Below are 576,716 nucleotides of genomic sequence, written 5' to 3' on the forward strand. Positions count from 1 at the left end.
CACATGGAGCGAGCTGCTGCCATGGAGGTCAGAGATGTGAGCGACCGAGCACAGAGGGGAAGGCGTGGGCTTCCTCTAGCCTGCACGGTCATGACTGACTTTCACAGTCTCACGTGGTGCGTTCTGGCTGTTGACCCTGTGCTGCTGAAGATCTCTATCAGGTCTTCAAGGGACCGGCAAACCATCCCTGCTGATTGTAGGATGTTTTTAGGATACAGCACTTTCCCAAAAACAAAAACTGATATTTTTACTTTGACCTCCTGCTGTAGCTTAGTCTTATGTAGAGTCAACTGTTAGTGATGCTTTATTTGAATGTTGTATCATAATTCCTACCATAGGTTATTTTTATTTTACCTTTATTTAACTAGGCAAGTCAGTTAAGAACAAATTCTTATTTTCAATGACGGCCTAGGAACAGTGGGTTAACTGCCTGTTCAGGGGCAGAACGACAGATTTGTACCTTGTCAGCTCGGGGATTTGAACTTGCAACCTTTCGGTTACTAGTCCAACGCTCTAACCACTAGGCTACCCTGCCGCCCCAGGTAGTTATCATTCATATGACTTTGAGCTTGGTATTATCTACTGCATTATGACAGTTTGACATAATTGTAGGTCACATCAACGGTCATGACTTGCTGATGTCAAAGTCATGGCTGTCAAAGTCATCATGTTAATGACAACATTATCACATTCCCACATTTGTCAGTTATGCAGTATGTAGTATCAGTGTAACTTGGGAGTGTTATTTATTGAGGAGAAAAACATGAAAAGTTTCTATGCAATTTTAATTGACCCACTGACCTAGGGAAAAATAATAATGGCTATATGCAGTGTATTAAAAATATATATGTATTTTTTGCTTAGGTCACTGATTCAGACTCATATTGAGCAGGAATAGATGAATGCACCATCTCGAATGTTATCATCTAATTAACTATGCAGATTTTATAAACAGCCAGACACCAAGGGCAAGTGCTGAGGCACATTCTATTAGAAATGCTAATAGGCCAATTAATGTGGCCGGTGTGAAAGCCTTTCTTCTCTCCGGAGAATAAACCCTGCCCTCGACTCTGTGTTAAACATATGGCTCTTATTTATTATGGCAGTGCTATTGCAAGTAGCTACAATTCCCATGATGTGCTCATACAGTATATTAACAGCTCATTCCCACAGCATTGTGTTGGATCTGGGTTTATGTGCCACTGACTGTCACCGACCATTGCCCTCGCTGGCAGGCTTTTGTCTAGATCTATATTGAGGGTTAACAGAGGGAGGTGCCTAGGTTGCATATTAATGAGGAGTAAGGGTGTTTGGGCCTATAGAAGGCCCAGTTATATACTGTAAACACTCATCTCTATGCCAATCCACCCATCCCATTAACATTTTATTTAGCCATCAACTCCTGGTTTGGAGTCCAGGTTCACAGTATTTTACTGAATGTGAAGTCAAGTAAAACCTCAACAGGTCTCTCTGGATCTGTTTATTTTGAACCAGCATCGTCAAATAGTGACAACAACGGCTTGATTTGCTCTCCACCAACGTCATCCCCAGATCCCACCATTGGATTGGATCAACAACCGTGCTAACTGAAGCACACATCATTTTAGCAAACAGAAGTAATGGCCGTATCTTAAACAATATTTAGTTACATCTGATAAATGCACAAATGTATTGGGGTTGACTTTAGCAATGAGTAACGTTTTGATTGTAATCAACCAGATCACTAATCACTCAGAAAAAACTGTGTTGATGCAACAGGCACAAGGACACATAATGTGCAGTATAGCAGCTGTAAGCGCGTGTGTATCGTTTTGCTTGTTGGGGGAATCATTTTGCTGCATAAAAAAACAGCTCTGTCTTTCATATTCTGCCAAAATTGCCTGCACATGTCCTCAGACAAGCTAAGCATTAAGTATAGCAGAGTTGTGATTTACTGGAGACTGTGAGTCCAGTCACAGCCATAGAGCCTCCCCTAGGAAAACAAAAGAAAGAAACCTCACAGATTCTATGCTGTGGTTTACCCCCAAAATCCTCGGTTCTGGTGGCAAACTGATCCAAACCAGTCTTATTTTCCCCCCACATTCGAGGGACTTCTGTAAATTATACTTGAGTGTATTTTGATGCAAGACACTGAGTCAACCAAAAGGACAAGAAAAGACAATAAAAAGTAACGAAGAGGGCAAAATAGTGCTTAGCCTAGTACCAACCCTCTCATTATGAAGTCTCCTCTTCTCCCTCTGGCCTTTTCAGCTGAAACGCTCTGCTTCGCTCCCAGTCCCAACACAGCAACATTTAAATCACTTTTCTCCTAACAGGAAGGCTTGTGCAAAGTCTCGTTCCTCTCCACTATATTTAGATGTCAGTGTTTATAAATTGCATCCCTTCACAAATGTGTTGACTCAAGCTCGGCCTTACTGGAGGCAGGCAGGCAGGCTGCCCAGCCGCCCTTTCTCTCTGTGCTCAGGCACTAATCAGGGGTCGCTGTGGATCAGGGGTCACTGTGGCAGCAGTCTGCCAGCCGGGGGAGGACGGCAGGCTTGCAGCCGGCTGCATTCTCCCGGTCACAGAAGGCCAGTGTGGCTTAGATTCTTACACTTAAATGTCCCTTCTCTTTCTCTTTACAGCTACTGTATTCTGTCAAATTTTGCCACCAGAAAGATGGTGCAGTGAGGATGATAGTAGGCTATGTAGTCAATAGAACACTGGAGCCATTCTCTCCCCTTTAGGAAGATTTCACCAAGGATTTGGACTGTTGCCTCTTTCCCACCGTGATCCCCTAATTATTATTAATGACACAGGCAGAATGATACAAATCAAGGTACTTTCATCTATCAAAGATTTATGCTATTGGAAATGTGAATTGGTGGCCCTTTCCTTTGGCAATCATTATCTCTGATTATGTTTTCTGGATAATGTGAGAGAAACTGACATACTGCTGTTGGCTCGAAGATGACATCTGGAACATTCTAAGCAGCGTTGCGGGTCCAATGAGCCCTGTGATCATTTAGCAAGTCTTTAGCAGGGCCGGTGACAGAGGAGCTGCGAGACTGACTCCCAGTAGCATATGGCTTTGTAGTTAGGCAAGGAGTCACCCTCTCCTGGGCCTAACAGCAGTCATGCCACAAAGAGCCAATTACATGTACATTTAAAAGCCATTGAACTGAACAGGTCCAACAAGCACGGCTAGGTTTCCCACCTTCAACCTCAGATGCCCCTGCATATTCCTTCTCCTGGGTTTTTTCCATGGAAACTTCTGCCCCTGCCAGCCGGCCCCACATTCAGTAACACTGGGTAATAAATGGACTAGCTATTTCCACCCAAATGGCACCTGGAGAGGAGATGCCATGCACTTCCTCTGACCCGATGTCAATCACATGCTTGAAGCCCTGGGTTAAGAGGGAGGCGCAGGGGTCACCACGGGCCAGGGTCCTCTCTTCCATGACCTGAGCTGTGGAGGATCAGCATGAGGAGAGTCACTCAGGTGTTTTCTCCCTCCCATGGGTTCCTTATGATAAATAATGGGGAAGTGACGACCGCTCTTCAACAGAGCAGACCCTTTGATCCCGCCTCTGTGGCAATGAAAGGCTTTGATGCTGCTTTAGCACTGTCCATGTTTCACATTGTCAGACTCCAAGCTAAGACAGCTTTTCTGAATAGAGGTGTTGCCTTGATCTTATGTCTTAAAGGGACGTGGACTCCTTGGCTACTGTTACGTGAGAGTCAGTGGAAGTGCTAGGATTCGGCCATGGTGCCATCCTGTCCTCCTATAGTTGTGCTAATGAGAACCTCCAATTTTGATTCAGATGTATCTTTCCACAGGAAACCAAGCGACATAGGCATACTAATATATTACACTATACGGTAACCATGGTATGCTGCTAATACTTACCACTTCAAAAGTGGGCTTACTCATTTAGTTCGTTTCTCATCTAGACATTTAGTCACAAAGGAATCAATGTCACCTCGTGATATTTGTCCCTAAAGAGATTAAACTGTTTTGTACTAGTAGACCAATGCAGAACAAGGAGGAATTCCACACAAACGTTATGGTGTGAGGATTCTGTAATGGAAGGACCTTAGAATGCCACTGTTTAAATAGTGGGGTCTGAGTTGAGTTATCTAAATCACCACTGCTACTCTAGCAGTAAAGGGCACCTACTCATCCCATCCTAAACTACCACAGCATCCTGAGGACAGATGCCGTCCTTCAGATGAGCTGGGTAATTGAGCAGTAAACAGGAATCCCTCCTAATAGGCAGGTACATGCCACCAGCCTGTTTCTTTGATAAGAAGACGTGCTTCCCGTTGACAGGGTCTTGTCAAACAGCAACCTACCAGGAACTCCCTAATATACCTTTTAGAGGGAGGAGCCCAAGGTCTGCTTGTTGTACTCTAGGTGATTGTAATACATGTTCTAATGAAGCAGACTGACCATAATAGACCCAAAGGGAAGTGTGTGTGCGTGCGTGTGTAAATTGGGGGGTCAATGAGGAGGAACTCGGGAGCTGGCTGCCACATCGTTAACCACTGTGGAGGAGAAACCCCTGCTGCCAGGAAGGTGTGAATAACCCCCATTCTCACCTTGGACCATCCCCAAGTGCCAAAGGCCTGCTGGGCAGCCACTTCACAGAGGCCTGGGAAAGATCCAGGCAGAAACAACACAGACAGAGGACACCTGGAAGTAGGGAGGGACACAAGGTTACGCATACAGTGACTTCGACATCCATTGTTTTGGAATCCTTAGTTGTGGAACTACCACGTCCGTTTGGGATATTACAACAACAAAGAGGTTACTGCAAACAACAAACACCGTTTTTTTCCCCTCGGACACCATTTCAATTTTCTTTACCAGGCTGCTCACTTCCGTTTGGACTCTCCTCAACACCATTTCGTCAACAAAATAATAACAGAAGGACTGGGTAGAACAGTGGCGCTGGTTCCCTTAATGCAGATTCCATCTTTAAGGCCTTGGTGTTTATATTTTAACATGTGCTTTACCAAGTAGGGAACAACATGATTCAGGTTTTTGACCCAGATTACCGATGAAGTGGTTTAGTAGACGGTTCTCCAAGAAGAGGGCTGTCGGAAGAGCACACCTGTTGGTTTATAAGCAATACTTTCTTTATTTAGATTACTATTGCATTGTGTATATGAGAGCCATATAGAATACCAGTTAAAAGTTTGGACAAACCTACTCATTCAAGGGTTTTTCTTTATTTTTACTATTTTCTACAATGTAGAATAATAGTGAAGACATCAACACTATGAAATAACACATTTGGAATCATGAAGTAACCAAAAAAGTGTTAAACAAATCAAAATATATTTTTTATTTGAGATTCTTCAAAGTAGCCACCCTTTGCCTTGATGATAGCTTTGCACACTCTTGGCATTATCTCAACCAGCTTCATAAGGAAGTCACCTGGAATGCATTTCAATTAATCTTGTCAAAAGTTAAAAGTGGCATTTGTGGTTTACAGAAGATAGCCCTACTTGGTAAAAGACCATGTCCATATTATGGTAAGAACAGCTCAAATAAGCAAAGAGGAACAACAGTCCATCATTACTTTAAGACATGAAGGTCATTCAATCCGTAACATTTCAAGAACTTTTAAAGTTTCTTCAAGTACAGTCGCAAAAACCATCAAGCGCTATGATAAAACTGGCTCTTATGAGGACCGCCACAGGAGAGGAAGACCAAGAGTTTCCTCTGCTGCAGAGGATAAGTTCATTAGAGATTTTTTTAACCCTCTATTTAACTAGGCAAGTCAGTTAAGAACAAATTCTTATTTACAATGACAGCCTAGGAACAGTGGGTTACCTGCATTGTTCAGAAGCAGAATGACAGATTTTTACCTTGTCAGCTCAGGGATTCGTTCTAGCAACCTTTTGGTTACTAGTCCAACGCACTAACCACTAAGCTACCTGCCTCCAAGTTACCAGTCACAGAAATTGCAGCCCAAATAAATGCTTCACAGAGTTCAAGTAACAGACACATCTCAACATCAACTGTTGAGAGGAGATTGCGTGAATCAGGCCATCATGGTCGAATTGCTGCAAAGAAACTACTACTAAAGGACACCAATAAGAAGAAGAGACTTGCTGGGGCCAAGAAACACAAGCAATGGACATTAGACCGGTGAAAATCTGTACTTTCATCTGATGAGTCCAAATTTGACATTTTTGGTTCCAACCAATGATCTCTGGATATGTGGTTCCCACCATGAAGCATGGAGGAGGAGGTGTGATGGTGTGGGGATGCTTTTCTGGTGACACTGTCCGTAATTTATTTTGAATTTAAGGCACACTTAACCAGTATGGCTACCACAGCATTCTGCAGCGATACGCCATCCCTTCTGGTTTGCGCTTAGGGAATATCATTTGTTTTCCAACAGGACAATGACCCAACAAACCTTCAGGCTGTGTAAGGGCTATTTGACCAAGATGGAGAGTGATGGAGTACTACATCAGATGACCTGGCCTCCACAATCACCTGACCTCAACCCAATTGAGATTGTTTGGGATGAGTTGGACCGCAGATAGAAGAAAAAGCAGCCAACAAGTGCTCAGCATATGTGGGAACTCCTTCAAGATTGTTGGAAAAGCATTCCAGGTGAAGCTGGTTGAGAGAATGCCAAGAGTGTGCAAAGCTGTTATCAAGGCAAAGGGTGGCTACTTTGAAGAATCTCGAATATAAAATATATTTTGATTTGTTGAACTCTTTTTTGGTTACTACATGATTCAATATGTGTTATTTCATAATGTTGATGTCCATTATTATTATACAATGTAGAAAATAGTAAAAATATAGAAAAACCCTTGAATGAGTAGTTGTGCCCAAACTTTTGACTGGTACTCTATATAGATCTCTATAAATGGTTCTAGTTGCTACAGGATTGCAAGTTGAAGAGAGACAAAGACCAAGAGATTCAAACAAATTCATTACATCATTCCAGTACACACAATGGTCTATTTCCAAATGTGTGACAGTGTCATACACCAGTTTCCTTTACTAGATAAAATGTCAATGATAGGGTATCTCATCCTGTCAAAGTGAAAGGGAGTGTCTGTGTGTCTCAGTAGCCACCCTGAGGTTTGTCAATGGAAGCTGGAGCCACGCACCTATCTCTGATCACTTGATTGAGTTCTGTTTTTAGAAACTCTGCATCCTGCTCCATGTCCCCCCACCTTTTCCTATTACTGATACCTTTGTCATTCATTCTGTTCCAGGGAGGTTAAGTGCTGGAGCTGTTAGGCTTATGATGAGCTACGTATGATAACACAGTTGCAACTGATTCTGAGGAGAGAGAGGGACAGATCAGTTTCACACTCACTCCTAATGAAGCCCTGTGTGTTTCACAGGGCTCTGGTTCACAGTCTTTGGGCTCATTACACTCATAATGGCAAGGATGTAAAGTGGAAATCTTTCCAACAGGGAGGGATGGCTAGGCTGTTTAAATACAGGGTCTTGGTGTATTGCATTTCTCATAATACAGAAAATGAATTGTATCATCTGAAATATGTGATGACAATTCTCATTTGTCAAGTTTTACACATGCTGGAACATTAATGTGCTACAATTTTTGGGGGTAAATCAATTAAAACGTACCTGTCATTATCGTCTAAACATATCATTCCATTAAGTCATTACATTTTTGCTTATGCAAGCAGCAGATTTTCCCAGTTCTCTCTGAGCTTTGGTTTAATTTCTTGAGTGCATACTTTGGTTGTTAGTGACCCAGCATTCTGCAACAAAATACAACATTCTAACTTCATAAAGTGTACATCTGTTTCTTCAGATTTTCCGTAATGCATGAACTATTTAGAATTCTGTTGATTTGTTTCATGAAAAGAGAAGCTGCATTTGGGATCTGATTTAATTATATCTCTTTCCCACAAGCTGTTGTCTCCGTGTACATTTTGCCCCCCTCTCCTTCCCTTGGAGCTGTCTGTGGGAAAAGCCATCCAGCTAGCAGGGTAGAGAAAGCATTGAAATTGGTAATTCAATTTCACTGTATTGCAATGAGCAGAGAGAGAGGGAGACATGGAGGAAGAGGAGGACAGAGAGAGAGGGAGTGGTGAAGGGGGGAGAGAGAAAGAGAGAGAGAGATGCAATATTGGTATATTATATGACACCTTGTTGACTGCAGTAGTCTGAAGAATGATGATGATCTGATGTCCAAACAATCAATAAATTACACTTCACTATAAAACTCTCAAAGATCTTTTATTTTAGCGAATAGGAATGAGTAAGTCAGCAGCACAGAGAATGGCGACGAGCCATGTTGCAGCATGGCTCTACTTGTGCATTTGCTGAGAGAAGGTAACTGGGCCCTGTCAACAGTAACGCTCCCCTGTCCCTAAGTGTAGAAGAGCCCTGATAACAGCCAGCATGTGGGTGAGAGGTGCCGTTAGAGCAGACAGGGCTGAGCTCCAGCCTCACGCCACCGGGGTGTTACCTCTCCCCCCTAACCTCCCCCTCCCTCTGACCCCACTGCTATCTCCTGTGCCTCTTTAATGAGCCCAAGTGTCAAAACAGGGATGATGAATAGAAAGCGCCCATGTACAGATGCAGTGTGATAAGTAGGGAGGAGCAATTGTGCACGTGGAATGTGTGTATGTGTGTGTGTGTGTGGAGGACAGAGACGCGAGAGGAGGTGTGCAGATCAAAGGTGGTTCTGCTTTGGAGTTTGATTAAACTGTGGACCTGTAATATGGACCCACTAAGTCCTTTACCATCCCACAACAACAATGGGCTTTCTGAAGCTTTGGAGGAATGCCACAAATAACTGTCTCCAATCAGTCAGTCTGCCACAGCATGGCAGGTATGGGAGCCTACAGGTCTACCTGAACCATTGTAACCAGAGTCTATACTTTGAAACAATCCTGGTGAGCGAGTGGGATTACTAGAATGGTGCCTGTGAGGTACTGTAGTAAATATGTGTGGTTTGTTGCAAAGCTGAGTAAAATCTTCTAATAAACTAAGAACAGTAGTAGACTGTAGTATACTATGACCCCAGGCTCAGGCTATTCCAGAGTCTGGGGTCATAGTAACTAAAGGCTGCTTCTCCATGCCTCTTTGTTCTAGGCTTTGGGATAGTTAAAAGGCCAGTGCCAGAGGACCTGAGGGACCTACTGGGTACATAACTAAAAAGCATGTCTGACATGTGTTGGGGAGCACAATTGTGGATTGATTTCAAATCCAATAGAAGAATCTTACAATTTATACTAAAACTCACAGGCAGCCAGTGCAGAGACTTTAAAACCAATGTAATGTGTGCTCTCCGTCTGGTCTTGGTCAGTACCAGTGCTGCAGCATTCTGTATGTTTTGCAGTTGACCAATGGTTTTCTTGGGTAGACCAGACAGGAGAGCATTTCAGTAGTCAGGCCAGCTTGTAATAAAAGCATGTATGAGTCTCTCTGTACCAGCCTTAGAAAGAAACGGCCGCACCTTATCAAGGTTCCTCAGGTGGCAAAATATATTTTGGTCACATTCCTAATGTGTGATTCGATATTGAGTTCAGAATCTAAAATGACAGCTAGGTTTTTTACCTTGTGTTTTATCTTTATTGCCCATTAATTAAAATGTGCGGTTCTTTCTCTGTGCTTTGGCTCCAGCAATAATCTTGATTTAGCTGGAGGAAGTTGTGAGCCTTCCAAGAATTTAAATCACCAGCCTTGCAGTTTACAGCTAAGGGACAGAGCAACTATGATATGCTGCGGGAGGTTGAGAAGAAATATGTTAATATAAGCTTCAGAAAAACAATCCAAAAGATCACATCAAACTTCTGGAAAATCTGTGGTAAGATTAAACTATACATTTTAGTCTTGAATATGGTTTTTTTTATGTATGATTCACTGTTATCAAAAACAGCTCCTTCCCTTTTTCGGTCTATAGATCAAAGCTAAGGAAGTTAGAATCAACTTGTTCTTGAAAGCAACAGTCTGCCGTAAAGGCAGTAGTAACAGTGAACATAAACATCGCAATGACTGTGAATTTAAATCCAGAATGGTGGGTAGTTCAGATCCTCCATGTGTGTGACTACTATGCTCTTATCACTCGTTAACATGTGAGTTTTAAATATCCACATACTATTTGAAATAGTTTTCTTGTAAAGGAATTACACTCAATCTTGTTAAGAGTACATTGGACTGCTCCAGATTAGTGCATGCTCTGTTGTAGAGCAGTACTTCATGGCAGCAGTTTCAGGTTTTAATGTCACATGCACAAGTACAGTGTAATGCCTTTCTTGCAAGCTCTAAACCCAACAATGCAGTAACCAATAACAATGTAACACAAAATAATTACATCAGGTAGAACAAAAACACACAAGAAATAAAAAATAAGAAATAAGAAGAAAATGAGAAAGTAAGTAAGCATACGATATACATAGTCAGTCAGTTCCAGTACCATATTTACAATGTGCAGGGATACTGGATCGAAAGAGGTAGATACTGTATGTATAGGGGTAAGGTGTCTAGGCATCAGGATATATGATAAACAGAGTAGCAGCAACGTATATGATGATTGCATGTGAATGGGTTTATGTGTGTGTGTAGTCAGTATAAATGTATGTGCATATTATGTGTGTGTGTGAGCAAATGATCGAGTGAGTGTTTGTGTGTGTGTTGGAGTGTCAGTGTGCGTGAGTGTGTAGGGCCCTGTGATTGTGAATAGAGACAGTGCAAAAATTAAGGGCCAACTCAGATAGTCCATGTAGCCATTTTGTTAGCGATTTTGTTAGCTATTTAGCAGTCTTATGGCTTGGGGATAGAAGCTGTTCAGGGGCCTGTTGGTGTCAGACTTGATGCACCAGTACGTCGTGCCGTGCAGAAGCATAGAGAACAGTCTATGTCTTGGGTGGCTGTAGACATTAATGATTTTCCGAGCCTTCCTTTCACACCACCTGATATACAGGTCCTGGATGGCAGGGAGCTTGGCGTAACTGATGTTCTGGGCTGTCCGCACAACCTTCTGTATCACCATGCGATCGAGGGCGGTGCTATTGCCAAATCAAATCAAGTTTAAATCAAATGTTATTGGTCGCATACACATATCTAGCAGATGTTATTGCGGGTGTAGCGAAAGGTTTGTGTTGCTAACTCCAACAGTGCAGTCATATCGAACAATACACAACAATACACACACAAGTGTACACAAGTCGAAAAAGTATAAGAATGGAATTTAAAAATATGGAAATATTAGGGAGAGCAATGTCAGAGTCCAGAATATATATACAGTACCTGTCAAAAGTTTGGACACACCTACTCAATCAAGGGTTTTTCTTTATGTTTACTATTTTCTAAGTTGTAGAATAATAGTGAAGACATCACAACTATGAAATAACACATATGAAATAATGTAGTATCCAAAAAAGTGTTTAACAAATCAAAATATACTTTATATTTGATATTCTTCAAAGTAGCCACCAATTGCCTTGTTGACAGCTTTGCACACTTTTGGCATTATCTCAACCAGCTTCATGAGGTAGTCACCTGAAATTAATTTAAATTAACAGGTGTGCCTTATTAAAAGTTAATTTGTGGAATTTCTTTCCTTCTTAATGTGTTTGAGCCAATCAGTTGTGGGTAGGGGTGGTATGCAGAAGATAACCCTATTTGGTAAAAGACCAAGTCCATATTATGTCAAGAACAGCTCAAATAAGCAAAGAGAAACGACATTCCATCATTACTTTAAGACATGAAGGTCAGTCAATCTGGAAAATTTCAAGACCTTGCAGTCGCAAGAACCATCAAGCGCTATGATGAAACTGGCTCTCATGAGGACCGTCACAGGAAAGGAAAACCCAGAGTTGCCTCTGCTGCAGAGGATAAGTTCATTAGAGTTAACTGCACCTCAGATTGCAGCCCAAATAAATGCTTCACAGAGTTCAAGTAACAGAGACATCTCAACATCAACTGCTCAGAGGAGACTGCGTGAGTCATATGCTCTCTCTAATTCTCTCTTTCTTTCTTTCTCTCTCTCGGAAGACCTGAGCCTTAGGACCATGCCTCAGGACTACCTGGCCTGATGACTCCTTGCTGTCCCCAGTCCACCTGGCCGTGCTGCTGGTCCAGTTTCAACTGTTCTGCCTGCGGCAGAAACTCCTTTCTAGGGAGTTTTTCCTAGCCACCGTGCATCTACACCTGCATTGCTTGCTGTTTGGGGTTTTAGGCTGGGTTTCTGTACAGCACTTTGAGATATCAGCTGATGTAAGAATTTGATTTGATTTGATCAGGCCTTCATGGTCGAATTGCTGCAAAGAAACCACTACTAAAGGACATCAATAATAATAAGAGATTTGCTTGTGCCTAGAAACACAAGCAATAGACAATAGACCGGTGGAAATCTGTCCTTTGGTCTGATGAGTCCAAATTTGAGATTTTTGCTTCTAACCGCTGTGTCCCTGTGAGACGCAGAGTAGGTGAACGGATGATCTCCGCATGTGTGGTTCCCACCGTGAAGCATGGAAGAGGATGTGTGATGGTGTGGGGTTGCTTTGCTGGTGACACTGTCAGTGATTTATTTAGAATTCAAGGCTATCATTTGTTTTTCAACAGGACAATGACCCAAAACACACCTCCAGGCTGTATAAGGGCTATTTGACCAAGAAGGAGAGTGATGATGCTGCATCAGATGACCTGGCCTCCACAATCACCCGACCTCAACCCAATTGAGATGGTTTGGGATGAGTTGAACCGCAGAGTGAAGGAAAAGCAGCCAACAAGTGCTCAGCATATGTGGAAACTCCTTCAAGACTGTTAGAAAAGCATTCCTCATGAAGCTGGTTGAGAGAATGCCAAGAGTGTGCAAAGCTGTCATCAAGGCAAAGGGTGACTACTTTGAAGAATGATGGCCTTGAGAAGCTGTTTTTCAGTCTCAGTCCCAGCTATGATGCACCTGTACTGACCTCGCCTTCTGGATGGTAGCGGGGTGAACAGGCCGTGTCTTGGGTGGCAAAGGTCCTTGATGATTCTTTTGGCCTTCCTGTGATACCGGGTGCTGTAGATGTCCTGAAGGGCAGGCAGTGTGCCCTTGGTGATGCCTTGGACAGACCGCACCACCCTCTGGAGAGCTATGCGGTTGGGGACAGTGCAGTTGCCGTACCAGGCGGCGATACAACCCGACAGGATGCTCTCAATGGTACATCTGTAAAAGTTTGTGAGGGTCTTAGGGGCCAAGTCAAATTTCCAAGTCAAACAGGAGGTGCTGTTGCGCCTTCATCTCCACACTGTCTGTGTGGGTGGACCATTTCAGATTGTCAGTGATATGTACGCCAAGGAACTTGAAGATTTTCCCCTTCCCCACGTCGATGTGGATGTGGGCATGCTCACTCTGCTGTCTCCTGAAGTTTCCAATCAGCTCCTTCATTTTGTTGGCATTGAGGGAGGGGATATTTTCCTGGCACCACTCCACCAAGGCCCTCACCTCCTCCCTGTAGGCTGTCTTGCCGTTGTTGGTAATCATACTTGATGATTGAGTTGGAGACGTGCATGGCCACGCAGTCATGGGTGAACAGGGAGTACAGGAGGGGTATGAGCAAGCACCCTTGAGAGAACCCTGTATTGAGGACCAGCGTAGTGGAGGTGTTGTTGCCTACCTTCACCACCTGGGGCGGCCCGTCAGGAAATCCAGGACCCAGTTGCACAGAGCGGGGTTCAGACCCAGGGCCCCGAGCTTAATGATGAGCTTGGAGGGTACTATGGTGTTGAATGCTGAGTTGTAGTTTATGAACAGCATTATTACATAGGTTTTCCTCTTGTCCAGATGGGATAGGGCAGTGTGCAGTGTGATGGCGATTGCATCATCTGTGGATCTATTGGGGCGGTATGCAAATTACAGTGGGTCTAGGGTGTCGGGTAAGGTGGAGGTGATATGATCCTTAACTATCCTCTCAAAGTACTTCATGATGACAGTTAGTGAGTGCTACGGGGTGATAGTCATTTAGTTCAGTTACCTTTTCTTTCTTGGGTACAGGAACAATGGTCGACATCTTGAATCAAGTGGGGACAGCAGACTGGGATAGGGAGAGATTGAATATACTACATGACCAAAAGTATTTGGACACCTGCTCGTCGGACATCTCATTCCAAAATCATGGGCCTTCATATGGATTTGGTCCCCCCTTTGCTGCTATAACAGCCTCCACTCTTCTGGGAAGGCTTTCCACTAGATGTTGGACCATTGCTGTGGGACTTCCATTCAGCCACAAGAACATTAGTGAGGTCGGGCACTGATGTTGGGCGATTAGGCCTGATTCGCAGTCCGCATTCCAATTCATTCCAAAAGTGTTTGATGGGGTTGAGGTCAGGGCTCTGTGCAGGCCAGTCAAGTTCTTCCACACCGATCTCAACAAACTATTTCTATATGGACCTCGCTTTGTGCACGGGGGTATTGTCATGCTGAAACAGGAAAGGGCCTTCCCCAAACTGTTGCCACAAAGTTGGAAGCACAGAATTGTCTAGAATGTCATTGTATGCTGTAGCGTTAAGATTTCCCATCACAGGAACTAAGGGTCATAGTCCGAACCATGAAAAACAGCCCCAGACTATTCTTCCTCCTCCAGCGAACTTTACAGTTGGTACTATGCATTGGGGCAGGTAGCGTTTTCCTAGCATCAGCCAAACCTAGATTCGTCTGTCGGACTGCCAGATGATGAAGCATGATTGGCTACCCGGACTATTTGCATTGTGTGCCCCCCCCCCAACCCCTCTTTTACGCTGCTGCTACTCTCTGTTTATCATATATGCACAGTCACTTTAACTATACATTCATGTACATATGTACATACTACCTCAATTGGCCCGACCAACCAGTGCTCCTGCACATTGGCTAACCGGGCTATCTGCATTGTGTCCCACCACCCACCACCCGCCAACCCCTCTTTACGCTACTGCTACTCTCTGTTCATCATATATGCGTAGTCACTTAACCATATCTACATGTACATACTACCTCAATCAGCCTGACTAACCGGTGTCTGTATGTAGCCTCGCTACTTTTAAAGCCTCGCTACTGTATATAGCCTCGCAACTGTTTTTCACTGTCTTTTTAATGTTGTTTTTAGTTCTTTACTCACCTATTGTTCACCTAATACCTTTTTTGCACTATTGGTTAGAGCCTGTAAGTAAGCATTTCACTGTAAGGTCTACACCTGTTGTATTCTGCGCACGTGACAAATAAACTTGGAATTGATTTGATTAAGTTCTCCAGGTAACACATTTCCACTGCTCTAGAGTCTTTACATCACTCCAGCCGATGCTTGGCATTGCGCATGGTAATCTTAGGCTTGTGTGCGGCTGCTCGGCCATGGAAACCCATTTCATGAAGTTCCTGATGAACAGTTATTGTGCTGACGTTGCTTCCAGAGGCAATTTTGAACTCGGTAGTGAGTGTTGTAATCGAGGACAGACGATTTTTACGCGCTACACGCTTCAGCACTCAGCAGTCCCATTCTGTGAGCTTGCGTGGCCTACCACTTTGCGGCTGAGCCGTTGTTGCTCCTAGACTTTTCCACTTCACAATAACAACACTTACAGTTGACCGGCGCACCTCTAGCAGGGCAGAAATTTTATGAACTGACTTGTTGGAAAGGTGGCATCCTATATCGGTGCCACGTTGAAGTCACTGAGCTCTTCAGTAAGGACATTATAATGCCAATGTTTGTCTATTTGCCCAATTTTATACACCTGTCAGCAACGGGTATGGCTGAAATAACCAAATCCACTAATTTGAAGGGGTGTCCACGTACCTTTGTATAAATTGTGTATGTCCGTAAACACTCCAGCTAGCTGGTCTGCGCATGCTATGAGGACGAGGCTAGGGATACTATCTGGGCCGGCAGCCTTTCGAGGGTTAATACACTTAAACGTCTCGCTCATGTTGGCCATGGAAAACGAGAGCTCACAGTAATGCAGCCAGTCAAGATGCTCTCAATGGTACAGCTGTAGAACTTTTTGAGGATTTGAGGGCCCATGCCAAACCTTTTCAACTTCCTGAGGGTGAAGAGGCACTGTCACGCCTTCTTCACGGCTGTGTGCATGTGTGTGGACCATTTTAAGTCCTTAGTGATTTGGACACCGAGGAACTTACAGCTCTCGACCCGATCCACTGCAGCCCAGTCGATGTGGATGGGGTCATGCAGTTCGGCTCCTCCATGTGTGTAATTAGAGGCGTAGCCCTCTGTGATATTTTCTGATTGGTGTAGATAATGAAACTGAAGCACAAGACAAGGGTAGACCTCAGTTAAGTTATTTCATTTATCTGGACTCTGGACTTTGAATTCAAAGCGAACGGGGACAGTTCAAGTTCCCCCATGTCCAAATGCAGCACTTCAGTATTTGATATAGTCAATCAACCACTCTCTACGTCTATAACATCTTACTTTATCTCCTTTCTCCGTAGCCCTATATAATCTGTGTTGTTTGTAACAAAAACATCACAAGCAATAACACCCACATTGACTGTGTTCGCTACAAGGATGTGAAGAAGGTAAGCTTCTAAACATAAAAAAATGTATGTCATACTCAAATTTCTAGTGTATCCGACAACAATGAGTTAGAATCCTAATTTCATTAAAACACTTTTTTCTTGAGAAACTGTTTGTGTTATCATGAATATTATTTTCAGCTTGTCGTCCAACACGAGAAATGTTCACCTCCGAGTGGTTTTCATGGAGAGGCTACACTTTTAGCCTCAACCAACAAAGAAGACCTTCAGACTGGATGCCTTGGATGTTTCTGATAACTAATGAAAGCCATTGTCCAGCACTGATGGTCAGAGGCAGTCCTTACAGGCGTCAGTTAGCCTAGCGGTTAAGAGTGTTGGGCCAGAAACTGAAAGGTTGCTGGTTTGAATCCCTGAGCTGACAAGGTGAAAATTCTGTTGATGTGCCCTTACAGGTCTACCTGAACCATTGTAACCGGAGTCTATACTTCAAAACAATCATGGTGAGGGAGTGAGATTACTAGAATGGTGCCTGTGAAGTAACAGATATGTGTGGTATGTTGCAAAGCTGAGTAAAATCTCCTAATAAACTAAGATCACAAAGTCAACATGCCAGAAATACAATATACGATATTACACCATGGTCTAAATCCTGTAGTATTACTATATTTATGTACTACACTGTACTACTACTACACTGTAGTGTTTTTGTGGACATGACTGTAATAAACTGTAATCTTTACCGTAGTGTATTTGTGGACATGACTGTAGTATACTGTAGAATTTACTGTAGTGTTTTTGCGGACATGGCTGTAGTATACTGCAGTATTTACCGTAGTGGTTTTGCGGACATGACTGTGGTATACTGTAGTATTTACTGCATTGTTTTTGCAGACATTACTGTAGTTTACTGCAGTATTTACAGTAGTGCTTTTGCAGACATGGCTGATATTCAAGTCAAATCAAGCTTTATTTATATAGCACACTTCAAACATGGATGCAATGCAATGCGCTTCACGGGAAAAACACCATTTAAAAAAAATATTTACTACACAAACAGAGGATAAAAAAATATATAAGAATACACACTGAAAGAGTAAAAAACATCATAAGGAAAAGCAGATGTAAAAAGGTGTGTTTTAAGATCCCTTTTTAATATGTCCATAGTTTCGGCCGCCCTCAGGTTCTCTGGCAGGCTATTCCAGAGTCTGGGGTCATAGTAACTAAAGGCTGCTTCTCCATGCCTCTTTGTTCTAGGCTTTGGGATAGTTAAAAGGCCAGTGCCAGAGGACCTGAGGGACCTACTGGGTACATAATTAAAAAGCATGTCTGACATGTGTTGGGGAGCACAATTGTGGATTGATTTCAAATCCAATAGAAGAATCTTACAATTTATTCTAAAACTCACAGGCAGCCAGTGCAGAGACTTTAAAACCAATGTAATGTGCTCTCAATCTGGTCTTGGTCAGTACCAGTGCTGCAGCATTCCGTATGTTTTGCAGTTGACCAATGGTCTTCTTGGGTAGACCAGACAGGAGAACATTACAGTAGTCAAGCCTGCTTATAATAAAATCATGGATGAGTCTCTCTGTATCAGCCTGAGAGAGAAAAGGCCCACCTTGGCAATGTTCCTCAGGTGGTAAAAAGCTATTTTGGTCAAATTCCTAATGTGTGTTTTGAAACTGAGTTAAGAATCTAAAATGACAGCTAGGTTTTTTACCTTGTGTTTTATCTTTATTGCCCATGAATTAAAATGTGCGGTTCTCTCTCTGTGCTTTGGCTCCAGCAATAAGTACCTCAGTCTTATCTTCATTTAGCTGGAGGAAGTTGTGAGCCATCCAAGTATTTAAATCATCAATACAGTCTAATAATTTATCCGTGGAGCTAAAATCCTCTGGTGACAGAAATGTAAAGTTGTGTGTCGTCTGTGTAGCAGGGAAAATCAATCCTGTGCTTTCTGATAATGCTGCCAAGGGGTAACATTTTTTTACTGAACAGTAATGGACCCAAAATAAAACCTTGTGGAAAGCCACGTCATATCAATTATATTTGAGTTATGTTCACCAAGGGTGACAAAAAAATAGACCGGTTAAATAGGTCCTAAACCAATTTAGAACTGGCCCGGTGAAGCCAATCCACCTCTCCAGTCTGTCTAGAAGGACATCGTAGTCAACAGTGTCGAATGCAGCACATAAATCCAAGAATACAAGGACAGATAGCTTCTAGGCATCTGTGTTTTTTTTTAAATACAGTTACCACTTAAATCATTTAGCTGTTTAAAAAAACATTTCTACAGAATTTTACTTAAGAATGGAAGGTTGGAGATGCTGAAGAATCTAGATGACTTTTCTTCAGAAGGGGTTTCACCATAGCAGGTTAGTGCAGTGGTAAAAGTAACTGAACAGGGAGTGATTAACAATAATAGCAAAAGTTTTTATTGTCACGCAAACAAGTACAGTGAAATGCCTTTCTTGCTTGCTCTTAGTAAGAATGCATTAATCAATATCAGTAGTACTATAAAATATTTATAAAATAAAGTCTTAATTAGAACAAAAATAAAACAAAAACACAAAATAAATTGAAATATGAAGAACAAGAGAAAGTAAGTAAGCTATACTGAACAAAAATATAAATGCAACATACAACAATTTCAATGATTTTACTGGAGTTAAAGTTCATATCAGGAAATCAGTCAATTGAAATACATTCATTAGGCCCTAATCTATGGATTTCACATGACTGGGCAGGGGCGCAGCCATGGCTGGGCCTGGGAGGGTATAGGCCCACCCACTTGGGAGCCAGGCCAACCCACTGAGGAGCCAGGCCCAGCCAATCCTAATTTCCCCATAAAAGGGCTTTTGTACAGACAGAAATGCTCCTCAGTTTCATCAGCTGTCCGGTGGCTGGTCTCAGATGATCTCGCAGGTGAAGAAGCCGGATGTGGAGGCCCTGGGCGGGCGTGGTTACACATGGTCTGCGGTTGTGAGGCCAGTTGGACGTACTGCCAAATTTGCTAAGATTACATTGGAGGCAGCTTATGGAAGAGAAATGAACATTAAATTCTCTAGCAACAGTTCTGGTGGACAGTCCTGCAGGATGCCAATTGCGCGCTCCCTAAAGATGTTGACATCTGTGGCATTGTGTTGTGTGACAAAACTGCACATTTAATAGTGGCCTTTTATTCTACCCAGCAGAAGGTGCGCCTGTGTAATGATCATGCTGTTTAATCAGGGATGTAAACAAGTTTGTTGCCAAAATCAGAGAGAAATAAGCTTTGTGTGAGTGTGTGTGTGCGTGTACCGTACGTAGAGACAGTATGAATGTGTGTGTTGTGTGTGTGAGCAAATTAAGTGTGTGTGTGTGTGTGTGTGTGTGTGCGGTCCTTTCTTTCACACCGCCTGATATAGAGGTCCTGGATGGCAGGGAGTGCAGCCCCAGTGATGTACTAGGCTGTCCGCACCACCCTCTGTAGCACCATGCGATCGAGGGAGGTGCAGTTGCCATGCCAAGCAGTTATGCAGCCAGTCAAGATGCCCTTAATGGTGCAACTGTATAACTTTTTGAGGATTTGAGGGCACATACAAAATCTTAATATTTACATCAATTCTGATTATTTCCAGGAATACACAACATCCTGAAATATATCTAGATGGTATCTTTGTTAGAAAGAATATTATTTTTCCCTTGACGGATTGATGCTGAACGTAAAAAAAGTCTCAATTACACCGAAAGCAATGAAAGAAGAAAATTAATCAGATTATCCCCACTCTTTCATGAGAAGTTAACATTACCAAGGACTCAGTCCTTAAAGGAAAAGTGTCTTTTAGTATTTGTTTCATTAGTCCACCGTTGAAACAGTCCCAAAATGTTTTTCATGTCAGCAATCAAGTTTTCAAGTTATAGATCTTTCAAAATACAGATACTGTGACACTTTCTGCATTTTGAAAGTTTTATCTTGAAAACTGACGTGCAAAACATTTTTAACCGTTCTAAACTTGACGACAGTTCTAAACTTGATATGAAGGCATGGTGTGTGGGTGGAGACTAGAGAATTATTGAGGGAACACTGGAGAGCCTCTGTGTATAACAAGTCTGGTAGAGGATATCCTGGAGAGAGGGTTTGGCCCGTGTCCTGCGCCTGTCGCAAATAAAAAGAAAAAGTATTAATAACTCATCAGAAGGAGCCCCACTTAAGTGCTGGGGAAGTTCTTTAAATTAAAGACAAAACAAAATGAACAGTTCAGTTTGTGTGTGCGAGAGAGAGAGCTGCTGCTACTACATGCTGTTTATTATCTATGTATAGTCACTTTACCCCTATCTACATGTACAAATTACCTTGAGTAACGTGCACCCCCGCACATTGACTCGGTACCGGTACCCCCTGTATATAGCCTCAGTATTGTTACTTTACTGTGTTACTTTTTATTTTATTTAGTAAATGATTTCTTACCATTTCACGGTAAGGTTGTATTCGAATGTGACAAATACAATTTTATTTGAGTTGATTTGATTTTTGAGAGAGAGAGAGAGAGATGGAGAAACCGAGCAAACAATCCCTTGTCTATACAAAGACAAAGACTTGGGCAGGCGTTTCAAACACTAATTGAATAAATTAGCCTAGTGACAGTGTGAAAAGACACTGAATGGAGCAGGGAAAGGTGGACGGCAGTTATTATATTTCCCTCTGGAGACTGGTGTTCTCAGAGGCTGTAATTGATTTAGATGGATCAGCAGTGGGGTTCCCACAGCCCGCGTCTGTTTGTTCTCCAACAGCAAACCCCATTGAGAAAACTGGCCCTCTCCACAAACAACAGGGGTGAGAAAACAAAAATAACTACAAAACCCGGGTGGAAGAGAGCAAAAGGACATAATTTGATCGTTTTCCAGCCCCTCCCCACACTCCCTTATTTTAAGGACCAGTAGACTTTATTCTTAGGCCTCTGTTTTTTCTCAGGCCTCTATTTGAGTCTTGTTTTACTGAGTTTTTACCTACAATCCCAGTTATAGCCTGTTACAGTGTGACATTTTCGACGTAGCTTTAATAAAAAAGAAATAAAGGAATCTCAGAGCACAGTCATTTCAATGCAAAGGCAAACAGGGTCAACTCCCCAGTGAATGAACAACATTTTAAGTCACAATTTGCATTTATTTAATGTAATAATTTCTATGATATTGATTAAATGAAGCCTGTGGTGCATTGATTATGAAAGAACAGTGAGCAAGGTTGAACCTTCTTTGCCCACTTTGAGGATAATACAGTGCCACCGACGAGGCCCGCTACCAAGGACTGTGGGCTCTCCTTCTCCGTGGACAACATGAGTAAGTCATTTAAACGTGTAACCCTCACAGGGCTGCCGGCCCAGACGGCATCCCTAGCCTCATACTCAGAGCATGTGCAGACCAGCTGGCTGGTGTGTTTACGGACATATTCAATCTCTCCCTATCCCAGTCTGCTATCCCCACATGCTTCAAGATGGCCACCATTGTTCCTGTACACAAGAAGGAAAGGTAACTGAACTAAATGACTATCTCCCCGTAGCACTCACTTCTGTCATCATGAAGTTCTTTGAGAGACAAGGATCATATCACCTCCACCTTACCTGTCACCCTAGACCCACTTCCATTTGCTTACCACCCCAATAGGTCCACAGACGATGCAATCGCCATCACACTGGACACTGCCCTATCTCATCTGGACAAGAGGAATATCTATGAAAGAATGCTGTTCATTGACTATAGCTCAGCATTCAACACCATAGTACCCTCCAAGCTCATCATTAAGCTTGAGGCCCTGGGTCTCAACCCCGCCCTGGGCAATTGGGTCCTGGACTTCCTGACGGGCCGCCCCCAGGTGGTGAAGGTAGGAAGCAACATCTTCACTTCGCTGATCCTCAACACTGGGGCCCCACAAGGGTGCGTGCTCAGCCCCCTCCTGTGCTCCCTGTTCACCCATGACTACGTGGCCACAGCGGAGATTGGAGTATCTGTCCATAGGACCACTTTAAGCCGTATACTCCATAGAGCTGGGCTTTACAGAAGAGTGGCCAGAAAAAAGCCATTGCTTAAAGAAAAAATAAGCAAACACATTTGGTGTTTACCAAAAGGCATGACGGAGACTCCCCAAAAAATAGAAGAAGGTACTCTGGTCAGATGAGACTAAAATTGAGCTTTTTGGCCATTAAGGAAAACTCGCTGTCTGGCGCAAACACACCTCTCATCACCCCAAGAATACCATCCCCACAGTGAAGCATGGTGGTCGCAGCATCATGTTGTGGGGATGTTTTTCATCGGCAGGGACTGGGAAACTGGTCAGAATTGAAGGAATGATGGATGGCGCTAAATACAGGGAAATTCTTGAGGGAAACCTGTTTCAGTCTTCCAGAGATTTGAGACTGGGACAGAGGTTCACCATCCAGCAGGACAATGACCCTAAGCATACTGCTAAAGCAACACTTGAGTGGTTTAAGAGGAAACATTTAAAATGTCTTGGAATGGCCTAGTCAAAGCCAATTGAAAATCTGTGGTATGACTTAAAGATTGCTGTACACCAGCAGAAGCCATCCAACTTGAAGGAGCTGGAGCAGTTTTGCCTTGAAGAATGGGCAAAAATCCCAGTGGCTAGATGTGCCAAGCTTATAAAGACATACCCCAAGAGACTTGCAGCTGTAATTGCTGCAAAAGGTGGCTCTACAAAGTATTGACTTTGGGAGGGGGGGTAAATAGTTATGCACGCTCAAGTTTTCTGTTTTTTTGTCTTATTTTTTGTTTGTTTTACAATAACAAATATTTTGCATCTTCAAAGTGGTAGGCATGTTGTGTAAATCAAATGATACAACCCCCCAAAAAATATATTTTAATTCCAGGTTGTAAGGCAATGAAAACTTTCTCAAGCCACTGTAAGACAAGGAAAAGTAAAAATCCCTTTGCGACACCTCTCGTCCGACTCTCCTACAACTCTTGTCAGTCTGAATAGGCCCTTGACTATCAGCAGAGGAACAGAGGTGGGCAAATATCTGACCTGCTACTTTTCACAGCAATTCACAGCAATCTTAATTCAACAGACTCTGCCAGTTGAATAAGAAGTGCAAAAAATAAACTTATTAAAGAATGTTCCTCCATACTCTTCCAAAAAAGAGAGTCCACATTAGCTTAGTATTAACCCATTCACAACACATCGACCACAAATGGTGTTGACACCAATTGAGCATCTTATGCAATGTAGTTGTCATTTGGCACATGTAAGCTTAACAGTGACGCCAAGCAAGAGCAAATAGAGCAGTAGTGGAAAGATGGTATCTGAGCCCCTAAGCCACCAAATTCCTTGCATGAGCTCAGTCTGATAGTAGGACACTCAAGCCTGTCACTTTTTAATCCCCTCCAAGATCCTCCTCGCACGCCACGTCGCCTTAAAAAGAACAACAAACCACTGGCACTAAAAGTGGACAGGACAAATAATTCCTGCTTCCGGTCCCCCAAAAACCAGATGGGTTCTTGAACATGTGTGTGTGTGCTGGCTCTTGACAATGTATTGAATTGTGAGACAAATGTAGACTTTAAGCTCTTGGGAACAATAATGTTTAAAGCAAATTCATAAAGGTTTGAGTGTCCTAAACTGAATAAGGCTGTAATAAAATTATGTCTCCATCAACTTGCCCATTGACTACCGACGGGGTCACCCAACCATACTAATATGTACGGATTTGCTCCCACACTTCAACCCAGACAAGAATACCTTGTGGCATTCTCAAGGACTTGGACAGCTTTTTGTGTGTTATTTTCTCTCCCAAGTATGGCTTTATGGTGTCTAAGAGCTTTTGCATTCAAATGAGTCTATCTCTTCTTTCTCACACTCTGGCCAGAGGCAGCTGGTTAGTGGACAATGGCCTGACGCACAGGTGTCCACTGAGAGTGAATTAAGGGTTCTCTAGCTTTAAATTTTTGTTTTATAGCTATTTCAACCCAGGCAACGCTTGTTTAAGTTTCAATAAGGAGATGTGATGGAACACTGGGACTCTTGTATCAGTTTGAGGGTGCATTCACAAACACATGACCAACATCAATCACTGATGAATTGTAGGCCTGCTACAACAATGACCGATTGTCACTGGTGCTGTGACATCCTATATGTTTCATCATCTTATGCAATCTTGTTATTTCCCTCATCAACAAGATCCTTCAGTCCACAAAAAGGATGCCGTATTGCTGGAGGGACATCCATCATTTTGTGGAAAGGTGGCTTTTATTTTAGTGTGGCACTTAAAATTCTGCCTGATTCTTCTGGTTCAGCGCCTCATGTGCAGACAGTAGTTCTTTCTAGGCGACTGATGAGGTCATACTGTCCTGGGAAAGTTAAGTTATCCCTTTAAATCAACAAATGATGCCGACCTCTGCTGAGTATATGAATGTGCCTGGTGGCAGATGGCAGCGTTCCATAACCCATAGACTTAGAGCACTAATCCCCAAGGGGGATCATGCATCCCTGGGTCATCAGTTGCTCACACCAAGGAAGAGGGGAGAGTGAGAGAAAAGATAGAGAGGACTCTTGTTCGCCCTTAATCCCCCAAATTGAGCAAATACATTTTAGAGTTCTGCATATGCAAAAGCGGGAACTTAAGACTCTCCCCAACCCTGATTAGGCCTCTATCTTATCAGCTGCCGGTTGATAGGGATGCCCATGAATAATTACGGACACCCAAGTAGAGTTCTTTTACCAACTTGTCTTTTTGACAGCTGCAGGCAAATAAATAAAAAAATGTTTACCTTTATTTTACCAGGCAAGTCAGTTAAGAACAAATTCTTATTTACAATGACGGCTCTTTGGAAGACACTCTCGAGAAGTATCCCAAATAAACAGGAATCATAAGTCTATCCCAAAAACACAAGAGCGCTAAATCAAGGCCACCAATAGTGGTGCGTCAATATCATGATTTTAAAAAGATTGTCACACTCCAGTTATGAATTATTTTACCATGGAGCAATGTCTGACACTCGTATCATGTAGGAGTCATGAATGTGTGTGTTGAGACATATCAGCTGCTGTCTCAATCCAATCCAGAGCTCTCTGTTACTCAGCAGTTGAAGAAGTTATTCCTTCATCCCCCTTCTCTGAGAGAACGGTTCTCACAGATTCACACCTCTCCATCTGGACTTGCCCCTTTCCAAATGTCAATCACAGCAGGGACCCCCTGTTTTCAACTGAAATCAGGGACAAACCCATTTTAGAAGACTTTGGAGGGGGCCTCCCAAGTGGCGCGGTGGTCTAAGGCACTGCATAGCATGTGCTAGCTGTGCCACTAGAGATCCTGGTTCAGTCCAGGCTATGTCGCAGCCGGCCACAACCGGGAGACCCATGGGGCGGCACACAATTGGCCCAGCGTCGTCCAGGTTAGGGGAGGGTGAGGCCGACCGGGATATCCTTGTCCCATCGTGCTGTAGCGGGCCGGGTGCATGCACGCTGACACCGTCGCCAGAAGTACGGTGTTTCCTCCGACACATTGGCGCAGCTGGCTTCTGGGTTAAGCGGGCATTGTGTCAAGAAACAGTGCGGCCTGGCTGGGTCGTGTTTCGGGGGACACACCGCTCTCGACCTTCGCCTCTCCCAAGTCCGTACAGGAGTTGCAGCAGTGGGACAAGACTGTAACTACCAATTGGATACCACGAAATCGGGGAGAAAAAAGGGCAAAAAAAATGTACAATTAAAAATAAGGGCATTGGGGGTAAACAACTGCTGTTTAATTGATATAATTTGTTGTTGTTTTTTGTCCTTCTCTTTCTAGATTCACTTTTTAGGATGTCAATTGTCAATCAGTGGAGGCACCTGGGAGGAGGTAAGGGAGGACCATCCTCCTCAGTGAATTTCATAAAAATGTAAATAGTAAAACATTAAAAATGCATCCTTTTTAGATAAAACTATACTAAATATTTTCACATGGCACCAAATAATTTATTAAAACACACTGTTTTGCAATGAAGGTCTACAGTAGCCTCAGCAGCACTCTGTAGGGTAACACCATGGTGTAGCTGGAGGACAGCTAGCTTGAATACAAAACCTAGTTCTCACTATGCTCTCACCACTGTTCTCACCCACTTCCATTCCAATTACACAGTAATTATGACAACTGCTGGAGGACGTCCTCCAACTTATCAGAGCTCTTGCAGCATTAATTGACGTTGTCCATCCAATCACAGGATCAGAGAATGAATCTAGTACTGAAAGCATAAACTACAGCTAGCTAGCACTGCAGTGCGTAAAATGTGGTGAGTAGTTGACTCAAAGAGAGAGAAAGACAATAGCTGAATAGTTTTGAACAAATAAATTTCTTCCAAAATGAAGGAGAAGCGAGAGCGAGAGAACTATATTTATTGTATTTTTTTAAACTTTCACTTTCAATTGCGAATGTCAGGGTAAGCTTTTGGCTCTATTAAAAAAACATCCTGTGGCGTTCTGCATTTGCATCGAATAGCCCCCGTGATATGCAACTTTTCAGGGAAGATAGGAACCAATATACACAGGCAGTTAGGAAAGCTAAGGTTAGCTTTTTTAAACAGAAATTTGCATCCTGTAGCACAAACTCAAAAAAGTTCTGGGACACTGTAAAGTCCATGGAGAATAAGAGCACCTCCTCCCAGCTGCCCACTGCACTGAGGATAGGAAACTCTGTCACCACCGATAAATGCACTATAATTGAGAATTTCAATAAGCATTTTTCTACAGCTGGCCTTGCTTTCCACCTGGCTACCCCTACCCCGGTCAACAGCCCTGCACCCCCCACTACAACTCGCCCGAGCGTCCCCCAATTCTCCTTCAACCAAATCCAGATAGCTGATGTTCTGAAAGAGCTGCAAAATCTGGACCACTACAAATCAGCCGGTCTAGACCCTCTCTTCCTAAAATTATCTGCCGAAATTGTTGCAACCCCTATTACTAGCCTGTTCAACCTCTCTTTCGTATCGTCTGAGATTCCCAAAGATTGGAAAGCTGCCGCGGTCATCCCCCTCTTCAAAGGGGGAGACACTCTAGACCCAAACTGCTACAGACCTATATCTATCCTACCCTGCCTTTCTAAGGTCTTTGAAAGCCAAGTTAACAAACAGATTACCGACCATTTCGAATCTCACTGTACCTTCTCCGCTATGCAATCTGGTTTCAGAGCTGGTCATGGGTGCACTTCAGCCACGCTCAAGGTCCTAAACAATATCATAACCGCCATCGATAAGAGACAATACTGTGCAGCCGTATTCATCGACCTGGCCAAGGCTTTCGACTGTCAATCACCACATTCTTATCGGCAGACTCAACAGCCTTGGTTTCTCAAATGATTGCCTCGCCTGGTTCACCAACTACTTCGTAGATAGAGTTCAGTGTGTCAAATCGGAGGGCCTGTTGTCCGGACCTCTGGCAGTCTCTATGGGGGTGCCACAGGGTTCAATTCTCGGGCCGACTCTCTTCTCTGTATACATCAATGATGTCGCTCTTGCTGCTGGTGAGTCTCTGATCCACCTCTACGCAGACGACACCATTCTGTATACTTCTGGCCCTTCTTTGGACACTCTGTTAACTAACCTCCAGACGTGCTTCAATGCCGTACTACTCTCCTTCCGTGGCCTCCAATTGCTCTTAAATGCAAGTAAATCTAAATGCATGCTCTTCAACCGATCGCTGCCCGCACCTGCCCGACCGTCCAGCATCACTACTCTGGACGGTTCTGACTTAGAATATGTGGACAACTACAAATACCTAGGTGTCTGGTTAGACTGTAAACTATCCTTCCAGACTCACATTAAGCATCTCCAATCCAGAATTAAATCTGGAATCGGCTTCCTATTTCGCAGCAAAGCATCCTTCACTCATGCTGCCAAACATACCCTCGTAAAACTGACCATCCTGCCGATCCTCGACTTCGGCGATGTCATTTACAAAATAGCCTCCAACACTCTACTCAACAAATTGGATGCAGTCTATCACAGTGCCATCTGTTTTGTCACCAAAGCCCCATATCCTACCCACCACTGCGACCTGTATGCTCTCGTTGGCTGGCCCTCGCTTCATACTCGTCGCCAAACCCACTGGCTCCAGGTCATCTACAAGTCTCTGCTAGGTAAAGCCCCGCCTTATCTCAGCTCACTGGTCACCATAGCAGCACCCACCCATAGCACGCGCTCCAGCAGGTGTATCTCTCTGGTCACCCCCAAAGCCAATTCTTCCTTTGGCCGCCTTTCCTTACAGTTCTCTGCTGCCAATGACTGAAACGAACTGCAAATATCACTGAAGCTTGAGACACATATCTCCCTCACTAGCTTTAAGCACCAGCTGTCAGAGCAGTTTACAGATCACTACACCTGTACACAGCCCATCTGTAAATAGCCCATCCAACTACCTCATCCCCATACTGTATTTATTTATTTATCTTTCTCCTTTGTACCCCAGTATCTCTACTTGCACATTCATCTTCTGCACATCTACCATTCCAGTGTTTAATTGCTATATTGTAATTACTTCACCATCATGGCCTATTTATTACCTTACCTCCCTTATCCTACCTCATTTGCACACACTGTATTTAGACTTTTTTCTACTGTATTATTGACTGTATGTTTGTTTATTCCATGTGTAACTCAGTGTTGTTGTATGTGTTGAACTGCCTTGCTTTATCTTGGCCAGGTCGCAGTTGTAAATGAGAACTTGTTCTCAACTAGCCTACCTGGTTAAATAAAGGTGAAATAAAAATAAAATAAATGTATTTATTGCCACCGAGGCCTGCCGGTGTAACTGCTAAATTGCTTTCTGATTGTACACTGTACTGCATGATTGTAGCGGGCTTACTAACGTGTTAGTTCTAGTATGTTGACTATGACGCAGGAGCGCAACTTTAACTTTGTGATACAAAACGAGGCAATGGTGTGCTTTAAGACCATGCGGACGTTGGGTAGGCTGTTTGGAGTGTTTATCCGACTGGATAAAAATGTAATAATAATAATTATGTCCCCCCCACTTCTAAAACCAAAGTTGCGTCCCTGCTATGACGTTACAATGATGTAGCCTGTGTGTAGCTGTTAGCGGTCATGATATGAAGGATTGGAAAGTTTTTTTTCGCCTGGTCACATACAGCTGATGTGTTGTGCACTGAAGTCCACAAGCGAAGGGAAAAGGTGAGAAAAGGAGAGCGCACAGATATTAGCGATAAGGAATGATATATACAACTAGCAAAGTGATCATGCTGTTTTTATGGGGCTGCTATGAAAGTGAACAGTGCTTGAGTATGATCAGGGGTGTATTCATTCTGCAGATTCTGTTGAAAAATGTTTCTTAAACAGAAGCAAACGAAACGGGGATATACATACCTGAATTTGTCCAATAGAAACTCTCATTTACAACTGTTGGACTAATGATTACACCCTAGATCAGCTAGATGCAGGCAAGAGTGTGCAAGGCAGTATGTGTCACTGTCTGTCACCTTGATTACTCAAAATTCTCTCGACCTGTGCACTTATGTTGTAAACTTTCCTTCATAGGCTATGTTGTAGCAACCTCATGATGTGTACAGGGAAAATTTGAGTATCATGTAGTAGCCTAAACCTATCGATGTTACGTTGAGCTGGGTGAATAGAATATGAATGTCAGTCATTCAATATGATGTAATAGAAAAAAATAAGGCCATGCTCATATAAAAAAATCTTAAACGGCACCGACTGTCACTGTCATCAATGAAGTAGTGTTGAAATTAACAACAATTTTCACATTACAAGTTACGCTGTGTCAAAACTAAAGGACAATTAACCTACTTTACAGGACCTTTTTATAAGACTATATAAGTACTTTTATTAGACAACCACACATTCATTCCATATTTAAAACAGTGTGTTGTTCTTGCGTAGAGATAAAGCAATGGTCTTTAAAAACCTAAGCTAAACTTTAAACCCATGATAAAGCACACTGAGTTCTGATCAACTCAGCTTTTTCTGTGTAAATCTGTGAGTTGTATGTGCCACCTGCTATATCGATCAATGATAGGCCTACAGAGATCCATAAACTATATTTTACCATAACATGTTATCAATTTAGTCAGATTGGCTTGACTGTCATTTGAAGAGGCTCAGTCTAGCCTATAGAGATCCTATTACATTACTAGAGGGGCTCTGTCATAAATCCTCAAAGTTACATAATGGGGCGAAAATTGCAGCCATCTTGGTCAAGTAGAAATCCAAAACCAGTCTAATTGGAATGAATGGCAAATCCAAAACCAGTCTAATTGGAATGAATGGCAGTGGTGCCTAGGTGATACATTTGCTGCTTTTACTTATGCAGTAAATAAAAGTATGTCAGAATCAGAATCTGATTTTGAATGTGAGAATCAGAATGAGATCAATGTGACTCACACATTGCCACTAGTATTTGTTATTCAGACACATTTAACTCCTACATGATGTAGTGTTGTGGCATCTCACTTGTCATGATGTGTGTTTTGCTCTATATTTGTATTTTTAATCCCAGCCCCCATCCCCGCAGGAGGCCTCTTGCCTTTTGGTAGGCCAAAATTGTAAATAAGAATGTGTTCTTAATGACTTTTCTAGTTAAATAAAGGTTTTTAAAAAAAAAAAAAATTTAAATGATGAAAGGCTTTGAGGTGTTATTGGCCACCAGCAGGCTTTTGGCATTCTAGAAAAAACTACCTGAGCACTGGTGTGTGTCTCCCCCCTGTGTTTAATGAGGAACTAGATGACCCCTTGAGGCTCCACTGACTCAAGTTTCAAATATTAATGTCACATGCACAAGTACAGTGAAATGCCTTTCGTACAAACCCAACAACGCAATAATCAATAACAATGTATTACTAGAAAAAAACAATAAAGTAAGTATACTATATACAGGAAATATTTAAAAAGTCAGTTACAATACCATATTTACATGTGCAGGGATACTGGAGTGATGGAAATACAGTTGAAGTTGGAAGTTTACATACACCTGAGCCAAATACATTTAAACTCAGTTTTTCACAATTCCTGACATTTAATCCTAGTAAAAATTCCCTGTCTTAGGTCAGTTAGAATCACCACTTTATTTTAAGAATGTGAAATGTCAGAATAATAGTAGAGAGAATGATTTATTTCAGCTTTTATTTCTTTCATCACATTCCCAGTGGTTCAGAAGTTTACATACACTCAATTAGTATTTGGTAGCATTCCCTTGAAATTGATTAACTTGGGTCAAATGTTTTGGGTAGCCTTCCACAAGCTTCCCACAATAAGTTGGGTGAATTTTGGCCCATTCCTTCTGACAGAGCTGGTGTAACTGAGGCAGGTTTGTAGGCCTCCTTACTCGCACACGCTTTTTCAGTTCTGCCCACACATTTTCTATGGGATTGAGGTCAGGGCTTTGTGATGGCCACTCCAATACCTTGATTTTGTTGTCCTTAAGCCCTTTTGCCACAACTTTGGAAGTATGCTTGGGGTCATTGTCCATTTGGAAGACACATTTTCGACCAAGCTTTAACTTCCTGACTGATATCTTGAGATGTTGCTTCAATATATCCACATCATTTTTCTCCCCCATGATGCCATCTATTTTGTGAAGTGCACCAGTCCCTCCTGCAGCAAAGTTTAATCAAATCAAAGTTTATTTGTCACGTGCGCCGAATACAACAGAATACAACAGGTGACCTTACAGTGAAATGCTTACTTACAGACTCTAACCAATAGTTCAAAAAAGGTGTTAGGCGAGCAATAGGTAAGTAAAGAAATTAAACAACAGTAAAAAGACAGGCTATATACAGTAGCGAGGCTATAAAAGTAGCGAGGCTACATACAGACACCGGTTTGTCAGGCTGATTGAGGTAGTATGTACATGTAGATATGGTTAAAGTGACTATGTATATATGATGAACAGAGAGTAGCAGTAAGGTAAAAGAGGGGTTGGCGGGTGGCGGGACACAATGCAGATTGCCCGGTTAGCCAATGTGCGGGAGCACTGGTTGGTCGGCCCAATTGAGGTAGTATGTACATGAATGTATAGTTAAAGTGACTATGCATATATGATAAACAGAGTAGCAGCAGCGTAAAAATAGGGGTTGGGTGGGGGGGGGGGCACACAATGCAAATAGTCCTGGTAGCCATTTGATTACCTGTTCAGGAGTCTTATGGCTTGGGGGTAAAAACTGTTGAGAAGCCTTTTTGTCCTAGACTTGGCACTCCGGTACTGCTTGCCATGCGGTAGTAGACAGAACAGTCTATGTATGACTGGGGTGGCTAGGGTCTTTGACAATTTTTAGGGCCTTCCTCTGACACCGCCTGGTGTAGAGGTCCTGGATGGCAGGCAGCTTAGCCCCAGTGATGTACTGGGCCGTACGCACTACCCTCTGTAGTGCCTTGTGGTCAGAGGCAGAGCAATTGTCGTACCAGGCACTGATTCAACCAGTCAGGATGCTCTCGATGTTGCAGCTGTAGAATCTTTTGAGGATCTCAGGACCCATGCCAAATCTTTTTAGTTTCCTGAGGGGGAATAGGCTTTGTCGTGCCCTCTTCACGACTGTCTTGGTGTGTTTGGACCATTCTAGTTTGTTTTTGATGTGGACATCGAGGAATTTGAAGCTCTCAACCTGCTCCACTACAGCCCCGTTGATGAGAGTGGGGGCGTGCTCAGTCCTCCGTTTCCTGTAGTCCACAATCATCTCCTTAGTCTTGGTTACGTTGAGGGAGAGGTTGTTACTCTGGCACCACACAGCCAGGTCTCTGACCTCCTCCCTATAGGCTGTCTTGTCGTTGTCGGTGATCAGGCCTACCACTGTTGTGTCGTCTGCAAACTTAATGATGGTGTCGGAGTCGTGCCTGGCCATGCAGTCGTGGGTGAACAGGGAGTACAGGAGGGGATTGAGCACGCATCCCTGTGGAGCTCCAGTGTTGAGGATTAGCGTGGCAGATGTGTTGCTACCTACCCTCACCACCTCATCACCAAAGCACCCCCACCATGATGCTGCCACCCCCATGCTTCACGGTTGGGATGGTGTTCTTCGGCTTGCAAGCCTCCCCCTTTTTCCTCCAAACATAACGATGGTCATTATGGCCAAACAGTTCTATTTTTGTTTCATCAGACCAGAGGACATTTCTCCAAAAAGTATGATCTTTGTCCCCATGTGCAGTTGCAAACCGTAGTCTGGCTTTTTTATGGCGGATTTGGAGCAGTGGCTTCTTCCTTGCTGAGCAGCCTTTCAGGTTATGTCGATATAGGACTTGTTTTACTGTGGATATAGATACTTTTGTACCTGTTTCCTCCAGCATCTTCACAAGGTCCTTTGCTGTTGTTCTGGGATTGATTTGCACCTTTCACACCTATGTACGTTCATCTCTAGGAGACAGAACGCGTCTCCTTCCTGAGCGGTATGCCGGCTGCGTGGTCCCATGGTGTTTATACTTGCGTACTATTGTTTGTACAGGTGAATGTGGTACCTTCAGGCATTTGGGAATTGCTTCCAAGGATGAACCAGACTTGTGGAGGTCTACCATTTTATTTCTGAGGTCTTGGCTGATTTCTTTTGATTTTCCTATGATGTCAAGCAAAGAGGCACTGAGTGTGAAGGTAGGCCTTGAAATACATCCACAGGTACACCTCCAATTGACTCAAATAATGTCAATTAGCCTATCAGAGGCTTCTAAAGCCATGACATCATTTTCTGGAATTTTCCAAGCTGTTTAAAGGCACAGTCAACTTAGTGTATGTAAACTTCTGACCCACTGGAATTGTGATACAGTGAATTATAAGTGAAATAATCTGTTTGTAAACAATTGTTGGAAAAATTACTTGTGTCATGCACAAAGTAGATGTCCTAACCAACTTGCCAAAACTATAGTTTGTGAACAAGAAATTTGTGGAGTGGTTGAAAAACGAGTTTTAATGACTCCAACCTAAGTGTATGTAAACTTCCGACTTCAACTGTAGATATGTATTGGGGTAAGGGGACTAGGCAACAGGATATAAGATAAACAGAGTAGCAGCACCTTGCGTGTGAGTGGGTGTGCGGGTGTGTAGAGTCAGTATAAATGTATGTGCATATTATGTGTGAGTGAGAAAATGATGGAGTGAGTGTTTGTGTGTGTGTGTGTTGGAGTGACAGTGTGTGTGAGTGTGTAGGTCCCTGTGAGTGTGCATAGAGACAGTGCAAATAGTGAAATAAAAGGTCAATAAAGATACAAGCTGTCCAGGAGTCTGTTGGTGTCAGACTTGATGAACCGGTACCTTTTGCCATGAGGCAGCAGAAAAAATTGTCTATGGCTTGGGTGGTTGGTGCCTTTGACAATTTTCCGGGCCTTCTTTTCACACTGCCTGATATAGAGGTCCTGGATGGCAGGGAGCTCGGCCCCAGTAATGTACTGGGATGTCCGCACAACCCTCTGTATTGCCATGCAATCGAGGGTGGTGTTATTTCCATACCAAGCAGTGATGCAGCCAGATCTCAATGGTACAGCTGTAGAACCTTTTCAGGATTTGAGAGCCCATGTCAAACTTTTTCAACCTCCTGAGGGGGAAGAGGCACTGCCACAGTTCTTCACGACTGTGTGTGTGTTTGTTCCAGTTCACAGGACAGGACAATCTACCCCAAGAGGAAGGGAATCTCAAATGTTGTAAAAGTTTAAGGAAAAGCTCAGTATTGGAAGAAAACTTACTCAATTTCATTTTTTACTAAACTTTTGTTTATATTTGGCAATGATCCTTTTTGACTTTGCATAGGGGTTTAAAATAGTTACACTAAAACAATACCAGCAAAACCAACAGCACAGGACAAGATAGTGGCAATACACATCTCCTTTGTTTCCCCCCACCTACTGTTATGTATTCTTGGGTATTTAAAATCTCTTTCGTGTCTACTGATTAAAGAACTAAACATGTTTTTACCAAACTGCTGCCTGTCGCCTTTTTTCATGAGAAGAAACGGAGAAGAAACTGAGAAAAGATATAGGGATCCACTCCAACGTTTGTTGGCCACACTAGAATTGGTGACTTTGGCGACACCTCGTGGACGTACTCGTTCTCTGCAACTAAAGTTTTGGCGCCCTTTCTGAACGCCCCTGCTCACAAGTAGACATGCGCACTTCTCATTCGTCACATCGTTTCCGCTTCCTCTATGTATCCGATTATTTTTGAGAGGTCTGTTGTGTTTGTAGTTACACGTGCTGGTATTTTCCTGTAAAATGTTAAAGTTGGACTCACTTTTAAGCCTGAAATGTTTTGATAGCAAGTATTATCTTCCGGTTAATGGTGTCCCATTTGCCTTCGCTTAAAAATATATATCGTTTGCGAGTAAGAACGGTGTCTATATTCGTTTGTTAGCTTAGCCAACAGTCGCTAGATACCCCATCCAAGCTAGCAATAAACCGGCTAACTAGCCTTTGGCCCTTTATCAAAATATTGCAATATTTATATTCTACTGCATGATATCAATATTTATACTCTACTGCATGATATAATGAACTGTACGGTGAAGTTGGAGCATCTGTCTAATTTATTTTCGTCATCTTGTTTTTTTTCTCCTATTACATCGGATTTTCCAACACCAACGAAGTTGAAACCCATTGTTGGTCCATCATGGGAGCTTACTTGTCGCAACCCAATACAGTAAAGTCCTCTTCCAACGGGGGAAACCAAAATATGAGCTATGGCTTTGCGGCCATGCAGGGCTGGCGTGTCTCAATGGAGGTAAGATGATCTAAACAAATTGCTAGCTGGATTGGATTCCGCAGTCATTCGTTGCCAGTATGGTGTCCAACTAACTAGCTATCAGTTAGCTAGAATGCTAACTAAATTATTTGGTTCAGACAACAAAAAGTAGTGTAAGTTGTCTATAATGGGCTACACGTTATCAAACATATGGAGCTTGGTTTAGCTATCCAACCATTAAACACGTGGCTTAATAACTATCAACGTCAACATTGGCCAGCTAGCTGATTTTGTTGTTATCCAACAATGTAGCTAGGTAGCTTTCCTGCATGTATTTATATAGATATGTAAGATGTGCAAGACTGGGCCGTTAACATTAACAATGTAAATGCATCATGATTCATTTTCACATTCAAGTGGCACCGGTCTGATTTCTATGATGTAGCTGTTATACTGCTCATAGAAATGGCATTCCATGAGAGTAACGTTTTTGTTTCTTTCAACAGGATGCTCACAACTGCATTCCAGAACTGGATGATGAAACGGCTATGTTTGCTGTGTATGATGGACATGGAGGTACTGTTCTTTTTATCCTGAATAGTAACTTTTGTGCGTACCTTGATTGTATGTTATTTTTGTTAATATCAGACATTATTAAACAAGTTATTCTAAGTAATCAGTACTTGCTTTCTCAGGTGAGGAAGTAGCATTATACTGTTCCAAGTACCTTCCTGAAATGATTAAGGAACAGAAGACTTACAAAGATGGCAAACTGCAAAAGGTGAGTGCAAGAATGTTTTTGGGGTATGGAAAGGAATCCTCTTGACATGGGCAATTGAACATGTTACATATATGTAAGAGTCTATATAGAAAGTATACCCAATAAACATTGCGCAATCTCACTCACATTGTTAAAAGTGACTACCAACCAACTTTGGTTCAGTAGCTCTTGTTTTTGTTGTCAAACTCCACTCCATAGCAGCATACATTTGTCTTAGGTGGGTGGATGTGTTTCAGGCTTTGGAGGATGCATTTCTGGCCATTGATAGCAGGGTGACCACAGAGGAAGTGATCAAAGAGCTTGTTCAGATAGCTGGCCGCCCACAAGAGGAAGCACCAAATGAAAAAGTGGCTGAAGAAGATGATTGTAAGTACGCTGTAACAACTGACCAAGTTAAATATGTCGTTGTCATTCCTTGTGCTTTATTCAAAACAAATAGTTTGATTCAACCCCATGTGTTCCTTTCTGTCTGTTAGTGGACAATGAGGAGGCAGAACTTTTGCACGAAGAGGCCACCTTGACCATTGAAGAGTTACTTGTTCGCTATGGACAGAACCTCAATGCGATTAAACACAAGAAGCTCTGTCCGGAGGGCAAAAAAGAGTCTGGGGAAGGTGAACCACATTCCCATGGGGAGAAGGGCATCAACGGAGAAGTGGAGAGTGAGGTGGACAGCAATCGGAAGGCTGATGGTGCTGGAAGTGCAGCTGGTGGTGTGGGATTCTCCAAGCTGCGGGCCTGCAGGAGAGCAGGAGGGGACAGCTCTTCAGCGGCAGGAGCAGCAGGGTCCTCTGAAGGAGAAAAGGAAACTGGGCCCTCCTGCTCCTCCTCAGCAGCTCCGGCTCCAGGAGACACCAGCTCCAAGTTCTTTGAGGACAGTGACGAGTCAGGAGAAGAGGAAGACGAGGAGGGTAGCGAAGAGGAGGTGAGGGGGAAGAACTCTCCTGCAGGAGTTAAGTTCCTGTTACTCTAACTCTGGTGCCCCCACCCTCTGCCTGAAGAGCTACTGGGTATTCAGGCTTTTGCCCAAACACAGTTCTTACACACCTGATTAAGCTTAAAGGTCCTGGTGAGGAGCTATTGGTAGAATCAGTTGATAGATTCTGGTTGGAGCAAAAGCCTGCAGAATGACTGCTCTCCGGGAGGAGGGTTGGGCACCTCTGCTGTAACTCATATTTGCTCTTCATAGATTTTCCCCCACTGGATTTTTCAACAAATAAACTGTTTGAATTTTTTTTGTAATTGTGGAAAGAATGTTGTGTGTTAATTATGTAATTCCGCTTCTATAGGATGCCAGTGAGGAAGATGAAGGTGAAAACAGTGACGAGGAAGAAGACACTGAAGAGGGGGAGGACTCTGATGAAGAGAATGAGGAGATGTGCTACCCTGGAATGGATGGAAAAGAAGAGGTAGAATACACTCAGCTTAATTTTCAACTTAAACCTTGAATGGAGGGCACTTTATTAAAATGATTTCTGAGTAGCCTTGGTTGTTGTAATGGAGTGTTTTGTGTCTGAAGTAGTGATTACTTTCTATGCCTCCCTAAATGCAAAATATTATTCTGGGATTAATCTCCTTAGCTGTGTAGTGGGTTAATCACAGACCCTTTAAACGGAAGGTAGCTATTTTCAGAAACTGCCTTTTTCCCCCAGCCTGGCGCAGACAGTGGCACTACAGCAGTGGTGGCTCTGATCAGAGGGAAACAGCTGATTGTGGCAAACGCCGGTGACTCCCGCTGTGTGGTGTCTGAGAAGGGCAAGGCCATAGACATGTCCTACGACCACAAGCCAGAGGATGAGCTGGAGCTGGCCAGAATAAAGAATGCTGGTGGAAAGGTCACCATGGACGGTCGCGTCAACGGAGGACTCAACCTCTCCAGGGCCATCGGTAAATCGATCCTCCTGCATTTCCTAGCCCTGGCATTTGATTTGAATTATCAGGCATTGTTTCCAGAAATATGTATTTTTTTTGCTGTTGAAGAAAAGATATTAGATTGAATGGGCCTTTGTGTTTTCAGGCGACCACTTTTACAAACGAAACAAGGCCCTTGGCCCAGAGGAGCAGATGATCTCCTCAATGCCTGACGTCAAAGTGCTCACCCTCAACCCAGAGCACGACTTCATGATCATTGCATGCGACGGAATCTGGTAGTTTGTTAGTTTTTTTCTTAAATTAAGGCCATACTTCAATAATCAATGTGTGAAATGGATCCACAGCTATATTTCCCTTCATTAATGAGTGTCATCCACAGGAACGTCATGAGCAGTCAAGAGGTTGTAGACTTTGTCAGTCAGAGAATAAAGCCTAATGGTGATGATACTGCCAGGCCTTTGTCCTCCATAGTTGAAGAAGTAAGATTATATATTTTTTTACTGTGTTGGGAAACCAAAGTTGATGTACCTGAGATCCACCACTCCCCTGTAATCATGACATTACTCATTCTTTATTTAACAATGAACTAGCGCTATCAAACATTATTTTGTCTCCGTAGCTACTTGACCATTGCTTGGCACCTGATACATCTGGAGATGGCACGGGCTGTGACAACATGACCTGCATCATCATCACGTTCAGTACTCACCCTGGCAGCAGCATGGCCGACGGCACCAAGAAGAGAAAGCCTGAAGAGATTGTCCCAGAGAAGAATGGGAATGACAGCAAAAAGTCAAAAAGCAAATAGAACTGCCAACAAGTACAATAACTCCAGTCCTTTTCACAAGCCAGAACTTTCCCATCTCTGAAAAGTTTAAAGACCATGGTCTCTGGGATAGGATGAGTTTTAGTTTAATGTCCCGAGACTGAAGAGAAAATATAAAAGTAAAATGGCCTCTTTGTAATTATTGATTTTGCTTAACTGTCCTATTGGAAACGTGTCCTGTGAATCCTAGTGTACTGTTTTTGTCACCCATGCCCTTTATGTATATAATTTTCAATATTTGTTGATGGACGAAATGCATCTTTGTAATTGTGGATCAATGTGACATTTGGTACATACTCGTTTGACACCATTCTGTAATTACATACAAATACATTTTTATTTTTTGTGTGACAAGTGACATCTACTTACTTTAAAAGGACAATCACTGTTTGCATGAGTCAAATGTCCCCCTAGGCAAAGAATACAGAAACTCCTCTCAACAGTTCAATAGATTTGAAACTACTCAATTCACGTTACATTTTGTACTACGGTAGCTGTATTTAAAGAATACATTTTACATTCCTTGCACTCACATATTCCCAGAACAATTTGCCAACCACTTCTGAGTTAAGGCCACTATGCTATTTAAATGTCTGCCTTTGTCTCATGACTTGGTTTGCGCATAAAGATGGTGGCAACACTGCTTTACATTTAGTTAATTATGGTCCAAATTTAGCAAATGCTTTTGATGGATTTAGTATAACTATTCATGGGACAAAAGCTTCTCGTGTATCTTTGTATGCGTGACTTAAATGTCCAGTTAAAGGGTTAACCCAAATATTTTAGTAAATTTTATTTTGGTACTTTTTGAGAACATTGCGTTTCACTTGAAAAATCACATGAAGTATTTTTTTCCCCTAAATCAATAAAGTTGCCAAAACCCCTTTTTATTTAATCAGTAATGGAAATGGAGAGGTTGCACAATCATGTAGCAAAGCACTAAAGCATCATGCCAATCGTTTCATACCTCAAGTGGTTTGGAGCTAGCCTGGGTGGGTACAAGTCTGTTTGTGTGATCATTCTACTCCTTGCCACTCCCCTTGTCATGTTAGGTGGTGGAATGATCACACAAACAGACTTGTACCCAGGCTAGTTGGAACTACTGTTCCCAAAATACTAATAAGCTCAGTTTTATTGGGGGGGTGAACATTTTATACCAAGTATATCCAACAGCAAATTGAATTTCTATACCACTCAAACTATTACATTTTCAAGATATGCTACACTGCAGATGAAATCAGAAAATACAATGTCATATAGGTATATATTAACCAGATTTACCATTACTCTTAAATCTTCTCATATGGCTATGGTAAAGTTGACAGTATAAACAAATGGAAAGTACATAAAACATGTTGGGCCTAGGTGTTTTGTTCTACCACATAGGGGTTCTGATGAACATCCCCATCCAGCTGTGAGAATCAGCCATCTGAAACAATAATTGCATCTATATTAAACACAATCTGAATGTAACATAGCCAGTAGACTGTGGTACACACCTCTTTGTGCTCGATTCAAGTAAACCCTCATATATGCAGTAACAGAAAAATCTGCCTATATTTGTCATAAGCAATACTTATGCTTACCTGCATTCTTTTATGAAGAAATCTCAACTGTTGGTTCAGCAACTCTATTTCCTATTAAAATAAAAACATAATTCAGCTGACATACATTTATATGTATGATGATACTGTAGTTCCAATATTTTACATGAGTCATTTAGCAGACGCTCTTATGCAGAGCGACTTACATTAGTGAGTGCAAACATTTTGATACTTTTTTCATACAATATGATGGATTCTTATGATGTACCTGATAAATTTTCTCATGACGTCTTAATTTAATCTGAGGAAATAGTTCTTCAAGTCTCACTATCTGAAAAAATAAATAATGACAAATCAATGCTTATTCCTCTCTGGATTATGAATATAGAAAGCCCTTAGAAATATTGTCTTACCCTTCTGACAACACCCTGTAGTCTTGTTCGCATACTTTTATTGATTACTGTCATGGCAATGGTCCGTGGTTTTGGAATGACTTAGAATCAACAAATACACCACACAACATCAATCACGCATTCTAACAAGGGAAACAACATCGATTTTATATACTAGATCATATACAGTGAGCTACAAAAGTATTGGGACAGTGACACATTTTTTGTTGTTTTGGCTCTGTACTTCAGCACTTTGGATTTGAAATGATACATGTTAAAGTGCAGAAAATCATCTTAATTTAATTTTCATCCATATCGGGTGAACCGTTTAGAAATTACAGCACTTTTTGTATATAGTCCCCACATTTTAGGGGACCAAAAGTATTGGGACAAATTCACTTACATGTGTCTTAAAGTAGGCAAAAGTTTAGTTTGGTCCCATATTCCTAGCATGCAATGATTACATCAAGCTTGTGACTCTACACACTTGTTGGATGCATTTACTGTTTGTTTTGGTTGCCTTTCAGATTATTTTGTGCGGATAGAAATGAATGGTAAATAATGTATTGTGTCATTTTGCAGTCACTTTTACTGTAAATAAGAATAGAATGTTTCTAAACACTTCTACATGAATTGTGAATAGTGATGAGTGACAAAGTTACAGACGCACAAATATCATACCACGAAGACCTCTCACCATTACAATAAAAGAGGTTAGCGGGGGGGGGGGGTATGATATTTGTGCGTCTAACTTTCTCACACATTATTCACGATTCATTCAGGATTAACCGTAATAATGGTAGCATCCACATTAATGTATGTAGAAGTGATAACAAACATATTCTTATTTACAATAAAAGTGACTCCAAAATGACACAATACATTATTTACCATTCATTTCTATTGGGCACAAAATCATCTGAAACACAAATAAAACAAACAGCAAATGCATCAAACGAGTTTGTAGCGTCACAAGCTTGACATAATCATTGCATGCTAGGAATATGGGGACCAAATACTAAACTTTTGACTACTTTAATGCATATACACTGAGTGTGCTCTTTCCATGACATAGACTGACACATAGGTGAGTCCAGGTGAAAGCTACGATCCCCTTATTGATATCACGTGTTAAATCCACTTCAATCAGTGTAGTTGAATGGGAGCAGACGGATTAAAGAAGGATTTTAAAGCTTTGAGACGATTGAGACATGGATTGTGTATATGTGCCATTCAGAGGGTGAATGGGTAAGGGAAAAGATTTAAGTGCCTTTGAACGGGGTATGGTAGTAGGTGCCAGGTGCACCAGTCTGTGTCAAGAATGGCAATGTTGCTGGGTTTTTCACACTGAACAGTTTCCCGTGTGTATCAAGAATGGTCCACCACCAAAAGGACATTCAGCCAACTTGACAACTGTGGGAAGCATTGAAATCAACAATGGCCAGCATGCATGTAGAAAGCTTGACACCTTGTAGAGTCCTTACCCTGATGAACTGAGGCTGTTTCGAGGGCAAAAGATGGGGTGCAACTCAATATTAGGAAGTTGTTCTTAATGTTTTGTACACTCAGTGTATAAGTGAATATGTCCAAATCCCTTTGGTCCCCTAAAATGGGGGGACTATGTACAAAAATTGCTGTGGTTTCATAGTGTCAAGTGCTGGACTACAGAGCCCCAAAAAATGTCACTGTCCTAATACTTTTGTAGCTCACCGTATATCTGTTATTTAAATTATATTTTAATGTGAAATGTGATGATATAAGTTAAATGTGTACCATGCTGAAAGACTGTTGCCACTTCCAGCACATATGGCCTATGAATCAAAATATATTGACATTAATGTTATGCAATGATAGAATGAATTACACTTGAATATTTTTATTTTTTTACATGAAATATACATTTTAGTAAATTATTGGCTCACAGTAACATACTGAATGTTGCAGTACTTACACGTGCTTGCTGTTCACAGGTATAAAGCTGTTGAATGGAATCAGACAGCCCTTGTGGTTTCTTATCTAGAAATATGCCATCATTTGGTAAGGGATACATTATAATAGTGTCAGTCAGTATACAGTACATGGTACAATCTAGGAATAATAACTTCATAAAAAATAAATATGGCATACCTTAAATGTCTGTGTCACATTAGCAGAATTCAATCCAAACAAATGTGTTATGATCTTGAAGGACAGAGAGAGAGTTAAAAAAAGAGAGAAAGCGAGAGAGCTATTAGTATAGGGGAGAAACCTGACCTGACAATTTGGCCTACTGCTGAACACCTCTGCCTACCTGTTTAACTGTAGTGGCCTCCATACCCTTTGGAATGGTGACCTCTTGCAATGCAATGACTCTGTCATCTGGAATAGGAGGAACACATCTAATTTGTGATGCATTCAGCTTTTTTATGTGTGCAACTGCAAGAAATAATCACAGATGGTTTATAATGTGAAGCCTTGATAGGGGGCTTCCATTTAATTTCAAGTAGCCTTGCTGGCTATCAGTTCTCAGTGGACTGTGCATCAACAAAGATGTCAAATCCACCTGCTTCCAGCTGGCTGAAGTTGGGCTGGAAGCATGTATTACATTTTTCTTATACTGAACAAAAATATAAAAGCAACATGTAAAGTGTTGGTTCCATGTTTCATGAGCTAAAATAAAAGATCCCAGAAATTATATGCACAAAAAACATATTTCTCAAAAAGAAAATGGCACAAATTTGTTTCCATCCCTATTAGTGAGCATTTCTCATTTGCCAAGATAATCCATCCACCTGACAGGTGTGGCATATTAAGAAACTGATTAAACAGCTTGATCATTGCACAGGTGCACCTTGTGCTGGGGACAATAAAAGGCCACTCTAAAATGTGCAGTTTTGTTAAATAACACAAGGTCACAGATGTATCAAGTTGAGGGAGAGTGCATCTGGCATGCTGACTGCAGAAATGTCCAGCAGAGCTGTTGCCAGAGAATTTAATGTTCATTTCTCTACCATAAGCCACCTCCAACATATTTTTGAGAATTTGGCAGGAGTCCAAGAGGCCTTACAAGCGCAGTCCACGTGTAGTCCAAGCGGCCTTACAAGCGCAGTCCACGTGTAACCATTGTCTGAGACCAGCCACCTGGACAACTGATGAAACTGTGGGTTTGCACAACCGAATTTCTGCACAAACTGTCAGAAACCGTAACAGGGAAGCCGATGGCAGACAGTGTGTATGGCGTTGTGTGGGCGAGCAGTTTGCTCAACATTGTGAACAGAGTGCCCCATGGTGTCGGTGGGGTTATAGTATGGGCAGGCATAAGCTACGGACAAAGAACACAATTGCATTTTATCGATGTCAATTTGAATGCACAGAGCTACCTTGACGAGATCCTTATAGGCCCATTGTCGTGCCATTCACCTCCTGTTTCAGCATGATAATGCACAACCCCATGCCGCAAGGATCTGTTACAAAATTCTTGAAAACTGAAAATGTCCAAGTTCTTCCATGGCCTGGATACTCACCGGACATGTCACCCATTGCGCTTGTTTGGAATGCTCTAGATCGACATGTACTACAGCGTGTTCCAGTTCCCGCCAACATCCAGAAACTTTGCACAACCATTGAAGAGAAGTCGAACAACATTCCACAGGCCACAATCAACAGCCGGATCAACTCTATGTTAAGGAGATGTGTCACGCTGCATGAGGCAAATGGTGGACACACCAGATACGGACTGGTTTTCTGATCCACGCTCCTACCTTTTTTTTAAGGTATCTGTGACCAACAGAAATCCATAGATTTGGGCCTAATTTATTTATTTAAATGGACTGATGTCCTTATATAAACTGTAACTCAGTCAAATCTTTAAAATTGTTGCATGCTGCGTTTATATTTTTATTACGTGTAAATATTTAGGGTTGCCGTTTTGATCTTGATAAGGGGGTAAGCTAGATTTGTATGTTATTTCAGCTGCAACCCACGACTAGGACGAGCTAAAATGTAACGCAGAGACTGTGTTTATATGGAAACCAGTGTAAACACAGCGTCAGGGAGCAACAATAAATCAAATCAAATGTATTTATAAAGCCCTTCTTACATCAGCTGATATCTGAAAGTGCTGTACAGAAACCCAGCCTAAAACCCCAAACAGCAAGTAATGCAGGTGTAGAAGCAAAATACATCGATACATCAAAATAAACCTAACGTTTACGCAACTCCAACCAAAAGGATTAATCAAAAAATAAACCAACCGTTTTTATCAAGTCTCCTCAGTGCAATCCAAGCTTTTGATAAACTTTGAGAATTATCACGACGAATATTTGTCATTTTATCAACGCAGCGCCGGCCAAATCAAGCTTGAAGGAAGCCCCGTTCTTTCTTTCTTTTTCTTTTTACATCAATGTCTTGCAAGTCAGTGTTATGATAATGATGATTTGTCGCCACAGATAGTATGTTTTTGTTTCTAGCGTTATGGCTAGATGGAGTAGGCCTACAGCTTCATCTAGTGGTCGCGTCGGGGACAACAGTTGATGACTGTATTTTGAGGCGAAACCTCAACCTAACTCTTTTCCTAACTTTAACATAATTCTCCTAACCTACTACGTTAATTGACCTAACCTGTTATGTAAACAAACCCTCTCTGTCGTTTTCGCAGTGGGTGGGCTCTGAACCTTTGAACTACCAACCTCAGATGCCAGCAAGCTTGCACAAGAACAAAAAAGTCTCGCGATGAAGATATAATAATATAAAAAGAACACAATGGTCGAAATTCGTAACAATTTACTAGAAAATGTTAACATACATAGAATATTGTTTAACAACATTCAAATTAGGAAAATTGTTAATAGCCTTAATACCACAAATAATATTACATAATTGACAATTATTAACAACATCAAGATGAATGACTACTAGATATTAGGAATCAAATCAAATTGTATTTGTCACATGCGCTGAAATTATTACTTACAAGCCCTTAAACAACAATGCAGTTAAAAAAAAAAATACCAACAAAAAAATGAAATAAAGTAACAAATAATTAAAGAGCAGCAGTAAAATAACAATAGCGAGGCTATATACAGGGGGTACCAGAACAGAATCAATGTGCGGGGGCACCGGTTAGTAGTCGAGGTAATTGAGGTAATATTTACACTACTGTTCAAAAGTTTGAGGTCACTGAGAAATGTCCTTGTTTTTGAAAGAAAAGCACATTTGTTGTCCATTAAAACAACATCAAATTGATCAGAAGCACACTCTTCTAGGCAGAGTTGCAAAGAAAAAGCCATATCTCAGACTGGCCAATAAAAACAAAAGATTAAGATGGGCAAAAGAACACAGATACTGGACAGAGGAACTCTGCCTAGAAGGCCAACATCCAGGAGTCACCACTTCACTGTTGACGTTGAGACTTTATTTGGCGGGTACTATTTAATGAAGCTGCCAGTTGAGGACTTGTGAGGCGTCTGTTTCTCAAACTAGACACTCTAATGTACTTGTCCTCTTGCTCAGTTGTGCACCGGGGCCTCCCACTCCTCTTTCTATTCTGGTTAGAGCCAGTTTTCGCTGTTCTGTGAAGGGAGTAGTATACAGCGTTGTACGAGATCTAAAGTCTCTTTGCAATTTCTCGCATGGAATAGCCTTCATTTCTCAGAACAAGAAAAGACTGACAAATTTCAGAAGAAATGCCTGTAATCAAACTCACAAATGCTCATGCTCCAGATACTCAACTAGTCTAAAGAAGGCCAGCTTTATTGCTTCTTAAATCAGAACAACAGTTTTCAGCTGTGCTAACATAATCGCAAAAGGGTTTTCTAATGATCAATTAGACTTTTAAAATGATAAACTTGGATTAGCTAACACAACGTGCCATTGGATAAACGGGCCTCTGTACGCATATTTTCCACCATAATTTGCAAATAAATTCATTACAAATCTTACAATGTGATTTTCTGGATTTTTTTTCTCATTTTGTCTGTCATAGTTGAAGTTTACATATGATGAAAATTACAGGCCTCTCATCTTTTTAAGTGGGAGAACTTGCACAATTGGTGGCTGACTAAATACTTTTTTGCCCCACTGTATGTAGATATTCCATTAAAAAAACAATCTGCCTTTTCCAGCTACAATAGTCATTTACAACATTAACAATGTCTACACTGTATTCCTGATGAATTTTATGTTATTTTAATGGACAAAAAAAGTAATTTTCCTTCAAAACAAGAACATTTCTAAGTGACCCCAAACTTTTGAACGGTAGTGTACATATGCTTAGAGTTATTACAGTGACTTATGCATAGATAACAGATAGTTGCAGCAGCATAAAATGGGGGGGGGGGGGGGGGGGCAATGCAAGTAGTCTGAGTAACCATTTGATTAGATGTACAGTAGTCTTATGGCTTGGGGGTAGAAGCTGTTTAGAAGCCTCTTCGACCTAGACTTGGAGCTCCTGTACCGCTTGCCGTGCGGTAGCATAGAGAACAGTCTATGACTAGGGTGGCTGGAGTCTTTGAACATTTTTAGGGCCTTCCTCTGACACCACCTGGTATAGAGGTCCTGGATGGCAGGAAGTTTGGCCCCAGTGATGTACTGGTCCGTACGCACTACCCTCTGTAGTGCCTTGCTGTCGGAGGCCGAGCAGTTGCCATACCAGGCAGTGATGCAACCAGTCAAGATGCTCTTGATGGTGCAGCTGTAGAACCTTTTGAGGATCTGAGGACCCATGACAAATCTTCTGAGTCTCCTGAGGGGGAATAGGTTTTGTCGTGCTCTCTTCACGACTGTCTTGGTGTGCTTGGACCATGTTAGTTTGTTGGTGATGTGGACACCAAGGAACTTGAAGCTCTCTCCCTGCTCCACTACAGCCCCATCGATGAGAATGGGGGGCGTGCTCGGTCCTCCTTTTCCTGTAGTCCACAATCATCTCCTTAGTCTTGATCACTTTGAGGGAGTTGTTGTTGTCCTGGCACCACACGGCCAGGTCTCTGACCTCCTCCCTATATGCTATCTCGTTGTTGGTGATCAGGCCTACCACTGTTGTGTCATCAGCAAACTTAATGGTGTTGGAGTCATGCCTAGCCGTGCAGTCATGAGTGAACTGGTAGTACAGGAGGGGACTGAGCACGCACCCCTGAGGGGCCCCCGTGTTAAGGATCAGCGTGGCGGATGTGTTGTTACCTACCCTTACCACCTGGGGGCGGCCCGTCAGGAAGTCCAGGATCCAGTTGCAGAGGGAGGAGTTTCGTCCCAGGGTCCTTAACTTAGTCATGAGCTTTGAGGGCACTATGGTGTTGAACGATAGCATTCTCGCATAGGTGTTCCTTTTGTCCAGGTGTGAAAGGGCAGTGTGGAGTGCAATAGAGATTGCATCATCTGTGGATCTGTTGGGGCGGTATGCAAATTGGAGTGGGTCTAGGGTTTCTAGGATAATGGTGTTGATGTGAGCCATGACCAGTGTGGCGGATGAATCAGAACTTGTCTTTCACATGTCCCTGGTGCTATGCAGAATATCAGAAAGGGAAGAGGACAGAATGGAACATTGTCTTCATATGTGAATGTGTCTTTACCTATTCTTAAACCATGTGAAGGGATGGCGTGATTAATGGGAAACCAATTACTTGTCTCCACAATGTCTGTGCGCTTATCCTGGGATAGTGTACGACCTAAAGGCTCACTCCCCTCAGTGAGCTTGTCCAGAAGTGGGGTCAAGAGGGGGTTTACTTGAGATGGGAGTATCTAGAGTTGACAATTGAGTTATGCCTTGGATGAGGTAATGTTTTGGTACTATGAAGTACCAGGAACGAGATTAGAACCTCGTTTTAGAGACCAAACTGAGCGATAATTTATAGCGAATGCAATCTGGCTAAGGGATACTCCTTTCTCAAGTAAAAGTCCCTTTGTGAAGAGTTCTTAAGATCTGTGGTTCGTCATGTAAGTTGAGAGGGGTGTATCTTGGCTATAAAATATCTTTGTATTCTTCTGTAGTGACTCTCAAAATTCATTATAGATAGTGAATTGTTGAAAGTCAAAGGCTAAAGCTTAAAGCTCATTAAAGATTAAGTTTAAGTATAACTCTGACTGGTGTGTAGTTTGTAACTCTCCTCATTTGGTAATACAGGAAAATGCCATCACACCAGCCTTTCAAAGCACTTCATGGCTACAGACGTGAGTGCTACGGGTCGGTAGTCATTTAGGCAGGTTACCTTAGTGTTATAGGGCACAGGGACAATGGTGGTCTGCTTGAAACATGTTGGTTTTACAGACTCAGTCAGGGAGAGGTTGAAAATGTCAGTGAAGACACTTGCCAGTTGGTCAGCGCATGCTCGGAGTACACATCCTGGTAATCCTTCTGGCTCTGCGGCCTTGTGAATGTTGACCTGTTTAAAGGTCTTACTCACATCGGCTGCGGAGAGCGTGATCACAGTCGTCCGGAACAGCCGGTGCTCTCATGCATGTTTCAGTGTTTCTTGCCTCGAAGCGAGCATGTAAGTAATTTAGCTCGTCTGGTAGGCTTGTGTCACTTTGGCAGCTCTCGGCTGTCCTTCCCTTTGCAGTCTGTAATAGTTTGCAAGCCCTGCCACATCCGATGAGCGTCGATGCCAGCGTAGTATGATTCGATCTTAGTCCTGTATTGACGCTTTGCCTGTTTGATGTTTCGTCGGAGGGAATAGCGGGATATCTTAGAGTCCCGCTCCTTGAAAGCGGCAGCTCCACCCTTTAGCTCAGTACGGATGTTGCCTGTAATCCATGGCTTCTGGTTGGTGTATGTACGTACAGTCACTGTGGGAACTACGTCATCAATGCACTTATTGAGAAAGCCAGTGACTGATGTGGTGTACTCCTCAATGCCATCGGAAGAACCCCGAACATATTCCAGTCTGTGCTAGCAAAACAGTCCTGTAGCTTAGCATCTGCTTCTTCTGACCACTTTTTTATTCCTGCTTCCTGCTTTAATTTTTGCTTGTAAGCAGGAATCAGGAGGATAGAAGTATGGTCAGATTTGCCAAATGGTGGGTGAGGGAGAGCTTTGTATGCATCTATGTGTGTGGAGTAAAGGTGGTCAAATTTTTTTTCTCTCTGGTTGCACATTTAACATGCTGATAGAAATTAGGTAAAATGGATTTCAGTTTCCCTGCATTAAAGTCCCCGGCCACTAGGAGTGCCACTTCTGGATGAGCGTTTTTCTATTTGCTTATGGCGGTATACATCTAATTGAGTCTTAATTAGTCTTATTGCCAGCATCGGCAAAAAATACAGATAAACTCTCTTGGTAGATAGAGAATCTCACGATAAGCTATAGACCACACTACCTCAGGCGAGCAAAATCTTGAGACTTCCTTAGATATCGTGCAGCAGCTGTTTTTTACAAATATACATAGACTGCCACCCCTTGTCACTGTGGGAACTACGTCATCAATGCACTTATTGAGAAAGCCAGTGACTGATGTGGTGTACTCCTCAATGCCATCGGAAGAACCCCGAACATATTCCAGTCTGTGCTAGCAAAACAGTCCTGTAGCTTAGCATCTGCTTCTTCTGACCACTTTTTTATTCCTGCTTCCTGCTTTAATTTTTGCTTGTAAGCAGGAATCAGGAGGATAGAAGTATGGTCAGATTTGCCAAATGGTGGGTGAGGGAGAGCTTTGTATGCATCTATGTGTGTGGAGTAAAGGTGGTCAAATTTTTTTTCTCTCTGGTTGCACATTTAACATGCTGATAGAAATTAGGTAAAATGGATTTCAGTTTCCCTGCATTAAAGTCCCCGGCCACTAGGAGTGCCACTTCTGGATGAGCGTTTTTCTATTTGCTTATGGCGGTATACATCTAATTGAGTCTTAATTAGTCTTATTGCCAGCATCGGCAAAAAATACAGATAAACTCTCTTGGTAGATAGAGAATCTCACGATAAGCTATAGACCACACTACCTCAGGCGAGCAAAATCTTGAGACTTCCTTAGATATCGTGCAGCAGCTGTTTTTTACAAATATACATAGACTGCCACCCCTTGTCTTACCAGAGGCTGCTGTTCTATCCTGCCGATGCAGTGTATAACCCGCCAGCTCTATGTTATTCATGTTGTCGTTCAGCCACGACTCGTGAAACATCATGAAAAACTGATAACAGTAATAAAAATAAAATGGATTTATAATACTACTAAATTGTTTTTTGTAATTATAATCAACTTTAGCAAATACTTAATAATACCAGTGTTTCAACCATTCATATTGCATTGTAAAATGTACTGTAAAATTACACTCAGTAGCACCTTTAGTATTCAAACCACAGCGTTTCCACACCCAGGGTCATCATTGCTATTATTATGGCCATTTATATGTGTACAATCAGTTGAAATGCAATCAGTCCTTTGGGGGTAGGGCCAGGTCCCCTCCACGGGGGAGGGGCTGCTGCCACAGTCCAGGTCTGAATGAAGCACAGGAGCCGTGGGTTGGCGTCCCGAGAAGCAGCCCATCTCAGAACTGCGGTCCTGGGAAGAGGAGAGCAGTGAGTGGGGTTCCTCTGGTGGTTCTCTTCATGGTTTTCTTCTTTCTGCATTTGCTGCTGCTTCCTCTGTTGTTGTTGTCTGGAGTCAGCATTTGCCTGGAGCGTGAAAGACGGTGAGAAGAGATCAGTATCAGGAGGGAGACTGTGATATCTAGAGAAAGAAGGTAGAGAAAGAGGGGGGAAATTAAGTTATCCAGAGAAATAAAAAGAGATGGAGAGGAAGAGTGATGAAGTCAGACACAGAGGGGGGGAAAAGAGAGAGGAGATTCAGACAAAGAAAAGATGAGAAAGCAAGATATGAAGTCTCTCTGTGAGAGGATCCACTTACTTGGTGTGTGTGGCGTGTTTGTGTTCTACGTTGCATCTGTCCGCCCTGCTCTACTCCCAGTTGCAGTAGCACGTTGTGTGTCGAGTTTCCATAGCATGTGGAGTTTAAAGTGAACCACACACACCCAGGAAGGCCTGCCCACTCAAATACCTCTCCATCACAGTTGACAACTCTATGGTGTCCCCCTCCCAGAGTGCAAAGAACCTCAGCGTGAACCTGGACAACACCCTGCTGTTCTCTGCAAACATCCAAGCAGTGACTCTCTCCTGCAGGTTCTTGCCCTACAACATCCGTAGAAAATTACCTTTCCTCACACAGGAAGCGGCACAGGTCCTAATCCAGGTACTTGTCATCTCCCATCTGGACAACTGCAACTCTGCTGGCTGGGTTCACTGGTTGTGCCATCAAACCCTTGCAACTTATTCAGAACGCCGCAGCCAGCCCGCCTGATGTTGAACTTTCCCAAGTTATCCCATGTCACCCAGCTTCTCTGCACTTTCCACTGGCTCTCAGTGGAAGCTCGCATCCACTTCAAGACCCTGGTGCTTGCCTATGGAGCAGCAAGGGGAACTGCCCCCTCCCTACCTTCAGGCAGTGGTCGAAAAAGTACCCAATTGTCAAACTTGAGTAAAAGTAAAGATACCTCAGAAAATGACAAGTAAAAGTGAGTCACCCATTAAAATACTACTTGAGTGAAACTATTTGTTTTGAAATATACTTAAGTACCAAAAGTAAATGTCATTGCTAAAATATACTTAAGTATCAATAGTATAAAAGTATGAATAATTAAATTCCTTATATTAAGCAAACCAGACGGCAATTTTTTTTTTTACAGATAGCCAGAGGCACACTCCAACACTCAGACATAATTTACAAACTAAGCATTTGTGTTTAGTGAGTCCGCCAGATCAGAGGCAGCAGGGATGTTCTCTTGATAAGTGTGTGAATTGGACCATTTTCTGTCCTGCTAAACACTCAAAATGTATGGAGACAAAGTACATTATTTTCTTTAGGAACGTAGCAAAGTAAAAGTTGTCAAAAAATATAAATAGTAAAGTACAGATACCCCAAAACACAACTTAAGTAGTACTTTAAAGTATTTTTACTTAAGTACTTTACACCACTGCCTTCAGGCTATGTTCAAACCCTACACCACATGCCACTTCTAGTCTCTTGGCTGGGTCAGCTCCCGCTTGTCCCAGTCAAAGTTCTTCTCTGTCCTGGCACCCCAATATTGGAATGAGCTTCCCCCGGACGTTAGGACGGCCGAGTCCCTTACCATCTTCCAAAAACGTCTGAAAACCTACCTCTTCACCAAGAATCTTCATTACATCCCACAGCGACAATTTTTTTTAAACAACACTTGCCTTTTCCTACTAACACAGACTTTGCTGATTACTTTGAGAAAAATGTACTTACTACAACTGTGATATGTGGTTGTCTCACCTAGCTATCTTAAGATGAATGTGCTAATAACTAAGTCGTTCTGGATAAGAGCACCTTGCTAAATTACAAAAATTAAAAAATGTATAAATCTATATGTCTATGGTGAGAGCAGGCACCTGAGCTGAGCCATAGGACAGATTTCTTTATTGAAACATTCTTGTAACAGTTCTTCCCAAGACACTGTGGATTTTAATTAGGATAGATTTCTTGCATTTTAAAACATCATTATCATCATTACAGAAATGGTAAAGAGTACAGCATGCAGTATTTTATAGGTTATATACAGTACCAGTCAAAAGTTTGGACACACCTACTCATTCAAGGGTTTTTCATTATTTTTTATATTTTCTACATTGTAGAATAATAGTGAAGACATCAAAACTATGAAATAACACATTTGGAATCATGTTGTAACCAAAAAAAGAGTTAAACAAATCTAAATATATTTTATATTTGAAATTCTTCAAAGATGCCACCCTTTGCCTTGATGGCAGCTTTGCACACTCTTGGCATTCTCTCAACCAGCTTCACCTGGAATGCTTTTCCAACAGTCTTGAAGGAGTTCTCACATATGCTGAGCACTTGTTGGCTGTTTTTCCTTCACTCTGCGGTCCAACTCATCCCAAACCCAACTGGGTTGAGGTTGGGTGATTGTGGAGGCCAGGTCATCTGATGCAGCACTCCATCACTCACCTTCTTGGTCAAATAGCCCTTACAAAGCCTGGAGGTGTGTTTTGGGTCATTGTCCTGTTGGAAAACAAATGATTGTCCCACTAAGCGCAAACCAGATGGGATGGTGTATCGCTGCAGGATGCTGTGGTAGCCATGCTAGTTAAGTGTGCCTTGAATTCTAAATAAAATCAGTGTCACCAGCAAAGCACCCCCACAGCATCACACCTCCTCCTCCATGCTTCACGGTGGGAACCACACATGCGAAGATCATCCGTTCACCTTCTGTGCGTCTCACAAAGACACTGCGGTTGGAACCAGAAATCTCACATTTGGACAGATTTCCACCAGTCTAATGTCCATTGCTCGTGTTTCTTGGCCCAAGCAAGTCTCTTCTTCTTATTGGTGTCCTTTAGTAGTGGTTTCTTTGCAGCAATTTGACCATGAAGGCCTGATTCACACAGTCTCCTCTGAACAGTTGATGTTGAGATGTGTCTGTTACTTAAACTCTATGAAGCATTTATTTGGCCTGCAATCTGAGATGCTGTTAACTGTATTAATTTATTCTCTGGAGCAGAGGTAACTCTAGGTCTTCCTTTCCTGTGGCGGTCCTCATGAGGGCCAGTTTCATCATAGTGCTTGATGGTTTTTGTGACTGCATTTGAAGAAACTTTCAAAGTTCTTGACATTTTCCGGATTGACTGACCTTGATGTCTTAAAGTAATGATGGACTGTCATTTCTCTTTGCTTATTTGAGCTGTTCTTGCCATAATATGGACTTGGTCTTTTACCAAATAGGGCTATCTTCTGTATACCACCCCTACCTTGTCACAACACAACTGATTGCCTCAAACGCATTAAGAAGGAAAGAAATTCCACAAATGAAGCCACACCTGTTAATTAAAATGCATTCCAGGTGACTACCTCATGAAGCGGTTGAGAGAATGCCAAGAGTGCGGAAAGCTGTCATCAAGGCAAATGGTGGATACGTTGAAGAATCTCAAATATATTTTGATTTGTTTAACACTTTTTTGGTTACTACAGGATTCCATATGTGTTATTTCATAGTTTCGATGCCTTTACTATTATTCTACAATGTAGAAAATAGTAAAAATAAAGAAAAACCCTGGAATGAGTGGATGTGTCCAAACTTTTGACTGGTACTGTATCTATATTATATAGTTGTTTCATGACAGAAAAAGATTGCTGGATTGACATCAGCACTTGTTTCAGTCTAACACTCAAATAGATACAAAGCAAGAATTGCAAATAATGGCTTCATAGAGTTTCTTTGTCATGCTTGAAAGTGCATAGATAACCTTTGGGTACCCAAGAGTAACCAAGGGTAGGGTGGACCTGATACTGAAGGTACATACATGAAACCCTGAAAAAAAGGATTTACTCAGCGCAATGATGTCACCTAATGGACATTCTGGATAGTAATTTAAATAGTCTGCTCAACATTATAGCCTATATTATGTGTTTTAAGTGTTTGTGTTGTGGCATAAAGAGTGAAAATAGCTGGTGATTTCCTGATCAAACAGACAAAATAGGATGAAAATACATAATCCAACACTCCTTTTGGTGATAAATAAAACATGCATTATATACTGTAAACATACTGCAACAATCAATATCAATTGAGGTTTGGCATTTACAGCAAAATAGGTCGAGCTTACAACATTCTAAATTGTACATAACTGTAGAGACTGGACTTGATGAGAGTAGTACAGTACTGATATTCAAGTATAACCAGACAATGCCCTTTCCCCATATCACACATGTATGGAAGGAACATATCTGACTCAAACTGCACCATAATTACATCAGTCTAAACATAATGGAGGTAATGGAGTTTTGATAAAGAAATCATAGCAATAATATAGTGCAAAATCATTATTCAAAATCATTATTCATTATAGGGCTGACCCCATTTAGTCGACTGGCCGATTAATTGGCCGATAAGCTGTTGGTCGACCGAGATCTCTTTAGTCAAGCAGTAGCAATTTTTCATGATGCACAAGACCTGTCTGATTCACGGCTGTCTCAGTGGACTAATCCATTGCAAAGGCCAAGGGGAGGGCACAATCCATCACTCTAAGACGTGATACTGACATTTTATATGGTTATATTACGTAAAAATAATGGTGCAACATTAATAAATCAACTAATTTGTTCTAAATTAATATTTTTCTCCCGCATTGGATACGGTCACTGTCCGTGGTTCTGAAACAATCTTCAGTGCGCCATAGAATTGCTGCCTTTCCCTATGTTGCTATGTGCATAATAGCAAAGTTAACCAGCATATTGGGATTGAGAACAATGCGGCGGAGGCAGCAGCAGAGACGGGGAAACAGCCCTTGCCTTAGCCTAATTGTCTAAGAAAATTGAGGAGCGAGGAAACCACAATTGAATTAGGTCTATAATGAATAGCCTAACTGTTAAATGTGCCTGGCTTTACAAATCATCCATATACAGCTACAGAAATAAGACAGATATTGCTTCTGTTGCCTGTTTGAGTGTTTCTTTAATAGCCTACTAATTCCATGAGCACCAAGCCTCATGCAACGGCAAAATGGCGGCTAAAGCAATTTCACAGATTTGGCTGTTTTTAATCATTATAATAATGAGTAATGTCATCATCATTAGTAGGCTTTGTATTTTAACCTTGTATAACCACCATCGAGGTGTAGGCCTAAGAGCGCGTCCTGTTTAGTCTTAATACCATAACTTACTTAGGCCTATATTTCATTATATAGGCTACCGTATCAATCAATCATTCATTCCTTCGTTCGTTCATGCCATCACAAAACATACGAGACAATCATGCTTTCAAATGCAATCAAGCATTTTAGTTTTACAAATAAATAAAGGAAGCTTAGAATAATTTACCTAATCAATAAATAAAGGAAGCTTAGAATAATTTACCTAATCAATAAATAAAAGAAGCTTAGAATAATTTACCTAATCAATAAATAAAGGAAGCTTAGAATAATTTACCTAATCAATAAATAAAGGAAGCTTAGAATAATTTACCTAATCAATAAATAAAGAAAGCTTAGAATAATTTACCTAATCAATAAATAAACCGCAATTCACGAATGCATGCAACTGTTTTTAGTCTGATGTAATAAAGGCTTTATATATATATTTGTTTTTTTCATTAGTACAGACTCTCTGGTACACTTATATATTTAGTGTTATTTAGACTGTTCCAAATGGTTATAAAAAATTATAATATTGTAATCTAACAGCAACTGTTTGGCACACGATTCTCACAACGCTTGCGCCTGTACCCAAATATTTCTTAATCGCCAGTAGTTTCCACAACTAAGTCAAATGTCTTCGACAGATCTGACTTCCCCTTTCCCTCCTGAGCAACCAGTAAATATTCGCCCGTTTTGAGTTTCATTTTCCATGTCCTCCGCGTCCATTTTGCTAGTCAACATTATGGGTTTGGAGTTTGTTATAAGCAATTTATTGATGTGATTATGATAGGCTATAGGCCCTATTGGTCACATGCATGCGATGCTTACATGTTTCATGTAAAGAGAGCAAGGGTTGAGGGAATAGGGAATATTTTTTGTAAACAAATTAGGGATTTCGATAACATAACTTTTCAGTCAGAAACAAGTAAGAAACGAAATGGCTGAAATGATGTTGCAGTTTCAACACGGACAGCGCATCAAACACTTGCTGTGGTGTGGTGCCTTTTCGCTGCAGTAGGGAGGAGAACGAGACAACGTGCGCTAGTCACACAGGCACTCAATGTCATTTCTTTTAACACAGTGTGACCATCGGGCTCTTTCTTGAGTCATTTTTGTGTGATAATTATCTAATCAAACCGTGTGCTTAAAGCATCAGACAAGCTCAGTGCATATGTAGTTGATTTTATTCAAACACATAGGGTGTATGTCTATATATGGAAAAATAAGTTTAAACATTTTGATTGGTCGAAAGAACAGGAAGACTCTCGGTCGACCAAGATTTTATTTTTAGTCGGGGACAGCCTTAATTTGTCATTATAACAGCAGTCTTGATTACAGTGAGTTCATAAAGAGGTATAGGCTATTGGTTTAGGGACCAAGGCACCACATTCATACACCATAATTAAATATAATTCATATAATACCCCACCCTCAGACCCCCAGACTGTCCCCCCCAGGCTCTGGGTCTAGGTGGTGAGAGAGACAGACTCTGGGTATAGGGCAGTGAGAAAGAGAGGCTCTGGGTCTTTGGCGGTGAGAGAGAGGCTCTGGGTCTAGGGCGGTGAGAGAGAGAAGCTCTGGGTCTAGGGCGGTGAGAGAGAGAGGCTCTGGGTCTAGGGCGGTGAGAGAGAGAGGCTCTGGGTCTAGGGCGATGAGAGAGAGGCTCTGGGTCTAGGGCGGTGAGAGAGAGAGGCTCTGGGTCTAGGGCGGTGAGAGAGAGCGGGTCTGGTCTGGGGCGGTGAGAGATAGAGACACTGGGCCTAGGGCAGTGAAAGAGAGGGGCTGGGTCTAGTGCCGTGAGAGAGGCTCTGGTCTAGGGCCGTGAGAGAGAGAGGCTCTGGTCTAGGCGGTGAGAGAGAGGGGCCCTGGGTCTAGGGCTGTGAGAGAGAGGGGCTCTGGGTCTAGGAGATGAGAGAGGGGCTCTGGGTCTACAGTGGTGAGAGAGAGAGCTTTACCCAGCTGATATTGCTCCTTCATGGGCTCGGGCCCCTGCTTCTCTGGGCCCTTCTTCAAAGGATTCCTCCTATCAAACTCTGCTGTGATCTCAGCCAGTGTCCTGCCCTTGGTCTCAGGCAGAGTGAGGCCCACAAACAAAGAGGCAGCCACACAGACGCAACAGAACGGGATGAAGCAGAGCGCATCGAGGTAACTCACTATGAACGGAAAAGCCATGCCTACTATCAAGAGGTTGATCCACATGAGGGACCCAGCCACCATGTAGGCCGCAGGCCGAGCCGTCTGGTCAAAGATCTCAGCAGGCAAGATTCCCGTAACCCCGGCAGGGCCCATACCGAAGCTGAGGATATAGCAGAACACACAGACCATGCTGAGATAGGGCATCCCTGGGATAGAGTAGCCCTGGAGGGTCAGGGCCAGGGTGAAGACCAGCGCCCAGACCGCCATCAGGGCGTATCCGCCACTGAGGAGCATCCTGCGGCCCACACGCTCAACCAGCAGGTTACACACGACGGCAGCAGTGAACTCACAGGCCCCAGTGCCGATAGAAACATACTGTACCTTCTCCACAGGGATCCCTGCTGCTTGGAAGATGTAAGAGGCATAGAAGTAGATGGAGTCATTACCACACAGCATCATGGCGCTGCTAGCAGCCATCACAGTGCGTAGCTGGGGGTGGAGGGAGCGGTTGGAGAACAGGTCCCAGGGAGTCTGACTCTTGGCCGTGGCCCCACCGGCGTCAGCCTGCTCCTGCAGCATCTCCTCCATCTCCAGGCTGAAGTCAGCTCCACCGCGGAACCTACCCAGAGCCCGGGCGCACGCCTCCTTGTTCCCCCGGTCCATGAGCAGGTAGCGGGGGCTCTCAGGGAACCAGGGCAGGGTGAGCAGCTGGAGGAGGCCTGGGAGGGCGTTGCTGGCCAGGAGGTAGGGCCAGAGGGGCTCGGTACCCAACAGCTCCGTTAGACCCACCACCTGGCCCAGGAAGATCCCGAACGCAGTGAACACGGCCGAGGAGAAGGCCACAGCGCCACGCAGGTGTTTGGGGGCGCTCTCTCCGAAATACATGGGCTGGACGTTCATGCTCACCCCAGCGTTGACCCCCACTAGCAGGCGTGCGAGAATAATCATCTCAACTGACCTCGCCGCCCTGCTGGTAAGGGCGAGGACTGCACCGAGGAACAAGAAAGAGTTATTGAGAAGTAGTGAGTTCTTCCTGCCACAGCGGACAGCCATGGGTCCTGCCAGAAGAGCCCCGGTCAGGCCACCCAGGGAGAAGGCAGACACGATCACGGTCCACAGCAGGGTCACCTGGGAGGTGTCTAGGCCGGTTCCCCAGCGCTCCCAGTATGTGTCATTGATGAACCTCTGGATGTGGTTGGTGGGGGCGTTGATGATGGAGAGGTTGTAGCCGTACTGGAAGGTGCCACCGATGGCAGCGGAGCACACCGTCAGGGTGAGGGTTCTGGAATTTCCTGCAGGCCTATCTGCCTCTGTTTTTGTGTCATCATGCTCTCTAACATTCATTTGCAAGATTTGAGACTGTGTTGATTCTAATAATACTTTATTCCTTAAGAGGACAAATGCATCAGACTCAGAGCTTACTGAACACTGGTTTGACAGCAGCTGTGTTTTTTAGACACACAGTAAATAAAGTAATGTATGAGCCAGAATGGCCGATATGGTATGCCAATATTTCACCTGTTTCTGTAGCGTGAGGGATCTTGTCTTGATAGCTACTGGACAGGACGCTAAATTCTATGCCAAACGTAACTCAACCGTCGGAAAAATAAGAATTAGGGAGGGAGCCTTACCATATTGATGGAACAGATTCACAACTGTGGCACAGAACTACATGTATATTGAAAGAATGCGTATTTCTGAATCGGGATGACGCTAGCTACCGGTGTCCACTTGACGTTGAAGGATACAGCAAATACGGGTACCTCGATGAATCGGAAATTCAGAATACGTGTTTGCCAATCAAAAACGCAGAATACTTTGTGGTGGGCGTGTTCCTTTCTTGTGACGCTAGACTAAGCTGAGAGTCCGCGCTCATTGGCTATTCAGGAGAGAGACGAAGGCGCTTAAATAGACAGCCTGCGTTGAAGGACTGAAACTTTATGAAACTAACATTTAGAAAATAAGTTGTTTATCTTCAAGGTGAATCCCAACCCCGATATATTTGAATTATTGTTAAACGTTTTGTATATTGTGAAATACATGCATTAGCCAATCAGACACCCTGCTGCTAGAAATATCTTTAGCTAGCTAGCTAGCTAGTTAGGTCATTAACCAGCGTTGGCTAGTTAGCTTAGAACAAGCTCAGCTAATGCTTCCTAGTTTTTAATGTTAGACCAAAACGCCATGCACGTGCTAGTGCCCACTACTAGTCATATGTTTATTGTAGCTGCTTTAATTTGAGATAATCATAGTCTTACTAGAGACCACCCCTCCTAGCCACCGTGCTTCTATGTCTGCGTTGCTTGCTGTTTGGGGTTTTCTGCTCAGTTTCTGTATAAGCACCTTGACGTCTGCTGATGCAAAAAGGGCTTTATAAATACATTTGATTGATTAATCCAATCCAGACCAGTAGCCAACTAGCTAGCTCGAATGTCAGCTAGTTATGTTGGGAGTTCATTTTGCACTTGCAAATAAAACACTGAATTCAACTAGTTAGCTAGTTTAATCAGGAGTCAGTCTTATTGTTGGGATAGAACAAAACATGTGTGCACACCCTGGGGTATGGCCTTGGGGAAACACGGGGCTACTTGTCAACTGTGTGTGTGTTTCAGGCACCATGCAGTCCAGGCGATGGTTTGGAGGGGCTGGGTTTAGCTTTGCGGATGACCCTGTCACAGAGACGTTGTCCCAGGCCATCCGAGGCACAGGAGAAGAGCTGGACCGAGAGCCAGACACTGGGGTGCTGTTTGGCAGCCTACGTGGGAGCGTGGTAGGCCTCCGGTATTATACTGGCGTGGTAAGTAGCTATCTACCAAAAGGTAAAGAAAAACTTGCTAAATCCATGAATCTTAAGTTGGTCCAGGAGTTTGTCCTGACCACTCCTGGCTTTAGGCTAACTAACGTCTTACTACTTTCACTTTAACTTATGCGGCACGAATAGGCCTTTAGAATGAATGACCTTATTATGTGTGTATAGGTAAACAAAGGGGAGATGGTGTCTCTGGTGCGTCAGCCTCAGAACCCGTACGACCGTAATGCGGTGATGGTAGCTAACGTCTATGGCAGTCAGGTGGGGCACATCAAACGAGAGCTAGCCGGGGTGTTGGCTAACATCATGGACAACAACTTGGCCAGGGTGGAAGGGTGAGTGAGTGTGTGTGAGAGCAGGGCTGACAGTGCCCATGGGTCCTGTCAAAGTTCATGTAGAGGTCCATGGATCAGTGTTTATAACTGATATGCAGCTCTGTGTGTACAAGCCAAGGTAATTAACTGTTTTGTGTGTGTTTAGGGTGGTCCCGTTCGGGGTGAAAAACCAGTTCACCATGTCTGTAGTTCTGTCCTTCTGGGGGAGAGAGGAGAACAGAGATGCAGTGGTGAGGCAGATAACTTCACGCAGCTTCAAACTGCAGAGTGGGCCTACAGGTACACACACACACACATGCTGACACAGGTACACTCATAGCCTCCTCCTGGGCAATCTCTTGTCTCACTGTGTGTGTGTGTGTGTGTGTGTGTGTCTCATTTTGGGAAAGGATTCATGTGTGTAGATGGTTCTAGAGATCTGCCCAGGAAGACTGTCCTACTGACTGCAGAAGAGGTATTGTACTTCCAACCATCTGCTTCCCAAATAGCACCCTATTCCCTACAGTATAAAGATGTACACCAAGATATTAAAAATTATGATTACCTACGTCTGGGTTGTCATATCACGCCGTTTCCTCCCCTCTCCTGCAGTTGAAGAATGCATTTGACAATTTATTTGAAAACCTGATGGAGGATAAGATTGGAGAGAGAGAGGCAGTGGAGGTGAGTGCATGTATACTTGTGTGTTTTTGAGAGAAGCGGGAGAGAGTGTGGAGAGTCAGGAATGGAGGGCCTCCTGAGTGGCGCAGCGGTCTAAGGCACTGCATTGCAGTGTTGCGGCATCACTACAGCCTGGGCTTCAAGCCCAACTGGCCGTGACCGGGAGTCCCATAGGGCGGCGCACAATTGGCCCAGCGTCATCCGGGTTAGGGGAGGGTTTGGCTGGTGGGGGGCTTTACTTGGCTCATTCCGCTATACAGACTCTTTGTGGTGCGCCGGGCCCTGCAGGCTGTCTTCGGTCGTCAGTTGAACGGTGTTTCCTCCGACACATTGGTGCAGCTGGCTTCCGGGTTTAATCGGGCGGGTGTTAAGAAGCGCGCTTTGGGGGCCTCCCGAGTGACGCAGTGGTCTAAGGCACTGCATCGCAGTGCTAGCTGTGCCACTAGAGATCCTGGTCGAGTCCAGGCTCTGTTGCAGCCGACCGCGACCGGGAGACCCATGGGGCGGCGCACTATTGGTCCAGCGTCGTCCGGGTTAGTTGAGGGTTTGGCCGGCAAGGATGTCCTTGTCCCATCGCGCTCTAGCAACTCCTGTGGTGGGCCGGGCGCATGCACGCTGACATGGTCGCCAGGTGTACTGTGTTTCCTCCGTCACATTGGTGTGGCTGGCTTCTGGGTTAAGCTGGCATTGTGTCAAGAAGCAGTGCTGCTTGGTTGGGTTGTGTTTCTGAGGACGCACGGCCGTCGACCTTCGCCTCTCCCGAGTCCGTACAGGAGTTGCAGCGATGAGACAAGACTGTAACTACCAATTGGAGACTACCAAGGGGTAAATAAAAATGGTAAAAATCATAATAAAAAAGAAGCACGCTTTGGCGGGTCATTTTTCGGAGGACACGACTCGACCTTCACCTTTCCTGAGGCCGTTGGGCAGTTGGAGCGATGAGACAAGATCTTAATTGAATATCACGAAATTGGGGAGAAAAAGGGGTTAAATAAAATATATACAGTACCAGTCAAAATTTATTCCAGGGTTTTTCTTTATTTTTACTATTTTCTATATTGTAGAATAATAGTGAAGACATCAAACCTATGAAATAACACCTATGGAATCATGTAGTAACCAAAAAAGTGTAAACAAGTAAAAATATATTTTATATTTGAAATTCTTCAAAGTAGCCACCCTTTGCCTTGATGACAGCTTTGCACACTCTTGGCATTCTCTCAACCAGCTTCAGGAGGAATGCTTTTCCAACAGTCTTGAAGGAGCACTTGTTGGCTGCTTTTCCTTCACTCTGAGGTCCAACTCATCCCAAGCCATCTCAATTGGGTTGAGGTCGGGTGATTGTGGAGGCCAGGTCATCTGATGCAGCGCTGCAGAATGCTGTTTTAGCTATGCTGGTTAAGTGTGCCTTGTATTCTAAATGAGTCACAGACAGTGTCACCAGCAAAGCACCTCCACACCATAACACCACCTCCTTCATGCTTCACGGTGGGAACCACACATACGGAGATCATCCGTTCAACTACTCTGCATCTCACAAAGACATAGAGGTTGGAACCAAAAATCTAACATTTGGACAGATTTCCGTCTAATGTCCATTACTCATGTTTCTTGGCCCAAGCAAGTCTCTTCTAATTATTGGTGTCCTTTGGTAGTGGTTTCTTTGCAGCAATTCGACCATGATGGTCTGATTCACGTAGTCTCCTCTGAATAGTTGATGTTGAGAATGATGCGTCTGTTACTTGAATTCTGTGAAGGATTTATTTGGGCTGCAATCTGAGATGCAGTTAACTCTAATGAACTTGTCCTCTGCAGCAGAGGTACTCTGGGTCTTCCTTTCCTGTGGCGGTCCACATGAGAGCCAGTTTAATCTTAGCGCTTGATGGCTTGCAATTGCACTTGAAGTCTTGAAATTCTTGAAATTTTCTGGATTGACTGACCTTCATGTGGCTATTTTAAGAATCTCAGATATAAAATATATTTAGATTTGTTTAACACTTTTTTGATTACTACATGATTCCATGTGTTATTTCATAGTTTTGATGTCTTCACTATTATTCTACAATGTCGAAAATAGTCAAAATAAAGAAAAACCCTGCAATGAGTAGGTGTGTTCAAACTTTTGACTGGTACTGTGTGTACACACCCACACACACACTACCGTTCAAAAGTTTGGGGTTACCTAGAAATGTTCTTGATTTTGAAAGAAAAGCACATTTTCTTTGTCCATTAAAATAACATCAAATTGATCAGAAATACAGTATAGACATTGTTAATGTTTTAAAGTTGCTGATAATGGGCCTCTGTACGCATATGTAGATATTCCATAAAGAATCGGCCATTTCCAGCTGCAGTAGTCATTTACAACATTAACAATGTCTACACTGTCTTTCTGATCAATTTGATGTTATTAATGGACAAAACATTTGCTTTTCTTTCAAAAACAAGGATATTTCTAAGTGACCCCAAAATTTTGAACGCCAGTATATATATACACACACACACACACACAGAGGAAGGATGGAGGAGGTTGAAATCATAATAGACTCATGGCTGTTTGTGTGTGTATCTGTCGATCTACAGGCAGTGTGTACTCCGCTGCTGCCCCACCAGAAGCAGGCTCTGAGCTGGATGTGTGTGTGTGAAAACAACACTGCGCTGCCCCACTTCTGGGAGGTTAAGGAGGGACTGTTCTATAACACACTCACACACTCCTCTGTTAGAGAGAGACCACAGAGGGTCCGGGGCGGCATACTGGCTGACGACATGGGACTGGTAAGACGAACACACACACTGATTACTGACCATGTACAGTACACGAACACGAACACACACACACACCCTTCACCATCACCACTGTGGTTTGTGTTTTCAGGGGAAAACGTTGACCACCATCGCTCTGATCCTCTCCAACTTCCACCACGGGAAACCTCTGTGTGAACCGGTAAGTGTTATGATCTGAAGTGGGTTTCCTTCGTGGCTGCTGATTGGTGAAAGGATTAGGTGATAGTGACAAATCTATCATGTCTGTTCAGATCAGGGTTGGGGGGACGGGGTCAATTCCATTTTAATTTCTCCAGTCAATTCAAAAAGTAAACCCAATTTCAAGTTTTCTTTCATGAATTGACCCCAACACTGGTTCAGATCAGCTGTCGTAAAGTGAAAAGATGGCAGCCTTTGTGCGTGGATCTCTGAATGTCCTGTCAGTGAGCTGTGTCTCTATATGTCTCTGTAGGAGAAGTCTTCCCCTGAACCTAAGGCCTCTACCACCGCAAGGAAAAACCCTGAAGGTAAGTGTGTGTGCTCAGACATTTCAGGTGCCTGCTCCTTCTTTCTCACTAATGTTGATTCCCTTTTCTCTCTGTCTCTTGTCTATCTCTCTCGCTCAGGGAAGAGTGGCGAGGGCGTACAGGCAGAAGTGTCTGTGGCTCCCGCTGGTCACTCCCCTTGTATGAGGTAGGTTAGAGCCTTAGCATATAGCTCTCTGCTTGCATATGTTATCACCTCTGGTTTCTGTCAGGACAAATTTTGTGTGTGTTTCAGAGCCAATCAGGCTGAAACTCAGGTGGAGTCAGTGGACGTGGTGCAAGAGGATGTAGTGGAGGATGGAGACGAGGACTGGGTGTCTGAAAAGAAAGGTAGAAGTCCCTAATATACACACTACTACTGTTTGTGTGAGTACATGGAGACTCAGCTGAACTAATATATCCGTCCTTCACCACACAGCGAAGGGAAGGCCACAGGGAGGCAAAGCCAAGGCCACCACAACAAAGAAAGGTAAATCGGCTGTGCGTGTGATTTTGTCCCTCCTGATGCCATGTATATGTGGTGGTCTGTGCTGCAATAAAATCTGTCCTTTCAGCTGCTAAGACCAAAGGGAAAGCAGTCAGCACCTCAAGGAAAGGTAAGACAGCCGTCTTTACAAGTACTGGCATTTAGGATTTGAAAAATAGTTTGCATGCAACACTAGGCTTTGCATGCAAAACTGTGTGTCACGTGTGTGTATCTGTAGGGGGTGCTGTGTTGGAGGACCTGGACTTTGCAGCAGCACTGAGTGGGTTAACACAGGGAGCTCCTCAGAAAAAGAGTGTCGGTGAGTTCAGTGGTCAATATATGGTGGATATATTATATTGCTCTGCCATGCATCATTGATATACTGATGATCTGTGATAACAAAGCTACACGCATCCCCACCAATTCGATGACTGCATTATTTGGTGTGTGTGTGAGTTAAGGTAAAAGTGTAGTTTCGCCGGTGGAAGCTGCCTCTTCCCAGAGCACAGACGACCCAGCAGCCAGAGCCACTCTCATCATCTGCCCCTTATCGGTACTCAGCAACTGGCTGGTGAGAACACACAAACTCTTTTGCACATTCGTGCACACACACAAACAGTCAGACACATACAAACAAACAAACAAACGGTCAGTCACTCTGACACACACACACCCACTAACATGTTAACTTGTGTTGTAGGACCAGTTGGATCAGCATGTGCGAGCGGACGTCAAGCTGAATGTGTATCTGTACTACGGCTCGGAACGCAACAGGGACACACACTTCCTGTCCTCGCAGCACGTGGTCCTCACCACCTACAACGTGCTTTCTGCTGACTACTCGGTGAGTGGAGTGTGGGTGTGTGTTATAGCTCTTGATTTGGGACTAGTAAACTGCAACGCTCTCTCTTTCACTTACTCGTCTCTGTCTCAGGGCATTGCTAGTCCCCTCCATACAGTGAGCTGGCTGAGAGTAGTCTTGGACGAGGGCCATATTATCAGAAACCCAAACGCCCAGCAGAGCAAGGCTGTACTCAAATTAAACACACAGAGACGCTGGATACTCACAGGTACTAGCCACACACATACACACTGCTAGTGGATAATGTCAACTGCTGACGTAGAACATGTGTAGAGCTCAGTGTAATTTGTGTCCAGGCACTCCCATCCAGAACAACCTGAGGGATCTGTGGATGCTGGTGGCGTTTCTGCGTCTGAAGCCGTTCGACGTGAGAGAGTGGTGGAACAGAGTCATACAGAGACCTGTCACACAGGGGGACAAGACCGGCCTGCAGTCAGTACACGCGCGCGCACAAATAACAGCGAGAGAGTCATTTACCGTCATGCTAGCTTGACTGACTGGCTGGCTGACTCATGGTTTTTAGAGCCCTCCTGCTAAAGCGACAACTGATCTCGACTACAGCATCTCACATTTGTAACAATGTCTAGTGTTTATGTTTTCACTGGCTGCCAAAGCTGACAACTTAAATGTGTGTGTTTGACCCGGCGTGTGTGTGTGTAGGAATCTGCAGGCTCTGGTGAAGTGTGTCACGCTGCGTCGTACGAAGACCAGCCGTGTGTGTGGTCGGCCTCTGGTCTCTCTGCCGGAGAGGAGCGTCAGAATAGAGGAAGTGGAGCTGACACAGAAGGAGAGGGAGGAATACGAGCTGGCACGCACAGAGGGACGCACCACCATCAGCAGGTGTGGCTGTGTGTGTCTTTACCTGTGTGTGGCCGTGTGTGTCTTTACCTGTGTGTGTGTCTTTACCTGTGTGTGGCCGTGTGTGTCTTTGCCTGTGTGTGGCCGTGTGTGTTTTTACCTGTGTGTGTGTGTGTGTGTGTGTGTGTAGGTACGTTGCAGAGGGGACCGTCCTCAGGAACTACGCAGATGTTCTGGCTATCCTAGTCAGGCTGAGACAGTTCTGCTGCCACCCTGACCTACTGGGAAAGACCACTACACACACAGGTAACACACACATATATGGGTAAAGCGTGTGTATACACATACATTTTGTAACTTTTGTAGCTGATTGTTTTGTTGGTATTTTAAATAAGCCACATACCGACACCCTCTCCCCCACCCCTCCCCCCCTCGACAGGTGTGGTAGCTGTGACTCCTGCAGAGTTGAGAGAGCGTCTGATAATGAAGCTGAGGCTGGTGCTGGGCACTGGCTCTGATGAAGAGTGTGCTGTATGTCTGGACTCTGTTCGTCTGCCCGTCATCACACACTGTGCACACGTCTACTGCAGACCCTGCATCGCAGAGGTCATACGCAGTGAGCAGGTATTTAACTACATACACGCCATGTCTGTCTGTCTCTATCTATCTATCTATATATATATATTGATGCAGGCCTTGTCCGGGGGCACTTATTGTGTGTGTAGGAGCAGGCGCGGTGCCCTCTGTGCAGAGGCCAGATCAAGGCCAGTGAACTAGTGGAGTTCCCTCTGGAGGAAGAGGAGGAGGAGAGTAACCTCTTGGAGAACTGGAGGAGCAGCTCCAAGGTAAAATACACACACCTGGAGAACCACTTCTGGGGTATATTCATTTGTGCAAACTAGCAAAACATTTATTGGAAATGTTCAGGTAGTCCCTCCCTGTTTGGGCCCGTTTGATTCCTAGTGAACACCACCCTGTTGTAGAAAGTTGTTGTGTATGCATACATGCATACATACATACATACATACATACATACATACATACATACATACATACATACATACATACATACAGTGAGGGGGGAAAGTATTTGATCCCCTGTTGATTTTGTACGTTTGCCCACTGACAAAGAAATGATCAGTCTATAATTTTAATGGTTGGTTTATTTGAACAGTGAGAGACAGAATAACAACAAAAAGATCCAGAAAACGCATGTCAAAAATGTTATAAATTGATTTGCATTTTAATGCATTTTTTGCTTACTACATGATTCCATATGTGTTATTTCATAGTTTTGATGTCTTCACTATTATTCTACAATGTAGAAAATAGTAAAAATGAAGAAAATCCCTTGAATGAGTAGGTGTTCTAAAACTTTTGACCGGTTTTGTGTGTGTGTGTGTGTACGCACACATACACAGTGGCAAGAAAAAGTATGTGAACCCTTTGGAATTCCCTGACTTCTGCATAAATTGGTCATAAAATTGGATCTGATCTTCATCTAAGTCACAACAATAGACAAACAGTCTGCTTAAACTGATAACACACAAACAATTGTACATTTTCATGTCTTTATTGAACACACCGGTTAAACATTCACAGTGCAGGGTGGAAAAAGTATGTGATCCCTTGGTCTTAATAATGAACTCAACCAAACGTTTTCTGTAGTTGTGGATCAGAGCTGCACAACGGTCAGGAGACATCTTGGACCACTCCTCTTTACAAAACTGTTTCAGTTCAGCAATATTCTTGGGATGTCTGATGTGAACTGCTCTCTTGAGGTCATGCCACAGCATCTCAATCGGGTTGAGGTCAGGACTCTGACTGGGCCACTCCAGAAGACTTATTTTCTTCTGTTGAAGCCATTCTGTTGTTGATTTACTTCTGTGTTTTGGGTCGTTGTCCTGTTGCATCACCCAACTTCTGTTGAACTTCAATTTGCAGACAGATAGCCTAACATTCTCCTGCAAAATGTTTTGATAAACTTGGGAATTCATTTTTCCATCAATGATAGCAAGCTGTCCAGGCCCTGAGGCTTCAAAGCAGCTCCAAACCATGATGCTCCCTCCACTATACTTTACAGTTGGGATGAGGTTTTGATGTTGGTGTGCTGTCTTTTTTTCTCTTCACACATAGTGTTGCTAGTTCCTTCCAAACAACTCGACTTTAGTTTCATCTGTCCACAGAATATTTTTCCAATAGCGCTGTAGAACATCCAGATGCTCTTTTGAGAACTTCAGACGTGCAGCAATTTTATAATTTTTTTGGACACCAGTGGCTTCTCCTGTGGTGTCCCCCCATGAACACCATTCTTGTTTAGTGTTTTACGTATCGTAGACTCGGCAACAGAGATGCTAGCATTTTCCAGAGACTTCTGTAAGTCTTTAGCTGACAGTAGGATTCTTCTTAACCTCATTGAGCATTTTGCGCTGTGCTCGTGCAGTCATCTTTGCAGGGACGGCCACTCCTAGGGAGAGTAGCAACAGTGCTGAACTTTCTCAATTTTTAGACTATTTGTCTTACCGTGAACTGATGAACATCAAGGCTTTTAGAGATACTTTTGTAACTCTTTCCAGCTTTATGCAAGTCAACCATTCTTAATCTTAGGTCTTCTGAGATCTCTTTTGTTCGAGGGATGGTTCACATCAGGCAATGCTTCTTGTGAATATCAAATTCAAATTTTGTGATATTTTATAGGGCAGGGCAGCTCTAACCAACGTCTCCAATCTCGTCTCAATGATTGTACTCCAGGTTAGCTGACTCCTGACTCCAATTAGCTTTCGGAGAAGTCATTAGCCTAGGGGTTCACATACTTTTTCCAACCTACACTGTGAATGTTTAAATGATGTATTCAATATAGACAAGAAAAATACAATTTGTGTGTTATTAGTTTAAGCAGACTGTTTGTCTGTTGTGACTTAGATGAAGATCAGATCTAATTTTATGACCAATTTATGCAGAAATCCAGAATTTCAAAGGGTTCACAAACACACACACACATATATAGTCTGTATAATTGATTTATTACTGTATGTTCATAGAATCCGTACTCCTGGCGAATGATTTTCATGTGCTATAAGATGTGATGGCTTCTAGCTACTGTAAGACACCGCCTGATCAACTAACGGTGTGTGTAGGTGGAGGCTCTAATGTCTAGCCTGCTCAGACTGCGCAGTGAGGACGACAGCATCAGGAGTCTGGTTGTCTCTCAGTTCACACGCTTCCTCACTATTCTGGAGATTCCACTCAGGTAACATGTACACACATACATACAGTGGGGAGAACAAGTATTTGATACACTGCCGATTTTGCAGGTTTTCCTACTTACAAAGCATGTAGAGGTCTGTAATTTTTATCATAGGTACACTTCAACTGTGAGAGACGGAATCTAAAACAAAAATCCAGAAAATCACATTGTATGATTTTTAAGTAAATAATTTGCATTTTATTGCATGACATAAGTATTTGATACATCAGAAAAGCAGAACTTAATATTTGGTACAGAAACCTTTGTGTGCAATTACAGAGATCATACGTTTCCTGTAGTTCTTGACCAGGTTTGCACACACTGCAGCAGGGATTTTGGCCCACTCCTCCATACAGACCTTCTCCAGATCCTTCAGGTTTCGGGGCTGTCGCTGGGCAATACGGACTTTCAGCTCCCTCCAAAGATTTTCTATTGGGTTCAGGTCTGGAGACTGGCTAGGCCACTCCAGGACCTTGAGATGCTTCTTACGGAGCCACTCCTTAGTTGCCCTGGCTGTGTGTTTCGGGTCGTTGTCATGCTGGAAGAACCAGCCACGACCCATCTTCAATGCTCTTACTGAGGGAAGGAGGTTGTTGGCCAAGATCTCGCGATACATGGCCCCATCCATCCTCCCCTCAATACGGTGCAGTCGTCCTGTCCCCTTTGCAGAAAAGCATCCCCAAAGAATGATGTTTCCACCTCCATGCTTCACGGTTGGGATGGTGTTCTTGGGGTTGTACTCATCCTTCTTCTTCCTCCAAACACGGCGAGTGGAGTTTAGACCAAAAAGCTCTATTTTTGTCTCATCAGACCACATGACCTTCTCCCATTCCTCCTCTGGATCATCCAGATGGTCATTGGCAAACTTCAGATGGGCCTGGACATGCGCTGGCTTGAGCAGGGGGATCTTGCGTGCGCTGCAGGATTTTAATCCATGACGGCATGATGTGTTACTAATGGTTTTCTTTGAGACTGTGGTCCCAGCTCTCTTCAGGTCATTGACCAGGTCCTGCCGTGTAGTTCTGGGCTGATCCCTCACCTTCCTCATGATCATTGATGCCCCACGAGGTGAGATCTTGCATGGAGCCCCAGACCGAGGGTGATTGACCATCATCTTGAACTTCTTCCATTTTCTAATAATTGCGCCAACAGTTGTTGCCTTCTCACCAAGCTGCTTGCCTATTGTCCTGTAGCCCATCCCAGCCTTGTGCAGGTCTACAATTGTATCCCTGATGTCCTTACACAGCTCTCTGGTCTTGGCCATTGTGGAGAGGTTGGAGTCTGTTTGATTGAGTGTGTGGACAGGTGTCTTTTATACAGGTAACGAGTTCAAACAGGTGCAGTTAATACAGGTAATGAGTGAAGAACAGGAGGGCTTCTTAAAGAAAAACTAACAGGTCTGTGAGAGCCGGAATTCTTACTGGTTGGTAGGTGATCAAATACTTATGTCATGCAATAAAATGCAAATTAATTACTTAAAAATCATACAATGTGATTTTCTGGATTTTTGTTTTAGATTCCGTCTCTCACAGTTGAAGTGTACCTATGATAAAAATTACAGACCTCTACATGCTTTGTAAGTAGGAAAACTTGCAAAATCGGCAGTGTATCAAATACTTGTTCTCCCCACTGTACATACATACATACATACATACATACACACACACACAGAACACTTAAAAATATATTTTACCCCGGATCACTCTCTCACGCTCTGCCTCCAGGGAGGAGGGTTTCAAGTTTGTACGTCTGGACGGCACTATGAGCCAGAAAAGGCGGGCTCAGGTCATTCAGGAGTTCCAGAGCGATGCCCCTGGCAGCCCATTGATCATGCTGCTGTCACTCAAAGCCGGAGGGGTGGGGATAAACCTCAGCGCTGCATCCCGCGTCTTCCTCATGGACCCAGTAAGCGTGTCAACTGTTCAGCAATCTACACTTTCCTCACACACAGACATACATGTACACACTCTGACTTTTGTGTGTGTCCACAGGCATGGAACCCAGCAGCAGAGGACCAGTGTGTGGACCGGTGTCACCGCCTTGGCCAGAAGAGAGATGTTGTCATCACTAAGGTCAGAGGTTACATGGCTGCAGGTTGTGGGTAATGTAGTCACTACAGTGTGTAGTTTTATAATGGACACAGAGGCAGAAGCGGTGTATGTGTGTAGATACAAATATTTATTGTGTGTGTAGTTCATAGTGAAGGGCTCCGTGGAGGAGAACATGGTGAAGATTCAGAGGCAGAAGCAGGATCTGGTGGAGAAGGCTTTTGGCACCAAGAACCCCAGTGAGAGGAAGACGTCGCGTGTTGATGAAATCCTAGCCCTGATGGAGCTGTAGATGCCAGCACTAAAAACAGCAATTATTTTGAACAGAGCCCTATCTGGCAGGCCAACTTTGTTATCCTTTAAGTTTAGAGGTAATGTTCTCCCAGCTGTGCGACCAAACACACACACACTGCCCATTGTTTAGAGCAGTACTGCATATGTGGGAATAAAGTTTCTGTGACAAACCATACATTGGTCTTTTTAATTGGTTTTTGGTCCTAAATTCCCCACAAAGGGAAATTCATAGCTCGGGGTTCAAACCTCTGTAACATCCTCTAGGAGTCTAGGGAATAGGTGAGACATGAGTTTACTGTAGACTTGACTAACTTGCTTTGTAAAGTAGAGGGACGTATTATGAGGATAAAAGGATGTGAATCAGAGGTGTAATTCCTAATAAAACAGATTGGAAATAATCTTGATACCAGTCTCTTTGCGTCCCTTTTTTGTCCAACTGCCATGTAGTTATACCAAACCAGCAGAATGCACACTGGCGTGCAGGCTAGATGGTATTTAACACTAATAGCCTATGTTTGTGTCTCGAATGGGACCCTATTCCCAATATAGTGCACTACTTTTGACCAGGGCCCATAGTTGATGCATATTTTGGGGGGAATTTCTCTGGGCTGTTCGCCTATAACCAGAGAATGTTCAGCACTAGTTCTAAACAGAAGTAATGGTCACAGACTAAATGGAAACAATTTTTTATTTATGAGACGATAGGACTAAACTGAGTCACTACCATTTGCCATACTGTAGCACTCTGTGTGAGTGTTTGTTCCTGTCCCCCAGTCTCACCATTCTCTGTTCCAATACACAGTTGGTAGAACAGGAAATGATACAGAGGCAGTCAGGCAAGTTGAAACCTGTGTGCGCACACAGGGCAGTGGTAGACTTCTGGGATTTACAACTGACACCACAGGACCTCTGAACACAGGACTCTTGGACAAGTGCACTAATTTGATGGAAACTAGATGGTGAAAGAGAGATATTCCAGGTTTAATATGATGGGTATTAATGCAAATGGAAGTTATTAAACTCCCTCTGACATCTGGGAGCCTCTGAACATTCAGAGAGAAGAGGACAAAATTGGTACAAGCCTTCTTGCACCTCCAGGTAGGCACATTTATTGTATCGTCAAGCCTTGAATTACATTGGTTTTATTGTAAAAGTTTGGTGTAATGTTAGTGTGCATTGTTGTGACATGGGATTCCCTTTGAATGACACTTTGGCTATTCCGCTGTTAGTGGGGATTAAATCATAATGTGTTTAACTTGTTCTGCATAACATCTCTGACTCATAATGTAGGGTTGGTTTTTACCCGTGGATTTATCAAGATCAAAACTTTATTTCAACACCATATCAAGCAAGTTACTCTAACTCAAAGAAGATATTTAAAATTTTCACTAGAACATTAGATCCAAGTACAATATCCAATGTCAACAAAATACAATTGTTAAGATGACAGATCAGATGGCTCACTCACTTTGAATGGGTAAGAATGGAGAGGGAATCAACTTAGACCAATTTGACTTCTGACCAGTAATTGGTCCTGGTTGTCAATGCTTTCACAATACTAAAATTAGAGGGAGGAACTGATTCCTGTGATTTCTGCAGTTCTCCATTGGCCTCTGGAGGCCTTATATGGGAAACTGAGATTGCAGATTGACTATGGGGTGATCTGAGAATCGTCACCCCAGGGTGGTGCAGGGCTACAGGCTTCCTGTTCTGTGGGCTCTGCGTGTGTGTCTGTGTTGTGTGTCTTTAGTGCTCTAAATTTGGGGTTAGGGCGTGCTGCACTGTGCTGACTGCTGTCAGCAACTTCCTGTAGCAGTATTTTCATGCACAGCGATGGGAACCAACATTTAATGGTGTCTGCCTGCCCATTTTCAAGTTAAAGTCATGGAACAAAAACGGCCATACTGGTCAGTCTGCATTCTTTATGATAATAATCTGTAAGGCAGATGTGCATCATGTTGCTAGAGGACAAAGATGGACTTTAGTAACTGAGTACTTCCACAACAGAGATCCTATTAAATTAGTTCTAATATGTAATTCTGTGAATCCCACAATGTTGAGGTTCCCTAACGCCTATTACTGTATGGCCAGTGTAGCAGAGTCCTGTCTCAGTTTACTGGATCTGAATTTATGTTTTAAATGCAATAAAAGTGTATGTCCCAAATGCCACTCTACCTATGGACCCTGGTAAAAAGTAGGGTGCCATTTGAGATGCACAAAGTCAGATACAGCAGTTTTAAATGTACCCTATCGACTGTTTCCAGCTCCAAGATGACCTCTTCTGAAATGTGACTGTCTGCATCTCAATACAGAGGCCCCAGCCAGGGGAGCGGCTGACTGTATAGGCCTACCTACAGTAACATGGAGATGGTGCAGGTGGAGTTTGAGTATGAGTACACAGCCAGGGATGGGGCTCTGGTCTCCATCAAGCCCAACGACATGTAATTGAATTGAAAATATTTATTGTCCATAAAATATTTCCCAAAATGGAAATTAGTCATCAGCTCATGGTAAAATGAGTACAATTACAAACAAACAGATCAGACAACATGATAAATATTATAGACGTACTGTGTGTTTTGCACAGCCCAAACATATTGTTTACATTGCCTTTTTGGGCCTGTAATGTTCACAGGTACATCCTGGTCTCCAGGACCAACGAGCACTGGTGGCACGTCCGGAAGGACCAGGGCACCAAGCCCTTCTACATCCCTGCAAAGTATGTGAGGGAGCTCTCTGTGGAGACCCAGGGCCAACTGGACCTCACCGATCCTGGGACTCAGAGTCACACATCCCCGCAGGCAACGACTGACAGAGAGCCACCGAAGATGTCTAACAAAGGTCAAAGACCAGGCGCTGTAATGAGGGTCCACGTGTCCACGGATCACTCTGCGATATCACTTTCCACTCACAGGAAGTCCACGTTCAGGGTTTCACAAGACATCGATGATATCGAGCGGTATGAGCACGTGAAGACAATGGTGGGACTGCAGACCTCCAACAACGAGACTAGAGATAACCCGCCATGTGATCTGAAGAGGCATAGTTTAGTTCCAGGTGTCTCATTCAACTCAGCATCAGGCACTCCAGGTCTTGGCAATTTGCTGCAGCACCCTTCCCTAAAGCTCCTTGTCCCACCCGAGCCCACAAGTGGACTTCCTCAGTTGCAGTCAGGCCATTCTCCGTTTATCAAGGATCCAGTTGAACAGCAGAACTCAGACGGCTGGATGATGAAAACACTGGCAGGGGATCCTAGTGGGCAATCTAATTTATATCAGGACTCTGATATCTATGAGACTATATCAGATATACCACTCTCAGAGTTGACAGACATAGTGGGAACAGAACCGGCTGGATCTCTGGGTGCAACTAAAACACCAGCAGAACAGCAAAGCCTGGATCAAACTTGTGGTCCGATTGATGTTACAGCCCCTTCTCTTTCGGATCAGGTAAGATTGAGAGTCAGTGATTGATTTTCCTACATTCATTTTACATTTCCACAAACTTCAAAGTGTTTCCTTTCAAATGGTATCAAGAAATGCATATCCTTGCAAAATTTAAAAAAGGTGTCAGATCCTTAAGAGGTTGTTAAGTAATGATGGACTGTTTTTTCTCTTTGCTTATTTGAGCTGTTCTTGCCATAATATGGACTTGGTCTTTTACCAAATAGGGCTATCTTCTGTATACCAACCCTGCCTTGTCACAACACAACCGATTGGCTCAAATGCATTAAGAAGGGAAGAAATTCCACAAATTAACTTTTCACAAGGCACACCTGTTAATTGAAACGCATTCTAGGTGACTACCTCATGAAGCCGGTTGAGAGAATGCCAAGAGTGTGCAAGCTATCAAGGCAAAGGGTGGCTACTTTGAAGAATCTCACCTATAAGATATATTTAGATTTGTTTAAAACTTTTTTGCTTACATGATTCCATATGTGTTATTTCATAGTTTTGATGTCTAAACTATTATTCTACACTATAGAAAATAGTCAAAGATAAAGAAAAATCCTTGAATGAGTAGGTGTGTCCAAACTTTTGACTGGCACTGTACGTAGATAGGTGTAAAGTGACTATGCATAGATAATAAACAGCAAGTAGCAGCAGCGTAAAAAGGGGGTCAATGCAAATAGTCCACGTAGCCATTTGATGAACTGTTCAGCAGTCGTATGGCTTGAGGGTAGAAGCTGTTAAGGAGCCTTTTGAACATAGATTGGGCTCTCCGGTAGCGCTTGCCATGTGGTAGCAGAGAGAACAGTCTATGGAGTCTTTGACCCTTTTTAGGGCCTTCCTCTGACACCGTCTGGTATAGAGCTCCTGGATGGCAGGAAGCTTGTCCCAAGTGATGTACTGGGCCATACGCACTACCCTCTGTAGCGCCCTGCGGTTAGATGCCGAGCAGTTTCCAGGCGATGATGTAACCAGTCAGGATGCTCTTGATGGTTCAGCTGTAGAGGTTTTTGAGGATCTGAGGACCCATGCCAAAGCTTTTCAGTCTCCTGAGGGTAAATAGCCGTTGTCGTGCCCTCTTCACGACTGTCTTGGTGTGTTTGGATCATGATATTTGGTTGGTGATGTGGACACCAAGGTACTTGAAGCTCTCGACCCACTCCACTACAGCCCCCGTCAATGGGATCTGAATACAGATATGAATCGGTTGGTCACAGATTCCTTAAAAAAAGGTTGGGCCGTGGATCAGAAAACCAGTCAGTATCTGGTGTGACCACCATTTGCCTCATGCAGCGCGACACATCTCCTTCTCATAATGTTTATCAGGCTGTTGATTGTGGCCTATGGAATGTTGTCCCACTCGTCTTCAATGGCTGTGCGAAGTTTCTGGCTATTGGTGGGAACTGGAATACGCTGTCGTACACGTGGATCCAGAGCATCCCAAACATGCTCAATGAGTGACGTGTCTGAGTATGCAGGCCATGGAAGAATTTGAATATTTTCAGCTTCCAGAAATTGTGCACAGATCCTTGCGACATGGCCGTGCATTATCATGATCAAGGTGGACAAATGACACGATAATGGGCCTCAGGATCTCGTCACTGTATCTCTGCACAGTCAAATTGACATTGATAAAATGAAATTGTGTTCCTTGTCTCTAGCTTATGCCTGCCCATATCATAATCTCACTGCCACCATGGGGCACTCTGTTCACAACATTGACAGAAAACCGCTCGCACACACAGTCATACATTTGGTTTGCGTTTGTGTGGCCGGTTGGACGTACTACCAATTTCTGTAAAATGACGGCTTGTGGTAGAGACATAAACATTAAAGATGGCAACAGCTCTGGTGGACATTCCTGCAGTCAGCATGCCAATTGCACACTCCCTCACAACTTGAGACATATGTGGCATTGTGTTGTGTGACAAAACTGCACATTTTAGTGGCCTTTATTTGCCCCCAGCAATAGGTGCACCTGTGTAATGATCATGCTGTTTAATCAGCTTCTTGATATGCCACACCTGTCAGGTGGATGGATTATCTTGGCAGAAGAGAAATGCTCAATAACAGGGATGTAAACAAATTTGTGCACAAAATTTGAGAAATATGCTTTTTTGTGCGTATGGAACATTTTTGGAATATTTTATTTCAGCTCATGGAACATGGGCCCAACACTTTACATGTTGCGTTTAGATTTTTGTTCAGTGTACATGCAGTCCAGAAAACTGGAAAGTCAGGAAACATTTCCACATAATCAAAGTCTCTGGGGCCTACTGTCTAACTGTTTATTGGGCTTGCATCTGTCCTATGTCCCATTGTTCAGCAGCCCAATGGCTGATGGAGTGAAACATGCCTTGCTCCTATTCTTACTAAGCAATGGGACCCTTAATCTCCTTCCGGAGGGCAGCAGTTCAAAACATAGGGCAAGATTGTGTGTGGGGTCCTCTATGATGCGTTTGGCCTTGTTTATCATAGAGGCCCTGAAGCCCCCTGCACTGCAGCTCACAGAGCTTGGACCCCAGATTCGCAGTCCGCCTAAGGATACCCTTATTATAAACTGACAGGCCACCGTACCAGGCCAGGAAACAGAAAGTTTATATGGCAGGTGTAATAGTTGGAGAGTATCCGGGTGTTAACATTCGGTTGTCTCAGTCTGCGCAGGAGGTACAGTTGTTGTTGGTATTTTTTATTGATATTCTTAGTGTTGGCATTAAAAGAGTTATGTGCTGTCCATGATGGTTCCCATGTACTTAACTCCCCACACTCGCTTCACCACCCAGGTCTAGGTGGCTCACTGGGTCTGCCTCCGGAAATCAATGAGCAGTTCTTTTGTTTGTTGATGTTGAGTGTGAGGTAGTTTTGCACCAGTCATGAAGCCTTCATTTTAGTTACCCTGTTGTATTTATTTTAAGAAAAGGACTGGTCTGATTCGTTCCATGATTCATATAGGAATTATTACTGTACTCAATGTTTGTATCCCAAATGGCACCTGGTCAAAAGTAGTGCCCTATATAGGGGAATAGGGTGCAAATTGGGAATCAAACAATGATTCACAGTCACAGATGAGAACTAGGTGTATTGCTTGTGTCAGATTTCCCAAAAGTTAATGTGGTCAACAGGACTCAGCTAATGAATCACAAACTATCACATTCAGAGAAATACTGTATTACCTTCTGGGATCCATAAACATGAGTCAAAATATGTTTTCAGTAAGTAAGGCTTGTGATCTGCATTAAAGATGCATGGGGATATTGTTGTTAACAGAATGCAATGTGTTTGGTTGAAAGTTGTGCTGTTAACTTGGTTTATCCATAAGAAATATATCCATAAAACATGCATGAGATGATAAAATCCCTGCTAATGTATGGAAAGATTCCCAACATAGCATCCCAACATAGCATGGCATATGTTGGCTGTAGTAGACTCAATTTATTATTCTATGCCAGCTCATCTACATATGAATACACACACACCCTTTTGTGTGCCAGTCCAACGGGGGTAAGGGGGTGCCCCTAGAATGCAACTGTAGTGTCCAGACCAGCTGATTCAAGTGTTCTATCTGGTCAGGTTGGTGCAACTGTCTGGAATACGTTAAGCGGGACCAAATCACCGTTAGGTGCGTATGGACCTATGCAATTTGATTGGAACAATTATAAGTATCTGTCAGATTTCACAAAAGTGGAATCGTCTTTCTATCTCGTATTACCTTTTCTTTTTATTAACGTGAATGTGGGTCGGGTTTAGGGGAGAGTTGTTGGGGCAACCACAGAACAGGTTAGAAACTGGTTAATTCTGCTGGTTCGAATCGATAGGCTACATACGTAATGTAACCAGAAAGGAAAGAGTTAATCCGAAATGTAGGCTACCAACAAACCAACCACTTCCAAACTGCTGGTTGTAGTTGCTTCCAGTTGCTGCATGTTGCCAGAGCACCGGTTACGTTGACGACAATTATCCAACCTAAAAAAATATGGACATTTAGCGAATGGAAATTACATTGAATAAAGTTGGTTGGCTTGACAGGTGCAACATCGTTTTTCGGAGAAACCTTTCACTTTCCACGAGTCCGATGTCATCTTTGGTTCACCTGTTCCGAGGTAAAGTGACGTAGGCCGCTTCTAGTATCAGGATGTACAGTCAAGCATGGAACAATTTGTATCCATCTGGGTGTAGCCTATAAATTAGCTACATTTTTTCTTCTCCACTCACGATTTTAAAGTTATTACATTGTTGCACGTGGCAATGTGAAAACATTATGATTGCTGACTAAACTAGTATAGTAGGCCTAAATTGCTATAATAGAACTTGATCTAGTTTACAAACTGAAACGTGTAAATGTAGAAAGACTATTTAAAAAGCTTAGATAAAGCCACCGCAGATACTGGTTTATTTTCTAAAATCTGTTTTACCATAGTAAACTAGCCCTAAATTACAGAAAGGCAGAGAGCAGGTTTGTGGCTCTCAACAATTATCCTCAGTGGAATGAATGACACCCTCACTTCCCCTGTCTGTCGGAACAATGAAGAAAGCATCCCAAATGGCACTCTACACCCTGTGTAGTGCACTACTTTTGACCAGGACCCATAGTGCTCAGCAATGAAATGTATAGGGAATATGGTGCCATTTAGGACTCAGAAGGTTGCAACTCATGTGGACGTGCCAGGACCCCTCAAGTGGAGCCCCACTTCCCCACAATGGAGGTCCGTCTCCATGGTAATGTGTGGGGGTTTAGAGTTTAACTCAGAAGAAGCAGCTAGCTAGGGCTTAGGTTAGGTGGCATTGACAACCATGCCATGCAGTGTGTGTATAGGCTATGCACAATGTGCACACTGGTAATCAAACTCACATTTAGGTAATTGTCAAGTCTTTACTCATTCTATCAGTACATGACATGTACTGTAGGCTAGTTCCATTGCTTCCTGATTTGAAGCGCTCTAGGTAAAGGTAATGAACCAAAATATAAACGCAGCATGCAACAATTTCACATTTTACTGAGTTACAGTTCATATAAGGAAATCAGTGAATTGAAATAAATTCATTAGACCCTAATCAATGGATTTAACATACAGATATGCTTCTGTTGGTCAAATCACATTTATTTATAAAGCCCTTTTTACATAAGCAGATGTCACATAGTGCTTATACAGAAACCCAGCCTAAAACCCCAAACAGCAAGCAATGCAGATGTAGAAGCACGGTGGCTAAGAAAAACTCCCTAGAAAGGCAGGGACCTAGGAAAAAACCTAGAGAGGAACCAGGCTATGAAGGGTTGCCAGTCCTTTTCTGGCTGTGCCCGATGGAGATTATAAGAGTACATGGCCATTAAGGCCAGATTGTTCTTCAAGGTGTTCAAATGTTCATAGATGACCAGCAGTGTCACAGACACCTTTGAGAAAAAGAAAAAAAGTTAGGGGCGTGGATTATTAAACCAATCTGTATCTGGTGTGATCACCATTTGCCTCATGCAGTGTGAAACTTCTCCTTTGCATAGAGTTGATCAGGCTGTTGATTGTGGAGTGTTGTCCCACTCTTCTTCAATGGCTGTGCGAAGTTGCTGGATATTGGCAGGAACTGGAACATGCTGTCGATCCAGAGCATTCCAAACAGCTCAATGGGTGACATGTTTGGTGAGTATGCAGGCCATGGAAGAACTGGGGCATTTTCATCTTCCAGGAATTGTGTACAGATCCTTGCTACATGAGGCTGTGCATTATCATGCTGAAACTTGAGGCACGACAATCGATCTCGTCACGGTATCTCTGGCCTAAAGGATCTCATCATGGTATCTCTGTGCATTCAAATTGCCATCGATAAAATGCAATTGTGTTTGTTGTCCGTAGCTTATGCCTGCCTATACCAAAACCCCACCGCCACTATGGAACACTCTGTTCACAACGTTGACATCAGCAAACTGCTCACCCACATGACGCCATACACTTGGTATGTAGTTGTGAGGCCGGTTGGACGTACTGCCAAGTTCTCTAAAATGACGTTGGAGGCGGCTTATGGTAGAGAAATTAACATTCAATTATCTGGCAAAAGCTCTGATGGACATTCCTGCAGTCAGTGTGCCAATTGCACGCTCCCTCAACTTGAGAAATCTGTGGCGTTGTGTGACAAAACTGCACATTTTAGTGGGCTTTTATTGTTCCCAGCACCTGGTACCATGATCATGCTGTTTAATCAGCTTATTGATATGCCACACCTGTTAGTTGGATGGACTATCTTGGCAAATAAGAAATGCTCACGAACAGGAATGTAAACAAATTTGTGCAAAACATTTGAGAGAAATTTTATTTTTGTGTGTCTGGAACATTTCGGGGATCTTTTATTTGAAGCTCATGAAACCAACACTACATGTTGCGCATATTTTTTTTCAGTGTACATACAGTGGGGCAAAAAAGTATTTAGTCAGCCACCAATTGTGCAAGTTCTCCCACTTAAAAAGATGAGAGAGGCCTGTAATTTTCATCATAGGTACACTTCAACTATGACAGACAAAATGAGAAAAAAATATCCAGAAAATCACATTGTAAGATTTTTAATGAATTTATTTGCAAATTATGGTGGAAAATAAGTATTTGGTCACCTACAAACAAGCAAGATTTCTGGCTCTCACAGACCTGTCACTTCTTCTTTAAGACCAGTGGCCTGCTGGAGGTCCTTTTGCAGGGCTCTGGCAGTGCTCCTCCTTGCACAAAGGCGGAGGTAGCGGTCCTTCTGCTGGGTTGTTGCCCTCCTACGGCCTCCTCCACGTCTCCTGATGTACTGGCCTGTCTCCTGGTAGCGCCTCCATGCTCCGAACACTACGCTGACAGACACAGCAAACCTTCTTGCCACAGCTCGCATTGATGTGCCATCCTGGATGAGCTGCACTACCTGAGCCACTTGTGTGGGTTGTAGACTCCGTCTCATGCTACCACTAGAGTGAGAGCACCGCCAGCATTCAAAAGTGACCAAAACATCAGCCAGGAAGCATAGGAACTGAGAAGTGGTCTGTGGTCACCACCTGCAGAATCACTCCTTTATTGGGGGTGTCTTGCTAATTGCCTATAATTTCCACCTTTTGTCTATTCCATTTGCACAACAGCATGTGAAATTTATTGTCAATCAGTGTTGCTTCCTAAGTGGACAGTTTGATTTCACAGAAGTATGATTGACTTGAAGTTACATTGTGTTTAAGTGTTCCCTTTATTTTTTTGAGCAGTGTATATATATTTGTAGAATTTAAGTTGTAGCACAGTGGCTGGTACAGGATGATGCTAATGAATAGAGGCTTTAATCGAACAGACTGTACAGAGAGAACCTCCTACCTGTATTCTCTGTGTTCTAGAGCCGCAAAGGCTCCTGAGTGGCGCAGCGGTCTAAGGCACTGCATCTCAGTGCTAGATGCGTCACTACAGACCCTGGTTTGATCCCAGGCTGTATCACAACCGGCCGTGATCGGGAATCCCATAGGGCGGCGCACAATTGGCCCAGCATCGTCTGGGTAAGGGGAGGGTTTGGCCGGGCTAGGCCATCATTGTAAAATAAGAATTTGTTCTTAACTGACTTGTTTAGTTAAGTAAAAAAAAAAGAAATAAAATGTGCCATGTGCAACAGATTTCTGAAATAAGCAGCATTTTAGGTGCAACTGGATAGCAGTCCTGTAGGTTTTACAGTAGTAAATGACAAGGTGTATTAAGGCTCGCACACATCGCACCGAAAGTGGATCTAGCGTTCTTCTGCTGATCTTGATCTTTCAGGTGCTGTGCTTTAGGGACTACCCGCTGTAGACGCCCGTGCTGTGCTTTAGGGACTACCCGCTGTAGACGCCCGACTCGGTGCGCCCTTGGTTCGCAAATTACGCTCAGAGGTGCTAAGTACTCTTGGCCAGCAAACGCTGTTGGTGTGTCTGAGCCCTTAGTGTCTGACTTGCGTCATCTTACATGTCTTGTAACTGTAGCCTTCACTTACACTGTACCATAGGTCTCTGATCAAAGTAGTGCACTATGTAGGGAATAGGGTGCCATTTGGGATGCAGTCTTTAATATGTTTAGAGCTAAGCAGAAGGCACATGAACGTTAAAATAAGCGCTGTCAGTTTCTAATGAAATTTACTGTCAAAAAGAATGCATGCATTTGATCAGAGACTTTTGGTGGGAAAACCCTTCCCTGAAAGTTTTGATTGAATATTGACCACTGTTGGTCTATAGCCTTGATCATCCAAACTAGACATGTCGATGTCGGTCCAATGTTTTCATGTGTCAACAGGACCAATGTCCCAAAGATCTTTTAAAAGAGACGCCAAAATGTATTTTCGACTCAACATACACTATCTCAACCCCTCTGTGGTTTTGGCAGGGTGTACTGTCCTTTCAGCTGACTGTGTGTGTGAACCTTTGTGTGTGCGTGTCCATTCTCCCGTGCTGTGATTGGGACTAGGCTCTGGGGGACCCTGAACAGACAGCCTCTGAGTCTGAACAGATCACAACATAACCTAGAGACAGACAGTACAGCAGCTGTTGTAAGTTGCTCTGTTCTGCAGACCAAAGTCACATGCCAGGAAACTGTTCCTGCTCTCTGACAGAATAGAACACTGGGTAGCGTGTTGTTCAGGGGAAGGACATACAGGTGAGTCCATTGTCTGATTGTTCCCCTCCTCAGCAGCAACACTGGCCAAATGGCACCCCATTCCCTATATGGTGCACTTTACTTTGCTTACTACTGTTGACCAGAGCCCTATGGGCCCTGGTCAAAAGTAGTGCACTTTAAAGGAAATAGGGTGCCATTTGGGACTGTCTGTGAGTGAGATGTTTTCTGATTCAATTGAAGTGGTTGTCCTTGAATTATACCTGTGCTGCTCAGGGATATTATGTTTTATTGTGGTCATTTAGCTTTGGTAGTGGTGAGTGGTTAGTCTTGGTTTATTGGTACTAGTGTGTGAACCAGAGCAACAGTTCTAGCACTACCAGAGACCATAGGGTCAAAAACAGTGCACTACAAAGCGAATAGGGGGTCATCTTGGACATATCCTAGGCATGGCTTCTTAACTGAAATCATTGGGATGTTATTTGAGAGTAAGGATGGGTGAATACATTTAGATGAATCCAACATTTAGGCTAACACGCAATGTCATGATCCCGAGACTGTCATGATGGTTGGACTATCGAGTGGAGTGGACTATCCTAGTTAAATAAAAATGAACTCAATTGACATGAAAGTGAATGTAGGAATGCATTGCTTATATGATCCAATTAATCAGCAATTCCTTAACTATTGTTGTAAACAAACTATTCATGTGAAAAAGAATAGTAATAGTGTTATCTTCATGTTCATGCATCACTAGATGTATTGCTTTGGTAAACACACACACACCACTTGAGTGGGAGGTGGAAAGCCATCATTTTTCTCTGTACTTGTGTAGTATCTCCTCTAGCGGCTCCCATTGACTGCTCCTCAGCTGTAATGAGACTATTCAGTAACTGCATTTACACAGGCAACCCAATTCTGATGTTTTTTTCTCACTAATTGGTCTTTTGACCAATCAGATCAGTGCCGAAAAAGATCTGATGTGAAAAGACCTGATGTGACTCGTCAAAAGAACAATTAGTGGAATAAAATATCAGAATGGGGCTGCCCGTCTAAACGCAGCCAATGTCTCAAGTATCTTGTCTCCTTGGTCAAGTAATCATAATAGATCCGGAATGTCTTTCATGTCGTCTTGATGCATGTTTTTTTACATATATTTTTTTACATATTCTATATTCGTGATGATAGGGTTAACTGTTTGGGACTTGGCTATCAAAGCTCCTGAGATCTGCTTACCTTAAGTAAATATGTATTTTAGCTAAGTAGCTTTACTGTGTACAGTATTGCAGGCATTCTTGGTCAGCAGTTGTTACCACGTATCTTTAACTATTGGGCTCTTATAATGTTACCACAGTATATTCAGACATTACCATATCGTTTCTCTTTTGTATACATCTCTATGTACCATCTATGTTCTAGAATATCTATGTTCTAGAGATCTGTTTTCCTGCAGATCCTACTGAAGCTGTTTTTCTGCCTCGTGGCAGTCAGAAGAGCGTCACTCAGCCTGGCCTGAGGAGATGGGTAGGGAAGTGATAAGGTTGGTGTGCTGTATGTAGATTGTAGGAGGTAGAACTAGAATTCCACACAGCATTCTCTGGGGTAATCCAGGATTCTAGGCCATGAGGAGTGATGTAACGGGGGAGGAGTCAGACTCATTCAATAGGCCGACTGTTTTTGTGGTGTGATTAGGGCCCCAATTTGCTTCCCTATTGTTTGATTGGATGATTGCTAAAGCGGTTAAGTAATCAGGCAGATTGCTGATTCATAGCATTGCTCAAGGCTAGGGTATGAGAGAAATTTCATATTTTTCTCCTTTAGGGCAATTAGAGACTATGCAAAACATTGCAATCATCTCCTAGTTCAACAACATAACAATGTTTCCTCTTCCACAGTGCTTCTCTTTCACTCTTTTGGTTGGAATTTCAATTTGAAACACTCACAAAACAGAGGATGTATGATCTTTGACAAACTTTTAAAAAATCATGAATTAAATTACTTGAATTTGAATGGGCCATATCCCCTGTTAAGTTATCTGTCTGCATCAATGAAGTGTGTCGTCCACTCAGGTCCTTGTTTGTGAGTCTGAAATACAGGCCTCCTCTGTGCTTACGTAACAGCATAAGCATAGTGTGAGGCTGCTGGCCCGGGCACATTTGAATAGCAAAACACCTTGTGCCCAGGTACCAAATATAGAGGTGAAATATTTGGGATGTTCCAGGAACTGTATTACATGATACAGTGCCTTCGGAAAGTATTCAGACCCCTTGACTTTTTCACATTTTGTTAGGTTACAGCCTTATTCAAAAATTGATTACATTTATTTTTTTCCTCATCAATCTACACACAATACCCCATAGTGACAAAGCAAAAACAGGTTTTTAGAAATGTTTGAAATTTATTCAAAATAAAAACTGAAGTATTACATTTACATACAGTTGAAGTTTACATACACCTTAGCCAAATACATTTAAACTCAGTTTTTCACAATTCCTGACATTTAATCCTAGTTAAAATTCCATGTTTTAGGTCAGTTAGGATCACCACTTTAAGAATGTGAAATATCAGAATAATAGTAGAGAGAAGGATTTATTTCAGCTTTTATTTCCTTCATCACATTCCCAGTGGGTCAGAAGTTTACATACACTCAATTAGTATTTGGTAGCATTGCCTTTAAATTGTTTAACTTGGGTCAAACATTTTGGGTAGCCTTCCACAAGCTTCCCACAATAAGTTGGAGGAATTTTGGCCCATTCCTCCTGACAGAGCTGGTGTAACTGAGTCAGGTTTGTAGGCCTCCTTGCTCGCGCACACTTTTTCAGTTCTGCCCAATTTTCTATAGGATTGAGGTCAGGGCTTTGTGATGGCCACTCCAATACCTTGACTTTGTTGTCCTTAAGCCATTTTGCCACAACTTTGGAAGTATGCTTGGGGTCAATGTCCATTTGGAAGACACATTTTCGACCAAGCTTTAACTTCCTGACTGATGTCTTGAGATGTTGCTTCAATATGTACACATAACTCTCCTTCCTCATGGTGCCATCTATTTTGTGAAGTGCACCAGTCCCTCCTGCAGCAAAGCACCCCCACAACATGATGCTGCCTCACTCATACTTCACTGTTGGGATTAGAGGTCGACCGATTAATCGGAATGGCCGATTAATTGGGGCCGATTTCAAGTTTTCATAACAATCAGAAATCGGTAATTTTGGACTCCGATTTTGCCGATTAAAAAATAATAATAATAATAATTAATTTAATTTTTTTTACACCTTTATTTATCTAGGCAAGTCAGTTAAGAACACATTCTTATTTTCAATGACGGCCTAGGAACGGTGGGTTAACTGCCTTGTTCAGGGGCAGAACGACAGATTTTTACCTTATCAGCTCAGGGATTCAATCTTGCAACCTTCTAGACATGATATTCCTCATGTAATGTTAATGGGGAGCCAACATGGCTGCCATAGAATGTTGTAGTGTCTTGTAAACGTGTCATAATGCTCATTCTAGACATGATATTCCTCATGTAATGTACGGTTACGCGAATGCAGTAAGAAGCCAAGGTAAGTTGCTAGCTAGCATTAAACTTATCTTATAAAAAACAATCAATCAATCATAATCACTAGTTATAACTACACATGGTTGATGATATTACTAGTTTATCTAGCGTGTTCTGCGTTGCATATAATCGATGCAGTGCGCATTCGTGAAAAAGGACTGTCGTTGCTCCAACGTGTACCTAACCATAAACATCAATACCTTTCTTAAAATCAATACACAGAAGTATATATTTTTAAACCTGCATATTTAGCTAAAATAAATCCAGGTTAGCAGGCAATATTAACCAGGTGAAATTGTGTCACTTCTCTTGCGTTCATTGCACGCAGAGTCAGAGTATATGCAACAGTTTGGGCCGCCTGGCTCATTGCGAACTAATTTGCCAGAATTTTACGTAATTATGACATAACATTGAAGGTTGTGCAATGTAACATTGCAACAACATTTAGACTTATGGATGCCACCCGTTAGATAAAATACGTAACGGTTCCGTATTTCACTGAAAGAATAAACGTTTTTTTTTTCGAGATGATAGTTTTCGGATTCGACCATATTAATGACATAAGGCTCGTATTTCTGTGTGTTATAATGTTATAATTAAGTATATGATTTGATAGAGCAGTCTGACTGAGCGATGGTAGGCACCAGCAGGCTCGTAAGCATTCATTCAAACAGCACTTTCGTGCGTTTTGCCAGCCGCTCTTCGCAATGCTTCAAGCATTGCGCTGTTTATGACTTCAAGCCTATCAACTCCCGAGATTAGGCTGGTGTAACCGATGTGAAATGGCTAGCTAGTTAGCGAAGTGCGCGCTAATAGCGTTTCAAACGTCACTCGCTCTGAGACTTGGAGTAGTTGTTCCCCTTGCTCTGCATGGGTAACGCTGCTTCGAGGGTGGCTGTTATCGATGTGTTCCTTGTTCGAGCCCAGGTAGCGGCGAGGAGAGGGATGGAAGCTATACTTTTACACTGGCAATACTAAAGTGCCTATAAGAACATCCAATAGTCAAAGGTATATGAAATACAAATCGTATAGAGAGAAATAGTCCTATAATTCCTATAATAACTACAACCTAAAACTTCTTGCCTGGGAATATTGAAGACCCATGTTAAAAGGAACCACCAGCTTTCATATGTTCTCATGTTCTGAGCAAGGAACTTAAACGTTAGCTTTCTTACATAGCACATATTGCACTTTTACTTCTCCAACACTTTGTTTTTACATTATTTAAACCAAATTGAACATGTTTCATTATTTATTTGAGGCTAAATTGATTTTATTGATGTATTATATTAAGTTAAAATAAGTGTTCATTCAGTATTGTTGTAATTGTCATTATTACAAATAAAAAAAAAAAAATCGGCCGATTAATCGGCATTGGCTTTTTTGGGTCCTCCAATAATCGGTATCGGCGTTGAAAAATCATAATCGGTCAACCTCTAGTTGGGATGGTGGTCTTCGGCGTGCAAGCATCCCCCTTTTTCATCCAAACATAACCATGGTCATTATGGCCAAACAATTCCATTTTTGTTTAATCAGACCAGAGGACATTTCTCCAAAAAGTATGATCTTTGTCCCCATGTGCAGTTTGCAAACCGTAGTCTGGCTTTTTTATGGCGGATTTGGTGCAGTGGCTTCTTCCTTGCTTCGCGGCCTTTCAGGTTATGTCGATATAGGACTTGTTTTACTGTGGATATAGATACTTTTGTACCTGTTTCCTCCAGCATATTCACAAGGTCCTTTGCTGTTGTTCTGGGATTGATTTGAACTTTTCGCACCAAAATACGTTCATCTCTAGGAGACAGAACGCATCTCCTTCCTGAGCGGTATGACGGCTGCGAGGTCCCATGGTGTTTATACTTGCATACTATTGTTTGTACAGATGAACGTGGTACCTTCAGGCATTTGGAAATTGCTCCCAAGGATGAACCAGACTTGTGGAGGTCTACAATTTTTTTCTGGGGTCTTGGCTGATTTATTTTGATTTTCCCATGATGTCAAGCAGAGATGCACTGAGTTTGAAGGTAGGCCTTGAAATACATCCACAGGTACACCTCCAATTGACTCAAATGTTGTCAATTAGCCTATCACAATCTTCTAAAGCCATGACATCATTTTCTGGAATTGTCTAAGCTGTTTAAAGGCACAGTCAACTTAGTGTATGTAAACTTCTGACCAACTGGAATTTTTATACAGTGAATTATAAGTTAAATAATCTGTCTGTAAACAATTGTTGGAAAAATTACTTGTGTTATGCACAAAATAGATGTCCTAACCGATTTGTCAAAACTATAGTTTGTTAACAAGACATTTGTGGAGTGGTTGAATAACTAGTTTTAATGACTCCAACCTAGGTGTATGTAAACTTCTCACTTCAACTGTAAGTAGTTATAGCCTTTACTCAGTACTTTGTTGAAGCACCTACCTTTGGCAGCAATTACAGCCTTGAGTCTTCTTGGGTATGATGCTGCAAGCTTGGCACACCTGTATTTGGGGAGTTTCTCCCATTCTTCTCTGCAAAACCTCTCAAGCTCTCAGGTTAAATGGGGAGCGTCGCAGCACAGCTATTTTCAGGTCTCAACAGAGATGTTCGATCGGGTTCAAGTCCAGGCTCTGGCTGGGCCACTCGAGGACATTCAGAGACCACTCCTGCGTTGTCTTGGCTGTGTGCTTAGGGTCATTGTCCTGTTGGAAGGTGAACCTTCACCCCAGTCTGAGGTCCTGAGTGCTCTGGAGCAGGTTTTCATAAAGGACCTCTCTGTACTTTGCGCTATTCATCTTTGCCTCGATCCTGACTAGTCTCCCAGTCCCTGCCGCTGAAAAACATCCCCACAGCGTGATGCTACCACCACTATTCTTCACCATAAGGATGGTGCCAGGTTTCCTCCAGACGTGACGCTTGGCATTCAGGCGAAAGAGTTCAATCTTCGTTTCATCAGACCAGAGAATCTTGTTTCTCATGGTCTGAGAGTCTTTATGTGCCTTTTGGCAAACTCCAAGCGGCCTGTCATGTGCCTTTTACTGAGGAGTGGGTTCCGTCTGGCCACTCTACCATAAAGGCCTGATTTGTGGAGTGCTGCAGAGATGGTTGTCCTTCTGGAAGGTTCTACATCTCCACAGAGGAACTCTAGAGCTCTTTCAGAGTGACCATTGTGTTCTTGGTCACCTCCCTGACCAAGGCCCTTCTCCCCTGATTGCTCAGTTTGGCCGGGCGACCAGCTCTAGGAAGAGTCCTGGTGGTTCCCAACTTCTTCCATTTTTTAGAATGATGGAGGCCACTGTGTTCTTCGACCTTCAGTGCTGCAGACATTTTTTGGTACCGTTCCCCAGATCTGTGCCTTGACACAATCCTGTCTCTGAGCTCTACGGACAATTCCTTTGACCTCATGGCTTGGTTTTTGCTCTGACATGCACTGTCAACTGTGTGCCTTTCCAAATCATGTCCAATCAATTGAATTTACCACAGTTGGACTCCAATCAAGTTGTAGAAACATCTCAAGGATGATCAATGGAAACAGGAGCTTAATTTCGAGTCTCATAGCAAAGGGTCTGAATACTTATGTAAATAAGGTATTTCTGTTTTATAATTTTAATACATTTGCAAAAATGTCATTGGGTTATTGTGTGGAGATTTTTTTATTTAATCAATTTCAGAATAAGGCTGTAAAGTAACAAAATGTGGAAAAAGTCAAGGGGTCTGAATACTTTCTGAAGGCACTGTACTGTTGGTTTTGTGTGTTATGATACTATTAGTTGATGAATTATGATGATGCTATTTGTTGCAGTGGTATGATACGTATTATGATACTATTAGTTGTGTTAGTATGGATGTTATGGTACTACATTTCAGCCAAAGGCTTCAGACAGTCAGCAGTCTGATCTGTGAACAGTCTGATCCTCCCTGGAAGGAAGTGATGGTTGAGCAACTGTCCCTTCACTAAAGTTTCCTGTCTCAAGTCAAACACCCACCTACTCTGCAGTCTGAGCTTCAGCTACTCTGGGTTCCTCCTAGTTTTATAGCAACATTGTCCATTGAAATGTGTACATTTCTCCTCTACACAGAGCACAATTGTACTTTTCTATGTAAATTTGTCAAGCAATTCTTAAACATTTGTTGTCATTTGATTTGGAAACCAATAGTAGTAGTCAGATTCTTACTGTTAATGCTACTTTCAGGGAGATTAAGGAATTTCTAATGTTAATGTAAAGACTACTTCACAAAGAGAAGGAGATATAACCCAAACCAGAGTTATAACAGTCATACCATGACCTTTGTGAGTACAGTGGACTAGCTAAACCCAGAGTTTTTTTTTTTCAGTATCCTCTTAGTTCTGCCCTGGCTTCCTCGCTAATTAATCTAATTCACCACTTGAGTAAAGGAATGCACTCTCCTAAAGCTTTGTTTCCATGCCAACATTTCCTTTTCCATCATTGCTAAGACAGCAAGGAAGTGGGTTAAAATGACCTGTCCTCTCTCTATCTGCCTCCTCCCTCTCTCTCTCTCTCGCTCTCTCTGTTTCTCTATCTCTCTATCTGCCTCCGCCCTCTCTCTCTCTCGCTCTCTCTGTTTTTCTATCTCTCTATCTGCCTCCTCCCTCTCTCTCTCTCTCTCTCGCTCTCTCTGTTTCTCTATCTCTCTCTCTGCCTCCCTCCATCTGAAACACGGCTCCCTCCCCCTGTCATTGTAAGAGAGTAGGCAGTTCTCCTTTCCGAGGCATCTCTGTCATTGGTGTGTGTGCGCACGGTGTGTGTGCCTGCCTGCCTCGGCTCCTGTCAGTTCTGTCCTGTGGTAGCTAGTGTAGCTGTGTAGCTCTGCTCTGGTCAGCTGTATTATATGGCTCTACTAATTAGGATTACATAAACATGGTGGATCTTTATGCAAAGCCCCGGCATGGGTATCAGACCCGGGGGGGCTTGGCTCTACCAATTGCAAACCAGGTAGGTCCAGAACAAACTATATAGCGTATGTCTCTAAATGCAACAATGCAGCCTCACCAAAACTGTCAGTGCACTGGTTTTGATGGATCTATGGCTAAATTGGCTGGTTCTGAATGTAGATCAGAGTGTGTTGGGTTTGTTGTACAGTGTATATACAACATTGACAGTGTTTACGTCTACCTTGTTATCACTTTCTTGCTTCCTGTTTAGTCTACTTTGTCTCACCCTTCTGCGGATATATTGCTTCAGCTCAACTTTGTTTTCCTCTGTTGCCGTGTACGTCAACCCCAGAGAGCATGCTCAGTAACACAAGTAATGCCGCCTTCCGCATGGTTAGTGCATAGATCCATTAAGCACTCTTGACGTTAGAGTTTTGCCAGGTGTAAGTTGACAAATTTGCCAACACAAAACCATAGTTTCTCACATATGGGTATTACATTTACTGTAAGGTGCTTACTGTGTGTGTTGATGAAATGGGTAGATTGAGGGTTTTGCCTGTTTATGTTTATTGGTGACACTGACATTTTGCCCACACAAAGACCGACTTTCTCACTTCTGGCTAGTGTGTGTTTACTGTGTGTTGTTTGCTCTGGGTAGATGTATTTTCCAGTGGGCAGGGGAGGGGGCATTTCAGAATCAACACAGCGAGAGATCAATGATGCAACTCTAATTTCCTCTCGCTTGTCTGTATTTTGTTGATCTATTTTCGGTTCAATTGCCTGGTCATGTGTATTGATTACCTTGTGGTGATAATGAGATCAATAATGATGCTAATGACAGGCCAAAAACCTCTAGATGGGACACCGAGTCCATATCTGATACAAAATTTATTATTATTAACCAGAGGAAAATAGTCAAATGTATTCATTTCTATCCATATCTGCCTTCCGACCTTTGACCCATATAAATAGGCTTCCGACCTGTCACCGTTCATCAAACCAGTGGTAGGTTTTCATAGTCTAAAGGATCCTGGTGTGATAGTTCCAACCAGAAGGCACAGCTGATCAAGGTCCCTGGTAAATATAGACTATGGGAGAGGGAGGGAGAGATCAACAGTCCCTCTCACAGTGCCATGATGATGACAACATATCCATCAGGGTTCCCAGAGGGACGTCCCAGGAATCATAAAGTCAGTCAGACACCTCCTCATTGGAATACAGCAGGTGAAACTTAGGCCACTGGAACAGATAAGAAAAGACTCCAGGTTAGACTCGGGCCTCTGAAAATGTAGGATCAGATCGTCTATTTTAGATGGGGGTCATTTCAACGGAAGTAGGTAGCCTAGTGGTTAAGAGTTTTGGGCCAGTAACTGAAAAATTGCTGGTTCGAATATCCAAGCCAACTAGGTGAAAAATCTGTCTGTGCCCTTGAGCAAGGCACTTAACCCTAATTGCTCCTGTAAGTCGCTCTGGTTAAATGACCAAAATATAAATGAAAAACATTGATTTTAGCAGGAGTAAGTGAATGTGCCAATGTTTTCTGGAATGATGAACACAGACGTACATTAGGCATTTACATTTCTCTCCTTCACTCTCATTCATTCAATACAATTAAAACAACTTTATTTATCTGAGGGGCAATTTCTTGGGGCAGTCTGCAACAACAATGACAACAAGACTAACATGTAGGCTAACTAACCTAACCATGTGTATTGGTCTTGACTAGGCCTATATTTACATACTGGTAATATATTTTGCCTCCTACTGTAAAAGGGTTTCTATAACTGTGGGTCGCAGATAAGAGGAAGAATAAAATGTAATATTAACTTATATTCAGTCAACAGTTGAATTTGATTATATTCAGTGAAAGTGTGAGTTATTTTTTTTTTTCAGTTCTGTATTGTGGAGAATTGAAAGTGCGCCTGCTGTAGTTGATTAGTAACCATTGTCGAACTTTTGAATGAAACCTGAATATTGGCCTTCTATATTTGTTTGTGGACAGTTGTTATTGTTCTGTAACATTACCACCACCCTTAGACGAAAGACAATGTCGCACAGTAATGCCTGGGTGGACTGTGAAGTAGGCATAGAGTTTTAGTTTGTCGAGTGTTGCACCTCCACTTTTGGCAATGCAGAGTCTGTGTCTGTGGGTAACTGGGTAATAGTGGGTGTCTGTAAATTTAGACGAGCCGGTGGGTTGTGGTCTGGAGCTCAATGCTTTCTGTTTAACTTTAATTTTACTTTCTGAGCTGACTGCACTGGAAGAAAGACTTGTGTCACCCTCTTTCTGAGTGCTATAGGTGAAAGTGGCTTTTTGTCTCTCCAGAAATATCACAGCTTCTTTTATCTACTCAGAACCAACTGTCTATAGAGCTGTGAGACTAAAGTTGATGTTAGTTTTTTATTCACAGGTTTGTCTCTCTGCTGCATTAAGTATTCTGACAGCCTAGAATGAGTGTCACTTGACCTCAGCCTCGTCCCAGATCTGGTTGTGCTGTTTTTCCAACTCCTATGGTTATTGTCAACACATGAACAGATCTGGGACACGGCTTGGCGTCACTCTGTAGTTCTAAACTTTTCCAGATGACCCCTGACCCATATTCCCTGCTCTTCCCATAGGTTGACAATGAGAGTGCCCAGAACGCTGTGTACGTCAATGTAGCGGAGCTCCACAGAAACGTCTCTGAGTCCCCTCCCTCGGCCTCCTCCCCTCCCTGCTCTCCTCCTTACCTGGACTCTGAGGGATGGGAGGTGCACACTGACCAGGAGAGTGGACAGGAGTACTACTACCACCCTGAATCGGGGCAGACCACCTGGGACAACCCCCACATAGACCCTGAGGCTCCCGCTGAGGAGCCTGTGTGTTCGTCTCCCTCGCCCTCCTCTCAGTCCCCCACCTCCACCTCTGTCTCCCCCCCTGCATGGACCGCTGACTGGGAGCAGTGTTTGGATGTGACTAGCGGTCGCCAGTACTTCTACAACCCAGTATCGGGGGACACGTCTTGGGAGCCCCCAGAGCCACAGTGCCCCTACCCCCCTCTGATGGAGCCGCTGAGTGGGCACAGCTCTCTGGAGGAAGGGCCGGTAAGGCCTGCTCCACTTAGACACTCACTTACTTAGTCTATTATAGTTTCACCCATGGGAAATCTACAAATAATACAACACTCATCTTTTTAATGAAGTTAAGCTCCTGCTAAGTCCTACACCTACAGTACATAGCAGACAGTTATTTTTCATAGATGTAATTTTCCTCAAACTATTAGGCAATGCATTCTGTGCATTCTCACGTTGACCTCATTGTGAACTTTTTGCGAACTGCATTCTTGTGTTTTCACAATTCTAAAGAGATGTGAAAGAATAAGCTAAAAGCTGTTTAATAAACTGCTTAGTTGAAATGAGGAACTTTGAATAGCTGAAAGGAACCTAGGAGGAAGGTTATCCATTGTCCTGGTCTCGATCTGTTTTGAAGCAGCATAATGAGAACACTGAATGTAACATTCTCACAACGTGTGTGTGTATGTATGTATCTCTGTGTTGTCTGTCCTGTCTGTGGGTGTGTGTCTGTTCACACGCATGTGTGTGTGCATGATGTGTGTGTGCGTCTGTGTGTGTGTCCAGCCTCCCCTGCCTGAGGAGGACTACCCAGCCGAGGCTGACCTACCTGAATCCCTTGAAGAGAAGCCATTGGCTTTGTCCCCAGTGGACCCTCACTCCTTCCATAACGACTACAACCCCAGCCATGTGATCCAGGCGGTCATCCCCAGGGCCAGCATGGACAGGAGCGCCCCAACTGGCTGGAACCTCAATGTAGACCCTGATGGAACATGGGTGTTCTCCAGCAAACACTCACCTGAGCAGGTACACAGATCCTTTATTTATCCATTATTTATTCAGGTTAGTCTCATTGAGGTAAAAATATACTTTTCAAGAGAGAACTGTCCAGGAATGAAATCTAGGGGGAAACCATGCCACTCAGCTTGAAGGATTATTACCGGGCCACCTGATTCGGGTGGCGTTCAGTCAGATACCGCTGCAGTATATGCAGTCCATTTTCTCCATGATGATGCAGTGCTATATGGATATTTAACTGGATGTGTGTGTGTGTGGTAACAGTGGATCAAATCATTGGACGACAGAGGACAGACGTACTACTACCTGAGAGACGGCTCCAGATCCCAGTGGAACCTGCCTGAGGTAGAGATCAAGATTAAACACCCATGGCAATTAATTCTACCATACAGATTTAGATAGGTAATCAATGCCTAATTTCTAACTTATGAATTACTTATTTGGGAGTTTCTTGTATAGAGTTTCTCCTCTATCATTTGACCCCTCCAGGCCCCTGTAGCATCAGGCCAGTCTAAGGTGGGAAACGGTGTTGCGCTGGACGGGGGGTCTCTATCTATGAAGAACTGGAGACACACCATGGGTCCAGCTCACTTCAGCTCAACCATGGAGGAAAGGGTTAGTGTTGCTAGTGCACACACACACACACACACACACACACACACACACACACACACACACACACACACACACACACACACACACACACACACACACACACACACACACACACACACACACACACACACACACACACACACACACACACACACACACACACACACACACACACACACACACACACACACAGCTCACATCCCCCTAACCAGAGCCCACCACAATAGAGCTATAAGAACTACAGTAGGAGTGTCAGCTGGCTCTGACAGCAGTGTTTAGAGTGAAGTGACTGGGAACACCATATGAACACCTGACCCTCTCAGCTCTCATACAGCGCCCCTTTTGACACCGTTTCCTAAATGAGAGAGAGAGCCAAGCACCTGGAACACCTATTATGTTTCACTTCTATTCTTAGGATCACTGTGTTCAGCCAGTGACATTTGCTGTCGTAACAATACAGTGGTCTATACCACACATATAAAAGAGTAGATTGTGTACTCTGTGGTAAGATTAACTGATTGCAGACACTAGGAAGTCAGGAACTATGCTGATATAATGGAATATGAATTAAACAATTATGTTTAGATGGGATGTCGTTTTGGTCACATTGTGACGAAGTAAAGTGTCCTTTATTCCCCTATTGGTCAGAAGTTCTTCCCGAATCACAGAAGAAATGCCTCGGACTACGGCAGCGAGGGTTCCAGTGCAGACAACTCTCCAGAGATGGGGCAGCATCACGTGAGTCCCCCTCCTCCTCTCCTGTCCTCCTGTATTGTCCTCCCCAGTCTGCTGATCCTCATTAGGTTAGATCAGCCCTGAGTCGACTGAAAATGACAGTTCTGTTCTTACTCAAATGACACTTCTGTGATGTTGCCCCAGCTAGAGCGCTATGACCACTCTGACCTGACCTGTCTTTCCTCTGAATGGTGTTTTGTTTCTGTTCCTGAAAGCTGATTGGTTTAGACTCAGAAGAAGCCCATTCAATCAGAGCCTCAGTGGCACAATGTGTTTTTTCTTTTAAATATCTCACCACTGCCCTGATAAATATTGTATCCATCCGCATGCTATCTATCTAAGGGCTAAGGGTGTGTTGTACCCGTATATTGATGAATTTGTAAGCAGAATAGTAGTTGCATAGCTACACCTGAGAGAGTGGAAAACAGATGTCACTGGGAAATGGTATATTTCCTGGTATATAAATAGATGAGTTTTTCCCTGTTGAGGGCAGCTGACGTCACAACACCTTTGGGAAACTCTCAGCCAGAGCCACCAACTGCCGTACCACCTCATCACACCTCACTACACAGTGAAAGAGAGCATGCAATAGTCTAAAATGTGCCTGTGGTTTTATACCATCCATGCTGTTCATTATAAAACATAGAGGTAGAGGTGTCTGTTAACAAGCTATTACAGAGGAGCTTGTTGTCAGAGTTTAGCCACAGTTGTCAAATACTGTCCTCCTGTCGCTTTTTGGTGCATTTCTGTTTGTAGAGGTTAACAGGATTGTACTGTATCAATGCATCAATAATTATGTCTCACTTGAACACTTGGCTTCGCATAATTAAAAGCATGTTATGTTTGGATCCTTTTTCAGGTGCAGAGTTTAGAAAAAGCTGGAATTCTCAACAAAACTAAAGTGTCAGAGAACGGGAAAAGAGTAAGGTAATTCTGACCTCATCTGAAGTCTGGGCATAATTGCTGACATGAAAGACATGGAAGCAAGTGATGGAATTATCAGTCATGAACTTGAATGTATAGTCATCCATTACATTACCAAATTATTTTCCACACTGCAACATTCCCTGAAGTACAGTAAAGCTCATACTCAGTGGCCTTCCTGTAGGAAAAACTGGGCCCAGTCATGGACGGTTCTTCACGGAGGGGTTCTGACCTTCCACAAAGACCCCAAGTCTGCAGCCACAGGAGCCTCGGTGAGTGAGAGGTGCACAACTGTTACCTGCACAGATAAAGAACTCTTACATCACTGTCTGATTTCATGGAATGCAGTACTGTCAGTTTTCATCAACTGTCCTCCATGATGTCTTTCTCTCTCGACAGAACAAGACCAATCAGATCACACCAGAGGTCACAGTGGAGCTACGAGGTGCAACGATTGGCTGGGCTCCCAGGGATAAATCCAGCAAAAAGAACGTTGTAGAGGTGAGTTGACAGTTGGTTGCTATGAAGTCATAATACAGGTGTTTTAGGAGTTGTACTAAATACATCAAAGATAATTATTCATTTGGGCGTACCATTTATTAAATAAAAATGTAATTGACTATACATTCACCATTTCCTGCCCACTGTGATAAGTGATTCTGGGAAGCAACATCATGTGAGAATATATTTTCCATTAGTCTAAGACTGTTGCCCTCCCTATAAAACTGTAAAGCAAATGTAAAAGTCATAATAACCTCTGTTGTATGTTGTCTCTTCAGTTGAAAAACAAAAATGGTGTTGAGTTTCTGATACAGTACGACACTGAGAGTATCATCAACGACTGGCACAAAGTTCTAGTCGACACCATTCGACAGCTGGTAAGTTTCTTGAATGTTTAGGAGTAAATTAACTTGCACACCTTAACGTGCATGGAGAAAAATATGTACTGAATAAAAATAAGAAAAACTCCCTGATCAAGGTCAATTTAGGATGGTTAACTTAATGGCTGCTGGTTCAAACATCATGCATGTTAGCCAATGACATTGCAGGACCAGGATCACCACCAATCTGAGGAGGAGGACGGGGACATCAGTGAGAAGTCCTCCGGTACAGACAGAGATGACAGGTCACCAGGCACCCTGGACAAGAGGAGGATGTGTAAGTTCTCCCAACTGCACTATTCCTGCTTCAAATAGCAAACGTTTCAGCTGCAATAGCCTCCACCAGGTCAAATTGCTCATGTTTCGTGGCTGTTTAACCCCCTTCTCCTCTTCGATCTCCTTGACCCCCCTCCTCCTCCCCAGCTTCCAGACCGAGCACGGCCACCTCCTCTGGGGGAGAGACAGATCAGAAGAAGGTTCGTACCAAGCTGATCAATTTCCTCCTGAAACGACCCACGCTGCAGTCCGTCAAGGAGAAGGGTTACATCCGAGGTGGGCTCATAGGGTCTTCATTCCTACAATGCTACACAGGCCGAACTTGCTGCAAATCAGGCTACATTACATTTACTGTCAGGATTTGTCACAACTATGTTACTTATCCAGGGAGATTGAGATTTGAATGAGTTTGTACAAATCTTCTGTTGTGATACGGGTAAACTAACATCCATCATCCTTCCCTCAGACAATGTGTTTGGCTGTCATCTGGCTGCACTGTGTGCCCAGGAGAAAACTACTATCCCAAGCTTTGTGGAGAAATGTATCCGAGCAGTGGAAAAGAGAGGTAATGATTAGTAATCACAGTGATGATGATTATGTTACAGTTGAAGGACATCTACTTTGTGCATGACACAAGTACATTTTCCAACAATTGTTTACAGACAGAGTATTTCACTTATAATTCACTGCATCACAATTCCAGTGGGTCAGAAGTTTACATACACTAAGTTGACTGCCTTTAAACAGCTTGGAAAATTCCAGAAAATGATGTCATGGCTTTAGAAGCTTCTGATAGGCTAATTGACAACATTTGAGTCAATTGGAGGTGTACCTGTGGATGTATTTCAAGGCCTACCTTCACACTCAGTGCCTCTTTGCTTGACATCATAGGAAAATCAAAAGAAATCAGCCAAGACCTCAGAAATAAAATGGTAGACCTCCACAAGTCTGGTTCATCCAGCAATTCCAAATGCCTGAAGGTACCACGTTCATCTGTACAAACAATAGTACGCAAGTATAAACACCATGGGACCACGCAGCCGGCATACCGCTCAGGAAGGAGACGCGTTCTGTCTCCTAGAGATGAACCTACTTTGGTGTGAAAAGTGCAAATCAATCCCAGGACAACAGCAAAGGACCTTGTGAAGATGCTTGAACAAACAGGTACAAAAGTATCTATATCCACAGTAAAACGAGTCCTATATCGACAACCTGAAAATCCACTCAGCAGTGTAGAAGCCACTGCACCAAAACCGCCATACAAAAGCTAGACTGCGGTTTGCAGCTGCACATGGGGACAAAGATCGTACTTTTTGGAGAAATGTCCTCTGGTCTGATGAAACAAAAATAGAACTGTTTGGCCATAATGACCATCGTCATGTTTGGAGGAAAAAGGGGGATGCTTGCAAGCCGAAGAACACCATCCCAACCGGCCGCAAATTGGTCGCAAATGGTTCTTCCAAATGGACAATGACCCCAAGCATACTTCCAAAGTTGTGGCAAAATGGCTTAAGGACAACAAAGTCAAGGTATTGGAGTGGCCATCACAAAGCCCTGACCTCAATCCTGTAGAAAATGTTTGGGCAGAACTGAAAAAGCGTGTACGAGCAAGGAGGCTTTCAAACCTGCATTAGTTACACCAGCTCTGTCAGGAGGAATGGGCCAAAATTCACCCAACTTATTGTGGGAAGCTTGTGGAAGGCTACCCGAAACATTTGACCCAAGTTAAACAATTTAAAGGCAATGCTACCAAATACTAATTGAGTGTATGTAAACTTCTGACCCACTGGTAATGTGATGAAATAAATAAAAGCTGAAATAAATAATTCTCTACTATTATTCTGATATTTCACATTCTTAAAATAAAGTGGTGAGCCTAACTGACCTGAGACAGGGAATTTTTACTAGGATTAAATGTCAGAAATTGTGAAAAACTGAGTTTAAATGTATTTGGCTTCAACTGTAGCAACTGTAGCAGTAACATTGAAATAGCGGTGTATTACTCAGCACAATGTATACGGTAAAAGTAAAAAAGTTACCACAGTAGTTGATTGAACCCAATGCTGATGTGTGTTTGTCTTCACAGGTCTGGACATGGATGGGCTCTACAGAGTCAGTGGGAACCTAGCTGTCATTCAGAAACTACGCTTCAAGGCAGATCATGGTAATGCCCATCTCTTTACCTTCTGTATGCGAGTATGTGTGTGTATGCATTTGTGTCTGTGTCTGTATTTGTGTGTCCTGTTCTTTGACTCTGTTGTGTGATGCGATTCTGTTCCACAGAGGAACTGGACCTGGAGGATGGCCAGTGGGAGGACATCCACGTCATCACTGGGGCTCTGAAGCTTTTCTTCAGGGAGCTTCCTGAACCCCTCTTCCCCTTCAGCCACTTCAGCCACTTCATCCAGGCCATAAGTAAGCAGCAGGCCAGAGGCCGTGACCCACAATGTCACCTCACGTAGTGTAGAATAGCCTGAAACTGTTAAGTATTGGCCCCACAGTGGCACCTCAGTTTTCTTACCCAGTGTAGTTATGCTATTACTTCACTATCAAGGAAGGACTAATCATGTTTACCACCCCACTTCCCTTTGTTTTTTTGTTGTTTTTTTACACCTTTCCCCCCCCAATTTTGTGGTATTCAATTGGTAGTTAGTCTTGTCCCATCGCTGCAACTCCCGTACGGTTAAGATGCGTGCGTCCTCCGAAACACGACGCTGCTTCTTGACACAATGCCTGCTTAACCCGGGAGCCAGCCACACTAATGTGTCGGAGGAAACCGTGTCAGAGTGCATGCGCCCGGCCTGCAACAGGAGTCGCTAGAGCGTGATAGGACAAGCGACAGAGCCTGGACTCTAACCAGGATCTCTAGTGGCACAGCTTGCACTGCGATGCAGTGTCTTAGGCGACTCGGAGGCCCCCCACTTCCCTTTTTATGAACTATTGGAGATATACATTGAATCTATACATTAGTGTACCATTTATTGTTCTATCATGTCTTGTTTTCAGGAACTGTTGATTACACCCTCAAAGTGTCTTACATGCGAGAGCTGGTGGAGTCTCTCCCTCGGCCAAACCATTACACCATGGAACTCCTCTTCAGCCATTTACGCAAGTAGGTCTTTCACAATCACATTTTGCTTGTGTTTCAAATGGCACCCTATTTGCTATAAAGAGTACTGTTTTTGACCAGAGCCCAATTTTATTGATGATATTATGATAACGTATAGTATTCTGCTTCTCTCGGCTCTCCCTCTCTATCCACCCTCTCTCTCAGAGTGATAAACTATGGAGAAGAGAACCGTATGACTGTGCAGAACGTGGCTATCGTCTTTGGTCCCACGCTGCTCCGGCCAGAGATGGAGTCAGCCAACATCGCCATGCACATGGTTTTCCAGAACCAGATAGTGGAGCTAGTCCTGAACGAATACGAATACATCTTCCATTCCAGTTGAAACAATCATAAGCCTCTATCAGTCAGAGGTCAGTGGTCAATTTAAGTAATATTGCAGTAGGAGAAAAACCACACACTCACCACCAGACAGAGGGTGCGTCCAAATAGTCTATCTTTCTTTCTGAAGTGTGCACTCATTCACTATTCCCCACAAATTTAAAAGCATTGGATTGGTGTAGGCATGGGCTAGAGGGAGTTTACATATAGGCCTAACAGTCATGTCCTTTCAAATCATGAAGGGAAGTGAACAAGTGCACACTTCAGGAGAAAGGAGAGATTATTGGGAAGCAGCCATAGAGGAGCTGCTTGCATTAGGCCTAGTTGAAAGCAATGTCAAATATTTGCACTGCATTTATTCTAATATCTTAGTTGGATAATCATTTGCCAATTCAGATTGTTCTCTGAATTTCTGCCACTTCACTGCATTCCTTATTATGTAAAATAACACACACCCTTATGTCATCACTTATGTAAAGTATCAATACATTTTTTGTTGCTATAGGCCTACTTTGAAATCTTCCTTTCATGTAAACATTTTAATTCACAATAACATGATTTTATCTTAACACCCCAATTCTCAAGGCAACCTGAAGATGCTTTGATACTTTGTTTTTACACACGACCAAACAAACCCTTTTAGATGCATTTTGAAGATGAAATCAAAATGTTTAAAAGTTACTGAAATGTTTATCTGAGGTTACTGTATATCATGTTTCTGAATAGCCTAGAAGTCCTGTGTTATGCTAATAATGTCTTATTCAGTCAATGTACATTATGTAACTGTAATATAGAAATATATCAAATATGTACTACCCACAACCTGCTATGAATTAGACACCAACTTCCCTTGTACAGCTTCTCTAGATTTTGTACTGGATAATCAGATGCCACCCTTTTTAAATAGGCACATTTAGTGTTAATTAAACAAATCCTCATTGTAAATGAACACACAGAATGATAATGACATATGGCTATGCTATTTCATTAAGTTTGTTAGCATTAATAGAGTTGGAAAAGGCCAGACCTAAATGAATAGTTAGAAAGTTGTGAGAAGCATAACATTTTTTTTTCTTCTGTACATAGAAATCAATAGCATATTTATGCTGTAAATTACTGAAAATGCACGTGTTCCTTTAATAAAATAACTTTGTAAAAACATGTCAACTAACATGACTCACTGTTTTGTCAACATTTATTGTTTCAAATGGTTAATTACGTAAAGTAACTTAGCCGGGCCCTTATCCACTGATGTGTGTGAAAGATAGAGGCCTCTAGTGGCCAAAAGGCCGTATAAGCATGGACATCGCGATTGAGGGCTTCCACCATTTTAATGTAGTCAAATGGGTGGGACTTCCAACTTCATTGCCTGATCCTGGTGACCCTGTTGGAGTCACGTCCAACCGAGTCATCAGGAGGGATCAGCCAATCGTGAAGAAAATGTACTATTTCAAAATGGAGATAGCCTCAATGACGCTGTCACAGACGCTATGAAGATAGCCTAAAATTGCTTCTCAATTGGAAATCCCCCATCACACTTATAGGCGATGTCATGCGTGTTTGGTCGTCTCGCGCTGAACTGCGCATGTGCAGGCCGTCAAATCAAAGGCACTCCCATATAAAGTTATTTTTGACGGAAATGTAAACATGTCAGTTTGTCACTTTCACGAGGTTAGAGCCGAACTACTTAAGACATTGGCTCGAATCTAGGCTGTGCCTTTAGATTTCGAGAAAATGAACAACTAAGGAAGAATGTTTCACTTCTCTCATTGACTTCTCTATCCCCAAACCCCTCCCTGGTCTGCTTTGCAAGCGTTCCCGGGAAGTCTCGCGATGTTGTGCCTCTGCGGTTAGAAACTATAATGGCACAGATACAATGATGAGTCCTCTATCTATCTCTATGGTGTGATATGATTTTCTAGTAGGGAACGATTTAGAGGTTGCACTTCCGGGTTTCAGCTTGTGTTTACATCATTTTGCAATGAGTTTTGAGTGGCCCTGGCAATATAATTTTCCTCCGTTTTTTACGTAAGTTAACAATTTTCACAACTAAATGGTGATACCCACGTATAACAAATGTTGTATTGTGTGGATGCCATTGCATTAAGTTAGTTAATTGTTGACCTATTTAAAAAAAATTATGCTAGCTGGCTAGTGATGTGGATCAGCTAACGTTAGCCACATGGCGAACATATGAATGATAGCAATGGCAATGATTTTCTCAACATGTAGCTAGATAGATAGATAGATAGTCATTCGTATTGACGTTGTAGCTACTTAGTTTATCATTCAAGCTAGTTAGCTAACGTTATGATGTATTGCAATCCGTGGCTAGTTACTGTAAATTATCTTGAATGTACATTCAATTTGCTAACTTGCACAAATACTGTATGATGTGGTTGTGTTCGCAGCTAATGTTTATGAGTATTATTCACATCTCTTTCAAACAAAATAAACATGGATAACCGTTAGTGAGTGATTAGCTAGCTACCTACTTCTAGCGCTTGACTTACATGTCAATCAATATAAGTTGGTGCGATGTCAGTAATGGTTGCTTTTGGTGATTGACAGGTTACAGCCCAATGTTGACACCAGACAGAAACAGCTTGCAGCTTGGTGCTCCCTCGCACTGTCCTACTGCCGCCATCACAAGCTCTACACTCTGGACATCATGGAAGCCCAAGAGAGCCCTGTGTTCAACCACAAGAATATTGATAGTATCCTTTTATCTACCATGTTCTGAGTTTCACTTACTGACACGCATGTCATAGTTCAAACCAAATAAATCACAGGAGGCCATTTCTTGCTCTACTGTCCTGTCATTTGTTGTTGCACAGCTGCACACCACCCTGCATCACACTGCTGGCTTGCCTCTGAAGCTAGGTTGGTCCCAGGATGAGAGACCAGATGCTGCTGGATGTGGTGTTGGAGGGCTAGTAGGAGGCACTCTTTCCTCTGGTCTAAACAAAATATCCCAATTTCCCAGGGCAGTGATTGGGGACATTGCCCTTAATAAAATATCCCAGGTCAGTGATTGGGGACATTGCCCTGTGTAGGGTTCCGTCTTTCGGATGGGATGTTAAACGGGTGTCCTGACTCTTTGTGGTCACTAAAGATCCCATGGCACTTATCGTAAGAGTAGGGGTGTTAACCCTGGTGTCCTGGCTAAATTCTCAATCTGGCCCTCATGGCCACCTAATCAAACCCCAGCTTCCAATTGGCACATTCATCTCTCTCCCCTGTAACTATTCCCCAGGTCGTTGCTGTAAATGAGAATGTGTTCTCAGTCAACTTACCTGGTAAAATACGGGATAAATAAATAAGACTTTGAGGCTAGGGAAATATAAGGATGTTCTCTGAAATTACACCCACTGAATGTTTCTCCTCTGAAACCTTAACTGATCTTTCAGGAAAACTATCAATGGAGGCCATACTAATTGTTTTTGAGGAATTGAGGAAAAAAGGTAACAGGGTAGCTTTTATTGAAGGATGGATATTGATAATTATTCTGACAAAAATATTTGAACTGGATATTGTTTGCAGGGAACCTGGAATGGTTAGACAAGAACAAGACGCGGTGTCTAGTCATGTGGAGGAGGCCAGAGGAATGGGGGAAACTGATTTACCAGTGGGTGAGTAGGTCTGCTATGGGCCCTGGTCTAAAGTAATGCACTATATAGACAATGGTGAAAAAGTACTCAATTGTCATTCTTGAGTAAAAGTAAAGATACCTTAATAGAAAAAGTGAAAGTCACCCAGTAAAATACTACTTGATTAAAAGTATCTGGTTTTAAATATACTTAAGTATCAAAAGTAAATGGAATTGTTAAAATATACTTAAGTATCAAAAGTAAAAGTAGTAAGCAAAACAGATGGCACAAATATATATTTTTTAAATATATATATATATATTTTACAGATAGCCAGGGGCACACCAACACTCAGACATCATTTACAAACAAAGCATTTGTGTTAAGTGAGTCCGCCAGATCAGAGGCAGTAGGGATGTCCAGGCATGTTCTCTTGATAAGTGAATTGGACCATTTTCCTGTCAAAATGTAACGAGTACTTTTGGGTGTCCGGAAAAATGTATGGAGTAAAAAGTACATTATTTTCTTTAGGAATGTAGTGAAGTAAAAGTAGGCAAAAATCTAAATAGTAAAGTAAAGTACAGATACACCAAAAAATTACTTAAAAAACGTTTGACATGTTTCTACGAACTTTATGGATACTTTTTGGAATTTTAGAATAATAGTCTAGACATCAAAACTATAAAATAACACATATGGAATCATGTAGTAACCAAAACAGTGGTTAACAAATCAAAATATATTTTATATTTGAGATTCTTCAAAGTAGCCACCTTTTGCCTTGATGACAGCTTTGCACACTCTTGGCATTCTCTCAACCAGCTTCATGAGGCAGTCACCTGGAGTGCATTTCAATTAACGTGTGTGCCCTCTTAAAATAGTACTTTAAAGTATTTTTACTTAAGTACTTTACACCACTGGGGTGTAGCCTATAGCTCCTTTTACATTGTTCGAAGAATCATGCAATGTAGCATCATTATTGAAGATATGATGTAGTTTTCCAGCAAGTAATAGTCTAAATCCTTGTGTCATCTGTACTCTGTTGATACTTCTTGATGAAAGGAGCTCATGTTCCCAATCCTTTCAGGTCTCTAAAAACGGCATGGTCAATACAGTGTTTACACTCTACGAGCTCGCCAACGGTGACGACACAGAAAGCGAAGGTACAGGAACAGATATGTGCATTTCTGACATATTTCCTTCTATTCATCAGTACCTAAAGACATCTGCACTATTTTATGCCTTCTGTTGAGCTGTACAGCAAATGTAATTAGATGTAACCCATTTTCCCCAGAATTCCATGGGCTGGAAGACTGGATGCTGATTCGTTCGCTGCAGACCCTGCAGATGGACGGCAAGGCAGAGGTCATCTCCATGGACGACGGGAAGGGGGTCAAGTTCTTCTGAAGAGACATTGCATTGTGGGATTGATCAAGTGCTCAACTCAGACTGGGAACCTTTATCCTTATTGGCTGTGAGAGTACTGCTTGCCTGGACCCAGATCTGTTTGTGCTGTCCTGCCAACTCCCTGTGGTCATTGGCGTGACAAAGGAGGTGCAAGACAGTGCAAACAGATCTGGGACCAGGTTAATGAGGGTTGCGCTGTTTAAAAGGCTATTATTTGCACCTCAGCACCCAATCTACGTGGTTGATGATGATAATAATAGTCATTATTTGGTTTAGGAAGTTGCCTTATTTGGTTCACCTAAGTTTAAAGCATTTTCTTACTGGAAGGGAACCAATCTCGCTAGTAAATTCCATCTGCAGGAACAGTTTAGGAGGTGACTTTATTTCGACTTCTATGGTAGTCACCTGGGATGTTTGATGTGGGACTTTCCCCACAATCTGTATCTTTCCCTTACTATTTTCTTCTGTTTTGTATTTATAACTTGTTTTTATTCTTAACCTCCTGGTTATTAACAAATCTACTTGCAGCGATTAGGTGTGATGGTGGTATGGACTTCTGCTGTATTGCTGTTCTTCTTTACCTCCAAAGATCCTCAAGAAATCCCAGTCAAGACACCCTGGAGACATTTGGGGAGTTTTAAAACCCCCCGGAAGAGGACACACATGGGAATAATAGAATCCTGATTTAGTTCAGCTGTAAAAATGATGCTGGATGTCTCATGTACAGACTGGCTGCTGTAAACCCTTAGTACATAACCTATGACACTCCTGTACACTGTCTCTATTCTATTCATCCTCCTTTTTTTACCAATGGAATACTGTAAGAAAATAAATAGGAGAGAGATGTTGTCCTACTTGCAGTTATGATTGAGGACAATTCTGTACATGTCAAGGTCTAATTTGAGTTATTACAAGTGGCAATCAATTTTGTATATTAAATGAATGTCAATAGTGGTAACATGTAACAGTATCTCAGCTCAGGGGAGTTTGGATTCATTAGTTGTATTATAGTGCCCCCTAGTGTCAGAAGATAAATACAGTTACACGTTTACTACACCTTTATGAATGATCAAATCAACTTTATTTGTCACATGCGCCGAATAGAACAAGTGTAGACTTTACCATGAAATGCATACTTACAAGCCCTTAACCAACAGTGCAGTTCAAGAAGAGTTAAGAAAATATTTACAAAATAGACTAAAATAAAAAGTATACCAAGTAGACTAAAATAAAAAGTAATAATAAAAAGTAACACAAAAAGAATAACAATAATGAGCCTACATACAGGGGGCACCGGTACTGAGTCAGTGTGCGGGGGTACAGGTTAGTTGAGCTAATTTGTACATGTAGGCGGGGGTAAAGTGACCATGCATAGATAATAAACAGCGAGTAGCCGCAGTTTACAAAAGGGGTGGGGGGGGGAATTGTCCGGTGGTGAATTTATTAATTGTTCAGCAGTCTTGTGGATTGGGGGTAGAAGCTGTTGAGGAGCCTTTTGGTCCTAGACTTGGCGCACCGGTACTGCTTGCCGTGCACCAGTCTTATATAGGAAAGAACATTGCAGCTTCTAATATTTTGTTAAAACAATACTAAAGGTTGTGTTTGAGACTGACTGACTGATCTACAAATAATAATGAGTGGTTATTTATGATGCTCAGTGATTTGTAGATCAGAACAAGCCCAGAGACTCTAGGTAACCAAGCTATTGCAAGCAAGATATAGCCTACACAACCGTATTGCTACTAATTTCCCAGGAATCACTAGACAGACACGCTGACTGGGCTGTTACTCTGGTGAGCATCTTATTACAGTCACCAGCTGGGTTGGAGAACCTCACAAATTCAAATCAAATGTTATTTGTCACATGTGCCGAATACAATAGTTGTAGTGAAATGCTTACTTACAAGCCCTTAACCAACAATGCAGTTTTAAGAAAAATAGCAAAAAATAAATAAATGAAAGTAACCAAAAATTAAAGAGCAGCAGTAAAATAACAATAGAGAGGCCATATACAAAAAATTCCGGTACAGAGTCAGTGTGCAGGGGCACCGGTTAGTCGAGGTAATATGTACATGTAGGTAGAGTTATTAAAGTGACTGTGCATAGATAATAACAGAGAGTAGCAGCAGCGTAAAGGTGGGGTGGGGGGGCAATGCAAATAGTCTGGGTAGCCATTTGTTTAGATGTTCAGGAGTCTCATGTTTTGGGGTAGAAGCTATTTAGAAGCCTCTTGGACCAAGACTTGGCGCTTCGGTACCGCTTGCCGTGCAGTAGCAGTCTATGACTAGGTTGGCTGGAGTCTTTGACAATTTTCAGGGCCTTCCTTTGACACCGCCTTGTATAGAGGTCCTGGATGGCAGGAAGCTTAGCTGACAGTTCACACACACACTTAACCATTTTTAGGGTGGCACACAATTGCCCAGCGTCGTCCGGGTTAGGGTTTGGCCGGGGTAGGCCGGCATTGTAAATAAGAATTTGTTCTTAACGGATTTGCCTAGTTAAATAAAGGCTAAATAAAATAAAACGTGGTATGTCTCCATAGGCTTGGTCCTTGGTTCAGCTGAGCTGAGGGAGTCTTGTGTGTGTTTGCTGATAACTCCCTGTAGTGCATGTCCGTGTGACAGGTGTGGCTAACTGTGGCCTTAGTGATAACAAGTGTCTTGTTTCAGCCGACTAGAGTCAAGCTCTCCCTTATTCTCTTTCCCCCTTTTCTGTCTCTCCCACTCTCATCATGGCACACAATGTTTTGTCTGCATCCATAATGGCCCTGTATTCTCTATATAGTGGTGCTCTGATCAAAATTAGTGCACTATAGGGAATAGACTGCTGTTTGGGACACATCCCATAACTCTGACTTTCTTTCACTGAATAAGGACAACTGCACGAGGGAAGAATGAGTTGCCAGAAGCATGTTGTGCCCTCTCACATTCATGCATTCCTTCTTGAAAATAGAGTTCAAACAAAGTTTATGAATACATAATTGGTCATATGCACTATCAGTTTGATCCAGTTTGTAACAAAACCAACAACAACCTTAACAGAATAGCACATCTTGTAATTTGCCCAGGACACACTGTCTGTGCCTATGTGGTGGACTGTGGGAGCCTGTGAGGGCATAGCTCGAATCCAGATAATCCAAGTCATGTTTCCTGTAGGGCGCTAATTAAAAGTAGCAGCTAGAAGAGCTAAGGTTTGGGGTCTGTTAGGAATTTCTGTTAGGAATTCAATTCAAACTGTTTACTTGTCAAATGTCTTGTTCAGCTTAAAGCCCTTAAATTGAATTGAAATTGAATTGATACCAGTCTTGTAATTGACGTGCTTATTGTCCACTTCTCTTAATTCAGAACAAGAAAATAGTGTTACCAACTATTCCAAAGAAAATAAGCTATATACACACGAATGGATTTATATCTCATGAAGTCAGTTATTTAAGAAGAGGATCTTGTCCAGGTAGGCTACAGAAGACTGTCTATGGGGGCGTCGTTGAAAGCACACACGGGTCTGTGAGCGCACGATCCGAACAACCCTCTTGATACAGACAGCGGTTTTGCCTTTACTAGAGATACGGTTGACAACTCACACGTACAAGGACGATGGACGGTCCAGTTTTCCCGGGTTATCTGAGAAGTATTATGTGAATTTTCCGAATTTGAACACATTTTGAGGTAGGCTATTTCAATTGAGAATAGTTTTTTTGATAGTAACCTAAATATTAAAAAATTGTCTTGTAAACTATGTGCCACAAGTACTTTTTTACAGCTCGTGTACTCTAATAGGCTACGTGCCACAAGTAAATTTTACCATTATTTTCCACAAGTAGGCTAATGTCTAGAACGTTTAAACTAAGCTACAATGTAAAATAGCATCAATTGCTGAAAGACGTGTAAAATAGCATGCTGTCTTAGTAAAGTAGCGGCCCGGTTTAATTTTATTATTTCGGGTTTAAAAATATATATTTTCTATCCTCAGAAATTGGAATAAGAACCGCTACAATGTCACAAGCGGAGGTTGAAATAGCTGGACGCGGCTTCCCAAGCCTCTCTGTCGACCTAAACGATGACTGCTTATCTGGTCGAGTCCCGTCGATGCCACTGACCTACAATTTGGGGACCAGGAGAAACTCTTATGGGCTTCACAAAATTAACATGGACATTGACCCACAACTATATGGCGGGGCGCTATCAAAGGCTCTGTCCTGGTCAGCGGATAATATTTTAACGTTAACCGAGGCCAGAGTAGAAGAAGACGACAAAACGGATACTCCACCGGCGTCTCCATCCGTCTCCAGCCCGGGCGCGAGCATTACCGGCAGCACGCCCCCCTGTACCCAAGTCTCGGACCCCGTCACCCCGCTGGACAACAACTGGAGCTCGCTCCGGAGCCCCAACACACAAGATGCCAGCTCGGACTCAGAAAATGAGCTTGTTCAAAATAAAGCACACAAAGTGTTGTCACGCAGTCCGTATGAAAGCAAATGTGAACAGGAGGAGAGGGAGGACATTGAGACCAAAGCTGTGGCCACCTCACCTGATGGAAGATACCTGAAATTCAACATTGAGATTGGGAGGGGATCGTTCAAGACCGTCTATAAAGGACTGGACACAGAGACTACTGTGGAAGTGGCATGGTGCGAGTTGCAGGTGAGTGACAGACATTTTATTGTCACACAGCAAATTCCCCAGTGTTAAATCAACACTGAAAGCATGGCAAGCTCCAGGCATATTTTTCATTTTACTGGGCAAGTCAGTTAAGAACAAATTCTTATTTACAATGATGGCCTACCCCAGCCAAACTCGAACAACGCTTGGCCAATTGTGCCCTGCCCTATGGGACTCCCAATCACAGCTGGTTGTGATACAGCCTGGAATCAAACCAGGGTCTGTAGTGACACCTCTAGCACTGAGAAGCAGTGCCTTAGACCACTGCGCCACTCAGGAGGACATAAACAGTCACTTAGGGCCCCAGGCAGCTAGGGAGCCCCCCCACCCCAATCTTTTTTTTTTAAACTTACTGTTGAGAATTAGAAAAGTAGAATACACAAGGTGCAAGTTCGAAATGTGGTTTTCCTCAGCAATGTTTATCTTGTTATGTTAGTCACTGACAGTCACTCAATTGGCCATGTCAGTTAACAATTTTTTGTTTGATAAATTAGTCTAGCCAGCTATCTAAACTTGTAGTAAACATGGCCGATTACCGACCGGTAACGCAGGGCACGTGCCCAGGAGCCCTGACCTCCATGGAGTCCCCATTGATTTTGTTAGTCACTCTCACTCAGATATCATTAACATGGCATAAGTCATGGCAAAATGTGTAGAATTGCAGGAAATTAGCTGTACATTTTTTTTCTTCTATGCCCCATCGCAAAATGATTAGATTTGCAGGAAATTTGATATAAAATTGGAAAAGATTCACTCTGCCCCATGGCAAAATGTGTACAATTGCAGGAAATTTACTTTGGCACTGAACAGTATTGAATTAACACATTGCTTAGTGTAAAGATTTATTTGCCTTGCTTTTCATTCATTAATTTGTTAGTGACAGAGACATGCTTGTTGCATACATACGTAGCCAGTGCACACATTTTTCACAAAAGTAGTGCGCTGGGCCTTCTCGCGGCTATGGTTGCGTACATTCATTTTAAGTCCTATGGACTTCAAGTGAGATGCAGAGTGAATATGTTATCATTCAAATTTAACACAATATAATATGTATTTCATAAGGGCTTATTTTGAGGGCAGGGCTTACGCTCAAAAAAATACTGGGTTAGGGTTAGGATGACCCAACTGCTGGGTTGCAGGGATTGGATCACTTAGTTGGGTTGTTTTTTAAAAAGAGCATGTTGATGTTTGTTGATGCTGGGTTATTAAGATATGACCCAGGTGATCAGAAAACTGGAAGCTTGGGCCTCCTGAGTGGCGCAGTGGTTTAAGGCACAGCATCCCAGTGCCCCTGTGTCACTACAGCCTGGGGTTTGATCCCTGGCTGTGTCACAACCGTCTGTGACCGGGATTCCTATAGGGCGGCGCACGATTGGCCAAGCGTCGTTAGGGGAGGGTTTGACTAGGGGGTATTTACTTGGCTCATTGTGCTCTAGTGACTCCTTGTGGTGGGTCGGGCACCTGCAGGCTGACTTCGGTCATCAGTTGAACAGTGTTTCCTCTGAGACATTGGTTAAGCGAGCGGGTGTTAAGAAGTGCGGTTTGGTGGGTCATGTTTTGGAGGACGCATGACTCAACCTTCGCCTCTCCCGAGCCCGTTGGGGAGTTGCAGCGATAAGACAAGATCGTAGTATCACGAAATTGGGGAGAACAAGGAAGAATTGAAGCTTGGCTTAGTAGGGGCGTGGCTTTCAGTAAGTAATGTTTGGCCACACATGAGAGTAAATGTCATTCCGGAGCACCTGTTCTGTTGAATTGTTATCACATGTTACGGTTGAACGCTGACTCTTTTGTAGCTTTAATGGAGCTTTCAGAAGTGTATGAGTTCCTTAAAAGCCTATACAAATCCCAATGTGATATCCCCAATGGAATAGTAACCCCTTTGTTTCAGTATGTAAATCTTTTTAAAATATATTTTGTATTAGACTATATAATGTGCAATAATATTCAAGGAAAATGTAACATTGCGTGTACAAACTTAACACGATCAACTGGAATGCCATTTACTCTCACGGGTGTCCAAAAATAACTATCTAAAAGCCACACCTCTTATAAGCCACACCTCCTGAAAATAATCTATGGATTACTTTAAAAAAGAACGAGCTGCATGGTCAACCCAGAATGAAAGTGAATAAAAATAACAATTGATGGTTAAATTAACCCATGCTTGGGTAATCCGAACAACCCAACATGTTGGGTTATTCACGCAACCTGTCACATTATGCTGGCTTGCAAAGTGACGTATAATTTGGTTTGATTTAATTCCTATTGAAATCCAGCCTGAGTGGGGATATCCAACCTTCAGATTTTTTTATCACCTGCAACCTTCATTCAGAATGACTACCAGGGTTGGGAAGATTGAAATATGAGACGACCTAAAGCATCTAAACTGGAACAACCATTTCAGTAAATGCAAAAAATACAATAAATGCAAGTAACATTGGGTTAGTTTAGAAAATGTATGTCATTTGTATTTAAGAAACATTCATTAATCAATCAATGTACATAGATATCACAGGAGGTTGGTGGCACCTTAATTGGGGAGGTAATTGTGTTAATAAGGTGAATGGTATCAAATACATGATGCCATTCCATTTGCTCCGGCATTATTATGAGCCATCCTCCCCTCAGCAGCCCCCTGTGATAGATATTGAAACAAACAATTCTTAAAAATCAACCTGCAATAGAGCATGCTGGGAAATATGATAATGATGGGCGTGGTTTTGGTTTAACTTTCAGAGTTAATTGTTTAGAGCAGTGGCGGTCGGTGACATTTAAGATGAGTTTGGCCTTATTTCTATTACAGCATATTGGATGACAGTCATTCTTATTTCATTCACCCAGGTCAATGTAACATCGATAAGTTAAGGCTATTACATGATACTCAAATTTTCCCTATACCCATCATGAGGTTGCTACATCCTAGCCTATGAATGAAAGTCTACAACGCAGGTGCACAGGTCGAGAGAAAAATTTGAGTAATCAAGGTGACAGACAGTGACACATTAAATACCCCCATGCACACTCTTGCCTGCATCGAGAGTTTCTATTGGACAAATTCAGGTATGTTTATTCCTGTTTCATTCTGTTTGCTTCCATTTATTTAGGCGGAATGTATACACCCGTGATCACACACAAACACAGTTCACTTTCATAGCAGCCACATACAAACAGCATGAATATTTTTCTCGTTTTATATATAATTCCTTCGTGGATCTACGCACTCTCACATTTTCCCTTTGCTGTAGGCCCTCAAAATAAGGCCTTATGAAATATGTATTGTATTGGGTTAAATAATTACATTTTAATGATAACATATTCACTCAGGATCTCACTTGGTGAAGCCCGTAGGACTGAAAATAATAATAATAATAATTTATTACATTTCTACAGCACTTTTCATAGAATCTTCAAGCACTTAAAAACAAAACAATCAATATATCATGAAAGCTGCTTTCTCCGAAGATGGTGAGGGTCAGTTTATGGCTTGAGTGTAGGGAGCTGGTCAGAGGATAGTAGATGATGGTGATGGCGTCTGCTGATGATCTTGTAGAGGGAAAGTCAGGGCACCAGCCGGACTCTTATAGCCACTGGACTTCTCCTCTTCCTCTCTGTGTAGCACCAACTTGGGTGACGCCTCAGCAGCTTTGGGCGCCAGAAAGCTCACCACACAAAGTTCAGAATAGAAGCCAGTCGTCGTCACTATGAGCCCTTTGCCTCAGCACTGCTGTATTCCTTTATTTTCCATTCCTCTCACGCTTCAATCGACTCCTCAAATTATGTTCTCAAAAGATCAGGAATTGGTAGGTGAAACAAAAAAGTGTCCAAAAGCATTTTTCAAACAAAACATTAGCCAGCTAGCTAGCTAGCAAGCCAAAAACATTCTGCTCTTTCCATGACAGACTGACCAGGTGAAAGCTATTATCCCTTATTGATGTCACCTGTTAAATCCACTTCAGTCAGTGTAGATGAAGGGGAAGAGACCGGTTCAATCAGTATTTTTAAGCCTTGAGACAATTTAGACATGGATTGTGTATGTGTGCCATTCAGAGGGTGAATGGGCAAGACAAAATATTTAAGTGCCTTTGAACGGGGTATGGTAGTAGGTGCCAGGCACACCGGTTTGAGTGTGTCAAGAACTGCAACGCGGCTGTATTTTTCACACTCAACAGTTTCCGTGTCTATAAAGAAAGGTCCACCACCCAAAGGACATCCAGCCAACTTGACACAACTGTGGGAAGCATTGGAGTCAACATGGGCCAGCATCCCTGTGGAATGCTTTCGACACCTTGTAGAGTCCATGCCCCAAAGAATTGAGGTTGTTCTGAAAGCAAAAGTAGGTGCAACTCAATATTAGGAAGGTGTTCCTAATGCTTTGTACACTCAGTATATGTACAGATTTACTGGCGCTCTATGCTTAGGCTGCTACTAGGGCACCATGGCAGCTACTGTATATGCAACGATCATGTGTCTGTCACTAAGAAATACGGTCATGGGTGGTAACTCTACAATTCACTCAAAAGGCAAGGCACTCTAGGAAATAAAGCTTTACACCAAGCAGTGTGTTAATTTAACACTTTCCAGTGTCTATATGGGTCCACACTTTCATTGTTAATTTAAAACTCTCACTGTTGATTTAACACTGGAGAATTTGCTGTGCATGAAACAAAAGTGATCATGATGTCATCAGACCTTTTTTCTCATGGTGAATTGCTTAAATGGTTAGGGATAAATAGCTTGATCATTGCTGACACCAGCTGCTCCTGTCTTGGTGACAGTGGACCAGGTGGGACATAGACACCTCAGAGTCCTAGGCCTATACGTTCTCTCTTCACTTAAGAATAGGTCTAATTCATACTTCATAGGCATACAATCTCAGTACACAATCCCCCAACAACTCATGGGTCACACTGTGATGAAAGCTTCAGTCCAGAGCATTCTGAAAAATTGGTTGTAATCCATATTCTCTGTGACTTTGAGCTGGCTCCTGTGGGTCAGGGCCGTTCTTGCATATCAACCTGTCAACGGTCTGCTGCTCCAACTGAGCCAGTCTGTCTGCCAGTCTGCCTGCCTGCCTGCCTGCCTGCCTGCCTGCCTGCCTGCCTGCCTGTCTGTCTGTCTGTCTGTCTGTCTGTCTGTCTGTCTGTCTGTCTGTCTGTCTGTCTGTCTGTCTGTCTGTCTGTCTGTCTGTCTGTCTGTCTGTCTGTCTGTCTGTCTGTCTGTCTGTCTGTCTGTCTGTCTGTCTGTCTGCCTGTCTGCCTGCCTGCCTGCCTGCCTGCCTGCCTGTCTGTCTGCCATGATTCCCTCTAAACTGTGTTTTCATTAACAACCAGTGACACCAGCACACCAGCTCCCTGCCTCTCTCTCGCTCTGCCCCGCTCACGTGTGAACCAGGAACTGAGGCAGACTAACTACCGAAAGTCACAGATGACGAATTCTTCCCTCTCTCAACCACACATCCTCAATCCCACAAGAGACCCCTACTGACTGACTGCTATTAGATTATTCACTCACTGTTATGTAAGAATCATTTGTATTGAGGGTCCTTTTATGGTATCTGTCTGAACCCCTCCACACACACACTTCTTGAAAGGGTAGCTTTGTGAGCAGTTCCTCCAGCAGCGATTTCCCTTCCCAGTTCCCACCATCCCCTCCCTCCTAGTCTGTTTTAAAACCCTATTATGATGACTTGCAGAAGCGGCTGTCTGTCAGTTTAATACAACACGCATGCAGCTTCCCAACAGCTTGAGTAGCAGCAGTCAGAGCCAATGACAGAGATATGCTCCGCTTTGGAAGCAGCTAGCTAAAGCTTCCAGTGTGGTGCCAAGATGAGTCAAGGATTTAAAGGTGTATTCTTAAGTTCTTTATGAACTCTTAGCGTACTGCCTTATGTTGAGCGCAAGTGGGTCAGGGAAGACTTCTTATAGGGAAAAGTTGTGGCCCCCCTTTACCTCAGCTGAATGTTCCTTTGTTTTAAATCGAGAGGCAGAGAGGGGCTACTGAGTCATTTTGCTACCACTCCCAAGTATTGTGGTAAATCAAGTTTTTTTTAAACTTTGTTTGTATAGAAATGCATGCCTATCGGCCAGGTGTTGTTTATGTATGAAACACATCCCATAAAAATAGATCTCCCACTGAGGAGGAGAGTGGTGGCTACAGAGCTACAGAGCCCAAGGCATAGTTAACAATAGCCAGTCTGATCACCCCCAGGAGGCAAAGGTCCAGGAGCCAAGGAGTGCATCCAAAATGGCACCCTATTCCCTATGTAGTGCACTATAAAGGGATAAGGGTGCCATTTTGGATGTACTGTAGACAAGGTTTTTTTAACCTGATTCTTATTCCCCTCTCTTCACCTACTCAGAATAGAATTTTGTTTATTTTTGTTTAGAGGCCAGTATATTACCTGCCTTCCTCTGGCTAGCTGCCATGTTCAGTGGTCCAGTTTGGTTTCTCCTCTCTCTCTTTATACAGGAGGGAGGCTTTAGAGCGGTTAAGGCCCCTTTTTTAATAATTTTTTTAATTTCACCTTTATTTAACCAGGTGAGCTAGTTGAGAACAAGTTCTCATTTACAACTGCGACCTGGCCAAGATCAAGCAAAGCAGTGCGACAGAAACAACAACACAGAGTTACATGGAATAAACAAACGTACAGTCAATAACACAATAGAAAGAAAAGAAATACAGTGTGTGCAAATGGCATGAGGAGGTATGGCAATAAATAGGCCGTAGTAGCAAAGTAATTACAATTTAGCAGATTAACACTGGAGTGATAGATGAGCAGATGAAGATGAGCAGATGATGGTATGTAAGTAGTGATATTGGTGTGCAAAAGAGCAGCAAAGTAAATAAAAACAATATGGGAATGAGGTAGGTAGATTGGGTGGGCTATTTACAGATGGACTATGTACAGCTGCAGCGATCGGTTAGCTGCTCAGATATCTGATGTTTAAAGTTAGTGAGGGAAATGTAAGTCTCCAGCTTCAGTGATTTTTGCAATTCGTTCCAGTCACTGGCAGCAGAGAACTGGAAGGAAAGGCGGCCAAAGGAGGTGTTGGCTTTGGGGATGACCAGTGAGATATACCTGCTGGAGCGCGTGCTACGGGTGGGTGTTGTTATCGTGACCAGTGAGCTGAGATAAGGCGGAGCTTTACCTAGCATACTCTTGTAGATGACCTGGAGCCAGTGGGTCTGGCGACGAATATGTAGCGAGGGCCAGCCGACTAGAGCATACAGGTCGCAGTGGTGGGTGGTATAAGGTGATTTGGTAACAAAACGGACGGCACTGTGATAGACTGCATCCAATTTGCTGAGTAGAGTATTGGAAGCTATTTTGTAGATGACATCGCCGAAGTCGAGGATCGGTAGGATAGTCAGTTTTACTAGGGTAAGTTTGGCGGCGTGAGTGAAGGAGGCTTTGTTGCGAAATAGAAAGCCGATTCTAGATTTGATTTTGGATTGGAGATGTTTGATATGAGTCTGGAAGGAGAGTTTACAGTCTAGCCAGACACCTAGGTATTTGTAGTTGTCCACGTATTCTAGGTCAGAACCGTCCAGAGTAGTGATGCTAGTCGGGCGGGCGGGTGCGGGCAGCGAACGGTTGAAATGCATGCATTTGGTTTTGCTAGCGTTTAAGAGCAGTTGGAGGCCACGGAAGGAGTGTTGTATGGCATTGAAGCTCATTTGTATGGCATTGAAGCTCGTTTGAAGCTCGTTTGGAGGTTAGTTAACACAGTGTCCAAAGAAGGGCCAGAAGTATAAAGAATGGTGTCGTCTGCATAGAGGTGGATCAGAGAATCACCCGCAGCAAGAGCGACATCGTTGATATACACAGAGAAAACAGTCGGCCCGAGAATTGAACCCTATGGAGAGTGCCAGAGGTCCGGACAACAGGCCCTCCGATTTTACACACTGAACTCTATCTACGAAGTAGTTGGTGAACCAGGCAAGGCAGTCATTTGAGAAACCAAGGCTATTGAGTCTGCCAATAAGAATATGGTGATTGACAGTGTCGAAAGCCTTGACCAGGTCGCTGAAGACGGCTGCACAGTACTGTCTTTTATCGATGGCGGTTATGATATTGTTTAGTACCTTGAGCGTGGCTGAGGTGCACCCGTGACCAGCTCGGAAACCGGATTGCACAGCGGAGAAGGTACGGTGGGATTCGAAATGGTCAGTATTCTGTTTATTAACTTTGCTTTCAAAGACTTTAGAAAGTCAGGGCAGGATGGATATAGGTCTGTAACAGTTTGGGTCTAGAGTGTCACCCCCTTTGTAGAGGGGGATGACCGCGGCAGCTTTCCAATCTTTAGGGATCTCGAACGAAATGAAAGAGAGGTTGAACAGACTGGTAATAGGGGTTGCAACAATGGCGGCGGATAATTTTAGAAAGAGAGGGTCCAGATTGTCTAGCCCAGCTGATTTGTACGGGTCCAGGTTTTCCAGCTCTTTCAGAACATCTGCGATCTGGATTTGGGTGAAGGAGAAGCGGAGGAGGCTCGGGCAAGTAGCTGCGAGGGGTGCAGAGCTGTTGGTCGGGGTTGGAGTAGCCAGGAGGAAAGCATGGCCAGCCGTAGAGAAATGCTTATTGAAATTTTCGATTATCATGGATTTATCGGTGGTGACCGTGTCGCCTAGCCTCAGTGCAGTGGGCAGCTGGTAGGAGGTGCTCTTGTTCTCCATGGACTTTATAGTGTCCCAAAACTTTTTGGAGTTAGAGCTACATGATGCAAATTTCTGTTTGAAAAAGCTAGCCTTTGCTTTCCTGACTGACTGTGTGTATTGGTTCCTGACTTCCCTGAACAGTTGCATATCGCGGGGACTATTCGATGCTATTGCAGTCCACCACAGGATGTTTTTGTGCTGGTCAAGGGCAGTCAGGTCTGGAGTGAACCAAGGGCTATATCTGTTCTAATCACCTCCAATGAGCTTTAAAGGTGGCCGTTGTTGGTGTGGTTACCACTACGTTAGACTAACCTCGGGGGGAAGCTACCTTAATTGCTCCGCCCCTTTTTACTGCTTTAGTTTTTATCAGTATCTCCCACCATATTCCTTCTCCAATGGCTACTCAGCAGGGGCATTGACAAACCAAAAAAAAACAGTCAGATGACAGTTAGTGGCAACGGCTGACAGAAAGCAGGAAAGCTCTATTGAAGTAAGAAACGATCAGTTGAAGTAGTCTAAAGCCCTATTAATAACACAGTTCTAAATGCACACCTCCTCCTCTCCCATGCCATGGTTTCATACCTTTCTTGTAATGGTTCATATATTTGGCTTATGTCATCAATAAGATTAGAACTATTAGAACTACAGCACACATTCCATTTGTACAATGTGAAGATAATATTAAATGGTTGTTATATTGAAGGGTGAAAATTACACTGAGATAAATAATGATATAGTGCTGAAGTAGGTGAATGATCTAGTAGACCATACAGGCGGTATGGTAGTAGTTATCCAGTCTAAAACCTCTATCAAATTAGTTTTGTAGCATAAACAGTAAATTTGATATGTGGGAATGAAATTATGATGACCTGTTTGTGTTACTTCTATAAAGTAGGTATTAACTCTTTTATACAATAGAACTGTGTAGGATAATATGGCTTTGGGGAGAAGCACCACATGGGAGCTATCACCTAGCAACCCTCGCCCACAGGTAAACCAGAATAAACTGTACTACTGTGTCAACCAGGGATTCAAGAAACCATGTGCCAGCCAGCCGGGCCAATGAAAAAGACATGACACCTAACATGGTCCCTTTCACTGCTAGAGGAAGAGGTTGGCTCACATTTTGCATGGGCGAAAGAGTCTGTGTTAACTAAGCAGGCCACAATGTTTTCATTGCATTCACCTCCTATTCCATAGTTTTGTTGGTCGCCATGGTTCCAGCTGCTTCCTAATGTTGATGGGGTCCTGAACTCTACAAAGCGCTACAAAATTGTGTTTTGAGTTCCTTTGATTTCAATAAAGAGCTGCGGCGAAGCTATGCTTGCAATGATGGATTTTAATCAGAGCACCTTTATTCCTACAATGAGTAGGCCTATGATGTTTCTGGTTTTGGTTTATTATGGAGCCTTAGAGGCTATGAGTCTAGACTACAGCTCCATCCACGAAACTCAGTTAACATCACGGAACCATTCAAGTCTGGTGCACTAATAGGGACCCAGTAAAAGGATTGCACAACAGACTGTAAGACCTGCTATTGTTTAAGAATACGCTCCCACTGTCCAGTTCCTCTGCCCTTCATAACACATTAATAAGAGCGGCAGCACTGAAACTCTTCTGTTCCACCTTTAAAACCTTATTCAGGAATCCTTCATCACAGACTCATTAATGATGCTTGGGGACAAACAACAAATGCCTGAATCTAACTGTCTTGTCTTCCCTTGCCATGTGAAAAGAGACTTGTTCAGAATACAGGGCTTGACTTGGGTGTGTTCGACAAAATACAGCACACAGTACTCAAAACAAATTAGGTTTGAAATCTTGACTCGCGTTGAGCCTATTAATGCAGATGCAGGAGGACGGTGTTGAATAACAAACACATACCAAGGAAATAAGGCATTGTGCGCATTTAAAGGTGTGGAGAGCCCTTTGTCTGAAAAAGTACCGCTTCATAAAATGTAGTTAGCAACTTTTAAGGCAACTGTGTAGATTTGTTAGTATATGACTGCAATTCATGTTTCCTTTCATACACAGTGGTAATAGTGCACTATTTCTTGGAATTCTGTTTTGTACTCCTCCAGCTGTTTGTCACACACAGCCCCAGAGAGGGGTGGTACCATGCTGTTATCTTTCTACTGATAAACTTTCTACAGCTTGGACACCCATGCATAGACCACAAGACATGCCACCAAAGGTCTCTTCACAATCATCTAGTCCAGAACAGACTATGGGAGGTGCACAGTACTACATAGAGCCATGGCTACATGGAGCTCTATTCCACATCAGATAACTGATGCAAGCAGTAGAATCAGATTTGAAAAAACAGATAAAAATACACCTTATGGAACAGCAGGGACTGTGAAGAGACACACAGGCACAGACACACATACACATGATAAGATACGCACTCTACACACACTGTAATGTAAATATGTGATAGTGGAGTAGCGGTCTGAGGGAACACACTAAATGTATTGTAAGTGTTATGAACTGTAATGTCATGTAATATTTTAAACTGTATATACAGTAACTGTGCCTTGGCAGCAGCTAATGGGGATCCTTAATCAATAAAAATACAAAGAAACTATTTCAAGTCTATAGCTTGGGTGTATCGAGCTGACTGACACATGCTGAACTGGAGGCAGTACTCTACAGTTATGTCACGCCCTGACCTTAGTTATCTATGTTTTCTTTATTATTTTGGTTAGGTCAGGGTGTGACGAGTGTGGGTATGCTTGTTTTGTATCGTCTAGGGTTTTTTGTATGTCATGGGGTGTTGGTAAGTCTAGGCATATGTATGTCTATGGTGGCCTGAATTGGTTCCCAATCAGAGGCAGCTGTTTATCGTTGTCTCTGATTGGGGATCATATTTAGGTTGCCATTTTCCCGTTTGGTTTTGTGGGTTCTTATTCTATGTTTAGTTGCCTGTCTGCACTAGCAATATTAGCTTCACGTTTTGTTATTTTGTTAGTTTTGTTGAGTGTTCATTCTTTAAATAAAGAAGAATGTACGCTTATCACGCTGCGCCTTGGTCTCCTCCCTACGACGGCCGTGACAAGTTATCACGGCTCCTATAAGCAAGCCATGTGTGTAATGCAAAAAATGGTGAAGAAAAAGAAAGGGTGAAATCATTCATCTTTATTATTCTTCCCCTAATCGAATCAACATTGCCAAGCATATGGAAGGCATTTACTATCAGACGCAAGAGAGTTATCGTCATGTAGCCTATGTGCTCAGGCGTACTATATGTGTGTCTTTTGTAACAGTGAAGCAGAAGAAAAGCAGGAGAGTGAGAGGGAAGAATCACATCACCTAGGCTCCGGTAATGCTGGAACCAGTAACAGAGCAGTGAAAGTGGGCTCTGGAAGGTGTAAAATATAGAAGCTCTGGTGTTAACATTTAAGCTCTGCTTTTTGGTGCATGCTAGGGTTGAATATCTTCCCGTACTTTACAAATGTTCCATCCTGAGAATAAATCACTTTTCTCCCAGGTAACCAGGTATTTCCCGCCAAAACCAGAAATGTCATTCAAAAGCATTATAAAGCATATAAATATGTCTGGATTTGATTAGAGCTTTGATCACCATGAAAATTCAAACCAGATGCTACCTGAACCTGATGAGCCATATATTAAATACATTTTATGAGCCCAAGCCCCAAAAAGCCAAAATTATTGTGCAGTTATCCAATACAGGCTATATGATATAGGCTCCTGCACATTACGCACAACAGAAAAACATAAAAGTCCATAGATGTAACTAGCTATATGCTCTCTTGCGTAAATACATGAAACTTGTATTATACTGTATTTTATGGACTGGAATTACACACATCGTTCAAACAATGATAAAGCAGAAGAGAACATACAAAGTTACAAGTATAGGCTAGCGAATTTAATTTAAATTTTATAATATAATAGGGCATATTTGTATAATTAGTAGGCTGATGCATATATACCTTTCATAATATCTCCCCAAATGTTATTTGCCTACCTCCTCTTTCTCTCTCTAGTGTTGCCAACGATTCGGTTGGCCGTTTTATGTGTGGATTAATTGTCGGAGTAGAATAACAACTCAATGTTTATATCCCAGGACAAATTAGTTAGCAACAGCAAGCTAGCTAAATAGGACAAATTAGCTAGCAAGTGCAAGCTAACTAGCTAAATTGCCATACATGTTTAATGCTTTGCGACCTGTCCCCAAATTAATGTCATTGGTTCAGAATTTGTTTTGATATTTTAACCTGCGTGTCGTGATCGCGTTTGGTGTAGGGGAACAAAATAAATGTATGCACGATAGCGCACAATGGCGCACGCGCGCAGCCGGTTTGGGTTCCTAGTTAGCTTGCACTTGCTAGCTAATTTGTCATATTTAGCTAGCTTGCTTTTGCTAGCTAATTTGTCCTGGGATATAAACATTGAGTTGTTATTTTACCTGAAATGCACAAGGTCCTCTACTCCGACAATTAATCCACACATAAAACGGCCAACCGAATAATTTCTAGTCATCTCTCCTCCTTCCAGGCTTTTTCATATTTGAACTTATATGGTGATTGGCATCTACACTTTCATAGTATTACCACGACAACCGGCATAACATTTTGTCTTTCAATCACCCACGTGGGTATAACCAATGAGGAGATGACACGTGGGTACCTGCTTCTATAAACCAATGAGGAGATGGGAGAGGCAGGAATTGCAGCGCGATCTGCGTCAGAAATAGGAATGACGTCTATCTTAGCCCTTGGCAACGCAGACGCTCGTTGGCGTGCGCGAGCAGTGTGGTTGCAATAATTGAATAACATGGATTTCTAAATTTATTTTGAGATGCTCGTGCACGCGTCGTGTCCGGTCTGGTCAGGATGTAATGCCGTCACGTGTTCGCTCTTCTTTCAAACCACCCATGAGTTCAATTGGTCTGCTGTAATTAACATTCAGTAAGAAAGAGCTTGCTTCCCTCTTCGAATAGTCTATTGGTATAAGAAATGCTCAAAAAATCATGATGAGTTGCATCATGGTTAAAAGAACAAAACTCAAATCATTCGTTTTCATATTTCTACTACTGTTTTATATCATGCTATTGTAATCCAGCCACTGGCCTGCGAATGTGTGTGTGCATCTGTGTGTGCATTAGTGTGTATGTGCATGTTGTGTGTGTGTGCATGTTGTGTGTGTGTGTGTGTGTGTGTGTGTGTGTGTGTGTGTGTGTGTGTGTGTGTGTGTGTGTGTGTGTGTGTGTGTGTGTGTGTGTGTGTGTGTGTGCATGTGTGTGTGTGTGTGTGTGTCCATTATCTCTGACGGAGTGGTTAATGTTCAGTGTCAAATGTTCAGTTCAGTGTCAAAACAGAGGCATGGTATCGGAGTGTCTCCTATTAGTTTAGCTGCTGACAACATCAACACTGTCTATCCTCTCAGAGCCCACAATATAACTGGATCCATCTTATCTGCACCTACCTCATGGTTCATTGACTCACTGGGGAAAGTGGAGGGGGCCCACAATGGTGCAGAGTAGATGTATATTCTTTCTCCCCTTTTTCAGGGGTGTAACATCAACACGTCATGTTGACGTGAGTCAGGAGCTCTGTTTGTTTGTGTTAGCTTTACATGGTTCAGAGAAAACGGTGCACAAGACGTGTGTGCGTGCGTGTACATGTGTGTGTGTGTGCACTTCGTAGAAAATGAGGGGCTGATCAATTTATGTTTTCCAGATGGGCAAAAGAAAACTTGTGGTTATTCAGATGTGCTTAATTTGTTTTGAGAGGTATTTTAGGCCAGGGGTGTCAAACATAAGGCCCGTGGACTCGTGAGAGGGGGTCCAATCTGACCAGTGGGTGGTTTGAGTAAAAATAAATATATATATATATATATATACAGTATATATACAGCACCAGTCAAAAGTTTGGACACACATACTCATTCAAGGGTTTTTCTTAATTTTTTACTATTTTCTACATTGTAGAATAATAGTGAAGACATCAAAACTATGAAATAACACATATGGACTCATATAGTAACCAAAAAAGTTTTAAACAAATCAAAATATATTTTATATTTGAGATTCTTCAAAGTAGCCACCCTTTGCCTTGATGACAGTTTTGCACACTCTTGGCATTCTCTCAACCAGCTTCATGAGGTAGTCACCTGGAATGCATTTCAATTAACAGGTGTGCCTTGTTAAAAGTTAATTTGTGGAATTTCTTTCCTTAATGCGTTTGAGGCAATCAGTTGTGTTGTGACAACGTAGGGGTGGTATACATAAGATAGCCTTACTTGGTCCATATTATGGCAAGAACAGCTCAAATAAGCAATGAGAAACAACAGTCCATCATTACTTTAAGACATCAAGGTCAATCAATCCGAAAAATTTCTGAAAGAACTCTGAAAGTTTCCTCAAGCGCAGTCGCAAAAATGATCAAGCTCTATGATGAAACTGGCTCTAATGAGGACCGCCACAGGAAAGGAAGACCCAGAGTTACCTCTGCTGCAGAGGATAAGTTCATTAGAGTTAACTGCACCTCAGATTGCAGCCCAAATAAATGCTTCACAGAGTTCAAGTAACAGGCACATCTCAACATCAACTGTTCAAAGGAGACTGCGTGAATCAGGCCTTCATGGTTGAATTGCTGTAAAGAAACCACTACTAAAGTACATCAACAATAATAAGAAGAGACTTGCTTGGGCAATGTATATTAGTCTGGTGGAGTCCAAATTTGCCATTTTTGGTTCCAGCCGCTGTGTCTTTTTGAGACGCAGAGTAGGTGAATGGATGATCTCTGCATGTGTGGTTCCCACCGTGAAGTATGGAGGAGGAGGTGTGATGGTGTGGAGGTGCTTTGCTGGTGACACTGTCTGTGATTTATTTCAAGGCACACTTAGCCAGCATGGCTACCACAGCATTCTGCAGCGATACGCCATTCCATCTGGTTTCACGCTTAGTGGGACTATCATTTGTTTTTCAACAGGACAATGACCCAAAACACACCTCCAGGCTGTATAAGGGTTATTTGACCAATAAGGAGAGTTATGGAGTGCTACATCAGATGACCTGGCCTCCACAATCACCCGATCTCAACCCAATTGAGATGGTTTTGGATGAGTTGTAACGCAGAGTGAAGGAAAAGCCGCCAATAGGTGCTCAGCATATGTGGGAACTCCTTCAAGACTGTTGGAAAAGCATTCCTCATGAAGCTGGTTGAGAGAATGCCAAGAGTGTACAAAGCTGTCATCAATGCAAAGGGTGGCTATTTGAAGAATCTCAAATAAAACATTTTGGTTACTATGTAATTCCATATGTGTTATCTCATAAATTTGATGTCTTCACTATTATTTTACAATGTAGAAAATAGTAAAAATAAAGAAAACCCTTGAATGAGTAGGTGTTCTAAAACCTTTTAACGGTAGTGTATATATATATTTTTTAAATTATTTTTTGGGTGGTGGGACAAATTGAGGATTATTTAAAAGAACTAAAGCCAAATCGAAACTGTGTAGAAATTATAATGAACCTACATTCATACTGTTTATTTTCTGTGTCCAGCTTGCTAATAATCACCGAAATTAAAGCTAGACAGGGAGCATTGACAATTCCAGAAACAATGGATTGAGGACTATTTTTGCAAATTTTTACTGCAAGGAAATGTAACTAATTTTCAATGCAGCCCTCTGGACCTCGGTGAAGACGAATTGCGGCCCGTGGGCAAAATGAGTTTGACACCCTTCTTCTAGCAGCATTTGCAATTGGTACTGAAAATAGAACACAATATCAGATAGTTGCTAGTATTTCAGTAAGTGTTAGGATATGGACATACTGCATCTGCAAGCTCATCATTGAAGTTTCTCAGCTATCAAGTAATCAATATTCCTATTGTCGATGCCCCTATTCAGATCATTTACAGTAAACCCTATTCCCTATCCTAATCCCTTCTAGTATACCAGTAAACAGGACTATTCCATTGACAATAATATTTTTTCAAAAATAATTTCTAAACGTTTCCTTTATAATTTCTGTCATTGTTCCGCTTCAGTTGATGAGAATGAGCGAATGGAGAGAACATCTTGATGGCTGTGTTGAGTGTTAGCTAAGTGTTCTACTACCCACATGTTTTAAGATGACTACCATCATTTCTGTTCCCTGTAGCACTCACATCTGTAGTCATGAAGTGGTTTGAAAGGCTAGTTATGGAACACACCAACTCCATCATCCCAGACACCCTAGACCCACTCCAATTTGCATACCACCCCAACAGATCCATAGACGACGCACTGCACTCCACTCTGCCCTCACCCACGTAGATACGAGGAATACCTATGTGAGAACGCTGTTCATTGACTACAGCTCAACTTTCAACACCGTTGTCCCCTCCAAGCTCGTCACCAAGTTTAGGACCCTGGGACTGAACACCTCCCTCTGCAACTGGATCCTGGACTTCCTGACGGGCCAACCCCAGGTAGTGAGGGTAGGGAACATCACCTCTAACCGAAAAAACACATATAACATCCACACTTATACTGACTCTACGCACACTCACACACACTCACACACACTCACATACAATCTTAATTTACGCTGCTGCTACTCTGTTTATCATACATCCTGATGCCAAGTCATCTATCCCCTATACATATCTACCTCTATTACTCCAGTATCCCTGCACATTATAAATATGGTATTAGAACTGACCCTGTTATATAGATGCTTACTTTCTTGTGCTCTTCATATTTCTTATTTTTATTTCTAGTGTGTTTTTGTTCTACCTTATGTTATTTTTTAGTGCTACATTGATATTGATCACTGCACTGTTGGGTTTAGAGCTTGCAAGAAAGGTATTTCACTGTACATGTGCACGTGACATTAAAACTTGAAACTTGAACTTGAGTGTTAGCTAAGTGTTTAACCCCCTACATGTTGTTGCGTTTCCTCTCATCTGGAGGTAGAACCTGGCTCTGACCAATGGGAGACCAGAAAGACCGCTCATAGAAAACTAATTGGAACATAACAGACCAAGACTATATCTTAATCTGTCAGTAGTAATGATTTAGCTATTGTTCTTACTGCTTTTACGGACATGACTGTAGCCTTGGCATTGGCACACCCCTATTGAGTCATCACCATAACAAGAAACCCTCTCTGTGTATCAATACTTTAGTGGGACTCATATTTTTTTTAGGATTCAAATCAACGAGCCAGAACCCATATCATAACTTTTCCAGCCTATAAAAATATTTGAATAAGAATGGTTTGGTGACCCACATATCCATGGATGATTAGCTCTGCTTTTGCTCTCTTTTTCAAATTAAGCTGTACTGGATGTTTTTTTCCGTGCCTATTACCCGATCTCTGAAAGACAGGCCTAATCCTGGTTTTTGATTGGCTGCCCCCTCCTGCTCCTACCACTTAAGTCACTGATGTTCATTCTTTTGATCTGTCTTCAGTTTCTGGCCATCCATATCAAAACCATCCATCGTCTGCCATGGTGCTGTAGGCCCACATAAGTGGTAAAACTGGTTTAGGCTCTAGGAAAAACCATCACGCCACAGCTCCGTGGTTTTGACAGTGGGCGCTTGTGTACCATGGGCTTTTTTTGCAGCGAGAAGGTGCTGTTTTGGGGGGTAAACATGTGGTCTCATAGACTAGACGTAACATAGTAATTCTAAATCGGGACACTCATATTAGAATGATATGTTATGTTTGATATGGTTACATAAGACAGATGGTTACTTAAGGCAAAAAAGAAAGTAGGGTAACTACTTACTACTTTTTAGCTCCTTTGCAACTACTTAGTATGTTAGATAACCATTCCCCTAACCTTATCCCTTTTAGCTAACCCTTCTCCTAACCTTAATCCTTCAACCTAACTCCTAAACTTAACCCAACCTTAACCCAAACCCCTAGCCTAGGTAACGTTAGACAGCTAGCTAACGTTAGACAGCTAGCTAACATTAGCCACCTTGCCACCATTGCTGGAATTCGTAACATACTGTACCATACGTTTTGATATTCGTAACATATTGTACATTTGCAAATTCGTAACATATTGTACGTTTAGTAAATTTGTAACATATAATATGAATTGTAATTCGTAACATACCATACGAAATGGGGGATGGACATCCACAAATTAATACATACCATACGAAACATGACATATCATACCAAATGGAGTGTTTCGGTTTTACATACAGATTAATACAAAATGCTCTGAAACCAAATGTTTTGGTCATGTGTGTTTACTCAGGAAGAGTGTGGGGGCTAGATGGGCCTAGGTCACCATTCCCAAAACAAACCCAGTGCTTCAGTCACAGCCGAGTGGGAAAGGGTGCTGCAAAACCCCACATTGCGGGTAACCCTCGGTCAATTTGCAGTACATGTTGTGACTACAGTGATGAATGGGTTAATAGCATAATGAGTGTTGGACACACTAATGGCTATAACCTTTTTGGGACCAACACATCACACCGCATGGCCAAACAGAACAACAAACATTCAAACGTGTTTTCTCAGTCAACAGCTAATACTTTAACAGTGCAAGACACCCCTTAGGGTTACTAAAGTCCCCCCTGCTCATACTTTCCTCGAAGAAATGCTGGGTTAAAAACAACCCAATTTGGGTTATTTGGTAAACCAGCAGTGGGTAAATATTGGACAGACCACACACTGGGTTATTTTGACCCAGCCAGGTGAGTTGCATGAAGAACCCAACATGTTGGGTTGTTGGGAATACCCAAACATGGGCTAAATTAACCATCAGTTTGGTTTTTATTCACTTTCATGCTGGGTTAAGCCAGCATCTGAGCAACTGCTTTTGAAAAGCAACCCAGCATCTGCCTTTGAAATCGCCCTATGTGGCATCGATATGAGTCAGAAACAGTTATTCTAGTGTCAAAATTTACTACAAAGTGTAAATAGGATAATCTTGGTCATAGTCAGTCTCGTCTAAAACAAAGTTTGGAACCTTCATGCGTCACAATGTGTAAATTAAGGTTGGGTTTTGATTTGACAATGTCAATTTTTCCACAAAAGTGGTGAATAGCAGCATCTCCAACTTTGTTGACATAAGACAAAATGTTGCGCAACTTGAGATATACTGCACCAAACATAGTAAAAACAATAGTAAAAAAAGAAAGAAAGAAAACCCTGGAATGAGTCGGTGTGTTCAAACTTTTGACTTGTACTGTAATTAATAAATGTTGATGTTTTTGCAGAGGATGTTTTAGTTGCGCAATTTTACATCTAGCTAAGTAAAATTGCGCAACTAAAACAAAAACCTCAACTAAAACAAAAACCTCAAGCAAAAACCTCAACATTTATTAATTACAGTACAAGTCAAAAGTTTGAACACACCTACTCATTCCAGGGTTTTCTTTCTTTCTTTTTTTTAAACTATTTTCTACATTGTAGAATAATAATGAAGATATCACAACTATTAAAGAACACATATGGAATCAAGCAGTAACTAAAAAAGTGTTAAACAATTCAAAATATATTTTATATTTCAGATTCTTCAAAGTAGCCACCCTTTGCCTTGATGATCTCATCCAAGATGGCGTAGCAGTAGGTCGTGTGTGTTTGTCCTTGTCTTATCCCTTGTATTATCCTGTGTAAATAGCCGGTCTTCTTCGTATATATCTTAATCTCACTTTCTATCTACGAACTAAATAGACTTTCTTGCAACCCCCCTCACCCAATGTGGTACGGATCTGCTCTTTCTATTCCTTATAACTGGAACTTCCATCAGGAGCTAGCCAGCTAACTAGCTACTAGTCTTTGTTAGCCGCTGCTAGCGGTCTTCACCTTTTTCTCGGTCACCAGCCAGCCAGCCTTAGCTAGCTCGGACAACACCTGCCTGTCTGCTCAGTGCGATATCAACCCAGAGCATATCGGGCTGCTTCTCTCTACTAATCACTGGATTCCTGCCGTTCTGGATCGTTACACTGGATCATCGCAGCTAGCTAGCTGCAAACGAGTGGCTACTGTTAGCTAACGCCTCTGTCCCGAAGCAAGCACCAGTTATCCTTGAGATAGCCTCAAGCTAGGCCCATATACCAGCTAATTCTAGGGCTACAACTCCTCCTTTGCCATTTGGACAGGACCCTTTATTGTCGACTCGGAGCCCCGCCGATCCATCACGACTGGACTGCCGACGTGATCGCCTGATGTAGTTTCAACAGGCTATTCTGTTACGATGTCTCCGAAGAACCATCTACTAGCCCTGGCCCGCTAGCTTTTCTGAACGCTGTGTCCCCTGCTTTCCTAGCATAGTAGTGACTACCGAACAGCACCCTGACTCACCTATTGCTGCTCTTTTGACCCTATGATCACTCGGCTACACAGCTGATGCCCCCTGGACTGTTTCAATAACACTGTACCTCATTTTGTTTACCTGTCGGCCCCAGCCTCGAACTCAGGTCCTGTATGTACCTAACTGACCCGCTCTGCCCATTCATCACCATTTACCCGTTGTTGTCTTAGCTCTCCTAATCAACACCTGTGTTTGCTTCATGCCTCTCTCTAATGTCAATATGCCTTGTCTACTGCTGTCCTAGCTAGTTCTTATTGTTTTATTTCACTGTAGAGCCCTCAGTCCCACTCAAAATGCCTTAGATAGCTCTTTTGTCCCACCCCGCACACATGCGGAGACCTCACCTTGCTTAACTAGTGCCTCCAGAGACGAAACCTCTCTCATTGTCACCCAACGCCTAGGTTTACCTCCACTGTACTCACATCTTACCATACCATTGTCTGTACATTATGCCCTGAATCTATTCTACCACGCCCAGAAATCTGCTCCTTTTATTCTCTGTTCCCAACGCACTAGACGACCAGTTCTTATAGCCTTTAGCCATACCCTTATCCTACTCCTCTTCTCTTCCTCTGGTGTAGAGGTTAACCAAGGCTCTGTAGCCCCCAGTTCCACTCCTATTCCCCAGGCGCTATCATTTGTTGACTTCTGTATCTGTGAAAGCCTTGGCTTCATGCATGTTAACATAAGAAGCCTCCTCCCTAAGTTTGTTTTATTCACTGCTTTAGCACACTTCACCAACCCTGATGTCCTAGCGGTGTCTGAATCCTGGCTTAGGAAGGCCACCAAAAATGCAAAAATTTCCATCCCCAACTACAACATTTTCCGCCAAGATAGAACTGCCAAAGGGGGTGGAGTTGCAATCTACTGCAGAAATAGTCTGCAGAGTTCTGTCATGCTATCCAGGTCTGTGCCCAAACAGTTCGACCTTCTACTTTTAAAAATCCACCTTTCCAGAAATAAGTCTCTCACTGTTGCCGCTTGTTATAGACCCCCCTCAGCCCCCAGCTGTGTCCTGGACATCATATGTGAATTAATTTCGCCCCATTTATCTTCAGAGTTTGTACTGTTCGGTGACCTAAACTGGGATATGCTTAACACCCCGGCCGTCCTAAAATCTAAGCTAGATGCCCTCAATCTCACACAAATTATCAAGGAACCTACCAGATACAACCCTAAATCTGTAAACACGGGCACCCTCATAGATATCATCCTGACCAACCTGCCCTCTAAATACACCTCTGCTGTCTTCAACCAGGATCTCAGCGATCACTGCCTCATTGCCTGCGTCCATAATTGGTCCGCGGCCAAACGACCACCCCTCATCACTGTCAAACACTCCCTAAAACACTTCAGCGAGCAGACCTTTCTAATTGACCTGGCCCGGGTATCCTGGAAGGATATTGACCTCATTCCGTCAGTAGAGGATGCCTGGTTATTCTTTAAAAGTGCCTTCCTCACCATCTTAAATAAGCATGCCCCATTCAAAAAATGTAGAACTAAGAACAGATATAGCCCTTGGTTCACTCCAGACCTGACTGCCCTTGACCAGCACAAATCATCTGGTGGCGTATTGCATTAGCATCGAATAGCACCCGCGATATGCAACTTTTCGGGGAAGTTAGGAACATATATACACAGGCAGTTAGGAAAGCAAAGGCTAGCTTTTCAAACAGAAATTTGCATCCTGCAGCAAAAACTACAAAAAGTTCTGGGACACTGTAAAGTCCATGGAAAATAAGAGCACCTCCTCCCAGCTGTCCACTGCACTGAGGCTAGGAAACACTGTCACCACCGATAAATCTACGATAATCGAGAATTTCAATAAGCATTTTTCTACGGCTGGCCATGCTTTCCACCTGGCTACCCCTACCCCGGTCAACAGCTCTGCACCCCCCACAGCAACCTGCCCGAGCCTCCCCCATTTCTCCTTCTCCCAAATCCAGTCAGCTGATGTTCTGAAAGAGCTGCAAAATCTGGACCCCTATAAATCAGCTGGGCTAGACAATCTGGACCCTCTCTTTCTAAAATGATCTGCCACAATTGATTCAACCCCTATTACTGCCTGTTCAACCTCTCGGTCGTATCGTCTGAGATTCCTAAAGTTTTGAAAGCTGCCGCGGTCATGCCCCTCTACAAAGGGGGAGACACTCTAGACCCAAACTGTTACAGACCTATATCTATCCTAACCTGCCTTTCTAAAGTCTTCGAAATCCAAGTTAACAAACAGATCACTGACCATTTCGAATCCCACCGTACCTTCTCCGATATGCAATCTGGTTTCCGAGCGGGTCATGGGTGCACCTCAGCCACGCTCAAGGTTCCTAAACGATATCATAACCGCCATCGATAAGAGACAATACTGTGCAGCCGTCTTCATCAACCTGGCCAAGACTTTCGACTCTGTCAATCACTGCATTCTTATCAGCAGACTCAACAGCCTTGGTTTCTCAAATGACTGCCTCGCCTAGTTCACCAATTACTTCTCAGATAAAGTTTAGTGTGTCGAATCGGAGGGCCTGTTGGCCAGACCTCTGGCAGTCTCTATGGGGGTGCCACAGGGTTCAATTCTTGGGCCGACTCTGTTCTCTGTATACATCAATGATGTCGCTCTTGCTGCTGGTGATTCTCTGATCCACCTCTACGCAGACAACACCAGTATACTTCTGGCCCTTCTTTGGACACTGTGCTAAGTAACCTCCAGACGAGCTTCAATGCCATACAACACTCCTTCCGTGGCCTCCAACTGCTCTTAAATGCAAGTAAAACTAATTGCATGCTCTTCAACCGATCTCTACTCAGCAAATTGGATGTAGTATATCACAGTGCCATCTGTTTTGTCACCAAAGCCCCATATACCACCCACCACTGCGACCTGTATGCTCTCGTTGGCTGGCCCTCGCTTCATATTTGTCGCCAAACCCACTGGCTCCAGGTCATCTATAAGTAATGTCTAGGTAAAGCCCCGCCTTATCTCAGCTCACTGGTCACCGTAGCACGCGCTCCAGCAGGTATATTTCACTCCTCTTTGGCCGCCTTTCCTTCCAGTTCTCTGCTGCCAATGACTGGAACGAATTGCAAAAATCACTGAAGCTGGAGTCTTATATCTCCCTCACTAACTTTAAGCATCATCTGTCAGAGCAGCTTACTGATCATTGCACATGTACACAGCCCATCTGTAAATAGCCCACCCAACTACCTCATCCCCATATTGTATTTTTGGTTGCTCCTTTTCACCCCAGTATCTCTACTTGAACATTCATCTTCTGCTCATCTATCACTCCAGTGTTTAATTGCTAAATTGTAATTATTTCACCACTATCGCCTATTTATTGCCTTACCTCCCTAATCTTACTACATTTGCACACACTGTATATATATTTTTCTATTGTGTTATTGACTGTATGTTTGTTTATCTCATTTGTAACTCTGTGTTGTTTGTGTCGCACTGCTTTGCTTTATCTTGGCCAGGTCGCAGTTGTAAATGAGAACTTGTTCTCAACTGGCCTACCTGGTTAAATAAAGGTGAAATAAAAAAATATATTTCAAAAAATGATTTTTTTTTTGGCAATCTCTCAACCAGCTTCATGAGGCAGTCACCTGAAATGCATTTCAATGAACAGGTGTGCCTTGTTAAAAGTTAATTTGTGGAATTTCTTTCCTTGTTAATGCGTTTGAGGCAATCAGTTGTGTTGTGACAAGGTAGGGGTGGTATACAAGGGATAACCTTATTTGGTCTATATTATGGCAAGAACAGCTCAAATAAGCAAAGAGAAAGTACAGTCCATCATTACTTTAAGACATGAAGGTCAGTCATTCCAGAAAATTTCAAGAACTTTGAAAGTTTCTTCAAGTACAGTTCCAAAACCATCAAGCTCTATGATGAAACTGGCTGTCATGATGACCGCCACAGGAAAGGAAGACCCTGAGTTACCTCTGCTGCAGAGGACAAGTTCATTAGAGTTAACTGCACCTCAGATTGCAGCCCAAATAAATGCTTCACAGAGTTCAAGTAACATCAACTGTTCAGAGGAGACTGCGTGAATCAGGCCTTCATGGTTGTATTGCTGCAAAGAAACCACTACTAAAGTACATCAATAATAATAAGAGACTTGCTTGGGCCAAGAAACACGAGCAATGGACATTAAACCGGTGGAAATCTGTCCTTTGGACAGACACACTTAACCAGCATCGCTACCACAGCATTCTGCAGCGATACGCCATCCCATCTGGTTTGCACTTAGTGGGACTATCATTTGTTGTTCAACAGGACAATGACCCAAAACACACCTCCAGGCTGTGTAAGGGCTATTTGACCAAGAAGGAGATTGATGGAGTGCTGCATCAGATGACCTGGCCTCCACAATCACCCGACCTCAACCCAGTTGAGATGGTTTAGGATGAGTTGGACTGCAGAGTGAAGGAAAAGCAGCCAATAGGTGCTCAGCATATGTGGGAACTCCTTCAAGACTGTTGGAAAATCATTCCAGGTGAAGCTGGTTGAGAGAATGCCAAGAGTGTGTAAAGCTGTCCTCAAGGCAAAGGGTGGCTACTTTGAAGAATTTCAAATATAAAATATATTTTGACTTGTTAACACTTTTTTGGTTACTACATGATTCCATACGTGTTATTTCAAAGGTTTGATGTCTTCACTATTCTACAATGTAGAAAATAGTAAAAATAAGGAAAAACCCTTGAATGAGTAGGTGTGTCCAAACTTTTGACTGGTACTGTACATTATCATATATTCATTATGAGGATTTTGAGGAGGTGAAATAGGCTTCCGCTTCTACGGTGTCTCATGGGTGACAAATGTTGTTAACAAAATGCGGAATCAGACAGGAAACACACCTCCAAGACTGAAACCTTGTTTTTCTAATGAGCAACAGAAAAACACACGTACCAATCGGCGTTTTCAGTTGCTTTTTAATGCAATCTTTAGGTTATTTTTTGGAGATGTGGATTATTAGGGATGTGGATTTCAGATAGTTATTTTTGACCACATGTGAGAGGAAATATAATTCCTGTTCATCATGTTAAATTTTTACACTGCAAATGTACATTTTACTTCAATAGTTTTGTGCATGAGACATTTTTATATAAAATGTATAATGTTACCTATTGTAACAAAATGGTAACTATCTTAATAAGCCTCATTAAAGTTACAAACGTGTCAGTGTTCAACATTAACATGTGATAACAATACAACAGAACAGATTAACCGGAAATATGTTCACTCTCACGGGTGGCCAAAAACAACTATCTGAAAGCCACACCCCTGCTAATCCACTTCTTCAGTCTTCTGATCTGACGCTCTGGGTCATATCTCAATAATCCAGCATAAATAACCCAGCATCAACAACCCAACCTTGCTCTTTTTAAAGAAAGTAACTCAGATAGAGTGTGGAAAGGTGGACAACTGGACATCTAAACAAATGTTGCCCAAAGTAAAATATATCATGTCCATGTGGACACAATGCTAGTAGTTATTGCCACTATCTCATTGGATGGCGACGTCATTGGATAGAGTTGAATCCCCAGGCATCAAGGTATCCAGTGTTGGTTTATTAATCATTCAGGTGGTTGGCTTCCTTCCTGTGGCTCTGAAGGGCACTATGAAGGGCTCTCCTCTCCTCTTGCATACCATCATGTTGTTAACTATATCCCTGCTTGGCACCGGACAATACAGTGTTGTCCTCTCTCTGTAACATTACCCCTTAGTAAAAGTGATAAATAGAACTGAGGCAGTGTCCCAAATTGCACCCTATTCCCTAATTCCTCGGTCAAAAGTAGTGCACTATGTAGGGAATAGAGTGCCTTTTGGGAGGCAGAGATACAGATCTTAATTTGATCACCCTGTTGCATTGTTAAACAGTGTATTTGATGTTTAAAAAGGCTTCTGAAGTATAATTTCCAATAGAAATGTCAGACTTGATTTTCCCTTACGGAGAATGTATCAACCCCTGCAAAAATGGCAATTAATTATAATCAACATAATAATTCACATTTCCAGTTGCTGCATGATTATTTGCCGGCGGTAGCAAACTGGCTCAAATTAAGATTCTACATCTGTATGGTAGAGTACCACACATCTCCTTGACTGTGGAATATGGACATTTCCACATGTGGTAAGGCGAATTACCTGCACTAAAGAATGCCAGACACCATGGTTCTAAATCTTATTCTCAGACTATTTCTTGGTCCCTCACAAATATTGTACATACATACAGTGGGGCATAAAAGTATTTAGTCAGCCACCAATTGTGCAAGTTCTCCCACTTAAAAAGATGAGAGAGGCCTGTAATTTTCATCATAGGTACACTTCAACTATGACATGACAAAATTAGGGAAAAAAATCCAGAAAATCACATTGTAGGATTTCTAATGAATTTATTTGCAAATTATGGTGGAAAATAAGTATTTGGTCACCTACAAACAAGCAAGATTTCTGGCTCTCACAGACCTGTAACTTCTTCTTTAAGAGGCTCCTCTGTCCTCCACTCGTTACCTGTATTAATGGCACCTGTTTGAACTTGTTATCAGTATAAAAGACACCTGTCCACAACCTCAAACAGTCACACTCCAAACTCTACTATGGCCAAGACCAAAGAGCTGTCAAAGGACACCAGAAACAAAATTGTAGACCTGCACCAGGCTGGGAAGAGTGAATCTGCAATAGGTAAGCAGCTTGGTTTGAAGAAATCAACTGTGGGAGCAATTATTAGGAAATGGAAGACATACAAGACCACTGATAATCTCCCTCGATCTGGGGCTCCACGCAAGATCTCACCCCGTGGGGTCAAAATGATCACAAGAACGGTGAGCAAAAATCCCAGAACCACACGGGGGGACCTAGTGAATGACCTGCAGAGAGCTGGGACCAAAGTAACAAAGCCTACCATCAGTAACACACTACACCGCCAGGGACTCAAATCCTGCAGTGCCAGACGTGTCCCCCTGCTTAAGCCAGTACATGTCCAGGCCCGTCTGAAGTTTGCTAGAGAGCATTTGGATGATCCAGAAGAAGATTGGGAGAATGTCTTATGGTCAGATGAAACCAAAATAGAACTTTTTGGTAAAAACTCAACTCGTCGTGTTTGGAGGATAAAGAATGCTGAGTTGCATCCAAAGAACACCATACCTACTGTGACGCATGGGGGTGGAAACATCATGCTTTGGGGCTGTTTTTCTGCAAAGGGACCAGGACGACTGATCCGTGTAAAGGAAAGAATGAATGGGGCCATGTATCGTGAGATTTTGAGTGAAAACCTCCTTCCATCAGCAAGGGCATTGAAGATGAAACGTGGCTGGGTCTTTCAGCATGACAATGATCCCAAACACACCGCCCGGGCAACGAAGGAGTGGCTTCGTAAGAAGCATTTCAAGGTCCTGGAGTGGCCTAGCCAGTCTCCAGATCTCAACCCCATAGAAAATCTTTGGAGGGAGTTGAAAGTCCGTGTTGCCCAGCAACAGCCCCAAAACATCACTGCTCTAGAGGAGATCTGCATGGAGGAATGGGCCAAAATACCAGCAACAGTGTGTGTGAACCTTGTGAAGACTTACAGAAAACGTTTGACCTCTGTCATTGCCAACAAAGGGTATATAACAAAGTATTGAGATAAACTTTTGTTATTGACCAAATACTTATTTTCCACCATAATTTGCAAATAAATTCATTAAAAATCCTACAATGTGATTTTCTGGATTTTTCTTTCTCATTTTGTCTGTCATAGTTGAAGTGTACCTATGATGAAAATTACAGGCCTCTCTCATCTTTTTAAGTGGGAGAACTTGCACAATTGGTGGCTGACTAAATACTTTTTTGCCCCACTGTACATCATTGTTCTTAGAAAGTACCCAATAGATAATATATATATATTTTTATAATATTTGATTCAGAGGAGGCTGGTGGGAGGAGCTATAGGAGGACTAGCTTATTGTAATGGCATAAATACATTTACCAGATGCTCTTTTCCAGAGTGACGTACAGGAACAATTAGGATCAAGCTCCTTGCTCAAGGGCACATTGACAGATTTTTCACCTCTGGGATTCGTGCCAGCAACATTTCAGTTAATGGACCAACGCTCTAACCACTAGGCTACCTGACAGCTTAAAAGGAATTGGGTCAAACAGATTTAACATATGGAAACCACATGTTTGACTACGTTCCATTAATTCCATTCCAGCTATTACAGTGAGCCCATCCTCCTATATCTCCTCCTACCAAACTCCTCTGATTTGATTACAGGGTACTGCTTGCTGTAAACCTGGTAGCATTCATGATTAGTAGGGCATCTTTGTGTACACACAGTGGGCTTTCCTGGTTTGCTATACGATAAATGTACTTGCCTCTTGCTAATCTATTGGACACTACTAATGGGTAGTACAACATTAGACATCACACTTTTGTGGAAAAAGGCAACTGAGTGGCCTGATTTTTGGGCTATGCTGTGTCTGTTATTCAGCCCTCTGTAATCACTGGGATATACCTTGCTCACATTATATATGAACAGAGAATGGATTTATTATACCAGGCAAAACAACATGTACTCACTACTTTTGGAAGTAATGGCTCAGTGTCATGCAGGAGACTTAGTTTGCATCCCAAATGGCACCCTATTCCCTACATAGTGCATTACTTTTGATTAGAGCCTATGGGGCTCTGGTCAAAAGAAGTGCCCTGTATAGGGAATAGGGTGCCATTTGAAACGGGCCCACTGTTACCTGGCCAGTGCAAGGCAAGAGACTCCTTTAAGCCCAGTTTAAGAGCTCTGTGTTCCTCCCAGTTCCTTTACGACTGGTGTAAGACATAACCTTGAAGGAACTTGACAGCCTGTTAAGTTTTCTGCTCCAATACACTGAACAGCAAAACCTGTGTTGCTTACCTAGCTCCAGAGGTGTAAGAAACCTCACATAATACGTAACCTATTTATTGAATTCTGACACATTAGCCTCGTGAAATTCGGTCTCTCAAGCCAGTGGAAATAGGCTTCTAACAACCAGTGGTACACATTCACAGTTTTTTTTAGGATGGAAAATAATTGTATTTGCTAAAATGTTCTTCCTGTGTTTGCCAAGTATATATGGGCTCCTTCAGATTTCATAAGTTTGTGCGAAGTACTGTAGAGGGAAGGATGTGGCTGGAGACAAGGCTGTGAATTCCAGGTTGTTATTGTAAAATAAAATGTGTTCTCAGTAACTACAGAGGGTAATATGCAACTATGCATAAAGCCCGTCATTTGTTCTCTCAGCTGTTCGATAGGATTACATCATCATGTTGAAGTGTATCATTAGGTTTTTTCATGTCTAGGAGCAGATAGAAGAGTCATTGGGTGATTTATAATGCCTATAGGCTACTATGAAGCATAACCAGCCTTCTCCATTCCACCCCCAGTGTGTCCCAAATGGCACCCTATTCCCTATAAAGTGCACTACTTTAGGGCTCTGGTCAAGGGACAAAGACTCTGTTTTCATCAGGTTACATAGCTGCAGAGGACATAGCTGCAGCACTGCAGTCTGTTTAATAAGAGTAACCTCTGCAGGCTGTACTTGTTATCTATCTATCTATCTATCTGTCTGTCTGTCTATGTTTCATGGGAAGGCAGTTCCGGACAAAGTGTTTGTTCTCCCTGGTCATTTCCCCTTGGATGGCATTACATTTATACACAACACTTTTATCTACCCTGGTCTGACCCTGTAAAAACAAGGTAGTAGCAACAATGTTAACATTTTTGCTGTATGAGCTATTTCATTCAGGGTCAAGCAGGGTCAAAATGAATAGATAATGTGTCACATGGATGATGATGGAGAGACGAAGCAGGTACGGGGAGTCAAACATTTAATATAGAACGGACACAGGAACAACATACAAGAAAACAAAGACAAAAAACAATCAATACAGCAGTGGGGAACAGAGCAAGGGAACTGACAAATAAAGGGGAGGAAATAAACAGATGAGTGAGTCCAGGTGAGTCCAATATTGCTGATGTGCGTGACGAGGGATGGCAGGTGTGCGTAATAGATGGAAGGAGTGCATGATGCAGGGCAGCCTGGCGCCCTTTAGGGGCCAGGGGGGGAAGAGCGGGAGCAGACGTGACAGAATTAGAGAATGTTCACTCAGCAAGCAGTAATAGAAACCTGCAGTCTTTTTGGGCAATAAAACCCAGATTAATTACCTTTGGGACTTTACAAGCTTCCTCCCCTCTTGGCGTTATCAGACTAGATGGTATGCAGAACGTCCTCTCCCTTTACTTCTATCAGAGATAGTAACTCTAAGGTCAGACAAAGAGTGTGTCCCAAATGGCACCCTATTCCCTATTTAGTGCACTACTTTTGACCAGAGCCCTATGCGGCGGGCCCTGGTCAAAAGTAGTACATTATATAGGGAATAGGGTGTCATTTGGGACGCAGTCATACAGATCTTAATTTGATCATCCTGTTGAATAAGAACTTATTTATTTGTGGGGCAAGAGTTGCTAAGATGTTTGTGTTGTAAGTCTCATGGAAGTCATGCTTCAAATAAATAGTGAGCAGTAAGTACACGAGTTAGTCATGTCTATCCTGGAACAAGTCAGGATTTCTCAGAGATGTGGAAACCATTTACCATCTAGTGTGGGAAGGATTCCTCAAGTCTACTGTCTCTATATCCTCCTGGGTAAGTTCTGAGTGGGGCTGATGCTGCCCTGATGATCACTCTGACCTGTGAGGTAACTGGGTCAGCATCCAAAATGGAACCCTATTCCCTATATAGCGCACTACTTTTGGCCGAGGCCTTGGTCAAAAGTAGTGACCTACAGAGGGAATAGGAGTTGCTGGCTTTGTCTTGAAGAATGAATGGATGGCTCTAAAAGATAGTGCTTTATGACACAATTTATTCAGTTCCAAGGATAGTCAGTCAGGCACAAGTACAGTTTTTCCTTTCATACACTAGCCTAATATCTAGTAAAACCTCCAAACAAGGACAAATGTCCAGGTCAACGGTAGCCTAAATAGTTCCCCTCTGGCACCCTTTTCCCTATTTAGTGTACTACTTTATAGGGAATAGGGTGTCATTTGGGATGCACATAAGGACAGAAATCTTGAATCTGGGTCCATTGGTCTTTTGCTTGTGTAGTTAATTGCTTTAGGTGCCACTAAAGCAGCAGTTTTCAGAGTGCTAGCCCGGTGAGAGAGAGGACGGGCTGAATCCGGATTTCTTATTAGATTAATGGCTAACCTCCCTAACCACCTAACCTCCCCTCTCTCCCCCGCTCCATTCAGAGAGCAAGTCAGGTTTTTCTTGGAAAGTGTACACTGGTACCTCAGTTCCTCACACTGCGCGGTCTGTCTCTCGGGGTGTTTCCTGACCAGGGATATCAAAGGCATGTGAGCTCGTGTCAACCAACTTCTGCTCTCCCTTTAGCCTCAATCCCCAGCTTGACATGTCAGATGTCACCCAACGTTCAAGATGGGTGCTAGTCAGAACAGAGGCCATTTAACCCCTGATGGTTAGGGTACTTTGTTGTTTCTGATGCTATCAACATTGTGTATGAAATCTCTATCTGTATGGGGCAGCAGGTAGCCTAGTGGTTAGAGTGTTGGGCCAGTAACCAAAAGGTTGCTAGATTGAATCCCTGAGCTGACAAGGTAAAAATCTGTTGTTCTGCCCCTGAACAAGGTTGTTAACCCACTGTTCATAGGCCGTCATTGTAAATAAGAATTTGTTCTTAACTGACTTGCCTAGTTAAATAAGGGGGAGAAAAGGAGCCTCTGGGGATTATGTATGGCCTATACATATTGTAGTAATGGGTGAAAGACACGTAAAGAAGATAGTCACAGCACTGGTACTGCATTCATTCTAGACCAAACATGCTGTGATGTTTCGCTTTTGCTCTCTCTCTTCGTCTTCCTCTCGCTCTCTCTCTTCCTCTCTCTCCCTTGATAATAACCTCATCTTCCATATACTGCACACACACACACAGCATGGATATCACAGCAGTGCTGTTACATCTTTGTTTTGGATTTTGGATGTTATATGTTATATGAGGACAGTGTTACATGATCTTTCTTTCCTGTCCTTTGAAGTAAAGCCATAGAGTCTACGCCTCTTTTAGTGCTGGGTTGGCTGACACTTGTTGTCCATCCGTCTCCCAGTATGCATAATAGGGGTGCTGCTGACAGCCAGGAAGTTCTTAATACCAACGGTTCAACCATCAACACTGCTTATGTAACTGTGGAGGGAGTTGGCACAGGGCCGTAATAGTTCCTGCAGCCCTTCCATCCATCCATCCATCCATCCATCCAGACCCCAAATCAACATACACACACCTCCCTCTCCTCCCTCCTCTCAGTGGCTATGAATACAGATTCTCAGAGACACTGTATTTAATGATGAGATGGTCTTTTCTACGCAATAACAATGGGAGTCATTGTCGCAAAGCGGAAAGGCAGGCGGTCTGCTTATTAAGTCCAATAAGCCTATAGAAATGCATTGAATAACGCTCTATTCCCACATGGACAGATTGTGACGGGAGTGGACCCTCTAGCTTCGCCTCTTCTCTGATATTCTCTAGCCAAACAAAGAGAGAGGAGACATTTAGCGACCCCAATTCAATTTTTACACCCCTGCAGTGCAACAATACATTTGGGAGATGTGTAGACTTACTGTATTCAGGAAAGGAAATAAACCAGATCAAATCAAACTTTGTCACCTGCGCCGAATACAACATGTGTAGACCTTAGCATGAAATGCTTACTCACAAGCCCTTAAACCAACAGTGCAGTTCAAGAAAAATGTAAGAAAATATTTACCAAATAAACTAAAGTAAAAAACCACTTGATTAGATCAATGTTACAATTTAATGCATTGTCATAGGCCATATAAAGATGGCACAACATGATGTATTTGGTTATGTTGCATATCTTAATGTGCAACATCTATGAGGTGTTTGTCTGTGTTTTGTCATTGAGTTGATACAGCAGTGAACAGCAGTGGAAAAACAGGATAAGACCTTGTATGATATCCACCCAAGTGGCATTCTCTGTCAGTGCTGTAATCTCTCTCTAGGAAATAGCAGAGGCCCCACTATACTATATTGTTCCAGACCAGCCAAGGTTTCTCATTAAGACAACATAGCATGTGTGATCGCTTACTGTTGGTTTCTCTTTATGTTCAGACCAAGTTAAGTGGCTAGTCTGTCACTTGTATTGTATCGGTGTTAAATCCAACCATATTAAAGATGTGCTATTAACTGAATCTGGAAAGCATGTGATGACCCATCATGTTTAAGTGGATTTGACAACATAAATTGTCTTACTTTCACACAAGGCACATCAACTCATCGTACATAATTATCTATAGTTTGTATACATGTGTTTATGCTTAAAATGTATCATTATATCACTGTGGAATTAGTCCATCACACAACAAACCTATCCCGTGATAGCAGAAAATGATAGCAGAAAGTCAGCACAGTTGATGTTTTCACTTTTACTTACTCACATTCTGGTATTCCTTATTATTCCTGACATTTGTTCTATGTGAGTAATAATAACATGAATACATTTAATTTATAACACATTTTATGAAATAAAACTATGCCAAATTCAATAGGTGTTCATTGGATACAGCTTTTGAATGAGTCAACATAATCAGTCCGTAATCAGACACACGTTACAGGACGCCTTTGGAAGCAAGCAGAACATTTTTTCAGGCTCTTGCAGGCTTTAGTTTAGGAAGACCTGAATAAGACATTGGCTCTTACAGGAAAGCATCTGAAGTTGCCTAAATGTATTCTCTGTATTCTGTATTTGAATGTGTTGTGCTTGCCATGTGGTATAGTGAGTGAGCTCTCTGGTAAACTCAGTGGTTTAAGGAGCTGCCAAGGCTTCCAAGTGGACAGTGTTAGCCATGAGGCTAAATGCACATACACACTACAGTGGGCTGTTCTGTAGAGGGATCTTCGAGATAAACAGGCCAGTCAGGTTGAAACACACTTGTCCTAACATAGAGACACACATGTATGCACACACAAATGAAGGTGCATGTACACAGACTTCTGCAGCTGCAACTCAATGACAGTCTGTACCATGCAGTGGGTCTCATCGGTATAAAAACAGAGGCAGGGGAAACACCCAATCAGATCAGTGGGATCATTATTTAATGCCATCAGTTTACTCTGAATTTACCATCAAGGACACTGAAGCTGTCTCCCATCAATTACTGTAATCCTAACATACATGTCCTAGAATGTATCACCTGTAGTCACATCATACTCCTGTCACACCAATTCTCCACATAAATACATACAAAATCATTGGTCAAAAGTCCTAAGTGGTCTGTGTTGAAAACAGAGGCACCATGTTGGAATCAATCTTCTAATTGAATTAGTGTTTGGCAATTGATGGACGTCGGTTGGTGTGGGAATAGCTTTTTTGGTGCTCCCCTTGCATGCCTCCCTCTCTGAGATCGTGTGCTCCCAGTGTTGATAGGGTGTGCATCCCAAATGGCACCCTATTCCTTATATAGTGCACTACTTTTGACCAGGGCCTTGTGCCGTGGTCAAAAGTAGTGCACTATAAAAGGGAATACGGTGCCATTGGAGGCAGACAGGGCCTGGTAACATGAGTGGCAGCCCCCTTCTCTAAAGGGGAGGAAGGAGTCGTGGTCAGTCAATTGTAAACATAAACATACCCTCAGTTTTTCCCAGAACAGCCTCAATGCAGGATTCATGGTTGTAGAAGTCTAGAGGTCTCTCTGGTGTTTTCCAAACAGCTATCCACCCACTGCAGCCTCCCGGCAGCACTACACTAGAGACTCAATCAAACCATTCATACACTTTTAAAATGAAGTGCTTTGTAACACTAAAACTAGTGGCAACTGAGCTGCCACCACCTTAAAGGAGACAAAACCTTAACTTTGCTGGAGTATTGAAACACGTGGTTGTCAGGGTATTAGAACAGATTTAAGATGTACTGAAACATTCATCCTGAGGTGTTTCTGAAATATGATGTGCTGTAACACCACATAAGACCTGGAAAAGGTTGAAAACCCTATGGTGTTTAGAGTCCTGTATAGTGCAGAGTTAGGTCCCTCTTTTAGTATTGTTTCCTCTCCCTAAAGCTCCCAAACACTAGGATTGTGTTTTGAATCCTGTCTAGTGCAGAATTAGATCATTTTTTCTGCAGTTTCCAAATACTGTAAATGGGAGTCCCTCCCCTTAATGTATATTCCCTGCTCTTATATCATGTACTGGTAAACTCCTCATTGGTAATTCCAAAAGGTCAAAAGTTTTATGCTCTAACAAAGCACACAAAAGTTGGTCCAGGATAATAATTCATGAGTAAAAAAAGTATTTGAGACATGATTGAAGCATCAAAAGTTGTATCTTTTATCTGCTAATTATCAAATCACAAAACATGAACAGGTCTTTCAGATGTTTATATTGATAAAGTAAGACAGTTTATAGATCTGTAAGGTATTTCTCATGTTATTCCTTAAATTCAACTAATATGCCATAATATTTCACATCCATAAAAACAATATTTCAGGCAATGACTGCTAATGTTAGCAGTAGCACACATACAAAACTTGTGCAAAACTTCAGCTAAGGGCTTAATCAAATGAAATTGCATTTGTCACATGCGCCAAATACACTGAATACAATTCGCCTTACAGTGAAATGCTTAATGCGATCCACCGTTCGTCCATTATGCTAATGTTTCTGACCTGAGTCTTTATATTCAGTTGATGTTGAATGGTATGGTGAATTGAATCACAATACAGTTGAGCTAGATGATGATTGACAGTTCAGTTGGCATTAGTATGCATTGGCTTTAGTTAGGATCGGCCAGCCAGTGGATAGAATAAGTAATTAAGCAATGCAAATCTAGCAACAAGATGACAATATTAATGTCAAAAGTGGAATGTAATAACATGTGTTGTGGTAGGCCAAAGCTAGAGCAGGCTAAAATGACAGTGGCTATGTAGTGCAGCATGTAGGGTATACATCAGAGCAGATACAACTCGTAAATCTAGTAGGCAAACAAGCCAGCAGTATTAACTAAAAAGCAGGCCTTCATTTGCATAAAACACAAGTGCACGAAAGGTGCAAACAATGACGTGTCAATTAACTTCTTGAGGCATCAAGAAAGCTGATCAATGGATCAAAAGAACTGTTTTACTTGGACTATTAGCATTAGCAGCCAAAATGCTACACAAAACAAATGTTGCTTATTATGAACTTATTGAGTGGATTCCTTTTTGGTTTCCTTCTTCAATGTGATAACATTGTATACTCACGTATTCATTGACGCATACTTTCTTGGATTTTGTTTGTTTGTTGACTAGTTCATCTGAGCACTTGGTGTGCTCTCACCTCTCTGAGTTTGTGAAGGACTTGCCTGTTTTTATACTTGACCATAGAGTTTGCTAGAGGGCACACCTGCCACGAATTCCATCTCTCCACCTCCATGCCCCAGGCTGGAGGAATTCTGAACAGTACATCAGCACAATGTTTGAAGTTCACATTTTGCCTTTAATCATCTAAACATTTGTCTTCTGATATATTAAGTTCCTCACATGGTGTGTGGTTAAGTGGGTAAAATTCCAAATAATTTTGGCATTTTGCTGTCCCAACAGTCAGGGGTTCAATTCCTGCTTTTGCCTGTCCAACTTTAACTCCTTCTCTGTCTCTGTCTCCTCCTGTTTCTAATCTGTCTAAACAAAACACAGAAAAAATGTGGCAGGTAGCCTAGTGGTTAAGAGTGTTGGGGCATTAACAGACAGGTTGCTGGTTTGAATCCCAGAGCTGACTAGGTGAGAATGTAACCTTGAGCAATGCACTTAACCCTAATTCCTCTGAATAAGAGCATCTGCTAAATGGCTCAAATGTTCACATCCACTTTCTCACATGAATACCAGTGATGAGGGCACACTTTATAACTCATGCTACCTCTGCTATAACCTACATAGCCCTAAACATTTTGATTGTAACATTATTTATAATCTCACAAAGTTTCCTGGCAGCTGTAGCCTATATTTACTGCCAAAGTCTGCTCTAAGAAAATTATTCAATTCCCAGTGTTTTCTTAAAAATATTTACTGAAAATTAAATTTTTATTTATAATCAATCAATATTTATGCTATTAACAATTTGCAATTTAAAACCATTTGATTATATGAGAGACACAGTCTGCTAAAACATTACTTTTGTGTTTTGTTGCTGCCTTTTACATGCACTGAAACATCAACAAGTGTTTTTAGAACGCTCTCTTAAAAACACAATTATTCAGATTGAAGAGCCACTTTGGGTGTTTCAGAGTATTTCCATTCTGTTTTGATATCTATTCAGTGTATCATAACACTTACATTAAGTTTACATTCAAACACCCTCCAGAAACACCAGATCTCAGCTTAGGTGAACTACTTTTCCTGGTTTCAGAGTTTTGAGTCTTTCTATTTTAACAGTGTACCTCACTCTGCACAAAACAGGCTTTATTCACCCACCTACCCATCGTGATTACACTGTGTTTGGTTCAATTACTCACAGCTTTTGGAAACCTCCTCTTAAAATGTGTAGAAGTCACAGTTCAAGTTTCTATGGAAAAATATAATTATGTAACACTGGAATCTGGTTCAGCAAGATGAATGACCAACTACGGTAAAAATGTCAGTGGTTCTGTTTTTCTCTTCCTCTAGCTCTAGGACACACACATTTACATATTTTTCAACACAGCTTGATAAGCTTATAAATTCTGTATTGAGTCTTGATAATAAACTATAGTCACAAAGTCAGGCCTGATGGATGGAGTGTGTTGTGTGTGTTCCCTGCAATATGCTCTGCCAATAGACTGGAAATCTGACTGTGTATGTAATCATTCTAGAATATATCTATTTTGTGTTCCGTGCAGACGCGTAAGCTGACCAAGGTGGAGCGGCAGAGGTTCAGCGAGGAGGTGGAGATGCTGAAGGGTCTGCAGCACCCAAACATTGTCCGCTTCTACGACTCCTGGAAGGACAACTCCAAGGGCCTCAAGTGCATTCTTTTGGTCACTGAGCTCATGACCTCAGGCACCCTCAAAACGTGAGCTTGTCCTTCCTGTTCCCAATACTCGTTGTAGTAGAGGAGACTGTTGTGCCTGTTTTGCTCCATTTCCTCTACAATTTTTTTCTCACAAATTCTTAGCGTTTTAATATTTTCTATCTTTTATCATGATCATAGAATCTTCATAGAAAACAAGGATTGATCAAAGTAGTTTTCCATGTAGACTTGAGATGGGTTCCTGATAGTCTTCTCTGGTCTGGCCTGTACTGTAGGTAAGGAAGGAGAACAGTTAGTATATGAGCCTCTTTAGGTGATTCATCCTAATAGCCTGTGTTTACCTGCAGGTACCTGAAGAGGTTTAAGGAGATGAAGCTGAAGCTGCTGCAGCGTTGGAGCCACCAGATCCTGAAGGGCCTCCACTTCCTCCACACCCGCACCCCGCCCATCATCCACAGGGACCTCAAGTGTGACAACATCTTCATCACCGGCCCCACCGGCTCCGTCAAGATTGGAGATCTGGGCCTGGCCACACTCAAAAGAGCCTCCTTCGCTAAAAGTGTCATTGGTGAGCACAGAGAGCCTATACTTTTATTTAGTTCTATATGTAATTATATGTTGGGGAGTGTTTAAGGTCAGGTGTTGTCGCTATGGGGTTCACCCAACTGGGGTCATCAAGTTTTAGGGATTCATTTCAAGTTTGAGTTTTTTCTAGTTTAGGACCATTGACTTTGAGTGCCCTTTCTAGATGCTCATTATTAGATCACTCTGCCACAGATCCCAACCCTATGATGCATGTCCAGTGTAATCAAATGTCTGTCGCCTACAGAAGATTTGTTTGTGTAAATCTGTTTGTCGGTGTGTGTGTATGTTTTCTTGTGATTGGTATTGACTTGTCTCTCTCCTTTCCTCCAGGTACCCCAGAGTTCATGGCTCCAGAGATGTATGAGGAGAAGTATGATGAGGCTGTGGATGTCTATGCCTTTGGGATGTGTATCCTGGAGATGGCCACATCAGAGTATCCCTACTCCGAGTGCCAGAACGCAGCGCAGATCTACCGTAAAGTCACCAGCGTAAGTGGGAATATATGCAATTAGGCAGACCCATTTATCCAAAGCGACTTACAGTAAGTAGTGCATGTATACATTTTCATATGGGTGGCCCTGAGAGTTCAAAACTCAACACCCTGGTGGTGCAAATGCAAACACCATGCTCTACCAACTGAGCCACACAGGACCATAGTCCCACACAGAGTCTCCTCTCTCCTTGCAGTGTTCTTCAATAGCGTAATTGTGCACACGTTTGCTTTCCTTCCCTTGCACAATGGAAGTGACAAAACAACCTTCTGGATGTCCTGCAGATGTAGGATCTTAATTTGGCCTGTATTGTCGCATCAAAATAATCCTCCATCAACAGGATTTGAATGCTTAGTCTATAATGTTGCTTGATCGGTGGTTAGGCTATTACCTGGTCAAAATGAGGTTACATGAAAAGTGGAATACTTTTAATATAACCGTGTGTTAGTGTAGGTTTTCAGTTATTTTATGTAAATCACAAAACTCATCTGCAGCAACAAAATAGTGATCAAATTAAGATCCTACATCTGTAGATTTCTGGATGAAGTTTTGATGTTAGACTCCACTCCTCAGAAACAAAGTGACCCCACGTGAAATTATGAAAGCACAATTTTTTAAATGTTTTTGTTACAAATCCAATGCAGTCATTTTTATCTCAATATCAAATCATTTTGGGGTAACAATTAAGTACCTTGCTATGATTTTCTTCAATTAAAATGGTCAAATAGAAACAAAAATAGCTTCTTAGGAAAGAGCATTTTTTCAAGCAAGAATTTTGCTAGGACTGTCCGGGAGTGGTCTGAGCACACACAGACTGCCAAAGATTTCCAGCTGGCAGGCAAACACTGGAATACATTTCTGAGTGACATAGTGAGGGCTTTGCATAGGCGCTTTGTTGCGTTTTTTTGTGGGACTGTAAAAAAATACCCGGAACATAAAATAGCATTATTATATGGTTCCCATGCTTTTAAAATAACGGTTCTGTCCCGGAACAGTATAGATCACTTTCGTTCCCGGTTCTGATTCCGTTCCAAGATTTTTTTTGTCATTTTCCAGTTTTCGGTTCTGTTCCCTGAACTGGCGCAAACTATGTGGCTATGTCTAAAATGACACCCTATTCCCTATATGGGTCAGGTCAAAGGTAGTGCACTGTATAGGGAATAGGGTGCCATTTGGGCGCATACTACTCTCAAAACCTTATTAACGCAATCCAGAAGTAAGTAACTCGATGAAAGGCCAAGCTTCTCCCTGACAGAGGTGTTTACTACTCAGAGAGGGAGTCAGTAATGACAGGAACCTCTACATTGAGAGCTGTGTTCTTGGGCTTTGGGCTGGAGCATACAAGGTGGTGACGCCACAGTGGGTTTGGGCAGGCGATGGTAGAATGATGTGTTTTGAAAATGACGTCTGCATTCTACACAAACAGCGCCTTTCTCTCTCTCTCTCTCTCTCTCTCTCTCTCTCTTTCTTGAGACAGACAGCAGAGCAAACATAGCCTTGTAAAGGCTATAGAGTGGGTCTGAGAGAGTGTGTATGGGTCATAAGTGCAGGTTATATAATAATACACTTTTACTTTCACAAGCAGAGACATTATGACCACTGTGGAAGTATGCAGTGCATTCGAACAGAGTCAGATCAAAAGAGAATACTCAATTGGTTTGCTTGCTTGTATACTGTCTGTTCCTTTGTTAAATTGATAAGCCATAGGGATATTATAATTATAGTGGAGGCCAATTGAAGGGCAGTGTCCTTTGTTGTCCATTCTTGTAATCAAGTGTTTGTAAGAGTTGAAGCGATTTAGAGAAAAGGGTCCTTTACAGCTCGATCCTCTGTCTCAGAATAAATAGGCTAACAAGGAAAATGCAGGCCTGTGTCTGCCACTTGGCAAATCGCAAACATAACAAGTCCACATTGTTGCACAATTACAACAATGTATACCAGCTAACCAACCAACAACCTTTATTTACCCAACGGTTTTATTTTAATGTTAGAATAAACATGGGGTAACATTAGGACAGCTGTGATGTTAACCTTGGCTGTTTAAAACACGAGGGGATTTGCTCGATTCTCTTATCAGCGTTGACTCAGGGAGATTGAAACAGTTGCAGACCCATAATGGACTGCTCACTGCGCTGCACTGATGAGGGACAGAGGTCTGCATTCTTTTTGTAGCCACACTGCCGTTTAAAAGGACAACACTAACACGAACAGATAAACAGACTATTTGGTCTTTCCCATTTCCTTGCCCCCCGTCTCTCTCTCTCTCTCTCTCTCTCTTTCTCTCTCTCTCTCTCTCTCTCTCTCTCTCTCTCTCTCTCTCTCTCTCTCTCTCTCTCTCTCTCTCTCTCTCTCTCTCTCTCCCCAATCACTGTTGTGAGTTCACTTATCATGAGGGAGGAATGTCTTACATGTTTCTGTGAGGCAACATCTGAGAAAGCACATACTTTGACCCTATCTATACATTCTCCTATGTTACTCTTATGTCCCCTAGGTTACCATTGGTTACCATATGTTACCTTACATTTTAAACCAAGCAGATAAATAACCAATGTTAACCAGATTGCTTCTCCTCACAGGGGATGAAACCAGACAGTTTTTACAAAGTCAAGGTCCCAGAGCTCAAAGAGATCATCGAAGGATGTATCCGGATGGACAAAGATGAAAGGTATTGGGCTTCTCATAATATCCTTACATTACATAAAACATATGAGGCATTACACAAATGGTGAAATGAAATTCTGGTCCTTCTGCTAAGAACTATACATCAAATCCTTTGGTGTTCAATTAATGTGTCAAATGAAAAGGAACTGATTGAATTGAATAGTTGTGTTATTCCTTTACATCAGGTACACCATCCAGGACCTGCTAGAGCACACATTCTTCCAGGAGAACAACGGCGTCCATGTTGAGTTGGCTGAGGAGGACGACACGGTGAAGTCAGGCCTGAAGCTGTGGCTCCGGATGGACGACACCAAGAAACTCCACGGGAAGTACAAGGACAACAACGCCATTGAATTCCTGTTTGAACTCTACAAGGACGTGCCAGAGGAGGTGGCGCAGGAGATGGTGAGCAGCTCACATTTCAAGTTGCAAGTTTATTTGCCATACTGCATGTAATATCAAATCAAATCACATTTATATAGCCCTTCTTACATCAGCTGATATCTCAAAGTGCTGTACAGAAACCCAGCCTAAAACCCCAAACAGCAAGCAATGCAGGTGTAGAAGCACGGTGGCTAGGAAAAACTCCCTAGAAAGGCCAAAACCTAGGAAGAAACCTAGAGAGGAACCAGGCTATGAGGGGTGGCCAGTCCTCTTCTGGCTGTGCCGGGTGGAGATTATAACAGAACATGGCCAAGATGTTCAAATGTTCATAAATGACCAGCATGGTCAAATAATAATAATCACAGTAGTTGTCGAGGGTGCAGCAAGTCAGCACCTCAGGAGTAAATGTCAGTTGGCTTTTCATAGCCGATCATTCAGAGTATCTCTACCGCTCCTGCTCTCTAGCGAGTTGAAAACAGCAGGTCTGGGACAGATAGCACGTCCGGTGAACAGGTCAGGGTTCCATAGCCGCAGGCAGAACAGTTGAAACTGGAGCAGCAGCATGGCCAGGTGGACTGGGGACAGCAAGGAGTCATCATGTCAGGTAGTCCTGAGGCATGGTCCTAGGGCTCAGGTCCTCCGAGAGAGAGAAAGAAAGAGAGAAAGAGAGAATGAGAGAGAGCATACTTAAATTCACACAGGACACCGGATAAGACAGGAGAAGTACTCCAGATATAACAAACTGACCCTAGCCCCCTGACACATAAACTACTTCAGCATAAATACTGGAGGCTGAGACAGGAGGGGTCAGGAGACACTGTGGACCCATCTGATATAACCCCACCCACTTTGCCAAAGCACAGCCCCTACACCACTAGAGGGATATCTTCAACCACCAACTTACCATCCTGAGACAAGGCCGAGTATAGCCCACAAAGATCTCCGCCACGGCACAACCCAAGGGGGGGCGCCAACCCAGACAGGAAGATCACGTCGGTGACTCAACCCACTCAAGTAACGCACCCCTCCTAGGGACGGCATGAAAGAGCACCAGTAAGCCAGTGACTCAGCCCCTGTAATAGGGTTAGAGGCAGAGAATCCCAGTGGAGAGAGGGGAACCGACCAGGCAGAGACAGCAAGGGCGGTACGTTGCTCCAGAGCCTTTCCGTTCACCTTCACACTCCTGGGCCAGACTACACTCAATCATATGACCCACTGAAGAGATGAGTCTTCAGTAAAGACTTAAAGGTTGAGACCGAGTCTGCGTCTCTCACATGGGTAGGCAGACCATTCCATAAAAATGGAGCTCTATAGGAGAAAGCACTGCCTCCAGCTGGCTGTTTGCTTAGAAATTCTAGGGACAATTAGGAGGCCTGCGTCTTGTGACCGTAGCGTACGTGTAGGTATGTACGGCAGGACCAAATCGGAAAGATAGGTAGGAGCAAGCCCATGTAATGCTTTGTAGGTTAGCAGTAAAACCTTGAAATCAGCCCTTGCCTTAACAGGAAGCCAGTGTAGGGAGGCTAGCACTGGAGTAATATGATCAAATTTTCACATACGTTGTAAGTCTTACTCAGAGCAGAGCTCTCAGCAGAGCATTGAAAACAGTAAATGATAAAGCTGAGATTTATATACGGTAAGATGGGTATACTATATCCACTCCCTTTGGTACCACTCATGAGTTGATCTCTGTTTCAGTAATAGGCTGTGTGGGAAAGCTATATGACCTACCACTGTAGGCTGGGTATATTCCCACAACACTTGACCTTCGCAGTTACCTAACATCACGGCCTCTTTTACCTTTACTTCCTCTACATTAATGATTAAAAGAAGGGTTTCCAGTTGTGGCTCTCACAAGCTAAGGACCAGTGGAAACAACTTAGGTGTAATACTATAGCTATTATGCAAGTAGGTAGTAGAATCAGCTTACATATTGTTGGAATGTCGGTGTTGCACCAGGTGAAAACACAGCCATTCTTATTTTTAGAGACAAACAAAAAAGTTACACTCACATATCCAGACTGTATGTATAGATAGCAAACCATACAGTGGTGATAATGAGTACAGGATGAGTTGAAGATGGAATATCCTGTATGGATTCTGATGATATAGATATTCTATTTGCCAGTGGTGGAAAAAGTACCCAATTGTTATACTTGAGTAAAAGTAAAGACACCTTAATAGAAAAAGTGGAAGTCACCCAGTAAAATACTACTTGAGTAAAAGTCTAAAGGTATTTGATTTAAAATGTACTTAAGTATCAAAAGTAAAAGTATAAAGAATTTCAAATTTCAAATTTCAAATTCCTCATATTAATTAAAAACCAGTCGGCACCATTTTCAGATTTTTTTTATTGACGGATAGCCAGGTGCACGCTCCAACACAGACATATTTACAAACAAAGCATTTGTGTTCAGTGACTCCGCCAGATCAGAGGCAGTAGGGATGACCAGGGATGTTCTCTTGATAAGTGTGTGATTTTTTCCTATCCTGCTAAGCATTCAAAATGTAACGAGTACTTTTGGGTGTCAGGGAAAATGTATAGAGTAAAATGTTATTTATTTTATTTTCTTTAGGAGTACAGATACCCCAAAAAACTACTTAAATAGTACTTTAAAGTATTTTTTACTTAAGTACTTTACACCACTGCTATTTGCAACAGACCCCAACCAGCAAACACAAGGAATCTAATACAACATAGTTTATGATTCGATTACAATTGTGGACACACACTGACATATGCTTATCCCATGAAGTGAAGTGGATCCGGCTGCAGACAGTCTGTCAAGGGCACAGGTCAGCGTTTAATCATCAGCGCTAGAAATGTGAGAGGAGAGCGTGGCTCAGGAAGATAGCGGAGGTCAGGGCTTTAATAATATAATGGCTGTCTCTCGTACAGGACGCATTACGAAGCAGCTTCTCCTTGAGTGAGTCCCAAATGGCACCCTATTCCCTGTATAGTGCACAACTTTTTTACCAGGACCCACACACTAGGGTGCTATTTGGGACATAGCACGTGTGTCCTCAGCCCCTTTAGCAGAGGTCACTTTTAATGAGAAGGACCCGGCCTGGCCACCAGCCACAATTCCATACATGTAGCCTTTTCATCAAGATCCCATTTATTATCATCCAGAACTGGGTTTTCCTAACTTGGTCCTGGGGCCCCCCCTGGGTGCACACTTTTTACCCTAGCACTACACAGCTTATTCAAATAACCAACTCATCATCAAGCTTTGATTATTATAAGTAGTGTTAGGGCAAAAATCTAGGGAAACCCTGCTCCAGGACATATAATCTGGGTTATGGGAATCTAACAGCGTAATCTGACAAGGTGTTGAGCGAGGGTGAGAGAGGAGGGAGGCAAATGACCAACTTTCGGTACATCCCAAATGGTACCCTATTCCCTATATCAGGGGTCCAAACTCATTCCACGGAGGGCCGAGTGTCTGCGGGTTTTCGTTTTTTCCTTTCAATTAAGACCTGGACAATCATGTGAGGGGAGTTCCTTACTTATTAGTGACCTTAATTCATTACAAGGGTGGAGCGAAATCCCGGAGACACCGTGCCCTATATAGGAAAAAGGGTGCCATTTGGGACGCAGTCCTTGTCTTCCCCGCCGGTCTGAGACTGGAACACTGTGTTCTGAGTGGGACAGGTTTGGATGTAATGCCATCCTTTAAAGGTCCACTCTGTGATTTACAGCTGTATCTTTTACATTGATTCTTGAGGAATATCAAAGGGCCTCAGATCAGCCCCTCCATACATAGACAGCATCTGCTCAATACATATTGATTATCTACACAGCAAATGACAAGACTAGCGTCCTGTCCAGGGGGTGTACAGGTCTACTATTTTAATTTGATCATTGTTGTTGCAGATGATTTTCCTGCACAGCAGGAAATGCAGACTTGTAGTGTATTCAAGCTGTAAAAAGGCTTCTAAAGTTTGTAATTTCCCCTTTAAATTGTCAGACTTGAACAAAAAAAGGTATCAACCCTGCAAGAATGTCAATTTATTATAATCCACATAATAATTCACATGTCCTGTTGCTGCAGGATTATTTTACTGCTGTGAGAAACTGGTCAAATTAAGATAGCATACTGTCACGCTCTGACCATAGTTTGCATTGTTTGTTTCTATGTTTTGTTTGGTCAGGGTGTGATATGAGTGGGCATTCTATGTTGTATGTCTAGTTTGTCTATTTCTATGTGTTTGGCCTGATATGGTTCTCAATCAGAGGTAGGTGTCAGTCGTTGTCTCTGATTGGGAGCCATATTTAGGTAGCCTGTTTTGTAATTGTGGGTTGTGGGTGATTGTTCCTGTGTTTGTGTTGTCACCATACGGGACTGTTTCGTCGGTTTATTGTTTTTTGTTCTTTGTTCAAGTATCCTTATTAAAATGGGTACTTACCACGCTGCACCTTGGTCCTCCTCTCTTTCTCCTAATGATGGACGTTACACATACGTATATGTGTACTTACGTACATCAAGCTGTCTCATGCTACAGAAACAGGAGGTAGGCTCCTGCCCTATGAGCCTTTCTAAATTTACATTTGAGTAAATCAAGTAGAAGGGTGGAGCAAAAACCTACTGACACACACTCGTGCCTTGCTCAAGGGCACATCAACAGATTTTTCACCTAGTCGGTCAGGTTTTCAAACCAGCGTCCTTTCAGTTGCTGGCCCAATGCTCTTAACCACTAGGCTACTGGCCACCCACTGGCTCAGACACAGCCGTGATGAGCTTGTCGTCTTTTCATTTCATGTTGTGTGATGTACAGATGTAGGATCTTAATTGGATCACCCTGTTGCAGGAGAACTTTCCTGCACAAAATGTAAAACGTGTGGTTTATTCAAGGTTTTAAAAGGCTTCTGAAGATTCTGAGATTTTCCCTTCCAAAAAAGTTATCAACGTAATCCACATAATAATTCACATTTCCTGTTGCTGCAGGATTATTTTCATGCTGTAGCAAACTGACTCAAATTAAGATCCTACATATGTACAGTACAGAAAAGCACGGTTAGGAAGTGCATCAGACCTCTTTTCACAGACAGTGCTGGTTCATGGGCCGTGAAATGTTCCCTGTTTGTCACACTATTGTGCCCTGACTTTGATATGTCCCTTCCTTGTCTGTCTCCCAGGTGGTGCTGGGCTTCGTGTGCGAGGCCGACTTCAAGCTGGTGGCCAAGGCCATCCGGGACCGTGTCAATGCCATCAAGCGCCAACGGGAGAAACTGCGCCTCCTTGCAGAGAAGAAGAAGCAGGCCATTGAGGAGGAGCCTGAGCCTGCACTGCAGCCGCCCTCCCCGAGAATCAACAGGTCTCCATCAATGTTGGAGACTCCTCAGTGCCCCATCGTCGTCCCCAACCCGACCCCCACCCCTGCCCAGAGCCAGGGTCAGACCCCCCCGAACCCTCTGACACACACCCTGTCCCCTGTCAATAGCTATCTAAACTTGGGCATCAATGCCAGCTTCATCCCTGAACCAGAGGAACCAGAGGCAGACCAGCATCAGCACTTCCAGGTCCACCACACCAGCTGCTCCTCAGCCAACTGTGAGAACACTTAACTTAACCTGCAGCTGATTTCGGCTGTGTCTGCGTCCCTAATGGCACCGTAGTCCCTATATAGTGCACTACTTTTGAACCAGGGGCCATAGTAGTGGACTATATAGGGAATAGGGTGCCATTTGAGACACAGAATTAGACTGTATCACATGTCACAGTCTCACTGGTCAACAAGGTCTATTGTCAACCTTGACACCTGGTGTGGAATTTTAATAGCCCTCTGAGGTTATAAAAGCAATGTCCATTATAGCAGTATTTGGCAGTATTTGTTGATTTCGTAACTGTTGTTGTCCTGAATGGTCCTGACTAGGCCCTGAGAGAACGAAATGTGAGCCTGAGGATAACTTAATTATTCAGTCCTAGATGGTCTTACCTCTCCAGTCGAGTGTGTGTGTGTGTGCGTGTGTGCGTACGATTGTCCTCAAATGTTTTATGTTTTCTAGTGACCAGCAGGAAGACTATTAAAACTCTCTTTGACTGCAGGTCCCAAATAATCCAGGTTAATCTAGTTTAAATATTGGAGCAGCATTCTTCCACATTTGTCATTGTGTACCCAGCATGGTGTTAATCAATAGTGAATCCTCTGAGTCCTCTCCGTGTGTGCACACTAATCAAAAATGCTGGGTTAAAAACAACCCAATTTGGGTTATTTGGTAAACCAGAGGTGGGTAAATATTAGACAGAACACAGGCTGGGTTATTTTGACTCAGCCATTTGGGTTACATGAATAACCCAACATGTTGGGTTGTTGGGATTACCCAAACATGGGTTAATTTAACCATCAATTGGGTTTTTATTCACTTTCATTCTGGGATGAATGTAATCCATAGGTTATTTTCAGGAGGCCTGGCCCAGAAGTGGCGTGGATTTCATGTAGTTATTTTTGGCCAGCCATGAGAGTAAATGTAATTCCTGTTAATTATGTTTGTACACTGAACAAAAATATAAACACAACATGCAACAATTTCAAAGATTTTACTGAGTTACAGTTCATATAAATAAATCAGTCAATTGAAATAAATAAATTAGGCCCTAATCTATGGATTCCACATGACTTGGTCACAGATACCTTAAAAAATGGCAGGGGCGTGGACCAGAAAAACAGTCAGTATCTTGTGTGACCACCATTTGCCTCATGCAGCACGACACATCTCCTTCGCATAGAGTTGATCAGGCTGTTGGTTGGGTTGCAACCTGTGGAATGTTGTCCCACTCCTCTTCAATGGCTGTGCGCAGTTGCTTGATATTGGCCGGAACTGGAACACGCTGTCGTGCACGTTGATCCAGAGCATCCCAAACATGCTCAATGGGTGACATGTTTGGTGAGTATGCAGGCCATAGAAGAACTGGGGCATTTTCATCTTCCAGGAATTGTGTACAGATCCTTGCGACATGAGGCTGTGCATTATAATGCTGAAGCATAAGGTGATTGCGGCAGAGGAATGGCACGATAATGGATCTCGTCACAGTATCTCTGTGCATTCAAATTGCCATTGATAAAATGCAATTGTGTTCATTGTCCATAGTTTATGCCTGCCTGCCCATACCATAACCGCACCGCCAACATGAGGCACTCTGTTCATAACGTTGACTTCAGCAAACCACTCGCCCACACGACGCCATACATGCTGTCTGCCATCTGCCTGGTACAGTTGAAACCTGGATTAATCCGTGAAGAGCAGACTTCTCCAGCGTGCCAGTCGCCATCATAGGTGAGCATTTGCCCACTGAAGTCAGTTACGACGCCGAACTGCAGTCAGGTCAAGACCCTGGTGAGAATGACGAGCACGCAGATGAGCTTCCCTGAGACGGTTTCTGACAGTTTGTGCAGAAATTCTTCTGTTGTGGAAACCCATAGTTTCAACAGCTGTCCGGATGGCTGATCTCAGACTCAGGTGAAGAAGCCGGATGTGAAGGTCCTGGGCTGGTTACATGTGGTCTGAGGTTGTGAGGCCGGTTGGACGTACTGCCAAATTCTCTAAAACGACATTGCAGGTGGCTTATGGTGGAGAAATTAACATTACATTCTCTGGTAACAGCTCTGGGGACATTCCTGCAGTCAGCATGGCAATTGCACGCTCCCTCAAAACTTGAGACATCTGTGGCATTGTGTTGCGTGATAAAACTGCACATTTTAAAGTGGCCTTTTATTGTCCCCAGCACAAGGGGCAGCTGTGTAATGATCATGCTGTTTAATCAGCTTCTTGATATGCCACAACTGTCAGGTGGATGGATTATCTTGGCAAAGAAGAAATGCTCGCTAACAGGGATGACAACAAATTGGAGCACAAAATTTGAGAGAAATAAGCTTTTTGTGCATATGGAACATTTCTGGGATCTTTTATTTCAGCTCATGAAACATGGGACCAACATTTTACATATTGCATTTATATTTTTGTTCAATGTAAAATCATTAAACATTATTATGTATATATTGTTACAAAGTGGTAACTATCCCAACACTGGGATATGCATAGGCTTTTGTGGAACTCATGTACTTATGTAAGCCTCATTAACACTACAAAAGTGCCAGTTGTTCAACCTTAAAGGGGCAATCAGCAGTTGCTACATCCATTTTTGGACTTAAATAATGACATGTACCCATTGATTCTTGAAGAATATAACTTAGAAATGCCTCATGAGTTCAGTTCAACTGTCGTACTCCATCAGAACCCAAAATATAAGCTTGTTTTGCTACAATGTTTGTAAACAAAGTAAATGTTAACAAACACTGGTTAAAACTTTTGAAATCATGGATGGTCAAGCCTTACATAAGGACTGACCATCCATGATATCAAATGTTTTAACCAGAATTTGAGAGTTGTTACATTTCTCCAGCCCCATCCCTCAGCTTTTTACCAACTATCAACAACCCAACCTTTCTGTTTTAAAAGAGAACAATCCAACTAAGTGACCCTATGCCTGCAACCCAGCAGTTGGGTCATCCAAATAACCCAGCATTTTTTAGAGTGTGCGTGCGTGCATGCGTCTGTATGTGTGTGTATATGTGCGTGAATGCGTTATTTTGTGTGTGCGTGCGTATGTGTGTGTGTCAGTCAGTCAGTGAATGCGGCCCTGCCTGGTCAGTCACATGCTCATGTTTCATGTGTTTTGTTGTAACAGCTGACTGTGAGACAGACGGCTATCTCAGCTCCTCTGGCCTCCAGGACCCCCTGGAGACAGCGGTCAGCCTCAACGGGTCAACCCTCAACGGGACTGGGACTAACGCCCTCAATGGACAGCCTCACCACCACCCCATCCCAGCCCTTCGCTTTCCCTCTGTGAGTGAATGGGACAAATAGTGTGCTAGTTATCCAAGTGTAAGAGTAGTAGAGAGGGGACGAATAGCAACTCTACCTCAACTGTCCCTGCTTATTTTTGAATTACCGTTATTCACTATGTTTCTGTGACTGTTGCCTTATGCTTAATTGTGCCCTCTCCTTTTCCCGTTTGTAGAGTATTGCAGTATTGGGTAATACGGAGCATGGACACTCTGGAGGACACCCTCCCAGCGGCTTCAACTCAACTGTGGACAGGTACTCTCCTCAGCCTCTTCCCTAGAATAAATACTTTATTGTCTATTTTTATTAGAAAGAGACATTCATCTCCTGCCATTCCCATCACCCCCAGACACACACACACACACACACACACACACACTCGCTGAGAGGCACAGGGTCAGTCAGTGCCGCGTTCCTTGATCTGTTTTTGGATGTGCTTCCAACAGCAGTGGAATAGACAAACAGACCCCCAGTTGCCAAGTTCCCACCTGACCCTCTAACCTCTAGGCTTCCTATGCCTCTGTACACATCTGTGTGTGCCAATAGCAGACTGATCTGGGGGAAACAACAGCCTCTCCCCAGTCTAGTGATTGAAGCACAATGGACTTTGAGGTTTCTGTCTGTTTTACTTTAGTATCAGATGTTTCTGGCTAGGGGGTGTTTGTGTGTGCGTGCGTGTGTGAATGCGTGCGTGTGTGTGCCTGTGTGTGTTGTCATCTGGTGCCCATTCTGTCTAAGGTATTTTGTGTTCCAAAACATCTTCAGCATGCACTACTTATGATTCTATACATAGCAATTAGAAAGATGATACTTTTGTTCCCAAGTGGGAAATACATTTTTACAGTTAGTCAGCAAAAACACTACTTAAAAACTGAAACCCAACACCAACACATAAAACCAAACAAGTATGTCATAAACAAGAAGAACGTAAACAAAAACATTTCCATTTCCCCATTACCTCCATCCTGAGTGGGTGAACAACCAGTTTTGTCCACCGTGAACTGAAGTTCCCCAAAAGTACTTCAGATTTTAGAGAACGGTTAGAAAGCTCAGTGGAACCTGCCAACCAGTAGAGTGTCTGTAAATCTTTGCTGAAGTAGTGGATGGAGGAGGGATAAATCAGGGACCACTAAGAGACCCAGAGGACTGAATTTAAGCTTTTTAAAATGTACTGCATGTCCCAGGCTGTGCAACTTTCACTTTTTCATAATAAAAATACTACACTGCTGAACAGAATATGTGGATTTGTTGTTCCTTTACTATGACTGTGTACTTGTTTTCTATAGGAGATTTGCCCCAATTGCTGTAGGCCCATATTACAGCACACTGATGTTTAATATATCCTCACATTGGGCTTTATTTGGCATATATATTTGGCATGTATAACAGTCTAGATCTGTTTCTGACCTAAAACTTGACAGGTGGTTATTTCTATTTCCTCCTAATAGTATAGCATGTATTAACTCATAAATGTTACGGCAGTTATGACACAAATTCACTAACACACCAATCATCCTCACAGCTACGCCTCCGACATGATCTCGGGTTTGAGTGACAGCTACGAGGGCCTATCAGAGAAGAGCGGCAAGACTGCTGCCAGGCGCATGGCTGGCAAGCTGTTCCGGAGAAGGGCCCGTTCAAGACTGCGCATCACTGGGGTAAAACAAATCAATCAATTAATCAATCAAGACTATTCTATACAAGTGATTGTCAAGTCTAATTGTCAAGTCCACAGTTAGGGCCCATCCCAAATGGCACCCTATTCCCTATATAGTGGAGGAATAGGGTACCAATAGGGTGTCATTTGGATATGCATACTTTGCAGTGTTTCCCCTACAATAAATTGTCGCCACCACTCAAAATAATAGGATTACATTTAATTATTTTTGCGGGGTTATTCTGCCGAGACACGCTTTTAAGCATTTTAGGATTTTTTTTCAATGATTCAGCGTATTTATTCAAAGCCTCTATGCTGCATCAGTTGGGCTACAGGTTGTAATGCTTTTAAAGGGAAAATTATATTTCAGATGGTGTCAACATAATTCCATTTTCATTCATTTTGGGGTAGAATGTCCTTTAAAAAGTAACCAGAAGTTACATTATCACAGTCGTTATACAAAACAAACGTGGTTATTCAGTTTATGTAATCCTCTTAGAGGTTATGCTGGTGGTACAGTATGCTCTTCCTCCACCTGCTATGTCTCTTGTGACCAGAACACCTGGGGAAGCAGAAACAAACATTTACATTTTAGTCATTTAACAGACACTCTTATCCATACATTTTTGTACTGGTCCCCTGTGAGAATCAAACCCACAACCCTGGTGATGCAAGCACCATGCTCTACCAACTGAGCCACACAGACCATGCTCACCCTCATACACATACAGTAGGTACACACACACACACACACACACACACACACACACACACACACACACACACACACACACACACACACACACACACACACACACACACACACACACACACACACACACACACACACACACACACACACACACACACACACACACACACACACACACACACACACACTCAGTGCTTTATCTTTGTTCTACTGCTACCCCAGTGTCTTTATATTCTACATAACATAAACAAACTAACACTGGTGGATGGTGTCTCTATGTGCAGCTCTCTGACAAAGACGACCGGGTGGTGGAGTGTCAGCTGCAGACTCACAATGACAAGATGGTTACCTTCAAGTTTGACCTGGACGGAGACAACCCAGAGGACATTGCAGCTGTCATGGTTTGTTGTCACCTCTAGGGTGTTAATAGCCTTAGGTCATTTAGGGATTTATTTAACGACAGTCATATTATTATCTCCGTGTAAAAGACTCATTATGCTGAAGGAAGAGCCAATAAATGCAGGAGAAATTAAGCACTATCAGCTTATCTTAATGATACTCCTATCTACTTCTATCTCACACAGCAGCACAGACTCTACGTCCCACTTCCAGTTAAAACACTCTTGTCTCTGTGTTTCTGTGTCATATAGATTTATCTTGGTTAGGGGGTTGTGAGGCAAGGAGATAAGCAGTTTACACACGTGCCATTTTAGTTTACATGTGTGTGTCTTGGGGAGGTTCTGGCGTAGAGATACACAAAGCACGTAGGCATGATGAGGTAGTGGTATTTTCGGCTTCTGTTGGTGGTAGATTCCAGAACTTTGCGTTCACTGAGTGTTCTGTTTATTCCGATTCTGAATGAAACACAGTGAGCTTTTGTTTAGGCCAGTCTTGGCACAGAGCTGGTCAGGTCTCATAAATGCCCCTATTAGTGCAGCACACCAGCACTATACGAGCTGAATTAAGACATACTGACAGGAGAGCCAGCCCATTCACCACACCCCACCACCCCACCACCCAACCACCCAACCACCCCACACCCCACCACCCAACCACCCAACCACCCAACCCACAATTCACAGAATCTGCACAACATAGACTCAGACTGCTTCAACAAATTAGCATATTATGAAGGTTGGACAAGAAGCCACGTATGACGCAATACACAATAACTGAAGATGGAAGGACAGATGGATGGACAGAAGGATGGACAAAGAGACAGACAGGCATGCAGACAGGCAGGCAGACAAACAGACAGACATATTTTACATTTTACATTTAAGTCATTTAGCAGACGCTCTTATCCAGAGCGACTTACAAATTGGTGCATTCACCTTATGATATCCAGTGGAACAACCACTTTACAATAGTGCATCTAACTCTTTTAAGGGGGGGGGGGTTAGAAGGATTACTTTATCCTATCCTAGGTATTCCTTAAAGAGGTGGGGTTTCAGGTGTCTCCGGAAGGTGGTGATTGACTCCGCTGACCTGGCGTCGTGAGGGAGTTTGTTCCACCATTGGGGTGCCAGAGCAGCGAACAGTTTTGACTGGGCTGAGCGGGAACTGTACTTCCTCAGAGGTAGGGAGGCGAGCAGGCCAGAGGTGGATGAACGCAGTGCCCTTGTTTGGGTGTAGGGCCTGATCAGAGCCTGAAGGTACGGAGGTGCCGTTCCCCTCACAGCTCCGTAGGCAAGCACCATGGTCTTGTAGCGGATGCGAGCTTCAACTGGAAGCCAGTGAAGAGAGCGGAGGAGCGGGGTGACGTGAGAGAACTTGGGAAAGTTGAACACCAGACGGGCTGCGGCGTTCTGGATGAGTTGTAGGGGTTTAATGGCACAGGCAGGGAGCCCAGCCAACAGCGAGTTGCAGTAATCCAGACGGGAGATGACAAGTGCCTGGATTAGGACCTGCGCCGCTTCCTGCGTGAGGCAGGGTCGTACTCTGCGAATGTTGTAGAGCATGAACCTACAGGAACAGGTCACCGCCTTGATGTTAGTTGAGAACGACAGGGTGTTGTCCAGGATCACGCCAAGGTTCTTAGCACTCTGGGAGGAGGACACAATGGAGTTGTCAACCGTGATGGCGAGATCATGGAACGGGCAGTCCTTCCCCGGGAGGAAGAGCAGCTCCGTCTTGCCGAGGTTCAGCTTGAGGTGGTGATCCGTCATCCACACTGATATGTCTGCCAGACATGCAGAGATGCGATTCACCACCTGGTTATCAGAGGGGGGAAAGGAGAAGATTAATTGTGTGTCGTCTGCATAGCAATGATAGGAGAGACCATGTGAGGATATGACAGAGCCAAGTGACTTGGTGTATAGCGAGAATAGGAGAGGGCCTAGAACAGAGCCCTGGGGGACACCAGTGGTGAGAGCACGTGGTGCGGAGACAGATTCTCGCCACGCCACCTGGTAGGAGCGACCTGTCAGGTAGGACGCAATCCAAGCGTGGGCCGCGCCGGAGATGCCCAGCTCGGAGAGGGTGGAGAGGAGGATCTGATGGTTACATATGTTATCAATGTGTTATTATTAGGTTATTAATGTTATAAAAATGTTATTATTCATATGTTATTAATGTGTTAATTGCGTCTGTATTATCCAGGTTCACAATGAGTTCATCCTGCCAGCGGAGAAGGAGGGGTTTATCCAGCGCATAGGTGACATCATCAAGAGGGCAGAGGCTCTGATGAAGGAGCACAAGGTCCACATGGGTGGCGGCCACGGAGCACCACGCCCACAACACCACAACGGGGTCAACTCACTGTCCGCGTCCCAGGTAAGTACCACTACCAGTACCAGTACCAATACCAGTAATAGTACCAGTACCAATACCATCTCTGGGTTCCCACATCATCAAAACCATTTCACTGACTTTCAAATGTTCAAATGTTCACAGACTCGGTGTCATCGTGGTATGTACTACTAGCTATGTGATTATATATTGAGGAGGAATTTTATGTGAATTGGATGTGAATCCAATTGTGGAGGATCTTTTAATTTCCTTTTGTGGTCAATGCATAGGGAGCTATAGGGAGCTTTAGGGAGATGTATGGAGCATTAGCAAGCTATAGGGAGCTTTAAGGAGCTATGGGGAGCTATGGGGAGCTTTAAGGAGCTATAGTGAGCTATAGGGAGTTATAGGGAGCTTTATGGAGCTATAGTGAGCTATAGGGAGTTATAGGGAGCTTTATGGAGCTATAGAGAGCTTTATGGAGCTATAGGGAGCTATAGGGAGCTATAGGGAGTTATGGAGCTATATGGAGCTATAGGGAGTTATGGAGCTATAGGGAGCATTAGGGAGCTATAGGGAGCTATAGGGAGTTATGGAGCTATCGTGAGCTATAGGGAGCTAAGGCTATGTAATAAAGTCATACAGTGAGGGGGCATTTGTATGCTATACATTACATTAGTTTAAATGCAATGCCCCCAGCTGTGCTTATCCTGGGCAGGTCATAAATATAGTAGAAGAGTGTGTTTAGTAGGTGCCTAGTGGGGAAAATGCCTAAGAGACAGATGTGGGTTAAGGAGTAATGGAGAAGGTGTGCTCAGAACAAAAGCAACTGGAGTAATACTGTAATCAGGACATGGTGGTACTAAAAAGCTCTTAAACCCCCATATAAATCCTATGACGTCATTAGTGGAAGTGCACCACCATGCCTACGGTGTGTACACTAAATCAAATCACATTTTATTTGTCACATGCTTCGTAAACAACAGGTATAGACTAATAGTGAAATGCTTACTTACCAACAATGCAGAAAGAAAAATGTAAAAAGAATATAAAGATAAAAACACGAGGAATAAAATACACAATGAGTAACGATAACTTGGCTATATACGCAGGGTACCAGTACTGAGTCGATGTGCAGGGGTACGAGGTAATTGAGGTATATATGTACATATAGGTAGGGATAAAGTGAATAGGCAACAGGATAGATAATAAGCAGTAGCAGCAGTGTATGTGATGAGTCAAAATAGTTAGTGCAATACAGATAGTCCGGGTAGCTATTTGGTTAACTATTTAACTAACTATTGATCAGTCTTATGGCTTGAGGGTAGAAGCTGTTCAGTGTCCTGTTGGTTCCAGACTTGGTGCAATGGTACTGCTTGCCGTGCGGTAGCACAGAGAACAGTCTATGACTTAGTCTATGACTAGAGTCCAGCTCTAGATAATATAACTAGACCATTATTTAGGTTCAGAGTGGTTTACTGAGAAAGGGTGTATCGGCCCTGGTCAAAAGTAGTGCTCTATAATGGGAATAGGGTGCCATTTGGAACGCACATGTACCTAGATAGGGGCAGCCAGGAGAGAAGAGTCTGTACTGCCAGGACATGTTCCTATCCTCAGAACACAACCTGCCTGCTGTGCTAAGCCTTCCAGTAAATGGATCTAGGAGAACAGTGAAGAACAATGTGTTGTTTCATGTGGGTCGGGAGGACCGGTAACTCCTCCTCCTACACACACACACATACACATACACACATACACACACATACATACATACATACATACATACATACATACATACATACATACATACATACATACATACATACATACATACATACATACATACATGCATACATACATACATATACACACACATACATACATACATACATACATACATACATACATACATATACACATACATACATACATATACACATACATACATACATACATACATACATACATACATACATACATACACTACCCCCTAGGTACATAATTACCTCAGGCTGTCCTGGAAATCTCTCCTTCCTGGCTCCGGACCAGGACTTGATTGAAAACAGGCTGCTAACCCGACCACATCTCTAACTGAGAACCCCTATGGCCTTATACGTTTCTGGGCTAATTGTGTCCCATGTAAACCCCGGGCCTCTTCCCCTTAAAAAACATAGAAAATGAGTTCCGTCTGAGAGAATGTAACCACAACTCTGGAACTTGTCTGTCTCTGTCCTGATTGTGTACTAGGGTTATGGTTTAGGTTAGAGGCATATCTTCTTCTATTATTCTATTCTTAACAACATCACAGATGGGTTCTGAGAAGTTATTTGTTGATAGAAAACTCCTCATGGAAGACAAGAACCGAAGTGTACCTCTGGACATTTATGTCTTTGCCTAGTCGTTACTGCATGTTCGCGTGACCAGTCATTACACTGCAGTAATTCAAGAAAATAAAATAGAGCTGTGACTCTAGAGGGTTTGTTTCCTGTTTAGGAGGGTTTAGAGTTAGTTTTTCGTTCAGATTATGGTGGTTAAAAGATTTAGACCAAAGTGAAGTAGAACACTAAATAGATGTTAATGGTTGCCTTAATGAGTCCTTATTAAAATGGATCGTATCATTAAAATTACCCTGGCTAAATGCAACTGACTTCTCAACAACAAACCCCTTGGGAAGACCAATGATAAATGTAGTGTATGAATTAATACTGTATCATGAATATAATAACGGTGTATATCTGTGTCCTCTATTCCAGCCTAATCTTCACAGTCACATTCTGGAGCGGACACACTCTTCCTACTCTCTACCTGGTAAAATGCCCAAACCTTAATCTTCTAAATTTCCTTTTCTGCTGCTTGGTCTTTGTTATATTTCTGGGCCTCACTTGGCCTATGTATGTTATATTGGGTTTGCATGGCAAATAGACCTGCATGTGTCTGTCTCTATAAGTTTCCTTCATTTTGTTGCCGGTGAGCATGTCCATTTCAATGACTGAGTCTGACTGTGTCTGTCTGTTCTCCCAGACTTCAGCATGGCTGGCCCCAGTGTAGGGGTATGTGACTCTCCCTTAGGGCCCACTGGTGGAGGAGACTTCTTCAGCCCAGCAGACATGACTTCACCTGCAGGGAGACCTCTATTACGCTCCCAGTCTTTCCAAAACGCCCCAGGTACTGTATTGTAATGACCCACCTCTCCTCCTCTTCCTCCTCCCCACGGTCCCATGTGAAGAGGCATTGTTTACTCTTCACAAAGAGAAAACTGTTGTAGACTGAGGTTGCTTCACAAATGGCACCCTGTTACCTTTAAGGCACTACTACCAGAGCCTGGTCAAAAGTAGTGCACTATTATGGGAATAGAGTGCCATTTGGGATGCAGACAGGGATTTGTTTGGAATTAGAACATCAATGGAGTGAGGAAGGACTAGTTTTGACATTTGAAGAGTCTGAAATTGAAAACGTGTGTATTCATCACAAGTCTTTAGTTTAGTTGAGAACCCTACAGTGGAGACTAGCCAGAGATATTGATAACTCTTCAGGGACTTTTCAGGACGACATAACATTCTTCATTCATTGATTTGACATTTAATTCAACAATGGCTCTACAGTTATGAACCAACACGACTCCCGACACTGAAGTAAACAAGCCACTAACATGTCAATGCAGACAGAAATATACTGTAGGTTAGGCAACTAAAAATGAGGCGGAGGGGCCAAAAGGCATTGCGAAACCGGACTGTGCTGTGGCTGTGTACAGCAGAGAATAGAGACAACTGGGGAGGGAGGGAGATATCTTTCAGATGGCCACCAAGTCTTTAGCTAGTGGGGGTGGAGGGGCAGTTGTATGTTCTTTAATTGAATTCAAATGCTTCCCTCTCTTGCGGTGGGAGTTTTGGAGGAGACTTTCTTGAAAAGTGTGTGTGTGCGTGTGTGTGCTGGCAAACAGATGTTGCAGAGAATCATACTGTAGTACAAGTTAGGCCAGAAAAGCTTATGCTTCACAGTGAGAGCATTCACATCTCAAAAAGAGGCTAAAAGCGCTCTTCAAGTGAAGTAATTACCCAAGAGGCCCTAGGGCAAGGCCGGCGCCGCACCACTGAGGCACAGACCTGGGGTGTGAGGTGCAGGGATGGTTAGTCAGAGCCATGCAAATCTCCTGACAATACCAAGAAAGGGGTCTGAGGAGGGAGGGGTTTTACGATGGTGTTGGGCCCGGTTTGTGTTCTTCTCTGCCAAGATGAGTGGAGTCCCAAATGGCACCCTATTCCCTAAATAGTGTATTACTTTGACCAGGGCAAATAGGGTGCCATTTGGGATGCATACATAACAGCGCATGCCCACATAACAGCGCATGCCCCTACATACAACCAACTGCTCCGGCTATCAGGGCCTTTATGCAATGAAATCATCATCCTAGCTCTATTAAACAGTGATTTTGTTAGACAAAACCCTACCATGGAATCCATCTTTATACCGCACATGAGGAATTTATTTTCTAAATGTCTGATGTCACTTGGCAGTGGGGCGGAAGGAACGACAAGACAATCCAAAATCTGAGAGAGAGATGGAGCAATAATATAATTGACTCTTTTACAACCTAGGGGATTCTGCTAGTAAATGTCTCTCGAGACGTTGGCATAAGGGTTTGTGTGAGGACACTGTAACGAACCCATTGAGGTTTTGTAAGGCGTTCCTTTTACATAAGTCGTGTTTCTGAGTTAGGTAATGTTATGTTGTTTTGTGTCTACCAATCAGTCACCACACATGAAGTTCCCTCTCAGGAAATAAAAGTTTTGAATGTAATAATAATAACTAACATGTATTATTCTGTTTTGTTTCTATGTTCCAGGTTCTCCTCACTACCACTACCACCACCCAGCCTCCATGTACTCCTCAGAGCCCCCCCAGCAGCAGCAACACCAGCAGTACTACCACATGCCCCCCTTCATGGGCCACACACACTTCCCCTTCCCCTACCCAGTGAACCCCGGTGCCCCCAAACCAGTGGGGTCCCATCCTCCCCTCACACGGGTCGCCAGCAACCCCACGTTCCCCTCCGTCCTCTCCCCAGCCCCAGGCTCCCCCGGCGGCCCCCACTCTGATGCTCCGAGCCCCTCTGAGTACAGCGGGGAGGGGAACCCCCTGACCCTCCCTCCTCACCCCCAGAACCCCAACATGTGGCCCTCCCACACACAGCCCCTCTTCTCCCTGGCCAACGTAATCTCCATGGCAATGAGCATGGCTCACTCCTTCATCCCTGCCAACAGCCTGGCTAACCAGGGGATGCCCTCCATAGCAGGCTTCCACCCCCAGCTAACCCACCCTCAGTCGGTCTACTCGTCCGTCTACTCCCCCCACTACCAGACTGCTCCAGTGGAGCTCCCTTACACCCAGGGTGGGACGCCTGGCCAAGGGCAGCAACACAGTGTCTACCAGGGCGCAGACACTCCACCACAGATGCAGAGGGATGGCTCAGTGCCTGTGTACTCTCAAAATGGACACCCCGGTTGGCAGCATAATCACATATCTCCCCCCACGATGGGCTACAACAGCCCACAGATGGTATCACAGCAAGCAGCATCCAGCCCCCTAAGCCATTTACAGAATAGTTCCCAGGGGTCCTACATGGTTCCTCAGGACCAGTCTGATGTGTCCAGCTGTGCGTCAGGGTCTGATCTTTCCCCTTCGTCTCCAGACAGCCCGGAGAGCACAGTAAGTTACCAACCAGCCCATACATGACTGTCTGACAGTGAGAAGTAATGCCATTCTGACAAGTATTGTCCCCCCTCCCCCTTCTCTTTTCCCAAGTTATCATCGTTCAGCTCAACCACACCAATGTCGAGACCTACGGTGCCTGAGATGAACGCCAGTGCTCCCAAGCCCAGACTATCCCCCAGTTACACAGGTAAGATTCACAGTGACTTTCCCCTCTCTACTTCTACACTAGCTGTATTCTGTATTGTACTGGCCCTTACCTAAGCTTACTGTTGATCTGTTGATGGTAGGAGATGGGTTGGGGAGGACGCTGGCAGACCTATGTTGCTTCTGTTAGCACACTAAACAATTGCAGAGTACACACTCCAGACACACACACATACAAAAACACACACACTCCAGACATACACAGACACTCAACGAGGCCCTTTCTCTAGTGTTTTATGTTGTATTTGGTCTAAATAAGGCCTGATGACTGTGTTAGGGCCAATTGGCTCTTCCTGTTGTTTTCAGTTCTGTTTTGTGTTTTATCCTGTCCACATCAGTGTTTGGTGACATTATCACCTATAAGCACTAGCAGTGCCTCGGGATCTGTTGCGTAACCACATGTCTGGATGGAATGTTCCATTGAATAAGGGACCAATAGGTAGGTGTGATTATACCCCGCCTACCAGTATTGACCAGTTAGAACCCACTGGGTACAGACGTCAATTCAACGTCTATTCCACATTGGTTGAACGTAATTTCATTGAAATTACGTGGAAACAACGTTGATTCAACCAGTGTGTAACCAGTGGGAAGCTTTGCCCAGCAGAAATGACCAATCAGAAGGCTTCTACGCTCGTTACAGGCCTCTCCTCCCACATCCTCCCCACCTGTCTGTGTTCACACCCCCACCCCACCCAGCTCCAGTACCCGAGCAACCCAACCCAGCCCATTTCGCTCAACAGACATACAGAACAGGCTCTGTTTTTGAGAAATCCCAGGGCCACATTCAGCAGAAAATAACTGTTTTCCGACCGTGTAGAGTAGAGTTACACCTAGTGCCAGACCTCCGCTAGCTCTTGCTTCCCACCCATTTATGGCACCATGAACACAACCAGATGTTGGCAGTAGATATGGCAGTTGGATTGGTTTTTCTGACAGAAAGTTATGAAACTAAGGCCAGGATTCTATCCGATCCGTGGTAGATCCGCGTAACAGCACGCTTGACATTTAAAGTACATTTCAGATTGAGACGACATTATCCATTTGAATCAATTTGAAAGTACGAGTCAATGTCAATGGAAAATTATATCACTACTGGAACAGAATGTAAACACAAACTGCAGATTGTGAAAAATAATAATTATCACTGTGTTGATATTAATCATAAACCTCTTCCACCCCACAGATCCCCCGCCTTCTGCCGTCACAGTGGGTCGTTTCCAGGTCACCCCTAGCATAGAGATCCCTATGCCTGCTGCACCAGATGGACAAGGCTCTAACCCCACCAGGCCCAAGTCAGTGGGCAGCTCCTCCCCAGGCCGAACCAGGCCCAAGTCAGTGGGCAGCTCCACCCCAGGCCCCACCAGGCCCAAGTCAGTGGGCAGCTCTACCCCAGGCCCAACCAGGCCCAAGTCAGTGGGCAGTTCTACCCCAGGCCCCACCAGGCCCAAGTCAGTGGGCAGTTCTACCCCAGGCCCAACCAGGCCCAAGTCAGTGGGCAGCTCCACCACAGGCTCCACCAGGCCCAAGTCAGTGGGCAGCTCCACCACCTCCGAGAGCAGCACAGAGGAGCAGGGGGGGGCAGATACAAGCCTGAACACCTCCCTCACTCTCTCCCCCCCAGACCGACACCTCCCTGTGGAGGAGGACGGGGAGGTCCAGGTAGGGTGGGCCGGGACCAAAGAGCAGCAGCAGGAAGAGGAGGAGGAAGAAGAGGGGGAAGAAGATGACGAGGAGCATGAGGAGGAGAAGGAAGAGCAGCAGATAGTAAGAAGGAGGAGGAGGAGAGTGTGTAGCCTCAGTCTGATGGGTACGTCTGCAGACAGCGGCCTGTCCGTCACGGTGGTGGATTCAGAGGGGCGTGGCCTGTGGGAGGGAGGTGCAGGGAGCCCTACCTACAACTCGGCCCTGCACCACTTGTGGCTGAGCTACAGCCGCAACTTCACGTACATGAGCAGTGACGACTCGGAGGACGAGGACATGCGGGAGGAGCTGCAGGTGATGAGGGAGAAGTGAGTGTTTCACCTTCAGCATCTCTCCAGTTATTTACCCATTTTCATTCCAGATCGATTTAGGGTTTGAATCCAAGTTTGATTATTTTGAACTCAACTTGCATCTCAACTATTCCAAATCACTTAAACAAGTCCTCAGAGTTCTCACCTATCTGTTTCTCTCTCTCTCTTTCTCTCTCTCTCAGACACTTGGTGCAGGTGCAGAGTCTCCAGGCCACCCAGAAGAGGGAGATTGAGGAGCTGTATGAGAGGATGGGGAAGGTTCCCCCTGCGGGGATTGTCTCGCCTGCCGCCATGCTCTCCAGTCGCCAACGCCGTATCTCTAAGGAGAGGAGTTACCCCTCCACCTCCCGCAGAAACAGCCTGCAGCGCCTGGACATACTCCCCCTCCAAGGTATCATCAGGAGGAACTCTCTGGGTGGCAGCAACAGCAGCAGCAGCTCTCCGGAGAAGCCCTCTAAAGGGGTGACCTTTGCTTCCGATGTCAGTAGAATGGTTAGAGTTCTCTCATTATGTCTTTATTTACTGTACACAGAGCATGGCCACGATTGAATTAGAGGTGCGTTGTCGGTAGTGCAATGTGCTTGTCTACAACGCACATCTGATTGAATCACGACCCATATCTTACATTTATTTTGCTGTCTAAAATCTAAGTTTATCTGGAAATCCTAATGTGCAATGCACGATGCTCTACACATTTAATCATTGCATCTCCTTGTCTCCTCTCTCACCAGTAAGAATCTTCAACCATGCTTGCTGTAGAATAAGCCCAGACTACCTCATCTAAAATGTGACTGAAATAATCATGCCCATCCTGCTGGAGGAAATAACTGACATCACCTCTAAACCCTTTATCTGGGCCCCCATTGGAGGAGACTTACCTAGATCCCCCAGAAACCAGGAAGCTCCTCTGCTGATCAAATAGTCACAGGGTTAATCATAGGTCGCAGGTCCGTCAGAGGTCGCTGAGCCCTCTGCTATGAAGGGACAACAGAACCGTTGTCATCCGCTGTCAGTCACCCCCAAGAGAAGCTTGCCAGATTCAACGGTTCAGTGCAACATACCCGTTCTAGGACGCCACCAGAACAGTGTTTAAAATGAGATGGTCAAAAGTTTCAAAACTGCCTAATCCTCAGCTAATGCGTATAAAAGGCTCACAATAGTACTAGCCCAAGTAGTGCACCATCATTCTTCATACTATGCAATGCTAGTGAGAAACGTGTGATCATTGTACATAGAGCCTTAATGATCAGCTGTAGTCCTGCCTTGTAGCCACAGAGCAGTAAGGGTTGTTCCAGCTACAATATTGGGATCATGGGATCGAGGCCGGGGCAGTTGATCATTATTTTCCTGCTTATCTGACTGTCGCACACATTTTTATTGGGAGCAGTGGAGTGAGATGAAGCTCAGTAACTCTTGCTGTATTTCAGATTATTCACTCTCCTCTTTGCACATTTGACTGTCTGTTTGGAATCTGTTGATGCTGACTGTAGCTCGCTACTGCCCTCTAGAGTCTGACTACAGAAGTCCAGATATGTTGTTATAGTTCTGCCTGTTTTCCAATGTACAATAGTGATGCAACAATATTTCTGATGAATTCAACAGCATTATGAAGGACGACTGTTGTCAATGTGTAGAAAGATGTGAACATAGATGTTAAAAGATGGTAGGCAGTACCTTATATACATTATAGTGAGCATTTATCAATAAAATGCAACACTATGACAAGTAGCTTTCCGAACAACCATATACAGTACTATAGGTAGACCTACAACACTGAAATCATTTAGGTGTCAGTCTTTCCAGAATATTTCAGAATTTCACATTATATGTGTTCATATGAAATATAAAAAGGTTATACAGTAAGAAGCAAGGCACAATACAGCTCTATAAATGACAAATACCTAAGACTAAAACTACTCCTTTTAAAAACAAATCAAGTGAAAGTATTGCCAAATCAGCCACATCGATTAAAAATAAATAGGCAATTTATGGTTGATGATTTTCAACTCTCCTGACTTTTTAGCTGAGATTATATTTTCTCCCAAAATAATTAAACATAGGTCTAGACTACTGGTTCTCACCATGATTGTAAATGTGTAAATATTAAATAATGCATTTGTAAATTACTTTTACAAATGAATCAAAGACATTTTGGCAAGCTACTTTTCTTGTGCAAACACATTGACAATGATAAACCTTGCTGCAATGCGCAATAAACCAGGCACCCTATGCACTTTAGTAAATTCTACTTTAGTAGTAACTCATCACTTTTTGGTAAAGTAGCATATTTATATGCACAAGTGGGGAAGAGTACGACTACCCTAAAAAATGAATTAAACTGTGAGCCCATATTAGCTATTGCCTTAAATACACATATGGAATTCTATTGCAATGATACTCTTAAGATTTATATTTAAAGAAAGAAAAAGTGATTACAATCCACATTTTTGAATGCATGTATGATTGTTGGTTGATTGTATTGCTTTAACATACAAAGCTGCTGTCCTGCCATGCTCAATCTGTGCCTTTTCCTTGCAATGTCTTATTTTATATTTTTACTCTGTAGCTTTGGTGGCTACAACAAACTCTGTAAATCATATTTTGATATAGAGTTGAAATAATGATAGTGTTCCTCTCCGCTTCCGTACTACTGTGGCAATATCAGTGTATGAAACATTACACTGACCTTGCTATAAGATGTCATTTATTGTTGTGAAAAAACAAATGCATAATAACAAATGTACAACTCAATCCTTTATCAACATAAATATATTTCAATATAAATATGTTTCTTTGTCCCAGTTGAGCTGTTATATTTCTAATCCCACCTATTTCAAGGCCACTGTAGAATTAACATTACTGATAGACATGAGGTTGAATTAGTTTTATAGTTTTGGGAGAAATCCTTTGATGCTGATTTGAAGGGAATACAAATATTTCTACACAAGTGCCTAGTCATTGGGAAGAAAAGGAAGGAGAATAGGTGCCTACTCATTGGGGTACCATTAAGAAACCAGAAATCATTAAAAAACATGTTGCCTCCTGTTGCCATCCGCTTGGTGCCTAATGAACAAGACCCAGGATCCTGAAATTGTAAGGGGGTAATCGGGGGCAGTAGATAATTCTTTCTACAGACAAGCATGTTTAATCACCATGAAGACACTTAAGTCAGCAACACAACCACATAAAAGTATACATATCCAGGGCAAAACAGGGTCCGATGCTGCCTTGACAGTGGCTAGCAGTGGAATAAGATGTAGCACCAGCATTTGTCAGCATTAGTCCCTTCCAGTGCAAGTAGGCCTACAGGCGATAGGATCAGTGGCACACCACACAGTCGATCTGAGCTCAGTCCATCTGATCGCCAAGTCAGTTGGCGCCTGTCTTTGCCCCCCCCATTCTCGCGACCTTGGCCTCCGCATCCAGCTCATCCATAATCTTCTCCTGTTTCACTGAGTAAAACGTGTAGCCATCTAGGAGGAGCAAAGTCAAGGCAAATGTGTTGACAGAGGCAAGGTATGTGCTGGGTATGAAGCTATAGTCGAACTTAACTACATAAACACAAGGATGAACGTTTTCATCATCATCAACATACATTTATGGCAGACATGTTTTACACTCATCACCAGCTTTCACTGTAGCAACTTGTAATAAAGTGGCATGATGAGAGAGCTACTTAGCTAACTCTAGTTAGATCCTTGCTTGGCTACTAGCTAACGTTACATGGTTATCCAATTAGCTAACTCGCTTGCTACAGTACATGGCTGTTATGCAAACACATGTCATGCTGTTCTTCACCACTACAACGTGAATTTCATAACCTATCTACAATGACTTACAGCTTCAAGGACATACATGAATAATGTCTGGTTGACTTTAACTGCTAATAGTTATGGCAACATTACAATGGATCGCTATATCATGCCATTTAGTGGCAAATTAGCTCATGTTACGCAGTTCACCTTTTGTGACTGAGTTTGGCAAGGATACAAATACCCATTACAATGGCTCCGATAGCAAGTCCTGTTGCAATATTACGGCCCCTGAGTTGCTGCGATTTCTTCTTCCATTGCGCGAGCTCCACTTGTCTGATAAAGTAGAACTCGTCCCTGGTAAGATCCTCCTTGTTTGGATCTATCCTCTTTGCAAAAGGGACTTCGGGATCCACTGTCGGTTTCTGGTCAGCCATTTTTGCGACAGCCTGATCTGCTTGTGCAACACTATAATAGGTCACCCAGACATTTCCGGTTTCGCCGCGAAAGGTTCGTTTTTTTATAGTGTGTCAACCGCCATCTCATGGCAAAATAAAGTACTGCATTTTCAAAAATTAACTCCGCGGACAACGAAATCCAAAGTTTATTTTTATTTTTATCTTGCCATTTTATTTCTGGCTAGCTAGTAACGTTAGCTATGGCGAAGAGATTCCTATTCTCGCCAAGCCAAAGCAAAAACCTAAAGTTTGGTGAAGCTTCTTTTGATATTTTATCAGACTTTCTCATAAATCTCAATACCAGAAACAAAGATAAACTGAGCAATTTATCACGTTACAGTGGGGATTTTAAAGACAAAAGATTGATAGGTAAGTTTTTAGCTCGCTGCTGGCTAACGGTTGTTCGTAACTTTGGTCAACTATCTCATTGTTCTATCTGTGCTTTGGCAACGGCCATTACAAGAACACGCCAGCGGAAATGCGAATGGCGCCACGTTTGTTTAGGCTAAAGTTACGTAACATTACGTTATTTTGGCTTCACAGGTAACCTGTGACAGGTTGACCAAACCGATCTAATATCAAATATAAAAAAACGAGGCCACTAGGGTCAAAATGAATGTAAATATGAATTATCCATAAGTACATGGACACTAGCTATGTGCTATTATTTTGTTGATTTTCTGATCGACTGATAAACAACTGTATCACGTCGTAAACAGAAGAGATGATGAAAGTCGGATCTTTAAATAAAAAATAAGCGCTGATAATAACAACACAAGCAATATCCACACTGTACAATATATATTGCTATTTAGCTTAAAATGTGATCCTTTTAACATTTATTTAGGCAAGTCAGTTAAGAACAAATACTTATTTACAATGACAGCCTATCACGGCCAAACCCGGACAACGCTGGGCCAATTGTGCACTCCCAGTCAACACCGGATGCAATAGAGCCCAGGATCGAACCAGGGTCTGTAGTGACGCCTCTAGCACTAAGAAGTAGTGCCTTAGACATCTGCGCCACTCAGGAGCCCTGTCCCAAGAATTGAACCCACTCTATTTTATTTTTTTACTTATCTATTTTTTACTTAACACTTTTTTTTCTTAAAACTTCTGGGAGCATTGTTGGTTAAGGGCTTGTAAGTAAGCATTTCATTGTAAGGTCTACACCTGTTGTATTCGGCGCATGTGACAAATACAATTTGATTTGACCCTGGCGTTGCAAGTGCCATGCTCGAAAGTTACCACAATAAACTGTCTAGCTAAAACATTTACAGACTTGAACCGTAGGACTAGGCCATGAAATCCAATCTGAATAGGCCTAAAACCTCTGGCTCTGTTTCCCACAGAATGCGTTTTCCTTGTCACGGAAGAGTTAAGACTTGACCCCTTGGTTGGATATCATGCTGTTGAACTACTTGAAAGGTAGGATTCATGATTTGAAAATAGGAACTATCAGTTATCTGTCAATGTGATTAAAAATAAGACCAATTTTATGAGTATCTTCTGCTAACAGGTTTATGATAAAGCACCTGGAGGATCTGTTTTCAACACCACACACACCTGCAGGGGCAGCAGGTGTCCATAAAAGAAATTACGAGGACCTTGTTTATGAGAACCTGAGTGAGAAGTTCCATCTCATTCTCCTCTCTTGTGTGCAAATAGCAAGCAAACTGTCTTTGCACAGTGCTGTGAGTTTTGGGAAACCTTTTCATTATCATCTGTAGTAGAGGTTGACCGATTATAATTTTTCAATGCCGATACCAATTATTGGAGGACCAAAAAAAAGCCGATATCGATTAATCTGGCAATTTATATATATATATATATTTATATTTGTAATAATGACAATTACAATAATACTGATTGAACAATGAACACTTTTATTTTAACTTAATATAATACATAAATAAAATCTATTTAGTCTCAAATAAATAATGAAACATGCTCAATTTGGTTTAAATAATGCAAAAATACAGTGTTGGAGAAGAAAGTAAAAGTGCAATATGTGCCATGTAAAAAAGCTAACGTTTAAGTTCCTTGCTCAGAACATATGAAAGCTGGTGGCTCAACATTCCCAGTTCTTCAATATTCCCAATTAAGAACTTTTAGGTTGTAGTTATTTTAGGAATTATGACGCGTCGACTATTTCTATCTATACCATTTGCATTTCATATACCTTTGACTATTGGATGTTCTAATAGGCACTTTAGTATTGCCAGCCTAATCTCAGGAGTTGATATGCTTGAAGTCATAAACAGCGCTGTGATTCAAGCATTGCTAAGAGCTGCTGGCAAACGCAGTAAAGTTTAAATGAATGCCCACGAGCCTGCTGCTGCCTACCACCGCTCAGTCAGACTGCTCTATCAAATATCAAATCATAGACTTAATTATAATATTATAAACACAGAAATACGAGTCTTTGGTCATTAATATGGTCAAATCCGGAAACTATCATTTTGAAAACAAAACGTTTATTCTTTCAGTGAAATTCACGGAACCGTTCCGTATTTTATCGAATGGGTGGCAACCCTAAGTCTAAATATTGCTGTTATATTGCACAACCTTCAATGTTATGTCATAATTATGTAAAATTCTGGCAAATTAGTTCGCAACAAGCCAGGCGGCCCAAACTGCAATGAACGCAAGAGACGTGACACAATTACCCTAGTTAATATTGCCTGCTAACATGAATTTCTTTTAACTAAATATGCAGGTTTAAAAAAATATACTTCTGTGTATTGATTTTAAGAAAGGCATTGATGTTTATGGTTATGTACATTTGTGCAACGATTGTGCTTTTTTCGCGAATGCGTTTTTCTTAAATCCTCCCCCGTTTGGCGAAGTAGGCTGTGATTCGAGGATAAATGAACAGGCACCGCATTGATTATATGCAACACAGGACAAGCTAGTTAACCTAGTAATATCATCAACCATGTGTAGTTAACTAGTGATTATGTGAAGATTGATTGTTGTTTTATAAGAAAAATGTAATGCTAGCTAGCAACTTACCTTGGCTCCTTGCTGCATTCCCATAACAGGTGGTCAGCCTGCCACGCAATTTTCTCGTGGAATGCAATGTAATCGGCCATAATCGGCGTCCAAAAATGCCAATTCCCGATTGTTGTGAAAATTTGAATTCGGCCCTAATTAATCAGCTATGCCATGCCGATTAATCGGTCGACCTCTAATCTGTAGATCACCATTTGTATCACCATTCATAATGTCAATAATACTTTTCTCACCTTTTACTTTACCAGGTGGTTGACAACAACACAGCAGCGCAGTTTCTTCACTCGATGGGCCACAGCATTTCCAAACAAACTATCATGGACATGGAGCTGATGATCTTGAAAGCACTTGACTTCAGGATAAACACCCCCAACCCTCTGACTTATGTTGAGATACTCCTGGAGGTGCTTGGTAAGTATTTCACATTCTGTAGTCCTTATGATAACCATAAAAAGAGACATGACATTTTGCTGTAATGAGGTGCTACATTACATGCTACATTCCTATTTTGGCCTGTAGAACCCATTTCCTACAGGCAATGACCAAAAGCGCCCTCTTTGGCCTCATGGGCAGAACGTTATTAATATCATTTAAAAATATGATTAAAAAAAACCTTGATAAATCCAATGTTTCTATGTCAAACAGTTTTGTTATATTCCAGTCTTCTGTCTTCTGGGTAGGCCATCATTGTAAATAAGAATTTGTTCTTAACTGACTTGCCTAGTTAAATAAAGGTTACATTAAAAAAAATGTAAAAAATATAAATGTATATAAAGTGTAATATTGGGATGCAAACTCACAATTGAATACATTTCATCTCTATATCTGACATGGTACAGGGGTCTTCTTTAAAAAAAAATCCCATAACCATGTGTGTGAGGTGTATACTTCTGTTTCAAAATAGATTTGTTTAAGACTACCAAGAATCACTCTGTGACCCTGATTTAGCCCACTGCTGTAAAAGGTTTATAAAGTAAAATGCCTCTGGAAAAGTTGTGTGAGGAGGTAGCAGGGCTGAGGGGGAGTTTGGAGTTTAGCCATAGTGAAATTCTCACGCTCCAAGGAGAGAACAAGGCACTCACAGCCAAGGTAAAAATCCACGATTCCAACATGGATTGTCTATTCAGGGAAAACAGGAAAACAGTGATGAAGGAGTCGCTACTAGACATACAAAGTTGTAGCATGCGTGAAAATCATTTTTTGGGGTGGGTTCCTGAGGACGTATCCGATAATCCAGAGGGCGCGATCAGAGAATTCATGCAATCCGCCTTGAAACTTCCTATAGAGACTGTAAACAAGGTGGCTTTCCACCGAGTACACAGACTTGGAGCGACAAGACCAAGGGTCCCTGACCGATCATCGCAAAATTTGAACACTACCAACAAAAGGAGATGATCAAAGCAGGGGAAGGGAGCTTAAAGGGACGAAATTCGGTCTCAATGACCAATTTCCAAGGGAGATAAACGAACGTCGTAAGAGACTGTATCCGGTACAAAGGCAACAGAGGGAGAAGGGTAATCGTGCCTTTCTCATTGTGGACAAACTCTTTATAAATGGACAGCTATTCCGAGACAGCTCCATAACACCATGGCTGTACTAAATTCTACAGGGACTTCAGGGTACGAAAAAAAGAAAGTATGGGAACTGTAAAAATATCTGAACACTATGAAGTGGATATGAACACACATGTACTCAATTACATGCTCACATACATATACGGACTTACACATACACACACACACCTGATCTTTCTCTCTTCTCTCACTCTCTCTTTCTCTCTTTTCTCTTCTCTCACTCTATTGTCGAGAACTGTTTTATAATTTAATATGTTTCTTGTTTGTGTATATTTTTTATGTATTTGTCTACAAGTTTATATATGTTTACAACAAGCAAGGGGAAGATATCAGAATAGGGGCATTGGGGAATAATAACATATTGTACGGAATACATTTGTACTGTAGTGAAGCCGTCTTAAGAGTAATGCAAGGTCTCTTTCATGATCATGTGAACGTCAATTGCTATGGAAATGCTGGGATGTGTTTTTCAATGATGTTAAAGGTAATTATGATGCAGCTATGACGGTGATACGATATGGATTACAATTATCATCAATATTAAGGCTATACACACTACATGTTACACACATAGACACTCAACCAATGCAAAATAGCGGAGTTATTATTTATTTGGACAGCACACATTATAGTCTTACTCTTATACAGACATCGTACACACTCACTAAATCACATCCGATATCATACACATCAACCTACTCAGATTTACTACACACATAATATCTTGTCTCAATTTTCTAACATCTGTGGCATTGGCTCACAGGCAAACAGGCAAGGGAATAAAACAAATATTGCTAGAACCTATTTCTTGAATTCTAAATATCAGACATTTGAATGCTCTAATTTTAACCGTCATAATATCTCTGATGGCAGTGACTTTACAAGCACTAATTATGGTCAATTTAGACTGAGAATAGTATCTAGTTATGGTAGGGTGAAATAAGTATAGCCAGTTATAATTGTAACAGTTTAGCAGATTATAAAAAAAGAAGATCAGTCTTTATGTGGCTAAAAGAAAAGGAATATAACATATACTGTTTACAGGAAACTTACTCTACATCCTTAGATGAAGTTGCGTGGAAAAAGGAATGGGGTGGTGAAATAATTTTCTGTCATGGACAAAGGAACTCAAAAGGTGTGAAGATATTAATTAACAAAAATTTCGATCTGAATGTGCAAATAGTCAGGAATGATTTGCAAGGAAGGTTGATCTTTTTGAATATGAAAGTGGCCGAAAAAGAGATTTGGCTCATTAATCTATATGGTCCAAACCAGGATGATCCATACTTCTTCGAAAACAATTATACCAATTTATTGAACTTACAGGCAACAAATGATCAAATCATTATGGTAGGAGACTATAACACAGTGTTAAGTACCTCAATGGACCGTAAAGGTAATCACTCTATAAACTATCATCACCGTGCCCTTAAGGAAATCACAAATATTATGGACACATTAGAAATAGTGGATATTTGGAGACTAAAAAACCCCGATCTAGTGAGATATACATGGAGGAGACTTCATCAAGCTAGTCGTCTTGACTACTTTGTCTCTTTCTCTCTTGCATCAAACGTTAAAAAAGTTTTAATAGGAGACAGAATGCGATTGGATCATCATCTAATTGGCATTCACATAACTCTTATAGGTTTTCCACGTGGACGGGGATATTGGAAATTTAATCAAAGTTTACTGGAGGACAACTTATTTTTTACCTAAGACAAAATAATATATAACTGAATTTTTCCAGTATAATATAGGTTCAGCAAATCCCCTTATTGTTTGGGATACCTTTTAAATGTAACTTCAGAGGTCATTCAATTCAATATTTATCAATAATAAAAAAGCAGTTTCTGGCTAAAGAGACAAGACTAACAAGGGAAATCCATGAACTAATAGTACAGGTAGATAGCAATACAAATGATACTACAGAGATACAAAATAAGTTAGAGGAAAAACAAAAAGAACTTGAGGAACTTATTCAAGAACGATCTAATGTAATCTATTACAAAAATAAAGTAAACTGGATGGAACATGGAGAAAAATGCACAAAATTCTTCCTGAATTGCCAATACAGGAACACTAACAAAAATAATTTGCGGAAAGTCGTTACTGAAGACGGAGTCATCTATGATTCACCGAGATTATATTTTAAGAGGAAGCTAATTATTTTAGGCAGATGTTCTCTTTTCCATCCCATCCTCTCCAACTGAATGAAGATTACGGTAAGGAATTATTTCCAAATAATATAAAAAATGGAAAATTAACAAATGTACAGAAAGATCCGTGTGAAGGCCAAATTACAGAGGAAGAACTTTTTGAGGCTATTAAATACTTTCAGTCTGGAAAAACCCCAGGGCTTGATGGCATACCGGTAGAGGTATATCAAGCCTTTTTTGATATACTAAACGCTCCATTGTTAGATTGTTTTAACTACTCCTAAAGAAATTGTAGTCTCTCAGGTACTCAGCAGAAAGGTCTGATTTCTCAATTATTAAAACAAGACCCAGATGGCAAATATAAAGACCCAGTCTATCTAAAAAACTGGAGGCTCCTTACACTTCAATGTTGTGATGCAAAAATACTAGTGAAATGCATAGCACTCAGAATTAAAAAGGTTTTACCAGGTATTGTTCATCCTGATCAGACAGGTTTTTAACATGGATGATACATTGGAGATAATATACGACAACTACTAGAAATAATATAACATCATGAAACATCTAAGAAGCCAGGCTGTCACGGCCGATTAAAGAAGAGGACCAAGGTGCAGCGTGGTGAGCATACATTTTCCTTTTATTACTAAAAATGACGCCGAACAAAACAATAAACACTACAAAAACAAACCGTGAAGCTAAAGGCTATGTGCCCTAAACAAAGTCAACTTCCCACAAAGACAGGTGGAAAAAGGGCTACCTAAGTATGGTTCTCAATCAGAGACAACGATAGACAGCTGCCTCTGATTGAGAACCACACCCGGCCAAACACAAAGAAATAGAAAACATAGAAATAAAGAAACTAGAATGCCCACCCTAGTCACACCCTGGCCTAACCAAAATAGAGAATAAAAGCCTCTCTATGGCCAGGGCGTGACACAGGCCTGGTATTTATAGCAGATTTTGAAAAGGCATTTGATAAAGTAAGACTGAATTTTCTTTATAAATGCCTGGATTTTTTCAAATTAGGTGATTCTCTTATAAAATTGGTAAAAATAATGTATAGCAATCCCAGGTGTAAAATAGTAAATAATGGCTACTTCTCAGAGAGTTTTGAATTGTCAAGAGGAGTTAAACAAGGGTATCCGCAGTCACCATATCTATTCATTATGGCCATCGAAATGCTAGCTATTAAAATCAGATCCAATAACAACATTAGAGGATTATAAATACAAGGCTTAAAAACAAAGGTGTCCATGTATGCCGATGACTCAAGTTTTATATTAAGTCCGCAAGCTAGATCCCAGCAATGTCTCATTGAAGATCTAGATAGCTTTTATGTACTCTCTGGACTAAAACCAAATTATGATTAGTGCACAATATTATGTATTCGGATCTTTAAAAAATACAACTTTTACATTACCCTGCAGTTTACCTACAGTTGAAGTCAGAAGTTTACATACACTTAGGTTGGAGTCATTAAAACTTGTTTTTCAACCACTCCACAAATTTCTTGTTAACAAACTATAGTTTTGGCAAGTTGGTTAGGACATGTACTTTGTGCATGACACAAGTAATTTTTCCAACAATTGTTTACAGACAGATTATTTCACTTATAATTCACTGTATCACAATTCCAGTGGGTCAGAAGTTTACATACACTAAGTTGACTGTGCCTTTAAACAGCTTGAAAAATTCCAGAAAATGATGTCATGGCTTTAGAAGCTTCTTATAGGCTAATTCACATCATTTGAGTCAATTGGAGGTGTACCTGTGGATGTATTTCAAGGCCTACATTCAAACTCAGTGCCTCTTTTTTTGACATCATGAGAAAATCAAAAGAAATCAACCAAGTCTGGTTCATCCTTGGGAGCAATTTCCAAATGCCTGAAGGTACCACGTTCATCTGTATAAACAATAGTAAGCAAGTATAAACACCATGGGACCACGCAGCCGTCATACCGCTCAAGAAGGAGACGCGTTCTGTCTCCTAGAGATGAACGTACTTTGGTGCGAAAAGTGCAATTCAATCCCAGAATAACAGCAAAATACCTTGTGAAGATGCTGGAGGAAGCAGGTACAAAAGTATCTATATCCACAGTAAAACGAGTCCTATATCGACATAACCTGAAAGGCCGCTTAGCAAGGAAGAAGCCACTGCTCCAAAACCACCATAAAAAAAGCCAGACAACGGTTTGCACCTGCACATGGGGACAAAGATTGTACTTTTTGGAGAAATGTCCTCTGGTCTGATGAAACAAAAATATAACTGTTTGGCCATAATGACCATCGTTATGTTTGCAGGAAAAAGGGGGTAGCTTGCAAGCCGAAGAACACCATCCCAACCGTGAAGCACGGGGGTGGCAGCATCATGTTGTGGGGGTGCTTTTCTGCAGGAGGGACTGGTGCACTTCACAAAATATATGGCATCATGAGGGAGGAAAATTATGTGGATATATTGAAGCAACATCTCAAGACATCAGTCAGGAAGTTAAAGCTTGGTCGTAAATGGGTCTTCCAAATGGACAATGACCCCAAGCATACTTCCAAAGTTGTGGCAAAATGGCTTAAGGACAACAAAGTCAAGGTATTGGAGTGGCCATCACAAAGCCCTGACCTCAATCCTATAGAAAATTTGTGGGCAGAACTGAAAAAGTGTGTGCCTACAAACCTGACTCAGTTACACAAGCTCTGTCAGGAGGAATGGGACAAAATTCTCCCAACTTATTTTGGGAAGCTTGTGGAAGGCTACCCGAAACATTTGACCCAAGTTAAACAATTTAAAGGCAATGCTACCAAATACTAATTGAGTGTATGTGAACTTCTGACCCACTGGGAATGTGATGAAAGAAAAAAAAGCTGAAATAAATCATTCTCTACTATTATTCTGACATTTCACATTCTTAAAATAAAGTGGTGATCCTAACTGACCTAAGACAGGGAATTTTTACTAGGAATAAATGTCAGGAATTGCGAAAAACTGAGTTTAAATGTATTTGGCTAAGGTGTATGTAAACTTCCGACTTCAGCTGTATATAATGGGCTGATGGTGAAGAAATATATAAATAAGCTCTCCACAATGAATTTCAATAGAAAACTTGTAAAAATAGACAAGATCCTGCAACCATGGAGAGGTAAATACCTTTCTATTTATGAAGAAATTGCCCTGATTAACTCCTTAGTCATATCTCAGTTTACTTACTTATGCAGCTGCCTACTCCTGAAGATTCGTTTTTCAAATCATATGAGCAAAAAAATGTCTTCTTGGGGGGGGGGGGGGGGTTGACTGTGGGAGGGGTCTCGAATGCTTGAGGTAAAGCTATTGGGGAACTGTGGAGTGATCTTGGAGGGTTCGGGTTCACTTTTTTTGTCCTGGTGGGAGATCTGTCAACGTGCCCTTGAGCAGGGCATTGACCCTGGATGCTTCTGTGTTTCGCTCTGAATGGGAGTCCGTTGGATGACTGGTATGGTGTAATTGTTGAGCTGCTTCACTGCAAGTATATTGTATGTTTCGGATATTCAATAAAAAAATTTTTTTAAATGCCTCTTGGTGTTACCGGTATGTAACTATTTATTCACTACTCACCATATCCTACAGGGCACAATGACTCTTCTATCCCTGTGGAGCACCTGCATCACCTCAGCAGACACGTTCTCCAGTTCACCTACCTCCAGAGGACAGCCATCTATGACTCCCTGCTCAAGGCCACCACTCAGTGCCTGAGCCCATCTGACGAACAGAGGTAGGATGCGTCCCAAAAGGCACCCTATTCCCTATAGTGCTCTATTTTTGACCAGGGCCATTGGCAGCCGTAGTTTTCCTCTCTCAATGTTAGGCCGTGTGTTTAGTTAACAGCAGTGTAACAGCCATAAATAAGCATGTGTCCCCTGTGAAAACCAACAGAAAGACTTTTGTGTCGGTGACTGAAGACTGCATGCTTCTTGGTGTTGGTGTCATTGCTGTGGGTGCATACATCCTCAATGTCACTAACTGGGAACAGGTGATCAGCTACTATAATATATCCTTCTTGTAAACAGTCATATTATTAACTTTTATTTCTTCCATACTTATTAGTAAGGTTTAAGCTATTATGTTGAAGTTGGATTATTACCTTTAGCTAAAAGCTAGTGTTTGGTTACTACAGTGCATGCTGCTCAGTGAACTAGTAACGGCCCAACCATTGATCACCAGGTAGTGGAGGAGCTGAGTCACATCACAGGGATCTCAGTGAAGAGCATCAGTGATTTCACACATGTTACACTGATGCACATTACCAAGAACAACTCTCCCATGGTCACAGCAACTTGAGTCGAGTCCGAACAACACATTCATCGATTGAAATATTTTATTTACGCTAATTTGTTTTAAGTTGGTCTGAAACTTGACAATGAAGTAAGTTTCTTCAGCTACAGGAAGTTATGAAAGAAAGAAAGCCATTGAGACATAGACAGTATAGTACTGTACAGTAAAACAGTACAGTAAAACTACAGGGTCTGTGTATGTAAAAAGATTGAAAAGTTCACACCAAACATCTGATATAAAAACTAGCTCCCTGAGTTTGACTTTCTAGTTGATTTCCTTAATAATTTAACTTCTATTTTCTGGATGTTTATCTCTGTTTACTGTTCCAACAATTAGCAGCATTAAAGAGCCTTCTTCCATCTATCAAGTCATATCTGTTAAATGCCATAGTGCAATATAAAAGCAAAGCTGATGTTAAAATCCTAATAATAGAAATGTAATAAATAGTGTAATAAGTAATTCATTTAACTTAAATAGATAAGAATAAATGTATTTATTATACCCACCACCTTTCTGTCAAGTTTATTTCTCCTCTGTCCAGATGGTACCATTGAATAAGATGCACTGCATCGTGTGTTAAAATCATTTCATGAAATAAGTTATAATAAATTCATCATTAACGTCACTTCACCCAGGATTTAAGAACAGGAAGGAAGAAGGGTGAAGGTGTCAGGTGTCCCTGGTGTGTGATTGCCTCTCTGGCTCCCTCTGCTGGCTCTCACCCTCAGTGTGTGTGGAAGAAGAGGAAGCCTCCAAACCTGAGGGAGAATCAAGAGAACATCCAGTCAACTGCTGTTATTCAACTGTAGATAGCTATTCAGAGAGTGTGACACATTTCACTGCACCTATCCGGTGTATGTGACAATAAAACATCTTAATTTGTCGATATATTTTTTAATAAAAGGCCCGTAAACACAACAGGTTCCATTGATCAATCATTCTTCAATCAAAGTTGTCCTTTAAACCTAACAATCTTTCAAATCAAATTATTTAAAATCAGATTTACTCCTCAAATCCATTTTACAAAGAAGACAATTATTTAGTAAATTGCAGACATCTCAATATAAGAACTCTGGCTATCAAGTGTTGATCCATTTAGATTTGCACAGTATTTCTGTCACCAAATGATCAACACTGTCGTCACCTACTGTTTGCCCCTGCTGTTCTCTGAATCAGGTACAGTCTGGTAGCCATCTAAGATAAAGAAACATTTCTGACCTTCAATCTATCTCATACTGTAGCAGCTAATCATGAATGTACCAATTAGTTATACTCCATTATTTATGGGAAGCCTAGTGAGTCATCTTGTTTTAAATCCCTCTCTCTCTCACTTATACTGTATACCTCACCTTTAAATGTACAGGCTTAGATATAGGCTATCTACTTTCTGAAGGAGTAACAACTGCATTAACTTGTGATACTGTATGTATAAATGGATAGCTGTGGAGTAGTCTGTACCATTGGGGAACAGGACGTTAGTCCCTCACTGCATGAGCACCATCACCATGAAACAGTTCCTCCCTACCCTAGAGACGGTGTTGCTACGTGACTGGGCCACCTGCAGCAGCTCTGAGAACCTCTGCTGAAGGATCAGCAACATGTACAGCTCTGGACTGGTCTGCTCCACCTGGGACGGCAGGGAAGTCAGAGGAGGTTAAAAGAGAATATGGATGAGATAAACAACCTACTAATATTTACTCCTACTAGCATGCCATATCACACAGCAGGTTAGCGTTTTTCGTCATGAATTTTGTTCTGGAGGCAGCTCTGCAGAGTGGTCACTAGCTGGCACAGCCACAAAGTCATAAAATCAGATTTGAAACCTAACCCTAACATTAACCCTAACCACACTGCTAACCCAAATGCCTAACCCTAACGTCAAATTATGAACTAAAAGCAAATTTTCATTTTCATTTAATTTGAACAATATAGCCAATTTTGACTTTGCAGCTGACCCATCTAGCGGAAATTGCGCAGCTCTGCCTCCAGAGCAAGATTCATAACCGTAAACGTCAACCTGCTACCACACAGATAAGCATTTATATTATAAGTCACAACAACAGAATGATACAGTTATTGCATAGCTGGGTAGTATGCTATAGGGATATGCAAAAGAAGGGATGTGTACCTGTGTCTGACCATGCATTTGGTAAAACTCCTCCATGTCAAAGTCGTCCAGATGCAGTGTTAGGCTCCCCTTACACAACTCACAGGTTTTGACCGCAGACAGTGTGGTCCCTGGAAACACATGGTAACACACACACACACACACACACACACACACACACACACACACACACACACACACACACACACACACACACACAGTCACACACACAGTCACACACAGTCACACACACACACACACACACACACACACACACACACACACACACACAGTCACACACACACACACAGTCACACACACACACAGTCACACACACACACACACACACACACACACACACACACACACACACACACACACACACACACACACACACACACACACACACACACACACACACACACACACACACACACACACACACACTTCATTCCTTCTATCAGTTCAGAGCCACACCATCATGATTCATTTCAACAATTAAATCAGTCATTAAACTGACCTGACTGTATTTTAGTCTGGATCCACTTCTTCAGGCAGTCGTGGTGGATGTACTGCAGGCTGCCGGAGCAGAGACAGGGGGTGAGCAGGGGGTTCGTCGGGGAGCCAGCACCACACTGACAGATACGACACTGGTCCCCTTCCTCCTCATCAGACGACTCCTCCAACAGACTGTGGAGGTTAGAAGACTACAATTGAGATGAAGAATATAGGATGATTTCATGCTACTTTATAAAGTTGTTCTTAATGTTTTTTACACTCAGTGTAGGTCAAATTAAGATCCTACATCTGTATAAAAGACCTGTAAGCAAAATAAATGTGCATGCCAAACTTTATCAAGGGACCAGTAACTATATTTATGGAGGATACTCATCTGACATAATGACAATAACAGAAGGAAAGAATACTTGTTCCATTCTCCAGCTCCTCTCACCGTTCTTTGATTTTGCGTAACGTCTCTGGGTTGGTAGCCGGTGCTGATTGAGCCTCCTGAGCTGTCATAGCACCGCTACCCTGCTGTGCGTTGCTCATCTGAATGTGAGCCACCTCCCTGCGGATGTCACGGAGGGCCATCAGGGCCATGGTCAGGTGATCCATCAGCCCAGAGGTCCCATGGCGCGAGGCTTCGCTGGAGGACGGAGTGTCCTCTGTACTACTGTCACTACTACTAGCTTCTCCTCTGACCTCCTCTGGTTCCTCCTGCTGGATCCTGCTGACCAGCTGGGAGTGCCTCAGGGTGTAGCTGGTCCTGGGTGGTGAGGCCTCCAGCACCGGCCATCTCTCTGAGCCCAGCCAGATGGGGTTAGCTCTCCTGGGGCTAAGGGGGCTGAGATGATCCAGCTCAGGGAGGTGTTCATACAGCTGCTGCGGGGTAGTGAGAGTCCCCCTGCTGGCTCTCTGTGTGACAGAGGGTGTTATGGACAACGGTGATATCGACAGTCGACCTACTTGCATCAGTGAAGGCATGGGACTATATCCTCCTCCAGTGTATGAAGCTCTACTGTTTGGTGAATCTTCAGGGGTGCTTGTTGACTCCATACTCAGCTGGGACTGCAGGCCCCTGGGACTCCGGACGGTACGGACACTGGGAGATTGAGAGGCAGTCCACCTCACAGGGATGTAGTAGCTCTCTCTATCAGCATCCTGACATGAATGGCTGTCGTCTTCCCCGTCCGACTCAGACTCGGAGGACAGAACACCCAGCGTGCGGAAGTAGCTGCTGAGTGGGCCGGTGAAGGAGTCACTGAGGCTGAGAGAGCTGCTTTCCAGGGTGCCACTGCTGGAGGGGCATTGCGAGGGGAGGGACTCCGGTACAGACAAAGGACTGGTGTCAGCTAAACTCCTGGAGCAGAGCTCAGCCCTGTAGGTGTCCTCACTGCGTACGTACTCCTCTGTGATACTACTGCTCGCTGACAAGCCCTGGAAGGGATCCGAGATCAGCTGGAGATAGGGATGGGGCTCTGGGTCGTCTGGGCTGGGGGAGCGGTGGTACTGCAGTGAGGGGAGACGGGGCCAATCTGTGTAGGACCTTCTAGAAGAGGTCAGGGGCTGTGGGAGGGAGCAGCTGTCTAATGGCCTCTTGACCAGATCATGTCTTGTAGAGATGTTTGAACTATCTGCACAGTCACATGATGGTGCCCCCATCTTTCTCTTCCCCCTCAGTGTGTCTTGACTTTGTGTTAGTTTCAGAGTGTTTGACTTAGTTGCACATGTGGATAACTTACAGGCTCTGTTTTTTATAGCCACAGATCTGTGTTTGTGACATGGTGGAGATTGTTCCTTACCTTGAAAAAAGCATAAAGAAGAAAGTATATAAATTTGGTAAAACATGTAAATGTAGTCATTGGACCCCATAACCACTGGTGAGGGAAGTCCGTTGTCTAAGACAGGGTTTTCCAAACTCTATCCTGCCCCCCCGTGCACATAGTTTTTTCCCCTAGCACTACTAGGGGGGGGGGGGCATGGTCTAAGAGGATGCAGCAGAGAATGCATTGTGAGAATCTTACAGTGGGATGCCAGTGGGGCAATGGCTCTTCTCCATGTCTTTGATGTGGTTGCCAGTTCTGCTGTTCTACTTTGGGTTACACTGCTCTGGGTTCCGCTGGAGATGGCAGGAAAGCGGGACACTGAGCCTTTGTTCTGTGAGTTTCTCATCTCTGATCTGGTGGATTTCACAGAGCTGGAGGACTGCAGGCAGCAAGACAGAGAGAAACTATTAGAGGATGGATAAAGAGGAAAGTAGGCTACAGTCTCAACCAATGAACTGTAGAGATGTTGACATTTTACTTTAGTCATTTTGCAGACTCTCTTAGTAGTTAGTGCATACATTTCTCATACCGGCCCCCCATGAGAATCAAACCCATAACCCTGGTGTTGCAAGCACCATGCTCTACAAACGGAGCTATACAGGACCAATGTTGTTTCAATGACATGTACAGACAATGTTATGTGGCACTTGTAAAACTGTAGAAGTGTGAAGAGTTAATACCTTCTTGGTGTCTTGCGCTCCCTGTGCCCATGGTCTTTCATACCTGCGGGCTTTGAACCTATTTGTCTGAGGTGTTGGTGAAGGCGTCCGTACTCTGTGTACTTCCCTCCTCACCTCTGCGTCTGCCCTTTCCTGTTCCCGTCTGCGTAGGTGGTCCTGCAACATAATTACCTTCATTTCCATATAATCGCCTTAATTATCATCACTTTCATTCAGCTATAATCTCTACACCATAGGCTATCACTGTTATCTGTTGTGGTCATACTTGAACAACATCCATCATACAATTGTCTATGCCCTGTAAACCTTCATGTCATTAAAATTATTTTAGAACTGCTAATGTATAAGATTTAGGAATACCTCTTTGGAACATAGCTTACCTGATATTTAAGGTCTCTCTTCTTCACCTCACAAATGTGTTCAGCATTGGTGAGGTTCTCAGCTGCGCGTCTTTCCCAGCTATACATTATGTGGACAAAGACTCCTGACATACAACGTTACAGATGGTCAATATTTGAAGTAAAGTTTATTGATTTATAAGATTACACATGGAGCTATTTTACATATCAAAAAATGTGCTAGTTACCTAACTTAGCTAACTCGTTGGCGTGTTCGTCACCATAATAATGTAATATATTAGCTAGTTATATAATAGGTATGCTAAGACAGGTGGATCGGTCGAATTGTGGTGGCGGATGCTTAAGTAAATGCAAATGCTCTACCATTCTGTTAACCTATTAACTAATTACAGAATAGCTAAATTATTATCATCTCCTCTTACTATTTAATCGAATCCATTTTCAGTCAGTCAGTGAGCCGCTAGATAGCTAACGTAGCTAGCTAATTCCCCAACTTCTGTGTTTTTCCCTCTGATGCGTCTCTTTGTCTCCATAGAGATGAGGCACGTTCACAAAACTTCAGGTGGAGTTGTATTGGCGTGTCGGTCGCGCGCATGCAGGATTTTTTTCGTGGAAATTTGTCTCCCAAAAATTATACAACAGGTCAGATCTGAGCGCATTCATGTTGGTAAATATAGGATACCCATAGCCCATCCAAACAGCTCCATCACTTCCCATATGGTCACCATGGAAACATGGTAGGTAGTCATTGGGGGATTGATTTTTTATGGCTCACTTGCCAACTAAGCAAGTCAGTTCTTTAGGGGTCTGCCTTTTGCTTCTTCCTAGCAACTGGTTGCTATGCTGCTACTGTTTCCATGATTTTGTTGATGCAGTGTATGAGATTCATAGGCCTTATCAACTTGGTCACTCACATCTATAGGCTACAGTACAGTCTAGTTCACACAATAATCTAAGTAATACACACAAGTAGTTCCCTGCATGCTGGTTTTCCTGCCCCCTGTTTTCTTATGAGGCAGAAAGAAAAACATTTGACCTTTTTTGAATGTAAAAAAACCATCTTTACTCATATCTCTACTTACTTCAATAATATCACTTCAATAATATCAGTGCCAGTTCGAGGTGGCCTTCTCTTTACCCTTATACAATACAAACTTCTTCCCGCAATAGCTTCTTCCCGCCCCTGTTTCGGTAAAAAGCTGAGGGATGGGGCTAAAGAAATGTAACCACTCTCAAATTCATGTACAGAGATATGAATGCAAGGACTGACCATCCATTATCAAAATAATAGTTTGAACCATGTTTAGAGGCTGTATAGTGTTTGTTTACAATTACTTTGTTTATAAACATTGGAGTAAAACAAGCTTATATTTTGGGTTCTGATGGGGTATGACAGTTGAACTAAGCTCATGAGACATTTCTAAGTTATATTATTCAAGAATCAATGGGTACATATCATGTAGCTACTGCTGATTGCCCATTTAATGGACAATTAACTGCATGTCAAATTGTTGTTGTGCTAACCTTACAGCTTGAGAATATGCCTGCCTACCCCAACTTCAGTAGCAGATATGCTATGGAGAGATCATGGGAATAGAGAAATCTGCACCCCATGATCCTTCAGGAGTCTCACAGGCAGCACAACATCTGAGTGCAGAGCGGAGCGGTGTGAGGGGTTACAGCTGCCTGAAGCACCTGAGGGAAGGTGTGTGCAGTGGAGCTGCTGTGTGCGAGGTAGACTTTGCTTTGGCATAGAGAGTGAGGTTCATCTCCAATAGCATGCTATTCTCTGTTTAGTACACTACTTTTGACCAGGGCTCAAAAACAGTGCACTAAATAGGGAAGATGGTACCATTTGGGATGCAGTGAGAGAGAGGTGCTGGAGTTTCAGTGGATTAGTAGGGGATGCAGAGGCCAGACTTCACTCTCGCTGACATAACACTGCTTCAGCTCTGCATGACTCTGCTGATCGCTCCAAATCAAATTTAACCCTAATTAATCTCTCCTCCTGCCTCTCTCTGGATGCTTCCCAAATGGCATCCTATACCCTTTATAGTGCACTACTTTTGACCAGGGCCTATAGGGCTCTGGTCAAAATGTAGTACACTATTTAGCGAATAGAGTCCCATTTAGGACATAGATTCTGTCAAAACCCACACTGAACCTGCAGCCCTGGGCTGGGCACACACCTGGCTGGGGCATTTATCACTGCTATACTGCAGCCTCAGCCATCCTACTGTAATATAGTACGCTACAGCACAGACACATTATATAGTATGTGCACATTATAGTTAGTGCACCAGTTACACCTACAGATCACATTTGGAATTACAACAAAATAATAAATTCTATATAATTTATTTGACATACAGTACCAGTATGTAGGCATATGCATCATGTCATGCTGATGCAATGTTTTTACAACAACAGTGTTCAATAAGCAATGTTTCTATGTAGAGAAGCCTTTAAGTAGAAAATGATCAATGTGGTACAGGCCTAGAGAATAGGCCTACTAAAGCTGTTTTTTCTCAATAAAATGTAGAGAGAAATTTCCATCCTGACTTGAAAGAACCAGTAGGCTATGATTTATAGGACCTATTACGGCCCTATAGCAAATATATTAAGCTATAGTTTATTGACTTGCGGCTTGCCTATAGGTTTAGCAGTAAAACAGGTAGCTTGGAGTGAATCTCCTGCAGACTCTGCATTTTTATAACATAATTCCCTTACATCAAATGTCAAATGCTTTGATCCTGGGGGGAATGGGCCGAGGTTTTTGATTGACATCGACCTTGTCCCCTCTTGAATAATTATGAGCGGTTTAGACATTAGTGCCTCCCATTCTCATGATTTATGCATCGGCTTCTAGCTTGCTGTGCACTGCTCTGGTCAATCAGAGGTTGCACCGGTAGGCGTGCTAGCGATCCATACATAGGCTACTGCAGCTGTGGCACATATGACTTTTTGTTGTGAATCGGTCCGGCAACTATAGTTGCTCGGTTGAAGTTACCTGCGGCGGTGGGATTGGCTACTTCCGAGTGGCGCGTGCGGGTGAACATGTAGACAGTATTCTATTTGGCCTTTAGACCTATTTGTCCTTATATTATGACCGAATTAGACTATTGGAAATAGAAAGTCCATAGACATTTCAGTTCAGTATATTTGGCTAGGCGGTGTAGCTTTTTAATTCGCTCTGTTGTGGTAGTAGGCTAAGATAACGTCAGCTGTAGCGAGCAATTTCGCTTGAGGATCTCAAAGAAACCGTCTGGCTGCAGTTCTCTACAGCGGCTACCGGTTGTCGGCAGGCTATTTGCTGCGACTGATGCGAAGCGGCTAGTGAGGCTGGAGAGAGAGTCAAGCAAGGTAAGGCTACTGTAGGGGTTATCTGTCTTACTTAGGCAGTAGGCTTGACATTAAGCTAAATTAAATCTTTGTGAAATCCCATTTTTTTAAACGGACACATAAATTATATCTCCACCCTGATCGAAATTGCCTGTCAAAGCTGTAGCCAGTAGCCACCCTCCCCACCCCCTACAAAAACAAATGTTCAGTACAGTGTAAGCAAATTGTTGTCAATGCCAACAGGTTACATTGTGTCATGTTTGCATCCACAAATGGATACAGTATCCCAATTTGCATGTGCATTTCCATGTGAAAATCAATGCTTGGCATTATTCCACACCACTGGTCCGGTTCCAACAATGGGAGTTATCAGTTATTGTCAAACTGCTGGACTGGATTGTCTTAACTTCAACAGGCAGCTACTAATATGAGATGTAGTTACAGTTGGATACATAGGAAAGTAAATGTATTGTGTAATATTCTATTCAGTAGCTACTGCTTGTCTCTGCACTTGACTACAAGCCAAACAAAAATATATCACACCATGACAAAGAGCTGTGCATAATAATGTCAGTAGGCTAGTTTATAGTAAGGAGTAGTTATAGATTGTTACACCAGATAATGTGATTTAACCAAAGATCTTTGGTATCCATTACTGGGAGTTACAGGTTAGGCACCGTTTGGTGTAGCACAGAGAATTTAACCAACCTTACCGATACTATCTTCATTCTGGATTTGGCCAAACATGTATCTTTGCAGGTGGTGTATTTGAATTTAGAAAATGCTCCATTATTAAAATAAATATTTGTTTTGCTCCATGAAGTAATCCAACAATGTGTAGTATTAGTATTTAGTAGTATTTTTAGGGGTCCAAACAGGAAACAAAACACAACAAATAAAATACTTAATTTACATAATAACATAATATAGATAACACTATATCATACTACATAATCTCCTGCCTCTGACTCGCGCTTCAGAAACAGGAAATGGCTCCTTCCCTATGAGCCGTTATGGATTACACAAGCCAAGGATTCGTACAAGGCCACCCACCTACAAAATACAATAAATAATACAATGCAAATTACAATACAAAATATATAAAAATGTCTCTTCACATGTCTCCACAGTCCCCATGTGCTGTAAGGGGTTATTTTGTCATCTTTAAAAAAAAATCTGTTTTTATTGCTAGCTTGAGTTACCTGGGGTGGCAGAGAGAGAACCATGTAGTCATGGCTCTATTTCATATTGTACGTTTCCCAGCCTCTGTTCTGGACCTGGGAACTATGAAGAGACCTCTGGCTGCATGTCTTGTGTGATACCGATGAGTGTCCGAACTGTGTGCCAAGTGCTTGAACAGACAGTTCGATACCTTCAACACATCACCACCTCGCACAAAGACCAATAGTAATGCAGTCTATTGAGCCAGGAAAGATTGACATGAATGTTACTGACATTCTGCGAAGAGGACAGACCTCTTCCTATTTTAGCAAGCTTTGAGTCGATATGTTTTGACCATGACAGCTTGCTATCTAGGGTTACACCCAGCAGTTTAGTCTCTACTTGCTCAATCTATTCAATAATAGATCTAGATGAGGTTTAGGGTTGAGCGAGTGATTTGTTCAAAAAAATATTATTTTAGTTTTTGAGATATTTAGCACCAGCCTATTTGCTAGTTAACCATTCTAAAACTGACTGGATGTCATTTATTTATTTTACTGCCGTAGCCGACGTGTATATACTTTTGAGTCATCAGCGTACATAGACACAGCCTTTATTCAAGGTCATTCGTAAAAACAGTACAATAATGGCCCAAGCTGGCTGCCCTGCAGGCTTCCGGGTTAAGCGGGCATTGTGTCAAGGAGCAGTGTGGATTGGCTGGGTTGTGTTTCGGAGGATGCACGGCTCTCGACCTTGGCCTCTCCCAATTCCGTACGGGAGTTGCAGCGATGGGACAAGACTGTAACTACCAATTGGATACCACAAAATTGGGGAGAAAAAGGGGTAAAAAAAATATAAATTAAAATAAACTCTCAATCCATGATAAGGCAGAGGATGCAAATCCATAACACCTACGTATTTTCAGCAATAGGTTATGATCAATGATATCAAAAGCTGCACTAAAGTCTAGCAAAACAGCTCCCACAATCTTCTTACTATCAATTTCTTTCAGCCAATCATCAGTCATTTGTGTCAGCGCTGAGCATGTTGAGTGCCCTTCCCTATAAGTATGCTGAAAGTCTGTTGTAAATTTGTTTTCTGTAAAATAACATTGCACTTGGTCAAGCATTGCACTTCAAAAGGTTGCTAAGCACAGGTAACAGGCTGATTGGTTGGCTGTTTGAAGCACTAAAGGGTGCTCTGCAATTCTTGGGCAGCAGAATGACCTTTGCCTCCCTCCAGGCCTGAAGGCACACACCGTCTTCTAGGCTTACATTGAAGATGTGGCAAACAGGAGTCGCAATGTATTCCATTACCAACCTCAGCAATTTACCATCCAGGTTTGTCAGTACCAGGTGGGTTGTCCTTATTTATAGAGAGAAGATATGAAATAGACAAGATGGATTACTTCATGGAGCAAAACATTATCATTATTTTATTAACGGAGCATTTTCTAAATTCAAACACACCATCTGCAACTGGACATGGACATTTTAGAAGATACATGCTTGGCGGAATCGTGAACAAAGATGGTATCGCAGTTAAGATTGGTCGAAAATTCTCTGTGCTACACCAAACAGTAACTAATCTGTAACGCACAGTAATGGATACCAGAAATCTTTGGTTTAAATCACATTATCTGGTGTAATAATCTAAGTAAGTAAGCTAAGTAAGTAGCTGTTCCTACTTGCTGTGTGGCTTCAGGTCAACACCTACCTCATTCTGCCTCTTCTCTGACATTTGCTGATGCCACAACAGTGGTAGGCCTGATCACTGACAACGATGAGACAGCCTATAGGGAGGAGGTTAGAGACCTGGCAGTGTGGTTCCAGGACAACAACCTCTCCCTCAATGTGAGCAATACAAATGAGCTGATCGTGGACTACAGAAAAAGGAGGTCCGAACAGGCCCCCATTAACATCGACGGGGGCTGTAGTGGAGCGTGACGAAAATTTCAAGTTCCTTGGTGTCCACATCACCAACAAACTATCATGGTCCAAACACACCTAGACAGTCGTCAAGAGGGCACGGCAACACTTTTTTCCCCTCAGGAGACTGAAAGGATTTGGCATGGGTCCCCAGATCCTAAAAATGTTCTACAGCTGCACCATTGAGAGCATCCTGACCGGTTGCATCACCGCCTGGTATGGCAACTGCTCGGCATCTGACCGTAAGGCGCTACAAAGGGTAGTCCATATGGCCCAATACATCATTGGGGTCCTACTTCCTACTGCCACCCAGGACCTATATACTAGGCGGTGTCAGAGGAAGGCCCTCCTTTGTTTTTACACTGCTGCTACTCGCTGTTTATTATCTATGCATAGTCACTTTACACCAACCTACATGTACAAACTATCTCAACTAACCTGTACCTCACACATTGACTCGGTGCCGGTACCCCCTGTACAGTATATAGCCTCGTGTTTGTTATGTAATTTTATGTTACTTTTTATTTTTTTACTTTAGTTTATTTAGTAAATATTTTCTTAACTCTATTTCTTGAACTGCATTTTTGCTTAAGGGCTTGTAAGTAAGCATTTCACGGTAAGGTTGTATTCGGCGCATGTGACAAAAACTATGTGATTTGATTTGGTTGGTTCCCCCTGACAGGGTCTCAGGACAAATCTCAGGACAAATGTAATAAACTATTTTGTTTTTAATCTGCTCCAGCTCAGCAGGAAGCTTGCAAATTCCTCTATCAAAACATAACACCAATATTTTTTAAATCTCACACTACATTCCACAATTATTAGAGAACTATACAGTATTCATAACAATCACAGCCGATGTAAAACAACAGGCACTATAGCCTTTGTTGAACCAATGAAATGGTTCAACAAAGAGGCATCTATTAGGCTATAGTGCCTGTTGTTTTACATCGGCTGTGATTGTTATGAATACTGTATAGTTCTGTAATAATTGTGGAATGTAGTGTGAGATTTAATAAATATTGGTGTTATGTTTTGGGATTGATTTGAGCTTTTCGCAGCAAAGTACGTTCATCTCTAGGAGGCAGAACACGTCTCCTTCCTGAGCGGTATGACGGCTTCGTGGTCCCGTGGTGTTAATACTTGCGTACTATTGTTTGTACAGATGAACGTGGTACCTTCAGGCGTTTGGAAATTGCTCCCAAGGATGAGCCAGACTTGTGGAGGTCTACAATTTTTTTTCTGACGTCTTGGCTGATGTCTTTTGATTTTCCCATCATGTCAAGCAAAGAGGCACTGAGTTTAAAGGTAGGCCTTGAAATACATCCACAGGTACAGCTCCAATTGACTCAAATGATGTCAATTAGCTTTTCAGAAGCTTCTAAAGCCATGACATAATTTTCTGGAATTTTTCAAGCTGTTTAAAGGCACAGTCAACTTAGTGTATGTAAACTTCTGACCCATTGGAATTGTGATACAGTGTATTATAAGTGAAATAATCTGTCTAAACAATTGTTGGAAAATGTACTGTGTCATGCACAAAGTAGATGTCCTAACCGACTTGCCAAAACTATAGTTTGTTAACAAGAAATTTGTGGAATGGTTGAAAAATGAGTTTTTATGACTCGTACCTAAGTGTATGTGAACTTCCGACTTGAACTGTAATTCATTGAAAGTTGTGTGGTGTTATGGGCTTTGTTGCATGGCTTCTTATCCAAATAAAATAAAATAAAATTGTCACATGCCGAATACAACCTTACAGTGAAATGCTTACTTACGAGCCCCTAACCAACAATGCAGTTAAAAAAATACGGACAAGAATAAGAAATATAAGTAACAAAAGTAACAAGTAAGGGCCAGAGTGGTGTTATGGTCTTTGTTGTATGGCTTCTTATCCACAGAGGGCCAGTGTGGGTGCAGGTTTGTGTTGCATGGCTTCTTATCCACAGAGGGCCAGTGTGGGTGCAGGTTTGTGTTGCATGGCTTCTTATCCACAGAGGGCCAGTGTGCGTGCAGGTTTGTGTTGCATGGCTTCTTATCCACAGAGGGCCAGTGTGCGTGCAGGTTTGTGTTGCATGGCTTCTTATCCACAGAGGGCCAGTGTGGGTGCAGGTTTGTGTTGCATGGCTTCTTATCCACTGAGGGCCAATGTGCGTGCAGGTTTTTGTTCCAACCAAGCAATAAAACACCTGATTCAACTAATCATGTCTTGATTGAAGTCTATGATTAGTTGAATCAGGTGTGTACTGGTCGGCAAGAACAAAAGCCCAAGTCCACATTGATCTCTGTGAATACGATTGGACACCCCCCATGTTATAAGTGCTACTTTCTTGATGAATAGCAATGACCAGTTTATTTTAATAACTTTAGGGAAGATTCATATAATCCAATTTTACATAAGAAAATGTCAGTTTGTAAGTTTTAAAATTTGTACATTAATTAAAATTGATTACTTAATTAAGAGGCAGGCTTATTTGGAACACCCATGGGCTTAAAGGGTACACTCAGTACCCATTTAAGCACAATCCAGACTTTTTACATAGTTTATCAAATATTTTTATGTCTTAAAACATGTAACTTCACATGAGAGTTTCATCTTTTATTTTAATATGCACTTTTCTTGCAAAAATTTAGGGCAGTATACATTAGAAATGTTAACTTAGATTTTGGTGGGTAATTTAGTTCTCTTGCTTTGTCCATCTCTCTTTATCTTTGTCTCTTTTTCTCTGTCTCTCTCCATCCCAAACTCACTCACACACATCTGTGATTTAGTATGCTGGAGACAGTGAGCGTGTTATGTGGATAGATTTCCATTATGAGGTCATGTTTTCTGCTGTCCAGCGTTAAACTGTTGTCTTTTCACTAGGTTATCTTTGTCCACAGGGAGTTACAAGGCGTTAGTTTCCATCATCCCAGCCAGACACTATCCCACTATATACAGACAGGTCTAGGATGGACCCGGGGTGTAGGAATGGAGAGAAAATACATTTGTTTTAAAGTACAACAGTAAATCCCTTTTTATTGTTAAAAAAAATCCTATTCAGTCACATGATCGGCCTTCCTAGCTCTTACTAGACATGAACTGTGACTATTTGCTGCCATGCATTGCAATTTACAGTACCCTTGCTTCACAACAGGGTAATAGTGGATATTTCATGCTTTACCGGTAGTACGTCTTACTTGGAGTGGTTAGAATGGATTTCGGGATTACTGCCGACACGAAGTGTAATAACATTGCTCGCTTCAGGTTTTGAGACTGACTGTCTGTTGTCAAAGCGGCTCTTTCTGCTGGGTATTATCAGCCACCAACCGTAGAGGAGAGCTTTGGGTGGGAGTCTCTCTGGATGCATTCCAAATGGCTAAAGTAGTGCACTATGTAGAGAATAGGGTGTTATTCGGGACTCTGTTTCACGCTCTTCCTTTTTCGCTCTCCTTGTCTCTATCTTTCTCTCTGTCTCTCTCTGAATGTTATCAGCATTGAAAATGTGATGAGTTTTCCTGACCAGGTATTAAAGGTGTTGTCCTCTGGGATGTCGATTTTAATGGTAAATGGCAACTCTATGCCCCATTAATCAGGAAGAGCAGTCATGAAATCAGAGAGCAAGCACGGTCCACTGTCATGGAAATAATGTCAGATGGGTGCTTTATAGTATTCTTTTTGTTTAGAGTCTTTTTAACATAGAGCAAAATGAGTTTTACAAGGGAATTTTGTATGTCTTTTTTGTTGTTGCGCAACTCCACCCTCCCGGACCAATAACTAATTCGTATGCAAAAGCAATCTCTTATATGCAAGCCAGGCATGTGGAATAGTACTACTGTCATAGATTCATATGAGGTAGCAGAAATTACCCTTACAAACATTTATTGTAAATCTCTCTCCGGGAAAGGAAACAAACTATATCAGATGGAACATCCATGGTGGAAAATCTGAAGATAAAAATTAGATTTCTGATATGATAGCCCTGTGTGTGTGTGTGTGTAGTGGATTATACATTGAGCTCAACTCCTTTAATTAACTAAGGATTCTACACAGGTGTTACCACACACATTGCCGTTCTGCTTTGATTCTGTAAATATGGTGCTGCAGATGAAGTGTTCTCACATCACCTTTGTCGTCCTGTTATAGAGATCTAGATGCGTCCCAATTGGCACCTATTCCCTATGTATTGGTGCACTACTTTTGACCGGGGCCCATAGGGGTCTGGTCAAAAGTAGTGCACTAGATATGTAATAGGATGCGATTTAGGACACACAAGATAAACAGCAAGGCCTTTTTGCTCAGCCTCTGTGAGTTGTGTGTCTGTCAAAGGAGTTAGTGTCTGGTTGCTGTGGGCTGTCTTAACCTTTGTCAACTGCTCCCGGGAGTTGGAGACCTTTATTAAGTCTTGATGGATGGAACAGGTCTGACAGTGACAGTTCTGCGTTCTAGTTCTAGAGCCTTTGGCCAGGTGGACCAGGCACCTGAGGTCACACAGAGCATCTGAGAATATTATTTTCTATGTCTCAAAGAGCACCCTATTTCCTATATAGTGCACTACTCTTGACCAGAGCCCATAGTTCTCTGGTCAAAAGTAGCAACTATAGGGAATAGGATACCATCTGAGATGCAGACATCCTGTCTCTATGTTTAACCTTGAAGGACCTATTCTCATCACAAATAGTACATACTGTAGTATCTTATTTATTTGACTGCAATTGAGTGGTTTAAGTCCTAACCTGTCCATATCTCAACTTTGAACAAAATGTATGTCTCCCTTTTATGTGTAAACGTCTCATGTAGTTTCAATAGTTGGGAGACAGCTACTGGCATCAGAATGGTTTTGTATGAGAACATATGTTGCTTATCTTTCTTCAAAGGATCAGGCTCTGTACCCTTAAAGGGAGAATCCAGCAGTACAACCAAATATTACAACACATGATCAAAGCACTTCAGTGTTTCATCCCTGAAACACAGCTGAGGCTTTACACACATGTAATTACTGTTGTGTAACAAATATGATCATAGTACCTTTAATCGTAGAATAACTGAGGCTAGTATTTCTACAGTATGTTGGTAGAGAATGTATACTACAGTAGAGCTCAGTAAAATGCAGCATTGACTGACTGTGTGTGTGTGAGTGGCGTGCTGCACATCTCGACAATGCCTCATGCCTGGTCTGACGTGTCCAGTGTTCCGTTCACACTCTCAGCCTCCTGTCCCCCTCAGCCTCCTTTCCCCTCCACTCCTCCTCATCCTCTATTAGGGCTCTGTGTGTCCTCCTAGTTTCACCAGAGCAGCCTCCTGTCTCTTTGTCCGACTGTCCCCTCCACCCTCTGTGTGTCCACTAGCATCACCAGGGCGAGACCGACCCTGCAGACATCTATAGAGGCTGCCAGCCCAGTCCCCTAATCCCTTCAGACAGCCAGACGTCACTTCTGTGCTGCGGCACAGTATAGACTTCTGCTCTCAGTAGAGTCCGTTTTAGATGTGCAGCATAGTACAATGTAGCCAGTAGGCCATATCCCTAAAATAGACAACCAGTGATAGCAGTTATATTTCCGGTCAGTCAGTGGCTGATGTGATTCAAGCAGGGCCTGTGTTGCTGCATCCTGCTCTGAAATGTAATTAATCTTTCCTCTGGACAAGCCTAAATGTGTGTCAGTTTGTACTGTGTGTTTGTCACTGTGTGTGTCTGTCTATCTCTGTGCCTCAACATGATGGAGCTTTCTGATTCTGAAGTAGATGGCCATACAGCCAGGATGTTGTTGTGTAAACAAAGAGGAGCTTCCGTAGCCAATCAATCTGCTGCTCCAAAGCCTCTTCTGGGGGACCTGGGACCCTTGTTAGCCAATTAGGCTGCTGCGTCTGCCGGCTCCAGCTGCTGACAGCAGATAAATAGCAGACTGTGGATTCATCAGGGCTGAGAGCTATGACTTTCTGCAGCTTCCCAAATGGAAACCTATTCCCTATTTAGTGCAATACTTTTGACCAGAGCCCAGGGACACCTTTGGGACGCCTCCTCTCTATCTTTTCTGTTTCCCAATCCCCAAGGCTGATCTCCCTCTCTCATCCCCAGAGTCAGGAGCAATCGCTGACCCCTGACCTACCGGCGAAGCAGTTATTTCAGCCCTCTGCCTTCTGTTGGGGTGTTTGTCATTGTTCTTCTCTTCCTATCTCCGCACAACAGGGGACATAACTCATCCAACCATTGTCCTCTCCTCTTTTCCTTTCCTCATTCACATCTGTCGCCATCGTCGGCACATTACCAGGGACATTGCCATCAGTCTTAAAGCATCTGATAAAGAAAGAAAACATAGCTAGTAGTACTGCAATTGTCTGTCAGATAGTCCCCTCTATAACACTGTATGATTACTAAGAAGAGTGGTGTCAGTCGGTACTGTATACTAAATGATTGCGTTGAGTAGATGCATAGTGACATTTGATCGTACAGAGGAAGTGCTGCCTGAGCTGTTTTATGTGCTCTGCAGCAGCAGGCCAGCGTGCCTTGAAGTTGACACTGAGGCAGTTACAGTCCGTTATATAAATAAGCAGGCTAGTATCTGACCTTTATGCTTACACTGGGCTTAGTAGCAGGAGGAGTGCGTCCCAAATGGCACCCTTTTTGGTAGTGCACTACTCTGGTCAATATGTAGGGAATGTAATTTGGGATGCAACCTGGGGCTCTGGGATGTTCTTGTACAGTGTTTTATTGAAATACCCTGATGAAGCCATACACCGAAACTAATGGTTTTAACAATAAACAATTGTTTTTGAAGCAAACTTTCATTGTCTTCCCAAGAGTTTCTGAAACTGGTTTAATCTATTTAAGTATTTTATCAGGCAAACTTCATTGGTATGGTGTTTTGGCTGACACCTGTGTTTGCATGAAGGGAATGTATTGTCATTCACACAGCTTGTGTTATGATGAGCTGTGAGGATGGAAATATAAGGTGGGACAGTGGAGGAATCTAGGCTGGGCTACAAGCGTCCAAACCACTCCTGCCTGAACTAGTGTAGGAGGAATCTAGGCTAGGGGACACGCGTCCAAACCATTCCTGCTTGAACTAGTGTAGGAGGAATCTAGGCTGGGCTACAAGCGTCCAAACCACTCCTGCTTGAACTAGTGTAGGAGGAATCTAGGCTGGTCTACAAGCGTCCAAACCACTCCTGCTTGAACTAGTGTAGGAGGAATCTAGGCTGGGCTACAAGCATCCAAACCACTCCTGCTTGAAATAGTGTAGGAGGAATCTAGGCTGGGCTACAAGCATCCAAACCACTCCTGCCTGAACTAGTGTAGGAGGAATCTAGGCTGGGCTACAAGCGTCCAAACCACTCCTGCTTGAACTAGTGTAGGAGGGATCTAGGCTAGGGGACAAGTGTCCAAACCACTCCTGCTTGAACTAGTGTAGGAGGAATCTAGGCTAGGGGACAAGCGTCCAAACCACTCCTGCTTGATCTAATGTAGGAGGAATCTAGGCTAGGGGACAAGCGTCCAAACCACTCCTGCTTGAACTAGTGTAGGAGGGATCTAGGCTAGGGGACAAGTGTCCAAACCACTCCTGCTTGAACTAGTGTAGGAGGAATCTAGGCTAGGGGACAAGCGTCCAAACCACTCCTGCTTGATCTAATGTAGGAGGAATCTAGGCTAGGGGACAAGCGTCCAAACCACTCCTGCTTGATCTAATGTAGGAGGAATCTAGGCTAGGGGACAAGCGTCCAAACCACTCCTGCTTGATCTAATGTAGGAGGAATCTAGGCTGGGGGACAAGCGTCCAAACCACTCCTGCTTGAACTAGTGGAGGAGGAATCTAGGCTAGGGGACAAGCGTCCAAACCACTCCTGGTTGAACTAGTGGAGGAGGAATCTAGGCTAGGGGAAAGCATCCAAACCACTCCAGCCTGAACTATCCAGCAAATATTCACACATCAAATACTATTTTTCGAGCAAAATTATTGATTGAGATAATAAAAATAATATTGAGTTGTGGATTGTGATTGTTAAGGGAAATACTCTGTGGTTTTTGAGAAATGGGAATCCAATTTATAATAAGTTGTGGAGTGCAAATAGAATTGTGCTGCTGGTTGAGCACAAGGGACATGGGAAATGGAATGGCAACAAGCCTACTAAGTGAACTGCTCTTAGCCAGGATTATTATCCAAAAGGGAAGTGAGTAGAAGGTTACGTCCCAAATGGCACTCTATTCCATATATAGTGCACTACTTTTGACCAGGGTCCATAGGAAAATAGGGTGCCATTTGGGACACTAGCATAGTCCGCTGCCTCCAGTCCAGTTACCAAAACGACCAGACGTAGTCAGCTGCCTCCAGTCCAGTTACCAAAATTGTGTCCTTGTTCAGGCACGGCTGTTCATTGTGTTAACAGTTCGCACAGACCGATGGCCTTCTGAAGCCAGCTATAAATACCCTAGCATTTCTGGCCCAAAATACACATGAGCTAGTGCAAATGGATACGCTGGTTCCCACACAATAGTCCTAGTAGCAATGTATGAGAAGTTGAGGTTATTACGCTATAGGCTCAGGCTTTTCCAATGGACTACACATTTGTGAGTGAACTGGATGTTAGCTGTCCCTCTCAATGGCTATGTACTGAACAGTAAGCTGCTTTCAGGAAGTCTCTTCCTGCCTTCCCTCAGTGCTTTTAATTGATATATAGCCAAGTCTTAATGGTCTCTCAGACATCCCATTTGCAGGGTGGACATTCTGTACTTCACCCTTTGAAGTCAGGTGGTTATCTCCCACAGCCTCAACCTGGGACAATGTGTTTCCCTCAAATGAGATTTGAGACCAGCTACAGGAGAGCGAGAGAGAGACAACCTCGGGCTACAGGGTCAATGATTCTCTGGGGGCTACAGGAAGCCGCGGGGAAGGGGACTGTTGCTGTTCTAATGAGCTGCTAATTAATATCCAACAGTACACAGAGCACCCCATTTTGAATCTCACTGGGAATTCCATGGAAGAGAAAATATCCCTTTTTGAAGAGGAACACCCTAGGAGTCCCTTGGCGTGCATTTTACTTTAGTGAGTGGGTTTATGATGCTATACAATGCGATACTGTCAGTTCTGTATTTCCACTGTGAGGACAGAACTATTTAGGAGAGAGTACTCCATGTGGATCCATCTCTAATTGTTACTAACAGGTCTCTAATGCGATCCATTTCAATCACATTTATTTTATAAAGCCCTTTTTACATACGCATTTGTCACAAAGTCCTTTGTGTTGTTGATGTTGTTTGTGTTGGGAGTGGGACACACTGTGGATTAGTTAGTGCCCTGGCAAACACCTCTAGTAATAAAACTTGTTGCTTGGCAAGCAGAACTTGTACTTGTTGATGTAGGCACAGGTCACTCAAGCATCCCATCTTAGTAAAGACAAGCAATAGGTTAAGGTGGAGGAGCAGGAAAAACCTGGAGCATTGCCTCATGTTCTTCAGGAGAAGTCAGACATATAGGCGACGTTGGAAATCTGATTACAGTCCTGATTTAGAGAGTAATGGGAAAAGCGGCTCGCTTGCCTTGCACTCAGGCTTCTGCTCCATTCAAAGGAAGCCATTCTTATTTCCCTTGAGTGTGCTGTAGTTAAGCCACAAAGCAGATCTGAACCGACAAACTACCCTGTTTCGGCTGTTTAGGAGATATAACAAAGTGTTGGAAGGAGATGCTGATAGACAATAGCTAGAATAATTGCCCTGTTCTAAAGCATCTATTATACTTACTCCCCATGCAACATTTTCAGATTAAAGTTTTTGTCTGCACCTTGGGGCAACCCCTGTGGAGTTGTATGTCTTTGTGTTTCTGTTATTATAGAGAATGAGAGCAGGAGTCGGTTAGGGAGTCCCCAAGCTTCCAACAGTGCACAGAGTTATGTCAACCACTTTATCCGAGAACCTACAGTACCAGTCAAAAGTTTGGACACTCCTACTCATTCAAGAGGTTTTATTTTTACTATTTTCTACATTGTAGAATAATAGTGAAGATGTCAAACATATTAAATAATACATATGGAATCATGTAGTAACCAATAATTTTTTTTAACAAATCAAAATATATTTGGGATTCTTCAAAGTAGCCACCCTTTGCCTTGATGACAGCTTTGCACACTTGGAATTCTCTCAACCAGCTTCACCTACATGATTCCATATGTGTTATTTCATAGTTTGTCTTCTATTATTCTATAATGTAGAAAATAAAGAAAAACCCTTGAATTAGGTATTTTCAAACTTTTGACTGGTACTGTATTTCTCAAACTGCCATTATAGAAACTATTTCAAACGGCTGTTAGAGTCAATGGGCACCACAATGGTTTTCTCAAGTTGAGCAGCAATATATTTTAGCCCACATTTAAAGCCAGACAGAAAATCTAAATCAAATCAGGCAGTTTACCTTGTTGTTCTTGGGCACAGGGACTATGGTGGTCTGCTTGAAACATGTAGGTATTACAGACTCGGTCAGGGAGAGGTTGAAAATATCAGTGTACACACTTGCCAGTTGGTCAGCGCATGCTCGGAGTACACGTCCTGGTAATCCGTCTGGTCCTGCAGCCTTGTGAATGTTGACATGGTTAAAGGTATTACTCACATCGGCTACGGAGAGCGTGATCACACATTCGTCAAGAACAGCTGATGCTCTCATGCATGCTTCAGTGTTGTTTGCCTCGACACGAGCATAGAAGTAATTTAGTTTGTCTGATAGGCACGTGTCACTGGGCAGCTCGCGGCTGTGCTTCCCTTAAGTCCGTAATAGTTTGCAAGCCCTGCCACATCCGACGAGCGTCGGAGCCGGTGTAGTAGGATTCAATCTTAGTCCTGATTTGATGCTTTGCCTGTTTGATGGTTTGTCGGAGGGCATAGCGGGATTTCTTATAAGCATCCGGTTTAGAGTCCCGCTCCTTGAAAGAGGCAACTCTACCCTTTAGCTTAGTGCGGATGCCTGTAATGCATGGCTTCTGGTATGTATGTACGGGCACTGTGGGGACGACGTCATCGATGCACTTATTGAGGAAGCCAGTGACTGATGTGGTGTACTCCTCAATGCCATCAGAAGAATCCTGGAACATATTCCAGTCTTTGCTAGCAAAACAGTCCTGTAGCTTAGCATCTGCATCTGACCACTTCCATATTGAGCGAGTCACTGTCACTTCCTGCTTTAGTTTTTGCTTGTAATCAGGAATCAGGAGGATAGAGTTATGGTCAGATTTGTCAAATGGAGGGTAAGGGAGAGCTTTGTATGTGTCTCTCTGTGTGGTCTAAAGTTTTGGATTTTTTCTTCCTCTGGTTGCACATGAACATGCTGGTAGAAATGAGGTAAAATGTATGTTTCCCTGCATTAAAGTCCCTGGCCACTAGGTGTGCTGCCTCTGGATGATCATATTCTTGTTTGCTTATGGCCTTATACAGCTCGTTGAGTGTGGTCTTAGTGCCAGCATCGGTTTGTGATGGTAAATAGACAGCTACAAAAAATATAGATAAACTTCCTTAGTAAATAGTGTGGTCTACAGCTTATCATGAGATACTCTACCTCAGGTGAGCAAAACCTTGAGACATCCTTAATATTAGATTTTGTGCATGAGCTGTTATTGACAAATAGACACAGACCGCCACTCCTTGTCTTACCAGAGGCAGTTGTTCTATCTTGCTAATGCACAGAAAACCCAGCCAGCTGTATGTTATCCATGTCGTCGTTCAGCCACAAATCGGTGAAACACAAGATATTACAGTTAATGTCCCGTTGGTAGGATAGTTTTGATCGGAGCACATCCATTTTATTATCCAATGATTGCTTGTTGGCTAATAGGACTGATGGTAGAGGAGGATTATGCACTTGCCATCGGATTTTTACAAGGCACCCCGACCTACGTCCCCGATATCTCTGTCTCTTCTTCATGCGAATGACGGGCCTCGTCGGGTTTCTGAAGTAAATCCTACGTGTCCGACTCGTTAAAGAATAAATATTAGTCCAGTATGAGGCGCTACTAAGGCATAAGAAAGAGCTGTATAATGACATTTGGAAGAGTTGTATAAATAGTAGGCTTGGGCGGTATCCAGATCGTCATACCGACCTTGTACCGGGATATTCGGTAATACTGGCACTGGACACAAACCCCACTGTACTTGTAAAATCCCATAGAGAATAACTAAATGTGAACGATCGCATTGAAAATGTATACAGTCTCTGACCTGTTGTTGTGTTGTTTTCAATACCGTCAACACCTATTGTGTTGACGGTATTGAAAAAAACAGCCCATGGCCATCTCCAAATAATCCAGTATACGGTATACCACCCAAGCCTAATAAAGACATTAGGAAGAGCTGTATAAAGATATTAGAAAGAGCTTGTCGGGAAGTGTGCGGTGTGCCCGAATACACAAGTGGCAATGAGTAAACACTAAAAAATAGTTCAAGTTTCAGATGCTTTTACTTTGTCTTACGGCTCTTACTTGCTAAGATTTTAGTGTCTCTGGAGTTTTAGTCTACAAAGCCGTTGAGGCAAGAGGGTGGTTAAAGATGGCGGCCACCTGTAGTCTCAGGCGGTGGCTTCACTGGCAGAGTCCGCAACTCTCCTTCTGAGGAGTCTGTAGATGGCGAGAGAAACAAAGGAAGACACAGCATGCCTAGTCTAACTGCTCCCATTGAGTGAGGTCCAGCCTGCACTCTTGTGCCAGTCAGTTGATTAGGGAATGCCTTGCAGGTGTGCTGATTAGTAATCCTGCACAGGTGTGTTGGGTGGTGCTGTCTTCGGCTGGCCTGGTGCTGAACTGAGTGCTGCTGTCCACTGTGTTGCAGTCCGTGCCGCTGTCCATGGTGCTGAAGTGAGTGCACCTGTCTCCTGTGCGGAGGTAGGTGGCACTGTCCATGTTGCTGAACTGGGCATTCTTCAGCCACAGTTAGGCATGGGCATTTCACGGTGCCACAAAGCTGTATAAAGGCGTTAGGGGGAGCTGTATAAAGGCGTTAGGGGGAGCTGTATAAAGGCGTTAGGGGGAGCTGTATAAAGGCGTTAGGGGGAGCTGTATAAAGACGTTAGGGGGAGCTGTATAAAGACGTTAGGGGGAGCTGTATAAAGACGTTAGGGGGAGCTGTATAAAGACGTTAGGGGGAGCTGTATAAAGGCGTTAGGGGGAGCTGTATAAAGGCGTTAGGGGGAGCTGTATAAAGGCGTTAGGGGGAGCTGTATAAAGGCGTTAGGGGGAGCTGTATAAAGGCGTTAGGGGGAGCTGTATAAAGGCGTTAGGGGGAGCTGTATAAAGGCGTTAGGGGGAGCTGTATAAAGGCGTTAGGGGGAGCTGTATAAAGGCGTTAGGGGGAGCTGTATAAAGGCGTTAGGGGGAGCTGTATAAAGGCGTTAGGGAGAGCTGTGAGACAAAGGCAAGAGCATTGTAGCAGAATAGTGGAAGAGAGGAGAGGCAGGATGTGAATGCACATATTTACCTCAGCAATTTATCAATGAAATGGAGACACTAAGTGTCATTCCGGGATAAAGATGAATGCAGTAATTTATACGGAAATCATACCGTATGAACAGAATTGAATGATAGCCTGGTAGTATCAGCACTTAAAACAGTGATTTAAAATATTTGGATACATTCCATAGACTTGTTGTGAAACAGGACGGTGGTAGTCTAATATCAGCTGATCTGTATGGATGAAGACAGAGATGTTTTCATCTACTTCCTCGTCTCCTTTCTAATCAGCATGTGGCCAATGGAACCTGGGGGACAGGTGGGCTGCCTCACCTGACCCCTGTCTACTGCCTGACCCCTAGTCTTCCTGTGTGTCTAGACTGGTGTATCAACCTCAGGGGATATCCCCCTCTTTCCCCCACCCATAAATTGTTGCTTTGCCATTTATTTTAACTCTAATCACTGCCCTCTCAGCCAGTGTACTGTCATGAGAGGGCAACACAGACCACGTCTAGGCTGTATGTTTTGTCATGTAATAGTCATGACAGACCATAATAGTCATGACAGACCATAATGTTTCCAGTTTACATCTCTCACTTCTACACAGATATCTCAGAATGATGCTAGACACTTGTTCAGACACATCCAAAACATTTGTTCAAATACATTAGTTGTAGAGCCAATAACTCATGCATGAAAACTCATAGATAAAGCACTACAAAATGTTCCCTGCAGGGGTAAAAATGTACAAATAATTATGATATCTGAAATCTACTCAGAGTCCATGTGACACCCTTGAGGAAATCTAATTATTGTGACTCAGACAGTTAGTCTGAAGAAGCCTATTGTACGCCAGTGGCATTCTATCCTCATGAATGCAATTTTGCCCTAAATGGCACCCTATTCCCTATGGGCCCTGGTCAAAAGTAGTGTACTATATAATGAATAGGGTGCCATTTGGGATACATACCAAATCTAATTTTGGCCTGTGTTTGAAGAGGGCGCAAAGCAGACAGACAACTGCATTGGGTAGTGGACTAGACTGGAGGAGCTCAGTGGTGAGCTATGGTGAAGAAGGGGCTCTCTGAAGCCAGACTGAGTTGAAATTCAATTTGGGATGTTGGTAATGTTTCCTTAAGTCAATTTTGATGAAATCTTAGCTACTGACTGATCTCTGGGTAAACAAATACCTCTGTCAGTTCTTAAACTTCTGAAATCCCTCCTTCTGTTCTCCTATAATTATTTGTAAATAAATAATTTATATTTGTCACTGCATTATTCATGTTGTGCTTTTCTTTTGTTCTCTGTCTATTCAACATCAATTGAGGCTTGTACCTTTTTCAAGTGATCATGTTTAGGTCATCCTGTGCTCTCACAGAAACCAAACAAAGACAGTGCAACTTGACAAGCAGAATGTTGTCAAACAGTTGTCTGTCTGTCTCTGTCTGTCTTTCTAGCTCTCTGTTGTAATGTCATAATGAGTACAGTTACATGCACAAAACTGAATGTAGGCATCTTAGAAGTAGTTTTCACGTACAGACTATATGTCCGAACTCGGAATCAAATATGCTTATTAGGGATGCACGATATATTGGTGAACATATCGGAATCAGACGATATCTATGGGGGTACCACAGGGTTCAATTCTCGGGCCGACTCTTTTCTCTGTATATATCAACGATGTCGCTCTTGCTGCGGGTGATTCCCTGATCCACCTCTACACAGACGACACCATTCTGTATACATCTGGTCCTTTTTTGGACACTGTGTTAACTAACCTCCAAATGAGCTTCAATGCCATACAATACTCCTTCCGTGGCCTCCAACTGCTCTTAAACGCTAGTAAAACTAAATGCATGCTTTTCAACCGTTCGCTGCCCGCACCCACCCGCCCGACTAGCATCACTACTCTGGACGGTTCTGACTTAGAATATGTGGACAACTACAAATACCTAGGTGTCTGGCTAGACTGTTAACTCTCCTTCCAGACTCATATCAAACATCTCCAATCCAAAATTAAATCTAGAAATGGCTTCCTATTTCGCAACAAAGCCTCCTTCACTCACGTCGCCAAACATACCCTCGTAAAACTGACTATCCTACCGATCCTCGACTTTGGCGATGTCATTTACAAAATAGCAACCAATACTCCACTCAGCAAATTGGATGCAGTCTATCACAGTGCCATCCGTTTTGTCACCAAAGCCCCTTATACCACCCACCACTGCGACCTGTATGCTCTCGTCGGCTGGCCCTCGCTACATATTCATCGCCAGACCCACTGGCTCCAAGTCAACTATAAGTCTATGCTAGGTAAAGCTCCGCCTTATCTCAGCTCACTGGTCACGATAACAACACCCACCCGTATCACACGCTCCAGCAGGTATATCTCACTGGTCATCCCCAAAGCCAACTTCTATTTGGCCGCCTTTCCTTCCAGTTCTCTGCTGCCAATGACTGGAACGAATTGCAAAAATCGCTGAAGCTGGAGACTTATATTTCCCTCAATAACTTTAAACATCAGGTAACCGATCGCTGCAGCTGTACATAGCCCATCTGTAAATAGCCCACCCAATCTACCTACCTCATCCCCATGTTGTTTTTATGTACTTTTCGACTCTTTTGTACACCAGTATATCTACTTGCACATCATCATCTGCACATCTATCACTCCAGTGTTAATTTGCTTAATTGTAATTACTCCGCTACTATGGCCTATTTATTGCCTTACCTCCTCCCGCCATTTGCACACACTGTATATAGACTCTTTTTTTGTCTATTGTGTTTATTCCATGTGTAACTCTGTGTTGTTGTTTGTGTCTCACTGCTTTGCTTTATCTTGGCCAGGTTGCAGTTGTAAATGAGAACTTGTTCTCAACTAGCCTACCTGGTTAAATAAAGGTTAAATAAAAAAAATCAAATTAGTTAAAAATGCCATAATCGGTATCGGCCGATGTCTAGTTTAACGCCACTATGTGCAAAACTGATGTCAAAGCTGACGTGCATAACTATATAACGTAGGTACATGACGTAATGATGCCACGTAAAATTATGCGCTATACGTGCAACACAGCATTCCTAAACTAGCCCACAATGTCTGCTGTGTGGATCGAGCAGTCTACAAGTCGAGCAGTCATTTGAAAGAGTGAGTTGTCTCGCTGAAATTTTCTTTAAGGCGAAATCCATTAAAGCCAAGATAATGTAATTTATTGCCCTTGACAATCAACCGTTCTCTGTCGTATGTGATGTTGGCTTTCGCCGACTGGTCGAGCACCGGTACACACTACCAAGTGCACAATTTTTCAGATGTTGCCCTACCGGAGTTACACAGTAATAGCGTCACTGGTATTAGCTTCACAACATACTATGGAACGCCGTTTGGATCTTTGCGTGTCAAAAAAGATACAGTAACACTGTCTAAGCTGTACAAAAAAGTCGGCTAACAAGCAAACACCGGCCACGAACGTTGTGTTTACAATATCGCGTTGGTAATAAAGCATAATTTGTTCGACCGCAACTTCTGGGGTAGCTAGCTTTAGCTTGGTACCAAGCTAGCACCAATACATCCAGCCTGAAAACAATAAACAGTAGAACCTGCAGTCATTTTCATTATTCTTAGCAATGATTTAGGAATCCTTGTGAGTAACTATTAGCTAGGTAGTCACTTGTTCTTCGCCTATTGAAATTGAACTTCAGTTCATGAAAATAAATAGCTAGTCAGCTTTGGGCAACAGGGCTAAGTTGCTAACATTATAAGCAGTCAGCCAGCTTCATCTGGCTAGTGAGGCTCAACCGCACTGGGTTATGTGTGGTGAAGCTAGCCACAATAAGGATTAGGCACAATAGTGGAATTTGCAGGTTTGCCTTTAAAATGAAAGAATGTCATTGACAGTAATGCAAATGAATACAAATAGTAGAATTATGCCATACTTTTATTTTTAAGGCTAACCGCAAAGTACACTATTGTGGCTAATCCTTATTGTGGCTAGCTTCACATAGATTGGTCCAACCACTATTAATCAAATAAGAACTGTCTTATAAATTAGGTTTATTTTAGATGATGACACCTAGCTATATAGTTAGCTAGCTACTGAAACAGATGTTGTGTTATTTGACACGTCAAATAGTGTTATTTGAGGTGTATCCTTTTTGACACACAAAGACCCAAACGGCGTTCCATAGAAATCCTGGTTGAGAATGAAACGACTGAACAAATGAACAACGAAACAGCACATCAAGTAAGTGAAAGAAGTAGGTTTTGATTATGTTTTACTGGTAATGGGGACATACGTAAATGCCAACAAAATAACTTGTGTGTGTGTAACCTTTATTTAACTAGGCAAGTCCGTTAAGAACAAATTCTTATTTATAATGACTGCCCGGACGACGCTGGGACAATTGTGCGCCACACTATGGGACTCCCAATCACGGCCGGATGTGATACAGCCTGGATTCGAACCAGGGACTGTAGTGACGCCTCTTGCACTGAGATGCAGTGCCTTAGACCACTGCGTCCATGTGTGTGTGTTAACTATTTAACTGTACTAGAATGCTTAAAAGGCCACTAAAATTGTAAATATTGGTTATCGGTATCAGGTTTTTTTTGGCAAGGGATTTATCGGTATCGGTCAAAAATGTCATATCGGTGCATCACTAATGCTTATTATTTTGAGTGGCAATTTTCTTCATTTATCAGAGTGCCATGTAGCCTGATTTCAGATGTCTATGTAAACAGGATTATTAGTAAAATAATTATTATTGGAAAGCATGTAAACGTTTTAATCGAACTATACTGAACAAAAATATAAATGCAACATGTAAAATATTGGTCCCATGTTTCATGAGCTGAAATAATACAAAAAAATGTTGTGCACAAATTTGTTTACATCCCTGTTAGTGAGCATTTCTCCTTTGCCAAGATAATCCATCCACCTGACAGGTGTGGCATATCAAGAACAGCATGATCATTACACAGGCCACTCTAAAATGTGTCATTTTGTCACACAACACAATGCCACAGATGTCTCAAGTTTTGAGGGAGTGCGAAATTGTCATGCTGACTGCAGGAATGTCCACCAGAGCTGTTGCCAAAGAATTTAATGTTAATTTCTCCACCATAAGTTGCCTCCACGTCATTTTAGAAAATGTGGCAGTACATCCAACCGGCCTCACATCCGGCTTCTTCACCTGCGGGATCGTATGAGACCAGCCACCCGGACAGCTAATGAAAATGTGGGTTTGCACAACCAAAGAATTTCTGCAAAAACTGTCCGAAACCGTCAAGCTCATCGGCGTGCTCGTTGTCCTCACCAGGGTCTAGACCTGACTGCAGTTCTGCATCGTAACCCACTTCAGTGGGCAAATGCAAATGCTCACTACTGGCATGCTGGAGAAGTCTGCTCTTGACGGATGAATCACGGTTTAAACTGTATGATGGCAGACAGCGTGTATGGCCTTGTGAGGGCGAGCAGTTTGCTGATAACAACATTGTGAACAGAGTGCCCCATGGTGGCTGTGGGGTTATGGTATGGGCAGGCATAAGCTACGGACAATAAACACAATTGCATTTTATCAATGGCAATTTGAATGCACATAGATACCGTGACAAGGTCCATTGTCGTGCCATTCATCTGCCGCCATCACCTCATATTTCAGCATGATGATGCGTGACCCTATGTTACAAGGATCTGTAAACAATTCCTGGAAGCTGAAAATGTCCTAGTTCTTCCATGGCCTGCATACTCATCAGACATGTCACCCATTAAGCATGTTTTGGATGCTCTGGATCGACGTGTACGACAGCATGTTCCAGATCCCGCCAATATCCAGCAACTTCGCACAGCCATTGAAGAGGATTGGGACAACATTCCACAGGCCACAATCAACAGCCTGGTTAACTCTATGCGAAGGAGATGTGTCGCTCTGCATGAGGTAAATGGTGGTCACACCAGAGACTGACTGGTTTTCTGATCCATGCCCCTACCCTTTTTTTAGGGTATCTGTGACCAACCGATGCATATCTGTACTCCCAGTCATGTGAAATCCATAGATTTGGTACTAATTTATTTATTTAAATTGACTGATTTCATTATATGAACTGTAACTCAGTAAAATCTTGTTGTTTATATTTTTGTTCAGTGTACATCACAGTTCTTGGTGCAACACTATGTTTGCATCTAAAATGGTACCCTATTCCCCCATAGGGATCTAGTCAAAAGTAGTGCACTATATATTGAATAGGTTGCCATCTGGGATACACCCTATGTCAGTCCACCCACAGTTTTCCATTAACACGCGGGATTTTGCCTGCCTGTGAACACTTTGACAACAGAGTCTTTCCGACATCGCACACTACAATGCAGACTGAGTAACTGCACCATTACGTTAAATACTGTTGTGGTTTCTGCAGGCTAGATTATTTTCTGTCATGTATCACCACCTGTGGATTTGTATGCCGTTGAACATTATTTTCCACTATGTGCCAATAATTCTCCCCCTCTCTTTCTCTCTCTCTCTACATCTTTCCATAGTTTTTAATCATCCTTCTATGGGTTTCCCTCCATAGAGAGCTGTGCTGGGTGTCTGCCCCCTTTGTAGTGGGATCAGGATCAGGACTATGGTTCATGTTCATCATAGAGACATGTAGCACCTCACTGCCTCAGTATCTGGACACCTGGACACCTCCAGACACCTGAACACCTCCGAACACCTGAACACCTCTGAACACCTGCCTAGCCTGCTATCTATTTATGGTGAGTCATCATCTCTCAGGTTTCACACAACTAAGACTACACCTGTCTGACTGGCTCTTCAATTATTTAGGTCTAAACCGATGTTACTCATGCTCAGCAGCTCTCTATAGAAACAGGCTGTTGGTGTAAAAGAGAATGTGTTCTCAATGACATACCTGGTTAAAAAAAGGCAAGCACAAAGTGTTCAGTGGTGTTTAATAAGCTGTACCTGTTTTGGCATAAACTGAATGAATAGCGGTTCTGTCAGTCAGGGAATGCATTTCGAGGGTATAATGTAGCTAGCTTTAACTGAATACTGTGCTTTTCTAATCAGGGTGGAACACGTATTGCAAGCTTTGATCTTGGTTAGCCCTTTAGCAGTGATGTTTGCTAATGAGTTTTTTCCATAGGAGACTAGTAAGGATACAGCCCTTGTAGTAATGTCTAGCAACTACCCAGTTTTATTTGGTAGTGCCTCAGAATAGATTTGATGTTGTTTACCAAGGCAGAGATGGAGAGCCCATCAGCAAAGAATAATAATCTATTCTTCTATTGTCCTTTTTTCAAAGGCTTGTCATCAAAGACCAGCAGTGGCAGATAGGCAGCTTCTCACAAAAGAAATGAATATCACTATAAAAAAATGGGCTATTATTTCGGAAAGAAGTACTGAGTGCTGATCGATGTGTCTGCTTGGGGGCCTCATGTAATTATTCTGCAACTGCCCAGCCATGAAATTGTTGTTTGGCTTCGAAGTGCAAAACTGTGTATGCGACCGATAAACTTTGATATGATTTGAAATGGACCCAAAATAATTTAGTGAGCACAAGTTTGAGTGTGCAAGGCCTTCTGAGAGAGGGAGAGTGATAAAGTGAGACAAAGAAGGGGAGCGAGCGAGAGGGAGAGAGAAATCTAGAAAGACTGAGAAGGCGAGAGAGTTCAGTGTTTCCTTTAGGATTTCATTCAGCTGCAATTGCCGGGGGGGGGGTGGCTGATGGGATCTTCCTGAGGCAAACATCTATACAACTGGCGGCCCAGCTGAAACTGGTAGTAATCATGGTCGAATTACCGACTGGGGGCCGGGGCCCAGATTGATTTTGTTAGTCACTCTCACTCAGATATCATATTTATAAACTGCAAACATTTCTCTCCAGCCTATGGCAGCGTGTAGAATTGCAGGAAATTATTTATAAAATTGCATGATCTTCTCTCCGCCCCATGGCAAAATGTGTAGAATTGCAGCAAACTTGCTTTGAAACTGTAACATTTTCTCTACGCCCCAGGGCAAAATGTGGGGAATTGCTTTTTCTCTCTGCTGTCAAGAGGGGTGACGCTGAAATGTTTTGCTCTCAAGGTGGTGTGGCCCCCCCAACACAATTTCACTTAGGGCCCCCAACAGGCTAGCAAATAAGGTTGGAGTCAAGAAGAAAAGTCTCTGCCAGTAGTTTCTCTCTGTGAGAAGGAAAGTTACAGGGTACCAGGCTTTAAAGTAGCCTCTATAGTTTCTGCTCTGATGCGTCATGACTGGGCTGCTCTGCTATTTTGTTTTGAACAGTGTGTCTGACTCAGTAGTGCAACGTTATGACTGGGCCGTGTGTGTGTGTTGTTTTGAACAGTGTGTGCCTCTGTCTGAATAGCTTCTGACAGCTGTTTAAGGGGTGTAGAGCTGTTGTCGTGGTGCCACTGCAGAGCCGTATCCGTAGTGACAGAAGCCTGGCACACATGGTACGCTGCTACGCAGTGTTGCCCCTAAGACATACTGCAGCAGAGCAGCAAATGGAGTGGAAGCGTAGGCCCATTAAACCGTAGCTCTCCTCAGAGAGGCGACAGAGGCCAACAGCTCCCCCATCTCTCTCTCGCCTTCTCGCTCTCTGTCGCTCTCTCTCACCTTCTATCTCTCTCGCCTCCTTCTCTCCTCTCCTCTCTCTCCTGCTCTCGCTCTCGCTCTCTGGGCTTGCCTCGCACGGCTCTCATTCCTTCACAGGAAAGTGCTGACACAAACTTTTGTCTGACTAAATGTCTTCTGACCCTGTGACACTGGCTCTTTTGTTCCTTGTGAGACTATGGGGCCGCAGAGCAGACTACAACAATGGAAACACTGTTAGACAGTGTTCTGGAGGTAGTAGAAATTAAAGCTATGGATTGTTCAAAATGTAGTAAATGACATGGAGGTCACTCTGAGGAATGGCTTTTTTGTTTATCAACCACTTTCAAAATGTTCTCTGCAGTGATGTGCATTGTGCTTTTTGACATTAAAGCAAATGGGTAATGTCAAAAGCTGCAAGAGTTAACCATTCTGCCACTGTTCTGTAAAAGGCGGTAGGTGTCGATGTTGGCCTGTAAAGCGTGGGCTTGGTGAATGACTCTTAATTTTCAAAGTCAATGTGAATGATTACAATCAGCACTTGAGAATGTATGTACCTTTGTGAATACCAGTTATTTAGATACTGGACACTACTGCTTGCTGCTCAGCTATAGAGGATGAAGATGATGATGACTTGCCAGGTTGGTGCATGGGATCTTAGGAACAGCGTTCATCCCTGTTGGTGGGAGTGTGTGGAGCTCCAGTAGCTGCAGGTAGGTGTGTGTGTGTGTGTCAAATGCACTTCAAACTCACAAATGACAACCAGCGAAGGCTAACCCCAATTCGCAAGGAAGACAATCCAGTTGAGTTATGATGAACAGTGAACAGTCCTGCCCCTTACCTGGTCTTGTTTTATAGATGTAGTCCTTTTGATCTTTGCCTGTTTCATTCATCTGAGTTTGTAGTGACTTTGAGCTCAGTATGACTCGATGCCACAAATCCCTTCAGATTAAAGATGGCACTGGGCCTTATTCTCTCTCGCTCTTTTGTGACATGTGACATGTTTGAACACGGCTGTTCAAAGAATGTGATGCAAGTGAAGTATCAGTGAGATCTGGTTATAATTCATGAAAGGATTCAAGGAATGGAAACCTTGTATGGCAGACAGTGGTTATATGTCTACTTTGCTCATTGTCATCTGCTATAGGAGGTGACGACTCTGGGAGTGTGGTGCCTGGAAAACAACCTCACTCAACGTCAACAAAACAAAGGAGATGATCGTGGACTTCAGGAAACAGTAGAGAGTGCACCCCCCTATCTACATCGACTGGACCGCAGTGGAGAAGGTGGAAAGCTTCAAGTTCCTTGGCTTACACATCACTGACAAACTGAAATTGACCACCCACACAGACAGTGTGGTGAAGAAGGCGCACCAGAGCCTCTTCAACCTCAGAAGGCTGAAGAAATTTGGCTTGTCACCTAAAACCCTCACAAACTTTTACAGATGCACAATTGAAAGCATTCTGTCGGGCTGTATCACCGCCTGTTACGGAAACTGCACCGCCCGGAACCGCAAGGCTCTCCAGAGGGTGGTGCGGTTTGCCCAACACATTACCGGGGGCAAACTACCCGCCCTCCAGGATACCTACAGCACCCAATGTCACAGGAAGGCCAAAAAAAGCAACTGTCTGTTCACCCCGCTATCATCCAGAAGGCGAGGTCAGTACAGGTGCATCAAAGCTGGGACCGAAAGACTGAAAAACAGCTTCTATCTCAAGTCCATCAGACTGTTAAACAGCCATTACTCATCTCATATGTATATACACTGTTTTCTAGACTTCTACGGTATCTTAGTCACTTAATAATGTTTACATATCTTGCATTACTCATCTCATATGTATAGACTGTATTCTATACTATTCTACTGTATCTTAATCTGTTCCGCTTTGACATCGCTCGTCCGTATATGTATATAGTTTTCATTCATTCCTACTTAGATTTGTGTGTATTGGGTTTATGTTGTGAAACTGTTAGATATTACTGCACTGTCGGAACTAGAAGCACAAGCATTTCGCTACACCCGCAATAACGTGTATGTGGCCAAATAAAATTTAGATTTGATTTGATTTATTCAGTAGGGATAGGTGATATCCAGATTTGTGCAATGTTCCTGTATTATATGTATGCAGTTTTACCGGCAATGCACACAAAGGACGCCATTTCTTGCCAAACTTAAAAAAGCCCTGAGCTGGAGAGAATTGATTTGGCAGATCTTAGATGGTTAAACTTCTAGTTATAAGATGTTTAGCTGGGAAACATTAGTAGTGAACGTGAAGTGTAACTTGATCACCTCTTGGGCTGCACAACAGTGCTATGTGTACTCTTTGTAAATAAACATACCATGTGACTGGCTCAATTATCTGCTTTGGGGAACGGCTTCATAATGAAAATATTATTCACTAATCGTAAATGTCAAATGCTAAATCAGAGTTTGCTTCAGAAATGAATGTTGGAAAGAACTTCCGAACAGCATTTCAGAACATAACTCAATGTCGTGTTCAGCTCAGTGGTCTATTACCACATGGGACATGTGAGTCCTGCTGTCTGTCTAGTCTAGTGTAAGACAGCCTTTGGCTGGAGGTAAGACTGCTCATTTTACTAACCCCCTAATGAGCTGGACTGAGTGAGAAATGAAACCGACCAGGCTCTTTTGAGTCTCTCTCTTGCTCTCGCTAAGATCATCTAACTGACATGCAGCAGCTCATTAAAACATTAGAAACTGGTGGCTCTGAAGCTACTAGACCTCATTGGGTGGGGTAGCCTAGGCCTCAGTGGTAGCAGAGGGAAGGGGAGGGAAGACAGCTAGGCTACAGTGCCTTGCAAAAGTATTCATCCCGCTTGGCGTTTTTCCTATTTTGTTGCGTTACAACCTGTAATTTAAATTGTTTTTTATTTGGATTTCATGTAATGGACATACACAAATAGTCCAAATTGGTGAAATGAAATGAAAAAAATAGCTAGTTAAAAAAATGTATCCAAAATAAAAACTGAAAAGTGGTGTGTGCATATGTATTCACCCCGTTTGCTATGAAGCCCCTAAATAAGATCTGGTGCAACCAATTACCTTCAGAAGTCACATAATTAGTTAAATAAGTCCACCTGTGTGCAATCTAAGTGTCACATGATCTGTCACATGATCTCAGTATATATACACCTGTTCTGAAAGGCCCCAGAGTCTGCAACACCACTAAGCAAGGGGCACCACCAAGCAAGCTGCACCATTAAGACCAAGGAGCTCTCCAAACAGGTCAGGGACAAAGTTATTGAGAAGTACAGATCAGGGTTGGGTATAAAAAAATATCTGGAACTTTGAACATCCCACGGAGCACCATTAAATTCATTATTAAAAAAATTGAAAGAATATGGCACCACAACAAACCTTTCAAGAGCGGGCCGCCCACCAAAACTAGCGGACCAGGCATTAATCAGAGAGGCAACAAAGAGACCAAAGATAACCCTGAAGGAGCTGCAGAGTATCTGTCCATAGGACCACTTTAAGCCGTACACTCCACAGAGCTGGGCTTTACGGAAGAGTGGCGAGAAAAAAAGCCATTGCTTAAAGAAAAGAAAAAGAAAACACGTTTGTTGTTTGCCAAAAGGCATGTCGGAGACTCCCCAAACATATGGAAGAAGGTACTCTGGTCAGATGAGACTAAAATTTAGCTTTTTGGCCATCAAGGAAAACTCTATGTCTGGCGCAAACCCAACACCTCTCATCACGCCGAGAACACCATCCACGGTGGTGGCAGCATCATGCTGTGGGGATGTTTTTCATCGGCAGGGACTGGGAATCTGGTCAGAATTGAAGGAATGATGGATGGTGCTAAATACAGGGAAATTCTTGAGGGAAACCTGTTTCAGTCTTCCAGAGATTTGAGACTGGGACGAAGGTTCACCTTCCAGCAGGACAATGACCCTAAGTATACTGCTAAAGCAACACTTGAGTGGTTTAATGGGAAACATTTAAATGTCTTGGAATGGCCTAGTCAAAGCCCAGACCTCAATACAATTGAGAATCTGTGGTACGACTTAAAGATTGCTGTACACCAGCGGAACCCATTCAACTTGAAGGAGCTGGAGCAGTTTTGCCTTGAAGAATGTGCGAAAATGCCAGTGGCTAGATGTGCCAAGCTTATAGAGACATACACCAAGAGACTTGGTGGCTCTACAAAGTATTGACTTTGGGGGGGGGGTGAATAGTTATGCACGCTCAAGTTTTCAGTTTTTTTGTCTTATTTCTTGTTTGTTTCACAATAAAAATGATTTTGCGTCTTCAAAGTGGTAGGCATGTTGTGTAAATCAAATGATACAAACCTCCAAAAAAGAAATTTTAATTCCAGGTTGTAAGGCAACAAAATAGGAAAAATGCCAAGGGGGTGAATACTTTCGCAAGCCACTGTACATATCTATTTGTTAAGGGTTTATTGGTCAGCCTTCAGAAAGTATTCACACCCCTTGACTTTTTCCACATTTTGTGTTACAGCCAAAATTTTAAATGGATTAAATTGAAAAAGAAGTTGTCACTGGCCTACCCACAATAACCCACAGTGGTGTAATGAAAAATACTTTATAGTACTACTTAAGTCATTTTGGAGGGTGTCTGTACTTTATTCTTTATATTTTTGACTACTTTTAATTGTACTCCACTACATTCCTAAAGAAAATAAGTACATTTTACTCCCATACATTTTTCCTGACACCAAAAAGTACTCCTTACATTTAGAATGCTCAGGCAGGACAGCGATATGGTCCGATTCACGCACCTATTAATATAAGGTGTTGTCATCCCTACTGGCTTTGATCTGGCGGAATCACTATACACAAAAATGTCATTTGTAAATTATGTTTGTCACGTTCGTCGTAATGTGGAAGAGAGGAGGACCAAGGCGCAGCGTGATTTGAATACATTCTTCTATATTTCATGAAACGAAGAACACTAAACAAACTATACAAAAACAACAAAACGAACGTGAAGCTATATATCAAAAGTGCAGACACAGGCAACTAACATATAGGCAATCACCCACAAAACCCAACAGAAAACAGGCTACCTAAATATGGTTCCCAATCAGGGACAACGATTGACAGCTGCCTCTGATTGAGAACCATATCAGGCCAAACACTGGAAACCAACACAGAAATAGACAAACTAGACATACAACATAGAATGCCCACTCAGACAGACGGGCGGCTCAGGCGGCTCTGGACAGACGGGCGGCTCATGCGGCGCTGGACAGACGGGCGGCTCATGCGGCGCTGGACAGACGGGCGGCTCATGCGGCGCTGGACAGACGGGTGGCTCAGGCGGCGATGGACAGACGGGAGACTCTGGCCTGCTGAGGCGCACAGTAGGCCTGGTGCGTGGTGCCAGAACTGGTGGTACCGGGCTGGGGACACGCTCCACTGGGCGAGTGCGGGGAGCAGGAACAGGGCATACTGGACTCTGGAGACGCACAGGAAGCCTGGTGCGTGGTGTTGGCACTGGTGGTACTAGACTGGTGCGAGGGGCTGCCACAGGCGGACTGGTGCATGGAGAAGGCACCGGATAAACCGGACCGTGGAGGCGCACTACAGGTCTCGAGCACCGAGCCTGCCTAACCTTACCTGGCTGAATGCTCCCCGTAGCCAGGCCAGTGCGGCGAGGTGGAATAGCCCGCACTGTGCTGTGCTGGCGAACCGGGGACACCATGCGTAGGGCTGGTGCCATGTACACCGGCCCGAGGAGACGCACTGGAGACCAGATGCGTAGAGCCGGCTTCATGGCACCTGGCTCGATGCCCACTCTAGCCCGGCCGATACGAGGTGCTGCTATGTACCGCACCGGGCTATTCCTGCCTACCGGGGACACCGTGCGCATCTCTGCATAACACGGTGCCTGCCCGGTCGCTCTCTCTCCACGGTAAGCACGGGGAGTTGGCTCAGGTCTCCTACCTGGCTTAGCCACACTCCCCGTGTGCCTCCCCCCCAATACATTTTTGGGGCTGCCTCTCTGGCTTCCAGCCGCGCTTTCGTGCAGCCTCCTCATACCACCGCCTCTCCGCTTTCGCTGCCTCCAGCTGAGCTTTGGTGCGGCGATACTCACCAGCCTGTACCCAGGGTCCCTTGCCGTCCAGAATCTCCTCCCAAGTCCATTTCTCCAGATATCGCTGGTTCTCCTGCTGCTGCCCTTTAACACGCTGCTTGGTCCTTTTTTGGTGGGTGATTCTGTCACGTTTGTCGTAATGTGGAAGAGAGGAGGACCAAGGCGCAGCGTGATTTGAATACATTCTTCTATATTTAATGAAACGAAGAACACTAAACAAACTATACAAAAACAACAAAACAAACATGAAGCTATATATCAAAAGTGCAGACACAGGCAACTAACATATAGACAATCACCCAAAAAAAACAACAGAAAACAGGCTACCTAAATATGGTTCCCAATCAGGGACAACGATTGACAGCTGCCTCTGATTGAGAACCATATCAGGCCAAACACAGGAAACCAACACAGAAATAGACAAACTAGACATACAACATAGAATGCCCACTCAGATCACACCCTGACCAAACAAGACATATAAACATACAAAGCAAACTATGGTCAGGGCGTGACAATGTTTGAGTGTTGGAATGTGCCCTTGTCTGTCCATAGACAAGAAGAACAAGAACATCATGCTGTCTGGTTTGCTTAATATAAGACATTTGATGTATAGCATTTACTTTTACTGAAGTATAAAAATTGAGTACTTTTTCCACCACTATACTAAAGTACATTTAAAACTATATACTTTTAGACTTTTACTCAAGTAGTATGTCACTGGGTGACTTACTTTTACTTGAGACATTTTATATTAAGGTATCTTTACTTTTACTCAAGTATGGCAATTGAGTACCCATAATGCCAAAGTGGAATTATGTTTTTACAAATTAGTTAAAAATGAAAAGCTGAAATGTCATGAGTCAATAAGTATTTAACCCCTTTGTTATGGCAAGACTAAATAAGTTCAGGAGTAAGAATTTGCTTAAGTCAGATAATAAGTTGATGATTTGAATGATTTTTGAATGATTACCTCATCTCTGTATCTCACACACACACAAATAGCTGTAAGTACCCTCAGTCAAGCAGTGAATTTCAAACACAGATTCAACCACAAAGACCAGGGAGGTTTTTCAATGCCTCATAAAGAAGGGCACCTATTGGTAGATGGGTAAAAATAGGAAAAAGCAGACATTGAATATCCCTTTGAGCATGGTGAAATTATTAATTACACTTTGGATGTTGTATCAATACACCCAGTCACTACAAAGATACAGGCATCCTTCCTAACTAGTTGCTGGAGAGGAAGGAACCCAATGGTGACTTTAAAACAGTGTTTAATGGCTGTGATAGAAGACTGAGGATGGATCAACAACATTGTAGTTATTCCACAATACTAACCTAATAGACAGAGTGAAAAGAAGGAAGCCTTTACAGAATAAAAATATTCCGAAACATGCATCCTGTTTGCAACAAGGCACTAAAGTAATAGTGCTAAAAATGTGGCAAAGCAATTCACTATTTGTTTGGGGTAAATCCAATACAACACATTACTGAGTACCACTCTCAAGTTTTCAAGCGTGGTGGTTGCATCATATTATCGGTATGCTTGTAATCGTTAAGGACTGGGGAGTTTTTCAGGATAAAAAATAAATGGAATGGAGGTAAGCACAGGCAAAATCCTAGAGGAAAACCTGGTTGTCTGCTTTCCACTGGGAGATAATTCACCTTTCAGCAGGACAATAACCTAAAACATAAGGCCAAGTATACACTGGAGTTCAGTGGGAGCTGCTGAGGGGAGGACGGCTCATAGTAATGTCTGGAATGGAGTCAATGAAATGGTATCAACCACATGAAATCCATATTCCAGACATTATTATGAGCCATCCTCCCCTCAGCAGCCTCCACTGCTGGAGTTGCTTACCAAGAAGACAGGGAATGTTCCTGAGTGCCCAGCTTACAGTACAGTTTTGACTTAAATATACTTGAAGATCTTTGGCAAGACCTGAAAATGGTTGTCTAACAGTGATGAACAACCAATTTGACAGAGCTTGAATAATTTTCTAAAGAATAATGGGAACATTTTGAACAATCCAGGTGTGGAAAGCCAGAAAGACTCACAGCTGTAATCGCTGCCAAAGGTGCTTCTACAAAGTATTGACTTAGGGGTGTGAATACTTATGTAAATGAGAGATTTCTGTATTTCATTTTCAATAAATTGTCATTATAATTATAGAGTATTGTGTGTAGATGGGTGAGACATTTTTTTTAAATCAATTTGAATTCAAGCTTTAACACAACAAAATGTGGACTACGTCAAGGGGTATAAATACTTTCTGAAGGCACTGTATGTTGCCAAAATTTGGACTTGGAGGAACCTTCATTTGAACCTTTTATTTGGTAGAACTCATAGTACCTTCTTCTCAAGACCATCACAGCGCAGTTTCGTCTTTGCAACAATGAGCATCAGTAATGACTGTATTGGATGGTGAGCTAATTAGCTGTCACAGATGCGAAAGAAGGCTGTCTGGGGCTTCTGAGGGTCTTATTCGTCTTTGCAATGAGCATCAGTACAGACCAGGGATAACTATAGTTTTAAATATGCTTTTTTCTAAAAAAAACAATTTTTGGGGGAAGAACAGGTAACTTTGGAGTTGAGTACAACTATTTGAATACAGATCTCAGCAAGTGAATACTTTTTCAAAACTATTTGAATACAGATCTCAGCAAGTGACTACTTTTTCAAAACTATTTGAATACAGAGCTGTCAAAGGAACTACTTAAAAAATATATTTGAATGCAGATCTCAGGAAGTGACTGACTAATTTTCAGAAATTATTGGATTGGCTGCCTTCAACTAATTGCAGCATTACCACAAAAATGGAAGAGGCAAGTAGAAGGGGGAAAAAGTAAGGAACTTGTATATCGGCCCTGCATTAAAGAACATAAATGGTTAAAGAAAAGTGTGATAAATAAAAACATATACGAATTTCATTTAAGGAACAAAAAAATGACAGCTGTGCCATATACGTATATTGCAAAATAGTTGAAGAGATTTTCGGTGTACCTATTCCATGACACATGGTTTATGAATTGATACGCAAAACAACGCCGGATTCAAAACTTCAAAACTTTTCAATTTAAATGACTATACAAAATTCTTGCAACCAATAGACTGTATCCCCCATATATATAACAATCTTCCCAGCTCTGCAGATTTTGCTGTGAGGAGGCAGAGTCATTAGATCATTTATTTTGGTATTGTCCATATGTAGCTCGTTTTTGGTCACAGGTCCAGGAATGGCTGAAGAATTGCAACATTTGCCTAGAACTAACGATGCAGATAGCAATACTGGGTGATTTGAAAAGCCATAGTCAATCAATCAATAATATAATAATTATTTCAGCAAAAAAAAAAAATTTACAATCTGTAGAAGCTATGAGAATAGAAAGGTTCAGTACTTTTGGGAAGCATCACAGCACAGTTGAAAAATATATGGCAATTATAAATCCAAAATGGATGGTGTTAAGAGATAGATGGGAGCGGCTGAATGGAGCTGAAGGGTGTGACTAATAACAAGATAACCAATGTAAAACATACGGGATCTGTAAAATGTATATAGGTTCAGACATTTTGTGAAATAGCACAGTTACAAATAGAACTGGATGGACATCAGAAATAGAGGAAGGACTAAAAACAAACGAAATATAACTATTGTAAAATAGATTGTGTCTGTAAAATGTGTATAAGATGTATAAACTGAAGGTAGAAGCCTAAGTGTTATTGTTTATTAGTTTACTCCAATTGGGGGAAGGGTGGTAGGGTTTGCAGGGAATAATAAAGGTATATATTTTATTTTAAGTACGTATATACAGTTGAAGTCGGAAGTTTACATACACCTTAGCCAACTACATTTAAACTACAATTCCTGACATTTAATCCCAGTAAAAATTCCCTGTCTTTAGTCAGTTAGGATCCCCACGTTATTTTAAGAATGTCAAATGTCAGAATAATAGTAGAGAGAATTATTTATTTCAGCTTTTATATCTTTCATCACATTCCCAGTGGGTCAGAAGTTTACATACTCAATTAGTATTTGGTAACATTGCCTTTAAATTGTTTAACTTGGGTCAAACGCTTCGAGTAGCCTTCCACAAGCTTCCCACAATAAGTTGGGTGAATTTTGTCCCATTCCTCCTGACAGAGCTGGTGTAACTGAGTCAGGTTTGTAGGCCTCCTTGCTCGCACGTGCTTTTTCAGTTCTGCCCACACATTTTCTATAAGATTTAGGTCAGGGCTTTGTGATGGCCACTTCAATACCTTGACTTTGTTGTCCTTAAGCCATTTTGCCACAACTTTGGAAGTATGCTTGGGGTCATTGTCCATTTGGAAGACCCATTTGCGACCAAGCTTTAACTTCCTGACTGATGTCTTGAAATGTTGCTTCAATATATCCACATAATTTTCCTGCCTCATGATGCCATCTATTTTGTGAATTGCACCAGTCCCTCCTGCAGCAAAGCACCCCCACAACATGATGCTGACACCTCCGTGCTTCACGTTTGGGATGGTGTTCTTCGGCTTGCAAGCCTCCTCCTTTTCCCTCCAAACATAATGATGGTCATTATGGCCAAACAGCTATATTTTTGTTTCATCAGACCAGAGGACATTTCTCCAAAAAGTACGATCTTTGTCCCCATGTGCAGTTGCAAACCGTAGTCTGGCTTTTTAATGGTGGTTTTGGAGCAGTGGCTTCTTCCTTGCTGAGCGGCCTTTCAGGTTATGTCGATATAGGACTCATTTTACTGTGGATATAGATACTTTTGTACCTGTTTCCTCCAGCATCTTCACAAGGTCCTTTGCTGTTGTTCTGGGATTGATTTGCACTTTTCGCACCAAATTACGTTCATCTCTAGGAGACAGAACGCGTCTCCTTCCTGAGCGGTATGACGGCTGCGTGGTCCCATGGTGTTTATACTTGCGTACTATTGTTTGTACAGATGAACGTGGTACCTTCAGGTGTTTGGAAATTGCTCCCAAGGATGAACCGGACTTGTGGAGGTCTACAATTTTTTTTCTCAGGTCTTGGCTGATTTCTTTTGATTTTCCCATGATGTCAAGCAAAGAGGCACTGAGTTTGAAGGTAGGCCTTGAAATACATCCACAGGTACACTTCCAACTGACTCAAATTATGTCAATTAGCCTATCAGAAGCTTCTAAAGCCATGACATCATTTTGGAATTTTCCAAGCTGTTTAAAGGCACAGTCAACTTAGTGTATGTAAACTTCTGACCCACTGGAATTGTGATACAGTGAATTATCAGTGAAATTATCTGTCTGTAAACAATTGTTGGAAAAATTACTTGTGTCATGCACAAAGAAATTTGTGGTGTGGTTGACAACGAGTTTTAATGACTCCAACGTAAGTGTATTTAAACATCCGACTTCAACTGTATAAGGGATATGTGTATATGTATGCATATGTGCATCTACGTGTATGCATATGGATATATATATATTTACCCCAAAAATATATGGGGGGATTGGAAATGATGCAGACAATTACATTGATGGAAGCAACAATCTTTCTGCAATATTTTAAGCTGATCCACGCCCTAAAAATAAATTGCAGTGCTGTATCTGCATGTTGCAGAACTAGAATGAATAGAGCACACATCATTTCCTATAATATTTCAATCCATCTGACAATGGATCTACACAATGCATTGATATCTGAACATTCTGTACATTTCTATCCCCCTGAACAGGCCCCAGGCCAGGTGTAAGTGGTCAAATCAAAGTGTTATTGTTTCAACACACACTGTACAATCTTTAAAGGGATGGGTGGCTGCATTATTGATGTCATGTTAATCAGTTCTTTTGATTTGAACTGATTGTTTTAGTTTTGTGAGCTAGGCTACCTATTTAGTTTATGGATCAAGCCTTAGCAGTCATTTTGATCTTGTTCCCAATGATCAGTGCTTTAGTTTATTATATTACTGTCCAGCGGTTCTGAACTTGCGATTCACCTAACCGTCCACGTTTTTCTGTGAAATAACCTTTTGATTTGAACATTTATAAAGTTTTGGTGTGGGTACTAGGCTGTTTGATTTAATTTATATATTTTACAGCACTTTGTTTTCACTAATAAATATGTTGAAATGGAACCAAATTATCTGTTTCAAGTCCTTTTTAAATAGGATAGATGGGCTATATGGTCTACTATGGTATAGGTAGAATCTGGTAGTCTGCCTATGACCATCTTGAGTAGGCCTATAATTCCGTTCAGTTTAGAGGAATTAAGCGAATTGGAAATTAAGTATTATCAGGTTGGTTAATGCGATCAATTTCAGTTGAGTTTGGAAAAATCCACCCGCACTCGGCCCCGCCCCACCTCCTCAGCCAATCTACTGCGTTGCGGCCGTGGCATGCTGTTTACTAAACACTACGTGCTAAATAGTAAGCGACAATGAGTAAATAGTATGCAGTTTAAATATATAGTACGCTAGTATGGGTATTCGGACACTGCCCATGTCTCTCACAAACTGTATCCTAGATCTAGATAAATGCCTGAAAGTGACATGTATCATTTTGTCGATGTCCCAGGCCTTTTGTTGTGTAGATCCAGTTAAATGCCTCAATGCTAATGATCATATATTTAAACAAATGAAACTAATTGTTGTAGTTTTTAGTTCTTTTATCAAATATTTGGCAGGCATCCAATATTTTGGTTTCAAATAACTTGCATATATAATACCTTCAAAATTATTTGTTTTTCTGAGAGTTATTCAAAATACTTTCAAATATTATAATTTTTTCTGAGGCCTGTATTTAAATATTAAAGGAAATCATTGCCTTGAGTATTTGAAAAGTTGGTATATTTTCTGCCCAGGTCTGCATCAGTATTCATTAATGATCGTATTCTGTTTGATGGTTAAGTCTGCTTGTGCCCAAAAATTTAATGGCACCCTATTCCCTATGCAGTTCAGTAATTTTGACCAGAGGCCAACTATGGGCCCTGGTCAAAAGTAGTGCACTATATAGGTAATAGGGTATCATTTGGGACTCCATGCCACAGCTGCAGCAGGTCCTCTTCTCAGTTGCTCAGGGGGAATTCAATCAAAGAAGCACATGAAAGGACACCAGTAGCTTTTCATGTCCCTCCTTGACTCTCTGAGTAGTCCTGTGTGTACCAAAAAAGCCCTTTCGCTGCTACTGTTTAGTCTTTATTTTTTTGGTTGGGTTACAAACTACAAATGTAAAAGACTGGAAGCGGCCATTTGGAAGTAGGCCATCACCATCATTTGATGGCTGCCGATGTGTAGTTCTCATTCAATGACGGCTTTGTGCCTTTTGCCAAGTGGTATGTAGATAGAGAGGGGTAGAGGACACCTGTAATGTGTGCGTCCCAAATGGCTCCCTATTCCCGTTATAGTGCACTACTTGTCACTGTACCCCGGTCAACAGTAGTGCACTATAAGGGGAATAGGGTGCCATTTGGGACACATTATTGCCTTTTTATTTTTGATTGGTGTGTTTTTTGCGAACGCTACGGAAATGGTACTTACTTTGAAGCTCTCCCAGGGTCTTACTTTGAAAGGCCTTCATTCAAAATCGAATAAAATATCTCCTTTTAGATGAGTTAGAGCTTATGGATCATTGTACCTTTTTGAATTGATGTTGCTTTCATTAACCTTTTGGATTTAATACATGAATATTCATCCAACATTATTGGATGAGACAATACACACAAATGAGATTGAGCCAGTGCAATGTCAAATACCAAGACTGTGTTAGTCAAACTATTTTACATAATGACAGCCTATGAACTGGTCAAATAAAACAGCAGAAATCAAGAGCACAGCACTGAGACCTGTCTCTCTCTGATAGCCTTTTAAAAATAGCTGTCTGGGCGTGTGAGGCACTGCATTTGTCCCAAATGGCACCCCAATTCCTTTATAGTGAATAGGGTACCATTTGGGATGCAGTAAAGCGTTGAGCCTAGTTCATCTCTTCTACACTAGACTGAGTGCTTTTCTCTATTCTGCAAAATTTTTCATTTCCTGTGAGTCTCAGACATTGCGCGTAATTGTCAACAGGGGCGTGAGATATGAGCTGGCGAGAGACTGTTTTTAATTTTTTTTTTTGTTGGGAGAGCTGCTGCCTCCTGTCTCCCTACGTCTTGTCAGGTAAATGTTTGGGTTCAGTGATTTTTATGCCGCAATGTCCTCATGCAATGGGTCAATCACATAGGCTGTAATAGGAAATGGGACTGTTTAGCTCATGTAGCAGTGTACTACTGTATGGTGTCCTCAATACTAAGCAGTATATTTAATATACTGAATCCAAATACAGGAGCTATACATTAAAGCAGTTGAAGTTGGACAGACCTGAGTCCCCTTCACTTAATGTACATTATTGGAGTGTAAGCACCTATTTACAGAACCTACACTAATAATCACACATTATCGGTAAGGTCCCCACCTGTTATACTTGGCGCATGTGACAAATAACATTTGATTTATCTGTGTCTGGAGATCTACTATCAATGGACGTCATTATCTATTCTGTAAGTGTCTGTTGATTAGTTTGCTTGAAGGCTTTTTTGCCAAAGTTTGGACTAGAGTAGAAACCTTCGCTTGATTTGGAAGAACCAACAGAAGGCTCATCATAGTACCTTCTGTTCAACTCAAGTCATCACAGCCAGGTTTGATGGAGAGGTAGCTAGCTGTCACAGATGCGAAAGGTAAACACAGACATCAGATCGGCCATCCAGGGCTTTTGAGGGAAGTCTTGAAGCAGATGGAGATGATTCCATTGGGAACCAGAATGGATGCACAGGTTTGTTCAGATCCTCTCCTATCCTGTTCCCGTGCCAGCCGTCATTGCCAGCTGTACCCCATCAGCAGCTGGCCCTGTTCTTTCTTCTCCTCAGATTCAAATAAATTGATTAAAAACAGACAGACGTTGCCTGCGATCACAAGCTTGCTCCCTCCCCCCACTCGCTCGTTCAAGCACACTCTGTAATGATAAAAGATACATGTGTGGTTTTGAAATGTGACATGCCCCCCCCCCCCCCTAGTGTGTGTGTGTGTGTGTGTGTGTGTGTCACACTTGGTGGCCCCTTGATTGTTGCCTTGTGAACACAACGCCCGGCAGAGGGGCAGTGGGAGGACTTGCTCTCTCTTGGGAAGCCTGACTCAAAGCCCAGTAATGAGACCAGGCAGAAAGCAGATGACATTAAGACACTTTCCTTTTAAAGCATTATGTGACCTAATAATAGCGTACACACTGTTTTGTGTAGAAGGGCAAGGGATCGCCTTTTATCATACATGTCATGGAACCTTGTATAATTACATGATTCAAAGGCATTGTGTTTGACCTCTTGATGGTGTTTACAATAGGGTAAACTTGTAGAACACTATAAATCAGGGATTCCCAACTGGCGGGCCGTGGGCCGAATTTGGCCCGTGGGTGGTTTAATGTGGCCCCCCAAGTTTCCTGAGATAGACTGTAAAAATACCAGGAAATCAGCTTCAAGTGATTTTAATTTAAGAACTCTGTTCCCAAGTATTCCCACACATAATAGATAGACAAGTGATCGTATATAAATGTAAGCAAGGTTTAAAATTATTATGTGCGGGAATGCTATATCTGTTTGGGTTTCTTGCATTCTATTTGGAGTCTAAAAATGATTTGTAATTATGTTTACATTTTACACAGAGCGACTTACATGAGCAGTTAGTGTTAAGTGCCTAGCTCAAGGGAATATCTACAGATTTTTCACCTAGTCTGCTTGGGGATTCGAACCAGTGACTTTTCTATTTCTGGCGCAAGCTCTTAACCGCTAGGCTACCTGCCGACCCGGCTTGTTCCGGACCCCTGACCATCTGCTCAAGAAACAAATCGTTCCACGGCTGTATCTAGTTGATGATCCCTGCTATAAATAATGATGTACAGTCCATGATAGCCTGTTGTCCATCGGTTCATTTATATCGTTTTTTTTATTGTGGTTGAAGAGACCAGTCTATCTGTATCTACCAATGTCTTAAGATGAGAAACTGTAAAATATGTTGATAGCATGACGATCACGAGTAGAATGGTTGATGGTTGTTTATATTGCTTGACCGTCAAATTCACCAGCTCTGTCCTCTGCCTGATGGTTCTGCCCTGTCCTGTCTGCATGATGGTTCTGCCCTGTCCTGTCTGCATGATGGTTCTGCCCTGTCCTGTCTGCATGATGGTTCTGCCTTGTCCTGTCTGCATGATGGTTCTGCCCTGTCCTGTCTGTATGATGGTTCTGCCCTGTCCTGTCTGCATGATGGTTCTGCCCTGTCCTGTCTGCATGATGGTTCTGCCCTGTCCTGTCTGCATGATGGTTCTGCCCTGTCCTGTCTGCATGATGGTTCTGCCCTGTCCTGTCTGTATGATGGTTCTGCCCTGTCCTGTCTGCATGATGGTTCTGCCCTGTCCTGTCTGCATGATTGCACATGCACATCCTTATCCTCTCCATGTATTCTCTACCAGCATCGGACTCACACAACATTGTCCAGTCTGGACAGCGAGTAATTGATCCGTAGTCCAGTGAAATTGCTAGTTGGTACATTTAGCTATCTCTACACATTAGTGACAGTCAAATGATCCAAACAACACTGAGATGGATGGATGATTGTCTGTTGATAAGGGAGGAACATCGCCTTGTTTGTTGGTGTGGTATTTGCCTCATTGGATCAGTGTTTCCCCTACAATTGTACAGGTGGGCCTTTCCCCTAGCTTTCCCCTGCTTAAAAGAGGCCCTGGATGTTGATATTGGGGGCCATTATGCCACGCCTGGAACATATTCAAGGGGAAACGATAAGGTGGAAAGTACTGCTCTGGTCAAAAGTAGTGCACTACAAAAGGAGTAGAGTGCCATTTGGGACTCAGGCAGGCATAGTGCCAAAGATGTTTGATCAGCTGTATTTGTGGTGCTACAGCCTCCTTGGCTAATCCTTCTGAATTAATCTTCCTTTCTCTGTAAAGTGTATTTTATTCAGATTTGCATGCTCTCCTGCTCTCATCAGTATTGGAATCCGATGGGTTAGGCTTTTGGGTTTTTTCCTCTGCTGATTCACTCACCCTCTGCTTCTTTCCCCTCTGCTCCCCCCCCCCCCCCTATTGTCTCTGTCTCTCTGTCTCTCTGTCTCTCTGTCTCTCTCTCTCTCTCTCTCTCTCTCTCTCTCTCTCTCTCTCTCTCTCTCTCTCTCTCTCTCTCTCTCTCTCTCTCTCTCTCTCTCTCTCTCTCTCTCTCTCTCTCTCTCTCTCTCTCTCTCTCTCTCTCTCTCTCTATCTCTGTGTGTCTGTGTCTGTCTCTTACACCCTTCCCTTCTATTCCCTCTGCGCTCCCTCTGTCTGTCTGTCTCCCCCTCCTTCCGTCTTGCTGCAGACACGTGTTAGACTGAGGCGGAGGCTGATACAGTCTGTCTGAAGAGAGCAACAAAGCCTCTCCTCTCCTCTATGTGGAAGGAAGTGTGTCGTGGAGCCGTCATGGTCTGCAGCCTGCAAACACACCTCCATCTCCCTGTGACCTTCTATTAGGGAGAAGTACAATGGCAGCCTTCCCTGCTCTGGCAGCCCTGCACGTCTCTAGCTAGCTACATAATATCTGACCCTGCACCCTGCCTGCAGCTAATGACAACTTCCTTTACTGTGCTGCTGGGTAGGGCTGAGACGTAGCTGTTGCTGTCATCGGGTTGATTTACTCAGTGACAGTTTAACACGTCTTTCTCTTAACATTTTTACATTTTAGTCATGTAGCAGACACTCTTATACAGAGAGACTTACAATTAGTGCATTCATCTTAAGACCTCTAGTTGACACAACAACGCATCACAATCGTATCAAGTACATTTTCCCTCAACCAAGTATTTATGAGGAAAGTCTGTGCTAGTGGGAAAAGAGAAGTGTCTTTTTGGGGGGGGGGGGGGGGGGGGGTTACAGTTGAAGTCGGAAGTTTACATACACCTTAGATTGTTTAACTTGGGTCAAACGTTTCGGGTAGCCTTCCACAAGCTTCCCACAATAAGTTGGAAGTTGGAAGTTTACATACACCTTAGCCAAATACATTTAAACTCAGTTTTTCACAATTCCTGACATTTAATCCTAGTAAAAATTCCCTGTCTTAGGTCAGTTAGGATCACCACTTTTTTTAAGAATGTGAAATGTCAGGATTATAGTAGAGAGAATGATTTATTTCAGCTTTTATTTCTTTCATCACATTCCCAGTGGGTCAGAAGTTTACATACACTCAATTAGTATTTGGTAGCATTGCCTTTAAATTGTTTAACTTGGGTCAAACGTTTCAGGTAGCCTTCCACAAGCTTTCCACAATAAGTTGGGTGAATTTTGTCCCATTCCTCCTGACAGAGCTGGTGTAACTGAGTCAGGTTTGTAGGCCTCCTTGCTCGCACACGCTTTTTCAGTTCTGCCCACAAATTTTCTATAGGCTTGAGGTCAAGGCTTTGTGATGGCCACTCCAATACCTTGACTTTGTTGCCCTTTAGCCATTTTGCCACAACTTTGGAAGTATGCTTGGGGTCATTGTCCATTTGGAAGACCCATTTGCGACCAAGCTTTAACTTCCTGACTGATGTCTTGAGATGTTGCTTCAATATATCCACATCATTTCCTGCCTCATGATGCCATCTATTTTGTGAAGTGCACCAGTCCCTCCTGCAGCAAAGCACCCCCACAACATGATGCTGACACCCCCATGCTTCATGGATGGTTTTCTTCGGCTTGCAAGCCTCCTCCTTTTTCCTCCAAACATACTGATGGTCATTATGGCCAAAAAGTTATATTTTTATTTCATCAGACCAGATAACATTTCTCCAAAAAGTACGATCTTTGTCCCCATGTGCAGTTGCAAACCGTAGTCTGACTTTTTTTATGGCTGTTTTGGAGCAGTGGCTTCTTCCTTGCTGAGCGGCCTTTCAGGTTATGTCGATATAGGACTCATTTTACTGTGGATATAGATACTTTTGTACCTGTTTCCTCCAGCATCTTCACAAGGTCCTTTGCTGTTGTTCTGGGATTGAATTGCACTTTTTGTGCTAAAGTACATTAGTCTCCAGGAGACAGAACGCGTCTCCTTCCTGAGCGGTATGACGGCTGCGTGGTCCCATGGTGTTTATACTTGCGTACTATTGTTTGTACAGATGAACGTGGTACCTTCAGGCGTTTGGAAATTGCTCCCAAAGATGAACAGAAGCTTCTAAAGCCATGATATCATTTTCTGGAATTTTCCAAGCTGTTTAAAGGCACAGTCAACTTAGTGTATGTAAACTTCTGACCCACTGGATTTGTGATACAGTGAATATAAGTGAAATAATCTGTCTGTAAGCAATTGTTGGAAAATGTACTTGTGTCATGCACAAAGTAGATGTCCTAACCGACTTGCCAAAACTATAGTTTGTTAACAAGAAATTTGTGGAGTGGTTGAAAAACAAGTTTTAATGACTCCAACCTAAGTGTATGTATACTTCTGACTTCAACTGTATACACTCATCCACACACACACACACACACACACACACACACACACACACACACACACACACACACACACACACACACACACACACACACACACACACACACACTCATTCTTCACAGGTTTTTGGACTGCATCCCAAACTGGTCAAAAGTAGTTCACTATGTAGGGAATGGGGTGCCATTTGAGATGCAGATTTGGTCCCTGGGTTAGAAAAAGAGAGAAATAAAAACTTGTTCTCTCAGTGCTGCCTTTCTGTCACTCTCCAACTCCTGACAGGCTGGACTGACTGACTCATAGATTCTATTTCTATGGACAGACTGACTGACTGTGATGGAAAGCTGTGGCCAAGTTAAAACCTACTAGAGAGACACCCAATTATGCTGTTAATAACTGCCCACTGACCTCTCTCTTGCTCTCTCTCTCAGCACAATGGCACACTAAAGCAAAGCCTATTTGGCAATGAATATAGGCTACAAGATAGATAGGCTACATTTCTGTATAAGCACTTTGTGACATCTGCTGATGTAAAAGGGGTTTTATAAATACATTTGATGTGATCGATAGGGTAATTCAGCTATTACAAACTATGTGAATGCAGCCGTACACACAGCAGTCATACCAAGATAATGCTGAAAGTAGTAGCCTAGTTAATCATGCAAAACAAAAATACTGAATAGCAGTTTGACTTAGAATACTGACACAACTGTGAATGCCAACTAATGAATGCGAACAGAACAAAACAGCGGTAGGCCTACCTACTATAGGCCTATAAACAAAATATCACATCATGACACAGTCTATACTGAAAAAAAAGATATTAACTCAACATTCAACAATTTCAAAGATTTAAAGAGTTACAGTTCAAATAAGGAAATCAGTCAATTGAAATATACATTAATTAGACCATAATCTATTGATTTCACATGACTGGAAATACAGATATGCATCTGTTGATCACAGATACCAGTATCAGAAAACCAGTCAGTATCTTGTGTGACCACCTCATGCAACACATCTCCTTCGTGTAGAGTTGATCAGGCTGTTGATTGTGGTCTGTGGAATGTTGTCCCTCTCCTCTTCAATGGCTGTGCGAAGTTGCTTGATATTGGCGGGAACTAGAACACGCTGTCGTACACGTCGATCCAAAGCATCCCAAACATGCTCAATGGGTGACGTGTCTGGTGAGTATGCAGGCCATCGAAGAACAGGGACATTTTCAGCTTCCAGGACTTGTGTACATATCCTTGTGACATGGGGCCGTGCATTATAATGCTGAAGCATGAGGTGATGGTGGCGGATGAATGGCACAATAATGGGCCTCAGGATAATGGGCCTCGTCACGGTATCTCTGTGCATTCAAATTGCCATTGGAGACTAATGGTAGAGAAATAAACATTACATTCTCTGGCAACAGCTCTGGTGGACATTCCTGCAGTCAGCATCTTGGGATTGTGTTGGGTAATGATTATGCTGTTTAATCAGCTCCTTGATAAGCCACAGTTGTCAGGTGGATGGATTATCTTGGCAAAGGAGAAATGCTCACAAACAGTTCGTATGACATTTCTGGGATCAGCTCATGAAACATGGGACCAACACTTTACATGTTGCGTTTATATTTTTATTCAGTGTATATTTAGGCTAGTTATATTATCAGTAAACAAATGCAGTAAACAAAATGCAAATAACCAAAACACAGCCTACAGTAAGATGCAGCAATGCACAGCCGTCTTGCCAAATAAATAGGCCTATAGGCCAGCTTCAAACATGGAAAATCATGCCGCTCATGAGTTTAGCAACACCTTGAGATATGGCACAATACAGTTCTGTGGATCAAATTCGACCTACAAACGTAATTAATGAAGCAATGCCAGCCTGCCATAAACACGTTTCCAATACGTACAGTTCCATTTACAACATCAAAAGCAATAGGCTACCAAGAACAACATAGAAATAGAATATAGGCAGTCTATTTCGATGATGAAACATACCAATATGTAGCTATACCCAGGGGCGTCATTTGGGTTCTTGCATTGGAATTATATTGAATTCTGCTTATATCAGGTTATACCACAATAAACATAAAGTTCAAATGCCGAGACCATTGAGTGCTTTTGACTAATAAGAGACAGGTTGGCATGAAATCTCTGTTGCGCTCTATCAACACCATGGACAGAGCTCTACCTTTTTGGCTATGAAAATATAGGCTGGCTAAAGAAGTAATTTTGCCATTCCTGACTGTAGGTTTTTGCTGAAAATGATTCCACTGGCTATACCACCAATATAGATTTTGATAAAAACCAACCAGCTAGATTGTTTCTTACCTTTTCAGAAGAGTTGCAGCCTCCTTGATATCCTGTTGAACTTCCTGAGTAATCGATCACTCCTTGTAAGACCGACCTCAAATGCCCGTTGGATTAGTTGATTTTTCCTCGCCTCGGGTGTAGCAGGTTTCGTCTGTGCTGACTGAACATGTTTGTCAAAGTGAATAATCAATCAATCAAATGTATTTATAAAGCCCTTCTTACATCAGCTGATGCCACAAAGTGCTGTATAGAAACCCAGCCTAAAACCCCAAACAGCAAGCAATGCAGGTGTAGAAGTACGGTGGCTAGGAAAAACTCCCTAGAAAGGCCAGAACCTAGGAAGAAACCTAGAGAGGAACCAGGCTACGAGGGGTGGCCAGTCCTCTTCTGGCTGTGCCGGGTGGAGATTATAACAGAACATGGCCAAGATGTTCAAATGTTCATAGATGACCAGCAGGATCAAATAATAATAATCACAGTGGTTGTTGAGGGTGCAACAGGTCAGCACCTCAGGAGTAAATGTCAGTTGGCTTATCATAGCCGATCATTCAGAGTATCTCTACCGCTCCTGCTGTCTCTAGTTAGTTGGAAACAGCAGGTTTGGGACATGTAGCACGTCCGGTGAACAGGTCAAGGTTCCATAGCCGCAGGCAGAACAGTTGAAACTGGAGCAGCAGCACGGCCAGGTGGACTGGGGACAGCAAGGAGTCATCAGGCCAGGTAGTCCTGCGGTATGGTCCTAGGGCTCAGGTCCTCCGAGAGAGAGAAAGAAAGAAATAATGAGTTCTTGCCAGCGGCCTGTCATTAACAAGTGTTGACACCTCAGTTCCCATAGCACTTTGAACTTGTTTTTCTTTCCACAGTGCAGTGCATTTTAAATATTCCTTGCTTGATGCGTACCTAGCGAATCCTTTGGTTCTATCAATTACGCTTGGGCGGTATCCATATTTCATTTTGTCATATTGTCCTTCTCTTATCCTGGGATTTACGGTATTACCGGCATAGCACACGAGGCGGCTAAAAATACAAGAAAACCTGAAAACCTGAATGCTAACAAAATTAGCACAAACTAATAACGAAATCACATAGACGCTGTTAGCTAAATGCTAACGATCGAAAAAAACTAATTCCAAAGACGGGCAAATCCAGCTTATAGTTAGTAGCTACCAAATGTCATTTTTGGTGAGTGTGGACATTTACAAGCGAAAGTGAACCAGATAAATTTTGCAAATCAGCAAAGTTGTGATACTGCTCTTCCTTCAGAAAAGCATGCATGTGTACACGAAGAAGAACAGAGGGAAAAGACAACTCATCCAGAGCTCTTTGACTTCCGGTAGAATGCCATTGTAAGATATCTGATGGCAAACATTTAGTAGTGAATTGCATACGAGTGTAACTTCATCACCTCATGTGCACTGCACAACAGAGACTCGCCGATAGATATAAAACGCTATGAACTCACCAGCACCCGGCGTGTCCCAAACACGTGACAGCCTCAACTGTTCTGGGGAACTTTGGTAAGCTTCATAATGTTAAATAATTTGACAGGAGAAATTAAGAACACAATCTGCTTTATTTCCTAACATATTGCACAAGTTGACTGACGGTATTAACATAAAAAGTAGCTAAACATTTTTAAATGTATTGAAAAACTTTTTTTTTACGGTATTGAAAACCCATCCTGTGGCTTTTTCCAAATACCCCGGTATACGGTATACCACCCAAGCCTACTATCCCCAATACAGAACTTTCAACATGGGAACCAAAATACGGCATCTGCAGTAATTGAGTATTCCAGCTACTCTCTTCCTATGAACCAGAAAACCTGCGGCTAGGGTAAGATTTTAGGCTAACCTGGGCTGGCGTCTCTGTTTCAAGATCTTCAGGGACAGTCAGAGGTGGAGGGGGCTGTGGAGCCATAATCCTAGAGGTGGAATTCGGGGTAAGCTCTTCACGCGGAGCTAGCTGGAGCTCGGCAGCATCATCAAAGGAGTCATACCTAACCGCCCAGTGGCGTTCCATAGCCCCCTACACACACACTCACTCTGCAGCGCGCTCTGTCCATGGTGCTGATACAGCTCAGCGGAGATACAGATTTCGCGCTAACCTTTCACTCAATCATTTGACATAAAACTAAATCTGAGGTGGCATAAATTTCAACTGAGCCCCCTTTTGCCCCCTCGTGGAGCCGGGCCCGCTCTCTCTGATCGTGTTTCTATGCCAGAGCCCATTAGATCAATACATGTCTGTTAGATTACAGCAACCTTCTCCCTATGTCTCAATCACATGGAGTGATGGATGTTTGCGCTCACACTCCTTTACAATGCAGTGCTTATTGTGGCCGACAAACCATTAACAGCATCTCTGAACACAGCCCAGGAGCTGTACCTAGGGCTGTTACAGTGACCGTATTACCGCCATACCGGCAGTCACGAGTCATCACTGCAGTCAAATTCCACGTTACCATTTAGTCACGGTAACTAGGATTCTCCAATCTCTGATGCTGCTGATGGTCATTAGTAGCCTACCAAACTTGCGAACTGCCTGGTACTCAGCACTCTACTGTCCATCTAATCACTCTGACATCAATGCAAATGAAAAGCGTCCTCCATTCACTATTTAAGTGCATAGATGACATGTATTTTTCCCCCCACTTCTGAGAGAGGTGCATGATAATGGTCCATTCTAAATCAAAACTAATTTCACACATATATTATTTAGTATATGTAAAGACAATATTAAATCAAGACTAGTGTAATGGGTGACACTATTAGCCTATCACTTTTTAATGATATATTATCACCGAGGCAAGAAATGGCACATGCCTAGTCCCTCACCTCATGTAGCCTAGCCAGTAGGCCTATATGTTTTGATAAACTTTGTATCACAACTAAACTGGCCAAATAACTCCTTAAAATTAAGCACATTAATCCAGTTTACAACCGGAGTAGAGCCTAACTGGCATCCATAGGCGACGTGTGAGTTTTAAGTTTGGGAAGATAATTTTCACCATAAAAATGCACCTTTATAATAAAGCATTACATGCATAATCGCATTTATGGTCACTTTTTAGAATAGTGTTTTCCCGCAAATTGATTGCATTTTGGAACATTCACGCTTACTTATAGCCTACTGCCGTCTGCGCATTGCTGCACTTATAATGTGAAGAAATAGCCTAATAGTTTATCAACATTTTAAGCTAAACATTCTGATCTGTTGCATCAGCCTCATTGCTTTTAAAAGTTTTTTTTGATGCTAGTGGTTGTATTAATTTGGGATCTATCACATCCCACAACTGTCCCAGACTATGTTTGAATATTTCTTTCTCTCACAGAAGGACAAGTTGAGCAATAGAATAGGTCAACTTTTGTTAACCCACTGTTCCTAGGCCGTCATTGAAAATAAGAATTTGTTCTTAACTGACTTGCCTAGTTAAATAAAGGTTAAAAAAATGAATTAAAAAAATAATTGGCTTATAAGAGTTGAGATATCTGAGAGAGCCATGTGAGTGAGAGGTGCTTTGGAACACGCAGCTGGAAGAAGGGAATTATAATTGTTATATTCAGCCCAATGTCACAATGACCACTGGCCGCAAAATGCATGCATTCTTTTATGGGGCATTACGGCTACACTAGGGTGTAGGCGCCGGGAAATTCGAGGCATTATCAGTTGCTTGTCAAATTGTGAATGAGCGACTGATGAAGTGTGTGCAGCCTGTGAAAGAAACAAAGCAGAGCTCATGCCTTTCATGCAACTTTTTTCAAATCATTAAGGTTGCATCATAGAATGTGTTAAACATCTTAACATATAGCCCAACATTTGTATCCCAACTAAAGTTGCATAAATAACTTTAAATTTAGCATACAGGAGGACCTTTTTTTCTTAACCGCTCAACATAGCCAGATCAGGGACTAACATAAGGACCACTCTAAGTATGCTATTCTGTTCTTCTGAAATATACTACATTTTCTTTAGACCTGTCTAAAATAAATAATGGATTTATTGTGATGGTGTAGACTATATATTAAATGCAGGATATGCTATTTGTGTTTGTTATTTAACTGTCAATTACCATGAGACCGGGAGTTATTTGCTTGACAGTCTCCGGCTAACAATTTCATGACCACCACAGCCCTAGCTGTACCCTTCTCTGTTAATAAACAGAGAAAGGTATTACAAGGTGGATCCATGTATAATTGTCCCTTTTACGGTGTCGTGGCAATGGAGAGAGGAGTATTGCAATGTTAAAGTATGGAATTTGTCTCAATAAACACAAATAAAAAGACCCATAGTCATTTATCATGAAGCTGGGGGGAAGTTGGTTATAAATATTTTTCTGTGCGGCACAAACAAGACTAATTACACAGTAAAACCAGCTTTTATTCCCCAGTAACTCTATCTCTCCACCACCTCATTATTCACTGTTTAAGATTAATGTATTTACATGCTAAAGGGAACCTCATGACACAAAACTCTGTCCCCCAAATGGCACCCTATTCCCTACACAGTGTACTACTATTCCCTACATAGTCCGCCATTTGGGACGCTACCCCTACAAGAAGTTATCTTACTCTTTCACTCTACTACAAATTGTCAGATGAAAGAGAAGCTAGGTGATAGTTCCTGCTGATTCACAAAGCAGGGAAGCTATCGTACTTAGTGAATGTTAAAGTGATGGAGAGGTAGAATAGGCTGTGTCCCAAATGGCACCCTATTCCTTATATAGTGCACTACTTTTGACCAGGGCATATAGGGGGATGCAGCCTAGGCTACGTAGCGCTGCAAGACAAGTCTGAAGGATGTGTTATTCATCCCAAACAGAGAGACATGATTCATCTCTCCTTTCCTTCCTCTCCCTATGCACTGCTAGCTCTCCTTCATATTCAAGCCCAGAGCTGTTCTGAGGCTGCAATCCACATACTTATTTGGGATACATTATTATTTTCCCTGGTATGGTACGACTGTTGCCTGAAATAGAAATTCAAAGAACCCATTGTAAACAAATCACTTCAACAATTGCACCTGTTTTTTGTCCTTTGTTCAGTACCAAGAGGCACAGCAACTTGTTGTCACAAACTGATTTGTTTGCTTTTATTATCAGAGCCATTTTGACACATCAAACCAATCAAATCAAACCAAATTTTATTTGTCATATGCGCCGAATAAAACAGGTGTAGGTAGACCTTACCGTGAAAATATTTATTAAATAAACTAAATTAAAAAATGTAAATAAAAAGTAACATATACAAGGGGTACATATACAAGGGGTACTGGTACTGAGTCAATGTGAGGGAGTACAGGTTAGTTGAGGTAATTTGTACATGTAGGTAGGGGTTAAGTGACTATGCGTAGATAATAAACAGCGAGTAGCAGCAGTGTAAAAACAAAGAAGGGGGGGTCAATGTAAATAGTCTGGTAGAAGCTGTTAAGGAGCCCTTTGGACCTAGACTTGGCACTCCGGTACCACTTGCAGTCCGGTAGTAGAGAGAACAGTCTATGACTTGGATGACTGGAGTCTTTGACAATTTTTGGGGCCTTCCTCTGACACCGCCTAGTATATAGGTCCTGGATGGCAGGTAGCTTGGCCCCAGTGATGTACTGGGCCGGATGCACTACCCTCTGTAGCGGTGATGCAACCGGTCAGGATGCTCTTGATGCTATTTTGTGCAACTGGAATACCTATTGATCCGGGCCATTCTCGTCCTGCGGCTTTTAGATCCATACCCCCTCTATATTTGATAGGTCTGTGCCCTCAAGCCCTTTGGCCTGTGTGGTGATTATGCTTCTTGCGACCAGGGGTGTGTCTCAAATGGCACCCTATTCCCTATATAGTGCACTATGGGCCCTGGTCAAAAGAAGTTCACTTTAAAGGGAATAGTGTGCCATTTGGGATGCAACCTACTGCTTACTGACATCACTAGCGCGCTCTGGCGATGTCATAAATAGACTACAATGTCATTGTGACGCCTGATGAAGTCCCTGTGGAATAGAAACAGGAAATGATTAAGGATACTGCATCTCTGTCACCTTCACCAGACAATGACATCACAAAGCCACAGATGCTTGTCTCCACTCACTGTACTGTTGTTGCAGCCAGTAGGGTAACGTGGGGTAACCAGCGCCCCCCCACCCCCCCCTAAAAAACAATGTCCAATTGCTGACACAAAGAAACTGTGTTTGGTAAAAATGTGGATGATGATCATGCTTAAGCAAACAAGCTATAAGCTGGCTACAGTTTACTTTTTTTTAGTTATTTCATGAAATGTTGTTTTTAGAAAAGGGGCGTTTTTCCCAAGTACTGTGGCAGCTGATAATTTAGGTATCATTGACTTGATTTGGATTGCAGGGGGGACAGTTGCCCCATTGGAGGGGTGGGGGAGGGTTCCCCCCCAACACACTCACCTTAAATGTAACTGCTTTATAAAAACTGATTGAAATGTCAATCTCTAAACAAGTTATTATTATAAACGTTTTTATCTTTAGGCTCCCCTAATGGTATGTACTGTATGTGTACGTACTCTATGTACAGTACCAGTCAGAAGTTTGGACACACCTACACATTCCAGGGTGTTTGTTTATTTTTACTATTTTCTACATTGTAGAATAATAGTGAAGACATCAAAACTATGAAGTAACACATATGGAATCATGTAGTAACCAAAAAAGTGTTAAACATATCAAAATATATTTTAGATTTCAGTTTCTTCATATTAGCCACCCTTTGCCTTGATGACAGCTTTGCACACTCTTGGCATTCTCTCAACCAGCTTCATGAGGTCGTCACTTGGAATGCATTTCAATTAACAGGTGTGCCTTGTGAAAAGTTCATTTGTGGAATTTCTTTCCTTCTTAATGCGTTTGAGCCAATCAGTTGTGTTGGTACAAGGTAGGGATGGTATACAGAAGCTAGCCCTATTTGGTAAAATACCAAGTCCATATTATGGCAAGAACAGCTCAAATAAGCAAAGAGAAATGACAGTCCATCATTACTTTAAGACATGAAGGTCAGTCAATACCGAACATTTCAAGAACTTTTAAAGTTTATTCAAGTTCAGTCGCAAAAACCGTCAAGCGATATGATGAAACTGGCTCATGAGGACCGCCACAGGAAAGGAAGACCCAGAGTTACCTCTTCTGCAGAGGATAAGTTCATTAGAGTTAACTGCACCTCAGATTGTAGCCCAAATAAATGCTTCACGGAGTTCAAGTAACAGACACATCTCAACATCAACTGTTCAGAGGAGGCGTGAATCAGGCCTTCATGGTCGAATTGCTGTAAAGAAACCACTACTAAAGTACATCAACAATAATAAGAAGAGACTTGCTTGGGCCAATAAACACAAGCAAGGAAGCAAGGAAATCTGTCCTTTTGGTCTGGAGTCAAAATTTTTGATTTTTGGTTCCAACCGTCATGTCTTTGTGAGACTCAGTGTAGGTGAATGGATGATCTCTGCATGTGTGGTTCCCACCGTGAAGCATGGAGGAGGAGGTATGATAGTGTCACCAGCAAAACGGCCCCACAGCGTCTGTGATTTATTTGAATTCAATGCACACTTAACCAGCATGGCTACCACAGCATTCTGCAGCGATACTCCATCCCATCTGGTTTGGGCTTAGTGGGAATATCATTTGTTTTTCATCAGGACAATGACCAAACACACCTCCAGGCTGTGTAAGAGCTATTTGACCAAAAAGGAGAGTGATGGAGTGCTGCAAGGGATTGAACTGGCCTCCACAATCACCCAACCTCAACCCAATTGAGATGGTTTGGGGTGGTACTGTATGTATGTATAGATTTAACTTAATTAGATTGATATATAAATATAACTTTTTCTTAGTTCTATATTAAATGAACTTATTATTTTTGTTAGTGACTTAAAACATTTTGATGATAGAGAACATTTTTATTTGAGCAAGCGTAGTGGCAGCTAGGGAATGTGTTGTAATTTTTTATTTTTGACAAAGTGGTTTTTGTGAGAATTACAGAATTCACCCCGGGTGGCAAGTCACCCCACGTTACCCTGTGTCCTTGTCTAAAGATTGAGATAAAAGAGTATACACTCTTTGCCCAGTCTGTTGATAAAGATTACAGTAAAAGAGAAGCTTGTAGTATGTAGACAGCCCTGGGCAAAAGGGGGCATTACACTACATGTGTTTCAATCTGTAGCTCAGACATACAAAGTCACTTTGAGCTTTATGAGAGAAACATGGTCAAATACACTGAAACAAGATCAAATCAAAGTTTGACTTTACATATATTGAAACAAAATGAGCCAGACAGCACTGGTATAGCCAAGGTTTATAGAGCCAATATCAGTGCATTCCAACTGGCACACTAAAGCCAGCAGGGTATAATCTGAGGCAGAGCTGTGTCACACAGCCAGACCCACTTCTGACAGGCTGGTTGTGTGGTGCTGGTGAACAGCAGATGTGTGTGTGTGTGTGTGTGTGTGTGTGTGTGTGTGTGTGTGTGTGTGTGTGTGTGTGTGTGTGTGTGTGTGTGTGTGTGTGTGTGTGTGTGTGTGTGTGTGTGTGTGTGTGTGTGTGTGTGTGTGTGTGTGTGTGTGTGTGTGTGTGTGTGTGTGTGACCGTGTGTGTGCGCCCTCACTGCTTTAGTCTGGCACCATGTAGCCCCCATGTGGCATTTGAGCCCAAAGCAAGGAAGACAAGCCAGGATTTCTTTAAAATGTGACTCTTTTCTGCTGTAATAAAAGTACATTTTTAGTTACCGTCAGACTGCCTCCACTTTCTCTCTCTCATACAGAAGGATTTGTTTTCCCTCGCTATTGGCCTTCCTTCTTTTTATGTATTTTGATGAACCTGGATGGATGAAGCCTGTGAATGATGATCCCTTGACGTCAGTCAAAAGCGCCAGCTACAGTAACAGTGTGTGTGCTTCCCAAATGGCATTCTATTCCCTATGGGCCGTGGTCAAAGGTAGTGCACTATAAAGGGAATAGGGTGCCATTTGAGGACGAAGCCAAAGAAAATCCCATTGAAAATCAAATGAGCAGTGGATAAAGGGAAGTGAGACTAGACTACAGGATCCTCAAGTATTTAATTCAGTAGGAATTCAATTTGAACGCTCGACCAGGCCGGAGTCATTGACTTGACACTTTAAATGCCTCCATCTCAATGCAAATGTGCTACTCTCTCTCCTGCCAAGGTTGATTACCTGCCATTAATGTCCCAGTGCGTCGTGACCTTCCCTCCCCGTGTCAGCACTCTATTTACACCTTTAAACTGCCTGTCAAACACTGATCCATTCTCCTTCCCCCGGCCACGGCCCATTTGTTTGAACAGGGACGGCCACTGCAGGGCATACGAACTGAGTCTCAGTATGTGTCCAAAATGGCAACCTATTCCTTATATAGTTTATTACCAGGGCACTATATAGGGAATAGGGTTCCATTCGGGACACAGCCTTTCTCTGTCTGTATGCAAAACATAATTTCTTTGTGTTCTGGTGATTGACATGGTCCGTGTCATCATTCCTACATCTGAATCATTTGATAACAGCCTATAATTTAGATTAGGGAATTGGATGTGGGATTTATCATTATTATTGTGTTATTAATTTCAACAGTTGCGATGGTTAGTTGGAGACAGCTCCTCAGAATGACCAGTAGGTGTAGCAGTGACATCTTATTTCAGATGGAGGGATGAGAGGAGGGAGTGGGAGGGAGAAGTGCCTGTAGTTGTCAGATGAGTTATATTCTGTGGCTGATTCTAGCTGTCTCTTATTTCAGTCCTGCTATGCTTTTTCATCAGGCTCTGTTCTGCTTGACTTTCAGTCTGTGTCGTCAGCTGTGTTCTGTCCACCTAATTGCATTTGACTGTGGGCCGTTTTGGCCGTTTGACTGTCATTGTATTAATGCATACAAAATATACTGTAGATTCATATACAGTGCATTCGGAAAGTATTCAGACCCCTTGACTTTTTTCACATTTTGTTACATTACAGCCTTATTCTAAATTTGATTTTAAAAAATGTTCCCCCTCAATCTACACACACTACCCCATTATGACAAAGCAAAAACAGGTTTTTAGAAAATGTAGCTAATAAAAAAAAAAAAACTGATATCACATTTACATAAGTATTCGGACTCTTTACTCAGTACTTTGTTAAAGCACCTTTAGCACCTGCAGCGATTACAGCGTCGAGTCTTCTTGGGGTGGCAGGTCGCCTAGTGGTTAGAGCGTTGGGACAGTAACCGTAAAGGTTGCTGGATCGAATCTCAGAGCTGACAACGTAAAAATCTGTCATTCTGCCCCTGAACAAGGCAGTTAATTAACCCACTGTTCGTTAGGCTGTCATTGTAAATAAGAATTTGTTCTTAACTGACTTGCTTAGTTAAATAAAGGTTAAATATATATTTTATTTAAATGACACTACAAGCTTGGCACACCTGTATTTGGGGAGTTTGTCCCATTCTTCTCTGCAGATCCTCTCAAGCTCTGTCAGGTTGGATGGGGAACGACACAGCACAGCTATTTTCAGGTTTCTCCACAGACGTTCAATTGGGTTCAAGTCCGGGCTCTGGCTGGACTTCTCAAGAACATTCAGAGACTTGTCCCGAAGGCCCTGAGACTTCAGCGAAGGTCCTGAGCACTCTGGAGCAGTTTTTTATCATGGATCTCTCTGTACTTTGCTCCGTTCATCTTTCCCTCGATCCTGACTAGTCCCCCAGTCCCTGCCGCTGAAAAACTTCCCCACAGCATGATGTTGCCACCGCCATGCTTCACCGTAGGGATGGTGTCAGGTTTCCCCCAGAAGTGACGCTTAGCAGTTCAATCTTGGTTCTCATGGTCTGAGAGAGAATCTTGTTTCTCATGGTATGAGAGTGCTTTAGGTGCCTTTTGGCAAACTCCAAGCGGGCTGTCGTGCCTTTTACTGAGGAGGGGCTTCTGTCTGGCCACTCTACCATAAAGGCTTGATTGGTGGAGTGTTGCAGAGATGGTTGTCCTTCTGGAAGTTTCTCCCATCTCCACAGAGGAACTCTGGAGCTCTGTCAGAGTGACCATCGGGTTCTTGGTCACCTCCCTGACCAAGGCCCTTCTCCCCTCATTGCTCCGTTTGGCTGGGCGGACAGCTCTAGGAAGAGTCTTGGTGGTTCCAAACTTCTTCAATTTTAGAATGATGGAGGCCACTGTGTTCTTGGGGACCTTCAATGCTGCAGACTGTTTTTAGACACAATCCTGTCTCAATCCTGTCTCTGAGCTCTTCGGACAATTCCCTCGACCTCATGGCTTGGTTTTTGCTCTGACGTTTACTGTCAACTGTGGGACCTTATATAAACATGTGTGTGCCTTTCCAAATCATGTCCAATCAATAGAATTTACCACAGGTGGACTCCAATCAAGTTGTCGAAACATCTCAAGGATGATCAATGGAAACAGGATGCACCTGTGCTCAATTTCGAGTCCCATAGCAAAGGGTCTGAATACTTATGTAAATAAGTTTAGATTGTTTAAATAAATGTGCTAAAATTTCTAAACCTGTTTTCGCTTTGTCATTATGGGGTATTGTGTGTAGATTGAGGAAAAAAATAAAAAATCAATTTCAGAATAAGGCTGTAATGTAACAAAACATGGAAAAAGTCATGGGATCTGAATACTTTCTGAAGGCACTGTATCTCGCCACCCTCTTAATATTGCAGATTGTGGCTTCGATCAATGTAATTCTCTGCATAATTTTCAAACCCCCATATATATTTTTGTAAATATATACAGTGGGGAGAACAAGTATTTGATACACTGCCGATTTTGCAGGTTTTCCTACTTACAAAGCATGTAGAGGTCTGTCATTTTTATCATAGGTACACTTCAACTGTGAGAGACGGAATCTAAAACAAAAATCCAGAAAATCACATTGTATGATTTTTAAGTAATTAATTTGCATTTTATTGCATGACATAAGTATTTGATCACCTACCAACCAGTAAGAATTCCGGCTCTCACAGACCTGTTAGTTTTTCTTTAAGAAGCCCTCCTGTTCTCCACTCATTACCTGTATTAACTGCACCTGTTTGAACTCGTTACCTGTATAAAAGACACCTGTCCACACACTCAATCAAACAGACTCCAACCTCTCCACAATGGCCAAGACCAGAGAGCTGTGTAAGGACATCAGGGATAAATTGTAGACCTGTACAAGGCTGGGATGGGCTACAGGACAATAGCCAAGCAGCTTGGTGAGAAGGCAACAACTGTTGGCACAATTATTAGAAAATGGAAGAAGTTCAAGATGACGGTCAATCACCCTCGGTCTGGGGCTCCATGCAAGATCTCACCTCGTGGGGCATCAATGATCATGAGGAATGTGAGGGATCAGCCCAGAACTACACGGCAGGACCTGGTCAATGACCTGAAGAGAGCTGGGACCACAGTCTCAAAGAAAACCATTAGTAACACACTACGCCGTCATGGATTAAAATCCTGCAGCGCACGCAAGGTCCCCCTGCTCAAGCCAGCGCATGTCCAGGCTCGTCTGAAGTTTGCCAATGACCATCTGGATGATCCAGAGGAGGAATGGGAGAAGGTCATGTGGTCTGATGAGACAAAAATAGAGCTTTTTGCTCTAAACTCCACTCGCCGTGTTTGGAGGAATAGAAGGATGAGTACAACCCCAAGAACACCATCCCAACCGTGAAGCATGGAGGTGGAAACATCATTCTTTGGGGATGCTTTTCTGCAAAGGGGACAGGACGACTGCACCGTATTGAAGGGAGGATGGATGGGGCCATGTATCGCGAGATCTTGACCAACAACCTCCTTCCCTCAGTAAGAGCATTGATGATGGGTCGTGGCTGGGTCTTCCAGCATGACAACGACCCGAAACACACAGCCAGGGCAACTAAGGAGTGGCTCCGTAAGAAGCATCTCAAGGTCCTGGAGTGGCCTAGCCAGTCTCCAGACCTGAACCCAATAGAAAATCTTTGGAGGGAGCCGAAAGTCCGTATTGCCCAGCGACAGCCCCGAAACCTGAAGGATCTGGAGAAGGTCTGTATGGAGGAGTGGGCCAAAATCCCTGCTGCAGTGTGTGCAAACCTGGTCAAGAACTACAGGAAACGTATGATCTCTGTAATTGCAAACTAAGGTTTCTGTACCAAATATTCAGTTCTGCTTTTCTGATGTATCAAATACTTATGTCATGCAATAAAATGCAAATTAATTAATTAAAAATCATACAATGTGATTTTCTGGATTTTTGTTTTAGATTCCTTCTCTCACAATTGAAGTGTACCTATGATAAAAATTACAGACCTCTACATGCTTTGTAAGTAGGAAAACCTGCAAAATTGTCAGTGTATCAAATACTTGTTCTCCCCACTGTATATATTCCTTTAATTTTCCCCTAACCCTACCATCCTGCCCTAATTGGAGTAAACTAATGGACAACAACTCTTAGGCTTCAACTTCCAGCTCATACATACTATATACATTTTACAATTATTTTACAATAGTTTTATAATAGTCTTTTGTTTGTTTTTAGTCCCATCCTTCAGCTCCATATAGCTATGTTTATTTCCCCTGCAATAGTGCTCAGCCCCCTCCTCTCCTAGCTTCCATCCTCCTCTCTTTCGCTCTCCTCCCCGGCAGGGTTTGGTGTGAAGCCAACAATAGTCTCTCTGTCTCTACTCATCCCCACAGACAGTCTCTGGCTGCCTGCTATTATAATTCACAGCAACAGCCAAACAAAGAGGAAGGGGGCACTAATGCAGCACATTCAAAATGAATTAAAATCAGGGCTACTCTGTTACTGCTGTCGTTTGGATTTCCTAGCAAAACTCCCTTTTGTTAATCAACAACAGACACTCCTGTTTTTTACTCCTAGTGGTCATTCATTTCAAGTCTACTGTTATGACGGGATACTGAGAAATGGGAGTGAAAGCAGCCTGGGAACTTTTGTACCCTGTATGTATCCAACTCTGAGGATAAATAGGTCCGCCTGTATGGAGATGACTTATTTCCTTTCCGTCTAGCCAGGGGAATGTTGTACACCTGCCTCCATTGCTCTGCAGAGCCCAGTATTTCATCACGTTATTATAGTGCTTTCCCAGACGTCCCCTCTAAATCAAACAAGACAAGTAAAGGCAATACATGATGTTTCTTTTCATCTGCCTCTGTTTCCCGTCTGATAAAGGCTGACATGTTGTTTCAGTAGGTTCCTTTGAATAACACTGATAAATAGGGATGGAAGGAGGGGGGGCCGGAGTAGTTTTAAACTGAGAGAGGTTTTGGTAGTGAAACTGCATGCCTATTGGCTTGGCTGCTGTATGAGTACTGTTCTGTTTTCCCTACATCCTTACAGGGGGATGACACAGCTAAAGATGAGGAGAATTCACTGAGGTACAGCTACAGCTGCGTGGGCTGATGTTGTGGTGGATATGAAGGCTGCGTCCCAAATGGCACCCGACTCCCTATACTATATGTAGTGTCCTACTTTGGATCAGGGCCCATAGGGCTCCCATAGGACAGACACACATTTGTAGTGGTGGTAGGGACAATGTTAGGGAGTTTGGATGAATGGACTTTATGTTATGTAGCCAGCACACGGGATATCCATTGCTGTACTGGACCTTAGCACCACCACCTTTTGAAGACTCAAATGTGCTAAGCCAACACAAGATGTTAAACTGATGTTTAACTTTGGTATTTGACCCAGACCTCTGGACCAGGTCTAAGGGTATGTTTTTCACATGTGAGTATTACATCAGAGCAGAATGCTAATTGGTTTTAGCTGGTTATTGGCAATATCACAGTACAGTGATGTGCAGTGACATTTATCATGAAAATACTGAGTTTTAAATACAATCACTTTAATATACTTATGTATCAGCAGTGTTGGAAAGCTGCTACCTAAATAATTTAAAAAATAAAAAGTACATCTACCTCACCATAGCCTACATGCTGTTGTAGGAGGGGGCAAAACAGATATCATCATGTTCCCTGCGATGGATGGTCTTTGGAGCGGTGTTCATAGTTTAATAATCAATATACAGTAGTAGCAGCAGGGAAGGCAGGCGGTCGTGAAACATTGTTACTGCTGGTGGTGACACTATAAGTAGTTTCAGCATTGCTCCTCTCGTATAGCGCACCTTGTCGTCCTGGATCTGAGCCCGGGATGGGTCCCGAATGACTAAATAGTAAATAGTGCCATTTGGGACTCATCCTGGGTTTGGGAAGACACCTCCCCTTATTGATATCAGTATGATTTATGTTCCCTTGCTCCCCTGGCTGGCCGTCCCTAAGCTTGAGTCCACTTTGTGCGTTATCCCTGTCTAACACATAGAGACACACACAGGCACAGACCAGAAACCAGCTAGACGAGGGTAGCCTAGCCTGGAATCTAAACCGAATATCATTGTTTCATTCCACAGTGAAGAAACTGAACTATAATACGTTTGGATTTTAGGCAAAGGCCCTGACCAGACTGACTTAGAGCCATAAAGTACATATTCCCAATTTATGCTTCTGGCTCTTAACCTCGGCCCCAGGTTCACTTGCTTCCTCGTGTAGATAGTTGGACAGAGACGGCTGGTGGACCAGGTTAATCTCACCTTGACTGTATACGAGTTATTTTTCTTCTTATTCCAGACTGTTCGCGACAGTAGACGTGTCTCTGCAGCAGAATGTTCCCTTCTTAATGAGCGAACTCTATGTTCCCTCCGAGCAGCCCTCTCACCCTCACACCGTACACAAACCGGCTCACACAGTACGTACCGTGACAGGAGAGAACAAATGAAGAGTTGATGCATTGTGGATGACTCCTGACTACTCGCCTGAAATGAATAGGCTGCTGGCTCAGGACAAACAACACTTTATGAAACAATGTTTTCTCTTCTCTGCTTTTACTGTTTCTTAAATTATTAGAATTGGATATCCGTGTTGTTTCTCATACAAACCCAAAGTATTATCATAAAGCTGATTACCCCCAGAATATTACTGCTCCTCAAAGTCAGCTTGGACAATGGCCGTCTTTGGCTCTGATGTACAAAGTGTTTTAGGATAGTTCAGGACTTTAGTAATTGTTGAATGGATGATGTGTGGTGAATTATTCTCTCGGTCTTCCCCTGACGTGGGGTAACTCCTAATCCTACAGTAGGAAAACCTCAATCTCAACCTCAAAACCCCAATAGTATTTGGTCTATTGGTGGGGGATGGGGTGAGTTTCCCCTTTACTATGTAAGCACTTTGAGCAGTTGGAAGCCCTATATAAATCCAATCAATTAATTAAAGGTCCCAAATAGTCATTCTGATTTCTGTGTAAAATAGCCTTTTGAGTGACTCAAATATCACCCATAATATTTTTGGGGATATACATGCTCACCATTTTAGAAAAAAATTGTTTTTCTCTCATGGCTAACTACCGGGAAGTTTGAAAAGACAGGCTGAGTGGGCTCGCCTTGACTGACAGCTCTTTGAAACGCATATGTCAAAATACTTGGAGGCAGTGAGAAGTGTTGCAGTAAAATCATCTTAAGCAAATTTGGTGATATACAAAACAATTCAAACAACATGGAAATTCCATCAATTATTTTTATACCTCTCCCGTTTGGCATGTCTCTTGTGATGTGGTTCACAGCAGCACTGACAGATGTGTTGACATGACAACTGCTGGCTGAAGACCTAGCTATCCAGTAACTAGCTAACACCAGACACATATGAAAGGGGAGACATATAAGTATATTTTCCACAGATGAATAGTGTAAACTTTTAATAATATTTGCCGACACCCTACAGTCATATTTTTGGCACCAGTAGAGTAGCTATCTAGCTATATAATCACACCTTCTCAGATGTTGATTACAAGGCGGTACATATTTAAATTAGGTAAGAGAATATCATTTTACCATTGGAGTATTAAAATGAGAGTGAGGGTGATGTCACCGTATCACCTTAATAATCCCGCCTCCTGAATCCAAGTGTTTGACATGGGGAGGGGACCAGTAACTTTATGATCAAACTTTATCAATGTCGAAGCAACAGTCATTTTTCACACTTTGGCCATCATACACCATATGAAATTTAATGAAAAACATTATTTTCACTGTTCATGACCTGTATGAATCAATTAAATAGAAGTTTAATGTCATTAGCTGCAGCAGAGGTCGTGGTCAAACAGTAGAGTTTACTTCTGGTCCTATGGGCCCTGGTCAAAAATAGTGCACTATATAGGGAAAAGGGTGCCATTTCAGATGCAGCTATACATTTATTTCCCCACCCAGCGTTACATCGGTGTTAAGTGAACTCTCTCACGGGAAGCTGTGACCTCACTTGTGTAATTCTATAATTGTGTGTGTGTGTTCCTCACATATGTAGGTAGGGTTTTAATTTGGCTTCAGATAAATGCCATTGGTTGGCCTACACCGGTAGCCTCTGCCATCTCCGGACTGATTAAATGAATGGAGGCTCATGGTGGTGTCTTAGGCACAGCTCTACACACAGGCAGACTGCAGAATCAAACGTCTGTACTGGATTGTTTGTATGTTGTAGGTCATTAGCAGAAAGGGTAGGTGAGGTGTATTCATGTCAATGCTAAAGAGCAGTATGAATCGTTTGCTTTTGTTAAGAATGCCTTACCTTTACTCTTGAAGGTATGTTTAGTATTTACACTAGCATTCGTTTCTTCAGAAGTTAATATCTAGTTGCTTGCTCTGGGCCTTGTGTGGCTCCTCCTGATCAAACCAGGGTGCCTAGCTTTGAGAGAAGAGCAGAGGGGATTAAAGTGCCTTGTCATGCAGAGGTACATCTTGTCTCCCAAATGGCACTCTATTCCCTATATATTGCATTATTTTTGACCAGGGCCCATATGGTTCTGGTCAAAAGTAGTGCACTATATGGGGAATAGGGTGCCATTTGAGACATGGCCATATAAGGTGCATTGAAGTGGTTTCTAACCCACCGGAGGAGGAGCGTTATGAGCAAGCCTGTGGAGGAGCTGGAGTCATCCTGGATCCGCTTACGCACAGCATCACTCAGGGCCAGTACACAGGGTCACTGTGTGGGAATCAGAGATGTGTACATACACCACTCTCAGATGCTGCATACAGCAGATCACACTGCATTCAGTGTGAGTGTGAGTGTGAGTGTGAGTGTGAGTGTGAGTGTGTGTGTGTGTGTGTGTGTGTGTGTGTGTGTGTGTGTGTGTGTGTATTTGCATGCCCATTAATAGCCTACCGCTTTTATCCAGAGCTCTGGCTATGGATCTTGTTGTACAGTTTGGATTTGAGCCATCAATTCTCCCTCTCAGAAACAGTCAGACACAGCATCTTTCCACATTCTCTGTTTCCCTTGTCAGTGGGTGAAGACGTTGCCCTGTGGTTCTTCATTTCTATGCATATTGATTTATGAGAGTAAGTGAGAGTTGAGATTTCTGTAAATTTCCCGATATCTATCAGATCTTGCCAGCAAGACAGTGGAATGTCCTCTGAGTTCCAGCAGGTGGTTTTAGACTAGCTATATTTTAAATGTGGTTGTAGTGCAGGCTTCACAGGATAACTGGCATTTTTTATGCAGTTAGAACTCGGCACAGTCAGCCATTTCCCTGAAGGTAGTTGTCTACACCTCAGATGTGCTGCATGTCAATGGATCTGACCTGTGACCTCCTTAGCCCTTTACAGTGACCTACCATAGTCTACATTTGATCATAGGAAACACACTCTCCATATCAATCAATGGGTTTCATGGACTATGGTAGTTGTACTAGCTATACTGTAGCTACAGTAGTACCGTATCCACAGTATTTACAGTTCTGTGCTGGGAATTGCCAGGGACCTCAAGATACAATATTATCACAACTTTGGTGCTGATACGTGATTCTCACGATTTATATGTATTGCGTATCGATACTGTGATTTTATTGCGAATCGATGTTCCAAAGATATTGCTTACCATATGTCTGCTGCAGAGAGACAAGAGAGAGCCAGGAGAAAATTAGTTTTGATCGTTAATGGAATTAAAACTTGCTGAAAACGAATTGGCTCCCTATTTAAAAAGAAGATGGAGAACAAGCTATGAAAGAAAAATACTGGCATTTTGGTGCAGGTACAGCAAACTAACGCAAAAATAATATTGTGATATTGTCAATACGATACAGTGTCTTCAGAAAGTTCACACCCCCTTGACTTTTTCCACATTTTGTTGTTTTACAGCTTGAGATTTTGTCACTGGCCTACACACAATACTCCATAATGTCAAATTGGAATTATGTTTTCAGAAATGTTTACTAATTAATTAAAAAGGAAAAGCTGAAATGTCTTGAGTCAATAAGTATTCAAACCCTTAATTAATAACACCAAGGTACACTAAGGTAACCTGCCTAAATGACTACCGACCTGTAGCACTCACGTTTGTAGCCATGAAGTGCTTTGAAAGGCTGGTCATGGCTCACATCAACACCATTATCCCAGAAACCCTAGACCCACTCCAATTTGCATGAAACCCTAACAGATCCACAGATCTCTATTGCACTACACACTGCCCTTTCCCACCTGGACAAAAGGAACACCTATGTGAGAATGCTATTCATTGACTACAGCTCAGCATTCAACACCATAGTGGCATCAAAGCTCAACAGTGATCACCTGATCACCGACAATGACGAGGTAACCTATTCCCCCTCAAGAGATTGAAAAATTTGGCATGGGTCCTCAGATCCTCAAAAGGTTCTACAGCTGCACCATCGAGAGCATCCTGACTGGTTGCATCACTGCCTGGTATGGCAACTGCTCGGCCTCTGACCGCAAGGCACTACAGAGGGTAGTGCGTACGGCCCAGTACATCACTGGGGCCAAGCTTCCTGCCATCCAGGACCTCTATACCAGGCGGTGTCAGAGGAAGGCCCAAAAAATTGTCAAAGACTCCAGCCACCCTAGTCATAGACTGTTCTCTCTGCTACTGCATGGCAAGCGGTACCGGAGTGCCAAGTCTAGGTCCAAGAGGCTTCTAAACAGCTTCTACCCCCAAAACATCAAAGCAAAATCTAATCAAATGGCTACCCAGAGTATTTGCATTGCCCCTCCTTTTATGCCGCTGCTACCCTCTATTATCTATGCATAGTCACTTTAATAACTCAAAAGTCTGGGGTCACTTAGAAATGTCCATGTTTTTGAAAGAAAAGCATTTTTTTTGTCCATTAAAATAACATAAAATTGATCAGAAATACAGTGTAGACATTGTTAATGTTGTAAATGACTATTGTAGCTGGAAACGGCTGATTTAAAAAAAAATATATATATATATACAGTTGAAGTCGGAAGTTTACATAGACTTAGGTTGGAGTCATTAAAACACATTTTTCAACCACTCCACAAATTTCTTGTTAACAATCTATAGTTTTGGCAAGGCAGTTAGGACATCTACTTTGTGCATGACACAAGTAATTTTTCCAACAATTGTTTACAGACAGATTATTTCACTTATAGTTCACTGTATCACAATTCCAGTGGGTCAGAAGTTTACATACACTAAGTTGACTGTGCCTTTAAACGACGTGGACAATTCCAGAAAATGATGTCATGGCTTTAGAAGCTTCTGATAGGCTAATTGACATAATTTGAGTCAATTGAAGGTGTACCTGTGGATGTATTTCAAGGCCTACCTTCAATCTCAGTGCCTCTTTGCTTGACATCATGGGAAAATCAAAAGAAATCAGCCAACAAAAATTGTCATCCTTGGTCATCCTTGGGAGCAATTTCCAAACACCTAACAAGTACCACGTTCATCTGTACAAACAATAGTACGCAAGTATAAACACCATGGGACCACGCAGCCGGCATACCGCTCAGGAAGGAGACACATGCTGTCTCCTAGAGATTAACGTACTTTGGTGCGAAAAGTGCAAATCAATCCCAGAACAGCAGCAAAGGACCTTGTGAAGATGCTGGAGGAAACGGGTACAAAAGTATTGATATCTACAGTGAAACGAGTCCTATATCGACATAACCTGAAAGGCCGCTCAGGAAGGAAGAAGCCACTGCTCCAAAACCGCCATAAAAAAGACAGACTACGGTTTGCAACTGCACATGGGGACAAAGATCGTACTTTTTGGAGAAATGTCCTCTGGTCTGATGAAACAAAAATAGAACTTTTTGGCCATAATGACCATCATTATGTTTGGAGGAAAAAGGGGGATGCATGCAAGCCGAAGAACACCATCCCAACCGTGAAGCACGGGGGTGGCAGCATCATGTTGTGGGGGTGCTTTGCTGCAGGAGGGACTGGTGCACTTCACAAAATAGATGGCATCATGAGGTAGGAAAATTATGTGGATATATTGAAGCAACATCTCAAGATGTCAGGAAGTTAAAGCTTGGTCGCAAATGGGTCTTCCAAATGGACATTGACCCCAAGCATACTTCCAAAGTTGTGGCAAAATGGCTTAAGGACAACAAAGTCAAAGTATTGGAGTGGCCATCACAAAGCCCTGACCTCAATCCTATAGAACATTTGTGGGCAGAACTGAAAAAGCGTGTGCGAGCAAGGAGGCCTACAAAGCTGACTCAGTTACACCAGCTCTGTCAGGAGGAATGTGCCAAAATTCACCCAACTTATTGTGGGAAGCTTGTGGAAGGCTACTCAAAATGTTTGACCGAAGTTATACAATTCAACGTCAACAGTGAAGAGGTGACTCTGGGATGCTGGCCTTCTAGGCAGAGTTGGGGGAAAAAATGCCGTATCTCAGATTGGCCAATAATAAGTAAAGATTAAGATGGGCAAAAGAACACAGACACTGGACAGAGTTAGATTGGTGCTGGTAAAGTGGGAGATTTGTACAGGCTGAAAGGGATCTTGAAGAAGGAAGGCTATCACTCCATTTTGCAACGCCATGCCATAGCCTGGGGTAGGCTGTCATTGTAAATAAGAATTTGTTCTTAACTGACTTGCCTAGCTAAATAAAGGTTATATAAAATAAAAACCCTGTGGACGGCGCTTAATTGGAGCCAATTTCCTCCTACAACAGGACAATGACCCAAAGCACAGCTCCAAACTATCCAATAACTATTTAGGGAGGAAGCAGTCTGCTGGTATTCTGTCTATAATGGAGTGGCCAACACAATCACCGGATCTTAACCCTATTGAGCTGTTGTGGGAGCAGCTTGACCGTACTGATGTGCCCATTAAGCCAATCCAATTTGTGGGAGGTGCTTCAAGAAGCATGGGGTGAAATCTCTTCAGATTACCTCTACAAATTGACAACTAGAATGCCAAGGTCTGCAAGGCTGTAATTGCTGCAAAAGGAGGATTCTTTGACGAAAGCAAAGTTTGAAGGACGCAAATATTATTTCAATTAAAATCATTATTTATAACCTTGTCAACGTCTTGACTATATTTCCTATTCATTTTGCATCTCATTTCATTTATGTTTTCACGGAAAACAAGGATATTTCTAAGTGACCCTAATCTTTTGAACAGTAGTGTACATGTACATATTATGTAAATTACCTTGACTAACCGGTGCCCCCGCACATTGACTCTGTACTGGTACCCCCTATATATAGTCTTGCTATTGTTATTTTACTGCTGCTCTTTAATTACTTGTTACTTTTATTTCTTATTCTTTTTCGTATTTTTTCAACTGCATTGTTGGTTAGGGGCTTGTAAGTAAGGATTTCACTGTAAGGTCTACACCTGTTGTATTCGGCGCATGTGACTAATAACATTTGATTTGATTTGATTTAAGGCAAGCCTAAATAAGTTCAGGTGTAAAAATGTGCTTAACAAGTTACCTAATAGTTGCATGGACTCTCTCTGTGTGCAATTAAAGTGTTTAACATTATTTTTGAATGACGTTCTCATCTCTGTACCCCACACATACTGTACACTAATCTGTAAGGTCCGTCTGTCGAGCAGTTAATTTCAAACACCGAATCAACCACACATACCGTTTTTCTAATGCTTCGGGAAAAAGGGCACCTATTGGTAGGTAGAAAAAAGCAGACATTGAATATCTCTTTGAGCATGGTGAAGTTATTAATTACACTTTGGATGGTTAATCAATACACCCAGTCACTACAAAGATACAGGCGTCCTTTCTAACTCAGTTGCTGGAGAGGAAGGAAACCGATACAGAATAAAAATATTCCGAAATATGTATCCTGTTTGTAATAAGGCACTAAATAAAAATGTTATGTCCTGAATACAAAGAGTTTTGTTTGGGGCCAACACAACACGTCACGGAGTATCACTCTTCATATTTTCAAACATGGTGGTGGCTGCATCATGTTATGGGTATGCTTGTTCTCGGCAAGGACAACAGTAGGGAGTTTTTTAGGATAAAAAGAAACGGAATAGAGCTAAGCACAGGCAAAATCCTAGAGGAAAACCTGGTTCAGTCTGCTTTCCAACTGACACGGAGAGACAAATTCACCTTTCGGCAAGATAATAACTTAAAACACAAGGCCAAATATACACTGGAGTTGCTTACCAAGACTACATTGAATGTTCCTGAGGCCCTAGTTACATTAAATCAGCTTAAAAATCTATGGCAAGACGTGAAAATGGCTGTCAAGCAATGATCAACAACCAACTTGACAGAGCCTGAAGGATTTTAGAGACTTACCCAGAAAGATTCACAGCTGTAATTGCTGACAATGATGATTCTAACACTCAGGGGTGTGAATACTATTGTACATTAGATTTCTGTATTTCATTTTCAATATATTTGCTAACACTTCTAAAAACATGTTTTCACTTTGTCATTATGGGCTATTGTGTGTAGATGGGTAAAAAAAAAACATTTAATACATTTTGAATTCAGGCTTTAACACAACAAAATGTGGAATAAGTCAAGGGGTATGAATACTTTCTGAAGGCACTGTTTCTGAAGGCACTATATTGTCGAAAATATTTTGCACAAGCACACTCAGGAATATTATCTGGTTTCATCTGAATATGCTCTTTAACCATATCTCTCTGCCTCAACCTAACAGGATGTTTAATGTTATTGTCGTGGCTGGTGTATCAGACACCAGCAGTTCTAATGACTGTGGTGATTAAAGAGGAGTGTTGGTTTTAAATGAGTTGTTTTTATAGCAGAAATGTCACTGAGTCTAGTCTAGCCGTGGGTGATTTAGAGAGAAGAGCGAGAACACTACATCTAATCACACAGTCAGGTATGATGAGGCCATTAAAGTAGCTTGAAGTTTTCTTGGGGAGAACATAATTAAACTTTAAAAAGGTATATTTAATGAATTGGCCTTATCAGCCTGGAAGGCTATACAGTGAGGCAGCGGTGGTCTCGCCAGTCCACTTTAATACAGCTTCTTAACAAGTTAACTCTCCGACTGAGGTTATGTCTGCACTGCTGTTTGAATGTTTAGCGAGCATTATTTTACTGAATGATTGATGGGAGAGATCAGTCAGCTCTGGTGAATCACTAACAGAGTTCAGTCAGGCTATCATCAGTCATCTCACAAATCAAATGTCCCACCCAAATATCCAACCAAAGAAACATCACACCGAAATGACCTCAAATATACCTCAATATATACAAGATATCATCACAATAACTTACGAACTGATCACATCTGAATATCACATCCTAATGGTAACATTTTATCATCAGTTGTCAACCTCTAGTCGTCACAGAGTCCGTTTCAGTCAGACCAAACCTAATAATTTATTTAGGCTACACACCAGCTGAGCCGTGATGTCTGGGTTAGACTGTACATGCTAAATAAGGTGGGGGTTTAGGAATATGAATCGTTAGAAAATACTGGATTACATGTAGACGGATGTCAGTGATCTGCAATGAAAATGGAAAATAAAGTACAGTATATCTTGTCTTATTTTGGAAGAGAACTATTTGAAAATTTGAGGATTAGAAGAATATTCGTAGTTAGAAAAGATGAGTGGGGTATACATGTGCATAGGGCATTTATTTGAGAAAAAAATCACTAGCGCTCTACACTGTTAACTGTATACCAGATAACCCATTGTGGTTATAACATTGTGAAGGTTTCACTAGCACTGGCCTTGGTCTGAGCTGGTATGTGCTTCTTGCTAGGGCATTTACATGTACTGTTATTGACTGTTAGAAGGTACAGCACTCAGTCACAGTTGCTCTAGGGAGGCATCTCAAATGGCATCCTAATTCCTACATAGTGTTCCACTCATGACCATGACCCATAAGCAATAGGCTACTCTTTGGGAAACAGACTAGATGTTGGATGACATGAGAAATGGTACAATGATAGAGCAAAAAGGACAGCTTACTTTACTCGAAAACCAAATACTTTCCTAGAAAACCAAAGCCACAGAGGAGTCCCAAACCCTGACATCACTACTTTCTTCAGAAGTATCTTCTTAAATTGTGCCATGCAATATAAGTGGTGTTTAGGTGCTCTTTACCAGAATGTTCCTGGAGGTAGAGGTAGGCCCCAGTGCCTAGAGGGTTTAGGAGAGGCAGAATTAAGTGGGGTAGTTGAGAGCTTTTCATGTTCCTCTCCTTTGATTATGTTTTTGTATGGATCCAGAGAGGTGGTTCAGTTCTCGCTCTCGCTCTCACTCTTGCTCTCACTCTCACTCTCCCTCTCACTCTCACTCTCGCTCCCACTCTCACTCTCACTCTCACTCTCTCGCTCTCGCTCTCGCTCTCTCACTCTCACTCTCTCTTTGTATCTCTCTCCCTCTGTCCCCCTCACTCGGTGCTTTCACTCCCTCCTCACTGTCTCATTCAATTCAAGGGCTTTATTGGCATGGGAAACCTATGTTAATTAAAATTGCCAAAGCAAGTGAAGTATATAATAAACAAAAGTGAACTAAACAAAAACTTACAGTAAACATTACACTCACAGAAGTTCTGTCTCTGTCTCTCTCTCTCTCTCTCTACTCAGAGCCTGTCTATGAGGCTGTAAGCTGCTGAGTCATCTTGGGTTGAACAGAGAACATCTACCCTCTCACTCATTCTACTGTGTACCCAGGGCTCAGCTCAGTGTACAGAGAGGGAGATGAGGGAGGGAGAGGAGGGATGGAGAGGAAGACAATGTTGAGGCAGGGATGGAAAGCTAGATTAGGGATGGAGTGGGAGATGTGTGGGTGGAGAGAGACTGGGGATAGGGATGGAGAAAGACACAGGGTGGGAGAGAGGGATGGTGATACCTGGGGAGAGGGATGGAGAGATGAGGGGGGAGAGCTAGATAGATGAGAGGAATGGAGAGAGCTATGGGAGCATACGGATGGAGAGAGAGAGTTTGATCTTATCACCAGCTATTCTGTATATTGCTGATCTACTGTCCTCCTGCTGCTGCAGTATATCCTCAGTGTGAGCTATCTGCCTACATACTATACAGTTGAGGCGTACTGCAGCACAGCTTGCAGGGTGCCGCAGAATTCTATGACACGTCATTTAAGTGTCAGCCATTGTTGCCAGAATGATGCAATTTACCACAATCTGCCACCATCTACCACAAACAGTCGCAGCATAAACTCAAAACCTTTAAAGGAAGAACCACTGTACACTCTCCCACTCCTAACCCTGCCCCCAGGTCTCCAAGTCCAACATAACCTGCCACATCATCATCCGCCATTCAGGTGGCTAGACTCCTGTAGCTTCAGACTCTTTTTTTCTCACACAGATAGACATACAGACAGCTGACTTGGCAATCACTTGGCAGTGCAGTGTACAGAGTACCATTTCTGTATTCACAGAAGATGACTCGTTATAGCTAGAAGATGGGGGAAGGAACAGAAGACTTCCTGTTTATAGCTCTCAGAACCAAGGACAGCAGTACAGGGACTTGAGGGGATTGTGACTTCTTGTAAGACGTCTATTGTCCCTAACATCTTTTGGAGAAATCTTCATGATATGCCTCTTTTCTCGTTTCTGTCTTTTTTCCCCTTTAGATTTCTGTGTGGTAACCGTGGCGATCTGCTGCTGCTGTAGCCATGTTTAGGAACAGCTTGAAGATGCTGCTGACGGGCGGCAAGGCCAACCGCAAGAAACGCAACAGTGGTGAGTCTGACCCCTGACCTTTAACCTCTGACCCCTAACCTCTGACCTCCGTCTGATCTCAGCAAACAATGATTCACAACACCCCTATCACAAGAACAGTGGCTGTTTATGGAAGGATGTTGGGATCGTACCGCGACAGCGCTAATAGCCTTCCATTGGTGTTCAGTAAGTAGTGCTCAAAATAGGCACGTGACATCAGGCTCATCTATAGGTACACCTTGTTGAACATAATGAGAGGCTTTGCAGAAACCCATTGAGATTACAGATTTAATTCGTTTTGTAGAGTTGATTCTTGGCTGATGACACTTTCAACACAAGGCATATTATCCTAAACCCTCATGCTTAACAGCCACACAGTGCTCTTTGTTCCTATAGTACACTTCAGCTCACTCTATGCACTCATTTATGTCACTCAACTCTTAATGCTCTCATTCAGAAGGAGAGAAAACTTTGATGTGGCTGTTCAGCCAAAGCCAAGAGCAACACTTTCTGAACGCTTCAGCTACTCTGCTCTGCAGCTGCATAGATGGGAGATGTGCAGTAGATCTTATTTGAATGTAATACGTTTGGGGTTTATGTCCAGGCAGTGTAACAGCCGCCCTCAACAGTTCCCCTAGGCATGCAGGGCTACATCCCAAATGGTATCCTATTCCCCGTTTAGCGCCCTACCCATAGCGCTCAGGTCAAAAGTAGTGCACTGGAATAGGATGCCATTTGGGATGCTGCCAGGGTCTTCATTGCAGAGGAGAAATGTGCCGGCTAAGGGATTTTGCTAGGCCCGCCACTCCACGATTTTCTGCGTATAAATGAATCTTGTCATGCCCTGCATGTGAATAACAGCTGAAATGTTGAACAGAAAGGCTAGGATATCTTGTGTCACACATTGTCAGTCACACCCACCCTATTGACTAGATCAAATGACTAACGTAACACTCTGGAGTGTTCCAGCACCTTTTGCTGCTTTAACTTGGAATAATCAATCACACCAAATAGCCCAAACAGTGTTATCAGACAGATGTTTTTTTACTCTGTGTATGTGAGGATGTGTTAAGGGCCATCTCGCTTCACATCACTGATTTAATCCTACTTTGTGGTTATAACATTACACACCCACTAATAAGGTTTGAGTGGTGTGCATGTAAACTTTTTTGTTTACACCAAACAACAAGTACATGTTATATTATATGGAGAGTATGGAGTGCCTCATACAGTGAGAGTCCAAAATGGCACCCTATTCCATATATTCTCTATGGGCTTTGTTCAAAGGTAGTGCACTATAATGGGAATAGGGTGTCATTTGGGATGTAGATGGAATCTCCAGCACTGCAGTATGGAGTGCCTCATACAGTGTGTTGTGAAGCTGGGAGTCACCATTAGGTAACCCTCTCCTGTAGTCTCCAGGGAATGTGATGTGAGCCAGTTATACTGGGACTCTCTCTCTCTACCCCTCTTTCTTTCTTTCTTTCTTTCTTTCTTTCTTTCTTTCTTTCTTTCTTTCTCTCTCTACCTCTCTCTCGCGGCATAAAAAGATGACTATGTCCTTCAACTGCATCTCAGTCAGATGGTGTTTGTTTGTAAGAGTTTTGCTGCTGTCACTTCACTGGGAGTCCACTTACTGCCTGACACACACACACACACACACACACACACACACACACACACACACACACACACACACACACACACACACACACACACACACACACACACACACACACACACATACATACATACATACATACATACATACATACATACATACACACATACACACATACACACATACACACATATACACACACACACACACACACACACACACACACACACACACACACACACACACAGAAGGGAAGTCCTGCTGCTCTCCCAGCCTCCCAAGGACAGCCCAAGGAGTTTCATAGCAGACTACAACAGATGGGGTGCTGTAAAGCTCTATTCTATGTGGTGACAACACAACTCCTGCTCTGAGAGAATGTAGTGTTCTTGCTTTTCAAATATGGCTGAAATATTTCCACTCATCCTTGAGGCCAGCATAAGATTTTAAGGTCCATCTTTACATTCCATTGCAGTGCTGTGATATGAATCCAACAACATACCAAGCCGCACACCACACATGCACCAGTAAACCAATCAGCTGTGTGACTGTCTTGAGATAGCACGTCATAATAACCCTATTCTGTATGCCAGTCATGTTAACTGCACTGTTGCTGCCTGTAATCCCTTTGCAATTAGCCAATTTCACTCAGCTCTGCTCTCCAACCACAGTCGTTCTGGTGTGTGTGTGTGTGTGTGTGTGTGTGTGTGTGTGTGTGTGTGTGTGTGTGTGTGTGTGTGTGTGTGTGTGTGTGTGTGTGTGTGTGTGTGTGTGTGTGTGTGTGTGTGTGTGTGTGTGTGTGTGTGTGTCTATCTGTGTGTGTGTGTGTCTGGGTGTGTGTGTGTCTGTGTGTGCCAGGAGCTCTTTCCACAATGAGGGAAAACAACACAGTTAGTCTGCCTGTCAAATACACACAATACACAGTGCAAACCTTATGCTACTAAGTCACTCACTCAGTCAGTCAATAATGTTAATGTTATTCTATCAAATCACATAGACAAACTACACTTGATTTTAATTGAGATATCAACAAGAGTCTATGAAATATCATACACTGTATGCTCTTCTCAGTGTTATTATGGAGTAGAATGCTGTTGAGGACGTCAATAATCGTTGTCATCATGTCTATCAGTACAACATCAGTATTGCAGCTGACAGATTTCCTGCTCTTCTATCTACACAATACACAAGATTGTCTATTTCACTGAACACAAGTAGTCTCATTAGATCTCAGTAAAAGGCAAGTGTTATTAGCATCACTTGATACAGTGTCATCTTCAGACATCAGATAGGCTTTGAATAACCTCTTTGTTTAGATGATGATATGGATAATGAGAGGCGTCTGACTAGGACACTGGCATACGATTAACAAAACATCAGAGTTTAAGACTCCTACATCCCCAATAACATACTATGTAGAAGAATGAAGCAATGTATTGGGCATGCATTCTAGCTGGTGTGCGAGTGGGGATATGGGAACGTAGCCCAAGATTGGAGGGTCCATCCCTGCTGCTGGCATCTGAGACATGGGCCTGAGCTGACTGGCACCCAGGGTGAGAGGGGTGAAGAGTGGGAGAGGGATGGATAGAGAGAGATATGGAGCCCAGAGAGAGAGGGATGGAGGGGAGAGATAGAGAAAGGGAGCTCTGGTTGAGATGGTGAGAGGTCACGAGGGATAGATGGAAAGGGATTGACGGCGAGTGACTAAGAGGATTGGATAGATATCACAGCATTATGGTAATATCTTAATCTTGCGCTACGATTGGCTTGCTGGAAATGTTGCCTTAATACTTCTGTCTCTCCAATACTCTCAGATCTACAGGAGTGGCTAGGGAATAAGGGTTAGACTTATAGGGACTAAGAGTAGGTCCATTTGGAATGTGCAGTGACAACTCTGCAGCTTTGAGACCAAAATGCCCTTTATAGTGCACTGCTTTTGGCCAGGGACCATGGTCAAAAGTAGTACCCTTTAAATAGAATAGGGTGTCATTTGGGACTCAGTCATACCCTCCAGCAGGCTATGGTAGCCTTCTGCTCTGTCTATACTGTATTATTGATGGAGGCCCTTAATGAACACTCAGACATGCCTTCAGTCTGTGGGCGGGCCACTTGAATTAATTAAAAAGATTGGCTGCTCCTGATTGGCTTGTCCTACTCCATACACAGTGTGTGTCCAAAATGGCACCCTATTCCTTATATAGTAGACTACTTTTGACCAGAGCTCTATGGGCCCTGGTCAAAAGTAGTGCGCTATAAAGGGAATAGGGTGCCATTTGGGACGTGCACACAATAACATCCCCTTCCTGTATTAACAAAATCATAAAAATTAATAGTGGAATTAAAGTAGAGTCACCACAGAGACCTGGTGATGTTGAATACAGTGAGAGGATACAAGAGGATCAGCCACGCCACACGTAGGGTTATCAGGTTTATCCTTAAAACCCCATTAAATCCTCTATGTTTTCTAGATTAGCTTTGAAATATGTTTTATCCTCTAATGAAGGATAATACATTATGCAGGGCTCACTTGAAAAAGAGACCTGGTTCTCAATGTGACTTCCCTGGGTAAATAAAGGTGAAATAACATGAAGACGTTCTCTGTGCAGCATAAAGACAATAAGACAGACATTGGTTGAATCATACACAGTGCTGTTGTGCCCTTCTCCAATTGCAGTGTTGTTGTAAAGTCCAGAAACAGCCCTATGACACTAGGAGCATTGTGTTCCACTCCCTAGCTGATCCTATGATTTTGGTTTGAAAAGACCCAGCAGCATTAGATAATCAGTCTTTCAAACACTGGCCTCTCCATGAACACTTATATTATTGTTAGTAAGCAGATCTGGTATAAAAAATATTCAGTGTCCAAATGGCAAACTATTCCCTTTATAGTGCACTGCTTTTGGCCAGGGCTCATTGTCAAAAGTAGTAGACTCAGACATACCCTACAGTAGCTCTCCTATCATGTTTCTTTCATCTAATGGCCATAAACATGTACATTAAACTGGTATGTAAACAGCATCTGTACTCTGTAGCTAGTGAATTAGAATCTATGGCTGTATCCCAAATGGCATATAGGGTTCCATTTGGGATGCAGACAGTGTCTGTAGCCAGTGAAGGGGAAACTAAATAATGAGTCAATATGGTGCAGCACAGCTGTGGAAAGGGAAACACTGACATTTGTAACTAAGGATGACAGCAATGCCGGGATCTTCTCCTACAGTAGGCTGGGCTAAAGCATGTTGTTAAGCTTTATTTCAGTCCCAAATCATACTATCCCCCATGGAGTACACTACTTTTGAACAGGCCTAGTGCACTATCTAGGGAATAGGGGGTGTGAATGCTTAAACAAAGATGGGATCCTTAACGTTAAGAAAAATCCCTAACCGAAAAAAGTGATTTTTATGATATATTTTTTTATTTGTTTTAACAGAAAACCAAAAACATATATTTTTTTAAATGCCAGTTTAAATGTTAAGAACATTTGTCCATTTGTCACATCCCTAATAGGGTGCCATTTGGGGGACAACCTTTGTCTGCTGTTGACATTTCATCTGCATTCAGTAGTGTGAGGGGGCTGTATAGACAGAGGCAGTGAACTGCTACAGCCCTGCCTTACTGAAGCTAGTCTTGCTCATCCAGGATGCACAGGGTTGTTGTTCTGTTGTCATCAGATGAGAGAAGGAGATTAGCCATGTTTATAATGCCGTATGTCGTAGACCACTAGTTTTTGTACTTAAAAAAAAAAAGCTCTTCTCAGTATCAAAATATTAACAGCACAATTATTTATTATCTTCTAAAGCTAGAGTTCTATTTTGGTTTAAGTACAGCATCCACCATCAATATGCTATTGTGTGGGTGGCCCACAGGTGTAACCTAGCACTCCTGAAAGAGCAGTCAGTGACAGCAGGGTGGACTCCACTGTGTAACCACCTCATTGGTCGCCGATGACCTCATCACTGGGCGCCCAAGGTGATAAAGCACAGGTGACGCTGCTGCCCTCCGAAGGTATAAAACAATCGACCCCGTCTCTCTCGGTGGAAACATGCGCTTAGTGATGCCCTCATCACTAGGCACCTGTAACCTCAACTGGCCTCATCACCGGGCAATCATGTCAACAAAGCGGCTGGAAACAGAATGGTGGCCGGAAACAGAATGTCCTCTGAAGGTCAGAAATGTCAGAGGAGAGGGTGGCGAGATACAGTGCCTTCGGAAAGTATTCAGACCCCTTGACTTTTTCCACATTTTGTTACGTTACAGCCTTATTCTAAAATTGCTGAGAATTTTTTTAATTTAATCCATCTACACACAATACAGAAATGCCTTATTAACATAAGTATTCAGACCCTTTGCTATGAGACTCAAAATTAAATTGAGCTCAGGTGCATCCTGTTTCCATTGATCATCCTTGATGTTTCTTCAACTTGATTGGAGTCCACATTTGGAAAATTCAATTGATTTGACATGATTTGGAAAGGCACACACATGTCCCACAGTTGACAGTGCATGTCAGAGCAAAAACCAAGCCATGAGGTCAAAGGAATTGTCCGTAGTGCTCAGAGAAAGGATTGTGTCGAGGCACAGATCTGGTGAAGGGTACCAAAAAATGGCTGCAGCATTGAAGGTCTCCAAGAACACATTGGCCTTCATTATTCATAAATAGAAGTAGTTTGTAACCAGCAAGACTCTTCCTAGAGCTGGATGTCTGGCCAAACGGCGCCTGGCCAAACGGAGCAATCGGGGGAGAAGGGCCTTGGTCAGGGAGGTGACCAAGAACCTGATGGTCACTCTGATAGAGCTCCAGATGTCCTCTGTGGAGATGGGAGAACCTTCTAGAAGGACAACCATCTCTGCAGCACTCCATCAATCAGGCCTTTATGGTAGAGTGGCCAGATGGAAGCCACTCCTCTGTAAAAGGCACATGACAGCCCACTTGGAGTTTGCTAAAAGGCACCTAAAGACTCTCAGACCATGAGAAACAAGATTCTCTGGTCTAATGAAACCAAGATTGCCAAGCGTCACGTCTGGAGGAAACCTGGCACCATCCCTACGGTGAAGCGTGTTGGCAACATCATGCTGTGGGAATGTTTTTCAGCGGCAGGGACTGGGAGACTAGTCAGGATCGAGGCAAAGATGAACGGAGCAAAGTACAGAGAGATCCTTGATGAAAACCTGCTCCAGAGCGCTCAGGGCCTCAGACTGGGGCTGGAGTTGTAGTATGAATAGTTAACATAAGTATTGGTGGAATTTACAATGTTGTTTGTGCTCCGCTGGTTGCCCTTTTCTCATGGAGACGGGCAACACATCTTGCTGTTGTGATTGCACATTGTGGTTTTTCGCCTAACAGACATGGGGGTTTATCAATGTTGAATTTGTTTTCAAATTCTTTGAGGGTCTATGTGATCTGTGGGAAATACATGTCTCTAATGAGGTCATACATTTGTCAAGATGTTAGGAAGTGCAGCTCTGTCACAGTGGTCAGGTATTCTGCTATTGTGTACTCTATGTTGGGTCTAATTGTGTTGCTGTTCTGGGGCTCTGTGGGGTCTGTTTGTGAGCGGTGTCCCCGTACCAGCTGCCAGAGGGGCCCCTTTCCAGGTTAATCTCTTTGTAGATATTTCTGTATTTCATTTTCAATAAATTAGCAAAAATGTCTAAAAACATGTTTTCACTTTGTCATCATTATGGGGTATTGTGTGTAGATGTGTGAGAGTAAAAAATATTGAATCCATTTTGAATTCGGGCTGTAACACAACAAAATGTGCAATAAGCCAAGGTGTATGAATACTTTCTGAAGGTACTGTACCTCTGTTGCCCTGGTCAGCTCACCATGTGCCTCCATTTAGTGACCTACTTTGAGTCAGCCATTGTTGTCTGGAATGTATCCACCCCTGTCCCCTCCACCACCTCTTTGGCGCCCCTTCACCTCTCCACCCCTCAACCCCCTTCTATGCCCCCACAACTGTCATATCCACCACCAAAACCCCTTCTGTTTGTCCCTCAGTCAAAATTGGTCTGTTGCTTCCCACCAGTCATAATGTTACTCCCCTCCAGTCATAATGGGTCTGTTGCTCCCCACCAACCATAATGGGTCTGTTGCTCCCCACCAACCATAATGAGTCTGTTGCTCCCCACCAGCCATAATGGGTATTTTGCTCCCCACCAGCCATAATGTTGCTCCCCACCAGTCATAATGGGTATGTTGCTCCCCACCAGTCATAATGGGTATTTTGCTCCCCACCAGTCATAATGGGTCTGTTGCTCCCCACCAGTCATAATGTTGCCCCCCCACCAGTCATAATGGGTCTGTTACTCCCCACCAGTCATAATGTCGCTCCCCACCAGTCATAATGTTGCTCCCCACCAGTCATAATGTTGCTCCCCACCATTCATAATGGGTCTGTTACTCCCCACCAGTCATAATGTCGCTCCCCACCAGTCATAATGTTGCTCCCCACCAGTCATAATGTTGCTCCCCACCATTCATAATGGGTCTGTTACTCCCCACCAGTCATAATGTCGCTCCCCACCAGTCATAATGTTGCTCCCCACCAGTCATAATGTTGCTCCCCACCATTCATAATGGGTCTGTTACTCCCCACCAGTCATAATGTTGCTCCCCACCAGTCATAATGTTGCTCCCCACCATTCATAATGGGTCTGTTACTCCCCACCAGTCATAATGTCGCTCCCCACCAGTCATAATGTTGCTCCCCACCAGTCATAATGTTGCTCCCCACCATTCATAATGGGTCTGTTACTCCCCACCAGTCATAATGTCGCTCCCCACCAGTCATAATGTTGCTCCCCACCAGTCATAATGTTGCCCCCCACCATTCATAATGGGTCTGTTACTCCCCACCAGTCATAATGTCGCTCCCCACCAGTCATAATGTTGCTCCCCACCAGTCATAATGTTGCTCCCCACCAGTCATAATGTTGCTCCCCACCAGTCATAATGTTGCTCCCCACCATTCATAATGGGTCTGTTACTCCCCACCAGTCATAATGTCGCTCCCCACCAGTCATTATGTTGCTCCCCACCAGTCATAATGGGTCTGTTGCTCCCCACCATTCATAATGGGTCTGTTACTCCCCACCAGTCATAATGTCGCTCCCCACCAGTCATAATGTTGCTCCCCACCAGTCATAATGGGTCTGTTGCTCCCCACCAGTCATAATGGGTCTGTTGCTCCGCACCTATAATGTTATTTTTCATGTTCCTTCAAGTTTCATGGTCCTTCGAGACGGATAGGAAACACTCATCGTGGTAGCAAAGATGGACTATAACAAAGGGTCTGTTCAGTTGTCAGAATGGAACGTTCTCGTTCCAGCAGTACAGTGGGCAGTCAGTGCGTGGGTAAAACAGCTCGGGTCTAACCTCTTCCTGTGCTCTCTCCTCTTCTCTCTATCACTCCAGAAGAACATCGGAACTCTGCCTCCTCTTTTCCATCTATCTCCTCCCCTCTTCCCTCCCCTCCTCTCTTCTCTCTCTATCACTCCAGAACAACAAACAAAACTCTGCCATCTCTCCTCCCTTCTTGTCATCTCTCCCTCTCTCTCTCCAGTATCTCTACCAAAGGCACAGTGGAAATGTGAAATCTATTATTGTGTTGGCTGTTAGTGTGTCACCTCGTGTTGCATTCTGCGTTGTGTTCTGCCCTTATTTCATGTGCCATGTTGACATATTGATTAGAGGCCTTCATAGCCTTCAGGTGTTCATAGCCTGATGTGTGAACGTGTGTGTGATATGGAGCAGTCAGCTAGTCACAGTAGCATGAATGCCTTATTCTGACAACACCTGAGCACTGATAAGACTGCTGCTGGTTTCAGAGTCCCAGAAATAGATCCTGATCCACCAACAGACCAATAATGATGACGTCTGGGTGATGATTGGTTGGTTGGTTGGTTTGTTATTTTATATATTTTTTTATTCTATTCATTGTGCATGAGTTTATCCTCTTTTGAGATAAGTTCTGAAACCGATACTTAATGAAATACTGTGGCTCCTTCCTTCCTTTTTTGTTTGTTTGTTTGTTTATATCTGAGTGCCCTAAGATAGAAAGTGCAATAAGAGAAGAGTAGCTAGGGAGGTCTCTCCCAGGAGAAAGTATACATCGTAGGAAACACTAGCTGATTTGGTGCAGAGGGGCTGCTTGTTCATATGATGCGCAGACATTTTAGGGTACTACACACATGTAGGCCTATGCACAGGCACCTTTCTTTCAGAATAGTTGTGTTAATAATGAGAATTAATTACAGCACACACACACATACTGTATATCGCTTGGTTGTCTTTGTATTTCTAAATTATTATTATGTTATTTTTCAAAAAATTTACTAATATAAATGTTGGATCTAGAATGAGGATCTGTTTAGCAAGGATATTGGTACTGAAAGGGTTAAGAACGTCTGCCCTGCCTGAGAGAGCTGGAGGCAGGATGAAAGGGAGTTATTGCTGCTAGCAGAGAGCAGGATGAGAAAGGGGGAGGAGGGAGAGAGTGCCTGTCTGCCGGTGAGTGTGTGTGTATATGCACGCGACGCGCCCCTATGTGTGTGTACATGTGCACAGCACGCCTCTGTGTGTGTGTGTGCTGACACCTGGTGCTTTCTTTCCTCGCTGCTTGCTCACACTGAGGAGAGCTCTCTCCTTGTCTGGGCCACGCTTTACCTCTCCTGCTCTCTGTCCCTCTTTTCCCTACCTCTTTTTCACACCTCTCTTTTTTCTACCCCTTCAGCATTCCTTCCTCCTCAATCTCCCTCTCTCTTTTCTTTGTTTTGGATCTTCCTTACTATGGTGCAGGATTATTTAATTGCCTGGGATGCCAAGACGTTGGACTGACAAAGGTGAGCTGGATACAGGGAACTCTGAGAGTCTGGACTGAAGGTCTGGGTGGAGAATAGGGGAGAGAATAGACTGTTTTTATTTATATTCATGGAAATAGTCTATTCAGTAGCCTGTTTTTTGTCAGTGTTTTGGACCTGTTTAGCAGATGTCTGTTTCCCTCTGTTCTCTTTTGCTGTGGCTCTGTGGTTGTTCCTGTTGTGTCACCTTGGCCCAGGTATGGGGCCTTCACACCAATCAGGTTCTGAGTCACGCCAGTTCCCTCCCCTTAGCAGTGTGTGTGTGTGTGTGTGTGTGTGTGTGTGTGTGTGTGTGTGTGTGTGTGTGTGTGTGTGTGTGGGGGGGGGGTCTCAGCTCTGTTCTTGTGTGTTTACTGATTTTCTTCATAATAACGTAGGTTGTACATACATACTGAATGCTCATATCCCTCGTTGTTGATTGAGGGATCCTAACGTTATATCGTTGTGCTTCTATCTATTGGAGATGCATCATTGAGCAGCACCCATACTTCTCCCCCAGGATCTAGTGTTACCATGGCCATCTCTCACCCACTTTGACCATCCATGCTGTCTCTCTCAATCTCTCTCTCTCTCTCTCTTTCTTACACTATCTCACACCCTCTCTCTCTCACCTCCCTCTCTCTCTCTCCATCTCTCACCCACCCACTCAGCTCACCCTGGGATATTTCTGGAGAAGAAAAGAAGAAATATGAGAGGAGAGAGGAAAGAGAGGAAGATATAACAGGAGAGCAGGGAGCTAAATGTTCTAGCCTTTCGTGGGCTAATGAGGGTCCTCGCAACTCCATCTTTCTCTCCTCCTCCCCGTCATCCCCCCTCTGTCTATCCATCTACGCAGGTCCTATACCTTGTCTGTCAGCTACCTCCCTGTCTCCCCATCCCCCTCTCATCTCAAGTCCCCTCTCTCGCTCCCCAATCTTTCCTCATATTCACCCCATGCTGTCTCCTCCACACCCATCTTTCCAATCTGTATTCTCTTCTCGATTCCTCTCTCATCCTCCCTAGAGTCTACCTTTACGTCATGCACACCCCCACACACACAACACACCCTCCAGCTCCAGATTGCGAAAGCCTACCAGGTCTAGACAAGCATATGCTTGTGAACTGAGCAATGTAAAATATTGTCCCTTTAAATGTTGATGCTGTGGGACTTTGCCCCACACCGTCTCTCCCCCCACGTCTGCAGTAGCAGTAGCATCTTGTTGATTTTGCCAGTCGAGGAACTCTCTTTCATGTTCCCTCTTGATGTGAATGGGCTCATTGGCTGTGGAGCGCTGTGAGGTTTAAATAGGAGGAAGTGCCCTTGCTGTGTGTGCAGGTATATTATTATTGAAAGCTGAGGGTAGCAAAATATATACTGTGTAAATAAGTAGGTGCCAGAATCCTGAATACATGGGCATCAGCATTGTTCTTTATTTCACCTTACCTTAAATGGGGTCACGGGAAACAGTGACAGTTATTATGAAGATATTTACATATTATTAACTCAATGAGCATGTACATGTGTTTGTGTGTGTGTGTATGCTATTACACTGTAACGGAAAACTGTAATTTATACAGTAATTTTGGCTATTATCTTCAGTGAAATAGTGTGAAAGCATTATACTGCAGAATACTGTAAATTATGGTGCATTGTGGGAAAATGTTGTTGGTAGGGAAATAATTGCTGTATTTGAAATGGTAGTGTAATTCCACCCGACATAATACAGTACCATACGATATTTTTGGAGTGCCAAAAACTTTTTGACCACAAGTGGGTACATGGTATGGTAGCCAATTTATGATTTTGCCTACATTTGAAGTATGAGACATTTATTGAACTACTTCATGTTTCATTATTTGTGTCAGTTGTTTCGTGTTGTCTCATTGTTTCAGTTGTCTCATGCTTTTTTGTTATGGGATACTGTCTCTTTAAGAGATCATGCAGCAGCTCATGTCCACTTTATTTGGGTTTGTGGGTTTTGTTTAACATTCTAGAACGCCAGTAGTAATTGTCACTTTTTGTCAATTGTAGTTTTGCTGTGGAGTCATACGGTGTTCTCCTTTTTGTTATCCCTGTATAAATAATTGTACTTACCTGAAGATACTTAGCTTTAAGTGACGCATGTCTACCATTTTTCCATCGTCGAAATAACACTCTGAAATTGTGAAAATTATGATAATGCCCTTTTGGTGTAAGAGCTGTTTGAAAAAAATTAAATGCCTGAAATTTCAGCCTGTTCAGATGGGGTGGAGTCTTTTGCCCAGATCATGACATCACAATCTGATCTGATTATTCTGACCAAATAATTACCAGTCATCTTTTCTTTGCGTACAGTGCCTTCAGAAAGTATTCATACCCCTTGACTTATTACACATGTTGATAAAAAAATAATTTCTAACTCATCTACACACAATACCACATAATGACAAAGTGAAAACATGTTTGCAAATTTATTGAAAATAAAATACATAAATATCTCATTTGCATAAGTATTCACACTCCTGAGTAAATACATGATAGAATCACCTTTGGCAGTGATTACAGCTGAGTCTTTATGGTTAAGAGCTTTGCACACCTGGACACATTCAACTTTTAAAAATTCTTCAAGCTCTGTCAAGTTGGTTGTTGATCATTGCTAGACATGTATGTTCAAGTGTTGCTATAGATTTTCAAGCTGATTTAAGTCAAAACTGTAACTAGTCCACTCAGGAACATTCAATGTCGTCTTGGTAATTAACTCCAGTGTATATTTGGCCTTGTGTTTTAGGTTATTGTCATGCTGAAAGGTGAATTCGTCTCCCAGTGTCTGTTGGAAAGCAGACTGAACCATGTTTTCCTCTAGGATTTTGCCTGTGCTTGGCTCTATTCCATTTATTTTTATACTAAAAAACTCCCTACTGTAGTCCTTGCCGAGAACAAGCATACCCATAATATGATGCAGCCACCACCATGTTTGAAAATATGAAGAGTGGTACTCAGTGATGTGTTGGATTTGCCCTAAACATAACGCTTTGATTTCAGGATATAAATGTCATTTATTTGCCACATTTTCTGCAGTTTTACTGCATGCATGTTTTGTAATATTTTTATTTTGCACAGGCTTCCTTCTTTTCACTCTGTCATCCCTATCACAGTCATTAAACTCTGTAACTGTTTTAAAGTCACCATCGGCCTCATGGTGAAATCCCTGATTGGTTTCCTTCCTCTCGGGCAAAGTTAAGAAGGACGCCTATATCTCTGTAGTGACTGGGTGTATTGATACACCATCCAAAGTGTAATTAATAACTTCACCATGCTCAAAGGAATACTAAATGTCAGCCTTTTTTTTACCCATCTATCAATAGGTGCCCTTCTTTGTGAGGCATTGGAAAACCTCCCTGGTCTTTGTGGTTGAATCTGTGGTTGAATCTAGGTTTGAAATTCGCTGCTCGACTGAAGGACCTTACAGATACAGTGCCTTCGGAAAGTATTCAGACCCCTTCACTTTTTACACATTTTGTTACGTTACAGCCTTATTCTAAAATGTATTAAATCTACATCAATCTACATGCAATAACCCATAATAACAAAGCGAAAACAGCTTTGTAGAATTATTTGCAAATGTATAAAAAAAAAAAAACAGATACCTTATTTACATAAGGATTCAAACCCTTTGCTATGAGACTCAAAATTGAGCTCAGATGCATCTGGTTTCATTGATCATCCTTGAGATATTTCTACAACTTGATTGGAGTCCACCTGTGGTAAATTCAATTGATTGGACATGATTTGGAAAAGCACACACCTGGCTATGTAAGGTCCCACAGTTGAAAGTGCATGTCTGAACAAAAACCAAGCCATGAGGTCGAAGGATTTGTCCGTAGAGCTCCGAGACAGGACTGTGTCGAGGCAACGTTCTGGGGAAGGGTACCAAAACTTTTCTGCAGCATTGAAGGTCCCCAAGAACAGAGTGGCCATCATTTTTAAATGGAAGACGTTTGGAACCACCTAGACGCTTACTAGAGCTGGCCGCCTGGCCAAACAGAGCAAACGGGGTAGAAGGGTCTTGGTCAGGAAGGTGACCAAGAACCCGATGGTCACTCTGACAGAACTCCAGAGTTCCTCTGTGGAGATGGGAGGACCTTCCAGAAGTACAACTAACTCTGCAGCACTCCACCAATCAGGCCTTTATGGTAGAGTGGCCAGACTGAAGCCACTCCTCAGTAAAAGGCACATGACAGCCCACTTTGAGTTTGCCAAAAGGCACCTAAAGACTCTCAGACCATGAGAAACAAGATTCTCTGGTCTAATGAAATCAATATTGAACTCTTTGTCCTGAATTCCAAGCATCACGCCTGGAGGAAACCTGGCACCATCCCTAGTGTGAAGCATGGTGGTGGCAGCATCATGCTGTGGGGAGGTTTTTCAGCGGCAGGGACTGGGAGACTAGTCAGGATCGAGGAAAAGATTAATGGAGCAAAGTACAGAGAGATCCTTGATGAAAACCTGCTCCAGATTACTCAGGACCTCATACTGGGGCGAAGGTTCACCTTCCAACAGGACAATGATCCTAAGCACACAGCCAAGACAATGCAGGAGTGGCTTCGGGACAAGTCTCGGGACAAGTATTATTATTTGACCCTGCTGGTCATCTATGAACATTTGAACATCTTGGCCATGTTCTGTTATAATCTCCATCCGGCACAGCCAGAAGAGGACTGGACACCCCTCATAGCCTGGTTCCTCTCTAGGTTTCTTCCTAGGTTCTGGCCTTTCTATGGAATTTTTCCTAGCCACTTGCTTCTACACCTGCATTGCTTGCTGTTTGGGGTTTTAGGCTGGGTTTCTGTACAGCACTTTAAGATATCAGCTGATGTAAGAAGGGCTACATAAATACATTTGATTTGATTTTGATTTGAAGACTCTGAATGTCGTTGAGTGGCCCAGCCAGAGCCTGGACTTGAACCCGATCTAATATCGCTGGAGAGACCTGAAAATAGCTGTGCAGCAATGCTCCCCATCCAACCTGACAGAGCTTGAGAGGATCTGCAGAGAAGATTGGGAGAAACTCCCCAAATACAGATGTGCCAAGCTTGTAGCGTCATACCCAAGAAGACGCGAGGCTGTAATCGCTGCCAAAGGTGCTTCAACAAAGTACTGAGTAAAGGGTCTGAATACTTATGTAAATGTGATTTTTCAGTTTTGTATTTTTTATAAATTTGCAAACGTTTCTAAAAGCCTGTTTTTGCTTTGTTATTATGGGGTATTGTGTGTAGATTGATGAGGGAAAAAAATACAATTTAATCCATTTTAGAATAAGGCTGTGACGTAACAAAATGTGGAAAAAATCAAGGGGTCTGAATACTTTCCGAAGCCACTGTTATCTGTAAGGTCCTAATTGTATGTGTGGGGTACAGAGAGGAGGTAATCATAAAAAATAAAAATAAATCATGTTTTAAGACTATTATTACACACAGAGTGAGTACATGCAACTTATTGCGTGACTTGTGAATCAGATCTTTACTCCTGAACTTATTTACGCTTGCCATTAAAAAAGGTGTTAAACTCAGCTTTTCATTTTTAATTAATCTGTAAAAAATTCTAAAAACATAATTCCACTTTGACATTAAGGGGTATTGTGTGTAGGCCAGTGACACAATCTAAATGTAATCAATTGAATACTTTCTGAAGGCACTGCATGTATCCTCCTACTTTGAAGGGGTAAGACTAGAGTCTAACCTTTATTTAACTAGGCAAGTCAGTTAAGAACAAATTCTTATTTATAATGACGGCCTACTCCGGCAAAACCTGGATGACGCTGGGCAAATTGTGCGCCGCTCTATTGGACTCCCAATCACGGCCAGATGTGATACAGCCTGGATTCGAAACAGGTACTGTAGTGACGCCTCTTGCACTACTGAGATGCAGTGCCTTAGACTGCTGCGCCACTCGGGAGCCCAAACCTATCAGCGCTGTGTATGTAAATATATTCAAATTTGTATCAGCACGCCCACATGATCAGAATGAGCAAAAAGAGGTAAAATTATAAAAATTATATTTGCTGTTTTTCATAAAATAAATGCACACAATGATTTAGTAGGCATACAGTGATTTAAAAATACAATTAACAAGACTTTATGGGGGCTTTAACTCATTTGTGGTTATAGTGCCCCATCATTAAAAAATGTATAGGGGACAGATTTTACTGGCAGCTATCTCTTAAACTTTTAATGGTTGAGCATTTTGCCCTATAGTTGCTGCCAGTTTGGGAGCCTTTGTTTTAAGGCTTCTAGAAGTGCAAGTGATCTAAAACACCAAATATTAATTGATATACTGTAATGTTTTAACACATTGCCTAGCAGCCAACCTGCTTGCACCAATCCCATGTAATTATGGTAAAATACTGTAAAATACTGTAAAATTTCACCCCAATTAATTTAATTTATTCATTCATTCATTACGATTACAGTATAATTATTATTTTTTTTTTACAGTATAATAGTCAATTACACAGTATCTTACTGTGTCATTACACAGTGCTTGCTTTGATACTGTATTAGGATTACAGTAGTTGTACTGCAATATGAAATACAGTAACTTATTTGCTACTTTTCTGAATGACTGTCAAATTCACCTAAGCTAGCCTAGCCCTGTCTTCCTTCCCTCCCTCCCTCTCAGGGCTAATACGTTGGGGAAGGCAGAGTGGACACATGTACGCACGCACGAACACCCGTCACTCATTCACCCTCAGATTGACTTCACAAAATGCCCTGTGCAGAGTAGAGCAGACACTCTGGATGTAGGCTTCCAGTCATATAGGCTTCCAGTCATGCCAGACAGAAAGAATGTTTACACATTCTGTTGTGTTTTCAGGAAGAACAGGAGTTCTAATCCATTTTTACGGTAACTATATTTTTTTCTTTCTTTATTTGCTTATTTGAATTCACATTAGCTTTTGCAGAAGCAGCAGCTACTTTTCCTGGGGTAATTACCAAGTCATATCCTCTCAAATATATATCTTCTTAAATTACTGGGTAAAGTGATTGTTTTGGCAGTGGTTTACAAGCTGGCAGTCACATACTGTGTTCTCTACTTTATTTCTATTTTTGTAAAACAATGTTTAATTATTCAAGCCTGCTTGTTCACAGTTCACTCCTCTGCCTGCAATGGAGATGTTGCATTTGTGTGTGTTCTTGTGTGAGGCATCTATTGCCAGTGTTGTTGAGTACAGGATGAGTGATTGTATTGTTAACGGAGGATAAGGATAAGGGAGCGTGAGGGAAGAAGGCATACTCTCTCCCCATCCTCTCTCTTTCTCTCTCTCTCTGTTTTCCTTTATCTCCCTCCCTCCCTCTACATTCTCCTCTCTCTCTCCTCTCTGGACTAATGGTTTCCCCCTGCCGTTTGAAAGCTCTGTACTCAGATTGGAATAGAAGAACAGACAATGACACCTTTCATATCTGACATCAGATGACATCTCTCCTCTCGGGTAGAGTTTTTTTTTCTTCTCCAAAGCTATATTTTCTCAGTTCATACGGTCATTGTATTGTTACTGTACTGTTGTTGTTAGGGGACAGGTTTGTGTCACACAAATGACTGTTTATCACCATGACACAGACACTTTGATGTTATGACGCAAACTGTTGTTGCCCTCATATTAACCCAATGCTCATCCTTGATTCTCCTATTCAAAATCAATGGTTTATTTAAATGCCGTCTGTGTAGATTGATAGATTACACACACATTATTATTGAATGCACTGCAGTGAGACGTCTGTGCGTCCCAAATGGCACCCTATTCCCTATTGTGCACTACCTTTGACCAGGGCTTATAGGGCTCTGATCAAAAGCAGTGCACTCTAAAGGGAATAGTGTGCCATTTGGGACAGGCTCTTAGTCTTCCTCTATTATGCTTTGTTTATGTCAGAATCAGGACCTTTTGCCATTTATTTACCTGGTATACAATAGTTTGTGCAGTAAACAGTAGACAGTAGAGACTGACATATGTCTCCATAGCAGGGTACTCACATCTCCTACAGTACACTGGAGGTCAGAGAGAGTCAGAGGTGACTGTGCATTGTCACTGTGCTGAGAGAAAGATGGGGAGGGAGATGGGGAAGAGAGAAAAGGAGGTAGAGAGAGAGTGAAGGTGATAGGGATTTGGGTGATGGTAGCTAGCCTTGAGTGCCAGAAATGCACTTTGTAAATAAAATACACCGTCATTATTATTGTTATTATGGCAGTAGAGAGTGAAATTGAAAATGAAATTGAAAAAGCTCAGTTAGCTTAGTGCTGCTTCTTTATGTAGAAAATATGGATTCCAAAAAAGTCAGTCCTCCGTGGTGCTGATCAATGGAACGCCTCGAGGAAGACCAGGAGCTGTAATGTGCTCTCGCTCTCTCTCTCACTCACGCTCTTCCTCCATCTCACTCTTATTTCTGCCCGAGGAGAATCAAGGAACCAGGGACGAGTAGTCAGTCACTTCACACGCAGGCACTACCTCCATATTCTTTCAGTGTTATGTATAGCGGTGTTTTGAGTGTCTTTGTATAATATAAGGCCACTAGTACCTCAGGCTGCTGGTTGGTTATGTGTCTCTCTGGTGAAGCCCACCCACTCAATACTGCGACAGACCTTTTTTTAGAGGAACAGAGTGTGCCTCTCTTTATCTCTTTCTCTCTCATCTTTTTCTCCTCTCTCTCTCTCTCTCTCTCTCTCTCTCTCTCTCTCTCTCTCTCTCTCTCTCTCTCTCTCTATACTTCCTGTTCCACTAACGACACCTTCCAGGACCCTGTAGAGAGGTAGAGATGGCGGCCAGCGTCTGACGCAGATCAGGCCCTCTCATGCGTCACCGTCCATGGCCTTTGTACTGCCTAGCTAATTGTACGGTACAGCCACCCTGCCTCACAGAGAGGGATGAGTGTATTATGAGGACATGAAAGGAATCAGCAGAATGGTCTGATTGAGGGCAATTCCATGGTAATGGAATTAGGCTGAGACTCAGATTTTTCACTTTAAAATGTATACCGAACAAGAACCATTGATTTCAAAGTTTAACAAACCAGAGAACTCTATGCACAAGGACTAATTTCCACAGATTTTACAAAACACATTTACAGGAAGAACTATGCAGATGTACAGTTTTTCCAGGAAATTCAATACTGCGTAAATTGTTCAAATTGTTCACCCGCTGCTCCGAGTGGCGCAGTGGTCTAAGGCACTGCATCTCAGTGCTAGAGGTGTCACTACAGACCCTGGTTCGATCCCGGGCTGTCTCACACCTGGTCGTGATCGGGAGTCCCATAGGGCGGCACACAATTGGCCCAGCGTTGTCCGTGTTAGGGGAGTGTTTGGCCGGGGTAGGCCGTCATTGTAAAATAATAATTTGTTCTTAACAGACTTGCCTAGTTAAATACAGGTAAAATATAACAATATGCATATACAGTGAGTGTACAAAACATTAGGAACACCCGCTCTTTCCATTACATAGACTGACCAGGTGAAAACTATGTTCCCTTATTAAATCCACTTCAATCAGTTTAGATGAAGGGAAGGAGACAGGGTAAAGGAGGATGTTTAAGCCTTGAGATGATTGAGACATGGATTGTGTATGTGTGCCATTCAGAGGGTGAATGGGGAAGACAAATGATTTAAGTGCCTTTGAACGGGGTATGGTAGTAGGTGCCAGGCGCACCGATTTGAGTGTGTCAAGAACTGCAACGCTGCTGGGTTTTTCACACTCAACAGTTTCCCGTGTGTATCTAGAATGGTCCACCACACAAAAGACATCCAGCCAACTTAACACAACTGTGGGAAGCATTGGAGTCAACATGGGCCAACATTCTTGTGGAACGCTTTCGACAGCTTTGTATTCCATGCCCCGATGAATTGAGGCTGTTTTGAGGGCAAAAGGTGGGATGCAACTACATTTTAGGAAGTGTTAATTTAAAAAAATATGTTTTATTTATTTTACCTTTATTTATACAGGTTTTTTCTCATTGAGATAATATCTATTTTCCAAGAGAGACCTGGTCCAATAGCAGCAGGGGGAACAACGTTTCAGACAAAACAACTTACATGCACTAACACAACATTAAACAAAACTATAAACACACATACAGTACAACAATTACATATTGCATTAAAAACACAAACATCTTGACTAAAAACAGCTGGCCTAAAAACAATTACACTCTTCTATGATATATACATCGATCAAGTGTTTAAACTTCACCAACGAAACTAGATCATCACATTTTAAAATGTTCAGGAGAGAATTCCAGGACCACGGAGCTGAGTAACTAAAACTATTTCTACCATGACCTGTTCTAATTTTTGGTACTGTTAGAAGCAAATCAGAATGCGACCGTAATTGATATTTATTTACTGACCTGACTAAAAAAGAACAGAGATAAAATGGCATTTTACCCAATATGGCCTTATAAATCAGTGTATACCAGTATTTAAGCCTACGCAAGGTCAATGACGACCAGCCAACAGCGCTGTAGAGATCACAATGATGTGTTAGACGTTTCTGATTTGTAATGAACCCAAGGGCTACATGATATACTGAATCAAGTGCTCTCAGGATAGTGGCTGAGGCCTGCATATATATAACATCACTAAAATCTAAAACCGACAGTAATGTACATCGTACCAGCTCCTTCCTGGCCTCAAAAGAAAAACAAGCCTTATGCCGGTAATAAAATCCTATTTTCAGCTTGAGCTTCCTTATCAAGTTCTCTACATGCACAGTGAAGCTCAGCTTATCATCAACCCACACACCAAAATATTTGTACACTTTAACTTGCTCTATAGTATGTCTAGCCAATGTAGCAATGACATGATTTGTAACATGCCTGGCATTTGAAAATACCATGCATTTTGTTTTACCCGAATTTAGAATCAGCTTTAAATCATACAGATTCTGTTGTATGATGTTAAATGCTCTTTGGGCATTTTCAAAAGCTAAAGATAAATTACTACCACTTGAATAAAGAGCAGTATCATCTGCATAAAAATGAACATACGCTGTTTCAATAAGATCCCCAATGTTGTTGATATACAAAATGAACAACAGTGGGCCCAAAATAGAACCTTGCGGAACACCTGAGCACACCTCTATGGACTCAGATTTACAGCCATCCGCCATTACACATTGTGTACGATTTGATAGGTAATTTATAAACCAATCTAGAGCATGACAAATAATTCCACAACATTTTAACCTTTGCACTAACACAGCATGGTCCACGGTGTCAAAAGCCTTCGACAAATCAATAAAAACAGACACACAATGTAACTTCTTATCAAGAGCACAGTGGATGTCATTTAAAACCTTCAATGTTGCTGAAACAGTGCTGTGGCCAGACCTATAACCTGATTGCATTCCATTTAAGATGTTGTTTTCTTGGAAGTAGGTCTTTACCTGCCTACTAACTAAGGACACCAGTACCTTTGACAGTACAGACAATTTTGATATGGGTCCATAGTTGTCAAGTAGCGAAGGATCTCCACCTTTCAGAAGAGGCAGTACAAAAGCAGATTTCCATAACTTGGGGATTTCCTTTATATCAAGCGTAAGGTTAAAAATACATGTTAAGGGGGGAGCAATGATGTCTGCGGCTAGGTGTGGGAGCCGGGGGTCTAGCTCATCAGGGCTAGGGGAGTTTTTATAATCTATTTCTTTCAGGGCTTTACACACTTCTGAAACAGAGAAGGATGAAAAGGAGAACCTGGTGAAGAAGAGCACAGGGGTGTCAGGTAAATTTATAGGAGGCTCAATTATACCTTTGACCTTTTCAAATAAACTGCCTGCATCTAAAAAATGCTTGTTCAAGGCTTTCAGAATGGAGGTTTTCTCAGTTACAATCTGTGTGTCGACCAACAATTGTTTAGGAAGCTGTGTATCTTTTCTGCACTCCAAACCTTTCACTACTTGCCAAAATTTGGATGGATTATATACATTTTGTGAAGTAGATTTCAGGTAGTGGTCTGCTTTCAATTCTCATAATGTTTTGTACACTCACTATAGTTGTATGGTTTGTTAAAGTTTGAAATCAATGTTTTTTGTTTGGCATACATTTTAAGGTGAAGAATCTGAGTCTCAGTGTAATTCCTTTACCATGGAATTTCCCTTGATGCTGGTTTAAGCTATGTTTGTGATTTTGTAACATTTTAACTGCTTTTGTTAACCTGGCTGTGTATAGTGGAGTATGTTGTTTATGCTGTGCTGCAGCACCTGAAGCGTATGATTAAATGAATTCCAAGTATGGTTCCCCTTGTTGTGTTGTCTGTTCACTACTGTAGAACATCTACTGAAAAAAGGTCATACCTGGGAGGGCTCAGGGGGAGAGAAGGGAAGCAGAAGCTAAAATGAATTACATAACATTATATTATGATAGCCGCAAGCTCAGCAGAATATGAGATAACATTGAAACAAATGAACCTATATTGTAGTCTGCATTGTTTGGATGTACTGTACTCTTTTACCCTTTTATTGAAAACATGAGGCATCGACTGCAAATTGGAAAACGCCAGTGATTCGAAAGTTTGCGCTTTGGCTAAATAAACATGTACTGTAGCTAGAAACATAACTAAAGCTGTCATTCCATCAAGGGTTTGTGGAAATTGCATTCTATATCTCAGGGCCAGCCCAACAAATAAGCGACATATACGGACACTGAGGGCCCCCCCCCCTTTTTTTCTGTGAGTGTGTGGGGGGGGATTCAGTTGGCATCTCAATTTACTGCTGAGAGTTAAAATACAAAAGGTGCAATTTTGAAATTTGGTTGTACCTCAGCAGTTTTCTTCTTGTTCTGTCAGTCATTGACAGTCCCTCAATTAGCCCACGAAGCTAACATCGGGCCTCCATTGATTTTGTTAGTCTCATTCAGATACCATATGAACATGACATAGGTCATGGAAAAATGCGTAGGAAATTAGCTTTTAAGCTGAAAAATGTTCTCTCCACCCTTGGCCAAATGTGTGGAATTGCAGGTAATTAGCTTTAAAACTGCAAAATGTTATCTCTCCACCATAATCTGGGTAACCCCATGCCAAAATGAGTAGATTTGCATGAAAGGTACAATGGGCAGAATTCACCCCTCCATTTCCTGGTTGCTAAAATTTGAATGGTTCGCCTAATTTCAGTTTATATGAAAAAAAGTGCATTCAGAAAGTATTTTCCCACATTTTGTTACGTTACAGCCTTATTCTAAAATGTATTAAATAGTTTTTTTCCCTCATCAATCTACACACAATAGCTCATAAGGACAAAGCAAAAACAGGTTTTTAGAAATGTGTACAAATTTATAAAAAATAACACATTTACATAAGTATTCAGACCCTTTACTCAGTACTTTGTTGAAGCACCTTTGGTAGTGATTACAGCCTCGAGTCTTCTTGGGTATGATGCTACAAGCTTGGCGGCACACCTGTATTTGGGGAGTTTCTCCCATTCTTCTCTGCAGATCCTCTCAAGCTCTGTCAGGTTGGATTGGGAGTGTCACTGCAGTCTCTCCAGAGTTGTTCGATCAGATTCAAGTCCTGGCTCTGGCTGGGCCACTCAAGGACATTCAAAGACTTGTCCCGAAGCCACTCCTGCATTGTCTTGGCTGTGTGCTTAGGGTTGTTGTCCTGTTGGAAGGTGAACCTTCGCACCAGTCTGAGGTCCTGAGTGCTCTGGAGCAGGTTTTCATCAAGAATCTCTCTGTACTTTCCTCTGTTCATCTTTGCCTCGATCCTGACTAGTCTCCCAGTCCCTGCCACTGAAAAACATCCCCACAGCATGATGCTGCCATCACCATGCGTCACCGTAGAGATGGTGGCAGGTTTACTCCAGACGTGACACTTGGCATTCAGGCCAAAGAGTTCAATCTGCATTTCATCAGACCAGAGAATCTTGTTTCTCATTGTCTGAGAGTCCGTTAGATGCCTTTTGGCAAACTCCATGCGTGCTGTCGTACTTTTTACTGTGGAGTGGCTTCCGTCTGGACCCTCTACCATAACGGCCTGATTTCTGGAATGTTGCAGAGATGGTTGTCCTTCTGGAAGGTTCTCCCATCTCCACAGAGGAACTCTGCATCTCTGTCAGAGGGACCATCGGGTTCTTGGTCACCTCCCTGACCAAGGCCCGTCTCCCCCGATTGCTCAGTTTGGCCGGGCGGCCAGCTCTAGGAAGAGTCTTGGTAGTTCCAAACGTCTTCCATTTAAGAATGATGGAGGCCACTGTGTTCTTGGGGACCTTCAATGCTGCAGAAATGTTTTGGTGCCCTTCCCCAGATCTGTGCCTCAACACAATCCTGTCTCTGATCTCTACGGACAATTCCTTTGACCTCATGGCTTGGTTTTTGCTCAGACATGCACTTTCAACTGTGGGACCTTATATAGACACGTGTGTGCTTTTCCAAATCATGCCCAATCAATTGAATTTACCACAGATGGACTCCAATCAAGTTGTAGAATCATCTCAAGGATGATCAATGGAAACAGGATGCACCTGAGCTCGATTTCGAGAAACATGTTTTCACTGTGTCATTATGGGTATTGTGTGTAGATTGATGAGGAATATTTTTTATTTCATCCATTTTAGAACAAGGCTGTAATGTAACAAAGTGTAAAAAAGTCAAGGGGTCTGAATACTTTCCGAAAGCACAGTATAGTGTAGAAAATCATTGTAACATCTAAAACGCTGTGAAATGTCTTTTTAAATATCCCAAAATATAATATTTTGAGCTGTTTGAAGCTGGTGTACAAAACCGAGAAGTAAAAAGAGCAAAAGCAAAACTTAAGAATGTGATGCATAGAAATAGAGCACAGAACAGATCTGAAACTTTTCAGACTTGGTTTCAATGAGAATGACAGATCTATAACTCACATTTCTATGTGAATTCTGTCAGCCTACCAGAAAAGCTACATACTGCACCTTTAAATTAGCTTTCAAACTGCAAATGTTCTCTCCAACCCATGGTAAAATGGGTACAATTGCAGAGAATTTGCTTTAAATCTGCAACATTTTCTCCACGCACACACCTGGGTGTTAGCCGTCCTTCCATCAGCCGTCCCTCTATCTTGTCACACCTGCATTATGCTGCTGTGTCTCCCTGGGGGATGAATCCCTCTATAGCCCTCCTTCCCTCTTTTCCTAGTGGAAGTAGCTAGTCCAACTGGCTCAGCACTCAGGTCCTTTCTCAAGGTAACATTACATAAGAGCTGACAGCATTGTCTTTGGCCTGTCAGGCTGGATAATACAGAGGGTGACAAACTGCCTCGCCTTCCCTTGCCTCACACACACACACACACACACGCACACGCACATGCACACACACACAATGGCCCTGGTCAAAAGTAGTGCACTATAAAGAGAATAGTTTGCCATTTCAGATGCACCCCGGCTAGGCAGAGCAACAATGGTACACTCTTAGAAAAAAAAGGTGCGCTGTATAACCTAAAAGGGTTCTTCGGCTGTCCCCATAGGAGAACCCTTTGAAGAACCCCTTTTTGGTTCCAGGTAGAACCCTTTCCACAGAGGGTTCTACCTGGAGCCAAAAAGGATTCTCCCATGGGGACAGCCGAATAATCGTTTTGGCCTAATACAATTCAGCTTGGTCCGTGCAGTTAATTCAGAGTGCTGAGGCTATAGAGCCTTGTATGCCTGCAGAGGGATACTGACTCACTGATTGAAATGCTATGAGCTGGCCCTTGAGTGAAAGACTGGCCGGTCACTGACAAAGTCTGCAGCATGATCATTCTCCGTGGCCTCAGGATGACACATCAAAAAGGACTGTACTGTACCAGAGCAACTTCACCCGATGCTTTGTAACGGTAATTCATGCTTTTAGAGTGAAAGACTGTCTCCCAAACATATGAAGTTCAATGAAGTCTCTTGGTGCACTAACTAATGACTGCTGTTATCTACCCACACAGTGAACCCAGAGAGCTACAAAGCTAGCTGAACCTCTTTGTGAGGATGGTGTCACCCTGACTTTTCTAAAGGGAGGCAGAGCAGAGGAGCAGTGGAGGCTGCTTAGGGGAGGACGACTCATAATAATGGTTGGAACGGACCAAAGGGATCGGCATCAAACACATGGAAACCATGTATTTGATATCATTCCGCTCCAGCCATTACCACGAGCCCGTCCTCCCCAATTAAGGTGCCACCAACCTCCTGTGCAGAGGAGAGTGTTCCAGACAGACACTGTTAGAATGAGGCATTCTCTTTGATGCACTCTGGCATTTAAAACCTGGGAAATAATTGACCACTTAAACTGTCTGGGCTCTGCCAGAAGACAATTTTCTGACAGAACACAACCCTCCGTGTACATCCTAAATGTGACAGAATTTTTTTACATATATATTTTTTAAATATACGACATGGGATAACTTGGAGGTTATTGTGATTATTATGGAGAGATTATTCTGTGATGGGCTTATATTTCAGTAGAGGCTGGCTAAGACATTTTGACAGTTGTAGTCTGCTGACTTGAGCAGTTGACAGATGATCTACAGTTGAAGTCTGAAGATTACATACACCTTCGCCAAATACATTTAAACTCAGTTTTTCACAATTCCTGACATTTAATCCTAGTACAAATTCCTTGTTTTAGGTCTGTTAGGATCACCACTTTATTTAAAAAATGTGAAATGTCAGAATAATAGTAGAGAGAAAGATTTATTTCAGCTTTTATTTATTTCATCATATTCCCAGTGGGTCAGACGTTTACATAGACTCAATTAGTATTTGGTCCCATTGCCTTTAAATTATTTAACTTGGGTCAAACTTTTCGGGTAGCCTTCCACAAGCTTCCCACAATAAGTTGGGTGAATTTTGGCACATTCCTCCTGACAGAGCTGGTGTAACTGAATCAAGTTGGTTGGCCTCCTTGCTCGCGCAGGCTTTTTCAGTTCTGCCCACAAATGTTCTATAGGATTGAGGTCAGGGCTTTGTGATGGCCACTCCAATACCTTGACTTTGTTGTCCTTAAGTCATTTTGCCACAACTTTGAAAGTATGATTGGGGTCATTGTCCATTTGCGACCAAGCTTTAACTTCCTGACTGATGTCTTGAGATGTTGTTTCAATATACCCACAATTTTCCTACCTCATGATGCCATCTATTTTGTGAAGTGCACCAGTCCCTCCTGCAGCAAAGCACCCCCACAACACAACACCCGTGCTTCACGGTTGGGATGGTGTTCTTTCGGCTTGCAAGCGTCCCCATTTTTCCTCCAAACATAACCATGGTCATTATAGCCAAACAATTCTATTTTTGTTTCATCAGACCAGAGGACATTTCTCCAAAAAGTACGATCTTTGTCCCCATGTGCAGTTGCAAACCGTAGTCTGTCTTTTTTATGGCAGTTTTGCAGCAGTGGCTTCTTCCTTTTTGAGCTGCCTTTCAGGTTATGTCGACATAGGACTTGTTTTACTGTGAATATAGATACTTTTGTACCTGTTTCCTCCAGTATTTTCACAAGGTTTTTTTCTGAGGTCTTGATTGATTTCTTTTGATTTTCCCATGATGTCAAGCAAAGAGGCACTGAGTTTGAAGCTAGGCCTTGAAATACATCCACAGGTACACCTCCAATTGACTCAAATGATGTCAATTAGCCTATCAGAAGCTTCTAAAGCCATGACATCATTTATTGGCATTTTCCAAGCTGTTTAAAGGCAAAGTAAACTTAGTGTATGTAAACCTCTGACCCACTGGACTTGTGATACAGTGAATTATAAGTGAAATAATCTGTCTGTAAACTGTTGGAAAAATGACTTGTATCAAGTCATAACCGACTTGCCAAAACTATAGTTTGCTAACAAGAAATGTATGGAGTGGTTGAAAAACGAGTTTTAATGATTCCAACCTACAGTGGGGCAAAAAAGTATTTAGTCAGCCACCAATTGTGCAAGTTCTCCCACTTAAAAAGATGAGAGAGGCCTGTAATCTTCATCATAGGTACACTTCAACTATCACAGACAAAATGAGAGAAAAAAAATCCAGAAAATCACATTGTAGGAATTTTAATGAATTTATTTGCAAATTATGGTGGAAAATAAGTATTTGGTCAATAACAAAAGTTTCTCAATACTTTGTTATATACCCTTTGTTGGCAATGACAGAGGTCAAACGTTTTCTGTAAGTCTTCACAAGGTTTTCACACACTGTTGCTGGTATTTTGGCCCATTCCTCCATGCAGATCTCCTCTAGAGCAGTGATGTTTTGGGGCTGTTGCTGGGCAACACGGACTTTCAACTCCCTCCAAAGATTTTCTATGGGGTTGAGATCTGGAGACTGGCTAGGCCACTCCAGGACCTTGAAATGCTTCTTACGAAGCCACTCCTTCGTTGCCCGAGCGGTGTGTTTGGGATCATTGTCCTGCTGAAAGACCCAGCCACGTTTCATCTTCAATGCCCTTGCTGATGGAAGGAGGTTTTCACTCAAAATCTCACGATACATGGCCCCATTCATTCTTTCCTTTACACGGATCAGTCGTCCTGGTCCCTTTGCAGAAAAACAGCCCCAAAGCATGATGTTTCCACCCCCATGCTTCACAGTAGGTATGGTGTTCTTTGGATGCAACTCAGCATTCTTTGTCCTCCAAACACGACGAGTTGAGTTTTTACCAAAAAGTTCTATTTTGGTTTCATCTGACCATATGACATTCTCCCAATCTTCTTCTGGATCATCCAAATGCTCTCTAGCAAACTTCAGACGGGCCTGGACATGTACTGGCTTAAGTAGGGGGACACGTCTGGCACTGCAGGATTTGAGTTCCTGGCGGCGTAGTGTGTTACTGATGGTAGGCTTTGTTACTTTGGTCCCAGCTCTCTGCAGGTCATTCACTAGGTCGCCCCGTGTGGTTCTGGGATTTTTGCTCACCGTTCTTGTGATCATTTTGACCCCACGGGGTGAGATCTTGCGTGGAGCCCCAGATCGAGGGAGATTATCAGTGGTCTTGTATGTCTTCCATTTCCTAATAATTGCTCCCACAGTTGATTTCTTCAAACCAAGCTGCTTACCTATTGCAGATTCAGTCTTACCAGCCTGGTGCAGGTCTACAATTTTGTTTCTGGTGTCCTTTGACAGCTCTTTGTTCTTGGCCATAGTGGAGTTTGGAGTGTGACTGTTTGAGGTTGTGGACAGGTGTCCTTTATACTGATAACAAGTTCAAACAGGTGCCATTAATACAGTAAACGAGTGGAGGACAGAGGAGCCTCTTAAAGAAGAAGTTACAGGTCTGTGAGAGCCAGAAATCTTGCTTGTTTGTAGGTGACCAAATACTTATTTTCCACCATAATTTGCAAATAAATTCGTTAAAAAATCCTACAATGTGATTTTCTGGATTTTCTTTTCTCATTTTGTCTGTCATAGTTGAAGTGTACCTATGATGAAAATTACAGGCCTCTCTCATCTTTTTAAGTGGGAGAACTTGCACAATTGGTGGCTGACTAAATACTTTTTTGCCCCACTGTAAGTGTAGGTAAACTTCCAACTTCAACTGTAGGCTTAGCTGAAGCTGTAGATTGCTAGAGCAGGAGACATGGCCTCTATCTGCCTGTCCGACTCTGGTTAGAATGAGAAGATGCATCTCTTCAGTCTAGTCTAGGCCCCTCCGCTTTCCTGTTCCTAGTGTAATGATCCATTGATCTGTGTGGATAGCAGCAGTGTATTCTGACTGAACTCTGGTGACAACAGAGGAATCTAGCAGTAGAGAATACAGTAGAACGTCTGTTCCCAACCCATCCCACAATCTGTCTGGCTGGTCTCTGATAAGACACCTGTTCACAATGCAAAATGTTTGGTCTAGTTTGAAGTTTTTCCATTTCTAGGCTCATTGACTTAGGTCAGATAGTACGACATTTGATTGAGGGATTAGCATTGGGTAGTGTCACCTGACGTCACACAATATCTCCAGCCCCAATAGATTTCACTCTATTGATTTACTATGATTTCATCGTGACTCTTTTTAGTTTTGTTGTTTCAAGGATAACACATTTGGATATAATAGTGTGATGCTTTCAGCAATGCTGTGTAGACTGAAACAACCAAACAAAAAATAGTCTACACAGCATTACTGAAAACATCACATTATATCCACGTGTTATTCTTAAAACAACCAAACTAAAAATAAAGATAGCAGAATAGACTTTTGTCAAAGTGGTGACGGTGGTGTTGGCAGTTAGGAACCAGGGTAACAGAATGAGACGGTGTCAACCTCTCACTACCCCAGTTCTCACACTAACACACTCCGGCCCTCTGGGTAATTCTATCAGTCTATCGACAAGCTAGATCTTTCCACCAGCAGCCCAATCTATCCTGTATGGGCACAACAGCACACTGTGCACAGATGTACAGTATCTGTGTTTGTGGGTTTATGATTGGGAGAAATACACAAGTGTTTGTTTGGGTGAATACACACACACAGGACCCTTTGATGGTAACACATTTGGTGCATCCACCATTGCCAGAGTACACAACCCTTAGCAATAAAGACTCACACCGCTTTGTACTTCGGTGGCAAGCCAAGATCTACTACAGACAGAGAGGAAATCAATTGTCTTAGATAACTTTCAAACAACGGCTTGGTTTATAAATGGGCTGACTTAATACCAGTGGGATGTGTGATTTAGGAATAAATCATGATATGCCACAAAGCCCCTTGCAGTGTTAGGCTGCATCCCAAATGTCACCCTATTCACTGTTTAGTGCACTACTTTTAACCAGGGCCCATACGGCTCTGATCAAAAATAGTGCCCTATATAGGAAATAAGGTGCCCTTTGGGATAAGGTGACATGCAGTCTTAGTTGTACTGTAGATCACTGTAGCCTAAGATAGGGACTCGGCCTTGTCAAACAGACCCTGTAGTGGAGAGGCAAAGCGGGCGCTGGCCCATCGACCCCCTTACCCAGCCCTGCTCCATCCACTGTGGTTAATCCACACTTTTACACTCATCATTTGCTGCTGCTACTCTGTTCTTTATTTTACTCTTATTATTATCTATCCGGATGCCTAGTCACTTTACCCTGCCTTTATGTACATATCTACCTCAAATACCTCATACCCCTGCACATTGATCTGGCACTGGTACTCCTGTATATAGCTCCATTCTTGAGTATTTTATTCCTCTTTTGTTACCATTTTTATTTTTAAACACTTCATTGTTGAGAAGGGTTTGTGTAGCAAGCATTTCACTGTAAAAAATCTACACCAGTTGTATTCGGCGCATCCTCAGTCCTCTGGGCCCACAGTAATTGATCCTCATATAATTAGCCAACTTTCAGAAAACGCCTACTGTACTGTAGTGTACTGTACCACCAGTCCTATCTCTCACTCATCCAGAGGGAATAGCTCTGGATCACCACTCCTCTCAGTATTGTAACAGTTTTCTCATGGGCTGGCCCTGGGCTTTGGACTAGGGCCTGGTTGGTGTCTTCAGTCTACATCCCAACCCACCTTGATGAAGAAGAATTGGGTGTACTTTGCCAGTTTGCGGGATCGTCTGGGTCCCTGGAGGAGGGGTGTGGAGGGGCTGTGTGTCAGTAGTCTCCTGGGGGTCCTGAGGTCCCAGTCTTGGCTGGTGGAGGATGAGGTGGCCTACCTGGAATGCCAGCCGCACTGCCGCACTCATTCTCTCTCCTTTTCCTGGCATCCCCACGCTCACACTCTCTCCTCTTTGTCTCACTCCTCATCTGCAGATGGAGGGAGTGAGGACCTGCCAGAACCCCGATCGCCCAGTGTAGAGCACCACCACATCGGTCAAGGTAGGTAGTTACACTACTGGGTGTACTCTATTCTGTGGACCAAATCCCCTCTTGCTCTCTTCTCCCCTCCCCTCTTTTCCCCTCCTTTTCCCAATGTATTTTTCTTAGCCACATTTGACCATAATATGAAATATTGTTTCTTCATTCATCCGTCTCTTCTTTCTTCCTTCCTTTATGCTCATACTCTTTTCCTGCCTCTCTTTCCTCTCTTCCCTGCAGCAACAGAGAGGGCAGGAGGCTGTTTAAAGGGCTGTGTTTTATATGAGTTAACAACAGAGGATTTAATCACTTCTAGAGAAGTGAAGTAATAATTTTGTGGAGAGAGTACACTGTATGCATTTTTATGTTCCTGTAAATTTGTCTGAATCTGTTATCCCTGGAAGTATACACTGGGCAGAAAGAGAAACAATATTGGCAATTGTGTCTGTCAACAATATACAGTAGATGTTATAGACTAGAATTCTTGAGTTCCGCTTCCGTATGACTATTTTAGGCAATATGATTTGCCCATTGGTATCCTTGCTCTTTTTGAGCTGTATGCTTCTATGAGTGGGTGTGTTTGCGTCTGTGTGTTTTGTTCTGTGAAGTGGCTCTAACGCCCTTCAAAAATCCCTGTCTGTCTCAACAATTCAACAAGTAGCACTCAAAATCACCCCTATCCTTTTGTTCTGAAGTTTTTCGGGAGCTAAGCTATTTACCAGGTCAATGTAGCTACAGTACCTCGTGTCTTCTCTCCCCTCACCCCCCCCCCCCTTGGCTCACAGCAAACTTTCCTCGGCTCTCAGACATTTGTGTAAAGCTGTTAAGGAGAGAAAAGACAACATGTTCCCTAAAAGGCCGCTTCTCTTGAATTACCCTCTGGTGTGCATTCATACCCTGCAGATAGACAGACAAACATGAGGGGATTGTCATGCTGAGGGACCTGGCCAAACCACTGCTGCTGCTACAGTAAATGCCTCCCTGGCTCAATGGATTTAGTCTCTCAGGCAGAGCTGAAACCACAGAGATGGGGTATAGTGTGGGTACGCTGGAAGCAGGCCCTGGCTGTGTCTATCTATATCACAGCCTGGCTGTCACACACACAGCCTTCTATGGGGACTACTGTGAAGTTGTCACTGAGCAGTGTCTGTTAATGGCTCCTGCTGTCTGCTGTCTGCTATGCTAGCTGATGTTATGTGAAGGTGTTGGCCAGTTGGTGAGACAGCTCTGTCTGTCTGGTGGGACGGGGCCGTCTGGGCTGTGATTCAGTGTTGAGGGAGAAAATGGCTGTAGAGGGTTTTATGTTAGTGCGCCAGGGAATGTGAGAATAAAACTTGTGACAAACAGAACTTGTGATATTTAGAGGGAGGTGTTGCTGTGGTTTAGTGATTGCTGCTGTGCTCTTTCAGAAATTCAGCTCCCTTATGGGTTGGTTGTCTTTAGATAATGGTTGCACTCACATCTCTATTCTAGCTACATATCTCTGATGGTTAGACATAGTTCCTGTGTTATATCAGAGATGACGGGTTTCTGGAACATTGTTATTCAGGGAAACAGCGAGGCATCCTGTCATGTAAGCAGCATGTGGTGCTTGTCTGCCTGCAGGACTATTATCACTGCTGGGTCAAGCCAGGCAGATCCCAGTCAATACCTCAGCATCATCACAACATGGGTCACTCTTCATGTTTCCACATTCACTTTACTTTACCCTGGACGCTGTCAGAAATCATACATGTAGAGAAGAAACTACTTCCTATGAATACCCTACCCAGCAAACCAAAATTGGTTCTGTGAAAGTTCCCTGAACATTCATTAGGTCTCTGCAAATGTCCTCATAACACAAAAATGGTCTAGTCGTGCTGATGATTAAAGAATGTATGTATAAAACATTAGCCAGATGTTGCAAGAACAAATTTACAGAACAAATTTAAGCTGTTCTTTAAAGGTTCCCAGAATGATTCATTGTGGGAACAGTCTGGTGAGAACATTGTGGGGACATCACAAAAGATATGTTCCTAAAACACAAACTGTCCACTTGTGCGGATGATTCTACAATGTTTATTTTAGGTTGCAAAAAACATTCACAACACATTTAGCTTTTCTTTAAAGTTTTGTAAAGAACATTGTGGGGATTTGACAAGAGATAGGTTCCCAAAACACTAAAACTGTCCAGTTGTGCTGACATGCAGATAATGTTTGTATCAGGGTGCACGAAACATTCCTTTGATGTTGCAAGAATGTTGACATAACAGGCTTTCTAAGTTCTTTAAAGGTTTCCAGAACATGTAATTAGGTTGTGGGAATAGTGTGGATACATTACAAGAGATGACATTCATACAATGTTTAAGTTAGGTAATGTTGTAAGAATATTCACAGAACACCTGAGCTGTGTTTGAATTCCCATACTAATATGGGAATTCAAATACTGAATACTACATACTTAATACTATTAGTTAATTTTAGTATACTGTAAACAAATGGTATCCTTTCAGTTGAGTGTACGAGTGCGTTGCCTGTCTATCAGAAGTTGATGCTGTTGCTATGCAACTTCTTGCTAGCTTGTTAGCATAACACATTTCTAGCTAGCCATCTTACGACTTCATTAACAATGTCCATTGAGAATGTATTTGGGCCTGGACCTCAAACCCCACTTCCGAATTACAACCCTCTTTTGGACAGCCTGGTAGAGCAAGAAGACCAGGACTATGGCTGTGGCAAGACCTTGGAAAGCTTCCTGTTTGTCTATTGGCTGGCCAGTGGCACTTCGTACTGTGTTATGTCCAAGGCATTTGATGTCCCCCGGACCACAGTGCACAATGTCATCCACAGGGTGAGTGATGGGATCACAAAGAAGGTCATCCATTTTTACATCACAAGATGAAATGCAGGAGGTTGGTGAGGGATTCACCATACGGGCACGGTCCCATGCATTTCAACAGGTTGCTGGCACCATTGATGGATTCCACATCCTGATCAAGCCCCCTACAGTGGACCAGCAGGATTACCTGAACAGAAAATTGTTCTATTCTTATCAGCTACAGGCCATCTGTGACCACAGGTGCAGGTTCATCGACATCTACATTGCCTTCCTCGGGTATGTGCACGAAGCCAGGGTCCTGAAACACAGCCCTGTGTATGTTCAGAGCCTGTACCCACCACAAGGCTGGTTTCTCCTCGGGGATGGAGGGTATCCCTGGTTGGCGGATCCCATCTGTCTGATGACACCCTACAGGCAGCCAGTGAGGGGCGCAGTGGAGGCCACCTACAATGCAAAGCATTCCAAGGCGAGGAATGTGTCCGAGCGGTCCTTCGGGATGATGAAGACTCAGTGGCGCTCAATCTTAAGGATGGCCCTGGAGGTGAATCTTACCTTTGTGCCTGAGGTGGTCGCATGCTGCGTTGTGCTGCACAACGTCTGCCTCAGCAACGAGGACATTGTGGACCCTGAGGAGAATAATGATGGAGACCTGGACCAGCCTCAGCAACTGAGATACCAGCTGCTGCTACCATGATACCAATTGCGCCGGAGGAGATGGCTGACGTCCTAACCAATTGTGCTATTGTGTTTGTTTTTTCTCGCTATTTGTAACTTATCTTGTACATAATGTTTCTGACATCGTCTCTTATGACTGAAAAGAGCTTCTGGACATCAGAAAAGCGATTACTCACGTCGTACTGGACTAATATTTTTTCTTTAACGAGTCGGACACGACCCAAGTCCCCGTCATTCGCATGAAGAAGAGATGGAGATTTAGGGGACGTAGGTCGCGGTGCCTTGTAGGAATCCGATGGTGAGTGGATAACCCGCCTCTACCTTCCATACCATTAGCCAACGTCCAATCATTTTATAATAAATCAAATCAAATCAAATTGTATTTGTCACATACACATGGTTAGCAGATGTTAATGCGAGTGTAGCGAAATGCTTGTGCTTCTAGTTCCGACAATGCAGTAATAACCAACGAGTAATCTAACCTAACAATTTCACAACAACTACCTTATACACACAGTGTAAAGGAATGAAGAATATGTACATAAAAATATTTGAATGAGTGATGGTACAGAACGGCATAGGCAAAATGCAGTAGATGGTATCGAGTACAGTATATACATATGAGATGAGTAATGCAGGGTATGTAAACATTATATGAAGTGGCATTGTTTAAGTGGCTAGTGATACATTTTTTACATCAATTTTTCCATTATTAAAGTGGCTGGAGTTGAGTCAATATGTTGGCAGGAGCCACTCAATGTTAGTTGTGGCTGTTTAACAGTCTGATGGCCTTGAGATTGAAAAACAGCTTCTGTCTCTCGGTCCCTGATTTGATGCACCTGTACTGACCTCGCCTTCTGGATGATAGCGGGGTGAACAGGCAGTGGCTCGGGTGGTTGTTGTCCTTGATGATCTTTATGGCCTTCCTGTGACATCAGGTGGTGTAGATGTCCTGGAGGGCAGGTAGTTTGCCCCCGGTGATGCGTTGTGCAGACCTCACTACCCTCTGGAGAGCCTTACGGTTGTGGGCGGAGCAGTTGCTGTACCAGGCGGTGATACAGCCCGACAGGATGCTCTCGATTGTGCATTTATAAAAGTTTGTGAGTGCTTTTGGTGACAAGCCAAATTTCTTCAGCCTCCTGAGGTTTCTTCACCACACTGTCTGTGTGGGTGGACCAATTCAGTTTGTCTGTGATGTGTACGCCAAGGAACTTAAAACATACTACCCTCTCCACTATTGTCCCGTTGATGTGGATAGGGGGGTGCTCCTGAAGCTCCTGTGTTTCCTGAAGTCCACGATCATCTCCTTTGTTTTGTTGACGTTGAGTGTAAGGTTATTTTCCTGACACCACACTCCGAGGGCCCTCACCTCCTCCCTGTAGGCCGTCTCGTCGTTGTTGGTAATCAAGCCTACCACTGTAGTGTCGTCTGCAAACTTGATGATTGAGTTGGAGGCGTGCATGGCCACGCAGTCGTGGGTGAACAGGGAGTACAGGAGAGGGCTCAGAACGCACCCTTGTGGGGCCCCAGTGTTGAGGATCAGTGGGGTGGAGATGTTGTTACCTACCCTCACCACCTGGGGGCGGCCCGTCAGGAAGTCCAGTACCCAGTTGCACAGGGCGGGGTTGATGACGAGTTTGGAGGGTACTATGGTGTTAAACGCTGAGCTGTAGTTGATGAACAGCATTCTCACATAGGTATTCCTCTTGTCCAGATGGGTTAGGGCAGTGTGCAGAGTGGTTGCGATCGCGTCGTCTGTGGACCTATTGGGGCGGTAAGCAAATTGGAGTGGGTCTAGGGTGTCAGGTAGGGTGGAGGTGATATGGTCCTTGACTAGTCTCTCAAAGCACTTCATGATGACGGAAGTGAGTGCTATGGGGCAGTAGTCGTTTAGCTCAGTTACCTTAGCTTTCTTGGGAACAGGAACAATGGTGGCCCTCTTGAAGCATGTGGGAACAGCAGACTGGGATAAGGATTGATTGAATATGTCCGAAAACACACCAGCCAGCTGGTCTGCGCATGCTCTGAGGACGCGGCTGGGGATGCCGTCTGGGCCTGCAGCCTTGCGAGAGTTAACACGCTTAAATGTTTTGCTCACATCGGCTGCAGTGAAGGAGAGTCCGCAGGTTTTGGTAACGGGCCGTGTCAGTGGCACTGTATTGTCCTCAAAGCGAGCAAAGAAGTTGTTTAGTCTGTCTGGGAGCAAGACATCCTGGTCCACGATGGGGCTGGTTTTCTTTTTGTAATCCGTGATTGAATGTAGACCCTGCCACTTACCTATCGTGTCTGAGCCGTTGAATTGCAACTCTACTTTGTCTCTATACTGACGCTTAGCTTGTTTGATAACCTTGCGGCGGGAATAGCTACACTGTTTGTATTCGGTCATGTTTCCGGTCACCTTCCCCTGATTAAAAGCAGTGGTTTGCGCTTTCAGTTTCGCGCGAATGCTGCCATCAATCCACGGTTTCTGGTTTGGGAATGTTTTAATAGTTGCTGTGGGTACTGTCGTGGTAATTTCCTGTATTACTCAATGATGAGAGAGCAAACCACACACAAGTCAGAGTTATATTATAAAGTCCATCTTTAATTATATATGAGCTTCACCATAGCCCTTTTTGACTCTCAGATCAATTCAGTGTCTATAAATGAATTCTCTGAGAGTCCTTACAAAACACTTCTTAGAATATTTTATAGAAAAGATACACCCCTCTCAACTCACATGAAGAACAACAGATCTTAGGAACATTACAAAGAACCTTTTACTTGAAAGAGGAGTATCCCATAGCCAGATAGCCTTAGCTATAAATTATCGTTCAGTTTGGTCTCCTAAAACGAGATTCTAATCTCATTCTTGGTACCACTTAGTACGAAAACATTATCTCATCCAATGGCATATATCAATTGTCAATTCCAGATACTCCCATCTCAAATACACCCCCTCCTGGACAAGCTCAGAAAAGACAGTGAGCCTCTTAGGTCATATACTAGGTCAAGATAAGGGCAACCTCAGAGGGGTAATACAATGATTCCAGACACTTCCATACTCCTCCCCCCAATGGGAAAAGAAGGGAGTGACTAGCGTACAGACATAGTGGAGCCCTTCTCCCTTTCTGATATTCTGCCTAGTATGAAAGTAAATAAAATATCTTATTTATCTATGTCACCTAACTAATTCTGATTCAGCTATGACAGTACGACATCGCCGATGCACTTGCTAATAAACTCGCTCACCGAATCAGCGTATTCGTCAATGTTGTTGTTTGACACAATGCGGAACATATCCCAGTCCATGTGATCGAAGCAATCTTGAAGCGTGGAATCAGATTGGTCGGACCAGCGTTGAACAGACCTGAACGCGGGAGCTTCCTGTTTTAGTTTCTGTCTATAGGCTGGAAGCAACAAAATGGAGTCGTGGTCAGCTTTTCCGAAAAGAGGGCTGGGGAGGGCCTTATATGCATCGCGGAAGTTAGAATAACAATGATCCAGGGTTTTACCAGCCCTGGTTGCACAATCGATATGCTGATAGAATTTAGGGAGTCTTGTTTTCAGATTAATTAACTGGATGAGCTCTGATCAAGACTATCCTACCAATGGGACATTAAAAACTGGAATATCTTATGTTTCACCGAGTGGTGGCTGAATGACGATATGGATAACATACAGCTGGCTGGGTTTTCCGTGCATCTGCAAGATAGAACAGCTGCCTCCGGTAAGACAAGGGGTGACGGTCTGTGTCTATTTGTAAATAACAGCTGATGCACAACATCTAATATTAAGGATGTCTCAAGGTTTTGCTCGCCTGAGGTAGAGTATCTCATGATAAGCTGTAGACGACACTATTTACCAAGAGAGTTTTCATATATATTTTTCGTAGCTGTCTATTTACCACCACAAACTGATGCTGGCACTAAGATCGCACTCAACGAGCTGTATAAGGCCATAAGCAAACAAGAAAATGCTCATCCAGTGAAACTTAATGCAGGGAAACTTAAATCTGTTTTACCTCATTTCTACAAGCATGTTTTATGTGCAACCAGAGGGGAAAAAACCTCAAGACCAACTTTACTCTACACACAGACACGTGTAAGCTCTCCCTCACCCTCCGTTTGGCAAATCCATAACTCTATCCTCCTGATTCCTGCTTACAAGCACAAAATAAAGCAGGAAGTACCAGTGACTCACTCAATACGGAAGTGGTCAGATGACGCAAATGCTAAGCTACAGGACTGTTTTGCTAGCACAGACTGGAATATGTTCCGGGATTCTTCTGATGGCATTGAAGAGTACACCACATCAGTCACTGGCTTCATCAATAAGTGCCTCGATGACGTCGTCCCCACAGTGACCGTACATACATACCCCACCAAAAGCAATGGATTACAGGCAACACCCGCACTGAGTTAAAGGGTAGAGGTGCCGCTTTCAAGGAGTGGGACTCTAACCCGGACGCCTATAAGAAATCCCCCTTTGCCCTCCGACGAACCATCAAACAGGCAAAGCGTCAGTACAGGACTAAGATCGAATCGTACTACACCAGCTCTGACGCTCGTCGAATGTGGCAGGGCTTGTAAACCATTACAGACTACAAAGGGAAGGACAGCCGAGAACTGCCCAGTGACAAAAGCCTCCCAAACAAGCTAAACTACTTATATGCTCGCTTCGAGGCAAATAACACCGAAACATGCATGAGACCACCAGCTGTTCTGGATGACTGTGTGACCACGCTCTCCGCAGTCGATGGGAGTAAGACCTTTAACCAGGTCAACATTCACAAGGCCGCAGGGCCAGATGGATTACCAGGACGTGTACGCCAAGCATGCTCTGACCAACTGGCAAGTGTCTTCACTGACATTTTCAACCTCTCCCTGACCGAGTCTGTAATACCAACATGTCTCAAGAAGGGCTGGGCGATATATCGAGTTTTTTATATATATTCAAGTTTATTTTTTAGTGCGATATGGAAAATGCCTGTATCGCAAGAATCGAGGTTCTATAATAATGTTGTAACGTTTTACAAATGCAGCATCTCACTGTCTCTTCTCTGTCAGCCCAATGTCGAATCATGTCCCAATTGCGTGACAACACGTGCACAGAGATTATCCACCAATCACAGCCCTAGACAGCCTTTCACAAATTGTATCCATGTCGGAGAAGTGAAAGCGGCGGTAAGAGTTCCACCAAAATGGAAAGTGAGGACGCCAGCTTAGCCTCTCGTGAGGATGAAATCATCCCCAAAAAGGGCAGCAATGTTTTTTCAGTAATATGGAAGTGGTTTGGATCTAAGAGGTCTGATGTTCAGCAAATTAATGTTCTGTGCAAAATGTGTCGAAAGACAATTGCTAGGAAAAGCAGCAGTACAACTAACCCCTTCCATCACCTGCAACTGAAACACGCGGTGGAATGGAAGGAATGCATGAGACTAAGCAATGCAAATTCCAGTCGCCCGATTCCCAAAACGTCTGCTAAAAGACAAACTACCATAGCCGCATCCTTTTCAAACGTAATCCCTTATGACAAGAAAAGTTTGAGGTGGAAGGAGATAACGGATGCAGTGACCTATTACATAGCGAAAGATATGGTCCAATATTTACAGTAGAAAAGCCAGCTGCTAGGTACAGTTGACCACAAATATCAGCTGCCAAGCCGCAAGTATTTCAGGGAAGAAGCCCTGCCGCGATTATACACTGCTACCCGCGAAAGAGTCGCAAGGAAGCTGGCTAGTGTTTCTTATTTTTCCACGATCTATGGTCGAGCAGAACGTCAGAGCCATACCTAAGTATGAAGACTGGAAATTGCAAATATCTGCCTCCAAATGTCTTACTTTCCCGATGATCATACAGGTGAAGTAATAGCCTAGGGTCTCAGACTCTCTGGCATCGTGGAAGGTGAGCGAAGACCGACTGGTGTGCATGACAACTGACAGCAGGAACAACATCATAAAAGCATTGTGATTTAACTACTGGACCCGTCTGCAGTGCTTTGGGCACAGGCTTCATCCTCATTGGATAATTCAAGTGCATTCAAAAAAGTTATGTTCAGGCCAGCTGTAGGCTAATGTGTTTGTCGTTGTGTCATTCTGCCAATCCAATAGCAAATAACCACAGGCTGTTTTAATATTAACAACAAATTAACAAAATTAATAAATTTTCAATCAAAATGATTATATAAATTACATATTCAAACAGCTAGTGGTCAAACATTCCTAAACAATAGAATAGATGTGTGGGTGTGTGTTGTTCATTTGTTTTGTACAAATAGGCTTTGAGGCCTTGTATATTTTTTATTTTAATAAAATATGTTGACCTGGTTAAAGGTCTTACTCCCATCGACTGCGGAGAGCGTGATCACACAGTCATCCGGAACAGCTGGTGGTCTCATGCATGTTTCGGTGTTATTTGCCTCGAAGCGAGCATATAAGTAGTTTAGCTTGTCTGGGAGGCTTTTGTCACTGGGCAGTTCTCGGCTGTCCTTCCCTTTGTAGTCTGTAATGGTTTGCAAGCCCTGCCATGTTCGACGAGCATCAGAGCTGGTGTAGTACGATTCGATCTTAGTCCTGTACTGACGCTTTGCCTGTTTGATGGTTCGTCGGAGGGCAAAGGGGGATTTCTTATAGGCGTCCGGGTTAAAGTGACTATGCATATATGATAAACAGAGAGTAGCAGAAGTGTAAAAGAGGGGTTGGCGGGTGGTGGGTGGGACACAATGCAGATAGCCCGGTTAGCGGGAATGTGCGGGAGCACTGGTTGGTCGGCCCAATTGAGGTAGTATGTACATGAATGTATTGTTAAAGTGACTATGCATATATGATAAACAGAGAGTAGCAGCAGCGTAAAAATAGGGGTTGGGGAGAGGTAAGTCCGGGTAGCCATTTGATTACCTGTTCAGGAGTCTTATGGCTTGGGGGTAAAAACTGTTGAGAAGCCTTTTTGTCCTAGACTTGGCACTCCGGTACCACTTGCCATGCAGTAGTAGAGAGAACAGTCTATGACTGGAGTGGCTGGGGTCTTTGACAATTCTTAGGGCCTTCCTCTGACACCGCCTAGTGTAGAGGTCCTGGATGGCAGGCAGCTTAGCCCCAGTGATGTACTGGGCCGTACGCACTACCCTCTGTAGTGCCTTGCAGTCAGAGGCCGAGCAATTGCCGTACCAGGCAGTGATGCAACCAGTCAGGATGCTCTCGATGTTGCAGCTGTAGAACCTTTTGAGGATCTCAGGACCCATGCCAAATCTTTTTAGTTTCCTGAGGGGGAATAGTCTTTGTCGTGCCCACTTCACGACTGTCTTGGTGTGTTTGGACCATTCTAGTTTGTTGTTAATGTGGACACCAAGGAACTTGAAGCTCTCAACCTGCTCCACTACAGCCCCGTCGATGAGAATGGGGGCGTGCTCGGTCCTCCTTTTCCTGTAGTCCACAATAATCTCCTTAGTCTTGGTTACGTTGAGGGATAGGTTGTTGTCCTGGCACCACCTGGCCAGGTCTCTGACTTCCTCCCTGTAGGCTGTCTCGTCGTTGTCGGTGATCAGGCCTACCACTGTTGTGTCGTCTGCAAACTTAATGATTAGCCTATTAGCCTATCAGAAGCTTCTAAAGCCATGACATCATTTTCTGGAATCTTCCAAGCTGTTTAAAGGCAGTGGCATCAGTTAAAGCAGTGGCTTCTTCCTTGCTGAGCGGCCTTTCAGGTTATGTCGATATAGGACTAATTTTACTGTGGATATAGATACCTTTGTACCTGTTTCCTCCAGCATCACAAGGTCCTTTGCTGTGGTTCTGGGATTGATTTGAGCTTTTCGCAGCAAAGTACGTTCATCTCTAGGAGGCAGAACGCGTCTCCTTCCTGAGCGGTATGATGGCTTCGTGGTCCCGTGGTGTTAATACTTGCGTATTATTGTTTGTACAGATGAACTTGGTACCTTCAGGCGTTTGGAAATTGCTCCCAAGGATGAGCCAGACTTGTGGAGGTCTACAATTTTTTTTCTGACATCTTGGCTGATGTCTTTTGATTTTCCCATCATGTCAAGCCAAGTTTGAAGCTAGGCCTTGAAATACATCCACAGGTACACCTCCAATTGACTCAATTGAGGTCAATTCAAATCAAATCAAAGTTTATTTGTCACTGTCATGTTCCTGACCTTATTTCCTTTGTTTAGTCTTGTTTAGTTGGTCAGGACGTGAGCTGGATGGGCATTCTATGTTATGTGTTTCTATGTTGGGTTTATAGTTTGGCCTAATATGGTTCTCAATCAGGGGCAGGTGTTTGTCATTGTCTCTGATTGGGAACCATATTAAGGTTGACTGTTTTCACTGTTTGTTTGTGGGGGATTGTTCCTGTTCGTGCGTTCGTTGTCTGTATGTTCACATGTTCAGGTCTGTAGCGTCGTTAGTTTCATTTTCTGTTTATTGTTTTGTTCGTGTTGTTAAGTGTTTCCAATAAATATGGAAACGTACCACGCTGCGCATTGGTCCTCCTCTCTTCCACCTAACGACGAGCGTTACAGAATCACCCACCAAAACCGGACCAAGCAGCGTGGTAACAGGCAGCGGCAGCAGGAGCAGCGCAAGAAGGAGGAATGGACATGGGAAGACGTTTTGGACGGCAAGGGTTGCTACACATGGGAGGAGATCCTGGCTGGAAAGGATTGCCTTCCATGGGAACAGGTGGAGGCAGCTAGGAGAGCAGAGGCAGCCGGAGAGAGGAGCCAGCGATGTGAGGAGGCAGCACGGCAGCGCGACAGGTATGAGAGGCAGCCCCATATTTTTTTTGGGGGGGGGGGCTAAAGAGGAGTGTGGCTAAGCCAGGTAGCAGACCTGAGCTCACTCCTCGTGCTTATTATAAGCAGCACGTTACTGGTCAGGCACCGTGTTATGCGGTTAAGCGCACGGTGTCGTCAGTGCGTGCCCATAGCCCGGTGCGCTATAGGGCAGCCCCCCGAAAGTGTCATGTGAGTGTGGGCATCCAGCCAGGGCGTAGTGTGCCTGCTCAGCGTGTCTGGTCTCCAGTACGCCGTTTCGGTCCAGGGTATCCTGCGCCGGCTCTGCGTGCTGGGTCTCCGGGGCGCTGGGAGGGTGCAGTGCGTCCTATGCCTGCGCTCCGCTCGTACCAGGCAAATGTGGGAGTGGAGCCTAAGGGAGAGGTGCGCGTAGTAGGCACTAGATCTCCAGTGCTCACCCACAGCCCGGTTCAACCTGTGCCTGCACTCTGGAGGGTCCGGGTTAGAGTAGTAGTCCAGCCTGGGGGAGTGGTGCCAAGGCTGTGCTCCAGTGCTCCCCCACAGCCCGGTCCTTCAGGTGCCTCCTCCTAACACCAAGTCTCCTGTAGGTCTCCCCAGCCTGGTGGGTCCTGTGGCAGCCCCACGCACTAGGCTGTCTCTCCGTCTCCTCCCTACAGGTGTACCCTTCTACCCAGCGCCGCCTGCACTGCCCGTCTGCCCAGCGCCGCCTGCACTGCCCATCTGCCCAGCGCCGCCTGCGCTGCCCGTCTGCCCAGTGCCGCCTGCACTGCCCGTCTGCCCAGCGCCGCCTGCACTGCCCGTCTGCCCAGCGCCGTCTGAGCTGTCCGTCTGCCCAGCACCGCCTGCGCTGCCCGTCTGCCCAGTGCCGTCTGAGCCGCCCGTCTGTCCTGAGCCTTCAAAGCCGCCCGTCTGTCCTGAGCCTTCAAAGCCGCCAGCCAGCCAGGAGCTGCCAGAGCCGCCTGCCAGCCAGGAGCTGCCAGAGCCGCCAGCCAGCCAGGAGCTGCCAGAGCCGCCAGCCAGCCAGGAGCTGCCAGAGCCGTCAGCCAGCCAGGATCTGCCAGAGCCGTCAGTCAGCCAGGATCTGCCAGAGCCGTCAGTCAGCCAGGATCTGCCAGAGCCGTCAGTCAGCCAGGAGCTGACAGAGCCGCAGTCAGCCAGGATCTGCCAGAGTCGTCAGTCAGCCAGGAGCTGCCAGAGCTACCTGTCACGCCGGCGATGCCGGAATTCCCCCTCAGTCCGGAGCTGCCCCTCAGTCCGGAGCTGCCCCTCAGTCCGGTGCTGCCCCTCAGTCCGGTGCTGCCCCTCAGTCCGGTGCTGCCCCTTAGTCCGGTGGGGTTAATATGGAGGGTCGCCATTAAGAGGAGGCCACGGAAGCGGGGATTAACTATGGTGGGGTGGGGGCCACGTCCAGAGCCAGAGCCGCCACCGTGGACAGATGCCCACCCAGACCCTCCCCTATAGGTTCAGGTTTTGCGGCCGGAGTCCGCACCTTGGGGGGGGGGGGGGTACTGTCACGTTCCTGACCTTATTTCCTTTGTTCAGTCTTGTTTAGTTGGTCAGGACGTGAGCTGGGTGGGCATTCTATGTTATGTGTTTATGTTGGGTTTATAGTTTGGCCTAATATGGTTCTCAATCAGGGGCAGGTGTTTGTCATTGTCTCTGATTGGGAACCATATTAAGGTTGACTGTTTTCACTGTTTGTTTGTGGGTGATTGTTCCTGTTCGTGCGTTCGTTGTCTGTATGTTCACATGTTCAGGTCTGTAGCGTCGTTAGTTTCATTTTCTGTTTATTGTTTTGTTCGTGTTGTTAAGTGTTTCCAATAAATATGGAAACGTACCACGCTGCGCTTTGGTCCTCCTCTCTTCCACCTAACGACGAGCGTTACAGTCACGTGCGCTGAATTTCCCTGGACTGCAAATCTTACATGCTGGAACTAAAAGAACTAAGAACTAAATAACACATTTGAAATATTTAAAGAAGGATATTTTGCAAGTACAGCAGTTGTTTTCATATATGCAGCACTGTTTGAATTGAATAAATGTAACGGCTGTCGTAGTCGTTCTCCTCCTCAGACGAGGAGGAGCATGGATCGGACCAAGATGCGGATGCAGCAGTATGCATCCGATGCAGCACTGGTATGCAGGGTGGTATGCTGCTGGCAATTGAGAATCATACCAGGCCGAACACAAAATCCCAACATAGAAAATCAAACCTAGACCAACCCACCCAACTCACGCCCTGACCAACTAAAACAAATACAAAACAACGGAAAACAGGTCAGGAACGTGACAATAAATGGCAAAACATATTCTACACGTCTTTCCCAGTCATTTACTGAAGTTGGAATACAACACAAAATGTGTAAGACACATCAACCATTTTTTTAACACATCCATGTTGTGTTACTTTTAACATAAAGTGTTGCCCTTTAAAAAAATCCTGTGGGATTAGTGATTTTTCCAATAGAATCCAAGATTCTCACAATCATATAGGATTTTGTCACCTCTATCAAAATCCTGTTGGAATCCTGTTGGACTACAGTTTTCCTATTAGAAATAAAAAGTGATCATATTAGATCCTATAGGATTCTCGCAGTCTTATACGATTTTGTCACCTCTATCAGAATCCTATATCCTATTGGAGTACTTTCTTTCCTATTGGAATTCAAAAGAAATCTGATTGGATCCTATAGTTTTTACATTTTTATGTGATATGTTTTTTACAATACAAAACACACATACAAACGACAACATACAGATGCACACAAACATCCACAACCTCACCCCTGCCCAGTATTGTCACGATCGTCTTGCTGAGAGAAAGTGGACCAAGGCGCAGCGTGTGCAAAATACATTCTCTTTTATTGTAGAGAAAGGAAAAAAAAAACACGCAACAAACACTATAACAAACTGAAACAAAACAACAAACGAATCGTGAAGCTAATGACGTAAGTGCACACACAGGCTACAAACGTACAACATAGACAATTACCCACATTAACCTAGTGCCTATGGCTGCCTTAAATATGGCTCCCAATCAGAGACAATTAATGACATCTGTCTCTGATTGAGAACCATTCAGGCAACCATAGACACAGCTAGACACCTATATTAAACACAAACCCATCTACTCTATTTAACCCCCTAAACCATACAACCACCATAGACACTACAAAAACACATACATTCCCCATGTCACACCCTGACCTAACTAAAATAATAAAGAAAACAAAGAATACTAAGGCCAGGGTGTGACAAGTATCATCTGCCACATGGCCTAAACCTGCACCAATTTGTTTCTCTCTGTTGCCCACACACTTTCAACATTTAGATAATACTGCATTTGACCTTTCCATTGTGTTAATGATGGATGACTGGTTGATTTCCAGTTTTGAAGTATGTTTTTACAAGATGATTGACAAGAAAAGTGTCGTCCAACCCATTGGGTATCTCACTGCACCTTCTTATGCCATGTCTTTAAATATGCAGACAGACGGATTAAAATAAATGTATCCTAAAGGAGTCTTGTAGGATTGTGTCACCCCAATCAGAATCTTATTAGAACCCATTAAATGATAGTTTGTTGTCATTAGTTTGAGTACAATACAACAACATTAATTACAGAATGTTATATGATCGGAAACACTGACGTCTTTGAGGATAAACACCGACGTCTTTGAGGATAACACAGTGCCACCGACGCGGCCCGCTACCAAAGACTGTGGGCTCTCCTTCTCCGTGGCCGACGTGAGTAAGACATTTAAGCATGTTAACTCTCACTAAGCCTGCCAACCCAAACGGAATCCCTAGTCGTGTCCTCAGAGCATGCGCAGGCCAGTTGGCTAGAGTGTTTACGGACATATTCAATCTCTCCCTATCCCAGTCTGCTGTCCCCACATGCTTCAAGATGTCCACCATTCTTCCTGTACCCAAGAAAGCAAAGGTAACTGAACTAAATGACTGTCGCCCCATAGCACTCACTTCTGTCATCATGAAGTGCTTTGAGAGACCAGTCAAGGATCATATCACCTCTGCCTTACCTGACACCCTAGACCCATTTCAATTTGCTTACCGCCCCAATAGATCCACAAACAATGTAATCGCCATCGCACTGCAAACTGCCCTATCCCATCTGGACAAGAGGAATACCTTTGTAAGAATGCTGTTCATTGACTATAACTCAGCATTCAACACCATAGTACCCTCCAAGCTCATCACTAAGCTTGAGGCCCTGGGTCTGAACCCTGCCCTGTGCAACTGGGTCCTGGACTTCCTGACAGGCCGCCCCCAGGTGGGAAGGTAGGAAACAACCCCTCCACTTCATTGATCCTCAACACTGGGGCCCCACAAGAATGCGTGCTCAGCACCCTCCTGTACTCTCTGTTCACCCATGACTGCGTGGCCTCACACACCTCCAACTCAATCATCAAGTTTGCAGACGACACAACGGTAGTAGGCCTGATTACCAACAATGAGGTAGGTAGGGTTGTTTCCTACCTGTTCCACTGGATATCATAAGGTGAATGCACCAATTTGTAAGTCGCTCTGGATAAGAGCGTCTGCTAAATGACTTAAATGTAAATGTAAATGTAATGACTAGACAGCCTATATGGAGGAGGTGAGGGCCCTGGGAGTGTGGTGCCAGGAAAATAATCTCTCATCCAACGTCAACAAAACAAAGGAGCTTATCGTGGCCTTCAGGAAACAGCAGAGGGAGCACCCCCCATCCACATCGACGGGACCACAGTGGAGAAGGTGAAAAGCTTCAAGTTCCTCAATGTACACATCACTGACGATCTGAAATGGTCCACCCACACAAACAGTGTGGTGAAGAAGGCGCAACAGCACCTCTTCAACCTCAGGAGGCTGAAGAAATTTGTCTTGGCACCTAAAACCCTCACAAACTTTTACAGATGCACAATTGAGAGCATCCTGTCGGGCTGTATCACCTCCTGGTACGGCAACTGCACCACCCGCACCGCAGGGATCTCCAGAGGGTGGTGCGGTCTGCCCAACGCATCACCGGGGGGAATACTACCTGCCCTCCAGGACACCTACAGCACCTGATGTCACAAGAAGGACAAAAAGATCATCAAGTACAACAACCACCCGAGCCACTGCCTGTTCACCCCGCTATCATCCAGAAGGCGAGGGTAGTAAAATCCTATAGGACAGGTTCCAAAATCTGATAGGATATTCTATAGGATGTGTGTTGAAAGGGTGTCTTGAATAATTTACACAACTCGTGTTAAATGTGACAACACATTGATTGTGTTAAAAGTAACACGTTATCCCTAGCTAGACACACGGATGTGTTAAAAAATAACACAGCGTGTTGTTTTTTACACATCTGTTCTAAGTGTGTAGCCATGGCAGTATGGTCAATCAGGAATTCCATGCTTCATTTTTAATCTTCTTAGACATAACTAACCCAAGGAAATACTGGTAACTGGGTTATTCCCCATCACTTCACCCATCCTCTGTGTATTCTGCGAACTTCCGGGCTCATATTTACAAGATATCCAAGACTGTAAGTGCTGATCTAGGATCACTTTCGCCTTTCAGATCATGAAAAATAAGACGTGGGGACCATATCAAGCATCTCAAAGGCGGAATTATATCGGGTGCGTTTTTTTACAGTTAGTCTATATTCTGCATATCAGTCTGAATTTATAAATCTGGACAAAATAAAGAGATCCTTTCTTTTAGTAGAGTATATCTGATCCACAATAAAGAAACATGGTTAAAGAATATGTGGGATTGAACTTGCAATTTTCAGATATGCAGCCAGATCATTAACCCTGCGCGTCAATGTTACCACAACCTAAAGAAATGTGTGAGGAACTTTTAAAGAACATAATGCATTTGTTCTGGTAATGTTCTTGTAATATCAGGTTAATGTTTTTTGCACCCTAAAATAAACGTATAATCATCCGCACAACTGGACAGTTTTTGTGTTATGGGAACATGTCTTTTGTGATGTCCCCACAATGTTACCACCAGACTGTTCCCACAACCTAATGAAACATTCTGGGAACCTTTAAAGAACAGACTAAATGTGTTCTGGGAACGTTCTTGCAACATCAGGCAAATGTTTTATTCAAGCATTGCATAATCATCAGCACGACTGGACAGTTTTTGTCTTATGAGAACATTTTCTGCAACCTAACAAATGTTCTAGGAACGTTCACAGAACCAATTTAGTTTGCTGGGAAAACATTACTGATACATTGTGATATTACGTTACCTGGAAACCTAATAAAAACTTTTGGGGAATGTTAGGCGAACATTCCAAGGATAGTTCATTTAAAACATAAAAAAAGGTATTTAAAACTTTATTTTTAATGTTTTTGGGATGTTATCATCCTAATGTTAGATAAAACCTTAACTAGAACTTAAGGAGAATCTTGTCTAATGTTCTGGGAATGTTCCCGGTTTGCTAAGTATCTACAATGCCACTAGAAGCACATGTATAATGCCTTATAAGTTATGCATAATGCAATACAATGCACAACAAAGACGCTAATAACTGTTCTGAAACATCTATGACTACACTCACAATACTGTAAATGTTGTAATGCCAGACGTTAAATAAAATAGGTAGTATATGCGTGGAACATTAATATTATTGTCTTGTGACGCTGACTTTTCTGCTTCCTCCTGCAGGTGGTAGTATAGACAGTGACTGTGCCTTTGAGGGCGACTATGCCCTTCCGCCTCTCTCTATGACCGAGGGCATGCAGCACATCCGCATCATGGAGGGCGTTTCACGCTCCCTTCCCTCCTCCCCACTGCTCACACACCAGACCATCAGTGTCCGGCTGCAGCCCATCAAGAAGCTCACAGGTAATGGTCACAGAAATATGCACAACACCTCCACAAGAGAAATCCCATAGGTCAAACTGTGTTGTTGTCTGCTCCTTTGGGCGTTCGGTTAATAACCAATCGCCCAATGTCACTCATTCGTGTTGGAATGTCGTGTGGGGAAATACATAAGTCAGTTACATGATGGTAACTGGGAAGTTGGATGCTTACGTCAGTGATCACTGATGCTGGTCAACACAAATCATTGTGAATAAATGATCAACTACAGCTCTCCCAGGTCAAGGCCCACTAATAATCACTCCAGGCTTATCTAATAGCTGGGCTGGGATGCCAGGAATGGCAGATATGAGCTGTGGTTGTCTGTCTATCTTCCTATCCTGCTTGTCTCTGACCTTGTCACTCACCACTAACTGATCATTTCCTGTCACAGTCATCTCGGAAAACAGCTTCACTCCCAATCTCTCTCTCGCTCTCCTTAGTCTCTCTCTTTCTCCTCTCTCTCTCTTTCTCCCTTCTCTCTCTTTCTCCTCTCTCTCTCTTTCTCCTCGCTCTCTTTCTCCTCAGTCTCTCTCTTTCTCTCTTTCGCTCTTTTGCTCGCTCTCTTCTCAGTCTATCTCTCTCCCACTCTCTCTCTCTTCAATCTATCTCTCAGTAACTTGATCATTGACAGCTACAGTCATTGCACTGTAATGGGCTAGTGTGGCTGGGCAGTGCAGGCTTGAATTGAATTTGAAAAATGTGTTTTATTCCTTAAGTGTCTACAGAGTGAAAGGGATTGGGTGTGAAACGCATTGTCCAACATTCACCACTAGGGCGCGGTTCACCACTCTCATCCTCGTGATTTAGCCTAGTTGTATCATTAACCCTCTCCTACAGTGACTTCAGAATGTATTTACACTCTTTGACTTTTTCCCCATTTTGTTGTGTTACAGCCTGAATTTACAATGGATTAAATTGAGATTTTTTATCGCTGGCCTTCACACAATACCCCATAATGTCAAACTGATATTATGTTTTCAGAATGTTAACCAATTAATAAAAAATGAAAAGCTGAAAAGTCTTGAGTCAATAAGTATTTAACCCCTTTGTTATGGCAATCATGAATAAGTTCAGGACTACAAGTGTGTTTAACACGTCACATAATAAGTTGCATGGACTTACTCTGTGTGCAATAATAGCGTTTAACATGATACAATGATATATGATACACATACAATTATCTGTAAGGTACCTCAGTCGAGTAGGGCATTTTAAACACAGATTCAACCACAAAGTCCAGATTCAGCCTAGCAAAGAAGGACAACTATTGGTAGATGAAAACAAAAAATAAATAAGCAGACATTGAATTTGTTTGTTTCAATATAATCAGTCAATGCAAAGATACAAGCGTCCTTTCTAACTCAGTTGCCAGAGAGGATGGAAACCGCTCAGGGATTTCACCATGAGGCCAATGGTGACTTTAAAACAGTTACAGAGTTTAATGGCTGTGATAGGAGAAAATTGAGGATGGATTAGCAACTTAGTTACGTCACAATACTAACCTAATTGACAGAGTGAAAAGAAGGAAGCCTGTACAGAATACAAATATTCCAAAACATGCATCCTGTTTGTAACAAGGCACTGAAATAATACTGAAAAAAAACATGACAGCAATTAAAGTTTTGTCCTGAATTCAGTGAAGGTTTCTGAGTAACCAAGTTAGTTTTGACTTAAATCTGCTTGAAAATCTATGGCAATATCTGAAAATGGTTGTCTAGCAATGATCAACAAGAATAATTTAGAAAAGAATAATGGGCAAATGTTGCACAATCCAGGTGTGAAAAGCTCTTAGAGACTTACCCAGAAAGACTCACAGCTGTAATCGCTTCCAAAGGTGATTCGAACATGCATTGACTCAGGGGTGTAAATTAGATATTTCTGTATTTAATTTTCAATAAATTTGCTAAAATTCCGACAAACATGTTTTCCACTTTGTCATTACGGGGTATTGTGTGTAGGTGGTGAGAACATGTTCAAATCAATTCAGGCTGTAACACAACAAAATGTGGAATAAGTCAAGGGGTATGAATACTTTCTGAAGGCACTGTATATTCTGTTGTGTGTTTGTACACCATACAGAATTATTTATTTCTCTAAACTGGACTTTTTAAAAGCCCTGTTATCTTAACCGGGGGTGCTGCTTCCTACTGCTGGAAGAGAAGGCTTTGTGTTGTTGGTGACAGGAGCCAGGAGAGGTGGGGTTCGGATCGGAGGGAATGGGGCCTGAAAATTACATCTCATAGCGAGCCAATCTCTCTCTCTCTGTCTCTGTCTCTGTCTCTGTCTCTCTCTCTCTCTCTCTCTCTCTCTCTCTCTCTCTCTCTCTCTCTCTCTCTCTCTCTCTCTCTCTCTCTCTCTCTCTCTCTCTCTCTCTCCACTCCACACCACACCACACTGCTTACAGCCCCCTTTGTCTGTTTATTCCACTTTTCTTCCCTCTCTCCTTTCCTCTTTCGTGTCTGTAGAACATTCAGCCTAATTTACTAACACTTTCATCTGCGTGAATCAAAAGGAATTCTGGGAGTTTCATTGTGCTTGCTGTTATCTTGATGACTGTTGTCGTAGAGAGGAGCGTTGTTGTTTTAAGAATAGCTTGATTAATAACACAGAAACGGGTCTCGTTCTCTCTTTGTTATGCAAGTCCTCATTTCACAGTTTGGTTGTGAACACTGTGACTGTGGATACATGCACAGTCATTCAATTTATGATTTACAATTTGCCTTGTTAATGCAATATAATCATAATTATAATATGCCTTGTTAATGCAATATAATCATAATTATATTTTGCCTTGTTAATGCAATATAATCAGAATTTGCCTGGTTAATGTATGCCAGTTAGATGCTGATAGTGATGCAGATGCAGTTGCTGCTGTGGTGTATTTTGGGAGGTAACATGGGAATAAGAGATCCTCATTACTTTTAATTTGATACTCCGCTGTGTGCTAACTCTGCTGCATTGCTACTTTCATGCGTTTTATTTTACCTCTGCACAATGAGTCCAACTGCATCAGCATGCAGCACGTGTGCCAGTGCAAAGATGTACCACCTCTGGAGTGTAGCTTACGCACCTGTTCATGTGTTTTGCAAAATATAAATAAATAGTCTTTCTCTGCCTTTTAATCTGCCTCGAAGTCAGAGGTGGGCGTCCATAGCCACAACACCAGATTGGGCATGGTCCCGAGCACCCCAGCCTTCTTCCCACTCTTTAATTAATCCAACCCAGTGCCACTCCTTACACCGCCTGCCAGTGCCAAGTTACAATATGGGCATTGGCTTCATCCCAAAAGGCACCCTATTCCCTTTATAGTGCAATACTTTCGAACAGGGTCCGTAGTGCACTATACAGGCAATAGGGTGCCATTTGGGATGCATATCAAAGCCTCTCCACCTCCCAGCACCCAGCAAGGACCAGCAGGCTTCAGCAGCAGGCACAATCAGAGCAAGTCTTCAGCCTGGCTGGATGCACTTTGATCCCCTCATGGAGGGCCTCCCTTTCGCCTTTCCTCCCCCATCCTCCCCAGCTCTCACCAGTCTTACCCAGCCCTCCCCTGCACACCTAGTATTCCCCAGCCCTCATTTTCTTTCCCCCGTGCTCCCCCTTCCCTCCCTTGCCCTCCCCAGACCTCCCCTGCTATCCCCAGCCCTCCGCAGCAGCATCCTCCTCCTCAGCCCTACCACCAGCCCTCCTGCTCTGCCTTGATTGGCCTCAGGGAGCTGGGAGCTGGTAGGGAGCTGGCAGGCAGTAGAGCTGTTTTATTGGCTTATTCAACCTCACTGTTCCAGATAGAATGACAATGCTCTGAAAGCAGTGCTGACCTTTTTAGGAAATCAATGAGTTTCTGATTTAATCTCTTCTCCTCACTCCACTCTCTCTGCCTGCGTGGAGGTTTCACCCAGGGGGTCCCAGCTGCCCTGAACCCAACCTGTGAAATGGATTGGAGAGGCAGGCAGGAGGGCGGGAGCTGCCAGAGGGTGCCTAAGGCTTTACCCCTTTACAGAGCCGGCAGTGTCATGGCCTGCATCCCAAATGCCACCCTATTCCCTATGGGCCCTGGTAAAAAGTAGTGCGCTATAAAGGGAATAGGGTGTCATTCGGAAGGCAACCATGGTGCCACAATTCCTCCGGCTGGTGTGGAAATGTCACACTGCCTTTGGTCCAGAGGATCACAAGAGCAGCCTGTTGTCTCTGGTGGTGGGTTCTGAACACTGGGCAGCAGACGGCAACATCCTGACCTGTCTGTTCTCTCTGGTGGTGGGTTCTAAACACTGGGCAGCAGACAGCAACATCCTGACCTGTCTGTTCTCTCTGGTGGTGGGTTCTGAACACTGGGCAGCAGACAGCAACATCCTGACCTGTCTGTTCTCTCTGGTGGTGGGTTCTGAACACTGGGCAGCAGACAGCAACATCCATTAACTATAGCGGATTAGAGTCGTGACCTGTCTGTTTGGGCTTCAACCACTCAGCATTGATTCCATTCCACTGCTATGCTATTGTGTTCTTGGATCTCTCCCACCACTGCTGCTAGTCCACTGTGATGTGCGTCTGGGTTTAGTCTGGAACGGCTGAGGAGTTGATACACATGAAATGGATAACACATGCAATACACATGAAATGGATAACACATGCAATACACATGAAATGGATAACACATGCAATACACATGAAATGGATAACACATGCAATACACATGAAATGGATAACACATGCAATACACATGAAATGGTTAACACATGCAATACACATGACATGGATATCACATGCAATACACATGAAATGGATAACACATGCAATACACATGAAATGGATAACACATGCAATACACATGACATGGATATCACATGCAATACACATTAAATTGATAACACATGCAATACACATGAAATGGATAACACATGCAATACACATGAAATGGATAACACATGCAATACACATGAAATGGATAACACATGCAATACACATGAAATGGATAACACATGCAATACACATGAAATGGATAACACATGCAATACACATGAAATGGATAACACATGCAATACACATGAAATGGATAACACATGCAATACACATGAAATGGATAACACATGCAATACACATGAAATGGATAACACATGCAATACACATGAAATGGATAACACATGCAATACACATGAAATGGTTAACACATGCAATACACATGACATGGATATCACATGCAATACACATGAAATGGATAACACATGCAATACACATGAAATGGATAACACATGCAATACACATGACATGGATATCACATGCAATACACATTAAATTGATAACACATGCAATACACATGAAATGGATAACACATGCAATACACATGAAATGGATAACACATGCAATACACATGAAATGGATAACACATGCAATACACATGAAATGGATAACACATGCAATACACATGAAATGGATAACACATGCAATACACATGAAATGGATAACACATGCAATACACATGAAATGGATAACACATGCAATACACATGAAATGGATAACACATGCAATACACATGAATTGGATAACACATGCAATACACATGAAATGGATAACACATGCAATACACATGAAATGGATAACACATGCAATACACATGAAATGGATAACACATGCAATACACATGAAATGGATAACACATGCAATACACATGACATGGATATCACATGCAATACACATGACATGGACAACACATACAATACACATTAAATGGATGACACATGCAATACACATTAAATGGATAACACATGCAATACACATGACATGGATAACACATGCAATACACATGAAATGGATAACACATGCAATACACATGACATGGATAATACTTGCAATACACATGAAATGGATAATACTTGCAATACACATGAAATGCCCAAGAAGACGTGCTCATATCCTACTGAGTTTTCTGGCTTAAATTAGTGTTTGGGTGCAGTAGTCCAGGAGACCTTTTTAACAATAGTCGATACACACGCTCAGTGATATATTAGTCTGGTTTATGACTTGTAATCACTGACTGACTGTTTGTTGGTTAATAAGCTGAAGTGTCTGTCTGGTTGTTTGTTGGTTAATAAGCTGAAGTGTCTGTCTGGCTGTTTGTTGGTTAATAAGCTGAAGTGTCTGTCTGGCTGTTTGTTGGTTAATAAGCTGAAGTGTCTGTCTGGCTGTTTGTTGGTTAATAAGCTGAAGTGTCTGTCTGGCTGTTTGTTGGTTAATAAGCTGAAGTGTCTGTCTGGCTGTTTGTTGGTTAATAAGCTGAAGTGTCTGTCTGGCTGTTTGTTGGTTAATAAGCTGAAGTGTCTGTCTGGCTGTTTGTTGGTTAATAAGTAATAATAGCACCGGAGAAGAAGGCAGACGTTTTACATGTTCCCAACCGATTGTGATTTTTTTGTTTGTTTATTTGCATTTTTTGTAACATATTATTTTTACTTATATTGTACATAATTTTGCCGGTACCATCTCTTATGACCGAAAATAACTTCTGGACATCAGGACTGCGATTACTCACCATGGACTGGCAGAATCCTTTTTTTAAATTTGCGAGTCTGTCGAGCCTGATGCCAACGATATACTGCTTTCTCGGGAACAGGCCCAGATCCCCGTGATTTGCGTGAAGAGGAGGCGGAGAAAAAGGGGCCAAAGGGCAGGCTGCCTTCTGAGAATTCATAGGCGATCGAATAAACCCCCACTTTCTTCCATTCTGCTAGCAAATGTGCAATCTTTGGAGAATAAAATAGATGACCGACGCGTAAGATTAAACTACCAACGGGACATTCAAAACTGTAATATCTTATGCTTCACGGAGCTGTGGCTGAACGAAGATACTATAAACATACAGCTGGCTGGTTATGCTCTGGACCTGCAGGACAGAACAGCGACGTCTGGTAAGACATGGGGCGGCGGGCTATGTATTTTTGTAAATAACAGCTGGTGCACGATATCTAAGGAAGTCTCGAGCTATTGCTCGCCTGAGGTAGAGTATCATGATAAGCTGTAGACCACACTATCTACCGAGAGAGTTTTCATCTGTATTTTTCGTAGCTGTTTCCATACCACCACAGTCAGAGGCTGGCACTAAGACAGCATTGAATGAGCTGTATTCCGCCATAAGCAAACAAGAAAATGTTCAACCAGAGGTCCTAGTAGCCGGGGACTTTAATGCAGGGAAACTTAAATCCGTTTTACCAAATTTCTGTTAAATGTGCAACCAGAGGAAAAAATACTCTGAACCACCTTTACTCCACACACAGAGCTCTCCCTCGCCCTCCATTTGCCAAATCTGACCAAAATTCTAATCTCCTGATTTCTGCTTACAAGCAAAAATTAAAGCAGGAAGCACCAGTGACTAGATCAATAAAAAAAGTGGTCAGATGAAGCAGATGCTAAGCTATAGGACTGTTTTGCTAGGACAGACTGGAATATGTTCCGGGATTCCTCTGATGGCATTGAGGAGTACACCACATCAGTCATTGGCTTCATCAATAAGTGCATCGATGACGTCGTCCCCACAGTGACTGTACGTACATACCCCAACCAGAAGCCCGGCAACATCCGCACTGAGCTGCTGCTTTCAAGGAGCGGGACTTTAACCCCGGAAGCTAATAAGAAATCTCACTATGCCCTCCGACGAACCATCAAACAGGCAAAGCATCAATACAGGACTAAGATTGAATCGTACTACATATGCTCTGACGCACGTCGGATGTGGCAGGGCTTGCAAATCATTACTGACTACAAAGGGAAGCACAGCCGAGAGCTGCCCAGTGACACGAGCTTACCAGACGAGCTAAACTACTTCTATGCTCGCTTCGCGGCAAATGGCACTGGAACATGCATGAGAGCACCAGCTGTTCCGGAAGACTGTGTGATCACGCTCTCCGCAGCCGATGTGAGTAAGACCTTTAAACAGGTCAACATTCACAAGGCCGCTGGGACAGACGGATTACCAGGACCTGTACTGCGAGCATGCTCTGACCAACTGGCAAGTGTCTTCACTGATATTTTCAACTTCTCCCTGTCCGAGTCTGTAATACCAACATGTTTTAAGCAGACCCCCATATCCCTGTGCCCAAGAACACTAAGGTAACCTGCCTAAAAGACTACCGACCCGTAGCACTCACGTCTGTAGCCATGAACTGCTTTGAAAGGCTGGTCATGGCTCACATCAACACCATTATCCCAGAAACCCTAGACCCACTCCAATTTGCAAACCGCCCCAACAGATCCACAGATGATGCAATCTCTATTGCACTCCACACTGCCCTTTCCCACCAGCACAAAAGGAACACCTATGTGAGAATGCTATTCATTGACTACAGCTCAGCGTTCAACACCATAGTGCCCTCAAAGCTAATCAATAATCTAAGGACCCTGGGACTACACACCTCCCTCTGCATCTGGATCCTGAACTTCCTGACGGGCCGACCCCAGGTGGTAAGGGTAGATAACAACACGTCCCACACGCTGATCCTCAACACAGGGGCCCCTCAGGGGTGCGTGCTCAGCCCCCTCCTGTACTCCCTGTTCACTCATGACTGCACGGCCAGGCACGACTCCAACACCATCATTAAGTTTGCCGATGACACAACAGTGGTAGGCCTGATCACCGACAATGACGAGACAGCCTATACGGAGGAGGTCAAAGGCCTGGCCGTGTGGTGCAAGGACAACAACCTCTCCCTCAACGTGATCAAGACTAAGGAGATGATTGTGGACTACAGGAAAAAGAGGACCTAGCATGCCCCCATTCTCATCGACGGGGCTGCAGTGGAGCAGGTTGAGAGCTTCAAGTTCCTTGGTGTCCACATCATCAACAAACTAACATGGTCCAAGCACACCAAGACAGTCATGAAGAGGGCACGACAAAACCTAGTCCCCCTCAGGAGACTGAAAAGATCTGTCATGGGTCCTTAGATCCTCAAAAGTGTCTACAGCTGCAACATCGAGAGCACCCTGACTGGTTGCATCACTGCCTGGTATGGCAACTGCTAAGCCTCCGACAGCAAGGCACTACAGAGGGTAGTTCGAACGGCCCAGTACATCACTGGGGCCAAGCTCACAGCCATCCAGGACCTCTATACCAGGCGGTGTCAGAGGAAGGCTGTAAAAATTGTCAAAGACTCCAGCCACCCTAGAAATAGACTGTTCTCTCTGCTACCACACGGCATGCGGTACCGGAGCGCCAAGTCTAGGTCCAAGAGGCTTCTTAACAGCTTCTACCCCCAAGCCATAAGGCTCCTGAACACCTAATCAAATGGCTACCCAGACTAATTGCATTGCCCCCCCCCCTCTTTTACACCGCTGCTACTCTCTGTTGTTATCATCTATGCATAGTCACTTTAATAACTCTACCCACATGTACATATTATCTCAACTAACCGGTGCCCCCACACATTGACTCTGTACCAGTACGCCACTGTATATAGTCTATTGTTATTTTACTGCTACTCTTTAATTATTTGTTTATTTTATTTCTTATTCTTATCTGTATTTATTTATTATTATTATTAAAAAAATTGTAAACTGCATTGTTGGTTAGGGAGGGGCTCGTAAGTAAGCATTTCACTGTAAGGTCTACACCTATTTTATTCGGCGCATGCGACTAATACAATTTGATTTGATTTGAAGTGTCTGTCTGGCTGTTTGTTGGTTAATAAGCTGAAGTGTCTGTCTGGCTGTTTGTTGGTTAATAAGCTGAAGTGTCTGTCTGGCTGTTTGTTGGTTAATAAGCTGAAGTTTTTGTCTGGCTGTTTGTTGGTTAATAAGCTGAAGTGTCTGTCTGGCTGTTTGTTGGTTGGTTGGTTAATAAGCTGAAGTGTCTGGCTGTTTGTTGGTTAATAAGCTGAAGTGTCTGTCTGGCTGTTTGTTGGTTAATAAGCTGAAGTGTCTGGCTGTTTGTTGGTTAACAAGCTGAAGTGTCTGGCTGTTTGTTGGTTAATAAGCTGAAGTGTCTGGCTGTTTGTTGGTTAATAAGCTGAAGTGTCTGTCTGGCTGTTTTTTGGTTAATAAGCTGAAGTGTCTGTCTGGCTGTTTGTTGGTTAATAAGCTGAAGTGTCTGTCTGTTTGTTGGTTAATAAGCTGAAGTGTCTGGCTGTTTGTTGGTTAATAAGCTGAAGTGTCTGGCTGTTTGTTGGTTAATAAGCTGAAGTGGCTGGCTGTTTGTTGGTTAATAAGCTGAAGTGTCTGTCTGGCTGTTTGTTGGTTAATAAGCTGAAGTGTCTGGCTGTTTGTTGGTTAATAAGTTGAAGTGTCTGGCTGTTTGTTGGTTAATAAACTGAAGTGTCTGGCTGTTTGTTGGTTAATAAGCTGAAGTGTCTGTCTGGCTGTTTGTTGGTTAATAAGCTGAAGTGTCTGGCTGTTTGTTGGTTAATAAGCTGAAGTGTCTGGCTGTTTGTTGGTTAATAAGCTGAAGTGTCTGTCTGGCTGTTTGTTGGTTAATAAGCTGAAGTGTCTGTCTGGCTGTTTGTTGGTTAATAAGCTGAAGTGTCTGGCTGTTTGTTGGTTAATAAGCTGAAGTGTCTGGCTGTTTGTTGGTTAATAAGCTGAAGTGTCTGGCTGTTTGTTGGTTAATAAACTGAAGTGTCTGGCTGTCTCTACTGAGATGTTGGTTGCATCCCAAATAGCACCCTATTTCCTATAGTGCTCTGGCCAAAAGTAATGCACTTTATAGGGAATAGGTTGCCAATTTGGGATGCACTGTAGAGCCACAGCAAGCTGATTACTCAACTGTGAAACTTTTAAAGGCATTATTTCAACATCTCTCTTTTTGCATCTGACTGCTTCCCCCTAATTTATAACAGCTAGAGATCAAAACGATTAGTGTTGATTACTGTTTCCTTTTTACTTTCACATGGATTTCCACATAAGATGGAAAATTAGTGCATTTGCCCTTCAAACCTCACTGCTCTTCCACCCTCACTGCAATTATAATGCTATTATTAGTGTATCTGAATTCCATTGTCTGTTCTACTCACCCTGCCTCCACTGTATTGTATTGCAGTTTTACGTTTAAAGATATATTATTGTACAGGAGTGGGTTTCGGCTTTGGGAAATCCACCCATGCTGTACATTGAGCCCAGTGTAGAAGTGTGTGGTAAGGTAAAGCATGTGTTAAATTACTGTATTGTGCTGTACTACAGGCCTAGCTTGGGCCTAGGAGTGTGTGAAAAATATAGTCATCTCTGTGTGGCTAATGCTGAGATGAAGACTGACATTTATACATTTCAATCTCCTCCTTCTCTCCAAATCTCTTTACCCACTCAGCCCAGGGCCCATCGTTCTCCAATAGCGGAGGTGCATAAAGATGCACTTACCCCCATGTGCTTACCACAAATTCCTTGTTTTGCTTAGTTCGCCGTATTGTACATTGCGCTCCATTACTCTTTTTTGTATGGTCATTAGCAGAGTACACACAATCCGAATTTTAGCTTCAAGAAGCCGGCAATTTTAAAACCTGAAAAAGTAGATTGTACTGATTTATTGGCACATTGAACCATACGTGCGCCATAGTTTAAAACCTCAGTGGATAGTGCTAAAATAATGACGTCAGATCTGAATTCTGCCATCTTTATGCACGTTTATGCACAATCTGCGTGTCCCACTATAACCCTTCCCCCTCCCCCCTCTGTCCCGGACACGTACAGTCATTTGTTCCGCAAAATGGAAATATGACATGTTCAGCTCCTCTGACTTTTCACAGTTGGAAAGAAATTGAGAAAAGGCTAAATGATTGAGAAGGTAATTGAAAAGGAAAAATATAATGTCATAACAACCAGTGGACCTGAACGCATCAATACTGAATGAGGAAATCAGTGCATGTGTCTGGATTGGCACCTTCATCCCTATATAGTGCAATACTTTTGTTTTTCAACTATAAGGCTCTGATTAATAGTATTGCTTCATAAAGGGTGCCATGTCAGACTCACTCAGTGGTTATCGTTTAGCAGATACCAATCTAATAAACCTGTGGTTTTCAGACCATGCCACCCATTGTGTCTACTTCAGTAAGCTCAAAGGGTTTGTCAATAGTGGCTCCTAAGTAAGGTCTATGTTGTATTTGGCGCATGTGACAAATATATTTTTTTGTGATTTTGATTTGTTTGTCTTTTGGAATACCAAAATATCAATGACTGGAAGATGGAAGTCTATTGAGGTGCAGATAGACTATACATAGCAAACAAACATAATTTTATAATTCGTAGACAAGGGAGCTTTTATTGGCCGCCAGATTACCAAGATAACTCAGTGGTTGTAAATAGACTAACAAGTCATTGTCTGCTAGTCGTATTCCAGATTTAGCTGGGACCAGCTAGATATAATAGGTCTATGAGTTTTACAGATTATAAATTAGCCTGCTTAGCGAAATGTTTTGGTCTGCTAGTTTGTCTTTAGAGAGTATGTTTAAGATTAAACTTTAACATTCTTAAGTAGCACCGCTGGCCCTTAGATATACACAGAGAGCTAACATGGATAATATGCATGTCAATTTCTACTGGCTCAAAGTGGAGGAAAGATTGACTTCATCACTACTTGTATTTGTGAGAGGTATTGACATGTTGAAGCACCAAGCTGTCTGTTTAATCGACTAGCACACAGTTCAGACACCAATGCATACCCCACAAGACATACCACCAGAGGTCTCGTCACAGTGCCCAAGTCCAGAACAGACTATGGGAGGCGCACAGTAAAACATAGAGCCACGACTACTTGGAACTCTATTCCACATCAAGTAACTGATGCAAGCAGTGAAATTAGATTATTATTTTTAAAGATAAAAATGCACCTCATGGTTTTGTCTGAACAGGTATTTAACGTTTGAGCCAGTTCACCGTGTTGTAATTTATCTAGTGACATAGTAGCACTGTCTATTGAACTATAATAACAGGGCCAGTTTACAAGTAGGCCTAGCCTTATTATAACTTTATGTACCAGGAAACTTCTCTTTTTACGCATCGCAGCATCCTGGTGCGGGTTTGTTCTATTTAGGCCTATAGGAGACTAGATCACGGTGGTCTTATTTTCTGTCTCACTGCAGAAGATGTCATTTTGTTTCTTACAGACTTGTGCAATTCCATACCCGCACTTCTGGACCTAATCAAAGAGTTTGGTGTGTTCTCGGGATACAAAATAAATAATGTAAAATCCTCAGTTATGATGCTAGAGGAGGAAAGACGTAGGCCTACACCTCTGACTTCTTTTTTGAACGCAACGGAATGCTTTACATATCTCGGGATTCGTATTATGCCAAAGATTGACTGCATAGTCTCAACTAACTATGACCCTGTCTTAGATTCAGTAACTCAAATGATAGATAGATGGTCATCTTTACCTATATCTTTAATTGGCCGGATTAACATTCTGAAAATGAATGTCCTCCCAAAACTGTTGTATCTATTTCAGAACATTCCCTTGCCGCAGCCACCATCCCTCTTTACAAGGCTTAAAAAGATGTTCACTATATTTATCTGAAACAGCAGACTTCCCAGAGTTCGCTTGTCCTTATTGTACCTACCGTATGACAAAGGGGGGCTCCATTTGCATTAATATCCAGTGGTACTACTGGGCAGCTCAACTTCGCCCTGCTATGTACTATTTTACCTCGGAGTCTCTCCCTTCGTGGATGAAGATTGAAATGTCTTCAGTTGTACCCAAATTACCCCTTAACCTCTACATTTACTCAGCTGATATCAAGACACACAAAAAAACATGTTTTTAATATGATCAATGTTTGGTATGAGGTGTGGAAGTTCCTCGATGAAACGCATTCTTTGTCATGTTTTAGTACTATCTGGGGAAACCACAGTTTCCCTCCTGGGAGAGCTGATCTGGGTTTCCAGCAAGGGTTTACGGAAAGTTTGAGACCTGTATAAAGAATGTATTTTTATGTCATTTGAAGAACTCATAGCAAAATATGACATTCCTAGAATTAGTTTAAAAAATATATATTTACAGCTAAGGAGCTTCCTCACGGCTGCCCAAAACCTAACAGAACCCCTTCTGTCCACTTAAGAAAATACGATCTCAACCTATTGTAGTGGTAAGGGTAGAATTACAGCTCAATACAATATGCTAGAGTCTGGCTCAACCAAATCCTCTGTGCACAAACTGAACTTTTGGAAGGAAGATATTCGGGAGGACATAAACTTGGACACAGACTGTGAATACTCGGCTAAAACTATTGCAATACAATTGGTTGATGCGAACATACAGTTGAAGTCGGAAGTTTACATACACCTTAGCCAAATACATTTAAACTCAGTTTTTCCCAACATTTAATACCAGTAAAAATTCCCTGTCTTAGGCCAGTTAGGATCACCACTTTATTTTAAGAATGTGAAATGTCAGAATAATAGTAGAGAGAATGGTTTATTTCAGCTTTTATTTCTTTCATCACATTCCCAGTGGGTCAGAAGTTTACATACACTCAATTAGTATTTGGTCCCATTGCCTTTAAATTGTTTAACTTGGGTCAAACGTTTTGGGTAGCCTTCCACAAGCTTCCCACAAATGGTTGGGTGAATTTTGGCCCATTCCTCCTGACAGAGCTGGTGTAACTGAGTCAGGTTTGTAGGCTTCCTTGCTCGCACACGCTTTTTCAGTTCTGCCCACAAATGTTCTATAGGATTGAGGTCAGGGCTTTGTGATGGCCACTCCAATACCTTGACTTTGTTGTCCTTAAGCCATTTTGCCACAACTTTGGAAGTATGCTTTGGGTCATTGTCCATTTGGAAGACCCATTTGCGACCAAGCTTTAACTTCCTGACTGATGTCTGGAGATCTTTCTTCAATATATCCACATCATTTTCCTGCCGCATGATGCAATATATTTTGTGAAGTGCACCAGTCCCTCCTGCAGCAAAGCACCCCCACAACATGATGCTGCCACCCCCGTGCTTCACGGTTGGGATGGTGTTCTTCGGCTTGCAAGCGTCCCCCTTTTTCCTCCAAACATAACGATGGTCATTATAGCCAAACAGTTCTATTTTTGTTTCATCAGACCAGCGGACATTTCTCCAAAAAATACTATCTTTGTCCCCATGTGCAGTTGCAAACCGTAGTCTGGCTTTTTTATGGCGGTTTTGGACCACTGACTTCTTCCTTGCTGAGCGGTGTCGATATAGAACTGTGGATATAGATATTTTTGTACCTGTTTCCTCCAGCGTCTTCACAAGGTCCTTCGCTGTTGTTCTGGGATTGATTTGCACTTTTCGCACCAAGGTACGTTGATCTCTAGGAAACAGAACCCGTCTCCTTCCTGATCGGTATGATGGCTGCGTGGTCCCATGGTGTTTATACTTGCGTACTATTGTTTGTACAAATGAACGTGGTACCTTCAGGCTTTTGTAAATTGCTCTCATGGATGAACCAGACTTGTGGAGGTCTACAATTTTTTTTCTGAGGTCTTGGCTGATTTCTTTTGATTTTCCCATGATGTCAAGCAAAGAGGCACTGAGTTTGAAGGTAGGCCTTGAAATATATCCACAGGTACACCTCAAAACGACTCAAATGATGTCAATTAGCCTATCAGAATTTTCTAAAGCCATGACATAATTTTCTGGAATTTTCCAAGCTGTTTAAAGGCACAGTCAACTTAGTGTATGGAAACTTCTGACCCACTGGAATTGTGATACAGGGAATTATAAGTGAAATAATCAGTTTGTAAACAATTGTTGGGAAAATTACTTGTGTCATGCACAAAGCACATGTCCTAACCGACTTGCCAAAACTATAGTTTGTTAACAAGAAATTTGTGGAGTGGTTGAAAAACGAGTTTTAATGACTCCAACCTAAGTGTATGTAAACTTCCAACAGGCCTAGTATTGCCCAAAGGCTTAGGGAAATGTCGTATTGCCTAACAATGGAAAAGAAAACATATATGGTTAAGGTTTAACAAGACACTTTTGAAAAGGTTTGGGGACCATTTCTGGATTTTGTTGAGCAGAGCGATGTGGGTGAAATATTGACTAATGAAGGGAACTCTGGGTAGTGTACTATGCTTTGTGTGCATGTGGGGTGGTGGTGAAAGATATCCGATTGCCTTGTGGCGCTGTTTCATCTGAAATTTGTCCCAATGATGTCCTCTCTTATTGGATCAGACCACTGTAAAATGTCGTTTTGGTGGTTTTATGCTTCTGTAACACTGTTTTGTCTTAATAGTTTCATCATTTATTTATTTAAATTTTTTGTTGCTGTTAACTTTTGATGTGTTTTTTGCTGTTTCTTTTTTTTCATGTAATTTTTCAGCTTATATACAGTGGGGCAAAAAAGTATTTAGTCAGCCACCAATTGTGCAAGTTTTCCCACTTAAAAAGATGAGAGAGGCCTGTAATTTTCATCATAGGTACACTTCAACTATGACAGACAAAATTTGAAAAAAAATCCAGAAAATCACATTGTAGGATTTTTTATGAATTTATTTGCAAATTATGGTGGAAAATAAGTATTTGGTCAATAACAAAAGTTTATCTCAATACTTTGTTATATACCCTTTGTTGGCAATGACAGAGGTCAAACGTTTTCTGTAAGTCTTCACAAGGTTTTCACACACTGTTGCTGGTATTTTGGCCCATTCCTCCATGCAGATCTCCTCTAGAGCAGTGATGTTTTGGGGCTGTTGCTGGGCAACACGGACTTTCAACTCCCTCCAAAGATTTTCTATGGGGTTGAGATCTGGAGACTGGCTAGGCCACTCCAGGACCTTGAAATGCTTCTTACGAAGCCACTCCTTCGTTGCCCAGGCGGTGTGTTTGGGATCATTGTCATGCTGAAAGACCCAGCCACGTTTCATCTTCAATGCCCTTGCTGATGGAAGGAGGTTTTCACTCAAAATCTCACGATACATGGCCCCATTCATTCTGTCCTTTACACGGATCAGTCGTCCTGGTCCCTTTGCAGAAAAACAGCCCCAAAGCATGATGTTTCCACCCCCATGCTTCACAGTAGGTATGGTGTTCTTTGGATGCAACTCAGCATTCTTTGTCCTCCAAACACGATGAGTTGAGTTTTTACCAAAAAGTTCTATTTTGGTTTCATCTGACCATATGACATTCTCCCAATCTTCTTCTGGATCATCCAAATGCTCTCTAGCAAACTTCAGACGGGCCTGGACATGTACTGGCTTAAGCAGGGGGACACGTCTGGCACTGCAGGATTTGAGTCCCTGGCGGCGTAGTGTGTTACTGATGGTAGGCTTTGTTACTTTGGTCCCAGCTCTCTGCAGGTCATTCACTAGGTCGCCCCGTGTGGTTCTGGGATTTTTGCTCACCGTTCTTGTGATCATTTTGACCCCACGGGGTGAGATCTTGCGTGGAGCCCCAGATCGAGGGAGATTATCAGTGGTCTTGTATGTCTTCCATTTCCTAATAATTGCTCCCACAGTTGATTTCTTCAAACCAAGCTGCTTACCTATTGCAGATTCAGTCTTACCAGCCTGGTGCAGGTCTACAATTTTGTTTCTGGTGTCCTTTGACAGCTCTTTGTTCTTGGCCATAGTGGAGTTTGGAGTGTGACTGTTTGAGGTTGTGGACAGGTGTCCTTTATACTGATAACAAGTTCAAACAGGTGCCATTAATACAGTAAACGAGTGGAGGACAGAGGAGCCTCTTAAAGAATAAGTTACAGGTCTGTGAGAGCCAGAAATCTTGCTTGTTTGTAGGTGACCAAATACTTATTTTCCACCATAATTTGCAAAGAAATTCATAAAAAATCCTACAATGTGATTTTCTGGATTTTTTTTCTCATTTTGTCTGTCATAGTTGAAGTGTACCTATGATGAAAATTACAGGCCTCTCTCATCTTTTTAAGTGGGAGAACTTGCACAATTGGTGGCTGACTAAATACTTTTTTGCCCCACTGTATGTCTTGTTAAAGAAGAAAATCAATAAACATATTGTTTAAAAAAAATGCACCTTTTGGAACAGTGAGGACTGTGAAGCAACACAAACATAGGCACAGACACATGCACACATACACATGATAACATACACACTATACACACATGTACATATGTATTTTGTGTTGTATATATGTGATAGTGGATTAGGGGCCTGAGGGCACTCACTTAGTGTGTTGTGAAATCTGTTATGAATATATTGTAATGTTTTTTAAATTGTATAACTGCGTTAATTTTGCCGGACGTCAGGAAGAGTAGCTGATGCCTTGGCAGCAGCTAATGGGGATCTATATTAAATACAAAATACACATTTTCAGAAAAGGTTCTGAATTTCGCTTCCCAATTCTCTATTAGAACTTTGCTGCTACGTATGACGAGAACAGAAAACATAATAATGATTATGGCTTATTGAGAGACAGAGAGAAGGGTAGGGGGAGACAGATAGAGAAGGGTAGGGTGAGACAGATAGAGAAGGGTAGGGGGAGACAGATAGAGAAGGGTAGGGGGAAACAGATAGAGAAGGGTAGGGGGAGACAGATAGAGAAGGGTAGGGGGAGACAGATAGAGAAGGGTAGGGGGAGACACAACTAGAATTGAAATCACAAAATGTTGACTGTCACGGAGGACCAGATCCAATCAACATATCGGTCTAAGTTTCCTGCACATCTTTACGCCAACAACAGAGCATCCCCATCCCATAATTTAATCTATTTCAATCCCATGTAATCACACCAGCCAGAGAGGGAGAAAGGAAGGAAGTAACTGAGACCAAGGAAACATGAGAAGAAGGAGAAAATAGAGAATATCTATAAAAATGGCTGCACTTGAAGGGCCATGAGTTTCAAGGGTAAGACAAGGACAGACAGGCGGGTGCAGGGAGGCTCGGGCCCAAAAGGAGGTTGAGTAATATTTTCACAGAGAGACCCTATCTCCCTGCAGATGATCCTGCTTTTGTTTTTACCCAGATCTGTCCCCAAAGCTTCTCACCACTATAAACTGTGAAAGGGTCCCTTTAATACGACCCTCCCTCACTCCCTTCTCCTCTTTTATTACATTTTTTTCTCTCTTTCCATCTATCCATACCCTCCTCCTCCCTCCCCGTCCTCCCTGGTGGTTGCCATGACAACAGCAGCACTGCGCCATTCATCTGCTGGTGTAGAGAGGAGACCTGGGCTCCCTGCTACCATGGAACTATCAGCGCCTCTCACATCCATACATAACACCTCTAAGCGCTAGTCACGGACACGAATGAGCTCGCAATCCATCTAATGGTCCATCTTCGCCTCTGCTGCTTAGGAAAGGTCTTCTTTTTTTGGAAAGAGAAAGCTGGCCAACTGTCTGAGGATGCATGAAGTCATCCGAGGGAATGTCACCTCGGTGTCCCTTTCTCTTTCCCTAGTGACACAGTGACTGCTGCCTGGGTGCCTTCCTCCTCCACCTCCTTCCCCTCTTCCTCTTCCTCCTCTCACTCCTCCTGTCACCCAGCCATATCTGCCTCTTGCCCCCATATCATTTACCGCGGCTGAATCGAGCGGACTGAACAGCGTCAGCAGCACTGAGACCTGTGGAGGATTACTTTGAAAAAAGAGAGGAGGAGAAAGCTTCTTATTTTTCCTCCCGTTTGGCTTGCAGTGCCGCTTGCCGTGTGGCTACCAACCAGAGGCTGTTTTGGATGAACTGGTCATCGTTCAGGGAGGAAGGTCTGTTTGTGTCACTGGACGGAGAAGGAGGGGATCTGGTGACATATTCCAGCCTTCCACAATCATGCGGGATCTGGTTTGAGAATGGTGAGCCACTCCGAACTAGGGATGGGCACGGTTATTAGAATAGCTGAATATCTGAATGGACGTTAGTGTCCTATCACTTGTGTGAGTGTTCATTTTGTAGAGAAAATTTGTAGGCCTATTTTAACAATGACAAAGCTTAAAATAATGTAGGATATACCATACCACTTCTGCTATACCTCACCTGATCTGCGCCAGGCCTGGCCCAGGTGAGAAAGCTCCATGGGGGGTCAGTGTGTAGGAGTGGATGGATTCATCATAGGCTTGAATGCTTTTCTTGGTACAGCAAGCTGGGCTTATAAGGAGAAAGAGGAGGTAGGCTAAGGTCTTTTCGGCTGTAATCAGAATGTAGGTTCAAGGAAGAGTGAATCAACAGGAGTGCCATACTGATACTGTTTTTGCGGCGAGTTTGTCTTGTTTCATGCGTCAGCGTGGGTAGACATTGAATCGTCTCTGAGTGCAAGTGTGTGTGTGTCAAAGCACTAACTGGCTACTGGTGGGCGGCTTCTGGTGCTCACGCTGTAGGATCCACCTGTACTTCTGATTATGTGTGCGCATCCATTTGTTATGTCCATATATATCTGAGTTTATATGTCTGTTAAGAGGTGGAAATAGTATGTTAGGTAGGTTGTTCCCGACCCGCATTGTGTCATCAGGTTGTTGTTGTTATGTATCACAATTTGAGAGACGTCATGTCTTCCTTCCCGCTATCGGCTCCATACCTCCATCAGAGCTGCTTGCCTATCACTCTCTCGCTCTCTCACTCTCTCTCTCTCTCTGTCTGTCTCTCTGTCTCTCTCTGTGTCTCTCTGGGATAGCCATCTAGCTGGTATAAACCACATAACAAAATGAACCTCATCAGTAGCTGCTACTGCTGGTGGTCTCAGGTGAATGAAGGCATTTGATGAGGAGAAGGATACACGCACTCACCATCGACAAATTCCAGAGGAGTTAGCTGCTAGCGTCACTTCCTACAGAGAGCTGTGATAAGGCTCCTTGTTGTCGGTCAGTCTCAGTTAGAAAGGATATTAGCATTAAACAACGACACTCTGTCCCTCTTGACAGACTTAGACACAAACAATCAGTCTGTAATGGTGTGTGTGTGTGCTTTCAGGCAGGGGGCAGCTCGCCTCGCTGTGTCTGTGACATGATTACATCACAGGGCTTGATGATGACATGTGTACATTCAGCCTCTCCGGCTGCCATCTTGGATGAGATGATGTTGAAGGATGTGAATCTGTCACAAGGCATTACCCCTATTGAGCTGAAGGTCATGTTGGGAAGAGATAGACAAATACAGATAGGATTCATCTACCGGTATATGCTCCTTTAGAGTATTGCCTAAGACAATGATGGAACTTGAAAGTCTATGGAAGTAGCATGTGCCGTTAATCAAATGTTGCTATTTCCGTGCGTTAGTTGGTGTCCCCCATTTCATAGTTAAGCCAGATCTCTGTTGAAATGAGGGAGCGTTAGTCACTCAGTATTATTTCTTCATGTTGAATTGTCAATTATTTGTTTCTTGATCTACAGGTAACTGCCAAAATAAAGGAAACACCAACATAAAGCATCTTAATAGGGCCTTGTGCCACCACGAGCCAGAAAAGCTTCAGTGCACCTTAGCATAGATTCTACAAGTGTCTGGAACTCTATTGGATGGATGTGACAATATTCTTCCTTGAGAAATTCCATAATTTGGTGTTTTGTTGATGGTGGTGGAAAACGCTGTTGCTCCAGAACCTCCCATAAGTATTACATTGAGTTGAGATCTGGTGACTGAGAAGGCCATGGCATATGGTTTGCACTGTTTTCATGCTCATCAAACCATTCAGTGACCACTCGTACCCTGTGGATGGAAGCATTGTCATCCTATAGGGGCATAGCCATGGTAGACAAAATAATGGCCTGCCCAGCATTTTTATACATGACCCTAAGCAGTATGGAATGTTAATTGCTTAATTAACTTAGGAGCCACAACTGTGTGGAAGCACCTGCTTTCAATATACTTTGTGTTCCTCATTTACTCAAGTGTTTCCATTATTTTGGCAGTTACCTGTACCTCTATCTGTCAGACATGTTGGATCGTCTGACCTTGTTTGACAGTCAACACTGATTATAGTGTGTTTTATCAGAAACCAACTAAATACTATACAGAGTACTGAACTCAATTGATATATTTACTTCACTTTGCTGAAGGTTGAATAAAACCCTTTCTATGAGGAGCTGAGGGTTTGATGTTTTAGTTTTTCGGTAGAAACCTATGTATGAGTGAGGGAATCCCAGTTGTTACACAGTTCACTCACCTGCAAATCCAAATCTTAAAACCTCTGAACCCATTCTACTATAGGGGATATCAATGTTCTGTATGTAATTGCTCAATTTCTCCGCTATTTCCGCACAGCAATCCCCTGACCCTGCATCAGACAATTGGGTTTAGATACCCGAGCGAAGTTGGGGGAATAAATCTGAAAAGCGAAACATCCAATCTCCTGAGGCGTTTTCTACATCAATTCTGATAAACAGTCAGCTACAGCTAGCTACATTCACCCGGAGAACGGTTGCACATTAGTAATAATAGCCTGTTACAAATTAATTTAAGGTTAATTTGGTTATCAAAGGATAACCAGTGGAGCATAACGTGTATTCTATTCTCTTGAAAAAGCAACAGCCTCTGGGTTGGTTCCTGCATGTTGGAGCTTCGTACAGACCCTTTTCACCACTCAATGCTTATCAGAAAGCCAGCCAGCCCACTGAGAGAAAGACTGGATGTGTCGCAAATGGCACGCTATTTTCCTATGTAGTGCACTACTTTTGACCAGGAAACATTTGGGATGCAGACACTGTCTCCATAGAAAGTAGTCAAAGTCTGTACTCTGCATGGTGACGTTCAAGCAATAAATCAAGTGTTGATGACACCACTCTCTTGTAAAAACCCCTACTTTGTCTCTCAGAGTGAAAGGTTGGAACAGGAATCTCATTATGTTGACTGTCTGGTTGGTGGAGAGGTGGAGGCTGTTGAAAGTACTTGGAGCCTTTCAAGTCCATCCATCACCTCCGTGTCACTGCAGCATCACCGTCGAAACACAACTCATCCGCAATTGTGTTGCTACAACTAAACCTTCGCTATGAGTTAATGCAGGTTAATGTAGGTCAGAAAGTACATTCATGTATTGTAAATTTGTATATTTTTGTGCCTTTAGTACGAGTTAAGTTGCAAAGTAAAATCATTTATTTAGAATGACTTTGTTATTGGTTTTATACAGGGTGATTAAACAGTGCAGGACTTGTCTAGAAGGAGCAATGGAGTCAATTTAGCCCGTTTGTAGTAGTCAGTATATGTATAAGTGGATTTATTGTCAATATGTATGACTTTTTTGTTTCATTGGGTTATCATTGGGTTCTTATACAATGAAAGGCTGCGGCCCAAATCATACCTCATTTCCTATACAGCGTACGTTTTTGACCAGGGCCCATAGCAGTGCATTATAAAGGGAATATGGTGCCATTTGGGACGCACACAAAGACTGTTCTACAAGAAGCTGTGTTAGAATGAGAAACCCGCAGTGTGCTATTAATAGGCTTGATAATGATTTGCTTACAAAACACAGCAGTGGGATTACCATGCGTTACATACACTGACTACCCCTCCACTCCTCTGCTAATGTTGACACTACCAAAATGAGCAAACACTCCTGTTACAGGTAAACGCAGTTGGGTGTTTGTGTGTCACTAGGGCTGTCACAGACGTCATAGTCCACTGCACAACATTACAGCATTGCGATAACACCAATCTCCCAAAACCCCTTTAATACCTGCCTTTCAGTACAAAATCATGTATCTTGGCAGTGGGAGGAGAGGACTGTTATCTAGGCTAGGTTTTGGAGGAATGTATCCATTGACAGTGGATTCAGGTCACCAATTTTAGGATTCAGGTCACCACGCCAGTGTTTTCCATTGATGATACTATTGCTATAACTGCAATTAGGTGAATGGATGGTCTGTCTCAATTAAGCTTCGCTCTTTTCTCTTTTCTCATCCTCGTTATCTTTACAGGAAAATTGCCTTCACTAACATTAGTGACTTTAAAGCATTTTCACTGTTTTTCTTTGCTCGGTTGTGCTTAAATCACCTCCACTCTTCTCAAAGACATCTTGCCTGAAAGAAGTCAATAAGTGTTTGTTTTTTACTTTTAGAAATACAAATCCTTTGCATTATTATTAACCTTCTATTTGACTTAGTGTCAGCCAGAGGTATCCATCTACAGCAGGGGTATTCCGGTCTCACCCTACGAGGTCCAGAGTCTGCTGGTTTTTCTTCTACCTGATAATTAAATGCACCCACCTGGTGTCCCAGGTCTAAATCCGTCCCTGATTTAGAGGGGAAGAATGAAGAAACTCAGTGAAACTGGCTTTGAGATCCAGATTTTAATTTAAGGGATCTACAGTAGGTGAGGTTATTCACAGTAGGATGTTTTATTTCCCCAATGCCACTGTGCTTCTGCTTGCTCTTTGGAGTCTAGGTCAGGTTACTGTAAATCACTTTGTGACAAACTGCTAATGTTAAAAAGGCTTTATAAATACATTTTATTGGCCTCCCGAGTGGCGCAGAGGTCTAAGGCACTGCATCGCAGTGCTTGAGGCATCACTACAGATCCGGGTTCGATCCTAGTCCGTGACCGGGAGTCCCATAGGGCGGTGCACAATTGGCCCAGCATCGTCCTGGTTAGGGGAGGGTTTGGCCGGGGGAGCTTTACTTGGCTCATCGCGCTCTAGCGACTCCTTGTGGCGTGCCGGGCACCTGCAGGCTGACTTCGGTCATCAGTTGAACAGTGTTTCCTCCGAACACGTTGGTGCTGCTGGCTGCCGGGTTAAGCGGGCGGGTGTTAAGAAGAGCGGTTTGGCGGGTCATGTTTCAGAGGAGGCATGACTCGACCTTCACCTCTCCCGAGCCCGTTGGGGAGTTTTAGCGATGAGACAAGATCGTAATTGGATCGCAATTGGATATCACAAAATTGGTGGGAAAAAAGGGGGGATAAAATGATGTATATATCAATTGTATATACAATGCCTTCAGAAAGTATTTACACCCCTTGACCTTTTCCACATTTTGTTGTGTTCCAGCCTGAATTTAAGCCTGATTAAATTGAGATATTGTGTCACTGATCTACACATAATAGCCCATACTTATCAAATTAGAATTATGTTTTTAGACATTTTTACAAATGTAATAAAAAAGCTGAAATGTCTTGAGTCAATAAGTATTCAACCCCTTTGTTATTTTCAAGCCTAAATAAGTTCAAGAATAAACATTTGCATGACAAGTCACATAATAAGTTACATGGACTCACTCTGTGTGCAATAATATTTTTTAACATAATTTTTGAATGACTACCCCATCTCTGTACACCACACATACAACTATCTTGTAAGTTCCCTCAGTCGAGCAGTGAATTTCAAGCACATATTCGAGCACATTGACCTTGGGAGGTTTTCCAATGCAAAGAAGGGCACCTATTGGTAGATGGGCAACAAAAAAAAGCAAACATTGAATATCCCTTTGAGCATGGTGAAGTTATTAATTATGCTTCGGATGGTGTCCCAATACACGCAGTCACTACAGAAATACAGGCATTCTTCCTAACTCAGTTGCCAGAGAGGAAGGAAACCACTCAGGGAATTCACCATGAGGCCAATGGTGATTTTGAAACAGTTACAGAGTTTAATGCCTGTGCTAGGAGAAAACTGAGGAATTGATCAACAACATTGTAGTGACTCTACAATACTAACTTCATGAGTGAGGGAAAAGAAGGAAGCCTGTACAGAAGAAAAAAAAACATTCCAAAACATGTATTCTGTTTGCATTAAGGCACTAATGTAATACTGCAAAATAATGTGGCAAGGAAATGTACTTTTTGTCCTAAATGCAAAGTGCTATGTTTGGGGCAAATCCATCAAATCATGTGTCACATACACATGGTTAGCAGATGTTAATGCGAGCGTAGCGAAATGCTTGTGCTTCTAGTTCCGACAATGCAGTAATAACCAATCTAACCTAACAATTTCACAACAACTACCTTATTTATACACACAGTGTAAAGGGATGAAGAATATGTACATAAAAATATATGAATGAGTGATGGTACCGAACGCCATAGGCAAGATGCAGTAGATGGTATAGAGTACAGTATATACATATGAGATGAGTAATGTAGGGTATGTAAACATATAAAAGTGGCATTGTTTAAAGTGGCTAGTGATACATGTATTACATAAAGATGGCAAGATGCAGTAGATGGAATAGAGTACAGTATATACATATGAGATGAGTAATGTAGGGTATGTAAACATTATATTAAGTGGCATTGTTTAAAGTGGCTAGTGATACATTTTTTACATCAATTTTTCCATTATTAAAGTGGCTGGAGTTGAGTCAGTATGTTGGCAGCAGCCACTCAATGTTAGTGGTGGCTGTTTAACAACACAACACATCACTGAGTACCAAGCTTCATATTTTCACATTTTCAAGCATGGTGGTGGCTGCATCATGTTATCAGTATGCTCGTCATCGGCAAGGAGTAGGGAATTTTGGGGGGATAAAAAGAAATGGAATAGAGCTAAGGACAGGCAAAATTGTAGCGGAAAACCTGGTTCAGTCTGCTTTCATACAGACACTGTGAGACAAATTCACCTTTTAGCAGGACAAATACACCAAATTTAGCAAGACCAAATATACACTGGAGTTGCTTACCAAGACAACATTGAATATTCCTGTGTGGCCTAGTTACAGTTTTGTCTTAAATCGACTTGAAAATCTATGGCATAACTTGAATAACTTGAAAATGTCTGTCTAGCAATGATCAACAACCAACTTGACAGTGTTTAAGGAATTAAAAAATAATAATAATGGGCAAATATTGTACAATCCAGGTGTGCAAAGCTCTTATAGACTTACCCAGAATGACTCAAAGGAGATTCTAGCATATTGACTCAGGGGGTTGAATACTTATCTAATCAAGATATATATATATTTTTTTCTATTAATACAAATTTCAAATGTTTGAATTGTTCTTCCACTTTGACATTACTTTGTGTAGGTCGTTGAAAAAAATTACAATTAAATATATTTGTATCCCACTTTTTAACACAACAAAGTGTGGAAAAAATCAAGGGGTGTGAATACTTTCTGAAGGCACTGTCTAACGACAGAGGTAGGAGGACCTAGACCATACTGTATGCATACTTGCATAGGCAAGGGCCTATAACCTTACTAGGGGTTAGAGCTCAGTTGGGACTGGGGTCAGGGGTTAAGGGTCAAGGCATGCTGGCTTTTATTAGTGTTTGCTCCATCATCCATCCACATTGGGTCTTAGGTAATTATACTATACTCTCACCTCATAAATGCACTCCTCAATTGATGTCACATAACTCTCCACTGATGGTGTGTCATTCTCAATGCAATAACACAGTATCACATTGAACTCTAGTATATCACCGGTCCTCTTCGATGCACTATCACAGTGTCACATAACTCTTCACTGATGGCGTGTCATTCTCATCCTCTCTCAGCTCAAGTCTCTCTCTCTCTTCCTCCACTATATTTAACAGAAGAGTACCTCCTAAATGTGTTACTGGTATGTCATTCTCATCCTCTCTCAGCTCAAGTCTCTCTCTCTCTCTTCCTCCACTATATTTAACAGAAGAGTACCTCCTAAATGTGTTACTGGTATGTCATTCTCAGCCTGTCTCAAATATACCCTCACCCTGTAGTCTGTCCTTCACTATAGTTATCTGAAGAGTGCCTCCTCAATGCAGTATAACAGTATCACGTAACTCTATACTGGTGTTGATGTGCCATTCTCAGTCTTCTTTGCCCTGTATTCATTTCCTCTCTTCCCCAGCTGTGGTTGTCTGAAGAGCAAGTGGCCCTGCCTCTACATTGACCCTGACTGCAGCAGGTGGTCCGGGGGTGGACGTGAGAGAAATAATATTGTGAATGAAAGGTCAGGGTGTCGGACGTACTGACCATTAGCTTTTCTCTACCCCTTTCTGCTGAGTCATTGGATTTGACATTTTAGTCATTTAGCAGATGCTCTTATCCACAACGACTTACAGGAGCAATTAGGGTTAAGTGCCTTGCTCAAGGGCACATCGACCAATTTTTCACCTAGTCCGCTTGGGAATTCGAACCAGCAACCTTTCGTCATGCAGTGCGTCCCAAATGGCACCCTATCCCCTATATAGTGCACAACTTTTGACCAGGTTATTGCACTAGTAGTGCACTCTATAGGGAATAGGGTAACATTTGGGATGCATACATGGAGTACAAGTCCTTAGGGAATGACTAGTAATGTGGGCGGCAGTTGAAGCAAGAGCCCTACAGTAGAGGCCTGTACTGTAGTTCCTCCTCTCTGTAATCGCTTAGTTATCACCAGACCGTTATCGTCCATGTTAACCAAGGCTGTTGGCTATAGAAGCTTGATTCTAATTTCAGGGAGCTACACTGTGATGACCTGCAGCGTATGTGTTTGCGTTCTGCCGTTTTGTTTTCGATTGTATTGTTCGTCTTCATGTGTTGTTTAATTCTCTTTCTATTTGTCTGTATTTGTATTGTCTTTTGTATGCTTAATGATACTGTATGTGTTAATGTACACAGAGCCACACACAAAATGTCGACATGGGAATAATAAAGTAATTATCTTATCTTATGTAAGCATTGGTTGGATGGACTATAGGCTAACCTTACATGAACCAGCCCATAGCTATAACATGAATAATACTAGCATGTAAGCTTTGGATGTAGTCTTAAACTGTATTGGAAGTCTCGTGCTAGCTACTGTATATGTAGAATGAAAGTTGTGTGATAAAGACTCAATGTAACCTTCCATAAACCGGCCTGTAGCTTTAATATATAAATAATAATTCCTGTAAGTATTGCTATGTGAGAGTCTGGCATGAAAGAGCTTGTAAACCTTCCATAAACCGGACCGTAGCTTTAACATTATTAATACTATTGGAGTTGCTTTAAGCTGTAATCCTGCTGGCACACAAAGGTTATCTGAGGCACAAAATAAACAGCATTTGGGGCAGAGTGGAGAATGAGAGAACCATAGGCTAATGAGTGTTCTTAGAAGATCAGCTCCTCCCTCTGTGTGTTACCTTAGTGGGCTAATCCCCCTATGGGTGTAATGACACACACACACACGCACGCACCCACCCACGCACGCACGCACACACGCACACACACACACAAGCGGCTGAGTTAATGGAGCTTGTACGGTGCTGCTGTCAGCAGCCTCTATTTTCAGTCTGAGCTGAATGAACACAACACCTCCCAGTGTTTCACACTCACATCTGGGCAGTGTTGTTTAGACAACCATCCAACCAGACAGGCTTTAAGTGGTACTGTAGTAGTTACTGTAGCGGTACTGCAGTAAGCCTAGTAAGGTACTGCAGTAGTTATTGTAGCGGTACTGCAGTAAGCCTAGTAAGGTACTGCAGGAGTTACTGTAGCAGTACTGCAGTAAGTCTAGTAAAGTACTGCAGTAAGCCTAGTAAGGTACTGCAGTAGTTACTGTAGCGGTACTGCAGTAAGTCTAGTAAAGTACTGCAGTAAGCCTAGTAAAGTACTGCAGTAGGCCTAGTAAGGTACTGCAGGAGTTACTGTAGCAGTACTGCAGTAAGCCTAGTAAAGTACTGCAGTAGGCCTAGTAAGGTACTGCAGTAGTTACTGTAGCGGTACTGCAGTAAGCCTAGTAAGGTACTGCAGTAGTTACTGTAGTGGTACTGCAGTAGGCCTAGTAAGGTACTGCAGTAGTTACCGTAGTGGTACTGCAGTAAGTCTAGTAAAGTACTGCAGTAAGCCTAGTAAAGTACTACAATAGGCCTAGTAAGGTACTGCAGTAGTTACTGTAGCGGTACTGCAGTAAGCCTAGTAAAGTACTGCAGTAGACCTAGTAAGGTATAGCAGTAGTTACTGTAGGGGTACTGCAGTAGGCCTAGTTAGGTACAGCAGTAGTTACTGTAGTGGTACTGCAGTAAGTCTAGTAAAGTACTGCAGTAGGCCTAGTAAGGTATTGGAGCGGTACTGCAGTAGGCTTAGTAAGGTACTGCAGTAGATACTGTAGTGGTACTGCAGTAAGTCTAGTAAAGTACTGCAGTAGGCCCAGTAAGGTACTGGAGCAGTACTGCAGTAGGCTTAGTAAGGTACTGCAGAAGTTACTGTAGTGGGCATACTCTTTTGTCCACTAGTGTGCCCAAGTGAATAAAGAGTTGTTTTTTTGTCCTTCATCCATAGCATGTTGCAGAACTAATACCATTACAATATAAAATGCTCATTCTTTTTAAACGTTTATTTATCCAGGAAGTCCCATTGAGGGGACAGAGAGATCTTGTGCTGCTTGGTTCATGGCAATGTGAATTCTGTGAATACAATGTGAATTCTGTGAATACAATGTGAATTTTGTGAATACAATGTGAATTATGTGAATACAATGTGAATTATGTGAATACAATGTTAATTCTGTGAATACAATGGGAATTCTGTGAATACAATGTGAATTCTGTGAATACAACTGTGAATACAACGTGAATACTGTGTAACCTTGAATCAATAAAGGTGAATACTGTAGATGACAATGGTGTGTTTACAGTAAAGGGGAATGCTTGTTGTCGTAGCGACCTTGAGGGCTTCGCAAGGTGTCTCTGCAAGTGCAGGGCCTTCGGTGTAAATGTGTGATTTATAGCGACAGTCTCCAAACTTGCACTCCATGGAACAAGCATTACTGAAATGTACTGGCGCATTGCACAACTCAAAGGGCATGCCATTGAATTCAAACACAGCAACAGGGGGGGGGGGGGAGGGTTTATACAGGTGAGTGTGAATGACTGATAGACATTATTGTAACACCCTGCTATCAACACCTTTTCTCATTGTTTATCATTCATGTATCGTTCATGTACCTAATTAAGATGAGCATCGGTATGGATATTAATTTCATATTTACATCTCATCTGTTTGCACAAAGCCTAGCTTGTGTCTGAATGGACTGTCATATTTAAAATGAGCCTTTCTCTTTCATATGCACACATTGAATTAGAATCTAAATTAATACATTTTGCAAGAAATTTTCTTTTTGATAATGTTTCTAAAGCCCTGGCTTTACAAAGACTGTCTGAGGGGAATAGAAATGACGTCTTTGATTAATGTCTTGGTCTGTTTCACACACACTACCACAATACCACACTACACACTACCACACTATCAGATTCTCACACACACTACACACTACCACATTCTCACAGACACACTACCACACTACCACACTACCACATTCTCACACACACTACACACCACCACACTACCACATTCTCACACACACTACACACTACCACACACTACACACTACCACACTACCACACTACCACATTCTCACACACACACTACACACTACCACACTACCACATTCTCACACACACACACTACACACTACCACACACACACTACCACATTCTTACACTACACACTACACACTACCACACTACCACATTCTCACACACACACTACACACTACCACATTCTCACACACACACTACACACTACCACACTACCACATTCTCACACACACACACACACACACACACTACACACTACCACATTCTCACACACACACTACACACTACCACACTACCACCTTCTCTCACACACACACACACACTACACACTACCACATTCTCACACACACACTACACACTACCACACTACCACATTCTCACACACACACTACCACACTACCACATTCTCACACACACACTACACACTACCACACTACCACACTCTCACACACACACTACACACTACCACACACACACTACCACATTCTTACACTACACACTACCACATTCTCACACACACACTACACACAACCACACTACCACATTCTCACACACACACACACACTACCACACTCTCACACACACACTACCACACTCTCACACACACACTACACTACCACATTCTCACACACACACTACACACTACCACATTCTCACACACACACTACACACTACCACACTACCACATTCTCACACACACACACACACACACACACACTACACACTACCACATTCTCACACACACACTACACACTACCACACTACCACATTCTCACACACACACACACACACACACACACACACACACACACACACACACACACACACACACACACACACACACACACACACACACACACACACACACACACACACACACTACACACTACCACATTCTCACACACACACTACACACTACCACATTCTCACACACACACTACCACACTACCACATTCTCACACACACACTACACACTACCACACTACCACATTCTCACACACACACACTACCACATTCTCACACACACACTACCACACTACCACATTCTCACACACACACTACACACTACACACTACCACACTACCACATTCTCACACACACACACTACCACACTACCACATTCTCACACACACACACACACTACTCACGGAGACTGTCTCAAATATATAGTGCACAACTACCTGCATCCGCATATAGATATTTATTTATAAGCTCATTTGCCGAGTGGATTTGCCTACTGCCATCCATCATGCCGTCACTCTGCCTGGCTGGTAAGGGCCTTCCTAGCTGCCACACGGAGCCTGTACTGCTGTACTGTAGGAGAGCTGCAGTCCCAGGGATTACACTGCTGCTAGTGTAGGTTTCCCACACTGTATATCTTTTTACTAGTATCTGGTTATCCTCAATGTAGACTGTGTGTGTTTGTGCGTGTTTCAAGTTTTATTAGTCGTATATACAGGATACACATGGTATACACCGTCCAATGAAATGATTGCTTGAAGGTTCCTTCTGGACAATGCAACAACAATAAGAAATAATAAAATATAAGAATACGAACAAAAGATAAATGACTCAGTAGAATAGAATAAACATTTTAGCATAATTATATTACAGGAAAGTACAATTTATTGTCCAATATTTATACTTGTTTTGGGGAAGGGGTGATTGGGGGGCAAGTGTTTACATACACTTAGGTTGGAGTCATTAAAACTCATTTTTCAACCACTCCACAAATCTCTTGTTAACAAACTATAGTTTTGGCATGTCGGTTAGGACATCCATCCATGTGCATGACACAAATACATTTTTCAACAATTGTTTGCAAACAGATTATTTCACTTATAATTCACTGTATCACAATTCCAGTTGGTCAGAAGTTTACATACATTAAGTTGACTATGCCTTTAAACAGCTTGGAAGATTCCAGAAAATTATGTAATGGTTTTAGAAGCTTCTGATAGGCTAATTGACATCATTTGAGTCAATTGGAGGTGTACCTGTGGATGTATTTCAAGGCCTACCTTCAAACTCAGTGCCTCTTTGCTTGACATCATGGGAAAATCAAAAGAAATCAGCCAAGACCTCAGAAAGAAAATTGTAGACCTCCACAAGTCTGGTTCATCCTTAAGAGCAATTTCCAAACACCTGAAGGTACCATGTTCATCTGTACAAACAATAGTACGCAAGTATAAACACCATGGGACCACGCAGCCGTCATACCGCTCAGGAAGGAGACGCGTTCTGTCTCCTAGAGATGAACGTACTTTGGTGCGAAAAGTGCAAATCAATCCCAGAACAACAGTAAAGGACCTTATGAAGATGCTGGAGGAAACAGGTACAAAAGTATCTATATCCACAGTAAAACGAGTCCTATATCGACATAACCTGAAAGGCCGCTCAGCAAGGAAGAAGCCACTGCTCCAAAACCGCCATAAATTAACCAGACTACGGTTTGCAACTGCACATGGGGACAAAGATCGTACTTTTTGTAGAAATGTCCTCTGGTCTGATGAAACAAAAAGAAAACTGTTTGGCCATAATGACCATGGTTATGTTTGGAGGAAAAAGGGGGGGCTTGCAAGCCAAAGAACACCATCCCAACCGTGAAGCACGGGGGATTCTATTTCCCTCAGCATCATGTTGTGGGGGTGCTTTACTGCAGGATGGCATCATGAGAAGGGAAAAGCTTGTGGATATATTGAAGCAACATCTCAAGACATCAGTCAGGAAGTTAAAGCTTGGTCGCAAATGGGTCTTCCAAATGGACAATGACCCCAAGCATACTTCCAAAGTTGTGGCAAAATGGCCAAGGACAACAAAATCAAGGTATTGGAGTGGCCATCACAAAGCCCTGACCTCAACCCTATAGAAAATGTGTGGGCAGAACTGAAAAAGTGTGTGAGCAAGGAGGCCTACAAACCTGACTCAGTTCCACCAGCTCTGTCAGGAGGAATGGGCCAAAATTCACCCAACTTATTGTGGGAAGCTTGTGGAAGGCTACCCAAAACGTTTGACCCAAGTTAAACAGTTTATAGGCAACGCTACCAAATACTAATTGAGTGTATGTAAACTTCTGACCCACTGGGAATTATTTCGTCAATAAATAAAAGATGAAATAAATAATTCTCTCTACTATTATTCTGACATTTCACATTCTTAAAGTGGTGATCCTTTCTGACCTAAGACAGAGATTTTTTACTAGGATTAAATGTTGGGAATTGTGAAAAAAACTGAGTTTAACTGTATTTGGCTAAGATGTATGTAAACTTCCAACTTCAACTGTATCTCTGTGGGTGTGTGTGTGAGTGAGTGAGTGCATGTATGCTAAGGTGCGGAGTGTCAGTGCAGTTGGTCAGTCCAGTTCAAGTGTTCAGTGGTCTGATGGTATCAGACTTCATGCGCCGATACTGTCTGACAGTAAGGGAGAGAACAGCTCGTGGCTGGGCTGTGTGGGATCCCTGATTATGCTGCAGGCCTTCCTCAGGCACGATATCGAGTAGATGTCCTGGATGGGTGGGAACACGGCCCTAGTGATGTACTGGGCTGTCTTCACCACCCGCTGGAGGGCCTTGCGGTCATGAACGGAACAATTCCCGTACCAGGCCATGATGCAACCGGTCTGGACACTCTCGATGATGCAGAGGTAGTATTTGGGGAGGCCCTGAGGCGAAGTTCTTCAGCCGCCTTAGGAAGTAGAGACACTGTTGCTCCCTCTTGACAATGGTGGTGGTGGTGGTGTTGGTCCATGTCAAGTCCTCAGTGATCTGGACAATGAGGAACTTAAAACTACTGTGTGTGTGTGTGGTGTGTGTGTCTCTTACCCAATGCTGAGTCATTAATTGCTCTAAACACTACCCTACATGCAGGACTGTTCTCAATAGTATAGTACTGTATATCATGGTGCTGGTGGGGCTTCTCTGTGATTGAGTCCTCTCCCACTCCTCTCCTGGCTGTGACTCAGTAGGGCTTCTTGTCACTGTGGCCTCTGCTGCCTGGCTCTGTGCTGCCTAGCTCTGTGCTGCCTGGCTCTGTGCTACCTGGCTCTGTGCTGATTGGCTCTGTTACTTCCTCTGTTTGGCTGGGGAACTGAGTCGGGTTAGTAAACTTCCTCTTCCATACTGTACTGTACACTGACAGTGGCATTCAGTAGACTGGTATACTGTATCTCGTATCACTCCTCAGCCCTCTGTGTTCGCCTGACTTGAACCCTGAGCCAACTCAACAGTGCTGAGTTGTTCTTGCTGTACTCCAGTTGTTGTGAGGCATCGTCAGAGGGGCAGATGTTTCAACCGCCTCTTGACATGCAGCCTGGCCCAGTTCTCTGTCTGTATGTACACTACAGACAGTAGCTTCAACCTATCATGACAGAGAAAAGGGTGAACAGTCACAGTATCTTAAGGGCATGCCACATAGTTCTATTTTCCTACATGTTTCTGTTGAACCAAGTCTTCAGTATTGGGTAATAGACAGACAATGTGATAAGCTAGGTATATGTGGCTGAGAATGGTGGAGTTATTTTGCATAATTGTCCAACACCAGCCCTTTAGGGGAGTGAGAGCCCACACTCAGTGGAGCGAGCGAAAAGCTGCTTAGAATATGTCATGGGATTCCAGCTAAGCTAGCCTATTAAATTAACACCTGTTTAGAATGGGGATCAGTTTCCTCTTGAACTGCATTGTCTTACGTCAGATGGCGTCTCTCAACCGAACTGTTCAGTTTGTCATACATTTGTGTAACAGATAGACATCTCTGTAGTGGTTATCCTATGACGTGTACATCCCTGGCTAGCGTAATATTGCATCATAACATTGCTTGTGCAGCACATGGGGATGTGTGAAACTTCCTCCTCAGCCTAAAGTGTCCCGCTTGTGTCGCCTCATTAGCTAGCTTTTGAGGTGACGTGATCGGGTAAGACGCTTGAGGAGGGCGGTCACGTGTGTTTGTGAGGCAGAGGTTCTGAGTTTGCGGCAGGTATGCGCCGAATCGGGAGGAATTGGTACTGGCTAAGCAAGCAGCGTGACGTCCTTTACACTGGCATAACATTCAAGTTCAGAATGTGTCGCCATTACATTCGTCTATAAAACTGATCCAGTGTACACCTGACTTGAGGAAGTCCCCTGTTATTCCATTATTTTCTGTTGTATTTTATTCTATGACATTCTATTTTATTCTAAGCCAAACAGATTTGTCACATCCGCCGCCCCCAAATTTGTAACATTCTAACATTCTCGACACCTTTCCTGTTATGTGGAAGTGATCTGTTGACAGGTTGGCTGTCGGAGTCGGGTGTGAATACATTCCCAAAATGGATGTATGTCATTTGCATTTTTGCTGTGATTGCGTCACTAGGCATGCTGACAGACATTTGCATTTGTCAGTGCTGTTAAGTTTAGAGAGGATGATTATTCAATAGAAGTCTATGAGGATGTTTGGCATTCTGTTCTATGTTATACTGTAAGTATCATCTTTAACTCCCGATAGTTTTAAATGCCCAAGGAATGTGGTTAGTGGATTTGGTATCGTAATGTATAGGACTAATGTATAGGAAGTGTTGGCTTGGTGTTCTGTATACTATATGACACTGTAACAATCCTGTTTCTCTTGAGCTAAAGTTGTACCTGTGACCAAACTCAAATGAGCTACTTGGATAAGCTTTGCTGCGTGTTAGTCATTTCAATGTGCCGACGCAATCTCATAAGCTCTCTCTGTCTGTCTCCCCCTCTCTTTTCTATAATTTGGGTGTTCTGTGTCACTGTGTGTGTGTGTTGTCTCCTTCTATATATGTGTGTGTGTGTGTGTGTGTGTGTGCGTGTGCATTCTGCTCCCAGCCCCCCTGCGGAAAGCAAAATTTGTGGAGAGCCCTCGCATTCCACAATCAGAGCTTGGCTCCCCTATACACAACTCCTGCACTGCCAAGAACCACGGCCTGGATACATACTGTCCCGGTAAGTCTGCTATGCTCCTCAAGTCCCCACAGCTATGGCCTTGTTTGTTTTTCAATGTTTTTACTTTGGTATGTTTTATAGTACGATCTGTCCATCTCTGTGTGTGTGTCTGTCCGTCAGTCCGTCTATCTGCATGTGAGTGAGTGCAGGTTGAATGTGTGTGTCAGAGCTAAGCAGTGTTCGGTTCTGTCTTTCACTGCATATTTTAGAGGCACTGCACATAGCTAAGGTCATTAGTTGAATTGCTTTCCTTACGCTCCCCGTTCAGCCTTTCTAGTTCGCTGTCACTATCTAATCCTCTCCCTCGCTTCCTCTCTCTTTACCTCTCTCCCTACGTCTACCAAACTCCCTCGCTTCCTCTCTCTTTACCTCTCTCTCTACGTCTACCACTCCCCCTCGCTCCCTCTCTCTACCTCTCTCCCTCGCTCGCTCCCTCACTCCTCTCCCACACCTCGTCTTTGGCTTCTGTTTAGATCACAGCGGACCTTTCCTCTGTAGCCCTGCAGAGAGTCCAGTTCCCTCTCTCCATCCCTCCCCAATCCATCCCCCTCTTTCCCACCACGGGAGGAAATCATAAACTTGGGTCAATCAAGGATAGAGCAAATAAATTAAAATGTGTTTTTTTCTGTATCGATTTTTTCATCTTTCCTGCAATCTGGTCTGTAAGTGCAGTCACTGAGAATAGCGCCATATAGCTTGGTAATATCTCCTGACATTTGTGTTCGGGGTACAATCTGCCTATATGGATTTGACTCAGATGAACACTAATCAATGGATGAAGACATGAAGAAAAGTTCGATAGTCATCTCACTATGACAGACAGAGCACTTCACACCGTCTCCATCCTTCGCTTTATGCGTGTGTTAAGTATATTCTGATATCTGCACTCTAATGTTGTAGTGAAGAGCTTGATGTTGCGTTGAATCTGCAACATAATCTGTATCAACAAGAAAAGACTGTCTGGTAGTAGTCAGTTAAATGTGATGAAGGCATGCTGTTAGTACTGTCTGCTGTTAGTACTGTGTGAGAGTAGTATGGCTTGATTTGAACAGGAATTCTGCTCAGTAGGGAAAAGCCAAGAAAAGATGAGCTTTGGCCTCCCACATGGAACGAATGGCAGACGCGTTAGCTTTTATCAAGAGGTCTTAGGGAACGTGTAACAGCCTGATTATGAGTTTAACATCTGAACTTAGGACAGAATACCAGACCATAGTTCCCGCTCTGCCTTGTGTGTGTGTGTGTGTGTGTGTGTGTGTGTGTGTGTGTGTGTGTGTGTGTGTGTGTGTGTGTGTGTGTGTGTGTGTGTGTGTGTGTGTGTGTGTGTGTGTGTGTGTGGACGACCAATCGGCATAGCCTCCACTGTTCTTTTACTGTACAGTGTACAACCCATTCTACTGTTTATTTTATTTAACCTTTATTTAACCAGGTAGGCAAATTGAGAACACGTTCTCATTTACAATTGCGACCTGGCCAAGATAAAGCAAAGCAGTTCGACACATACAACAACACATAGTTACACATGGAGTAAAACAAACATATAGTCAATGATACAGTGAAAAAAAAATAAGTCTATATACAATGTGAGCAAGTGAGGTGAGATAAGGGAGGTGAAGGCAAACAAATATATGTATAAATAAATAAAAATATAAAAAGGCCATGGTGGCGAAGTAAATACAACACAGCAAGTAAAATAAAACTTAAAAACACTGGAATGGTTGGTTTGCAGTGGAAGAAAGCGCAAAGTAGAGACAGAAATAATGGGGTGCAAAGGAGCAAAATAAATAAATAAATACAGTAGGTAAAGAGGTAGTTGTTTGGGCTAAATTATAGATGGGCTATGTACAGGTGCAGTAATCTATGAGCTGCTCTGACAGCTGGTGCTTAAAGCTAGTGAGGGAGATAAGTGTTTCCAGTTTCAGAGATTTTTGTAGTTCGTTCCAGTCATTGGCAGCAGAGAACTGGAAGGAGAGGCGGCCAAAGGAAGAATTGGTTTTGGGGGTGACCAGAGAGATAAACCTGCTGGAGCGCGTGCTACAGGTAGGTGTTGCTATGGTGACCAGCGAGCTGAGATAAGGGGGGACTTTACCTAGCAGGGTCTTGTAGATGACCTGGAACCAGTGGGTTTGGCGACGAGTATGAAGCGAGGGCCAGCCAACGAGAGTGTACAGGTCGCAGTGGTGGGTAGTATATGGGGCTTTGGTGACAAAACGGATGGCACTGTGATAGACTGCATCCAATTTATTGAGTAGGGTTTTGGAGGCTATTTTGTAAATGACATCACCGAAGTCGAGGATTGGTAGGATGGTCAGTTTTACAAGGGTATGTTTGGCAGCATGAGTGAAGGATGCTTTGTTGCGGAATAGGAAGCCAATTCTAGATTTAACTTTGGATTGGAGATGTTTGATGTGAGTCTGGAAGGAGAGTTTACAGTCTAACCAGACACCTAGGTATTTGTAGTTGTCCACATATTCTAGGTCAGAGCCGTCCAGAGTAGTGATGTTGGACAGGCGGGCAGGTGCAGGCAGCGATCGGTTGAAGAGCATGCATTTAGTTTTACTTGTATTTAAGAGCAATTGGAGGCCACGGAAGGAGAGTTGTATGGCATTGAAGCTCGCCTGGAGGGTTGTTAACACAGTGTCAAAAGAAGGGCCAGAAGTATACAGAATAGTGTCGTCTGCGTAGAGGTGGATCAGAGAATCACCAGCAGCAAGAGCGACATCATTGATGTATACAGAGAAGAGAGTCGGTCCAAGAATTGAACCCTGTGGCACCCCCATGGAGACTGCCAGAGGCCCGGACAACAGACCCTCCGATTTGACACACTGAACTCGATCAGAGAAGTAGTTGGTGAACCAGGCGAGGCAATCATTAGAGAAACCAAGGCTGTCGAGTCTGCCGATGAGGATGTGGTGATTGACAGAGTCAAAAGCCTTGGCCAGGTCAATGAATACGGCTGCACAGTATTGTTTCCTATCGATGGCGGTTAAGATATCGTTTATGACCTTGAGCGTGGCTGAGGTGCACCCATGACCAGCTCTGAAACCAGATTGCATAGCGGAGAAGGTATGGTGGGATTCGAAATGGTCGGTAATCTGTTTGTTGACTTGGCTTTCGAAGACCTTAGAAAGGCAGGGTAGGATAGATATAGGTCTGTAGCTGTTAGGGTCAAGAGTGTCCCCCCCCTTTGAAGAGGGGGATAACCGCAGCTGCTTTCCAATCTTTGGGAATCTCAGACGACACGAAAGAGAGGTTGAAAAGGCTAGTAATAGGGGTGGCAACAATTTCAGCAGATAGTTTTAGAAAGAAAGGGTCCAGATTATCTAGCCCGGCTGATTTGTAAGGGTCCAGATTTTGCAGCTCTTTTAGAACATCAGCTGACTGTATTTGGGAGAAAGAGAAATGGGGAAGGCTTGGGCGAGTAGCAGAGGGGAGGGCAGTGCTGTTGTCCGGGGTAGGGGTAGCCAGGTGGAAAGCATGGCCAGCCGTAGAAAAATGCTTATTGAAATTCTCAATTATAGTGGATTTGTCGGTGATGACAGTGTTTCCTATCTTCAGAGCAGTTGGAAGCTGGGAGGAGGTGTTCTTATTCTCCATGGACTTTACAGTGTCCCAGAACTTTTTTGAATTTGTGTTGCAGGAAGCAAATTTCTGCTTGAAAAAGCTAGCCTTGGCTTTTCTAACTGCCTGTGTATACTGGTTTCTAGCTTCCCTGAAAAGTTGCATATCACGGGGGCTGTTCGATGCTAATGCAGAACGCCATAGGATGTTTTTCTGTTGGTTAAGGGCAGTCAGGTCAGGAGAGAACCAAGGGCTATATCTGTTCCTGGTTCTAAATTTCTTGAATGGGGCATGCTTATTCAAGATGGTGAGGAAGGCATTTTTTTAAAATGTCCAGGCATCCTCTACTGACGGGATGAGATCAATATCCTTCCAGGATACCTCGGCCAGGTCGATTAGAAAGGCCTGCTCGCTGAAGTGTTTCAGGGAGCGTTTGACAGTGATGAGTGGAGGTCGTTTGACCGCTGACCCATTACGGATGCAGGCAATGAGGCAGTGATCGCTGAGATCTTGGTTGAAAACAGCAGAGGTGTATTTGGAGGGCAAGTTTGTTAGGATGATATCTATGAGGGTACCCGTGTTTACGGAATTGGGGTGGTACCTGGTAGGTTCATTGATAATTTGTGTGAGATTGAGGGCATCAAGCTTAGATTGTAGGGTGGCTGGGGTGTTAAGCATGTTAAAATTTAGGTCGCCTAGCAGCACGAGCTCTGAAGATAGATGGGGGGCAATCAGTTCACATATAGTGTCCAGAGCACAGCTGGGGGCAGAGGGTGGTCTATAGCAGGCGGCAACGGTGAGAGACTTGTTTTTAGAGAGGTGGATTTTTAAAAGTAGAAGTTCAAATTGTTTGGGAACAGACCTGGATAGTAAAACAGAACTCTGCAGGCAATCTTTGCAATAGATTGCAACACCGCCCCCTTTGGCCGTTCTATCTTGTCTGAAAATCTTGTAGTTGGGGAATTTTTGGTGGTCTTTCTAAGCCAGGATTCAGACACGGCTAAAACATCCGGGTTGGCAGAGTGTGCTAAAGCAGTGAACAAAACAAACTTAGGGAGGAGGCTTCTAATGTTAACATGCATGAAGCCAAGGCTATTACGGTTACAGAAGTCATCAAAAGAGAGCGCCTGGGGAATAGGAGTGGAGCTAGGTACTGCAGGGCCTGGATTCACCTCTACATCACCAGAGGAACAGAGGAGGAGTAGGATAAGGGTACGGCTAAAAGCTATGAGAATTGGTCGTCTAGAACTTCTAGAGCAGAGAGTAAAAGGAAGTTTCTGGGGGCGATAAAATAGCTTAAAGGAATAATGTACAGACAAAGGTATGGTAGGATGTGAATACAGTGGAGGTAAACCTAGGTATTGAGTGATGATGAGAGAGATATTGTCTCTAGAAACATCATTGAAACCAGGTGATGTCATCGCATATGTGGGTGGTGGAACTGTGAGGTTGGATATGGTATAGTGGTCAGGGCTAGAGGCTCTACAGTGAAATAAGCCAATAAACACTAACCAGAACAGCAATGGACAAGGCATATTTACATTAAGGAGAGGCATGCTTAATCGAGTGATCAATAAGGGTCCAGTGAGTAGAGGTTGGTTGGGGTCACGGCGATCCAGACAGCTGGCCGGGTAGATGGCTATCGGTAGCAAGATAGCATAGTATGGAAGTCTATTTGTAGATACCTCGTGCGTTTCCGTCGGTAGGTTAGTGGGGTTCCGTGTGGTAGAGGGGATCAATCCAAATTGGCAAAAATAGATATAGTGACCCAATAAAAATAAAAAAAATAAAAAATATATATATAATAATAATTGTCCGATATACTTATTCAGATAGCAGCCGATAAGACAGCTAACGGTTAGCGGGCCCCAGATGAGCGTTCAGGTAACGTCGGGACGGAGGTGCCAGTTGGATAACTCCCTCGGGCAGATAACGTCGGCAGTCAGTCGTGAAGGCCCGGTGGGGCTCCGTATCTGCAGCAACAACAAAACAGCAAAAAAACGGGTCCGGATAGGTGACTGTAGCCCAGGAATGGCTGATGGAACTCCTCAGCTGGCTAGCTCCGGAATGATTTGAGTTTGCTCCGGGATCGACGTAAGCCAGTAGTCACACGGTTTGCAGCTAACTAGCTGCAAATGTCCAGAGTCTGCGGCTGAAATCCGGGGAAACTGAGAGAAAAAAAGTCCCGGAATGCTCCGGTCCGAGTCGCGTTGCACAAAAGTGCCGGTAGATTATCGAGCTAAAGGAATAGCTGATGACCACAAAACGTGGGCAGCTGAAACACCAACGCTAGCCAGCAGACCGGCTAATTTCTGGGCAGCTACAGATTAGCTTCTGGCTAGCTATCGGATAGCTTCTGGTTAGCTTTCTGGCTAGCTTCTGAATTAGCCCCTGGCTAGCTTCCACGGTGGTTTTTCAGATTTTAGGTAAATAATACTTTTTTGTAATTGGTGAAGCGGGTTGCAGGAAAGCTTTTGCAGGGAAGCTTTTGTAGTTGAGTTCTTGGATAATAAAATATATAAAAGATATGCGAAGAAAGGTGTAAATATATATATATACAGGACACGACAATACGAAACAGAAATGACGTCTGAACTGCTAAGCCATCTTGGATTCAATGTACCGTATGTGAACAAGTCCTCTTTGAAGGCAGTAGCCATAGAGATCTGATTAAATTATTCTAATTCCTAATTCTATGGTAGTAGCCATGTAATAGTATTCCAGCGGCCCTCCTCTGCTGTGGCAACTGGTGGTATGTGTAGATGTGTGGGGGAATGTGGGGGCTTACTTGGCTTAACCCTCCTGTCTCACCTCACCTGTAACCCCTGATCTGCTGTGGTATGGGGGTACAGGGCTGGGGCTCCCATGCCTGCTCCACACATGGACAGCTCCTCTTTCCTCCTTCGGCACGAAGGAGATCCAAAAATCAAGTCAAATTGTATTTGTCACATGCTTCGTAAACAACAGTTGTAGACTAAGAGTGAAATGCTTACTTATGGGCCCTTCCCAACAATGCAGAGAGAAAAATAATTACACAAGGAATCAATACACAATGAGTAGTGATAATTTGGCTATATTCATGGGGTACCAGGGCCGGAGTCAATTCCATTTAAATTCCAGTCAATTCAGAAAGTAAACCAAATTCCAATGACACATTTTCCTAATTGAAAAGCATTGAGGATAATTGCCATTGGAATTTCAGTGTACTTCCTGAATTGACGGGAATTGACCCTGACCAGTACCGAGTTGATGTGCAGGAGTATGAGGTAATTTAGGTAGACATATACAGTGTAAACGGAAAGTATTCAGACCCCTTGACTTTTTCCACATATTGTTACATTACAGCCTTATTCTAAAATTGTCACACCCTGACCATAGTTTGCGTTGTATGTTTCTATGTTTTGTTTGGTCAGGGTGTGATATGAGTGGGCATTCTATGTTGGATGTCTAGTTTGTCTGTTTCTATGTGTTTGGCCTGATATGGTTCTCAATCAGAGGCAGGTGTCAGTCGATGTCTCTGATTGGGAGCCATATTTAGGTAGCCTGTTTTGTCATTGTGGGTTGTGGGTGATTGTTCCTGTTCCTGTGTCTGTGCCTAACCATACGGAACTGTTTCGTTTTCGTTCGTTTCACTTTGTTGTTTTGTTCAGTGTTCATTTTGCTTTATTAAAATATGGACACTTACCACGCTGCGCATTGGTCCTCCGATCCTTCCTACTACTCCTCCTCAGAAGAGGAAGAAGACGAGCGTTACAGAATCACTAACCACCACCAAAGGACCAAGCAGCGTGGTAACGGGCAGCAACAGCAGCAGCAGCAGCATCAGCGGCCGAAATCGCAGGACTCCTGGACCTGGGAGGAGATTCTGGACGGCAAGGGACCCTGGGCACAGGCTGGAGAATATCGCCGCCCTCGTGAAGAGCTGGAGGCAGCTAAAGCCGAGAGGCGGTGGTATGAGGAAGCAGCACGAAAGCGCGGCTGGAAGCCAGAGAGGCAGCCCCACAAATGTATTGGGGGGGCACACGGGGAGTGTAGCTAAGTCAGGTAGGAGACCTGAGCCAACTTCCCGTGCTTACCGTGGAGAGAGATGGTCCGGGCAGGCACCGTGTTATGCGGAGATACGCACGGTGTCTCCAGTACGTGTGCATAGCCCGGTGCGGTACATAGCAGCGCCTCGTATCGGCCGGGCTAGAGTGGGCATCGAGCCAGGTGCCATGAAGCCGGCTCTACGCATCTGGTCTCCAGTGCGTCTCCTCGGGCCGGGGTACATGGCACCAGCCCTACGCATGGTGTCCCCGGTTCGCCAGCACAGCCCAGTGCGGCCTATTCCACCTCGCCGCACTGGCATGGCTACGGGGAGCATTCAGCCAGGTAGGGTTGGGCAGGCTCGGTGCTCGAGACCTGCAGTGCGCCTCCACGGTCCGGTCTATCCGGTGCCTCCTCCACGTACCAGGCCTCCAGTTCCAGCACCACGCACGAGACCTACAGTGGGCCTCCAGGGTCCAGTATGCCCTGTTCCTCCTCCCCGCACTCACCTTGAGGTGCGTGTTCCCAGCCCGGTACCACCAGTTCCGCCACCACGCACCAGGCCTACAGTGCGCCTCCAGGATCCAGTATGCCCTGTTCCTCCTCCCCGCACTCGCCCTGAGGTGTGTGTTCCCAGCCCGGTACCACCAGTTCCGGCACCACGCACCAGGCCTACAGTGCGCCTCGGCAGCCCTGAGCCGCCCTCCTGTCTAGCGCCGCCTGAGCCGCCCGTCTGTCCTGAGCCGCCTGAGCCACCCGTCTGTCCTGAGCCGCCTGAGCCGTCCGTCTGTCCTGAGCCGCCTGAGCCGTCCGTTTTTCAGTCTCTCGGTCCCTGCTTTGATGCACCTGTACTGACCTCGCCTTCTGGATGATAGCGGGGTGAACAAGCAGTGGCTCAGGTGGTTGTTGTCCTTGATGATCTTTATGGCCTTCCTGTGACATCGGGTGCTGTAGGTGTCCCGGAGGGCAGGTAGTTTGCCCCCAGTGATGCGTTGTGCAGACCTCACTACCCTCTGGAGAGCCTTACGGTTGTTGGCGGAGCAGTTGCCCTACCAGACGGTGATACAGCCTGACAGGATGCTCTCGATTGTGCATCTGTAGAAGTTTGTGAGTGCTTTTGGTGACTGCGCCTTCTTCATAACGCTGTCTGTGTGGGTGGACCAATTCAGTTTGTCCGTGATGTGTACGCCGAGGAACTTAAAACTTACTACCCTCTCCACTACTGTCCCGTCGATGTGGATAGGGGGGTGCTCCCTCTGCTGTTTCCTGAAGTCCACAATCATCTCCTTTGTTTTGTTGACGTTATTTTCCTGACACCACACTCCGAGGGCCCTCACCTCCTCCCTGTAGGCCGTCTTGTCGTTGTTGGTAGTCAAGCCTACCACTGTATTGTCGTCCGCAAACTTGATGATTGAGTTGGAGGCGTGCATGGCCACTCAGTCGTGGGTGAACAGGGAGTACAGGAGAGGGCTCAGAACGCACCCTTGTGGGGCCACAGTGTTGAGGATCAGCGGGGTGGAGATGTTGTTACCTACCCTCACCACCTGGGGGCGGCCCGTCAGGAAGTCCAGTACCCAGTTGCACAGGGCGGGGTCGAGAACCAGGGTCTCGAGCTTGATGGCGAGTTTGGAGGGTACTATGGTGTTAAATGCTGAGCTGTAGTCGATGAACAGCATTCTCACATAGGTATTCCTCTTGTCCAGATGGGTTAGGGCAGTGTGCAGAGTGGTTGCGATAGCGTCGTCTGTGGACCTATTGGGGCGGTAAGCAAATTGGAGTGGGTCTAGGGTGTCAGGTAGGGTGGAGGTGATATGGTCCTTGACTAGTCTCTCAAAGCACTTCATGATGACGGAAGTGAGTGCTACGTGGCGGTAGTCGTTTAGCTCAGTTACCTTAGCTTTCTTGGGAACAGGAACAATGGTGGCCCTCTTGAAGCATGTGGGAACAGCAGACTGGGATAAGGATTGATTGAACATGTCCGTAAACACACCAGCCAGCTGGTTTGCGCATGCTCTGAGGACGCGGCTGGGGATGCCGTCTGCAGTGAAGGAGAGTCCGCAGGTTTTGGTAGCGGGCCGTGTCAGTGGCACTGTATTGTCCTCAAAGCGAGCAAAGAAGTTATTTAGTCTGTCTGGGAGCAAGACATCCTGGTCCGCGACGGGGCTGATTTTCTTTTTGTAATCCGTGATTGACTGTAGACCCTGCCACGTACCTCTTGTGTCTGAGCCGTTGAATTGCAACTCTACTTTGTCTCTATACTGACGCTTAGCTTGTTTGATTGCCTTGCGGAGGGAATAGCTACACTGTTTGTATTTGGTCATGTTTCCGGTCACCTTGCCCTGGTTAAAAGCAGTGGTTCGTGCTTTCAGTTTCGCGCGAATGCTGCCATCAATCCACGGTTTCTGGTTTGGGAATGTTTTAATAGTTGTTGTGGGTACGACATCGCCGATGCACTTTCTAATGAACTCGCTCACCGAATCAGCGTATTCGTCAATGTTGTTGTTGGACGCAATGCGGAACATATCCCAATCCACGTGATCGAAGCAGTCTTGAAGCGTGGAATCAGATTGGTCGGACCAGCGTTGAACAGACCTGAGCGCGGGAGCTTCTTGTATTAGTTTCTGTCTGTAGGCTGGAAGCAACAAAATGGAGTCGTGGTCAGCTTTTCCGAAAGGAGGGTGGGGGAGGGCCTTATATGCGTCGCGGAAGTTAGAATAACAATGATCCAGGGTTTTACCAGCCCTGGTTGCGCAATCGATATGCTGATAGAATTTAGGGAGTCTTGTTTTCAGATTAGCCTTGTTAAAGTCCCCAGCTACAATGAATGCAGCCTCAGGATATGTGGTTTCCAGTTTACATAGAGTCAAATTAAGTTCGTTCAGGGCCATCGATGTGTCTGCTTCGGGGGGAATATATACGGCTGTGATTATAATCGAAGAGAATTCCCTTGGTTGATAATGCGGTCGACATTTGATTGTGAGGAATTCTAAGTCAGGTGAGCAGAAGGACTTGAGTTCCTGTATGTTGTTCTGATCACACCACGTCTCGTTAATCATAAGGCATACCCCCCCGCCCCTCTTCTTACCAGAAAGATGCTTGTTTCTGTCGTCGCGATGCGTGAAGAACCTTCACACCAGTCTGAGGTACTGAGCGGTCTGGAGCAGGTTTTCATCAAGGATCTCTCTGTACTTTGCTCTGTTCATCTTTCCCTCGATCCTGACTAGTTTCCCAGTCCCTGCCACTGAAAAACATCCCCACAGCATGATGCTGCCACCACCATGCTTCACCGTAGGGATGGTTCCAGGTTTCCTACCAGGATTCCTTGTTGCACTGGTACCGTAGCGGAGAGAACAGTATATATCTTGGGTGGATGGAGTCTTTTGACAAATTTTAGGGCCTTCCTCTGACACTGCCTGGTATAGAGGTCCTGGATGGCAGGGAGCTCGTCCCCAGTGATGCACTGGGCCATACGGACTACCCTCTGTAGCGCCGTGCAGTCAGATGCCAAGCAGTTGCCATACCAAGCGGTGATCCAGCCAGTCAAGATGCTGTCAATGGTGCAGCTGTAGAACTTTTTGAGGATCTGAGGGCCCATGCCAAACCTTTTAAGCCTCCTGGGGGGAAGAGGCATTGTTGTACTTTCTTCACGACTGTGTTGGTGTGTGTGGACCACGTTAATTCCACGGACGGCCGGGGGAGAAACCGATGCGTCTGGCCGTCTGCACAGGAACACATTCCTTCTCGCTGTCCGCCACGCCGCCAGATAGTTGCCATGTCAACCATCTGTCTCTCCCCAGGAATCTGAGCGAAGGGGACTAAGAGAGGGAGAGGGGGCAAACACACAAGCACTCGCTATATATTCAAATTCTGTAGGAGGAGTGTAGACTGATTGATGTCTTACAGACAAGGAGGAATGCTTGGAGTTCCACTGAGGGCTAAGGGCATGTTTGTAAGGACCACTTTACTGTGTCTGAGTTCTGAGGGTCATATAATGTGTAGTGTGATTACTGCAGTCGACTGTGAGTGCATTGTTGTTTATGTAGAATGCATGAATTACATAGTAAACACCATCCCAATGGCACCCTTTCACCTTGGTCTAATGGTCTAAACCTCTCAGGTCTGTTTACCTGTCGGTCTGGTCTGACCAGTCAGTCAGAGAGAGGGGAGGGGAGGGATGGCAGGGAGAGAGGGTGGGAGACCTGGGTTGTATTCATTAGTGCAATTATTTAGTAATGAAAACAAGTTTTTCTTATTGGACAAGTTGAGGTAGGTAGGTCCCTGTTTCAGCCCGTTTGCTTCCGTTTGGTTCCTTTTGAATACACCCAAAGAAAGCAGCTGTTCTAATCTACAGTGTCTCACCACTGTTTAGTTGAACACCATCACCTTCTGTCAGCTGTCTTTCTTTGACGTTCCCACGACCACATCAAACACCCATACACCACACACAGCAGAGAGAAACCAGCTCTTCAGCTGAGATCAACATGTTACCCAGCAACACCCCACCCATAACAAAGTAGTCCACCAGCTGCAGTATCAGGTATTAGTTTAATAACAACATCCTGGTATTGTGCCCTCATGACCAGACCAGAGCAGGATCTAAAGAAATATAAACAGTAATGAGGACAGTGAAACCTCCAGCATTGCTAGAAGTGTCTTCTATATTATCATCATATGATATTACTGTAGTTTCAGAGGATATTCAGTCCCTCTCCAATATAGGTGTGTACATGCCAGTAGACAGTGTGAGTAGAGTGATTCACATATACTATTTCTCTCTTGCTCTCCCTCTATCGCTTTCTTTCTCCCTCTATCTATCTCTCTATCTCTCTCTCTCTCCCTCTATTGCTCTCTCTCTTAGAAACAGACACACAGACACGTACACATACACACACCCTGTCCTCACACAGGTGAGGGGCGTATTCACTTACCTCATCCAAACACAACGCTGACTGTGTGGGATGGGAACAGTTGTGTGTGTGGAGGAATCTTTACAGGCATGTCATGTCATGGCTAGAAGGGGTTGGCTGTCTCAACGCCAGTGTGTCCAGTTCAGTCTCAATCTCAGGGGAGCTGATGCAAAGCTCTGCTCTCAGGGGTGGTTCAGGTAGAGACTGTTTCTTTTTTCTACTCTACTAGGTTTCTACTCTACTCTACTATATGCCTTCTTGCATTTGTATTCTCTTTGTGATTTTGTGATTTGTACTGAACATTTTTCAGCAGGAGAATATGAAGCTAACATGTTCAGGTGTTGCACATTTTTCTGAGTTGGGGCTTGAACAGGTTAGGAACATTTATCCATCAGTTTGTTCCTCCGCTTTGATGTGAATCTTTTCATTTTCATGTGCTAGACTGCTCCTTCTATAGTCTATCCAAGGTGTGGTTGCCTTCCAGGTCAAGAGAGTTGGTTGACTCTGTTTTCCTTGTTTTACACTCACAAACACACTCCTTCTTTCTCCACTCCCTCTCTCTGTATTTCTCTCTCTTCCCCCGCCCCCTCTCTCTCTCTTTGTCACTTTCCCCAATACTCTCTTTCTTTTCCCCCCCAACTCTCTCCCTCCTCTCTCTCTGTAGGGGAGTCAAGCGGGGAGCTGGGGCCCCCTCCGTCGGTGGATGAGGCAGCCAATACATTAATGACGCGCCTGGGCTTCCTGTTGGGAGACGAAACTAGTGAGGGGCCAGACGGAGAACATTACAGCATGGACGAACCAGACGACAGACAGGTGTGTGTTTGGCCATCCCACAATGCTAACCTCTCCTCTCTCTACTACTTCCGCTCTGAGAGGAAAACCTCTCTCCCTATTTGTGATATCTTGAGAATCCATTTGGTGTTTCTGTATTTCTGATTCAATTTGAGAAAAACACATACCTGGGATGTGATAACTTCCCTTCTATCTGACAGTTTGATGAGCTCCTTGTCAAATCAAATCAAATTTTATTGGTCACATACACATGTTTAGCAGATGTTATTGCGAGTATAGTGAAATGCTTGTGCTTCTACTTCCAACAGTGGAGCAATAGTGGAGTGGAGCCCTTGGCATTTTTCCTATTTTGTTGCCTTACAACCTGGAATTAAAATGTATTTTTGGGGGGATTGTATCATTTAATTTACACAACATGAGGATATACCACTTTGAGGATGCACATTTTTTTTTATTGTGAAACAAACAAGAAATAAGACAAAAAAACAGAAAACTTGAGCGTTCATAACTATTCATCCCCCCTCCCCCGCCCCAAAGTCAATACTTTGTAGAGCAGGGGTGTCAAACATACGGCCCGCGGGCCGGAACCGGCCCCCAAGGAGGTTCGATCAGGCCCGCAGGATAATTTGAAAGTGGAAAAAATGCATAAAAGACATGGAATTAATATTTTTAATTCGCTGCAATTCATGGATTATCCGCTAAGGGGCGCACTCTTTCCATCAGAGTAGAAGACAAGCTGCATCACTGAGACAGACTGAAAACAGCAGACGGTATCAATGCGCCATCTGCTGCTTGTTACGACGTTGTTAATACCTTAATACCTCATTAGCCAAAATGTCGTTATCCAAACGGAGAAAAGTAGATAAGGAGTGTAGAATTTTCAAAGAAAAATGGACCACGTCCTATTTATTTACAGAGATGCACGGAAAACCTTCGTGCTTGGTGTGTTTGCAACAAGTTTCGGTATTGAAGGAATATAATATTCGACGCCACTACGAGACTCATCACAGCGAAAAATATGACGGCTTGCAAGGACAACTGAGAAGAGATAAGATTAACGAATTGCTGGCGGGTCTGAGGAAACAGCAGTCAACTTTCATCCAGAGCCGAGAAGTCAGTGAAGCAGCGGTAAAAGCCAGCTACCTAATTGCTAGCGAAATAGCATTAGCATCGAAGCCGTATTCCGACGGTGACTTTGTTAAACGATGCATGATGAAGGCGGCTGAACTTGTATGTGCCGAGAAGCGACAAGCTTTTGCCAATATTAGCCTGACGAGGAATACTATAGCAGAGAGGATTTCGGAACTATCGGCAGATTTAGACAGTCAATTGAAACAGAGAGTCAAGTCATTTATTGCATTTTCCGTGGCAATTGACGAGAGCACTGACATCACAGACGTGGCCCAACTGGCCATATTTATTCGAGGAGTTGATGAGACATTGACTGTTACTGAAGAGTTTCTTGAGTTGGTGCCAATGATGGACACCACAACAGCCGTGGACATTTTCGGCTCTGTCGTTGCTGCATTGGACAGAGTTGGAGTGGACTGGTCCCGCGCTGTCAGCCTGGCTACAGACGGCGCGCCATCCATGGTCGGAAAGAAAGCAGGTGTCGCGACAAAGTTCAAAGACAAAGTTCAAGCCCTTAATGGAGGAGATCGTTTCTGGACATTTCACTGTATTTTGCACCAGGAGGCATTGTGTTGCAAGTCGCTGAAAATGGACCACGTCATGGAGGTGGTTGTTCGCACTGTAAATTTCATCCGGTCCAGAGGTCTGAACCATCGTCAGTTTGACAAACTTCTCAGCGACAGCAACATTACCCACAGCCTGCCATACCACACTGAAGTGAGATGGTTAAGCCGAGGCGCTGTGCTGAGGCATTTCTTTGATCTACGAGAGGAAATCGGACAGTTCATGGAGAAAAAAGGAAAACCGGTGTTGGAATTACAATCTCAGGAATGGCTACGGGACCTTGCATTCTTGGTTGATATTACTGAACACTTGAACAATCTGAACAAAATGTTGCAAGGCCGCAAAAAAGTTGTCACACAGTTTTCTGACAACATACATGCATTTAAGTTGAAGCTGACTTTGTGGGAGATGCAACTGGCAAATGGCAACCCTGCTCATTTCCCCTGTCTGAGAGATGTGTGTGTGACCAGACCTGATGCGGACATGAAACGGTACAAAGACAAAATTGCAGGACTACTGCGGGAGTTTGAGAAACGTTTTCAGGTATTTGGTGAACTTGAGACAGAATTTTCAGTTTTTCGCTCACCTTTCACAGTTAAAGCTTCTGATCTGCCGGTCGAAATTCAGCTAGAGATAATTGATTTGCAGTGTGATGCAGATTTGAAGGGCAAATTTGCCTCTGTAGGTCTGGACAGATTTTATCAGTATCTACTACCAGGGTACCCCAAATTAACAGCCCTGGCTGCTAAAATTTTGTGCATGTTTGGGACAACCTACCTTTGTGAAAATTTTTTCTCAGTGATGAATATCAATAAAACAAAAATGCGTTCAAGGCTCACAAACAAGCACTTAAATGACATTCTGAAAGTGACAGCTAGTCAGGACATGACACCTGGTGTTGATGCACTTGTACAGGCCAAAAGATGCCAAGTTTCAGGAACAAATACAAGTCCAGACTAGACTAACACCTTTAAAATGCTGCCTTAGATACTGTTTGCATTGAAAGAATACAGCTCTGTGAAGATGAATCCTTACTGTGGTGATTTAAAAAAAATTGCACTTTAATGTTAGTCAGCAGCTTCAAAACAAAAGTTGTGTGATGGAATTCTACTGTTCATACAACTCCATAAATTTTCAGTATGTATTGTATGTGTATGTATGTTTCATGTATGAAGTTTACAGATTTACAGGACAGGCGAACACTTTCTTCATTACACATTTAAAATCACTCTCCTTAGTTTGTAAGGTGTACGCAGGGATTACATTTAGATTTTATATGCGTATGTGTAAGTGGTTTAAAAATTCCTTTCTTTAAAAGTCTCATTTAATCTTAAAGTGCATTACTATATTTTTCAGTACCAATTAAAGTTTTGTGCCTTTGTACAATCAGTGGGATCAGTTGCAATGCATATTTGTGAATGATAAAAGTAAATTGCACATTTGTCTAAGGAAATATGAGGTGTTTCATTAAATGTTTTGTAAAAGGATAGTTCATTAAATTTCAATATTTTCCTAATGTTCTTGTGCTTCTTTACACCAAAACAAAGGAAAGACATGATATTTTGGTTATTTATAGCAGAGTATGGTATAATTTTAATGGTCCGGCCCACTTGACATCTCCCTAGGCCGTATGTGGCCCACGATGCGAAATGAGTTTGACACCCCTGTTGTAGAGCCACCTTTTGCAGCAATTACAGCTGCGAGTCTCTTGGGGTATGTCTCTATAAGCTTGGCACATCTAGCCACTGGGATTTTTGCCCATTCTTCAAGGCAAAACTGCTCCAGCTCCTTCAAGTTGGATGAGTTCCTCTGGTGTACAGCAATCTTTAAGTCATACCACAGATTCTCAATTGGCTTTGACTAGGCCATTCCAAGACATTTAAATGTTTCCCATTAAACCACTCGAGTGTTGCTTTAGCAGTATGCTTAGAGTCATTGTCCTGCTGGAAGGTGAACCTCCGTCACAGTCTCAAATCTCTGGAAGACTGAAACAGGTTTCCCTCAAGAATTTCTTCAATTCTGACCAGTTTCCCAGTCCCTGCCGATGAAAAACATCCCCACAGCATGATGCTGTCACCACCATGCTTCACTGTGGGGATGATGTTCTTGGGGTGATGAGAGGTGTTGGGTTTGCTCCAGACATAGCGTTTTCCTTGATGGCCAAAAAGCTACATTTTAGTCTCATCTGACCAGAGTACCTTCTTCCATATGTTTTGGGAGTCTCCCACATGCCTTTTGGCAAACAACAAAACGTGTTAGATAATATTTTTCTTTAAGCAATGTCTTTTTCTGGCCACTCTCCCGTAAAGACCAGCTCTGTGGAGTGTACGGCTTAAAGTGGTCCTATGGACAGACACGCCAATCTCCGCTGTGGAGCTTTGCAGCTCCTGATTAATGCCCTCCTTAACTGGTCTGTGAGTCTCTTGGCTGGTTTGTTGTGGTGCCATATTCTTCCATTTTTTAATAATGGATTTAATGGTGCTCCGTGGGATGTTCAAAGTTTCAGATATTTTTTATAACCCAACCCTGATCTGTACTTCTCCACAACTTTGTCCCTGTTTGGTGGTGCCCCTTGCTTAGTGGTGTTGCAGACTCTGGGGCCTTTCAGAACAGGTGCATATATACTGAGACCATGTGACAGTTCATGTGACACTTAGATTGCACACAGGTGGACTTTATTTAACAAATTATGTGACTTCTGAAGGTAATTGGTTGCACCAGATCTTATTTAGGGGCTTCATAGCAAAGGGGGTGAATACATATACACGCACTACTTTTCCGTTTTTAATTTTGTATAATTTTTTGAAACATGTTATTTTTTTCATTTCACTCAACCAATTTGGACTATTTTGTGTATGTCCATTACATGAAATCCAAATAAAAATCAATTTAAATTACAGGTTGTAATGCAACAAAATAGGAAAAACGCCAAGGGGGATGAATACTTTTGCAAGGCACTGTTATAAGTATTCTAACTATTCCACAACAACTACCTAATACACACAAATCTAAGTAAACAAATGGAATATAAGAATATATACATATAAATACAGTGGGCTCCAAAATTACTGGCACCCCTGACTGGCAATGCACAAACAATACTTTAAAAAATAGAAACAATATAATTATAGAGAAACTCAAAATACCAACATGTGAGAAATACTGTACTTTATTAATGTTTCAATGGAACCCACCAAAATTATACAATTATTTAATACAAAATAAATTTGACCAAAATCAAGGCTTCATAATTATTGGCACTCCTCATTTAGTACTTAGTGCCACCACCTCTGACAGGGATAACAGCATGGTCTTTTCCTGTAATGTTTGACAAGGTTAAGGAACATATTTGGAGGGATTTTGGACCATTCCTCTATGCAGATCCTTTCAAGATCCTTCACATTCTTGGGTTTGCGCTTATCAACTGCCCTCTTCCACTCAGCCCACAGGATATCAATTGGATTGAGGTCCGGCGACTTAGATGGCCATGGCAGAACATTGATTTTGTTGTCACAGAACCATTTCTGTGTGGATCTTAAGGTATGTTTTGGGTCATTGTCTTGTTGGAAAGTCCACATATGGCCAAGTCCCAGCCTTCTGGCAGAGGCAATCAGATTGTCAGACAAAATTACCTGATACTTGGTGGAATTCATTATGCCATCAATCTTAACCAGTGCCCCTGGATATCTGGAATTAAAACAGAACCAAAACATCACTGACCCACCACCATATTTCTCCATGGGTATGAGGTGCCTCTCCTTGTATGCATCTCTGTTTCGACGCCAAACATGCCGATGCCTTATCTGACCAAAACGTTCAATTTTGGTCTCATCTGACCAGAGCACCTTCTTCCAGTCATAATTTAAATGACGTTTGGCAAACTCCAAGCGCTTGCGTCTGTGTCTTGGGGTCAGAAAAGGCTTTCTTCTGGCAACCCTTCCAAAGAGCCTGTGGTTGTGGAGGTGGCGTCTGATGGTGCTTTTTTAAACCTGGTGACCCCAAGACGCCACCAAGGCCTGCAATTCTTTCACAGTGATTCTTGGGGATTTTGTTGCTTCTCTCACGATCCTCCTCCCTATCCTGGGGGGCAAAATGTATTTGCGTCCTCTACCCTTGAGGTTTTCAACTGTTCTATATCTTTAGAATTTTTTAATAATTGCCCTGACAGTGCTCAGCGGTATATTCAATCGTCTGTGGATCTTCTTGTAGCCATTATCAGATTTATGAAGGTCTACGACCATCTGTCTCTTTTGAACTGCCAGTTCTTTTCTTTTCTTCATGGTGTTGGATGACAAAGGGATACCTTTACCTTGTTTACCTTTACCTTTACCTTGTGTTACCTCATTTTGATACCCTAGTGAAACAGGAAGTGATGTAATGGCTCAATATATTTCCTTAACACTTAGATAAACTTAAATAAGTGGAATTGAATAATATTTAAGGGTGCCATTAATTGTGAAACCTTGATTTGGAGGATTTTTTATTAAATCAATAAATTATTTTGATGGATCCATTGAAACATTAATAAAGTACAGTATTTCTCACGTTGGTATTTTGAGTTCATCTCAAATATATGTATATATATTTTTTGTTTCACCTTTATTTAACTAGGCAAGTCAGTTGAGAACAAATTCTTATTTACATTGACGGCCTACGAACAGTGGGGTAACTGCCTTGTTCAAGGGCAGAACAACAGATGTTTACCTTGTCAGTTCGGGGATTCGATCTAGCAACCTTCCGGTTACTAGTCCAACGCTCTAACCATTAAGCTACCTGCCGTTTAAGTATTGTTTGTGCATTGCCAGTCAGGTGTGCCAGTAATTTTGGAGCCCACTGTATATGGATGAGCGATGACCGAGCAGCATAGGCAAGATGCAATAGATGGTATAAAATACAGTATATACTGTACATATGGGATGAGTAATGCAAGATATTTAAACATTGTTAAAGTGGCATTATTGAAGTGACGAGTGATCCATTTATTAAAGTGGCCAATGATTTCAACTCTGTATGTAGGCAGCAGTCTCACTGTGTTAAGGATGGATGTTTAACAGTCTGATGGCCTTGAGATAGAAGCTATTTTTCAGTCTCTCGGTCCCAGCTTTGATGCACCTTGGTGCACCTGCTGTTTCGGTTAGTTATTATTGTTTTATTTCACTGTAGAGCCCCCAGTCCCGCTCAAAATGCCTTAGATAGCTCTTTTGTCCCACCCCCCACACATGCGGAGACCTCACCTGGCTTAACTGGTGCCTCCAGAGACACAACCTCTCTAATCATCACTCAATGCCAAGGTTTACCTCCACTGTACTCACATCCCCTTGTCTGTACATTATGCCCTGAATCTATTCTACCACGCCCAGATATCTGCTTCTTTTATTCTCTGTTCCCATATGTTTTTCCTAGCCACCGTGCTTCTACACCTGCATTGCTTGCTGTTTGGAGTTTTAGGCTGGGTTTCTGTACAGCACTTTGAGATATCAGCTGATGTAAGAAGGACAATATAAATGCATTTGATTTGATTTGATTTGTTCCCAATGCACAAGACGACCAGTTCTTATAGCCTTTAGCCGTACCCTTATCCTACTCCTCCTCTGTTCCTCTGGTGATGTAGAGGTTAACCCAGGCACTGTAGCCCCCGGCACTACACCCATTCCCCAGGCGCTCTCATTTATTGACTTCGGTAACCGTAAAAGCCTTGGTTTCATGCATGTTAACATCAGAGGCGTCCTCCCTAAGTTTTTTTTATTCAATGCTTTAGCACACTCCGCTAACCCTGATGTCCTAGCCGTGTCTGAATCCTGGCTTAGGAAGGCCACCAAAAATTCCCTAAATTTCCATCCCCAACTACAACATTTTCTGACAAGATAGAACTGCCAAAGGGGGCGAAGTTGCAATCTACTGCAGAGAGCCTGCAGAGTTCTTGCATACTATCCAGGTCTGTGCCCAAACAGTGCGAGCTTCTACTTTTAAAAATCCACCTTTCCAGAAATAAGTCTCTCACTGTTGCCGCTTGTTATAGACCCCCCTCAGCCTCCAGCTGTGCCCTGGACACCATATGTGAATTGATTGCCCCCCATCTATCTTCAGAGTTCATTCTGTTAGGTGACCTAAACTGGGATTTGCTTAACACCCCGGCTATCCTACAATATAAGACAGATGCCCTCAATCTCACACAAATTATCAAGGAACCTACCAGGTACAACCCTGAATCTGTAAACATGGGTGGGTGGTTGTTGTCCTTGATGATCTTTTTGTCCTTTCTGTGACATCAGGTGCTGTAGGTGTCCTGGAGGGCAGGTAGTTTGCCCCAGGTGATGCGTTGTGCAGACCGCACCACCCTCTTGTTTACAGTATGTTGATACACATATATAAGCCAGGACACAACACATCAAAGGAAACTCACTAAATTGTCCTCCATCAAGGTATTTTACTTTTCCAGTTTTTCAGTTTCTCCACTGAGCATAAACTGTCTACCTCCCTAATAAGGTCATTATATAACAAAGTTCTTAAATTATTCCTTTCTCTTGGTGTCTCAACTTCAGTCGTCGTTCATTAATATATTCTGCCACTTTGGTGTGCTGATATCCAGCAGGTTGACTAAGCCTAATATTTCTCTTACCACTGACTGAACCTGGGCTGCTAAGTGGCATTTGCTGCGGGGACTTGCTGCCATTCAGCCGCAAGAGCATTAGTGAGGTCGGGTACTGATGTTTGGCGATTAGACCTGGATCGCAGTTGACCAATTAATCCCAAAGGGTGTTCGAAGGGGTTGAGGTGATGGCTCTGTGCAGGCCAGTCAAGTTCTTCCACACCGGGTGGCGCAGTGGTCTAGGGCACTGCATCGCAGCGCTAGCTGCGCCACCAGAGACTCTGGGTTCGCGCCCAGGCTCTGTCGCAGCTGGCCGCGACCGGGAGGTCCGTGGGGCGACGCACAATTGGCCTAGCGTCGTCCGGGTTAGGGAGGGTTTGGCCGGTAGGGATATCCTTGTCTCATCGTGCACCAGCGACTCCTGTGGCGGGCCGGGCGCAGTGCGCGCTAACCAAGGGAGCCGGGTGCACAGTGTTTCCTCCGACACATTGGTGCGGCTGGCTTCCGGGTTGGAGGCGCGCTGTGTTAAGAAGCGGTTGGGTTGTGTTTCGGAGGACGCATGGCTTTCGACCTTCGTCTCTCCCGAGCCCGTACGGGAGTTGTAGCGATGAGACAAGATAGTAATTACTAGCAATTGGATACCACGAAAAGAGGGTAAAATTACATTTATTATTATTTATTTTTTTATAAAGAAATTCTTCCACACCGATCTCGACAAACCATTTCTGTGTGGACCTCGCTTTGTGCACGGGGGCACTGTCATGCTGAAACAGGAAAGGGCCTTCCTCAAACTGTTGCCACAAAGTTGGAAGCACAGATCGTCTAGAATGTCATTGGAACTAAGGGGCCTAGTCCAAACCATGAAAAACAGCCTCAGACCTTTATTCCTCCTCCACCAAACTTTACAGTTGGCACTATGCATTCGGGCAGGTAGCATTCTCCTGGCGTCCGCCAAACCCAGATTCGTCCATCGGACTGCCAGATGGTGAAGCTTGATTCACCACTCCAGAGAACATGCTTCCACTGCTCCAGAGTCCAATGGCGGCGAGCTTACACCACTACAGCCAACGCTTGACATTGTGCGTGGTGATCTTAGGGTTGTGTGTGGCTGCTCGGCCATGGAAACCCATTTCATGAAGCTCCCGACGAACAGTTATTGTGGTGACGTTGCTTCCAGAGGCAGTTTGGAACTCTGTAGTGAGTGCAACCGAGGACAGACTAATGTTATGCGCTACGCCCACACAGCAAACAATTTCAAAGATTTTACTGAATAACAGTTCATATAAGGAAATCAGTCAATTGAAATCAATTCATTAGGCCCTAATCTATGGATTTCACATGACTGGGCAGGGGCGCAGCCATGGGCCTGGGAGGGCATAGGCCAACCCACAGGGGAGACAGGGCCACACACTGGAGTGCCAGGCCAAGCCAATCAGAATGAGTTTTTCTCCACAAAAGGGGTTTATTTCAGACATAAATTCTCCTCAGCACCCCCCTCCCCCTCTTCAGATGATCCCGCAGGGGAAGAAGCCAGATGTGGAGGTCCTGGGTTGGCATGGTTATACGTGGCGTGCGGTTGTGAGGCTGGTTGGATGTACTGCTCCCCATCCTTCCTGACAGAGCTTGAGAGGATCTACAGAGAAGAATGGGAGAAACTCCCCAAATATAGATGTGCCAAGCTTGTAGCGTCATACCCAAGAAGACTCAATGCTGTAAATGCTGGCAAAGGTGTGACTAAAGGGTCTGAATACTTATGTGAATGTGATATTTAAACAACAAAAACATATTATACATTTGCAAAAATGTATAAAAACCTGTTTTTGCTTTGTCATTATGGGGTATTGTGTGTAGATTGATGAGGGGGAAAAAACTATTTAATCAATTTAATTAAGAATAGTTTGCGATGGCACTGTATATCTTGCCAGAATAAGTCTGTTTTTAAGCACTACAGCAGATGACCTGCTTTCTGTACCTCAAACCTTATTTGTGTCACGATCGTCTTGCTGAGAGAAAGGGGACCAAGGCGCAGCGTGTGCAAAATACATTCTCTTTTATTGTAGAGAAAGGAAAAAAACACGCAACAAACACTATAACAAACTGAAACAAAACAACAAACGAATCGTGAAGCTAATGACGTAAGTGCACACACAGGCTACAAACGTACAACATAGACAATTACCCACATTAACCTAGTGCCTATGGCTGCCTTAAATATGGCTCCCAATCAGAGACAATTAATGACATCTGTCTCTGATTGAGAACCATTCAGGCAACCATAGACACAGCTAGACACCTATACTAAACACAAACCCATCTACTCTATTTAACTCCCTAAACCATACAACCACCCTAGACACTACAAAAACACATACATTCCCCATGTCACACCCTGACCTAACTAAAATAATAAAGAAAACAAAGAATACTAAGGCCAGGGTGTGACAGTACCCCCCCCCCCAAAGGTGCGGACTCCGGCCACAGAACCTGAAACAGAAGGGGAGGGTCCGGGGTGGCCCCCATCATGGCGGCGGCTCGGGCGCGGGACGAGGCCCCCACTCCACCATTGTCAATACCCGCTTTGGTGGCGCCTCTGGAGCGGCGACCCTTGTAGCAAGTCCTGGACTGAAGACCATCCCAGAGGGCGCCACCGGACGGAGGGGTAGCTCCAGACTGAGGGGTAGCTCCGGACTGAGGGGTAGCTCCGGACTGAGGGGTAGCTCCGGACTGAGGGGTAGCTCCGGACTGAGGGGTAGCTCCGGACTGAGGGGTAGCTCCGGACTGAGGGACGGCAGCTCCGGACTGAGGGACGGCAGCTCCGGACTGAGGGACGGCAGCTCCGGACTGAGGGACGGCAGCTCATGGCTGGCTGACGGATCTGGCTGCTCATGGCTGGCTGACGGATCTGGCTGCTCATGGCTGGCTGACGGATCTGGCTGCTCATGTCTGGCTGACGGATCTGGCTGCTCATGGCTGGCTGACGGATCTGGCTGCTCATGGCTGGCTGACGGATCTGGCTGCTCATGGCTGGCTGACGGATCTGGCTGCTCATGGCTGGCTGACGGATCTGGCTGTTCATGGCTGGCTGACGGATATGGCTGCTCATGGCTGGCTGACGGATCTGGCTGCTCATGGCTGGCTGACGGATCTGGCTGCTCATGGCTGGCTGGCGGATCTGGCTGCTCATGGCTGGCTGGCGGATCTGGCTGCTCATGGCTGGCTGGCGGATCTGGCTGTTCATGGCTGGCTGACGGATATGGCTGCTCATGGCTGGCTGACGGATCCTGGCTGGTTGGCGGCTCTGGCGGATCCTGGCTGGTTGGCGGCTCTGGCGGATCCTGGCTGGTTGGCGGCTCTGGCGGATCCTGGCTGGTTGGCGGCTCTGGCGGATCCTGGCTGGTTGGCGGCTCTGGCGGATCCTGGCTGACTGGCTGCTCTAGCGGCTCCTGACTGACGAACGGCTCTGACGGCTCGGGACAGACGGGCGGCTCTAATGGCTCGGGGCAGACGGGCGGCTCTGATGGCGCTGGGCAGACGGACGGCTCAGATGGCGCTGGGCAGACGGACGGCTCAGATGGCGCTGGGCAGACGGACGGCTCAGATGGCGCTGGGCAGACGGACGGCTCAGATGGCGCTGGGCAGACGGACGGCTCAGATGGCGCTGGGCAGACGGACGGCTCAGATGGCGCTGGGCAGACGGACGGCTCAGATGGCGCTGGGCAGACGGACGGCTCAGATGGCGCTGGGCAGACGGACGGCTCAGATGGCGCTGGGCAGACGGGCGGCTCAGACGGCGCTTGGCAGACGGGCAGCTCTGACGGCGCTTGGCAGACGGGCAGCTCTGACGGCGCTTGGCAGACGGGCAGCTCTGACGGTGCTTGGCAGACGGGCAGCTCTGACGGTGCTTGGCAGACGGGCAGTTCTGGCCGGCTGAGGTGCGTGGTGCCGGAACTGGAGGTACCGGGCTAAGGACACGCACCTTCAGGCTAGTGCGGGGAGAAGGAACAGGGCATACTGGACCCTGGAGACGCACATTAGGCCTAGTGCGTGGTGCCGGCACTGGTGGTACCGGGCTGGGGACACGCATCTCAGGGCTAGTGCGGGGAGCAGCAACAGGACGCACAGGACTCTGGGGACACACAGGAGGCTTGGTGCGTGGTGTAGGCACTGGTGGTACTGGGCTGGGGCGGGGAGGTGGTGCCGGAAATACCGGACCGTGCAGGCGTACTGGCTCCCTTGAGCCTGCCCAACCTTACCTGGTTGTATGCTCCCCGTCGCCCGACCAGTGCGGGGAGGTGGAATAACCCGCACCGGGCTATGTAGGCTTACCGGGGACACCATGCGTAAGGCTGGTGCCATGTATGCCGGCCCGAGGAGACGCACTGGAGACCAGACGTGTTGAGCCGGCTTCATGACACCTGGCTCAATACTCAATCTAGTCCGGCAGATACGAGGAGCTGGTATGTACTGCACCGGGCTATGCACACGTACAGGAGACACCATGCGCTCTACTGCGTAACACGGTGTATGCCCGTACTCTCGCTCTCCACGGTAAGTACAGGGAGTATGCGCAGGTTTCCTACCTGACTTCGCCACACTCCCTTTTAGCCCACCCCCAAGACATTTTTTGGGTTGACTCACAGGCTTCCTACCGCGTCGTCGTGCTGCCTCCATTCGCCGGTATCCCTCCTCGCACTGCGCCAGAGAATCCCAGGCGGGCTCCGGCACTCGCCCTGGGTCGATCGCCCACCTGTCGATCTCCTCCCACGTAGTGTAGCCCAGATCCTGCTCCCATTGCCATAAATCCTGTTGCCGCTTTACACGCTGCTTGGTCCGGGTTTGGTGGGTAATACTGTCACGATCGTCTTGCTGAGAGAAAGGGGACCAAGGCACAGCGTGTGCAAAATACATTCTCTTTTATTGTAGAGAAAGGAAAAAAACACGCAACAAACACTATAACAAACTGAAACAAAACAACAAACGAATCGTGAAGCTAATGACGTAAGTGCACACACAGGCTACAAACGTACAACATAGACAATTACCCACATTAACCTAGTGCCTATGGCTGCCTTAAATATGGCTCCCAATCAGAGACAATTAATGACATCTGTCTCTGATTGAGAACCATTCAGGCAACCATAGAGACAGCTAGACACCTATACTAAACACAAACCCATCTACTCTATTTAACCCCCTAAACCATACAACCACCCTAGACACTACAAAAACACATACATTCCCCATGTCACACCCTGACCTAACTAAAATAATAAAGAAAACAAAGAATACTAAGGCCAGGGTGTGACAATTTGACACGTCTACGTTTTACAGGGGAGGGAGAGAGGGAGAGAGAGAGACAGACAGACAATTCGAAAACAAAAAACAATTTTGATAAACTCCCAAATCTACTGGGTGAAATACCACAGTGTGCCATCACAGCAGCAAGATTTGTGACCTGTTGCCACAAGAAAAGGGCAACCAGTGAAGAACAAACACCATTGTAAATACTTTCCCTTTTGTACTTGAACTATTTGCACATCGCTACAACACTGTATATAGACATAATATGACATTTGAAATGTCTTTATTCTTTTGGAACTTCTGTGAGTGTAATGTTTACTGTTAATTTTTATTGTTTAATTCACTTTTGTTTATTATCTATTTCACTTGCTTTGGCAATGTTAACATATGTTTCCCATGCCAATAAAGCCCTTGAATTGAGGGAGTGAGGGAGGGAGGGAGAGGGACGGACGGCGTTAGCTGTTGCTTCGGCTAGGTGTGTTATGGACTGTATAGGTATGGGCTGACGCAGTGTGGCTAACCGATTAGACTGATAGCGCATGCTAGATGTTAGTGCTGTTACGCTGTAGTGGTGGGGGTGTATAGAGAGGTATGTGAGAGAGGTTCATTCAAGTGGCTTCTCACTCTAGAGAGAAGGGCCATAGGGCCCTGGTGAAAAGTACTGCACAATGTAGGGAATAGGGTGCCATTTGGGATGCAACCGGTGACTCATCGTGGACCCCTGCCGTGTGCGCTCCCTCTACAAAGTCACATTTTACAATATTTTCTTCACAAATATAGCCTGCCCTAAGTATCTTTTTTTTTATCCATGAAAATACATTGAACCTCTCAAGGGCGGCAATATGAGGATATTAAAGGATACGTTTCCTTTTACTGTTAAAATCAATATACAATAAACTTTCAGTTGGGCTACAGTAGGTAGGATTGTTACAGTAGCTGGGATCGCTGCATGATCGCTAAAGCCTATTGGCTTAGGAAGGAAGGTGACCTTCTCAACCTCCAAAAAGCCGGCCATTAATTGCCTGACCCCTCTACACCCCTCTGCCTCTCCACGTCTCTGCCTCAGCAAGGCAAAGATCCAAGCATTCAATCCAATTCTACCGCACATTTTAAGGTCAGATGGTCAGACTAATACACAGAGGAGATGTCCCAAATGGCATCCTATTGCCTATGTAGTGCTATACATTTGAAGTAGTGTACTATATATGGAATAGGGGGCCATTTGGGATGCAAACCAGAGTGCACTAGCCCAGCAGATGGAGGTTATGCTGCTTGCTGAATAGAGGTGCTGTGTGTGTTCGTTTTCTGCTAGCTTCTCACAGACTGACCCTGTAAATGTGCCGATTGACTGCTCTCTTCCAAACCCTGAGTACAGGGGACAGCTCTTACTGCGCCTGCCCAACTCATTGACTGTACAGGCCCCAACCCCCGTAGGCCCCAGGAGTGTGGGGGGGGGGGGGGGGGGACGGACGGACAGAGATGAGAGGGAACACGTAACAGACAGCATGCGACCTGACCTGGCTCTTTGCTGTCCTGTCATTACAGCTCTGACTGACTCACACTGACCAGGAAGACCAGGGGCAGTCTGACTGTTACATAGACTGGATACAAAGGGGGCTAAGCAGTTGAGGCTTGGGGTTGAGTTGAGGCTATGGGAGGGCGTGTGAGGGGGAGCCATGGTCTTCTACAGTAGATCAAGTGTATATGTCATATGCACATGGTACACAGTACATTGAAATGCTTTCTTGCAGGTTCACCTCTCAACAATGCGACATAATAACAATAAGATTAAGTTAAGCATAATAAAAAAATAAGCTCAATGGAATAAAAATAGAGTACAAATAGCATACATTTAAATACAAGGAAGGCACTCCAACTCATTTACAGTAGGATATTTACACAGTATATTTGCACAATAAACCTGTTTTTTTAAGCACTAGGCAGCTACGTGAACAGAGTCCTTTACCTTACAAATAATGACTGTGTGTGTGTGTCTGTGTGTGTGTGTGTGAGTGTGTGAGTGAGTGTGTGAGTGTGTAGATTAGCCATGCCAGAATGCCTCTCCCTGTCGTGCACTCTCATCCTAACCTGAGCTGACATCAGGGAGGGGCACAGCAGGGGGTAGTAACATCTGACAGGTAACATCCAATGGGGGAAGGGTCAGGAACTGTTTAAAGCTCTCTCTCTCTCAGCAAGCCTGTGGAATCATTCTGCTTCTAGAGATCAATCGGAAGCTTCAGTACTATTGGTCCCAGATAATTATACACCTACACAGAACGCAATGGAAGACAGTAGCATGGTTTCCAGTTTCCACGACCAGGCTCAGTGCTTACTAGAGCCAGAGATGTTTGAAACCGAGGAACTCAACATGTGATTACTTCCTCCATTACCTTGTGGTGGTGATTTGCTCCTCTCCTATTGATGGTGGGCTCAATCGTCTTGGTTTTCTGGGGTGTGTGTGTGGGCACGGGCTTGGGCACTGACTGTGTGTATTTCTCCTCCAGGACCTGGCTGGTAACCAGAGGATCAGTCCGTGCTCCACCCTGACCAGCAGCACAGCATCCCCCCCGGCTGGCTCCCCCTGCTCCACCCTGCCGCCCGGCACCGATGGTGCCATGCCCGGGGGTAACCAGGGCAACAAGGACCACGCCTACGGATCTGTCACCAGCCCCACCTCCACCCTGGAGAGCCGGGACAGCGGCATCATCGGTGAGGGGGATGTGCTATATATGCCCACATGCAAAAACACACACGCATACACATAGTCAGACCAATACCCTATAATGACAAAGTGAAAACAGGATTTTCTAAATTTTGGTAATAAACTGAACCTTATTTACATACGTTTTCAGACCCTTTTCTATGAGACTCGAAATTGAGCTCAGGTGCATCCTGTTTCCATTGATCATCCTTGAGATGTTTCTACAACTTGATTGGAGTCCACCTGTGGTAAATTAAATTGATTGGATATGATTTGGAATGGCACACACCTGTCTTTATACGATCCCACATTTGACAGTACATGTCAGAGCAAAAACCAAGCCAAGAGGTCGAAGGAATTGTCCGTAGAGCTCTGAGACAGGATTGTGTCGAGGCACAGATCCGGGGAAGGGTACAATTTTTTTTTGCAGCATTGAACATCCCCAAGAACACAGTGGCCTCTATCATTCTTAAATAGAAGTAGTTAGGAACCACCAAGACTTTTCTTAGAGCTGGCCGTCCGGCCAAACTGAGCAATCGGGGGAGAAGGGCCTTGGTCAGGGAGGTGGCCAAGAACCCGATGGTCATTCTGACAGAGCTCCAGAGTTCCTCTGTGGAGATGGGAGAACCTTCCAGAAGGACAAACATCTCTGCACCACTCCAACCATCAGGGCTTTATAGTAGAGTGGCCAGACGGAAGCCACTCCTCATAAGGCACTAAAGGACTCTGACCATGAGAAACAATGGTCTGGTCTGATGAAACCAATATTGATCTCTTTGGCCTGAATGCCAAGTGTCACATCTGGAGGAAACCTGGCACCATCCCTACGGTGAAGCATGGTGGTGGCAGCATCATGCTGTGGGGATGTTTTTCAGCTGCAGGGACTGGTAGACTAGTCAGGATCGAGGGAAAGATGAACAGAGTAAAGTACAAAGAGAACCTTGATGAAAACCTGCTCCAGAGCGCGCAGGACCTCAGACTGGGGCAAGGTTCACCTTCCAACAGGACAGGACGCTCCCCATCCAATCTGACAGAGCTTGAGAGGATCAGCAGAGAAGAATGGGAGAAACTCCCCTAACACAGGTGTGCCAAGCTTGTAGCATCATACCCAAGAAGACTCGAGGATGTAATCGCTGCCAAAGGTGCTTCAACAAAGTGCTGAATAAAGGGTCTGACTACTTATGTCAGTTTTTTATTTTGAATACATTTGCAAACATTTCAAAAAATGTGTTTTCGCTTTGTCATTATGGGGTATTGTGTGTAGATGAGAAAAACATACAATTTAATCAATTTTAGAATAAGGCTGTAACGTAACACAATGTGGAAAAAGTCAAGGGGTCTGAATACTTTCCGAATGCACTGTACAGTCGTGGCCAAAAGTTTTGAGAATGACACAAATATTAATTTCCAGAAAGTTTGCTGCTTCAGTGTCTTTAGATATTTTTGTCAGATGTTACTATGGAATACTGAAGTATAATTACAAGCATTTCATAAGTGTCAAAGGCTTTTATTGACAATTACATGAAGTTGATGCAAAGAGTCAATATTTGCAGTGTTGACCCTTTTTTTTTCAAGACCTCTGCAATCCGCCCTGGCATGCTGTCAATTAACTTCTGGGCCACATCCTGACTGATTCAGCCCATTCTTGCATAATCAATGCTTGGAGTTTGTCAGAATTTGTGGGTTTTTGTTTGTCCACCCGCCTCTTGAGGATTGACCACAAGTTCTCAATGGGATTAAGGTCTGGGGAGTTTCCTGGCCATGGACCCAAAATATCGATGTTTTGTTCCCCGAGCCACTTGCATTGTTTGTCACCAAACTTTTCCTGGACGGTTGGAAGAAGTTGCTCTCGGAGGATGTGTTGGTACCATTCTTTATTCATGGCTGTGTTCTTAGGCAAAATTGAGAGTGAGCCCACTCCCTTGGCTGAGAAGCAACCCCACTCATGAATGGTCTCAGAATGCTTTACTGTTAGCATGACACAGGACTGATAGTAGCGCTCACCTTGTCTTCTCCGGACAAGCTTTTTTACGGATTCCCCAAACAATCGGAAAGGGGATTCATCAGAGAAAATGACTTTACCCCAGTCCTCAGCAGTCCAATCCCTGTACCTTTTTCAGAATATCAGTCTGTCCCTGATGTTTTTCCTGAAGAGAAGTGGCTTCTTTGCTGCCCTTTTTGACACCAGGCCATCCTCCAAACGTATTCGCCTCACTGTGCGTGCAGATGCACTCACACTTGCCTGCTGCCATTCCTGAGCAAGCTCTGTACTGGTGGTGCCTCGATCCCGCAGCTGAATCAACTTTAGGAGACGGTCCTGGCGCTTGCTGGACTTTCTTGGGCGCCCTGAAGCCTTTTTCACAACAATTGAACCGCTCTCCTTGAAGTTCTTGATGATCCGATAAATGGTTGATTTAAGTGCAATCTTACTGGCAGCAATATCCTTGCCTGTGAAGCCCTGCAAAGCAATGACGGCACATGTTTCCTTGCAGGTAACCGTGGTTGACAGAGGAAGAACAATGATTCCAAGCACCACCCTCCTTTTGAAGCTTCCAGTCTGTTATTTCAACTCAATCAGCATGACAGAGTGATCTCCAGCCTTGTCCTCGTCATCACTCACACCTGTGTTAACGAGAGAATCACTGACATGATGTCAGCTGGTCCTTTTGTGGCAGGGCTGAAATGCAGTGGAAATGTTTTTTGGGGATTCATTTCATTTGCATGGCAAATAGGGACTTTGCAATTAATTGCAATTCATCTGATCACTCTTCATAACATTCTGGAGTATATGCAAATTGCCATCATACAAACTGAGGCAGCAGACTTTGTGAAAATTAATATTTGTATCATTCTCAAAACTTTTGGCCACGACTGTATATGATTGGTTGTGACGTTGGTTCATCAAGCTTGGTCGTAGCAGAGGCAACCTCTCCTCTACTCCCGTTGCTCCTTCCTTCCTTCCAGCCACCCTGACCAGCTACTCGGAGAACGCTGAGCGGGGGGGTAAATACGGTGAGGGGGGTTTCTCGCGTGGCAGTAACCTGAAGCTGTGGCAGAGCCAGAAGTCTGGCACTGACTCATTCCTGTACCGTGTGGATGAGAACATGGCTGCCTCAACCTACAGCCTCAACAAGATCCCAGAGAGACACCTGGACAGCATGTCCTCCCACTCCGCTCACTCCATCCCTCTGTACCTCATGCCTCGCCCTAACTCCGTCGCAGGTGAGTCCCACCCTCTTCCTCGCTCTTCCTGCTTGGTCTGTTCCTACTGTACACACCTATATCCTAACCTTTGACCTTTGACGTTGACCTACAGCTTAACCTTGACTGCGACCTTATGCAGTGTCCTTCCTTCCCCTTTTTATCTAAACGGCGCAAGATAATGATGACCGTCTCATTCTCAGCATAGAGCTCTATTGTTTGATTCCAGGAAAATAAATATATATTTAGCACATTCTGTCAATTGTATCTGAATGTTGAGGGGAACGTTACATAGAAAATGTATATGTGTGTCTAGTTATGACACTTATAGCATGCCTCAAATAGCTTATTCCCCAAAGTATGGCTAAATGCATCTTAAAATGTGAAGTTACATAACAGGCTGCCATTCCTGATGGATCTTATTGTATTATTGTCCTGCTATTCAGAGCCGAGACATTCATTGGAGATGAGCTGTATTACTGAGCCTTCCCTTCAGACGTTACAGTATTGCGAAGATGCAGTGGGGTTCCGACAATGTCAGTACTAACATACCGTTCAGAATGAACTCCCAGTGTATTGTTTCATTCTTAGTAGTGTGCTAGAGTAGATAATGGAACAGTTTCACTATAAGGAGTAATATACCTCACACATATCAGTTCTGACCTGCTCTCTATGTTAGCCATGTTCTAATATCTAACTGTCTGTCTGACAGCCAGGTAGTGGGTGTACAGACAGTGGTTTAGAGAGAATGAGCTTCAATCTATTCTCCTGCTTCAATAATGAGTCCTTGAAAAAAGACAGAGCATTTAGGAGGAGTGGGCTCAAGAGCTGCTCGAGAAGTAACATTACATGAGATGAGGTGAGAGCGACAACGAGGGAGGGAGAGGAGCGAAAGAAGGAGAGATTATTTATTTTATCCAGGCCTACAGTAGAATGATCATTGTGAGTGGTGGAATGGGACTGAGAAGGAGGAGAGAAGTGGATGCATTAGGAGGTAGGGAAAGAGGGAGAGCTATCTCCTCCACAAAGGGGAAGAAGAGCGAAGGATGGAAGAAAGGAGGGAGGAGAGGAGGCCGTGGATTGGCTGGTCTCCCACGGCAGAGGAACATCAGAGCTTCAGGCATTAACCGTTTCTATCCCCCTGAGTCACTGAGAGGGAGAGAGACACTGCTTTGAAGTGCAGGAGGAGAGAACTAGCTGAGACCATGGAGTGAGAGAAAAGGGAGGCTGCAGAGGTGGAAAATGAGGAGAGGGGGAGGGGGATACTTTATTACCTAATGAGAGAGAAGCTTGTTGGGAGAGTATGAGAGGGATGGAGGGAGGAGAAGGATGGAGAGAAAAGAGAGAGGGTGAAGGAGGGAGGAAATATATCATCTTAATGGAGGATATCTTTTCTGTCTCGTTCACAGTCATCTCAGTACTATTTTAAGTGGAATAGAACAGAAATGAATAGAAACCTCTCATTGAAAAATGTACATTCTCTTCAAACTCTTTGGCCTTGAAGACCAGACTAATAAAACATAGTCAGTAACCCATCAGGTTTTGCACCATGCCATTCTTTAGAATTTTCACCTCTGTAGATATTAATAATTTAGGGTGCGTCCATAATGGAGCCATATGGGCCCTGGTCAAAATGAGTGCACTAAATAGCAATAGGGTCCAATTTGGTATGCAACCTGTATTGTGGAAATATTACACTAGAAATGTCAATACCTCTATTTCCCCTTGTAAAGGGAGAGGGAGATTGGGCTGCATCACATTTTAGAGGAGACAATAGCATTTAGTTTATTTCTGAAATGTGTTGTGGGATAACTGGCTGGACTGTTGAAGTCTCAGGCCTACTGCCCAGCCTGGAAGTATATCAGAGAGCAGCAATGTTCCTGGACATGTGCTTTATCACTTGGTTGTTAAAGCAGGAACATGCGCATTCACGCACACAGCTGGGTGAGGTCTCCACCATGCTATTCAGCGCCAGGAGTCATTTCATCAGGATGTCTCTCTCCTCTCTCTCTCTCTCTCTCTCTCTCTCTCTCTCTCTCTCTCTCTCTCTCTCTCTCTCACACTTTTCCCCCTCCATTTCCATTGAGCACACTAGTTGTGCTATCTTAGCTGCATTGGCACAGACACTGCATTGCTGATAGATAGTGAACTCAACTCTCAAGTCAGTCCTCCTCAGATTAAAACCGAGTTGAAGAAAGGGAAAGGGAGAATTTGAATTTAGCTCCTGACTGTATTCCTAAACCCAAACATTATCTTTGACCTTTTGTCTTAGTTTAGTGGTAACCTGTACCCAGATCTGTTTGTGCTGTCTTGCCAACTCCTATGGTCATTGTCATGCCAAACATGTAGGCTATACATCACAAATGGACCAGGCTAGCGTAGTGGTAGTAGGAGTGGCATTTCTTATCTGAACAAACCAGTCTGTGTCCCAAATGACACCCTATTTCCTATTTAGTGCAATATATTTCTTTTTACCAGGGCCCATAGGGCTCTGATCAAAAGTAGTGCACTATATAGGGAATATGGTGCAGTTTGGGACTTACATCACCCAGTTCCATGACCATGGCCACCCCCATTCCAGTAAGGTCCAGGGCCAAGCCCCCAGCATTCCCAGCTGCTGTCTTCCCTCCATTTTGGGAAAGCTGTGCTGTGAGCTTCATCATTGGTTGACTCCATGGCCAATTTGCTGTAGTGACTCACTGCAATCAACAACACAGACACACATGCTACTGGAGCATTAACACTAAGCTGGTGATGCACACAAGCTGCTGGGAGGTGAACCCTCTGAGACAGAGAGACGGAGAGGAGGAAGAGACCAGTGTTAGACTGATCTGATCCCAGTATACCTCTCTAGATCTCTCCCCGTGGATTATATTGTACTTCCAACCTGGGTGCAGTTTGCCTGGATAGATGCTACTGACGAGTTAGGGCTGATCTGAGAGGGAGTCAATAGAAAGTCATGCTCGACCCCCTTCCTCTCCTTCCTCACTCCATGATGCATCTGTGGATCTATTCAGGTAGAGTTTCAAAGAAGACAGTGCCTCAATGTGTGATCTCTCTCTCTCTCTCTCTCTCTCTCTCTCTCTCTCTCTCTCTCTCTCTCTCTCTCTCTCTCTCTCTCTCTCTCTCTCTCTCTCTCTCTCTCTCTCTCTCTCTCTCTCTCTCTCTCTCTCTCTCTCAAAGCTGTGGTCTGACATTGCTGTAGACATACCTTATAACTGATAGTGCACTTAGTCATACATATGTCCTCCTCTGACTCCGACTGGCTTTGAGGCTGCAGCTCCCACTGATGTGGTGGATTGGCGGGTTGAGGGAACTGACCCCCCCCCTCGCACACACACACCAGCCTCTGTAATCTCATTGACAATGCAGTGGCCCCCAGAGTAGAGCTGGTCTGCAGACACAGCATGGTGTGAACAAGCAGCAGTGTCAGTGTGAAGGATTTTTCTCCATGAATAAGACATTTGTCTGCAGAGTTAATTAATCCACAGGGTCTGGGTGGCATCTGCCTCCTCTCACAAGCCCATGGAACAGCCGTTCAGAGGGGGGTGGGGGACAGGTCCATGTAACAGCCATATTGCATCCCTCCCTCCTGCCTTCCTCTCTAAACTTTACTGTGAACTTACTCAGTCTTGACGACCAAACCGCCTCAGGATGCTGGCATGAGCTAGCATAATATTGTATGTGAATCAAAGCTAACGGTTTCTTTCTCTCCTCTTCTGTCCCCACCTGTCCTACACACACACACACACACACACACACACACACACACACACACACACACACACACTCACTCACTCACTCACTCACTCACTCACTCACTCACTCACTCACTCACTCACTCACTCACTCACTCACTCACTCACTCACTCACTCACTCACTCACTCACTCACTCACTCACTCACTCACTCACTCACTCACTCACTCACTCACTCACTCACTCACTCCCTCAGCCACCAGCTCGGCTCACCTGGAGGACCTGACCTATCTGGATGATCAGAGACACACTCCGCTGCGCACGTCGATGCGTATGAATCGACAGAACACACACACCGGGCCAGGCCACGCCCAGACCGACCTCAGAGGTAAGACAGGAGCACTATAGCCCTTCAGAAGAGACAGGTTGCTTCCCAAATGACACCCTATTCTCTATATATAGGGCTTTGGTCAAATGTGCACTATATAGGGAATAGGCTGACATTTGGGACAACCATAATGTTCTCCCCTCGCCATTCTTCCTTCTTTACTTATTTAGCCACTAATGAACTCATCACAGTCTTCTGCCATCCAGTCATACAGTATAGGGATACAGCAAGCTGCTGCCTCAAGTGCTTTTAAAGTTCACACTTAGCTGTGTGTCTCCATAACACATCTACAAAATAATAATTATATCACATGAGCGTGCGTGCTTCTGCATGTGTGTGTGGGCTCCCCCTAGCCAGCTGCAGAGTAGAGGGATCTAGGCCTGGTACTCTCCGAGCTCTACAGCCACTTGTTTTTCTCCTCTCCTAAGCGCAGCCAAGTGTGTTTGCAAGCCGGCCCACTGCATCCAGGCATGCTCCTTGCCTCTTCCGATCAGTGTTAGCAACCTTCCTGAGTAAACTACACCTCCTTACTTCAGAGAGAGAGACTTACTTAACTAGTTGGTATGGCCGCACAGAGAGTTTTAAAGGAGAACAAGTTGTCTGCTATAAAAGTAGGTACGGTCGCAAAGAAAGCAACACTTTGCTGCTATATTATAGTGAGTATGTATGAGCGGGTTGTTGTGCTAGTCAGATGGTAACCAAATGCTGAAGCGTCCTCCTTGGTTGGCACTGCTTCACTTCCTTTGTTTTATGTTGTTTGATGCTGTCAGGGAAATCAAGAGACTAGCTCAGTGATGCTGTTTTAAGCCCAGTGAGTGAGTCAGAGTGAAGATAGCAGGGAGAAGAGATCATGTGTACCAAATGGCTCCCTATTTAGTGAACTACTTTTGAACAGGGCCCATAGGGGTCTGGTCAAAAGTAGTGCACTAGATAGGGAATAGGGTGCCATTTGGGAAACGGACATGGTACAGTAGCTTAGCAAGAGATGGTGATAGACCTGGTGAATCAGGCAGATGAAGTTTCTTAGATTGCCGCCCACCTAATACACTCATTCTAGACACACATATGCAGGCACAAAAATCCATGCATGCAAATGTATGCACGTACGCACGAAGGCAGACACACACACGCACATCTGTGGAGTAGAGCTGTCTGGGCCTAATGTAACCCTGGTCCTTCATATGGAGCAGACTGAAGTACCACTCCTCCTCACCTCCCTCCATTCTTTCAGCCTCCCCTGCTCTGAGTCATCCTCACCTAGTGAATAATTAAAGTGTCTGAGTGAGCCTTTCCGTCTGGACACATACACACACAGTGATACCACTCTGTCTAGCTGGTCAGGGGGAGAGGAGAGGAGCAGAGTGATCCCTAGGCTTATACCTCTCACAGCCTTGTCTAACGGGGAAGTGATGCAGCTCCAGATACAGCACCCCCCACAGACCCGCTCCATGCTCCCTCCTTCCTGCTCACAACATGGCAGCCATGTTTCTAGGATTTTATCACCTTGCAGCAGACCAGCAGAGGCGCTATGACTTAGCTAATAGGCCTAATGCTTAATGGTCTTTGCCATAGACAACTGCTAGTGCTGAGTAGTATCTTGTGTGCGGTGATTACAGTGGGAGAGGAGACTAAATGCCAGCCCTGTATTGGCGCTGGCATTTAGTCACTTAATGAGATTAGCACCACTTAATGCAGGACACCGTATTAATTGACATCTGCTATGGCCGGTGCCCGGTCTAACACACAGTGAAGAGAAAGTGTTGGGTGTGTTCGTTTTTTCCATTACTGATATCTACGACACTCTTTCATAGTCTGAGATTTTATTAATCAGTTTTAGGATCAATTGAAGGATAGCAATGCAGAAAATATTTGAGATGACAAGGCTCAGTGTGTGTGTCTCTGTCTGTGTGTCCATGCTTGTGTATTGTCCGTTTTTGATTGTGGTGATTCAGCGAAATTGAGTTTATGAAGTTGTGTTAGACTGCTTATATACATAATATATGGTGCTGCTGATGTCAGGCTAAATTGACAGATTGAAAGTAGCTTTTTCCCCAGGTATATCTATACTACTGCACTACTGTGCAGTCAGCAACCATTTTCCCCATCTTATTATTATTATTATTATTGGCTTAGCTGTAAAACATGCTTAGCCCAGCACTTTGTACATTTTGGGAAGGAATGTATTATATAAATAACAGCAATTGGAGCTCATTATATTCTGATGCTCCTTATGTAACACACCCACCATTCATCACACGTGTTCTCCCCAGCCCTGACTCATGGTCTGTCTATTGCATTTATGTTGTACTGTGTCGCCTGCCCTAAACCAATAGATAGATATCACTTGACCACAGGATATTTCTTTCTGGGAGTGTACTGCCTTACAATAGATGGATCTGGAGATGTTATTATATCATATTAGTTGATATCTGATGCTGCAGTCTCCATCTCCTATCGCGTCTCTCTGTATCAGTGTTGGGGGCCGGTTCCATATTCCAGTTCTTCATTGGAATTAGAATTGGAATTTCAGTTATTTCCTGAATTGAAATGTAATTGACCTTTGACCACCAACCCTGCTCTGCACCATTAGCATACTGCACACGGCTGCCAGCGTCCATTCTGTTATGCTTCCCATGACCCTGTCTGTTCTTTCATTGCCTTCTCTTTTCTCTCACTTCTGTTTGTCTCAGCTTCTGCTAACAACCATGCCTGGCAATCCCAATCACGTAAGTTTACTTTACTTTAATCTGGTTACATGTCTGGTAACATGCATTTTGTCCATATTTCCACTGATGTTGTTTCAGATAATACAGCTAACTGTAAAATTAAGAGAAGTAGGAAGCAGGACTCCTGTTTAGATTTGGTCCTTCTCTCATCTCCAGACATATATTTTAGTCCAAACATAGTTTACATCCATTCATTTTTTAATACTACTCTTGTTCAGATGAACGGATGCCCAGACAGTCTTTGAAAGACCACACATTTATCTAATGACTCCCCCTAGTGAGGAAAAATAATAGTATTTGTGCTAGGACATACAGGTTTCAATTGTGTAACAAATTAATATTTCCCTTGAATCCCTTCTCTGTCAAACATGATTACAGCAGTGATTACAGCAGTGATTACAGTAGTGATTACAGCAGTAGAAGGAAGTCCCATGACAGTCAGGACTTACTATAGGCCATACACACTCATTATCTTAATGTAGTGGCAGCATTTCTCTGTAAAATAAAGAGCAATCATTGTAACTGTCCATCCTCTCTCTCTCGCCCCCCTGCCCCTCCAGTGCGGTTTGCCCCATACCGGCCACCTGACATCTCCCTGAAGCCCCTCCTCTTCGAGGTGCCCAGCATTACCATGGACTCCGTCTTCACCGGCCGTGATTGGCTGTTCCAGGAGGTCGATGCCCATCTCAACAGAGGCAACAACATCACCAACCTTGGCGTAGTTGTCGTGGGCAACATTGGCTACGGCAAGACAGCCATCATCTCTCGTCTGGTGGCGCTGAGCTGCCACGGAACGCGCATGAGACAGATCGCCTCTGACTCTCCGCAGGCCTCTCCCAAACGTAGGCTCAGATACTCATGAATAGAGAGTGCTATTAAAATGGCCACAACCAACAAGTCAGCTTTCAATAAAGTTTCTAAAAAACATTTATGTTGAACAAAACAGAGGTGGAGTGCATGCTTTGCTATTGTTGGAACGGCAGTTTGACCCTTTAAGGTGATATAAAAATGGTTTGACAAACATGCCATTGGTTAAATCCTCTTCCTTCTATGCTTCTTTTCAGATGGAGAGCTCCCCCTTACTCAGCCCCAGCCGGCCTATAGCACGGGTACTCTGGGAGGGGGCAGCTGTCCCGGGACCCCTGAGATGAGACGACGCCAGGAGGAGGCCATGAGGAGACTGGCATCTCAGGTAAAAAAAGATGACTCCAATAACAATTATACCCTCATTGCCAAGCTAGCAGACCAGTTAGAATGCATGCCCAACACGTCTTCATACTAAGTGACATGCTAGTCTGGATTTTGGACCAGTTTCACAGCATATTTGAGACATCAGTACACAAGGCTAGCTGTTTTAATTGCAAACATCCAGTTTGGCCTAGAAACATTCTTTCTAACAACTCTTTCTCTTTCAGTGGAGTAAACGTGTTAACATTTATGAACCTGTCTAGTCTGAAGATAAATATGAATGATGTGTGAGGCGGTGCTTAGTTGCTTCCCTAAATCCCCACACCACTCACATCATACCATAGCCCCAGCTTCCCCTATCCCCTAAATGGGGGTGACAGACGCGCCTTGCCATCTGTAGCCCCTGCCCAGCCCCATTCCTCTCCCCAGCCTGCTGCATTATGCAGATGTGTTTAAAAGAGAAAAAACAACTTTGCCAGGGAGCCTTATGAAATATGTATACCTGCAGAAAGCCATTTCCCAGCCAAGCTATTATATCTTGTTAACTCGATGCATTAATAATTGAGCCCGCTCCCACTTTTCTCCCTTTGTTTTAAGCCCTGTTTTATTCCTCTGTGACTCAATTAGCATTTTATCCTGATTTGTTATTTCATCCCTGCGGTTTCCTTGATGAAACAGAGGAACAGAGGCTGGCGCTGGGTCCACGTCAACTGTCATAGTCCCCGAGCTGGACACACCTTGCAGCTTTCTAATTGTTTCACTTCACCTCTCTCCTCATCTTTTTCATTTTATTTTTCTCTCCTTTCCTCTTTCACGCCCATCTGTTCTTTGTGTTATCTGCTCGTGGCAGTTTCTAAAGCTTTGTGCTCACCGTGCTGAGAATGTATTATTATAGAGAAACACACTGAGATTACTCATCTGTGTTGTGCTGATAATCATTTAGACTTTTGACTCCTCTGGGTGTCCGTCTAAACATGCAATTAAACACACACTCATTCACATTCATATTTTCTCAATGGCAGGGAGCTCTGAATTATTTATTCGCTGAAAACCGAAAAGAGAAACGAGACGTAATATGTTCATTACACTGCAATCATCCACCATGAACTAGTTGACTTACTCCCAAATCAATTGTAGCAGCGCCAGTTTCTAATTCTTAATGTCAAAACATAGAAAACAGGATCGTGTTCATTAAGCACCAATCTGAAGAATGACCAGGACTTGGTCCAATAAGAAATGCACATTTTATTTTTAATAAAAAAAAAAAAGTTTTTGCTACAGTGTGACCTAATGACCATAACCCAGTCTTGTATTTTCCACCCCCTTTTACTGACCTACCATGTCTCCCCCCTCTCTATCGCCCCCAGGTGGTGGCGTACCACTACTGCCAGGCGGACAACGCCTACACGTGCCTGGTGCCAGAGTTTGTCCACAACGTGGCAGCGTTGCTGTGTCGCTCGCCACAGCTCATCGCCTACAGAGAGCTGCTGCTCAGGGAGCCACAGCTACAGAGCATGCTCAGTCTGCGCTCCTGCGTTCAGGATCCCCTGGCCTCCTTCAGAAGAGGAGTTCTAGAACCCCTGGATGCCCTCTACAAAGGTGATACAACTCTCTGCTCCTATTATACACCCCTAGATAGCTTAATCATAGAAAACTCTACTAGCTGTTGTAGAACTCCTGGATGCTTTCTACAAAGGTGAATTCTGGTCTGCATCGCAAATGGTAGCTTACTAGGAGTAGAGACAGTTTTATCACCTTTGTAGAGAGCGTCCAGGGCTTCTAGGGGTGTCCCCCAAATGTCACCCTATTCCCTATATAGTGCACTTTTTTGACCAGAGCCCTGGTTAAACGTAGAGCCCTATAGGGCCTGGTTAAAAATAGTGTGCTATAAGCCCTGGTTAGAAGAAGTACACTATATAGGGAATCTCTGGTCAAAAGTAGTGCACTATATAGGGAATAGGGTGACATTTGGGGGACACCCCTAGAACCCCTGGACGCTCTCTACAAAGGTGATAAAACTGTCTCTACTCCTAGTGACTCTGTCAGCGGGCGTGATCCTCAACACATATGTACAGTATTCTTGATTTTAGCAAGAGTACATTAGGCAGATCATTTGCAATCAGGTTTTTTGGTCCATATTGACTCTTTTCTCTGTGTGTTTTTCAGAGAGGAAGATCGCCTCTGAAGATGACCTGGTCATCCTGATAGATGGGCTAAATGAGGCAGAGTTCCACAAGCCTGACTACGGAGACACCATCGTCTCATTCCTCAGCAAAACCATCAGCAAGTTTCCCCCCTGGCTCAAACTGGTGGTCACTGTTAGGACCACATTACAGGTAGACATATTATACGCATTACAGTCCTCTACCCCTCCAGTAAGCGTGTGGCCATTAAAAACATACAAGATTAACACTGTTAACACCAAACAAGGATAATTGTCTTTTGATAGAGTTTGTCAATAGATTGACATCAGTGGAAGATTGCTTGTACAGCTTGTTACACTGCCCACGCATCTCTTTCCCTCCCCCACTTTTCTTCTTCCAACCCCCTTCATCCTCCTCTCTCCTTCCTCCATTTCTCCCTTCCTCCCACTTTCTTCTTCCATCCATCTTCATCCTCCTCTCTCCTCCTCCTCCTCCTCCTCTTTCCTCCCCTCCTTCATCCATCATTCCCCCCTCTTCCTCCTTCTCCCTTCATCCTCCCCTCTCCCCTCCCTTACTTCCCTCCTATAGGAGATCACCAAGCTGCTCCCATTCCACCATATCTCTCTGGATGGTCTGGAGGAAAATGATGCTATAGACCAGGATTTACAGGGTTATATCCTGCACCGCATCCACAGCAGTCCTGAGATACAGAGCAACATCTCTCTAAACGGCAAGATGGACAACACCACCTTCGGCAAGCTCTCCGCCCACCTCAAGGCCCTCAGCCAGGGATCCTACCTGTACCTAAAACTCACCTTTGACCTTATAGAGAAGGGGTACCTGGTCCTCAAGAGCTCCAGCTACAAGGTAAGCCTGCCTGGGGGGGAATACTTTACAGTATGCATTATTGCCTTAGTTTTATTCTCGTCTTTATTATTTTCTTTATCCTACTTTTAATTACACCAAACAAAAATATAAAAGCAACATGTAACAATTTCAATGATTTTACGGAGTTACAGCTCAAATAAGGTAATCAGTCAATTGAACTAAAATCATTAGGCCCTAATTTATGGATTTCACATGATGCAGCGATCAGTAGGCCCATCCACTGGGGAGCCAGGCCCATCCACTGGGGAAACAGGCCCAGCCAATCAGAATGAGTTTTTCCACACAAAAGGGCTTTATTGCAGACAGAAATACTCCTCAGTTTCAACAGCTGTCTGGGTGGCTGGTCTCAGACGATCCCGCAGATGAAGAAGCCGGATGTGGAGGTCCTGGGCTGGCATTGTTACACGTGGTCTGCGATTGTGATGCCAGTTGGACGTATTGCCAAATTCTCTAAAATGACATTGGAGAGGCAGCTTATGAACATTACAATCTCTGGCAACAGCTCTGGTGGACATTCCTGCAGTCAGCATGCCAATTGTACGCTCCCTCAAAACTTGAGACATCTTTGGCATTGTGTTGTGTGACAAAACTTCACATTTTAGAGTGGCCTTTATTGTAAGGTGCACCTGTGTAATGATCATGCTGTTTAATCAGCTTCTTGATATGCCACACCTGTCAGGTGGATGGATTATCTTGGCAAATAAGAAATGCTAACTAACAGGGATGTAAACAAATTTGTGAAGAAAATATGAGAGAAATAAGCTTTTTGTACGTCTGGAAGATTTCTGGGATCTTTTATTTCAGCTCATGAAACATGGGACCAACACTTTACATGTTGCGTTTATATTTTTGTTCAGGATATACAATGCATTCGGAAAGTATTCAGACCCCTTGAGTTTTTGTTACGTTACAGCCTTATTCTAAAATTGATTAAATCGTTTTTTCCCCTCATCAATCTACACACAATACCCCATAATGATAAAGAAAAAATAGGTTTTTACTCAGTACTTTGTAGAAGCAGCGATTACAGCCTCGGGTCTTCTTGCGTATAACGATACAAGCTTGGCACACCTGTATTTGGGGAGTTTCTCCCATTCTTCTCTGCAGATCCTCTCAAGCTCTGTCAGGTTGGATGGGGAGCGTTGCTGCACAGATATTTTCAGGTGCAAAGATGTTTGATCGGGTTCAAGTCCAGGCTCTGGCTGGGCCACTCAAGGACATTCAGAGACTTGTCCCGAAGCCACTCCTGCATGTTTTTGGCTATGTACTTTGGGTCGTTGTCCTGTTGGAAGGTGAACCTTCGCCCCAGTCTGAAGTCCTGAGTGCTCTGGAGGTTTTCATCAAGGATTTCTCCGTACTTCATCTTTCCCTCGATCCTAACTATTCTCCCAGTCCCTGCCACTGAAAAACATCCCCACAGCATGATGCTGCCACCAACATTCTTCACCGTAGGGATGGTGCAAGGCTTCCTTCAGACGTGACGCTTGGCATTCAGGCCAAAGAGTTCAATCTTGTTTTCATCAGACCAGCGAATCTTGCTTCTTATGGTCTGAGAGTCCTTTAGGTGCCTTTTGACCAACTCCAAGCGGGCTGTCATGTGCCTTTTACTGAGCATTTGCTTCCGTCTGATCACTCTGTCATAAAGGCCTGATTGGTGGAGTGTTGCAGAGATGGTTGTCCTTCTGGAAGGTTCTCCCATCTCTACAGAGGAACGCTGAAGCTCTGTCTGAGTGACCAGTGGGTTCTTGGTCATCTCCCTGACCAAGGCCCTTCTCCCCGATTGCTCAGTTTGACCGGGAGGCTAGCTAGTGTTGGTGGTTCCAAATGTTTTCCATTTAAGAAAGATGGAGGCCACTGTGTTCTTGGGGACCTTCAATGCTGCAGACTTTTTGGGGGATCCTTCTCCAGATCTGTTCCTCGACACAATCCTGTCTCGGAGCTCTAAGGACAATTTGTTTCTTCCTCATGGCTTGGTTTTTGCTCTGACATACACTGTCAACTGTAAGACCTTATAGACAGGTGTGTGGCTTTCCAAATCATGTCCAATCAGTTAAATTTACCACAGGTGGGCTACAATGTAGAAACATCTCAAGGATGATCAATGGAAACAGGATGCACTTGGGTTCTCACTTCAAGTCTCATATGAAAGGGTCTGAATATTTATGTAAATAGGGTATTTCTGTTTTTTATTTTTAAGAAATTTGCAAAAATGTTTAAAAACCTGTTTTCGATTTTTTAACTATGGGGTATTGTGTGTAGATTGATGAGGAAAATGTTTTATTTTATCAATTTTAGAATAAGGCTGTAAAGTAAACAAATGTGGAAATAGTCAAGGCCTCATGTGCCATTTAATTTTTTATATACAGAACATTGTATTGCACTCCCTATCTAAGAAATATGCTATAATAATGATTGACTGACTGATTGATTTATTTATTGATAGAAAATATCTGATTGATTCATTGATCCCAGGTGGTGCCCGTCAACCTGGCCGAGGTGTACCTGCTGCAGTGCAACATGCGTTTCCCTACCCAGTCGTCCTTCGAACGGGCCCTCCCCCTACTCAACGTGGCCGTGGCATCCCTCCACCCCCTCACTGACGAACAGATCTACCAGGCTATCAATGCCGGCTCCCTGCAGGCAAATACACTTATTGCACTGACGGGAAACCGTTTGCATTTCCCATAGGAAAACATGTCACACTTAGCCACCATGCTAACACTACCTGGGCATGTGCAGTTGTATACCGGATAGCAATGATAGTGCCCGTGAAAAAGAACAGACTTAGAAAAGCTCCTGGGCATGTGCACAGCTAAGAAGCTAAGTTTCTTGGTTTCACCCTCTTTGCTGCAGGGTACGCTGGACTGGGAGGACTTCACACAGCGCGTAGACAACCTAGCCATGTTCCTGGTCAAGAGGAGGGACGGGACCAGGATGTTTGTTCACCCGTCATTCAGGGAGTGGCTGATCTGGAGGGAGGAGGGGGAGAAAACCAAGTTCCTGTGTGACCCCAGGTCAGTGGGTGGATGGCCCTCCTGGTGTGTGGGGGGTGGGTACTATATGAGAGACTGATGTAGTCTTGGATAGAGTTGCAAAAAGTTCCCCAAATTCCTAGCTTTTCCAGAAATCACAGTTAGATAAGCAGGAATAAGCATGTTCAACTAACTGTCAACAAAATTGCATCTAACTCTCTACTAACCCTAACTATTTGTGCAGAAGCTCATGGTTTATGTTCCTCCCTGTCTCCCTGTAGGAGTGGCCACACCCTGCTAGCCTTCTGGTTCTCTCGCCAGGAGACCAAGCTGAACCGACAGCAGACCATTGAACTGGGACACCACATCCTCAAAGCACACATCTTCAAGGTTCACCTAACCACACTGCCTACAGACACGCACACACAGACGCACACACAGACGCACACACAGACGCACACACACACACACACACACACACACACACACACACACACACACACACACACACACACACACACACACACACACACACACACACACACACACACACACACACACACACACACACACACACACACTTTCGTATGCACACAGCACAACTCAAAGCAGTGACAGCTAAAATTATGTTTATATTTCAGGGCCTAAGCAAGAAGGTTGGAGTTTCCTCGTCCATCCTCCAGGGGCTGTGGGTTTCCTACAGCACAGAGGGCCTGTCCACTGCTCTGTCCTCACTCAGAAACTTGTACACTCCTAACATCAAGGTACTGCTTTAACCTCTACACTCTTAACATCAGGGTAACTTACTGCTTTAAACTCTACACTCTTAACATCAAGGTAACTTACTGCTTTTTCTTCTTAACTCTTAACTTCAGGGTAACTTACTGCTTTTCCTTCTTAACTCTTAACTTCAGAGTAACTTACTGCTTTTCCTTCTTAACTCTTAACTTCAGGGTAACTTACTGCTTTTCCTTCTTAACTCTTAACTTCAGGGTAACTTACTGCTTTTCTTTCTTAACTCTTAACATCAATGTAACTTACTGCCTTTCCCTTTTAACTCCTATCATCAAGATAACGTACTGCTTTTCAGTGTTGTCTTCAAGACCACCTAAAGCGAGACCGATTCAAGACCGGAGCAAATCGAGTCCGAGTCTAGACCAAGACTGGAGGGAGGCCGAGACCGAGTCAAGACCGAGACCGGGCGGGGGAAAAGGGGTCAGAGACAGAGTCAAGACTGAGATCAGAAAAATGCGAGTCCAATTCAAGATCATGATTGTAATTTTGTCAAATCCCCACCATAATAAGAGTTAAAAATGTCCAGTATTTCTGTGTTCATATTTCAGAACAACATATGGATTCTTTAGACATTCAGAATAGTGAATAAATGCAGGCTGAGGGCAAATAGAGCCACTATACAAATTATTACAAACCCAAACACAGTGGAGCACAATGAGCCTTCTACACCTTCAGAGAAGGGCTAAGGATTTATAAAATAATGATTATAATAATGATCTGATTTGGAAACGAAAGGGTTAATACTGAAGAGAAAAAAATATCCTATCAGGATTTTTCTTTGCTAGTCTCTGGGGAGATAAATCTAGCTAGCTAAGTCAGCTATTGGCTAGGTCATCAGAAGCTAGATTAAGGCATCTGCCATTCAACTGTATTAGGGCAACATTTTGGAGTGACAATGGAATCAACCAATCACATTTTTACTTATTGGGTGGGACCGATTTTACAAACACTTATGGAAACTTCTGCCTTCTTGAAGGCCAACAGGTCACTCACTGCGCAATAGCGAGCAGTAATTTTCCCACTGTCTAGCTAGCTAGCTTTTATTGTTGGCTAGTTTTCAGCGGCTGCAGCAGGTGTTATCAAAGAGGATGTTGTTGCTAAATCTTATTAGAATCTGTTCATATACACACCCAGGAAGAATGACACTTTAAAAAAAAATTCTGACAAGCTACCACATTTTCACAAATTCTTAGAATGTTTGGGAATTATATATACTAAGGCATTTGTGAAAAATCTATAGCAATATAGTGTCGGAAAGGAGCAATGTATTTGGACAATGAATAGACACTGCAGTAAATTAAACCGAATAAAAACATCTGTCTTGTCCAGAACCGGAGTCGACACAGACTGGTGCGCTATAGCCAATCAGAGCTACAGTAGGCTTTTATACAAACAAGCCATAGAACACATTCGCCAAAGCCACAAAATACACCTGAATAGATTTCTGCAAATATGCAAACACCACTGGAGTCCTCTTACATTTGGGAACTTACAGTCCTATTAATCAAACAACCATGAAAAGGTGTAATGAATGTCGTCGGGAGAAGGAGAAGAGGACCAAGGTGCAGCATGGTAAGTGTTCATATTACTTTAATAAAATATGAAACACTTGACAAAACAACAAAAACGACAAACGAACAGTTCTGAAAGGTGACGACACACAAAACAGAAAACAACTACCCACAAACTCAGGTGGGAACAGGCTACCTAAGTATGGTTCTCAATCAGAGACAACGATAGACAGCTGCCTCTGATTGAGAATCACACACGGCCAAACACAAAGAAATAGACAACATAGAACACCAGACATAGAATGCCCACCCCAACTCACGCCCTGACCAAACCAAAATAAAGACATAAAAAAGGAACTAAGGTCAGAATGTGACAAAAGGCTCTCTCTCCCTCAGTTATTTACATCAACAACAACAATATCAACAATTATTGCTAGCCAGAGCAAGATTAGCTAAAATCTAATGAAGGAACATCAGATAAACCCTCTCAAACTTTTTCTGCTAGTTGACTGTCAAAATTGCACTGATAAACGATGGGGATTTGTAGCCTCTTTGTCCTTCTGCACCTTGCCTGCCAATGCATGCTTGTCCCAACCAAGCACCCAAGCTAGCTGGCTAGCTACTTCCAGACACAAATGAGAGAACACTTCACTCTGACCATTTTACTTGCCGTAGCAGAGCAGGTTAGACTGTTTACATGTTATCTAGAGCACTTTTTTTTGTCCATGTTTGCTGACACCGGTCATATTCAGCAGGTGTTGTGCTTTTGTAAATTCATCAGTTGTTCTGCGAATTTTGCATGCACAAGAGATATGCTAACTGGATAACAGTTGTTGAAGTTCTTGCTAGCTAACCAAATGACACCTGCATCTCTAGCTGTGTATAGCCATCGAAAAACGATATGAGGGGAAAAAGTCAATCACTTACCCACTCCTCCAATGGCGTGACATCCTCCTAGCAGCTAGCTAGCTAGTTATCTAGCTAGCGTTAGGCTCCGTGTTTTTAACCTGCTACATACACTACCGTTCAAAAGTTTGGGGTCACTTAGAAATGTCCTTGTTTTCAAAAGAAAATATAATTTTTTGTCCATTAAAATAACATCAAATTGATCAGAAATACAATGTAGATATTGTTAATGTTGTAACAGTGAAGAGGTGACTCTGGGATGCTGGCCTTCTAGGCAGACTTGCTCTGTCCAGTGTCTGTGTTCTTTTGCCCATCTTAATCTTTTATTTTTATTGGTCAGTCTGAGATATGGCTTTTTCTTTGCAACTCTGCCTAGAAGGCCAGCATCCCGGAGTTGCCTCTTCACTGTTGACGTTGAGACTGGTGTTTTGCAGGTAGTATTTAATGAAGCTGCCAGTTGAGGACTTGTGAGACGTCTATTTCTCAAACTAGACAGTCTAATGTACTTGTCCATTTGCTCAGTTGTGCACCGGGGCCTCTCACTCCTCTTTCTATTCTGGTTAGAGACAGTTTGCGCTGTTCTGTGAAGGGAGTAGTACACAGCATTGTACGAGATCTTCAGTTTCTTGGCAATTTCTTGCATGGAATAGCCTTCATTTCTCAGAACAAGAATAGACTGATGAGTTTCAGGAGAAAGTTATTTGTTTCTGGCCATTTTGAGCCTGTAATCAAACCCACAAATGCTGATGCCCCAGATACTCAATTAGTCTAAAGAAGGCCAGTTGTATTGCTTCTTTAATCAGCACAACAGTTTTCAACTGTGCTAACATAATTGCAAAAGGGGTTTCTAATGATCAATTAGCCTTTTATGATAAACTTGGATTAGTTAACACAATGTGCCATTGGAACACAGGAGTGATGGTTGCTGATAATGGGCCTATGTACGCCTATGTAGATATTCCATTAAAAATCAGCCGTTTCCAGCTACAATAGTCATTCAAAACATTAACAATGTCAACACTGTATTTCTGATCAATTTGATGTTATTTTAACGTACAAAAAATGTGCTTTTCTTTCAAAAACAAGGACATTTCTAAGTGACCCCAAACTTTTGAACTGTAGTGTAAATAAATACTCTAGCCTATTAGCCACGTTATGACTGACTTGTGATCATTGCCCTTACTAGTTTGATTGTATTGACCTTCCCAGCATTAGTTACATTTGTCAGTTTTTGTCCAGAATATTGAGTCATTGAAACTGAAACAGTGCATCCCAAATGGAGGCAGCAAACAATGTACCAGGCCAGCTGGGATTTACAACCTGATAGCAATATTTTTTGGATCATGTTTTGGTGAATTATATTAATCATGCATTGAACTGCATCCATCTATTCTGCCAAAAAGTATTTAGTGTACGTCATGGAACGTTGAGTCAAATATAACTTATTTTTATAACTTCTTATAAATTTGGTCTTGTAGCATAAACTGGGAATTTGATAATTTTGTCTGACATGATTTTCTGTGTGTTTCATATCTGCAAAGTAGTTAAAACGCTGTCAGTTCCACTTTAAACTTTAGGTCACTGGTTACTTTGTGTGCTAAACTTGAAACGTTTTTTTGCAATGGGAAGTAATAGTTGTATTTGATTGGTAAATGCTTAATGGTTGTGTTTTTGTATTCTTATGATTGGAACCTACTGGCTTATTATGTCTGAGTTTATGGATCGCTTATCCTTTAACATCATGCTGTGTGTGATTGTCTTTCCATCAGCCCAATACAGTGGTGTAGTGGTGATTTAACATCATGCTGTGTGTGATTGTCTTTCCCTCGGCCCTATGCAGTGGTGTAGTGGTGATTTAACATCATGCTGTGTGTGATTGTCTTTCCCTCGGCCCTATGCAGTGGTGTAGTGGTGATTTAACATCATGCTGTGTGTGATTGTCTTTCCCTCGGCCCTATGCAGTGGTGTAGTGGTGATTTAACATCATGCTGTGTGTGATTGTCTTTCCCTCGGCCCTATGCAGTGGTGTAGTGGTGATTTAACATCATGCTGTGTGTGATTGTCTTTCCCTCGGCCCTATGCAGTGGTGTAGTGGTGATTTAACATCATGCTGTGTGTGATTGTCTTTCCATCAGCCCTATGCAGTGGTGTAGTGGTGATTTAACATCATGCTGTGTGTGATTATCTTTCCATCGGCCCTATGCAGTGGTATTGTGGTGATTTAACATCATGCTGTGTGTGATTGTCTTTCCCTCGGCTCTATGCAGTGGTGTAGTGGTGATTTAACATCATGCTGTGTGTGATTGTCTTTCCCTCGGCCCTATGCAGTGGTGTAGTGGTGATTTAACATCATGCTGTGTGTGATTGTCTTTCCCTCGGCCCTATGCAGTGGTGTAGTGGTGATTTAACATCATGCTGTGTGTGATTGTCTTTCCCTCGGCCCTATGCAGTGGTGTAGTGGTGATTTAACATCATGCTGTGTGTGATTGTCTTTCCCTCGGCCCTATGCAGTGGTGTAGTGGTGATTTAACATCATGCTGTGTGTGATTGTCTTTCCATCAGCCCTATGCAGTGGTGTAGTGGTGATTTAACATCATGCTGTGTGTGATTGTCTTTCCATCAGCCCAATACAGTGGTGTAGTGGTGCCTGGAGAAGTGGGTATACTCTAATTTTCCCCAAAAGTTCCCAAACGACCCGCCCAGCGAAGGAAAGTCACCCTGTGTGAAAAATCCTATGTTTTCCAGTTTTTTAAAATTCGTTTTCCTATAGATTTTTTTGATTTTCACTCTCAAAATCATACTTTTTAAAATTTTTATAGAAAAAATACAAAAATGTGATGGTCTAAGTCCACAACAATGTTTAAACCACATCAATCTGATTGGGTGGGCCTGACAGGGCCTGGCTCCCCAGTGGGTTGGCCTCTGTCCACACAGGCCCATCCATGTCTACGCCCCTGATGCAAACAGTGCATGATGACAATTGCATATCACAAATAGCCTACTAACCAACACTTCGGACTAAACTTTTTCAATACCTGGTTTGCATACCCATTGTTGTCTTAGTTAGCATTTACTGTTAGATATCATAAGTTGAAATGTCTTCCCTACTCTACCGGCGACCAACGTCATTCTTCTGTGAGCTGCTCCATGCCAAAACCAGCTGAGAACTGCACACTCTTGCTGCCTGCAGATGATATTCTTCTGAAACTAGGTTGTGTGCAGCGCGCATGTGAATATATTTCACGTGCTTTGCGATTGTGTAGGCTACATTGTGCATGATTTCTCTATTGTAATACATAAATCGTATACCTCCACTACACTACTTTGATACACATCAGTATGGATTAAGAAGTCACTAAGAAGTCACACAATGCCCACTGAAAAAAACCTGGGTATACGGCTTATACCTGCGTATAGCCTCCAGTACACTACTGGCCCTTTGTGTTTTACAAGAAGTGCACCCTCCTACATGAGTGCGCTGGTATTATGGTTGCTGTCCTTTCAGAATCACGAACCTGTCACACACTGAAGGTCTATAGGTTCACCACTGTACTAACCTGTCACACACTGAAGGCCTATAGGTTCACCACTGTACTAACCTGTCACACACTGAAGGCCTATAGGTTCACCACTGTACTAACCTGTCACACACTGAAGGCCTATAGGTTCACCACTGTACTAACCTGTCACACACTGAAGGTCTATAGGTTCACCACTGTACTAACCTGTCACACACTGAAGGTCTATAGGTTCACCACTGTACTAACCTGTCACACACTGAAGACCTATAGGTTCACCACTGTACTAACATGTCACACACTGAAGACCTATAGGTTCACCACTGTACTAACCTGTCACACACTGAAGGCCTATAGGTTTACCACTGTACTAACCTGTCACACACTGAAGGTCTATAGGTTGGTTTACCACTGTACTAACCTGTTACACACTGAAGACCTATAGGTTGGTTTACCACTGTACTAACCTGTCACACTGAAGACCTATAGGTTCACACACTGAAGTCCTATAGGTACTCCACTGAGAAAACATGAGAAAACATGTCTACATGTCTATAATAGATATAAAGGCTGTTAAGATACTGTATTAATGTTTTAAGAAAGGAGTGTATATATTTGGCCTGGCGAAGCAGTTTTAGGGCTGACTGAATGGAAGCTGATAATTATATGTTTTTTACTCCGCTGGTCTCGGGAAGAAATTACGAGTCCTCACTGTCCGAGACAGAGTCACGACCGAGTACGAATGTAACCGACACCGAGACAAGACCGATACACTGAATATGTGGTCTCGAGACCGGACTTGAGTACTATAACACTGCTGCTTTTCCCTCTTAACATCAAGGTACTGCTTTCCATTTGAAAACAAAAGCCTCACACTCATGGCTCCGTAGATACCAGCGTTTGGACAGCTATGCTGCCTTCATCAGGGTTTCAGCTCTCCCTTTGACAGGGGGCCAACCAACTCACCTGAGAGGCTGTTCCTACTGATAAATTACTACTGATAACTCTACTTTTGCTACAGTTGTTTTTCTCTGTGTCTAACACTGTGTGAAATCTATCTGTGTCCAGGTGAGCCGGTTGCTGATGCTCGGTGGTGCCAACGTGAACTACCGTACAGAGGTTTTGAACAACGCCCCGGTGCTGTGTGTGCATGCCCACCTGGGTTACATTGACATGGTGGGGCTGCTGTTGGAATACGGAGCCTCTGTAGACCAGCCCTCAGAGAGCGGTCTCACCCCACTGGGCTACGCTGCCTCTGGGGGACACATGGCTATAGTCAACACACTGTGTCGCAGGAGAGCCAAGGTGAGAGGGGGAGAGAGGGTGCAGTGTGTGTTTGTAGATTCATCTCTATCTATGGATATGTTCTATGGATGAATGGGGATTGACCATGTGTGTGTGTGTGTGTGTGTGTGTGTGTGTGTGTGTGTGTGTGTGTGTGTGTGTGTGTGTGTGTGTGTGTGTGTGTGTGTGTGTGTGTGTGTGTGTGTGTGTGTGTGTGTGTGTGTGTGTGTGTGTGTGTGTGTGTGTGTGTGTCCATCAACAGGTGGACCACCTGGATAAGAATGGTCAGTGTGCCGTGGTGCATGCAGCTCTCAGGGGCCACATGGAGATGGTCAAGTTCCTTATCCAGTGGGACTGGGCCATGGGACAACCACAACAGCAGCAGCAAGGAGCCTTCAGCAAGAGCCACGCCATCCAGCAAGCCCTCATCGCTGCAGCTAGCATGGGATACACAGAGGTAGGCCTCCCGCATGGGATACACAGAGGTAGGCCTCCCGCATGGGATACACAGAGGTAGGCCTCCCGCATGGGATACACAGAGGTAGGCCTCCCGCATGGGATACACAGAGGTAGGGCTCCCGGAAAATCTCCTTACCTGGGATATTTTGTGAAATAGATTACCCGGGTATACTGTAGACCTCACTTACTCAGCTGACAGTTTTGTAGAGCTAAGAATATATATTAGATTTTTTAGTCTGGGTAATTTCCCTGCAGTGTGTGGACTGGACAGCAATTCATTGTTTATCCCTATGTGGTCCTACTAGTATTGCATGCCACTCACACTAGTGATTTTTTTTGGAGGTGTAATATGTATCATTATTTCCACCAGATTGTGTCCTACCTGCTGGACCTGCCAGAGAAGGATGAGGAGGAGGTGGAACGTGCTCAGATTAACAACTTCGACACCCTGTGGGGAGAGACAGGTATGCTTAGGCCTCTCGTCATATGCTTTTTTAAAAGGTCTTCAGATATAGTCCGCAGCCTTGTGGAGATTGTTTTCAACCCAGGAAACTATTTTGTTTTACCCTGTCCATTTTTACAGTGCTGTTTCCTTAGGTAGAATCATTAGGTGTCAGTGGCTTTAGGTTTGACACTTGAATTCTAAGCCGATGCTTAGTCTGGGCTAAAGATGAGTTGTAGCGGCCACCAAAACGTGGATGGATGTCATGATTGCTTGCTTAGACATAGGAAGTGGTGCTTACTGTCTTGTTGTACTTGTTTATCACAGGGTTTTAGATCACTACACTTAGATAAAACATGTTAATAAATTGTCTTAAATCAGACAAGTCATGACAGAGGGTTTTGAGCAGACCCATAGAGCCAGAGCTGCAGTGCGGATATGAAAGAGAGAGATTTGCTCTGCTGTTTCTGCTGCTGCTGCGCCAAACAGACACTGGCTGATGTCAGACAGACAGTGCAGTGGTGTCATTGGAGCATAGACAGACAAGGCAGGGCAGAGCTCAGAGCTAGTCTTAGAGAGAGAGTGGGGGGGGGGGGGTCTGCTCAACAATGACTATATGGTTCCCACCTGAGGATTGGAAAGATTGAGAAAAATCAAGCTATTATTGTCAGAGCCGATTCTCTCTCGCACTCTCTCTCAATACTAATGACTCTCTCTCTCAATACTAATATGACTCTCGCTCTCTCTCTCTCAATACTAATATGACTCTCTCTCTCAATACTAATATGACTCTCGCTCTCTCTCTCAATACTAATATGACTCTCGCTCTCTCTCTCTCAATACTAATATGACTCTCTCTCTCAATACTGATATGACTCTCGCTCTCTCTCTCAATACTAACATGACTCTCGCTCTCTCTCTCTATACTAATATGACTCTCTCAATACTAATATGACTCTCGCTCTCTCTCTCTCAATACTAATATGACTCTCTCTCTCAATACTAATATGACTCTCGCTCTCTCTCTCAATACTAATATGACTCGCTCTCTCTCTCTCTCAATACTAATATGACTCTCGCTCTCTCTCTCTCAATACTAATATGACTCTCGCTCTCTCTCAATACTAATATGACTCTTTCTCTCTCAATACGAATATGACTCTCGCTCTCTCTCAATACTAATATGACTCTTTCTCTCTCAATACGAATATGACTCTCTCTCTCTCTCAATACTAATGACTCTCTCTCAATAATAATATGACTCTCGCTCTCTCTCTCAATACTAATACGACTCTCGCGCTCTCTCTCTCAATACTAATATGACTCTCGCTCTCTCTCAATATTAATGACTCTCTCTCTCAATACTAATATGACTCTCTCAATACTAATATGACTCTCGCTCTCTCTCTCTCAATACTAATATGACTCTCGCTCTCTCTCTCTCAATACTAATATGACTCTCGCTCTCTCTCTCAATACTAATATGACTCTCGCTCTCTCTCAATATTAATGACTCTCTCTCTCAATACTAATATGACTCTCGCTCTCTCTCTCTCAATACTAATATGACTCTCGCTCTCTCTCTCTCAATACTAATATGACTCTCTCTCTCAATACTAATATGACTCTCGCTCTCTCTCTCAATACTAATATGACTCGCTCTCTCTCTCTCAATACTAATATGACTCTCGCTCTCTCTCAATATTAATGACTCTCTCTCTCAATACTAATATAACTCTCGCTCTCTCTCTCTCAATACTAATATGACTCTCGCTCTCTCTCAATATTAATGACTCTCTCTCTCAATACTAATATGACTCTCGCTCTCTCTCTCTCAATACTAATATGACTCTCGCTCTCTCTCAATATTAATGACTCTCTCTCTCAATACTAATATGACTCTCTCAATACTAATATGACTCGCTCTCTCTCTCTCAATACTAATATGACTCTCGCTCTCTCTCAATATTAATGACTCTCTCTCTCAATACTAATATAACTCTCGCTCTCTCTCTCTCAATACTAATATGACTCTCGCTCTCTCTCAATATTAATGACTCTCTCTCTCAATACTAATATGACTCTCGCTCTCTCTCTCAATAGTAATATGACTCTCGCTCTCTCTCAATATTAATGACTCTCTCTCTCAATACTAATATGACTCTCTCAATACTAATATGACTCTCGCTCTCTCTCTCAATACTAATATGACTCTCGCTCTCTCTCTCTCAATACTAATATGACTCTCTCAATACTAATATGACTCTCGCTCTCTCTCAATACTTATGACTCTCTCTCTCAATACTAATGACTCTCTCGCTCAACACTAATATGACTCTCTCTCTCTCTCTCTCAATAGTAATATGATTCTCTCTCTCAATACTAATATGACTCTCTCTCTCAATACTAATATGACTCTCGCTCTCTCTCTCAATAGTAATATGATTCTCTCTCTCAATACTAATATGACTCTCTCTCTCTCTCTCTCTCAATACTAATATGACTGTCAGTTAAATCCATAGATGTTACTGTGTGTCTGTCTACCAATGTCTACAGTCTGTCTGTCTACTCCCACCCTCCACTCTGTCTGCATACTAACAAATTACATATATAATGACTGTGAGTCTTATAATGATAAAGTATTTTTTTAAATGGCTGATCCCTGTGTGACCCTTTACTCTCTCTGTCCTGTTGGGAACAATACTTGTATGACTCAATCAGTTAAATGCATAAATGCACACGACTGTCTACTCCCACAACACATGTTCTCTCCTTTCTCTCCTCCATCTTTCGCTACTTCTCTTGTGTTCAAATGTAGTGAGGTCAGAGTTATAAAACACTGTTTTGATGTCTAACATGTCCCATACCTTTATGGGGGAGTATGTTGTGGTATATATAACACATATAACTCCTATATAACTCCCTGTATCTGTGTTGTGTGTTACTCATCCCTGCCCTGTGTGTCCCCACTCTCCATTTAGCATCCACTTACCATATAATCTGCATACTAACACATGACTCACACACAATAACTGTCAGTCTTAGAATGATCAAGTGTAAAAAATGTAAAATACTTGTGTTGTATAACATGACTGATCCCTGTGTGTCCTACTCCTCTCCCTGAAGCTCTGACGGCAGCGGCTGGCCGTGGGAAGCTAGACGTCTGCAGACTACTGCTGGAGCAGGGAGCAGCGGTGGCTCAGCCCAACAGACGAGGCATCGTGCCCCTGTTCAGTGCTGTCCGACAGGGAAACTGGCAGGTGAGGTGCACTACTTTTGACCAGGGCCCATAACACAGAACATTTAATATTAAAGGTACTGTAGACTCAGAAAAATGAAGTTTCTACGAGCAGCACCGCAGATATTGCGATGAGCGAGATGCAAGACTTCGCTCTCACACAGTCACACACAGTATCTGCGCATGTGCATGGGTTCGCTTCACGCTGTTAGAGCGTGGTAGGTATGAGACCAAAACAGCTGAGAAGTTTAGCCTCGCGCTTCAACGCTCTTAGTTGTTGTGGAAATTGACTCACTATTCTGTTTACTTTGTGCACCCATGTCATATCGCAAATCAAATCAAATTGTATTGGTCGCATATACATATTTAGCAGATGTTATTGCTGGTGTAGGTAAATGCTTGTGTTCCTAGCTCTAACAGTGCAGTAATATCTAACAATACACACAAATCTAAAATAATAGAATTAAGAAATATAGAAATATTAGGATGAGCAATTTGTGTGTGTGTGTGTGTGTGTGTGTGTGTGTGTGTGTGTGTGTGTGTGTGTGTGTGTGTGTGTGTGTGTGTGTGTGTGTGTGTGTGTGTGTGTGTGTGTGTGTGTGTGTGTGTGTGTGTGTGTGTGTCAAAAGTTAGGACACACTTACTCATTCAAGTGTTTTTCATTATTTTAAATATTTTCTACATTGTACAATAATAGTCAAAGACATCAAAACTATGAAATAACACATATGGAATCATGTAGTAACCAAAAAAGTGTTAAACAAATCAAAATATATTTGAGATTCTTCAAAGTAGCCACACTTTGCCTTGATGACAACTTTGCATTATCTCAATCAGCTTCATGAGGTAGTCACCTGACCTTCATTTTTATTTTTATTTAACCAGGCAAATCAGTTAAAGAACAAATGATTATTTACAATGACGGCCTAGGAACAGTGAGTTAACGGGCTTTTTCAGGGGCAGAACAACAGATTTTTACCTTGTCACCTCTGGGATTTGATCTAGCAACCTTTCTGTTAATGCTCTAACCACTAGGCTACCTGCCGCCCCATGTCTTAAAGTAATGATGGACTGTCGTTTCTCTTTGCTCATTTGAGCTGTTCTTGCCATAATATGGACTTTGTTTTTAACCAAATAGGCCTATCTTCTGTATACCACCCCTACCTTGTCACAACAAAACTGATTGGCTCAAATGCATTAATAAGAAGGAAATAAATTCCACAAATTAACAAGGCCCATCTGTTAATTGAAATGCATTCCAGGTGACTACCTCATGAAGCTGGTTTAAAGAATGCCAAGAGCGTGCAAAGCTGTCATCAAGGCAAAGGGTGGCTACTTTGAAGAATCTCAAATATAAATATGTTTTGATTTGTTTAACACTTTTTTGGTTACTACATGATTCCATATGTGTTATTTCATAGTTTTGATGTCTTCACTATTATTCCACAATGTAGAACATATGAAATGGGTAAAACAGTCAAATCAGACGAAGAGAGATCGAACGGCAATGTTGACAAAAACAAACAGTTGTGTACTGGATGGTAATGATAGTGTTGTCCCTTCTCAGATCGTGGACCTGCTCCTTACTCACGGAGCAGACGTGAACCTGGCTGACAAGCAAAGCCGAACCCCTCTGATGATGGCTGCCTCAGAGGGTCACCTGGGCACTGTGGAGTTCCTACTGGCACAGGGTGAGGGTCAGGAGGAAGAAAACATCCACTCATGTCCTTGTCATTTACATTGTCTTTGACCTGCTGTGCTTTCATCCTTTGAATTATATAACTCTCAATTACTTTTTTTCATCATTACTTTGTTAAATACAATCACCAAAGCATTGATGGTACTTTATTTTACCAATTGACCTTTGACTCCCAATGCTGACCTCTAATCCCTGACCCCTCTGATCCCCCTGACCCCTCTGCCAGGTGCATCCCTACCTCTAATGGACAAGGAAGGGTTAACGGCTCTGAGCTGGGCATGTCTGAAGGGACACCTGCCAGTGGTGCGCTGTCTGGTGGAGAGGGGGGCTGCTACGCACCACGCTGATAAGAACGGACGCACGCCCCTCGACCTGGCTGCCTTCTACGGGGACTCAGAGGTGGTGAGTTTATAATGCTCTCCCGGGAACAGGCCCAGATCCCCGTAATTTGCGTGAATAAAAGACGGAGGAAAAGAGGACGCAGAACGGGCTGCCTTTTGAGAATCCATAGGCAAGCGAGTAAACTCCCACTGCCATCAATTCTACTTGCTAACATGCTATCATTGGAAAATAAAATTGATGACCTACGATTATGATTATCCTACCAACGGGACATTAAGAACAGTAATATCTTATGTTTTACCGAGTCGTGGCTGAATGACGACACTGATAATATAGAGCTGGAGAGATTTTCAATGCACTGGCAGAACAGAGAAGCTACGTCTGGTAAGACGAGGGGTGGAGGTGTGTGTCTTTTTGTCAATAACAGCTGGTGAGCGATGTCTAATATTAAAGAAGTCTCAAGGTATTGCTCGCCTGAGGTAGAGTACCCTATGATAAGCTGTAGACCACACAATCTACCAAGAGAGTTCTCAACTATATTATTCGTAGCCGTCTATTTACCACCACAGACCGATGCTGGCACTAAGACTGCACTCAACCAACTCTAGGCCATAAGCAAACAAGAAAATGCTCACCCAGAGGCGGCGCTCCTAGTGGCCGGGGACTTTAATGCAGGCAAACTGAAATCAGTTTTACCAAATTTTTACCAGCATTTCACATGTGCAACCAGAGGAAAGAAACTCGACCACTTTTACTCCACACACAGAGACGCATACAAAGCTCTCACCTGCCCTCCATTTGACAAATCTTACCATAATTTTATCCTCCTGATTCCGGCTTACAAGCAAAAACTAAAGCAAGAAGTACCAGTGACTCACTCAATACGGAAGTGGTCAGATGACGCGGATGCTAAGCTACAGGACTCTTTTACTAGCACAGACTGGAATATGTTCCGGGATTCATCCAATGGCATTGAGGAGTATATCACCTCAGTCATCGGCTTCATCAAAAAGTGCATCGACGACGTCGCCCCCACAGTGACCATACGTACATATCCCAACCAGAAGCCATGGATTACAGGTAACATCCGCGTCGAGCTAAAGGCTAGAGCTGCCACTTTCTAGGAGCGGGACACTAATCCGGACGCCTATAAGAAATCCCGCTATGCCCTCAGACGAACCATCAAACAAGCAAAGCGTCAATACAGGATTAAGATTGAATCCTACTACACCGGCGCTGATGCTCGTCGGATGTGGCAGGGCTTGAAAACTATTACAGACTACACGGGAAACCCAGACGCGAGCTGCCCAGTGACGCGAGCCTACCAGACGAGCTAAATGCCTTTTATGCTTGCTTCGAGGCAAGCAACACTGAAGCATGCACAAGAGCAACAGCTGTTCAGGATGACTGTGTGCTAATGCTCTCGGTAGCCAATGTGAGCAAGACCTTTCAACAGGTCAACATTCACAAAGCCGCGGGGCCAGATGGATGGACCACCAGATGGACCACCATCGTCCCTTTGCCCAAGGAAGTGATGGTAACCTGCCTAAATGATTACTGCCCTATAGCACTCACGTCAGTAGCCATGAAGTGCTTTGAAAGGCTGGTCATGGCTCACATCAACAGCATCCTCCCGGATACCCTAGACCCACTCCAATTCGCATACCGCCCCAACAGATCCACAGATGATGCAACCTCAATCGCACTCCACACTGCCCTTTCCCACCTGGACAAAAGGAGCACCTTTGTGAGAGTGCTGTTCATTGACTACAGCTCAGCGTTCAACACCATAGTGCCCACAAAGCTAAGGACCCTGGGACTAAACACCTCCCTCTGCAACTGGATCCTGGACTTCCTGACGGGCTGCCCCCAGGTGGTAAGGGTAGGCAACAATATGTCTGCCACGCTGATCCTCAACACTGGGGCCCCTCAGGGGTGTGTACTTAGTCCCCTCCTGTACTCCCTGTTCACCAACGACTCTAACACCATCATTAAGTTTGCTGACGACAACAGTGGTAGGCCTGATCACCGACAACGATGAGACAGCCTATAGGGAGGAGGTTAGAGACCTGGCAGTATGGTGCCAGAATAACAACCTCTCCCTCAATGTGAACAAGACAAAGGAGCTGATCGTGGACTGCAGAAAAAGGCAGGTTGAACAGGCCCCCATTAACATCAACGGGGGTGTAATGGAGCTGGTCGAGAGTTTCAAATTCCTTGGTGTCCACATCACCAATGATCTATCATGGTTCAAACACACCTAGACAGTCATCAAGAGGGCACGACAACACCTTTTTCCCCTCAGGAGACTGAACATATTTGGCATGGGTCCCCAGATCCTCAAAACGTTCTACAGCTGCACCATAAAGCATCCTGACCAGTTGCATCACCGCCTGGTATGGCAACTGCTCGGCATCTGACTGTATGGTGCTACAGAGGGTAGTGCGTACAGCCCAGTACATCACTGGGGCCAGGTTTCCTGCAATCCAGGACCTATATAATAGGCGGTGTCAGAGGAAAGCCCATAAAATTGTCACACACTCCAGTCACCCAAGTGATAGACTCTTTCCAATGCTTCCACACGGCAAGTGGTACCGGAGCGCCAAGTCTAGGACCAAAAGGCTCCTTAACAGCTTCTACCCCCAAGCCATAAGACTGCTGAACAATTAATAAAATGGCCATCGGACTATTACATTGACCCCCCCATTTGTTTTGTACACTGCTGCTACTCACTGTTTATTATCTATGCATAGTCACTTCACCCCTACCTACATGTACAAATTACCTCTAACCTGTACCCCTGCACACTGTCTTGGTACCGGTACCCCCTGTAAATAGCCTCAATATTGTTATGTTATTGTGTTACTTTTTGTAATTTTTTACTTTAGTTTATTTGGTAAATATTTTCTTAACTACTCTTGAACTGCACTGTTGGTTAAGGGATTGTTAATAAGCATTTCACGGTAAGGTCTACACTTGTTTTATTCGGGCGCATGTGACAAATAAAGTTTAATTCTGATTTGGATGAACAACATTAGGAACAAAAGAGACACACTTGTATTGTAGGTCTTTGGTCTATCCCGATGTGTTCAAGTATAATTATATTTGTGTATATTTTGCGAGCAGTAACTCTCCCAAATTGTAGAACCCTCCTATGATTCTACTCTAATGAATATAATTTGAATCACTACATTTCTCCCTCCTCGCCCCTGTTCCCTTCTTCTGCTGTCTGTCCTCTCAGGTCCAGTTTCTAGTGGACCAGGGGGCGATGATAGAGCATGTGGACTACAGTGGGATGCGTCCTCTGGACCGGGCCGTGGGCTGCAGGAACACCTCCGTGGTGGTTGCCCTGCTCAAGAAGGGAGCCAAGATAGGTATGGAGAATGGACTTAGTGTTAGACTGAAGGCCAATAGATTTTGGGCAGGGGCTGTCCCAAATTGCACCCAATTGGCCCTGGTCAAAGGTAGTGCACTATGTGGGGAATATGGTGCCATTTGAGACACAGACAGGACTTGTATGTAGACAGTGAATGAAATACCTCTACTGGAAAATAACCCATTTCTCTCCACAGTGCAACAGGATATTTTGACTGTTGACAGTTTTATTTATTATTTTACACTTGACTATCTGATATTGATACACAATACAAAGACTATTCATGCATACAGTAGGATGACACAGAAATACAGAATATGCATCTTAAATGGCAACCTATTTCTTATATACAGTACCAGTCAAAAGTTTGGACACACATATTCATTCCAGGGTTTTTCTTTATTTTTACTATGTTCTACATTGTAGAATAATAGTGAAGACATCAAACTATGAAATAACACATATGGAATCATGTTGTAACCAAAAAAGTGTTAAACAAATCAAAATATATTTGATATTTGAGATTCTTCAAAGTAGCCACCCTTTGCCTTGATGACAGCTTTGCACACTCTTAGCATTCTCTCAACCAGCTTCAATTAACAGGTGTGCCTTGTTAAAAGTTAATTTGTGGAATTTCTTTCATCCTTAATGCATTTGAGCCAGCCAATCAGTTGTGTTGTGACAAGGTTTACAGACGATAGCCCTATTTGGTAAAAGACCAAGTCCATATTATGGCAAGAACAGCTCAAATAAGCAAAGAGCAAACGACATTCCATCATTACATTAAGACATGAAGGTCAGTCAATATGGAGAATTTCAAGAACTTTTAAAGTTTCTTCAAGTGCAGTCGCAAAAACCATCAAGCGCTATGATGAAACTGGCTCTGATGAGGACCGCCACAGGAAAGGAAGACCCAGAGTTACCTCTGCTGCAAAAGATAAGTTCATTGGCGTTAACTGCACCTCAGATTGCAGCCCAAATAAATGCTTCACAGAGTTCAAGTAACAGACACATCTCAACATCAACTGTTCAGAGGAGACTGTGTGAATCAGGCCTTCGTGGTCGAATTTCTGCAAAGAAACCACTACTAAAGGACACCAATAAGAAGAAGAGACTTGCTTGGGCCAAGAAACACGAGCAATGGACATTAGAGCGGTAGAAATCTGTCCTTTGGTCTGATGAGTCCAAACGTGAGATTTTTGGTTCCAACCGCCGTGTCTTTGAGAGACGCAGAGTAGGCGAACGGACGATCTCCAAATATGTGGTTCCCACCGTGAAGCTTGGAGGAGGAGGTGTGCTGGTGTGGGGGTGCATTGCTGGTGACACTGTCTGTGATTTATTTAGAATTCAAGGCACACTTAACCAGCATGGCTTCCACAGCATTCTGCAGCGATACACCATCCCATCTGGTTTGCACTTAGTGGGACTATCATTTGTTTTTCAACAGGACAATGACCCAACACACCTCCAGGCTGTGTAAGGGCGATTTGACCAAGAAGGAGAGTGATGGAGTGCTGCATCAGATGACCTGGCCTCCACAATCATCCGACCTCAACCCAAGTGAAATGGTTTGGGATGAGTTGGACCGCAGAGTGAAGGAAAAGCAGACAACAAGTGCTCAACATATGTGGGAACTCCTTCAAGACTGTTGGAAAAGCATTCCAGGTTAAGCTGGTTGAAAGAATGCCAAGAGTGTGCAAAGCTGTCATCAAGGCAAAGGGTGGCTACTTTGAAGAATATAAAATATTTTGATTTGTTTAACTCTTTTTTGGTTACTACATGATTCCATATGTATTATTTCATAGTTTTGGTGTCTTCGCTATTATTCTACAATGTAGAAAATATTTAAAATAAAGAAAAACCCTTGAATGAGTGGGTGTGTCCAAACCTTTGACTGGTACTATAGTACTTTTGACCAGAAGTCTCTTTGGAGCTGAGCTAACAGCTAAACCCCCACTGCTACTGTATGTCCCCCCCCCACCCTGCTGCTGTACCGTACTGCAGCTTTTCTCTGTTCTCTCTGGCTAGTCACTCCTCAGGTCTTTATATCTGTCTTTGTTGTTCTACTGTTACCGTGTCTCCTGTATTCTTTCTCTTTCATGTTGTCGCTCGGTCTCTTCCTCTCTCTCAGCTCTCTGGTTCTTTCTTTCTCCCTTGTTCTTTCTTTATCTATAGTTCTTTCTTTCTATCTCTCTCTCTACTCTCTCGTTCTTTCTCTCTCTCGACAGGTGGTTAGCACTGGCAGTATGTTTTTTTTCTTCCTGTGTCTCTTTCTTTCTGCTGGGGCACTTAGCCCCTGCTTCTCACTGCTGCTTTTTTCTGTTCCTTCTCTCACTGTTCATCTTCCACCACCTCCTTTTTCTCTTTCTGTTTTTTTCCACTTGTCCTCTCTCTCCCACGCACCTTTTTCTGTTTTTTCTTCTTTGATTACTCTGGCCCGCTGCTCTCCGCCCCCCCCCCCAACACTCACTTCCTCCCTCGCTCATGACCTCTCCCCCTCCCCCTTGATCTCTCTGCGGTACCAGGATGTCAGACGCTGCCCAGTCGGCCCAGAGGTAATCCCAAGGCTGTCGACATCTCACCCCAGCAGGCATTTTGACAGCCCTATCTCCTCTTTCTGTGTTGTCTCTGTGTCGTTATGGTCTAAGTGTCAGCAGGCCAGCTTAGCTGCAAACCCCATACTGAGAATTAACACTCAGGTATTACTATTATCACTGAGGCCGGTTTTCAATCCGATTGTGGATTATAGGCATTACAGCTTTTAAAGGCAATGTTCCCGCGTTCGTGGAGATCCCATTCACTGTAAACACTGCATATGGTGGCTCAGTCATAATTTGCCTTTAAAAGCTGCAATGCCTATAATCCGCGATCAGATTGAATCCCGTCCTAACTATTACTTGGACTGGTTTTATTTAGAGGTAGATGTTCATATTCCTGTTGGTTATCATATGACAGCATGCCCAGCCTCCAGCATACTACATTGTATCAAGGTGTTTTCTTATTTCCATCTCACAGATGCATGATGAACCCCTCCTATACCTTCACTTGGTAATGATCACCAGGGGAACTGCATGCGTCTGTAATGCCTTTTCTCCACTATCCACAGTTCAGATGATTCCACTGTGCATTGTTCATCCTTCTGAAACGTTCCTCAGTGTCAGCTAGGCCAGTCAGAAGTCCTGTTCCTAACTACTTCCTCTACCGTTGCCACACCCTTGCCCTGGTCTGCAGAGCTCTGCTGTGTCCTGCTTGCCTAGCTGCTATGAGTCTTTTCGTCATGCAAGAAACCCACCAACCTTGTACTCATCTCTCTAGTCTCTGTGTAAATGAGTTTCAAGTGTTGCTTTCTGCAGAGAGCTATCCTAGTTAGGTTAATTGTCTTGCGTCAGATAGCGCGATGATTCCGCCTGCACTGACTGGCGGTTGAGGGACGAGCGTCGCGTAGGAGAGAAGCCACCTGATGTAAGACAATTAGATTGGGAGTGACTCAGTCTTTACCAGCCGCATAATTTTTGTATTTTGCTATCTTTCATATTTCTACCCTTTTGGCTGGGATATTGTCCCTACAGTGTACTCCTCTACCTAGAGCAATAGACTTTAGAAAGAGAATAGCTTAATTTTCTCTGCAGCGGACAGACGTCTGCCTATCTCTGTCATTCCTGCCATTTTGTTTGTTGTTCTTGTCAGTTGTTGTGTGTTTACTGTGACTCAAAAACAACTCATACATTCCTTTTCTTTTATCTTTCCCTGCTTCTCTCACTCCTTTCTTTCTTATCCTGTGTTCTTCAGGTCCAGCCACGTGGGCCATGGCTACCTCCAAACCCGACATCATGATCATCCTACTGAGCAAGCTGATTGAGGAGGGAGACAGCTTCTATAAAGTGAGATCAGGAGGCCCTATCCGAATCTGAGGAAGGACAGTCAACTATTGATGAAAAATATTAATACATACTGTATAAGAAAGAAAATATATCTATACATCAAAGAAATAAAATGTTATCTAATTAAACTGTGATTATTATATATTTTTTTTACACTTTTACAGATGTATTTACCCTCAAGTGCTATACAACTTTTTTTGTTTTAATGATCAATAAGACCTATATGTTGCCTGTCTTGTATGAATAACATGTTGTGTGTGTCGGTGTGTTCAAAAGAAAGGGAAAGTGAAGGAGGCAGCACAGCGGTATCAGTACGCCCTCAAAAAGTTCCCCCGTGAAGGCTTCAGTGAGGACCTCAAGACTTTCAGGGAGCTCAAAGTGTCCATCTTCCTCAATCTGTCCCGATGTCGGAGAAAAATGAACGTGAGTTGGCGGGCTCTGACCATGGATGCATCACAAATGGCACCCTTGTGCCCTACTTTTGACAAGAACCCCATGGGCCATCTATAGTATATTATCTATATGTAATAGTGTAAAGTATGGTAAAAGTATAGGTGATAAGCATTATAGTACTGTACCTATAACATTACCTCTGTTTTACCCCAGTAATATTCTGTAAGTATCTGACTCATGGATCACATGTTATTGCTCTCAGGACTTTGGAATGGCTGAGGAGTTTGCTACAAAGGCGCTTGAATTGAAACCAAAATCATACGAAGCATACTATGCCAGAGCACGTGCCAAGCGTAGTAGCAGGTATTTATTTCCCCTGCACATCCCTGATATCCATCTACTGTAGAATAGTTGACATACTCCGCTTCACCCTCTTATCTTCTTCAGCCTCTCATAAAAGTTTTCCTTCTTTTTTGACCAATTAATTCAAATGTGTTCATTTTCACAGCAGTGTTTTAAAAACCTTCCCTCATTTCCAACCCTGTCGTATCTTTCCTTCTTGTCTGGATTTGTAGACAGTTCCCTGAGGCCTTGGAGGACCTGAATGAAGCCATGAAGCAGAGCCCCAACCACTGTGAGATCCAGCGCCTCCTGCAGCGAGTAGAGGAGGAGTGTCGACAGCTCACCCAGGAGGAGGAGGATGCACAGAAGCTGGAGCCTCCCCCATCTCCTCCCCCATCGCCTCCCCCAGAGGAGGGAGAGGAGGAGGAGATGTCCCTGTCCTCCCTCCCCCTCCCCCTGGAGCTCCCCCCTCCCCCGGAGCCTCGGCTGGAGGACATGGAGCCGGTCCAGGATCTGTTTGAGGACGAGGACTATCTGGAGCAGGAGCTGGAGGCCATGTCTATGGGGAGTATGGGTTCTATGGGTCTGGCCCTCGAGAGGGAGCCCCGCTCCAACCCCTCCAGTCTGCCTATCATCCAGAGCCCACCTCTCTCTCCGACGAACCACCAGCACCCCTACCATCACCAGGACCAGACCTACCTGTCAGGGGGCTCCCCCATGGGCCAGGCTTACGACTATGGCCACCCCAGCCCCACCTCCATGTCCTCCCCTGGCAGCCAGAACTACCAGCCACCGTCGCCCCCCTCCCTCTCCCCCACGCACCACAACTCCCACTATCGACACAGCCCTCCGCAGACCTCCCCGGTCCACCAGACCACCTACCACTTCAGCCCCCCGCCCATGGGAGGCAATGGAGGAGTGGGGCAGGGGATGGATCACGGATACCAGAGCCCCCCGCTCTCCCCCCTGCGTCGAGGTGGGGTACAGAGCCAGTACAGAGCCAGCCCCCCGGTGGAGAGTGTGTGTCTGTACAGGTCCCAGTCAGGCTCTCCGGTGCGCTACCAGCAGGAGCAGCCTCCCCTGTCCAAGATGAGCAGCCAGAGGTCCTTCCAGCTGAGCTCACAGCCCTCCCTGCACCACCAGGCCTCCCTGCACCACCAGGCCTCCCAGCACCATGACACCCTCCAGACACACCAGCACCACCAGGCCCAACTGCACCACCAGGTCTCCCAACAGCACCACCAGGCCCAGCTACACCACCAGGTCTCCCTGCACCACCAGGACTCCCTGCACCACCAGGGCCTGCGTCTCCAGCCCTCCATGGCCCAGATTGTTCGCACCAACCAGCCCAGCAACGCATACGGCCAGATGGGCCACCCCATGCGCTACCAGGGGGGCTCCATGGACGTGCCGATGGAGAGCCAGAGCCGGTTGATGTACCAGCCCTCCCTGGATGGTCGCTCCATGCCCCAGTCCAGCCTCTCAGCTGGGGCCCTCTGTCAGCATGGGGGCCGAGGAGGGGTCATAGAGGGCCTGATGAAGGACGAGCTAACCCAGCGCCCCTCCTCTGCCTACCGTGCCAGCAGTGGGGGGGGACAAGGGGGCCAGCTCCAGGGGGGTGTCCGCTATAGCCAGACTCCCCAGATTATCCGCAGCCAGTCGGCCGCCTACTACCCTGTCGCCAAGCACGAGCTGGAGCGTCAGAACAGTGCCATGCCTCAGTGCCAGCTGGGATCGCCAGAGATCGGCCACATGGTGAGGCGGCCCATCAGTGCCACTACCCCGGAGATCAAACCGCACATGTCCACTCCGCGGCCCCTCATCCACTCCCAGAGTGTGGGCCTCCGCTTCTCCCCGTCCAGCAACAACATCTCCACGGGGGGCTCCAGCTGTAATCTAGCCCCAGGCTTCAGGCCTTCCTCTTCCATCCAGGGGATGGAGATCCCGCTGCAGGTGGCCTACGAGGGCTACGAGGGGTACGAGCACTCCTGTAATGATGACATCTCCCCAATCTCGCCGGCCCAGGGAGGTGGTGGGGGTCTGTACCAGGGCGAGGGCACCCGCTCACGGACCACGCCCTTCATGGGTATCATAGACAAGACAGCGCGGACTCACCAGACTCAGTACCTGCAGCAGCCCTCGTCCCAGCGGCCCTGGGCCATGACCTCCATGGACTCTGGCATCAGCCCCACGTCGCCTGGCCAGCTGATCCAGCAGGGCTCGTCCTACAGCCCCCCGACCTCGCTGGGGAATATCGCCTACTACAACAAGACTAACAACGCCCAGAACGGACAACTCCTGGAGGAGGACTACTACCCCCAGCAGCAGCAGTCCTCCCTGGGCAAGCTGGCCAACGGTGGCTCCCGGGGCGGAGGAGGGGACATCCTGGAGAGGGTGAGCCAGGTGCCCACCTATCCAGACGTGAAAGTGGCCAGGACTCTGCCCGTAGCTCAGGCCTACCAGGACAACATGTACCGACAGCTCTCCCGTGATATCTCCCGTGACTCTAGGCAGGGCCCCACCTCCCCCATCAAACCAAAGAGACCTTTTGTGGAGTCAAATGTGTGAATGTCCAGTCCACGGCCGAACTGGGCGTGTGAGTGGGAGGGGAGGAAAGGGGGAGGGGGGAAGTTGAGTTGGGCTGGTCTGACATTGATGAGGAGCACATAATAAAAAGACAGAGTACAGCCCCACTCACACAGAAAGCAGTGTCTACAATAGGCACACACTGGCGGTAGAGGTCTAGTCATACAGTACATAGATACTAAATACTAATACGTGAGAGATTGTACTATTTTGTTGTTAAACTTCAACTCTGCACACATCGAAATAGAAAGATATGACATTGAAAGGTGATGACAGGGCCAGTGCTGATCACACCCAGGGTCAGAGGTCCTGACACTTTTATAGGGGTGGGCTGTGGCACAACTTCCTCCCCAAGACCTTTGGGGAGGTCTTGTGTGGGGTGGTGAGAGTGAAATTGGGGGCCCTTACCTTACTGTACCTGTGGACTCTAACCATCTACCATCTTTTATCCTTAAAATACAAAGTGTGCTCTTATTCAAGGTTGCTAGACTCCGTAATACAATACTAATATGTTCAATACTGTAAATGGAAATTACAACTTGACAGTGCTTAGAGAAAAAAAGTATAATATTTATTATTAAGCTATATAATGTATATACGTATAAAAACATAACATAGCTTGCATTTGGATTGTATTATTTCTGTTTTGCCCTGTTGTTAGCCTTTCGTCCTACTAGTCATGCAACGACAGGTTTTGAAGATTTACGCTGCACTCATGAGAATGTCGGCCAGGGAAACTCTCATATTTCCGACTTGGAAACTCATTGTAGAAAAATGATACGTTTCCAACTTGGAAAGTGTCAGAATCATCCGAGATGAAGCTCTACACATATAACTTATGATAATTTCAACTCTGAAATAGGAAGTCCCGACAAGCACATGAACACCCACAACTACGGCAGGGGATGAGGGACATTTACAAACTTTAAATTACTCAATGTCAAATGTTATTTTCGTATTTTCGAAATATTGGGCTTGTTATGTTATATTTGTGGTATTTTCACTCAACCATACCACATAACGTTGCCTTTCATTTGAAGTTCAATTGTTACTGCCATGGCCTTCTACAAACATCCTCTAGAGCAGGGGTGTCAAACTCATTCCACGGAGGGCCTAGTGTCTGCAGGTTTTTGGTTTTTCCTTTCAATAAAGCCCTAGACAACCAGGTGTGGGGAGTTCCTAACTAATTAGTGATGTTAATTCATCAATCAAGTACAAGGGAGGAGCGAAAACCCGCAGACACTCGGCCCCCCGTGGAATGAGTTTGACACCTGTGCTCTAGAGAATAGTTCAACCAATAAATTACTCCTAATAATTACGCTGCGTTGTACTCGTTGAATGTTATTCATCTTTCTTCCAACTAGGATAACTTTGCAGTGTTTTAAAGGGGTATAAGAGGTTTAGTTTTGTGAAATATATTTATTTTTTCATTGATCCATTGTTATTATGCATAGGTCATTGTCATTGGTTTGAGGACAGAGAAAGTCATACAAATACCAAAGTTTGGAGATGTCCCCCTTCTGAAGTTCCTGGTAATAGAAGTATATATAAAAAACATAAATCATATACAGAATATAATAATGTGAGGAATATTTGAAGTTTTCTTTGCAATTAAAAACGATTGAACGCAGACACACAAACCGACTCGGTACTGGTACCCTGTGTATATAGCCAAGTTATCGTTAGTCATTGTGTATTTATTCCTCGTGTTATTACATTTCTATTATTTCTATTTTTTCTCTCTGCATTGTTGGGAAGGGCCCGTAAGTAAGCATTTCACGGTTAGTCTACACCTGTTGTTTACGAAGCATGTGACAAATAAAATTTGATTTGAAACCACTGTTAAAAGACATTTTTCTTTTGTATCTGCATCATATTTTCTTTTATTTTTTTTACTGAGTTTTCATTCATAAATGTCTGCACTAAATGCCTGTAAAGTTCTTAACTAAGGGTGCACTTTATGTATTTTAATTACTTTATTTTAGTTGTGATTGTTACTGAATTTGGATGAATGGAGGTCAGGTCAGGTGGAACTTCTTCTGACCAGTGATAATGGATTATTACTGATGACTCATCGTCATAGGAACTCTGATCTGCAAAGTAATGAATGACAACATGAAGAATAAATATGTGTATATCCCCTTCAACCCAACCCCAGATCCCTTCATAGACATACAGGTCTCGTACACAAATGGCTTTTTTTTACTTTTTTTTATCCGTACCACAAGTGGAAATGTTTCTATTTAGCAGTTTCCTTATAGCTACTGTTCAATTCAATTATAGTGTGTGTGTGTAACCTATTGACTGACAAAGTCAATCAAATGGCCCCAAATCCAGTGACAAAGCACCTAACTTCAGTGTCAAGGGAAAGTCCTGGAAAGAAAAATGTAAAGGTTGTATTCATGACTAACGTATTTTTATACTTGCCATGTTAGAGTATAAAAACAATGGGTGTGTGAAAGTACTTCAGTCAGATTGAATGCTCAGTCAGTTGCCACTGCTTCATGGACAGCTTCCATTTGGGTCTTGTCTGCCATTCAAATGGTTCCCAACCCACAGTATAGCTCATTTGGACAAATTTAAGACCCTACTGTATGTAAGAGGAATTGTACTATTCTTTCAAAAAGGACTTTGACAGACTTTGTTTTTCAACTTTTTATGTAAATTAGTTGGTTGTAAATATTCAGATGCATGTTTGATTATTTCGCCAATCATGATCTCAAACAGAAACACATATAGTGTCCTGAATCTGGCCTGTGTTATACATTCGTGATTTGGGATAAGAGTAATGAAGCTGTTATGCCTGAATATCCTTTTCCTTTCCCTCCAACCAGACACAACGCAAAACTCTGAAGCGTTCTATTTTTATTATTTTATTGTATTTGCTTGCTGAGCAGAGTTCTTTTGTCTGTAAATGTGAGCTTTAAGAGCGCTGTGATAAGTTGAATTAAAAAATAATAAAAATTGTGTGTTTTTATCTCATGATAACTGATTGTAATATGTACAGTCAAACCTATGTATTGAAGAATAACATTTATAAATGGTTACCAACTGAAAAACATCCTGCATGCATGTCATTTATTTGCTTTGATCTTTCAGGTGAATGATATGAATAGCTGCTTATGTAGCATACAGTAATCCTTACATTTTCATTGTCAGGTCATTTTTTATTTCTTTAATGTTACATGCCAAGCATAACATCAACTCCCGCCTGAGGGAACAGCACAATAGCCTACTTGATTGTAACAGTCATTAATTGATTAGGTTTAACCATAATGTGGTACCATTTACCTTTACTTACAGATCATTTGTCAATCAAATTGTAACTAAGCAAAGTGAGATATTGCATACATATGTGAAGGAGAAGGTTACACTGCTGGTTACATAGCTAGGGAGGAAGAAGGTTACACTGCTATTTACATAGCTTGAAATAACAGACACATAGTAAAAGCTGAGACAAAATAACACCAAAAACATTTGAAGTCGGAAGTTTACATACACTTAGGTTGGAGTCATTAAAACTCGTTTTTCAACCACTCCACAAATGTCTTGTTAAAAAACTATAGTTTTGGCAAGTCGGTTAGGACATCTACTTTGTGCATGACAAGTAATTTTCCCAACAATTGTTTACAGACAGATTATTTCACTTATAATTCACTATCACAATTCCAGTTGGTCAGAAGTTAACATACATTAAGTTCACTGTGTCTTTAAACAGCTTGGAAAATACCAGAAAATGATGTCATGGCTTTAGAAGCTTCTGATAGGCCAAATGACATCATTTGAGTCATTTGGAGGTGTACCTGTGGATGTATTTCAAGGCCTACCTTCAAACTCAGTGCCTCTTTGCTTGACATCATGGGGAAATCAAAAGAAATCAGCCAAGACCTCAGAAAAAATATTGTAGACCTCCACAAGTCTGGTTCATCCTTGGGAGCAATTTCCAAATGCCTGAAGGTACCACGTTCATCTGTACAAACAACAGTACGCAAGTATAAACACCATGGGACCACGCAGCCGTCATACCACTCAGGAAGGAGACACGTTCTGTCTCCTAGAGATGAATGTACTTTGGTGCGAAAAGTGCAAATCAATCCCAGAGCAACAGCAAAGGACCTTGTGAAGATGCTGGAGAAAACAGGTACAAAGGTATCTATATCCACAGTAAAACGAGTCCTATATCGACATAACCTGAAAGGCCGCTCAGCAAGGAAGAAGCCACTGCTCCAAAACCACCATAAAAAAGCCAGACTACGGTTTGCAACTGCACATGGGGACAAAGATCGTACTTTTTGGAGAAATGTCCTCTGGTCTGATGAAACAAAAATAGAACTGTTTGGCCATAATGACCATCATTATGTTTGGAGGAAAAAAGGGGGAGGCTTGCAAGCCGAAGAACACCATCCCAACTGAAGCACGGGGGTGGCAGCGTCATGTTGTGGGGGTGCTTTGCTGTAGGAGGGACTGGTGCACTTCACAAAATAGATGGCATCATGAGGCAGGAAAATTATGTGGATATATTGAAGCAACATCTCAAGACATCAGTCAGGAAGTTAAAGCTTGGTCGCAAATGGGTCTTCCAAATGGACAATGACGCCACAACTTTGGAAGTATGCTTGGCAAAATGGCTTAAGGACAACAAAGTCAAGGTATTGGAGTGGCCATCACAAAGCCCCCCCCCCCCCTCAATCCTATAGAAAATGTATGGGCAGAACTGAAAAAGCGTGTGTGAGCAAGGAGGCCTAAAAACCCAACTCAGTTACACCAGCTCTATCAGGGGGAATGGGACAAAATTCACCCAACTTATTGTGGGAAGCTTGTGGAAGGCTAACCCGAAACGTTTGACCCAAGTTAAACAATTTAAAGGCAATGCTACCAAATACTAATTGAGTGTATGTAAACGTCTGACCCACTGGGAATGTGATGAAAGAAATAAAAGCTGAAATAAATCATTATTTATAATCATTATTTGTCATTATTATTCTGACATTTCACATTCATAAAATAAAGTGGTGAAATAAAGTGCTAGGATTAAATGTCAGGAATTGTGAAAAACCGAGTTTAAATGTATTTGGCTAAGGTATATGTAAACTTCCAACTTCAACTGTATATCCTGCAAATGGGCATGATACAATCTTCAATCATCAGCAGAAAAATTGCCATTCAGCATTTGTCTGACAACTTCCTTAGAAGTCAACACCCATATTGCCATCAATTTCCCCATTTATACAGGAGTGTGTATGAAAAGAAAAGTACCTAAAGAAACTTTTCTCTCAGTGTCCAGAGTTGAACTTCCGAGGAATGTGTCATTTTAATCATTTTTCTTTTTGTGTGTAAGGAGGTGTACAAAGCCAGGTACATAGATCATGACCACCTGGGGCACGATGGTAAACTTGATAAAGAAGAGGAAGTAGAAGAGGGGCTGTGGTTGGATTGGTAGAGGCAGTCGGTGGACATGGTAGAGAGCCATGGAGCAGAGGGCCAGACACAGGGCACGTGGAGCACAGGGGAGAGTGTACCCACCTGGTTTCCAGTACTGGGCCAGCCCCAGGCCCAGGATAGCACCACAGTCCCGTGTGAGTGAGGAAAACGGGGCTGTGTCCAGCCGAATCCACTCTGAATGGGAGCACCACTTCTTAGCCAATGCAATGGACCTTGGAAATTGAAAATGTAAAAAAATATATTAAATGCAATTAGAGCTATAGCTATTATGAGGCAAGCTGCTTTTAAAATAGACGTAATCACATTCCCTATTTTCTTTATGATATGGGAAAACATTGGGTAGACTAGACTCACCAGGACAAGTCGAAGCCCAGCCTTGTCAGTCCTGAATGGATTAGGAAAGCACTGAGGAGTAGCCCAATGCTGGAACTCACAAAAAACACCAGAGGGCGACCTTCTGGAACCTGGCGGCTCAGAACTACCCCAAGAATGAAGCCTGAAGAAAAGAGTTGGGGACACTCACTTCAGAATGAAGATGATGTTCTAGAATTCTAGAATATTCTAACAAAACTTTGTTAACCTTAGAATAAGTTAGATACAGTAGGTTATATACATCAAGTACAGTATTGTACATACATAACTCCCACTACAAAAAACAAATGATTACATCCCCCTGAATAAAGTTCGGCAAGACAGTACAGGTAGATTCTGACCTGTCAAAGAGCCAGCTATGACCTGATGGGGGAAGTGTGCCAGGATGAAGATGCGAGAGAAGCCAACTGCCACTAACCCCAGCAGATACAGCACGTACGGAACCGCTGATAGCAACATGCTGAAATAGATTGGGGGGGTAAAAAGAAATATGGACAATGAAAATGGTTATTTAAAAACCATGTCAAACATGCTCACACAGATTTTGCAATATAGATTGCCTTAGTCAATAAAAAATGATTGCATTTAAAATACAAATAGAAAATATATTTGACGAATGGTCAGACCTGCGTGTGTAGGAGTATAGAAGAGAACCCAGGGATGAGGCCATCACCCACCACACTGCTGCTGTTACCATTGCATGACCAGATGGACTGCCTGAGAGATGGAGAGTAATAACACCACTGGTCAAATAGGGTGCTATTACTGTGGTATTACATTATTACCGATGGTTGTAAGTTCACAGTCAGTTTGTCTGGTCAAGTAAATGATGTGCACAATATTTGGATGATTTGTTGCTGTAAATGTACGAGAATTACAAGCTTTTGGAATAATGTATTAAATCAAACTAACCTGGACCTGTTTCACAAGTTGAGGCAAACTGTTGGAGTTTGGGAGGGTTTTTCTCAAATAAACGGGATTCTCCAATCCACCAGAATGGCCTCTCACCAAAGAGCATCCTGCATTGGAATTAAAATTCTAAATTCAAAATGTACACCACAGAAGGTCAAAATATGTTTGACTTTATACTAACATCCTCCAACTCTTTAAGGTTCCGAGGTTTGTTTTACCGTCGGACCGATAATAGAAAAGGACATGCCACGAATCCAAACGTGTTGCATAAAATATCAGAGATGTATTTGTAATATGCTCACCATAAATAAATGTTTATGCGTTAAAGAATGTAAGTGAAACATTGGATTTTTTAAATAATGACTTTAGATCAAAATAGTTGATTTTCTTAGAGTTTATCAAGCATTCATCGGACAGTAGAGCTATAGGGCCGAGACTTCCGGTAAGTTAATTGAACATGTTTAAAAGCATAATGGACCAAATAGACGTTACTCTTACCATTTGAACACTAGATTAAGCCACTCCGAAATAGCAGCCACCCAGACAACTGCAAATCCAGTCCGTCGGTTGAGAAAGTAAGTCAAGGGGAACACGAGAAGGAAGGCAGCTTTGGGATCCCCAATGTGAGTGGCAATCAACCAAAGTTTGTCTTGGCTCTTCGTTCTTTGCTGAAGTGCTTCAGCCATCCAAATACCTTGGGTGTGTATGGCCTCCATAATTAAAGTGAATACACAATATCAAGGATCCAAATAAGATGATATTGTGACGATATTCTGGTTAATGGCGTTATAGTCGGGACGGAAATATTTTGCAGCAGAAGCATTTCTGAATCCTGACAACAGGGGGAGGAATGGGACAAACTTTGCAGGTGCATGTTGATGTTCTGATGGTAGGCATCGAACTATTGGAATGGTAACTGCATGGAACTGTTCCTTCGGTATCAGTCAATGCCTCCCAATCAGAAAGAGAGTGCCTCTCCTTTTTTTTTTTTTTTTACTCTAGAGAGCAAACCCTATAATATACTATTCTTGGTAAAATGCTTAATGTAATGCTAAAATACCAGCTAGCTACAGAACGGTGGAATTAATAACAATCGTGAGATGGGACGTAACTGCGTGATTTGACACGCCCCGAAGTCGTCCAAGTGACGACATCACGTACTAATTTGACGTACGACTAGCGCTCCGGTTTCCTGGCGGAGAAGATGGCGGCTCCTGGACCGGGGGAGTATTTTAGCGTCGGAAGCCATGTCTCTTGTCTCACTTGCTTGGGCCAGCGTCTGCAAGGAGAGGTGGTGGCCTTCGACTACCAGTCCAAGATGTTGACTTTGAGTATCCTTTCTCAATTTTAGGATGCCATTGTATCATTGGCCTGTTTGCCTGCAAGGGCATGTGTCAAATAGTGATCCGCGCAGGCGTAATTAGTAGTACCGTAGTTAGCCGAATTGCTTAGCTAGCTTTGTACCCCATGAAAAATTGTAATACAATTCATTAGGTTTGTCCGAGTCGTACACTCCTGCATCTGTATTACATTTGGTTAATGTTGATGTTTTTTTGCTCTGAGTGCTTAGCTATTTTTACATGTGTTGTGATCCATGGTAGAACTGCTGATCCTCGACTAGGATCACTATTTGGCAGAATCCAGTATGGCATGGCATCATGGCAGATTCACTAACTGTAAATGGGATAATTGATATTGGCTAGCGTGACAGTCTTACTAGATAGTTAACTTAGCTAGCCAACTGATCATCGCAGAGGCTTTTTTAAACAGACCACCAAACTGATTGCATACATATAAATAAAAAATGGCAACACTGAATTTCATTGCACCTCTATGCTAACTAGCAGCTAGGTAGCGCATGTTAGCTAGCTAGATTTAGATAGCCAACATATTACGGGACCATTTGGCGCGGTCTTTATGTTTGATATTTGTAAGTGTCAGTCATCAAATCTAACTATCACGGCATGATTGATTTGTCAAAGTCAGTGACGTTACATATTCTGACAGAAACGGCATAACGCTAGCTAACTTACAAGCGAATCATGTTGGCCGACTATGGTTTCTCATTACACCTTGGCCCAAGTAGCTAGCTGAAAAAGCTATGGATATTTCTCTTCTCAATCCACACTCCTCGGGGTGGGCGTGGGACCACCTTGCATGGGCTCCAGTGACAGGTTGTCACATGCGTGCTTCTATTGCTAGCCATTCAACTATATTTTTTCTGCTAGCTATATCAGTCCACTGAGACTGGATCTGTAATTTAGCACCCACAGAGCATTTGAATTGAGTAGGAGAGAACCGGTTGGTGTCAAATAGTGGCAGACTATAAAGACCCCATCAGGAACAAAGCAAGTAAAAATTTAACCACAGTTGCAATTCATTCCTTTTGGTTAAAGCCATTGTTGTAGTATGTGATTGAATGTTTTGTGGATGAAGAGCTGAGTAGAATAGCATCTGTGTTTTGTTTAGATGTCATGATTGAAGTGACCAGTCCACACCGCTGATGAGGGATGTCCAGCATCTTGCCATGTTTCCTGGCAATTTTTACAAGCTATCCAGAGGTGTAGATATACCTTCAGGAGAATGTGTGTATTGTCAGTATTTAGGCCTAGACGTTCAATACTAAGCTAGGTCCTATGTTGTGGAAGGACACACCATCTCTGAATTTAGTGCCTTATGTTGTGCATTCTTTTATTCTGTTCCATTCATGACTCAACCTTCTTTGGGATGCTTGCTGCCATTCATTGCCATGCTACAACTTGTGTATGTTGATCCAGGCTACTACAGGTGGCAGCATTGCCCTTGGTTGTCATTTCAGCTGACTGACAGTACTGCCACTGACTGATAGGCCTGCCCCAACCTTACCTCAGTGTCTTACTACAGCCGCTGGTGGAGTGCCATACGTCTGGCAAGTGAGACTTCCTCAGTCTACCACTCTATTACAGTGAGCTTTGATGTTGTCTGATATATTTGACATTTTAATAGGGATAATAGGCCATCATATTTCATTGTTAAAGATTCTAACGCTATTGATGGTGATGTCATACTTGCTCAGTCAAATACCTGTAGAGGAGTAGAAGGCGCTCAACCAACGTGAGATGAGGTGCAACCCAAAAAAATCATAAGCGCATTTGGAAGGAATAGGCATGACTCTCACTTGAGCGACATGCCTATTCCTTCCAAATGTTCAGTTGTGCAATTTTCATTTTACACTTACATTTTTGTCATTTAGCAGACAATCTTACCCAGAGCGACTTACAGTTAGTGAATTCATCTTAATAAGATGGCTAGGTGAGACAACCACATACCACATGTACATTGTTCCTCAAAGTAGCTATCAGCAAAGTCAGAGCTAGTAAGAAAAAAGTTGAGTGCGAATGTTAGTTCTAGAAATATGTTTTATTTTTTATGCATACCTACTCTGCTCAAAGCAATGAACTTAAAATGTCATGACATCTGTATGCGCCTGCACATTATAATTTATACTTGCGCAGGTAGTTTTATAGCAGTATATGGATGTATGCAGTCTGGAACTTTGATATAATGGGGTGTTTTTGTATAGACCTAGAGTGTGAACTCTATATTTATCCATGTCTTGAGATTCTTTGAATGTCACTGATGCTCTAGTCTAGTACACCAACTGTCATGTGTGCATGTTACTACCTTTACAATTTGTTTACCTTGACTTGAGTTCCTCCCAGAATGTGCTCCCTCCAGTGGGAAGCCAAACCTCAACGACGTCATCCTGATCAATTTAGCCTATGTTTCTGAAGTGGATATAATAAATGACCGCACTGAAACTCTTCCTCCTCTAGCGTCACTGAATGTTAGCAAGGTAGGCCCTCATCTGCTGTCATACTTTAGGTCCCTCATTCAGCCAGTTCCACTGCTTTTTTTTACATTCTTCCCCACTAATCAAGGACTGATTTAGACCTGGGATACCAGGTTGATGCAATTCATTATCAGGTAGAACAGAACAGTTTTTGTAGTCTGCTAAATTTCTATTTGTGTAGACTATGCTTCAGTCTTCTTAAAGTGCGTATGATTAGTCTATTTGTCTGGAAAACTAAATATTAACTGGCCCAGTGTGGGTTTACTTATGATGATGACATGAGCTACATTTGTCACCCGTCTCAAATAACCACCCATCTGTGTCAGTCATTGTTAAATCTTCCTTGTCAACTTTCTCATCTCACAAGCATTTCGCTACACTCGCATTAACATCTGCTAACCATGTGTATGTGACCAATAAAATTGTATTTGATGTTTCTGGTCAAGGTTGTCAATTGTGTTTTCAATTGAGGGCGAGAGTTGCGTTTCACGCCTATTCCCTTCAAATGCTCTTATAGTTTGTGATTGCACCTCGACGCACGTTGGTTGAGTGCCTTTTACTCCAGATCCCCTCCTAACTTTCTCCTCTCTGCCATCTTCTTCCCAGCTTGCCAATCGGGCACGGTCAGAGAAGGAGGACAAGCTGTCCCAAGCCTATGCAATCAGTGCTGGGGTTTCTGCGGAGGGCCAGCTGCTATTCCAGACTATTCACAAAACGTAAGTGCCTTTAAAAAAAAAAAATTCAATGAACTTGATTAATTCCTGAGGGGCAGAGAATCGGTGGGTGGAATAGGATACGATTAAGTATTACTGGCTAACTAATATGGGCAGTTGATTTGAGGACGAAATTGAACTAGTAGGGAAAAAATAGTTTATTGATCCATTTTCCTCATTGTACATGGAAATGGGCCTACTGAATCGCCTTTTTTCAGTCATACTGGCTACGTTTAGGCAGGTGACGTTTGAGGTCTTGACCTGATTTGGCTCTTAAGCTTAGTTTAAATTGGCAAGAAGCGGGAACAACAATCTAATCCGACACCTCAGTTTTTTCGCCGCAATGCAGATGCAGAATTTATACCGGTGTGATTGGTCAACCATAAATAAATACAATTATTACAATTGAGATTTCATGCTTTATTTAGAAACATCAGAATAGAACACATTGTTTAAATAGACTTGACTCCTCAGCTCAAGGTCAAGGACTGTTTTACCAGTTAAATGTTTCCAGATGTTAATCTAATGATGTGTTCTGTAGCATCAAAGACTGTAAATGGCAGGAGAAGAACATACTGGTCATGGACGATGTTGTAATTTCGCCACCATACCAGGCTGATAACTGCAAAGGCAAAGAGGGAAGCGCTTTAAGTCATGTACGCAAAATAGTGAGTATCACATACCTACTACTACTTCATCTGTCATTGTTGTGGAATTATGATACAGTTTAAATGTAATTTGCCCTTTTATTTCTTACAAATAACTTTTGATACAATGGCATATAGAATTGGATCATGCATCAAGTGTTCTTCCCCTGTTGTTCCTCTGTAGGTTGAGAAACATTTTAGAGACGTGGAAAGGCAGAAGTCCGTGCAACGTTCACAAGCACAGCAAACACAGAAGGACACCACTTTATCTTCTTGAGTCAGTACAGGGCAGCGTGGGTCCGGCCAGCCAGGGTAGGCAACACGGCGGGGGACAGGAAGGCTGCACGGCTGGCAGTGTGTCCCCACTGCCGGACAAGGTTGGCATTACTTGCCCTCGGTGTCAGAGACCAGGAAGATACAGCGCTGAGGGGCCCTGGTATTCCAGAAGATCAAACCATTTATGAAAAAGACAACAAAAAAATAAAGAGGAAAAGAGTTAATCTTAAATTAGACTTTATAAATAATTTAAACCATGAAGCAACCATAGTTTCCTTTAACTAACTTCATCATCGTCTCACCCCCCCCCCATCCATTCATTGTCCTCCCCATCCACCCTCCTCAATTTCATTTCTTCAGAAAGAGAAAATAGAGCAGTCAGAAAGGCTTGTTAGCTTTATTTTCTGTCATTTCCTTTTTGCTGTATCCATGTTCTACAATTGTCTGTTTTCTGTATTTTAAACAAAATGTGACTTGAACTGCCACACTTTAAAAATACATTTTCTAAAATAAAAGTAACAAAAATCTGACTAATACTGTAATTTGAATCGCTTTTTGCGAGAAAAGGAAACAAATCATTTATTTTCTGTTGGTATGACTTTAATTTTTGCTATGACTTGGTGTATATGGAACATTGTAGAATATCACAAATTGTCTCTGCAAAAGAATGGTCACTCAATAGTGCAGTAGGCCTAGCCTCGTGAAACCAGACTGACCACTGCGCTCACATTTAATTTCACGTGGAGTGAAACCGGATGTGAGCTATCACGAGATCGGTCTGGTTTCACAAGGCTGCAGTAGGCTACCGTTTAATCATGACTATTCAATGTGCATAGTCATACCTGGCCTTGGTGGCATTGGTGGCATATAAGTAAAATTATCACATAAATTGTTCAATCATTCCCATTTGCTATAATTTGACAACACTGCAATTAGAATTTCTCTGGTTATTTTCTCTATTTTGGAATAGATTTGATTAGAGAACTGTCCTCACAGAATCCCTTGATTACCTGGACATTCAATTAATTATTCAAATGGGTAAAGGATTATTGTTTCTCTCACGCTGCCCGGTAGTCAAATATTACACGCTGCTGTGCTTGCTGCTTCAGAGAACTCCGGACGGATGATGAACAAAATAAGTGAAGGGAAGCCAAGTTGTCATTCAAATGGACTAATTTACAGGTAATTTTGGTGTCTGTGATGGTAAAGTAGGAAGTGAGAATCTGCAGGTAATGTCATTACATTCCACTGGGTACCTGCTGGTCTAATCTGAAGTCTAATAGTGGAGAAGACCGATTCACGGACTGTGGTGGAGATACGATTGGACTAGGGTACCTTATTTATCCAGGAAGTCCTGTTGAGGTAAGAATAACTCTTTATATTGTATATTTTGATTGCAAAATGTTGATATAGATTTACAGGACTAAGTACTTGTTAATTAATCTATATAAACTTTTTCTGTTGGCAAATTACCTATGGACAAAAGTGATAATCTCATCAATGTTCTGGAAGTCATGGGTTTTATATTGTGGAAAACATTCCTATTTTGGGGATCCACTCAAAACTGACCATATCTGACATTGCATGCTTGATGTTCAATCTAATCAGGAATGTTCAATGTTCACCAACGGCATCAACTGAACTGTACACATGACAATTTTTTCCCCATAACAGCTACAGAGTGTGTATTTTTCCCATTAGAAAAACAGAATCAACAGTATCTTAGACCAACAACATCTTGGGGGAGCCAGGTTGTGAATACCACTTGCAAACAGTGACTGATACATCCTCCAGATTCATAAATGAGACCTCTACATGTACGACACAGTGTATCTACTATACTAGACCTGTCTGACATAATCACTATGCCCGGGGTCAGCAAGATAGTTAGCGCTATCCAGAAACCTTGGGACGTCCCTAACCTAATCCTAACATTAACCCATACCTAAACTTAACCCTTACTTTAATGTCAGTTGAGTCCCTTTTAGACTTCATTTTCAAGATGTCCCCACTAATTCCTGTGCTACGAAGCCTCATACCTGGTGGACTAAGTTTCGTGCCTTCACCCACATCCCTCACAGTGTGGCTGCTGGACCTGAGTAATAAAAAGCTGACTGAGCTAGAGTGACTCCTTCACTGGGTTCTGGTCGCTTCGCATCCTCCTGACCTCACAGAATGATCTGCAGACTCAAATAACATTTTATTTGTCACGTGCTGAATACAACAGTGAAATGCTTACTTACAAGCCCTTAATCAACAATGCAGTTGTAAGAAAAGGAGAAAAAAAACTGTTAAAGTATTTACAAAAATAAACTGAAGATTAAAAAAAAAATGTAATATAAATAATTATTCCAGATGCTGCACTCCCAGTGGCCGGTGATTTTAATGTAGGAAAACTGAATCCGTTTCACCTAATTTCTACCAGCATGTCACGTGTGCAACTAGAGGTGAAAAACCTTTACTCCATACACAGAAATGCATACAAAGCTATCCCTTGCCCTCCATTTGGCAAATCTGACCATAACAGGACTGGAATATGTTCTGGGATTCATCCGATGGCATTGAAGAGTTTACCACATCAGTCACCAGCTTCATTATTAAGTGCTAAAGTATATAATCATAAAATGTAAAGTGTTGGTCCCATGTTTCATGAACTGAAATAAAAGATCACAGAAATGTTCCATATCCACAAAAAGCTTATTTCTCTCATTTTGTGCACAAATTTGTTTACATCTCTGTTAGTGAGTATTTTTCCTTTAACAAGATAATCCATCCGCCTGACAGATGTGGCATATCAAGAAGCTGATTAAACAGCATGATCATTACACAGGTGCACCTTGTGGACAATAAAAGGCCACCCTAAAATATGTAGTCTTCTCACACAACACAATGCCACAGATCAGCATGAAGAAAAGACTGGGGAAAAAGGGTGAGGAGGGCGGGGTGCCTTGTAAGAATTCGCTGACGAGTAGGTAAACCACCACTACCCTACGTATTATTGGCCAAGGTGCAATCATTGGAAAACAAAACTGGACGATCTACGATTAAGACTATCCTACCAACGGGACATTAAAAACTGTAATATCTTATGTTTCACCGAGACGTGGCTGAAAGACGACATGGATAATATAGAGCTGGCTGGTTTCTCCGTGCATCGGCAGGACAGAGCAGCTACCTCTGGTAGGACGAGGGGCGGGGGTGTGTATCTATTTGTCAATAACTGCTGGTGCGCAATGTCTAATATTAAAGAAGTCTCGAGGTATTGCTCGCCTGAGGTAGAATACCTTGTGATAAGCTGTAGACTACACTATCTACCAGGAGAGTTCTCATCTATATTATTCGTAGCTGTCTATTTACCACCACAAGCTGAAGACTGCACTCAACGAGCTGTATAAGGCCATAAGCAAACAAGAAAATGCTCATCCAGAAGTGGCGCTCCTAGTGGCCGGGGACTTTAATGCAGGCAAACTCAAATCCGTTTGACCTAATTTCTGCCAGCATGTCACATGTGCAACCAGAGGAGAAAAAAAACTCTAGACCACCTTTACTGCACACACAGAGATGTGTACAAAGCTCGCCCTCCATTTGGCAGATCTGACCATAATTCTATCCTCCTGATTCCTGCTTTCAAGAAAAAATGAACTAATCCGGACGCTTATAAGAATTCCCGCTATCCCCTCAGCCGAACCATCAAACAAAGCGTCAATACAGGACTAAGATTGAATCCTACTACACCGGCTCTGACGCTCATCGGATGAATTAGGGCTTGAAAAATATTACAGACTACAAAGGGAAACCCAGCAACGAGCTGCCCAGTGACGCGAGCCTACCAGACGAGCTAAATGCCTTTTATGCTCCCTTCGAGGCAAGCACAACTAAAGCATGCATGAGAGCAACAGCTGTTCAGGACGACTGTGTGATCACGCTCTCCGGAGCCGATGTGAGCAAGACCTTTAAACAGGTCAACATTCACAAAGCCGTGGGGCCAGACGGATTATCAGGACGTGTACTCAATGCATGCTCGGACCAAATGGCAAGTGTCTTCACTGACATTTTCAACCTCTCCCAGACCGAGTCTGTAATACCTACATGTTTCAAAGTGAAGGTAACCTGCCTAAAATGATTACCGCCCCGTAGCACTCACGTGCTTTGAAAGGCTGGTCATGGCTCACATCAACACCATTATCCCAGAAACCCTAGACCTACTCCAATTCGCACACCGCCCCAACAGATCCACAAATGATGCAATCTCAGTCGCACTCCACACTGCCCTTTCCCACCTGGACAAAAGGACCACCTATGTTAGAATGCTGTTCATTCACTACAGCTCAGCGTTGAACATCATAGTGCCCATAAAGCTCATCACTAAGCTAAGGACCCTGGGACTAAACACCCCCCTCTGCAACTGGAACCTGGGTTCCCTGCTCGGCATCTGCCCGTAAGGCGCTACAGATGGTAGTGCGTACTGCCCAGTACATCACTGTGGCCAAGCTTCCTGCCATCCAGGACCTATATACCAGGCAGTGTCAGAGGAAGGTCCAAAAAATGGACAAAGACTCCAGTCACTCCTGTCATAGAATAGTCTATCTGTTACAGCACGTCAATCGGTACCAGAGCGCCAAGTCTAGGACCAAAAGGCTCCTTAACAGCTTCTACCCCCAAGCCATAAGACTGCTGAAAAATGTATCAAATGACCACCCGGACTATTTACATTGACCCCCCCCCCCCCCCCTTTGTTTTTACTCTGCGACTACTCGCTGTCTATTATCTATACATAGTCACTTTACAAATTACCTCGACTAACCTGTACCCCGCACATTGAGTCGGTACCGGTACACCCTGTATATAGCCTCGTTATGTAATTTTCTTTATTTAAAAAAAAATGTACTTTGGTTTATTTAGTAAATATTTTCTTAACTCCATTGTTGGTTAAGGGCTTGTAAGTAAGCATTTCATGGTAAGGTCGACTCCTGTTGTATTTGGCGCATGTGACAAATACAATTTGATTTGTTGTCTCAAGTTTTGAGGGAGTGTGAAATTGGCATGCGGACTGCAGTAATGTCCACCAGAGCTGTTGCCAAATAATTGCATGTTAATTTCTCTACCATAAGCAGCCTCCAACGTAGTTCTAGAGAATTTGGCAGTACGTCCAACCAGCCTCACAACCGCGGACCACGTGTAACCACTCCAGCACAGGACCTTCACATCTGGCGTATTCACCTGCGGGATCGTCTGAGACCAGACAGCACATATCACAAGGATATGTACACCATTCCTGGAAGCTGAAAATGTCCCATTTCTTCCATGGCCTGCATGCTCACCAGACATGTCATCCATTGAGCATGTTTGGAATGCTCTTGATCAACGTGTGTTCCAGTTCTCGCCAATATCCAGCAACTTCGCACAGCCATTGCAGAGGAGTGGGACAATATTCCACAGGCCACGATCAACAGTCAGACAAACTCTATGCGAGGGAGATATCGCGCTGTATGAGGCAAATGGTGGTCACACCAGATACTGACTGGTTTTTGGATCCACGCCCCTACTTTAAAAATAAAAAGGCATGTGTGACCAACGTGAGTCATTCTTTACCTTTTTTGGATTATTTGTTACCATTTTATAACATTTTGTCTTATATATTTTCACTTTGTCATATTGTTACCTTTTGTTGAATAATTTCTCATACAGCATATCATTAAGAAAATCTTTATTTTCCAGGCCCTATCATCCCTTTCTTTCCTGGAGAGGTTGGACCTGAGCTACAACCAGCTTCAGTGGCTCCTGCCTGACTTCTCCCACAGCCTGTCCTCTCTTCTGGAGCTCTGCGTAGACTAAAACAGCTGGACGTTCTGGGCATGGAGAAGTTTGAAAACCTCAGGAAACTGCACCTCAGCCACAACCACCTCCTGGATGATGGCGCTCGGGGCCCTGAGGGACCTATCCCGCCTCTGCCACCTCAACCTCCAGGTTGATATTTCATGTCATCTTGTTTGTCTTCAGTTCAGAATATGTGCAATTTGATTATTGTGTTGTCCTGAAACAATAAAAAATGAAATATTGAAAAAATATACAGTAATCCCTCGTTTATCGCGGGGGTTACGTTCCGAAAATGACCCGCGATAAGTGAAATCCGCGAAATAGAATTTTTTTTTTTTTTTTTACAATTAGCAACTATTACATGTATACAAATACAGTGACTCACGTGTAGGCCGTTTCACTGCTCTTCAGACTGGGCCGCTGCATCCTGACTGCGCTCTGCAGTGTTCTCTTCTTCTGAAGCCCGCGGTGCAGGTGTGTTTGTTCGGGAGAAGAACATAGTGATAGGCAGCTGTTGTCGCTCTTTTTTTCTTCTTTGCAAAAAGATCCTTGTACACCGACATGCCACCATCGATTACGTTGGAGAACTGTAATGAACGGCTCATCAAAGGGTCCCATTCCTCAGCTACTCGCTTAAGTTCAGTGGCCATTCGCACCATGGTTGCTAAGCGACCAAGCGTTAGTCCTTCCTTCCTTCCTGGCCAACTTAATGTAAATTTGCCAAGCTGTTTTATGTACGTACACATAACTGCACGAGACGACAAAATTATAGCACAATTCGTAGCATGTTTTGATACAAGAAGCGGGAGTGAGTTTTTAGCGAATCAGAATGCAGAGCACAATGCACCAAAAAAAAATAAAAAATGCATTATGAAAATCCGCGAAATAGCGAATCCGCGATAAGTGAACCGCGAAGTGGCGAGGGATCACTGTATAACCTGCAGGGGAACCAGGTCCCTGTCCCGAAAGAGGGTTTGCTGACCAGGCAGCAAAGTCTAGCGGTATTAAAACCTGTTATGTGTATATTTTGGCCATTTAGTAAAATCTCTTATAATATATGCCATTTAGCAGACGCTTTTATCCAAGACTTAATCATGTGTGCATACATTTTACGTATGGGTGATCCCAGGAATCGAACCCACTATCCTGGCGTTACAAGCACCAAGCTCTACCAACTGAGCTTCAAATGACCTTATCCAGCTAAAACAAAATAATAAAATAAATTATTTAAAGGGAAACTTCACCGCTAGACATTTTGGAGTGTTTTTCTAGTCTCCCTACATAATTATGAGTGATGAGAGGGTGTTTCAGACATAATTATGAGTGATGAGAGGGTGTTTCAGACATAATTCTGCACTATAGCTGTATTTTTTTATTTTCGCCCTGGGAGAGTTCAACCAATTGGCTATTTGATTGAGCCTGCTGTCTGATCTAAAAATGAATGGTGTCATATTTTAGAGCAATTATTGTGTTTTGCTGATTGCACGATCACATCACGCTAACAGCAAGTAGATATGGTTGGCCTTGATCAATAGAGCCATGTTTTATATTTCTTTTAATTTTGCCTTTATTTAACCAGGTAAGCTAGTTGAGAACAAGTTCTCATTTACAACTGCGACCTGGCCAAGATAAAGCAAAGCAGTGCGACAGAAACAACATAGAGTTACACATGGAATAAACAAGCGTACAGTCAATAACACAATAGAAAAAAAGAGAGTCTATATACAGTGTGTGCAAATGGCATGAGGTGGTAAGGCAATAAATAGGCCATAGTAGCAAAGTAATGACAATTTAGCAGATTAACACTGGAGTGATAGATGAGCAGATGATGGTGTGTAAGTAGTGATACTGGTGTGCAAAAGAGCAGCAAAGTAAATAAAAACAATATAGGGATGAGGTAGGTAGATCGGATGGGCAATTCACAGATGGAATATGTACAACTGCAGCGATCGGTTAGCTGCTCAGATAGCTGATGTTTAAAGTTAGTGAGGGAAATGTAAGTCTCCAGCTTCAGCGATTTTTGCAATTTGTTCCAGTCACTGGCAGCAGAGAACTGGAAGGAAAGGCGGCCAAAGGAGGTGTTGGCTTTGGGGATGACCAGTGAGATATACCTGCTGGAGCGCGTGCTACAGGTGGGTGTTGTTATCTCGTGACCAGTGAGCTGAGATAAGGCGGAGCTTTACCTAGCATAGACTTATAGATGACTGGAGCCAGTGGGTCTGGCGACGAATATGTAGTGAGGGCCAGCCGACTAGAGCATACAGGTCGCAGTGGTGGGTGGTATAAGGCGCTTTGATAACAAAACGGATGGCACTGTGATAGACTACATCCAATTTACTGAGTAGAGTATTGGAAGCTATTTTGTAGATGACATCGCCGAAGTCGAGGATTGGTAGGACAGTCCGTTTTACTAGGGTAAGTTTTGCGGCGTGAGTGAAGGAGGCTTTGTTGCGAAATAGAAAGCCGATTCTAGATTTGATTTTGGATTGGAGATGTTTGATATGAGTCTGGAAGGAGAGTTTACGGTCTAGCCAGACACCTAGGTATTTGTAGTTGTCCACATATTCTAGGTCAGAACCGTCCAGAGTAGTGATGCTAGTCGGGCAGGCAGGTGCGGGCAGCGAACGGTTGAAAAGCATGCATTTAGTTTTACTAGCGTTTAAGAGCAGTTGGAGGCCACGGAAGGAGTGTTGTATGGCATTGAAGCTCGTTTGGAGGTTAGTTAACACAGTGTCCAAAGAAGGGCCAGAGGTATACAGAATGGTGTCGTCTGCATACAGGTGGATCAGGGAATCACCCGCAGCAGGAGCGACATCGTTGATATATACAGAGAAAAGAGTCGGCCCGAGAATTGAATCCTGTGGTACCCCCATAGAGACTGCCAGAGGTCCGGACAACAGGCCCTCCGACTTGACACACTGAACTCTGTCTGCGAAGTAGTTGGTGAACCAAGCGAGGCAGTTATTTGAGAAACCAAGGCTATTGAGTCTGCCGATAAGAATGCAGTGATTGACAGAGTCGAAAGCCTTGGCCAGGTCGATGAAGACGGCTGCACAGTACTATCTTTTATCGATGGCGTTTATGATATTGTTTAGTACCTTGAGCGTGGCTGAGGTGCACCCATGACCAGCTCGGAAACCGGATTGCACAGTGGAGAAGGTAGGGTGGGATTTGAAATGGTCAGTGATCTGTTTATTAACTTGGCTTTCAAAGTCTTTAGAAAGGCAGGGCAGGATGGATATAGGTCTATAACAGTTTGGGTCCACAGTTTGGGCAGGTTTTTCAAAATGGGGGCAGTACTAGTTTACAGGTTCACAGGAGCTATATTACCATGCACTCACTGTCTATCCGAGATGGCTAAATAAATAGCTACAATGGCTGCTTCTGATGATTCCTCTTTCCAAGAAGAGCTGGATGACACATTTTATTTTTGATGTCCTGTTACATAGGAACATACAGCCGGAATACACTTTAGAGGAGTTGAGACAGTGAGAAAAATAATTGCAAAACCAGCAAGCAGCGGCGGCAGCCTAGACCAGCTGGACCAGGACTCAGGAGGATAAATGAAAAACGAGTAAGTTGTTTTGTGGTCGGTAGCTAGCTAGCAATATAAGCTCTCTTTTTAAACAAGTCACTGTGACACTGGCAGTGTTGTTCAGTACAGTAGCATTTGGTGATTGATTCGGCCATAACGGGGCTTGCTAGTACCACTACCAGCCAAGATAACCAAGTTTGCTATACCTAAACTGTACTGTAGTCTAACGTTATAGCTAACTAGGCTCAGTGCCTCTTAGAAGAAAAGCTGTAGAATTGTTTTGATGATGATGGGGGAGAGTAAAGGAATGACTTTGAGGGCCTCCCGGGTGGCGCAGTGGTCTAGGGCACTGCATCGCAGTGCTAGCTGCGCCACCAGAGTCTCTGGGTTCGCGCCCAGGCTCTGTCGCAGCCGGCCGCGACCAGGAGGTCCGTGGGGCGACGCACAATTGGCATAGCGTCGTCCGGGTTAGGGAGGGTTTGGCCGGTAGGGATATCCTTGTCTCATCGCGCTCCAGCGACTCCTGTGGCGGGCCGGGCGCAGTGCGCGCTAACCAAGGGGGCCAGGTACACAGTGTTTCCTCCGACACTGTGTTAAGAAGCAGTGCGGCTTGGTTGGGTTGTGCTTCGGAGGACGCATGGCTTTCGACCTTCGTCTCTCCCGAGCCCGTACGGGAGTTGTAGCGATGAGACAAGATAGTAATTACTAGCGATTGGATACCACGAAAATTGGGGAGAAAATGGGATAAAAAAATATATATTAAAAAAAAGGAATGACTTTGGCTTTGACTCATATTAGTCTTGGAATAACTATACTTGTGCGGTATAACTAGCTAACTAACATGTGTCTGTGAGATGTCTCATACAGTGCATTCGTTAGCCTTATTCTAAAATTGATTAAATAGTTTTTCCCCCCAACCCTCATCAATCTTCACACAATACCTCATAATAACAAAGCAAAAATAGGTAATTTTTTTTGCAAATGTATAAAAATAAACTGATATCACATTTACATAAGTATTCAGATCCTTTACTCAGTACTTTATTGAAGCACCTTTGGCAGCGATTACAGCCTTGAGTCTTCTTTGGTATGACGGTACAAGCTTGCCACTCCTGTATTTGGAGAGTTTTACCCATTCTTCTCTGCAGATCCTCTCAAGCTCTGTCAGGTTGGATGGGGAGCGTCGCTGCACAGCTATTTTCAGGTCTCTCCAGAGATGTTTGATCGGGTTCAAGTCCAGCCTCTGGCTGGGCCACTCAAGAACATTCAGAGACTTGTCCCAAAGCCACTCCTGCGTTGTTTTGGCTGTGTGCTTAAGGTTGTTGTCCTGTTGGAAGGTGAACCTTGGCCCTAGTCTGAGGTCCTGAGTGCTCTGGAGGAGGTTTTCTTCAAGGATCTCTCTGTACTTCGCTCCATTCATCTTTCCCTCGACCCTGACTAGTCTCCCTGTCCCTGCCGCTGAGAAGTGGCTTCCGTGAGGGCACTCTACCATAAAGGCCTGATTGGTGGAGTGCTGCAGAGATGGCTGTCCTTCTGGAAGGTTCTCCCATCTCCACAGAGGAACTCTGGAGCAATGTCAGAGTGACCATCGGGTTCTTGGTCACCTCCCTGACCAAGGCCCTTCTCCCCCGATTGCTCAGATTGGCCAGGCGGCCAGCTCTAAAAAGAGTCTTGGTGGTTCCAAACTTCTTCCATTTAAAAATGATGGAGGCCACTGGGTTCTTGGGGACCTTCAATGCTGCAATTTTTGGTACCCATCCACCGATCTGTGCCTCGACACAATCCCGTCTCGGAGTTCTACAGACAATTCCTTCGACCTCATGGCTTGGTTTTTGCCCTGACATGCACTGTCAACTGTGGGAGCTTATAGACAGGTGTGTGCCTTTCCAAATCATGTCCAATCAATTGATTTTACCACAGGTGGACTCCAATCAAGTTGTAGAAACATCTCAAGGATGATCAATGGAAACAGGATGCACCTGAGCTCAATTTCGAGCAATGCTTATATAAATAAGGTATTTATTTTTTATTTTTAATACATTTGCAATAAATAAATCGTCATTATGGGGTATTGTGTAGATGAATGAGGAAAAAAATGTATTGAATACATTTTAGAATGACATGCTGACCAGACCGCTTGCGATCCGGACACGCAGGTTAAAATATCAAGATGAACTCAAACAACTATTATTTGAGGACAGGTCGAAAAAGCAAACATTTATGGCAATTTAGGGTTGTTATTTTACCTGGAATGCACAAGGTCCTCTACTCCGACAATTAGTCCACAGATAAAAGGGTAAATAGAGTTTGTTTCTAGTAATCTTTCCTCCTTCAGGCTTCTTCTTCTTCTTTGGACTTTATATGGCGGTTGGTCACCAACTTTAAGGTGCATTCCCACCACCAACTGGACTGGAGTGTGGACCTCAGTTCATCTTTCAATCACTCACGTGGGTATATGCTCCTAAAAAACAATGAGACACAAATAGAACCAAGTTCGCTGGCCATGGCAGAACACTGACATTCCTGTCTTGCAGGAAATCACGCACAGAACGAGCAGTATGGCTGGTGGCATTGTCATGCTGGAGGGTCATGTCAGGATGAGCCTGCAGGAAGGTTACCACATGAGAGAGGAGGATGTCTTCCCTGTAACGCACAGCGTTGAGATTGCCTGCAATAACAACAAGCTCAGTCCGATGATGCTGTGACACACCGCCCCAGACCATGACGGACCCTCCACCTCCAAATCAAACCCGCTCCAGAGTACAAGGCCTCGGTGTAACGCTCATTCCTTCGAAGACAAACGCAAATCTGACCATCACCCCTGGTGAGACAAAACCATGACTCATTAGTGAAGAGCACTTTTTGCCAGTCCTGTCTGGTCCAGCGATGGTGGGTTTGTGCCCATAGGTGACATTGTTGCCGGTGATGTCTGGTGAGGACCTGCCTTACAACAGGCCTACAAGCCCTCAGTCCAGCCTCTCTCAGCCTATTGCGGACAGTCTGAGCACTGATGGACGGATTGTGCGTTCCTGGTGTAACTTAGTTGTTGTTGCCATCCTGTACCTGTCCCACAGGTATGATGTTCAGATGTACCGATCCTGTGCACGTGGTGTTACACGTGGTCTGCCACTGCGAGGACGATCAGCTGCCCGTCCTGTCTCCCTGTAGCGCTGTCTTAGGCATCTCACAGTACAGACATTGAAATGTATTGCCCTGACCACATCTGCAGTCCTCATGCCTCCTTGCAGCATGCCTAAGGCACGTTCACGCAGACAGTATTCACTGTCTATGCACACTAGGTAAGACCTGGGCGGACCACCCCCTGTATTTTGGTTAGTGCACCAGGTGGTGCAAGTTAGGTAAGGTAGGAGAGGGGGCTTTGACATTTACTTTCTTTTCTTTGGTTCCGTCCAGCTCCTTTTCCCCATATTACCGTGTGAAGGAATAAATTCCTAGTAAACGGTAAATTCTTTGCCTTTTGTCATCCTTACTCGCACCTACGGTCCCATACCTCTTTCGTACCACAGGGAGTTGAGTTGTAGCAGGGTGTTGCATTCTCTCTTCCTAGAGGCGTGCGTAACGTAATGGGGGCTCATCCGGGATTCCATTAAACCCACCGGACCCTGCTGCTCTGAGCTCTCTGTGGTTAGTGATTGAGGTGTGATGGTAGGTTGTGAGTTGGATGACTTGTTTAGTTTGCGTATATTCCAAAAGCTGCAGTGTACAAAATGGCTGCCATCTCCAAGTTTATCGAAGCGCCCTCTGTTGATCGTTTGGTGCAGTTGCGGAAAATAGACATTTTTGCTATAGCTGACCATTATGTACTCTCCATACCTGAGAAAGCCCTAAAGGCTGAGCTTTTGGTGCTAGTCAGGGAGGGTTAAATGAGAGGAGACAGGTAGACCTTCCGATGCCAAGTCGGAGGACAGGGCAGAGGAAGAGGTTGCTCGTACCCCCTTTACATTGCCCCGATTTGACCCTTTATCTTCTGCTTCGGGTCGTTCAGACTGGACCGCTAGGCTGAAGGTGAGGCTGGCTTGTTTAGAAATGGAGCAAAAAGATAGAGACCGATGAATTTTTATCTTGAAATTAGGAAAATAGAAGCCGACAAGGTGAGGATCCGACAACTGGAGATACACTGGTTCCAGTGCGACTCCACAACCTGCTCATCATCAAGCCCACTTCGACGTGAGTAAAAATATAGCTCTAGTCCCTCCTTTTCAAGAGTCAGAAGTTGATTTCTATTTCTCTGCATTGGCCACTCGAGGTCTGGCCGCTCCTGTTACAATGTAAATTGTCTGGGAAAGCCCAGGAAGTAGTAGCTGCTCACTCCCTGGAAGATAGTTTACACTATGATACAGTTAAAACTACCGTGTTGCGGGCTTATGAGTTGGTGCCTGAAGCTTATAGGCAGCGCTTCCAAAAACCACAAAAAAACATCTCACCGTACTTTTGAGTTTGCTAGGGACAACGAGTCTCTGTTTAATCGCTGGTGCTGATATTTGCGAGTTGATTCTGTTGGAGGATTTTAAAAGCAAACTCCCTGATAGAATTGTAGTTCATCTAAATGAACAGAAAGTGGCGATATTGGCCCAGGCAGCAGTGTTGGCAGACGAGTACGCTTTGACACACAAGACTGTCTTTGGTGCGCCTCGTTTTGAAGGCCGAACGATTACGTCATCAGTGTCTCGTTCAGGTGGTTTTTCCTCTGACCACCCTAAGCCTTTTCATGAAATCCGTTAATGTTTTTACTGTCACCAAAAGGGTCACGTGATTGCGGACTGCCTGGTTTTGAACAATATACCGAAACAGTCCCAGTCACCGTCCCCAAAAATAAAGAGTTTGGGTTTAGTCAAGTCTTTGGCTCGTCCGTTGGCCTGAGTTATTGATTCAGCGTTTGAGAAACCGGATCCTGTCTATGCTCCGTTTATCTCTGCCGGTTGTGTTTCCTTAACTGGAGAACAAGCTGATCAAAAGCCTATACAAATCTTATGAGACACCGGGGCGGCGCAGTCAGAAATCGTTACTGATGCTTTACCCTGGTCTCCTGAAACGTATTGTGGCTCGCATGTCATATTACAGGGGATAGAGACAAAAACCGTACCTGTACCATTACACTGGGTCCACTTAGTGTCAGACTTGGTATCAGGACGTTTCCGTGTTGGTGTAGTGTCTACACTGCCAGTAAAAGGAGTCACATTGCTACTAGGGAATGATATTGCTGGTGGTAATGTCACTCCATGTGTTAGAGGTAGTCGACAACCCAGAAATCAGAACTACAGATGAGAAATTGGTTCAAGCATTTCCCCATGTTTTTCCTGCTTGTGTGTTAACGATGGCACAATCTCACAAGCTAGGAGATGTGGTGGATTTGGCTAGTTCCATTTTTGAGAATGTTGAGGTAGAAGACAATGCACCGAGTATTTCTTCTGCAAGGCCGACAGTTTTTATTCCTGTAAAAACTAAGGCAGGGGAAAGCGAAATCGCGCCCCAATTACATGATATTCTTTTGTCTGTCACCCCTGAGAAAGTGATTTAATGTCAAAAAGGAGACCCCAGTCTTCAAGTGTTTTGCTTTGATAATGTCCATTGAGGAAGCTAAAACTAGAGAGACCGTCTACTTTATGGAAGCAGGAGTTTTGATGCGTAAATGGGCAGCTCATGACACCGTTTGTGACTGGAGTAAGTGTGTCAAGTGGTTGTTCCTACACCGTTCCGACAGCAGGTGCTGTCACTCGCCCATGACCAGGCGTTGTCCGGACATTTGGGGATCACGAAGACTTATAACCGGGTCCTTTGTCAATTTGTCAACCGGGTCCCCCCAATTTTTGGGGGGGCCAGGTTTGAAGTCTGATGTGGTCCAATTTTGTAAAACATGTCACGTATGTCAACTCACTGGGAAAGCGAATCAAACAGTTCCTTGTGCGCCGCTCTGCCCGATTCCTGTGGTGGGGGAATCGTTTGAAAGAGTGTTAATTGATTGTGTAGGTCCATTGCAGAAAACCAGGTCAGGTAACCAGTTCCTACTAACAATAATGTGCAGTGCTACTCAATACCCAGAGGCTATTCCTCTCCGTAGTATAACGGCTAAGACTGTGGTGAAGGCACTAGTGAAGTTCTTCTCTACGTTTGGACTCCCTAAAGTAATCCAAACTGATCAGGGATCCAACTTTATGTCCAAACTGTTTTCAAATGTGTTAAAGACATTGTGTATTTTCCATCAGGTCTCCAGTCCGTATCATCCAGAGAGTCAAGGGGCTCTCGAACGCTGGCATCAGACGCTGAAGGCAATGCTACGCAAGTATTGCATGGATACCAGTACCGATTGGGATGAGGGGGTGCCCTTTGTCTTATTTGTCATAATGCAACTTCATGCGTTTGAGACGAGAGACTTTTGGGCTAACGCACATGCGGCGTGCAGTCTCTCCCACAGCTTACTGACATAATCTAACACATTTTTAGGGGTGCTACTGGGTGTAGGAGATAAGTTATGCTCCTTCAACTTTCAGCGGACCCCTTGGGGTGTGTCCAAACAAGGTCAGCAGGGCTGAACCCTAAGGACTCTTGTATTGTTTCCCGAATAGCAAAAAGGCTGTTGGCCGTTCTGTTGCACCAGGGGATCAAGTTGTAGTTTTGTTGCTAATCCCTGGCTCATCACTGTCGGCACGTTTTTCTGGACCATATCTGGTGGAAAAGAAACTCAGTGACAACAATTATGTGATAAAGACCCCAGATTGAAGGCGTTCTTCCTGTGTGTCATGTTAACATGCTGAAAACATATTATGTGCGTGATTCTCCCAACAGTTCCTCAGCTAAGCCGGTCCAGCCCGCCGTCCCCAGTGTGGCTGCGGTGGTGCTGAAGCCTGGCTGGGACCTAGAGGAGGATAAGGAGGACGGGTTGGAGTTACACCATACGTTACAGCAGTGTGAACGCTTATGTAATTCAGAGATGCTGAAGTTACCCTCTCAAATGGAACATTTGGATAACGATCAAACTAAGGATCTTATCCTATTGATAAACAGTTTTCTCCATGTGTTTCAGGACGTTCCAAGTCTTACATCCATCTTGGAACATGATGTGGGGAACGCTGCTCCTATACGTCAGCATCTGTACTGGGTTAATGCAAAGAAAATGGAGATAATGAAAAGTGAGGTAGCTTATTTAATACAGAATGACATGGCAAAACCCAGTAACAGCTCCTGGAGTTCCCCGTGTATTCTTGTTCCTAAGCCTGATGGTACGTCCCGCTTATGTACGGACTATCGTCACGTAAATGCAGTTACAAAGTTTGATTATTTTCCTCTACCTCGCTTAGATGACTGCATTGATAGAATTGGCTCTGCTGCTTACGTAGTAAGTTATATTTGCTAAAAGGTTATTGGCAGGTGCCTCTGACCTCTCGAGCTTCGGACATCTCAGCTTTCGTTACGCCTGATAACTTCGTACAATACACTGTAATGCCCTTTGGAATGTGTAATGCACCTGCTACTTTTCAGCGCCTAGTTAACATTGTGTTTGCAGATGTGCCAAATTGTACTGCTTACCTTGACGATGTGGTGATTCATTCGTCTACTTGGTCTGATCATCTCTCCACTTTGAAAAGTGTGTTTCAGCGGTTGGAGAATGCTTCTTTAACCTCCCTGGGATATGTGGGACGCTAGCGTCCCAACTGGCCAACATCCAGTGAAAATGCAGAGCGCCAAATTAAAATAAATTACTATAAAAATTTAACTTTCATGAAATCACACATTCAATATACCAAATTAAAGCTACACTTGTTGTGAATCCAGCCAACGTGTCAGATTTCAAAAATACTTTACGGCGAAAGCAAACGATCCTATCTGATAGCACCACAGTAAACAAACACAGACCATCATATTTCAACCCTCCAGGCACGACACAAACGCAGAAATAAAGATATAATTCATGCCTTACCTTTGACGAGCTTCTTCTGTTGGCACTCCAATATGTCCCATAAACATCACAAATGGTCCTTTTGTCCGATTAATTCCGTCGATAAATGTCCATTTATTTGGCGAGTTTGATCCAGAAAAACACCGGTTCCAACTTGCGCAACGTGACTACAAAATATCTCAAAAGTTACCTGTAAGCTTTGTCCAAACATTTCAAACTACTTTTGTAATACAACTTTAGGTATTTTTTTAACGTAAATAATTGATAAAATTGAAGACGGGATGATCTGTGTTCAATACCGGAGGAAAACAAAGTGTAGCTAGCTTTCAGGTCATGCGCCTCTAACAGAGTACACTTCCCTCGAGCGTCATTCTGAACATGGCTACTTCATTTCTCAAAGGGAAAAACCTCAACCAATTTCTAAAGACTGACATCCAGTGGAAGCGATAGGAACTGCAAGAAGGTCCCTTAGAAATCTGTGTTCCCAATGAAAATCCATTAAAGAGTGACAACAACAAAAATGGTTTGAATGGTTTGTCCTCGGGGTTTCGCATGCCAAATAAGTTCTGTTATAGTCACAGACATGATTCAAACAGTTTTAGAAACTTCAGTGTTCTCTATCCAACTCTACTAATAATAATAATATGCATATCTTAGCGTCCAGACATGAGTAGCAGGCAGTTTAATTTGGGCACGCTTTTCATCCAAAATTCCAAATGCTGCCCCCTATCCTAGAGAAGTTAACCCTCAATTTGGCCAAGTGTGAGTTTGGGAAGGCTACTGTGACTTACTTGGGGAAACAAGTGGGACAAGGTCAAGTGCCACTCACGCCGCCAAACTTACCCTAGTAAAACTGACTATCCTACCGATCCTCGACTTCGGCGATGTCATCTACAAAATAGCTTCCAATACTCTACTCAGCAAACTGGATGCAGTTTATCACAGTGCCATTCGTTTTGTTACTAAAGCACCTTATACGACCCACCACTGCGACCTGTATGCCCTAGTCGGCTGGCCCTCGCTACATGTTCGTCGTCAGACCCACTGGCTCCAGGTCATCTACAAGGCTATGCTAGGTAAAGTGCCGCCTTATCTCAGTTCACTGGTCACGATGGCTACACCCACCCGCAACACGCGCTCCAGCAGGTGTATCTCACTGATCATCCCTAAAGCCAAAACCTCATTTGGACGCCTTTCCTTCCAGTTCTCTGCTGCCTGCGACTGGAACGAATTGCAAAAATCTCTGAAGTTGGAGACTTTTATCTCCCTCAACAACTTTAAAAATCTGCTATCCGAGCAGCTAACCGATCGCTGCAGCTGTACATAGTCCATCTGTAAACTACCCACCCAATTTACCTACCTCACCCCCCATACTGCTTTTATTTATTTACTTTTCTGCTCTTTTGCACACCAGTATCTCTTCTTGCACATGATCATCTGATGATTTATCACTCCAGTGTTAATCTGCTAAATTGTAATTATTCGATTTATTGCCTACCTCATGCCTTTTGCACACATTGTATATAGATTCTCTTTTTTTTCTACCATGTTATTGACTTGTTTATTGTTTACTCCATGTGTAACTCTGTGTTGTCTGTTCACACTGCTATGCTTTATCTTGGCCAGGTCGCAGTTGCAAATGAGAACTTGTTCTCAACTAGCCTACCTGGTTAAATAAAGGTGAAATAAAAAATAAATAAAAAAAGTGCGCCTAGTATCTGGCAAAGTGGAAGCAATTGTTGCTTTTCCTCCCACGACTCGCCGCCAGTTGCGCAGATTCCTGGGGATGGTAGGGTACATTCTGTAAGAATTTCTCGACGGTAGTAGCTCCCCTTTCATCTCAGCTTAGTCCCAAGGTACCATTTTAAGTGGTCCCAGGACTGCAACTATGCTTTTGAATCTGCTAAAGTGCTACTTTGTAGTACCCCAGTGAGGAGATTGCTGAGAGGAGGCTGATGTTGTTCTCAGAGGGAGATGATTAGTATGTCCTTTGTTTTCGTTGTTGCGCAGAGGTATAATTTGTTGCCAGTATTTTGTGGCCGGTCCTACTAAGGTATGTCTATGACAAAAGGACTGTTTTTGATTGTGAAATTGTTTGTAATATTCTGTTTCATTTGTTCCCAGGGGGGAAGGGGAAGGCACCTAGCGAGTGCTTAGGAAAGAGGCCCGTGGGCATACATAACCTGTAGTATTCACTGTCTATGCACACTAGGTAAGACCTGGGCGGACCACCCCCTGTATTTTGGGTAGCGCACCAGGTGGTGCTAAGTTAGATAAGTTGTGGGTAGGTTGGTAAGATAGAGGGGCCTTTGACATTCACTTTCTTTGCTTTGGTTCCGTCCAGCCCCCTTTCCCCATATTACTGTGTGAAGGAATAAATTCCTAGTAAATTCTGCCTTTTGTCATCCTTACTCACACCTATGGTCCCATACCACTTTCGCACCACAGGGAGTTGAGTTCCCTCTTCCTAGGGGCATGCGTAACAATGATGAATGTGTATAAATAGTCTTACTGTTGGTTCTCAGCAGACTAGCAACCTTGCTGCCACTTTAGTGATGCTAGCTAACAGCAAGCTAACAATATTGAAATGTCCACATTAGGTGTGCTAAGCTAGCCAGTTTAATAGAGATCAATACAATTAGTGGTGTGTGTTGTAGGTGGTACAGAAACGTATTCCACCAGTATTTGCTTCCAGCCGCTGCATAAGGTTGACCAAAATATTTACAAGTTGACAACTAAGAGCTCAATTTATAGTAAGCATGGCACAAACATGAATTAGGTAATGTTTGTGTAATTGTGTTACAGGTGGTTAGATGGAACCAGTGTACCTTCTAGACCATGTAATAAATGTAGTCTACCCCTTTTAACTTGAGTTTTACAGAGAAAAGGTCATCTGGAGACCTTCCACAGTGCCTTCTTGAAAAATACCCCAAAGCAGCAGAATTTGGGGTGCATGAGGGAGGGAAAACACAAGATTCTACAACCACCTCATTCTCTCTGCAGATAAGGGCTACTATTGACAAGAATGATCTGTCAGTTAATGGGCTGGGGGAGGTTTACAGATAAATACTGTTTTTGCTCCATGAAGTAATCCAACTAAGTTTACGCCACCATCTTGTCTATTTCAAGTGCCGCATGTCATGACAGAAGACTTGAAATAGGCAAGATCGCAGTGTACACATTGTTGGGTTACTTCATGGTGCAAAAAGTATTTTAATGGATCATTTTCTAAATTCAAATGGACTCCCTGCAACTGGACACACATTTTGAGACTCCTATTTCCACAAATCGAGGACGAAGACAACATCACCAAGGTTGGTCAAAAATTCTCTGCTACATCAAACAGTACCTATCCTGTAACTCCCAGTAATGGACACCAAAAATATTTGGGTAAATCACATTATTTGGTTTAATAGTCTGTAGCTAACTGGTGATCAGCAGATGAAGGTAGAGGTAGTCATGATGAAATTGCCTTTCACAAAGAAAATAAAGCATGATCAGTGCAGTAAAGTTAAGGGAATGCTTGTACAGCTGTGGGAGTGTTATGATCAAATTGCCATTCAGCTCCTCGTCATCTGCTTGAAATCCAGCATAATGTCCAATCCATCGAGAGGGATAAAGTTCACAAGATACGGTTCTGCTACAATGACACATGCAGGCAAAGGAATTATGTTTCTCTCCATATAGAATCCACTCCAAGAAGAAGCCCAATCACTACACGGTATTGTCTGCAAGACAAAAAATAATAAATTGTACTCAATTGAACAGTTTGAATTACAGTTGAACTGTGCCAGCATAACATTAACATTAGCGTAGAATAGTTGAACATGCATACATGTTACATTTAGAACAATAGCTAGGCTAATAGAAAGAAATATTGCATAACCCTCAACCTTTGCACAGTGAACAGTCCGTACAAATGTACCTAGGTACTGTAGGCAGACAGTATCTAAATGCACAGCCATGTCTATCAGGCATGCTTAGGCTAGTCTTTTTTTTATAGTAAAACCAGTTTCAATTTGAGATATACAACAGTAAATTGTATTATTTCTTCTCACTGTTATCTAGTAAACTTAGCTAGCTGGATAGCCAATAATTGTTATTTACATCCGTGTGGAACCCTATCTTGCGTCAAACCTATACATTTTGTGAGATTGGTTATGATTATGAATGTGGATGCATGTCAATGTCAACACAATTGTTATATAACTAGCTACTAAAATGATTTACAGTTGCTGATGTTACACGTTTGCTAACAAGTTACAAACGCAAGGCATGGCGCATAAGTTAGCAGGCATCAGTATAACTAGCTAGCCAACTCCAGTCGTGGTAACGTTTGCTGGTAAACCTAGCTTTAGGGGTCTGGTTGTAACTTAGTAGCTTCCTGTTTAATCAAATCAAAGTTTATTTGTCACGCGTGCCGAATACAACAGTGAAAACGTACAGGCTCTAACCAATAGTGCAAAAAAGGTGTTAAGTAAGTAAAGAAATAAAACAGTAAAAAATAACATTAGCGAGGCTATAAAAGTAGCGAGGCTACATACAGACACCGGTTAGTCAGGCTGATTGAGGTAGTATGTACATGTAGATATGATTAAAGTCACTATGCATATATGAACAGAGAGTAGCAGTAGTGTAAAAGAGGGGTTGGTGGGTGGTGGGACACAATGCAGAGAGCCCGGTTAGCCAGTGTGCGGGAGCACTGGTTGGTCGGGCCAATTGAGGTAGTATGTACATGAATGTATAGTTAAAGTGACTATGCATATATGATAAACAGAGAGTAGCAGCAGTGTAAAAGAGGGGTTGGGGGGCTGTTAGGATTTATGTTTATGCATAATAGCCTGTTAGCATATTGGTTGAAGAGGAATATTGTTTTGTTACACACATACACAAACTATACAGAGGGGGGTGTGTGTGTAGGTGTAAGGACTGACCAACACAGGCCATAAAAGTTGTGGACAGTCTGGAGAGGGGAGGGGTGCATCTCTCTAGACCAACCAGGAGGTTAGAATACTGGACAATACCATATTAGGAACTGTCGCTCTGGATAAGAGCGTCTGCTAAATGACTTAAATGTAAATGTAAATGTTTTAGTGTAGAATCGACAGACCCAAGACGGAGCTAATCTACCCAGCAACCAGATGTGAACAAAGGAACGCGCCAAGGGGCTTGGACAAAGGGCCAGCAAAGGTGGGCAAAGTCTAAACCAAGCCCAGCCTCTACTGTGATAGGCTAACAGACGCGTTGAAACTACGTCATCACGGTATAAGAACAGCTGTTTACGTACTTCTTGCCAGTTCCCTGTTCATCCTGCGCGGTGATACAGCGAACCCGTATATACGAAAATTGCATTTGCCATTCATTGTTTGCGGTAATTAAACATAATTAAAGAAAGTTAGTAGACCTTGCTTTTTATTTATCCTGACACCGGATGTGTTACACGCAGCGTTCACAGGGCACACAATGCAAATAGTCCGGGGAGCCATTTGATTACCTGTTCAGGAGTCTTATGGCTTGGGGGTAAAAACTGTTGAGAAGCCTATTTGTCCTAGACTTGGCACTCCAGTACCGCTTGCCATGCGATAGTAGAGAGAACAGTTCATGACTGGGGTGGCTGGGGTCTTTGACAATTTTTAGGGCCTTCCTCTGACACCGCCTAGTGTAAAGGTCCTGGATGGAAGGCAGCTTAGCCCCATTAGTAGCCATATCTAGGACTAAAGAGAAGAGGTTTTACAATTCAGATACAATAGATGTCCAATTTGTAAAACCGCTTCTATTTTGTCATATGACTACCTCTAGTTACTTAGGTAGCTAGCTAGTCTAGCAGGATAGCTAAGTTAGCAAACAGAAAAGGTATTTGATTCCCCCCCACTGTTACACAGTAGTATGTTAGCCAGCAATACACACTATGGGTGTCAGTAGATTAACTAAAGTTAGCTAGCAGGTGGCTTGCAGGAAAACTTACTTAGCCACTGTATCTGCCCTCTTGGTGCTGGCATCAGCTGTAAATGAGCTTCTAGCTAAATCCAAGTCTTCAATTTCCAATCCGCTTCACTATATCTGGTTGAAACATGGTTAAATGTCACCATGTAGCTAATAGAACATCAAACAATGCTCCCTTGTCAAATTCATGTTGATGAAAGGAATTACTTGAAGTCATTGCCGTCTGGTCAGATCCTTCAGTTTTGCCCAAAGGATTGTGTCCATTTCAAAAAAGCCAGCCTTGGGGGAGGGATGTGGCCAGAGCACGAAGCACCGCCCCACCCGAGTTATAGTCTTTCAGAGACTGGAAAAAATGTCAGCTTGTATATTTAGCCATTCATCCTCTGATAGGAACCTCGCTGAAAGACATCCAATGGCTCTATCGAACAAGGACAACCATATCTACACGCACAAAAACGCATAGTGTGATCAGTATAACAGCCTTCACGAAATGCCACAAAGCAGGACTACATTTATTTTATCCAACTTCCCAACAGGGTGGGGGGGCCTAGCCCCCCTGGACCGTCCCCCAGCCATCCTCACATACTTTGTGCCCCCTCAGATTTTTGAGGTACATGACACCCCTGGATATTTCTACCATTTGGCCATGAATTCAGGTAATCACTAGTTACCACTGACACAGTTAAAATTGGCTGTAGTAAAAATGAGCTTTTTGGTCTTAATTTAAGGTTAGTCATAAATTTAGCAGTGTGGTTAAGTTTAGGTTTAAAATCTGATTTTAAGAGACATTGTAGAAATAGGCCGGGTTTATGACTTTGTTACTGTGGTAACTAATGACAACCGTCAGGTCTTTTCTGATTTCGTTGTGCATAAAAATACAGCTTGATAAATAATTAAATACTATTGTGAAAAGTGAATATACACAGAATACACAATATACAAAACCAAACCAGTAGTTGTTTATTTAGTTGTATGACAACCTACACTCAGGAATGTCATCAGGAATGGAAACAAATAATATTCAAAAATAAATATGATCCTATATTCATATTGCATTAGGTACAAAAGGAGTACACTGTAGTTCTATTATTTGATAGGAAATATGCAAAATGTCAAGTTACCCCTAATTTCTTACCATAAATTGCAGTAAAACATTTGACAACTAAACCACGATATAATAACCCCCCAAATACTCAAACTGAAATCTGCTATAGCCATATCTAAATACCAGGTTTCAAAACATAATTTATTTTTTACATAATTCTAGCTATAAGTTAAATATACTAAACAAAAATATAAATGCAACATATAAAACTGAAATAAGAGATCCCAGAAATGTTCCATACTCACAAATCTAATTTCTCTCAATTTGTTTACATCCCTGTTAGTGAGCATTTCTCCTTTGCCGAGATAATCCATCCACATAACAGGTGTGGCATATCAAGAAGCTGATTAAACAGCATTATCATTATACAGGTGCACCTTGTGCCGGGGACAATAAAAGACCACTTTGAAATGTGCAGTTGTGTCAAACAACATAATGTCTCAAGTTGAGGGAGCGTGCAATTGACATGCTGACTACAGGAATGTCCACTAGAGCTCTTTCCAGATAATTTAATGTTCATTTCCCTTCCATAAGCCACCTCCAACATCGTTTTAGAGAATTTGGCTGTACGTCCAATGGGCCACACAACCGCAGACCCACGTGTAACCATGCCAGCCCAGGACCTCCACATCCAGCTTCTTCACCTGTGGGATCGTCTGAGACCAGCCACCCAGACAGCTGTTGAAACTGAGTATTTCTGTCTGTAATAAAGCCCTTTTGTGGGGAAAAACGTATTCTGATTGGCTGCATCTGGCTCCACAGTGGGTGGGCCTATGCCCCCCCCTGTTAAATCCATAGGTTAGGGCCTAATTTATTTATTTGAATTGACTGATTTCCTTATATGAACTGTAAAATAGTTAATTGTTGCGTTATATATTTTTGTTCAGTATTAAAAAAAACTATTTTTTTGCAGAAACAAAGTTGGACAGGTAGTTAACGATAAGGTCTACCCACATGGCTGTCTGTCAGGCAGGGATTCGCGTCCAATCACCATTTATCTCCTGCTGTAAGTGAGGATCAGTTCATCTGAGGATCCAAAAAGACTGTATAAGTCTCACATGGCACCTTATTCCCAATATAGTGCACTACTTTTGACCAGGTGGCACCCTATTCCCAATATAATGCACTACTTTGGCCAAAGCTTTGGTCAAAAGTAGTGCAATATATAGGGAATGGGGTGCCATTTGAAACACTAAATGTAGCTTCAGTCACATGTTAAGTAGTGGCCTCTCTTCTGATAGTCTGCCAAGGTGTCCATTCCATTCAACCGTCTGTAGCCAGAATCAGCACAGCCCCGAAAATACCCACGTTATGCCCCATCAGCTTCAACTGGTTCCAGAACTCCACATGGCGCGTGTTGTGCCAGTAGCCCAGGTTACCGTCGATGAATAGCAGGATGAGGGGCAGGACCACGGCCAGGATCTGTGAAGCTAGGCGGATATAACAGCCAGAGAGGAAGGCCAGGGCCAGCACTCCAAACAGCACCACCAGTAGCATTAGGGTGATCTCCCCACCAGGGATGTGATTCAGGTAGGCCATCCTGTCCTCTTTACTGTGCTGGAGGGAGTACACCTGGTGGAGGGAACACAGCGCTGCATTGAGTTGTTATTTAGGCTGCTACTGTATATTTGTTGGACTCACCATTCAGTTTATTGCACCTATTTGTACAATGATTTGATCTCTCTCGCTCTCATATCTGATTAGGACACAAATGTCAAACTTGACACTGGGCTATTTAAATCAGGGAAAATCTAGGCCTTTTGCTATCCGGGTTTCTAGGTCTGCAGTAATTGATTTTAAGGATGGAGGAAGGGGATTCCCATCACAGTGCTTCTTTCTAGGTCAAACACTGTAGCTAAATCACTGAAGTAGGTTGTTTGTCTTACCATACAGATGAGGTAGACCCCTATGAAGACCTGTCCGGTGGACTGCAGCGATCTGGTGCGATGTTTCTGTCTGTATACCTCCCCCGCACCACTGGCTAGGACCAGGAAACCCCCGATGATAGCCAGGGTTCTGGAGTACATCCTTACCTACAGGATCACACAAGACACAGAAGGTCAGTTGAGCATTCCTAGAGATGTAGTGAAGGGGGGATGCAAACACTTACTACATTTCTTCAACACAATGTTTTAATTCATCCTAAAATAGGACAATCTTAGTCATGTCAGTTTTTTGGGGCCCAGCACCCAGTATTAACCCATAATAAGTTATGACTAAATAGAGCCCACTATTCATTGTCTTTCGACAGGTGGTGTCATTCCTTCACAATGCACAGTTCTCAATGTAGACAGAGTTGTCACTCTCCACAAAACATTTCTTACCCCCAGGATACTTCAGCTGTGGTTGTCACACTATCTACTCCTCCTCACAGGCAGTACTCACCTTCAGCCAGTCACTATAGTGCACTTGTTCACCAATATAAGAAGCGTAGGTGCTGATAGCTAACTGTATGGCGGCCCCCAGTGCAAACCACCTCCTCTTCACCCCAAAGGACATGAAGCTGGCACAAAGAACTGATGCCCCCATGTCAAAGTACAAGTAGGGAACCTGGATGTCAGGTTTCCTGGAGATTAAGAAAAAAGCACATATATTACAAAACTGAAATGGTTAAATATTCAAAAATCATTGTTCAAATCAAGTAATTGATCACACTCATGGTTAACAATAGCTATGATTTCATACCTCCAAAGACAATGAATATCTCACTTAGCTACCTTAAAGTGGAACTGACAGCGTTTTAACTACTTTGCAGATATGAAACAAACATACAATCAGTTTATGCTACAAAACCAACTTTATAAGAGGTTATAAAAATAGGTTATATTTGACTCAATTCCATGACGTACAGTAAGGCATTGTTGCCAGTAGTCTCGGGTGGTTTACTGTGTATACACACACCGGGGTATTTGGAAAAAGCCATGGGATAGTTTTCAATACCGTTGAAACTATTTCAAGTTTAATACATTTTGAATAATTGTAGCTACTTTAAGTAAATACCTGCAGTCAACTTGTGCAATATGTTAGGAGATAAAGAACAATGCGTTCTTAATTTCAGCTGTCACATTGTGAAGTTTACTGTAGTCCCCAGTCAAGCACACGATAAGAGACCGGAGCCTTGAGTCACAACTGTTTGCCAGCTACATATCTTATAACTATTAAATTAACTGTCTAAAATTTGCTAAATGCTCTGCAGTTGTGCATTTGGTTTGCTAATTTAGTAGCTAGACAGTTAAGTGTTTACGTTCTTTCAAATTTAATAATTTGCTTGGTAACAGTAATCATGAGTAGAGGTCGACCGATTAATCGGAATGGCCGATTAATTAGGGCCGATTTAAAGTTTTCATAACAATCGGTAAATCGGCATTTTTGGACACCGATCATTGTCGATTACATTGCACTCCACGTGGAGACTGCGTGGCAGGCTGACTACCTGTTATGCGAGTGCAGCAAGGAGCCAAGGTAAGGTGCTAGCTAGCATTAAACATATCTTATAAAAAACAATCAATCTTAACATAATCACTAGTTAACTACACATGGTTGATGATATTACTAGTTTATCTAGCTTGTCCTGTGTTGCATATAATCGATGCGGTGCCTGTTAATTTATCATTGAATCACTGCCTACTTCGCCAAACGGGTAATTTAACAAGCGCATTCACGATGCACCAACATGCACCAATGTGTACCTAACCATAACCATCAAAGCCTTTCTTAAAATCAATACACAAGTATATATTTTTAAACCTGCATATTTGGTTAATATTGCCTGCTAACATGAATTTCTTTTAACTAGGGAAATTGTGTCACTTCTCTTGCATTGTGTGCAACAGAGTCAGGGTATATGCAGCAGTTTGGGCCGCCTTGCTCGTTGCGAACTGTGTGAAGACTATTTCTTCCTAACAAAGACAGCCAACTTCGCCAAACGGGGGATGATTTAACAAAAGCGCATTTGCGAGAAAAAAAACACAATCGTTGCACGAATGTACCTAACCATAAACGTCAATGCCTTTCTTAAAATCAATGCACATAAGTATATATTTTTAAAACCTGCATATTTAGTTAAAAGAAATTCATGTTAGCAGGCAATATTAAACTAGGGAAATTGTGTCACTTCTCTTGCGTTCATTGCACGCAGAATCAGGGTATATGCAACAGTTTGGGCCGCCTGGCTCGTTGCGAACTAATTTGCCAGATTTTTACGTAATTATCACATAATATTGAAGGTTGTGCAATGTAACAGCAATATTTAGACTTATGGATGCCACCCGTTAGATAAAATACAGAACGGTTCCGTATTTCACTGAAAGAATAAACATTTTGTTTTCTAAATGATAGTTTCCGGATTTGACCATATTAAATGACCTAAGGCTCGTATTTCTGTGTGTTATTATATTATAATTAAGTCTATGATTTGATAGAGCAGTCTGACTGAGCGGTGGTAGGCAGCAGCAGGCTCGTAAGCATTCATTCAAACAGCACTTTACTGCGTTTGCCAGAAGCTCTTCGAAATGCTTCAAGCATTACACTGTTTATGACTTCAAGCCTATCAACTCCCGAGATTAGGCTGGCAATACTAAAGTACCTATTAGAACATCCAATAGTCAAAGGTATATGAAATACAAATGGTATAGAGAGAAATAGTCCTATAATAACAGTAAAAGTCTGCACAAAACGTTATTAAATTGTTGCCAGCAGCAGTTGGTCACTAACGCTGTTGATAACCTGTAAACAGTCTAACCAGCTCTGCCAGGGCGAGTGAAATGGCCAGAATGAGGTGTTCTCTCATTTGTGTCTGGAAGGACTGTAGCTCGCAAGCTAGCCAACTTTAGCCAGTTAGCTAAAGTTGAGCGTCCAGTGTGAATTTATGAACAGACACTGACGACGCTCTGAACTTAGGAACGAACCAGAGAGCACTGACACACTAAAGGCAATTTACGACCGCACCCTTAGTTGTCAGTCAAATGTATTTTGGCATCGATCAAATGGGCGGGCAGGCAGAGAAGTTCCCATTCAGTTGTAAAAATGTGGGTTGGGACAGTCATGCATGGGCAGGCAAGCTGCAGAAGGGCGAACAGGCTACTATTCCAAATCGTTTATCGGTGCAATTTTAAAGGCTAACAATTTTAAAGGCCAACTAGAGTTTGAGAGGGTTTATCTAATGTTCGCTCGTTAGATTTTTCACTCATCTCGCTCTGGCTAGCATTAGCACAACTGAGAGCATCCTGCCGGGCTGCATCACCGCCTGGTAAGGCAACTGCACCGCCCTCAACCACAAGGCTCTCCAAAGGGTGGTGCGATCTTCACAACGCATCACCAGGGGCAAACTACCTGCCCTCCAGGACACCTACAGCAGCCGATGTCACAGGAAGGCCAAAAAGATCATCAAGGACAACAACCATCCGAGCCACTGCCTGTTCACCCCGCTACCATCCAGAAGAGACTGAGAAACAGCTTTCTCAAGGCCATCAGACTGTTAAACATCCATCACTACCACAGAGGCTGCCTAAATACAGACTTGAAATCATTGGACACTTTAATAAATGGATCACTAGTCACTTTAATAATGCCACTTTAACAATGTTTACATTTTTTGCATTACTCATCTCATATGTACAGTTGAAGTTGGAAGTTTACATACACCTAGGTTGGAGTCATTAAAACTCGTTTTTCAACCACTCCACAAATCTCGTGTTAACAAACTATAGGTTTTGGCAAGTCGGTTAGGACATCTACTTCGTGCGTGACACAAGTAATTTTTCCAACAATTGTTTACAGACAGATTTTTTTCACTTATATTCACTGTATCACAATTCCAGTGGGTCAGAAGTTTACATACACTAAGTTGACTGTGCCTTTAAACAGCTTGGAAAATTCCAGAAAATGTCATGGCTTTAGAAACTTCTGATAGGATCATTTACATAATTTGAGTCAATTGGAAGTGTATCTGCAGATGTATTTCAAGGCCTACCTTCAAACTCAGTGCCTCTTTGCTTGACATCATGGGAAAATCAAAAGAAATCAGCCAAGACCTCATCCTTGGTAGCAATTTCCTAACACCAGAAGGTACCACGTTCATTTGTACAAACAATAGTACGCAAGTATAAACACCATGAGACCACGCAGCCGTCATACCGCTCAGGAAGGAGACACGTTCTGTCTCCTAGATATGAACGTATTTTGGTGCGAAAAGTGCATATCAATCCCAGAACAACAGCAAAGGACCTTGTGAAGATGCTGCGGGAAACAGATACAAAAGTATCTATATCCACAGTAAAACCAGTCCTATATCGAAATAACCTGAAAGGCTGCTCAGCAAGGAAGAAGCCACTGCTCCAAAACCGCCATAAAAAAAGCCAGACTATGGTTTGCAACTGCACATGGGGACAAAGATTGTACTTTTTGTAGAAATGTTCTGTGATCTGATGAAACAAAAATAGAACTGTTCTTTGGCCATAATGACCATCGTTATGTTTGGAGGAAAAAGGGGGAGGCTTGCAAGCCAAAGAACAACATCCCAACTGTGAAGCACGGGGTGGCAGCATCATGTTGTGGGGGTGCTTTGCTGCAGGAGGGACTGGTGCACTTCACAAAATAGATGGCATCATGAGGAAGATAAATGATGTGGATATATTGAAGCAACATCTCAAGACATCAGTCAGGAAGTTAAAGTATGGTCGCAAATTGGTCTTCCAAATGGACAATGACCCCAAGCATACTTCCAAAGTTGTGGCAAAATGGTCCAAGGACAACAAAGTCAAGGTATTGGAGTGGCCATCACAAAGCCCTGACCTCAATTCCATTGAAAATGTGTGGGCAGGGGCCTCCCGGGTGGCGCAGTGGTCTAGGGCACTGCATTGCAGCGCTAGCTGTGCCACCAGAGTCTCTGGGTTCGCGCCCAGGCTCTGTCGCAGCCGGCCGCGACCGGGAGGTCCGTGGGGCGACGCACAATTGGCCTAGCGTCGTCCGGGTTAGGGAGGGTTTGGCCGGTAGGGATATCCGATGAGACAAGATAGTAATTACTAGCGATTGGATACCACGAAAAATTGTGGAGAAAAGGGGGTAAAATAAAATAAAAATTAAAGAAAAGAAAGAAAAAAAATTGTGGGCAGAACTGAAAAAGCGTGTGCAAGCAAGGAGGCCTACAAACCTGACTCAATTACACCAGCTCTGTCAGGAGGAATAGGCCAAAATTCACCCAACTTATTGTGGAAAGCTTGTTGAAGGCTACCTGAAACGTTTGACCCAAGTTAAACAATTTAAAGGCAATGCTACCAAATACTAATTGAGTGTATGTAAACTTCTAACCCACTGGGAACGTGATGAAGGAAATAAAAGTGGAAATAAATCTCTACTATTATTCTGACATTTCACATTTTTTAAATAAAAGTGGTGATCCTAACTGACCGAAGACAAGGAATTCTTACTATGTCAGGAATTGTGAAAAACTGAGTTTAAATGTATTTGGCTAAGGTGAATGTAAACTTCCGACTTCAACTGTATATATTGTATTTTATACCATCTATTGCATCTTGCCTATGCCGCTTTGTAATTTCTCAACCATATATTTATATGTATATATTCTTATTCCATTCCTTTACCTAGATGTGTGTTTACCTAGATGTGTGTAAGGTAGTTGTGGAATTGTTAGATATCGCTGCACTGTCGGAACTAGAAGCACAAGCATTTCGCTACACTCGCAGTAATATCTGCTAACCATGTGTATGTGGCCAATAAAATGTGATTTGTTGATGTGCATAACTGGTTGTTTGATCAATAGGACTGAAGTTCCCAAATATAAGAGGACTCCTGTGGTATTTATATATTTGCAGAAATCTATTCAGGTGTATTTTGTGAATGCGTTCTAATGATCTAAAGTTGCTCTGTTGCTACTTCATGTAAACACACAATCCAGTTCAAAGTTAATGATGGCAGGCCCATGTGGCAAATGGTTTATTTGCATATAGGCCTACTGTAGCTCTGATTGGATATGGCACACTGGTCTGTGTAGACTCCAGTCCTGGACAAGACAGGTGTTTTTAATTATGTTTTATTTACTGCAGTGTCTGTTAAATTGCCCAAACAAAACAGCCACTTCCCACTCTATATTGCTATAGAATTTTCACAAATGCTGTACTATATGTAATTCCCAAACATTCTATGAATTTATGAAAATTACCATATAGTGCAGAAAAAAAAAAAAAAACATGTAATATTATTACACCTGGGGGTGTATATGAACAGATTTTAATACGACTTAATGTTAAAATGCTGTCAGTTCCACTTTAAACTGAATACACTAACTGTAAATCGCTCTGGATAAAGCATCTCCTTAGTGACTAAAATATTAAGAACTTGGCATTCTTCTAAAAAAACAATAATACATGAATGAATGGTTTATATGCCATGTGAGAAGATATGCCACGCAGTCACTCTTACTATATATTTACAGTAGTAGACCATATGACTTGATCAAAGTAAGGTAATTGGAGACTCCACACAGGGTGGTGCACTCCTATTTAAAGATGACAGAAATATCACCCTGCCATAACTAGAGCCAGATGGCTCACAATCCCGGAAGTTGTAGCTTCTGTAGTTTTATGTTCTTTTACACAACCAGATGACCACGTTCATAACCCAGAAAACGGTACCTGGCTTAGAAAAGCCACACTAGTGTAGTAAATATGTCTGTCAATAATGTAGCTCAACTAACAAGCAAAGTGACGCTGTAAAGCCAACCCTCTGTTTAGCCGATTAGCGGCTAGCCGACGTCTGCAGAAACGTGACCAGTACTCACATACATATCCACCACGCTTACCTTTTTACATCCGCGCGCTCCGCAAAGAGCATCAGCATTGTAAAGCAGTTCCAGAAACCAAATCGTGTCAAAATAAAGGCGCCAAATTGACAGAGGCGCCGGAGAACTTGCTTACTGCTAGGGGCAGCCATTATTGTTACTACAGTGTTACACCAGCAGTGGGCCACAACTTCCTGTCTAGAATTGTCGATCATTTTCAAAATAAAAGTTTACCATATTACATTAAGGATAGACTCCGCGCAACGACATTTCCACGAGCAGCACCGCATGGGCACGTCCAAGCGGATCACTTTTGTCGCCTATCAAAGTGTGTTGCATTATGGGGATACAAATTGTCTGGCTTGTCGACTGCATGAACTTTACAAAAACCATGTCAAAGGTCATGAAGTTGACTGCAAGTTTCTGCAGTTGCTCTTCACCAAATTCATCCTGCAGCAATTCCTGCATCGTAGGAGGCTCTATAAAAACGGCACAGTGGACACATCATAATACCCATAAAACTTAGCGGTAGGTAATGTTCCAATAATGTTTTCCCAATTAATTTTTGCTTCTGGATATTTTAGAACTACTTCATATACAGTGCATTCGGAAGGTATGCCGACCCCTTCCCCTTTTATACATTTTATTACATTAGCCTTATTCTAAAATGGATAAAATACATGTTTTCCATCAATCTACACACAATACCCCATAATGACAAGGTGAAAAGGTTTAGAAATGTTTGCAAATTTAAAAATGTAAGTATTCAGACCCTTTGCTATGAGACTCGAAATTGAGCTCAGGTGCATCCTGGTTCCATTGATCATCCTTGAGATGTTTCTACATCTTGATTGGAGTACACCTGTGATAAATTAAATTGATTGGACATGATTTGGAAAAGCACACACTTGTCTATATAAAAGGTCCCACAGTTGACAGTGCAAAACCAAGCCATGAGGTCGAAGCAATTGTCCGTAAAGCTCAGAGACAGGATTGTGTCGAGGCACAGATCAGGGTAAGGGTACCAAGACATTTCTGCACCATTGAAGGTCCCCAAGAACACAGTGGCCTCCATCATTCTTAAGTGGAGGAAGTTTGGAACCACCAAGACTCTTCCTAGAGCTGGCCAAACTGAGCAAATGGGGGGAGAAGAGCCTTGGTCAGGGAGGTGACCAAAAACCCAATGGTCACTCCGACAGAGCTCCAGAGTTCCTCTTTGGAGATGGAAGAACCTTCCAGAAGGGCAACCATCTCTGCAGCACTACACCAATCAGGCCTTTATGGTAGAATGGCCAGATGGAAGCCACTCCTCTGTAAAAGGCACATGACAGGCCGCTTGGAGTTTGCCAAAAGGGACCTAAAGGACTTTGACCATAAGAAACAAGATTCTCTGGTCGGATGAAACCAAGAATGAAATCTTTGGTCTGAATGCTAAGCATCACGTTTGGAGGAAACCTGGCACCATCCCTACGGTGAAGCATGGTGGTGGCAGCATCATGCTGTGAGGACGTTTTTTAGTGGCAGGGACTGGGAGACTAGTCAGGATCGAGGGAAAGATGAACGGAACAAAGTACAGAGAGATCCTTGATGAAAACCTGCTCCAGAGCACTCAGGACCTCAGACTGGGGCGAAGGTTCACCTTCCAACAGAACAACCCTAAGCACACAGCCAAGACAACACAGGAGTGGCTTCGGGACAAGTCTCTGAATGTCCTTGAGTGGCCCAGCCAGAGCCCGGACTTGAACCCGATCAAACATCTCTGGAGACCTGAAAATAGCTGTGCAGCGATGCTCCCCAACCAACCTGACTGAGCTTAAGAGGATCTGCAGAGAAGAATGGGAGAAACTCCCCAAATACAGGTGTGCCAAGCTTGTAGCGTCATACCCAAGGCTGTAAATTGCTCCCAAAGGTGCTTCAAGAAAGTATCGAGTAAACAGTCTGAATACTAATGTAAATGTGATATGTTTTTTAAAATGTGTAATACATTTACATTTAAGTCATTTAGCAGACGCTCTTATCCAGAGCGACTTACAAATTGGAAAGTTCATACATATTCATCCTGGTCCCCCCGTGGGGAATGAACCCACAACCCTGGCATTGCAAGCGCCATGCTCTACCAACTGAGCCACACGGGACCGTGTGGCTCAGTGGCTTTTTACTATTCTACGATGTAGAATAGTAAAAATTAAGAAAAACCCTTGAATGAGTAGGTGATCTAAACTTGACCAGTGGTGTATATTTACAACAACAAAAAATGTATGGGGGATTGGAAATGATGCAGACAATTACATTGGTGGAAGCCACAATATTAAAGTGGCTTCAAACCCTCTCATTGGCCAATACATAGCATCAGCAATTTTTATTTATTTAACCTTTATTTAACCAGTCAGGCCAGTTGAGAACAAGTTCTCATTTACAACTGCGACCTGGCCAAGATAAAGCAAAGCAGTGCGACAAAAACAACACAGAGTTACACATAGGATAAACACACGTACAGTCAATAACACAATACAAAAATCTATATACAGTGTGTCCAAATGTAGTAAGATTAGGGAGGTAAGGCAATAAATAGGCCATACTGGCGAAATAATTGCTATTTAGCATTAACACTGGAGTGATAGATGTGCAAGTAGAGATACTGGGGTGCAAAAGAGCAAAACTAAATAACAATATTGGGATGCGGTAGTTGGGTGGGCCATTTACAGATGGGCTGTGTACAGGTGCAGTGATCGGTAAGCTGCTCTGACAGCTGATGCTTAAAGTTAGTGATGGAGAAGTCTCCAGCTTCAATCATTTTTGCAATTCGTTCCAGTCATTGGCAGCAGAGAACTGGAAGGAACTGTAAGGAAAGGCGGCCAAAGAGGAGTTGGCTTTGGGGATGACCAGTGAAATAAACCTGCTGGAGCGCGTGCCTGCGTGTTGCTATAGTGACCAGTGAGCTGAGATAAGGTGGGGCTTTACCTAGCAAAGACTTATATAGATGACCTGGAACCAGTGGGTTTGGCAACGAATATGGGCCAGCCAACGAGAGCATACAGGTCGCAGTGGTGGGTAGTATATGGTGGGTAGTATATGGGGCTTTGGTGACAAAATGGATGGCACTGTGATAGACTACATCCAACTTTCTGAGTAGAGTGTTGGAGGCTATTTTGTAAATGACATCGCCGAAGTCAAGGATCGGTAGGATAGTCAGTTTTATGAGGGTGTTTACCAGCATGAGTGAAAGAGGCTTTGTTGCGAAATAGGAAGCAGATTCTAGATTTAATTTAGAATTGTAATTACTTAATGTGAGTCTGGAAGGAGAGTTTACAGTCTAACCAGACACCTAGGTATTTGTAGTTGTCCACATATTCTAAAGTCAGAACCGTCCAGAGTAGTGATACTAGACGGGCGGGCGGGTGCGGACAGCGATCGGTTGAAAAACATAAATTTAGTTTTACTAGCATTTAAGAGCAGTTGGAGGCCACGGAAGGAGAGTTGTATGGCATTGAAGCTCGTTTGGAGGTTTGTTAACACAGTGTCCAAAGAAGGGCCAGAAGTATACAGAATGGTGTCGTCTGCATAGAGGTGGATCAGAGAATCACCAACATCATTGATGTATACAGAGAAAAGAGTCGGTCAGAGAATTGAACCCTGCGGCATCCCCATAGACTGCCAGAGGTCCGGACAACAGGCCCTCCGATTTGACACACTGAACTCTATCTGAGAAGTAGTTGGTGAACCAGGCGAGGCAGTCATTTGAGAAACCAAGGCTGTTGAGTCTGCCGATAACATGGAACCCAAACCGGCTGCACGCGTGCGCTGTCGTGCATACATTTATTTTGTCCCCCTACACCAAACGCGATCACGACACGCAGGTTAAAATATCAAAACAAACTCTGAACCAATGACATTAATTTGGAGACAGGTCGAAAAGCATTAAACATGTATGGCAATTTAGCTAGTTAGCTTGCACTTGCTAGCTAATTTGTCCTAATTTGCTAGCTTGCTGTTGCTAGTTAATTTGTCCTGGGGTATAAACATTGAGTTGTTATTTTACCTGAAATGCACAAGGTCCTCTACTCCGACAATTAATCCACACATAAAACGGTCAACCGGAGCGTTTCTAATCATCTCTCCTCCTTCCAGGCGTTTTCATCTTTGAACTTATATGGTGATGGCATCTACACTTTCATAGTATTACCACGACAACCGGCAAAACAGTTCGTCTTTCAATCACCCACGTGGGTATAACCAATGAGGAGATGGCACGTGGGTACCTGCTTCTATAAACCAATGAGGAGATGGGAGAGGCAGGACTTGCAGTGCGATCTGCGTCAGAAATAGGAATGACTTCTATTTTAGCCCTTGGCAACGCAGACGCTCGTTGGCGCCCGCGAGCAGTGTGGGTGCAATAATTGAATAACATGGATTTCTAAATTGATTTTGCAACGCTCGCACACGTGATGTGTCCGGTCTGGTCAGCATGTTAGAATGTAGTGATTGACAGAGTCGAAAGCCTTGGTCAGGTCGATGAAGACGGCTGTACAGGGTTTATATACATCATTGTTCAATGCTCTTAGTTGTTGCGGAAATTGGAGCGGCAGTTAACATGCAACCAATATCATGGTTCTATTCAAAGTTCAAAGAAGGATCTACTTGAAGAAAAAACAGAGTGCCCCTGGAGGCCAGGGTCGTATGCACACTAAAGCAAACTGTAGCAAAGCGGTTTGCAACGGAAACCGTTTGTCACGTTAAAATGTTTTGCGACATGAACAGTTTGCTACGCTGTGCACTAATAACTACGACCCATGGGTCAGCCTTGGCATAGTTACCCTGGAGCAGATTAAGGGTTAAGTTCCCTGCTCAAGGACATAACAGAAGGAGAGGGTATCCAGAATACACTTCTTACCAAATATTCCCAATCAACCTGATTTCACTACCACCGGCAAAACGATAGGGATTAAGCTCTAACTTTATTAACCAATCAACCTGAGAAGTGACTAAATTACAGCCAACATAGATAGTTTTAATTGCCTTATGGCAGTAATAAATTATAATTATAATTCACTGTAGCTCTGCTGCCTTTGAAGCAACAGAATAGTTTATTGTATTTCACACACTGTGTGGAAGAGCAATTCAGAGGTATCCATATGAATAGAATATATCATACTTAAATTGTTCAGCTGTTCGGTTAAGACAGACATTCTTCCTCTGGAATGCACAATGGAATACACAGTCCAATTCAGAACTGGCTCTGCAGCACAGTCCTAGCTAATCGTATGTTGAATTTACAGTAAAGGTGGTCAGTTAAGTGGTAGGCCTATCTTTTGCCTCACAGGTTCTGTCCAGTGTTCAACTCTTACCATGTGGCTTATCAGGTGAATGTCTGCGAAAGACAGACCCACCTGTGGTACATTAAGTCCAGAGTGACGTCGGTCTCACTGCCTAATCTATGGTGGGGGGGGGAGAAAATTTGACTAACCCAGATCCTGAAATGTCATATGGGCGAAACGAGTGCCAGTGAAGGCTTTTCCAGCGATCAATGGTAGAGAAAGAGAGACAGACACACAGAGTGAGAGAGTGTGAGAGAAAGAGAGCTAGCGAGCAAAACCAGGCTACACCGGACTAGTGTAATATGTTGACTGTCAACATTAGAATGTACAACATGCCTGATTGGATATTGGCTATTGGCTATTGATTCTGTGTTACATTTGTTCTTGAAAGGCAATGCAGCTTAATTATGTATTGCATTTTACAGTTAGTTGTTCCTCACTATTTATCCGATACAGTCAGGTTGGAAGTAGATTTCATTTATTCCTGTTACAGGACCTCTCAGGGGCGTCATGCACCCCAAAAATCTGAGGGGGCACAAAGTACATAAGGGTGGCTGGGGAGTGGTCCGGAGGGGAGCTATGGCCATAAGGCCATTTTGCATTTTTCAAACACCTGAAACAGCTTTTTCCTGCAGTCTGGAGCCATAATCATTATGCTTAATTCTGTCCAAAATATGTTTATCATCTTAGCATACCTCTTGAGCTGTCTGTGGTTCATTTTTTAAAAGCTTAATATGCTTCTCTGCTAAAATCTGGGTAAAATATATATTCCTTTGAGTCTTATTTAGTAATTGCTTGCTATTCTAGTCTAGTCTAGTCTACCAACCTTACCAGGCATGCCAGCTAAGATAGTTAGACAGGCTAGCTGCTCTAACTTGATTGATAGCCTGAAATTGATTCTGGTAGCTAGTTATGAGTTTGGGAACCAATCTGGGCTAGCTAAAGCCAACTTCATAAACATTCTAGGTGGCTAGTAGTATTAGAGAAACAACAAAAAACATTTTTTTACAGGACAAATCTCAGGGGGCATGTGCCCCAAAGATTTGGATGGGCCAAATCATTGAATCCCTATTAATTCAATAGGATCTCTGTGGACCTAGTTGTAAAGATTTGTCATTTACCTTTAAAAATGTGCCCCTTTTATTATTTGTTATTGTGGCATAAACACAACCATTCATGATTTCATCTGATTGTTTGACAATCACTTCAAAAAGGGCTCCACTCGCAACATATTTCCAGCCTCCAAACACTGGTGAATGGAGAGAGACATCTGTTACACAAAACATCAAAAAGTGTAATGACATTTGGCCACAATTTATGCATCAGTGTTCTCATCGAACCACATCGTATTTTGGAGCATATACCACCTGTTTACTATGCCTCTGACATGCGGTAATGATAAATAATGGTGTAGTTCTTTTGATATTTTGTTGGAATTATTGCGATAGTGGCGTACCGCCACTATTTGTTTTGCCGGAATGCCGTACCGAATTGGCTCACTTTCACCCCTAGATACAGTATGATCAATACTTGTTGCATAACAGTATTACATTTGATTGGAATATGACTTAATGGAGGTGGGCCCATGATTACACTAATTATAGCAGACTATAGGCTCCATCAGGGGGATCTGACATCATTTGGTTGGAATGACAGAGATGCGGGGAAAGGATTAGATTGTGTATGAGATCAGATCCTCTTCATGTAGACTGTAGTGTGCTCTAATTTGTGTAATCATGGGCTGACCTCCATGTGTGGCATGCCAAGGGCCTTTGGCATTAAGTGAGGCTAATGACGCAGGGACTGCCAGGGATTGCCATTGTTGACGTGCTCTATGGTACTTCTTTTTAATTTCCCTCTGAAAACTGACAAAAAAAGTATTATTCTATATGCTATAGCCTATGTGATTGTAGGACCATATTTGAAATGTTGGTTTGCTGAATTAGAATGACATCTGATAACATGAAATTATATACAGTACCAGTCAAAAATTGACACCTACTCATTCCAGGATTTCTTTCTTTTGACTATTTCCTACATTGTAGAATAATAGTGAAGACATCAACACTATGAAATAACATGGAATCATGAAGTAACCATAAGTGTTTAAAATCAAAATATATTTTATATTTTACATTCTTCAAAAGTAGCCACCCTTTGCCTTGATGGCAGCTTTGCACACTTTTTGCCTTCTCTCAACCAGCTTCATCATCTGGAATGCATTTCAACTAACAGGTTTGTGTTGTTTAATGTGGAATTTATTTCCTTCCTAATGCATTTGAGCCAATCAGTTGTCTTGTAGTGGTGGTATACAGAAGATAGTCCTATTTGGTAAAAGACCAAGTCCATATTATGGCAAGAACAGCTCAAATAAGTAAAGAGAAACAACAGTCCATCATTACTTTAAGACATGAAGGTCAGTCAATACGATACATTAAGAACTTTGAAAGTTTCTTCAAGTGCAGTCACAAAAACCATCAAGTGCTATGATGAAACTGGCTCTCATGAGGACCGCCACAGGAAAGGAAGACCCTGAGTTACCTCTGCTGCAGAGGATAAGTTAATTCGAGTTACCAGCCTCAGAAATTGCAGCCCATATAAATGCTTCACAGAGTTCAAGTAACAGACATCAACATCAGCTGTTCGGAGGAGACTGCGTGAATCAGGCCTTCATGATCAAATTGCTGCAAAGAAACCACTACTAAAGGACACCAATAAGAAGAAGAAACTTGCGTGGACCAAGAAACACGAGCAATGGACATTAGAACGGTGGAAATCTGTCCTTTGGTCTGTTGAGTCCAAATTTGAAATTTTTGGTTCCAACCGCCATGACTTTGTGAGATGCAGAGTAGGTGAACGGATGATCTCTGCATTTGTAGTTCCCACCGTGAAGCATGGAAGAGGTGTGATTGTGTGGGGTGCTTTGCTGGTGACACTGTCTAATTTAGAATTCAAGGCACACTTAACCAGCATGACTACCACAGCATTCTGCAGCAAAACGCCATCCCACCTGGTTTGCGCTTAGTGGGACTATCATTTGTTTTTCAACAGGAAAATGACCCAACACACCTCCAGGCTGTGTAAGGGCTATTTGACCAAGAAGGAGAGTGATGGAACGCTGCATCAGATGACCAGGCCTCCACAATCACCCGACCTCAACCCAATTGAGATGGTTTGGGATGAGTTGGACCGCAGAGTGAAGGAAAAGCAGCTAACAAGTGCTCAATATATGTGGGAACTCCTTCAAGACTGTTGGAAAAGCATTCCAGGTGAAGCTGGTTGAAAGAATGCCAAGAGTGTGCAAAGCTGTCAAGACAAAGGGTGGCTACTTTGAAGATTCTCAAATATATTTTGATTTGTTTAACACTTTTTTGGTTACTACATGATTCCATACGTGTTATTTCATAGTGTTGATGTATTCATTATTATTCTACAATGTAGAACATAGTAAAAAAAGAAAAACCATGGATTGAGTAGGTATCCAAACTTTTGGCTGGTACTGTATGTACAGTATATACACAGTTGAATACATGTTATGTACAGTTTATGTACATACAGACATTCTACGTGATAGCCTATGACGCCCCCCTGAACTGCACAGGACCCAATTGCTTGTTATGACAATACCACCCACTCAGTGTCCGAATCCTCTAAGATGGTACATACACATTGATTTTATGTGTGTTCGTCGCATCCCGCTCAGGGTGCTAGTGTTGAGGATTCGTAGGTTTACAGCCCCTTGATTGTTTAATTAGATCATAGAGGATTGGTGAAAATCCTGTACCGACCTCTCCCCAAAGCAAAGCCTACCTGGATCAGCTTTGCAGCTGAAGAGGGGTGAGGTGGAGACCCATCAGCGAGTCAGTCAATGCAGTTACTGTCTATCATAAAGCAGCTTACAATAGCCAAGCCCCTAGGAGCTAAGACTCTCTCTGTTGGATACCCCACCATTCAACAGGTAAGAGCTGGGTTACTTTAATTCTTGTGTATTCCTTTTATTTCTGATTAACATTGTCTGTTTAGAGTTGATGTAGTCCGTTTTGGTTAGATAAATATTTTTATCAGATGAATGTGCAACAATTAGAGCAACAATAGAAACAAAAGGATATGGATTGAAAATGTTGAGAAAGAGAAACTTGAATTGATGAGCCTCCATTAATTGATTAGTCTACATTACTCATCTGCCAGTGATGCTCTAGCTGTCTAAATACCACATCTATTCCTGTTTTCCTACTAACCTTTTTCTGGGTACATTTTCCTTTCAAAGGCAAGATGGCTCGTGATATGTCTGATAAGGAAATCCTGCAAATGGAGCTGGATCAGCTAAAGATTGAAGTTAGCACAACACGCACAGCTGTGAGTATCTCTTTACAATATTACATCATATCTGAAGTGAAATGTTACCAAATCATAGAACATGTATCATGAAAGATGGCAGTGCAACAGTGTTCTATTTGATTTAGATTGCAATAAATCAATATAAGTTTCATAGAAAGATGGTTACAAGGAGTGAAAGAAACATTTGTAAGAATGTACAGTTAAATACTGCATTTTGTATTTCCTGTTGTACTGCAGATGAATGAACATTTCATTTTTTATGTAACCACAAAACAAGCAAAGATATCGTGGAGTATTCTCTTGTATGAGAAAAGTATTCTCATTATTTTGCTCTTCACATCACCAGGTGTCAGTAAATTGCAAGGAGACAATGGAATGGGTGGAGGCCCAAACAGAGGGCGACCCACTCATAAAGGGCGTGTCAGATGACAAGAACCCCTACAAGGGTGACAAGGGCGGCTGCATTATAACCTAGAATACACAAACCCAGGGAAAAGAAGCCACACATTTTGATTTAATGAGAAACAGTGGAGGGCATTCAAACAAATATGTAATCTGATATTTGGACAGACAGAAAGACAGCGCAGAGACAAAAGGACAACTACAACATTTGTGGTGATGTTGTATTGTTACAAGATGCCAGATTTCCCTTTTCACCATCTCTGGATATTTTCTGTTGATATCATTGTGTCTCTGTCAAATTGTAAATAAACACATCTAGCTGTGTAAGGCTGTTACCTAGCTCATCTTGTGGTGTTATTCACTTTACTCTGCTAAATTAAAAGCACCTTCATTGTGATTAGTCTTCTTGCTGCTTGATGAAACTATAACAAATATTGGGGTATAGTAAGTATAATAGTTTACATGTATACTATGTATGGAAAGTATAGTATACACATTTAAACTTGAACAGTCTACGGGAGTCGGGACAGTATCATGATGAGACGATTGAATATCACACGAACAGTCACACCATGGAGAAACTGTTTCGCCTTACTAAAACAAGTGACTAAACATGCCCTTCACCTTCTTCTGTGATACCTGACAGTTGTAAATGTAATCTCAGTAGTTCTTAGTTAATGTACAATAGGATCTATGAGTCAGGACAAGGAGGGGACCTTCTGGGCCTCTACTTTATAGCTGCCTCCTAACCTCCAAGTACTTAGCTTATAACCAGTACTACATTTTAAGTTTTTCATCTACTTAGACCAAATGTCACCCTCTTGAAAACTGTACACACACACACCCGTTCAAAAGTTTGGGGTCACTTAGAAACGTCCTTGCTTTTGAAGAAAAGCATATTTTGTCCATTAAAATAACATCAAATTGATCCGAAATACAGTGTAGACGTTGTTAAATGTTGTAAATGACTATTGTAGCTGGAAACTGCAGATTTTTTTATGGAATATCTACATAGGCGTACAGAGGCCCATTATCAGCAACCATCACTCCTGTGTTCCAATGGCACGTTGTGTTAGCTAATCCAAGTCTATCATTTTAAAAGGCTAATTGATCATTAAAAAACCATTTTGCAATTATGTTAGCACAGCTGAAAACTGTTCTGATTAAAAAAAAACATAAAACTGCACCGGGGCCTCCCACTCCTCTTTCTATTCTAGTTTGAGCCAGTTTGTGTTGTTCTGTGAAGGGAGTAGTACACAGCGTTGTATGAGATCTTCAGTTTCTTGGCAATTTCTCACATGGAATAGCCTTCATTTCTCAAAACAAGAGTAGACTGATGAGTTTCAGAAGAAAGGTCTTTGTTTCTGGCCATTTTGAGCCTGTAATCGAACCCACAAATGCTGATGCTCCAGATACTCAACTAGTCTAAAGGAGGCCAGTTTTATTGCTTCTTTAATCAGAACAATTTTCAGCTGTGCTAACCATAATTGCAAAAGGGTTTTCTTATGATCAATTATCCTTTTAAAATGATAAACTTGGATTAGCTAACACAACGTGCCATTGGAACACAGGAGTGATGGTTGCTGATAATGGGCCTCTGTACACCTATGTAGATATTCCATTATTATTATTATTTTTTTTAAATCAACCGTTTCCAGCTACAATAGTCATTTACAACATTAACAATGTCTACACTGTATTTCTGATCAATTTGATGTTATTTTAAATTGACAAAAAAATGCTTTTTCAGAAACAAGGACATTTCTATGTGACCCCAAGCGTTTGAACAGTAGTAATATATATATCTCATGTGTAAGCTGTGATGCTTTACAATTCTGGTATAAAGAATTTGGAAACTAGGTAACTGATGCAAAACGTGTGCAAGTCCACCTTTTCACTCTTTAAATTATAATTTGTCTTAAACAATGACATGTGCAGCTCATCACATGAAGATCTTGGAATGCACCAGTCAGAGTTTAGAGAAACTGTCTTGAAAATATAGGAAACCACAGTACAAACACATTGCAATATACTCCAAAACACAACCATTGAACCAATACTTCAACCTATAGGTCAGTGTTATAATATAAAAGGGTAATTGGTCAAGTGGTTCACTACTGAAGCTGACAGCACCTTCAGCTCAACCAGACTAATTGCTTTAACAGCAACAAAACACACAGCTTACTGTAAGCTGTGAATCCTCTGTTAGTGTGTGGCAGTGGGTCAAAGTGTATTCTAGTACTTGCACTGCAGACACAGGCCTTATAGCAGACCAGCCAACATGGAAAAAGTGCTAGATCAAACTATGATGGGGTGATATACAAAGTTAGGCTCATTGCATGTAAAATTGCGATTTTTTTAAGGCTAATTTCAACAGGTTAAAGTTAAAGTCTGGTGAAAATGGGCATAATGGAAATAGTAATAGATTTGGGTCAAAATCCTGAAATTCTCAAACTGAGTGGAATAACAAACAAACACTTAGACCGTGGAATGGATGGATTTATAGTTACTTTTCATATAGTTATGCTTTAAGACAAGCAAATATACAGAAAGGATGACAATTCTGATGACGTAGACCCTCTTAGAAAACTGTGGGAGACCCAATTGAACCAGGATTATTAACCTTGTAAGAATCTGACTTTCTGGGCCAGAAATATTGAAACTGTAATGCTGTTTTTAAGGGCTAAAACATACAAGTAGCCAAATAGGATAGTCAAAGATTCTGAGCAAATTTCCTACATTAACTGAGAAGGGTCCTTGGTGGTGCTACAGTTGAAAACATTTGAATGTTCATCCTTTCTGTATTTGCTTGTCTTATTAAAGCATAATAAACTGTATGAAAACATTGTCATGTGTAGTTGTTCAATTTCTGTATCACCCATGTACAGTATAGTTCAAAGTCAACATCTACTTGTTTTAGGACTTCAAAGTCCATGAGTAGATTATCAGCACTTTGCATTTTCTTATCAGTTGGATAAGTGGAGGCTTGTGGGCCTCAATACATAACAATGACAATGAGTGATTTTAGTGTCACCAGAAATTGAATATGAATTTACTCATTTTGAATTGAAAATGTATTTAAAATTCAGAATTTCTTTGTTGCAATCATTAAATTGAACAACTTAATTCATAAATTGAACTTGAATGAATATTGCATTCAGTTTTCAAATTCAACTTTAATTGAATGTTCAAATTGAATATATATATATATATATTCAGTTTCAATATGGTAGGTATTTCATTCATTGTCTGTGTATCATGTTTACAAATGATCATCTCAAATTTATCAAAGTATACAGTTGATGTCGGAAGTTTACATACACTTAGGTTGGAGTCATTAAAACTCGTTTTTCAACCACTCCACACATTTCTTGTTAACAAACTATAGTTTTGGCAAGTTGGTTAGGACATCTACTTTGTGCATGACAAAAGTAATTCTTCCAAAAATTGTTTACAGACGGATTATTTCACATATCATTCACTGTATCACAATTCCAGTGGGTCAGAAGTGTATATACACTAAGTTGACTGTGCCTTTAAAGAGCTTGGAAAATTCCAGAAAATGATGTCATGGCTTTAGAAGCTTCTGATAGGCCAATTGACATAATTTGAGTCAATTGGAGGTGTACCTGTGAATGTATTTCAAAGCATACCTTCAAACTCAGTGCCTTTTGCTTGACATCATGGGAAAATCAAAATAAATCATCCAAGACCTCAGAAAAGAAATCCGGTTCATCCTTGGGAGCAATTTCCAAATGCCTGAAAGTACCACGTTCATCTGTACAAACAATAGTACGCAAGTATAAACACCATGAGACCACGCAGCCATCAAACCGCTCAGGAAGGAGATGCGTTCTGTCTCCTAGAGATTAACGTATTTTGGTGCGAAAAGTGCAAATCAATCCCAGAACAACAGCAAAAGACCTTGTGAAGATGCTGGAGGAAACAGGTACAAAAGTATCTATATCCACAGTAAAATTAGTCTTATATCGACATAACCTGAAAGGCCGCTCAGCAAGGAGGAAGCCACTGCTCCAAAACCGCCATAAAAACGGTTTTGCAACTGCACATGGGGACAAAGATCATATTTTTTGGAGAAATTTCCTCGTCTGAAAAAACAAAACAAGAATTGTTTGACCATAGTTATGTTTGGAGGAAAAAGGGGGAGGCTTGCAAGCCGAAGAACACCATCCCAACTGTGAAGCACGGGGGTGGCAGCATCATGTTGTGGGGGTGCTTTGCTGCAGGAGGGACTGGTGCACTTCACAAAATAGATGGCACCATGAGGAAGATAAATTATGTGGATATATTGAAGCAACATCTCAAGACATCAGTCAGGAAGTTAAAGCTTGGTAGCAAATGGGTCTTCCAAATGGACAATGACCCCAAGCATACTTCCAACGTTGTGGCAAAATGGGCTAAGGACAACAAAGTCAAGGTATTGGAGTGGCCATCACAAAGTCCTGACCTCAGTCCTATAGAAAATTTGTGGGCAGAACTGAAAAAGCGTGTGCGAGCAAGGAGGCCTACAAACCTGCCTCAGTTACACCAGCTCTGTCAGGAGGAATGGGCCAAAATCCACCCAATTTATTGTGGGAAGCAAGAGGAAGGCTAAATTGTTTAACTTGGGTCAAACATTTCAAGGCAATACTACCAAATACTGATTGAGTGTATTTAAACTTCTGACCCACTGGGAATGTGATGAAAGAAATTAAAGCTGAAATAAGTCACTATTATTCTGACATTTCACATTCTTAAAATAAAGTGGTGATCCTAACTGAGGTAAGACAGGGAATTTTTACTAGGATTAAATGTCAGGAATTTTGAAAAACCGAGTTTAAATGTGCTTGGCTAAGGTGTATGTAAACTTCCGACTTCAACTGTATATTCATATATTAAACTTATCAGATGCGTTCAGATGTAGTTTTTAAATTCAGCTAAAGGTAGAGAAGAATTGGGAAACAGAAGCTAGTGATCCCAATGGAGTGGTTTCTAAAGCCAATGTGACAGGTTTAATAGTTTTCCCCCCCTATGAATTGGCTCTAGCATTTGAACAGTTGGAGCCATACTTTTATGACCCCATTTCTGAAAGCTAAGGAACATGTTCATTCCCTCTGTTATGCTCACAAGCCGCATGATGCTCACAGGACTATGCAATTTTTGTCCCAATCCCTTCCAATTTGGCATTATCAAACACTCTGTTGTAAACAGAAGCTTTATCTCATAGCCCCTCCAGCCTTTCCAATCGATGAAATCTTACGCTTGTGACTGACTGGGTTTAACTAGGTCTCCTGCATGTCACAAGACTGTGTTAGCCCTGTTACTAAACCACTAGTCTTCAGATACTGCTACACTCGCTAAGTCTAGGGGTCCTAGGCCTAGCTAAATGGTCTGTAACCTGATTTAATGTGTTTGTTTACCTGAGAAGTCAGAGCATGTGGACCGTGTTGTATGCACTTGCCCCAGAAGACAACAAACTTACCTGGATCCAGGGCGAGCTCCATCTTGACTCTTTAGTTATTGATGTTCAAAGTGATTACCAACAAATAATAGTAACAGCTCTGCAAGCTGCCACACCCTGATCAGCCACACCTGTGCACAATCAATACTTAACAAGACTTCTTTGAGAGCACAGCACCTGACCCAGTTGCTGGGAACTCTTTAGGTCTCAGACAAATTACTCATCATGCGAGCGTGGTCACTGAACCACCTGTGTTACACTTCACCCCCCCCTTTGACCTCTTCCTTCAAGAGACGATCCATGTCACAGCACCTTGCTCAGCAAGCTAACACAGTTTTATACTATGAAGGAACCCAGTCAGTCACATGTCATCCGTATAATGAGTAACCTTACCAGACACTTGAAGACTTGTGCTCCCCAAATGTATCCCCTAGGGATTTAGCTAAGTGGGCTAACACGGTCTTGTGACATACAGGTGACCCGGTTCAAACCCAGTCAGTCACAAGAGCAATATTTAATAAGTAGTGGAAATGTTATCTTAGGGATATGAGCTAGCTTCTGTTTCCCATATAGAGTGTTTGAGTCTATCAAATCAGATAATGCCGAATTTCGTTTTTTTTGTCACACTCACTTCTTGGAATAGGGACGTAATATTTTTTATAGCTCAAACCGTTCAAACAGTAGAGCCCATTCATAGGAAGAAAAATAATTAAACATGCCATATTGGCTTTTGAAACTGCTCCATTGGTACCGCTAATTTCTATTTCCCACAGAGAGCGTTTAATTCCATCTGTTCTCCTCTAATTTTGTCTGAGGAAAATTAAGTTATTAAAACCTCTACAGGATCAGTGTCTCGACCTCGGGACGGTTGAGCTAACGTAGGCTAATGTGATTAGCATGAGGTTGTAAGAAACAAAAAAATTCCCAGAACATCTGATATCCTTGCTTCAGGTCCTGAGCTACAGGCAGTTAGAATTTGGTATGTCATTTTAGGCAAAAAAACTTTTTAAAGGGTCCGATCCTTGTTGAAGTTAAAATAAAGGATATACTGTATTTTATTGTAACGTTATATATGGTGGATTAGGCGCTACAATTTAGCATCCTCTTGGATCGTACTTATGTCATTGGGCCAAAGTTTTAATGAATAAGTTTACAAGTGGTAATGTTGTAATAAGGTTACAATAGGTGACAACCTTATATTGAATTAGTTTACAATATGTGGGTTGCAAGTTATCACAGATACTGTGCCATACCAAACCAGTCTTGATCTTTTCTGAATCTCCCTAAACCAATTCCAACTTATTCTTCTCTTCAAGCAGGTAGATAAGCATTTAGAAAGGTAAAACCATTTGAACCTGTATTTGAGGAAATAATAAAGTACATTCAGCAATTTGACTCATTATGTGAATGCTATAGGCCCATAGGCGTATCCGATGGGTGTAGTGAAGGTAGCTAGCCTTGCATCACCACTTGGAATACTATAAATGACATGTCTCCAAGATAACTTTTAGGCAATTATTAAGAAGCTGAGAGACAAAGAGCTAATATCTTGCAATCAATGTCCTAGTATTAAATTATTGAGTTAACCTTAGCTCAGAGCTGCATGTTTAAAGGCCAAGCATATACAGCGCATTCGGAAAGTATTCAGACCCCCTTACTTTTCCCACATTTTGTTATGTTACAGCCTTATTCTAACATTTATTCAATCATTTTTTCCCCCTCATCAATCTACACACAAAACCCCATAATGACAAAGCGAAAACAGGTTTTTGGAAATGTTTGAAAATGTATTACAAATAAAAAACATAACTTATTTACGTAAGTATTCAGACTTTGCTATGAGACTCGAACTTGAGGGTGGAGAAGGGCCTTGGTCAGGGACGTGACCAAGAACCCGATAGTCACTCTGACAGAGCTCCAGAGTTCCTCTGTGGAGATGGGAGAACCTTCCAGAAGGACAACCATCTCTGCAGCACTCCACCAATCAGGCCTTTATGGTAGAGTGGCCAGACAGAAGCCACTGCTCAGTAAAAAGTACGACAGCCCGCTTGGGGTTTGCCAAAAGGCACCTAAAGGACTCAGACCATGAGAAACAAGATTCTCTGGTCTGATGAAACCAATTTTTTATATTTTTCTTCTTTTTACTTTTACCCCTTTTTCGTGATATCCAATTGGTAGTTAAAGTCTTGTCCCATAGCTGCAACTCCCGTACGGACTTGAGAGAGGTGAAGGTTGAGAGCCGTGCGTCCTGCTTCTTGACACACTGCTCTCTTAACCCACTGCTCTCTTAACCCGGAAGCCAGTCACACAAATGTTTGAGGAAACACTGTCCAACTGGCGACCGTGTCAGCGTGCATGTGCCTGGCCCGCCACAGTCGCTAGAGTGCGATCGGACAAGGACATCCCGGCCGGCCAAACCCTCCCCTAACTCGGACGATGCTGGGCCAATTGTGTGCTTCCTCATGGGTCTTCCGGTCGCGGCCGGCTGCGACACAGCCCCGGATCGAAACCGTAGGGACGCCTCTAGCACTGCGATGCAGTGTCTCAGACCACTGTGCCACTCGGGAGGCCCAAGATGGAACTCTTCGGCCTGAATGCCAAGTGTCACATCTAGAGGAAATCTGGCATCATCCCTGCTGTGAAGCATGGTGGTGGCAGCATCATGCTGTGGGGATGTTTTGCGGTGGCAGAAACTGGGAACCTAGTTAGGATCGAGGGAAAGATGAACGGAGCAAAGTACAGAGAGATCCTTGATGAAAACCTGCTCCAGAGCGCCCAGGACCTCAGACTGTGGCGAAGTTTGACCTTCCAACAGGACAACGACCTTAATCACACAGCCAAGAAAAACGCAGGAGTGGTTTGGGACAAGTCTCTGAATGTCCTTGAGTGGCCCAGCCAGAGCCCGGACATCTCTGGAGAGACCTGAAAATAACTGGGCAGTGATGCTCCCCATCCAACCTGACAGAGCTTGAGAGGATCTGCAGAGAATAATGGGAGAAACTCCCCAAATACAGGTGTGCCAAGCTTGTAACATCTTACCCAAGGAGACTCAAGGTTTTAATCACTGCCAAAAGGGCTCCAACAAAATACTGAGTAAAGGGTCTGAATACTCATCTAAATGTGTTATTTCAGTTTTTATTTGTAATAAATTTGCTAAAATTTCTAAAAACCTGTTTTTGCTTTGTCATTATGGGATATTGTGTGTAGATTGATGAGGATTTAAAAAAAATCTATTTTAGAATAAGGCAGCAATGAAACAACATGTTTAAAAAGTCAAAGGTTCTGAATACTTTCCGAATGCACTGTATGATATGTGTAGTGTAAATAACAGTTATCAATAGACCTACTAAATTACGAACATATAGTCAATCAAATAATTACTCTGTAAAACGAAGAATCCATTTACTCAATTCAACTAATAAGATTGATTAGTCACAAAATAATTAACACTCAAACATTTACAGTGTACATGAAGTACATGATACATTAAAGAATAACACAGAGTAAATTACTATCACCAATAGCCTAAGTCTTCAGTTCAGAATAATCTCTAAGAGAAAAACTGTGTGTCTGATACACACAGGAGCACGCTAACAAGTACTCAATTAAACCATTCTTCTTCTTCTTCATTGGGGCGTTATGGTGGTGAGCATACTAATATTAGGTGCATTACCGCCACCTACCGGGCTTGAGTGTGATGGAGATTATAGTCAAAAATTGTTTTAACTAACCAAAATAGCCCGGCCACAGCCTGTGTTTCCAATGGGAGCAAATGAGTCATAGTGGGCAGAACAAGCAAGGATGTGGGTAGAGCAGAGCATGAGCTAGCAAGATCTATTGGCGCGTTCTAGCATGTATTTGCATATTTCCATTAAGGAATGCCTACTCTGTAAAGTGCGCATGTGCAATAACTCAGTTTGCCCTTGCACTCCTTCTAAACAACACACTTTAACAAAATTGGGGAAAAGAGTAAAGTCTACAAAACTTTTCCCTCTCTGTTCATAACAGATTCTGTTATTTCTTTATAACTAAAAAATTGTCAATGAAGTTGTCTCTTTTAGTATGGGGGTCAATGGGAAAGAATGTTTGTTGTCCCCAAGTTGTGGATGTGGTCAAGGGGAATTCCTTGTTATGATGTGAATATCGACTCGGAGTATGGAGGTGTTCTAGATTCAGGTCTAGTCTACATAAATGGAGGAAGGAAATGATTGCTCTCTGAATTAGTTTGTTCTGGTCAGGCTTATTCCCAGTGATGTGATTGTTCTTCTGAGCATTTGCCTTTGATGTCCGTAGGTTTGACAGTGAATGAGGACATGATCTGTAGTTTCTGCTGCTGGACAGTTGGGTCATGAGGCTGTGTTGTGTTTTCCTATCTTTTGGAGAGAGTGGTTGAGGCCGTTGTGTCCTATTTGCAGCTGGTGGATTAGGCACTGCCATAAAATGTTATAATCTAGGATCCTCTTGGATTGTATTTATGTCATTGGGCAATGTTTTATTTAATTAGGTTACAACAGCTTACAACCTTATATTTAATTAGTTTACAATATGTGGGTTACAAGTGATCATAGATACCGTGCCATACCAAACCAGTCTTGACCTTTTCTGAAATGCTTTAACAACTGAAGTGCTGTCATAAATGAATAAAACAGAATACTTTGTGTTTAAATTACCTTTTCTGATAATGGAACATTATCTCTCTAAACCAATTCAAACTTGTTATTCTCTTCAAGCAGGCAGATAAGGATTTTGAAAGGTAAGCACATTTGAACCTGTAGTTGAGGTTAAAATTGTGTTTATTAATAAACTACATTCATCAATCTGACCCCATTATTATGTGAATGCTATAGGCCCATAGGCGTATCCGATGGATGTAGTCAAGGTAGCTAGCCTTGCATCACCACTCGGAATACTATAAGTTACAGTACGTGTCCAAGATAACTGTTATGCAATTATTAGGAGGCTGAAAGACAAAGAGCCAATATCTTGCAATCAATGTCCTAGTATTAAGTGATTGAGTTAACCTGAGTTCAGAGCTGCACAGTTAGATGCTAAGCATATATGATATGTGTAAGTTACCACAGTTACCAATAGACCTACTAAATGATGAATGTATAGTCAATCATAGGTGGCTCGCGAGTGGCGCAGCAGTCTAAGGCACTGCATCTCAGTGCTAGAGGCGCCACTACAGACCCTGGTTTGATTCCAGGCTGTATCACAACCGGCATTGATTGGGAGTCGCATAAGGCAGCGCACAATTGGCCCAGCGTCATCCGGGTTAGGGTTTGGCCTGGGTAGGCCGTCATTGTAAATAAGAATTTGTTCTTAACTGACTTGCCTAGTTAAATAAAGATTAAAAAAAGATATACTCTGTAAAATGAGGAATGCATTTACTTAATTCAACTAATAGGACTTATTAGTCACAAAATAATTAACACTCAAACAATTACAGTGTACATGAAATACATGATGCATTACATAATAACACAGAGTAAATTACTTTCACCAATAGGCTAAGACTTTACCAGTGGAGGCCCCTCAGAGGAGGAAGGGGAGGACCATCCTCCTCAGTAAATGTCATAAAAATTGTGAAACATTTAAAAAGTTATCAATTTCAGAAAAAAAGATACTAAGTATATTCACATGTCAGCAATAACTGATTACAACACACTGTTTTGCAATGAAGGTCTACAGTAGCCACAGCAGCACTCTGTAGGGTAACACCATGGTGTAGCTGAGGACAACTCCTTTCTGTCCTTTTCTGGGTACATTGACTTCAATAAGAAAAACCTAGAAGGCTTGTGGTTGTCACCCACTTCCATAGACAGTAATTATGATAACTTCCGGAGGACGTTCTCCAACCTATCAGAGCTCTTGCAGCATGAACTGACATGCTGTCCACCCAATCAAAGGATCAGAGAATGAATAAAGTACTGAATGCATAAGCTACAGCTAGCTAGCACTGCAGTGCATACAATGTGGTGAGTAGTTGACTCAAAGAGAGAGAAAGACAATAGTTGAACAGTTTTTAACAAATTAATTTCTTCAAAAATGAGAGTGAGATATTTTGTTGTCTTTTTTTTCACTTTTACTTACTTAGCTAGCAAATGCAGGTAGCTAGTTTAGCCTACACAAACACCCGGCTCAAACAAAGAGGGATGCTATGTTAGCTAGCTTGCTATAGCTATCCAACACTTGAACTCTTCCAAGTCAAGGTAAGCTTTTGATTTTATTAATTTATTGCCGGTATAACTGCTAAACTACTTGCTGAGTATACATTGTAGCGGGTTTACTAGTGCGTTAGTTCTAGTAGCTATGTTGATTATGACGTTGTAGGCTGTCTGTAGCAGTTAGCGGTTATGACATGAAGGTTTGGCTTGGAAAGATGTTTTTGCCTGGTCACAGACAGCTGATGTGTTGTGCACTGAAGACCACAAGCGAAGAGAAAATGTGAGAGGAGGAGAGTGAGTAGATGCGGGAAGGAATTATACAACGATCAAAGTGATGAGGCTGTTTGTATGTGGCTGCTATGAAAATGAACTGTGTTTGCGTGTGATCAGGGGTGTATTCATTCTACCGATTCTGTTGAAAAACATTTCTTAAACGGAAGCAAACGGGGAAGAATATACTTGAATTTGTCCAATAGAAACTCTTGTTTGAAACTGTTGGACTAATTATTACACCCTAGATCAGCTAGGTCCAGGCATGAGTGTGCAAGGCAGTATTGAATGTGCCAATATCTGTCATCATTATTACAAAAATTTCTCTCGACCTGTGCACCTACATTGTAACATTTAATTGATAGGCTAGGTTGTAGCAACCTCATGATGGGTGTAGGGAACATTTTAGTATCATGTAGTAGCCTAAACTTAGCGATGTTACATTGAGCTGGGTGAATGGAATATGAATGACGGTCATCCAATATGCTGTAATAGAAATAAGGACATGCTCATAAAAAAGAAAACCATCCTCCCCCATCTTAAACGGCACTGACTGCCACTGGCCTTCACGTGGTTACACGTGTCTTCAGTTTAGAATAATCTCTAAGATAAATTACACACAGGAGTTTGCTAACAAGTTCTCGAAAGAGTACCACAGTATGAGTCATAATACCCATAAAACCTAGAGGTCAAAAAGGGAAATGGTTCCAATTATTTTTCCACCATTCACTTTTCCCATAGGGGATTTTAGAAACTCTTAAAATAAGGGTTGTGTTTTGTGTAGGCTTACCCTGGCATGATGTTATGATAACCGGGATTGACGAGAAAAGGATCGTCTAATCCAGCGGTGGGCAAATTTCTGGGCTTGAGGGCCATATCGGGATTTTGAAATTCAATGGAGTGGCTCATCGAGTGGCGCAGTACTTGCAGTGCTTGAGGCGTCACTACAGACCTGGGTTCGATCTCAGGCTGTGTCACAGCTGGCCGTGACTGGGAGACCCATGAGGCGGCGCACAATTGGCCCAGCGTCGTCCGGGTTAGGAGAGGGTTTGGCAGGCCGAGATTTCCTTGTCCCATTGTGCTCTAGCGACTCCTGTGGCGGGCCAGGTGCATGCACGCTGACACGGTCGCCAGATGTAGGGTTTTTCTTCCGGCACATTGGTGCGGCTGGCTTTCGGGTTAAGCGGCCATTTTTTCAAGAAGCAGTGCAGCTTGGCTGGGGCGTGTTTCGGAGGACGCACGGCTCTCGACCTTTACCTCTCCCGAGTCCATACGGGAGTTTCAGCTATGGGACAATTAGATACCACGAAATTGGGGAGAAAAAAATGTTATATATATATACAGTATATATATATATATATATATATGTCTTGTGGGCCGGATAGAAGTGGCCAGCGGGCCATACTTTGCCACCTCCCCCGGTCTAACCCGTCGGGTATCTCACTGCAGTATTCACACACCCTTTTTATATTACAAAGTGGGATTGAAATTTATTTAATTTGCCTTTTTTTGTCAATGATCGACACGTAATACTCTGTGATGTCAAAGTGGAAGATCAATTCTACGATTTTAAAGAAATTCATGAAAAATAATACTAATATATCTTGATTAGATAAGTATACAACCCCCTGAATCAATACCTTTGACAGTGATTACAGCTGTGAATGTTGTTGAGTTAGTCTCTATTAGCTTTGCATACATGGATCGCTCAAGATTTGGAATCTCCCTCCTACACACTGCTGCGACATGACCCACTGCAGTGGGTTCGGCCTGAAGCTCTAACAGGATAACTCATATATCCTAACATGACATTATCAGGTAAAGACTGATTCAAAACTCACGCTCCCCACAAGGTCTTCGTCGCACGAAACGGCAGGCGTCACAAACACCAGGAATCTTCAACTTCAATTTCTCCAACTCTACACTTAACGCTACCCCAGAAATCACTCCTCTCAATGGCACCCTGTTCCTAAGACCAAAGCAAGATACAGATCCTGAACCAAGTTGCGTCGCACGGAGCGCATACTTCCTCTGGGTGGAAGAAACACAAACAAACATCACATGTCCACATGTACCTTCACCGACTCAACAGCACCAACCATCTTTTCCATCCAACCTAATACCACATATGGATCAGCCAAAAGGCCTGGATCCCCTTTCTCCAAAAGCCTCACTACCACTGAACCAATTCTTCTTCATCATAACCATGTCCCTCGATGCAAGACTCGGGCTCCAAACCCCTCACCACACCTTCCACCTCACTTAAATCTCCCTCATTCACTTCCATTTCACCTCCAGAACTCGGTCTGGCAACCAGCTCACTATGTTTGCACTTGACCACAGTCTTCTTCGACACACCATCTCCCCCTCTATCACCATCTCCATCAGATTTAAAATCAACCTCTGCTTCCCTCATTCTCTTCAACCTATTTTTCCTCTTCCTCCAATCCTTCTAAGAAATCCACCTTTCCGTAACATTTTCCCAATACTCATCTTCTCCATACTCTGCTACCGCAAAGTCGTCATCGCTTGTCGATACGAGACTTTGTAGATTCCTCGCTTGGGCTGTTCAGCTGCTCTACAGTGGGCACCAGCATCTTCTCAACCTTAACGCACACGCGCTTCTTCTTCCATCCCATACCTCCACTAACCATTTTCTTGTCCACCTCTGTGTTGAATGCTTTCCCCAAGGGGCTGCGCCCTGATAGGTTCATCACTTTTAATTCCAGTCAAATGTCTCTTTGTGTACACTTTTATTCTCCCGTGTGTCTCTTCCTTGTTTAGGTGTGTCATCACTTCCTTGTTTGGCCGTAGATAGCTATTACCAGCTTATCGCCCTCTACTTTCCCAGCGTTATATTGCTCCTTTTTTGTTTTGTCAAGCAAATGTCTTTTAAGGGAGTATGTGAGCACAGGCGCCAGCTGAACCGAAGCATGCTGACGCCTTTAATAATTTATTTGTTTTCAACTTAGTAGTTACTATATTCATATGTGATAGCTATATAGGTTACTTTTGTGAATGTGCTTTATTTGATGTACAGTATACAGTGCTAGACAAAATGTAATGGCTCTTGGTAAGACACAAATAAATGTTTTTTTCCTATGCATAGTGCATATGGCTTAGTCAATCTGAATGTATAGATGAGTGTGTGCTATGAGTAAAGTCATTGCCTTGTTTCTCACAAAATGGCTATAGCACCTTCACCATTGGTATGCTAATGTTGGGTGCTGTAAACTGCTTTTCAAATTGCTTCAAACCGTTCTTACCCTATCATTTTATGTATAGTTTATGTAAGTCGGAAGTTTACATACACTTAGGTTGGAGTCATTAAAACTCGTTTTTCAACCACCCCACAAATTTCTTGTTAACAAACTATAGTTTTGGCAAGTCGGTTAGGACATCTACTTTGTGCATGACTGTCAGGGTGTGATTTGGGGTGGGCATTCTATGTTTTGTTTTTCTATGATTTTGTAATTCTATGTTTTGGCCAGGTATGGTTCTCAATCAGGGACAGCTGTCTATCGTTGTCTCTGATTGGGAACCATACTTAGGTAGCCCTTTTCCCTCCTCTCAGTGTGGGAAGTTAACTTTGTTTGTGGCACATAGCCCTTAAGCTTCACGGGTGTTTTGTATTGGTTATTGTTTTTTGTCTGCGTCATTTCTAATAAATGGAATATGTACGCTCACCACGCTGCGCTTTGGTCTACTTCATTCGACGGCCGTGACAATGACACAAGTAATTTTTCCAACAATTGTTAACAGACAGATTATTTCACTGTATCACAATTCCAGTGGGTCAGAAGTTTACATACACTAAGTTCACTGTGTCTTTAAACAGCTTGGAAAATACAAGAAAATTATGTCATGGCTTTAGAAGCTTCTGATAGGCTAATTGACATCATTTGAGTCAATTGGAGGTGTACCTGTGGATGTATTTGTCAGGACCCGGTGCGAGAAACAGTCACTAAATCGGCAGAACCCAGAAGATGAGGCAGACACAGCAGTACTAGAGATGGTGGTTTAATAAAAAATAGATATCTTCCAAAATACAAAGAAAATCCACAAAGTGGTAAAAACAGCAAGGGAAAAACAAACCTCAAAAGACTAATACAAAATACAAAAGAACAAAACCAGAGAACCTCTGGAAAATCCAACAAGAGAAAAATATATGTTCACAACAAGGCTTGGGCTGGGGCTGGGTGCTAACATACAAACACTGAGCAAGGAACTGAGGAACACACAGGGATTAAATACTAACAAGGGAACGACATACAGGTGCAAACAATAATTAGAGCAAGGGAAAAACAAAAGGTACAAAAAAGGTGCAATGGGGACATCTAGTGACAAAAAACCAGAACAGTCCTGGCCAAAACCTGACAGAATCCCCCTCCTAGGAACGGCTCCTGACGTTCCTACCAGCCTTCTCAGGGTGGAGGGCCCTGAACTGACGAATGAGGTCAGGGTCCAGTATGTCCTTGGCAGGAACCCAGGAGCGCTCCTCGGGACCGTAGCCTTCCCAGTCCACCAGATACTGCCAGGACCGCTGCACCCGGCGGGAGTCCAGTATCCGGTGGACGGTATAAGCCGACTGGCCTCCGATGACACGGGGCGGAGGGGGAGGTCTGCCTGCCGGAATAAGGGGAGAAAAAACAACAGGTTTTAATAAAGAAATGTGAAATGTGGGATTGATTTTAAGGGATCTGGGTAAGTGCAGGCGAAAAGTAACGGGATTGACTCTCCTGGCAATCTTAAAGGGTCCGATGAATCTCTGGGACAGCTTGCGAGACTCCACCCGTAGCGGTAAGTTTTTTGTTGAGAGCCATACTCTCTGGCCGGGGTACAGGGTAGGACCGGGACGGCGACGTCTGTTGGCTTGTCGTTGGTACTGCTGTGAGGAACGCAGAAGATTAAGACGGGCCTTCTTCCACGTAAGCCGACAGCGTCTGATGAACCTCGAGGCTGAAGGCACTCTGACTTCTGCCTCCTGGTCCGGGAACAATAGAGGAGCATAGCCAAACTGACACTCGTGCGGGGATATACCAGTGGAGGAGGAGCACAAGGTGTTGTGCGCGTACTCAGCCCAAACAATGAAGGATGACCATGTGGATGGGTTGTTGGAAACCATACATCTGAGGGTGGTTTCCAGCTCCTGATTCATCCTCTCAGTTTGGCCGTTGGACTCCGGATGGTACCCTGAAGATAAACTGGCCGTGGCCCCTATGAGTTGGCAGAAGGCCTTCCAAAACCTTGAGGCGAACTGGGGACCTCTGTCGGAAACCATATCTTGCGGGATGCCAAAGACTCGGAACACATGGTTAATCACCAACTCAGCTGTTTCCTTGGCAGAAGGTAATTTGGTCAAGGGAACAAACCTGGCCGCCTTAGAAAACCTGTCGATGATGACTAGGATCGTAGTATTACCATGGGACGGAGGAAGGCCAGTAATAAAGTCCAGCGAGATATGGGACCAGGGTCGGTGGGGAATAGATAAAGGGTGAAGGAGTCCTTGAGGGCGGAGGTGAGAAGATTTGCCCTGGCAGCACACGGAACAGGCCTTGACGAAAGTGGCAACGTCTTCTTTTATGGTGGGCCACCAGAACTTACGCTGGATGAACTCCAAGGTGCGACCTACGCCCGGGTGACAGGTGAGGCGAGAGGAGTGCCCCCACAGAAGGACTTGGGACCTTGCTGCCTTGGGAACAAACAACCGATTAGCAGGACCTCCTCCAGGGCCCGGTTCGATGGCTTGAGCTTGTTTCACGGTATCCTCCACTTGCCACGAGATCGGAGCCACGATCTTAGCGGCAGGAAGAACAGTCATGTCAGTATCTTCTCGAATGGCAGGAGAGTAGACTCGTGACAAGGCATCCGGTTTGAGATTCTTCGACCCGGGTCTATAGGTGAGAATAAACTGGAATCGGCTGAAGAAAAGAGACCATCGAGCTTGTCTGGAGTTCAACCGCTTCGCCTGCTGGATATACTCCAGATTTTTGTGGTCCGTAAGCACTTGAAACGGTTGAGAAGCCCCCTCGAGCCAGTGTCTCCATTCCTTCAATGCCATCTTAACCGCTAGGAGTTCACGATCCCCCACATCGTAATTCCTCTCGGCCGGGGTAAGCCGGTGAGAGAAGAAGGCGCAAGGATGAAGCCTCTTGTCTTCACCCCTCTGAGACAGGACAGCTCCAACACCAACCTCTGATGCGTCTACCTCCACCACAAAAGGTTCATCCGCCGTCGGTAGTGTCAGGATGGGAGCAGAGAGGATGCGCTGCTTGAGTCCTTGGAAGGCCGTCTCAGCTTCTCTTCCCCACAGAAACCTTGTGTTGCCACCCTTGGTTAAAGCTGAGAGAGGGGCTGCCACCGAGCTGAAGTTCTTGATGAACTTGCGGTAGAAGTTAGTGAAGCCCAGGAAACGCTGAACTTCCTTAACGGACTTGGGGGTGGGCCAATCTGCTACCGCCCCTACCTTCTTGGGGTCCATCTGGACTCGACCGGGTTCCACTACAAATCCCAGGAACTGTACTCGAGAGGAATGGAATTCACACTTTTCCGGCTTAACGTACAAATGGCTGTCTAGGAGGCGTTTGAGCACTTGTCTGACATGCTTAGTGTGTTCTTGAAGGGAGCTCGAAAAGATGAGGATGTCATCCAAGTAAACAAACACGAAAATGTTAAGCATATCCCTAAGCACATCGTTTATGAGCGCTTGGAACACAGCCGGGGCGTTGGTCAGGCCGAAGGGCATCACCAAGTATTCGTAGTGACCAGTAGGCGTGTTGAAAGCGGTCTTCCACTCGTCACCGGGTTTGATCCGCACAAGATGGTATGCGTTCCGCAGGTCAAGCTTAGTGAAGACCACTGCTTCCTGGAGCAGCTCAAAGGCTGTGGCCATAAGGGGTAGCGGGTAGCGGTTACGGACGGTTATGGCATTAAGTCCCCGGTAGTCGATGCAAGGACGTAATCCCCCGTCTTTTTTGGCCACAAAGAAAAACCCTGCTCCCGCCGGCGAGGTGGATGGACGCATGAGGCCTGCTGCCAGAGCGTCCTTGATGTAGGTATCCATAGCAGCTCGTTCGGGAGGAGATAGGGAAAAGATCCGACCCCTGGGGGGGCAGGTGCCCGGAAACAGGTCGATGGGGCAATCGTAAGGTCTATGGGGTGGTAGTTTGGTGGCCCTCTGTTTGCTAAATACCGGTTTGAGGTCATGGTAACACTCGGGAACTCGGGACAGGTCGATGGATTCTAGAGACTCGGGAGGGGAACTCGGGGAACTTGGGAAGATACAAGTGGCTTGGCACGTAGGACCCCACTGCTTGATAGTGCCCACAGACCAGTCGATGTGAGGGTTATGGCTGTGAAGCCAGGGGTATCCAAGGACGAGAGGGAACTCGGAACACGAGGTCAGATGAAAGTTCATCACTTCCTGGTGTTGGGAAACTGAAAGACGCAAGGGGGTAGTGACACGAGTGACAAGTCCAGATCCCAAAGGGCTTCCATCCAACGTAGTAACCCTTATGGGGTCACTTAGAGGTTCAGAGGGAACGCCATTCTCCTTCGCCCAGACACCATCCATGAAGTTACCTGCGGCTCCAGAGTCTACCAAGGCTTGAAGGGGAAGCTCGTGGTTGTCCCAGGAAAGGGTAACTGGAATGAGCAGGCGGGAGTTGGATGGATGAGAGGAGGTTATGTTTCCCGTTACCGTCCTCCCAGGCCTGCACGGGAGAGTGCGTTTTCCCTGGAGCCCGGGACACGTGGAGAGGAAATGGCCCGGTTTGCCGCAATATAGACAGCATCGCTCCCTCATCCGGCGGTCTCTCTCAGCCTGGGAGATGCGTCCAACCTGCATGGGTTCCGGTGGAGTCAGCGGGGATAAAGGTGGAGACTCGGAGCTGGGACCGATAGGAGCTAGGGTGAGAGATCTACGGTTGAGCTCTCTCTCTCTCAGACGCTGGTCTATGCGTGAAGCCAACTTGATCAGGGACTCGAGGTTGTCCGGTGGTTCCCGAGTGACCAGTTCATCTTGGATGGTGTCGGAAAGACCCTTCAAAAAGCACACTGTGAGCGCCTCGTCATTCCAGCCACTCGCTGCTGCCACCGTGCGGAACTGGATGGCATAGTCCGTCACGCTGCGCCGACCTTGGCGGAGAGTCAGGAGCTGTTTGGCTGAGTCAGGACCGCTGGTAGGACCTTGAAACACTCGCTTGAATTCTTCAGCAAAGGTAGAGTAGCTGGCACAGCAGGGACTTTGGGCATCCCACACAGCAGTAGCCCAGGCTAGGGCTTTTTCCGACAGCAGGGTGATGATATATGCTATCTTGGACCGGTCGGTGGGAAATGACGAGGGTTGCAGCTCGAAGGAGAGAGAACATTGGGTGAAAAACCCCTTACAACCACTCGGATCACCTGAGAACCGTTGGGGAGGCGGCAGACGAGGTTCAGCCAGGGGGTTAACTGCCACGGGCACTTGAATCTGATGAACTGGAGCAGAAGCGGTTGCAGGAGAAAGTTGATCAGAAATCTGCTTTATGGAAGTCATCATCTCCGACAGAAGTTGAGAATGTCCAGCCATTAAGGCCTCTTGCTGAACCAGAGCAGCTTCGTGACGTTGGACAGTCCCCTCGTGGTGGGACAGCATGGGAAAAAAGTCCTGGGTACTGGCTGCCTCTGGGTTCATTTTATTGGCTCAGTGTTTCTGTCAGGACCCGGTGCGAGAAACAGTCACTAAATCGGCAGAACCCAGAAGATGAGGCAGACACAGCAGTACTAGAGATGGTGGTTTAATAAAAAATAGATATCTTCCAAAATACAAAGAAAATCCACAAAGTGGTAAAAACAGCAAGGGAAAAACAAACCTCAAAAGACTAATCCAAAATACAAAAGAACAAAACCAGAGAACCTCTGGAAAATCCAACAAGAGAAAAATATATGTTCACAACAAGGCTTGGGCTGGGGCTGGGTGCTAACATACAAACACTGAGCAAGGAACTGAGGAACACACAGGGATTAAATACTAACAAGGGAACGACATACAGGTGCAAACAATAATTAGAGCAAGGGAAAAACAAAAGGTACAAAAAAGGTGCAATGGGGACATCTAGTGACAAAAAACCAGAACAGTCCTGGCCAAAACCTGACAGTATTTCAAGGCCTACCTTCAAACTCAGTGCCTCTTAGCTTGACATCATGGGAAAATTAAAAGAAATCAGCCAAGACCTCAGAAAAAAAATTGTAAACTTCCACAAGTCTGGTTCATCCTTGGGAGCAATTTCCTAACACCTGAAGGTACCACGTTAATCTGTACAAACAATAGTACACAAGTATAAACACCATGGGACCACGCAGCCGTCATACCGCTCAGGAAGGAGACGCATTCTGTCCCATAGAGATTAATGTACTTTTGTGTGAAAAGTGCAAATCAATCCCAGAACAACAGCAAAGGACCTTGTGAAGATGCTGCGGGAAACAGATACAAAAGTATCTATATCCACAGTAAAACCAGTCCTATATCGACATAACCTGAAAGGCCGCTCAGTAAGGAAGAAGCCACTGCTCCAAAACCGGCATAAAAAAGACAGACTATGGTTTGCAACTGCACATGGGGACAAAGATCGTACTTTTTGGAGAAATGTCCTCTGGCCTGATGAAACAAAAATAGAACTGTTTTGCCATAATGACCATCGTTATCTTTGGAGGAAAAGGGGGAGGCTTGCAAGCCGAAGAACATCATCCCAACTGTGAAGCACAGGGGTGGCAGCATCATGTTGTGGGGGTGCTTTGCTGCAGGAGGGACAGGTGCACTTCACAAAATAGGTGGCATCATGAGGAATGAAAATTATGTGGATATATTGAAGCAACATCTCAAGACATCAGTCAGGAAGTTAAAGCTTGGTCACAAATGGGTCTTAAGGACAACAAAGTCAAGGTATTGGAGTGGCCATCACAAAGCCCTGACCTCAATCCCATAGAAAATTTGTGGGCAGAACTGAAAATGCGTGTGCGAGCAAGGAGGCCTACAAACCTGACTCAGTTACACCAGCTCTGTCAGGAGGAATGGGCCAAAATTCACCAAACTTATTGTGGGAAGCTTGTGGAAGGATACCCAAAACATTTTGTTAAACAATTTAAAGGCAATGCTACCAAATACTGATTGAGTGTATGTAAACTTCTGACCCACTTGGAATGTGATGAAAGAAATTAAAGCTTAAATAAATAATTCCCTCTACTATTATTCGGACATTTCACATTCTTTAAATAAATTGGTGATCCTAACTGACCTAATACAGGGAATGTTTACTAGGATTAAATGTCAGGAATTGTGAAAAACTGAGTTTAAATGTATTTGGCGAAGATGTATGTAAACTTCTGACTTCAACTGTATATTTTGAGTTGCTCGAAAGTTGTTTTGATTTAACTTCAGGAAATGTTCTTAATTATTTCAAAATTCTGGTTATTTTGTTTATTTTCTCATTTTCAATGTGGTTACATTTTCTCTCAGAGGAGGAGTTTGATATCTTTTGTATTCATCTGACTGACTTGATAAAGACATCTGAAGTTATCCAATCGGATAAACAGACTATTTTCAAATCAAATCAAATGTTATTGGTCACATACACATATTTAGCAGATGTTATTGTGGATGTAGCGAAATGCTTGTGTTCCTAGCTCCAACAGTGCAGGAGTATCTAACAATTCACAACAATACACACAAATCTAAAAGTAAAACACTGGAATTAAGAAATATATAAACATTAGGACGAGCAATGTCGGAGAGGCATTGACTAAAATACAATAAAATACAGTATATAAATATAAAATGAGTAAAGCAGTATGTAAACATTATTAAAGTAACTAGTGTTCCATTATTAAAATGACCAGTGATTACATGACTATGTACATAGGGCATCAGCCTCTAAGATGCAAGGTTGACTTGCATCTTAGAGGCTGATGCCCTATGTACATAGTCATGTAATCACTGGTCATTTTAATAATGGAACACTAACCGGGTGGTAGCCAGCTAGTGATGGCTCTTTAACAGTCTGATGGCCTTGAGATAGAAGCAGTTTGTCAGTCTCTCAGTCCCAGCTTTGATGCACCTGTACTGACCTCGCCTTCTGGATGATAGCGGGGTGAACAGGCCGTGGCTCGGGTGGTTGATGTCCTTGATGATCTTTTTGGCCTTCCTGTGACATCGGGTGCTGCAGATGTCCTGTAAGGCAGGCAGTGTGCCCCCGGTGATGCATTGGGCAGACCGCACCACCCTCTGGAGAGTCCTGTGGATGAGGGTGGTGCAGTTGCCGCGGCTAGGGATGCCGTCTGGGCTGGCAGCCTTGCGAGGGTTAACACGCTTAAACGTCTTACTCACATCGGCTACGGAGAACGAGAGCCCACAGTCCTTGGGAGCGGGCCACGTCAGTAGCACTGGGTTATCCTCAAAGCGGGTGAAGAAGGTGTTTAGCTTGGCCAGAAGCAAGGCGTCGGTGTGCGCGACATGGCTGGTTTCCCCTTTGTAATCCGTGATTGTCTGTAGAGCCTGTCACATACGTCTCGTGTCTAAGCTGTTGAATTGCGACTCCACTTTGTCTCTGTTCTGACGTTTTGCCTGTTTGATTGCCTTACTGATAGAATAACCACACTGTTTGTATTCGACCATATTTCCAGTCACCCTGGTTAAATGCGGTCATTCGGGCTTTACATTTTGCGTGAATGCTGCCATTTATCCACGGGTTTTGGTTTGGGTAGGTTTTAATAGTCACAGCGGGATCAACATCCCCTATACACTTCCTGATGAACTCAGTCACAGTGTCCGTGTATATGTCAACGTTATTCTCAGAGGCAACCCGGAACGTATCCCAGTCTGCGTGATCAAAACAATCATGAAGCATGGATTCTGATTGGTCAGACCAGTGTTGAATATACCTTAGCACGGGTACTTCCTGTTTGAGTTTCTGCCTATAGGAAGGGAGGAGCAGAATGGAGTCGTGATCTGATTTGCCGAAGAGAGGGCGGGGGAGGGCCTTGTAACCATCCCGAAAGGGGGAGTAACAATGGTTGAGAGTCTTTGAAGCACAAGAACTACAGTCAATGAGTTGATAGAACTTCAGTACCATTTTCCTCAAATTTGCTTTGTTAAAATCCCCAGCTACAATAAATGTGGCCTCAGGATATGTGGTTTCCATTTTGTACAAAGTCCAGTATAGTTCCTTGAAGACAGTTGTGGTATTGGCTTGAGGGGGAATATACACGGCTGTGACTATAACCGAAGAGAATTCTCTTGGGAGGTAATACGGTCTGCATTTGATTGTGAGGTATTCTAGGTCGGGTGAACAAAAGGACTTGGGTTCCTGTACATTATCACAGTAGTTAATCATGAAACATACACCACCGCCTTTCTTCTTCCCAAAGAGTTATTTATTCCTGTCTGTGCGATGTACTGTGAACCCAGCTGGCTGTATGGACATGGACAGTATATCCGCAGAGAGCCATGATTACGTGAAACAGAGTATTTTACAGTCCCTGATGTCTCTCTGGAAGGAGATCCTCGTCTACTTTATTGTCTAGGGTCTGAACATTAGCGAGTAATATACTCGGAAGTGGTGGATGGTGTGCACGCCTCTTGAGTCGGACTAGATGTCCACTCTGAATACCTCTTCTCCATCGGCTGCATCTTGGAGCAGCCTCTGGGATAAGTTCCATTGCTCTGGGGTCGTATTTTTGGTAATAATGCTGGTGAGTTACCGCCGATCTGATATCCAAAACTTATTTCCGGCTGTATGTAATAAAACAAAAAACGTTCTGGACTAATGTAAAAAAGAACACACAAAAAACTAAATACTGCAAAGTTGCTTAGAAGCTAGAAGCAGAGCTACCATATCTGCCAGCACCGACTATTTTATCTTAATTGAAATGTTGAAATCATTTGTGATTCATTTTTGATTTTTTGATGTACCTTCAGTTCTGGGTTTTGCTCTTACAAAGAATAGAGCATTCCTTTCTAGCTTGCATGCAGGAAGCTTTTACCTAAGGTCATTTGCATGTCTAATGAAGGACAATGGTTTGTGTTGTCTCAGGAATGCTGCTCTCCAACCCACATTGTTTCACCTCTCTGGGTAGCAAAGGTTCTGTTGTGAGAACACCCTGTAGATCTGATATCTGAGTGGAAGTTAACTCAACAGTAGTGATATTGGTCAAAACTCAGATTTTGAATCCAAACAACTCAGATGTTATAACAGGCTCTAAGATTCATTGTCTCTTTCTATTTGTTCCTGACCTGCGCTGGTGAGATTTTCTCTCCACCCGAGGGACTCTTTCAGGCTATGACTTTTCTCTCTCTCTTCCTCTCTGATCATGCCTAGAACAATGCCTTGCAATGCTTGTTAATGCTTTGTAACGTATGCCTTGTATGTGATTGAATTTTTTTTACAAAATAATTAAATACACTTGTTTTTAGAATTCGATTCTCAGATCTTTCTTGATAGCCAATTCCTGTAACTCAACTATGGTCTCTTGCAGATTGCTAAATCATCTTTATGGTGTGGCGGTACAGCCCTGCTGCACCACAGGGTCTTTCACATCTTGATCTTTATTGTCAGTCATAGTCATAACAAGATAATTGAGTGTTGCACAAACTAATTTGCTTATCACTTTCCATCGCAGACCTTTAGCACTTCCCTCAATAAAAGGGTCCTGTAAATGGTATATGTGTTTCAAAAATGTCAAGACTCTCTGCTGTCAACTCTCCTTCCTCCTGCCTTATTGACAGGCAGAGAATTCCGTGCTTGATTGCTCTGTGCAGTCTTCATCATGTGGCTGTTGATATTCTTAGCCTGGTTGGTGATATGGGCTGGAGGGACGTACTGGTATCTTTTCGGCAAGCCAAGCCCTTTCTCTCTGGAGTCAGTGAGGCCTCCGGGACCCTGGGAGTTTGACCAGAGAAAGAGGGACAAAGTCATCAAACAAGGTAAGGTAAAGCTCTGGGTTGATTATTTGACTATGACTGTGATTTTGGGAGCATTCTAATCAATCTCTGAGCGTTAGAAGAGATATCATGTATGTATTGTCATCTAGGAGCAAAGACAAGGAATGCCCCAATGAAAATGAAATTTAGATGCCCTATGTTTATGACCATTAGAGGAAGATGGGGAATTTATGACAACCACTTTTTGATCTGGAATTTTGTTTTCTGTCCAGGTTTCAGTGTTGACAAAGTGCCCCAGAACCTGGATGCCATAGTGATTGGTAGTGGCATTGGGGGCCTGACGGTGGCGGCCACGTTGGCCAAAGTGGGGAAGAAGGTCCTGGTCCTGGAACAGCATGACCAGTCAGGAGGCTGCTGTCACACCTACGTAGAGAAAGGATTTGAATTTGATGTTGGTAAGACAGAGGTCTTGTTCATTTGTATTTGTATTTATTAAGGATTCCTGCCAAGGCAGCAGCTACTATTACTGGGGTCCAGCAATATTAAGGCAGTTAGAGTGCATTCGGAATGTATATAGACCCCTTGACTTTTTCCACATTTTGTTACGTTACAGCCTTATTCTAAAATGTATTAAATGTATATTTTTACTCATCAATCTACACACAATACCCCATAATGACGAAGAAAAAAAGGTTTTTAGACATTTTTGCAAATTTATTAAAAATAAAAAAAACAGAAAAATCACATTTACATAAGTATTCAGGCCCTTTACTCAGTACTTTGTTGAAGCACCATTGGCAGCGATTACAGCCTCAAGTCTCCTTTGGTATGATGCTACAAGTTTGGCAAACCTGTATTTTGGGACGTTTTCCCATTCTTCTCTGCAGATCCTATCAAGATCTGTCAGGTTGGATGGGGAGTGTCGCTACACAGCTATTTTCAGGTCTCTCCAGAGATGTTCGATCATGTTCAAGTTCGGGCTCTGACTAGGCCATTCAAGGACATTCTGATACTTGTCCTGAAGCCCCTCCTGCATTGTCTTGGCTGTGTGCTTAGGGTCGTTGTCCTGTTGTAAGGTGAACCTTCGCCCCCAGTCTGAGGTCCTGCTCTGGAGCAGGTTTTCATCAAGGATCTCTTGATGAAATGTACTTTGCGCCGTTCATCTTTGCCTTGGTCCTGACTAGTTTCCCAGTCCCTGCCGCTGAAATTGTTCCAGGTTTCCTCCAGACGTGAAACTTGGCATTCAGGCCAAAGAGTTCAATCTTGGTTTCATCAGACCAGAGAATCTTGTTTCTCATGGTCTGAGAGTCCTTTAGGTGCCTTTTGGCAGTGGCTGTCATGTGCCTTTTACTGAGGAGTGGCTTCCGTCTGGCCACTCTACCATAAAGGCCTGATTGGTGGAGTGCTGCAGAGATGGTTGTCCTTCTGGAAGGTTCTCCCATCTCCACAGAGGAACTCTAGAGCTCTGTCAGAGTGACCATTGGGTTCTTGGTAACCTCCCTGACTAAGGCCCTTCTCCCTCGATTGCTCAGTTTGGCCGGGCGGCCAGCTCTAGGAAGAGTCGTGGTGGTTCAAAACTTCTTCCATTTAAGAATGGAAGGCCAATGTGTTCTTGGGGACCTTCAATGCTGCAGAAATGTTTTGGATACCCTTCCCCAGATCTGTGCATCAACACAATCCTATCTCGGAGCTTTACAGACAATTCCTTCGACCTCATGGCTTGGTTTTTGCTCTGACATGCACTGTCAACTGTGGGAGCTTATATAGACGTGTGTGCCTTTCCAAATCATGTCCAATGAATTGAATTTACCACAGGTGGACTCTGTCACGAACCGGCTCGAAGTTCATAACAAAAGGGAGACAATGTGGAGATAAAGAATAACAAAATGTATTCATTAACTGAAGTAAAGTAAATACAATTAACAATGGTGTGTGTAATCAGTAGTGTAAGTGAGTGGTTGCGTGTATACATATGATAATGAGGGGTGTTGAAAGGTGCCAACGCAAACAAACAAAACATCCACAAAAATGCCACAACCAAAATCTGTAAGTGTGTCTGCATGGAGAGAGTCTTCTTATTGAATGGGGAAGAGGTGCATTTATCCTGGTGTGTCCCATTTCGCTGACGACCCTCACAGCCCCGCCCACCGACATCCTATTAAGGAAAACAAGAGCAAAGAGAGAGAATTCGGCAGACAGAGTGGGAGGGTCGTCACAACTCCAATCAAGTTGTAGAAATCAAGTTTATTTTATATAGCCCTTCGTACATCAGCTAATATCTCGAAGTGCTGTACAGAAACCCAGCCTAAAACCCCAAACAGCAAGCAATGCAGGTGTAGAAGCACGGTGGCTGGGAAAAACTCCCTAGAAAGGCCAAAACCTAGGAAGAAACCTAGAGAGGAACCAGGCTATGAGGGGTGGCCAGTCCTCTTCTGGCTGTGCCGGGTGGAGATTATAACAGAACATGGCCAAGATGTTCAAAATGTTCATAAATGACCAGCATGGTCAAATAATAATCAGGAATAAATGTCAGTTGGCTTTTCATAGCCGATCATTAAGAGTTGAAAACAGCAGGTCTGGGACAGGTAGCACGTCCGGTGGACAGGTCAGGGTTCCATAACCGCAGGCAGAACAGTTGAAACTGGAACAGCAGCAAGGCCAGGTGGATTGGGGACAGCAAGGAGTCATCATGCCCGGTCGTCCTGACGCATGGTCCTAGGGCTCAGGTCCTCCGAGAGAGAGAAGGAGAGAATTAGAGAGAGCATACTTAAATTCACACAGGACACTGGATAAGACAGGAGAAGTACTCCAGATATAACCAACTGACCCTAGCCCCCCGACACATAAACTACTGCAGCATAAATACTGGAGGCTGAGACAGGAGGGGTCAGGAGACACTGTGGCCCCATCCGATGATACCCCCGGACAGGGCCAAACAGGAAGGATATAACCCCACCCACTTTGCCAAAGCACAGAAACAGCTCAAGGATGATCAATGGAAACAGGATGGACCTGAGCTCAATTTTGAGTCTCATAGCAAAGGGTCTGAATACTTATGTAAATAAGGTATTTCTGTTTTTTTATTTTTAATACATTTGAAAAACCTCTTTTCAATTTGTCATTATGGGGTATTGTGGGTAGATTGCTGATGATTTTATTTATTTAATCCATTTTAGAATAAGTCTGTAACGTAACAAAATGTGGAAAAAGTCAATGGGTCTGACCACTTTCCGAAGACACTGTATATACAATTTAAAATATTACATGACATTGCATTTCATAATACTTTTCACAACACATTAAGGGTGTTCCCTCAGGCCACTACTTTACTTCCATAAATCTACAATACAAAATCCACGTGTACGTGTGTGTACAGTGCATGTCTTATCATGTGTATGTGTGTCTGTGCCTGTGTGTCTCTTCACAGTCCCTGCTGTTCCATAAGGTGTATTTTTATCTGTTTTTTCAAATCTGATTCTACTGCTTGCATCAGTTACCTGATGTGGGATAGAGTTCCATGTAGCCATGGCTCTATGTACAGTAGTACTGTATGCCTCCCATAGTTTTTTCTTGACTTGGGGATTGTGAAGAGACATTTGGTGGAATGTCTTGTGTGGTATGCATGCGTGTCCGAGCTGTGTGCTAGTCGTTTAAACAGACACCTCAGTGCATTCAGCAAGTCAACACAGACTTCTCCCCATCTTAGCTACTATTGTATCAACATGTTTTGACCATGACAATTCACAATTCAGGGTTACTCCAAGCAGTTTAGTCACCTCAACTTGCCTCAATTTCCACATTATTTATTACAAGATTTAGTTGAGGTTTAGGGTTTAGTGAATGATTTGTCCCAAATACAATGCTTTTAGTTTTAGAAATATTTAGGACTAACTTATTCCTTGCCACCCATTCTGAAACTAACTCCAGCTCTTTGTTAAGTGTTGTAGGGATTTAACTCCCTGTAGTAGCTGACATGTATAGTGTTAAGTCATCCACATACATAGAAACAGTGGCTTTACTCAAAACATGTAATTAGTAAAGACTGAAAAAAGTAAGGGGCCTAGACAGCTGCCCTGGGGAATTTCTGATTCTACCTAGATTATGTTGGAGAGGCTTCAATTAAAGAACACCCTCTGTGTTTTGTTAGACAGGTAACTCTTTATCCACAATATAGCAGGGGGTGTAAAGCCATAACACATGCGTTTTTTCAATCAGCAGACTATGATCGATAATGTCAAAAGCTGCACTGAAGTCTTAACAGGACAGCCCACACAATCATTTTATCATCTATTTCTCTCAGCCAATCATCAGTCATTTGTGTAAGTGCCGTGTTTGTTGAATGTCTTTCCCTATAAGCATGCTGAAAGTCTGTTGTCAATTTGTTTACAGTAAAATAACACTGTATCTGGTCAAACACAATTTTTTCCAAAACTTTACTAAGGGTTGGTAACAGGCTGATTGTTCGCCTATTTGAGCCAGTAAAGGCAGCTTTACTATTCTTGGGTAGCAGAATTACTTTTGCTTCCCCCCAGGCCTGAGGGCACAGACTTTCTAGTAGGCTTAGATTGAAGATATGGCAATATTGTCCTCAGTAATTTTCCATCCAAGTTGTCAGACCCCGGTGGCTTGTCATTGTTGATAGATAAGAATACTTTTTTCGCCTCTTCCACACTCACTTTACAGAATTACAATGCTTGTCTTTCATAATGTTATCAGTTATACTTGATTGTGTCAGCATTTGGTTGTTAACATGTCATACCTAAGTTTGCTAATCTTGCCAATTAAAGAAATGGTTAAAGTAATTGGCAATATCAGTGGGTTTGTTATGAATGAGTCATCTGACTCAATGAGTTTGAGTTAGCTTTTTTGCCCAAAATTTCATTTAAGGTGCTCCAAAGCTTTTTCCTATAATGTTTCATGTAATTTATCTTTGTTTCATAGTATAGTTTCTTCTTCTTTTTATTCAGTTTAGTCACATGATTTCTCAAATTATAGAACATTTGCTAATCGGTTGTGCAGCCAGACTTATTTGCCATTCCTGTTGTCTCATCCCTCTCAACCATAAAATGGTTCAATTCCTCATCAATCCACGGGTTTAACAGTAATTTTCTTAATGGGTGCAAGCTTATTAGTAACTGAAATAAGTAATTTCATGAATGTGTCAAGTGCAGTTTCTGGTTGTCATCATTACAAACCACAGACCAACAAGTATCCTTAACATCAACAACATAGGAATCCCTACAAAACTTATGTTTGACCTCTTATACACTATATTAGGTCCAGCCTTTGGAACTTTGGTTTTCCTAAATATGGCTACTATATTGTGATCACTACATCCGATGGATTTGGATACTGCTTTAAAGCAAATTTCTGCTACATTAATAAATATGTGATCAATATATGTTGTTGATTTCATTACGATCTTATTTGTAACTACCCTGGTAGGTTGACTGATAACCTGAACCAGGTTCCAGGCACTGGTTACAGTTTGAAGCTTTTTCTTGAGTGGGTAGCTTGATGAAAGCCAGTCAATATTTAAATCACCCAGAAAATATACCTCTCTGTTGATATCACATACATTATCAAGCATTTCACAGATGTTATCCATATACTGACTGTTAGCACTTGGTGGTCTATAGCAGCTTCCCACAACAATGTGCTTTAGGTGAGGCAGATGAAACTGTAGCCATTTTCATTCAACAGTAATTAACATGAGATCCTCTCTAAGCTTTACAGGAATGTGGTTCTGAATATAAACAGCAACACCTCCACCATTGGCATTTCTGTATTTTCTGTAAATGTTATAACCATGTATTGCTACCACTGTATCATCAAATGTATTATCTAAGTGAGTTTCAGAGATTGTCAGAATATGAATGTCATCTGGTTACTAGCAAATTATTGATTTCATGAACCTTGTTTCTTAAGCTACATATGTTAAACGTGGGCTATTGTTAGCACTTTTTTAGGATGCTTGATTGTTTTCATTGCTTTACTGGGAAGCTTAGTAGGAGTAGACATGCTCATGTTATTTATGTTAGTGCAGGGTGAGCTGCACACAGTGGACTTCCTACTAGGGCACACTGCCTCAGTGCTAACAGTATAACTCTGGTTCATAGGCACATGATTACTGCATACAATAGCTGTAGGATCAGCAGAGGCATTCAGGGCAGCTAGATTTGTTTCCTTACATTTTGTCTACCAACGCTCATGGGATAATGTACATTTGCTGAATCATTATGACAACTCAGCGACACAATGGTAGGGATTAACCAAGCTGGGCTTTGGGTCATTGTTTTGGCATTCTCACACTGATAACTTGTATTCAATAGACCACATGTCATTGAACGTTTACTATGACTTATTCCAAGTATTCAATGTATCATGCATTGCTTTGGAGTGAACACATTTGAAATGAGCACAAATGCCATCTAAATGTAATTAATTCACAAACAAGAAGCTGTGTTGAGAAGAAGGGCCTGCTTCTTTCTCTAAAAGCTAGATGGGCATTTGGCAAAGTCAAAATTGGCTATATCATGAAAATGTACATTGGTCTTAATTTAAGGTTAGGATTAGGCTCATGTTAATTTAGCAATGTGATTAAGGTAAGGTTTAAAATCTTTAAGAAGATTAATTGTAGAAATAGGCGGGTTTATGTTTTTGCCATTTGCCCAGATAGTGGCGCCCCAGTCAATGGCTTTGTGACCTGATGTAACATCTTATTGAAGCATGATTTATCCCCATTGTCCCATCCAGGTCTCCACTTCATCGGCCAGCTTCATGAGAACAGTCTGCTGCGTATTGCCTTCGACCAGATCACCGAGGGCCAGTTGGAGTTTGTGGAGCTGGACCAGCACTTTGACACCATCCAGATTGGTGAGGGAGAGGACAAACGCGAGTACACCATCTTCTCTGGCAAGACAGAGATGGAGGCTCACCTGAAAAATCAGTTTCCAGACGACGTCACTGCCATTGAAACTTTTTTCAAAATCATGAAGGTACTTTCTTTTTTTCATTTCAGGGGTTTTGTTGGTAATGAGAACACTGAAGTGATCAAATGAGTATCGACAGTATGGTAGTCACCTGAACCCATCACCTAGCGACCTCATCAAGAGATTTGGATCTCTTGGCGTAACAGCTGAGACATTTGGTTGACAGTCCCAAGTTCTTAGGTTCAAGCCCTGGTTGGGACTACCCTCTGACTTCACTACAGTATAATAACTTTTTACCTCAAATGTCCTTTAATATCATGCCAGGTGTCAGCCAAGAAGACTCACTATCTGGCCTCTCTGAAGCTGATCCCCCAGTGGCTGGCTCTGTTCTTGCTGAAGTCCGGCATCACACACCTCTGCTCCTCCATCTTTACCCTCTCTGGTACTGGAGCTACAGACCTGGTGAGCACCTTGACCACCAACAAGGACCTTCACGTCATCTTCAGTTACCTCTTCTACGGTACTTGGTCTTAACGTTCTAGATTCTATTGTATTGCATTCTATACTAAACTATACTATTCCTATTTCTATTACTATTTCTAATATTTCAGTATTATTATATATATTCAGAATGATATTCTATGCTTGGAAAGAGCCCAAGACAAACTGAGCCACAACTGGACTATGGCAACCAAGGAATATCTGTCATAATTCATGAAATAGAACTGAGGTAGCTAATAGTTTATTTTTTGTTTCCCCCCCCCCCCCCCCAGGTGTCCCCCCCAAGGATTCCAGTGTTATGATCAATGCTCTTCTGTTGCACCACTACAAGAGAGGAGCGTACTACCCTAAAGGAGGAGCCAGTGAGATCTCCTACCACATCATCCCTGTCATCCAGAAGTCTGGAGGCAACGTCCTGGTCAGAGCACCTGTCACTCAGATCCTGGTCAACAATGACGGGGCAGCATATGGTGAGAATACAGATATTGTCCATATCCGTTTCACAATGGACAAGTTTTAATACTCACCACTGCATCAAAAGCTTGGTCCTCATTGAAGTCCTGTAGATCACTTCATTACTTCCTTTTAGTTTACAAAGCTCTACTACACAAGCTTCCAACTGACTTAACTTCATTGCTGAAGTATAAAAGAATGAGCTACCAAACCCACTTGCAGGGTTGGTTAACTCTTGAGGTCCCTCTGGTCTTGACCAATTTACGTAAATCCTCCTTTAGTTTTAGTGCCCCCCACCTGCAAAATTCCTTGCATCTTGATTCCCTGGTGCCGCTAGGGAAGTTTAGGACTCTGGTGTTAAATGAATTAATTGAGGATTGCAGTTGTTTTGATTGATTGTAATGGTTTATTGGTTGAAATTGTAGTATTGTAATTGTACCTTGTAGGTTTTTTATTCTTGTTTTATTTGGAATGTTCATTTTCTTGATTGTAAATATGTTTGTACATAGGGCACCATTGTGAATGATACTCTGGTCTCAATTGGGCTCCCCTAAATAAATAAAAGTAAAAATATATATATTTTTCCTTTATTTAACTAGGCAATTCAGTTAAGAAGAAATTCTTATTTACAATGACGGCCTACAGCGGCCAAATCCGGACGACGCTGGGCCAATTGTGCACCGTCCTATGGGACTCCCAATCACAGCCGGTTGTGATACAGCTTGGAATCGAACCAGGGTGTCTGTGCTGACTCCTCAAGCACTGAGATGCATTGCCCTAGACTGCTGATCCACTCAGCTGACAATCATGATATGGTCCATATCCATTTCACAATGGACAAACAGAGTCCTATTGTAATGATTCAGTCCCTGAAACATAGGACAGATGTGAAAACTATAATAACAGCCCAAAGACAAATGACATGCACAGTCCACACAGTCTCCCCTTGTTGTGCTGGGAGAGTAAGTGTCCCATCGCTTATTTCCGCATGCAAGAATTACGAAGACTTAAAGAAGCTTGTTCTATTTCTAATCACAAAATATATTTCCATGAGGAGATCATGTTGATATTTCAAAGGCATACAATGTCTTTCTGAGTCTTCTCCTGTTTGTTTCCATTGCCAGGTGTAAAGGTGAGAAAGGGACAGGAGGAGGTGGAGGTACATGCTCCTGTGATCATCTCCAACTGTGGTCTGTTCACCACCTTCCAGAAATTACTGCCCCCTGAGACCCAGACCAAGCCAGGTGAGCTACACTGACAAACTAACAGCATATAGGATTTCAATCAGTTGATTGATTGATTGATCAGTCGATAGGTGTTGCCTTATAATGTTCTATCTTACTACTGTAAAGTCTTGCTATGGGTTGATGGTAAAACACTTTTTTTGCTAACAGACATCCAGGAACGTTTGGACATGATGAAACATGGCAGAGGATCATTATTGGTCTTCTCTGGCTTTGATGGAACCCAAGAGGAGCTGGGTATTGTCTCCACCAACTTCTGGCTCTTCAAAAATAATGATATGGATGGCTCGTAAGTACCAGGCACCGAATCCTCTTTCAGAATTGAAATGATATGATATCGCCCTCTGTACTCACAAGGTGGCGCTGCTGCATAAACAATGAGTACAAGCAGTTACTATGGCATCACTACATAGCCTACAGTCATATATGGAGATTAGTTTCATTGATGCATCATCACTCCAGCATTCTCCAGATGTTTACAGCCTTGTTGTTTTGTGTAGAATGGATGGGTTCTTTGCCATGAGTAAAGAGGATGCACCTGATAACATCCCTATGATGTTCATCACCTTCCCCTCTGCCAAAGATCCTACTGCCAAGACGAGACACCCAGGTAGGATAATGTACCAATGAATATCAAAGATAATGCAGTCAAAGTGTGTGTACTTCTTTGTGCCACAAATACGCTGCAGATGTGTCGGATGTATACCATGTTACATTTCCAGGGAAATCCTGCATGACGATATTGACCATGGTGAAGTACGAGTGGTTTGAGGAATGGGCAGATACCTCAGTAAGGAAAAGGGGAGATGACTACATCAACTACAAAATGAAATTTGCAAACAATCTCTTTGACTGGGCGTGCACCCTATTCCCCAAGCTGAGGGAAAAGGTATGAACAAGTGTTTTTCAATTAACATACAGTAGTGTATATTGTCTCTCTCTCTGTGCCTGTCTGTGTTTGTGGCTTTTTAGAGGTTAATCCATGTTAATTGATAACGTCTCTATGCTCTGTTTGTTTCCAGTTGGTGTTCCAGGATGTTGCGACCCCCCTGACTAACATGCACTACCTGGGAGCCCAGCGCGGGGCCATGTACTCTGCTGAGCACAACCTGGACCGCTTCCATGCTGAGGCTGTGGCCAGGAACCGCTGCTCTACCCCTGTCAAAAACCTCTTTATCTCAGGTAACACTCCTGGAACTTCTCCTCTAATGCTTCTCCGTAAAGATTCAATCATTTATAAAGTGAGACAAAATGTGCATTAGCCGTAAAGTCTATTTTGTATGAGCTATATAGTCAAATTTTGTGAAGAATATTTACAGTTACAAACTCGTTTGATTTAAAAAAAAAAATGTACTGGATGGCAGATAACCTACTAGTTTAGAGTATTGGGCCAGTAACTGAAAGGTTGCTGGTTTGAATCCCCAAGCTGACTAGGTGGGAAAAATATGTTGATGTGCCATTGAGCAAGGCACTTAACCCCAATTGCGCCTGTAAGTCGCTCTGGATAAGAGCGTCTGCTAAATTATGTAAATGTACTGTATGTGAGGGAGCTTGCATGTCTTCAGGCCATCTTTGCCTTATCTTATATGGTTTGTGTGGATGTACCTTTTCCAGGGCAGGATGTGTTCAGCTGTGGGATAGCAGGAGCGTTGCACGGGGGTCTCCTGTGTGCCTCCACAGTCCTGGACCACATTGTCTACATCGACCTCCTCTTCCTCAAGAAGAAGCTGAAGAAGCAGAAAGTCAGAAAGATGGCCAGGCTGGTTAAGAAGCTCGAGTGAGGAGACTGCACTCCATTTCTACGCTCCGGAGCGAAGTTTCCCCTGTAATTGAACTTTCCCCTCCCCCAATCCTAACCTAAATCATTAGTTGGGACAATTTAAAACTGACCCAAGACCAGCGTCTAGGGCCAGCTTCACCCTACACATTACTTCTACAGTAAGGTAGCATATACAGGGTCGGAAAAGAAGAAGAAACCGCTAACATCCGGTTTTCAGGGATACAGCATCTTCAACATAGCTTCCATTTCCTCTGAAAACCGCATGTAGGGACCACAGGAGGTTGGTGGTGCCTTACTTGGGGAGGATGGGCTCGTGGTAATGGCTGGAGTGCAATAGGTGGAATGGTATCAAATACAACAAACACATGGATTCCATGTGTTTGATGCCATCACATTCGCTTCGTTCCAGCCATTATTGTGAGCCGTCCTCCCCTCAGCAGCCTCCACTGGTAGGGACTGCTCAAGCGGTTCTTTTACGCCTGCTAGGTTAACAGTAAGGCTGTTCTCTACTTCCTCCGCAGGACTAAGTCTGAACTGCAGGTTTCATTCTGATACTATGACATCATAACAAGCTGAGGAGATGGAATCCCAACAAACCATTTCTGGTTACATCTTCATTCCTAGAACATTAGCATGAATGTTTCTGAGAGGGGTAAAATGGTTAACACTTTTGGTTAAAACGTTTGACAGAGTTTCCCAGGGATGTATACATATTGTATGTAACTTTACAATTACAGATTGATTTGTAAATACAGAATCTGCCAATGGAAAGTAATCCTTGAATATGTATGCACCACTTACACTGTGTCAAAGTTTAAAATGTTTTAATGTGAATCATTTAATATTGTATTATTGTAAACATGTAACATGGTAAGACCAGGTTCCAGGATAAAGTGACTAAGGGGACAGTTGAAATCGGCTATCGGGCACAATTTTTGGGTTCTTGCATTGGAATTATATTGAATTCTGCTTATATCAGCTTACACCACAATAAACACTTCAAACCGACACTCTGAGATCATTGAGTGCTTTTGAAGTGACAGGTTGGCGCGAAATCTGTAGCCTATCTCAGCTGTGCTGTATCAGCACAATGGACAGCGCCCTAACATACTAAAGCAAGGCCGTTTTGGTAATGAATATAGGCTACAAGATAGGCTGTTTGAAATAGGTGAATTACCCTGTCTATGTGAATGCAGTCTTACACACCGCTGTCTTAACCAAATAATACTAACTAAATGCTGAAAGTAGTAGCTTAGTTATTCATGCATGCAAGCAAAAACACTGAACAGCAGTTTGGCTTAGAATACTGACACAACTGTGAATGCGAACGAGAACAGAACAAAACAACGGTACCAGGTAGTAGGCCTAGAAAACTAAATATCAGATCAATAGAGGCATGACACAATCTAGATTTAGGTTAGTTACATTAACAGTAAACAACGCAGTAAACAAAAGGCTAAATGGAGATCCAAATAACCAAAATCTAGCCTACAACCTACTACAGTTAGATGTAGTCATGCACAGCGGTCTTGCCAAATAAATAGGCCTATAGGCCAGCTTCAAACATGGAAAATCATGCCGCTCATGAGTTTAGCAACACCTTGTGAAATGGCACAATACACTTCTGTGAATCAAATTAAACCCACATAATCAACTAAGCAATGCCATCCTACCATAAACACGTTTCCAATATTACAGTTCCATTTACAACCACGAAAATCAATCAAAACCATAATAGAATGTATCTATTTCTATGATGAAACATACCGAATGTAGCTATACCAAGGGCCGTCATTTGGGTCATTGCAATGGAATTATATGGAATTCTGCTTATATCATGCTATACCACAATAAACATACATTCAAATGCTTTTGGCCAAGAAGTGACAAGATTTTTATAAAAACCAACTAGCTAGATTGTTTCTTACCTTTTCAGAAGAGTTGCAGCCTCCTTGATGCTCTGTGGAACTTCCTGAGTAATCGATCATTCCATTCTCCCCAAAATATTTTTGGAAGATCCCCCTCTAATGCCAATTGGATTAGTTGAGCTTTCCTTGGGTGTAGCATGCTTCTTCTATGCTGACTGAACACTTTTGTCAAAGTCGAATATTAGTTTTGCATGTAGCTGTGGACGGCCCAAAAGTCAGTCCATGTTTCAGTGCAGTAAGCACGGTCGGCATAGCAGAGAGAGGCCCAAAGAATTGTTGCAGGATATCAAGTGGGGTCCATTTGGAGCGAGCGATTTCAGTCTGCAAAAACTGGCGAGCGACACTAAACTCAGCTTCCACCAAATCTGTTTTGCTTAGATTCAGCAGTGGTTTCATATTTTTCACATCTAGAAAGCCATGGGTCTCTGGGTCATGGGCACACAGGGCCTCCCCTAGTTGGCTGTTGCGTTCGCTGAATCATTCCGACATTTCGCCAATGACAGCATCCAACATGCTGAAGATCAGTATTTTAGACTCAGTCTCTTCTCCTCTGTCCTGCTGGCCTACTGTACTGTTCACCAGGTATTGCTGGAGATTTGTATTTACATAACATTGTTGTTTGCTTGGAGTTGGTGGTGCGTCAGTGCCACTGGCACTGCACTCTGCCCAAATGGCTTCGAACTCGGTGTCAGAGCTCAGCTCGATGCACTGCAATGCACTGCAGACCCCTTTGACTCCAGTGTTAAGATTGGTTGCTTTTGCCTGGAGTAATTTGTTTGGAGGATGGAGAAGACTGAAGATTCTGTACACCATGGTGGCTATAAACTTAAAGCCGGGGTCCGTCACCGCCTTCAGCAGCCCTGTAGCTGCGAGTCTTACTTCTGTGTTGAACGAACGCATGCATTCAACGTCAGATAGGAACTCCACAATGCTGTCACAACTTTTATCAACCACAGTAGACAGGTGTCCGCTCCACCTTTGATCCAGTAGCCGTTTCAAGGTTTCTCCAGTGTACATGGCAACCACTGTTGTTTCTTTAAGAACTTGTAGAGTGAGTCACAGACATTTAAAAATTCCTCCAGCGCATTCTCAGATGACATTGCGTGAACGACCAATAAGTGAAACTGGTGGTTGAAACAATTAACATATGGCACTTCTCTGTTTACTTTATCCTGCAATATTTTGCAGCTGGGCTTGGCGGGCGGCCTTGGTGCTTTGATGCTGCTGGTGCTGCTGTTGCTGCTGGTCATTGCTCCCCTTCTCCTTTGGCTTTGTTTGGGTACTTTGGCAAAGCCAATTTCTGATATCCATCGTGGCAGTGGCAGATTAGCTGGTTGGAGCTAGCTAAATAGGCTAAGGCTAATAACATTAAAGCTTTTTATAGCTAGCTAGGAAGCTAACTAAACTCTGTATTGGTGGGGCATGAGGCAGAGTTAAGTGAAACAGCTTCATCTGTAGGCTTGACCCTGCCCTTATAAATCCAAAGCAAATATTACAGGCAGCGGTGTATAACATTATACACTTAGCCTACCACAGCATTTTCCCCACTTCTTATGGAAACCCAAAGGAGTCACCTAACCGCCCCAGTGGCTTTCCATAGCCCCCCTACACACACCTCGGCAAGCTCTGTCCATTGTCTTGACAAAGCACAATCATTTGAACTTTTTTGCTATTTTTATATAGGGGCATAAAACTAAATCTGAGGGGGCACAAGTTTTAACTGAGGGGGCTAAGCCCCCTTTTGCCCCCTCATGGAACAGTGTCCGAGCATGGTTTTCTATATTTTTGTATACTATGGACTAGTGTTGGGAAAATATGAGCATATCTAAGTTGAAAAACAATACAATTAGCATGGACTATGAGCTTACGGAATGGAGAATCAATCAAAACATATACAGTTGAAGTCATAAATTTACAATCCTTGGCCAAATACATTTAAACTCAGTTTTTCACAATTCCTGACATTTAATCCTAGTAAAATTCCCTGTTTTAGGTCAGTTAGGATCACCACTTTATTTTAACAATGTGAAATGTAGGAATAATAGTCGAGAGAATGATTTATTTCAGCTTTTATTTCTTTCATCACATTCCCAGTGGGTCAGAAGTTTACATACACTCAATTAGTATTTGGTAGCATTGCCTTTAAATTGTTTAACTTGGGTCAAATGTTTTGGGTAGCCTTCCACAATCTTCCCACAATAAGTTGGGTGGATTTTGGCCCATTCCTCCTGACAGAGCTGGTGTAACTGAGTCAGGTTTGTAGGCCTCCTTGCTCGCACATGCTTTTTCAGTTCTGCCCACAAATTTTATATATGATTGAAGTCAGGGCCTTGTGATGGCCACTCCAATACCTTGACTTTGTTGTCCTTAAGCCATTTTGCCACAACTTTGGAAGTATGCTTGGGGTCATTGTCCATTTGGAAGACCCATTTGCGACCAAGCTTTAACTTCCTGACTGATGTCTTGAAATGTTGCTTCAATATAGCCACATCATTTTCATTCCTCATGATGCCATCTATTTTGTGAAGTACACCACTCCCTCCTGCAGCAAAGCACACCCACAACATGATGCTGCCACCCCCGTGCTTCACAGTTGGGATGATGTTCTTCGGCTTGCAAGCCTCCCCCTTTTCCTCCAAAGATAACGATGGTCATTATGGCAAAACAGTTCTATTTTTGTTTCATCAGGCCAGAGGACAAAGTACGATCTTTGTCCCCATGTGCAGTTGCAAACCGTAGTCTGACTTTTTTTATGGCGGTTTTGGAGCAGTGGCTTCTACCTTGCTGAGCGGCCATTCAGGTTATGTCAATATAGGACAAATTTTTACTGTGGATATAGATACTTTTGTACCTGTTTCCTCCAGCATCTTCACAAGGTCCTTTGCTGTTGTTCTGGGATTGATTTGCACTTTTCGCACCAAAGTACATTCATCTCTAGGAGACAGAACGCGTCTCCTTCCTGAGCGGTATGACAGCTGTGTGGTCCCATGGTGTTTATACTTGCGTACTATTGTTTGTACAGATTAACGTGGTACCTTCAGGCGTTTGGAAATTGCTCCCAAGGATGAACCAGACTTGTGGAGGTCTACAATTTTTTTTCTGAGGTCTTGGCTGATTTCTTTTGATTTCCCCATGATGTCAGCAAAGAGGCACTGAGTTTGATGGTAGGCCTTGAAATACATCCACATGTACACCTCCAATTGACTCTAATGATGTCAATTAGCCTATCAGAAGCTTCTAAAGCCGTGACATCATTTTCTGGAATTTTCCAAGCTGTTTAAAGGCCCAGTCAACTTAGTGTATGTAAACGTCTGACGCACTGGAATTGTGATACAGTGAGTTTTAAGTGAAATAATCTGTCTTTAAACAATTGTTGGAAACATTTCTTGTGTTTTGCACAAAGTAGATGTCCTAACCAACTTGCCAAAACTATAGTTTGTTAACAAGACATTTTTGGAGTGGTTGAAAAACAAGTTTTAAAGATTCCAACCTAGTGTATGTAAACTTCCGACTTCAACTGTAATTTTCCTTATGGGGTTAGGATAAGATCAGAGGATAGGATCATATCACCTCCACCTTACCTGCCACCCTAGACCCACTTCAATTTGCCTACCGCCCCAACAGGTCCACAAACGATGCAATCGCCATCGCACTGCATACTGCCCTATCCCATCTGGACAAGAGGAATACATATGTAAGAATGTGTTCAGTGGCTACAGCGCAGCATTCAACACCATAGTACCCTCCAAGCTTATCATTAAGCTGGAGGCCCTGGGTCTCAGCCCCGCCATGTGCAATTCGGTCCTGGACTTTCTGACAGGCTTCCCCCAGGTGGTGAAGGTAGGAAACAACATCTCCACTTCGCTGACCCTCAACACTGGGGCCCCACAAGGGTGTGTGCTCAGCCCCCTCCTGTACTCCTTGTTCACCCATGACTGCGTGGCCATGCACACCTCCAACTCAATCATCAAGTTTGCAGACGACACAACAGTTGTGGGCTTGATTACCAACAACGACGAGACAGCCTACAGGGAGGAGGTGAGGGCACTCCGAGTGTGGTGTCAGGAAAACAACCTCTCATTCAGCGTCAACAAAACAAAGGAGATGATCGTGGACTTCAGGAAACAGCAAAGGGAGCACCCCCCTGTCCACATCGAAGAGACAGTAGTGGAGAAGGTGGAAAGTTTTAAGTTCCTCGGCGTACACATCGCGGACAAACTGAAATGGTCCACCCACACAGACAGTGTGGTGAAGAAGGTGAAACAGCGCCTCTTCAACCTCAGGATGCTGAAGAAATTTGGCTTGTCACCTAAAACCCTGACAAACTTTTACAGATGCCAATCGAGAGCATCCTGTCGGGCTGTATCACCGCCTGGTATGACAACTGCACCGCCCTCAACCGCAAGGCTCTCCAGAGAGTGGTGCGGTCTGGACAACGCATCACCGGGGGCAAACTACCTGCCCTCCAAGACACCTACAGCACATGATGTCACAGGAAGGCCCAACAAATCATCAATAACAACAACCACCTGAGCCACTACCTGTTCACCCCGCTACCATCCAGAAGATGAGGTCAGTACAGTTGCATCAAAGCTGGGACCGAGAGACTGAAAAACAGCTTCTATCTCAAGGCCGTCAGACTGCTAAACAGCAATCACCAACTCAGAGAGGTTGCTGCCTACATAGAGACTCAAATCACTGGCCACTTTAATAAATGGATCACTAGTCACTTTAAACAATGCAACCTTAATAATGTTAACATATCTTACATTACTCATCTCATCTGTATATACTGTACCTTATACCATCTATTGCACCTTGCCTATGTCGCTCGGCCATCACTCATCCATATATTTATATGTACATATTCTTATTCCATCACTTTAGATTTGTGTGTATTAGGTAGTTGTTGGGAATTGTTAGATTACTTGTTAGATATTACTGCACTATCTGAACTATAAGCGCAAGTATTTCACTACACTCACATTAACATCTGCTAACCATGTGTATGTGACCAATAAAACTTGATTTGATTTGATTATAAGTGACCATTTAAAATTCATTGTAGCCTACTGTCAAATTGGATATTTGCTTCAGTATAAAACAGAATGTATCTCTGTATTACCAATACAATATCATATAATAACAATAAAACTGAACACAAATCCATTTATTTTCTACAATGGACATGATCATATTGAGATGAAAATTAACATGATTACATAATGGTTCACTATGGGACATTTACAGGTCAGAGGACAAAGCTATTGAGGAAAATCCACACAATTGCAGTACTGTATGTGAAGGGAGACATTTAGAAAGATTTTGAAGTTCAACTGCTTTGGCCTTTCAAACCAAGAAAATATTCACTTCAGAAAATACTTAATTTTCCTCCTTCAGTGATGTCATTGTGACATTTTACCAAATTCCTCTACTAATGACAACATCGGTCAAATTTGAACAAAGTTGAACATGCTAGTGTCTCTCTCACTACACACTCGTCAATCCATCTATGCGTACTGTATGTATCCCTCATCTGCATCTAGGCCTGCTGTTCAAACCTAGAGTAAATTAGATTTATTGCAGAAAAATATAGTAAAAATCACTCTAAAAGTGCACAAAAACAAAGCAGAAAATATGCAATTGGGTTTCAATTCTGGCCTTATTGCTTCAATTCAAACCTGAGAATCACATTTTAGTACTTTTAGGAGTGTAAACTCCCCTCAACCCGGGACACATTGCTGTCCAAATCACCTCAGAAAATACTTAATTTTCCTCCTTCAGTGATGTCATTGTGACATTTTACCAAATTCCTCTACTAATGACAACATCGGTCAAAGTTGAACAAGTTATTACACAAAAAAAGCTATTAGACTGCATCCCAAATGACATTCTCTGTGTAGTGCAGACAGTTTGACCTGGGCCAAAAGGGACATATGCTATCTTAGGACGCAAAACAAACCGGCACTACAGCAATAAATACACCTGAAAATTCACTGTGGTTTTGGGAGCCATTGCATTGTTTACAGTAACAACTCAACCACAGAAGACAATTAAGTTCTTTAAAATGTCAATTATGTTACATTTATCTTGTAGACCCTATTGGGCCTACCACTACTATTCTCACCTATGTTGTTATAACCTGTGTAACAACCTGTTTTTTGGACTAGACCTGGGCTTCATCCCAAGTGGCATCCTATTCCTTATTTATTTAGTGCACCACGCTTGACCAGGGCTCATAGGGCTCTGGTCAAAAGTATTGCACTATATAGGGTTCCATTTGGAACGCATTTCTGAACTCCAAGGTGTGGGAAACCACAGACTTCCTGGACTAAATTAACGTTTCCTCCCCGACAGATTGGTGGGCATGCTGTGGGTTGGTAATGGAGGTAATGGAGGACTGGGGAATCTGACCCAGGAGGACAATGCCTTCTCTGTTAGGGTTGGCTCAGGCTGTGGGATGCTAGTGCCTCTCTCACTACACACTTGTCCCTCCATCCATCTATGCGTTCTGTATGTATCCCTCAACTGCATCTAGGTCTGCTGTTCAAACCTAGAGTAAATTAGATTTATTGCAGAAAAATAAAGTGAAAATCACTCTAAAAGTGCCCAAAAACAAAGCAGAAAATATGCAATTAGGTTTGAATTCTGGCCTTATTGCTTCAATTCAAACCTGAGAATCACGTTTTAGGACTTTAGGAGTGTAAACTCCCCTCAACCCGGGATACACTGCTGTCCAAATCAAACACGCATTAAAATGTATTACCCCAAATGTCAGATGTGTTAAGATTGGATTCCATCCTGAGTGTCAGGATACAGGAGTCTGGACAGAGGACTGGGAATGAGATATGTTTCATTTACATGTAATTCAAATTTTCCTAAAGAGCACTAGTCTGAGAATTAAAATAGGCAGGTCAGTTGAAGATGAAACCTACCATAAGGAATATGGTGTGTGTTTGTGCACAAATGCATTTTTTTAGTAAGGTAAAGTGTCTTCGGAAAGTGTTCAGACCCCTTGACTTTTCCAGATTTTGTTACGTTACAGACTTATTCTAAAATGGAGATAAAAAACAAATTCCCTCCTCAATCTACACATGATATCCCATAATGACAAAGCGATTTTTAGAAATGTTTGCAAATGTATAAAAAAGCTAAACAGAAATACCTTATTTACATAAGTATTCAGACCCTTTGCTATGAGACTCAAAATTGAGCTCAAGTGCATCCTGTTTCCATTGATCATCCTTGAGGTGTTTCTACAACTTGTTTGAGTCCACCTGTGGTAAACTCAATTGATGGACATGATTTGGAAAGGCACAAAACTGTCTATATAAGGTTCCACAGTTGACTTTGCATGTCAGAGCAAAAACCAAGCTATGAGGTCAAAGGAATTGTCCGTAGAGCTCCGAGACGGGATTGTGTCGAGGCACAGATCTAGGGAAGGGTATCAACACATTTCTGCAGCATTGAAGGTCCCCAAGAACAGAGTGGCCTCCATCATTTTTTCCATCATCAGTTTGGAACCACCAAGACTCTTCCTAGAGCTGGCTGCTGGGCCAAACTGAGCAATTGGTGGAGAAGGACCTTGGTCAAGGAGGTGACCAAGTACCCGATGGTCACTCTGACAGAACTCCAGAGATCCTCTGTGAAGATGGGGGAACCTTCCAGAAGGACAACCATCTCTGCAGCACTCCACTAATCAGGCCTTTATGGTAGAGTGGCCAGACGGAAGCCACTTCTCAGTAAAAGGCACATGACAGACCGCTTGGAGGGTGCCAAAAGGCACCTAAAGACTCTCAGACCATGAGAAACAAGATTCTCTGGTCTGATGAAACGCAGATTGAACTCTTTGGCCTGAATGCCAAGTTTCACATCTGGAGGAAACCTGGAACCATCCCTACGGGGAAGTATGGTGGTGGCAGCAGCATCATGCTGTGGGGATGTTTTTCAGTGGCAGGAACTGGGTGACTAGTCAGGATCGAGGAAAAGATGAACGGCGCAAAGTACAGAGAGATCCTTGATGAAAACCTGCTTCAGAGTGCTCAGGACCTCAGACTGGGGCGAAGGTTCACCTTACAACAGGACAACGACCCTAAGCACACAGCCAAGACAATGCAGGAGGGGCTTCAGGACAATTCTCTGAATGTCCCTGAGTGGCCCAGCCAGAGCCCGAACTTGAACCCGATCGAACATCTCTGGAGAGACCTGAAAATAGCTGTGCAGCAACACGCCCCATCCAATCTGACAGAGCTTAAGAGGATCTGCAGAGAAGAATGGGAGAAAGTCCCAAAATACAGGTGTGCCAAGCTTGTAGCGTCATACCCAAGAAGACTCGAGTCTGTAATCGCTGCCAAAGGTGCTTCAACAAACTACTGAGTAAATGGTCTGAATCCTTATGTAAATATAATATTTATATTTTATTTGATACATTTGCAAACATTTATAAACACCTGTTTTTGCATTGTCATTATGGGGTATTGTGTGTAGATTTTTATTTTTAGAATACGTAACAAAATGTGGAAAAAGTCAAGGGGTCTGGATACTTTCCAAAAGCACTGTATACTTAAATGTAACGCCCCCTAAGCCACGCCTCTAATAATTTCCCAGTATGTCTTGCCTTTTCGATTGAATTGTAGAGTTACCACCCATGACTGTATTTGTCACTTCTCGAAGTGAGTTCCTAGGCCAATATTATCATTATTATTGAACCGTTACATATATCATAAGGCCTTATAGAGTGGTCTGACACTCATAGTTTACAGGCCACATCAGCCTTCTAGTAGGGTTGCAAAATTCCACAAATTTTCCCCCCAAAAATTCCAGTAATCTTCAAACCAGTATTTCTGGAAAAACCTGGGAAATTGACCAGAATTTGGCAACCCTAACTGTAGTTCACATTATGCTGGCTTGCAAAGTGATGTGTAATTCCTATTGGAATCTAGTCAGCGTTAGCCTATCCAACAGTTAAAATTTGTATTCACCCACAACCTGCATTTATAATGACTGCCAGGGTTAAGAGCAGTGGGAGGAAACTACTTAAGCCATTTAAACTGGAACAACCATTTCAGTCATGGGTGCAAAAATTTAATGATTGGATTAGTTTAGAAAAAAAATATTTATCTTTGTGTAGCATAACATTTAATCAGTCAATGTACGTGCAAAAATACAGATATTAAAAACAATTCCCCAAAAATCCACCTGTAGTAGAGCATGCTGGGATTTTTATCATATCTTAAAATAAATGAGTTGGTGTAACTTCTCATTTAGTCTTGAGTCAGTACCACAAATATTTTAAGTAATAATTATGTTTCATTAACTTTGAGTTCAACTTACTAGAAGTATTTGAGTTAAAAATGCCTTGGGGTTTTCCGTGTGCGTGTGGTATTACTCTCTAGGAGTCTTTTAAAACTGTAAAAGTAATCAACTCTGTAGGAAGATAATTGGACACTAACTTTTTCCAGGCCATTTATGGGGCAGAGGAGGCAGTACAGTGTGGTAGTAATTAAAGATGAATTAAACGTCCTGAAAGAATAAGCTTGAACGTATTCATGAAGGCAGTGACACAAATAACTAATTTGGTACTGTACAGAGTATTATTGGATAGGCGGACCTCTTCTATATCCTCTTCCCCATTACTGCTACGGGCTGTTCATACTGTAAGCGATATGTCGAGGCACACTCTTGTATCAAGGGAGAGCAGTGGTGTGGTTTCTCTTCAATGGGCACTGTTACCATCACTATGGTTGGTCAAAGACCTAACAGATTATGGCCTACTGTAGACATAGGGATATCATCCGAATTATGATTGGCCTCTATAGTTTAGTTAATTATTCAATGTTGTTGAGAAGTAAATACCTTCTTTGAAAAATTTTAATAATGGAATAGACCCCAACCCCCCAACCCCTTTACAGAATTAAATTTAATAAGTTCACAGAATTTATTTTCGACTCCTCCTTCTGACTAACTCGGCAACATCGTGATCTCCCATTGGCTCAGAGCAGCAGCAGCGGACAGAGAGAATAGTCTTGTTGCTGGGGTCTCTTTTGTTTCACCACTTCACTTTCTCCTTCCTTGGTTCCAGATGTTGACTCCTCCCCTGGGCTTGCCAGACCCAGCCTCTCTCTCCGCAGCACTGTGAGTGTACGTGTGTTTCTCCTCAGCGCTGCAGCCAGCATCCACAGCTGGTTCCAATCTGAGGGCCCTGAGCAGACAGCCTAGACGAGAGGAAGGCTCAGTCAGAGCAGCGTGGAGAGGACACCAATGGATTACAGACACAAGTAGTGGATCAACCAGTCGTAATAATGATGGTGCTAAAGAGTGGGGAGTGTCACATCCAAACTGACAAGCCTTTTCACCTATTCCCTCCATCTCTCAGAGCAGTCTCTTGGGATTTCACATCTCAACCATTTACCCGCTTTTTGTGTGATTCTGATTTTCCAGACATTGAGTGTGTGTGCGTGCGTGCGTGCGTGCGAGTGCGTCTACATTGTTCTGCCAAACCATGTAAATCTGTAATAAATAAAAGCGAGCAAACACATTTTTCTCCATGTCTGTGTTTCTTTCTGTGGAGGAAACCAAACCAGACTGCTCTTTTTTGGGCTCTGCTGAAATGTTTCTCTTTAACTTTGGCAAAACTCTATCGACTGTATGTTTAGCTAGCCTAGATGGAAAGTCCCGTCCATTGAAAGTGTCCAGTCCAACCATTTTCACTCTTTAAAACGCCCAATAAATGTAAAACACTGCTACTTTCCTCTTTCTTCCACGTTGCATATGCCAGGTTGAAAACACACACAGAACACACAGACTGTTCAGATTAGCTGTGCATCAGTAGAACAGATGATTATTTGGAATGGAACTCATCTGACTTGGGCCTTGTCAAGTATCAGGCCCCAAGTCAAGATGAGTTCAACATTGTCTGTAGCTTCACCTTCTTCATTCCATCCAGAGAGAAAAACACAGACAGGCCCCAGTCATAGGGTACGTCCATAATGGCACTAATGCACTAAATAGGGAATAGGGTGCCACTTGGGACATAGAACGTTCTCTCACGGCACACATAGTGGAGTTGAAGATGCCAGCTCCCTGTAAAACTGTGGGAAAGACTTAGATCACCTCAGGCACTCCATTTTACTGCATGGCAGGCTGTATGGTAGCTAGGGGAAGTTAGCTAGTTGTTTATGAACATTCCAACAATCCTGCTAAAATAATGGGCACATCTAAGCTTGCCCAATAAACTAACTAGGGCAGACTAGTAGGCTACATCCCACTATTTGTTCTATGAACCAATTATGTGTTTATGAATATATAATAGTCATTATGCATTAATAAAAGCTGTTATAAGGAGCCATGGGCTGTAATAACAGCCTGTTGTAAATGTTACCTTGGATGATTCCAACAGTTGTAAAATAATTTTGTCTTCATATTTCCTATATAGTGCACTACTTCTGACCAGATAATAGAGTTCCATTTGGAACACAACTTAAGAGAACTGAACCCTGAATACACCTTTGTGTTTTTCCTCTCCTATTTTACTCACAACCTCTGCAACAGTACCTGTCTGGACTGGGCAGCATGCTTCATGCTGGCGTTCCAGCTCCAGGGATCTGGCAGTGGCGTCCTGTCACTTTGGAGGAGTCTCTAATAGCTCCCCTGAGCTTTACGTCTGACTCAAAGCAGAGGAATGCATCTTGGCAGCTCCTCTCCTTTCCCCTTTCAGCAGTCCCATGCTTCCTGTGGGACTGCTGCTCATTTTAAATTATGTTTCATGTTCTTCTCTGGAGGAGGAGAGTAGTATGAGAGAAAGAGACTGAGGCTTGGAGAGGAGAGTATAGGAGGCCACAAAAAGGAGAACAGTTGGTGTTTGCTGTGGTTTGTGTAAACCAAGGCAAGGACACTTCTTTGGAGATGTTTGGAGGAATGTTTTTCCTTTCTGTTCAGTTAGTGTAAACATTGTGGACTTTCCGAAACACCTTTTGTGTTGCATTTGACATGTCACACAGTTTAGTCACATTGTTAATAGAGATAGATCAACCATTGTTTTTCCATTCCACCGTCCATTGTAATGTGGCTGTAAGAAGAGTGTAGAGGCTAGAGGTGATCTAGTGCTTTGGTCAATCTGGATGGTTGAAGTGTTACAGGTTGCGTGATAGAAATGTAAAGGTCATTTCCGATTGAGCCAACATATGCAGCGTTTACCATTAATGCAGTCTCTGCTAAAGTGGGAACACTGCCTTTAAACTTCAATCACACTGTAATGCTGAACTTTCGCGATACGGATTGAATAGAGCCCGTAATCTGAGTATGTGTTCTTTAGAATCTGTATACTGTAGAATTTGGTAGAGTGCCTCAAGTCTCCTCTGTTCTATGTCTTAGGCATGAGATTCCTGCACCTGGCAACAACAACTGTCTGACCCTTGCCCTCCAAACCAAGCCCAGGAATGGGGAGATGGAGGTGGAGGAAGCCGATGCAGTTACAGTACCTATAGGAGTAATGATTTAAGTCAAAGTAGAGGAACGAGTTGGAGCAAAGACATGCAATAACAGAGTGAAAGGAGAGAAAATACCTCCAAAAGAGGAGAGCAAAAGACATACAGTATTTCTCTCTAAACCCTGATGAAGGTCTACTGACCAAATCACTAATTTAAGATCCAACATTGAGGAGCATACAAGAGTGCTGTCGAGAGTTTGTTTTTTCAATCTCAAACTGAGTGACACTGACAGATCATAGCCGCAGGGAGAAACACATTCCATCTTGCCACATGAAAACAATACAAATCACTACCTCCAAAACCACAGTACCACAATCTATTGTGTGTTCCCAACTCACATTATAGATCAAAGTAGCAGGAGGATAAGAATATTTGGTTTGTTTCCAGTACTGAAAACTGATGAGTGGAGAAGTTGAGCTTGCTGATTTCCCTTTGTTCTCAGAATTTTAGATGTACACAGATGAAAAAAGGAGAAAGATCAGCACACTTCTGTAATTGAGATGTATCTTTTGAGATGTACAGTATCTGTACAGAGATGTATATTTCTGTTCTAATCTATGCCATAGACAGAGTTGGGTAAGTTACTTTCTAAATGTAATCCGTTACAGTTACTAGCTACTTGTCCAAAATTGTAATCAGTAATGTAACTTTTGGATTACCCAAACTCAGTAACGTAATCTGATTACATTGTTACTTTTAGATTCCTTTCCCCTTAAGAGGCATTAGAAGAAGACAAAAATGTATGTTACCAATTGAACGACATCTATTGCAGGATAAATCAATGTGAAAGTTTACATAGCTGGCCATGTATGGATGTTATATTTTACTTTATGGGTTGGTTATGTAGGCTTCTTCTAAACCATCGCTTTCTACTACATATAATAATACGATTAAATTATTTATTTACATTAAAAACAAAAGTCTATCAGAATTCCAGTCATTCCAATAAATGTTATACCCCTTGATCTTCAAGACTAGGACTTAGAAATATGGAAGTATAGATTAGCAAAATTGTTTTACCTGAGCATTACCCCAAAACTAAGGATTTATCAGCCAGCCCTACTCTGTTGTTTATGTCATGGAGGACTGATTTCGCTCATTGATTCGAGTTGAAAAATAAATGCTGCGCTCATGAAATGGCATGCTCTGCCTCTGTTTTGGTAAAAAGCTGAAGGATGGGCCTGGAGAAATGTAACCACTCTCAGATTAATAGACAGAGCAAGGACTGACCATCCATGATATCAACATTATTGTTGTAACCATGTTGTGAGGCTATACATTGTTAATTTACATTTACAATGTTTACAAACATTGGAGAAAAACAAGCTTATATTTTGGGTTCTCATGGAGTGTGACAGTTGAACTAAGCTCATGAGGCATTTATAAGTTATAATGTGCAAGAATCAATTAATATACAGTACCAGTCAAAAGTTTGGACACATCTTCTCATTCAAAGGTTTTTCTTTATTTTTACTATTTTCTACATTGTAGAATAATAGTGAAGACATCAAAACTATGAAATAACACATATGGAATAATGTAGTAACCAAAAAAGTGTTAAACAAATCAAAATATATTTTATATTTGAGATTCCTCAAAGTAGCCACCCTTTGCCTTAATGACAGCTTTGCATACTCTTGGCGTTCTCTCAACCAGATTCACCTGGAATGCTTTTCCAACAGTCTTGAGGGAGTTCCCGCATATGCTGAGCACTTGTTGGTGTCACGGCCGTCGAAAGAATTGGACCAAAGTGCAGCGTTGTGAGCGTACAAAACAAGAAACAAAATAAACGACCGTGAAGCTAGGGCTATAGTGCCACTAACAAAGTCAACTACCCACAATCACAGGTGGGAAAAAGGGCTGCCTAAGTATGATTCCCAATCAGAGACAACGACAGCTGTCCCTGATTGAGAACCATACCCGGCCAAAACATAGAAACACAAATCATAGAAATAAAGGACATGGAATGCCCACCCAAACCACACCCTGACCAAACCAAAAAGAGAAAAAAAAGGCTCTCTAAGGTCAGGGCGTGACAGTTGGCTGCTTTTCCTTCACTCTGCGGTCTAACTCATCCCAAACCATCTCAATTGGGTTGAGGTCGGGTGATTGTGGAGGCCAGATCATCTGATGCAGCACTCCATCACTCTCCTTATTGGTCAAATAGCCCTTACACAGCCTGGAGGTGTGTTGGGTCATTGTCCTGCTGAAAAATAAAATTATTGTCCCACTAAGTGCAAACCAGATGGGATGGAGTATCGCTGCAGAGTGCTGTGGTAGCCATGCTGTATAAGTGTGCCTTGAATTCTAAATAAATCACAGTGTCACCAGCAAAGCACCCCCACACCATCACACCTCCTCCTCCATGCTTCACAGTGGGAATCACACATGCAGAGATCATCCGTTCACCTACTCTGCGTCTCACATGGCGGTTGGAACCAAAAATCTCAATTTTGGACTCATCAGACCAAAGGACAGATTTCCACCGGTCTAATGCTTGTGTTTATTGGCCCAAGCAAGTCTCTTATTTTTATTGGTCCTTTAGTAGTGGTTTCTTTGCAGCAATTTCACCATGAAGGCCTGATTCATCCAGTCTCCTCTGATCAGTTGATGTTGAGATTTGTGTTTGTTACATGAACTCCGTGAAGCATTTATTTGGGCTGCAATCTGAGGTGCAGTTAATTGCCGTTTACTGAGGCTGGTATCTCTAATGAACTTATCCTCTGCAGCAGAGGTAACTCTGGGTCTTCCTTTCCTGTGGCGGTCTTCATGAGAGCCCGTTTCACTTGAAGAAACTTTCAAAGTTCTTGACATTTCCAAATTGACTGACATTCATGTCTTAAAGTAATGATGGACTTCCGTTTCTCTTTGCTTATTTGAGCTGTTCTTGCTGTGGTCTTTTACCAAATAAGGCTACCTTCTGTATACCAACCCTACCTTGTCACAACACAACTGATTGGCTCAAACGCATTAAGAACGAACGAAATTCCACAAACTAAGTTTTACCAACGCACACCTGTTAATTTAAATGCATTCCAGGTAACTACCTCATGAAGCTGGTTGAGAGAATGCCAAGAGGGTGCAAAGCTGTCATCAAGGCAAAGGGTGGCTACTTTGAAGAATCTCAAGTATAAAATATATTTTGATTTGTTTTTTACTTTTTTGCTTACTATATGATTCCATATGTGTTATTTCATAGTTTTAATGCCTTCACTATTATTCTACTATGTATAAAATAGTAAAATAAAGAAAAGCCCTGGAATGAGTAGGTGTGTCCAAACTTTTGACTGGTACTACATAAAATGTATAAGTCCAAAAATGGATGTAGCAACTGCAGATTGCCTCTTTAAGTCTATCAAAAGTGTGCGAGTTTGAGCATGTGTCCCTTAGACTTATGGATGTATTTATTTTATCAGCATGAATTACATTGAGCAATAAAAGCCTCACTTTTATTCCATAGGCTGGGATCTGCACTATGCAGCTGTTGCATAAGCAAATTTTTCACTGGCTTTCCACTGGTTTCAAAAACAATGATTGATAGGAAGCTTAAACTTCTTGAATTCAACCATTATTGTGTTAAAATAAAAATTTTGGTTTGTGAACAGCCATCCACAAGAACCACAATCCGTAAGGCACAAATAGTTAAATGAGAGAGCAGCAGTGTGATTCACATCAATGCGCTATGTAGATATCAATATTAAGTGATGTCCATATCGCCGTAGACTACACCATTGCTGTCATCCTTACCTCCAAGCATTTATTCAAGTTGGACAATCTTTGGATGCCGACAGCAGTCGCACTATTGGAAGACATAGATTGGACTGTAGCCTACAAAAGCCTATTGCTGCTCTTTTCCCGTGATCCATCAAACACATTTGGTGTGTCATCATAGTGGTCTCTGATTTATGGTCAGACTCGCTCACGTTGATCAAATTTAAACTTGTGCCCTTTTTCAATGCTGATTTGAATGTCATTGAGAAAACACATGTGTCAAAGATTTTTTTCCGCAAACATCCTTTCTGAATTTAAAAGTAATCCTCAAAGTAATTATCTAGTTTTTTTTTTTAAGTATCTGTAATCTGATTACAACATTTTTGCTGGTAACGTAACCGATTCCAGTTACAGTTTTTTGTAATCCCTTACATGTAAGGATCGCATTTATTTCAATATATGGTGTTTTCACATGTTGATGTCATGATTACACAGTAGTCCTACTCTGCTATACATCAAACACTTTTTTTTCTTCCTGTTTTAGTCACTAGATTTCTCTGTGTAAACTCTGATTGCTACACGTTCAAAGCAGTGGACAAAGGTACTTAAGATTAAAAAAAGTATATTTCATCTACAATAAATGCACGCTGTCAATGAAAACATTTTAAAACTCTTCCAACTGTTCCTAAACCCCTTGTTCTGGTAAATATATGTTTCTGCTGTGTTAAGAAGCTGCTGTGTTAAGGAAGCATAATGTAACGGATCACATGTAATCAGTTACTCCCCAACCCTGGCCATAGACTGCGTAAAAGGGAATGCTTCAAAATGCACTTGTGAAATGTTCAGAACTACAGACAAAAAAAGTTGTCAAATCCCCCAAAAAGGTAGGGGGTGATGACAACAGTAAAACTGTAAAATCAGTTTTGTGTTTGAGAGCCACAGTTTTTCTCGCGAGCTCTTTTCACACTCCTTAAGAATACATGAAGCTGCACTTCCCTCCTCTCCTCCTCTCAGATGTTTGCCTTGCTAATAATACAGAGTATCATATTTCTCTATTAATCTTGAAGCTCTACCCCAACCCCCACACAGTAACCCCCTCATTCCTCCCTACAGCCCCATTGATCTTTTTTCTTCCTGTATATACAACAACTTGTGTTAGTGTGGCAGTTCCAACATGCAGATCCAGGGAGGGATATGTTTCACTGGTGGGCAACACACCAGACATAGGAACAGGCACTAGGGGGGGACCCAGCTTCCATCTGAGAGAGAGCAGGGAACCTAAGTACCAGTACCTTACATGGACATGCTGACTACATATCTTACAGTTGGTGTAGATTCCTCAGACCACCACTGTTCATTTATCTCATCTGGGTAGACAAAATATTATGCTTCCTTAACACAGCAGAAACATTTATTTACCAAAACAAGTGCATTAGGAACAGTTGGAAGAGTTTTAAAATGCTTTCACTTACAGCGTGCATTTACTATAGATAAAATATATATATATTTTTAATCTTAAGTACCTTTGTCCACTGCTTAAATGTGTAACAATCAGAGTTTACATAGAGATATGTAGCGACTAAGACAGGAAGAAAACAAAGTGTTTGGTGTGTAGCACAGTAAGCCTACTGTGTAATCATGACATCATCATGTGAGCACATGTGAAAACAGGATTTCATGTGAAATAAATGTGACAACATGTAAACATGACTATGATAATACAGTATGATGCTGTTTGCTGAATATAACCTCAATTGGGATTTGAACACACGACTGCTTGGTTGCTAGCTACGTGAAGTTCCTGCTACACCACCAGGTCTGTTGACATAGTGGTGATCGGCTATATATTTATTGTCAAGAATACACTTCTGCACTTTGCCTAAAGTTGCAGTAAAAATAAAGTAAATGTATACAACAACTTGAAGGTGTTAATTATATAATTGTGTACTGTGACCTAGCCTTAAATAGAATTTGAACCAGATCTATGAGCGTGAAAGAGATATGGGCCACAGACTTATTGGCACTTTGCTAAAAGCTGCCCATAATCAAGTAAATAATTGTCAAATTATCACCACCAACATAATTAACGTAAAACTAGCTGTACTCAAGGACAGTTGACGTCATAGAGTATATATTCATTCCTTGGGAATTTGAACTTGTAACCTCTTGGTTGAGAGTTCATCGACGCTTCTGCATTGTCACCAGGTTCATACTTATTGCTTGAAATATATTAACACACTCTCAAAGAATAATGGTATGGTTAGGGTACACTACAGCGTTGTTCCCTGGGGGTACAAAAAGGTCAAAGGTACACTTCACAGGTACACAACTCACATGGTACAGTTTGGTACCTTGTAGGTATAATGGGAAATTTTTCTACCCAATATTTTGAATTTAAGGTACGATCATCACTCCGGTTTGAAATATAGGTGGGGGCAATGTACTGGTGGGGACATTAGCATATTTGCGGGCATGGTCAAATATATGTACATTTGTGCTAACCGTCAATGGATGTGTTGTAACAGTTTAAGTGTTTGATGGTTATGCCAATACAAGTTACGTACCTTTGACACGGTCTATTCTTCAAATGTTGTAAAATAATGTGTCAGTAATGAGCTGCAATGTAAAGAGGTTATTGTACATTTTCCAGTAAGTTAAAACTTCTTATGGCTGCAATCCCGTTAACGGGATGATATGACAACAGCCAGTGAAAGTGCATGGCGCCAAATTCAAACAACAGAAATCTCATAATTAAAATTCCTCAAACATACATGTATCTTATACCATTTTAAAGGTAATCTTGTTGTTAATCCCACCAAAGTGTCCGATTTCAAATATGCTTTTCAGCGAAAGCACCACAAACGATTATGTTAGGTCACCGCAAAATCACAGACAAACACAGTCATTTTTCCAGCCAAAGACAAGAGTCACAAAAAGCAGAAATAGAGATAAAATTAATTACTAACCTTTGATGATCTTCATCAGATGACACTCATAGGATTTCATGTTACACAATACATATATGTTTTGTTCGATAAAGTTAATATTTATATCCAAAAACCTCAGAAATGCATCCAAAATATCCGGAGAAATTGCAGAGAGCCACGTCAAATAACATAAATACTCATCATAAACTTTGATGAAAGATACATGTGTTACATAGAATTAAAGATACACTTGTTCTTAATGCAACCGCTGTGTCAGATTTCAAAAAGCTTTACGGCAAAAGCACAATATTCAATAATCTGAGAACAGCGTTCAGCCACAAAAGCAAGCCATACAGTTACCCGCCAAATTGTGCAGTCAACAAAACTCATAAAAATCATTATAAATCTTCACTTACCTTTGCTGATCTTCGTCGGAATGCACTCCCAGGACTCCCACTTCCACAAGAAATTTTCGTTTTGTTCGGTAATGTCCATCATTTATGTCCAAATAGCTATTTTTGTTAGCGTGTTTGGTAAACAAATCCAACGTCAGGAAGCGCGTTCACTAAAAGCAGACGAAATGTCCAAAAGTTCCGTAACAGTCAGTAGAAACATGTCAAACGATGTATTGAATCAATCTTTAGAATGTTTTTACCATAAATCTTGAATAATGTTCCAACCGGAGAATTACATTGACTTCAGATGTGCGATGGAACATAGCTCCCTCTCATGTGAACGCGCATGGTCAGAGCATGGCCAGGTCATGGTAGACCTGACTATTTCCTGTCTCCTTCGGCCCCACTTCACAGTAGAGGCATCAGACAAGGTTCTACAGACTGTTGACATCTAGTGGAGGAAGCCGTAGGAAGTGCAAACTCATCCATATACCACTGTTTGTTCAATAGGGGCTGTGTTGAAAATCTACCAACCTCAGAATTCCCACTTCCAGTTTGGATTTTTTCTCAGGTTTTTGCCTGCAATATGAGTTCTGTTATACTCACAGACATCATTCAAACAGTTTTAGAAACTTCAGAGTGTTTTCTATCCAATACGAATAATAATATGCATATATTCGCAACTGGGACTGAGGAGCAGGCAGTTTACTATGGGCACCTCTGTACACCTTTCATCCAAGCTACTCAATACTGCCCCTGCAGCCATAAGAAGTTAATAGCAACTTGTTCCTGTGAATTTGTCATATTTTACCAGGTTCTACTAGTTAGTAAGTTAAACATGAACTTCATGTGAACCAGCTACCATTAAGCTACTTGAAAATGCCCAATAATCGCTTCACAGCTCTTGATTGTCACATGCTCTTACAAAGAATGAAGAACTGACAGTGTCAAAAGAGGTGGACAACCTTGATCAACGTAACAATAAAACCACGTAAACTGGTACAACATTCCGACTGACCGTTGGCTTAAATACAACATATTTTAGACCATGCCCCCAAATATGCTAATGAGTACCCACCAGCACACTTCCCCCACCTACATTTCAAAGTGCAGAATAGCCGCGTTCACATGCTAGTCTGAGCTAGGAAACTGACATTTCCAACTTGCTAATTTGTTGAACGCGTCACGTGATTAACTACAACCAGTTTGCAAGTTGAACATTTCTGAGTTTCCTAATTTCGACTAGCATGTGAATGCAGCATAATGGTGCATTCGTAACTAAGTGGGAAGTGGGAATTTACCACATATGATTGGGAAAAAATTACTTGAACGACCCTCCAACTGGTAATTACTAGTGGGAAACTTGTCTGTCATCCTAGGCTCCCACTTCTCCAACATGCTGACTTCTGACATCACCTACTAAGGACATTACCTTTATAACAAAACATTATTAATAAACATTAACATTATTAATAAACAGCAATCTATTATACTAGTTTCTGAACACTATATTTTGTTTTTTTCAAGCTTTACTTAACTAGGCAAGTCAATTAAGAACAAATTCTTATTTTCAATGACAGCCTAGGAACAGTGGGGTAACTGCCTTGCTCAGGGGCAAACCATCATATTTTTACCTTGTCAGCTCTGGGATTTGATCTTGCAACTGGATAAGAGCGTCTGCTAAATGACTTAAATGTAAATGTAAAGTCCAACTCTCTAACCACTAGGCTACCTGCCACCCAATTTGTGAATTTATGAAACCTGTGCCGGTGGAAAAATATTTTGATGTGGGGCGCCATCCTCAAACAATCGCATGGCATGCTTTCGCTGTAAAGCCTACTGTAAATCGGACAGTGCAGTTAGATTAACAAGAATTTAAGCTTTCAACCGATATAAGACACTTGTATGTACCTAAATGTTAAATATCCATAATTTTTATGATTATTTATTTGAATTGCGCGCCCTCCAGTTTCACCGGAAGTTGTCCCGCTAGCGGGGCGCCTAGCCTGAAGAAGTTGCCTAGTTAAATACAGGTAAAATAGTGATTAAATCTTCCTCTGATTTGTCATTCAAAGGGTCCCAGCTATAACATGTAGTGTCGTTTTGTTAGATAAAATCCTTCTTTATATCCCAAAAAGTCAGTTTAGTTGGCGCCATCGATTTGAGTAATCCACTCGTTCAACATGCCAAGATAGGAATCCGAAAATCTACCCCTAAACTTTGTTTCAACAAGTCAAAATACATTTATATTAATCCTCAGATACCCTAAAATGTAATCAAACTATAATATAAAATTATGAAATGTCACATTTCACGTGTCCACATGTGAAATCATGTGTTTCTACATGTGATAACTTGTGAAAACATGTGTTTTTGGAATACTTCACATGTGACATTACACGTGAAAACATGTTTTTGGAACACTTCACATGTGACATTTCACATGTGTTTTTGAAACACTTAACATTTGAAACTTCACATGTGATCATGTTTTTCATGCGTTATTGCATGACCCCACCTGGGATTTGAACTCCCAACCTCTGGATTTAGAGGTATACTGACCTTTCTGATACACCAAATGGGCTATAGCTTTCTTGTATACATTCAATACCTATAATACATATCTGCACTTAGTAAAAGAGAGCCATTTGCACTGATATTTTAGTTATTCTGACTATTCTCTCATCATTGATTCCATTTACTTATTTCAGCAATTTGAGGGTTTTCTGTATAGTTGTCTAATGTTGGTGGGGAATATTATCCTGCTTTAATGTTACTCCTGAATCACTATGATAAATATATTTGTTTTTTCGTGAGTGTTGTTTTAACAAGGCTGAGATGAACTTTGAAGTACAAAGTGTAGGAATACAGGTGAAATCAATTATTAACACATGCATGGTGGTGTAGCAGGACAATTGTAATGTTCAAATCCCAGCTAAGGACATTTTGAATAATAATAACTGTATAAATAAACATTCACAATGTAGTCATCTACGTCAGATATGTACTGTGTATTAAAAGCACTGTGTGTGTATCATAACGACTCATCTTTGTTTACATCACCTGTGAAATCCCAGGTGAAAATTTGAATCCATATGTGAAATATCATCACATGTGAAATGTTCCAAAAACACATGGTTTCACATGATTTCACAAGTGAAATATCACATGTGAAGTGTTTCAAAATCACATGGTTTCACATGATTTGACATGCTGTTCGTCATACCAATACCAATCAATACAAAAATAACAGCATCTACCTAAATCTAGCCAATCAGTCTAGTGGCAATGAGATAATAACATGTCAATTATATGCTAATAACAAGGTAACAAAAAGCCAACATTAACATGTGTCAACCCACTTCTTACAGAAAATAACCCTGACAGATACACAGAGCAAGGTCTGGGTTGTTGTCTGAGGCCTTTCAGTTCTGGTCTCCAGCGGTGCGACCCTGATTCTTCCATCTTGATTTTCAGAAAAAAACAATGGGGCTGAGTGTGGGAGGGGGTCTTTTCTCTGGCTGGCCCTCAATGGGGTCGTGACTGCGGTGGAGGGTTGCGTCACAAATAGCACCCCATTCCCTAGATAGTGCACTAAATAGGGAATAGAGTGCCATTTAGGACACAGCCGAGGAGGCCGCACAGCTTGCACCCTTGGGCCATACAGACACGTTTATACTGCAGTGCAGAGATCTTGGCAGGATGTTGCCTCACAAGTTGCTTTGAGGCTGAACTTACTACTTACAGTATAATAGAGCATGATCTTTTTAGGATAAAATGTTATTTACCAACATGATGGTAAATAATGACCCTTTCTTGTTTTTGGACTATAATCATTTTTAAACGTTGCTTTATTGTTCTGTTATTGTCAGAGAGATCTCCACATGAATTTTTTTTGTGTTTAAGTTTCATTATCTAATTGACTGAATTAACCATTTGGGATACTTTGGTTGTTTCTCTCCATTTTATTATTTTCTTTTCTCTCCATTTTATAATCATCCCAAGTTCTTCCCATCTAGCCAGATGTGTCTGTTACTAGCGACTGGGGCTGGTGCTGAGAGAGAGAGAGAGAGAGAGAGAGATGGGTTATTTGTTGAGCTGCAGTCTGTACTCCATTTTTTCCTCATTCTTTAGTTCTTCCACTCTATCCAGATGTGCACTAACTAGCAGCCGGGGCGTTGAGGCAGAGAGCTGGTGCTGCAGTCTGTTCTGTTCTGTCTGAGCTGCACGGACAGTGTGTTCTGCCTCATGATTCATCCTTTCCGCACACAAATGTTTAGTCTTACAGCGGGACCAGTGCTTACAATAACAGAGTCTGTGGCCCAAACGGAACCCTATTCCCTACATAATGCACTACTTTTGACCAAGGCTCTGGAGTAGGATTTCAGCTTCAGCTTGAAAAGCTGTGCCACAGACTCAGTCCCAGACCAGAGAACACTAGGATTAAAAGCAGCCTGACTCCATTTCTCAACCTTACTTTCTGCCAGTCAATGTGGGATCTTTTATTGTGTTGAGACGGTACAGCAGCCTACAGTATTTCCTGAACACTATTTGTGGTGTTAAATGAGGTAGTCGTGCTGCTTGTCACTATATATTAAGGACAGGCTCATTACTGAGTTAGTGGCGGTTGTAACAGTTAGGGAGGTTAGGAGGGGTAAGGAGGAGAGTTGCCGGCTGGGAGAGAGATGGGATGGGTGTGAATTCAGACGACAACTTCCCCCAGAACATTTTGGTCTCGTGACTCATTTTAATTACAGATCATGGTGGTAAATTGAGTTGATTAAAAAAAGTTTTCCATTCAGTGGTTACACCTATTGTTCATTCGATATATAAGAATTGGTCAGGGCCAGCTCTAGCCTTTTGGGGCCCTAAACAAGATTTGGTTGGGGGGGCCCCACACTTCGCAGCAAAACATTTTATTTGCCCCCCTTTTGACAGCGGAGAGAAACATTGATAAAATACATTTTTATTCTGACACCTGCTTGAACATCTCATTGAAAAAATCACAGGCATTTATATGGCATTAATATTGGTCCCCCTTCGCTGTTTTAACAGCCTCCACTCTTCTGGGAAGGCTTTCCACTAGATGTTGGAACATTGCTGCGGTGACTTGCTTCCATCCAGCCACAAGAGCATTAGTGAGGTGGAGCACTGATGTTGGGAAATTGGACCTGACTCGCAGTCGCTGTTCACGATTGGTCCCAAAGGAGTTTGATGGAGTAGAGGTCAGGGCTCTATGCAGGCCAGTCAAGTTCTTCCACACCAATCTTGACAAACCATTTCTGTATGGACCTCAATTTGTGCACGGGGGCACTGAATCGTCTAGAATGCCATTGTATGTATGCTGTAGCATTAAGATTTCCCTTCACTGGAACTAAGGGGCCTAGCCCGAAACATGAAAAACAGCCCCAGACCATTATTCCTCCTCCACCAAACTTTACAGTTGGCACTATGCATTGGGGCAGGTAGCGTTCTCCTGGCATCCGTCAAATCCAGATCCATCCGTCGAACTGCCAGATGGTGAAGCGTGATTCATTATTCCAGAGAACACGTTTCAACTGCTCCAGAGTCCAATGGCGGCGAGCTTTACACCACTCCAGCCGACACTTGGCATTCCGCATGGTGATCTTAGGCTTGTGTGCGGCTGCTCGGCCATGGAAACCCATTTCATGAAGTTCCCGACAAACAGTTCTTGTACTGATGTTGCTTCCAGAGGCAGTTTGGAACTCGGTAGTGAGTTTTGCAACCGAGGACAAACGATTTTTATGCGCTATTCGCTTCAGCACTCGCTGGTCCCGTTCTCTGAGCTTGTGTGGCCTACCACGTCGCGACTGAGCTGTTGTTGCTCCTAGACATTTCCTCTTCACAATACTAGGACTTATGTTGACCGGGGCAACTCTTGTAGGGAAGACATTTGACAAACTAACTTGTTGGAAAGGTGGCATCCTATGACGGTGCCACATTGAAAGTCACTGAGCTCTTCAGTAAGGCCATTCTACTGACAATGTTTATCTATGGAGATTGCACACCTGTCAGCAATGGGTGTGGCTGAAATAGCCGAATCCACTAATTTGAAGGGGTGTCTACATACTTTTGTATATATAGTGTACATTGTAGCAGTTTTAAAGGCCCAGTGCAGTCAAAACTATATGTTTTTCCGTTGTACTATATTGTACAACAGCTAGTGAAACTAACACATCAGTGTGAAAAATAACGATCAGTGTTATTTCCTGATAGCTGGTTGAAAATATAATCTACACAAAACCTTTTAATCAGCAGGTTTGCATGAGCCGGGGTTTCAGCTTTCCATGGTGACGTCATCATATGGTAAATTGGTTAATAGACCAATAACAAAGAAGGTTCCAAAACTCTACCAATAACAGCTAGTTTCAGTTTTCCCTCCCCATTCAGACCACTCCCAGATAGTCCTAGTAACATTTTTGCTTGAGAAATCGTTTTTTGGGGAAAAATGGAAATCTTTAACAGTATGGCACTAAATTGTTTCCCAAAAATAATTTGATATTGTCACGCTCGTCGAAATGAATGGACCAAGGCGCAGCTTGCGTAGAGTTCCACATATTTTAATTAATCGAAACTCACCAAACAAAAACAATCAAGCACAAACGAAACGTGAAGCTAATGGCGTGCACACAGGCAACTAACCAAAAAACAAGATCCCACAAACTAAAGGTGGACAAAAGGCTGCCTAAGTATGATCCCCAATCAGAGACAACGATAGACAGCTGCCTCTGATTGGGAACCATACCCGGCCAACAAAGAAATAGAAAAACTAGAATGCCCACCCAAATCACACCCTGACCTAACCAAATAGAGAAATAAAAAGGCTCTCTAAGGTCAGGGCGTGACAGATATTGATATAAAAACGGCTGCATTTGGCCTTTAAAGCTTATCCCCTGCAATTCTACACATTTTGTAATGACTTATGCCATGTTAATATTACATCTGGCTGAAAATGACCAACAAAATCAATGGGAGCACCCCTGGAGCTCAGGGCCCCTGGGCACGTACCATGTGTCGGCATTCAGCCATGATTACTACAAGTTTAGATAGCTGGCTAGACCCTAGCGCCCGTGCTTATGCCTGGAACCGGCCAAGGAATTTGGCCACAGGAGGCCATGTAAAAATAATACTTGTCTTGCCTGGTGTTGTGTACTGGAGTGAATATATCTTAGATACAGAAATTTGGGAATCATACATCACATGCAAGCTAAGTAGTTGCCCTTAGCAATTGTAAAGTGTGAAGTGAGAAAACATGGCCCTAGTTTAGTAATACTCATTTGAATTAGACAATGAAACATTTCAAACTATTGTCAAAATTGTGCCAAACCCAGGCTTGTTTAACTTATTTCAGCTTCCCCAATCCCCAGTCTGGTCTTCCAGACAATCAATGATGAAAACACTATTTCTTCAAGTACTCCTGGAGGCAGAGGCACCGTTACATGACAAACCACATGTTTATAATTGGTTCTAAACAAGTAAATTCAGAAGTAAAGAAACAACTGATAAACCTATCTAATAAATGATGGGGAGGTAATGGCCATGCTTCACATATGCTATCTATTACAGCTGAATATATTCAATATGTTCTGAATTGAGTGTTGAATCTGCTGAAGGGCCCAGTTCCTACTTAGAAAATTTGTTTTTTCTTATGGACGCCTGTCCTATGCAGTAGTTGGTATTCAGACTTACCTTATGAGGGTGCGTAACAGGCTTTGCAGGAGTGGTTCCCTTACGCGCGTAAACACCAGCAGCATACCACCCTGCATCCCTCTGCTGGCTTGCCTCTGAAGCTAAGCAGGGTTGGTCCTGGATGGTAGACCAGATGCTGATGGAAGTGGTGTTGAAAGGCAAGTAGGAGGCACTCTTTCCTCTGGTCTAAAGATAATATCAAAATACCCCAGGGCAGTGATTGGGGACATTGACCTGTGTAGGGCGCTGTCTTTCAGATGGGATGTTAAACGAGTGTCCTGACTTTCTATGGTCACTAAAGATCCCATGGCACTTATCGTAGGGCTGTTAACCCCGGTGTCCTGACTAAATACCATCATGGCCACCTAATCATCTCCCCTGTAACTATTCCCCAGATCATTGCTGTAAATGAGAATGTGTTCTCAGTCAACTTACCTGGTAAAAATGTAATTCAACTTCTGAAAACCCTCCCACTTGCTGACCAACAGATTGTCTTGTGGAGTTTTCATTCAATGGGAAGTCATCCCTTTAAATACTGTGTACCTTTAATTAGAATTTTGTCGACAGACTAGAATACATCAAGAGAAAGGGTTTAGAAAACAGGGATCAATGAAAGAATATCATCTACGCATCTTCGTCTCCGTTTCAGCACCAACTGATAGATTAAAAAATACTCTGATCTTGTAGATTATTTAGGCATATTTTAGGGTTAAGAAAGTATGTATGAATCATAAAAAACTGGTTTGGAGAGAACTAAATATATTGATGAATAAAAAATACTGTGGTTGTTTGATTCATTCATATTCAAGTTCAATCCATTAAATATTGGATGGTGTAAAAAAGTGTACAATAGGATTTGAACAATAGTCCTATAAATCTACCCTAATTTTCACTCATCATGAAGCTGTATGACAACGGTCCAGTCGTCGTGAACCGTGTGCCAGGCTCCAGGTTTAACCTGCTACGTGTGGTCTGAGTTCCATAATGATTCAAATAGGCTGCATGACCCAAATTATTGCACAACGTTAGCCTAACATGATCCACTATTGCTAGCGACCCTCAGGAACAACTACACGGATGTGACAGCGGAAAGAAAAGGAAATGGAATGGAATGAAATGATGCAAAATGGAAGCTACAAATGGAAGAAAACGAACACTAAAATGAGTTATAAATGTATGTGGGTATTACTAACAGTGGCTCCAGATAGTGACTAATATTTAACATGATACAAATTGTAAAATAAAATGGAGAAAAGCCAGGGCAAGGGTTATAATTAAAACATTGTAAAACATTGTACACCTCAGCAGGTTCAGCCCTACAGAAGCTTATATCTTGAGTTTCCAAATTTTATCTACGCAAATTATGAGGGCACACAATTAAAACTCAGAAAAATTGCACCGCTATTTATAGCATGTTTCACTGTGGAAAAGGGGTCGCAATACATGTCATATTGATATGATTTTCAGTTTGCTTCCATATGGCTGGTTTCACATTCGTCTCCAGGGATCATAAGGAAAAATGATCTAAAACAATTGCTATGTGTATTTACAATCCCCTTCTCCAAACGGATTACTAATTTACCTAGCTCTTATCAGTAGCTCTTATCCATTTATAAATTACAGTCCATGGAGAATACTGTTATTTCTATCAGAAAAAAATTAAGTACATGCTTTTTTCACTTGGAACCGGCAGGTTCGCTCGACCTTGAATTATGGGGGCATTAGGTCAAGGTCAGAATATGGCTTATCTGTCACGCCCTGACCTTAGATATCTCTGTTTTTCTATATATTTTGGTTAGGTCAGGGTGTGACTAGGGTGGGTAAGCTAGTTTTTGTATGTCTAGGGTTTTTGTATGTCTAGGGGTTTTTGTATGTCTATGTTGGCCTGATATGGTTCCCAATCAGAGACAGCTGTTTATCGTTGTCTCTGATTGGGGATCATATTTAGGTAGCCATTTTCCTCATTTGTGTTGTGGGATCTTGTTTTTGTATAGTTGCCTTGTGCACTGCATACTGCACGTTTGTTAGATTCTTTGTTGTTTTGTTGTAAGTTTCACTATTAAAGAATGTGGAACTCTACGCACGCTGCGCCTTGGTCTCATCATTATGACGAACGTGACATTATCTGTAGTCACACCTCCGCCACACCTTCAGTTCTTAGATCTCAAAACCGAACAAATAGCGGGTGAATAGCATGCTATTCTCATGCTTAAGTTCAAGGTCAGAATACGGATTGAGAGAAAAGTGCATGAAAAGGGAATAGCGTTCCATTTATGCGCACTTAACTCGGGTCGGTATTGAGGCCGAAGTGTTTTGTTTCTTCACTATTGTTCAGTAGAGGTGCATTGATAAAATCACTGGGGAAGAAAAATACCTCCCCTCCCCAAAAAAACATTTTACAGCCTATGTGTTGTGTGATAATGGAATTGTTTACTCTATAACCTGTTAATTCATAGGCCGAGACATTAAGAAGACACAGTGGCATAATACATTCAACCACACCTTTGTTTTATTACAAAACCGGATAGCAACCTCTGTCCAATGAAGTTCATTAAGTATATTGCATGTACAGTAACAGAAAGTTACATGACCTACAGCATGGTCAAGCAAGATAATGTTTCTGACATTTTCGGTCCGCTAAACAACTATTGATTTAGAACCACAGAGAGTTACAGCAAGTCACAAAGAAAACAGGAGCTGCCTCCACTATTCCAGCATCATTTCAACTTCAACAATTAATCATCAAATCACCTCTGCTTAGTTTAATACAGTGACAACTAAAAGATACCAAAAACAATTTAGTCCAATCAACGTAAGCTAAATATGATGTGGCTCTCCATGGTTCTGATTTCTGTGTGTGTGTGTGTGTGTGTGTGTGTGTGTGTGTGTGTGTGTGTGTGTGTGTGTGTGTGTGTGTGTGTGTGTGTGTGTGTGTGTGTGTGTGTGTGTGTGTGTGTGTGTGTGTGTGTGTGTGTGTGTGTGTGTGTGTGTGTGTGTGTGTGTGTGCGTGCGCGTTCATGCAATTAGAAGAACATGTTTACTCACCCTACTTGTAGAGAAACGCCAATGCCATCCTCTTATCACTCTGTCATACAGTACATGCTTTTATTTGTTGTTGTCCTAGGCTACCTGGCTAAAATGCTTCCTCGCTAGCCTAACTTACATTCATGGGTAACGTTAGCTAGTTAACATTAGCCTTCTACTCCATGGTTATTTTAAAAATTACAAAGTTCTCATAGACGAGGGAAATAAACACAATTCAAGCCCGGTTACTGATTGTAACAATACAAAAAAATATATAGCTTTTCTATAAATCTTCACATATAACTAATTGAACACACAAGCACTAATTCAACATAGTGAAGATAAAAACTAAGTAAACAGAAGGCACAGTATGTGTGGATGGTATGGTTTGTGTTTATTTTTTATTTTATTTGTTATGTTTGGAAAGTTGAGTGAGTGAGTAATGAAATGGTTGCATATCCCAGAGCCAATGTATTGCTGTGAGCCGGGTATGAGAGGGCTTTCAATGTTGTTCAGATGATGGATATACTTTTATAATGAATTATACGTCTTATTTATTTATTGTCCTATCATGGAGAACTACATTATTATTATTTTTTTAAATAAATTATATCTAATTATTTATTATCCTATTTTAATGGTACGGTCCATGGCACTATACCCTAGACACCCACCTGAATGACCCAGATACTAAGGAGAAGTCCCTAACTGTTTTATGTGCTCGCTGTAAGCGGTCTGTATGCAGCTAAAATGAGGTCAGAGACCAAGAGCAGCACTGCCCCCTCAAGATTCTGAGCCTGCTTGGCAGGGTTGGTCCTGCAAAGCCAAAGCCCCCTAAAGGGAGAGCATAATATACAAGGAAATTCTCAAAGCTGCTAATGAGAACCTTGACGACCTTGTACCTAGCCGGTGGGGATTCCGGTGGGGTGCCCCCACCCAGGCAGTGGCAGTGCTGGCAACACTAGCTGCAGTAACCCATGGGGAGGGGGTCACACTCGGACATTCAGAGAGGGGGTATATTATTGTGGCCCTGGCGGCACAAAATCAAAGTCGGACTGCATGGAGATGCGTGGGGACATGGTCATGACGGGTGGCCGTATTGTGGGTGTTTCAGGAATAAGGTGTACATTTGACCTCCATTATCTAGGATGTGACAATGGTAAATAAATCTCTCAATTTTTGCTCATTTTTTGTGCGGTCTTGCAGGCCTTCTCATGCAGCTGCAACTGCAAGTGCATTTGTAAATCATGACCCATCTTGAGTTGGGCTCTGGGATGGTGCAATTGTTGAGAAAGTGAGCTTATGGTTGTGTGGGGGTAAGGGCTGAGTGTGTGTGGGTGTATGTGTGTATCCCACAACTGTTGCGAAGGAAGAAGTAAAAGATGTTAGGAACAATAGAGGATGATCCACAGATATATATAATACAAATCGAGGTGAGGGCAATGGAAATGCATATGGCAATTGATCTACTTCAATTCGGTAAATGGCACTGTATGCTCTTTTCAAAGAATGGATCCCAGTCGGTTCAGGGCTATGGGATACAGGGGGTCGAGGGTGGTCTGCAGGGCATTGGGATGACAAGCCATCTCGAGATGAGGCCTTTTAGCGGGTGGAATAGTAGGGACCAATTGGAGGTTTACTTAGTAGAAATGCAAATATCATGGTACAACTATATAGACACTCAATCATTATGTTACTTTTTAATAGTACGTTTACAAAAATATATTCTGATTAAAAGAATGAAAGGTGTGTCTCATTATGGTAAGTGGTGAAATAAGTATAGCCAGTTACAATTGTAATGGCTTAGCAGATAATAAGAAAAGACGATCAGTATTTACCTGGCTAAAAGAGAAGGATTATAATATCTATTGTTTACAGGAAACCCATTCAACAGTTTTAGATGAAGTTTTGTGGAAAAAGAACTGGGGGGGCAAAATATATTTCTCCCATGGGCAAAGAAATTCAAAAGGGGTGATGGTTTTAATTAACAATAATTTTGATCCAAATGTGCAAATTGTCCAAACAGATCCTCAAGGTAGATGGATTATTTTAAATATGTTATTGGACAATAAACAAATATGGCTTGTTAACCTATACGGTCCGAATAATGATGATCCAAGCTTCTTTGAAAATATATATAAGAATTTATCAACTCTACAAGCAACACTAGACTCTATTATTATAGTGGGAGATTTTAATACGGTCTTAAATACCTCTATAGACCGGAAAGGAAATCACACTACAAACTATCACCCTCAGGCACTTAAGGAAATCATGAATGTCATGGATATATTGGAATTAGTGGATATATGGAGACTTAAATACCCTGATTTAGTGAGATATACATGGCGGAGGCTGAATCAAGCTAGTCGTCTTGACTACTTTCTTATACCATTCTCTCTGGCACCAAAAGTTTAAAAAGTGTTGATAGGGGACAGAATGCGGTCGGATCATCACATAATTGGCATATATATTTCTCTTACAGAATTTCCACGTGGGCGAGGATATTGGAAATTTAATCAAAGTCTACTAGATGATAAATTGTTTAGAACTAGGACAGAAGATTTTATAACTGACTTTTTCAGACATAACATAGGTACAGCAGATCCCCTTATTGTATGGGACACTTTTAAGTGTGCCTTTAGAGGCCATGCAATTCAGTACTCATCTATAAAACAAAGGGAATTTAGATCAAAAGAGTCCATATTAACAAAGGAAATTGAAGGACTAACAGTACAGTTAGATAGCAATAAAAACGGTACCATAGAGGCACAGAATAAGTTAGAGGAAAAACAAAAAGAAATGGAGGAACTTATTCAAGAAAGATCCAGTGTAATATATTATAAAAATAAAGCGAACTGGATGGAATATGGGGAAAAATGCACCAAATTCTTTTTCAATCTTCAATATAGAAATGCTACCAAAAAAAATGTATTAAAACTTGTTACAAATGATGGAGTCACGCATGATTCACCAAATGATATTTTGAAAGAGGAAGTAAAGTACTTTAAGAATATGTTTTCGTTTCAGGCTCCTCCATCTCCACTAACTGAAACTAATTGTATGGATTTTTTTCCTATTAATAATGTAAAATTAACATCTGTACAGAAAGACTCATGTGAAGGCCAAATTACAGAGGAGGAACTGCTTGATGCAATTGGGGCCTTTAAGGATGGGAAAACTCCAGGGCTGGATGGCATACCAGTGGAAGTATACAAAACTTTTTTTGATATACTCAAAGGACCATTATTAGCTTGTTTTAACCACTCCTATATAAATGGTAGATTATCAGACACGCAACAAGAAGGTCTGATATCGTTATTACTGAAACAGGACCCAAGTGGTATATATAAAGATCCAGTCCAATTAAAAAATTGGAGACCTCTTACACTTCAGTGTTGTGATGCAAAAATCCTAGCAAAATGCTTGGCGCATAGAATAAAAAAAGTTTTGTCAGATATTATTCATCCTAATCAGACAGGTTTTTTACATGGACGATACATTGGAGATAATATAAGGCAAGTACTGGAAACAATAGAACACTATGAAATATCGGGGACACCAGGTCTGGTTTTCATAGCTGATTTTGAAAAGGCTTTTGATAAAGTACGACTGGAGTTTATATATAAATGCCTAGAATATTTCAATTTTGGGGAATCTCTTATAAAATGGGTTAAAATTATGTATAGTAACCCTAGGTGTAAAATAGTAAATAATGGCTACATCTCAGAAAATTTTAAACTATCTAGAGGAGTAAAACAAGGTTGTCCACTATCGGCATATCTATTTATTATTGCCATCGAAATGTTAGCTGTTAAAATTAGATCAAACATTAATATTAATGGATTAGAAATCCGTGGCTTAAAAACTAAGGTGTCATTGTACGCTGATGATTCATGTTTTCTTTTAAAACCACAACTAGAGTCTCTCCACGGCCTCATAGAGGATCTAGATACCTTTGCTATCCTCTCTGGATTAAAACCAAATTATGATAAATGTACCATATTACGTATTGGATCACTAAAAAATACACATTTTATATTGCCATGTAGTTTACCAATTAAATGGTCTGACGGAGATGTGGACATACTCGGTATAAAAATCCCAAAAGAAAGAAATGATCTCACTCCAATAAATTTTTATAGAAAGTTAGCAAAAATAGATAAGATCTTGCTACCATGGAAAGGAAAATACCTGTCTATTTGTGGAAAAATCACCCTGATTAACTCTTTAGTCATATCACAGTTTACCTATTTGCTTGCCTACACCTAGTGACCTGCTTTTTAAATTATATGAACAAAAAATATTCCATTTTATTTGGAACGGCAAGCCAGATAAAATTAAAAGGGCCTATTTATATAACGAATATGAATTCGGAGGGCAGAAATTATTAAATATTAAAGCAGTAGACCTCTCACTAAAGGCATCAGTCATACAAAAGTTATACTTAAATCCAAACTGGTTCTCTAGTAAATTGGTACGAATGTCTCATCCTATGTTCAAGAAGGGCCTTTTTCCCTTTATTCAGATTACACCTGCTCACTTTCGGTTGTTTGAAAAGGAAATAATCTCCAAAATATCCTTATTTTTTAAACAAGCCTTAGAAAGTTGGTTGCAATTTCAGTTTAATCCACCTGAAAGGACGGAACAAATAGTACAACAAATATTGTGGTTAAATTCAAATATAGTAATTGATAAAAAAACTGTATTTATCGAAGAAATGTTTAAAAAAGGTATAATTTTTGTGAATGATATCATAAATAGGACTGGTGGAGTTATGTCACACATGCAGCTAACACAGACATATGGAAATGTCTGCTCTACCCAAAATTACAACCAATTAATTGCAGCATTACCACAAAAATGGGAGAGGCAAGTAGAAGGGGAAAAAAGTAAGGAACTTGTATGTCGGCCCTGTATTAAAGAACATAAATGGTTAAAGAAAAGTGTGATAAATAAAAACATATACCAATTTCATTTAAGGACCAAAAAACTGACAGCTGTGCCATATAAATTGCAAAATAGTTGGGAAGAGATTTTCGATGTACCCATTCCATGGCACATGGTTTATGAATTGATACGCAAAACAACGCCGGATTCAAAACTTCGAATTTTTCAATTTAAATGACTGTACAAAATTCTTGCAACCAATAGAATGTTATATATATGGGGTATACAATCTTCCCAGCTCTGCAGATTCTGTTGTGAGGAGGCAGAGTCATTAGATCATTTATTTTGGTATTGTCCATATGTAGCTCGTTTTTGGTCACAGGTCCAGGAATGGCTGAAGAATTGCAACATTTGCCTAGAACTAACGCTACAGATAGCAATACTGGGGGATTTGAAAAGCCATAGTCAATCAATCAATAATATAATAATTATTTTAGCAAAAATGTTTATTTTTAATTTACAATCTGTAGAAGCTATGAGAATAGAAAGGTTCAAATCTTTTGTGAAGCATCACAGCACAGTTGAAAAATATATGGCAAATAAAAATCCGAAATGGATGATGTTGGAAGATAGATGGGAAGGGTTGAGTGGAACTGAAGGGTGGGACTAATAACAAGATAAACAATGTAGGGCATACGGGATCTGTGAAATGTGTATAGGTGCGGAGCTTTTGTGAAATAGCACAGTTACAAGTGGAAATAAAATTGTATGGACAACAGAAATAGAGGAAGGACTAAGAACAAACAAGAGAGAACTATTATAAAGTAGACTGTGTCTGTAAAATAGGTATAAGATGTATAAATTGAAGGTAAAAGCAGAAGTGTTTATTAGTTTACTCCAATTGGGGGAGCGGTGGTAGGGTTGCGGGGAATAATAATAAAGGTATATTCTTTAAAAAAGTATGTATGTCTATATAGGTATGTGTATGTATATATGTGTATATGTATGCATGCGTGTATGGATATATATATTTACCCAAAAGAATATGGGGGATTGGAAATGATGCAGACAATTACATTGGAAGCAACATTCTTTCCGCAATATTAAGCTGATCCACCCCTAAAAAATAAATTAATAAATAAATAATAAAAAATAAAAAAAATTAAACAAAACATTAGCCTTCTACATCTAGCTACATATTGAACTTTCATCCTGTCAGGCCAGGGGCACAACAATGTATGAATTAATGGTTGGATCAGATTCGCAATTAAAATAATTGGCCAGTACGGAGAATTAAGTAAAACCACGAGTCCAAATCCCTATCTCCATCCATGGCTAATTTAGGAAAGGGCCAATTTTAGCTAGCTAGCTAGCCACCGGAGGACAACAACACGAGATGCAACAATTTAAGTTTTTCTGTCAATGACGTATGCTCTCAATGGGATATGATAGGAGTGACGCCAAAATCCAAACAGGCTTCCCTTGACACTTTCTTTTCGTGTGCTAGGACCATTCACAGTTGAGCTTGTTCAGTTTAGCTCAACGCTGATTGGTTAATTTTTTTATACTTTTTTTTGTCAAGGGAGGCCAGATGCTCGCTGGCTTTCCTTGTCTTCAATGCTACGGGCGGCTTCCCTTGGCAGCCATGAATACACGCCACTGCACTTACTGGGTCGGGCTAGGATTAAATTTTCATGCAAAAATCGCCATGTATTTTCCAATGGGGGTAAATAGTGCACATTAAGTAAAGTGCACTGATTAATTTTACCTGTGAGAATGCAACAAAACAATAATTTTGACAAATCAATCAGGTTCACTACCGTTACTATTTTTCCCTGTAAATGTTTTGTTACCACAGCTGAAGTCATACAGCAGACCTCTGCTAAAACGGATCCAGCAGCATGAAACTAATTGATTCCTAATTGATTCCAGATGCAGGAGGAATTGAACTCATGTGTCAGTTGAGAACAGAATAATGCTCTCGTTTCCTTCCTCAATCTGCCATCACTTTCTCTCACCTATGGTCTCTATTCAATCCGTATCACAGAAGTTGAGGGCTATAGCGTGGTTGAAATGTAAAGGTAATTTCCGATGGAACCGACATATGCAGCGTTTACCATGAATGCAGTCTCTAACACGGGAACATTGCCTTTAAATGTTAATTCAGGCTATAATACGGAACTTCAGCGCTACGGATTGAATCAAACCTTTTATCTTTATCACTCGCATGCCTGAACTCAACCTAACAGTACCTGAGTCTGTTCCCTCCTGTAGCTGTAGGCATCATGAGGTACTATTAGGGGTCTTTGGTATAAAACAAAAGCAGGCAAACATATGGATGGTAAAGCTGTGTTTGAAACCATGAAGAGATCAAGTTTCAAGAATATGGAATGGAAAAAGTTAGACTCATTGGGATGGAGAAAAACTGGAACAAAAGCCAACCAATGACTGGAAATGGGAGAACCATTTAGAGGACTGAAAATTGTTCTGTGCTTTTTTTTCTTCAGCTTCTTTCCTGAATAATGTACTCCAATCCTCTGCTTTAATCAGTAGAAAGTACAGTAACTCAGTGTAACAAACATAACATACGATATAAACCCTACTTAACATTGAATAATTACTAGTAAACACAACAACTATGTAAGTATTCACAAGTTAGTAATTTTAAATTATCTAAAACTCATTTATTGTACATTGAAATAATCCTCAAAGAACCTCAACATGGTAGAAGTACATATCACCCAAACTGTACAGATCACCTGGCCTGGCTGGCCAGTTGGTCTCTAGACTAAACGAGGTATCCACAGTAAATCATTCAATCCCTCCAATCCTAATAACATTCCCTCAGTAAAGACAGGGATGGGTAGGGCAGGGTGCGGCAGGGCCAGGAGGGGAAAGGCAGGGAGAGGCAGAGACTAATTTGGTGTATGTTACTTCTCCCCTATAGTGAGCTGATGAATGATGTAGAATGATGCACAAGGCAGGTAGAGACAGGAGAGGGAGAGAAAGACAGGGAGGGGGAGAGAGAGCGGGGGGGTGATAGAGATAGAAAGAGAGACAGGGGAAAGAGAGAAGTAGAGAGAGAGAGAGAGAGAGAGAGAGAAGGGGAAAGAGAGAGGGAGAGAGAAAGAGAGAGAGAGAGAGAGAAGGGGAATGAGAGAGGGAGAGAGAAAGAGAGAGAGAGAGAGAAGGGGAAAAGAGAGAGGGAGAGAGAAAGAGAGAGAGAGAGAGAGAAGGGGAAAGAGAGAGGGAGAGAGAAAGAGAGAGGGAGAGAGAGAGATTCAGATTTGGAGATGTGGCAGTGAGGGGGGAGAGATGGCTTGTGTGTCTCTCTCTGCTCAGGCATGAACAAAGCTAATGAAATGTTTGTCTCTTTGGGAAGGTCTCCAACAGTCTGTATCTGCATTGAGCTCTGACCCTCTGAGAGGGATGTACAACGGAAAGATTCACTGATGTGGTGGTGAATGGACAACTTTCTATATTAATTCTCCCATATTAACATTTGTTATTTGTTAGGCTACATTTTTAGAATGACTTTCCTTCTCACACTCAGCTGTGCGTTTTAGTGATAGTGATGATAGCCAAATTCAATGCAGGATATGGCTACGGCTGGGTTTCTTGTTTTAAAGAGGGGCTACTCTGGGAAAGCTGTTTTATGAAGGAATGCTGTCTGCTCAGTCTCAACATGCTGAAGATTAGAGGGTGCAGGTGTTTATGCTTAATGTCCTCCATTAATGTTCTTACTGGGTCAACAACAAAGGAGTTTTCTGTGGCTAAAATCAGATACTACCACTGTATGCATAAATAATAACTATACATGCAGGCTAGAATTTATATTTTTCTGCAACATGGCACCCTACAGCATACTGTATATCATAGGCTACATTCTTGTAGTTTAGAATGTTCAAAAATGTGTTTTTGTGAATGTTCACACCCAGACTATAACATTTACTATAGACGACTTTCAACGCCCCCCCAAATTGTCGTTTAGGGGGTCTTCCACTGTAGTAGGTGCATTTGAAAGGAGGATAATAGTAGTCATTTGTGTCATGTACAGGGAAAGAGGGAGGGGAGAGGATACTTTAAATATCTCTGGGTGGGGTACTGTAATTCTGAGGTAAAATATTCTGTGCCTATCAGAGGCAAGGAGGGGTCTCACCAAAACTACTGTGTCCCAAATGGCACCCTATTATCTAGATAGTGCACTATTTTTGGCCTAGTGGGGCCTGGTCAAATCTATATAGGAAATAGGGTGCCATTTATAATACAAAATAATTTGGTGGGTGCTTAAATTTGTCCTATTTCAAACAAATGTGTTTTGGAAATGTGATTTTGCATATCCCCATGAGAGTGGGGTCACGCCCTGCCATTATCAACAGCAACCCTGGAGAAATGAGGGTTAAGTGCCTTGATCAAGGGCACATTTGCAGACTTTTTACCTTGCGGATTTGAACAAGCAACCTTTCGGTTACTGGCCCAACAATCTAACGGCTATCTGTTGCTCATTTGGAACTCAGATAATGTCTGTCTAAATAATGAACACGTTGTTATACTTCGATCCCTTCCAAAGTTCCATTCCTCCTTCCGTCAACTCCACGTCTTCATCTGACTTGAATAGACCCAGAACAAAGAGGAGCTATGCTGTGATGACTCATTCCCTGTTTAAAGTGGGCTGCTCAAAAATGTTTTTACGCTTTCAAATACACATTTGACTGCAGAGTAAAAGTATACTCATAGGCTACATCTTTGAGACAAAAGCATGTCTTTCCTTTGTTTGAACATAACATGTCTGGTTCCCATAGTCGCTGAAGTGAACATGGAGCATAATTCATGGGACGTAACAATTGTGTAAACATAGGGAGGCTGAAAGATAGTGCGAGAATGTGGGAGAGGAGGTGGGCTAAAATAAATAAAGTTTAAAACATGAATATTTATGTTGAGTCATTATTAGTGGAGCTATTCTCCTAAAAACAGAATAAAACATGATCAACATTACATAATTATTTGTTGAAGACACAGGAAAGACAAATAAAACATACTAGATAGAATTCTATACGCAGCATAGAATATTTGTTTCTCACACTCTAGACAGTAAGAGTGCATGTGCATGCGTGGCCGTGGATTAATCCAACATCCAAAATGCAACATCCATACAAACTAAAGTTGTGTAAGTGCTCTCTTCTGCCCCTCCCTTCCCTCTCTCTCCCTCCCTCCCTCCCCCTCTCTCTCTCTCTCTCTCCCCCTCTCTCTCCCTGCCCCTTCTCTCTCTGTCTCTCCCTCCCCCCTCTCTCTCTCCCTCTTTGGCTCTAAGTGTTGTTTCTTTTTCTCTAGTTCGATCTGAGGACATGTTTTTTCTTCTCTCTGTTTGCACCTCAGCCAAGCATACTCCCTCTGTTGATGTGGCAGGCAGGCCTGAGAAATAAAATGGTGATCTGTATTTGTGTTAGCAAAGCCTCCAGGACAAAAGGTGTCCTTCTCTCTTTTCACTGGTGTTCATTTGCATGGCTAAATAGGTGGGTTGAAACAGGTGAAGGCTCAAGAGACCTCCCTGACCTGCACCTCTAAATATTTTATTGAGCATAGCAATTAAAAAGTGGCGAATTAACTCACTAATTAGGAATCAAAGTCATGGCTGGAATCCCCCTCAATAAGTCGTGTTATTTAAACGTATTCAGTGGAAGCCTTATTTTAGTGAGTGTAGGTGGGCCAGAGGCTGGATGTAGGATTCTGATCTATGCTTAGCGTGTTGCCATGACGTGATGTAGAGAAAGGAAACAGGCGGCTAGCTTGACCCCATTCCAAGGTCCAGCTGAACACGAAGCATGGATAAACTAGCAGCATGGAGAAACTAGCAGCATGGAAAAACTAGCAGCATGGAGAAACTAGCAGCTCATCTAAATATGAGCATCTGTCCACAATCAGAAAACTAGCAATCTTTACATAGCCAATCAGAACTAGGAATCTGTCCATAGCCAATCAGAGAATTAGAATCCTCTGGCATCATCCATTCTTAATTCACAAGTGACTCACTTTCACCTTATCCCTTTTCCAGTTAAACATGTGACGTGGAAACCTCAAATTCAGACATTTATTTATTTACAGTTCTCTTCTTTTTTTTACTCTTGGCTCAGTTGTCAGTCAGTGTGTCTCTCCTCCCATCAACTCCTCCTGTCTCTTCCCAACCCAATCTATCCTCCACTCCTTTCCTCTTATTCCCCTTTCCTCTCCTCTCCTCTCCTCTCCTCTCCTCTCCTCTCCTCTCCTCTCCTCTCCTCTCCTCTCCTCTCCTCTCCACCACCATTTCTCCTCGCCTCCTCTCCTAGCAGTTAAGAGTGTTGGGCCAGTAACTGAAAGGTCGCTGGTTTGAATCCCAAGGTGGAAAAATCTGCCATTCTGCCCTTGAGCAATGCAGTTAACCCCCAACAACAACTGCTCCCCGGGGGCCGATGACATGGACGTCCATTAAGGCAGCCCCCGCATCTCTCTGATACAGAGGGGTTGGGTTAAATGTGAAAGACACATTTCAGTTGAATGCATTCAGTTGTTGAACTGACTAGGTCTCCCCTTCCCTCCTCTCCTCTTGATTTCTTCTGTGTATCTTCCCTGGTATTTCCTCTGAAGGCTTTCTGGTTCCCAGCTGACAGAGAGAGGGGCTTTTGGCTGTTGGCTGGGCCAGGGCGATGGGATGTTTGCAGTGGATCTCTCTGTCTGGTAGGGGCATATGGAGAGACACAGTTGGACTGCTCCCTAACTATGGCCATAGATTCAGGGCTGGTTTTCGCATAATTATTTTTAATAGAGAATCTCCATTGAAAGTCTGTTTTAGTCCAGGACAAGACTTGATCTGGTACAGGGAAACTGGTTCTTAGTTTTTACCTGCACTATGCTATTGAACAGTGCAGTGTTGCTTTATGAACTATACAATGCCATAAAGAAACCCAGGTCTGTAACTCTTCATCATTGTCAGTAGACACGAGGATCAGACTATTACCATGTTCATGTGAATAGTAGTGTCTGCTAGATGAACACAAACTCACAATAGCCCTAGAACATCAGACACTCAAAAGCTTGAATTTGTAGGGATATATTAAACTATGGAGCATTTCTTATAAACATTCTCCAACCGTCTTGAACTTTCAGACTGACTACCAGACCGCACAGTTTTTCTCTCACTCACCAACAGAATGCATTTTTACTTGCTCAAGTCAAATGTTTGTCCATTTGGAACAGAAGGGAGGCAAGGGAGTGTGGGGGAGATTTGCTGGTGAGACACCAAATAAAGACCTCTCCCTCCAGCCTTTTCACCATGACTACACACTGTCCTTATCCCTGATGATTGTCTTCCGTTCCAGTACTGTTTATCGCTTGTGTCCAATTGAAGGAGCAAGTGTGCAAGTGAAAACCTGTAGCCCGTTTTATAGCTGTTTATCTATAGCCCATGTTATACCTATTTATCTATAGCCCATGTTATACCTATTTATCTATAGCCCATTTTATACCTATTTATCTATAGCCCATTTTATACCTATTTATCTATAGCCCATTTTATACCTATTTATCTATAGCCCATTTTATACCTATTTATCTATAGCCCATTTGGCTAAAACATGCATGTGCTGTGCCTTGCTAATCAGGTAGACAGAAGTGGAATTTCATGCACTACCTGGCTATCACAAAGTTTAGACTGGTCTTTATGTCAACATAAACCAAACAATTTCAGCCCTAAATTCCATAGAGCATGGGTGTAATTATGACAGCAATGACAGGACCCATACTGTTTATATCATACTTTTCTACCACCACAAAGGGATTACAGCAAAATGCCACTGTAGATCCCCATGAAACAGACAGGGTGTGCCCAATTCCCCTTAAAAAACCTAATGTCTTTAGTGAAGTCTTGATCAGGTTGTATGCTGACTGTAGGATGTTTTATTACATGTCTTTTCGGGGACTTGAGTATTCCAATTTGAGGCACTGAGAAGTTGTTGTGAGAAAGACATTGAGTTGAGGCAGACACGTTTCAGCCTTCGCACTGCCTGTTCTGAGCTACTTGGCTGCTGAGTCACAGATGATGTTCTATCTAGTTTCAATACTGCTGTCCAAGGAGCATCTGGTTTTGTCACACATCAAACATTTTCGAGAGTTAGTAAGTCAATGAACTCATCTCTAGATAGAGGCACTGCAAAATACATTAGGCAGCAGAGAGAGAACAGAACCTGTGAAGTTAAAGAGTTTGGAGTGCTTTCAAGCGTCTTCCACTGAACGGATATCCTTACCTGTTTTAAAAACTAGAATTGAAATTGTGTATGTCTGCCGCTTGGCATCGTAGAAAACACTGTTTGAAAATAGCTGCTGAAACAGATTATATCGGCTCAATTTGTAACTTCTTTATGGGACTCCAGACATTGGCATTCACATAAAAAGTGTGAGGTCCTTTAAATTGAAATCTTCTGCTATTCTGATTGGTCAATCAACACTATGGAAGTTTGGATAGCAGCCCAAGGTGATAATATAGCTGTTCAACTTCTTCAGGGAACAGGGATACAATGCTTGAGCAATTAGAATTTAAAAAATCCCTAGCTGGCTGTCAACATTAGAATAAACTGAATCAGTATAGATAAAATAAAAGTGGGAGCGCTGTAGACTGAATTTCTAAAACCAGAAAGTTCACAAAATGGCTGCCCTTTAAACATCATCAGTGTATCATCCAACCCTCTGTTCAAACACTAGCCAGAGCAGACATGGAAGGAGGTACCTGGCAGGACACCAGCAATAATAAAAAATGAGAAAATTATATTCAAGGCTGCAATCTGTGTGGTACTAGGCCATAAACCAAGTTACCCAAACCAGTCAGTCCTTCTCTCTCTAAAGCCTCTAATTTGGGGACAAAGTATTTTAGTAGTTTATATTGAATGTGTTCTCTGTGCAGAGTCAACATCACTTGAGGCAATGACCTTGCGCTATTCTCTTTCATATGCCACTCTTTTTGTGTAGTCTATGGTATGCATCCCAAATGGCACATTCTATTCTCCCCATAGGGTTTGGTCAAAAGTAGTACACTAAATAGGGAAAAGTGTGCCATTTGGGATGCAGCCTAAGAGTCATCTGAGACTGATGGGTTGGTTAAATCTGCTCTTTATTTCAGGCGTCTGAATTATAGAGCACTGAGTTATGGGAAATTAGTGTCTCTGTGCTATGAGAACTAAATGGGATTTTCTAAAGAATATAATAGAAGACAATGCCTATCCTCTAGTGCAGGGGAGACATGTCACTTCAAGAAGTGAAAAGTACAGTAGCTCTTCTACTACTTACAGTAGAATCATGTCTATTTAGGCTATGGATAGTCATCCATTTTGGAGCAGATTATTTTTGTGTGAGCCCATTGTTAAGTATTTTGCGTGTCTTTGACCCTGGCAATAGGAAGAGCTAAACAGAAAACGCTCCGTTGATATCGTGTAAAGAAAGTCAGACTTCAAATAAGCAGCCATTCTGTCTTTAAGGGACATTTTAATGACAGCAGTTAACTGAGGAATTGGGCCGGAACGGCCACTGGTTAAAGGGGCAATCTGCAGGTTAAACAACAAAGTGGGCACCCGCCACTGATTTAGTAAACAGCTGAGGGATAGAGCTGGAGAAATTTAGCCACTCTGAAATTCATATACAGACCTATGGATGCAAAGACTGACCATCCAGAGATTTAAATGATTTACAGTGTTTTTCCCCCAAATAAAAACAATGGAGTAATTTTTGGGGGTGGGTTCTGATGGGGTACGACAGTTGAACTAAGCTCATGAGGCATAATATATTCTTTGAGAATCGATGGGTATATATCATGATTTTAAAAATCCCCCAAAATGT

At 42.9% G+C, this 576,716-nt stretch overlaps 15 protein-coding genes and 1 long non-coding RNA gene across 29 annotated transcripts; 10 read left to right on the forward strand and 6 right to left on the reverse strand.

Annotated features, from left to right (window-relative positions):
* Positions 1-35,529: 35,529 nt before the first annotated feature.
* On the forward strand, positions 35,530-40,456 carry LOC139580635 (protein phosphatase 1G-like). Of its 2 annotated transcripts, none has more exons than XM_071409510.1 (11): positions 35,530-35,583; positions 35,999-36,132; positions 36,600-36,669; positions 36,789-36,874; positions 37,111-37,240; positions 37,351-37,799; positions 38,164-38,283; positions 38,527-38,761; positions 38,892-39,021; positions 39,126-39,225; positions 39,366-40,456. In XM_071409510.1, exons 2-11 carry the CDS (start codon positions 36,022-36,024, stop codon positions 39,552-39,554), a joined length of 1,620 nt encoding a protein of 539 aa, XP_071265611.1. In that variant the 5' UTR covers positions 35,530-35,583; positions 35,999-36,021; the 3' UTR covers positions 39,555-40,456. The 2 variants fall into 2 exon arrangements, with proteins under 2 accessions (XP_071265611.1, XP_071265612.1); XM_071409511.1 differs by lacking the exon at positions 35,530-35,583 and adding an exon at positions 35,594-35,736.
* LOC139580639 (solute carrier family 2, facilitated glucose transporter member 11-like) lies at positions 40,439-61,043 on the reverse strand. The gene is made up of 9 exons (XM_071409515.1): positions 59,095-61,043; positions 43,799-43,866; positions 43,636-43,689; positions 43,460-43,524; positions 43,282-43,319; positions 41,530-41,609; positions 41,385-41,447; positions 41,159-41,209; positions 40,439-41,001 (listed from the first exon to the last, which is right to left on the reverse strand). Exons 1-9 carry the CDS (start codon positions 60,617-60,619, stop codon positions 40,948-40,950), a joined length of 1,998 nt encoding a protein of 665 aa, XP_071265616.1. The 5' UTR covers positions 60,620-61,043; the 3' UTR covers positions 40,439-40,947.
* An 83-nt stretch (positions 61,044-61,126) lies between these two features.
* On the forward strand, positions 61,127-74,506 carry hltf (helicase-like transcription factor). Its single transcript, XM_071409506.1, has 26 exons — positions 61,127-61,255; positions 61,888-62,072; positions 62,253-62,419; positions 62,565-62,698; positions 62,809-62,873; positions 63,011-63,082; positions 65,663-65,854; positions 65,955-66,023; positions 66,315-66,369; positions 66,469-66,535; positions 66,623-66,717; positions 66,806-66,856; positions 66,942-66,983; positions 67,092-67,172; positions 67,315-67,424; positions 67,554-67,697; positions 67,788-67,923; positions 68,012-68,147; positions 68,376-68,555; positions 68,704-68,819; positions 68,953-69,137; positions 69,239-69,358; positions 71,651-71,763; positions 73,485-73,665; positions 73,752-73,832; positions 73,954-74,506. Exons 2-26 carry the CDS (start codon positions 61,893-61,895, stop codon positions 74,098-74,100), a joined length of 2,919 nt encoding a protein of 972 aa, XP_071265607.1. The 5' UTR covers positions 61,127-61,255; positions 61,888-61,892; the 3' UTR covers positions 74,101-74,506.
* A 448-nt stretch (positions 74,507-74,954) lies between these two features.
* Positions 74,955-106,446, forward strand: LOC139580631 (rho GTPase-activating protein 27-like). 4 transcript variants are annotated; one of them, XM_071409502.1, is made up of 19 exons: positions 74,955-75,200; positions 76,367-76,543; positions 76,738-77,551; positions 97,177-97,641; positions 98,176-98,415; positions 98,671-98,751; positions 98,896-99,021; positions 99,670-99,759; positions 100,616-100,683; positions 100,865-100,952; positions 101,080-101,181; positions 101,460-101,558; positions 101,730-101,838; positions 101,985-102,113; positions 102,304-102,402; positions 103,924-104,001; positions 104,121-104,252; positions 104,844-104,949; positions 105,112-106,446. In XM_071409502.1, the coding sequence occupies exons 2-19, from the start codon at positions 76,464-76,466 to the stop codon at positions 105,287-105,289; spliced, it is 3,084 nt and encodes a 1,027-aa protein (XP_071265603.1). In that variant the 5' UTR covers positions 74,955-75,200; positions 76,367-76,463; the 3' UTR covers positions 105,290-106,446. The 4 variants fall into 4 exon arrangements, with proteins under 4 accessions (XP_071265603.1, XP_071265605.1, XP_071265604.1 ...); XM_071409504.1 differs by having other exon boundaries at positions 99,673-99,759; XM_071409503.1 differs by having other exon boundaries at positions 76,415-76,543.
* A 723-nt stretch (positions 106,447-107,169) lies between these two features.
* vps25 (vacuolar protein sorting 25 homolog) lies at positions 107,170-111,131 on the forward strand. Its single transcript, XM_071409513.1, has 6 exons — positions 107,170-107,313; positions 107,857-108,002; positions 108,696-108,749; positions 108,829-108,917; positions 109,963-110,038; positions 110,170-111,131. The coding sequence occupies exons 1-6, from the start codon at positions 107,267-107,269 to the stop codon at positions 110,280-110,282; spliced, it is 525 nt and encodes a 174-aa protein (XP_071265614.1). The 5' UTR covers positions 107,170-107,266; the 3' UTR covers positions 110,283-111,131.
* A 148-nt stretch (positions 111,132-111,279) lies between these two features.
* wnk4a (WNK lysine deficient protein kinase 4a) lies at positions 111,280-182,705 on the forward strand. Of its 2 annotated transcripts, none has more exons than XM_071409500.1 (20): positions 111,280-113,947; positions 114,252-114,922; positions 153,788-153,960; positions 154,266-154,486; positions 154,834-154,991; positions 157,571-157,659; positions 157,841-158,060; positions 163,180-163,594; positions 166,730-166,887; positions 167,063-167,142; positions 168,410-168,545; positions 169,541-169,657; positions 171,858-172,031; positions 174,740-174,794; positions 175,008-175,151; positions 176,830-177,692; positions 177,789-177,885; positions 179,089-179,914; positions 180,100-180,409; positions 180,649-182,705. In XM_071409500.1, exons 2-20 carry the CDS (start codon positions 114,275-114,277, stop codon positions 180,649-180,651), a joined length of 4,887 nt encoding a protein of 1,628 aa, XP_071265601.1. In that variant the 5' UTR covers positions 111,280-113,947; positions 114,252-114,274; the 3' UTR covers positions 180,652-182,705. The 2 variants fall into 2 exon arrangements, with proteins under 2 accessions (XP_071265601.1, XP_071265602.1); XM_071409501.1 differs by having other exon boundaries at positions 180,100-180,397.
* On the reverse strand, positions 150,015-152,268 carry LOC139580203 (uncharacterized). The gene is made up of 2 exons (XR_011675993.1): positions 152,178-152,268; positions 150,015-150,519 (listed from the first exon to the last, which is right to left on the reverse strand). It is a non-coding gene; the product is annotated as an uncharacterized lncRNA (long non-coding RNA).
* coa3a (cytochrome C oxidase assembly factor 3a) lies at positions 182,605-184,161 on the reverse strand. Its single transcript, XM_071409514.1, has 2 exons — positions 183,908-184,161; positions 182,605-183,390 (listed from the first exon to the last, which is right to left on the reverse strand). Exons 1-2 carry the CDS (start codon positions 184,104-184,106, stop codon positions 183,287-183,289), a joined length of 303 nt encoding a protein of 100 aa, XP_071265615.1. The 5' UTR covers positions 184,107-184,161; the 3' UTR covers positions 182,605-183,286.
* A 41-nt stretch (positions 184,162-184,202) lies between these two features.
* cntd1 (cyclin N-terminal domain containing 1) lies at positions 184,203-195,680 on the forward strand. The gene is made up of 7 exons (XM_071409512.1): positions 184,203-184,496; positions 185,480-185,555; positions 185,647-185,821; positions 187,391-187,553; positions 194,471-194,615; positions 194,777-194,873; positions 195,065-195,680. The coding sequence occupies exons 1-7, from the start codon at positions 184,328-184,330 to the stop codon at positions 195,179-195,181; spliced, it is 942 nt and encodes a 313-aa protein (XP_071265613.1). The 5' UTR covers positions 184,203-184,327; the 3' UTR covers positions 195,182-195,680.
* A 94-nt stretch (positions 195,681-195,774) lies between these two features.
* On the reverse strand, positions 195,775-202,052 carry LOC139580634 (E3 ubiquitin-protein ligase MARCHF7-like). Of its 2 annotated transcripts, XM_071409509.1 has the most exons (10): positions 201,071-202,052; positions 200,670-200,773; positions 200,290-200,445; positions 199,808-199,988; positions 198,235-199,585; positions 197,803-197,972; positions 197,304-197,413; positions 196,701-196,802; positions 196,324-196,369; positions 195,775-195,933 (listed from the first exon to the last, which is right to left on the reverse strand). In XM_071409509.1, the coding sequence occupies exons 2-10, from the start codon at positions 200,754-200,756 to the stop codon at positions 195,845-195,847; spliced, it is 2,292 nt and encodes a 763-aa protein (XP_071265610.1). In that variant the 5' UTR covers positions 200,757-200,773; positions 201,071-202,052; the 3' UTR covers positions 195,775-195,844. The 2 variants fall into 2 exon arrangements, with proteins under 2 accessions (XP_071265610.1, XP_071265609.1); XM_071409508.1 differs by lacking the exons at positions 196,324-196,369; positions 201,071-202,052 and having other exon boundaries at positions 200,670-201,054.
* Positions 202,053-203,535: 1,483 nt separating this feature from the next.
* On the forward strand, positions 203,536-440,668 carry tanc2b (tetratricopeptide repeat, ankyrin repeat and coiled-coil containing 2b). 7 transcript variants are annotated; one of them, XM_071409516.1, is made up of 32 exons: positions 203,536-204,011; positions 227,041-227,227; positions 277,778-277,886; positions 309,999-310,064; positions 328,936-329,115; positions 366,039-366,155; positions 379,311-379,459; positions 395,528-395,732; positions 398,689-398,946; positions 402,880-403,011; positions 405,702-405,737; positions 406,298-406,579; positions 406,802-406,929; positions 408,293-408,524; positions 409,092-409,261; positions 409,658-409,936; positions 412,430-412,597; positions 412,811-412,971; positions 413,211-413,319; positions 413,571-413,693; positions 420,728-420,964; positions 421,206-421,400; positions 421,773-421,866; positions 424,971-425,104; positions 426,650-426,773; positions 427,008-427,183; positions 430,365-430,497; positions 433,025-433,054; positions 434,289-434,380; positions 434,657-434,803; positions 435,036-435,136; positions 435,349-440,668. In XM_071409516.1, exons 3-32 carry the CDS (start codon positions 277,820-277,822, stop codon positions 437,681-437,683), a joined length of 6,660 nt encoding a protein of 2,219 aa, XP_071265617.1. In that variant the 5' UTR covers positions 203,536-204,011; positions 227,041-227,227; positions 277,778-277,819; the 3' UTR covers positions 437,684-440,668. The 7 variants fall into 7 exon arrangements, with proteins under 7 accessions (XP_071265617.1, XP_071265618.1, XP_071265620.1 ...); XM_071409517.1 differs by lacking the exon at positions 433,025-433,054; XM_071409519.1 differs by lacking the exon at positions 366,039-366,155.
* A 179-nt stretch (positions 440,669-440,847) lies between these two features.
* On the reverse strand, positions 440,848-445,554 carry g6pc3 (glucose-6-phosphatase catalytic subunit 3). Of its 2 annotated transcripts, XM_071409524.1 has the most exons (7): positions 444,926-445,547; positions 444,428-444,534; positions 444,142-444,232; positions 443,857-443,975; positions 443,498-443,639; positions 443,225-443,355; positions 440,848-441,671 (listed from the first exon to the last, which is right to left on the reverse strand). In XM_071409524.1, exons 1-7 carry the CDS (start codon positions 445,141-445,143, stop codon positions 441,412-441,414), a joined length of 1,068 nt encoding a protein of 355 aa, XP_071265625.1. In that variant the 5' UTR covers positions 445,144-445,547; the 3' UTR covers positions 440,848-441,411. The 2 variants fall into 2 exon arrangements, with proteins under 2 accessions (XP_071265625.1, XP_071265626.1); XM_071409525.1 differs by having other exon boundaries at positions 440,848-443,355; positions 444,926-445,554.
* lsm12b (LSM12 homolog b) lies at positions 444,942-450,429 on the forward strand. The gene is made up of 6 exons (XM_071409527.1): positions 444,942-445,050; positions 445,608-445,758; positions 448,129-448,262; positions 448,866-448,975; positions 449,514-449,640; positions 449,804-450,429. Exons 2-6 carry the CDS (start codon positions 445,632-445,634, stop codon positions 449,894-449,896), a joined length of 591 nt encoding a protein of 196 aa, XP_071265628.1. The 5' UTR covers positions 444,942-445,050; positions 445,608-445,631; the 3' UTR covers positions 449,897-450,429.
* Positions 450,430-474,042: 23,613 nt separating this feature from the next.
* On the reverse strand, positions 474,043-483,197 carry tmem101 (transmembrane protein 101). The gene is made up of 4 exons (XM_071409528.1): positions 483,029-483,197; positions 476,596-476,776; positions 476,097-476,243; positions 474,043-475,782 (listed from the first exon to the last, which is right to left on the reverse strand). The coding sequence occupies exons 1-4, from the start codon at positions 483,157-483,159 to the stop codon at positions 475,474-475,476; spliced, it is 768 nt and encodes a 255-aa protein (XP_071265629.1). The 5' UTR covers positions 483,160-483,197; the 3' UTR covers positions 474,043-475,473.
* An 8,978-nt stretch (positions 483,198-492,175) lies between these two features.
* gngt2b (guanine nucleotide binding protein (G protein), gamma transducing activity polypeptide 2b) lies at positions 492,176-493,401 on the forward strand. Its single transcript, XM_071408778.1, has 3 exons — positions 492,176-492,280; positions 492,590-492,678; positions 493,007-493,401. The coding sequence occupies exons 2-3, from the start codon at positions 492,595-492,597 to the stop codon at positions 493,133-493,135; spliced, it is 213 nt and encodes a 70-aa protein (XP_071264879.1). The 5' UTR covers positions 492,176-492,280; positions 492,590-492,594; the 3' UTR covers positions 493,136-493,401.
* An 11,105-nt stretch (positions 493,402-504,506) lies between these two features.
* Positions 504,507-530,795, forward strand: LOC139580645 (inactive all-trans-retinol 13,14-reductase). The gene is made up of 12 exons (XM_071409529.1): positions 504,507-504,735; positions 518,720-518,917; positions 519,148-519,330; positions 525,632-525,873; positions 526,132-526,327; positions 526,581-526,778; positions 527,886-528,005; positions 528,156-528,294; positions 528,506-528,615; positions 528,728-528,894; positions 529,028-529,187; positions 529,620-530,795. The coding sequence occupies exons 2-12, from the start codon at positions 518,761-518,763 to the stop codon at positions 529,784-529,786; spliced, it is 1,839 nt and encodes a 612-aa protein (XP_071265630.1). The 5' UTR covers positions 504,507-504,735; positions 518,720-518,760; the 3' UTR covers positions 529,787-530,795.
* Positions 530,796-576,716: the final 45,921 nt, after the last annotated feature.

Source organism: Salvelinus alpinus, chromosome 7 (genome assembly GCF_045679555.1).
Source record: "Salvelinus alpinus chromosome 7, SLU_Salpinus.1, whole genome shotgun sequence".
Taxonomy (NCBI): domain Eukaryota; kingdom Metazoa; phylum Chordata; class Actinopteri; order Salmoniformes; family Salmonidae; genus Salvelinus; species Salvelinus alpinus.

Bases quoted from the DNA above. Each gene is read 5' to 3' on its own strand.
- LOC139580635 (XM_071409510.1), top strand. From the start codon at position 36,022: ATGGGAGCTTACTTGTCGCAACCCAATACAGTAAAGTCCTCTTCCAAC. The intron at 38,284-38,526 runs GTAGAATACACT...TTTTTCCCCCAG, and splicing joins GAATGGATGGAAAAGAAGAG to CCTGGCGCAGACAGTGGCAC. The intron at 38,762-38,891 runs GTAAATCGATCC...TTGTGTTTTCAG, and splicing joins CAACCTCTCCAGGGCCATCG to GCGACCACTTTTACAAACGA.
- LOC139580639 (XM_071409515.1), bottom strand. From the start codon at position 60,619: ATGAATGTTAGAGAGCATGATGACACAAAAACAGAGGCAGATAGGCCT. The intron at 41,448-41,529 runs GTAAGACAATAT...TTATTTTTTCAG, and splicing joins TACAGGGTGTTGTCAGAAGG to ATAGTGAGACTTGAAGAACT. The intron at 41,210-41,384 runs GTACATCATAAG...TTATTTTAATAG, and splicing joins GTCATGAGAAAATTTATCAG to GAAATAGAGTTGCTGAACCA.
- hltf (XM_071409506.1), top strand. From the start codon at position 61,893: ATGCAGTCCAGGCGATGGTTTGGAGGGGCTGGGTTTAGCTTTGCGGAT. The intron at 66,984-67,091 runs GTAAGACAGCCG...GTGTATCTGTAG, and splicing joins AGTCAGCACCTCAAGGAAAG to GGGGTGCTGTGTTGGAGGAC. The intron at 69,138-69,238 runs GTATTTAACTAC...TTGTGTGTGTAG, and splicing joins AGGTCATACGCAGTGAGCAG to GAGCAGGCGCGGTGCCCTCT.
- LOC139580631 (XM_071409502.1), top strand. From the start codon at position 76,464: ATGGAGATGGTGCAGGTGGAGTTTGAGTATGAGTACACAGCCAGGGAT. The intron at 99,760-100,615 runs GTGAGTCCCCCT...ATCCTTTTTCAG, and splicing joins CAGAGATGGGGCAGCATCAC to GTGCAGAGTTTAGAAAAAGC. The intron at 102,403-103,923 runs GTAATGATTAGT...TTGTCTTCACAG, and splicing joins CCGAGCAGTGGAAAAGAGAG to GTCTGGACATGGATGGGCTC.
- vps25 (XM_071409513.1), top strand. From the start codon at position 107,267: ATGAGTTTTGAGTGGCCCTGGCAATATAATTTTCCTCCGTTTTTTAC. The intron at 108,918-109,962 runs GTGAGTAGGTCT...CAATCCTTTCAG, and splicing joins GGAAACTGATTTACCAGTGG to GTCTCTAAAAACGGCATGGT. The intron at 110,039-110,169 runs GTACAGGAACAG...CATTTTCCCCAG, and splicing joins TGACGACACAGAAAGCGAAG to AATTCCATGGGCTGGAAGAC.
- wnk4a (XM_071409500.1), top strand. From the start codon at position 114,275: ATGTCACAAGCGGAGGTTGAAATAGCTGGACGCGGCTTCCCAAGCCTC. The intron at 154,992-157,570 runs GTAAGTGGGAAT...TTCTCCTCACAG, and splicing joins TCTACCGTAAAGTCACCAGC to GGGATGAAACCAGACAGTTT. The intron at 157,660-157,840 runs GTATTGGGCTTC...CCTTTACATCAG, and splicing joins CGGATGGACAAAGATGAAAG to GTACACCATCCAGGACCTGC.
- coa3a (XM_071409514.1), bottom strand. From the start codon at position 184,106: ATGGCTGACCAGAAACCGACAGTGGATCCCGAAGTCCCTTTTGCAAAG. The intron at 183,391-183,907 runs GTATCCTTGCCA...TGCTCCTCCTAG, and splicing joins AGCCATTGTAATGGGTATTT to ATGGCTACACGTTTTACTCA.
- cntd1 (XM_071409512.1), top strand. From the start codon at position 184,328: ATGGCGAAGAGATTCCTATTCTCGCCAAGCCAAAGCAAAAACCTAAAG. The intron at 187,554-194,470 runs GTAAGTATTTCA...CATATCCTACAG, and splicing joins GATACTCCTGGAGGTGCTTG to GGCACAATGACTCTTCTATC. The intron at 194,874-195,064 runs GTGATCAGCTAC...ATTGATCACCAG, and splicing joins ATGTCACTAACTGGGAACAG to GTAGTGGAGGAGCTGAGTCA.
- LOC139580634 (XM_071409508.1), bottom strand. From the start codon at position 200,780: ATGTCAGGAGTCTTTGTCCACATAATGTATAGCTGGGAAAGACGCGCA. The intron at 197,414-197,802 runs GTCAGTTTAATG...ATGTGTTTCCAG, and splicing joins CCAGACTAAAATACAGTCAG to GGACCACACTGTCTGCGGTC. The intron at 195,934-196,700 runs GTAGGGAGGAAC...ATTCTCCCTCAG, and splicing joins GTAGCAACACCGTCTCTAGG to GTTTGGAGGCTTCCTCTTCT.
- tanc2b (XM_071409516.1), top strand. From the start codon at position 277,820: ATGTTTAGGAACAGCTTGAAGATGCTGCTGACGGGCGGCAAGGCCAAC. The intron at 421,867-424,970 runs GTATGCTTAGGC...CTCTCCCTGAAG, and splicing joins CACCCTGTGGGGAGAGACAG to CTCTGACGGCAGCGGCTGGC. The intron at 434,804-435,035 runs GTGAGTTGGCGG...TATTGCTCTCAG, and splicing joins GATGTCGGAGAAAAATGAAC to GACTTTGGAATGGCTGAGGA.
- g6pc3 (XM_071409524.1), bottom strand. From the start codon at position 445,143: ATGGAGGCCATACACACCCAAGGTATTTGGATGGCTGAAGCACTTCAG. The intron at 444,535-444,925 runs GTAAGAGTAACG...ATTCCAATGCAG, and splicing joins CTTAATCTAGTGTTCAAATG to GATGCTCTTTGGTGAGAGGC. The intron at 444,233-444,427 runs GTTAGTTTGATT...TCCATCTCTCAG, and splicing joins AACTTGTGAAACAGGTCCAG to GCAGTCCATCTGGTCATGCA.
- lsm12b (XM_071409527.1), top strand. From the start codon at position 445,632: ATGGCGGCTCCTGGACCGGGGGAGTATTTTAGCGTCGGAAGCCATGTC. The intron at 445,759-448,128 runs GTATCCTTTCTC...AGTTCCTCCCAG, and splicing joins GTCCAAGATGTTGACTTTGA to AATGTGCTCCCTCCAGTGGG. The intron at 448,263-448,865 runs GTAGGCCCTCAT...TCTTCTTCCCAG, and splicing joins CGTCACTGAATGTTAGCAAG to CTTGCCAATCGGGCACGGTC.
- tmem101 (XM_071409528.1), bottom strand. From the start codon at position 483,159: ATGGCTGCCCCTAGCAGTAAGCAAGTTCTCCGGCGCCTCTGTCAATTT. The intron at 476,777-483,028 runs GTAAGCGTGGTG...CTTAATCTCCAG, and splicing joins GAGCGCGCGGATGTAAAAAG to GAAACCTGACATCCAGGTTC. The intron at 476,244-476,595 runs GTGAGTACTGCC...GTGATCCTGTAG, and splicing joins ACTATAGTGACTGGCTGAAG to GTAAGGATGTACTCCAGAAC.
- gngt2b (XM_071408778.1), top strand. From the start codon at position 492,595: ATGGCTCGTGATATGTCTGATAAGGAAATCCTGCAAATGGAGCTGGAT. The intron at 492,679-493,006 runs GTGAGTATCTCT...TCACATCACCAG, and splicing joins TTAGCACAACACGCACAGCT to GTGTCAGTAAATTGCAAGGA.
- LOC139580645 (XM_071409529.1), top strand. From the start codon at position 518,761: ATGTGGCTGTTGATATTCTTAGCCTGGTTGGTGATATGGGCTGGAGGG. The intron at 519,331-525,631 runs GTAAGACAGAGG...TGTCCCATCCAG, and splicing joins AGGATTTGAATTTGATGTTG to GTCTCCACTTCATCGGCCAG. The intron at 526,779-527,885 runs GTGAGAATACAG...TTCCATTGCCAG, and splicing joins CAATGACGGGGCAGCATATG to GTGTAAAGGTGAGAAAGGGA.